This window comes from Phyllobates terribilis, unplaced genomic scaffold, assembly GCF_046119375.1.
Source record: "Phyllobates terribilis strain yellow unplaced genomic scaffold, ASM4611937v1 Scaffold_1__5_contigs__length_1240528914, whole genome shotgun sequence".
Classification (NCBI taxonomy): Eukaryota; Metazoa; Chordata; class Amphibia; order Anura; family Dendrobatidae; genus Phyllobates; species Phyllobates terribilis.
In genome coordinates, this window is record NW_027362761.1 from 379,886,095 (window position 1) to 380,453,874 (window position 567,780).

General features: G+C 44.8%; 1 protein-coding gene, 2 non-coding genes and 1 pseudogene across 3 annotated transcripts; all 4 read left to right on the plus strand.

The window, feature by feature from the left end:
• Positions 1-105,979: 105,979 nt before the first annotated feature.
• Positions 105,980-349,865, plus strand: KREMEN1 (kringle containing transmembrane protein 1). Its single transcript, XM_073676402.1, has 9 exons — positions 105,980-106,317; positions 181,005-181,167; positions 249,190-249,281; positions 301,161-301,285; positions 306,371-306,524; positions 315,548-315,880; positions 330,417-330,575; positions 330,912-330,996; positions 347,878-349,865. Exons 1-9 carry the CDS (start codon positions 106,236-106,238, stop codon positions 348,035-348,037), a joined length of 1,353 nt encoding a protein of 450 aa, XP_073532503.1. The 5' UTR covers positions 105,980-106,235; the 3' UTR covers positions 348,038-349,865.
• Positions 316,033-316,105, plus strand: TRNAR-UCG (transfer RNA arginine (anticodon UCG)). Its single transcript has one exon. It is a non-coding gene; the product is annotated as a tRNA-Arg (tRNA).
• TRNAR-UCG (transfer RNA arginine (anticodon UCG)) lies at positions 316,133-316,205 on the plus strand. The gene has a single exon. It is a non-coding gene; the product is annotated as a tRNA-Arg (tRNA).
• Positions 349,866-381,379: 31,514 nt separating the features above from the next.
• On the plus strand, positions 381,380-382,550 carry LOC141265529 (serine/arginine-rich splicing factor 9 pseudogene; annotated as a pseudogene).
• The last annotated feature ends 185,230 nt before the right edge of the window (positions 382,551-567,780 follow it).

The following is a 567,780-nucleotide window of genomic DNA, read 5'->3' on the forward strand; positions in this document are numbered from 1 at the left end:
ACAGTGTGGCAACCCAGTAGTCAGGATTATTTCTAATTCTCACAATTCGAGGGTCATGTTGCAGGTAGTGCAGCAAGAAGGCACTCATGTGTGTTGCGCATCCAGGAGCACCAAGTCCCTGTTGTGTTGGTGGCGAGGTAACAATCATGCTTCCTTCCTCTGTCCTCTCCCCCCAACCTCGCACAACAGAAATGTGATCAAGGTCTCCCTCATCTGATGAGTCTTCCATCAGTTCGTCCTCCACTTCTTCCTGGGCTCCTGCACCTTCCTCACTAGTTTGGCTGCTACCATGCGCCCTGGTAAAACCATCTCCCCCACCCTCACATGCCTGCCGCCTTGGTGCTGCCGACCGTCTGGACCTTGCAGATGTTAGCCCTTCCGCATACAACTCCTCCTCCTCTACTTCCTCCACCTCCTCTTGTGCCACCACCTGACTCCGAATTCTGTTTAACATGTGCTCCAGCATGTAAATCACCGGAATAGTCACGCTGATAATGGCATCGTCAGCACTAAACATCTTCGTCGCCATTTCAAAACTGTGCAGAAGGGTGCATAGGTCCCTGATCTGAGACCACTCCTCCAGCGTGATTTGCCCCACCTCTGGATCTCGTTGGCCCAGGCTATACGTCAGAACGTATTGCACCAGGGCTTGTCGGTGCTGCCACAGTCGCTGCAACATGTGCAGAGTTGAATTCCACCGGGTAGGCACATCGCATTTTAGCCGGTGAAGTGGCAGGCCCAACCACTTCTGTAGAGATGTAAGTCGCTGAGCTGCGGGATGCGAACGGCGGAAGTGAGCACACAGCGACCGTGCCCTCTGCAGAAGGCCATCTAGTCTGGGATAGTGGGCTAAAAATTGCTGGACAACCAGGTTCAACACGTGAGCCATACAAGGCACGTGTGTGACATTGCCCCGGCGAAGGGCCGCACCCAGGTTTGCAGCATTGTCGCACACGGCCTTCCCTGGTTTCAGGTCCAGTGGAGACAACCATTCATGAAATTGGTTCTCCAGAGCTGACCACAACTCCTCAGCTGTGTGACTCACATTTCCCAGACATTTCAAAGTAAAAACCGCCTGATGACGTTTAGCCCTACTGCCAGTATAGTAAGGAGGTGTGCAGGATCCCTTCTGCGCAGTTAGAAAGCTTGTGGCATGACCAGACAGGCTTTGGGTGCAGGTGGAAGACCGAGAGGAGGTTGAGGAGGCAGAAGCAGTGGAGGAACTTTGACATAAAGAGGATTGACGCACAACTCGTGGGGACGGCAAGACTTGGACAGCAGCCCCTTGTCCTGCTGTCACCATAGTTACCCAGTGCCCAGTCAGCGACATGTAACGCCCCTGTCCATGCCTACTCGTCCAAGTGTCTGTGGTGAAATGCACCCTGTCACACACAGAGTTTCTCAAAGAAGCGGTGATGTTGTGTGTGACATGCTGGTGGAGCGCAGGCACACCTTTCTTTGAGAAGTAGTGCCGACTGGGCATCTGGTACTGGGGCACTGCGACGGACATAAGGTCTCGAAAATCCTCTGTGTCCACCAGGCGGAAAGGCAGCATTTCTGTAGCCAAGAGCTTGCAGATGGTGAAATTCAACCTCTTAGCTTTCTCATGGCTAGGAGGAAATGGTCTTTTACTTGTCCACATCTGAGGGACCGAGGGCTGGCTATTGTGCTTAGACGGGGTTGATAAGGGTGTCCCCGGCAAACTGCCGGTCTGTGAGGAAGATGCAGGCGGACATGTTAGGTTGCCTTGATCCAAAGGTGGTGCTATCGATGTCGGACAGCGCTCAACACCAGCTGGTGTTACCACCTCCAAAGAAAATGATGACCTGCCAATCACGCTGGCTGTTGCGGGTAAAGAGGTGGCAGGTCTGCGCCCCAAAACAGGTGTGACTGCTGTCCCCCCAGTCACAGAGGATGAAGAGGCCGCGGATGCACAAGATATGGCAGACGGTGGTTGGCCCGGCCGGCTAGGCCGCATTGTAGCACACTGATCTTCCCACTGCAACTTATGCTTCATGTCCATGTGCCGATTCATGCATGAAGTACTCAAACTATGTATTTTTTGGCCTCTACTTAGCTTTTGCTGACAAATGTTACAGATAACACGAGTTATCTTTATCGATCTGAAAAAATGCCCAGGCTATGCAAGGCTTAGCACCCATGCGACCTGAAGAGCCACCACGACTTGTGGTGAGAGGCAGAGTTGTGTTTGAGGATGCAGTTGTTGACGTGCTTCCAGTACTACGTCTCTGTCCAGGAAGGCGCAACCTGACTTCGTCGTCACTAGTATCTTCCTCCACCTCCTCTGCTGACTGTGGGTTGACAGTAAGTGGGATCTCCAACCTCATCATCATCATCACCCTGTGCGTTATCACACCCGTCGTCCTCAGAGCCAATCTGTTCCTGCCCTGACAAAAAACTAAAGTTGTCGCTCCAATCAGGTATTTGAGTCTCATCATCGTCTTCCTCATTGTCTCCACCAACAGGAGTTTCAGTTTGGGAATGAGGGTCTACATTATGGTCAGAACCTTCTGCGTCTGGTCCTGGATCCGACTCATAAAGATTCTGGGCATCAGTGCAGATCATTTCCTCGTCTGGATTCACAGAAGCACTGGAGTCGACCTCTGATTCCCAGGCTATAGTATGAGTAAACAGCTCTGCAGACTCAACCATCTGTTCTACCTCATACTCAGACGGGCAGCTGGAGATTTGGGAACTGTGAGGAAGCAAGTGCGATTGGGGTGACACCTTTGAGGACTGGAGTATTTGTGATGTTGAAGTTGATGTGGAGGAGAGCCCACTTAAAGGAGCACTTGATATCCGTTGAAGCACCTGCTGTTTTTGTGCCTCATCTGGAATTTGTAGCGATTGGCGTGGCCGTAAGAAAGGGATCTTATCACATTGTCCGCTAAAAGAAGTAGACATTTTAGTTTGGCTGGAAGATGGTCTTTCTTCTGCAGATGTTACTGTTGCTTTAACACCTACCCCACGGACACAACCTTTTTTCCCCTTCCCAACACGCCTATTCCCCTTTCCACCAGCAGCAGGCCTTTTTCCACTCATTTTGGTGGTTAACTAATTCACAACTCTGGAGTTGTTTGCACAAAAAAACAATGGATGGGAACCGAGCAGAGCTGAGTGGCCAAACTGTGGTATTAGGCCAAAACTATTGGCTGGGTTAGATGCAGAAAAAAATTATATTCAATTTGCAACCTGATGGAGGTCAGTATAGATGGACTAATAGAACAAGTCCCACACACAGCTAGAAGCCCAAATATTTTTTCAGAGGTAGATGCAGAAAAAAATTGTATTCAGTTTGCAACCTGATGGAGGTCAGTATAGATGGACTAATAGAACAAGTCCTACACACAGCTAGAAGCCCAAATATTTTTTCAGAGGTAGATGCAGAAAAAATATATATTCAGTTTGCAACCTGATGGAGGTCAGTATAGATGGACTAATAGAGAAAGTCCCACACACTGCTAGAAGGCCAAATATTTTTTCAGAGCTAGATGCAGAAAAAAATTATATTCAGTTTGCAACCTGATGGAGGTCAGTATAGATGGACTAATTGAACAAGTCCCACACACAGCTAGAAGGCCAAATATTTTTTCAGAGGTAGATGCAGATAAAAATTATATTCAGTTTGCAACCTGATGGAGGTCAGTATAGATGGACTAATAGAACAAGTCCCACACACAGCTAGAAGGCCAAATATTTTTTCAGAGGTAGATGCAGATAAAAATTATATTCAGTTTGCAACCTGATGGAGGTCAGTATAGATGGACTAATAGAACAAGTCCCACACACAGCTAGAAGCCCAAATATTTTTTCAGAGGTAGATGCAGAAAAAAATTATTTTTAATTTGCAACCTGATGGAGGTCAGTATAGATGGACTAATAGAGAAAGTCCCACACATTGCTAGAAGGCCAAATATTTTTTCAGAGCTAGATGCAGACAAAAAATTATTTTGAATTTGCAGCGTGATGGAGGTCAGTATAGATGGACTAATAGAACAAGTCCCACACACTGCTAGAAGGCCAAATATTTTTTCAGAGCTAGATGCAGAAAAAAATTATATTCAGTTTGCAACCTGATGGAGGTCAGTGTAGATGGATTAATAGAACAAGACCCACACACTGCTAGAAGCCCAAATATTTTTTCAGAGCTAGATGCAGAAAAAAATTATATTCAGTTTGCAACCTGATGGAGGTCAGTATAGATGGACTAATAGAACAAGTCCTACACACAGCTAGAAGCCCAAATATTTTTTCAGAGGTAGATGCAGAAAAAATATATATTCAGTTTGCAACCTGATGGAGGTCAGTATAGATGGACTAATAGAGAAAGTCCCACACACTGCTAGAAGGCCAAATATTTTTTCAGAGCTAAATGCAGAAAAAAATTATATTCAGTTTGCAACCTGATGGAGGTCAGTATAGATGGACTAATTGAACAAGTCCCACACACAGCTAGAAGGCCAAATATTTTTTCAGAGGTAGATGCAGATAAAAATTATATTCAGTTTGCAACCTGATGGAGGTCAGTATAGATGGACTAATAGAACAAGTCCCACACACAGCTAGAAGGCCAAATATTTTTTCAGAGGTAGATGCAGATAAAAATTATATTCAGTTTGCAACCTGATGGAGGTCAGTATAGATGGACTAATAGAACAAGTCCCACACACAGCTAGAAGCCCAAATATTTTTTCAGAGGTAGATGCAGAAAAAAATTATTTTTAATTTGCAACCTGATGGAGGTCAGTATAGATGGACTAATAGAGAAAGTCCCACACACTGCTAGAAGGCCAAATATTTTTTCAGAGCTAGATGCAGACAAATAATTATTTTGAATTTGCAGCGTGATGGAGGTCAGTATAGATGGACTAATAGAACAAGTCCCACACACTGCTAGAAGGCCAAATATTTTTTCAGAGCTAGATGCAGAAAAAAATTATATTCAGTTTGCAACCTGATGGAGGTCAGTGTAGATGGACTAATAGAACAAGACCCACACACTGCTAGAAGCCCAAATATTTTTTCAGAGCTAGATGCAGAAAAAAATTATATTCAGTTTGCAACCTGATGGAGGTCAGTATAGATGGACTAATAGAATGATGCTATGCCCAAAAGATTTTACTTCATTAGGTGCAGTAAAAAAATTGGTATTCTATACACAGGTGGTATATCTTGCAACACAGATAGGCTACTCCACTGACTAACACACTCTGCAATACGCCAAAAAGGATTAGCTTTGCTAGATTCAACCAAATGCTGTGAAAAAAACTTGCACAGCACTGGCACAGACCTGCCTGGCAAAAACTGATAGGAACTGATGTAACCTAGTCCTGAAAAGGACTGCAATTACAATTAGTCTTTACTCCCACAATCTATCTATTTAAGAGCACAGACCTGCCTTGTAAAAGTCGTAGGAAATGCTGTAACCTAGTCCTTAAAAGGACTGCAATCACAACTATTCCCTACTCCCAAGCTATCTGTAGATTTGCGCGAAAATTGGCTTGAAATTAACAAGGTATAGCGCACACAGCAACAGCGGTGCCGTCTAACACGCAGCTGCAGCAGTGAGAAAATGGTGGCGACGGGGAAAATGGCTTGGTCTTATAGGGCAAGGACATGTGACATACACTGCCAATGACACATGCCCTTGCTTGTGTGAAAAAAAGCACTTCACTCCGTGTGTGCGCTGCTGATAGGCTGACAGATTGCACCTCCCCACTGTAAATGCGGGAAAGAGAAAAAAAAATGGAGATCTTCATTATTCCTGCAGAGATCCATCCCTTGCCCCTCCCCCCACCCCGCTGTACACTCAAACTGCGTATTAACATTAATTTTCATCATTACTGAGAAAAAATCCAGTTATGATTTTGGTGCAGTTATCGAACATAACCTCGAACAGCCGAATTTTTCTCAAATCGTTCGTGTTCGCCGAAAGGCTCGAACACCGCCCAAAACAGCTCGAATTTGAGATTGGCGAACAGTTCGAGTCGAACAACACTCATCTCTAGTAGAACCTCCTTTTGCAAAAATAACAGCCTCTATTCGCTTCCTGTAGCTTTTTATGAGTTCCTGGATCCTGGATGAAGGTATTTTTGACCATTCCTCTTTACAAAACAATTCCAGTTCAGTTAAGTTTGATGGTCGCTGAGCATGGACAACCCTCTTCAAATGATCCCACAGATGTTCAATGATATTCAGGTCTGGGGACTGGGATGGCCATTCCAGAACATTGTAATTGTTCCTCTGCATGAATGCCTGAGTAGATTTGGAGCGGTGTTTTGGATCATTGTCTTGCTGAAAGATCCATCCCCTGCGTAACTTCAACTTTATCACTGATTCTTGAACATTATTGTCAAGAATCTGCTGATACTGAGTGGAATCCATGCGTCCCTCAACTTTAACAAGATTCCCAGTGCCGGCATTGGCCACACAGCCCCAAAGCATGATGGAACCTCCACCAAATTTTACTGTGGGTAGCAAGTGTTTTTCTTGGAATACTGTGTTTTTTTGCCGCCATGCATAACGCCTTTTTGTATGACCAAACAACTCAATCTTGGTTTCATCAGTCCACAGGACCTTCTTCCAAAAAGGAATTGGCTTCTCCAAATGTGCTTTTGCATACCTCAGCCAACTCTGTTTGTGGCGTGCTTGCAGAAACGGCTTCTTTCACATCACTCTCCCATACAGCTTCTCCTTGTGCAAAGTGCGTTGTATAGTTGACTGTTGCACAGTGACACCATCTGCAGCAAGTTGATGCTGCAGCTCTCTGGAGGTGAGAAGAAAAAAGGCCGAATGTAACATGCTGAACAGACCATGGTATCAAGACTAAGTGTCAGGCACCAAGTCCGTAATGCCTACTCAAATAAGTTCATGTAAAAATAGGAGGACACTTGAGTACTGTGGCAAACAATGAGTACAATTTTATTTAAATACAACATTCCAAATATGTAGAAAATTTATATAAAAGTAGAAATAGCAGGGGGGGGGTAAGGTGCAAGGTGCCCAAAGCTGGGGAGTACCGTGGGGAAATGGGCAGTTTAGGATAGTCAATTTATCTATATAGTCAATGTAGGTTGTGGTGAGTCATGATTAATTCATATAACAAAGAACAGGTAGTGTCCAATGAAAAACAAAATTGATGCAGAGTAGCATACAGGAAGACCTAAACGTTATGCACATTCTATATGTAGATATCCTAACACAGAGAGACGAAGGTATTAGTCAGGTCAATAATCCCTATAGCACATCAATAGATGAACTCACCACAAACCGACGATATAGGAGGAGCCCACGACCCCAACGGGGAGTCCCCAGCAGTGCGACGGGTGAGAACGCGCCCCGACGCGCGTTTCGGCGTTCTTTTTCAAGAGGCGCTAACGTGCATACCACCAGGACCTGTAGAAATACCTCCCATTCAGGTCACATGATCCGAAGAGGGGAGGAAGCTGATTGGGCTGACGCGGCACATGTATCCAGAGCCCTCTGGAGGTGGTCTGAGGATTGTCCTTGACTGATCTCACCATTCTTCTTCTCTGCCTTTCTGATGTTTTTCTTGGCCTGCCACTTCTGGCCTTAACTAGAACTGTCCCTGTGTTCTTCCATTTCCTTACTATGTTCCTCACAGTGGAAACTGACAGGTTAAATCTCTGAGACAGCTTTTTGTATCCTTCCCCTGAACAACCATATTGAATAATCTTTGTTTTCATATCATTTGACAGTTGTTTTGAGGAGCCCATGATGCCACTCTTCAGAGGAGATTCAAACAGGATAACAACTTGCAAGTGGCCACTTTAAGTAGCTTTTCTCATGATTGCATACACCTGGCTATGAAGTTCAAAGCTCAATGAGGTTACAAAACCAAAAAAAGTGCTTCAGTAAGTCAGTATAAAGTAGGTAGGAGTATTTAAAACAAGAAAATGATAAGGGCGCCCATACTTATGCACCTGTCAAATTTAGTTTGAATGCAGATTACACATTTTCTGTTAGTACAATAAACCTCATTTCAAGGCAGAAACATTACTGTGTCCAACAGTTATTACATATATCAAACTGAAATAGCTGTTGCAAAAACACCAATTTTAAGAAAACATTAAGCTTAAGATTAATAGGGGTGCCCAAACTTTTTCATATAACTGTATTAGAGTACAATTGAAACTGCCTATGATAACAGTATATTTTTAAAAAAATAAAAAACTCAAACTGCACTCAAAATGCATGTTCCAAATTATTATGCACAGCAGAGTTTTCAACCTTTTCATTTTAATAAAGAACAAAAAAATTGTCATTTTTAAATTATAAGCATTAGCAGGTTATTACAAACTGAAATCAATCAGTTTTCAACTCAAAATTTTATTCTAGGTGATGTTACATTTGCACACAGGACCGCTTGTTCGAAAGGAGCTTCTGAACTCTCTCGTCCATTGAATTTGTCAGGTTTTGGATGGTTTCTGCTTCAATTGTTTTGCATGAGGACAGAATACCCTCCCAGAGCTGTTGCTTAGATGTGAACTGCCTCCCGCCATCATAGACACTCCTTTTGATGATGCTCCAGAGGTTCTCAATGGGGTTGAGGTCAGGGGAGCATGGATGCCACACCATAAGTTTGTCCCCTTTTATGCCCATAGCAGCCAGAGATGCAGATGTGTTATGTGCAGCATGAGACGGGGCATTATCATGCATGAAAATGATCTTGCTGCAGAATGCACGGTTCTTCTTCTTGAACCATGGCACAAAGTGCTGTTTGAGAAACTCAACATACATTATGGAGTTCATCTTTACCCCTTCAGGGATCCTAAAAGGGCCGACAATCTCTCTCCCCATGATTCCAGCCCAAAACATTACTCCACCTCCTCCTTGTTAGCGCCGTAGCTGTGTTTGCATGGGGTGTCCATCAACCAGCCATCCTCCACTCCATCCATCTGGGCCATCGAGATCATTTCATGCATGATAATGCCCCGTCTCATGCTGCACATAACACATCTGCATCTCTGGCTGCTATGGGCATAAAAGGGGACAAACTTATGGTATGGCACCCATGCTCCCCTGACCTCAACCCCATTGAGAACCTCTGGAGCATCATCAAAAGGAGTGTCTATGATGGTGGGAGGCAGTTCACATCTAAGCAACAGCTCTGGGAGGGTATTCTGTCCTCATGCAAAACAATTGAAGCAGAAACCATCCAAAACCTGACAAATTCAATGGACGAGAGAGTTCAGAAGCTCCTTTCGAACAAGCGGTCCTATGTGCAAATGTAACATCACCTAGAATAAAGTTTTGAGTTGAAAACTGTTTGATTTCAGTTTGTAATAACCTGCTAATGCTTATAATTTCAAAAATGACAATTTTTTTGTTCTTTATTAAAATGAAAAGGTTGAAAACTCTGCTGTGCATAATAATTTGGAACATGCATTTTGAGTGCAGTTTGAGTTTTTTATTTTTTTAAAAATATACTGTTATCATAGGCAGCTTGTACAAAACCCTTTCAATTGTACTCTAATAGTTATTTGACTGGAAAATTACAATGACTGCAATTCATATAGGTAATTTGGGAAAATCTGAGAAAATATTATTTGCATAATAATTTGGAACACAGTGTATATAGGAGTAGATAGAGGAGCCTTTCTGCAGCCTTGTGCCCTGCAGCCCCAGCCAGATTAGTATTAGCCTATTTTTTGTAGCCTCATCTATTGCATTGTAGGTTACCTTCCTGCATTGTAATTGCTACAAAATGTTTGTGATACTATCGGTTTTACATCTTTGGGCACATCCAGTGTCTTTTTGTGAAAAAAAAAACGTAAATAAAGTTCACCAAACACTCCACTTTACAGTTGTGTAGGCCACATTAGCTCATATTAAAGTCTAGTCCACACTTTATAAAATTAGTGTTTCTTATATCTGTTAGCAGCTGTTCAGGAATAAGCACACTAAGCCCTTAGTACTTTTCTGCCTATCTTTATCAGTCTACCAAGATGAAGAAGGCAGGGAGTAAGGCATGTGGTCGTGGGCGTGGGCGTCGAGTTTCTGCAGGGAGAGGATGTGGGGATTCTGTGCCTGCTGCGGGCACCAGTGACTCAGCATCCCCCAGTTTTACCAGGGAACAGTCCTTTATGCGCAGCTTTGTAGGAGCTCGCCGTACCCCACTGCTGCGGGATGACCAAATTGAAGCCATTGTCGGAATGGATGGCACCTAACGCATCGACTTCAATTAGTTCCAGATCCTCTCAAGTCCTGAGCACTGAAGAGCACCTATCTGTCTCTTCGCCACCTGCCAAATTGCCCAGGCAGTCAGAGAGCCCTGGACAGGAGCCATCTCTACTTCTGTTCTCTGAATCTCTTGGCTTGGCAAGAGGGGGCCAGCCAAGCAGAATTCGAGAATTTGAAGAAGAAGTAGTATGCAGTGATGCGCAACCGCTTTGTCTCTCTGAATCTGAAGAGGCGGGTGGGCCAGTGTCTATGGTCAGCACACCTTAGTATGCATCTGATGATGAGACTCAGGTGCCACTTTCTGGTGCGTACTGTGCTCTCGAGACTACCCAAGAGAAGCAGTTGTTTGAAGAGGGTAGTGTAGATGATGAGGTCCTTGACCCATCATGGCATGAGGTACAGGAAGGTGGTGGGAGCAGCTCTGAGGAAGAGATTCCCCGAACGGCCAAAAAAGGAGGGAGAGGGAGGGGGCAGACTTGGTTGCCTGTAGCCTCCACTTCGGCACCCATTAGGAGCATGCATCTTCCAAAACCCAAAACGGGCGCTCCCAAGACTTGCAGTGCCTGGTCCTTTTTTGATACAGTTGCAGATGACATTTGCTTTGTCAAATGCAAGCTGTGTAATCAGAAAGTGAAAAGAGGGAAAAGTGTCAGCAACCTCAATACCACAAATATGTGGAAACATGTGCGGACCAAGCACATGGTGGAGTTACAAAGACCCACTGAAGACCTAGGCCAACCTACAGCACCACCTACCACCTCTTCAGCTCGTGTTGTAGCCTCTTCCTCCAGCTCACACACAGCTGGTTCGGCTTCCTCACAGGATCGCCATGGAAGAACCTCTGGCACTGTTGTACAGAGACACAGTGTCATTCCACCCACAGCACCACGTTCCCTGTCATCCTCACACTCCCAGGCCAGTCTACAGCCATCATTAGCACAGGCATGGGAGAAAACTCACCCATACTCGGCAAACCACCCCGAGCACAGGCTCTGAATGCTGGCATTGCAAAACTACTGTCCCTTGAAATGCTATCATTCAGGCTGGTGGAGACTGACACCTTCCGTAACTTGATGGCTTTGGCAGTCCCACAATACAACGTGCCCAGCCGTTTTTATTTCAGCAGGCAAGCCGTCCCTGCCCTGCAACAGCATGTGGAAGGAAAAATTAAACATGCGCTACAAAACGCCATCAGTAGCAAGGTCCACCTGACCACCGATGTGTGGACCAGTAAGCATGGACAGGGACGATACCTTTCCCTCACTGCCCATTGGGTAAATGTTGTGGAGCCCGGTACAGATCTTGAGAGTGGCACTGTACGTGTTCTGCCAACTCCAAGGATTGCAGGAATCCAGTCTGTACACATTGACTCCTCCTCATACTCCAGTTCCTCTGAATCAGCGCTGCAGGAGCCGTCACGGTCTACCTCCACATCGACCCGTGAACGGTTACCTGTTATGACTGATATGAGCACAGCCGTGGCCAAACGTCAACAGGCCGTATTGAAATTAATCTCTTTGGGTAATTGAAGCCACACAGCGCAGGAGCTCTGGAATGCCATAAAGCAGCAGAGCGACGTGTGGTTTGTGCCAGCGAATCTCCAGCCAGGCATAGTAGTGTGTGACAATGGCCGAAATCTGGTGGCAGCTCTGGACCTAGGCAACCTCACTCACATCCCATGTCTGGCACATGTGCTCAACTTGGTCGTGCAGAGTTTTTTGAGGGACTATCCGGATCTTGATGCACTGCTGCACAAAGTCCGCGTAGAGTGCGCTCACTTTCGGCGTTCCAGCATCGCAAGATCGCGCATTGCAGCTCTGCAGCGCCGATTACGCCTTCCGGAACATCGCATCATATGTGACCTACCCACCACGTGGAATTCAACGTTACATATGTTGGAGAGGTTGTGTGAGCAGCAGGCAGCAGTAATAGAGTACCAGCTGCAGCAGGCGCAAACAAGTCGCACTGCGCGCCGTTCACACTTCACCACTAGTGAGTGGGCCTCTATGAAGGACATCTGTCACGTTTTGCGTGCCTTCGATTATTCAACGCGGATGGCGAGTGCAGATGATGCACTAGTCAGCATGACTATCCCCCTTATCTGCCTGCTTGAAAAAACACTGCATGCACTAAGGGAGGAGGTTTTGGAAGAGGTGGAGGATGAGGAGTCACAAATGCCATCTGCTTCTCTACAGTCTGCGCAACGTGGTTCCTCACAAAGGCCTAGGCAGGGGACACTTTGTGAGGAGGATGAGGAGGAGTCAATGGAGGAGGAAGACATCTGTCCAGAGGAGGGAGGTACACAATGCTCTAGTAGTCAGTATGTAGAGCGAGGGTGGGGTGATGCAGAGCAGGCAGAGATCGATCACGCCTCAAGCAGGGGACAGTGTTTCTTGGCCAGTTGGCAGTCTGCAGCACATGGTTGATTTCATGCTGCAGTGCCTGAGAAACGACCGCCGCATCGCCCACATTCTCAACACGGCTGATTATTGGGTGTCCACCCTCCTAGATACTCGCTACCGGGACAACTTACAAAGCCTCATAACACCGTTGAACTGGGAGTGTAAAATGAGGGAGTACCAAGACCCACTGGTGCATTCCATCATGCTCTCCATTCCACCAGAGAGCAGTGCTGCCAGTGCTTTACAATGCAGCTCAGTGCGTCGAGGCAGTGGAGGAAGCTCTGCACAAAGATGGAGCAGAAGCAGCGCCTCAGCACAAGGCAAGACCAGTATGGCCCAAACGTGGCAAAGTTTTGTGTCCCCACCACAAATGTCTACACCATCACAGACGGCTCCAGTCAGCAGGAGGCAACGTTTCCGTCAGATGGTGACAGACTACATGTCTTGCCCTCTCAGTTTACTCCCAGATGGCTCTTCCCCCTTCAAGTTTTGGGTCTCTAAGCTGGATACATGGCCAGAGCTTAGCCAGTATGCATTGGAGGTGCTGGCTTGCCCTGCTGCTAGTGTATTATCGGAACGCGTCTTTAGTGCCGCAGGTGGTGTACTAACAAACCGTCGCATCCGACTATCCTCCGATAACGTTGACCGGCTTACTTTTCTGAAAATGAACAAGGCCTGGATCTCGCATGAATTTGCCAGTCCTCTTCCAGATTAAATAATTGGTTGTCAACAGTATCCAGGTCTCCTGTTGTGTTCATGTTTCTACCACCTGAACTGTAATCCCTGGGCTCCAACACCACCAGTTGCTGCTCAGCAGTGCCGTCTGCACAGTCAACACTTGCTCCAGTGTTATTGGGGTTCAGTAACTTCAGCTGATCCCCTGCTGTGTGTCGGGCAATTTCTCCTGCTCTGTCCACATTCACACTACTACTGATTTTAAACTTGCTCCAATTAGGCCTCTGGCTCCACTCTGTTTTTAGTATTTACCTTGGGCTCCAACACCGCCAGTTGCTGCTCAGAAGTGCCGTCTGCACAGTCAACACTTGCTCCAGTGTTATTGGGGTTCAGTAACGTCAGCTGATCCCCTGCTGTGTGTCCGGCAATTTCTCCTGCTCTGTCCACATTCACACTACTACTGATTTTATGCTTGCTCCAATTAGGCCTCTGGCTCCACTCTGTTTTTAGTATTTACCCTGGGTTCCAGCACCGCCAGCTGTTTCCCAGCAGTGTCTTTGGCACGAGTACTCCCTCCTGCCCAGCCTGGTTCCAGCACGCCAGCTGTTTCCGGGTAGTGTCAACGTCACTTTGCCTCCAATACGTTGTCCTGTCGTGTTGCGGTCGGGTTAGCCGACTCTATGGTGCCTGCAGTTTAGGTGACTCCTATGTGGGCTGCGGGATCTGGCAATGAAGGCTGGTTCCACAGTGCCAATAGGACAAGCACCCCCTGTAGGACTGTGGGTTTCGGTAACTCCGGCCAGCTCGCGGCCTTGCAAATTTTTTTTTTCATGTGTACCTTCTGCTTCCTATCTGAGTTCCAGTACCATTTGCTGGTTCTTTGGAAGTCAATCTTGAATATGTCCCCCTGGGTTCCAGTAACATCAGCTGGTTACAGGCAGTGCCTTTGGCTTAGGTGCCTCCTCGGTATCCGAGTTCCACCAACGTCTGCTGGTCCTTGGTAGTGCTTTCTGGCACAGGTACCTCCTGCTTAGTAACCGGGTTCCAGTACCATCAGCTGGTCCTCGGTAGTTCCATTGGCTCTTGTACCTTCTGCTACCCATCCATGTTCCAGTACCGTCAGCTGGTTCTCGGCAGTTCCTCAGCCTTCTTGTACCTTCTGCTACATTTCCAAGTTCAACCTTTTTGTAATGTTTTTTGGTAATCACTCTGGATCTTCCTGACGATGACCCTGAAGACGAGGACCCTGAAGACCACCCCGAAGAAGACGAGGACCCCGAAGACGATGACCCTGAAGACGACGACCCTGAAGACCACCCCGAAGAAGACGAGGACCCCGAAGACGACGACCCTGAAGACCACCCCGAAGAAGACGAGGACCCCGAAGACGACGACCCTGAAGACGACGACTCCGAAGACCACCCCGAAGAAGACGAGGACCCCGAGGACAACAACCCTGAAGTCGACGACCCTGAAGACCACCCCGAAGAAGACGAGGACCCCGAAGACGACGACCCTGAAGACGATGACCCTGAAGACCACCCCGAAGAAGACGAGGACCCCGAAGATGACGACCCTGAAGATGACGACCCTGAAGACCACCCCGAAGAAGACGAGGACCCCGAAGACGACGACCTTGAAGACGACGACCCTGAAGACCACCCTGAAGAAGACGACGACCCTGAAGATGACGACCCTGAAGACCACCCCAAAGAAGACCAAGAAGATGACCCTGAAGAAGATGACCAAGAGGACAAAGAACAAGAAGACAACCACCAAGATACAGATGAACAAGAGACCGAAGACCAAGAAGCAGAAGAACAAGAAGCTGAAGAATAAAAGCAGAAGAACATTAAGCATAAGACTAAAAATCAGAGCAAAAGATATTATCTAAATTATAAGCAGAAGAAGACTAAGCAGTGTATGGGGGTGAGTCCGTTCCTCCTCGTGGTGCCCCTGGAAAATACCTGCTGCTGCAGGCCAAACTGAACGTGGACAAATCCTGTTGTAAATCTTTTTGTGACAGGCAGAGCGGAAGGTGTAATCTTCAAACTTTTATAGATAACAACTACAGGAATGCCTGTCACAACTAAGAATATGATGAAGAAGAAGAATATGAAGAAGATGAAGAAGTAGCATATGAAGAAGAATAATAGTTGAATAAGAAGAATATGAAGAATGTAAAAAAAAAGAATAATAGGAAGAAGGTGAAGAAGAAGAAGATGAATAAGGTGAAGAAGAAGTTGATGAAAAAGATGCTGCCATTGAGGATGATGAAGGAGAAAGTGTGGGAGAAGTAAAAAAGAAGGTGAAGAGCATGGAAGTAGTGAAACATAAATATCTGACAAAATATAAAAAAGCTTAACATAATCAATATCTTCGTAACTCCGAACGTCTTAAAAAAAATATTAATTCCCGCTATTCCATTTGATTGGGCTAAACCTCTATGCCTTTAATGTCTCCTCCACCTCCCCCAATACATTCTACATTATTCTTAGTTGTTTTCTTCATGTAGAATTAACCTACAAGGAAAGAAAGGGTTTATTTTCATTCCGATATTTGTGTCCCATTGACTTGCATTGGTTTCCGGTATCGGAATCGGCAATATCCGATATTTTTTGGGTATCGGTCCGATCCAATCCGATCCGATATTTCCCGATATCGGAAGGTATCGCTCAACACTACTGGGGACTCTTCCTGTTCTTGAGCAGGTTCTTCCAGAGCGCTCACAGGTTCTTCTTGTGGCTGAAAGAAGTGTATTACGGGTATAATAATTGCTCCATCAAGTTGAGGCCAGTCCGCAGGGAAATCTCCTAGAACTGTGTGAAGTGCTTCTTCCTTGGGTTCCTCCGGTGCTATAGGAGGTACTTCTTCCTCCGTTGTCTTCAGTAGACCTGGGCACACTTTCAAATGGTCTCTTGAGACTGTTGCGGTCGTTTTACCTCCATCTTTGCTAATCAGGCAGGTTTTACTGTTGTCAAATTTCTAGTTCAGCACTGTGTAGGGCTCTCTTTCCCACTGGTCATCGAGCTTGTGACTTCTCTCCCGCTTTAGCACTATCTCTCCAGGTGCCAAGGGTTCTGCTGGTGCATGTTTATTGTACTTTTCTTCCTGCCTCTCCCTTACTCGGTTCAGACTGTCTTCGACACAGGCCTGTACTCTCCTGTACTGCTCTTGCCGATTTGTATCCCAGTCTTCAGTGGACATATCTGCTTCTGGTTGTACCACTCCGAGTTCCAGGTCCATGGGCAACTTCCCAGGTCTTGCTCTCATGAGGTACGCTGGGGTACAATTTGTATAACTCACAGGTATGTGATTGTACAGATCTACCAGGTCAGGTAGTTTGTCTGGCCACTGGTTCCTTTCTTCCAAGGGTAAGGTTTTCAGCAGGTCTATGATGATGTTGTTCATTTTCTCACACAAACCATTGGTCTGAGGGTGATACGGCGTAGTCCGGATCTTCTTGTACCCATACAGATGACAGAATTCTTTAAACAGCTCGGCTTCAAAGGCAGGGCCTTGATTCGTCAGCACCTTGTCCGGGTATCCATGGGGCCAGCAGAAGTATGCTTGGGACGTTCTTGCTGCAGTCTCTCAGGTCCTTGACAGGGGCTACCACCAGGAACTGGGAATAGTGATCCACCATGGTCAGGGCATAGGAGTAGCCTGACCTGCTGTGTGACAGCTTGACGTGATCCAGAGCGACGATCTCCAGGGGCTGGTTTGTCTTGATGGACTGCAAGGGTGCTTTCTGGCTGCCATAGTCTTTTCTTCTGAGGCTACAGGGCCCACAATTCCGGCACCACCTCTCTATGGAGCTCCGCATTCCAACCCAGTAGAACAGGTCCTTCAGCAGGGTTTCCAGCTTCTTCCAGCCAAAGTGACCTGCTTGATCGTGGTAGGCTTCCAACACCATCTGGATATCCGTCCTGGGTACAACAATCTGCCACACCATTTCATGGGTCTTGGGGTTGACATATCTTTTGCATAGCTTCTCTCTGTAGATGAACAGCCGGCTTCTTTCATTCCACTGTTGCTTGGCTTGTGGAGGAGCATCCTTCTCCAGGTGAGAACCTTCCTGGGTGATCAGTCTTTTGATAAGGCTGATAACTGGGTCACTGTCCTGGGTCTCCTTCCAACTGTGGTGGGGTAGAGGATTCAGTATCCTTCCCTGATGTCTTCTGGTGACGTGTTGCTCATGGACCACTCTGCTTTGGTGGAAAGCAGGTAATTCAACTTCCTCTAAATCATCCACTTCATCCTCGGTGTCTGACTGGTGAGGCATCCTTGACAGGGCATCAGCATTGGTGTTCTTGTGACCTGCCTGGTACTTGATGGTGAACTGTTAATTTGACAGTCTGGCCACGCAATGTTGTTCCATGGCTCCCAACCTGGCTGTCTCCAGGTGTGTCAAGGAATTGTTGTCAGTAAAGGCTGTGAATTTCGTTGAGGCTAGGTAATGCTTGAACCTTTCAGTTATAGCCCAGACCAAGGCCAGGAACTCCAGCATGAAGGAACTGTAGTTCCCAAGGTTCCTCTCGGTAGGGTGTAGCTTCCTGCTGGCATACGCAATTACCTTCTCTCTTTCATTTTGCTTCTGGGACAACACAGCTCCCAGTCCCTCATTGCTGGCATCGGTGTACAGCAGGAAAGGCTGGCTGTAGTCAGGATAAGCCAGGATTTCTTCACCAGTCAGGATTTCCTTCATTACTGCAAAGGGTTCAGCCTGTTCTTTGCCCCACTGGAATGGGGGACTCTTTCCTCTTTTGGACTGTCCTACCAGGAGGTCTTGTAGAGGTGCTACCTTTTTGGTATAGTCCTTTATGAACCTCCTGTAGTACCCGACCAGTCCCAGGAATTGCCGTATTTCTTTGATGCTTCTCGGCTCAGGCCACTTCTGGATGGCAGTGACCTTCTCCGGGTCAGATGCTACTCCCTCCGAGCTGACTACTTGCCCCAGGTACTGAACCTTCTGCTTGAGCAAGTGGCATTTAGAAGGCTTTAGTTTCATCCCATACCGGGATAATGCTTCAAATACCTCCGCCAGGTGCTTCAGAAGGTCCTCATAAATCCTTGAGTACACGATAACGTCATCCAGGTACAGCAGCACTGTCTCGAAGTTCTGATGTCCCAAGCAACACTCCATCAGCCTCTGGAACGTTCCGGGTGCATTGCAGAATCCAAACGGCATACTATTGAACTCGCACAGTCCCATCGGGGTGGTGAAGGCCGTCTTCTCCCGGTCTTCCTCAGCAACAGAGACTTGCCAGTACCCGCTAGTGAGATCCAGTGTAGAGAAGTAATTGGCAGATTTTAGTGCAGCCAGGGATTCCTCTATACGGGGCAAAGGGTATGCATCTTTATGTGTTATGCGATTAATCTGTCTATAATCTACACACATCCTCATGCTACCGTCCTTTTTCCTGACCAGGACCAGGGGAGCTGCCAAGGGCTACAGCTATCCCTTACTACCCCTGCCTTTTTCATGTCACGCAACATTTCCTTGGCTTTCTGATAATGTGCTGGTGGTATGGGTCGGTAACACTCCTTAATGGGTGGATGGTTACCGGTGGGTATGTGGTGTTGTACCCCTTTAACCCTTCCAAAGTCAAGCGGGTGTTTACTAAACACTTGTTCATATTCCTGAACCACTCTGTAAACACCGTGTTTCTGATGGACAGGAGTGGCGTCAGTCCCAGCATGGAGCTGTTGACTAGAGATGAGCGGAGTTCGACTAGAACTGTTCGCGAATCTCAAATTCGAGCTGTTTTGGGTGGTGTTCGAGTCGTTCGATGAACGCGAACGACTTGCAAAAAGTTCGGCTGTTCGAGGTTATGTTCGATAACTGTTCGTGCACCAAAAGCGTGTCCTGCATGTCTGGCGCTATTTAGAGCACCAATCATGCAGGGATTGTCTGCCACTCACTGTAATGCCACAGCCACGGTGGTTGTGGCATTACAGTGGTTGCCCAAATCGATGGGAACAGTGCTCACAGTGAAACATGAAAAGCCGGCAATTCAGCAGCGGTATACACCGGTACCCGACAATTTAGAACCGAAAGAATAGAGCATCACACATAGATTAGATAGATAGAAACATGTCAGTCACATATATAAGAAGTACAGTGACAGTGTTGGTTACTGTACTTGTCATTTAGTGTTAAAGGATTTATTAAAAAAAAAATAGTGTTTTCATGCACCGTCTCTTTAAAAAAGCCGTCCGGCAATTCAGCAGCGGTTCCCGACAATTTATAACAGAAGAATAGAGCATCACACATAGATTAGATAGATAGAAACATGTCAGTCACATATATAATAAGTACAGTGACAGTGTTGATTACTGTACTTGTCATTTAGTGTTAAAATAAAGGATTTATTTAAAAAAAAATTTGCATGGGGTTCCCCGTAATTTTAGTCTCTAGCGGAGGTTAAGCAGACAGCTGGGGCAGATGTTTGAAGCCTGGTAAGTCACATATTATATATGTGACTGACATGTTTCTATCTATCTAATCTATGTGTGATGCTCTATTCTTTCTGTTATAAATTGTCGGGTACCGCTGCTGAATTGCCGGCCGGCTTTTTTAAAGAGACGGTGCATGAAAACACTATTTTTTTTTAAATAAATCGTTTAACACTAAATGACAAGTACAGTAACCAACACTGTCACTGTACTTCTTATATATGTGCCTGACATGTTTCTATCTATCTAATCTATGTGTGATGCTCTATTCCTTCTTGACTAAATTGTGGGGTACCGGTGTATGCCGCTGCTGAATTGCCGGCCAGCTTTTTTAAAGAGAGTGTCTTCTGAGCAGTTTTTCAGCTTTTGGACACCTTTGAAGGTGTTTTCTATGTGTTTCTATGTGTTTTTGTTTGCCTGCCATTGGTTTTAACGGTGTTCGACGGTGTTCTAAGGTGTTCGACGAACAGTTCCTCGAACATCCCGGTGTTCGACGAACCGAACCGAACCCGAACACTACGGGGGTGGCTCAACACTACTGTTGACACCAATCCTCCAGCTGAGCTTCGGAGTCGTTGTCCTCCACTGCATCTGGTGGGGTCAAGGATTCCACTGTGCGTATGGCATCATCATTCACAGTATACAATATAGCAACAGTGGCATACCTTGGCAATTTGACTTCCTCCTCCCCACAATTTAGGAGTCGTACGGGCACCCTCCCATTGCGTACGTCAACTACCCCTCTGGCAGTTAGGAGTGTAGGTCTGTGCTCTGAACTAATGGGCTCCACTACCGCCTGGTAGTTCTGTCCCTTGAGACCTATTGCTGCCCTACATCAAATCAGCATCTCACTCATTGGGGGAATCACAATGGGTATTGGGTCTGTCACCCGTACATTACCAATCTCACCCCTTATTAACTTTACCTGTTGCTGGTACAGGAGGGTGTAACGGGTCTGGGAGGCGGAACCTCTGAGCTACTATACAAGGGGGCGGTCCTTGTAAGGGAGCGGGTGGCGACCAGGCAGGCAGTCACAGCAGGTGACTGGGACAGTCTCTGGATGAACGGGCAGGAGATAACGGCAAGTGAAAGGGGCAGTCTCTGGGTAAAGGGTTGGTACGACCTGTGGCGGCTGATGGTAGATGTGCGCTCCCAGGTGAGCGGGCAAGCTGGTCCTTAGACAAACTGACAGGAGTTGGAAGGCAGACCGTCGGACCTCAGGCTAGCAGGCAAGTAGCAGAATATCAGGCAGGAATAAGACAGCAAGCTGGCAGGAATCTGGCAGGTAACTGGCAACGGGACCTGAGGGCTGAAGCAGAGTAGTGAACAGTGCAACAACATTGCTCGGGCACCTCCATTTTGGAGGAGGTGCCTTATATATGGTGAAGTCCTCCGGCCATTGGCCGGGGACTCCTTAGGACGGTGCGCGCGGCCCCTTTAAGAGGTAGGGCGCTACAGAGGGCTCGAATCTCTCTCTGGAGCACCTTCCTCTGCCCTAGTTTGGCAGTGTCAGCAATCTGTTGGAGCAAAAACAACACTTCTCCCAAACAGTTACCAACAATATTTGTACCAAGTATCATATACAAGTCTGTATCACCAGGGTTAGATTCTATGACAATTAGTCCTTGGTCCTTTAGTTCCACTCTTCCCACCTTCACTGTCACGTCCTTAACCCCTACTAGGTTAAGAGGAAGGCCGTTAGAGGCATACACAGAGAGGTTCGGGGCTGGCGGGTGGAGTTCATCTATGGACCAGAACCTTTTGTAGAGGACATCAGGTATGATGGTTACCTGTGAGCCGGTGTCCAGTAACGCAGGTGTAGCTATGCCGTCCAGCACGATGGACAGGAAAGGCCTTCCTCCTACGAACCGGTAGTACCAGCTTGATGGGCCTGGTTGATTTACTCCTGGGTGTCGGCCCTCGGCCCCAGTGTTTGACCGTTTAAAGGACAGTTCCGCGCGGTGTGGCCTGCCTTGTGGCAACGGTAGCAGATGAAGTCTCCTGGAGGGCGACGTTGGTCGTTGGTCCTCCCACGGGGTGGTGTTGTCCTCCTTCTTCTCCTCATCCAGGGGACATCCTCAGGACTGTTGGCGAGTAGGATCCTTCCTTCCGGCTCGGGCTCCATCTGTAGCTGCAGGGTGCTCAGGACAGCGGGCAGGGTTTTACTTAGCTGACGCACTTCAGAGCGCAGGCTGTCCAGCTCGCTAGGGGGCACTGTTTGCATTTTTGTTTCAGCCATTAATGAAGGAGCAGTGGGTGCTGCGGGCACTGGGGTTGCCCCACCCTGATAACGCTGGATAGCAGTCCCTGATGTTTCCAGGGGCTGAAGGCCCTTAATAGCCATGTCCTTCAGGGTGTCAAAGGTGCCATTTGGATGATCTAAGGCCCACCACCGTATGGTTCTGCTCTCCTCCTGGGACCTCAACCCCCGGATGAATTGTTCTGTCAGCATTTTATACTCATCTTGTATGCTGGCTGGACTAACCTGTTTCAGGGCCCGCAGAGCTTCCTGTAAGAGCCAGGCATAGTCCCGGATACTGTCCTCAGGTTTCTGGGTACAGTGGTAGAACCTCATCCGGAGATCTGTCTCAGTGCGGTTTTCAAAGACAGTTTGCAGTCTCTTAAAGATAATGGATACTGATTCCTGGTCTGCGGCTGGCCAGGTTTCAGCTTCCCCCTCTGTGGCACCAGTCAATTGTCCTAGCACAACAGTGGCTCTCTGCTTACCAGTCATTGAATACATGTCCAATACACCGCATATCTTTCTCTTGAATCCAGACAGGGTGTCTGGTTTGCCATCATACTGGGAAAGCCATTTTGCTCCAGGGATATACGGCAGGGCCATGGGTATTAACGGAGTCACGACCCCTGCTGGTGGGGCGACCGCTCCGGCCTGAGCAGTGCCGGGAGCAAGTTGAGCATCAGGAGCATTAACTGGTGCTCCGGCGTTTCGCTGGTCGTCGGCTAGTGAACCTACCTCCTGTTTCTTTAATCGGGTAGGCCGCAGCTCCGCAGACGATGGTCTCCTTTCAGGACCTGACGCTTCCTGGTGCTTTGTCAGAGCGCGAGGCGGGGCTTGAGCTTCGCGCGCTTCCAGCAGTCACGCCTTTCTGATTCCCGCGGTTACGCCCCTCTTCTTCCCGCGCGGAGACTCGAAAATGGTGGACAATGGCAGGAAACAGCGGCTATTGGCGGGAAAACTTCACCATGGTATGAGACACAGTTCTTTAAGGCGCACAGTACCTGGTGGCAACGGGCACGCAAACCTGTTCGTGATGCCAGGAAGAGTATGACGCGCCCAGGGGATGAGGACGACTCGGTACCCGGGCCTTTGCCTGGTTTGGGGATGTCGCGGTGGTCGGCTCCTGGGCCCATACCCTGTGGTCACTCTTGAAAAAGGGGATTGGAACTTGGATAGAAATTAAAATAAAGTAAATAGTTTGTGACGCCACCTGAGGTACCTGGTAAGGATTACCAGCGCTGCTGCAGACCTCCGGGGGGGTGATGGGATGGCAGCTGGGATGTTTCTGCTCCCGACAGGCAGAGCGGGCCCCCGGGGCAGTGTGGAGTTTGATGGTGGGTGGTGATGCTGGGGCTTGTAGTGCAGGCGGGATGGCGCAGCAGGAGTAACTGACAGAGACAGGGGATTCGCTTCAATACCTTTACTGGTGCAGATGTCAGGTACAGTTCAGGGTACTCAGTAGGATGGGTGCACTTCAGGACTTCTCCCCAGTGAGCGGGTATAAGGCCTCCTGGTCCGTGTCTGCCTCTCTGTATGCTCCTGGCCAGCCTGCAACTGGGCCTAGCTTATGTGTCATGCTGTTCCTTCACCTGTCGCTTGGTAGTGGGACCTTCTGCTGGCAACCACTATCCATGGTCGCCGGGGCCTTCATGGTTCCTGGTCCTGTAATGGGTCTAGCTTCAGGTCTGCCAGGGACTTGTAGTCCTCCTGGAATGCCGGTGGTCCCTACTGGGTATAAAGGACCCTGTAGGCGCGGACCCGGTGTCCGGTTTGTATATTCGGGGTGAGCCTATGATGCTCCTCTGCCCCCTCAACTCCTCTCTCCTCTCCTCCTCGCCGTCGGCCACACTCGGGGCCCTCAGAACACAGCAGCAGACGTGCTGCGTCTTTGCTGCTCTCAGCGTCAGCACGCTTTCAGACTCTCTGACTCTGTCTGACTGACTGAACTGCCTGGCTCCACCCTCCATATATATCCCTAACGGGCTCCCTCTGGTGGTATGAGGTGGAAGGGTGGAGGTGTTTGTATGTAATGAGGGCCTCTTGTGGAGAAGTCCATCCATGCACCCTGGGTCCTGTGGTACCTGTGAACAGCAGGGTGCCACAATTAAAACAAGTCAAAATGAGGCTCAGTATTGTGTGTGGCTTCCACATGCCTGTATGACCTCCCTACAATGCCTGGGCACGCTCCTGATGAGGTGCGGATGGTCTCCTGTGGGATCTCCTCCAGGATGGCACATCAATGCGATCTGTGGCAAGAAGGTTTGCTGTGTCTGTCAACTTAGTGTCCAGAGGCTGGAGGCGCTACCAGGAGACAGGCCAGTACACCAGGAGTCGTGGAGGGGGCCGTAGGAGGGCAACAACCCAGCAGCAGGACCGCTACCTCTGCCTTTGTGCAAGGAAGAACAGGAGGAGCACTGCCAGAGCCCTGCAAAATGACCTCCAGCAGGCCACAAATGTGCATGTGTCTGCACAAACGGTTAGAAACCGACTGCATGAGGGTGATATGAGGGCCCGACTTTCACAGATGGGGGTTGTGCTCACAGCCCAGCACCGTGCAGGACGCTTGGCATTTGCCACAGAACACCAGGATTGGCAAAGTCGCCACTGGAGCCCTGTGCTCTTCACAGATGAAAGCAGGTTCACACTGAGCACATGTGACAGACGTGACAGAGTCTGAAGATGCCATGGAGAGCAATCTGCTGCCTGCTGCCTGCAACATTCTTCAGCATGACCAGTTTGGCAGTGGGTCAGTAATGGTGCTCTGTGGCATTTCTTTGGAGGGCCACACAGCCCTCCATGTGCTCGCCAGAGGTAGCCTGACTGCCATTAGGTACCGAGATGAGATCCTCCAGGCCTCCATTGGTTAATAAATTTGACTTCCATTGATGATTTTTATGTGATTTTGTTGTCAGCACATTCAACTTTGTACAGAACAAAGCATTCAATGAGAATATTTCATTCATTCAGAACTAGGATGTGTTATTTGAGTGTTCCCTTTATTTTTTTGAGCAGTGTATATCAGATGTATAACACATCACTTTTTCGTATAGTTTTATATAAGGGTCATATGTTAGCACAAGATGGCAAATAGTTCAAATATAGAAATCTAAAAAATAACAAAATGGCATCTAGTACTTCATAAATATAGGGATGGTAGGACTAATACTTTACATTATCCAGTGAAGACAGATATGGAGGCATAAAATGTTGTTTTACAGTAAATCACCAGGTAATTAACAATTTAGTATTAAGCCCATGACATGAGACAAAAAAGATAAAAGAGCTAAAGACCACAGAAATTACCATCAGGGTATAATACAGAACTTTCGATATGACAAAATAAGTGATGTGGATAAACTCTTTAGGACCACCGCAGAAGAAAAAGTGCTGTTTGAGAGTTCCTGGATGGAGAGGGTATAAACAGTAGACCACCGAGCATCTTCTTAAGACAGCTGCAGGATGGAAAACGATTGCAGATACGCCGGACTAAAGGATGTGAACAAGCAAGCAAAACACAAGTAAGTGACATATAAAATAATTAAAAAACACCAATAGCACCGTCTAGATTAAAAGAAGAAAGCAGTCAGAGGAAAGACTTGAAACTGATGGCCTCATTAAGGCCATTAGGGACTAGCATATCCAATGTGACCATCCATCGGGTTTCTTTCTGAAGCAGTTTTTGTTTGGTATTATCATCTCTAATCCCCATGTAGACATGATCAATGCCACAAACTGCAAAGCCTTTTGGGTTACAGTTGTGGTGTTCTAAGAAATGTTTAGGAATTGTTTTCAATACAGAAAGAGTTAGTGTTTCAGCTCACCTGTTTTACTGCACGGTCCAGAAGCCAGCATAAGTAAGTCCAAAAAATTTTGACCAGCAGAAGGGCTTATAATAAAATCCATAGATTTATTGTTGAATTCTTTGTACAAGAGTAAAAAACACCAAGCAGTCTGCACATAAAATCACATAGGAAAGAAACACAGGTGTCTTCTGCTGGTCAAAATTTTTTGGACTTACAATTGTTTTCAATAATTGAGGTTCGAGGCAGTTGGCTGCATTTTTTATATCTCTAATATGTTCTTGTATCCTTGTTTTTAATGCTCTGGTTGTCATGCCAATATAAATCCACCCACATGGGCATTTTGCATGATAGACTACTGCTTCAGTATCACAGGTAATGTGATGGTCGATTTTAAAGATTTTATCATTTTTAGAGTTGGAAAAGGATTTAGTTCTCAAAATGTACAAGCTGAACAACCTCCACAAGGAGAACAGCCCCAGGGAGGACCAGGACTGTCAAAAAGAAATTTACTCTTGGGAGGCACATATTGACTGTTGTACAATATGTCTCCCAGCGTTCATGATTTACGTCAGGTCACGGATGGATGCTTTGGGAGTTGAAATTGCAAATCTTTGTCTGTCCGTAATAATACGAACCAGTGTTTGGATAAGATTTTTTGTATCTCCCCCCAGTTGGCATTAAAGGCAGTGATAAATCTTGGTGATGAATCTGTTGCGGTGGATCTTAGATTCCTATGTCCAAATAAAAGAGCCCGACTGTCAGTGCCTTTGGCTCGATTGTAACCCCTACAAATGTCACGATACCTGTAACCCCTGCTTAAAAATCTGCGGGATAGATCATCCGTTTGGTCACAAATTTCACATTGTCTGAGCAAATGCGGTTAGCCCTTAGGTATTGACCTACAGGGATGGATTTTTTCAGGTTAGGTGGATGAAGATTGAAAATGCAAAAGTGCATTAGTAGATGTTTTTTTCCTAAAGATATTTGTGCTAATAGTGCCATTTGGTGATCTGGTAATAAGTAGATCAAGGAACTCTATCTGGATTTGGCTATATTTCCACATAAACCTGATGTTTATATCATTGATGTTAAGTTGGCTAAGGAATGAATCAAGCTGCGATGTGGAGCCCTGCCAGATGAAAAAAACATCGTCGATATACCGTGACCACGAGACAACATGTTCATGACCAGGTATGCCAAGGACCGTATCCCTCTCCCACAGCCCCAGGAACAAATTGACATATGAGGGGGCACAGGAAGCCCACATTTCTGTTCCCTGGAGCTGCAGGCAGGGGCGGTCCTTGAAAACAAAAAAAATATACGTTAAGATAAATTGTAATAAAGATAGAATAAATGTTATTAAGTCTGGGTCAAGGTTGGTCATACTCAAATAAAAATTTGCGGTCCTGATCCCGTGGTCATGGCATATCAACGTGTACATGGACTCCACATCACAGGTGACAAGCCACATGTCCTCCTCCAAGATAGTCCCCTCAAGTCTTTTCAAAACATCATAAGTGTCCTTCACAAATAAAGGGAGAGTTTCAGTGCATTTTTGTAAATAAAAATCAATAAACTGGCAAGCTGGTTCACAAAGCCTCCCCATGTCTGAGACAATGGGTCTTCCTGGTGGGCAGAGGGGGTCTTTGTGAATCTTAGGAAGTAAATAAAAAGTGGGTACAATAGGGTATTCAAGTAGTAAAGCCTCCCTCATTTTATGCGGGATTACAGATGAAGCTATGCGATCAGTGAGCAAATCAGAGAGTTGTTTAAATTTAGGTAATGGAATTGTGTCCAATTTCTTGAAACAATCATTTCTGTTTAGTTGTTTAAATGCCTCCATTTCATACATGTCCACATGTCAAATTACCACGTTGCCACCCTTGTCCACTCTCTTGATGACAATATCTTTCATATTTTTTAATTTCTGTATAGCTTGTCTAAGTGGTCGAGACAGGTTATCATGAGTAACAACATTATCTAGTTTGACAAAATCATCTCTGACTAGTGATGAGCGAACATGTTCGCTACTGCTCGGTGCTCGCCCGAGCATCTCACTGCTCGACATGCTCGGTGCTCGCCGAGTATTTCCGGGTTTGCTCGGCGGGAGCTCGGGTCTCCTCCCTGCATGTTTGACGCTCTTTAGGGCACCAATGAACATGCAGGAATTGCCTGCCACTCACTGTAATGCCGTAGCCATGTTGGTTGTGGCATTACAGTGATTGGCTGGCCGCACAGCGTCATGAGGTCTATGTCAGACCTGGCGACGCCATGCTCGTAACAGTCACTCCAGAATCAGACAGTGTAGGGAGAGGTGTTGCTGAGCTAGGGAGAGATTTGCTTGTTTCTAGTTAGTGTAGGTGTACCAAACTATATTAGAGACACATATCCATCTCAACAAACAGTCCTTATGATGACTAATCCATCTGCAGAGATATAAGGCACGCAGTGTATATAGGCAGGCAGGCAGTTTATATAGCAGACAGCAGTGCATATAGCACAAGAGGCTCCATTCCAGTTCTGTCTGCTGCTGCTGTTAAATTTCTAGAAATAGGCCCAGGTCTAAGGGGCCAGGAATAATTTTTTTTGGATCTTAATCCTCATTATTTGCTTAAAAAGGAATCCAGAGCAGACAGTTTTTCTGCGTCATTTGCTTGTTGGCACAGCAGAATACAGCCAGGTCCTTTCCATATTACAGCGCTAAAAATCCAGCTTATTAAAACTGTGTTTTATCCGTCACACGGATCACATATAAATTTTCAGAAAATACTGCCATTTCTGGCCTCCATTAAAAAAAATTTTCAATCTGTCAGCAAAGTTTTTCACTCCGGTTTGCTGTTCAAAATAGTTACCTAGAGGCCAGGTATTTAAAACTGCGTTTTCTCCGTCACACGGATCACATATACGTTTTCAGAAAATACTGCCATTTCTGGCCTCCATTAAAAATTTGTTTCAGTGTGTCAGTGAAGCAATTGACACCAGATTGCTGTTCAAAATAGTTACCTACAGGCCAGGAATTTAAAACTGTGTTTTCTCCATCACACAGATCACATATACGTTTTCAGAAAATACTGCCATTTCTGGCCTCTATTAAATATTTGATCAGTGTGTCAGCAAAGTGTTTGACACCGGTTTGCTGTACAAAATAGTTACCTACAGGCCAGGTATTTAAAACTGTGTTTCCTCCGTCACACGGATCAAATATACGTTTTCCAGAAAATACTGCCATTTCTGGCCTCCATTAAAAAAAAATTCAGTGTGTCAGCAAAGTGTTTGACACCGGTTTGCTGTTCAAAATAGTTACCTACAGGCCAGGTATCTAAAACTGTGTTTTCTCCGTCACACGGATCACATATACGTTTTCAGAAAATACAGCCATTTCTGGCCTCCATTAAAAATTTGTTTCAGTGTGACAGTGAAGCAATTGACACCAGATTGCTGTTCAAAATAGTTACCTACAGTCCAGTTTTTAAAACTGTGTTTTCTCCGTCACACGGATCACATATACGTTTTCAGAAAATACTGCCATTTCTGGCCTCCATTAAATTTTTTTTTCAGTGTGTCAGCAAAGTGTTTGACACTGATTTGCTGTTCAAAATAGTTACCTACAGGCCAGGTATTCAAAACTGTGTTTTCTCCGTCACACGGATCACATACGTTTTCAGAAAATACTGCCATTTCTGACCTTTATTAAAAATTTGTTGCAGTGTGTCAGTGAAGCAACTGACATGAGATTGCTGTTCAAAATAGTTACCAACAGGCCAGGTATTCAAAACTGTGTTTTCTCCGTCACACGGATCACATATAAGTTTTCAGGAAATACTGCCATTTCTGGCCTCCATTAAAAATTTGTTTCAGTGTGTCAGTGTAGCAATTGACACCAGATTGCTGTTCAAAATAGTTACCTACAGGCCAGGTAATTAAAACCGTGTTTTCTCCGTCACACGGATCACATATAGGTTTTCAAAATATACTGCCATTTCTGGCCTCCATTACATTTTTTTTGCAGTGTGTCAGCAAAGTATTGGACACCAGTTTGCTGTACAAAATAGTTACCTACAGGCCAGGTATTTAAAAGTGTGTTTTCTCCGTCACACGGATCATATAAACATTTTCAGAAAATACTGCCATTTCTGGCCTCCATTAAATTTTCTTTTCAGTGTGTGAGCAAAGTTTTTGACACCGGTTTGCTGTTCAAAATAGTTATCTACAGGCCAAGTATTTAAAACTGGGTTTTCTCCGTCACACGGATCACATATACGTTTTCAGAAAATACTGCAATTTCTGACCTTTCTTAAAAATTTGTTGCAGTGTGTCAGTGAAGCAATTGACACCGGATTGCTGTTCAAAATAGTTACCTACAGTCCAGGTATTTAAAACTGTGTTTTCTCCGTCACACGGATCACATATACATTTTCAGAAAATACTGCCATTTCTGGCCTCTATTAAAAATTTGATCAGTGTGTCAGCAAAGTTTTTAACACCGGTCAGCTGTCAAAAATAGTTACCTACAGGCCAGGTATTTAAAACTGTGTTTTCTCCGTCACACGGATCAGATATACGTTTTCAGAAAATACTGCCATTTCTGGCCTCCATTAAAAAAATTTTTGCAGTGTGTGAGCAAAGTTTTTGACACCGGCTTGCTGTTCAAAATAGTTATCTACAGGCCAGGTATTTAAAACCGTGTTTTCTCCGTCACACGGATCACATATACGTTTTCAGAAAATACTGTCATTTCTGGCCTCCATTAATTTTTTTTTTCAGTGTGTCAGCAAAGTTTTTGACACCGATTTGCTGTTCAAAATAGTTACCTAGAGGCCAGGTATTCAAAACTGTGCTTTCGCCGTCACACGGATCACATATACGTTTTCAGAAAATACTGCCATTTCTGACCTTTCTTAAAAACTTATAGCAGTGTGTCAGTGAAGCAATTGACACCAGATTGCTGTTCAAAATAGTTACCTACAGGCCAGGTATTTAAAACTGTGTTTTCGCCATCACACAGGTCACATATATGTTTTCAGAAAATACTGCCATTTCTGGCCTCCATTAAAATTTGTTTCAGTGTGTCAGTGTAGCAATTGACACCAGATTGCTGTTCAAAATAGTTACCTAAAGGCCAGGTATTCAAAACTGTGTTTTCTCCGTCACACGGATCACATATACGTTTTCAGAAAATACTGCCATTTCTGACCTTTCATAAAAATTTGTTGCAGTGTGTCAGTGTAGCAATTGACACCAGATTGCTGTTCAAAATAGTTACCAACAGGCCAGGTATTTAAAACCGTGTTTTCTCCATCACACGGATCACATATACGTTTTCAAAAAATACTGCCATTTCTGGCCTCCATTAAAAATTTTTTGCAGTGTGTCAGCAAAGTGTTTGACACCGATTTGCTGTTCAAAATAGTTACCTACAGGCCAGGTATTCAAAACTGTGTTTTCTCCGTCACACGGATCACATATACGTTTTCAGAAAATACTACCATTTCTGACCTTTATTAAAAATTTGTTGCAGTGTGTCAGTGAAGCAATTGACACGAGATTGCTGTTCAAAATAGTTACCAACAGGCCAGGTATTCAAAACTGTGGTTTTCTCCGTCACACGGATCACATATAAGTTTTCAGGAAATACTGCCATTTCTGGCCTCCATTAAAAAAAAAATTCAGTGTGTCAGCAAAGTCTTTGACATCGGTTTGTTGTTCAAAATAGTTACCTACAGGCCAGGTATCTAAAACTGTGTTTTCTCCGTCACACGGATCACATATACGTTTTCAGAAAATACAGCCATTTCTGGCCTCCATTAAAAATTTGTTTCAGTGTGACAGTGAAGCAATTGACACGAGATTGCTGTTCAAAATAGTTACCAACAGGCCAGGTATTCAAAACTGTGGTTTTCTCCGTCACACGGATCACATATAAGTTTTCAGGAAATACTGCCATTTCTGGCCTCCATTAAAAAAAAAATTCAGTGTGTCAGCAAAGTCTTTGGCACCGGTTTGTTGTTCAAAATAGTTACTTACAGTCCAAGTTTTTAAAACTGTGTTTTCTCCGTCACACGGATCACATATACGTTTTCAGAAAATAATGCCATTTCTGGCCTCCATTAAATTTTTTTTTCAGTGTGTCAGCAAAGTGTTTGACACCGATTTGCTGTTCAAAATAGTTACCTACAGGCCAGGTATTCAAAACTGTGTTTTCTCCGTCACACGGATCGCATATACGTTTTCAGAAAATACTGCCATTTCTGACCTTTATTAAAAATTTGTTGCAGTGTGTCAGTGAAGCAATTGACACGAGATTGCTGTTCAAAATAGTTACCAACAGGCCAGGTATTCAAAACTGTGTTTTCTCCGTCACACGGATCACATATAAGTTTGCAGGAAATACTGCCATTTCTGGCCTCCATTAAAAATTTGTTTCAGTGTGTCAGTGTAGCAATTGACACCAGATTGCTGTTCAAAATAGTTACCTACAGTCCAAGTTTTTAAAACTGTGTTTTCTCCGTCACACGGATCACATATACATTTTCAGAAAATATTGCCATTTCTGGCCTCCATTAAAAATTTTTTTATTTGTGTCACCAAAGTGTTTGACACTGATTTGCTGTTCAAAATAGTTACCTACAGGCCAGGTATTCAAAACTGTGTTTTCTCCGTCACACGGATCACATATAAATTTTCAGAAAATACTGCCATTTCTGACCTTTATTAAAAATTTGTTGCCGTGTGTCAGTGAAGCAATTGACACGAGATTGCTGTTCAAAATAGTTACCAACAGGCCAGGTATTCAAAACTGTGTTTTCTCCGTCATACGGATCACATATAAGTTTGCAGGAAATACTGCCATTTCTGGCCTCCATTAAAAATTTGTTTCAGTGTGTCAGTGTAGCAATTGACACCAGATTGCTGTTCAAAATAGTTACTTACAGTCCAAGTTTTTAAAACTGTGTTTTCTCCGTCACACGGATCACATATACGTTTTCAGAAAATACTGCCATTTCTGGCCTCCATTAAATTTTTTTTTCAGTGTGTCAGCAAAGTGTTTGACACCGATTTGCTGTTCAAAATAGTTACCTACAGGCCAGGTATTCAAAACTGTGTTTTCTCCGTCACACGGATCACATATAAATTTTCAGAAAATACTGCCATTTCAGACCTTTATTAAAAATGTGTTGCAGTGTGTCAGTGAAGCAATTGACACGAGATTGCTGTTCAAAATAGTTACCAACAGGCCAGGTATTCAAAACTGTGTTTTCTCCGTCACACGGATCACGTATAAGTTTGCAGGAAATACTGCCATTTCTGGCCTCCATTAAAAATTTGTTTCAGTGTGTCAGTGTAGCAATTGACACCAGATTGCTGTTCAAAATAGTTAACTACAGGCCAGGTAATTAAAACCGTGTTTTCTCCGTCACACGGATCACATATAGGTTTTCAAAATATACTGCCATTTCTGGCCTCCATTACATTTTTTTTGCAGTGTGTCAGCAAAGTATTGGACCCCAGTTTGCTGTACAAAATAGTTACCTACAGGCCAGGTATTTAAAACTGTGTTTTCTCCGTCACACGGATCATATAAACATTTTCAGAAAATACTGCCATTTCTGGCCTCCATTAAATTTTCTTTTCAGTGTGTGACCAAAGTTTTTGACACCGGTTTGCTGTTCAAAATAGTTATCAACAGGCCAAGTATTTAAAACTGTGTTTTCTCCGTCACACGGATCACATATACGTTTTCAGAAAATACTGCCATTTCTGACCTTTCTTAAAAATTTGTTGCAGTGTGTCAGTGAAGCAATTGACACCAGATTGCCGTTCAAAATAGTTACCAACAGGCCAGGTATTTAAAACTGTGTTTTCTCCGTCACACGGATCACATATACGTTTTCAGAAAATACTGCCATTTCTGGCCTCCATTAAATTTTTCTTTCAGTGTGTCAGCAAAGTTTTTGACACCGGATTGCTGTTCAAAATAGTTACCTACAGTCCAGGTATTTAAAACTGTGTTTTCTCCATCACACGGATCACATATACATTTTCAGAAAATACTGCCATTTCTGGACTCCATTAAGAATTTGATCAGTGTGTCAGCAAAGTTTTTGACACCAGTTAGCTGTCCAAAATAGTTACCTACAGGCCAGGTATTTAAAACTGTGTTTTCTCCGTCACACGGATCAGATATACGTTTTCAGAAAATACTGCCATTTCTGGCCTCCATTAAAAAATTTTTTGCAGTGTGTGAGCAAAATTTTTGACACCGATTTGCGGTTCAAAATAGTTATCTACAGGCCAGGTATTTAAAACCGTGTTTTCTCCGTCACACGGATCACATGTACGTTTTCAGAAAATACTGTCATTTCTGGCCTCCATTAAATTTTTTTTTTCAGTGTGTCAGCAAAGTTTTGACACTGATTTACTGTTCAAAATAGTTACCTACAGGCCAGGTATTCAAAACTGTGCTTTCGCCGTCACACGGATCACATATACGTTTTCAGAAAATACTGCCATTTCTGACCTTTCTTAAAAATTTGTTGCAATGTGTCAGTGAAGCAATTGACACCAGATTGCTGTTCAAAATAGTTACCAACAGGCCAGGTATTTAAAACTGTGTTTTCTCCGTCACACAGGTCACATATATGTTTTCAGAAAATACTGCCATTTCTAGCCTCCATTAAAAATTTTTTTTTCAATGTGTCAGCAAAGTTTTTGACGCCAGTTTGCTGTTCAAAATAGTTACCTACAGGCCAGGTAATTAAAACTGTGTTTTCTTCATCACACGGATCACATATACGTTTTCAAAAAATACTGCCATTTCTGGCCTCCATTAAAAAGTTTTTGCAGTGTGTCAGCAAAGTATTGGACACCAGTTTGCTTTACAAAATAGTTACCTACAGGCCAGGTATTTAAAACTGTGTTTTCTCCATCACACGGATCACATATACGTTTTGAGAAAGTACTGCCATTTCTGGCCTCCATTAAAAATTTGTTTCAGTGTGACAGTGAAGCAATTGACACCAGATTGCTGTTCAAAATAGTTACCTACAGGCCAGATAATTAAAACTATGTTTTCTCTGTCACACGGATCACATATACGTTTTCAGAAAATGCTGCCAATACTGGCCTCCATTAAATTTTTTTTTCAGTGTGTGAGCAAAGTTTTTGACACCAGTTTGCTGTACAAAATAGTTACCTACAGGCCAGGTATTTAAAACTGTGTTTTCTCCATCACACGGATCACATATACGTTTTCAGAAAATACTGCCATTTCTGGCCTCCATTACATTTTTTTTTCAATGTGTCAGCAAAGTTTTTGACTCCAGTTTGCTGCTCAAAATAGTTACCTACAGACCAGGTATTTAAAACTGTGTTTTCTCCGCCACACGGATCACATATACGTTTTCAGAAAATACTGCCATTTCTGGCTTCCATTAAAAATTTGTTTCAGTGTGTCAGTGAAGCAATTGACACTAGTTTGCTTTTCAAAATAGTTACCTACAGGTTAGGTATTTAAAACTGTGGCTTGTCTGTCACACGGATCACATATAAGTTCGCTCCAAATTCAGTCATTTCTTGTGAGCGTGGAAGATATTGTCCTCCATTTAAAATGGGCAAGGCACGTGGCAAGGGACGGGGACTGGACGTGATGGTGATGATGGTGCATTCAGAGGCCGTCTCAGAACACCACTATTGAACATAGAACTGTGTGAAAAGGTTATTGGTTGGATAGCAGATAATGCTTCCAGTCACTTAGCCACCACCACCACCACCTAGTCTTCCACATGGTTAAGTCTCAGTAGCTGTGAGTCTGGACCGCATATTCCTCACCCTGATCCTCCTTCCTCCCACCATGCCGAGTGCCCAGAGACAACTGATCCCACACTTGGACACTCTGAAGAGCTGTTCACTTTCCCATTTATAGATTCGGGCCTCTCGCCCCGTCCACTTGAAGCGGGGCAAGAGGAGATCGCATGTAGCGATGCCCAAATATTTGAGCAGCCACGGTCACACGAAGGCGATGGTGGGAAACTGTCATAAGAGGTGGACGATGATGAGACACAATTGCCAGAAAGTCAGGAGGAGGACCAGAGTGTGGAAGTGGAAGACGAGGTGGTGGATGATATAGTTACTGACCCAACCTGGCAGGAGGACATGCAGAGCGAGGACAGCAGCACACAGGGGGAGGGAGGCAGAGCACCCCAACATGCAGGAAGAAGCAGTGTGGTGGCCGCAGAAAGAAGGTAGGCAACCGTTCCCCGTAACACCAACACAAAGGAAGTTGCCAGTACAACTGTTAGGTCTTCCTGAGTCTGGTTGTTTTTTAAACACTCTGCCGATAACCCCAAAAAGGCCATTTGCACCACCTGCCAGGCCAGCATCAGCAGCGGTGGCAAAACGACCAGCCTGACCACCACCAGCATGATCAGGCACATGGCACCAAAGCACCCGATTTTGTGGCCCGAACCCCAGGGTCCAGGAACAGTGTCTGCGGGTGGCACCATTGCTTCTTCTGCTGTTGTGCATGCAAGCCAATCCCCTGTCCATAGATGCCTCCTGCCCTGCACCTATCGTTGCACACTCTCAAGTAGCAGCATCAGGAAGCACGTCCTTGTCCCAGCGCAGTGTTCAGTTGTCCATACACCAGTCCTTGGAACGCAAGAGCAAATACGCAGCCAACGCCCCACAGGCCACACTACTAAATTCCCACATTTCACGACTGCTTGCGCTGGAAATGCTGCCTTTTAGGCTCGTGGGCAACTTGATAGCAGCAGCCGTCCCTTGGTACTCGGTCCCCAGCCACCACTATTTCTCTCGGTGTGCCGTCGCCGCATTACACAAGCACATGTCCCAAAATATTAGCCATGCCCTCAACAAACGCAGTTACAGAGAAAGTCCACCTAACCACGGACATGTGGACAAGTGCTTGTGGGCAGGGATGGTACATCTCGCTGACGGCACACTGGGTTAACATAGTGGAAGCCGGGACCCAGTCGAATCTTGGGATGGAACACGTCCTCCCGACGCTGAGTATTGCGGGCCCTAGGTCAATCAGGGTTTCCCCCCACAGTCTACAGCATCTGCACCTCATCCTCCTCAGCCTCCACCTCCTCTTCAGCCTCCATCTCCGAAATGACCACATCAGTCATAAGCTTGAAGCACTGCAGCACTGCCTCGGCCAAGCGGCAATAGGCTGTGCTGAAGCTAATATGCTTAGGTGACAACCCGCACAATGGTGAAGAGTTGTGGACAGCTCTGAAAGAGCAGGCAGATCTGTGGCTCACACTGCTGAACCTATAGCCAGGCATGGTCATGTGTGACAATGGCTGGAACCTGGTGGCGGCTCTGAGGCGAGGCGAGCTCACACACGTACCATGCCTGGCCCATGTGCTTAACCTCGTGGTTCAACGGTTCCTCAAATCCTACCCGGAGCTGCTGGATCTGCTTGTTAAAGTATGCTGCCTGCTAATTTTAGAAATCACCTACAGCTTCCGCCGCCCTTGCCGTGTTTCAGCAGCGTTTGCAACTTCTGGCTCACAGACTGGTATGTTATGTCCCCACGCATTGGAACTCTACACTGCAGATGTTGGGAAGAATTTGTGAGCAGAAGAGGGCAGTTGTTGAGTACCAGCATCAACAAGGCCGTCGGTATTCAGTTCAGACTCCACACATAAGACCTCAGAAGTGGACATGGATGTCAGACATATGCACCATCCTCCAAAACTTTGAGGACTCCACCAAGATGGTGAGCAGCGATGACGCCATAATTAGCATCACCATCCCGCTTCTCTGTCTTCTGAAATGCTCTCTGCTCACAAATCAAAGAGGATGCATTGCAGGCGGAGCATGATGAGATGGAGCAAGGAACCATACAGGGTGATTACACATAGCCCAGCCTCATCTCATCCCAACATGGATTGAGTGACAATGAGGAAGAGGAGGAGGAGGAGGAACAGGAGCTAGTTTCATGCGCTATAGATGTTACCACCTACACAACTGTCATACTGTCTGTTCAGCGTGGATGGCCAGAGGACAGAGAGGAGGAGGAGGAGAGCATGGTCAGTCATCCTCTTGGTGAGGATGCGGAAGTCTTGCCTGTTAGCAGTCTGGCACGCATGGCTGAGTTTATGTTAAGCTGCCTTTCCCATGACCCTCGCGTTCTCAAAATTTTGGGTGACAGTCATTTCTGGTTGGTGACACTTCTATACCCATGCTACAAGGAGAACTTTATATCTCTTATTCCTGAGGCGGACAGGTCTACAAAAATGGGACAGTACCAGAAGGCCCTTGCTGCGGAATTATTAAAAAAAATTCCCATCTGAAAACGCTGGCGGCAGAGGTCACAGTTCGTTGGACAACCAAGGAGTACAGGCAAGAGAGACACAAATGCAATCCAGCAGAGGCAGGGGAACACTGTCAAAGTTCTGGGACAGTTTTCTCAGACCCTCCCATCGCACAGGCCCTGAGGTGCGGGGTACTCTCATAAGGAGTGCAAAGTTTGGAAAGATGCTGAGAGAGTACCTTGCCGACCGTACCAATGTCTTCCTTGATACCTCTGTGCCTTTTAATTATTGAGTATCCAAGCTGGATACATGGAATGAACTGGCTCTCTACGCCTTGGAGGTCCTGGGCTGCCCTGCCACTAGCGTTTTATCAGAGCGGGTTTTTAGTGCCGCTGGTGGAATTAAACTGATAAGCGCATCCGCCTGTCAACTGAAAATGCTGACAGGCTGACTCTTATAAAAATGAACAAGGGCTGGATTGGGCCAGACTTCTCAAAACCACCGAATGATAGCAGCGTAACATAAACTGAAATCCAGTTTTATTTTTGGAAGGTGTATTCCCATGCACATCTTCACACCCACACATGGGTATACGCTTCCTGATTTTTGCTATTTGCTCTTGTCCTCCTCCTTCTCCTCATCCTCCACCACCATATCACCAGGATGACCATGGTCCGTGATGCAATACCCACATAATTTTTTTAAAGAGTGTTTATGATGCCCGTAAAAAAAAAAAAAATGTATACAGTATGTTCATGTATAGCCGCCAGGGGTAAATGTTTGTCAGCCCATACACTTAGTGCATGGGCATTACAAGCATAGGAGACCCGCTCCTTTCTAATGGGAACATGTCGTACTGTGGCCCTGCTCTATGTGTCTTTAAATTCTTAGTGGGGTTTTTCCTAAAATTGGTCAGCCGTTGGACTCACTGCATACCCTATAACTGTATAGCAGACTCTCTCCTTTCTAATGGGAATTTGTTGTTACTGTGGCCCTGCTCTATGCGTCTTTAAATTCTTAGTGGGGTTTTTCCTAAAATTGGTCAGCCGTTGGACTCACTGCATACCCTATAACTGTATAGCAGACTCTCTCCTTTCTAATGGGAATTTGTTGTTACTGTGGCCCTGCTCTATGTGTCTTTAAATTCTTAGTGGGGTTTTTCCTAAATTTGGTCAGCTGTTAGACTCACTGCATACCCTATAACTGTATAGCAGACCCTCTCCTTTCTAATGGGAACATGTCGTACTTGTTACTGTGGCCCTACTCTATGTGTCTTTAAATTCTTAGTGGGGTATTTCCTACATTTTGTCAGCCGTTGGACTCACTGCATACCCTATAACTGTATAACAGACTCTCTCCTTTCTAATGGGAATTTGTCGTTACTGTGGCCCTACTCTATGTGTCTTTAAGTTCTTAGTGGGGTTTTTCCTAAAATTGGTCAGCCGTTGGACTCACTGCATACCCTATAACTGTATAGCAGACCCTCTCCTTTCGAATGGGAACATGTCGTACTTGTTACTGTGGCCCTGCTCTATGTGTCTTTAAATTCTTAGTGGCGTTTTTCCCAAATTTTGGCAGCCCTTGCAGTCACAGTATGGGCATTACCACTATAGGACACCCGCTCCTTTATAAATGGAACATTTTTTTTGCTGAGACCCTCCTCTATGTCTCTTCAAAGGGGTATTGGGTTGCGTCCAAATTTTTGGCAGCCCTTCCTGTCACTGCATACGCAATAACAGTATAGGAGACCCACTTGTTAATAATGGGAACAACAAAGCATGGCCGGCTGATGGCTCTCTAACAATAGCGACGGCCGACTGCTGACCTTCTAAGAATAGTAAGCGCCGTCTGTAGGCCCTATGAAAATAGGCTTTATGACTTTCAGAGTCCCTCCATCATAAATAAAACAGGATGTGTCTGATGATGTGTCACACACCACATTGCCAGATAAGGTTGTAAAATGTTAAAATGACATTTCCCGGTGAATGCATTTGTCTTAAAAAATAACGTAAAAAAAAACAAAACTATAGGATATTTCATTAATGAAAACAAAATTATTGACCACCCAGGTCACATACACAGTTAATTCTCTACAATGGAACAATCCAAATCTGTTCAACGTCTCCAATAGTAGATCATATAGGACAAATGACGTACAAGAACATAATTATGCAAAAGATACAAAGTTTATTGTCAATATAAAGTTTAAAAATGACATACTTGGTGAGCAAAGCAGCATAAATACATTAGTGGTAAGCTATAAAAAATATCCAGGACTGAAAAAACCACATGGTACAAAGCTAGTATGAAGAGTCGCTAAAATGGAACGAATGCAAATATGGATATGTCAAACATATACCATGACCCAGCTGATATCATAGAGACTATCAGGGAAGCTCCAATGAGCCACTAAAGTGCACAGTGCAAAACTAGAACCAAAGAAAAAAATCTCCATTTAGCATTCAGAGGTACATGAGGAATTCATGTTACTCACATGTGTGTTTGTCAATGTGTCAGTCCAGGTATCGTCACCCCTTCACGCGTTTCGGCACTGTGCCTTCTTCTGGGGGTAGTAGACTACCGAAACGTGCGAACGGGGTGACGATACCTGGACTGACACATTGACAAACACACATGTGAGTAACATGAATTCCTCATGTACCTCTGAATGCTAAAAGGAGATTTTTTTCTTTGGTTCTAGTCATGCACTGTGCACTTTAGTGGCTCATTGGAGCTTCCCTGATAGTCTCTATGATATCAGCTGGGTCATGGTATATGTTTGACATATCCCTATTTGCATTCGCTTCATTTTAGCGACTCTTCATACTAGCTTTGTACCATGTAGTTTTTTCTGTCCTGGATATTTTTTATAGCTTACCACTAATGTATTTATGCTGCTTTGCTCACCAAGTATGTCATTTTTAAACTTTATATTGACAATAAACTTTGTATCTTTTGCATAATTATGTTCTTGTACGTCATTTGTCCCATATGATCTAGGATATTTCTTTAGTATAAAAAACAGTGTCACCAATTTAACCTCAATGTAATCACATTGTTCATCTCCTGCACCTCCTCCTCCATCTCCAAAATGACCACATCAGTCACAAGCTGACAGCACTGCAGCGCTACCTTGGCCAAGCAGCAACAGACTGTGCTGAAGATAACATGCTTAATGCTTAGGTGACAAACTGCCCAGCGCTGCAGAGTTGTTGAAAGCTGTAACCCAGCAGCCTGATCTGTGGCTCTCACCACTGAACATACAGCCAGGCATGGTCGTGTGTGACAATAGGCGGAACCTGGTGGCGGAGAAATGACAGCCGAAGTAGATACGGTTTCCCTCTATGCCAGTCCTTTCACCGAGCTAAAGAATATGGCTGTGGTGAAATACGACTCCCACTGAGAAGTTGTTTCAGATGGAAAAACATTGTGCCCACCAGAGAGTTTGATTTTGAGGGCTCACCTTTCTCCCCCACTCAAGAGCCCCATAGCAGCTGCAAAGTTAGCGCTATCATGAACTCTCCTGAGGTAGAAGCCAGAACACACCAGAGGATTCTCTGGTGGGACCGTCCAACCCTGCCATTAGAGGACTTCCTGGGAGAAATGAAACCCAGAGTAGATACGGTTTCCCTCTATGCCAGTCCTTTCTCCAAGCTAAATACAACTCAGCAAAAAAATCTGTGGACTGGCTCCGTACCATCCCTGGCCACATTCACCTGTCCACGTGTTTGTGGTTAGGTGGTCCTTCCCAGTAAGTGCACTGGGAAGGGCACGGGTAATGTTGTGGGACCCGTGCTTGTGGAAGGCGGAGACGATACCGGGAAAAATAGTGGCGGCTGGGGACCGAGTATGGATACCCGGTTGCCGCCGCCATAAGATTGTGGACAGCTTCCGCCTCCACGAGCCTAAAAGGCCACATTTCAAGTGCAAGCAGCTGCCCAGAAATCTGGCAGTTTAGTATTGCGGCCTGTGGGTGGGTGGGTGTGTGGCTGGCTGCATACTTGCGCTTGCATTCCAAGTAACAGAAAACTAAGCAGATGGTGATCTCTATCATCATCATGGCCTCACCTCAGCACTATGAACTGAAGGAGAAGCCAGGGCCCACCGGAGGAGTCTCTGGTTTTCTGGTGGGTCCGTCCATCCCTGCCAAAAGTAGCCCTGACTAAGAAAAGTGTGGGGGAAGGTTCCCGGACACTCTATGGCTGCTTTTTTAATGTGGATTGGACATGCTTATGCATGTTATTTCTCAAACTGCATTGCAGATCAGGCCATTGCCCAACTCTGTAGTCATGAAATTAAATGCGCAAAGAAAGATGCTTGTGTGTCAAAGCACCACCGACAAGTGTGAGTTGATGTTGGACGGGCTGCTCTTGCTTCTGCAACAAGCTGCATTAGAAGACTTCCTGGGAGAAATGACACCCAGAGTAGATACGGTTTTTCCTCTATGCCAGTCCTTTCACCGAGCTAAATACAACTGTTATGATCTGCAACATAAACTAAGGAAAGATAGGGGAAAGCTGTCCCTACAGTAAGACTAAGCTGAATCCCTACTATGTAGCAGGCTGCCTGTTCCTTGTGAACAGACCCGCCTTAGTCCTCAGCTAGTCTGAATGAAGATCTATAGAATTAAGGGAGGGGTCCCTAAATTAACTAAGGACTGGGACAAAAATGGGACCCCTCCTAAACAGAAGTTGTTGCAGAGCACAAAAGACAAACTGACAAAAAGTACTAGAGGTCCCAGAGGACCAAGCGAACTAGACAGAGATAGGCACCGAAGCACCTGGCTAGAGAGACAGTCAAACAACACTGAAGTCCAGCAAAGCCAGAAGGGCAGAGCTGGAATATATAGGCAGATGGTCACGTGACCGCAAAACACAAGATAGAAAAAACTAACAGGAGGGTTCTAACAGTACTTCCTCTTTTATGAGGATCCTCCGGATCCTCCAGGCCCAGGCCTATCCGGAAACCTCCTGTGGTAAGTGTAATATCCCTGGCGGCGTGCTTGCATAGTGCACCACCTCCCACTATGCAAGACCGCAATCTTACCTGTCAGTCCAGCCTGCAAATCTTGCTCCAGTTCATGCTGTGTGCATGTCTCTTGACTGACTGCTTAGGGCGGCGGCCCGGTTACTTCCTGATTCTTATAGCTGCTGTGGGCGCACCCATAATGCGTCTCCAGCCTATTGCTGTGAGTCACTGGATATTTAAACCCCCCCCACCCAGTAGGAGGTGCCTGAGCAACACTAACATTCAGTGTGCTCCTTGACTCTGAAGTTGCCAGGTCCAGCTCTGCTTCTTGTCTGTTTAAGCCATCTCTGGGGGCCGCATACCCAGACCTGTTATCTGTGACTTCTTGTCTGTTTCCGCCATCTCTGGGGGCCGCATACCCAGACCTGTTATCTGTGACTTCTTGTCCGTTTCCGCCATCTCTGGGGGCTGTATACCCAGGCTCATTCTTGTATCTCTTTGCAGTAGCAGTTCCTGTCTGAACTGTATCCTAGCCTGTTACCAATTTGTCTCAATGTCCATACCTTCCCTTTTCCTGCAGTATCTGAACCTGCACCTAACTCCAACTCGTTGTCTCTGTACTTGTGTTTGTGAGTTTTGTGTCCACTCGCTACTTCATAGGAAGTACCTTGTGTGTATCTGGTTCTGCTTGTCCCTTTTCCCTTCCTCCATATCTTCCTGTATTTTCCAGTCTGTTCCATGTGAACAGAGCCCTGTCCTCTCCGCCTTGGCCACCGCTCCGGTGGTTTCTCTCTGCTCTGACTTGCCCACCACTCCGGCGGTTTCCCTATGCTCTGCCTTACCCACCGCTACGGCGGTTTCTCTCTGCTCTGACTTGCCCACCGCTCCGGCGGCTACCCTCTGCTCTGCCTTACCCACCGCTCCGGCGGCTTCTCTCTGCTCTGACTTACCCACCGCTCCGGCGGCTTCTCTCTGCTCTGACTTGCCCACCACTCCGGCGGCTTCTCTCTGCTCTGCCTTGCTCACCGCACCAGCGGTTTCTCTCTGCTCTGACTTGCCCACCGCTCTGGCGGCTTCTCTCTGCTCTGCCTTGCCCATCGCTCCGGCGGCTTCTCTCTGCTCTGCCTTGCCCACCGCTCCGGCGTCTTCTCTCTGCTCTGCCTTGCTCACCGCACCAGCGGTTTCTCTGTGCTCTGACTTGCCCACCGCTCCAGCGGCTTCTCTCTGCTCTGCCTTGTCCACCACTCCGGCGGCTTGTCTCTGCTCTGCCTTGCCCACCGCTCCGGCAGTTCCGCTCTGCTCTGCCTTATGCACCGCACCTGCGGTTTCTCTCTGCTCTGCCTTGTATACCGCTCCGGCGGTTCCGCTCTGCTCTGCCTTGCCCACCGCACCTGCGGTTTTCGCTCCGCTCTGCTTGCTCACCGCACCGGCGGTTCCTCTCTGCTCTGCCTTGTCATCCGCTCCGGTGGTTTCGCTTTACTCTGCTTGTCTACCGCATCTGCGGCTCTGTACCTGTCTCCCAGTCTGTACTGGACCCTATCCAGCCTGCGCTCCAACCTGCTAGTACCTCCCGGTCTGCACTCCAGCCGTGCTTGCCAGTATCTCCCTGTCTGCATACCAGCCGTGCTTGCCAGTGCCCACCTGTCTGCATACAAGCCGTGCTTGCCAGTGCCCACCTGTCTGCATACCAGCCCTACTTGCCAATACCCACCTGTCTGTATGCCAGTCTAACCTGCCTGTTCCTGCATTCCCCGGTGTGGGTCAACAGCTGTGACCGGGGTCTGACCTGTAGTCGCACCTGGTCCCTCTGCTCGGTTCCTCCTTGGTCCACGGAGTCAACAAAGCCGCCATGCGACCTTGGTCGGATTGGGTTGATACTTAGTTACGCCCCTCCAGGCACTCCTCGGTTCATGGTACAGTGGGATCACTAATCACGCTCACGCCAGTCAGTCCGGGCACGAACGCAACAGAAAGCTTTAACAAGCCTAGGAGCAGAGACATCATCCGTCCTTACCCAGTAGTTCTCTTCAGGACCGAAACCCTTCCAGTAGCCAAGATACTGTAATCTCCCTCTATGGCATCTAGAATTCAAGATACGCGAAATTTCATATTCGCCGTCTTCCACCACAGGAGGAACTGTGACAGTGACGTCTCTATCAGTTACGTCAGCCTTTTTCAACAAGGAAACATGAAACACTGGATTAATCTTCCAGGAAGTAGGGACATCCAACCTAACAGCAGACTGGTTAACAACCTGAAGCACTTTAAATGAACTCACAAACTTAGCACCCAGTTTTTTAGAGGGAATCCTCAACCGCAGGTTCTTCGAGGACAACCAAACCATGTCACCCACAGTAAACAAAACCTCTTTACGTTTCCTGTCAAAATACTTCTTGGACTTCTTGTTAGCCTCTTGAAGGTTACAACGTACAGTATAGACCAAAAGTTTGGACACACCTTCTCATTTAAAGATTTTTCTGTATTTTCATGACTATGAAAATTGTACAATCACACTGAAGGCATCAAAACTATGAACTAACACATGTGGAATTATATACTTAACAAAAAAGTGTGAAACAACTGAAAATATGTCTTATATTCTAGGTTCTTCAAAGTAGCCACCTTTTGCTTTGATGACTGCTTTGCACACTCTTGGCATTCTCTTGATGAGCTTCAAGAGGTAGTAACCGGAAATGGTTTTCACTTCACAGGTGTGCCCTGTCAGGTTTAATAAGTGGGATTTCTTGCCTTATAAATGGGGTTGGGACCATCAGTTGTGTTGTGCAGAAGACAGGTGGATACACAGCTGATAGTCCTACTGAATAGACTGTTAGAATTTGTATTATGGCAAGGAAAAAGCTGCTAAGTAAAGAAAAATGAGTGGCCATCATTACTTTAAGAAATGAAGGTCAGTCGATCCGAAAAATTGGGCAAACTTTGAAAGTGTCCCCAAGTGCAGTTGCAAAAACCATCAAGCGCTACAAAGAAACTGGCTCACATGAGGACCGCCCCAGGAAAGGAAGACCGAGAGTCACCTCTGCTCCTGAGGATAAGTTTATCCAAGTCACCAGCCTCCGAAATCGCAGGTTAACAGCAGCTCAGATTAGAGACCAGGTCAATGCAACACAGAGTTCTAGCAGCAGACACATCTCTTCAATAACTGTTAAGAGGAGACTTTGTGCAGCAGGCCTTCATGGTAAAATAGCTGCTAGGAAACCACTGCTAAGGACAGGCAACAAGCAGAAGAGACTTGTTTGGGCTAAACAACACAAGGAATGGACATTAGACCAGTGGAAATCTGTGCTTTGGTTTTATGAGTCCAAATTTGAGATCTTTGGTTCCAACCACCGTGTCTTTGTGTGACGCAGAAAAGGTGAACGGATGGACTCTACATGTCTGGTTCCCACCGTGAAGCAAGGAGGAGGAGGTGTGATGGTGTGGGGGTGCTTTGCTGGTGACACTGTTGGGGATTTATTCAAAATTGAAGGCATACTGAACCAGCATGGCTACCACAGCATCTTGCAGCGGCATGCTATTCCATCCAGTTTGCGTTTCGTTGGACCATCATTTATTTTTCAACAGGACAATGACCCCAAACACACCTATAGGCTGTGTAAGGGCTATTTGACCAAGAAGGAGAGTGATGGGGTGCTACGCCAGATGACCTGGCCTCCACAGTCACCAGACCTGAACCCAATCGAGATGGTTTGGGGTGAGCTGGACCGCAAAGTGAAGGCAAAAGGGCCAACAAGTGCTAAGCATCTCTGGGAACTCCTTCAAGATTGTTGGAAGACCATTTCCAGTGACTACCTCTTGAAGCTCATCAAGAGAATGCCAAGAGTGTGCAAAGCAGTCATCAAAGCAAAAGGTGGCTACTTTGAAGAACCTAGAATATAAGACATATTTTCAGTTGTTTCACACTTTTTTGTTAAGTATATAATTCCACATGTGTTAATTCATAGTTTTGATGCCTTCAGTGTGAATGTACAATTTTCATAGTCAAGAAAATACAGAAAAATCTTTAAATGAGAAGGTGTGTCCAAACTTTTGGTCTGTACTGTACATTAGTACAAACTCACTCCAAAACACGGGAAAAATTCTCCTCCTCCGGCACCGCCGACCCCAATTTGGAAAACGAACCAAAAGAAGGATGTCTCCAAGTACAACAAAAAAAAGGAGAACACCCAGCAGAGAAGGATGTATGATTGTTAAGAGCAAATTCTGCGAGAGGCAGAAACTCAGACCACACCTCTTGATTGTCCACCACAAAATAACACAAAAACTGTTCAACATCCTGGTTCTTTCTTTCAGTCTGTCCATTAGACTCAGGATGATAACCAGACGAAAATGACAAATGGACTCCCAAACTGTCAGAAAAAGCATGCCAAAAGCGAGTCACAAACTGAGGTCCTCTACCAGAAACAATATCCGTGGGAACGCCATGGAGCTTGACAATCTCCTTAACAAACGCCTTAGCGAGTTTCTTGGAAACTTAATGAATGGAACCAAATGACACATCTTACTAAAACGGTCCATGACCACCCAGATGACAGTAGAACCCTCGGACACAGGAAGATCAGTAATAAAAACCATAGTGAGATGCGTCCAAGGCGCACTAGGAACCTCCAGAGGGCAAAGCAACCCTGCAGCAGGAGCATGTGAAGCCTTTGACCTAGCACACACAGTACACTGACGCACCCACTTGATGACCTCCTTCTGCCATCCAGGCCACCAAAAACTGCGACTGATCAGTCTCTTAGTCTCCGAAATTCCTGGATGACCTGCCAACAGAGACTCATGACACTCCACAAACAAATCTCTCCTAAAGGCTCTAGGCACGAACAACCTCCCATGGGGAGTGTTAGATGGAGCATCATCTTGAGCTTTCAGAATCCCATTCTCCAAAACGGAGTCCAAAGCCGCCACCACAACTCCTTTCTGTAAAATGCTCTCCTCCTCCTCGGCACCGACCATAGGAGAGAAGCTGCGAGATAAAGCATCGACTTTAACATTCTTAGTGCCAGGGATATAGGTAACAGAAAAATGAAACCGAGAAAAAAAAGTGCCCACCTAGTTTGACGGGCATTCAAGCGCTTGGCAGCATTCAGATAGATCAAATTCTTATGATCTGTGAAAACCTGAATAGGAAATCTATCGCCTTCCAAAAAATGACACCAATGTTCAAACGCGAGTTTAATAGCCAGCAACTCGCGATTTCCAACATCATAATTCAGTTCGGTTTCCGAATTTTTTTTAGAAAAGAAGGCACAAGGGTATACTCCACCCTTGTTCTCCTGAGACAAAACTGCTTCGACCCCCACCGATGAAGCATCGACCTCGACCAAAAAAGGCTTGGTCTCATCAGGCTGCATAAGGATAGGGGCAGAACTGAACCTCTCTTTGAGATACTCAAACGCTTCAATGGCCTCAGTAGTCCACTGGGCCATATTCGCACCTTTCCTGGTGAGATCGGTTAGAGGTTTAACAATTGCAGAAAAATTCTTAATGAATTTCCTGTAATAATTGGCAAAACCCAAAAATCTCTGTATGGATTTCAAACCAATAGGCCTAGGCCATTCCTGCACAGCCTGAACCTTCACCGGGTCCATCTCAAAGTCCTAGCTGGAGACAATGTAGCCCAAAAAACTAATTTTCTGCACAGCGAACTCACATTTCTCCAGCTTAGCAAAGAGTGAATTATCACTCAATAACTGCAAAATTTCACGTACACTCTGGCAATGGGACTCCAGATCTGGTGAATAAATCAAAATGTCATCCAAATACACAACCACATTCTTACCAATCAGAGGTCTCAGGATGTCATTAATAAGGTTCTGAAAAAATGCAGGTGCATTGGTAAGACCAAAAGGCATCACCAGATTCTCAAAATGACCTACCAGAGTGTTAAAAGCCTTTTTCCATTCATCACCCTCCTTCACACGTAACAAATTGTATGCCCCCAGGAGATAAATGTTGGAGAACCACTTGGCTCCCACTAACTGGTTAAACAAGTCAGGAATTAACGTTAATGGGTAGGAATTGCGTACGGTAATCTTATTAATTTCACGAAAATCCAGACATGGACGTAAACCGCCGTCCTTTTTTTTAACAAAGAAGAATCCAACTGCCACAGGCGACTTAGAAGGTCTAATGTGACCAGCAGCCAGGCTAGTCTCTATGTACTCCTCCAAAGCCTTTCTTTCAGGGATAGTCAGATTAAACAAGCGACTTTTAGGAAGAGTATCTCCAGGAACAAACTCAATGGCGCAATCATAATCCCTATGAGGAGGTAAAACTTGCGACTCGTCCTCCAAAAAACCCTCCAAAAATCTTGAATAGGTACAGGTAATTCCCCTTTTTCCACAGTCGCAATGCGACCATTACAACATTTATCATAACACTTGGGACTCCAAGACGTAATCACATTAGTAGACCAGTCCAATAAAGGATTGTGCAGTTTTAACCAAGGCAATCCTAGAAAAACTGGAGAGGGCAAATTATCCAAAACAACCAAGTCCAAAATTTCTTGGTGAACTCCATTGATAGTGAGGGAAAATGCAGCAGTCTTGTGAGTAATACATTTCAAAGGAGTGTTATCAATTGCAATCAAAGAAATAGGTGATGACAAAGGTTTGGATTTCAATTTAAGGTTTTCCAAAAACCCTTTATCAAGCACATTAAGTGTTGAACCACAATCCACAAATACCTGAAATTCAATCAAATCTCCCTGCAGAGTAGTACACCCAGAAAGAAATACTCCTGCAGAGCGTAAACAAGCTATATGGGCTTAACTGACCTTTTTTTTTCTTTACTTAAACGATGCTCACAATACTTAATCAAATTATCAGCTTTACCACAATAAAGACATAAACCCTCGGTGAATCTCCGGTCTCTTTCCTGAGAGCGGAGTGACATTGCCCCCACCTCCATTGGTTCTCCGCTGTCAGAGGAGATTTTCTGGGAACTAGGACCTGACGTTACAGGAGTTTTTACATCATTCACCCTGGACCTCAGTCTCCTGTCCACACCAACAGCTAACTGCATAGCTTCCTGCAGAGTCTCATGTGCAAGGAATGCAATTAGCAAATCCTTAACCCTTTCTCTCAGACCAGCAAGAAATAAACATCTCAGCGCAGAATCATTCCATTTAACTTCTGAGGCCCAACTCCTGAAGTGTGTGCAATAATTTTCAACATCATCAGACCCCTGATTCAAACGTCTAAGTTCTGATTCAGCAGATGAGATTCGATCAGGATTGTCATATAATAGCCCCATAGCAGAAAAAAATTCTTCAACAGAACTTAAACACGGATCATTAGGCTGGAAAGAAAAGGCCCAACCTTGTGGTTCTTTGCACAAAAGTGACATAATAAAACCAATGCGCTGTGATTCATTCCCAGAGGATCTTTGTCTCAAACGAAAATATAATAAACAAGCATTTTTAAATGAAAAAAAATCTTGCTGTTTACCATAAAAAACATCAGGCAGTGCTACCTTGGGTTCGACAAAATGCGCTCCAGGACAGCTACTCACGTGTTGCTGAAGCTCGGCCACCTCCAGAGACAATCCCTGCAGGCGTTGAGCCAAATCCTGGACGGAAACCATACTAATCCCCGAATTTCTTTCCTTTTAGTTTTTTTTGGGCTGGACTTACTGTTATGATCTGCAACATAAACTAAGGAAAGATAAGGGAAAGCTGTCCCTACAGTAAGATTAAGCTGAATCCCTACGATGTAGCAGGCTGCCTGTTCCTTGTGAACAGACCCCCCTTAGTCCTCGGCTAGTCTGAACGAAGACCTATAGAATTAAGGGAGGGGTCCCTAAATGAACTAAGGACTGGGACAAAAATGGGACACCTCTTAAACAGAAGTTGTTGCAGAGCACAAAAGACAAACTGACAAAAAGTACTAGAGGTCCCAGAGTACCAAGCGAACTAGACAGAGATAGGCACCGAAGCACCTGACTAGAGAGACAGTCAAACAACACTGAAGTCCAGCAAAGCCAGAAGGGTGGAGCTGGAATATATAGGCAGATGGTCACGTGACTGCAAAACACAAGATAGAAAAAAACTAACAGGAGGGTTCTAACAACAACTCAGCAAAAACAGGAGTGGCTCCATACCGTCCCTGGCCACATTCACCTGTCCACGTGTTTGTGGTTAGGCGGTCCTTCCCAGTAAGTGCACTGGGGAGGGAGAAATAGTGGCGGCTGGGGACCGAGTATGGACACCCATCCACCGCCAGCATGAGGTTATGAAAATCTTCCGCCTCCACAAGCCTAAAAGGCCACATTTCAAGTGAAAGCAGCTTTAGAGGACTTCCTGGGAGAAATGACAGCTGGGTAGATATGGTTGATAAGTCCTTTCACCAAGCTAAAGAATATGGCTGTGGTGAAATACAACAAATACAATTTGGCAGTATAGTATTGCAGCCTGTGGGAGGGTGGGTGGCTGGCTGCATACTTGCGCTTGCATTCCAAGGAATGGGGTAGGGACAACTGAATGCTGCACTGGGACAAGGACGTGGACGGTGATTGTTGCAAGTCTGCAACGACAGGTGCATGGCGGGAGGCATCTTTGCATGCGCCAAGGATCACTTATGATGGGCACACTTTTAGGAAGTGACCTGGGAGTCAGAAATGCTTCCAGAGGTCTTCCCCATGCTGTTCCAGTGTCTTTTCAGCACTGTAGGCATGTGTCTGATGATGTGTCACACACCACATGGCCAGATAAGGTTGTATAATGTAAAAATGACATTTCCCAGTGAATGCATTTGTCTTGGTTGAAAGCAATGCAAAAGTGAACATAGCCCAAGGTGTGGAGGAGTATTTTTGGTTTTGGTTCTTTATTTTGCCTTACATACAAGCCATTACCCTGGAAAGGATGTTCCTTAACATATTTCCCAGGAAAATCCATTTTGGTTTCGTTTTTGTATGCTTTATTGTGAGTCCGTAAAAGTGGCGTAATACTCTGGCAACGTTGTTGACAGCAATGACCTGGGAGTCAGAAATGCTCCAGGGGTCTCCCTCATGCTGTTCCCATGTTATTTGAGCACTGTTCCCATTGATTTGGGCAATTTTTAGGCCCTCTGCAGACCGCCGGGGGTGGCCGTCTGAAAAATACTTGAGTTTCCCATAGACTTACAGCACAGACCAAAAGTTTGAACACACCTTCTCATTTAAAATTTTTTATGTATTTTCATGACTATGAAAATTGTACATTCACACTGAAGGCATCAAAACTATGAATTAACACATGTGGAATTATATACTTAACAAAAAAGTGTGAAACAACTGAAAATATGTCTTATATTCTAGGTTTTTCAAAGTAGCCACTTTTTGCTTTGATGACTGCTTTGCACACTCTTGGCATTCTCTTGATGAGCTTCAAGAGGTAGTCACCGGAAATGGTTTTCACTTCATAAGTGTGCCCTATCAGGTTTAATAAGTGGGATTTCTTGCCTTATAAATGCAGTTGGGACCATCAGTTGTGTTGTGCAGAAGTCTGGTGGATACACAGCTGATAGTCCTACTGAATAGACTGTTAGAATATTATGGCAAGAAAAAAGCAGCTAAGTAAAGAAAAACGAGTGCCCATCATTACTTTAAGAAATAAAGGTCAGTCAGTGCAAAAAATTGGGAAAATTTTGAAAGTGTCCCCAAGTGCAGTTGCAAAAACCATCAAGCGCTACAAAGAAACTGATTCACATGAGGACCGCCCCAGGAAAGGAAGACCAAGAGTCACCTCTGCTTCTGAGGATAAGTTTATCCGAGTCACCAGCCTCAGAAATCGCAGGTTATCAGCATCTCAGATTAGAGACCCGGTCAATGCCACACAGAGTACTAGCAGCAGACACATCTCTTCAACAACTGTTAAGAGGAGACTTTGTGCAGCAGGCCTTCATGGTAAAATAGCTGCTAGGAAACCAAGGACAGGCAACAAGCAGAAGAGACTTGTTTGGGCTAACGAACACAAGGAATGGACATTAGACCAGTGGAAATCTGTGGTTTGGTCTGATGAGTCCAAATTTGAGATCTTTGGTTCCAACCACAGTGTCTTTGTGCGACGCAGAAAAGGTAAATGGATGGACTCTAAATGCATGGCTCCCACCGTGAAGCATGGAGGAGGAGGTGTGATGGTGTGGGGGTGCTTTGCTGGTGACACTGTTGGGGATTTATTAAAAATTGAAGGCATACTGAACCAGCATGGCTACGACAGCATCTTGCAGCGGCATGCTATTCCATCCGGTTTGCGTTTAGTTGGACCATCATTTATTTTTCAACAGGATAATGACCCCAAACACACCTCCAGGCTGTGTAAGGGCTATTTTACCAAGAAGGAGAGTGATGGGGTGCTACGCCAGATGACCTGGCCTCCACTGTCACCAGACCTGAACCCAATCGAGATGGTTTGGGGTGAGCTGGACCGCAAAGTAAAGGCAAAAAGGCCAACAAGTGCTAAGCATCTCTGGGAGTGGGCTTATGCAAGGTGTCCTGTTTCCAGTAGCCAGGCTACTGTTTAGTGAACATGATCTAGTTTAACTCCCGCAGAATATTTATGTCCATTATCACTGGTACATCTTCTTTGAATGGTTCGGTGACCAACAGGATGCCTTTTCTTCCCACAACTTGTCCACATAGCCGCACGTTCATCCACATGACCCCCGTAACTGAAATCGGTTGCTGATTAGCTCCTGTTACCCAAATCAACGTCTCCCGCTCTAGCTTGGCCAGCGCTTGAAAGTAACGGTTGAAGTACGACTCAGGCATAGTCGTTACCTGTGACCCGGTATCCACCAAAGAGTCAACTGGGATCCCTTCGAACTCGGATCAGAGGATAGGACAGCCTGCAATGAGATGTTGAGAGTTGTGCTGGGTGGCTTGTCCTTCTACCTCCCCTGCAGTACGCTCCACTACTGCAGGGGCCAGAAGTTTAGCGGCGGCTCTGAGTATCTCTGCAAATTGCTCTGACACTCTCCTGCAAAGTGTATTTTACTTCCACATCACCAGCACTGTGCGACCTGATGAGCTTCTCTTTGTCTGCATGTGTGAGGCGCCCTTGAAATCCAGCCAGCTGGTCGCTGTGAAGGACGGTGGGGTCTCGGGTAGAGTGGCTCAGGCCGGACGTCCGATGGCGGATGATAATGAGGAACTTGGTAAAACGGCCCACCCACAGACATTGTAGGGGGGGGGGGGGAGGTAAGGGTTCAATGGACCAGGTTCAGGAGCCTGAGAGAAGGTCCGATAAGGGTCTGGTAGGGCTGGGTAGGTTGTCTCAGCGGCGGAGCCAGTCCCCATCCTCTTTTCCATTTGAGTCAATTTTTCTTGCATAATATTCAGGGAACTCTGCAGGTCTTGCACTACCCTGAACAGAGCCTCTTCACTCCCTCCGTCCCTGACAGTTGTAATGGCTTGGGTTCGGAAGCACAGCTTTCCTCTTTGCTTCGGGCCACCGCTTCTGCTAATATTTGTTCCAAAGCTTAAAGTAGAATCCACTCTTACTCGCTCACGCAGAATCTATCTCAGGGAAGTATTGTAAAGTCCCAGAATAAATTGTTCTCGTAACATTCGGTCCACAGATCCCATTCCGCCTACTCCGTCTCCCTCTTTCTTTTGTACCTCAGCAAGTACTTTCTGTAGCGCTGTGGCGTATTGGGAGACTCCCTCCCCTTCTCGCTGAAACCGGTAGAAGAATTTTGCTAGGAGAGGCAACTAGCTGTTTCACCGTATATCTCCACCAGAAATTTCACCATCGCTTTTAACGTGTTACGTGTAGCTCCCGGTTGCAAGAAGACATTTTTGCACGCCTCACCCTCCAGGGCAGCCAGAGCGGTTTCAACTTGTAATTCTAGGCTGACAATATAAATCTTGGCAGCGTCTGCAATCTGATGACCCAGTCCGTCAGTGGTATATTCTGTCCATCGAATTTGGCAGCACACTAAACAACATGCTCATAGGGAGGGCACTTGCAGGAGTTCCAACATTGCCTGCGGTGCTCACATTAGTCACATTGCTGTCAGCCGCCTCCATCTCTGTAACCATACCATGCTCGCAGCGCCACTTGTAGCAGTGTCCGAAGAACACCCCAAGGCAGGATTCAACTATGGCATAGCAGACGAGTAGGCAGAAACAAAACAACAGCTTTATTAAGTAAAAAGAGCATATATGCCAGAAGATAAGAATAACAGTTTTTATAACGATGATATTAATAACATGAATATAAGCGGAAATAACTGAAGCGTGTTACAGAATATGCTCCAGCTATAGAAATGACAGTTCAATACAAACAGTATAAATCAGGTTTACAAACTACTCTTGACTAATTCACTATCTGGCTTTTCCGGTAATTGGGGCACGCTACTACAGCGTCCTAACTAAAGAGAAAATTGAGCTACACCCTCACACTGTACGGTACCGGTGTTTCACTCACAATTGTGCAGATCAGGAATAGACAGACAGCTGCTGTTTGGTTCTGATGTAGTCCAGAGAACATCAATTCCTCTTATTATCTCTCTTTGTCGGGACACAGGCAAACATCCTGTCTTTTACCTTAGACACTTATGAGGTCTTCTCATTTCCTGGTTCTTCTCCCTTCAACAGCACACACCAAAACAACAGGGGGTAGGCGACTAGTCCAAGAGCAATAATCAGAGGGGAACATGGTCTCTTAAAGCCACAGTGTCATTCAATGTCCAGTAAGGGCTGACCCCCTACATCTACACACAATTTAAGATATCAATTTCCTAGCTGTCACTGTACCTGTTGCCTTAGCGACAGGCCAGGTTTCTACCCAAGAGCAGAACATATCCACATATACAAAGACATATTCATAGACACCACACTTGGGTAGTGGAATATAGTCTATTTTTAGCCTTTGAAAAAGGTAGTCACTAGTGTTGAGCGAGCATGCTCGACACTGCTCGTTACTCGCCCGAGCATCACGCTACTCGGGATGTTCGGCGAGCACCGAGCTTTTCCGGGTTACTCGGGCGGGAGCTCGGGTCTCCGCCCTGCATGTTTGGCACTCTTTACAGAGCCAATGAACATGCAGGGATTGCCAGCCAGTCACTGTAATGCCGCAGCCATGTTGTTTGTGGGCATTACAGTGATTGGCTGGCCGCACAGCGTCACCTCGAGTATTTAAAACTGGGCGCCGCCATCTTGGACACAGTCGCTCCGGATCAGCTAGTGTAGGGTCAGTGCTGCTGAGTTAGGGAGATATATAGTGCAAAATAGGTAGTGTAGGGTCTCTAAAGCCTGCCAAATCAAACAAACAGTCCTTCTCAGGACTAATATCCATCCCAGATATCAGGCAGGCAGGCAGGCAGGCTGTATAGGATGCGTAGTGCTTATACCAGCAAAAGCTGCATTACAGTCCTGTGTGCTCCTGTTGGTCAAATTGCTAGACTTATCACCCCGGTCTCAAGGGCCAGGAAAAATTTTTTTTTTTTCATCTAAATCCTGTATTTTTTTTTCCCGCAATCAGACTGTACAAATACGCGTCTTATTAACCTTTTGGTATTCCCCCCCCCCCCAAAAAAAAATATTGAGTGTGTCTGTGACTGTTCAGACACCAATATATCTGTTTAAAAGAGTCTGGTGTAGGCCAGAAAAATAGAACTGTGGTTTTGCAGTTCCACGGGTCAAATCTCTGTATTATCCTGCTTTTGGCATTTTTTGCTGTAAAAAAAAACAGTAATAGTGTCTCCCTGACTGGTCAGACACCAATATATCTGTTTAAAAGAGCCTGGCGTAGGCCAGAAAAATAGAACTGTGGTTTTGCAGTTCCACGGGTCAAATCTCTGTATTATCCACTTTTGGTCTTTTTTACATAAAAAAAACAGTTTGAGTGTGTCGCTAACTGTTCAGCCCCAAATATATCTATTTAAAAAAGTCTGGTATACGGAAATAAATTAGAACTGTGGTTTTGCAGTTCCACGGTTCAAATCTCTATATTATCCAGCTTTTGGCCTGTTTTAAGTAAAAAAAACAGTAATAGTGTCTCCCTGTCTGTTCAGTCACAAATATATCTGTTTAAAAGATTCTGGTGTAGGCCAGACAAATAGAACTGTGTTTTTTCTCTTCCACAGTTCTAATCTCCTTTTTATTACCCTTTTTCCATTGATAGTGCGAGTGTAAGCTATTTTACTTAATTTACAATGGGCAAGGTACGTGGCAAGGGACGTGGAACTGGACGTTCTGGTGATGGTGCGTGTAGAGGACGGGGCCGTGGCCAAGGTGAAAATGTGCCACAACCAACAGCCTCATCTTCTCGCTCCCACTTCTTGACCGAATTACTAGGGAAGCACACTACAACACCAGTATTGCGAACTGATCAGTGTGAACAGGTTATTAATTGGATAGCAGATAATACTTCCAGTTACCTGCGCACCAACACCTTCGGTCTGTCTTCCACACGGTCAAGTTTTTGTAGCCGTGAGTCTCGACCGCATACTCCTCCTCACCCTGATGCTCCTTCCTCCCACCATGCCGAGTGTCGTCAGACAGCAACTGATCCCACAGTTGGACACTCTGAAGAGCTGTTCACTGGTCCATTTCCATATTTGTGCCCCTCGCCTGCTCCGCTTGAAGTGGTGGAAGAGGAGATCCCATGTAACGATGCCAAAATATTTGAACAGCCACGGCCACAGGAAGTCGACGCTGGCAATTTGTGACAAGAGGTGGACGATGACGAGACACAATTGCCACGAAGTGAGGAGGAGGATCGTGGTGCGCAAGTGGAAGAGGAGGAGGTGGTGGATGATCTAGTAACTGACCCAACGTGGCAGGAGGACACACATAGCGAGGCCAGCAGTACACAGGGGGAGGCAGAGTACCCCAACAGGCAGGAAGAAGCAGTGTGGTGGCCACACACAGAAGGCGGGCAACAGTTCCCCGTAACACCAACACGAGGGATGTTGCCAGTACAACCGGTAGGTCTTCCAGAGTCTGGAATTTTTTTAAAGACTCTGCTGATAACCCCAAAAAGCCATTTGTACCACCTGCCAAGCCAGCATCAGCAAGGGTGACAAAACTACCAGCCTGACCACCACCAGCATGATCAGGCACATGGCAGCAAAGTACCCGACTTTGTGGGGCGAACCCCAGGGTCCACGACCAGTGTCAGCGTGTGTCACCACTAGTGTTGAGCAATACCTTCCGATATCAGGAAATATCGGATCGGATTGGATCGGGCCGATACCCAAAAAGTATCGGATATCGCCGATTCCGATACCGGAAACCAATGCAAGTCAATGGGACACAAATATCGGAATGAAAATAAACCCTTTCTTTCCTTGTAGGTTAATTCTACATGAAGGAAAACAACTAACAATAATGTAGAATGTATTGGGGGAGGTGGTTGCCCAAATCGATGGGAACAGTGCTCACAGTGAAACATGAAAAGCCGGCAATTCAGCAGCGGCATACACCGGTACCCGACAATTTAGAACAGAAAGAATAGAGCTTCACACATAGATTAGATAGATAGAAACATGTAAGTCACATATATATGAAGTACAGTGACAGTGTTGCTTACTGTACTTGTCATTTAGTGTAAAGGATTTATTAAAAAAAATATTAGTGTTTTCATGCACCGTCTCTTTAAAAAAGCCGGCCGGCAATTCAGCAGCTGTACCCGACAATTTACAACAGAAATAATAGAGCATCACACATAGATTAGATAGATAGAAACATGTCAGTCACATATATAATAAGTACAGTGATAGTGTTGGTTACTGTACTTGTCATTTAGTGTTAAAATAAAGGATTTATTAAAAAAAAAATTGGCGTGGGGTTCCCCGTAATTTTAGTCTCTAGCGGAGGTTAAGCAGACGGCTGGGGCAGATGTTTGAAGCCTGGGAAGGGGGTAATACCCACGGAGCTTCCCAGGCTACTAATATCAGCCCCCAGCTGAATACCTAGCCTTTACTAGCTATTAAAATGGGGGACCCCCCCAAAATGACGTGGGGTCCCCCCTATTTTAATAGCTAGCAAAGGCTAGGCAGACAGCTGGGGGCTGATATTAATAGCCCAGGAAGGGTGCCATGAATAATGGCCCCCTCCCAGGCTAGAAACACCAGCCGTCAGCCGCCCCAGAAATGGCGCATCCATAGGATGCGCCAATTCTGGCACTTAGCCTCGCTCTTCCCACTTCCCTGTAGCGGTGGCAGTGGGGTAATAGGGTTGGGGTTGATGTCAGCTTATAATGCCAGCTGACATCAAGCCCAGGTTAGTAATGGAGAGGCGTCTATAAGACACCCCCATTACTAACCCCATAGTCAAAGTTAAAAAAAAAACCACAAACACCCAGAATAAAGTCCTGTAATTGAAATAAAGACACAATTCTTTATTGTTCTAAATTAAACCATACTTACCATCACGCCCATTCCAGCTGAAGCCAACGATCTCCTGCAATAAAAATAAAATAATAAAGCAACATCATCCTTACCTTTCGATGGTTCCCAGGACAGCTCCAGCTCTGCTACATCGAGATGACAGGCTGGACCGCAGCAGAAAGCTGCCATCCAGCCTGTCATCCCGCAGACACTGAGAAGCCCAGGCATGCTTGCGCTCCTCAGTGTCTGGCTGTGACGGCATCCAGATGAGCCGACAATGAACTCAGCTCACCCCATGCACGTCACTGACAGCGTGGGAGAATTCTCCTGCGCATGCGGTGAGCGTGAGAGACTTGGCTCATCTGGATGCCGTCACAGCCTGACACTGAGGAGCGTAAGCATGTCTGTGCTTCTCAGTGTCTGCGGGATGACAGGCTGGATGGCAGCTTTCTGCTGCAGTCCAGCCTGTCATCTCGATGTAGCAGAGCTGAAGCTGTCCTGGGAACCATGGAAAGGTAAGGATGATGTTGCTTTATTATTTTTCTTTTATTGCAGGAGGTCATTGGCTTCAGCTGGAATGGGCGTGATGGTAAGTATGGTTTAATTTAGAACAATAAAGAATTGTGTCTTTATTTCAATTAAAGGACTTTATTCTGGGTGTTTGTGTTTTTTTTTAAATACTTTACTAGAAATTCATGGCGGTCATGTCTAATATTGGCGTGACCCCATGAATTTCGGGCTTAGGGCCAGCTGATAATACCAAACTGGCCCTAACCCCTTTATTACCAAGTGAGCCACCGCACCAGGGCCCTGGATGAGTTGGGTACAGCGCCAGAAGATGGCGCTTCTATGAACGCGCCATTTTCCGGGGTGGCTGCGGACTGCAATTTGCAGCGGGTGGGGCCCAGAAAGCTTGGGCCACCCTGCGCTGCAGATTCCAGTCCCCAGCTGCCTAGTTGTACCTGGCTGGACACAAAAATAGGGCGAAGTCCCATGTATTTTTTTTTTAAATTATTTCATGAAATTCATGAAATAATTAAGAAAAAAAGGGCTTCCCTATATTGTTGTGTCCGGCCAGGTACAAATAGGCAGCTGGTGGTTGGGGGCAGCCCGTTCCTGCCTGCTGTACCTGGCTGGACACAAATATTGTGCGAAGCCCCACGTCAATTTTTTTAAATTATTTCATGAAATAATTTTAAAAAAAGGGCTTCCCTATATTGTTGTGTCCGGCCAGGTACAAATAGGCAGCTAGTGGTTGGGGGCAGCCCGTTCCTGCCTGCTGTACCTGGCTGGACACAAATACAGGGCGAAGCCCCACATCAATTTTTTTTTAATTATTTCATGAATTTCCTGAAATAATTTAAAAAAAATTGACGTGGGGCTTCGCACTATATTTGTGTCCAGCCAGGTACAGCAGACAGGAACGGGCTGCCCCCAACCACTAGCTGCCTATTTGTACCTGGCCGGACACAACAATATAGGGAAGCCCTTTTTTTTAAAATTATTTCATGAATTTCATGAAATAATTAAAAAAAAAAATACGTGGGGCTTCGCCCTATTTTTGTGTCCAGCCAGGTTCAACTAGGCAGCTGGGGGCTGGAATCTGCAGCGCAGGGAGGCCCATGCTTTCTGCCCCCCCCCCCTCGCTGCAAATTGCAGTCCGCAGCCACCCCGGAAAACGGCGCGTTCATAGAAGTGCCATCTTCTGGCGCTGTACCCAACTCATCCAGGGCCCTGGTGCGGTGGCTCACTGGGTAATAAAGGGGTCAGGGCCAGCTTGGTATTATCAGCTGGCCCTAAGCCATGAATTTCTATTAAAGTACTTAAAAAAAACACAACACTCAGAATAAAGTCCTTTAATTGAAATAAACACACAATTCTTTATTGTTCTAAATTAAACCATACTTACCATCACGCCCATTCCAGCTGAAGCCAATGATCTCCTGCAATAAAAGAAAAATAATAAACCAACATCATCCTTACCTTTCGATGGTTCCCAGGACAGCTCCAGCTCTGCTACATCGAGATGACAGGCTGGATCGCAGCAGAAAGCTGCCATCCAGCCTGTCATCCCGCAGACACTGAGAAGCGCAGGCATGCTTGCGCTCCTCAGTGTCAGGCTGTGACGGCATCCAGATGAGCCAAGTCTCTCACACTCATAGCATGCGCAGGAGAATTCTCCCACGCTGTCAGTGACGTGCATGAGGTGAGCTGAGTTCATTGTCGGCTCATCGGGATGCCGTCACAGCCAGACACTGAGGAGCGCAAGCATGCCTGCGCTTCTCAGTGTCTGCGGGATGACAGGCTGGATGGCAGCTTTCTGCTGCGATCCAGCCTGTCATGTGAATGTAGCAGAGCTGAAGCTGTCCTGGGAACCATGGAAAGGTAAGGATGATGTTGCTTTATTATTTTACTTTTATTGCAGGAGATCATTGGCTTCAGCTGGAATGGGCGTGACGGTAAGTAGAGTTTAATTTAGAGCAATAAAGAATTGTGTGTTTATTTCAATTAAATGACTTTATTCTGGTTGTTGTGTTTTTTTTAAATAATTTACTAGAAATTCATGGCGGTCATGTCTAATATTGGCGTGACCCCATGAATTTCGGGCTTAGGGCCAGCGGATAATACAAAGTTGGCCCTAACCCCTTTATTACCCAGTGAGCCACCGCACCAGGGCCCTGGATGAGCTGGATACAGCGCCAGAAGATGGCGCTTCTCTGAACGCAACATTTTCTGGGGTGGCTGCGGACTGCAGTTCGCAGCAGGGGGGGCCCACAAAGCTTGGGCCACCCTGCACTGTGGATTCCAGCCCCCAGCTGCTTAGTTGTACCTGGCTGGACACAAAAATAGGGCGAAGCCCCACGTATTATTTTTTTTTAAACTTATTTCATGAAATTCATGAAATAATAAAAAAAAAAGCGCTTCCCAATATTGTTGTGTCCGGCCAGGTACAAATAGGCAGCTGGGAGTTGGGGGCAGCCCATTCCTGGATTCTGTACCTGGCTGGCATACAAAAATATGGCAAAGCCCACGTCAAAGTTTTTGGGAAAAATTAATTAAAAAACAAATAATAATTTAGGGACTGCATCTTTATTAACCCCTCAAGTGTCATTTAGTGTTAAAATAAAGGATTTATTAAAAAAAATTTGGCGTGGGATCCCCCATAATTTTAGTCTGTAGCGGAGGTTAAGCAGACAGCTGGGGCAGATGTTTGAAGCCTGGGAAGGGGGTAATACCCACGGAGCTCCCCAGGCTACTAATATCAGCCCCCAGCTGAATACCTAGCCTTTACTAGCTATTAAAATGGGAGACCCCCCCCAAAAAAAAATGACGTGGGGGTCCCCCCTATTTTAATAGCTAGCAAAGGCTAGGCAGACAGCAGGGGGCTGATATTAATAGCCCAGGAAGGGTGCCATGAACATTGGCCCCCTCCCAGGCTAGAAACACCAGCCGTCAGCCGCCCCAGAAATGGCGCATCCACAGGATGCGCCAATTCTGGCACTTAGCCTCGCTCTTCCACGCTGGGGTTGGGGTTGGGGTTCATGTCAGTGCTAGCTGACATGAAGCCCAGGTTAGTGTGACGCCCTGCTGTGCATGGAGTCACAGACCAAAGGGGGGTGCATTTCAGGTTTTCTCCACAAGAGGCCCTCAGAGCATTCACACACCTCCACCCTACCTCAAAACCACCAGAGGGAGCCCTTTAGTGAATATATAAAGGAGGGTGGAGGCAGGAAGAGGGAGAGTTCAGTCAGTTGTCTAAGGAGTGAGTCCAGTCAGGAGTCTCTGCTGAGACACAGAAGGTTAGTGACCCAGCAGGTTTCTGTTGAGAGGAGTTGTTTGGAGTCTGCTGCAAGCAGCTCAGAGAGAGACAGCTAGGAGCGTTGCCGACGCTCTAAAGAGCGGCAGAAGAGGCAGCCAGCTTACTGCCAGTGTGTATAGCCTAGTGAGGGCCCAGAGTAGGCCGAAGGCTAGTGGAACAATAGCATCGGGGACCGAGGAGCTTCATAAGCTCACCCCAGAAATATACCGGACACCGGCTCCGAGTCTGCAGAGCAGTATACCCTCTGTGGAAAACAACCGGATCTTTCCTGGAAGACTTCAGGTCTCAGGATAGCCCAGGAGCTGACACGTAACAGGACCAGGAGGCACGGAGGCTCCGCCATACCAGGAGCGTGATCTTCAGCAAAAGGCCCTAACACCAGGTCAGCCGGCACAACACAAGGACTAAGTTAGGCCTAGTTTCAGACAGGCCATAAACTACACAAGCGGCAAGGATACAGGAGGCCCTATACCTGCTCACTGGGGAGAGACCTGCAGTGCACCCCTCACCCTACAGTGCTCCGGGTTGTACCACACCTCCACCAGTAAAAAGGTACTGAAGCCAAACGTGAGTGTGTCTCCCATTTTTTCCTTGGACCCGGCTGGGTCACCGCCATATAGTGCACCTTACCGAACACCGTTGCCCTGAGGCCTAGCTCCACCTGTGGGGAGCTACCCCATCATAGCTGCCGTAACACCGGCCTCAGTGGGCTGCCGCAGCGCTGGTGGTCCTCACCAGACACCACAGGTGGCGTCACGAACTTTCATTTTCCATTTAACCCCTTTTTTTTTAAGAGAGACCCCATGGTTCGGGCCCGGGAGCCGACCACCGCGACATACCCCAAGGCCAGGCATTAAGGCCCGGGCGCCGAGTAGTCCCCATCCCCTGGGTGCCACATCTCTCTAACTGGCGTCACGAACAGGATTGCGTGCCCGCGGCAACAGAAGGAGTTGTGCCCGTTGCCACCGGGTACTGTGCGCCTTAAGAAACTGTAAAAAAAACTCACAGTGGTGAAGCTTTTCCTGCCATTTTCTGGAGTTTCCCGCCATTGGCCGCCATCTTTCCGGTCGCCATGCGAGAAGAAGGGCGTAACCGCGGGAAAACTAGAGGGCGTAACCGCTGAAAGCGCGCGAAGTTGAGGACACGCCCCACGCACTGACGCAGCGTCAGGTCCTGGCAGGAAGCCCAAGCGAACGCTCTGACGTGGAACGTAAGCAACGCAAGGTCCTATCAGAGGACCTCCGCCTGCGGAGCTGCGGCCTACAGAAGGAAGGTAGGCCACGGTTCACTAGGGGGGCGCCAAGATGTTGCAGCAACAGTCCGACGTCGCTGACCAGGCTGACAGCCCCGATGATGCGCCCGCAGCCGCCGCCGCGCAAGACGGAGCAGCCGCCCCATTACCAGGGCCTGTAGCCCCTATTGTACCATTGACTTTACCGTACATGCCTGGAGCAAAGTGGCTCCCCCAGTACAACGGCAAGCCGGACACCCTGTCCGGATTCAAGCGCAAAATATGCAGCATCCTGGACATGTATTCTATGACCGGCAAACAAAGAGCTGCAGTAGTTGTGGGACAATTGACTGGTGCTGCGGAGAGAGAAGTAGAGACTTGGTCGGCCGCAGACCAGGAATCAGTGTCCACAATTTTCAAAAAGTTACAGACTGCCTTTGAGGACCGCACTGAGGCAGACCTCCGGATGAGGTTCTGCCAATGCTCTCAGAAGCCGGAGGACAGCGTTCGGGACTATGCCTGCCGTTTACAGGTGGCCCTGCGAGCTCTAAAACAGGTTAGTCCAATTAGCATAACCAATGAGAGTAAAATGCTAAAAGAACAATTTGTCCGGGGGCTGAGGTCCCAAGCGGAGAGCAGGACTGTGCGTTGGTGGTCCTTGGACCATCCAGATGCTGCCTTCGACACCCTTAAAGACATGGCTATCAAGGGACTGCAACCCCTGGAGACAGCAGATACGTCTATCCAGCGTTACCAGGGTGGGGCCACTCCAACACCAGCAGCACCCACCTTTTCCCCGCTGGCTGCTGAAGCCAAAGTGCAGGCAGCGCCCCCTACTGAGCTGGACTGTCTGCGCTCAGAAGTGTGCCAGCTGACCAAAAACCTGGCCACTGTGATGAGTGCCCTGCAACTACGGACTGAGCCAGAGACGGAAGGAAAGATCCTGCTAGCCGACTGCCCTGAGGATGTCCCCTGGATGAACCGGAGGAGAAGGAGGACGTCGCCACCCCGGAGGAGGACATCGCCACCCCGGAGGAGGACAACGCCACCCCCAGGAAGGACCAACAACCAGCGCCATCCTCACCAAGAGTTCGTCTGCCACCGCTGACAGAAGGCAGGTCACACAGTGCACCAGTGTCCTTTAAACGAGCAAACCCTGGGTCCGAGGGCCAGCACCCAGGAATAGACTCAGCAGGCCCCTCAGACTGGCACCGCAGGTTCGTGGGAGGAAGACCTTTCCTATCCATCATACTTGACGGCATTGCGATACCTGCCCTGCTGGACACCGGATCCCAGGTAACAATCATACCTGATATCCTCTATAGCAAATACTGGTCCATGGACAGTCTCCAACCCCCAAACCCAGACTTTTCAGTATATGCCTCTAACGGCCTCCCTCTTGACCTACTCGTGGTTAAGAATGTAGCAGTAAAAGTGGGGAGAGTGGAGTTAAAGGACCAGGGACTCATTGTAGTGAAGACTGTCAATGAGGAAAATGGACTGAATATGGTACAAGGCACTAACATTGTTGGTAACTGTTTGGAGGAGGTTGTGTTTTTACTCCAACAGCTCGCTGACGTTGCCAGACCAGGGCAGAGGAGAGCAATCCAGAAGGAGATCCGAGCCCTGACGTACCAGCAGCAGGGCAGCTGACCGGCGGTGAGATTGGTAACGTGCGGGTAACTGACCCGATACCCATTGTAATTCCCCCAATGAGTGAAATGCTTATCTGGTGTAGAGCAGCAATAGGTCTTAAAGGACAGAGCTACCAGGCGGTAGTAGAACCCCTTAGCTCAGAGCACAGACCTACACTCTTAACCGCCAGGGTGGTAGTAGATGTACGCAATGGGAGGGTGCCCGTCCGTCTTCTTAACTATGGGGAAGATGAGGTTAAATTACCACGTTATGCCACTATTGCCAAACTCTACACTGTAAATAATAACTCTATTCACACGGTGGAGTCCTTAACCTCCCCAGACCAAGTGGAGGATAATGACCCTACAACACAAGAGGGGGATTGGTGTCAACAGCTCCACGTTGGGACAGACACCACTCCTGCCCACCAGAAACAGGGAGTACACCGGGTGGTTCAGGAATACGAGCAGGTATTCAGCAAACACCCACTTGACTTTGGGAGGATTAAGGGGGTACAACATCACATCCCCACAGGCAACCATCCCCCCATCAAGGAACGGTACAGGCCTATACCTCCAGCACACTACCAGAAAGCCAAGGAGATGTTGCATGACATGAAGAAGGCAGGGGTAGTAAGGGATAGTTGTAGTCCCTGGGCAGCTCCCCTAGTTCTAGTCAGGAAGAAGGATGGAAGCATGAGAATGTGCGTAGATTACCGTCAAGTAAATCGCATTACACATAAAGATGCATACCCTTTACCACATATTGAGGAATCCCTGGCTGCCTTGAAGTCTGCAAATTACTTTTCCACCCTTGACCTCACTAGTGGGTACTGGCAAGTAGCTGTGGCTGAGGAGGATCGGGAGAAGACGGCCTTCACCACCCCGATGGGACTCTGCGAGTTCAACAGTATGCCGTTTGGACTATGCAATGCCCCCGAAACGTTCCAGAGATTGATGGAGTGCTGCCTGGGACACCGCAAATTCGAGACTGTGTTATTATACCTGGATGACGTGATTGTGTACTCCAAGACGTATGAGGACCACTTGAAGCACCTGGCGGAGGTATTTGAGTCACTGTCCCAGTATGGGATGAAGTTGAAGCCCTCCAAGTGCCACATGCTCAAGAAGAAGGTACAGTACCTGGGACACATTGTCAGTCCAGAAGGGGTAGCACCAGACCCGGAGAAGGTCACTGCCATCCAGAAATGGCCGGAGCCGAAGAACCTCAAGGAGGTGCGTCAGTTCCTGGGACTGATAGGATACTACCGGAGGTTTGTAAAAGATTACACCAAGAGAGCAGCACCTCTGCAAGACCTCCTGGTAGGACAGTCCCCCAAGGGCAGAAATCCCCCGTTCCACTGGGGTAAAGAACAGACTGAATCGTTTCAAGAAATGAAGGAGATCCTGACAGGTGATGAGATCCTAGCCTACCCTGACTACAGCCAACCGTTCCTGCTGTATACTGATGCCAGCAATGAAGGATTGGGAGCTGTCCTAAGCCAGAAGCAGAATGGCCAGGAGAAAGTTATCGCGTATGCAAGCAGGAAGCTCTGCCCGACCGAGAGGAACCCAGAGAACTATAGCAGCTTCAAGTTGGAGTTTCTGGCCTTGGTCTGGGCCATTACAGAAAGGTTCAAGCACTACCTAGCCTCCAGCTAGTTCACTGCCTACACTGACAATAACCCCTTAACTCATCTTGAAACAGCCAAGCTGGGAGCCATGGAACAACGATGGATGGCTCGGCTGTCAAACTACCAATTCACCATAAAGTACCGGGCGGGCCGCAAGAACGCCAACGCCGATGCCCTGTCCAGGATGCCTCACCAGTCAGACACAGAAGAAGAAGTGGATGACCTGGAAGAGGTTGAACTACCTGCCTTCCACCGGAATGGGATGACCCACGAGCTACGAGCCTCCAGGAGGCAACGCGGTAAGACGTTAAACCCCTTGCCTCACCACAGCTGGAAAGAGACCCAGGACAGCGACCCGGTTGTCAGCCGTATCAAGGAACTGATAACCCAAGAAGGTTCCTCCCAGGAGAAGGATGCGTCTCTCCAAGCAAAGCAGCTGTGGAATGAGAGAAGCCGGCTGTTTATCTACCGTGAGAAGTTGTGCCGGAGGTACGTCAATCCCAAAACCCACGAGATGGTGTGGCAGATAGTGGTCCCCAAGATGGACATACAGATGGTGTTGGAGGCCTACCACGATCAAGCGGGGCACTTTGACTGGAAAAAGCTAGAGACCCTGTTGAAGTGCCAATTCTACTGGGTGGGGATGCGCAGCTCCATTGAGAGGTGGTGCAGAGACTGTGGACCCTGTGGCCTCAGAAGAAGAGACTACAGCAGCCAGAAGGCACCTCTGCAACCCATCAAGACGGCTCGCCCTTTGGAGATCGTGGCCCTGGACCATGTCAAGTTGTCACCTAGTCGGTCAGGATACTCCTACGCCCTGACCATGGTGGATCACTACTCCAGGTTCCTGGTGGTCGCCCCTGTCAAAGACCTGACAGCAGAGACAGCAGCCAAGACGTTTCAAGCATACTTCTGCAGACCTCATGGATACCCTGAGCAGGTACTGACTGACCAAGGCCCGGCCTTTGAGGCTGAATTGTTCAAAGAGTTCTGCCATCTGTACGGGTGTAAAAAGATCAGGACTACACTGTACCACCCCCAAACTAACGGTCTCTGTGAAAAGATGAACATCATCATCGATCTACTGAAGACCATACCACTAGAAGAGAGAAACCAGTGGCCAGACCTACTACCTGACTTAGTGGATCTGTATAATCACATACCAGTAAGCTCTACCAATTGCACTCCGGCATATCTAATGCGGGCAAGACCTGGGAAGTTCCCCATGGACCTGGAGCTTGGTGTGGTAGAACCTGAAGCTGATGCGACCACTGAGGACTGGGACACAGCCAGACAGGAGCAGTACAGAAGAGTACAAGCCTGTGTCGAAGACAGTCTCACTCGGGTGAGGGATAAACAAGAGACGCAATACAACAGAAGTGCACCAGCAGAACCCTTCACACCAGGAGAAGTAGTATTGAAAAGGAAGCGGAGGAACCACAAGCTTGATGACCAGTGGGAGAGAGAACCATACACTGTGTTGAATTCAAGGTTTGACAACAGGAAGACGTGTTTGATCAGCAAAGATGGAGGGAGAACCACTGCAACAGTATCTCGGGACCATCTAAAGTTGTGTCCGGATCTGCTAAAACCCCAAGAAGAAGTGCCCCTCATCATCCAGGAGGAACCTGAAGAAGCAGTAATCCATACTGACTTAGGTGACTTCCCGGCAGATTGGCCTCAAATAGGAGGAGCGGTGATCGTCCCAGTACTCCACTTCTTCCAGCAACCAGAAAACTCTCTACAGCAAGTTGGACCTGTAAGTGCTGCTGAAGAGCCAGCTCAAGAAGGATCTCCGGCTGGAGCAGAGCAAGAAGGCCCAGCTAATGGTACACTTGCCAGTCCCATAGAGAGGTTAAGGCAATTTTACAACTTACCCACACGAAGGGCAGACAGGGTAACTGATGATACAGACATTGATACCCCACAGACCACTGCATTACGCAGATCACTACGCAGCATGAGAGGTAAACCCCCTGCTAGGTACATTGAATAAAATAGTACAATTTCTGAGAATGTAGATAGTTACCCCTGAGGTATTATGTATTATACTACGTATTGTATTAATGTGTGTAACTTATATTTCTCCCCTTTGAATGGACAATTCAAGTGATATGGACACTTTAACCCTAACCTGTTTTTTCCTTATATATGAACTCTGAGGCTGAGGACTTTGTGCAGCCCAAAGATTTTCTTTGTAAATATTTGCGCTCCCTGGAGTGCCTCTTTGAGCAACCTCTCCGGAAGAGACTTGGACTTTCTGGTTGCTCACTGCCTACTGCTTTTGCAATGTATATATATATTTTTATTCATGTTTTGTTATGCAACGTTCAAGTGTTCTAACCTCCCATAAAGGGAAGCTTGTTATTTCTATTGTTTACAAAATGTGCTTCAGCCCGGGAGTGCTGACTTTAACTAGGGGGGAATGTGACGCCCTGCTGTGCATGGAGTCACAGACCAAAGGGGGGTGCATTTCAGGTTTTCTCCACAAGAGGCCCTCAGAGCATTCACACACCTCCACCCTACCTCAAAACCACCAGAGGGAGCCCTTTAGTGAATATATAAAGGAGGGTGGAGGCAGGAAGAGGGAGAGTTCAGTCAGTTGTCTAAGGAGTGAGTCCAGTCAGGAGTCTCTGCTGAGACACAGAAGGTTAGTGACTCAGCAGGTTTCTGCTGAGAGGAGTTGTTTGGAGTCTGCTGCAAGCAGCTCAGAGAGAGACAGCTAGGAGCGTTGCCGACGCTCTAAAGAGCGGCAGAAGAGGCAGCCAGCTTACTGCCAGTGTGTATAGCCTAGTGAGGGCCCAGAGTAGGCCGAAGGCTAGTGGAACAGTAGCATCGGGGACCGAGGAGCTTCATAAGCTCACCCCAGAAATATACCGGACACCGGCTCCGAGTCTGCAGAGCAGTATACCCTCTGTGGAAAACAACCGGATCTTTCCTGGAAGACTTCAGGTCTCAGGATAGCCCAGGAGCTGACACGTAACAGGACCAGGAGGCACGGAGGCTCCGCCATACCAGGAGCGTGCTCTTCAGCAAAAGGCCCTAACACCAGGTCAGCCGGCGCAACACAAGGACTAAGTTAGGCCTACTTTCAGACAGGCCATAAACTACACAAGCGGCAAGGATACAGGAGGCCCTATACCTGCTCACTGGGGAGAGACCTGCAGTGCACCCCTCACCCTACAGTGCTCCGGGTTATACCGCAACTCCACCAGTAAAAAGGTACTGAAGCCAAACGTGATTGTGTCTCCCATTTTTTCCTTGGACCCGGCTGGGTCACCGCCATATAGTGCACCTTACCGAACACCGCTGCCCTGAGGCCTAGCTCCACCATCATAGCTGCCGTAACACCGGCCTCAGTGGACTGCCGCAGCACTGGTGGTCCTCACCAGACACCACAGGTGGCGTCACAAACTTTCATTTTCCATTTAACCCCTTTTTTTTAAGAGAGACCCCAGGGTATGGGCCCGGGAGCCGACCACCGCGACATCCCCCAAGGCCAAGCATTAAGGCCCGGGCGCCGAGTAGTCCCCATCCCCTGGGTGCCACATTAGTAATGATGGGCGTCTATAAGACACCCCCATTACTAACCTACAAAGTGTTAAAAAGAAAAAACACACACTACATCCAGAAAAAAATGATTCATTTGAAATAAAACACACCATTTTATTTAATTCTTAGCTTACTAAAAAAAAAATAGTTACCTGTCCACGTTCCTGCGCTGATCTCCCATGCACAGCTGTCACATCTGGAGATGGTGACAGCTGTGCACAGCTGCTGTAAGCTCACACTGCCGGGAACACGTCCGCTCCCGGCAGCGGGAGCCCCTGACTGAGGTCACCGGATTGCATTCAGTCAGCGCAGCTCCGGAGACCTCCTTTACGGCACTGCTGTACCGTGGGAATTTCTCACGGTACAGCAGGGCCGTAAAGGAGCTGACAGGAGCAGCGCTGCCTGAACTCCGGCGAACCCGCTTATGCAATGACGGGGCTGCTTTACGGCCCCATCATTCTAGCGGCGGCAGCGGTTCAGAGCGGTCACATTCTATGTGGCTGCTCTAAACTGTAGATCTTCGTGGGACACTTGTGGACTACTACGGAGGGGTAAAGATAAGGTTGTGGTTTATTATTTTATATTTTATTACAGGAGATCGATGACTTCGGGGAATTAGGTGTCTAGGTGAGTATAGGTGTATTTTTTTATTTTTTACTTTATTTTAGGTGGCGATCGGCGGGGACAGGTAATGTATAAACTAATTTATTTTAGGTAACCACTGGCCACCAATGACATGTATTTAAAATTTATTGGGGACACAGTAGGGCAATTTAAATAGCAGGATCAGGCTGATGGGAACTACTGCTCCCATCGAGCTGATCCTGCTGGCACGAGTGGACGGGGGACAGACATAGGCCGATGGGAGTAGTAGTGTCACATCGGCCTATGTCTGCCTGCACGCACACATCACGCACACATAGCACAGACATCCGCACACACCAATCATGACGGGTCTGATGGTCTGCGAGGTGTGGCTGACCTGTGCGGCCGTGGGAAAGTTCATGTGAGTTCATGCAATGCAGTCAAGCATGAACTCACATGAACCCTCTGAGGGCACCGCGGCGACTTCAAATGAACAGCTGATCGGCATCACCTGATACCTCAGCTGTTCATTTGAAATAACCGGCACAGAACGGGAAAGCCGGCGGTGAAGTCTTTTCATTGCCGGCTTCCCCGCCCGGGTCCTTCGCTCCCCGCTCCTTGGTGCTGTGCTCCCCGCCCGGTCCTAACTTACGATCGGGATGGGAGGTGGCGAGGGGAGCGGAGGATCGGGGTGGGAGGCTGCGGGGAAGCGAGTATGGGGCTGAGTGATTGTTTAAAAGCCGGCGGGCGGTAAAAAGCGCCGGCTTTTAAACAATCAGGAGAATTCTCCCACGCTGGGATGGCATTCTGATGACAGGCTGGATGGCAGCTGAGCGCTGCCATCCAGCTTGTCATCCTTCAGAGACACTGCAGAGCGCAGGCATTATGGGAACTTCCGATTCCGGTATCCGATATTGTAAAAATATCGGAACTCAGTATCGGAACTCCGATACCGCGAATATCGGCCGATACCCGATATTACAGTATCGGAATGCTCAACACTAGTCACCACTGCTTTTTCCGCTGTTGTGCGTGTAATAGAACCCCCTGTTGTGCATGCAAGGCAATCCCCTGTCCATACTGCATGCAAAGATGCCCCCTCCTCACAGTCTTCACTTGTTATGGCAGTTTCTCAAGAAACAGCATCAACGTCCACATCCACATCCCACCGCAGCGTTCAATTGTCCATATCCCAGAGCTTTGAACGAAAGCGCAAATTCGCAGCCAACACCCCACAGGCCACAGTCCTAAATTCGCACATTTCACGACTGCTTGCGTTGGAAATTCTGCCTTTTAGGCTGGTGGAGATGGTATCCTTCCGCAACCTTATGGCGGTGGCCGTCCCTCGGTACTCGGTCCCCAGCCGACACTATTTTGCCTGGTGTGCCATCCCCGCACTACACAAGCACGTGTCCCAAAACATCTGTCGTGCCCTCAACAATGCAGTTACTGGGAGAGTCCACCTGACAATGGACACGTGGACAAGTGCTTGTGGCCAGGGAAGGTACATCTCCCTGATGGCATACTGGGTAAACATAGTGGAAGCCGGGACCCAGTCGGACCTTGGGACGGAACACATTCTCCCCACATCGAGGATTGCGGGTCCTATGTCAGTCAGAGTTGCCCCCACAGTGTACAGCTCCTACGCATCATCCTCCTCCTCCTCCTCATGTTCAGCCTCCATCTCAGATATCACCATATCAGTTACAAGCTGGAAGCACTGCAGCACTGCCTCAGCCAAGCGGCAACAGGCTGTGCTGAAACTCACCTGATATTCAGGTCAGACTCCACACATAAGACCTCAGGAGTGGACCTGGATGTCTGACATGTGTACCATCCTGACAAACTTTGAGGAGTCCACCAAGATGGTGAGTGGCGATGACGACATCATTAGCGTCAGCATCCCACTTGTCTGTCTTTTGCAACGCTCTCTGCAGAGAATTAAAGAGGAGGCATTGCAGCCAGAGTATGATGAGATGGATCAAGAAGCCGTAGCGGGCGATTACACACAGCCCAGCCTCATCTCATCCCAACGTGCATTGGGGGACAATGAGAGAGAGGAGGAGGAGGAAGAACAGGAGCTGGTATCATGCGCTGTAGACGGTAGTACCTGTACAACTGTCATACCGTCGGTTCAGCGTGGGTGGCCTGAGGACAGGGGGGAGGAGGAGGAGGAGGAGAGCATGGTCAGTCATCATCTTGGTGAGGACACGGAAGTCTTGCTCGTTACCAGTCTGGCACGCATGGCTGACTTTATGTTACGCTGCCTTAACCATGACCCTCGCGTTGTCAAAATGTTGGATGACAGTCATTACTGGTTGGTGACACTTTTAGACCCCCGCTACAAGGAGAACTTTCACTCTCTTATTCCTGAGGTGGAGAGGTCTACCAAAATGGGGCAGTACCAGAAGGCTCTTGCTGCAGAACTGTTAAAAAAATTCCAATCTGAACATGCTAGCAGCAGAGGTCACAGTTCGTTGCCCAACCAAGGCGTACAGGTGAGAGAGATGCAACTCCAATCCAGTAGAGGCAGGGGAACACTGTCAACGTTCTGGGACAGTTTTCTGAGACCCGCCCAGCTTACAGGCCCTGAGGCGCGGGGTACTCTCACAAGGAGTGGAAAGTTTCAAAAGATGGTGAGGGAGTACCTTGCCTACCGTACCAGCATCCTCTGTGATTCCTCTGTGCCTTTTAATTATTGGGTATCCAAGCTGGACACTTGGAATGAACTCGCTCTGTACGCCTTGGAGGTCCTGGCCAGCCCTGCCGCTAGCGTGTTATCGGAGCGTGTTTTTAGTGCCGCTGGGGGAATTATAACTGATAAGCGCACTTGCCTGTCAACTAACAATGCTGACAAGCTGACCCTTATCAAAATGAGCAAGGGCTGGATTGGGCCAGACTTCTCATCACCACCAAATGACAGCAGAGTAACATAAAGTCAAATCCACTGTGTTATTTTGGGAGGTGTATTCTCATGCACCGCTTCACACCCACACATGGGTATACGCTTCCTCATTTCGGCTGTATTTTGCTTTTCTTCTTATCCTCAGCCTCCACCACCACTATACCTCCACGGTGACCGTGGTCGGTGTTGCCAGCATTGCAAGTTCCTCCATCCTAATTTTTGGCAGCTTTTGCTTGGAAGGCATAGGCAATGGGAATAATGGGAATAATGTTTTTAATATGCTGTACTGCATGGCTCTTGTAAGGGGCATTAAAACCGTTAAGCTACTGCGACCTCCACCACTTTTCCCAGGGGCATTAAAACCATCTTGTTAAGCTACTGCGACCTCCACCACTTTTCCCAGGGGCATTAAAACCGTCTTGTTAAGCTACTGCGACCTCCACCACTTTTTCAAGGGGCATTGATATTGTCTTTTTATTCCACTGCGACCTCCATGTCTCTTCCAAGGGGCATTAAAACCATCTTGTTAAGCTACTGTGACCTCCACCACTTCTCCAAGGGGCATTAAAACCGTCTTGTTAAGCTACTGCGACCTTCACCATTCTTCCAAGGGGCATTAAAACCGTCTTGTTAAGCTACTGCAACCTCCACGTCTCTTCCAAGGGGCATTAAAACCGTCTTGTTAAGCTACTGCAACCTGCACATCTCTTCCAAGGGGCATTAAAACCATCTTGCTAAGCTACTGCGACCTCCACCACTTTTCCCAGGGGCATTGATATTATCTTTTTATTCCACTGCAACCTCCACCATTCTTCCAAGGGGCAATAAAATCGTCTTGTTAAGCTACTTCAACCTCCACGTCTCTTCCAAGGGGCATTAAAACCATCTTGTTAAGCTACTGCGACCTCCACCACTTTCCCCAGGGGCATTAAAACCGTCTTGTTAAGCTACTGCGACCTCCACCATTCTTCCAAGGGGCATTAAAACCGTCTTGTTAAGCTACTGCGACCTCCACCACTTTTCCAAGGGGCATTGATATTGTTTTTTTATTCCACTGCGACCTCCACCTTTCTTCCTAACGGGCATTGCATTTCCTCCTAATTTTAGTCAGCTTTTGCTTTTCAATGCATAGGCGAACACAAAGGGAGTCACACTCCCCAATAATGGGTAGAAGGTTTTGAGTATGCAGTAATCCACGTCTGTTTCAAGGGGCATTGCAGTTCCTTATAATTTTTGGAAAGCCTTCCATTCACTGCTTAGGCCAACAGTGCACAGGAGACCCAGTTGCTATAAATGGAAAAAACGGTTTAGTTAAGGCCCTCTGACCTCCATGTCACTTCCAAAGGGCATTGGAGTGCCTCGAAATTTTTGGTAGGCATTGCACTCACTGCATGCCCTATAACTGTGTAGCCGAACTGCTCCTTTTGGTACAGAAACATATCCTACAAGACATGTGTGGTTGACTGATATTGATGTGAATGGTCCCTGTTCCTCCTGCTCTTTCTCCTTTGCCACCACCTCATCCATCATTCATCACCTGAAGCTTTGTTTTAAAGGGAGTTATAGAACTGGGATAGTAGCAGGAAAACATCCAGCAATCCTCGGAGGAGGTAGGATATGCGCCAAAATGCTGACCACCTCAGGCCTAGCCGCTACTACATACATGCGCTTGCATTCCAATAAAACAAAGAAGACGCTAACTTCTATCATCATCATCATGCTCCTCACCTTGGCACCCTCAACTCCCCTGATGGAGAAGCCAGGGCCCACCGGAGGAGTCTGGTTCTCTGGTGGGCTCGTCCAATGCTGCCCAAAAGCAGGCCAGGCTAAGAAAAGTGTGGGGGAAGTTTGAAGGAGAGAGGGGCGGCTGGGGACCATTTATGGACATCCGGCCGCGTGGCGGCTGGGGACCGAGTATGGACACCCGGCCGCCCCTTGGCGGCTGGGGACCGAGCGTGGACACCCGGCCGCTGGGCGGCTGGGGACTGAGTATGGATACCTCGCTGCCGAAGCAGCCATGAGGTAGTGGCCAGTTTCGGCCTCCTCCAAACTAAAAGGCCCCATTTCAAGTGCAAGCTAGCAGTATGGTATTGCAGCCTGGGGGTGGGTGGGTGGGTGGCAGGTTGCATACTTACGCTTGCATTCAAAGAAAATAAAGCAGATGCTAACTTCTATCATCATCATCATGCTCCTCACCTTGGCACTCTCAACTCCCCTGATGGAGAAGCCAGGGCCCACCGGAGTCTGGTTCTCTGTTGGTCTCGTCCAATGCTGCCCTAAAGCAGGCCAGGCTAAGAAAAGTGTGGGGGAAGTTTGAAGGAGCAATAGGGGTGGATGGGGACCGTTCATGGACACCCGGCCGCCCCCAGGCGGCTGGGGACCGTGTGTGGACACCCGGCCGCAGGGCGGCTGGGGACCGAGCGTGGACACCCGGCCGCTGGGCGGCTGGGGACTGAGTATGGATACCTCGCTGCCGAATAAGCCATGATGTAGTGGCCAGCTTCGGCCTCCTCCAAACTAAAAGGCCCCATTTCAAGTGCAAGCAAGCTAGCAGTATGGTATTGCAGCCTGGGGGTGGGTGGGTGGCAGGCCGCATACTTGCACTTGCATTGCAAGGAATGGGGGAGGTACAATTGAACACTGCCCTGGGACAAGGACTTGCACGGGGATAGTTGCAAGTCTGCATCTTCTGATGCGGAAAGGATCACTTCTGATGGGCACACTTTTAGGCAGTGACCTGGGTGTCAGAGATGCTTCTAGGGGTCTTCCCCATGCTGTTCCCATGTCTTTTCAGCACTGTATGCATGTGTCACACAGCACATGGCCAGATAAGATTGTAAAATGTTAAAATTACATTTCCCGGTGAATGCATTTGTCACGGTTGAAAGCAATACAAAATTGCAAAAACGCATATAAAATGCTACTTGTGAACATAGCCCAAGGTGTGGAGGAGTATTTTTGTTTTTGGTTATTTATTTTACCTTATACACAAGTCTTTACCCTGGAAAGGAAATTCCTTAACATATTTCACAGGAAAACCGTTTCAGTTTCATTTTTGAACATTTTATTGTGAGCCCGTAAAAGTGGCTTAATACCTCTGACCACGTTGTTGACAGCAGTGACCTGGGGGTCAGAAATGCTTCCTGGGGCGATGCCCATGCTGTCCCCATGTCTTTTGAGCACTGTCACTATCGGTTTGGGCACTTTTTAGGCTTTCTACAGACTGCCGGGGGTGCCGCCGCAAAAATGCTCGCGTCTCCCATAGACTTACATTGGGCTCGTTGCTCGGGTCGAACACCCGAGTATCACGGTGAGCTCGGCCCGAGCTTCGAGCACCTGAGCATTTTAGTGCTCGCTCAACACTAGTAGTCACTCTTTGCAAGATGTTTACTCTGCACCTTAGCCACTTTTCCTGAATTGTGTTTGGCACAAATCAAACATTTTTTACACCATTCAGTTGCAAATTGTGGAAAACCTAGTGCAACCCAGAATTTCTTTCCAATAGCAATCATTTCCCCTTTGGAAAAATGAGATGGAAGATTAAATAGGCTTGCTAACACAGGATACAAGTCTGGAGGTGCACACAATCGACCATCCTCATGTTTCCACAAATTAACAATTGGCTTTACAACCAATGTCTCCCAATTTCCTGTGGATTTGGCGGCCTGCCTGTTTCTGCAAGGTTGTCAGAGTGTCCATTGTCAAATTCTTATCATCATTTTGAGTGTCTCAAAGAAGTTTAAAAGCAGCCTTCTTTGCTGCTTTATCTGCCCTGTTATTGCCCATAGAGATACCCCTTGACCCCCTCATTTTTTATGTGCCTGGCATTTAATCACTGCAATAGCTCATGGTAATTTTACTTTTTCTAACAAATACTTTATTAGCGCTGCATGCTATACAACTTTCCCACTATAGGCTAGGAATCCTCTATGTTTTCACAGGAACCCAAAATCATGTAAGACGCCTTAACCATAACGTAAGTCTTTAGAAACAATCAACCATAACGTAAGTCTATAGAAACATTCACAGATGTTCCCTCTGCCAAGTCAAAAGCCTTGTTCAAAGCAAGCAGTTCTGCACTTCGGGCAGAATGCATACCTGAATCAAAGGTTTCCAAATGCATGGTTGTATCATCTGTATCATCTAATACAGCAAAACCTGCAGCAAATACTCCTCCTGGTTTTTGTTGTCTGAACCCATCAACCTAGACTGTCTTTTCAGCATCTTGAATGGGTTCATCCAACACAGGATTAGGAAGGCTATAGAAAAGATCCACCACCCGCTCACAATCATGATCTGGTTCTTGTTCATCCTCAATAGTTTGGAGTTGCAACAGTTAGCAGGGTTAAATACAATGTACCTGAGAATCAGGGCCGGCTCCAGGTTTTTCTGGGCCCCGGGCGAAAGAGTCTCAGTGGGCCCCTTTAACACATACCACGATTCATGATGCAGAGATAAAGCGGAGAAATATATATATATATATATATATATATATATATATATATATATAGTACAATGCAAAGATTTAACTTCTTACATTACATGAGTGATATCTATTGTAAATTCCACAATAGCTCAGAAACCGGTGAATCGCTACACACAGAATACTGGCCCCCATATAAGGCTCCATACGGAATACTGGCCCCCATATAAGGCCCCATGCGGAATACTGGCCCCCATATAAGGCTCCATACGGAATACTGGCCCCCATATAAGGCTCCATACGGAATACTGGCCCCCATATAAGGCTCCATACGGAATACTGGCCCCCATATAAGGCTCCATACGGAATACTGGCCCCCATATAAGGCTCCATACGGAATACTGGCCTCCATATAAGGCTCCATACGGAATACTGGCCCCCATATAAGGCTCCATACGGAATACTGGCCTCCATATAAGGCTCCATACGGAATACTGGCACCCATATAAGGCTCCATACGGAATACTGGCCCCCATATAACGCTCCATACAGGATACTGGTCCCCTTATAAAGCTCCATACAGGATACTGGCCCCCATATAACGCTCCATACAGGATACCGGTCCCCTTATAACGCTCCATACAGGATACCGGTCCCCTTATAACTCTCCATACAGGATACTGGCCCCCATATAATGCTGCATGCAGGCTGTTACCCCCCACATAATGCCCCATACAGGCTGTCCCCCCCTTATAATGCTCCATGCAGGCTGTTACCCCCGACATAATGCCCCATACAGGCTCCCCCCTTTTAATGCTCCATGCAGGCTGTTACCCCCCACATAATGCCCCATACAGGTTGCCCCCCCTTATAATGCTCCATGCAGGCTGTTCCCCCCCACATAATGCACTATGCAGGCTGCCCCCCCTTTATAATGCCCCATGCAGGCTGTTCCCCACCTTATAATGCCCCATGCAGGATGTCACCCCCCCCTCTATATAATGCCCCATGCAGGATGCCCCCCCCTCTTTATAATGCCCCATGCAGGATGCCCCCCCCCCTTATAATGCTCCATGCAGGCTGTTCCCCCCCACATAATGCCCCATACAGGCCCCCCCCCTTTTAATGCTCCATGCAGGCTGTTACCCCCCCCCACATAATGCCCCATACAGGCTGCCCCCCCTTATAATGCCCCATGCAGGCTGTTCCCCACCTTATAATGCCCCATGCAGGATGTCACCCCCTCCTCTATATAATGCCCCATGCAGGATGTCCCCCCCCTCTTTATAATGCCCCATGCAGGATGCCCCCCCCTCTTTATAATGCCCCATGCAGGATGCCCCCCCCCCTTATAATGCTCCATGCAGGCTGTTCCCCCCCACATAATGCCCCATACAGGCCCCCCCCCCCTTTTAATGCTCCATGCAGGCTGTTACCCCCCCCCCACATAATGCCCCATACAGGCTGCCCCCCCCTTATAATGCTCCATGCAGGCTGTTCCCCACCTTATAATGCCCCATGCAGGATGTCCCCCCCTTCTCTTTATACTGCCCCATGCCTCCATACATTAAAAAAAAAAAAATCAAATACTCACCTCCCTTCTCCTCACCTGCTACCTGCTGCCCGCTGCCTGCTGCCCGCTGCTGCAGCGTTGTCGGTGTCTTCCCGCTCAGCGCTCCCTGTGACGGCTCAGGGGAGGGCGCGGTGTAAAGACGTCACCGCGCCCTCTGACCTGAGACGTCACAGGGAGCGCGCACCAGGAAGACAGCTGATCTGCGGAGGCACGGGGAGAGGTAAGTATCCGGCTGCCGGGGCCCTGAGCAAGCGGCGGAGAAGGGCGGGCGCTGACACCGCTCTCCTCCGCCCATAGCCCAGCGCGGTGCGCGACCGCCAGTGGGCCCCTCTGCCTGCTCAGGGCCCCGGCATTTGCCCGGGTGCGCCGGGTGCTGACGCCGGCCCTGCTGAGAATGGTGCTGTTACTGTAAAAGTCAGAAGGCCGGTAAAACCTAGGATTTACCGGTCAATCTGGACATTTACCGAGGCCGTCAGTAAAAGCTCAAAATGAAAAGTAAAATTGGACTTTTACCTGTGAAGTCTTGGTAAATGTTAACATTTACCGTCGAGCGTGGTAAAAGTCAGAAATATCAGGTGTGAAGATGGAACATCTGACTTTAACCAAGCGCAGTTGCACATTTACCACGGCTTCTTGGTAAATGTAGCTGAGAAGGGTGTAATAAAAAGTGTAAGCCACCACGGGAAAGGTGTCTGATTAGGCAGATACGGTGAGGAAATGGAGGACACAGTGGGAAAGGTGTCTGATTAGGCAGATACGGCGAGGAAATGGAGGACACAGTGTTCAAAGTTTTTATAAATGTAATAAGAGTAAATGGGGAAAATATGGTAATAACAATGAACAAAATCTGCTACCCTGTAAGGTATCTGCTACCCTGTAACGTATGTACGTTCTATATATACAGATGTCAATCCTGACTATCCTATGATTATTGTTCCGATCATACAAAAAGTGCCCACTTCCCGCTAACATACAACCACTAACCCCACACTAAAATATGCAAAAGAGAACGTCCTATGAATCTTAGGGTATCAGTGTTCCGCAGCACCCTCTCACAAAAAGTTACAAGAAGTACACACGCTGCCGGTGTAGTAGTGTATAAATTGTCCTGTACTTAGCTTCCTGTAGAGCGCAGAGTCCAAAGTCTTTCCAAGGGCCCCTTGCAAGGTGGATGCTAACACCGTTCACACGATTTACCGTTGCCGCGCCAATGTGGTAGAACCAGAAGATATGCAGATAAGCTCTGAGCCGGAGTTGCTTGGTGCCATGAACGGTCTGTTCCACCCGAGCACCGTAGTCTCTGATCAGGGGAATCGGAAGACAGCGCATTCCGAGAAAAGGCTGGAAGGAAACAGCGCAACAGCCCTGTCTGGGCTCAGTCTAGTCAGCACAGCACCAGTCCTCTCACTCTCCCTAAAATAGCTCCTGCCTCAAGTCCTAGTTTCCTGGGGTTCTCTTCTTAGATTGCTGCCCAATCACTGCCTGAAGAAAATCACTAACTCATCAATGGCAGTGTTAGACCACTAGATGGTGCTGTTGTACAGTCTTTCACACAATGCTGAGTAACCCTATTACAAAAGAACATGGGATTCTTGCCAAGCAGTGTGGGTAAATGGGCGTACTTCCTGTTTGTGTCCTCATACTGGACGACTGCCTGAGTGTTTTGCAAGCTGCACATACTGCTCAAAGCTGCATAGCTGACTGCCTGTCAAAGCTGCACAGGCACTAGCTGATTGTCAGATCATGAGTGAGGAAATGAAAGATCGTTTTTCGGAGCTCTTGAATGAAGTGGTGGAGAAAAAGCGAGATAATAATTTTTATCTCACGGACGATAAATACGAGAATATATTGAAAGAAGTGAAGGAGGCTAAGGTGGCGGTACCTAAACAGAGTATTCACTACAGGCGTTTGAAGAGGTACGACATCATGACCGTCGGAAGTGATGAATAGTTAATTGCACCAATCTCGTGTGAAAAAGACAACGTGTTGCATTATGTTCGGTGTGCAGAACTCTTTAGTGTCATTCATAATGCGCACATCAGTATCGGCCACGGAGGGCAGACCAGGATCCTACAGGAGGAGAACCGTAAGTTCAAAAATGTCACAACGGAGACAATAGTTATTTATCTGCGACACTGCCAGCCATGCCAGAAAACACAGAAGATTGCCAAAAAAGGCCTTGTTGTGAAACCTATCCTACACAGTGAAATGAATTCTCGTGCTCAAGTCGATCTCATTGACATGCAATCCAATTGTGATAATGATTTCAAGTTCATATTCGTCTATCAAGACCACGTCACTAAATTTGTTCTTCTACGTGCTTTATGCACTAAAAGAGCAGAAGAGGTTGCATACCACCCCCTTGACATTTTTTCCACTTTTGGTTCCCCCACGTATTCTGCATTCTGATAATGGGAGGAAATTTTGTAACAAGGTCATACAGAGTTTGTGCGCGATGTGGCCTGATATGAAAATAGTGCATGGTAAACCAAGACACAGCCAGTCCCAAGGCTCCGTGGAAAGAGCAAATCAAGACATTGAAAACATGTTGTCAACGTGGATGGAAACAAATAAGACACCCAAGTGGTCTGAGGGCCTTCGCTTTGTACAAGCAATGAAAAATAAAGCATACCATGAGGGAATAAAATGCTCGCCCTATGAAGCTATGTTCGGAGTACCAATGCAGATGGGTCTAGCTACCTCCAAAATTTCTAGTGATGGGATCAGAAATCTCTCTTCAGAAGAAGATCTTGAAAAAATGTTTGTTGGTTTGCAAGAGGAACCTAGTGATCCGACATCACCAACATAAGCCGAACGGTCAGATGAATCTAACTTTCATCACACGTTAGCACCGACAGCAGCAGAAGCTTCGGATGAATCCAACTGTCATCAGCTGTTCACAACGGAAGGAGAAGCTTTGGACTTATCCAACTGTCCGCACACCTTAACAGCATATGAAACTCCACCAATTTTGCCATCCAAGAATAATGAAGACCTAAAAGAAAAAAGTGCCGAGTCAAAGCCTTCTAAGAAAGATGGAGAACTTCATGATGATCAGCAAACTGACGTTTTGATTTCGCATACAATCAATAGAAGAATTGGTGCGGTCAGAAGAGTTCGAAAATCTGCAAGAGAAGGACTTGAAACACAGGCCAAGAAAATGTTGAAATGTTCCAGTCAAAAATTACCCGAACCTAACATTGGACAGAACATCAGAATCAGAATTCCAGACGTCGACCGTTCAAAAATGGACCCTAAGTCGATCATTGCGATTATTATAAAAAAAGAAGATGACTTCTACCAAGTGGGGACTACCGCTGGGATCCTAAATGCATTATATTATCGCAATCAGTTCACCATCTGTCAGGAAAATTTCATAGGATTGCAGGATGTGAAAAAAGATCAGATCAGCCTTCGCACGGCGGTTTCCCAACAATCGTTGGTGGGAGGTCAGGGATTGAAGAAATGCAACTGTTTAAAGAAGTGCCTAAACAAGAAATGTGTTTGTAGGCTGGCAAAAATGAAGTGCCATTCAAAGTTTCACAATTCCCAACCGTGTTGCAACAAATAGGTCCTCTTTTGTGTTTGTTGTATGTCTTTTTCATTGAGATGAAAAATTAATTGCAATTTAACGGGTCACAATTAGAGTTGAGTGGATAGCTGGATATCCGTCTATCCGTACGGACAAGACCGAGATCCGAGTGGATCCGGATCCTATCTGTGTCCCATATAAGTCTATGGGACAACTATCCATGTGCAGGGACATCCCTCCTGCGTCACAAGTAGTGTTGAGCCACCCCCGTAGTGTTCGAGTTCGGTTCGGTTCGTCGAACACCCGTGTGTTCGCCGAACTGTTCGTCGAACTGTTCGTCGAACACCTTCGAACACCGTTAAAACCAATGGCAGGCAAACAAAAACACATAGAAACACATAGAAAACACCTTCAAAGGTGTCCAAAAGCTGACAAACTGCTCAGAAGACACAACTAACACATGGAAAAGTGACAAGTACATATAGTCATGCGAAAAGAAAAGAGGTGGAGGAGTAAAAGGAGGGGGAGACACAGATATAGGCATGTCATGCCCTTCTAAAATCCAAAAAGTGAGAAGCCGACACGGCCAGTCCGCTCCTGCCCGTGCCACCTCCGTGTCGCCGGGTTTGTGCCAGAGCTGCGGTGAACCCTGACGGCCAGCCCCCCTCTCCCAATACTGGTGCCTGTCCGCTGGTGGGTCGAGCGAGCCCCCCTGTGGTGGAGGCAGCTCTAAGCTTTTTAATTTAAATTGTCTCTCTAATTTGAATGAATACACTTTAAATCCATTTACAAGGATCTATTGGAGGGCAAGTCTCATGCCAGCAGCCGCGTAATTCCAGTTCCAGTAGCGTCCACTAAAGCTGCTGCAATTAAAAAGCTTTTGTAAGGATCGAGCTCGGCTGTCCACCGCAAGGCATCCTACTGCCAGTCCCAGCCCCTATGCCTTGGGGTGCCTCCTGATGCTCTTCACTGAGTATCCCGTGGTCCCGAAGCATTTCCTTTGAAAAAATTAAGTGTCCAAACTACAGGTGGTGTAGCTTGCTTAACAGCCGGGATAATCCGCTGACTAGCAGACACTGCTACTAGGCACAAAGTATTTCCTGGGCTAGATGCAGTTAAAAATTTGTAATTAGATACTCTCGTTGGATGCTGAGAAAGCATTCCATAGAGTCTCCTGGCACGCCATATATGATTCTCTTAAAAAGCTTGGGGTAGGGGTCTAGGGGACCCTTTTATAGCCAAAATCACGGCTCTGTATCGCAATACGTCACCTAGGCTGAAGATAAATGGAACTGTAGCACCCTGAGGGCTCGGTTGCTACAGAGGTATTGCACCTCACCCAGAGGTGTGATATCTCACTCTCAGGTAAGGATGGAGTGTGGATCAGGACCCGACACCTGCATGCATTACACCACATTGCCGTGGGGCAGGGCGACCAATATGCCCCTGAGATGGGCACGACAGTCCCTGTCCCTGGCTGGAGTGGGGGGAGGGAACACTGAGGAAGGGGAACCCTGTAGTGCAGGAGCAGGGAGGAAGCAGTTCCTGGGTGCATTGAGAAGGGAGTATAAAAGGTGGGCACCATCTTAGTTCAGTGCAGAGAAGTCTGAACAGAAGTGACAGGGAGCAGGGGCTCTGCATGAGCTCTGCTCCGGAGGCGGGCCTAGTAACAGAGGCCCAGGCCTGGAAGAGGGAGAAGGAAGGAAGAGGAGCGGAGAAGGCTCCAGGAACGAGGAACGAAGGGATCCCAGGGGTGCGGACGGGCGAGTCGCCACCGCACGCCCGAATCCACCTGCGTGGAGGGGTCAGGCCAAAGGGGGAGACCGGTCCCCGAAACTAGTGGAGGCAGGAAACGACCCTCAGCTAGAAACCAGAGGCTGTGACATTTTATGTGGCGCAGCCACTCGCTACACCCGCTAGGAAGGCACCACATAGGGTCAAGGAAACTGGCGCCAAGTTTATGAAGAGGAGGCCCGAGGCAGCCGGACAGAAGGGTTGGTAAGAAAGGCCAGACAAAGGACACACAAAGGGGGTCCTGTAAAGTGCTCCAAAGTTATCTGGGAGTTGTCTGAGCCCCTCACCTGGTGAGCACAGTACGACGTGGGCAGCCGTTACCTGCAGACGTGGTCTGGATAATAAGAACTGTGAGTAAAGGCCCTGGACTGCATCACTGACTCCGTGTCGTTACTGCTGCTGCCCTGCACCATCACCCCCATCCTCCGCATACACTGCCCTGAGGCTATACTCCTCCTGTGGGCAGTTATGCTACGCTCTGCTGCACCCACAACACCAGCCTCAGCGGTCTGCCCTGCAGCGGCGGTTCACTCTGACCGCAATCCACGGGTGGCGTAGTCGGACATTTAAACATCAAAACCACATAAATAGTTCCACCACTGGTTTGACCGCCCTGAGCCACAGAACCGGGTCGCCGCCACGGAGACTACAACCACCAGCATCCACCAAAAAGGGTCCGGCTCCGGGTGTCCCAAGGCCCAGGGGGTGCATCAGAACATTTTCATCACCTTTCACAATCACCAATGGGACAAGGCAGGGATGTCCTCTGTCCCCTCTCTTATACATCCTAGTGACGGAGCACCTGCTTTCATCAATTCGCCATAACCCCAATATTAGGTGGATTGAGGTGGGAGGCACCGAGTACAAGTGCTCTCTATTTGCTGATGATGTCCTAGTATATATCACTCAATCACAAATATCCATCCATGCTGTTATGGCTGAAATAGATCACTTTGTTACATGGTCAAATTTTAAAATCAATGCAGCGAAGTCTGAGGCCCTCGATGTCTCCCTCCCCAAATCCATACAGGATTCCATCCAGTCCAACTTTCCCTTTGCCTGGCCCTCACAGGGTATCAAATACTTAGGAATTCCTATTCATAGAGACCTCTCCCATCTATGTTATCTTAATTTTGGGCCCTTTATTGAACAACTCCATACAGACCACGGTTGGCAAGTTAGAACTGTAAGATTCACTACGTGAACCACTGGTGTTTTGTGGAAAAGCACATGTACACTGTGTTCCAAATTATTATGCAATAAGTGTTTAGGAGTGATAAGGGAAGAATTTGTTTGTTTGTCAGTTAAACTCATTGATGGTGATGTGTGTCAGGGCTCTTTATATCACTGTAAGCAATTGCAGACACCTGTGCTAATTAGTTTGGCAGGTGTGTCCAATGAAAGGCAAGACTACTTAAGAAGGCTGTCCCACATTTTTAAGCAGCCTACATTTTCTGCCAAAATGGGAAAGAAAAAGGATGTGTCGGCTGCTGAGAAGCAAAAAATTGTGGAGTGTTTAGGTCAAGGCATGACTACAATCAACATTGTGCGATGATCAGGATGAAGTGTCTTGGCAATCAAGAAGTATGTAGCTGATTCACAGTACACACGTGTGCGTGCTGATAAGGGCAACTTGAGGACTCTTTCCTACAGGCAATTACGTCAGGTTAAAAGAGCAGCGGCAAAAAAGCCTTGTCATAGCAGCAGACAAGTTTTTGAAGCTGCTGGTGCCTCCAACGTCCCTCGAACAACAAGATGCAGGGTCCTTCAGAGGTTTGCAGCTGTGCATACGCCATCCTGTCGACCTCCTCTATCCACTTCACACAAGCAGAAACGGCTCCAGTGGGCCAAACATTACATGAAGACTGATTTCAAAGCTGTTTTGTTCACGGATGAGTGCGGTGCAATGCTCGATGGTCCAGATGGATGGAGTGGAGGATGGCTGGTTGATGGACACCCCACGCAAACACGGCTACAGCGCCAACAAGGAGGAGGTGGAGTAATGTTTTGGGCTGGAATCATGGGGAGAGAGATTGTCGGCCCCTTTAGGATCCCTGAAGGGGTAAAGATGAACTCCATAATGTATGTGGAGTTTCTCAAACAGCACTTCCTGCCATGGTTCAAGAAGAAGAACCGTGTATTCCACAGCAAGATCATTTTTATGCATGATAATGCACCATCTCATGCTGCACATAAAACATCTGCATCTCTGGCTGACATGGGCATAAAAGGGGACAAACTTATGGTGTGACCCCCATGCTCCCCTGACCTCTACCCCATTCAGAACCTCTGGAGCATCATCAAAAGGAGTGTCTATGATGGCGGGAGGCAGTTCACATCTAAGCAACAGCTCTGGGAGGGTATTCTGTCCTCATGCAAAACAATTGAAGCAGAAACCATCCAAAACCTGACAAATTCAATGGACGAGAGAGTTCAGAAGCTCCTTTCGAACAAGGGGTCCTATGTGAAAATGTAACATCACCTAGAATAAAGTTTTGAGTTGAAAACTGTTTGATTTCAGTTTCTAATAACCTGCTAATGCTTATAATTTCAAAAATGACCATTTTTTTGGTCTTTATTAAAATGAAAAGGTTGATCGAAAAGTTTGGGGGATCTAAGAGTGTGGCAACCCAGTAGTCAGGATTACTTCGAATTCTGACAATATGAGGGTCATGTTGCAGGTAGTGCAGCAAGAAGGCACTTATGTGTCTTGCGCATCTCGGAGCCCCAAAATTATTTTCCGGGCTAGATGCAGCTAAAAATTATTATTAATTTTAAATCTGGTGGAGCTTAGTATAGATGGCCTAATAGAATCAGTGCTGCACACTGCTACAAAGCCCAAATTATTTTCCAGCCAAGGTATATATAAACATGATTAGTAATTTTAAATCTGGTGGAGCTTAGTATAGATGGCCTAATAGAATCAGTACTGCACACTGCTACAAAGCCCAAATTATTTTCCAGCCAAGATACAGATAAACATGATTAGTAATTTTAAATCTGGTGGAGCTTATTATAGATGGCCTAATAGAATCAGTGCTGCACACTGCTACAAAGCCCAAATTATTTTCCAGCCAAGATACAGATAAACATGATTAGTAATTTGAAAGCTTAAAACGGTTGGTGAGGTGATTTTAACCAATCATCAAGCTTTTACTCTCTCCAGGATGACACAGGGGTAGAAAAGTCATTTCGGATCCAAGATTTGTTCACCTTTATGAACGTGAGTCTGTCTACATTATCAGTGGAGAGCCGCGTGTGCTTATCTGTCAGCACACCACCAGCAGCGCTGAACACACGTTCAGACAGAACGCTGGCTGCGGGGCATGACAAGATCTCCAAGGCGTAAGTGGCTAGCTCCGGCCATTTATCCAGATTGGAAGCCCAAAAAGAGCAAGGGTCCAGTGACACAGTCATGGCTTCAATGTTTACTTGGAGATACTCCTGTACCATCGTCTCTAGGCGTTGACTATGTGTCAGACTTCTTGTCTCCTGTGGCCTTGCAAAGGATGGGCTAAAAAAGTGGTGAAATGATTCCGCAAAATTGATGTTACCAGCAGATACTGTGGTTCTGTTACGGTTTGAGTGCTAAACACTCGACGGTCCCACGGTTGGCAAGTTGGAACTGTGAGATTCACTACGTGCACCACTGGTGTTTTGTGGAAAAGCACATGTAAGATTCTGCAACAGTCTCTGCTGATACTCCTGCATGCGTGCATCCCTTTCTATGGCAGGAATAATTTCTGCAAATTTACTTTTGTACCGGGGATCTAACAGTGTGGCAACCCAGTAGTCAGGATTATTTCTAATTCTCACAATTCGAGGGTCATGTTGCAGGTAGTGCAGCAAGAAGGCACTCATGTGTGTTGTGCATCCAGGAGCACCAAGTCCCTGTTGTGTTGGTGGCGAGGTAACAATCATGTTTCCTTCCTCTGTCCTCTCCCCCCAACCTCGCACAACAGAAATGTGATCAAGGTCTCCCTCATCTGATGAGTCTTCCATCAGTTTGTCCTCCACTTCTTCCTGGGCTCCTGCACCTTCCTCACTAGTTTGGCTGCTACCATGCGCCCTTGTAAAACCATCTCCCCCACCCTCACATGCCTGCCGCCTTGGTGCTGCCGACCATCTGGATCTTGCAGATGTTAGCCCTTCCGCATACAACTCCTCCTCCTCTACTTCCTCCACCTTCTCTTGTGCGACCACCTGACTCCGAATTCTGTTTAACATGTGTTCCAGCATGTTAATCACCGGAATAGTCATGCTGATAATGGCATCGTCAGCACTAAACATCTTCGTCGCCATTTCAAAACTGTGCAGAAGGGTGCATAGGTCCCTGATCTGAGACCACTCCTCCAGCGTGATTTGCCCCACCTCTGGATCTCGTTGGCCCAGGCTATACGTCAGAACGTATTGCACCAGGGCTTGTCGGTGCTGCCACAGTCGCTGCAACATGTGCAGAGTTGAATTCCACCGGGTAGGCACATCGCATTTTAGCCGGTGAAGTGGCAGGCCCAACGACTTCTGTAGAGATGTAAGTCGCTGAGCTGCGGGATGCGAACGGCGGAAGTGAGCACACAGCGACCGTGCCCTCTGCAGAAGGCCATCTAGTCCGGGATAGTGGGCTAAAAATTGCTGGACAACCAGGTTCAACACGTGAGCCATACAAGGCACGTGTGTGACATTGCCCCGGCGAAGGGCCGCACCCAGGTTTGCAGCATTGTCGCACACGGCCTTCCCTGGTTTCAGGTCCAGTGGAGACAACCATTCATGAAATTGGTTCTCCAGAGCTGACCACAACTCCTCAGCTGTGTGACTCACATTTCCCAGACATTTCAAAGTAAAAACCGCCTGATGACGTTGAGCCCTACTGCCAGCATAGTAAGGAGGTGTGCAGGATCCCTTCTGCGCAGTTAGAAAGCTTGTGGCATGACCAGACAGGCTTTGGGTGTGGAGGTCCGAGAGGAGGTTGAGGAGGCAGAAGCAGTGGAGGAACTTTGAGATAAAGAGGATTGACGCACAACTCGTGGGGACGGCAAGACTTGGACAGCAGCCCCTTGTCCTGCTGTCACCATAGTTACCCAGTGCCCAGTCAGCGACATGTAACGCCCCTGTCCATGCCTACTCGTCCAAGTGTCTGTGGTGAAATGCACCCTGTCACACACAGAGTTTCTCAAAGAAGCGGTGATGTTGTGTGCGACATGCTGGTGGAGCGCAGGCACACCTTTCTTTGAGAAGTAGTGCCGACTGGGCATCTGGTACTGGGGCACTGCGACGGACATAAGGTCTCGAAAATCCTCTGTGTCCACCAGGCGGAAAGGCAGCATTTCTGTAGCCAAGAGCTTGCAGATGGTGAAATTCAACCTCTTAGCTTTCTCATGGCTAGGAGGAAATGGTCTTTTACTTGTCCACATCTGAGGGACCGAGGGCTGGCTATTGTGCTTAGACGGGGTTGATAAGGGTGTCCCCGGCAAACTGCCGGTCTGTGAGGAAGATGCAGGCGGACATGTTAGGTTGCCTTGATCCAAAGGTGGTGCTATCGATGTCTCACAGCGCTCAACACCAGCTGGTGTTACCACCTCCAAAGAAAATGATGACCTGCCAATCACGCTGGCTGTTGCGGGTAAAGAGGTGGCAGGTCTGCGCCCCAAAACAGGTGTGACTGCTGTCCCCCCAGTCACAGAGGATGAAGAGGCCGCGGATGCACAAGATATGGCAGACGGTGGTTGGCCCGGCCGGCTAGGCCGCATTGTAGCACAGTGAGCTTCCCACTGCAACTTATGCTTCATGTCCATGTGCCGGTTCATGCATGAAGTACTCAAACTATGTATTTTTTGGCCTCTACTTAGCTTTTGCTGACAAATGTTACAGATAACACGAGTTGGGTCATCTTTATCGATCTGAAAAAATGCCCAGGCTATGCAAGGCTTAGCACCCATGCGACCTGAAGAGCCACCACGACTTGTGGTGAGAGGCAGAGTTGTGTTTGAGGATGCAGTTGTTGACGTGCTTCCAGTACTACGTCTCTGTCCAGGAAGGCGCAACCTGACCTCGTCGTCACTAGCATCCTCCTCCACCTCCTCTGCTGACCTCATCTCTTGGCTGACTGTGGGTTGACAGTAAGTGGGATCTCCAACCTCATCATCATCACCCTGTGCGTTATCACACCCGTCGTCCTCAGAGCCAACCTGTTCCTGCCCTGACAAAAAACTAAAGTTGTCGCTCCAATCAGGTATTTGAGTCTCATCATCGTCTTCCTCATTGTCTCCACCAACAGGAGTTACAGTTTGGGAATGAGGGTCTACATTATAGTCAGAACCTTCTGCGTCTGGTCCTGGATCCGACTCATAAAGATTCTGGGCATCAGTGCAGATCATTTCCTCGTCTGGATTCACAGAAGCGCTGGAGTCGACCTCTGATTCCCAGGCTATAGTATGAGTAAACAGCTCTGCAGACTCAACCATCTGTACTACCTCATACTCAGACGGGCAGCTGGAGATTTGGGAGCTGTGAGGAAGCAAGTGAGATTGGGGTGACACCTTTGAGGACTGGAGTATTTGTGATGTTGAAGTTGATGTGGAGGAGAGCCCACTTAAAGGAACACTTGATATCCGTTGAAGCACCTGCTGTTTTTGTGCCTCATCTGGAATTTGTAGCGATTGGCGTGGCCGTTAAAAAGGGATCTTATCACATTGTCCGCTAAAAGAAGTAGACATTTTAGTTTGGCTGGAAGATGGTCTTTCTTCTGCAGATGTTACTGTTGCTTTAACACCTACCCCACGGACACAACCTTTTTCCCCTTCCCAACACGCCTATTCCCCTTTCCACCAGCAGCAGGCCTTTTTCTACTCATTTTGGTGGTTAACTAATTCACAACTCTGGAGTTGTTTGCACAAAAAAACAATGGATGGGAACCGAGCAGAGCTGAGTGGCCAAACTGTGGTATTAGGCCAAAACTATTGGCTGGGTTAGATGCAGAAAAAAATTATATTCAATTTGCAACCTGATGGAGGTCAGTCTATACTGGAACAAGTCCCACACACAGCTAGAAGCCCAAATATTTTTTCAGAGGTAGATGCAGAAAAAAATATATTCAGTTTGCAACCTGATGGAGGTCAGTATAGATGGACTAATAGAGAAAGTCCCACACACTGCTAGAAGGCCAAATATTTTTTCAGAGCTAGATGCAGACAAAAAATTATTTTTAATTTGCAACCTGATGGAGGTCAGTATAGATGGACTAATAGAGAAAGTCCCACATACTGATAGAAGGCCAAATATTTTTTCAGAGCTAGATGCAGATAAAAATTATTTTTAATTTGCAACCTGATGGAGGTCAGTATAGATGGACTAATAGAGAAAGTCCCACACACTGCTAGAAGGCCAAATATTTTTTCAGAGCTAGATGCAGATAAAAATTATTTTTAATTTGCAACCTGATGGAGGTCAGTATAGATGGACTAATAGAGAAAGTCCCACACACTGCTAGAAGGCCAAATATTTTTTCAGAGCTAGATGCAGATAAAAATTAATTTTTATTTGCAACCTGATGGAGGTCAGTATAGATGGACTAATAGAGAAAGTCCCACACACTGCTAGAAGGCCAAATATTTTTTCAGAGCTAGATGCAGATAAAAATTATATTCAGTTTGCAACCTGATGGAGGTCAGTATAGATGGACTAATAGAACAAGTCCCACACACAGCTAGAAGCCCAAATATTTTTTCAGAGGTAGATGCAGATAAAAATTATTTTTAATTTGCAACCCGATGGAGGTCAGTATAGATGGACTAATAGAGAAACTCCCACACACTGCTAGAAGGCCAAATATATTTTCAGAGCTAGATGCAGATAAAAAATTATTTTGAATTTGCAACGTGATAGAGGTCAGTATAGATGGACTAATAGAACAAGTCCCACACACTGCTAGAAGGCCAAATATTTTTTCAGAGCTAGATGCAGAAAAAAATTATATTCAGTTTGCAACCTGATGGAGGTCAGTATAGATGGACTAATAGAACAAGTCCCACACACTGCTAGAAGCCCAAATATTTTTTCAGAGCTAGATGCAGAAAAAAATTATATTCAGTTTGCAACCTGATGGAGGTCAGTATAGATGGACTAATAGAACAAGTCCCACACACTGCTAGAAGCCCAAATATTTTTTCAGAGCTAGATGCAGAAAAAAATTATATTCAATTTGCAACCTGATGGAGGTCAGTATAGATGGACTAATAGAGAAAGTCCCACACACTGCTAGAAGGCCAAATATTTTTTCAGAGCTAGATGCAGACAAAAAATTATTTTGAATTTGCAACCTGATGGAGGTCAGTATAGGTGGACTAATAGAACAAGTCCCACACACTGCTAGAAGGCCAAATATTTTTTCAGAGCTAGATGCAGAAAAAAATTATATTCAGTTTGCAACCTGATGGAGGTCAGTATAGATGGACTAATAGAACAAGTCCCCCACACTGCTAGAAGCCCAAATATTTTTTCAGAGCTAGATGCAGAAAAAAATTATATTCAATTTGCAACCTGATGGAGGTCAGTATAGATGGACTAATAGAGAAAGTCCCACACACTGCTAGAAGGCCAAATATTTTTTCAGAGCTAGATGCAGACAAAAAATTATTTTGAATTTGCAACCTGATGGAGGTCAGTATAGATGGACTAATAGAACAAGTCCCACACACTGCTAGAAGGCCAAATATTTTTTCAGAGCTAGATGCAGAAAAAAATTATATTCAGTTTGCAACCTTATGGAGGTCAGTATAGATGGACTAATAGAGAAAGTCCCACACACTGCTAGAAGGCCAAATATTTTTTCAGAGCTAGATGCAGACAAAAAATTATTTTGAATTTGCAACCTGATGGAGGTCAGTATAGGTGGACTAATAGAACAAGTCCCACACACTGCTAGAAGGCCAAATATTTTTTCAGAGCTAGATGCAGAAAAAAATTATATTCAGTTTGCAACCTGATGGAGGTCAGTATAGATGGACTAATAGAACAAGTCCCCCACACTGCTAGAAGCCCAAATATTTTTTCAGAGCTAGATGCAGAAAAAAATTATATTCAATTTGCAACCTGATGGAGGTCAGTATAGATGGACTAATAGAGAAAGTCCCACACACTGCTAGAAGGCCAAATATTTTTTCAGAGCTAGATGCAGACAAAAAATTATTTTGAATTTGCAACCTGATGGAGGTCAGTATAGATGGACTAATAGAACAAGTCCCACACACTGCTAGAAGGCCAAATATTTTTTCAGAGCTAGATGCAGAAAAAAATTATATTCAGTTTGCAACCTTATGGAGGTCAGTCTAGATGGACTAATAGAACAAGTCCCACACACAGCTAGAAGCCCAAATATTTTTTCAGAGGTAGAGGCAGAAAAAAATTATATTCAGTTTGCAACCTGATGGAGGTCAGTAGATGGACTAATAGAACAAGTCCCACACACTGCTAGAAGCCCAAATATTTTTTCAGAGGTAGATGCAGAAAAAATATATATTCAGTTTGCAACCTGATGGAGGTCAGTATAGATGGACTAATAGACCAAGTCCCACACACTGCTAGAAGGCCAAATATTTTTCCAGAGCTAGATGCAGACAAAAAATTATTTTTAATTTGCAACCTGATGGAGGTCAGTATAGATGGACTAATAGAGAAAGTCCCACACACTGCTAGAAGGCCAAATATTTTTTCAAAGCTAGATGCAGATAAAAATTATTTTTAATTTGCAACCTGATGGAGGTCAGTATAGATGGACTAATAGAGAAAGTCCCACACACTGCTAGAAGGCCAAATATTTTTTCAGAGCTAGATGCAAATAAAAATTATTTTTAATTTGCAACCTGATGGAGGTCTGTATAGATGGCCTAATAGAACAAGTCCCACACACTGCTAGAAGGCCAAATATTTTTTCAGAGCTAGATGCAGAAAAAAATTATATTCAGTTTGCAACCTGATGGAGGTCAGTATAGATGGACTAATAGAACAAGTCCCACACACAGCTAGAAGCCCAAATATTTTTTCAGAGGTAGATGCAGAAAAAAATTATATTCAGTTTGCAACCTGATGGAGGTCAGTATAGATGGACTAATAGAACAAGTCCCACACACAGCTAGAAGCCCAAATATTTTTTCAGAGGTAGATGCAGAAAAAAATTATATTCAGTTTGCAACCTGATGGAGGTCAGTATAGATGGACTAATAGAACAAGTCCCACACACAGCTAGAAGCCCAAATATTTTTTCAGAGGTAGATGCAGAAAAAATATATATTCAGTTTGCAACCTGATGGAGGTCAGTATAGATGGACTAATAGAGAAAGTCCCACACACTGCTAGAAGGCCAAATATTTTTTCAGAGCTAGATGCAGACAAAAAATTATTTTTAATTTGCAACCTGATGGAGGTCAGTATAGATGGACTAATAGAGAAAGTCCCACACACTGCTAGAAGGCCAAATATTTTTTCAGAGCTAGATGCAGACAAAAAATTATTTTGAATTTGCAACGTGATGGAGGTCAGTATAGATGGACTAATAGAACAAGTCCCACACACTGCTAGAAGGCCAAATATTTTTTCAGAGCTAGATGCAGAAAAAAATTATATTCAATTTGCAACCTGATGGAGGTCAGTATAGATGGACTAATAGAATGATGCTATGCCCAAAAGATTTTACTTCACTAGGTGTAGTAAAAAAATTGGTATTCTATACACAGGTGGTATATCTTGCAACACAGATAGGCTACTCCACTGACTAACACACTCTGCAATAGGCCAAAAAGGATTAGCTTTGCTAGATTCAGCCAAATGCTGTGAAAAAAAACTTGCACAGCACTGGCACAGACCTGCCTGGCAAAAACTGATAGGAACTGATGTAACCTAGTCCTGAAAAGGACTGCAATTACAATTAGTCTTTACTCCCACAACCTATCTATTTAAGAGCACAGACCTGCCTGATAAAAGTCGTAGGAAATGCTGTAACCTAGTCCTTAAAAGGACTGCAATCACAACTATTCCCTACTCCCAAGCTATCTGTAGATTTGTGCGAAAATTGGCTTGAAATTAACAAGGTATAGCGCACACAGCAACAGCGGTGCCGTCTAACACGCAGCTGCAGCAGTGAGAAAATGGTGGCGACGGGGAAAATGGCTTGGTCTTATAGGGCAAGGACATGTGACATACACTGCCAATGACACATGCCCGTGCTTGTGTGAAAAAAAGCACTTCGCTCCGTGTGTGCGCTGCTGATAGGCTGACAGATTGCACCTCCCCACTGTAAATGCGGGAAAGAGAAAAAAAAATGGAGATCTTCATTATTCCTGCAGAGATCCATCCCCTGCCCCTCCCCCCGCCCCGCTGTACACTCAAACTGCGTATTAACATTAATTTTCATCATTACTGAGAAAAAATCCAGTTATGATTTTCGTGCACGAACAGTTATCGAACATAACCTCGAACAGCCAAATTTTTCTCAAATCGTTCGTGTTCGCCGAACGGCTCGAACACCGCCCAAAACAGCTCGAATTTGAGATTGGCGAACAGTTCGAGTCGAACAACGCTCATCTCTAGTCACCAGTGATGCGGGGGAGACTCCCTGCACGCCGCTGGGCATCCCTGCCGTCACCAGTGATGGTGGGGATTCGGCCGGGGCATACCTGAGCGAGGAGTTCCTCGCTGCGTCACTGCAGTAGGAACTCCCCGCCCACTAGGGTCATCCCTCCCTCTGGCCGGACCCCCCTTCTCCGCCACTTAAAGATCACTACTTACCGGAGGCTACCAGAGGCTTCCCAGGTGGGCATCCTCCTTCTTCCGGGTCACATGACTGCATACGTCACCACAAAAGTGACAGGTGCATAAGTCATGTGACACGAGTTGTGTCACATCACTTACGCATGCGTCACTTGCGTGGTGACGTATGCAGTCATGTGACCCGGAAGGAGAGCGCGGACGACGAGACCTGGGAAACCTCCGGTAAGTAGCAATTTAGCTTTATACCTGTCTGCCCTGCACACTCGCAACATTCATGCCTTCCGATGATGCATGAAACATGCATTATCGGAAGGCACGGATATATCCGACAGATATCGGGATTATCCGTATCCGTACAGCCTGTTATCCGCTCGGATAACGGGTCTGGACGGATCTATCCGCTTATCCCTAGTCACAATTACAGAATTACATAGTTTTGAAGTTGCGTTATTCTTGTGTTTGCGTTAATTTGACATTTTTGAGAAGTATTTTCCTACATAAATGTTTCCTATTTGAATTCAGAATTGCATCGTTTTGAAGTTGCGTTATTCTTGTATTTGCGGTAATTTGTCATTTTTGAGAAGTATTTTCCTACATAAATGTTTTCTATTTGCATTTTCCTATTTGCATTCAGAATTACATAGTTTTGAAGTTGCGTTATTCTTGTATTTGCGGTAATTTGTCATTTTTGAGAAGTATTTTCCTACATAAATGTTTTCTATTTGCATTTTCCTATTTGCATTCAGAATTACATAGTTTTGAAGTTGCGTTATTCTTGTATTTGCGGTAATTTGTCATTTTTGAGAAGTATTTTCCTACATAAATGTTTTCTATTTGCATTTTCCTATTTGAATTCAGAATTACATAGTTTTGAAGTTGCGTTATTCTTGTATTTGCGGTAATTTGTCATTTTTGAGAAGTATTTTCCTACATAAATGTTTTCTATTTGCATTTTCCTATTTGTATTTGTTCATTTGCATTTGCATTTTGAATAAAAATATATCTAACGATTAAGGCCTTCATCAGAGTCGGAAATTGCGTTTAGTTAACTTTTACCACCATCATCTGCTGGTAAGAGTCAGAATTCTGTGACTCAAAGTTACTTTTACCAACACATGCTGGTAAATGTAAAGATTTACCAATTCGCCCAGGTAAAAGTCCAAAATCGTTCGTTTATATGGAATACATCTGACTTTTACCAACGCTGTTGAGAAATGTTAAGATTTACCAAGACTTCACCGTTAAAAGTCCAATTTTACTTTTCATTTTGAGCTTTTACCGAAGGCCTCGGTAAATGTCCAGATTGACCGGTAAATCCTAGGTTTTACCGGCCTTCTGACTTTTACAGTAACAGTGATATTAGATGGTACCAGGAGAGATATCTCATATTTTGTGAGAGAGGTCTCTTGGTCAGTCTGTGGAATACTGCTTATACAGCATGTGGAACCATAAGAAACAAATGGTTACCAAGAGCAATATCAGCCATCTTCTCATTCAGCTTAGCTGTTGTTGCTACTGACGTAATAAATGCAGCACCTGCTGAGATAACAGAATCCAGTTTGGCACTGAAGTACCCCACGGGCTTCTGCTTTCCCCTGCACTTCTGGGTAAGAACTCCTGAAGCTTGTCTCTACTATTCAAGGCAGAAAAAATAGAATGGCCCTGTAGGTTTGGATTTCTTTTTCCCTAAATAGAAAAGACCTTCATTTAAAAACTGCATTTTGTTTTTACTAGTGTTATCTTTGTCTAATATTTAAATTTGTTTTGTGATCTGAAACATTTAAGTGTGACAAACATGCAAAAGAATAAGAAATCAGGAAGGGGGCAAACACTTTTTCACACCACTGTATATCAATTGAATTTTTGTTTTAGTCAACTTAAAGGGTCCCTTTTCATGGCTGGACTGTCAACCTAAAATCAGCTTTACCATTCTAAAACACAAAAGCACAAATGTTAACCACCTCTATATACATGCTGTCCGTAGTCTGGGGCAAAAATATTCCCTTAAAATGGATCTGTCATCAGATTTCACAATGTGAACTGTATACATTATTACATGCATAAATAGATCTCTTAGATCTAATGTGGCTGGAGTACTTAATTTTAAAAGCAACATCGGAATTTCTGTATAAACCTTTGTGAGAGTTTAAACTGCACCAATATAGCCTGACTTGCAGTTCCTCAGTGTCCCTCCTCCATGCTTATGCTGACATCTCACACTGCTCAGTACCTGCTGCAGCTGTCAGTTAAACTGGGTGGGCAGTAATTACATACACTTGGACTCAAGTTGTCGCTCACTCTTTAGCTGGACTAATGATCATTTTCTATCAGGGTTGTAAAACAATTCCAACATGGATTTTTAAAGACAATATACTCGCAGCACCAAGTGTAATAGATCTATTCACTAATGCTTTTTGTATTGTGAAATGTTGTGACAAATCTTTTTTTAAGCATTGCTTTCCTTTCATAGTGCTCACATATATGCCACACAAATGTTAAATGACAGCAGTTGGATGTTAAGGTCACAGCTGTCATACAGAAAATGTCTATATACCTACTACAAAATGCTTGAGCAGTGCAGAAGGAAGTCTGTAGGAAGAAAAAGAAAATCTAACGGAATGGGACAAACCCGCAATACTGAGATCACCCATTACTACATGTGCGGGATGTGCAGTATGGGGTAGTATAGACAATGAAACTGTCACGGGTGTGTCAGAGGTGACAGACAGTCGCCCTGCAGTTGGTTGTAGGAGATCTCTACATTTGGCATTACAGACATCTTCTTAAAGGCTGGCTGTCTCTGGGACCCAGCGGCTACCTCCCTCTGGCTAATTAGCTCCCTGGCCTGGGTGTATAAATACCTGATGTGTTTGAGAGGGAGGTGTCGGCGATATTCATTACTACTTGCGAGGCTTTAGCAAGAGCAGTACTTCATTCCTCTCTGCAGCTTGAGGCCATGTGCGAATTTTTTTGGAGTCGTCTAAAGCTAAGCAATTCCCCCCTGCTTGTCTACCCTTGTTGTCTATAGAGTTTAGTAGAGATCGACTAGTGCTCATCTCCTTCCTTCCCTAGCCTTAGCTATATGCCAGGGAAAGTCAGGGTGAGGCATGCGTGCGGCGATTGGTGAAGAGCCCATAAAGGGACGGTAGTTGAGACAGGGTGACACTAGTCCAGACTAGGAGGTTTCCACTCCCCCCTTTCCTAGTGTCTGGGCTCCCTTTCAAAATTGACTTCTAAGGGCTGAGTCGATGTTGATTTTTAGGAATGCTACATTCAATAGGTGGTACTAGAGTTCAAGTCCTCTCTCTCTCTGAGAACAGGCTCTTTGCATCTTTAAAGGCACAGAACTGTTTGGTCAGGTTCATTAGACAGTTATAGCCAAAAGGAAGAACCAGGTGATGGCGCTGTCTTTGCCCCCAAGTGAGATCAAGGTGCAGGAACTTCAGGTTGCTCGTAAGTAAAAAAAAAATAATAATTTTATTATCCACACTAATATAAAACAATAAAACCTATATACACAACGCGTTTCGGCTGTTACGCCTGAAGAAGGCTGCAAACAGCTGAAACACGTTGTGTATATAGGTTTTATTGTTTTATATTAGTGTGAATAATAAATTTATTTTTTTTTACTTACAAGCAACCTGAAGTTCCTGCACCTTGATCTCACTTGGTGGCAAAGACAGTGCCATCACCTGGTTCTTCCTTTTGCATTCTCGTTGTGGGATACTCCTGTCTCAGGATTCAATCCCACCTCACCAGGTTGGCCGCAGTCTTTTGCAAATTCATCCATACTACAAGCGGGAGATGTTCCTCTGCTTGCAGAACCGCATCAGGTGAGCAATTTCCTATAGATACTCAGCCTTTTAATTGACCAACTCTCACTACGCTTAGATAGCGCCACGTTTTTTTCTTTAGGAAATCTATTATCGTAGACAGCAAAATTTTTACCGTTGGCAAGTATGACATGTTGAATCCTTCTTTCCTTCTGATATAGGCTTTCTAATGCCGAATATATTTAACATGATGCCTCTGGCTTTGCAGTGAGTGGAGTCCGTCCTAATGATAGCCGTGATAGGTCAGTGACATCATTGGCATAAAATAAAAGTCTAAGTGTATTCATATGTGATGCAGCTTAACAATTCAAAGTCTCAGAAAAACACTGGAGATTTCACATACACAAATAGTATACATTATCAGGGAGCTTTAGGCTGTGTGCCCACTATGCGTTTTTTAAGCATTTCCGCAGTAGCAATTCCACTGCAGAAACGCTTAAAAAATGCTTGTTAGAAGGTCTGCAATGTTCCCCAATGATAATCCGCATGTGTTGTGCACATGCTGCGGAAATTTCCGCTGCGGATTATCATTGCGGAAAAATCCGCAGCACTACCAATTATTTTGCGTAATCGCGGCCATTTACTTGCATTGAATTGCTTAATATCCGCATGACTACATGTGCACATGCGGATATTAAGCGATTCAATGCGCGGATGGTACCCGGGTCTGGAGAAGAGGAGACTCTCCTCCAGACCCGAGTACCATAGTACCTGTAAAAAAAAAGAATTAAAATAAAAAATATACATTATATTCTCCTTCCGATGTACCCAGTCTCCTGTATGATGCGTCCTGGCTCCCCGGCAGCTCGCAATAGTCTAAAAGGACCTGCCATGACGTCATTTAGTCATGTGGCGGGTAACGCGACCACTAACGTCAGCGGTCGCGTGACCTGTCACATGACTAAATGACATCATGAAAGATCCTTTTACACAACCGCGAGACACCGGGAAGACCGGACGCATCGAATAAGGAGACTGGGCTCATCGTAAGGTGAGTATATGTTGTTTTTTTATTTTTTACCATTTTTATTCTTTTTTTTTAACTAACTTGGTCACACTATATAAAATACATGCCGGTTGCATGGATTTATATAGTGTGACCAAGTTGTCAAGCACTTTCCAAGTGATTGCTTGGAAAGCGCTTGACAACCCGCATGCGAAATCGCATGATCAAAACGCTTCACTTCCGCATGTACAATCCGCATGTAAAATCCGCATGCATTTTTTCTGCCAGGGAGATGCAGAAACGCTCAGGAAAAATCCGAAGCATTTCAGCATCGTGGGCACATAGCCTTACAATTTGACAGCTAATCAATGTTACCTCTTACATAAAGCAAAAATATCTTTAGCTTCATCAGGAAAAAAACTGAAGATCAAGGAGTGTGGAGCGGGGGAGGGTCTAAGAGAGTGATCCCTCAAGGTGATGTCAACTTATTGCTCATAGGATGGCAAATACTGACTACTTCCTGTCTGCACATAAGAGCATGTACTGGACTTGTGGTCAGATTGGAGATCACAACACAAAACTGCTCAAAGTGAAATCTTCAAACTGTATGATTGCAACTGAGCTGAGATCATGCGAATTACACAGCTGGACTATTACCGGTGAGTTACAATTATATGTCCAAGAAAACATTATTGGTATGTTACTTTAATATATTTCACAAGTCAAGGCTGCAAGTTTTCTGTACAATTTTGTGACCTACAATTATACAACTTTCATGTAAATTTGTGCTTAATGTTTTCAGCAGTTTCAATTACCTCTACTTGCTGATAGTGACTAACTTTTTTCTTAGATTTTTTTTCACATCCTTTCAGATTCTTGTGTTTCCAAGGGCTTGATCACACTAGCGTATAACTCAGCCGAGTGCTATACTGTGGGGCAATGCATATCAGCGATTTTTTTCTCATGCAAATTAAGCTTGTGAAAACAATTGCAGCATGCTGTGAGTGGCTCCGCAAATTGGACCATGTGCACCCATACAAGTCTATGAGTGTGTGTGAAACATCGGACTGCACTCAGATGTCATCCACGTGCAGAGTGATGTACGCTCACAGAGACAATGGAGAAGATGGATAAATTAAGTTCTCCGTCTTCTCCACAGCTGTGCTGTGATTTTCTCATGCGAGAGAATCGGATCACAATAAGATGACATTAGCACAATCGGCCCGATTCTCTCGCATGAGAGAATCTATGGCTGTGTGAGCGTACCCTAAGGCTATGTTCACACACGTGTTTTTTTCTGCTGATAACTTTACTCTGGAAAGAAAACAGCTGCGTTTTGGTGCATTTTTTGCTGCATTTTTGCTGCATTTTTTTGACCACCCATAACTTCATATGGGTGAAAAAACGCTGCAAATACGCAGCAAAAACGCAGGTGCGTTTTCTGCTGCAAAAACTCTGAAAGGAGTGACATGCTCTATTTTCCAAAAACACAACCAAGTCACAAAATATGCAGCGAACAAAAAAAACAACATGTGTGAACAGAGAATTCTGGTTTCTCATAGATTTTGCTGGTACTGCAAAACGCAGCTGAAAATGTGCATAAAAATCTGCAGCAAAATACGCTGCAAAACCCAAGGTGTGTGAACATAGCCTAATAGTCATGATTGTACAGTTCAGAGTAATTACTGCTCATGTGTTGATATCAACATTATGAGCAGCAATCAGGTATTACTCATAATCGTAATGATTTACTATGGATTTCCTGTGTGTGTTATACATACTCCTGTTGGTGCGGCCTTGCTCCATACATTTGTGTTGAGCGAGGCCGCGCCCGACTTGGGAAGTGGCTGTCCATTGGGTGTGGCCGACTAGAGGGTGTGGCCGACTAGAGGGTGTGGCCTCGCTCCATACAAGTGTATGGAGCGAGGCTGCGCCCACTGGATGGGCTCTGACCAGGAGTATGCATAACGGATACAGTTGAAACCAGAAGTTTACATACACTATATAAAAAGACACATATGCATGACTTTCTCAATATTTGACATGAAATTAGAATAAGGGTATGTGCCCACGTAGCGTTTTTCAAGCGGATATGCTGCGGAATTTCCGCAGCGTAAACGCTTGTGAAACGCTATGTTATCCGCCCCCCATGGTCCCCAATGTGATTACGCAAGCTCAATGCCCATGCTGCGGATTTTTCCGCAGCGTTTTTGCTGCGGGGAAAAATCCGCAGCATGTTCATTAATTTTGCGTTTCCGCAAGCGGACTTGCCTTTGCAGTGCACTAAAAAATGCAAGGCAATTCCGCATGTGGAAATCGCGTGATAAATGCACGATAAACGCGTGCGGAATTCCGCATGCGTTTATCCGGGAGAGGACATGCAGAAAGGAAGCAGAAAATTTCTGCTTCATTTCCGCAGCGTGGGCACATAGCCTAAACCTTGGGGACAGTGCCGATATTGTCTGAATTTTAAAGCGCTGTGGAATATGTTGGCGCTATATAAATTAAAAGATTATTAGTATGCTTCGATATAATAATAAACAGTTGATTGTTGAATGAATGAATCAATGAATGATGAGGTACTTGCTTGGTCTGTAAGTAGTGAATCATGTGACAACTACTGCTCATTTAGGGGGGTGGGGGCCCACCGGGGGATTCACCTGTTCCCCTGTGGGCCAGTCCGAGCCTGCGTATAATCTGTATAGGACCTGATTTTTATGGATACATTGCCATTATTTATCTCAGAAACTCTATTTGATCATGAACATTTTAAAATCTTCATGTGTCAATACGGATGTTGTATGAATGTTAAAAAAACAGATACGCGGTTGGAGTACAGATGAAAATCATCAGTTTTCAAGATGAAAAATACACTTGTCTGACCCCATCCTGAAGGTGATATTTTAGGGAGAGTAAAGTGTTAAAAAAAAGTTAAGATCGTAAAGAAAAGTTTTTTTAAAAACTTTTTATATGATTTTTACTAATAAACAAGCCAATTTGTAAAAGTAAAATGTTAGCAAATTAAAGCGATATTTGTCATGAACAAAATAAAAAAAACCCTAAATGTTGCAGCAGTGATGTAGAAGTGCTGCTCGGAGAGGAGGTGAGCCCTGTCCTCCGCAGTGCTGTTTACAAGCCTTGGGTACGCTCTGCTGTCCGCTTCACCTTTCACAACCTACTGATTTATTCCCTCCCTTTGAAGTTACACCTGAAAGAGACGTAGGAGGGACTGAAGGCTTCCTAGGTTGCTATAAAAGTTGTATTGTCACTCACAATGAACTGGTTAAAAAGAAAAAAAAAAGAAAAGCATTTGTCTCTCCCCAGTATGTATCCTGTCACATGATCATGGTAATAGGATCCCGAAGTCAGTCCCTGGAATCACTACTTCGGTTTGGATCTGACTGCAGTTGCTGTGAAGCGTCTGTAGGGTTCCCCTTTGCCTTATCCTACAATATCTCTCGCTTTCCCTCTCCAATCCGTAACAACAACCGAAAATAAAAGGCATCCCCGAAGCTGAGCCATTCCCTCTCAGGATCTGAGCAAATGAGCAACCTGCTGTACGTGTAGGGGAATCCTGGGCTGCCTGTCACTCTCCGCACATATTCTGCTCCACTCAGCAAAGGGAATGGATTTGTGGACACTTTCATTCAGGATCATCCTGCTATTGCCTTCAGTGCTGGTGTTCTGCTCTGATCTCTTTCATTCTGGTGAGTGCAGGAGGGTGGAGGGGATAAAGCTGACCAGCAGCCTCCACTTCTGTCATTGGTGCAGCAGGATTTGGGGGAGAAAGGAGGGAGGCAGCAATATGCTTTGGGATTGCAGACTGAATATTGACCGGTTTTGGGAATAGTGGTAGTTTAGGTCATTGTATACCTTAGAAAGAATTCTTCTATTGGGGGGAATTGTAGGACTGCTTCTTTTATACCCCTCTTACAGGTGAATATAGGGGCTCAGGTGTTGCTTACGTTGGACCGTAGTCTCCTGAAACTACCGTCTGTAAAATCAATGACTTTATTACCGCAGATCCCTCTAATCAGCAACGTTCAGGCATCAGAATTGATCGGTTGGGTTGATGATTTGTGGTGAATCGGGTTCATCCCGATCTTGGAAAATCGTATTAAAAATATTTTCTTCTATGGGTGAATTGATTAGCTAGCTCTTCGATTCAGTGTATTCGGCTGATTTACCTTCAATACAGAAGAGAATTCATACAATTTCACTAAACTCCCCGCACCTTGATTATGACTGGCCAGGACGTGAATTTTAGGCTAGGGTTAATTCTAAATTTTAAAGATAAGATAACAAATGCCTGATCTCTATTTTTATTAGAATTGAAAACAATTTTTGGAACTTAATTCAATTACATGGATGCAATGAAATGATGGGGTTTGGCAGCTGCTGTAGAACTACAAGTCCTGTCAGTCACTGCTGGCTACCGGGCAATGTGTCTGCTCCACAGCAGCTGTAGAGCCACAGGTTGCCCTCCCTGGTATTACTGATGTGCTCTCTTCACACAGGTACTATAGAGGAATTATTCATTTACTGCTTTTATTAGATTTTTAGACTAAAGGTTGTTTGGAAAAATGTATCTTCATATTGTTAAAGTAGCCGGTTGTATGTTCTGCAGTTTGTTACAGGCGGTCATCTGAGGATTGCCATGGGTGACAATGTATAACATTTGCAGACTATAGGTTCTGTGTCTGATGAATATACTTGGTTTGCGCTTGACGCGTTTGGCTCAGTATCTGCATAGTGAAATATGAACGCCTGCATTGTTAGCTCCTGTACACCAATGCAAAGTGAGAATAATGACCCAGTTTACTGCGTGTGACAGGCGGTTTACAATACAATTTAACAGATGAAAGCTCCATACAGCGTATCAAGTGAATTTTTTATAAGCGCCTTGGAGCACATGTATTAACATGTTCTACTCTTTAAATATGCCCGGAAACCTGAAATTGTGACATAATCATTAATAAATTATGTTGTTTTATTCTGGGACACCTAACAACAAGCAGCGACATTTTTTTGTGGTTAGCAAGGTGTGAGCAGGCCTGAAGCACTCGCTTCTTGTATCTCTGACAGTTTCATACCATGCTCAGATCAAGAAGACGAGGTATAACTAATAATAAAAGCTTTGTTCAAGAGACAACATTAACTTAGGTAGTGGTTGGCACTGGAGGATTAGAAGCTCCAGGTGCTGGGTGTTGGGGGCTGCGAACAAGCCCCGTCATGACCAGGGCTCTCTAGATACAGAGATGAAGGCCCATGTAGACGGGCTGAAAATCAGGAATGAGTGTTTTTCGTTAGAACTCTTCTTTGCCATTTATCGACTTGTGTAAACATGTCGGCAATCGCCTGACGAACCAGCAAAACACTCATTTGTCAGGTGATTGGATCCTTCATGCTGGCATTAAAATCCTTTTTATTGGCAGCACAAAGTCCTGTATCAGTAGGAGATGTCTTGCTGATAACGATGATCTTCTTTGTGAAGAAAAATTAGCAAAAATTTTAGATCGGCCTGTCAATACAGTCTACTAAACGACTGGTGATTGGCTTGTATATAGTCAATCGGTGGTTGTTTAATGGCCAAAGTAGGCAGGTGCAAGAAATGGAATATCTACCCCAAAGGAAGGAAAGCCTAGCTGCGAATCTGTATCTTCACTCCCCTGAAATAATTAATGTTTCCATGATTTAGTGTAAGATTTAGTCCGCGTTATGTTAGAATTATGGGATTTCCATATGTACTGACGATTGATCCTTTCTTTGTTGTCCTTCCACTATCTGCACGCTTTCCGTCTGTAACATAATGTCATTCAGGGTCGTAGAAGCTCCTGTCAGATTTCCTCTGCACATGTGGAGGAGATCCCCCTGCTGTTCAGGTTAGACAGGAGGGAGGAACGTATGTCACAAATAAAAACAGATATTAACCCTAAAAGGATAATAGACGTGTGCTGTTTTTTGGAACAGGATAATACCGATTAACCTCTTCAGTACCAGACATTTCCCAGTAGGATTAAACACCTGTGAATTCTTGGTTCAGGAACTTAAAGGTCTAAGACACATGGATGTGTTTTATTAGTCCAATTAAAAAGTATCCTGTGGTGAAAAATATGGAATACAATTAATCACTTATCATTAGGTCTCATTCACACTGGGTAATGTTGCGTGGGTTCTTCTGTGCAACACTATTAACTATAAACTATAAAATGAACTATAATGTGCTGGTTTCTGAAACTAACAAAATATAACAGCTTTTAGAAAAGGTGCTGGATGATTTCCTCGATACATATAACATTGTGGGTTATAGATAATTTAGTGACAAAATGTACAATTGGTGGTAGACGGTTGAACTTGATGGACCTAGGTCTTTTCTCAACCTATGTAACTATGTAAACACATATATAATTTCTCACATACCATTGCATAACTGTGTGTAAATACATTAACCGTCTAAAAATAAAAAATCGTGACTTTTCCAAATTTTCCTCAGCAAAAAATGTTATGTGTGCATGATTTTTTGTTAAGCCAAAGGAGCTGAGCAGTCATTATGTGCCCGGAGTAGTCCTTGTGGTGCCTTTGCATGGCACCGAATTACAAAGTAATAGAGCACCTAATATAGCATGTTGTTACATTCAGGGCCGGGCTGGGAATGGAAATCTGCCCTGGCATATGAATGCACACAGGCCTATGCGCCTCCACCATACCCACTTCACAAAATGGGGAGTATCACAAATATGACCCTGACTGACATTGGATGAAATATAGAAATGTACTGCAAAACCAATATTACCAGTAATACCGCTATACAAAGGTAAACAATACTCCGACACCATGACCATATGATGCCACCACATAATGACGTTTCTTCGCACCCACCTAAAAATACCTTCCTTTTGCGTCCTCCAGTTCAGCGCCCCCTGTGTACCACTAAGCAGCAATAATGCCTCCCCTGTGCCTCCTTACAGTTATACAGCTACCCTGTGCCTCCTTATAGTAGTAATGCTTCCTCTGTCTCCTTATAATACAATAATGGCCCCACTGGGCTTCCTTATAATACACTCTCTATATTAATGACAGTGCCCACCAATGGGCTTCTTTATAATAGTAGTACTTTCATTTGATTCCTTATAATAATAATAGTGTCCAATGAGACTCCTTAAAATGATAATAGTGCTCTCCTGGGCCTCCATATAATGATAATAGTGCCCCTTCTTCCCAGGCATTCTAATTATTATAAAATTAATCTTAATAATAGTGCCCCAGTTGGTCTCCTTGTTATAATAATAGTGACCCCCTTGTGCCTCCTTATAGTATAATTAGGGATGAGTGGACCCATGGAAGTTCGAGTTCTGGTACCCGACCCAAACTTTATTCCAAGGTTCGGTCCGGGTACCAGAACTGTAATCGAACTTGAACCAGAACCCAAACCTCATTGAAAACAATGGAGACCAAAACTTTTCAGCTGGAAAATCTCTCTCTCGCCTCCCAAACTTATCCCGGAACTCTGAACATTGCAATGGACTTCTGGGAGAAGCCAGTGTCCGGTGTTAAGTGCCGGAGACTAACTATCCAGTACAAACCCCGAACTTTAATTAATTGTAATATAATAGCATCCTGATGGGCCTCCCTATTTTTTATAATTCTGCCCCCACAAAGTCTCACAAAAATGTAAAATCTACTAATGCTCAAGTAACCCCAATCCCATGCTGAGCAGTGACGCGCTCTTTCTCCCTGCAGTCTTCGGCCTCGTTCAGGCAAGGCGGTGTAATGAAATGATGTCAACATGTCACCTGACATCCCCTGAATGGTGGCTGGCCTCTTACAGGCCGTAGGACAGAAGTAGCCTGCGTCCTGCCTTAATTAAGCGGCAGAGCATATAAAAAATGTTAAAAATGTTACTCCCCGGTGTGGCTCCTGGCCGGACTGGCCTATCGGGCATTTGCCAAGACTGACAGATGGCCAGTCTGGCCCTGGTTACATTACTTAATTAACATGAGATCCAGCAAAAAAATCACCATCATATGTTTCTGTCTGACCAATAGAGGTAGAGTTGGAGCCCATATACCTCCATTATTATAATAGAAATATGGCTGTGTACCTTAACCATAGATCTCAGATTCCCCATATCTACACTGTTCAAAAAAGCATTTCCCGATAAATCATAGTAGTGATTGATCTGCTTCTTCACTGACCGACTGAATGAATTTATGACAAATCTACAGTCATTGTGACCCTGCTTTTTTTTTTTTTTTAGCCTGTGAATCATACAGTGACGTTTGTTGTAGCTATTTTGCAGTAATGTGATGTAATGTGGATGTCTGGGACACGTTCTCATGTACACTCATTGTGTCTGACCACTCCATCCATATTCTGTCACTCTTTGACATTTGACAGCAGAACACTTGGGCAGCATAAAGAAATCATTATCCTCACCATCGAGAAAATGTGAGTCAGACTACAAAGATTTCTGCAGCCAAATGTTTTCATTTTGTTTCAACATGTGCAGCCATGTGATGTACGTATGCTACACATTCTTACAATGCTGGCGAGCCTGCTTCACATTTTTTGGGGGGAACTGCACAAATTGTGACATTATGAAATATGTCAAGAAGAGGTAAGAACATTCTTGTTGTCTACCTTGTAAATGTAAAGGCTTTTATATGTTGTTTTCTGCGTTCAGTTCTACTGTTATGCTGGTGAGGTATAGCAGTATAGCACATTGTCTTAATCTGCATTTGAATGAATTTTAAGTAGTTATCCAAAACTATTAAACTTGGCAACATTCTTTCAAAATCACTGTCACAGCAGTCCACCAGTCCGCATGCTGTGTATGGTACTGCATATCAGCCTCATTCACTTCAGTGGATCTAAGATGCAATACCAGACATAACACATGGACTAGTGTGATGCAAGCTTTTGCTGTGCAGAATATTTTGGTTGGTGTGAAAAAAAATGCTGCAGAGAATGTTTTAAAAATAGAAGTGTTAAAAGTTCATTTGTATCAATTAACAAAATTGAAAATCATTGAACAAAAGAAAAATCTAAATAAAATCAATATTTGGTGTGACCACCCATTACCTTCACAAGACCATCAATTCCTCTAGATACACTTGCACACAGTTTTTAAAGGAACTCATCAGGGAAGTTATTCCAAACATCTTGGAGAAGTACCCACTGAGCTTCTCTGTACAGAGCACCTGCTGCCATTTTTCTGCATCCCCAGTTTATATGTTTTATACCTAGTTGAGTCACTTTGTCTTGCTTCCATGTCAAAGGTATGGGTTTTTTTGCTGAAATTCCATCCTTAAGACCACTTCTGGCTTGACTTCAACAAATTATAGCTGGGTAGCTGGGTATAGCTGGGTTGTACTGGTTGCTGCCAGTTCTGAGCTGATGGCACTGCTGAACATCTTCCAATTTTGTATGCCGTTGTTTGTACTCTAAGCTGAATACCAATTTGGGTAATTGGAAGCTAGTGAAGGGATTAGCAGAGGGGAGAAGTGGAATATTCTGGCAACAGATTTAAGGATATATTAAAGAGTGTACAAGAGTGTTAGATTGAAGACCACAGAGGCAGATGTTGCAGTTGTCAAGGCGGGAGATGATGAGCACATTTACTAACATTTACTAATATTTTTGTTGACTCAGGAAAGTGCTGATTCAGGAGATGTTTTTTTGACTTGGAGACTGCAGGAAGTGTTAAGGGTTTGGATATGTGGTTTTGAAGGACAGAGTAAGTCAAAAGTTAAACCCAGTCAACAAATTTATGAAATGGGGAAAGTGTGGAGTCATATGGAGGAAAGATGATGTAGATGATGAGTCCTGTTTTGTCCACATTGAGCTTTAGAACACGTGATAAGAAGGAGAAGGCTATACCCGATAGACATATCTGATAAAGAGAGGTGACATTTGAGCTAGAGAGGTAGATTTGAGTGTCATCATCATGTAGGTGGTACTGGAAACCATGTAAGTTTGAGTTGTCCCAGGCCAAATTTATAGATTGGGAAGAATAGGGGTGCCGGAATAAAGCTTTAGGGACACCAAAAAAGAGAGTATTGGATGAGGAAGTAATGGGAGACGCTAACTGTGCATTCTTGAGGTATGAGGATATCCAGGAAAATTCTAATGCATGAGAGACAGTGTTAAAGACATAAGACAGGTCAACGTGGAGAACTTCCAAGTATTATTTATTGGCTTTAGCAGATAATAAGATGATTGTAACTGATTAGGGCTGTTTTAGTAGTGTGAAGAAAAAAAGCTGTTGGTATCAAAAACATGAAATGATTAAGACCAGTATACGTATGATAGTCAAAATTCATAAACATGATTATTCCCAGCCTCTCTGTATCATGCACTCTTTAATAAAGACGAAATAAAGATTGGAATTTTGGTTAGCAAAATCTTTTTTTCTTCATATTACCATTTCATCGCATGAGCTAGAGATTTTGTTGTTGGATCTCTATTGAATATGAAATGCAGAATTTATTTATTCGTTTGTAAGCATTGGTGGGTTTCCTGTGTCCTTGAATTGCGCGGTTTTAGTAGAGTGATACAGATGGAAGTCAGATTGTAGTTGGTCAAAGTGTGTTGGATGAGAGGTAGGAGAACAGTTCAAGATGTACAAGCTGTTTTAGTTTGTTTGAGGTGAATGGCAGTAGTGACATAGGGTGATAGTTGGACGCAGAGGAGTCTAATGATTAGTAGAAGGCATTGGTTAGGGCTGTGATAAGCACAGTAGTAAGGTTGGGGATGAGGAGGGATAGGATATGGTCAAGCACAGAGGTGTTGAGGTGCGACTTCGAGAGGAGACTGGCTTTATAAACTAAGCAATTCTAAAAATTAAAAAGCTCCAGGTCAATAGTCTTTGTAGGTAATTTCCAGACCAGCAGCTTTATAACTAAGGTGCACGTGTGTATACCATTTATACATCTGAATTTCCATAAGAATTTTCTGCAACAGCCCTTGTACCTATGCCCTTACATGTCTAATTACTGTTTCTTAGAACTAGTGTTACAAAATGTCATGAAAAGAGCCTGATGGCGGAATAGAAATAAATCTTTCAAGAACTTAGTTTTCAGTTTTCATTACATTTTTGTGTTCAATCTCTGAATCCATTTTACCCTAATCAGGTTTCAATACTTAGTGAATTGTGAACAGTAGAGATAAACCAGTTTGTCTAGTCAGATGGGGTATGGATGAGTTGGAGGGGCGAGTTTCAATTCAACACAGTACAGCGAAGTATTGTTAAAATACTTCCCTTCTGGGCACACTAAAGATGTATCTGGCTTGTCATGTCTGTAACTAGCTGACCATAATGATTGATCCTGTTATAGACTTCCTTCAGGCTATAGGTCAAAGGGGCATGCAAAATGGGTAGCTTAGATTAGATCAAAAGGCTGTAAAGCACAAAACACCTTTTCTTCCATTTATAAAGAATTATGTTTCACCTGTAGTGAAGTTGCTTGAAAGGATGATAGCATCCTACAGCTACTCAACTCAGCTATATAGCCTATGACCTCAGATGACCTAAGCTAATAATATTTTTGTTACTTACGCATGGTATGTTATGCTATGTAAGACAATTAACAATATATATTATGCCATTTATTGTAAACTCGGAAAATGGTGAATAATTCCTGCATTGCTACCTTGCACCAGAGATCCTTAATAGTATAATGTTGGAGATTATAGCTCTAAATCTGACCTTCACAAACAAATCTATTGCGATCTACATGGCTAAAAGCATAATTACATTTTACGAATAGGTTTACACACGTATAATTTGGCCGCCAGTAAGATCAATATTTGTATAAATAGTTGTATGAATAGAGACAATTGATTTAATGGAAATCCTATCCATCCACCAAAATATTTATCTGACCCTTCAATGTTTTCTGTGACCTTATATTCTTCCTCTATCCAAATTATTTGTAAATGCTATGCAAATCACCAAAGCGGTTCTTTTTTTATAATTTCCCCTTTGACATTTTCCTTGCTTGATGTCATGGGAATAAAATAAATTAAAGCGGTTGTCCGGCCAAATGCTACATGTCTGCAGTCAATCTATGTGACTGCAGACTTGTGAATCCTTACAACGCACATAGTGCACGCTGTGAGAATTCTCTGCTGCCTCGGGAGCTGGCGGTCATGAAACCGCAAGTATGAGATTTGTATACTTCCGGCCACATTCCAACTAGACGTGTCCGACCTTGCATGATACATTTACATTAAGTGAGGCTGCGCCCATCTATTCGGCACGTGACCACATGTATGCAAATTGCATAATTGTGGTCACGCCCACTGCTCCCGGTGCCCAGCATTCAATGTGAGGATTCATAACTCATGTGACGGCAGACTTGTACCCCAAGCTGGACAACCCCTTTAACCATAACAGTTATAATACAAAAATTTTAAATGCTTCTAACCTTAGAGGGGAATCTGTCAGCAAAATCAAGCCTCTTCACTAGTGTTGAGCATTCCGATACTGAAATATCGGGTATCGACCGATAGTCGCTGTATCGGAGTTCTGATACTGAGTTCCAATACTTTTACAATATCGAATACCGGAATCGGAAGTTCACATAATGCCTGCGCTCTGCAGTGTCTCTGAAGGATGACAAGCTGGATGGCAGCGCTCAGCAGCGATCCAGCCTGTCATCAGAATGCCATCCCAGCGTGGGAGAATTCTCCTGCTCAAGCGCTGACATTACATTATCTCCCTTACATTACAATTAAATGGAATAGCAGGAATTAATATTTTTTTAAGACGTTAATGCCACAGCCATGGTGGTTGTGGCATTACAGTAGTTGCCCAAATCGATGGGAACAGTGCTCACAGTGAAACATGAAAAGCCGGCAATTCATCAGCGGCATCTACCAGTACCCGACAATTTAGAACAGAAAGAATAGAGCTTCACACATAGATTAGATTGATAGAAACATGTCAGTCACATATATAAGAAGTACAGTGACAGTGTTGCTTACTGTACTTGTCATTTAGTGTTAAAATAAAGGATTTATTAAAAAAAAAATTGGCGTGGGGTTCCCCGTAATTTTAGTCTCTATAGCGGAGGTTAAGCAGACGGTTGGGGCAGATGTTTGAAGCCTGGGAAGGGAGTAATACCCACGGAGCTTCCCAGGCTACTAATATCAGCCCCCAGCTGAATACCTAGCCTTTACTAGCTATTAAAATGGGGGACCCCCAAAAAAATGACTTGGGGTCCCCCTATTTTAATAGCTAGCAAAGGCTAGGCAGACAGCTGGGGGCTGATATTAATAACCCAGGAAGGGTGCCATGAATATTGGCCCCCTCCCAGGCTAGAAATACCAGCAGTCAGCCGCCCCAGAAATGGCGCATCCATAGGATGTGCCAATTCTGGCACTTAGCCTCGCTCTTCCCACTGCCCTGTAGCGGTGGCAGTGTGGTAATAGGGCTGGGGTTGAGGTCCGCTTATAATGCCAGCTGACATCAAGCCCAGGTTAGTAATGGAGAGGCGTCTATAAGACACCCCCATTACTAACCCCATAGTGAAAGTTAAAAAAAACACTAACACCCAGAATAAAGTCCTTTAATTGAAATAAACACACAATTCTTTATTGTTCTAAATTAAACCATATCTACCGTCACGCCCATTCCAGCTGAAGCCAACGATCTCCTGCAATAAAAGTAAAATAATAAAGCAACATCATCCTTACCTTTCCATGGTTCCCAGGACGGCTTCAGCTCTGCTACATTCACATGACAGGCTGGATCGCAGCAGAAAGCTGCCATCTAGCCTGTCATGCCGCAGGCAGACACTGAGAAGCGTAGGCATGCTTGCGCTCCTCAGTGTCAGGCTGTGACGGCATCCAGATGAGCTGACAATGAACTCAGCTCACCTCATGCACGTCACTGACAGCGTGGGAGAATTCTCCTGTGCATGCGGTGAGCGTGAGAGACTCGGCTCATCTGGATGCCGTCACAGCCTGAAACTGAGGAGCGCAAGCATGCCTGCGCTTCTCAGTGTCTTCCTGCGGCATGACAAGCTGGATGGCAGCTTTCTGCTGCGATCCAGCCTGTCATCTCAATGTAGCAGAGCTGGAGCTGTCCTGGGAACCATCGAAAGGTAAGGATGATGTTGGTTTATTATTTTTCTTTTATTGCAGGAGATCGTTGGCTTCAGCTGTAATGGGCGTGATGGTAAGTATGGTTTAATTTAGAACAATAAAGAATTGTGTGTTTATTTCAATTAAAGGCCTTTATTCTGGGTGTTGTGTTTTTTTTAAATACTTTACTAGAAATTCATGGCGGTCATGTCTAATATTGGCATGACCCCATGAATTTCGGGCTTAGGGCCAGCTGATAATACCAAGCTGGCCCTAACCCCTTTATTACCCAGTGAGCCACCGCACCAGGGCCCTGGATGAGTTGGGTACAGCGCCAGAAGATGGCGCTTCTATGAACGCGCCATTTTCTGGGGTGGCTGCGGACTGCAATTTGCAGCGGCGGGGGCCCAGAAAGCTTGGGCCTCCCTGCGCTGCGGATTCCAGCCCCCAGCTGCCTAGTTGTACCTGGCTTGACACAAAAATAAGGCGAAGCCCCACGTATTTTTGTTTTTTAATTATTTTATGAAATTCATGAAATAATTAAGAAAAAAAGGGCTTCCCTATATTATTGTGTCCAGCCAGGTACAAATAGGCAGCTGGTGGTTGGGGGCAGCCCATTCCTGCCTGTTGTACCTGTACCCCACGTCAATTTTTTTTACATTATTTCAGGATATTCATGAAATAATTACAAAAAAATTGATGTGGGGCTTCGCCCTATATTTGTGTCCAGCCCGGTACAGCAGGCAGGAACGGGGTGCCCCCAACCATCAGCTGCCTATTTGTACCTGGCCGGACACAACAATATAGGGAAGCCCTTTTTTTTTTAATTAAATTATTTCATGAATTTCATGAAATAATTAAAAAAAAATTGACGTGGGGGATGCGCCATTTCTGGGACGGCTGACGGCTGGTGTTTCTAGCCTGGGAGGGGGCCAATATTCATGGCACCCTTCCTGGGCTATTAATATCAGCCCCCAGCTGTGTGCCTAGCCTTTGCTAGCTATTAAAATAGGGGGGATCCCACGTCATTTTTTGGGGGGGGTCCCCCATTTTAATAGCTAGTAAAGGCTAGGTATTCAGCTGGGGGCTGATATTAGTAGCCTGGGAAGCTCCGTGGGTATTACCCCCTTCCCAGGCTTCAAACATCTGCCCCAGCCGTCTGCTTAACCTCCGCTAGAGACTAAAATTACGGGGAACCCCACGCCAATTTTTTTTTTAATAAATCCTTTATTTTAACACTAAATGACAAGTACAGTAACCAACACTGTCACTGTACTTATTATATATGTGACTGACAAGTTTCTATCTATCTAATCTATGTGTGAAGCTCTATTCTTTCTGTTCTAAATTGTCGGGTACCGGTGTATGCCGCTGCTGAATTGCCGGCTTTTCATGTTTCACTGTGAGCACTGTTCCCATCGATTTGGGCAACCACCTCCCCCAATACATTCTACATTATTGTTAGTTGTTTTCCTTCATGTAGAATTAACCTACAAGGAAAGAAAGGGTTTATTTTCATTCCGATATTTGTGTCCCATTGACTTGCATTGGTTTCCGGTATCGGAATCGGCGATATCCAATACTTTTTGGGTATCGGCCCGATCCAATCCGATCCGATATTTCCTGATATCGGAAGGTATCGCTCAACACTACTCTTCACCCAAAAGCCCCAAGCTGCATATATGGGTATGCAGGTCTTTGAAAGCTAAATCCATTGACAACTTTTATCTGTCGCTGCATTCCTGAGAAATCAGTGTTTTAATTCATATGAAAATAAGCTGTTAAATGCTCTTGGTGTGATCCAGCACTTCCTGAGCCTCTGACTCCCGAGGGTGTTTCCCTTCCACAGCATCAACCTCTTTATCTTGAATTGATTTAAAGCTCACTGTATGAGGTCAAGTGATAGCTGACCATCTGATTTCCTTGCCTATCAATCAATCTAAAGAGTCTTAATACTGGGCTGGGCAGGGAAACCACCTTGGAAGCAGAGACTGAGGAAGTGCCTTGTCACGCCCAGAGCACTTAATGCATAATTTGCATTTAATTTAAAACACTGCTTTCTCAGGAATGCAACAACAGATAGAAGATATAAAGGTGTCGATAGATTTATCTTTCAAAGACCTGCTTGCCCATATATGTGGTTTAGGGGGATGATCTTACTGACAGTTCCCTTTTAACCCCTTTAAAGCCCATGACGTATTAATACGCGTCTGTGCCCTGAGCTTTAAGAGCCTGACCCGTATTAATACGTCATGGCGATCACGCGCGCACACAGGCTGTGCGGGCGTGATCGCCGCCGGGTGTCAGCTGATTGTCACAGCTGACATCCGGTACTATGTGCAGGGAGCAGTCCCGCACCGCTCCCGGCACATTAACCCCTGCAATGCTGCGATCAAAGTCAATCACAGCATTGCAGTGGCTAAGGGGAGGCAATCGCAATACTCACCACCTCTTCCGGCCTCCAGCGCTGTCTGCCGTGGCTACCCGGATGTTGCCATGACGACCCTATGTCGTCATGACAACATCCGGGTCACCAGACAGCAGGAAGATTTTTTGGTCATGTGCAGTGCATGACCAAACTATCTTCTCACTGTGCAGCGCTGACAGCCTGCATGGCACAGGGATGGTGCTTCATTCCTGTGCTATGCAGGTGATCAGAATAAAAAAAGTGAAAGTCCCATAGTGGGACAAAGTATAAAAATAAAAAAAACTGTCAAAGTGAAAAAAAAAATAAAAAAAAATTGTAAAAATATTTAAAAAAAAATAAAAAAATAATCCACCAAAAATAAAAATATAATGTACCCATCAATAAATATTATTATGAAAAAAACAAACAAACAATAAAAGTACACATATTTGGTATTGCCGTGTCCGGAATAACCTGACCTATCAAATTGTCCCACTAGTTAACCCCTTCAGTGAACACGGTAAAAAATAAAAATAAAAAACGAAGAAAAAACAATGCTTTATCATCATACTGCCAAACAAAAAATGGAATAACACGCGATCAAAAAGACGAATATAAATAAAAATGGTACTGCTGAAAACGTCATCTTGTCCCACAAAAAACAAGCAGCCATACAGCTCCATCATCCGAAAAATCAAAAAGTTATAGCTCTCAGAATAAAGGATTGCAAAAAATATTTTTTGTATAAAATAGCTTTTATTGTGTAAAAGCGCCAAAACATAGAAAAACTGTATAAATGTGGTACCGCTGTAAACGTACTGACCCGAAGAATAAAGCTGCCTTATCAATTTTACCACACGCGGAGCAGAATAAAAAAATGTAAAAAAACACAATTCCTGAATTGTTGGTTTTTGTTTATTCTGCCTCCCAAAAATTGGAATAGAAAGCGATCAAAAAATGTCACGTGCCTGAAAATGGCACCAATAAAAACGTCAACTCATCCCGCAAAAAACAAGCCATCACATGACTGTCGGCCAAAATATGGAAAAATTATAGCTCTCAAAATATGGCAATGCAAAAACTAGATTTTACAAAAAAAAGCATCTTTTAGTGTGTGACAGCTGTCAATCATAAAAACATGATATGATTCTGGTATCTCTGTAGTCGCACCGACCCGAAGAATAATGTCGTCTAATCACTTATACTTTACTAGGAACGGTGTAAAAAATAAACGCTAGGGCTGGGGTTGGGGTTGGTGTTGGGGTTGGGGTTGGGCTAGGGTTAGGGTTGTTTTTTTTTTTTTTCAAAAGTAAAAAAAAAAAAAAAAAAAAAAAAAAAAAAGATGACGATATGGCAACTAGTGTTGAGCGCAAGTGCTCGTTATTTGAGTTTGCATCGGGTGCTCGGGTATGCACTGAGTATCGTGGGTGCTCGAGTGACATGCTCGAGTCTCCGCTCCATATGCTTCGCGGCCAAAAAAACCTTGCGGGGATTGCCTGCCTTGCACGAGTGATCCCCGCATGTTTTTTTTGGGGGGGATAAGTTCCCTGAGGGGTCTAGTTTCCAAAATGGTGTCACTTGTTGGGGGTTCCCTCTGTTTAGGCACATCAGGGGCTCCCCAAATGCAACATGGCGTCCGCTAATTATTCAAGCAAATTTTACATTCAAAAAGTCAAATGGTGCTCCTTCCCTTCCGAACCCTGCCGTGCGTCCAAACAGTGGTTTTTCCCCACATATGGGGTATCTGCGTGCCCAGGGGAAATTGCACAATGAATTTTGGGGTCCATTTTTTCCTGTTACTCCTGCGAAAATAAAAAAAATTGGGTCTAAAGTAACATTTTTGTGAAAAAAGTTAAATGTTAATTTTTTTCTTCCACACTCCAAAAATTCCTGTGAAGCCCCTGAAGGGTTAATAAAGTTCTTGAAAGTGGTTTTGAGCACCTTGAGGGGTGCAGTTTTTAGAATGGTGTCACTTTTTGGTATTTTCTGTCATAAAGACCCCTCAAAGTGACTTCAAATATGATGTGGTCCCTAAAAAAATGGTTTTGTAAATTTTGTTGGAAAAATGAGAGATCGCTGGTCAACTTTTAACCCTCATAGCTCCCCAATAAAAAAAAATATTGGTTCCAAAATTGTGCTGATGTGAAGTAGACACGTGGGAAATGTTATTTATTAACTAATTTGTGTGACATATCTCTCTGATTTAAGGGCATAAAAATTCAAAGTTTGAAAATTGCAAAATTTTCCAAATTTTTGCCAAATTTCCATTTTTTTCACAAATAAACGCAAGTGATATCGAAGAAATTTTACCACTATCATGAAGTACAATATGTCACAAAAAAACAGTCTCAGAATCAGGGGGATCAGTTGAAGCATTCAAGAGTAATTACCTCATAAAGTGACAGTGGTCAGAATTGTAAAAATTGGCCTGGTCATTAACGTGCAAACCACCTTGGGTTGTAAAGGGGTTAATATTGAAAAAAATTGCCCAAGCTCTTCAATGGAATCCTGAAGTTAAACTAGTCAATGTACCAACAGTAATTGTTTTAAATAGATTTTCAGCAATTAGGTGTATCTAAACCTTATAAAAGATTCATAACTCATTTTTTTAGACCATTGAAGAACACTTGTTTGGCTATTTTTACAAGATGAAATGTTCATTGAAGTGAACCTTACTTTTTAGGATTCATAAAATGGGGGATCTCTTTGCACTGAGTCTCTATGGCAGTGCTCAGCTTATTAACCCAGTCAAAACCTGGTGAGTTTCAATTTTTTCTTTTTTTTTCCTTATCTTCTTTAAAGAGCTATAATATTTTTATTTTTCCATTGGCATAGCCATATGAGGGCTGGTTTTCTGTGTGACAAATTGTAGTTTTCAATAGCAACATTAACTTTACAATACAATGTACCAACTTTGCCACAGTTTTTTTATTTTGCTTTTATATGACGGTCATTGTGCGGAAAAAATGACCTGCCAATATGATTTCCAAGGTCAGTAAAATTATGGCAAAACCACACTTATAAGGCTTTTATATATGTATATTTCTCCCAGATAATTATTGCAATTACACATGTTTTGTTATATACATGATTATTTCCTCTGTGTGTATTGGAACAACAAAAACAAAACAGAGAAAAAAAAAGCAAGTTGGACATAACTTCACACAAAACCCCCAAAACCATAAACAAGTTTCTTACACCTCTCAACTAGAATTTTTAACCACTCTTCGTTTGCAAACTGCTCCAGGACTCTCATATTTGAAGGCAATTTTAAGATCTCTCCACAAGTGTTCAATGGGATTTAGATCCATACTCATTTCTGGCCACTTCAGAACTCTCCAGCACTTTGTTTTCATCCATTTCTGGATGCTTCTTGAAGTATATTTAAAGTCATTGTCCTGCTGAAAGACCCATGACCTAGGATGCAAACGCAGCTTTCTGACAACTAGGCACTATATTGCGAACCAAAATCCTTTGGTAATCTTCAGATTTCATGATGCCTTGCACACAGTCAAGATGCCCAGTTCCAGAGGCAGCAAAACAACTCCAAAACAGCATTGAACCTCCACCATATTTGACTGTAGGTACTGTGTTCTTTTCTTTGTAGGTCTCTTTCAGTTTTCGATAAACAGTAAAATAATGTGCATTAGCGAAAAGCTCTATCTTGGTCTCATCTGTCCACAAGATGCTTTCCCAGAAGGATTTTGGCTTACTTGAGTACATTTGGCAAACTACAGTCTAGCTTTTTTATATCTCTGTGTCAGCAGCGTGGTCCTCCTGGATCTTCTGTCATAGCATTTCATTTCATTCTAATGTCAACACTGATGCATCCTGAGACTGAAGGACAACTTGAATTTCTTTGGAACTTGATTGGGGCTGCTTATCCACCTTCTGGACTATTCTACGTTGCAACCTTTCATTAATTTTTCTTTGCAGTCCACGTAGATTAGCCACAGTGCCATGGGTTGTAAACTTCATAATTATGTTGCTTACCGTGTTGAAAGGAACACATCAGGATCTCTGAAGATGGGCTTGTGACCTTGAGATTGTTGATATTGTTTAACAATTTTAGTTCTCAAGCACTCAGACAGTTCTCTTCTCCACTTTCTGCCACAGGTGAGTTTTCTCTTCTCCTCTTTCTGCCAAAGGTGAGCATCATATGCTTGAAACAAAGTTGTTAACCCACAATTTTGGAAATGTGTCAACAATTTTGTCCGGACCATTTTTGGGAATACACACTAAGGAAATAAACAAGTGCATAATAAAACATGTGTAATTGCAATAATTTTCTGGGAGAAATATTTCATTTTTTGGAACAATTTCAATGGTGCCAACACTTTCAGCCATGACTATATACAGTTGAAACTAGACGTTTGCATACACTATATAAAAAGACACATATGCATGTTTTTCTCAACATCTGACATGAAATCAGAATAAACATTTCCCATTTTAGGTCAATTAGGATTAGCATAATTTTTAATATTTGCCAAATGACAGAATAATGAAAGAGAGAGAATGTTTTAAGCCATTTTTATTACTTACCCCAAAGTCAAAAGTTTACATACACTAAGATTACTATGCCTTTAAACAATTCTTGACTGCCCATATAATGATGTCATGTGTTTGGCAGCTTCTGATAGTTTTTTTTAGCAACATCTGAGTTAATTAGAGGCACACCTGTGGATATATTTTAATGCACACCTGAAACACACTGCTTCTTTGAGTAGCATCATGGGAAAGTCTAAATAAATCAGCCAAGATATAAGGAAGAGAATTGTGGACTTGCACAAGTCTGGCTCATCCTTGGGTACAATTTCAAGATGCCTGAAGGTGCCTCGTTCATCTGTACAAACAATTATATGCAAATACAAACAAGATGGGAATGTCCAGCCATCATACCGCTCAGGAAGGAGATGGGTTCTATGTCCCAGAGATGAACGTGCTTTGGTCTGACATGTGCATATCAACCCAAGGACAAAGTAGAGGCAGAAGCTATTTTCAGGAAGGCTGGACTTGCCAAAAAAGAAGGAATCAAAATTGCTGGACAAATCATCAACAATCTTAAATACACAGACAATACAACATTGATAGCAACAAGCATAGATGGAATGAAGGACTTATTACGGAGTGTTAAGATGGAAAGCTCAAATATGTGACCGCTGCTCAACACAAAGAAAGCAAAAATATTGATTTACTGCCAGGTACGACCAGGACACATTTGAGATGGACGGTTATGAACTGAAAGTTGTAAAGGGCTTCAACCCACTCGGATCGATGATATTTAAGGATGCAGCGACAACATCAGAAATAGGAGAATGGCTATGGGCAAATCAACAATGAAGTCAAAAAGACATGGCTCGTACATAGAATCAACACATTCAAAATGTGGTGCTGGAGAAGGATACAATCAATACCATGGATGGAAAGAAGAACAAACAAATCAATTTTGGAACAAATCAAGCCAGATATGTCACTCGAAGCAAGGATCACCAAGATATGACTTGCCTACTTTGAGCACCATACGAAGAGAGCAATCACTGGAGAAGGACATCATGGTCAGAAGAATAGAAGGAACAAGGCGAAGAGGAAGACCAGCAACCCGATAGTATCAAGCCATCAAGATTTTTAAAAATGAGATTCTCAAAGCACAATCGTTAACAATCCCGAAAAGTAGGAAGAATGGGAAGCATTTAAGGAAACCAGGATGGATGAACACAGAACTTAAACACATGCTAAAAAGAAAGAAAGAAATGTTTATTAAATGGAAAGAGGGAGGCATATCTAAAGAAGATTATAATGCAGTCTGCAGATCCTGCAGGGCACGTATCAGGTTAGCTAAAGCTGACAATGAATTAAGGCTTGCAAGAGATGTCAAAAGCAATAAAAAAGGATTTTGGGGGTATGTCAAAAGTAAAAGAAAAGTCAAAGATGCTATAGGATTTTTACAGGATGAAAATGGAGAAATGGTAAGAGAGGATGTTGAGAAGGCCGAACTTTTTAATTCCTATTTTGCATCTGTTTTCTCTCAGAAAGAAAATGTAACATCAACTGATCTTCACTGTCCTTTTAAAGGAATAGAGGAATCCAAGTTATCAGTAAACAGAAAGATTGTGAGGGAATATTTAGCTAACATAAATGAGTTCAAGTCTCCAGGTCCAGATGAATTACACCCCAGAGTACTGAAGGAGATCGTAGAAGAAATTTTAGAACCACTCTCCATAATCTTTGAAAATTCTTGGAGAACAGGAGAAGTCCCAGAAGACTGGAGAAGAGCAAATGTTGTTCCTATCTTCAAAAAGGGGAAGAAGGTGGACCCAGGGAACTATAGGCCGGTGAGTCTGACTTCTATACCAGGAAAGATCTTTGAACAAATTATTAAACAACATGTATGTAAGTACATGGATAAGAATGAAGTGATTAACCAGAGTCAGCATGGGTTTGTAACTAACAAGTCATGTCAGACTAACTTAATTTCCTTCTATGACAGAATCACTGACTGGGTGGATCAGGGAAATGCTGTAGATATAGTATATCTTGACTTCAGCAAAGCATTTGACAAAGTATCTCACATCATCCTTATTGAAAAAATGACCAAGTATGCAATGGACCAGGCAACTGTTAGGTGGATTCATAACTGGCTTAGTGATCGGACTCAAAGGGTGGTTGTAAATGGCTTCACATCCAGCTGGATGAATGTCTCAAGTGGGGTACCACAGGGCTCCGTCCTGGGACCTGTATTGTTCAACATCTTTATCAATGATTTAGATGAAGGAATTGAGGGTAAACTGATTAAATTTGCTGATGACACAAAGCTAGGAGGGATAGCTAATACTAGAGAAGAGAGAGAGAGGATTCAAAAAGACCTAAATAAACTGGAGCAGTGGGCAGCAACCAACAGAATGGTTTTTAACAGGGAAAAATGCAAAGTACTACATCTGGGCAATAAAAATGAAAAAAGCATATACAGAATGGGAGGAATAGAGCTAAGCAACAGTACATGTGAAAAAGACTTAGGTATACTAATAGATCATAGACTGAACATGAGTCAACAGTGTGATGCAGCAGCAAAAAAGGCAAATACAATTCTGGGATGTATTAACAGAAGCATACAGTCTAGATCACGTGAAGTCATTATCGGTCTTTACTCCTCTTTGGTCAGACCTCATCTGGAATACTGTGTACAGTTTTGGGCACCACATTTTAAAAAAGACATAGACAAACTGGAGCAAGTTCAGAGAAGAGCGACCAGAATGGTGACTGGTCTGCAAACCATGTCCTATGAGGAACGGTTGCAGGATTTGGGAATGTTTAGCTTGCAAAAAAGAAGACTGAGAGGAGACTTAATAGCTGTCTACAAATATGTCAAGGGCTGTCACATTGTAGAAGGATCATCTTTATTCTCATTTGCACAAGGAAAGACTAGAAGCAATGGGATGAAACTAAATGGGAGGAGACACAGATTAGATATTAGAAAAAACTTTTTGACAGTTAGGGTGATTAATGAGTGGAACAGGCTGCCACGAGAGGTGGTGAGTTCCCCTTCAATGGACGTCTTCAAACAGAGGCAGGACAGACATCTGTCTGAGATGATCTAGTGAATCCTGCTTTGAGCAGGGGGTTGGACCAGATGACCCAGGAGGTCCCTTCCAACTCTACCATTCTATGATTCTATGATTCTATGATAGCTGCAGAGAAGACCTATCTAGGTTTGCACAAGATCGATTTTCCTACAGAGCGTTCATCCATCAAGTCGCCATGGCTCGAGATTGAGCCAAAGGCCGCTGTATAATCTAATAATAATCTGAGAGCACCATAACATAGGAGCAGAGAGCCTGATTACTGTGATGTGTCACTCACTCGGGTGTGTTTTGCAGTTTCAATACAAAAAATTAAGCAATGCATTGCTGGAATTAGTGTCTCTGTCCCTACCTCATGATGCTGTGAAATTACCTAGCAAAACCCTGCTGCCAGATTCACTTTAATTTTTTGTGAAGTTGGTCGAGCAAAAACCAGCAATTCTTGAAAGGTTTTGGCCACATATTTTTTTTTACATTTGCAGAGCTTTATGAGGGCTTGTTTTTTGCATAACCAGCTGTAGGTTTTATTGGCACCAATTTTGGATACGTACAACTTTTTGATAACTTTTTATTACATTATTTTATTTTAATTTGTTTTTTGTGTGTCTGGTTAAACAAAAACAGTACTTCTGACATTGGACTTTTTTTTATTTTGGCTTTTACCATACGGGATAAATATTGATACCGTCATTCTGAATTTTACAATATCAAATATTTTTAAAGGATGTTAATTTTTTCTAGATTACAGGATTTTTTTACAGGGTAAATTGGGATTTTGGGGAGGGTGTTTTTACGTTTTTTTACACTTCAAACTTTTTTTTGTCAGACCTCCAATTACCATAGTAAACAATTGGCACCTTGTGATTGTGCTTATGCTGCTGAGGTGCCTGTGGACTGACAGAGGGAGAGCTCTCCCTCTGTCATACTCCTCATGTACCATTGTCAGTATTGATAGTGGCATATCAGGGATTAAACTGATCCTAGCATTTATAGCCAGAAGTCTATGTATATCAGTAGAGCTTCTGCAGCTGATTGAAGCTTACTGTCCAAATAACATGACGTACATTGCAAAGTGTTGTTGAATATGTGGCTTTATAGAAATAAAAATTATTATTTTTACATATCTGTCATAAAGCCCAAAGTGACATAGGCTTATGACAGATACAATATGTGCTACAAAAAAGGGCATGTATACTTTTAGAATTACATTAATGTACAAGTGCACAAGTACACTGTGGCCAATATACGAACATACAGTACAGACCAAAAGTTTGGACACACCTTCTCATTTAATGATATTTCTGCATTTTCATGACTATGAAAATTGTACATTCACACTGAAGGCATCAAAACTATGAATTAACACATGTGGAATTATATACTTAACAAAAAAGTGTGAAACAACTGAAAATATGTCTTATATTCTAGGTTCTTCAAAGTAGCCACCTTTTGCTTTGATGACTGCTTTGCACACTCTTGGCATTCTCTTGATGAGCTTCAAGAGGTAGTTACCGGTAATGGTTTTCACTTCACAGGTGTGCCCTGTCAGGTTTAATAAGTGGGATTTCTTGCCTTATAAATGGGGTTGGGACCATCAGTTGTGTTGTGCAGAAGTCTGGTGGATACACAGCTGATAGTCCTACTGAATAGACTGTTAGAATTTGTATTATGGCAAGAAAAAAGCAGCTAAGTAAAGAAAAACAAGTGGCCATCATTACTTTAAGAAATGAAGGTCAGTCACTCCAAAAAATTGGGAAAACTTTGAAAGTGTCCCCAAGTGCAGTTGCAAAAACCATCAATCGCTACAAAGAAACTGGCTCACATGAGGATCACCCCAGGAAAGGAAGACCAAGAGTTACCTCTGCTTCTGAGGATAAGTTTATCCAGGTCACCAGCCTCAGAAATCGCAGGTCAGATTAGAGACCAGGTTAATGCCACACAGAGTTCTAGCAGCAGACACATCTCTACAACAACTGTTAAGAGGAGACTTTGTGCAGCAGGCCTTCATGGTAAAATAGCTGCTAGGAAACCACTGCTAAGGACAGGCAACAAGCAGGAGAGACTTGTTTGGGCTAAAGAACACAAGGAATGGACATTAGACCAGTGGAAATCTGTGATTTGGTCTGATGAGTCCAAATTTGAGATCTTTGGTTCCAACCACCGTGTCTTTGTGCGACCCAGAAAAGGTGAACGGATGGACTCTACATGCCTGGTTCCCACCGTGAAGCATGGAGGAGGAGGTGTGATGGTGTGGGGTGCTTTGCTGGTGACACTGTTGGGGATTTATTCAAAATTGAAGGCATATTGAACCAGCATGGCAACCACAGGATTTTGCAGCGGCATGCTATTCCATCCGGTTTGCGTTTAGTTGGACCATCATTTATTTTTCAACAGGACAATGACCTCAAACACACCTCCAGGCTGTGTAAGGGCTATTTGACCAAGAACGAGAGTGATGGGGTGCTACGCCAGATGACCTGGCCTCCACAGTCACCAGACCTGAACACAATCGAGATGGCTTGGGGTGAGCTGGACCGCAGAGTGAAGGCAAAACGGCCAACAAGTGCTAAGCATCTATGGGAACTCCTTCAAGATTGTTGGAAGACCATTTCCGGTGACTACCTCTTGAAGCTCATCAAGAGAATGCCAAGAGTGTGCAAAGCAGTCATCAAAGCAAAAGGTGGCTACTTTGAAGAACCTAGAATATAAAACATATTTTCAGTTGTTTCACACTTTTTTGTTAAGTATATAATTCCACATGTGTTAATTCATAGTTTTGATGCCTTCAGTGTAAATGTACAATTTTCATAGTCATGAAAATACAGAAAATTCTTTAAATGAGAAGGTGTGCCCAAACTTTTGGTCTGTACTGTACATACACTATGCATCAGCACACTTAGATAAATGAATCTATGAACTCCACTATTTCTATAGCTCGTAATTAAAACCTTGTTTGGGAAAGATGGGTGGATAAGGAATGTCAGAATACTTAATTCTGCTCAATATTAAGTCATACAATTAATATTAATATAATAATGATAATTGATATGTTGATATTAATATTGAACAGAATTAATTTCAGCCTATTGGCTCGGCCCTCCACAACTGTCATGGTCTCTCGTGTGGCCCCTCTGTAAAATTAATTCCCCACCCCTGACATAGTATATAAATTGTCTCTTCAGAGAGGAAGAGTACTTGAAATCTAGTGCCACCTATTGGAAAAAGCAATCCTACAAGTTAGGATTGCTACTTCCAATAGGTGGCACTATAGTTCTAGTCCTCTTCCGCACTGAAGAGACAATATGCGTATTTAATTTCCCAGGAGCATGCAAGGCATTGAAGTCTCCTCATACAGGCATGCCCGACCTGGCTTGTCACTCTCCACAAGGAGAAACCTTACCCCCTTGGATATAGTATGTACATCATATAGCATTAAGGGGTTAAGGAGATATTAACTCTTTATTTTTGGAGTAAAACTTACATAACATAGGCTGCAACATAAAGCATAACCACTGAGCTGACATACTATAGATGCAACAGTGATGGTAGTCAAATAATTAAGAGCTATGAACATGGCCTGCAGACATGTATCAATATAGTACATGGTTAAGGTCTCATGAACATGGTTGTATAGAGACTTAAAGGGAACCTGGCACCAGGTTTTCCTCATATAAAGTACAGCCAGCATCTTTAAGCCCTCTTTTATTTCATACTAGTATCCTGTTTGTATGTCCCCAATTGCCTAAGCAAGGCATAAAATAGAGCTTTTATTATACCCCCATAAAGCGCGGTCTGGTCCAATGGGCGTCTCTAATCCTGATCTGGCACCTCCTCTCTTCTTGCGATGCTGTTGTCCTTCTGTGCTTTGTGTGGATGATGCTGTCACGGGTGTGTCAGAGGTGACAGACAGTCGCCCTGCAGTTGGTTGCAGGAGATCTCTACGTTTGGCATTACAGACATCTTCTTAGAGGCTGGCTCTAGGACCCAGTGGCTACCTCCCTCTGGCTAATTAACACCCTCCCTGGATGTATAAGTACCTGCTGTGTTTCAGAGGGAGGTGCAGGCGATATTCATTACTACAGGTGAAGGCTTTAGCAGGAGCAGTACTTTGTCCTCTCTGGAGCTTGAGGACGTGTGCGCATTTGTCTGGATTCATCTAAAGCTAAGCTATTTCCCCCTGTTTGTCCACCCTTGTTGTCTATAGTGTTTAGTGGAAATCGACTAGTGCTCATCTCCTCCCTTCTTTAGCCTTAGCCATATGTCAGGGAAAGACAGGGCGAGGCACGCGTGCGGCGATTGGTGAATAGCCAATACAGGGACGTTAGGGGAGACAGGGTGACACTAGATCAGCCTAGGAGATCTCCACTTTCCCCCTTTCCCTAGAGTCTGGGCTCCCTTTCCCTCTTCCCTTTATGTTGCACTAAGTCTTTCCCACATCTTGCGTGACAGATCCATCCTATGTCATCCACACAATGTCCTTTATTGTGCTCTTGCGCATGCACACTTCTCTCTGCCCTGCCGAGCACAGAGCAAAGTACTGTGGTGCGGATGCTTCGGGAAAGGCCAAAGAGCGACAATGACCTGTAGGTAAAGCCAGCACATGAACAATACAGTGCTTTGCTCTGCCATCGGCAGAGCAGAAAGAAGTGCACCTGTGCAGGAGCATGATGGGGCATACTGTGTCGATGGCATAAGATGCATCATCTGCACGAAGCAGGGAAGGAGGATGACGATCATGAGAAAAAAGGAGGTGCAGGATCAAGACCAGAAACGCCCATGGCCCTGGACCACACCGTATGCAAGTACAATTAAAGCTCTCTTTTGAGCCTTACATTGGGAATTGGGGATGTACATACAGCATACTAGTATTCTGTAAAAGAGGGCTTAAAGATGCGGGCCACACTTTATATGGGGAAAACCCGGTGACAGGTTCCCTTTAATGTGACACTAAATTTACACAAAGGCTTTTTTTTTCTAAATGGCCAGCCTCACCGGATGCTGTATTATGGACGTTTTCCCTTCTGAAAACATTGGTTTGAGGAGAGAATATCTTTTTGATATGAAGCCATGTGGAGGCACCATAGAGCTACACATGTAGTAGACCACCGCAGTGTAAATAGGTTGTGGTGTATTTTTATATATTCCAATTTGGACTGAACCCTTTATTGGTTAATTATATTTAGTCGTTTGTTCCTGTGAAACTTCCAGACGGTGTAAGGATGACTTGATCTCAGATTATTTTGCCGTCTCTGTAATTCGGTCCAACTTTCATAAGATGATGGTTAGATCAGAATCTTTACATAGGCCAATTATATGCCAGGCTCTAAGTTTATTCAGATATCACATTTTAATGAGTATTTCCTGGCCTCATTATTTTCTGGGAAACTGGTGTTTCTAAAAATACGTGCCTAAAAATAGTTCATTGCCGCTGTTCTTCCTCAGAAGTCTTTTTTTGTGCTATTTAATGTTCGTCATTTCTGTTATTTTTATGCCAGCTAGTAAGAGGCATTATACGTGAACCTTGTCATTCGACTTATTGCATATAGCCCACCAGAGAATATAGTTACACAAGAAATAAGAGTTGTGATCTCAAACAGACTTGATGCATCTTGAGGACATTAATACTCATTCTATCTGAAGATTTTGTCTCCGGGGTCTACTGGATATTCGAAGACTAGAAATGATTGTCTCACACAAAAATGTTGGTTACCAGGCTGTTTGTGTTACTTTTTAAACACACAGGGGCTGATTTAAGCTAAATCCATCAGGATTGTGGTTTAAATGGTGGCAAAAAAAACTTTTACATGCCTTGCATCACATCTATTATGTCCTTAAGATGTTTTCGGACACACTTAACATGGGAGAGCATTCTATCAGAAGACAGGCATGCAATGCACCAAAACTTGGCATACATCTTTGAGACAAAGTAATCCAACTAAGGGTAAGTTCTCATAATGTTTTTTTTTTAGGTGGGTTTGGAGCGGGTCCATTCTGAAACCCGCCTGTACTTTCCAATACAAGTCAATAGGAAACCTCAGGAGACGCTCGGGCATCTTTTGTCCAGGCGTTTGTCACTGTTTTTGCTTCAAAAAACATTAACAGTTTCTTCATTGTTGAATAGTGTAAGGCCGGGGTCACACATCCGTCTATTCTATCACATGAGAGAATTGGGCCGATTATGCTAATGACACTTTTCTCAAACTCTTTCAATCTTTCAGAGTTTTATCTGAGTGTGATCCGATTCTCTCGAATTAGACAATCGCATCGCACGTGCGGAAAAGACGGGTAACTTATTTTCTCCATTGTCTCTGTCCATGGATGTCGGACTACACTTCGATTAGTGCAGTCTGCTGTTTTAAACGCACCCACAGACTTGAATGGGTTCGTGTGATCTGATTACTGGATGCACTCGCGGCACGCTGCGATTGTTTTCTCATTCCGAGTGGGCATGAGAAAAAAATCGCTGAACTGCATTGCCCTATAGTAAAACATCAGATAGCACTTGGCCGCCTTATATGCTCGTGTGAGCGAGCCATAAGATAACCATCTAGAAAATGCTAATACAAAAGACACTGGAAAAGCTAAAAAATAATGCAGGCGGACATCTAAAAACTGCTAACAACTGCCAATACTTCAGGTTTACAAATCACCATAAAAAGGAGAGTTTCCAGAAGTGTCGTCCTCTTAAAAAACAGATGGTTTTGGTTGACTGAAAAAGACGTTATGTGCCCATACCCAAATAGATGGTGTAAAGTTCGAGTCTAGCCTAGTCAGTCCAAATTTATCAAACAGCACGAGACACTTTGCAAAATTCCTCTCGTATGCATACTGGACTCCGAGAAGTATATATCTCATCCAGGAAACACTGGGTGAGTTATAACAAGTATAGAAATGTCGGACTCGGATATCCCTAGCTAAGGGCTTTGGTAATTACTGTTTTGTGGATTTTTAGGGAATAATAGGCAGAGACCTGTCATTCCTTCCTGGCCTGGTTTTATTTGTAGCAATAATTCAGTCTACATTTTGGGCTCATTAATTAATGGGATTACAAAGATGTGCATATTAATTGGAGGAAAATTGTCTGAAAAGGCAAAAGGTTCTAGAGACCCTGTTAGGGAATATGCACACAACATTTTTTTCAGGCGGGTAAAGCCGCTAGGTATTTTAATAGAAAAAAACTTCACAAAATGCCTGCTCTTTTTGGTTGATTCCTGAGCGCTCCTTTTTGAAGTTTTTAACCACTAGCAGTTTTTAGCTTTTTTCCTACATTTTTCGGCATGTTTTAAAAATATCAGTTTCCACACTTTTTTTAAACTTCATTCAAAAGTGAAGAAACCACTAGTGGTTTTTCAAGCAAAAATGCTGGGAAAGTGTCTTCAGAGCAGAAAATGCTTGAAGAATGATCTGCTTTGCGTCTTTGGAAACCTGAAGCAGTTAAAAGACACTCCAAAGATTGCACATATCAACAGCAAGTCGTTATTACATAGAAATGCGTTCATGCGCTCATTCTTTTGAGAATTTTCTGGGCACTTTGTCGGCGGGTTTCTGAGTGGACCTGCCTAAAAAGACATTGAATGCACATACCCTTATTGCAGACTACTAGTCTCCAGTTTCTGATATTGGTATGAGATGGTTGGTAGTAAGGTAGTGGAAGGAAATAGGTTGCTTTCCTGCACTGCCGTTGACATCCAACCAAGGATAGCGGAGGATAAATGAGATAAAAACTGTTTATTCCGTGGTATGGATCTTCTTTCCTGAAGACGAGGTTGGAGTACCTCGAAACGTGTAGATCCATACCACAGAATAAACAATTGGTTTATCTCATTGATTCTTCATTACCCTTTGTTGGATGTCAACAGCAGTGTAGGAAAGCTGCCTATCTCCTTCCACTATCCTTATGGTTCATTAACCCGTGGTTTGCAGCAGCTGTTCAGGCGTTTTCATTGTTGCAATTGCAACAAAACAAGATGAGCAAAGACGCCCTCTTTTTTCATCTTTTATCAAATATATCACCTTATTTGTGCTATTTGCTCCCTAATTTCTTCACTATAGTTGATATTAAGCCATCTGTATACTCAGAGAAACTTATGTCTAGTTAGGGCTCAGCTGAACAGGGGTTCATTTGTGATTTATACTTGGAATTAAAATCTTTACATTTATTTTGTACATAACTAGTAAAGAACAGGAGCAGCCATGTTTGAACCGTACTTCTGTGTCACTATCTCTAGCTAGATTGATCCAATTTTTTCTACACAGCCAAAGCCTTGCTGAGAGCCCCATTAATCCCAAGGTCAGGATTCTAAACCAATAGTGAACTTTCCTTGATGGAAAAAAGAGAGAGAAGAGCGCTTTCTTAGCGTAGTAAGTTAAAACTATAAGACCAATACTAGCAATTATTCTCACCTGGAAAAGTTGTGCTATAGGCATAACTCCACTTGTACTGGTGGATTCCAGTGGCTGAAGCCAACCTGATTTACTGTGAAAATATCCTGCATGGGGAGTTCCAGCTGAAAGAAGTGAAACAAACCAGATAAAGGCCACTCCCATTGATATAAAAAGGTAAATGGATCCAATAAGTGCAGATATAACAAAAGTATTATTTAAAAAATGTTTATTAAAAAAACACTATGCGTTACGAATGCATCCAGCCTTCCTCAGGTGTGATTTTTTTGATAATTAATATATTGGAAAGAAGAAAAAAGAGAGAAAAGAATGAAATCCTATAAAAAAAAATGCCTAGAAATTTTTTTTTTAAATATTGCTGCATTTGTATAATTTAATGTGGAATGTTTCTGCATTGATATTTGACCAATCATGGCAAAATACTTAGATGTAACCTTCTAGTGTAACTGTGATAGTGATGGATGTCTGAATGATTAATATATATACATTTCTGAAAGGGACAGAAGACAAAGTACTATGCATGTCACTGTTACCTGTGAGTAGAAATATAATACAGATATAATACCAAAGAGAAACTTAACATTATCAATAGGCAACCATCATTCATCTTTCCATCTCTTACCTTTATACTTATTGTAGAAGTGGCTCTGGTTCCTTATGTAGAGACACTTCTACGTACTTGACCTGTTTTTAAACCTATCTGTCGGGATAAAGGATATGTATAGAGCAGTCTTACTTTCATTTGAACTTTTGCCAATCTCATAAGTAGTGCTTCTAAAAAATAATACAAAAAGACCTTGATGTATGAGCTCCGAGCAAAACATCTCCTTCCTTCATCTTGTCCTTAGCTGTAAAAGTATTGAAGAAGAAATTGATCATTCTGTTGTAGGTCACCTGAAGCTGGAGAATAAAGTTAACTAACTGAGACATGGCTGCTCACTTTGCTAATTATTCTATACTATATAATATGTTAAGCGTTCACCAAAGGCCAAATCATAGGATCCAATTTTGGCTGTAATGATGAAGCTTAGTGGAAAGCTGTCTTAAATTTTGGCTCCAATGCTATACGCCCAATTCATTAAAACTGGTGCTTTGCATGCCAGTCTTAAAGAAGCACTCCCATCAAAGTTTTTATTCTCTTAATATATTGCAATCATCATATTATATAGCACTATGTACTTACTATTGCTCATTTTGCCATTCTACGTAGTTAATACTTCTCTTTTCTCTGCTCTATGTAGAAACAGGTAGTCTTTTTTTCCCTGCAGAATTCATTCCCTTCTTCAACTCCTGGCCCAGCTGCTCTCATCCTCTCTGCCAGGGACTTTTGCAGTGACTCTTGACTCATACAGGGAAAAGAGACTTCCTGTTTCTACATAGAGTTTAGAAGGATTCAGCTAGTCCGATTTTAATCATGTGATGTCATAGACCTAATGGAAAAGAGAAGAATTAGCTGGGAAAAAGGGCAAAATGAGTAATTGTAATTACACAGTGCTATATAATATGATGATTGCAATATATTAAAAGGATAAAAATTTTGATGGGAGTGTTTCTTTATTGAAGTGGCTCACTGAAGTACAATGGAGTACATTTTGTCAGGGGGCATAGTCACGCCCTGTCAAGCTTATGCTACACTTATACTGGCATAGCCGGCCAAGACTGGCATGTAAATGCCAAATGTCACTATAATTTTGCTCAACTTTGGATATGGGGAGATAAACAAGTGATGACTTTGGTTGGACACACCAGTTATGTCCATGGAGGCATTCATATGTCAATGGAGATTGTATTTGTGCTTGTTTGGATGTCTATTTTTTTTTTATTTAATATGACATGAATGTAAATGTTAAAGTGGTTGTCCTAAGTGGACATCATTTTCTTGAACTGAAGCCACCCTAGTAATCTGCTGATTTTTGCCAGTTAAGCCTCTAACTCCAATGGCCAGTATTTTTCACGTAAAAACATTGCAAAAACAACCAAAAAGATAATTCAAAAGACGCTTCAGTAAAAAAAAACACTGGCATTTCCTGAAGCGTCTTCAACTTGAAAAATTTGACAGTCTAAAAGATGTCTGCACATACCCTTAGAATCATAGAATGTTAGAGTTGGGAGGGACCTCCGGGGTCATCGTGTCCAACCCCCTGTTCAATGCAGGATTCACTAAACCATCTCAGACACATGTCTGTTCAGCCTCTGTTTGAAGACTTCCATTGAAGGAGAACTCACCACTAGTGTTGAGCAAATTTGTTCGGCATTTTAAATTCGTGTTCGGGTTTCTGGCTTGTTCGTGCAAAGAAATCGGCTCCATCCACGAACATCCCTGATTTGCCACGTTGTCATGCAGATAACATCTGCGTGGAAAATCAGGGATGTTCATGGGCGGAGACGATTTTTTTTGCGTGAAAAAGCCGAAACCCTGAACCCGAACACTAATTTGAAATGCCAAACAAATTCACTCAACACTACTCACCACCTCTCGTAGTAGCCTGTTCCACTCATTGATCACCCTCACTGTCAAAGTTTTTTTCTACTATGTAATCTGTATCTTCTCCCTTTCAGTTTCATTTCATTGCTTCTCGTGTGGACATCCTTTTGCAAATGAGAATAAGGATGGTCCCCCAACACTGTGACATCCCTTCAGATATTTGTAGACCGCTATTAAGTCTCCTCTCATTCTTCTTTTTTGCAAGCTAAACATTCCCAGATCCGTTAACCATTCCTCATAGGACATAGTTTGCAGTCCACTCACCATCCTGGTTGCTCTTCTCTGAACTTGCTCTAGTTTTTAGATGTCTTTTTAAAAATGTGACACCCAGAACTGGACACAGTATTCCAGTTGAGGTCTGACCAAAGAGGAGAGGGGGATAATTACTTCACGTGATCTACACGCTATGCTTCTCTTAATACATGCCAGAACAGTTTTTTTCCTTTTTTGCTGCTGCATCACGCTGTTGACTCATATGTAGTCTGTGATCAGTTAATATATCCAAGTCTTTTTCACACGTGCTTTGCTTAGTTCTATTCCTCCCATTCTGTAGATGTAATTTTCGTTTTTCTTGCCCAGATGTAGAATCTTGCATTTCTCTCTGTTAAATACCATTCTATTAGTTGCTGCCCATTGTTCAAGCTTATCTAGATCTTTCTGAATCCTTTCTCTATCTTCTCTAGTGTTAGCTATCCCTCCCAGCTTTGCATCATCTGCAAATTTGATTAGTTTTCCTTCAGTTCCCTTTTCTAGATCATTTATAAAAATATTGAACAACACTGGGGCCAAGAAAGAGCCATGTCGTACCCCACTTGAAACACTCTTCTAATTGGATGTGCAACTATTTATTACCACTCTTTGAGTACGATTACTGAGCCAGTTATGAATCCACCTAACCCTAAACTTGTCAATCCCATGCTTGGTCATTTTTTCAATGAGGATAGTATGAGATACTTTATCTTTATACCTTTCTTGCCTGTGCTTGGCCATTTTACAGGATAGGTCATGTGCTCTTGAGGACAGAGATTTCCACTCTACCTCCATCTTACATTTGTCATGTCATTTATGTTTTTGTCTCTACTAATATAATTGTAATATGTGTACTCATAAACTTTTATAAGGTATCAAATAATATCACCTAGTCGTGCCATGACTGGCATGAACATCTGCTACACACCCTGTGCTTGTGCCAAGTGAATTATGTAAGATTTATTTTTGTGGCTGGTATCCATGTAGGATATAGAATGCATGCATGACTATAAATTAAACTTCACGACTATGGACACTCCCACACAAAAGACAATGGATGTTCTTGTTTCAGCTGTGCTACCCTGGAAATGCACACATTCCTTTGTTCCGTGCCCAGATCTATAATTAATTTCAACCACTCTGCATTTCAGGAGAGATAAAATAAACGGAAATGGAGATAATTGGTGGCTTTGTTTTGATGGGAAGTTGACACAAGTGGAAATATGTATGCAAACTCACCTGTTCAGTTCTACACAGTTTGGGTCATTTGACACCAGCTGGAGCGATAGTATGATGTAGGTTAATGTAATACTTTTTACAAGACCTTTTATATTGAATCCAGAACACTTTTATCTCAAAAATACAAATAAAAAAATATATGTACATGATTGTCATGTATTGTACTGATTCCAGCGTATGTAAAACATACAGAACATAAAAAACCCCGGTTAGAAATCAAAAGATAGTAGCCTGTAGGTAAAATCACAAATTAGTAATTTACAATGTAATGACTGATTCTTTACGAAAGTAATGTGCATGTAAAGTAATAATGTATACAGTCTGTATACTGATAGATGACATCTTCAGTCATGATTCCTGAGATTACAGCTAAGATCCTAAAGGAAAGCATGTACAGGATATACAATATATAATATAATATATGAATTGATTTTGTTTGATTTTGTCTCTGGCCGCAAATAGGGAATAAAATGTGATGGTGCCATTTTGTTATTTGCCTCGATTGGTGGCCGGCCACTACACCAATTCTGTGTCCCCTTCATTCTCAAGATCATCAGGGGTCTCCTCTGATTATAACTATAGCTTATTTTTAGTGGGGCAAGACTATATTGGGATAGATGTGACTTTTTGATTGCATGTTAGTCTTTTCTGTGGAATTGCTGTGACCCAAAAAATTTAATTTTGGCGTTCTTGAATTTTTCCGTTTACGATGTTTACCGATCAAGTTAATTGTTTTTATATTTTGATAGATTGGACTTTTCTGAATGCGGCAATACCACAAATGTGCATTTTTCTTACATCTTTATTTTTTCAATATGGGAAAAGGGGGATGATTTGAACATTTATTTATTTTTTTCATATATTTTAAAACTTTTTTTACTTTTTACTGTTATTGTTAGCCCCCTTAGGGGACTTGAAGATGCGATCATCCAATCGTTTGTGCTATATACAGCGATGTCACAGCGTCGCTGCATATAGCAGAAATCACAGTCTCCTTTGAAGTCTGGCCACAGGCAGGGTTTCAAAGGAGCTCCATAATAACAGGCAAAGGGGTCATCAGCTGACCCCCCAGCTGTCATCACAACCCATCAGTGACCCGCAATCATGTCACGGACACACCAATGGTCAGAGAAAATGACACACATGCATGCCGGCGTGTGTTGAATGTCAGAGATTGACAGCGGCATTTAACAAGTTAACAAGATGCTCGCGCTCCAGGGCGGGACTGTAGGCAGACCTGCCCACAGTTTTGCCTCGAAGCACGAGAATCTCATTAACTCAAAACTGCAAACACTGAGTACACAAGAACCACAAGATGGATTTCTTCACCTCAGGTATCATTTTAATCAGTGCAACAGCCTCGACATGACAATTCCTGAAGTTTACCTGAATTCAGGTCTCACGGGTCAGTACAGCTCTATTATCCTTTACCCACTCCACATTCTTGTCTTATCATATTTATATACTTTGCTATTTATTAATCGTTTTATATTATGAGTTTATTTACTAGCTCTTTGCACCTTATGTTATACTCATACGATTAATTGTGGTATAGTTCTTCTACACTTTTGCAGTATGTGATTTAATTTTTGGTGGATATTCTGACATGTACTATAGCTGTCTACCCCGGTGACCTTTTCTTTGTTGCTCCCTTTCCCTCATTATATTTATGTATCCTTCATCGTTTTTAATATATTAATAATAATAAAAATTAGATTTTTTATATTACCAGCTTGCGTGTCATATTATAGGTTGCTACTGTTTATGCAGACACATGGGCACTCTTATTTGTTGTGCGATTTAGTTTTTTGATTGTTGAATGGAGGACTATGTGGTGCCCATAATACTGTATGGAGGACTATGTGGTGCCCATAATACTGTATGGAGGACTATGTAGTGCACATAATACTGTATGAAGGACTATGTAGTGCCCATAATAATGTATGGAGAACTATACTGTCCAGTCTAAAATGAAAACTTTTGTAGAATTTACAATAGATATCACTCATGTAATGTAAGAAGTAAGTGAAATCTTTGGCATTGTACTATACCTACAGTTGAAACCAGAAGTTTACATTCACTATATAAAAAGACACATGTGCATGTTTTTCTCAATATCTGACTTGAAATCAGAATAAACCTTTCCCGTTTTAGGTCAATTAGGATTACCATAATTTTTAATATTTGCCAAATGCCAGAATAATGAGAGAGAGAATGTTTTAAGGCATTTTTATTACTTACTGCAAAGTCAAAAGTTTACATACATTTCATTATTATTTGGTACCATTGTCCTTAAACTGAACGACTTGGGTCAAACGTTCGGGATATCCTTCCACAAGCTTTTCACACTAGTTGGTCGGAATTTGGCCCCATTCCTCCTGACAAACTGGTGTAACTGATCCCGGTTTGTAGGTTGCCTTGCTCGCACCTGCCTTTTCAGCTTTGCCCATAAATTTTCAATAGGATTGAGATCAGGGCTTTGTGATGGCCACTCCAAAACATTGACTTTGTTATCTTTAAGCCACTTTGTTACCATTTTGGCAGTATGCTTTGGGTCATTGTCCATTTGGACCCATTTTCGCCCAAGCTTTAACTTCCTGGCGGATGTCTTGAGATTTTGCTCTAGTAGTGCCACATAATCTTCTTTTCTCATGATGCTGTCTATTTTGTAAAGTGCACCAGTCCCTCCTGCAGCAAAACAATCCTACAATATGATGCTGCCACCCCCGTGTTTCACAGTTGGGATGGTGTTCTTAGGCTTCCAAGCTTCTCCATTTTTCCTCCAAACGTAACGATGGTCATAATGCCCAAAAAGTTAAATTTTAGTTTCGTCAAGTCCACAATTCTCTTCTTGATATCGTGGCTGATTTCTTTAGACTTTCCCATCATGCTACACAAAGAAGCAGTGTGTTTCAGGTGTGCATTAAAATACATCCACAGGTGTGTTTCTAATTAACTCAGATGTAAAAAAAAACAGAACAGAAAAAAATCAGAAAATTCCAAACACATGACATCATCATATAGGCATTCCAGAATTGTTTAAAGGCATAGTAATCTTAGTGTATGTAAACTTTTGACTTTGCAGTAAGTAATAAAAATGCCTTAAAACATTCTCTCTCTCTCATTATTCTGGCATTTGGCAAATATTAAAAATTATGGTAATCCTAATTGACCTAAAAAGGGAAAGATTTATTCTGATTTCAACTCCGATATTGAGAAAAACATGCATATGTGTCTTTTTATATAGTGTATGAAAACTTCTGGTTTCAACTGTATATTTCTCTGCGGTATCTGTGCATCATGAATCATGGTATGTATTAAAGGGGCCCACTGAGACTCTTTCGACCGGGGCCCACGAAAACCTAGAGCCGGCCCTGATAGTAAGCCATGAAATCCTTACCACAATCCCTTGAATGTAATGTAATAACCAGTAGGAAGAAATATTATTATTATTATTATAATTAGATTTTTTAATATGTCAATGTGCCATCTTGTATTCAGGACATCAGGGGAAAATGAGGCACATATGGTACTGTATGTCCGTGCTTTTCTCTTTGTGTTAGCATTGCTCAGTTGAAAATCATACCTTATACATTATGTGTACAGTATATGTTATCTCATAAATGCTAAATGATATAAATTGGGAAAATAAAATGCATGTTCATTTTTAGGCTTTACAGGGACTGCAGCATTACATGGTTTGCCAACCATTTAATTTTTCTTCGTTCAGAAAAAAACAGCGGTAAGGCAAGTCTTGACACATGAATACCGCAACCACTAACACATAAATAATAGGTTTAATCAAGTGTAATTGAAAAATAATTTTGTCCTCACTAAATCCAGGACAACCCCACCCCAAATTATGTTCTTGTAAAGACAAGGCAAATGCATCACCAAAAACAAAATACGATGTGGAACGTATACCTACAGGAAGATATTCATTATTATCTTAACTTGTATCATATTTTTATATAAGCCAATTATGAGTCTCACATCTATGTGATCAACTTTCACTTGGATTTGGCAAATGCAATCATTTTCAGTGGTTCCTTGTTGATGCTGGATAGCCTTTCAGCCATAATGATGAGACTCACAGATGAAAGAGTAACTTTCACATCTTCATGCCTCAGTCAAGTTTAGGATAACCTAAAAAAATGGACACATGTGTCACCAATGTTAAAATGATACTTAAAAAAATATTTTCATGTAATAGTGTTATGACATATCTAATTTGGTAATTTTACCAAATTACTAGGTAATTTTATTGGGAAAATCTGTACAAAAAACTTGAGTACCTGCAAGAGAAATTAACATGCTGCGGACTTCAAACACGCCCCGTATGTCAGTTTGCGGTGCGTAAAAAAAGCACAGTGGGCATGAGATTTCTATAAATCCCATCCATCCACCATTTTTTTTTAACCACTAAATAAAAAAAAGAAAACTATGTTTGGTATAGCCATAATCATAGCAAAAAGAAACAAAATATATGGCAGAATTACACTATTTTTTTCCTTGAATTTCAGCACATTATACGGTGTGCTCAATTATTAGGCAATTTGTATTTTTGATGATTAATTTTATTAATGAACAACTAAAGTGCAGTCAGTCAGTCCAAAAGGCTAATATCCCTGAAACCTGAATATTTAAGAAAGTAGCAGTTAGGTTTTGTTTTCCTTCACCGTAAATCTCCCATTTAAGAAGGGCCCACAAGATCTCAATAGGGTTTAGGTGAGGGAGGGGCCATGTCATTATTCTTTCATCTTTAAAGCTATGTGCGTACTATCAGGATTTGAAGCAGAAATTTCCTGAGCGTTTCTACATCTCCTTGGCAGGAAAAACACCACGTTTTTGATGCGTTTTTTGAAGCGTTTTTGTACATCAATGAATGCTTTTTGGAGCTAAATAAGGTTATTTGGTGGGACATTGCTTAAACCCTTGGATTACCGTCAGAACTGGGGTGAGTATATAATTTAAATGATTAAAGAATGTGTCTGTTGTATTTCAAATAAAGTGTTTACTCTGTGTCCGTGTGTTTACTTAACTCTTTACTTTACTTTAATTAGGTTTGTTCATGAAAAGGTCTGATTGACACCTTTTCATAACCAAACAAAAGAGCTGGGTGTCAGCTGATCCCATTCACCCAATCTTGATTAGCATTTCTATTCACGTAATTTATACGGCAGCTGTGAGCTGGTATTTTTAGCCTAGTAAGGTGCCATTTTCAAACATGGTCCCTGGCAATTATTAACAGCTCACAGCTGTTTAATTAGCCGCTATGTCCCCCGCGATCAGCACTCAGCAGCGCTTTGGATGCAGCATATTTTTGTTGCGTCCAAAACACGGTGTTCTAATGCCGCACTTTTGTTGTCGGTACATGTGAATCCACCGCATATAATGGCACTTCAATCGGTCAAAATCTGCAGTGCTAGACTAGTGTGTCCGCTACAGAAATTGACATGCTGTGGGTGAGTTTAGGTATGTGGCCACGGTCAGGAGCCGCTGCAGGTTTGATGCTGTGTGTTTATACAGTGTCAACCTGCAGCGTCCAGATGTTACAGCATAGTGGATGGGATCTCTAGAATTCCCATGTCCACGATGCATGCATCTGAGGCTGCGGATCACCCATGGACACTGACATGCGGCGCGTCTTTCAGGACCGCAGCATGTCAAATTCTCTTGCAGAGTCGCTAGTGTCCGCAACAGAAATTTGACCACTAGAAAGTATTGAATGCGGTAAATCCGCATGGTCTAGTGAACACATGTGGATTTACCTGTGTTCAATAGAATGCAATGTTTTGGACGCAGCAAAAAACATGCGTCCAAAGCGCTGCTACGTCCGGATCGTGGGCACAGAGCCTAAAATTTTTTAAAAAATGGTGTGGGCTCCCATGTCATTTTTATAACCATCAGAGGGAGAGCCAACTGCTGGGGTCTGATATTAGTAGCCGCGTAAGTGGCCATTAGCCAACAATGTTCCCTGGCTATTAATATCAGCCCACAGCTGTTTGTTTAGCCTTTACTGGCTAGATTACAGGAGGATCCCAGAAAAAAATTGACGTGGGGTCCCCCTATAAAACCTAACCAGCAAAGGCTAAAAAGACAGCAGCGGGCTGATATTAATAGCCAGGGAAGGGGCCATGGATCCTGCCCCCCTCTGCAGCTATTAATATCACCTCTCAGCAGTCCCAGAAATGGCGCATCAATAAGATGTGCCAAATCTGGCACTTAGCCTCCGCTCTTCCCAATGCCCTGTAGCGGTGGTGAGTGGGGTAATGGGTTTGGGGTTCACATTCGCACTGTATTGGTGATGGACGTGAAGCCCAGATTAGTAATGGAGGGCATCTATAAGATGCTCCCATTACTAACCGCACAGTAAAATGATCGCCGCTTTGTCAATAAAAGACACGGCCAGAATAAAATATTTTAATGAAATAAAAACCACACGGTTCTACAATTTTTTTTATTACCCTCTGTACGGAAAGCCATCGATCTTCTGAAAAAAACGTAAAATAACAAACAACCATATCCCTCACCTGTCCGCCGTCAACAACGTAGTCCATGATCACTGCCAATGAGTGTCCCACGGCGATCTGGGTCCCAAGGCAATCACTGTTGTCACTGCTGTAGAAGCCAGCAATGTACAATGACAGAGGTGTAAAATCACTCCTGTCAGTGTACATGCTGCTGGAATTAGGTTATTGGGGTTGATCAGCTGAAGATTAGCTGATCAGCCCCAGTGAACTTACCACCATGGGAGCATTCTTTAGAATGTTCCCATGGTGAGGTCACATGACCGATCAGCTGATCGCTGACGTCATCGCCGGTCCTGGCAGCTCAGTACACGGCTGGGAGCGAGAACGCTCCCGCAGTGTACCGCTGGCCGCCAGGAGCAAGGAGCATCGAATCGCCGCCGGGGACCAGTAGGACACCGGGGGGCACCAGACAGGTGAGTATAAGGTTTTTTTTTTAAATTATTACTTTTTTTTTCTTTTTTTAACAGCGGGCACGCCGGTTCGGTTGAGGAGAACTACTGCTCCCCTCAGCAGCGCCGCTCTCGCTGTTATCAGCGGAAGCGGCGGTCGGATGAGAGGAGCAGTAGTCCTCTTCTCCCGACCTGGGTACCACCCGCACCGCGTTTCTGGCGCAAATTCGCGACCATTGGCTTTAATTGAAATGCGGAAAATCCGCAGGTATAGATATTATACCTGCGGGTTTGCTGCGGTTCAATGCAAGTCAATGGGCGCGAAGTTGCGGCGGAAAAGTCCGAACAATGGCCACGCGGGAAAACCGCCGTGAAAACTCATCAAAAATGCTTCATGTGCACATAGCCTAAGGCCTTTACTGGCAGTTGAGACTTTGATGTATGCAATTGAGCACTGTATTGCATAAAAATCATGGTTTTCTTGAAAGATGCAGACTTTTTTCTGTATCACTGCTTGAAGAAAGTGTCTTCTAAAAAACTGGCAGTAGGTTTGGGAGCAGATTTTGAGTCCATCTTCATGTCTCTGACCACTGAACATCTTGTATTTCTGGGCTCTCCAGGGAGGTTTCAGTTCTGGAATATGACAACACTGGAGGATAATGGGTTCGTGGTCACTTGAACTTGAGCTGGAAAATCTGCATAAAAATGATGGTATGTTCAAAATACTCACTTGCCTAATATCAATGTATATGGTAAAATGAATGGTGTTATTCAAAATTACAACTCATCCCACAAAAAAACAAGCCCTCATACTGCTATGTTGATGGGAAAAAATGTTATGGCTCTTGGACACAGGGTTAGAACAAACGGAAGCGCAAAAACAAAAAAAGTCACATAGTTCTTAATGAGTTACATAAAGGGATTAAGATTTGTTTGCCTCTTCTGCTGTGTTTTGGGTAGGCAGGTATATGGCTCCTTGGACTGTGTTGCATTTCTCTACACAAAAAGTAGGGAGCACCTCTATAAATGAAGAAACCGAAGAAGCTAGTTGTGACCCTTTAGAAGAAATGTGTCATCAGAAACTCAAGTTTTTGTGGGGTTTTTTGTATTTTTTTTTTTAAAAATTGGCACTGATTTATTTTCTTACCTTTTCACAATCTGTATTAAAAATAAAAATTAGAAATCTTACAATTGTCACTGGCTACTGGTGCTACATTAGACTTACTCCAATACCTCATTTTTATTGAAGCATCTAATGAGCGTGTATAAAGGTCATTGTGAATGGAGCTGGATCAGAGGGAGTTGTGAAATTACTTATTGTGATTGGTGGACCCTGTACTGTCAGCTGTGTATAGAGATGTTACCTGGCATTGCATTCCTGCCTCTCATGATAAGGAAACTGTTATAAACTCTTTCTGAAAATACAATAAGTATGAGTGAGCCTCAGTGACAAGTAGACTAGTATGAAAATTGCTAAAATTTCTACTTTAGTTTTTTGTACAGAATGCAATATGAAATATAAAATTAAAAAAAAAAATAAACAATTTGAACAAAAACTTAATTAAAAATAGATCATTATGTGATGATACTTTTCCTTTTAATGTCCTGTAGCCGAATAGACCACGGAGAGTTATTTCCACTTGCCACCTCCTAAGACTAATAATAATTTCAAAGCATTATTTAACGGAGGTCTTCCATTTAGATCAGTACAGCACAGCGTGCACAGTGCAGCCAGATTAATGGACATTCCAATAAATGAATCAACAAAGGAAGTGACACTTGTACAGGAATGAGGGAGCATGGTAACATTGCATATGGCCTGAACACTCGATACACTTCAGTGTACATTCACACTATAATAGTAACCACTCAGTATTGGCAGTCATACCAGCGACCATAGCTGCTTCCGTCTGAAGGATTGTCACGCTTTGTAATTATAGTTAGGTTTCAGTTACTTCATAGTATGTTGAAACCGTATATCTATCAACCTACTTATTCAGTACTAGGCATCTGCTAACTATTCAGACAGCCACACACTATCAAGTCACTGAGAAAACATATTACTTGTTTAATATATTCTATGTATTTAACTATTTTAGTGATTTTCAGCTGTCCATCACTTTTCTTCTTACCTTTGTTCTTTTCTTAAAGAGACATTAAGAGTAAAATAAATGTTATCGTTATGAGCTTTGGAGCTGATTGACAGCTGGTTATCTGTTAGTAGCCAGTAGACTGGGGAGATATTCACTGTAGTATGTAGTAGTCAATGGGATTACTGACTGGAAAGTTTTTAGCTTCATGAACACTGCTGTCTATATCTCCAGTTCTGTGAGCTTCCAAAAATATCTACCTTCATGTATGTGATTACAACTATAAGCTTTTCTTAAAGGGAACCTGTCATGCAAAAAATGCTGTCAACCTGCACTGAGCGCCCCGCTGCTGGGAGGAAATTAACTTTATTCCTCATGGCAGCCTCGCGGTGTCAGCCATAGAGGAGCACCCGGCGCAGCTTCAGTCACCACTCAGTGCATGGTGAGTGGCGACTGTAACCACACCCCGGCACTGACTGACAGTCAGCTCAGCATTAGAGCTGGGTGTTAGTCAATGTTTCGGGGTGCACTTACAGCCACCGCTCACTATGCATTGAGCAGTGACTGAAGCCGCACCTCTATGGTTGACACCCTGAGACTGCCAGGAGGAATAAAGTTTATTTCCTCCCGGCAGCGGGGCTCTCAGTGTAGCGGCCGCACAAATTCAGAGCGCTATTAACCTACAGATTAATTCCATATCTGCAGGTTAATAGCATTTTTTAAAATAACACGTTTCTTGTAAACTTAGAGAAATACTCCAGGCTGCATCATTATGTTGTCTTATGCCTGAGGTCTGATAAGTGGTGTGTAATGTAAAGATTGAAATAACCCAAAGAGGGTAGTTGCATCCATAACACAATGTATCAGTTTGCCAGGAATGTTCCTATAACCCTTTAAAGTGAACCTGACTGCTGGTACATACTGCCCGATCCTCGGGAAGCATGTATCAGGCACTGGCTGTATGAACACAGCTAGGTATGTTTGACCCTGAATTGCTGCTGTGTTTCAGAGAAAAGCATAATTTAGAAGCCGCTAGAGGCCAGACCGCACAGGAGACTAGTCAGACGGGTGGGTTCCCAGCGGCTTCTCCCCTCACTCCCATTGAGTGACAAGTCTCTCTCTGCCTGCGTTTATAGGGTGAGACCTGCCACTCCAGAGCAGTAGGCGGGGAGAAGCCCCTGGGAACCCACCTGTCCGACTAGTCTCCTGTGCTGCTTGGCCTCTGGCAGCCTTTAAATTATGTTTTTCTCTGAAACACAGCAGCAATTCAGGGTCAAACATACAGCACATGGCTGTGTTCATTCATTGATCCACAGGCAGCAGTTATCAGCTGTTATGTTCCCTCTAAAGACGCAACCAATTTTTGTTGCTTTGTTTTCATTTTATCACTTCCTTTTTCAAACAGCCATAACTTTTTTGTTTAATCACAGACATAAACATATGTGAACTTTATTTTTGATGGACTGGTTGTAGTTTTGAATGACACCATTCGCAATACTATAAAAGTAAGGGAAAATGGCAAAAAAAAGTGCAGGGAAATGGTTAAAAAAATTGCAGTTCTGCCATTGTTTTGTAAGTTTTATTTTTCTGATGTTCATTTTACAATATAAAAGAACTGGAAACATAATTATCCAGGTCAGTTCTATTACAGAGATACCAAACTTATATAGATTTTTTTACTATTTTATTAACCTAGAAATATTCAGAAATTTGTAAAAACCATTTGTATAACCATTTTCCAAGACCCATATCTTTTTATATTGCCAACAATGGAGCAGTATGAGGGCTTGTCTTTTGTGTGGTGAGCTGACATTTTTATTTATATTATTTTGGGGTACATGCTGTGTTTTGGTTGCTTTGCGTTATTGTAGTGACTGAAAAAACGTTTTTTGACTTTTTTCATCTTCACAGTGTTTACCGATCAGGTTCATTAATTTTATATTCTGATAGACTGAACTTTTCTGGATGCAAATGTGTATATGTGTATATATGTATATATATATATATATATATATATATATATATATATATATATATTGTATTTTTTTTACACTTGTTTATTGTTAACTTGGGAAAAGGAGGTGATTCAAATTTTTACATTTTATTTATTTTTTATATTTTTAAAAAACGTTTTTATTTTAATTTTATTTCATTTATTAGTCCCCTTATGTGACTTGAACCTGCAATCATTTAATCACTTATGCTATATACAGCAATACTACATTATATAGGCTATTTAGCATATGACGGTCACAGGGGGATTGTCAGCCAATGGCTATCATAGCGATCCATTGCTTCCCTGCAAATGCGTTACATGTGGGCCGATGGGCACCTGAACTAACATCTGGGTTAGATCTCAGGGCTTAAGCGCAGCTGATAGTGATTGACAGCGACATTTATGAGGTTAACAGCAGTGATCAGTGTACGCAGCAATCACGGTGTTACAGGCAGATGTCAGCTATATAATATAGCTGGCGTCTGCCTACAGTGATGCTGGCTCTGCTTCTGAGCCCTATCCAAAGTCCCTAACATGCTCCACGAGTGATTGACAGCGGCATTTAAGAGCAGTGGGCACGGCAATTACTGCTGTTAGTAAAACAGGCATGTTAGTGGAGTAGACAGGCACTTTTTAACAGCTTCTGATTGTGGTTCTGTTATCAAGACCCTAACCAAACTGTAAGAGACACCATAAATACAGTATATGGCCAGTTGAACCTCAAATTTAGCTTTCGTTCTTATATACACTAAATGGACTGAAAGTAATGGGACATATCTCTTATTAATTAGGATTTTTTTCCTTCCAAACTCCCTCTGGCGTTAACACCAGCACATAGACTGTGAGCTGGGAATTTTGTAACATGAGTTTTTATGGTCAGGTAGCTGCATGCAAGCCTTATATCACCAATCACAATGCCAAATGTCTGATGGAGTTGGGTAAACCACATCGCCGCTGGAGCAGTGGAAAAGTGTTATGTAACGTGGAGCGGGGTGGTTGTCATGGGCGAGGAACTGGTCTATGGTACACTGGTACGTTACTTGAAAGTGGATGTCCTGGCTGGGTGTGTGGACTTGTGCTGTGAGGGCGCTACGCCCGTGTAGGCCGCATGTAACCAATGTTGTTGGTTTGCCAGGAACAGATGTTTCATAGTTCAATGAGGGAGACCAACATTCAAAAGTAAACCTTTTACTGAATGGAAACTTGATAGGGAATATATACAGAGGATCGCACGCACACAGTCTTATGAACTTTCCCTTTACAAATCGGAGCATTTTCCATACAGTTTCCTTCATTTACTCTTTCTACTAGTCCTCTGTTTCCACTGTTTTTACTATTTCACCACAACCCAGCTTTAATCTTACAGTCCTATTTAGCAAGATTCCTTGACTCGCCCCGCAGCTCCACGTCTTCTTTGTCCTTAGCGTACCAGTGTGGTTGAACTTAGCTTCCTGCTCACTCATGCTCTGGAACTCCTGCCTGGGCAATCTATTCATCTCTCGTACTCAGAACTGTCCAGGCAAATTACCTTGCATAGCTGTAACCTCTAGGCCTTTTTGGCTAGGCATCCTCTCACAGGACCCGTTTCCAGAAGATCACTCTGTCTTAGTAATTTCTGCTCCGGCTCTCGCTATCCCTTTACTTCAGTCTCCTCTCACTTAGGGATAGCCCAGAATGTGGCACTACTCACATTGGACCTTTAGGTCCACTTGCTATGCACTCCAGGCCCTATCTATCTGACAGGAAATTGTCACTTTCCCTGCAACTCAGCCACTCCCACTCTGGGCTAGTCCCAGACATTAACTCTAACTGTCCCTACTATCAAACTACACACATTATAATGTTATACCTTTAACGCGCATCACAGTTCATGTTATACATCACAAACATTCTACAACAAACTTGTTTCTTCAAGGGGGGGAAACGTGGGCAGCATGTCCAAATCTTTAAACATGCTCCTCTATCTGGCAGCCTAGTTGAAGAGGTTGGGTTTGGCAAATGCTATGTGAACATTACCTGCCTGACCGGATTGTGCCAACTGTACATTTTCAGGGATTACCTCAGACCTCTTAGTTTCAGTGAAAGAAAATCGGAATGCTTAAGCATACTGAGAGTTTTTTTTAGACAATTGTAGCCTGCAATTTTATGGGAACAATTTGGGAAGGCCTTATTCTTTTCAAGAATGACTATGCCCCACCGACTAAAGCAAGATCCATAAATGCATGATTGGGTGAGTTTTGTGTGGAAGAACTTGACCTCAACCCAATCGAGCACCTTTGGAATAAACTAGAATGAAGTTTGACAGAGCTAGGCTTGTTATCTCTCATAATCCCACGTCCAACATCAGTGTCTTATCTACTAAGTGCTTTTGTGGATGAATGGTCAAAAGTTCCTAAAATCTTGTAGAAAGCCTTTCCAGAAGAGTGGAAGATGTTTTAGCTGCAAAGGGGGGACCAATTCCATTTTAATGTCTATGGTTTTAGAATGGGGTATCATAAATACTCCTTAAGGTTTAATGTGTAGGAGCCCCAATACTTCTATCTATTTGGGAACCTGTCACCAGTTTTTACATCTATGAACCAATTCCACCACCTTCCTCAGTGTCTGTGCTGCATTCCAGAAAGTTGTATACTATGTATACTCCCCTTTATATCCCCAAAAACACCTTTTGAAGTTCTCCAGTGAGGTATTCAAATTTGGATGGTCCAGTCTGATGGGCCTTATTGCAGTGGCACCTGTCCCTTCTCTCCCCTGCTAAATGCCCTCCTCCCATTGTAATTGATGTGGATGACGCTCCTTGCATCATCTCTATAGTCAAATGAAATTTCACGAGTGCGAAGGGACATTGACGGCTCACACAGGAGTACTTTATTCTCCCCTCCTGTGGGCAGAGCCTAAAACCTAAGTGCCCATGCACCGGCACACATCTTTCCAGCTCTGGCTTACCGGCACCATTTTGCCTATATTGTTTTGTTACCTGCAGCAGGAATTAAACTCCTCTTCTACAATTTCTGGCAGGAGGGAGCAAAACAATATGGGCAAAATGATTCCAGTAAACAGGAGCCAGAAAGACAAGTGCCAGCGCATGCGCAGTTAGGTTTTAGGCTCTGCCCGCAGTAGAGCAGAGCAAAATGCGCTTGTGCGAGCTGACAATGTCCTTGCACAGGCGTGAGATTTTGTTCCACTATGTCATTAATCACAGTGGGAGGGCAGTTTAGCAGGGGAGAGAAGAGACAGGCGCTATTGCAATGCCACCCATTGGACCTGACCGTCAGAGTTTGCATACCTCACTGAAGCACTTCAAAAGGTGGGGATATTGGGGATATACAGGGGAGTGGAACACAGGCACTGAAAAAGATGGCAGTATTGATTCATACATGAAAAAACTGGCGACAGGTTCCCTTTAAATACTTCTTTACTGGAGAATAGTTCACATAAAATACATTACATAATATGCCCTGGCACAAGGTTTCCCGATCTTCTTCATAGGAAAGAATATGATAAACTACTTTTTTCAGACTTAACTTGAAGGGAAAGTGTTTGTTTGTACAAGTAATTGAAATGTCTTGAAATTATTGTTACTTGATTTGCATAGAGACAATTTTTGATAAATTGCTCTTGTACCTGAAGCAGTGCTGTAATTATGAATCCTTCCACAGTAGTTATTTAATTTCTGGTTATTAAAAGTCTGCCAACTGTTAATTAAAAAAAAAAAGCTTGCTGTCTGCTGCTTTAAGTAATTATCTGCATTTACCTATTACACAAATCACTGTTATTAGATCCATTTGGCCCATGGTAGTGCTCTAGTCACAGATACAGTAGGGCTATTAGAGCACTTAGGGGCACATTATAGCCTCCACAGATACCAGGCGTTTGCTTTGTAGAGTAGGGTGAGCTCCTGGTTCTATTGACAGTGATGGGTTATGGATGTTCCTTCCTCTCTGCATTTCGATCTTTCATTACAGACTTTCTGCTTGATAATTATATGCTTTGGTCTAAATTAGAGACTGTGCATCTGGCTACAGTGTCTGTGTAACCATTCCCATCTGCAGTGGTTTGGAAAGAAGTCCTGTTCACTTAAACAGTATTCCGCACACCGCCTTCCTCCATAAATAATGGGTGGAGAAAAAGCAGTGCCATAATTAAGGTGGTTTTACTCCCGCTTTTATCTTTTTTAACCCATCTAAGTCTCACATTTCTTTGATTTTTTTTCTGCTGACCTTAGGATGATGTCCTATAATTTAAGGCATTAACATACTGTACATAATGCAAAGTGTAGTATAACTATCCATGCCATGAATTTCCATGAAACCACTCCCAAAGCTATGCTGTTTTATGCAGTAATCAAGGCAAAATAAGGTCATGGTGCTAATGTATTTATTTCACATTGCAGTTGACTCCCTTAATTAAAAAGAAAAAAATCATAATAAGCACAGTCTATTATGTCTTGTAGGAAGATCAATCCCTAGTCTGAATATTACAATAAATGATGTATGAAAAGCTATTAACAAGAAAGTACTTGGAGGAAAGAATATATTGTTATTACCAGGAGAAAAGAAAGCCCACACTGGTGCCCAGGCACGCTGCCCTGTACAGAAGTAGAACCTTGCCAATTGCATGGTCCTGCTGTAGATATCAAGTATGTCATAACACTATGTTGGCTACGGAAATTTACACACATTTGAGAGATAACATATTGTAGATAAAGATTTGGAACGGGATAACATCCTGAAAATCAAAACACATGCAAATGACTAGCTTCTACACATAACAGCAACATTTTATCAAACAAAACATGGATGATGGCTGTAAGCTTCTTTCTTCCATCTCTGCTCTGTTGCTACTAAAGAGATTTATATGAATATATTTTCGGTATTTGAACTACTTTTTGGATAAGATGCAGATGAAAATATTATGCCAGAAGTATGACAAATGAGGCAGCACTCTGAAAGGGTGTGAGTTTTTCTGCTGAGTTTTCAGAGCAGAAACTCTCCAACTCTCCAATCAAAACTTGTCATTTTTACAGAGTTAGGCTGTGTGCACATGATGCGTTTTTAATGCGTTTCCGCAGCATTTTTGCAGCTGCGGAAACGCATTAAAAACGCATGGTAGAAGGGCAGCAATGTTCCCCAATGATAATCCGCATGTGCTGTGCCCATGCTGCGGATTTTTCCGCAGCGTTTATGCTGCGCTTAAAAATCCGCAGCATGTCCATTAATTTTGCGGAAACGCGGCGTTTTCGCCGCCATTGACTTGCATTAGAACACGCCAATACCGCAAGGCTGCATTTGTACTTGCGTTATTGGCGCGTTCTAATGTGCAGATGGTACCCGAGTGTGGAGAAGATGAGACTCTCCTCCACACCCAGGTACCATTAAAAAGCTGTAAAAACAAGAATAAAATAAAAAATAAGATATATTCACCTTCCGATGGCCCCCGGTCTCCTTCCCTCTGCTTGCGTGCAAGACTGAAGGACCTTCGGTGACGTCAGTCATGTGACCGCAGGCCCTTCAGCGCAGTGTCTCGCGATATCCCGGCAGCCAGGAACAAGCCAGGAACGAACGCGGCAGCACACGCCGGGCCATCGGAGGGTAAGTATAGCTTTATTTTTTTATTTTTAAACATTCCGGTCACACTATATAAATCCATGCCGGTTGCATGGATTTATATAGTGTGACCTAGTTGTCAAGCACTTTCCAGGAGCTGCTAAAATCGCCTGGAAAGCGCTTGTCAATCCGCATGCGGAAACGCATGTGAATCCGCATGTATTCCGCAGGAAAAACGCATGTACAATTTTTTTTTTCTGCCAGGGAGATGCAGAAATGATGCAGAAATTTTCTGCTTCATTTCTGCATCGTGGTCACATACCCTAACTATTCTGAAGAGTCAGCAAAAAAAGAAAAACTCTGTGTGAACACACCCTAAAATATTTCAGAATAATCCAAGTGTTTACTCCAGGTTTGACTTTTATCCTAAGTCATATTGCAAGGCTCATTAAAGGGTCAATATTGACTTTTAGAATTGCTACTTCTAATGGGTGGCACTAGAGTTCAAGTCCTCTTCCTCTCTGAAGAGTCAATTTGCATATGTAATTTCCCAGAAGAGCATGCATGACATATAAAGCTCCTCACTCTGACATGCCTGGCTTGGCTTGTCACTCTCCACAAGGAGAAACCTTACCCTTTTATGGCAAAAATGCACTGAAAAAAATTGGCAAAAACATGATGTGTAAACATACCCTAACTCTTAAAGTTGACTGATCCCACCAATATTGACTGAAATGACAAACATGATGTGCAATGGTGATGATGGGTACTTTTAGACAGTTCCCCGACATCTGCTATTGGAGGGTAAAAAAAGGATCTTAAATATGTCATAATTTATCCCTGCTAGATATAAGCCTCTGCAAGAGGAGTCTGGTATCAGGTCATTCAACTCTCCTCAGGTAAACATGCACAGTTGTCCAAGTTTAAGATGACTGGAATAAGTAAAATTAGCTTTTGGCCAAAAAAAACATTCGGAAGATATTTAAAAAAAAAATTACCAGTACCTCCTAGCAGAATAAAGCAAGTGTGAACAGTTGCAAGCTGCTATGACGGCATACTAAACAGTTAAAAGCATACAGCAGCACTCTGTATATGCCAAGAATGCAGCAGCACTCTGTATATAGCAAGATATATGCAAACAATCACTATAGGAAATTTAAACTGCATTAATGCTATACATACATATATATATACTGTATATTATATACTTATAAAATGAAGGTTTGACCCATATTTTTAGTCTAATTAATAATTTTTAATAATATTTTTTTCTATGGCAGCAACATATTCTACAGCACTTTACATTTAGGAGGGTACTTGTAGCGGTAATAAAGACGTTACAGAGTAACACATAATTACATAGATACCAAGAGGAGTGAGGGCCCTGCTCGCAACCATGAGATTATCACTAAGAACCCAGGAGTATGGCTTAAAGGGAATGTGTCAGTAGAATCAACCCTCCTAAGCTGTCTATATGGGCATGTAGGTCATAGGAAGCTGAATAAAATGATACATTGATATTTGCGATCTGATGTCTTATCCCAGAGACATCCACATTTTTCTCATATGTAAATGACCTCTTCCAGGCTATGGGATATGGGGAGGACGCTGTCTGAAAGATGACTCTGCCTCCAGAGATTATTTAAAATAAAAGGGGGAGTTACCAGTGTGAGACAAGTAGCTAACACAGAACTTGAGAAATGAACCTTGTCTTCTTGCTTCTCTCTGAGCTCTGCTGTATTGTAACACTATTGCAACCCTGTCTGCCTGTGAGATGGAAGCTGAAGCTGAGAGGAACCTGCAGATGTGTCAGGTATAGTCACACACAGCTCTGCAGTGAGATCAGGACAGCAGAGAGCGGCCATTACACACTACACTGATAACTCTCACTTCATGTATGATAATCTCTGGAGGCAGAGTTATCTTCCAGGCACCATCCTCCCCAGAGCCTGGAAGAGGTCATTTATATAAAAGTGATAAAAGATGATTTATCAACAACAAGACATCTGATATGAGGTATACAGGTAGAACTTTGTAACCTGTATGCCCATAATAATAATTTAGATAGATTAAATGTGGTGACAAATTCCCTTTAAACCGCGCAATACTCACCAGGAGAACATATTTTTTTAATATGCAAATGGTGGATTCTTTTTAACTTTTTGAACAAACTATTGTTTTTATGTGGATTTCCTGATAAGTGTTGATCAGCTTTATTCTTTACATTTGGCCCCTATTTGTACTTAAGAGTTGCATGTGAGATCAATTGTTAGCACTGCTATCTTGTAATACTCGAGTCCTAGGCTGATTCTCTCCTGGAAAATCTATGCATGTAAATTGTATGTTCTTTCTGTTCGCTCTTCCTTGTGTGGGCTTTCTACAGATATATCCTATGCTCCTCTTAAGAAAAAGAAAATTTGATTGTTGAAGGGGTATTCCTATTTCCAAGATCCTATCCCAATATGTAGTAGGTGTAATAATAATAATATTAGCAAATACCTCCAATTAGTGTAGTTCTTATAATTCGCTATGTCTCTTTCCTCATGTGCAGGCGTTGCATGACCTTAGGTATCCATGGTTACGACAACCACTAGCAACTAGCTAACTTTCACTATATCAGAGGTCGTAACCATGGAAATGTAAGGTCCTGCAATGCCTGCATGTGAGGAAAGAGACATAGCGAATCAGAAGAACTATACTACATTTCTAATTGGACTTATTTTCTAATATTATTATTATTATTATTATTACATCTACTACATATTGGAATAGGATCTTGGAGATGGGAATACCCCTTTAAACCCTTTGGTGAAAGGGACTGACTTGAATGCTTATAATCTGTGTAACAGTCACAGTCAATGGATAACTGATAACGGAGTTGCTGTATTCTGTGCTGACACAATACTTTTTTGAATATGGGGTAATAGCACAGAGGTCCTGACCCTATAATATCCTGCCTTTAATTGTACAGCACCAACTTTACTGATAAGAATAGTATAATAATAATAATAATAACAATAATAATACATTCATACTGAAATACCAGTTAAATTGACATGTTGATGTGAACAGTTCTCCATCTTAAAAAAATGTATTAGTCAATTTATGTCATGTGCACGCCATATTGTAGGTTAATTTTACTGCTTATTAGCAGGTCTGGTGAACGAAAAGCCTGCCAGGAACTTGAAGCAACTTGAGAGTGTTTTGAATACAACTGTTTCTTTTTATCATTTATTATATACGTTTTTGCCCAGAGGGTCTGCTTGTAATTGAACCATGTTACTTAAATTTCACAGTTATTGTCAGCAAAGCTCCAAGTATTTGCTTGAAAACAACCCTGTTGTGGAGGAGTACAGCTGCGGCCTTCCTATAAGGCCATTGGATTATTTTCTACGGAGTTGGATTCCTTGTTTTGTGCTTTGGGCTATATGGCCCATTCATACTCCGCTTTGTCTTTCCATTCGTCATTGGTTCATTCCATCCTTAGTAGACAGCTAAGGTATGTTCCAGGCTGAGAGCAATGCTCCTTATGAATGTCAATTGATGTTTTTTTCCTTATATGGCTGCAATAATGAAATTTGGAGATTTCAACATGGAAAGTTATTACACCATAACCTGTGTGTATGGAGAGAGACTTGCCAGTCTGGCTGAGCGGGAGGGGAGAAGCAGGTGGGGACATGCCTCTTGGACTAGTCACCTTGTCCCCGGTTATGCTCACAACTTTTCTCTGTTTGAAATGCAGGAATTGGTCTCTGATTTTTTTTCTGGCGGCAATTTGGATAGCATGAAATATACGACAGGTTCCATTTAAAGGGAAAGAATGCTATTAATATGCAGATATGGGTTTAATCTGCAGATTAATAGTGTTCTCAAGCTGTGTGGCCACTGCACTGTGCGCTCAGCTGCCGGTAGCCCATATCTACAGGTTAATAGCATTTTTTTCACATGACAGATTCCATTTAAAACAAGTATAGTTTTATTTTGTAAATTACATACAGAGAATAGATACCACCCCCCACCCACCCGCGACAAGAGTTCTAACCACAGTATGGCAACTTAAAGCACTGGGCCTTTAGCTATACTGTATAATAGAGAAGCTGTTTTCATTTGCCCAGAGCAACCAATCAGCTCTCAGATTTCATTTTTTTTAAACGACTCTGGTAAAATGACTGCTTTGCTTCGATTGGTTGCAATTGACAATGAGACAGGTTTTGGACCCAGGAGAGGACAAACAGGGGGAAGTTATTTGAAAAACAGAGGATTAGTGGCCTTTATACTGGATGAAAGGGGCAGACAAGGTTATATTTATTGATGTAATATTAGAACTATCCACGGCACCATGTCTCCTCCTCTGTGTTCTTTAGCAAATCAGAGAGCAGTTTGGAGGAGTAGTTAATGATCGCTGTGCATGGAGGGGAGCAGGGAGACTGGACAAGCGGAGGAATGGAGGACAGCCCCCTTCATACTGAGCACAGAGACACAATTATGGAGGAGCTGGAGCAAGAAAAGGATGTAAGAAATTAGCCAATGACTGAAAGCATGGCTGGATTATTTTAGAGAGGTTGTTAGACTACAGGGAGTTTGCAAAAAAAAATAAGATTATGGGAAAATCCCGTTAATACTGGAATTGGTCGCTGTGAACTGTGAACTCCACTCGTGGATCAGAAGGAAGAGGTTGTTCCTGGTGATTATATTTGGACACATAGTGAAGTGTAACAATTGCTTACTTAAGTTAATGATTTTGAAGGGATTGAGCACTTCATCATATTGTGATTCATTTTGAATAGATTTGGTACTTACATTTTAAACAATCAATAAAGTCTCAAAATGGCCAGTAGAGCCCCCTTCTATCCTACTTCCCTTATCCAGTTATGAGTATAGCGGGCAAGACCTCCTCACACCTGTGTCGGCAGCCTTTTGGCTCAGGGAAAAAGAACCAATAATGTCACCACTTGTACCAGAGCGCTGACATTCTGTGCGGGATTCTGCTGTGATCTAGAGAATATTATGGCTTCACCTATGAAGATGTTGCTACAGTTAAAAGTGAAGCTTCCCCAGGAACATGGGGCAGCGGGCCAAAAGTCTGGTGCACCCAATGTTGGGTGGGCTACGTTACTTCATTGAGTAGCATGGCCCTGAAAATTGCCCAGTTTTTTCCTCACTTAGTTCTATTCGTATATGTCCTTGGGACTGGAAACAGAGACAAATACAGAGGATATTGTGCGTTAATACTTCTCTGTGAAAAGCTACAGTAATTATAATATTCAAAAACTGAAGCTTAACATTAACTGGATTGGCCTATCTGAAGATATCGATGAATAATCCCTACAATAGATAGAAAGAATCCAGCACTCGAATGGGGGTTGCAGAAGATTATCACTAGAGGATTAGTTCTCTCATGTCATGTAGTTCTCCTACTCTATGTAACCCCGCCACCATCACAGGGTTATACAGAGCTCGGCATTTAGAGAAATGCTAGACCTGCAGCAGAAAAAACTGTGATTTAATCAAAACTGCACCAAGCAGCCTAGTAAGTGATACATCCTTGGAATCAAGGTTTCTGCCACTACATCATGCTGCTCTCAGATTACATTGCAAAAACCTCATGACAAATTCCCTTGAAGAGAGCTGCATTACACAGCTCCATTCAATAGTGGCTGCTACATATCTAAGAAGCTAAGAGCTATACTGTAGTACCTGGCAGCAGCAGCTACATATTGCATCTTCATTCAATGTGTTTACATCCGGCCGCTAGCAGGGCTTCTAATGGCTGATCATTGGTGGTGCTGGTTGTTGAACTAAAACCGATCTTGTCTCATTGGCTGGCCAACCTCTAGATCACTAAGGATAGGTCAACATCTGCTTGACTGGACATCCTCTTTAAATTTGGGGTAAGGTAGTACATTTGGGTAAAAGCTTAGCTCCCAACTCTCTGACCACACATGACCTTCTCATAGGGTTTACACCTTCTACTGTTTCAATAAATGCTTCAGTTGACCTCTTAAGCAGGTGAAATATCCTGCACAAGACAGTTCTGAAGCCAGCTTGTCACTGACATTTGATCAGATTGCTGTGGCAGCCAACGGTATTTGTCACATCTTCTTAATTGACATTGCTTGATATTTCTTGGTTTAAGACACTTTATTTGAAGTTTTGCTTCTAAAACCATTTCTACTAAACTTCTAATAGTAACAAAACTCAAAGTGAAGCATTCCTTTATAGACTTTGTTAGTTATAAAAGTACATTGCAATGTCTCCTCAAAATAAAACCTGCCAAAAATCTTTAATCGAAAATCATGGAAATGACGATATAGAATCACATAACAGCAATCAGCATGCAATCTCTAACATAATGTAGATTTACATTCAAGGAATTAAAAGAAGAGAAAACATGTATATTATTGTTATCGTTAATATTGTTCCTATTACCAGGTGAGTTTTCTGGTGTGGGAGGTGAACGGCCATTGTAGCTCCCACAGTTTCTGGGAAGTGGCCGAGGAAGACGACTGACTAAATTTAGGTGCTATTTTTGGTTACAAAATCATTCACAGATGGCACAGCATTTTTTAATAAGATATTATGAAGCGTGTAGTAAACTGCACTGAGCAAAATGTTCCCCAGATGATATCCAAGAGTTGCTGGCCTCCAGTCTAAACCAAATGCTGTCATATGGCAGCAGATTTAAAGCCACAGTCTCGACATCTTTGTTGGGTTCATTTTTCTTTTTCGTTATTTTTTTCTAAGATAATGGATATAGAACTATGGTGATATGCAGCAATAAAGAATTTAGGTATACGAAGGAAAAATTGAGCTGAAATTGTAAGCATTGCAATACTGCAATTATTTCCTATGCTGTCAAATGTCAGACATTTTACTTTAATCGCAAGATCACATTCCACTTTTTTTTAGATGGTGAGTGATTTACAATGATTTGTAACCCCAGTTTAATGTTTCTTGCTGTTGATCATTAATAAACTACATTTTATATAACAATGATCAGTTTAAGGCATGATCATTTTTGCTCAGTATATAAAATGCTGGTACTATGCTTGTCATATTCCTTATTTATTTATCCACTGGAATGCAGAACTAGAAAATGACAGATGAGAATTTCTTTGTAGCTCGGAATTAAAAAAAACATACAGCCCACATTAAAGACTAGTGGTATAGATATGTCATCTCTAAAACATCCAAGAACCCATGCTTAAGTAGAAGCCAAGTATGAAAGTACTTATTGCACACATTCCATTTTTTCCTTACCATATAGTACACGCTCATGTAATAGTCCACTGAGTGATACAAAGTGGTGATAACTTCCAGTAGTAAAATGCCATCTCTCAGATGTGGCTCATGCCCCAACATCCTCCATGAAACACATAGCTGGCTGGTGTTGAAAACTACAGACATCCATTCAAGGCCACATTCACATGTTCAGTGATTGGTCAGTATTTCACATCAGTATTTGTAACCAAAAATCAGGAGTGGAACAATCAGAGGAAAAGTATAATAGAAACACGTCACCACTTCTGCAATTTTCATCCTCTCCTGATTTTGGCTTAAAAATACTGATGTGACCAAATACTTGATGTGTGAACGTGGCACTATGCAAGAGACTTATCTTAAAGAATTAACAATATGGAGAAAAACAAGAGAGCGCTCACCGGTCTAAAAAATCCTCCTTTATTTCATCCGTTAAAAATCCATAGCAGGGGGGTCTGTGGTACACATTAAAGGACGACGGCCGTTTCGCGCACAACGTGCTTCCACTGGTTCAATAGATGCCAGACTATCTTAAACAAGTACTTATAATTCTCCCAAAGAAGTGATAGGATTCAGGCGTCCTCAAAGTAGGGCCTTCCAATTCTCTAATGAGCTTGTCCCCTGGATTCCCAAAATTGAAAAGTTCTTTCCTAATTCAGACAATGGTTCTGCTTCTTCATTCCTACATAACCTAGGGATTAAAACATTAAGAATAGGATTATAATTCTCACTATTGCTAAAAGCCTTGCTCCTGGCTTAGAAATTACAAGGAATTTTGTTCCTTCTCCTTGCGTCATCTCTGTCATCATGTAATTCATGTCAGCAATCCATCAATTTTTCTCATGGAGTGATCTGTCATTTTATTAACTCTAGAGCTTTCTCTTTATTTAAATCCTTGTGTCTTAATTCTCCAGTGCTCTGTGAAGCCTCGTCCCTTAACTTTCAGAAAACTAGTATAATTACTTCTTTTAGAGCTTTGTATTTTGTCTTGTACCCACTGGACATTATCCCTCACGTGGATTTATTATTTCCATATAGCCCTAGTATGTGCATCAGAAAGGGCTTACATTATGTTGTTATCTAGCCATAGGTTTGTGATTTATATGGATTCATAACTGTATTTTCAATGACATTGAAACTAACTTCTTGCATAGCAAATATAAATTTCATTGTTAATTGACACAAGGGGGTTATTGATGAATTTCAGAAAGAACAAGATTGTGAGCCCCAATGGGACAGTGATGATAATGTCTGTAAAGTGCTGCAAAATATGGTGGCGCTATATAAGAAACACATAATAAATAAGATAGAATTTTCATTGCCAAGATGTGAAAAAGCCATATACACATAACTGCCAGAAATAGTATTACTCCTTGTGTACACAAATGACAACTTATTATGATAAGTCGCCTGAAATGGCAGGAATGCTTTAAAAAGGTTCCCCATAGACAATGACAATTATTAGTAATAGGTGTCATCTGTTTGTATTTACATATGATATACAGAAAACTGATAGAATCAGATATGGTCCTATTACCAAAGACTTAAATATTTGAAGTAATATCATTGTTTAGCATAAATGAAAATGCATTCACAGCCCACACACGAGTTCATAAAAATGTAAATGCAAAATCCATGTTTCACATGAAAAGACTGTTGTAAATTAAAGTGGAATGTGAGTCTTTTTATTCTTTAAGCTTCGGCAATTTAGCATAAACACATCTGGTTATTTTATCAAATCCAATAAAAGCATGCAGTCCATTGGAAGACAAGATCTGCAGAAACGCTAACCTTCTGGTACTGTACAGCCAAGCCGTTCCCCTCAAAATACAAAGTTATTATTTAGAACATAACATGATGCATCAAAGTATATCTAGATAAACATAAGACCCCGATTCATTAAAATTGTCGTTTTGTATGTCAGTCTTAATGAGGGGCGTGTAGGAACAAGATCTGGCGAATTCATGAAGAGGCACACACCACTTAATTAATTCGGCACATCTTGTTAGTGGCGGGTGACTCCATGTGCCAGAAATGTTACTCCACACAGTATTCTGGCATAAACACTTTGATGAATCGTGGCCTTACTGTCTATCTTTAACTTACATGCCCCAACATATTAGTGTAATTTGTACATTTTCAACAGTTTAAAAGTGCCCATACACCTTAGATGGCTCGTTTGGCCAACAGCTATATCTGCCAGACACCTCTGGTAGTTACTACTCTCCTAGAACAAAAGGATCAGTATTAACCCCTTAATGCTCAATGACGGGGATAACCCGTCATGGCAGGATGCTAATTCGCGCACCATGACGGGTTATTCCCGTCATGACTTTGAACTGTTAGTGCGTGTAAACACCCAGTGACAGTTCATTGCCGACAGCTGTCACAGACAGCTGAGCGGCAGGGGAAGTGGTGCAGGGACCCATGCCGGTGGTCCCCGCACCCAGATCGCTGTGATCAGTCAGTCAATCTAACTGACTGATCACTGCACAATCGCGCAGGAGAAGCTGAAATATCAGCGTCTCTGCTTCTGCTACGCCCCCCGACGAAGCAGAACGCGAAACGCGCGTTGGGGTACGAGGCAGTGTGGTTCCTTACAAGATGGCACATGGTCTGCATGTTCACCATTGATTTATAAAGCTGTGGGGTCACAGCAATTTTTCTTGTCTTGTACTAATCTGACCTATCTCTGGGTGGCCTCTTGTACTTTATAACTGATGATCTCTGGACCCATTGAGACAATGATCATGATATAGAATTTAAATTATGCGAGATACATATTTTAGCTCTTAATATCCATCTCAGAATTATGTATTGCAACTATATTTACTGTTACAAATGGTTGTTATTATAAAACTGTATATGTACGAAATTTATAATATATGCTATCTATATATTTCTATCTCTGGAATGTATGAATTATAATTTTGTATCATGTTCACCACTAAACTCTGATGACAGAATCATGATGGCAAATAATATTTTCACCTAGAACCACACTGCCCAAGTCTTTTTAATGGGTCTTTTAGGGGCTATTTTATAAAAGGGCTTTGTCTATTGACTGTGTAATTTTGTAATTTTTGATGTAATAAACTTGCAAATTTTGATAGCACATGTATTACTATTCTTCGATTTATTATAATGAGGTATGAGAATTCAAAAATATGAGAAATATACCTTAGTACATTTTAGCATACTACACGAATATGTGCTGTGAATCATTGCGACGGTCTCACACTTTCTCGCGTTCTTACTGTAACTTGATGTCACACTGACCCTGGACACAAAGGCCCGTTCTATTCTATGAGAAGTGCATTTCAAGCCTTTATCTCAGAGTTTCAGTATAAAGTGAAATATGAACCAATAAAACTCAGCCAATAGTCCCATCATGACATTAAGTGATGAGACTTTGAATAACATTTTATTCTTCAGTGATTTTTATTACATGGACGACAAAGGCTGAAAAAAAGAACGTCAGTACAAATAGAAGCTTACACGGAGCCATATGGCTTTTATAAAAATAACAGGATGAAAATGACTCAGAAATATTTTTACCTCTCAGGCTGGGTGTCCCAGGGACAGCAGTGACGCAGTTATCGAGGTGGAAAATTGTCTTTCTCGGTTTGTAATCACAGATTATGTACGGTACCCTATTGAAACTGTCCCACAAAAGAAAATATTTGTAGATGAAAATTCAGCCGGAAACGAACTCTCCACTGATTATAGGTTTCAGAAAGCAGACCCCTGTAATTAAATGTTTTACCTTATCATGTGGCTGAGTGGAGGGACCTTTCTGAAAAGGGGTATTTTGCTTTCAAGACAGTTGGCCTTCTCTCAAAACCACCCTAAATATCTACTGTTTTACGGTGTATGACGCATTGTCTCCAACTGCTCACTGTCTCTCTATCGTTCATTATGGGCGCACAGCTTCCCAGTTAACCCTTCTTCAGTTGGTCACTACTTACAAAGAACGGTTCGCTTATTAAGCAATAAGCTATCAAAAGGAGACTAGATGGGACCAGATGAGTGGCTCTCATTTTACTTTGTTTGATATGTTTTTGTCCCTCATACTTTTATGACACTAAGGCCACGTGCACACAGTATTTGGTCAGTTTTTTACATCTGTATTTCTAAGCCAAAACCATCCACTCCTGGTTTTGGCTTACAAATACCGAGTTCATTGTCGGCTCATCTGGATGCCGTCACAGCCAGACACTGAGGAGCGCAAGCAAGCCTGCGCTTCTCAGTGTCTGCGGGATGACAGGCTGGATGGCAGCGTTCTGCTGCGGTCCAGCCTGTCATCTCGATGTAGCAGAGCTGAAGCTGTCGTGGGAACCATGGAAAGGTAAGGATGATGTTGCTTTATTATTTTACTTTCATTGCAGGAGATCGTTGGCTTCAGCTGGAATGGGCGTGACTGTAAGTATGGTTTAATTTAGAACAATAAAGAATTGTGTGTTTATTTCAATTAAAGGACTTTATTCTGGGTGTTGTGTTTTTTTTAAATACTTTACTAGAAATTCATGGTGGTCATGTCTAATATTGGCGTGACCCCATGAATTTCGGGCTTAGGGCCAGCTGATAATGCCAAGCTGGCCCTAACCCCTTTATTACACAGTGAGCCACCGCACCAGGGCCCTGGATGAGTTGGGTACAGCGCCAGAAGATGGCGCTTCTATGAACGCGCCATTTTCCGGGGTGGCTGCGGACTGCAATTTGCAGCGGGTGGGGCCCAGAAAGCTTGGGTCTCCCTGCGCTGCAGATTCCAGCCCCCAGCTGCCTAGTTGTACCTGGCTGGACACAAAAATAGGGCGAAGCCCCACGTATTTTTTTTTTTAATTATTTCATGAAATTCATGAAATAATTAAGGAAAAAAGGGCTTCCCTATATTGTTATGTCCGGCCAGGTACAAATAGGCAGCTGGTGGTTGGGGGCAGCCCGTTCCTGCCTGCTGTACCTGGCTGGACACAAATATAGTGCGAAGCCCCACGTCAATTTTTTTTTAAATTATTTCATGAAACTAGATGGTGGCCCGATTCTAACGCATCGGGTATTCTAGAATATGTATGAGGCCGACCCGGCGCAATCAGCAGAGCGGTGTTTAAATTTGGCGCCAAAATCGCTGACTGGTCGCAGCCAGCAACCGCGACCAATCAGCAAAGCGGTGTTGAAATTTGGCGCCAATAATGGTGATTGGTCACGACCTCGACCATTCAGCAGAGCGGTGTTTAAATTTGGCGGCAACAATGTTGATTAGTCGCGGCCGGCGGTCGCGACCAATCAGCAGAGTGGGGTTTAAATTTGGCGCCAATAATGCTGATTGGTCGCAATCGCCGGCCGCGACCAATCAGCAGAGCGGTGTTTAAATTTGGCGTCAAAATCGCTGATTGGTCGCGGAAGGCAACTGTGACCAATCAGCAGAGCGGTGTTTAAATTTGGCGCCAATAATGCTGATTAGTCGCGGCCGGCATCCGCGACCAATCAGCAGAGCGTTGTTTAAATTTGGCGCCAATCTCGCTGATTGGTCGCGGCCACTATTTAAATGTGGCGCCCAAATCGGTAATTGGTCGCGGGCAGCGTCCGCGACCAATCAGCAGAGCGGTGTTTAACTTTAGCGCCAAGATCACTGATTGGTCGCGTGCGGAGAGCGCGACCAATCAGCTAATCGTATTGGTGAGGACCGGGGAGCGCCGCTGCCTGGTCGGATACTTCCGTTGCGAGAAGCCGGGAGATGAGCGACTGCTCGCAGCAGAAGTATCCCGACCCGCAGCGCCGCTCCCCGGTCCTTCCTTGACACCCTAGCCGCTGATGTCCCCACAGTATCCGCATGGTGTTACAAAGATCCGGACATTTGTGTTAAAAATCGCTGATTGGTCGCTGGCGCTGCCCGCGACCAATCACCGATTTGGGCGCCAAATTTAAATATCGGCCGCAACCAATCACCAATCTTGGCTCCACATTTAAACACCGCTGTGCTGATTGGTCGCCGACGCTGGGCGCGACCAATCACCGATTTTTGGCGCCACATTTAAATAGCGTCCGCGACCAATCAGTACAGCGGTGTTTAAATGTGGAGCCAAGATGGGTGATTGGTCGCGGAGGATATTTAAATTTGGCGCCCAAATCGGTGATTGGTCGCGGGCAGCGCCAGCGACCAATCAGCGATTTTTAACACAAATGTCCGGATCTTTGTAACACCATGCGGATACTGTGGGGACATCAGCGGCTAGGGTGTGAAGGGAGGACCGGGGAGCGGCGCTGCGGGTCGGGATACTTCTGCTGCGAGCGCCCGCTCATCTCCCGGGTTCTCGCAGCGGAAGTATCCGCACAGGCAGCGCCGCTGACATCCATGCGGCTAGGGTGTGAAGGGAGGACCGGGGAGCGGCGCTGACATCCAATTGGTCGCGGCCGCTATTTAAATGTGCCGCACAAATCGGTGATTGGTCGCCGTCTTGACCGCGACCAATCACTGATCTTGCCGCCAAAGTTAAACACTACTGTGCTGATTGGTCGCGGACGCTGCCCGCGACCAATCACAGATTTGTGCGCCAAATTTAAATATCGGCCGCGACCAATCACCGATCTTGGATCCACATTTAAACAACGCTGTGCTGATTGGTCGCGGCCGATATTTAAATGTGGCGCCCAAATCGGTGATTGGTCGCGGTCTTGGCGCGCGACCAATCACTGATCTTGCCGCCAAAGTTAAACACTACCGTGCTGATGGGTCGCGGACGCTGCCCGCGACCAATCACCGATTTGTGCGCCAAATTTAAATATCAGCCTCATGCACGTCACTGACAGCGTGGGAAAATTCTACTGCACTCAGCGCTTCAGCGTGAGAATTCTCCCACGCTGTCAGTGACGTACATGAGGTGAGCTGAGTTCATTGGACATGACCTCACCTCATGCACGTCACTGACAGCGTGGGAAAATTCTCACGCTGAAGCGCTGAGTGCAGGAGAATTCTCCCACGCTGTCAGTGACGTGCATGAGGTGAGCCGAGTTCATTGTCGGCTCATCTTTATGCCGTCACAGCGAGACACTGAGGAGCGCAAGCATGCCTGCGCTTCTCAGTGTCTGCGGGATGACAGGCTGGATGGCAGAGTTCTGCTGCGGTCCAGCCTGTCATCTCGATGTAGCAGAGCTGAAGCTGTCCTGGGAACCATGGAAAGGTAAGGATGAGGTTGCTTTATTATTTTTCTTTTATTGCAGGAGATCGTTGGCTTCAGCTGGAATAGGCGTGATGGTAAGTATAGTTTAATTTAGAACAATAAAGAATTGTGTGTTTCAATTAAAGGACTTTATTCTGGGTGTTTGTGTTTTTTTTTTAACTTTGACTATGGGGTTAGTAATGGGGGTGTCTTATAGACGCCTCTCCATTACTAACCTGGGCTTGATGTCAGCTGGCATTATAAGCTGACATCAACCCCAGCCCTATTACCCCACTGCCACCGCTACAGGGCAGTGGGAAGAGCGAGGCTAAGTGCCAGAATTGGCGCATCCTATGGATGCGCCATTTCTGGGGCGGCTGACGGCTGGTGTTTCTAGCCTGGGAGGGGGCCAATATTCATGGCACCCTTCCTGGGCTATTAATATCAGCCCCCAGCTGTCTGCCTAGCCTTTGCTAGCTATTAAAATAGGGGGGACCCCACGTCATTTTTTTGGGGGGGTCCCCCATTTTAATAGCTAGTAAAGGCTAGGTATTCAGCTGGGGGCTCATATTAGTAGCCTGGGAAGCTCCGTGGGTATTACCGCCTTCCCAGGCTTCAAGCATCTGCCCCAGCCGTCTGCTTAACCTCCGCTAGAGCCTAAAATTACGGGGAACCCCACGCCAATTTTTTTTTTAATAAATCCTTTATTTTAACACTAAATGACAAGTACAGTAATCAACACTGTCATTGTACTTCTTATATATGTGACTGACATGTTTCTATCTATCTAATCTATGTGTGATGCTCTATCTTTCTGTTCTAAATTGTCGGGTACAGATGCTGAATTGCCGGCCGGCTTTTTTAAAGAGACGGTGCATGAAAACACTATTATTTTTTTTAATAAATCCTTTACACTAAATGACAAGTACAGTAAGCAACACTGTCACTGTACTTCATATATATGTGACTGACATGTTTCTTTCTATCTAATCTATGTGTGATTCTTTATTCTTTCTATTCTAAATTGTCGGGTACTGAATTGCCGGCCGGCTTTTTTAAAGAGATGGTGCATGAAAACACTATTATTTTTTTAAATAAATCCTTTACACTAAATGACAAGTACAGTAACCAACACTATCACTGTACTTATTATATATGTGACTGACATGTTTATATCTATCTATGTGTGAAGCTCTATTCTTTCTGTTATAAATTGTCGGGTACCGCTGCTGAATTGCCGGCCGGCTTTTTTAAAGAGACGGTGCACGAAAACACTATTATTTTTTTAAATAAATCCTTTACACTAAATGACAAGTACAGTAAGCAACACTGTCACTGTGCTTCTTATATGTGTGACTGACATGTTTCTATCTATCTAATCTATGTGTGATTCCTTCTTGTCTAAATTGTCGGGTACCGGTGTATGCCGCTGCTGAATTGCCGGCCGGCTTTTTTAAAGAGAGCGTCTTCTGAGCAGTTTGTCAGCTTTTGGACACCTTTGAAGGTGTTTTCTATGTGTTTCTATGTGTTTTTGTTTGCCTGCCATTGGTTTTAACGGTGTTCGACGGTGTTCTAAGGAGTTCGACGAACAGTTCCTCGAACATCCCGGTGTTCGACGAACCGAACCGAACCCGAACACTACGGGGGTGGCTCAACACTAGTTATAAGTCTGTACATGCATAAAATAACTAATTTGAAGTACTTAGAACAATGTTGCAATGACATGAGTGCAGGTATACACTGAAATGCAGGGGAGGTACCAGCACTCGCACGAGTCGTAAGGTCCATTTACAGTGGCATGTAAAAGTTTGGGCGCCAGCACGGGAGGTGAGTATAAGCTTTATTATTTTATGTGCACCAAGCAAGGGGTATGAACAGGGGTTGTCCAAGTAGTGGACAACTTCTTTAAAGCCTGAAACCTTGGTCAAAATTATCTGAGCACACCAATCTCCAAGGGTGCCCAAACTTTTGCATCGGCCCATTTTCCTTCTTGTAATTTTTAAAATGTAAAAAATGTCAAAATATATATATATATATATATATATATATATATATTTGTTTGCCTAAAATACAAAAGAAATGTGTCATCTTTAACTTTAGGCCGTTTAGAGATCATTTCATCTTCAACTTGCTTAACTGTTCACAATAACAGTAATTTTGACCATGGGTGCCCAAACTTTTACATGCTACTGTAAACAGCTGATCAATGGGGGTGATGAGAGTCTCAGACTCTCAACGATGTGATATTGATGGCCTATCCTCCAAAGTTCTGATCTTTGTAAATCCCTTTGATGTTATGCAAGTCTCGATTTCCAAATAGCCTAGGTAGGTACTCGTGCTTTTTGGTTGTATTGTATGTGATCTCTTAGTGAAATAGTGAAAAGTAGCATAATAAATACAAAGTTTTTTACTTTTTTTTGTGTATGTGCCAGCTTAGAATTGCGTTTTATACATAACCAGGGCTGATTTACTGCAAGCTTTCAGCAATTCAATAAATGAGCATATTTGTAGAGAAAATATAGGTGAAAATTATTTGGACATGTAGCATGAACCTCTAAAGACATATAGTTTCAGGGAACCATTAGAGCATTGAATGACAGCTTGACAGGCAAGACATTCCCAAGGATCAGTGGAAAATATATAGGAAGCAGTAAATGAAGATGATTAAAGGAGGGGTGGAGTATGAGAGCTAGGTTTTGGTTCATAGATGAACTATTTTACTTACAGTAAGGTTCTACACCAGTCGAGTTAACTTTGAGGTCCTAAACTCAAGAGGTCAAGATCAAATGAAGCAGTATTTCCTCTTACCTGGACTTTATTGTCTAAATGGTTGTGCCAGTTTGTTGATGCTTCTAGGTATTTACTATGTATGGTAAAAAAAAATCATCCTATACAACTATCATTGTGACCTGTACATGCAGCAAATTCAAGAAGTTATGTGCATGGCTCTGGACTCATTCACTTGTACAGTTCAGCAATCTATTTTTTCTCCTAAAAAGGAATTTCTATGGCTGTCTTACTGTCCCGGTAGATTTAATATTGTTAGCAGATCTTATATAACTCTGATTGTAGCCTTAGTGAACTTTAGTGAATTGTCCTATGTAGCATACAATAATCATAATAGAACCAGGCATGAATGATGGTATGTGGTACTGTCATAAAAGGTTATTAATAAAAATGCAGTTGTTCTGTATCCATAGCATAGTGGATAACTTGCAGATCAGTGAGGAGTCCAACGCCTGAATTGGTGCTCTTCAGCCCTGTCCTGAAGAGAGCGGAGATGAGCATTGTTTGTGGAAGCCTGACAGCTGTTAATAGACCTGCCACTAACAGGCTTAGTGCAAGCCACTTTGTGTACCAGAACCCAGGAGTTGTTCTGACCTTCATCCATTAACCCCTGTACAGGGATCTGAACTTACACAGGGGCCCCTGGGATGTGGCCACAGAGTCAGTGGCTACCCGATGGAGCAAGCTAGTGGCAAGAAGGGTGGTCACTCGGGGTCGATAGAGAGGTCACATCACAGATAAAATCAGAATGCAAGCGGGTAGTCAGAATACAAGTCGAGATCAGAGAATGGGATAAATCAGGACGACACAACAGGAGCACAGAACAGACCTATCCACCAGATAAGCAGAATTATTGACTGGCTGTGGAAGTCAGAGCTTCAAGGGGTATAAATAGCTAACATCCCCATCCAGGGCTCTCAGAAAGGGGTGAACCCAGACCAAAATTAACCTCACAGCTCCCTCATTAAGTGAAACCAAAAGTCCCAGGAAAAAGCAGGACTGTCACGTGTTGCCTGCAATAAAGGCAGACCGCTGCCCAGCAGCCAAAGCAGAAACACAAATCGGTAAAGATGTTACATGTGTGTGTGCAAATGAGGTACAACACTATTTCAGTCTATTGTACTACTTGAATCTTGAATTTTCACCAGCTTTCTCCTTTGCAATCTCTATCTCTTAATTTGCAGCTGGTGGGCGGAAACTAGCTGCTATGATGTCCCCATACAAAACACAACAGATATAGTGATTGCTGCCCTTTATTCCTTAGCACACAGAAGCTGCAGCAGCATGGAGGAAATTTACAGCATAACTAAGCAGTGTAGATGTGAATCTAGCACTGAGACGATGTAAATGACTTGCTAGAAAGATCAGCGTAATATTCTGTGTCTTCTTCTGTCTGTTTTCTCATCCCCTTCTCCTCTCCATAGACTATAAGAGTATAGATTATAACCTGACACTTCACTCTACTGGCAGCCCAAGACAATACGAAGCTGAGCTGTTTTTTAGAGTGGATGGTGAATTCAGGAGAGAGAAAGAAGTGGCTCATTGTATGCAAACTTTATAGAAAGTACAGTTCCTATTTTAACTTTACTCCAGATTGACCAAAAAGCTTCTGTTGAGCTATTGCCAGAAACAAGTCCATCTATGTTACTCCAGCAAGGTACCGTGCCAGGCTCCAAGGGCCTTAGCTCCTGAATTTCCACAAATTCAGTGGGTGTGTGCTACAAAACTCGTGAGTCATTCTCACAAAGTAATTTTTGAGTTTCATTTTATTTTTTGTATAATTTGTAAAAGTGAATTCATTTATAGTGGAGAACATGAATAAAGTTATCCAAACTTACAAACCTGCTGGATAAATTAAATTATATTAATGCACTGAATCTTCAGTAACCACATCACTTGTTCCTTTTATTCACTTGCCCAGTGGCAGCAGCCTTCTGGGCAGCAATTTTCAGTTCCCAAAAATGCCGCAAACGAGCTGTTAATGACTTCCGGAGTGAATCTCTTTTGGGCTTGCACTCATTGCGCTGCTCATCCATTGCAGGAACAAAAGGGCTGAATCTCCTCCCAAAGAAACATCCACACATGGAATAGCTTGTTATAAAAACTATACGTCTGGACCTCACAGGTAAAAGTCTCACAACCTGCTGAATAGATGGAGTGCAGATGTGTGAGAAGAGGACATGGAATCCATTATCCTAAGACTTTCTGGGCGGGAGAACAAGAGATCAGAAGGAAAACATTAAAAAGAAACTTAATTACAGGATCAGGTTTAACTCGGGCAGATTCATTTAGTCATGAGTCCTGAATGTATGTTTTTTACAAGCGTGGCTTTTTTCTTTCTTAAAAGGAGAACACCTTGTTCTAATTTGTGCCCTGTTAGTGCCATGTTGTCACTTCTGTCTGGCATACTAGGTAGAGAACTGAACATTCATTTTCTGCATTTTCAATGAGAAAAGCCTATTAATATGACAATTACAAAACTTTCTCTATTTTTTGCCATTACAAATTGAAGCAAATGAGCACACCCAATCTGCACAGAAATCCTACAAACAATAGCAGACAAATCTCTAAATGGTTAAATATTGGAATAGATTTAACATATTGTTCCTGCACAGTCCCCACAATAGAGTCCTTCTTGTTTTATTTGGGCATAATAATAATAATGTAACATTTGTTTAATATAATGTAATATCATCTGATTAAGGTTGAACCCTATGATGTTCTCCTGACATCACGCCATCACCTACCGCTGGTAATAGCTGATTCCTGTGGCAAGAAGAGCCTTGATGTAGCTTTGGATTGGGCCCTTTAGGTTCCCCCCTTCTTTGGAAACAGATCTCCTATTTATAATAAATTGTGGCTCAATGGAAGTATTGTTCCCAAGATTGTTTATCAACGAAGCCATTTATTGAGGTTCTGTTATTCTTTCTTGTGTCATTTTACTTGTGTCATTTTATTAGGGCATAGTTAATAGTGGGAACCCTGGTGATCAGATTCCTCTAGGTCTGAAGCTTCATAATCACATAATCATCATAGTTTTACTTTTAGCGTAATGTTGGGCACAGACAGTAATAGGCCTTGGTGCAAGAATAGTGTATGCGCTCTTTCTGTTCAGTAGCTGATCTGCAAACAGCATGTACTTTTGTTCTGAAAGCTCTATATACTTATCTGTTTAAGATGAGCAGATCGATCTTCGAAGGATGGAGTTCAAGTCGAATTTCCTGAAATTTGCCGTTTCTGGCAAATTTGAAAACTTAGAGGTTTGATTCACAGTTTGCAAAAAAAACTTGCCTGGCACCATTTTCCACACTGCTGAAGCATCAGAGAGCGGGCAAATGTCTTTTTTGCATGGCCACACCGGCCTCCCCATAATGCCCTGCAGCTATGACATCTTATGGATTATCATACCTTGTACAGTGGTGGTCAGTACCTGGGCCATCATAGGTCAATAGTTCCCAGTGGCTTACAGTTGGTAAAGCAGAGTTTATTACATCCCCAGAGTCACTGGGTAAGTCTCTTCCATAGTGTGTAAGCTCTTATGGTCAGCAGAGTCCTCTCTCATTCACCTGTAGAACGTTAGCTCTTATTGTCAGCAGGATCCTCTTTCCTGTAGAGTGTAAGTTCTTATGGTCAGCGGGGTCCTCTCTTTCCTGTAGAGAGTAAGTTCTTATGGTAAACAGGGTCCTCTCTTTCCTGAAGAGTGTAGGCTCTTATGGTCAGTGTGGTCCTCTCTCCTGTAGAGTGTAAGCTCTTATGGTCTTTGGGGTCCTCTCTTTCCTGTAGAGTGTAAGCTCTTATGCTCAGCCGAGTCTTCTCTTTCCCGTAAAGTGTAAGCTCTTATGGTCATTGGGGTCCTCTCTTTCCTGTAGAGTGTAAGCTCTTATGGTCAGCCGAGTCTTCTCTTTCTTGTAGAGTGTAAGCTCTTATGGTATGCAGGGTACTTTAACTCTCTCTCCAAAGTTGGCGAATTTGGATTTAAAAAGATCCGCTCATCTCTATTATCAGTGACAACATATTTTAAAATACAGCAGCTGATTGTTCGCTGATCTTCCAGGGTCCAGGTCCTAGCACCTCTGGCTATCAGCTATTTTTTGCCAGGGGAGCAGCAGTTAATCAGGGATTTTCCTTGCAATGACTTTTACAGGTAAAATATGGTATAATATGGCGGCGACTATTCAGATGAATGACCATCCATGTCATACAAGGATGTTTGCACTCACAACAACATGAGCTGCTTGCAAAAAGCATGACTCTCAATTCTGGCTCCTAGAGGGGGGAGACTTATCGCTACAAAATCAGTGTGTGATTTAGAAGGAAACCCAAATGTAGAGATTAGCTTGGATTTACAGTATTTTAAAGTGGCACAGGAGTCCCTGCAGTTCCAAAAAATGGAGGCAAAGGTGCTCCACATGCCACCACAGTGGTTTAACAAGTAATACAACATGATGCCTAAAACAAAGGAAACAATAGCAATAGGCCCATGGTTTAGGAATGTCCTAATTAGCTGTAGACATGTTGAGTAAACTTTTTTGCTGTAAACATTACCAAACCTCAAAGTCTAACTGAGCTGTCATCACTGACATTTCAGATTCTTTAGTTCCCATTGTATATTTAAAATCACTAATGGATGCGAATTCCAAGGCATCTACATAAGCTTATAGTTCTTGATTGCATGTAATATTCTGTCTTGCCTAAAATCAGTTGATTACACAGATACCAAGTTCTTTCCCTCAATGTTTGTGAGAATGTCTCTGTAGAAACAGAAATAAATGTAACAAGTACATAATCTGTTTTCTACACAGTTTAAAAATTCTGGTTCGAGTATCAATACATATATAAGGCTGTGTGCCCACGATGCGCTTTTTAAGCGTTTCCGCAGAGGCAAAAACGCTGCAGAAGCGCTTAAAAAACGCATGGTAGAAGGTCTGCCATGTTCCCCAATGATAATCTGCATGTGCTGTGCACATTGTGCACAATTTCCGCTGCGGATTATCATTGCAGAAAAAAACGCAGTACTACCAATTATTTTGCGGAAGTGCTGCGTTTTTGCCGCCATTGACTTGCATTGAAACGCATGGATTATGCATCACTGTATATGTAGATGCGCATTCCATGCGTTTCAATGTGCGGATGGTACCCGGGTGTGGAGGAGTGGAGACTCTCCTCCGGACCCTGGGTACCATAGAACCTGTGAAAAAAAGAATAAAATAACAAATAAATATTATATTTACCTTCTGACGGCCCCCGCTGCGCTCGTCCTCCCTTGCCGGAAGATCGCGATGGACTGAAGGATCTGCGCTGACGTCATAGTCATGTGACTGCAGGTCCTTCAGTGTAATGTACCGCGAGCTGCCGACAAAGGAGAACGGAGCGAAGCAAGACTGCGGGGGCCATCGGAAGGTAAGTATATATTTATTTTTTTATTTTTTGACATTCTCTCGGGTCACACTATATAAATCCATGCCATTTGCATGGATTTATATAGTGTGACCAAGTTGACAAGCACTTTCCAAGTGATGCTAAAATCGCTTGGAAAGCCCTTGTCAACCAGCATGCGGAAATGCATGTGAAGAACGCTTCACTTGCGCATGTCACTGGCAGGAAAAACGCATGTACAATCCGCATGCGTTTTTTTCTGCCAGGGAGAAGCAGAAACGCTCAGGAAAAATCCGGAGCATTTCTGCATCGTGGGCGCATAGCCAAAATCTATACACATACACGGTAAAGTTTTAGGCAGGTGTTGAAAATATGCTGCAAAGTAAGAGGTGATGGTTTATTTATATCTATTAAGAAAATGCAAAAAAGAAAAAATCTAAATCAAATCAATATTTGGTGTGACCGCCCTTTTGCCTTCAAAATAAAATGAAATGTTCTAGGTACACTTGTACAAAGTCAAAGATTTTGTAGAATTATAATCTGGTAAAATTGATTACTCATACACCTAACAGGTGATATTGATCAACATTTTCTTATTTAAGTTGAAACACAGCCAGTAACTGAAATAGAAACTGCTGTGCAGGGGACTTAAACCATGGTGAGGAACAAGCTAACTCGGCTACAAAGGTGAGGTTGTGGAAGACAGTTTCATGTCACAGGTTTTACACAATGGCAAAGCTGAGCACAGCAACAAGAATCAATGTAGTTAGACTGCATCAGCAAGGTCTCTTTCAGGCAAAGATTGCAAAGCAGACTGGGATTTCAGGATGTGTTGTTAAAGTTCTTTTGAAGAAACACCAAGAAATGGTCTATGTTGAGAACCAGTGGTCAGCCAAATAAACTTAGGGCAGCAGCTTAAAGACAGATCATACTTATTTCCCTTTGAAATTGGAAGATGTCCAGCACTATTAGTTTAGAACTAGCAGCAACCAGTGGGAGCCAGCTAGACATATCTACTGTTTAGAGATGTTTGGACAAAGGTGATCTTCATTGAAGAATTGCTGCCAAAAAGCCAAACCTTCCTCATAGAAACAAGGTCAAGCAACTCAACTATGTACGAAAACATAAGAAATGGGGTACAGAACAGTGGCAGCAAGTTCTCATCAAAGGTAGTTTGTTCATCAAAGGTCTAGAGAGCAGTACAATAATCAGTGTCTGCAGGCAAGAGTGAAGCATGCTGGAGGTTTCTTGCAAGTTTGGGGCTGTATTTCAGCAAAAGATTAATGGTGGCCTTAATATTGATAAATACAAGCAGATGCTTGTCAATCATGCAATACAATCAGGGATACGTCTGATTGGCTCTAAACTATTCTGCAGCAGAACAACAATCCCAAACATACAGCCAATGTCATTAATAACTATTTTCATTGTGAAGAAAAATGAGGCGTTCTGGAAGTAATGACATGGACCCAGAGAGCACTGATCTCAAAACTGAGTCTGTCTTGGGAATTCAGGAAAAGACAAAAAGATTTGTGCAAGCCTACATCCAAAGAAGATCTGTGGCTAGTTCTCCAAGATGTTTGGAACAACCTCCCTGCTGACTTCCTTCAAAAACTGTATGCAAGTGTACCTGTATTAATTGGTGCAAAGCGTGGTGACGCCAAATATTGATTTAAATTAGATTTCTCTTTTGTTCATTCACTTTGCATTTTGTTAATTGATAACACTTCTATTTTCTGCATTAGTGCATTAGTGAAATAAGTGGCAGATAAATTATTAAAATACTAATCAAGTAAAGTGGTTGTCTCTTTATGGAAACAGAGAATTTACATTGGCTGCTTAAGCAGTTGCCGCCTCAGTGGGATACTATTAGTATTACATGTCGCCATTGTAATGATTTCTATGTAAGACAAAAACCCTCCAGGTTTGCTAAAGCAAGAGTTGCTGCTTATAAATTTTATGGCTCATTTTTGAGCAGGTGGTCCCTGAAGTTCATGCACGCCCTAAAAAAAATAGAGAGGGGATATGGCAACACGGTGACATTGAAGTGCTGGAGTTAAATTCCACCAAGACAACATCTTCAAGGAGTCTGTATATTCTCCCTGTGTTTGCGTTTGTTTTCTCTGGATACTCCGGTTTCCTTACACGCTCCAAAGACAAACTGATAGGGCATTTAGATTGTGAGCCCCAATGGGGACAGTGATGATAGTGTCTGTAAAAAGTTGTGTAAGTTTAATTTATTAAATATAAATTTATTGAGGCAACCTATTACATCAAAAGGTTTTCTAAACTTTTAAGAAAATTCTTCCATAACCATGTGGTTATGGGAGAATGGGCAACATAGTGGCTCAGTGGTTATCACTGTTGCTTTGCAGCGCTGGGGTCCTGGGTTCAAATCCCACCAAGGACAACATCTGCAAGGAGTTTGTATGTTCTCCCCGTGTTTGTGTGGGTTTCCTCCGGGTTCTCTGGTTTCCTCCCACACTCCAAAGACATACTGATAGGGAATCTAGATTGTAAGTCGAATTAGGGACAATGATGATAACATCTGTAAAGTGCTGAGGAATATGATGATGCTACGTATGCAAGCATAATAAATACATAATAATAAATATGGCACGTTAGGGTATTTCCTGCCAGATGGATATAATAGTGCAGACTAATAGTATGAATCTGCACTAAAAAAAGCAAGAATGAGTGCAATGATTCTGGGATATGTTTTAGTTTAGCTTGGCATTTTACATGTACAAGTGACTGTATAACATTTATTTGGGAAAATTAAATTCTTTTTTTTATGTTTATTTTCCAGAATGCTACACTGTCAACGGGGCTGATTATAGAGGAACCCAAAACCAAACCTCTCTGGATTGTGGAAAGCCTTGCCTCTTCTGGAACGAGACGTTTCAACATCCATACAATACTTTAAAATACCCCAACGGTGAGGGAGGATTGGGAGATCACAATTACTGCAGGTATGAATGCCAATGAACCAATATTGGTAGAGAATTTTCATGTTGTAGAATTACTTTAGATGTATATAAAAAAAGAAATGTATTATTTCATTTTTCTAAATCTCTTCTTCGATGAACCCAACAGAAGTGATGAGTATGTCTGTCTAGTTCTTCTAGTAGGCAAACAGGCCTGATTGATTTCCATGAACCACATGAGAAGCACCTGCGAAATGAATCAGCAGTGGGCTCCACTGAGGAAGCTAGCCAGTTAAACGCATCATAAAAGAGACTAACACTGCTACCGTTTTATTACTGGGCATAGTTCTCTTCCTAGACATTTCCAGAGCTATACACTGTAATCGTTGTGTATGTGCCCCGAAGAGTTGGCATCTGTGATTGGTAAATGTAGAGCTGCCAACTGTGCAGAGGGAAAAGTGATATTTTTAGACCATGTTTTGGCATCTAACACAGAGTACAGCAGGGGAAGCCAGCGTGAAGTTGTATAGACAAAGAAATAAAGTTATTTCAATAGTATGTTGTACTGCTGTGTTTGGCCGTCTGCTGCCTGGTATGTGGACCAGACTATCTGTCTAAACACTGCAACCTGCAACCTTGTAATCTGGATATTATGGGCACCACTCAATCATATGGGCTGTCTAAAGTGTTTTTTTGAGGAATGAATGTGCTTTAAGTCACTATAAGAATCAGATGTTATAGTGCAGGTGTGCTCGCTCATATACGTATTAGTCTTAAAGACTTCATTTGTAAGTATTTGCTGCTAAACTGTTGTTATATACAGTGCTGGCCAAAAGTATTGGCACCCCTGCAATTCTGTCAGATAATACTCATTTTCTTCCTGAAAATCATTGCAATCACAAATTCTTTGGTATTACTCTCTTCATTTAATTTGTCTTCAATGAAAAAAACACAAAAAGAATTGTCCTAATGCCAAATTGGATATAATTCCACACCAAACCTAAAAATGGGGGTGGACAAAAGTATTTGCACCCTTTGAAAAATCATGTGATGCTTCTCTAATTCGTGTAATTAACAGCACCTGTAACTTACCTGTGGCACCTAACAGGTGTTGGCAATAACTAAATCACACTTGCAGCCAGTTAACATGGATTAAAGTTGACTCAACCTCCTGTCTCCTTGTGTGTACCACATTGAGCATGGAGAAAAGAAAGAAGACCAAAGAACTGTCTGAGGACTTGAGAAACCAAATTGTGAGGAAGCATGAGCAATCTCAAGGCTACAAGTCCATCTCCAAAGACCTGAATGTTCCTGTGTCTTCCGTGCGCAGTGTCATCAAGAAGTTTAAAGCCCATGGCACTGTGGCTAACCTCCCTAGATGTGGACGGAAAAGAAAAATTGACGAGAGATTTCAACGCAAGATTGTGTGGATGGTGGATAAAGAACCTCGACTAACATCCAAACAAGTTCAAGCTGCCCTGCAGTCCGAGGGTACAACTGTGTCAACCCTTACTATCCATCGACGTCTGAATGAAAAGGGACTGTATGGTAGGATACCCAGGAAGACCCCACTTCTTACCCCGAGACATAAAAAAGCCAGGCTGGAGTTTGCCAAAACTTACCTGAGAAAGCCTAAAACGTTTTGGAAGAATGTTCTCTGGTCAGATGAGACAAAAGTAGAGATTTTTGGGAAAAAGCATGTACATAGAGTGTACAGGAAAACAAAAGAGGCATTCAAAGAAAAGAACACGGTCCCTACAGTCAAACATGGCGGAGGTTCCCTGATGTTTTGGGGTTGCTTTGCTGCCTCTGGCACTGGACTGCTTGACCGTGTGCATGGCATTATGAAGTCTGAAGACTACCAACAAATTTTGCAGCATAATGTAGGGCCCAGTGTGAGAAAGCTGGGTCTCCCTCAGAGGTCATGGGTCTTCCAGCAGGACAATGACCCAAAACACACTTCCAAAAGCACTATAAAATGGTTTTAGAGAAAGCACTGGAGACTTCTAAGGTGGCCAGCAATGAGTCCAGACCTAAATCCCATAGAACACCTGTGGAGAGATCTCAAAATAGCAGTTTGGCGAAGACACCCTTCAAATATCAGGGACCTGGAGCAGTTTGCCAAAGAAGAATGGTCTACAATTCCAGCAGAGCATTGTCAGAAACTCATTGATGGTTACCGGAAGCGGTTGTTCGCAGTTATTTTGGCTAAAGGTTGTGCAACCAAGTATTAGGCTGAGGGTGCCAATACTTTTGTCCAGCCCTTTTTTGGAGTTTTGTGTGAAATGATCAATGATTTGAATTTTGCTTCATTCTCTTTTGTGTTTTTTCCTTGCAAGCAAATTAATTGAAGAGAATAATACCAAAGAATTTGTGATTGCAATCATTTTCAGGAAGGAACTGAGTATTATCTGACAGAATTGCAGGGGTGCCAATACTTTTGGCCAGCACTGTATGATACAATGGTGTGGAAGTAGATGAGGGTTAATTTATTTTAAACAGTTTAGGGTATAATTGAAAAAAATGACAATATTTGTTGAATGCATGTGTGAGTGAAATCCTTAACTTAAAATTCAGTAGAAAAAAATTGCTGTTTTTTTCACAATTATAGCTATTTGGGATTAGTTGTAACAATTCAGTTTGGGGGCCTGTTGAAATGAAGAGCAGCTATGGACAATATAGCTTATGTATAATTATTGTTATTATTATTTATTATTATAGAGCCATCTATTCCATGGCGCTTTACATTTGAAAGGGGTATACATAGCAAAAACAATTACAGTAATCATGAACAATACAAGTCAGCGACTGGTACAGGAGAAGAGAGGACCCTGCCCGTGAGGGCTCACAATATAGAAGGGGGTGTGTGGATACAGTAGGTGAGGGTAGAGCGGGTCATGCAATGGTATGGTGGAGCAAGGGTTACTGCAGGTTGTAGGCTTGTCGGAAGAGGTGGGCCTTAAGGTTCCTTTTGAAGGTCTCCACGGTAGGCAAGAGTCTGACGTGTTGGGGTAGAGAGTTCCAGAGAAGGGGGGATGCACGGCAAAAATCTTGTATTCGATTGTGGGAAGAGGAGATAAGAGGGGAGCAGAGAAGGAGATCTTGTGAAGATCGGAGGTTGCGTGCAGGTAAGCACCGGGAGACTAGGTCACAGATGTATGGAGGAGACAGGTTGTGGATGGCTTTGTATGCCAAGGTTAGGGTTTTGAACTGGAGTCTCTGGGCAATGGGGAGCCAGTGAAAGGATTGACAGAGAGGAGAGGCCGGGGAATCGCGGGGGGTCAGGTGGATTAGTCTGGCAGCAAAGTTTAGGATAGATTGGAGGGGTGCGAGAGTGTTAGAGGGGAGGCCACAGAACAGGAGGTTGCAGTAGTCGAGGCGAGAGATGATGAGGGCGTGCGCTAATGTTTTTGCAGATTTGTGGTTGAGGAATGTGCGGATCCGGGAGATATTTTTGAGTTGGAGTCGGCAGAAAGTGGAAAGGGCTTGGATATGTGGTTTGAAGGAGAGATGAGAGTCCAGGGTTACCCCGAGGTAGTGAGTTTGTGGGACTGGGGAGAGTGGGTAGCCATTGACTGTGATGGATAGGTCAGTTGGGGGGGTTGAGTGAGATGGAGGAAAGATGATAAATTCTGTTTTATCCATGTTAAGTTTTCGAAATCTATCAGTGAAGAACGATGAAATAGCGGACAGACATTGTGGGATTCTGGTTAGTAAGGAGGTGATATCAAGTCCAGAGAGGTAGATCTGTGTGTCGTCAGCATAGAGATGATACTGAAAGCCGTGGGACTCTATGAGCTGTCCCAGGCCGAAGGTGTAGATGGAGAAGAGCTGGGGTCCCAGAACTGAACCTTGGGGGACACCGACAGATAGGGGGTGAGATGAAGAGGTGGTGTGTGAGTGGGAGACGTTGAATGTCCGGTCTATTAGGTATGAGGAGATCCAAGATAGGGCCAGGTCTGTGATGCCAAGAGATGAGAGAGTCTATTGTATGAGGGAATGGTTCACTATGTCAAAGGCAGATTACAGGTCTAGGAAGAAGAGAACAGAGTAGTGTCGCTTGGATTTGGCAGTTAGTAGGTCGTTGGTGACTTTAGTCAAGGCAGTTTCAGTGGAGTGATGCAGTCGGAAGCCAGATTGTAAGCGGTCAAACAGAGAGCAGGAGGAGAGGTGGGAGGACAGTTCAGAATAGACATGTTGTTCCAGTAGTTTTGAGGCATAGGGGAGAAGTGATATCGGGCGATAGCTAGTCAGAGAGGATGGGTCAAGGGATGGCTTTTTGAGGATGGGTGTAATCGAGGCATGCTTGAAGCATGAGGGGAAGACACCAGTTGTTAGTGACAGGTTCAAAAGGTCGGTTAGGGTTGGGATGTGGATTGTGGTAAGGTTAGGAATGAGGTGGGACGGGATTGGGTCAAGTTCACAGGTGGTGAGGTTTGATTTGGAGAGTAAAGAAGAAAGTTGATCTGGTGGAGAAGCTGGTTTTGGAGGAGGAGGGTTAAGTAGATATGAGGAGAGTCTGTTGGGACTTTAGGCAAAAGCATTGTCTGATGGTGTCAATCTTCTGCTTGAAGAATGAGGCAAAGTCTTCGGCTGAGATGAGAGGAGAGGGAGGAGGCGCTGGGGGACGGAGGAGAGAATTGAAAGTTTTGAATAGCTGTTTAGGGTTGTGAGACAGGGAGGATATGAGAGATGAGAAGTAGGTTTGTATAATTTGTATAATTATAAACACATCTGTACATATGGCGGGAATTACTAAGACTGGAGTTTCAGATGGAAGTTGTAAGCAGCAGCCCAAAGGAGCAAGGGAATATGTCAGCAGGTTTTTGTTATGTAATATGAGTGCAGCATAATGTAGGGGCAGAGACCCTGATTCTAGTGATGCATCATTTACTAATCTGTTTAGTGCAGTTTTAATAAAATCATTGTTTTATCTGCTGCAGTTCTAGCAGTTCTCTGAATGCTGAGCCCTGTGTAACCATGCCCACACCACTGATTGACAGCTTTCTGTGTACACTGTCAAATTGGCAAAAAGCTGCTAATCAATGATGGGGGCAGGGTTACACAGAGCAGGAGGACTACATGGCACAAGACAACTAGTCCTCTACTAATCTCCTGCTGATAAAAACACTATATTGAAACTGCAACAGGCAGCCTAGTAAGTGATATATCACTGGAATCAGGGCATCTGCAACTACATCATACTGCTCTTTGATTACATAGCAAAATCTTTCTGACAGATAGCCTTTATTAAATTTGGCATATTTTGGGCTAACCCTGTGCCACAAATTGAAATCTGTCAGTTATGACCTGGTGTAGATTTTTGCTATAATTTATTCCATGCTCTTCTGTAAATTATAATAAATTCATCAGGCTATGGTTAGGCCCGTCGTCCTTCTAATCATTGATTACTCTGTACAAAAATAGAGACCTCAAATTAAAAAAGTAGCTTATTTTTGTAATATTTCACCATTTAGTGATCATTGCAGATCTCTAGAACATAATTCTGGTTTTATATTTCCCATTGTTACAGCAGATAGGAAAACATGTTTACTAGCGCTAACTAACTGTTAATAATTCCAAAATATCTAGCTGGAATGGATAATATAAACAGGTGAAACCCAGCACAGCACTGCAGATCTGATTTACCAAGGAAAATTCTGCGCATGTCTGTTTTCTCTGTTGCAGAGAATTCTTATTTTTTAACATAGTTGATTATTATACAGATATTACTGAATGTAGATGAAATTCTGTAATGTTTTGTAAAGTTCTTATAATATTAATTCTCACAGTGATGGACAAATCAATCCATACAGTGGTAAAGCGGCTTGCTCGGCAGTATGCGGAGGTAGACAAGATACACTGTCTCTTTACATTTCGGGTTGATTTATTGCCTCTTCAGAGAGGAAGAGGACCAGAAATCTAGTGCCACCTAAAAGCCTTATCACATGACTTAGGATATAAGCCAGAACCAGAAACTCAATTTGCAGACACTGTGTTTCGGAGTACTGCCCCTCGTCAGTGCAAAGTGTGAGTTCTGGTTTGGATGGGTGAAAGGCGTCAGACCGGTATCTAAGGGGTAACATTTCTCCTTGCGGAGAGCGACATTTTAAGCATGGCACGGTGAGGAGACTTTTAAAGATGTCTCTGAAGAGACAATTTGCATATTTCCCAGAGGAGCATTGCGGCTTTAAAAGTCTCCTTACCGTGACATGCTTAACATGTCGTTCTCCACAAGGAGAAATGTTACCCCTTAGATACCGGGTTGATTTAGTAAATGTCAAAAATCACCCAGGAGTCCATAAGGTAAACATGGCCCATTCAGCATAATGGCAAAACAAAATACAAAAGTGCAGCACAGTCCGTATTTCGGCCGGGATCTGGACACTCCGGGTTAGGCGCACATGGATCAGCACAACATGTGCAAGCTCCTCTCTGGAGCAGGTTTTCTCCAGACACTGAACAACACCTGAGTGTAAAGGCTGGCTATTTAAAGCCCAGACCACTGCCTGGAGTGGAGATATGGTGGATGGCGTCCCGCCCTGCCCTTCGCCATCCACTAAAAACATGCTCTTGTAAACCTGGGCCGTTAACCCTCTCTGCACCTAATTGTGCAGGAGAAACTTCCATGTTTCACATCACTGAGGCTAGCAGCCTCAGTGAAACATATCTCCCTTTCTACACACTGCCAGTGACTTTGTCACAATACTTACAATGATATGTATGATTGAAGGTCCGATCCTCTGTCCCCAATGATATGTTATAGTCTTAAGTCCACCCATACTTTTTACTATGCTGGTGTATTGTCAAATGGGAGAGACATTTATAGTTGTTCTCTCTGACTTGAGTAAGCTCTGGTTTCCTTTTTTCATACGCTTTGTAGCGTATGCTTTTTATTGAATCCATATCCCTCTCTGTGTGCACGCCCAGTTAAGTTAAAGGTCAGTTTACATAAAACCTAACATGTCCTTGAAAACGTCATAAAGGGAAAGGCTAACTAAATACATTTTCTCAGATTTACAATCCTCAACATTGAAATTGCAACACCAAGAAGGAAAAGTCATGGAGTAATGGAAATCAGAGGATCAATAGACATATGAATGATATGCAAATAACGAAGAAATGAAAAAATGTTTTAAATATGTCTCGATTTATTCAGTATCAAGTATGAGCTCAACAAACAGAAATACATGCACTTACACACCTTGGCATGCTATCAGTGAGGTCCCTAGTGGGCATGCAAATTGTCAAGATCTGGACAAATGGCCATACCACTGGTTGATCCATTCTGTACTGCAAAATAAATTGGACACAAGCCTAAAGCATCAAACAGTGTCTACACAAACCATCAGAAGGCATTTATATGACATTCGGATACAAGCCAGACGTCCAGCCAGGGGCGTTGCTAGGGTCCTAAAAGATCCGGGGCCAGCCACTTAAAACAGCATCTATACATATATTATTACAGTATACCACTGCTGTTAACCCTAAAACACACTATACAAAGACCAAAGTTATCAAAATTACTACTATACAAGGCCAAAATAATACTGCTACACAACGTCCTTTACTATTACCACTACACAGTGACTACATAGTATATATTACCATTACCCCTGCATAACAAAACACACTATACAAACACCAATAATACCGCCATACACTTACCTCTACATAATGACTAAAATGCATTAAACTGTTACTAAATAAACAAAAACGCTTAGAGACTGATATTACCACCATACGTTGACAATATAGTGGTATATAGCAGTCCTGCCAACCATATTAGAGATTACACTACAGATATATGCAGTATAGGGACTTAAAGATGATGTTCTTTCTGATGGAGTAATTTACTTTTCTTCTGGCCCAGACCGTTATAACGACTTCTCCAGCCAGGACTCGTCTGCAGAGAATACTTCTGACTTCTCATATTTCAGGCACTGTCTCCATCTATTCCCAACCTGCACAAATGCCTCATCCTGCCAGCTCTTCAAGCCTGGAACAGTGACCCCAATACTTCAAAAATTATGTCATTACTATGATTACCCATCCATCAATTAATGCTACAAAGACAGAGTGCCTCTAAAAATAATACTGTCCCATAGAAAGTAGTATAGTATGATAGCCTCTACAGCCATATATATACTATATTATGGCCCCCAGAGCTCCTTATGCACTGAATAATATACCAACAGCTCCTTATATATAGTATGATGGTCTCCACAGCTCCAAATATGTATAATGACCCCCACAACTCCCTCTATGCTGTATGATGGCCCTCACAGCTCTTTATATATAGTATGATTGCCCCACAACTCCCTATATGCTGTATTATGGCCCCCACACCTCCCTACAGCCTGTATTATGTCTCTGCAGACCTCCCTCTTCTCCGGTCTTTTGCAGCACATCCCCATATGTTACCCTTTAAAAATAGGAGTGTTATTAAAATGCCCTCTGCATAATAATATCTGTTCATATTATGACCTAAAAAAGCCTCCTATGGTATATGACCACCACACTGTCCACTATTATCAGCTATAACCACCCACTCTTATGAACCACAGCCTATAACATGGTTGTCCCGTCTCTAATTTTCCATTACACTTTCTATATGTCCACACTGTCCCCCCGTCATGCTAACCCCTCTCCATATTATTCCTCCATTTCCCGTTGTCTCCTCTCCATATCCATTCTGTGCACCCTCTCCACACTATGCCCTTATATTACCCACCACACTGCCCTCTTCAAACTGTAATCACGCCTCAATCTGTCCCCCTACACAGTGTAATGGTCACCACAGCCGCCCATACGGTATTATATCCACAACAAGCCACCAATATATGGTATTGTCACCAACACAGACCCCATATATAGTATGATGTCCACCACAGCTCCTCATATACTTTACTGTCTACCTGCACAGCCCCTCATTTCATGGCCCAAACACAGAGCCCCTCATTTCATGTCCCCCTGCACAGCCCCTCAGTTTATCCCTACACTCTGCACAGCCCCTCATTTTATTTCCCCAATCTGCACAGCCCCTCAGTTTATTAACCCTCCATCAGCACAGCCCCATCAGCGTATTCCCCCCATCAGCACAGTCCCATCAATGTATCCCCCCATCAGCACAGCCCCATCAGTGTATCCCCCCATCAGCACAGCCCCATCAGCGTATTCCCCCCCTTCAGCACAGTCCCATCAGTGAATCCCCCCTATCAACACAGCCCCATCAGCATATTCCCCCATCAGCACAGCCACATCAGCGTATCCCCCCATCAGTACAGGCCCTCAGGGTATCCCCCCCCCCATCAGCACAGGCCCTCAGTGTATCCCCCCCATCAGCACAGGCCTTCAGCATATCCCCCCCATCAGCACATCCCCATCAGCGTACCCCCCCCATCAGCACAGGCCCTCAGCGTATGCCCCCCCATCAGCACAGGCCCTCAGCGTATCCCCCCCATCAGCACAGACCCTCAGCTTATCCACCCCCCCATTAAAAAAAAAAGCTCATACTCACATGATCCAGGCACCCGTCCGTCGTCTCCTCTTCTGTGAAGTGAAGCAGTGGATGCTGGACAGCACGATGACGTCACTCCATCCAGCATCCCCTGCGTTCACAGGCCGGCGTATTGCAGGAGATCCCAGCGGAGCAGGTGAGTGTGACGCGCCCCTGGGCCTGCTGTGTCGCGCAGCGTCTCGCGCTCGGGGGCTTACCCGGAACCGGATCAGATGAGGGTTGTAGTTTCCGAGTGGCGGGGACCCGGTCCGTGCCCAGGGAGTCAAACTCAGGGTGTGGCAGTCTTGATAGGTGTTATTTGAGTGTCGACTACGCCACCCGTTGATTTGCAGCTATGGAGCTGCCGCTGCAGGGCAGACCGCTGAGGTCGATGTAGAATTGTGCAGCGTGATAGTATAACCCCCAATGGGAGGGGTATGGCCTCAGGGCAGCCGATGTGGAAGATGGGGGTAGCAGGAACCACTCAGAGACGGTGCGGTGTAATTCAGGGTCTTTACTGGTAACAACGATAGACCCTCCCGGAGTACTTGCTAGCGAACGGGGCCTGGTCAGTCCTTGAGCAGATGGGATCTCCCCTGGCCAGGCGGAGTTGTAGGCCTCCCAAACTGACTGTACTCTTCTGGCTACCTTGCTAGAAGCGGATATAAGTAGCCCACGTCCCTGAGTGTACCGTGTGGTGCTCACCCGTATGGCCGGTGACTCGGGGCCTTCTAATGGCTTCCGCTCCACGATGGCGGTGCTGGTCCCACGCGTGTGACCGTGCCTTCGGGTTTCTGGGCCTGAGGACCTTAAATCCCCTGCCGGTCGGCTTCTGCTGCTGGGTAAGAGTTAGTCCCCACAGCCTCGGACGCCGGGTCCGGTAAGAAAGCTTCTCAGTCAGGGCGAGCTCTGCAGCTGCCAGCCCCTGACTTGTAGTAGTATTGCTCCCACTGAGCTTCTGCTGTTTCTTCCTATGACTGTTTCTTGTCTCTGCTTCTTCTCTACTCCTAACCCTGCCTCAGCCCCGGGTTTATATAGGGGAAGTTCTTCCCCTCCCAAGACTGGGCAGGAGGTGTGGCATGCACAGGATCCCTGACCAAAGGACCTCCCACCTCCTCTCAGACATAACATTACATTACTGTGGAAACCAGACCCCTGGGGTGCCACATTCCCCCCTAGTGAAATTTAGTACTCCGGGACTAAACATATTTTAGAAAAACATAACAAGATATAACAACAATAATAGTACAATAAGAAGAAACACATAAAGGTGGTCACGGATATCCGTAACCGGGTGCAGTCTTTGAAGAAAGCAAGGTGTCCATTTCACCAAAACAGGGAGACGTAACCAGGTAGGGGTCTGTTCTGCCCCGAGTCCTTAACAGTCTTTAGTCCGTCCTGGGTTACGCTCCAACTATGTACACAGGATTCCCAGTAAATCCACCAAAGACTCCTATAAACAACTAGAAACACATAATTATACACAAGCAATAAGAAAAACAGGTAACCACAAATAAAACAACTTATACATTTCAAATCCTCCAACGTGCGGGTAACTGGCCTCTAGTGGCCCTAGTGGACCTACGGAGCTGACTGTCTAGCCCTGAACTACAGGGTGTAGGAGCTGTCAAGGGTAAACTGGGCAGCTGTCTACCGGCTCTTTGGCTCACTAGGGGTACGGCAGGCTCACTATAAGCAGAGGGTTATTCCTCCTGTTCTGCTTGTGTGGAGTCTTCTGCCTCCTGGACCGGCTGCTCTTCCAGCTCTACCTGTCGCTCCGTAGGTGCTTGGGATGCGGGTTGGAGGAAGGTGAGTACGGGTACCACAACTGCGCCATTGACTTGAGTCCAAGACCGAGGGAAGTCTCCGAGCACAGTACTAACCATGTCTTCCCTTTCCTCTACGGGTCGAGGGTCTTCTTGTTCCTCTTCAGGGTTCCGTAGCTGTTCGGGACACTTCTTCAGGTGATCCCGGGATACAATGGTTGTGGTTTCCCCTCCGTCTTTACTGATGGTACAGACCTTTGGGTTGTCGTGGCTTGAGGGTAGTACGGTGTACGGGTCCTTCTCCCACTGGTCGTCCAACTTGTGGAGCCGTCTTTTTCTCTTCAAGACCTGCTCTCCGGGTACCAGGGTAACAGCGGGAGCATACTGGTTGTAAGTTTTCTCTTGTCTTTCCCTAGCCTGACAGAGACTTCGCTCCACGCTCTCCTGTACTTTCCGGTACTGCTGCTGCCTCTCTGTGTCCCAGTCTGCTTCTGATGAAGTGTCCTCGGGTGTCAGGACTCCCATTTCCAGGTCAACAGGTAACTTACCAGGTCTCGCCCTCATTAGGTAAGCCGGGGTACAGTTGGTGGAACCTACCGGGATGTGGTTGTATAGGTCCACCAGATCGGGCAGCTTCTCAGGCCACAGACCGCGTTCTTCCAGGGGCAACGTTTTCAGGAGATCCATTACCACCTGGTTCATTTTCTCACAAAGTCCATTAGTTTGCGGATGATAGGGTGTCGTCCTTATCTTCCGGCAGCCATACAGAGTGCAGAATTCTTGGAAGACCTCCGCTTCAAAGGCAGGTCCCTGGTCTGTCAACACTTGGTCCGAGTACCCGTGTGGACGGCAGAAATGCTGCTGGAAGGCTCTAGCTGCTGTTCGAGCTGTTAAGTCCTTGACGGGGACGACAACCAAGAACCGGGAGTAGTGATCCACGATGGTTAGTGCGTAGACGTAGCCACTTCTGCTTGGGGTCAGTTTTACATGATCCAAGGCTACCAGTTCCAACGGCTGCCGGGTGACGATGGACTGCAGGGGAGTCTTCTGGCTGGCACGGTCCTTCCTTCTTAGGTTGCACGGGCCACAGTCTCTGCACCACCTCTCAATGGTTCCCCTCATGCCTACCCAGTGGAACCGCTCGCGCAGCAGGAACTCCAGCTTCTTCCATCCGAAGTGTCCAGCCCCGTCGTGGTATGCCTCCATCACCATGGCTGCGTCTCTTCGTGGCACCACTACTTGCCAGATTAGTTCATGCGTCCGGGAGTTAACCATTCTGCGGCACAACTTCCCCTTGTAAAGGAACAGTCTACTCTTTTCTGCCCACAGTTGCTTGGCTTCCTCCGGAGCGTCTGGGTCAAGGCGAGCCTCTGGCCGAGTCAGCATCTCCTTTACCAGCCGGACGGCAGGGTCGCTGTCTTGCGTTTCCGCCCAGTTGTAGTGAGGCAAGGGGTTAAACGTAGCGGCTTGCTTACTCCCTACCCGGTGGGAACACTGGATAGTCCCATGACGGTGGAACGCAGGGAGTTCGACTTCTTCCAGTTCCTCTGGATCTTCTCCTACGTCCGGTAGATTTGGCATCCTGGACAGGGCGTCCGCGTTGGTATTGGAGCGTCCTGCCCGGTATTTGATTGTGAACTCGTAGTTGGACAGACGAGCCATCCATCTCTGCTCTAGGGCACTGAGTCTTGCTGTGTCCAGGTGTGTCAACGGGTTGTTATGCGTGTACACGATGAACCGGGAAGAAGCGAGGTAGTGCTTAAAGCGTTCGGTGACTGCCCACACCACTGCCAGGAACTCTAGCTTAAAGGAGCTGTAATTCTCCGGGTTTCTCTCGGTGGGTCACAGTTTTCGGCTGGCGTAGGCGATTACTCGTTCCTTCCCCTGCTGGATCTGGGACAGTACGGCTCCTAGCCCGATGTTACTGGCGTCGGTGTAGAGGATAAAGGGCTGGCTATAATCCGGGTACGCCAGGATTTCGTCCCCCGTGAGGGCCATCTTCAGCTGGCGGAAGGACTCTTCTTCCAGCTCCTCCCATTTGAAGGGCGGCTTCTGGTTCTTGGCCTTCCGGGACTGGCCTATCAGGAGGTCCTGCATAGGTGCTGCCTTTTTGGTGAAACCGGGAATAAACCTTCGGTAGTAGCCTACCAACCCGAGGAACTGCCGCACTTCTTTTACGCTGGAGGGGCTTGGCCATTCCTTAATTGTGGTGATCTTATCAGGGTCGGGAGCCACTCCGTCAGCGCTCACCACGTGTCCCAGGTACTGCACCTTTGGCTTCAGGAGGTGACACTTAGAGGGTTTCACCTTCAGGCCGTAACTTGCCAGGGCTTCGAACACTTCCGCCAGATGTTTCAGGTGGTCCTCATAAGTCTTGGAATATACGATGACATCGTCCAGGTACAACAGGACCGTCTCGAAGTTTTTGTGTCCCAGACAGCACTCCATTAATCGTTGGAAGGTTCCGGGTGCGTTACAAAGTCCAAACGGCATACAGGTAAACTCGCTAAGTCCCATCGGGGTGGTGAATGCGGTCTTCTCCCGGTCCGCCTCTGCTACAGGAACCTGCCAGTACCCGCTAGTGAGATCCAAGGTAGAGAAGAAGTTAGCAGATCTTAAAGCAGCCAAAGACTCCTCTATCCTTGGTAAAGGGTACGCATCCTTGTGTGTGATACGATTGATTTTCCGGTAATCTACACACATCCTCATAGTGTTGTCTTTCTTTTTGACTAAAACTAGTGGGGCTGCCCAGGGGCTACAGCTATCCCGGATTACCCCAGCCTCCTTCATGTCTCTAAGCATCCCCTTGGCGTGTTGGTAATGTGCAGGGGGTACGGGTCGATACCTCTCTTTTATGGGAGGATGATCTCCCGTGGGAATGCGGTGTTCTACCCCCTTAACTCGCCCGAAGTCTAACGGGTGTTTACTAAACACTCTCTCATACTCTTGAACCACCCGGTAGACTCCCTGTTTCTGGTGGGAGGGAGTGGAGTCAGTTCCCAAGTGTAGTTGCTGACACCAATCCTCCATTACTTTCTTAGAGCTGTTACCTTCCTCCGGGTGAGATGGAGGCAAGGGTTCCACAGACTGTATAGAGTTTTGGTTGATGGTATATAATTTGGCTAGCGTGGCATACCGGGGTAGGTATACTTCCCTCTTCCCGATATTTATTAGGCGAACGGGCACCCTCCCATGGCGTACATTAACCACCCCCCGTGCTGTCAAAATGGTGGGCCTACTGTCTGAGTAAACTGGTTCTACCATTGCCTGGTAATCCCTACCTCTCGGACCAATAGCTGCCCGGCACCAAATCATCATTTCACTTTTTGGGGGCATGGCAATAGGAAAAGGGTCACACATTCTTACGCTACCAATCTCACCGCCGGAGAGTTCCACCTGTTGCCGTCGCATCAGTGCCCGGATCTCTTTCTGGAGCACCCGCTGCTCACCGGAGCTGGCGTTCTTGGCAACCTGTTGTAAAAGGAAAATCACCTCTGCAAGACAATTTTCAATTACATTAGTTCCTAGAGTTATCTTTGGGTGACTCTCGTGTTTGTCAATGTCTACAATAATCAGTCCCTGTGCTGCTAGTTCGACTCTACCAATTTTAATGGTCGCCTCTTTAAATCCGATCTGTGGCACGGGCTGACCATTGCTGGCGATGATACTCAAGTCGTCGTCAGGGTAGCGGGTTATATCCAAGTCATTCCAGTACTGCTTGAAGAGCACGTACGGGATGGTGGTGACCTGTGACCCGGTGTCTAGTAGGGCACTCATAGGGATGCCATCCAGTACCACAGGCAAGACTGGACGTCCTCCGACATATTTGTCGCGCCAGTTCGATGGGCCTGGTGATCTTTTTCCTGGGGGTTGGCCCTCTACCCCCAGGTTGTGCCAGTTTAAAGGACAGTACCTTGCCATATGTCCGGGTTGATTGCAGCGGCGGCAGATGGGTCGTACGTCCTCGTTGTACCGGTCACTGGGTCTTCCTCTGGCCGGTGGGGTCCTCCTTGGTCGACGCCACGGGATGTTCTCCGGTCCGGATGCCAGCTGGATCTTCCCTGGAGTGGAAGCCTGTAAAGACTGCACAGTTCGGGTTAACGCAGCAACGCTTTTAGCTTGCTCTTGGACCTGATGGTGCAGGTCTGGAGCCGGGTCATTGTTCAAAGCCTGCGCATCAGCCCCTACAGGCCCTGCCGACAAGGGCGCCGCCTCCTGGTGGTAAGTGATAGCTGGGCGCCTGTGGGTCACAACGCCATCCGGTGCCGGTTCTCGGAGCACCCGGATGGCTCTGTCCTTGAACTGTGCAAATCCCAGATGAGGGTCCTGTAGGGCCATTGCCCGCAACTGGGTTCGGTGGGCATTGCAATATAAACCCTCTATAAATTGTTCAGTCAACAGCCTGTCCTCGTCTCCCACGCCGTCAGTGTCGGTCTGCTTAACGGCTCTCAGGGCCTCTTGTAAGTTCAGGGCATAGTCCCTTATACTCTCATGGGCCCGCTGTTTGCACCCGTAGAATCTAAGCTTGATCTCGGCTGAGGTGCGGGTATCAAAGGTGTCCCTCAGCCGGGTTAGTATCCCTGCGACAGTCCTCCCCCCAGGTGGCCAGGACTTTACCTCCCTTCGGGCTGCTCCGGTTAATTGGGCCACCAGGATGCTCACTTTTTGCTCTTCTGTGAGGGGGTACACCTGGAAGAGGCTATCCAGCCTTTCTCTAAAGTCCTGCAGGGTATGTGACTCCCCTGAGTACTGGGGTAGCCAGGCTGCCCCCGGGATATAGGGCATGGTGAAAGGCATGACCGCGACAGCGGTGGCGCTGGCGGGGTTTGAAGCCGTGAAGCTCTCCTCCGTATCCGACATCCTTCTCCCCCCTAGTGGACCGTGGCCTACCTTGCGATGATCCTCTTCCGTAGGCCGCGGCTCCGCAGTGGATCGTCAGGGTTGAGGACCTTCCGTCGCGCTCCGGTGACGTCGGCGTCTGCTGGGCTCCTTCCAGGACCTTACGCAATGTCCGGACGTGAGGCGGGGCTTCAGTTCTCGCGGGCTTTTTGGAGTCCACGCCCCTCTTCTTCCCGCGCGGCGTCCTCAAGATGGCGTCCAACGGCGGGAAAACTCCACGGATGGCGGGAAGAAGGCTGAAGATGGCGCCGGATGGCGGGAATCTTCACAGATGGCGGGAAGAAGGCTGAAAATGGCGCCGGATGGCGGGAATCTTCACCACAGGTGAGTTTGAAAGTCTCTTTTTCAGGCACGCAGTACCCGGTGGTTGCGGGCACGATATCCTGCTGACTACGCCAAAGTTGACGCGCCCCTGGGCCTGCTGTGTCGCGCAGCGTCTCGCGCTCGGGGGCTTACCCGGAACCGGATCAGATGAGGGTTGTAGTTTCCGAGTGGCGGGGACCCGGTCCGTGCCCAGGGAGTCAAACTCAGGGTGTGGCAGTCTTGATAGGTGTTATTTGAGTGTCGACTACGCCACCCGTTGATTTGCAGCTATGGAGCTGCCGCTGCAGGGCAGACCGCTGAGGCCGATGTAGAATTGTGCAGCGTGATAGTATAACCCCCAACGGGAGGGGTATGGCCTCAGGGCAGCCGACGTGGAAGATGGGGGTAGCAGGAACCACTCAGAGACGGTGCGGTGTAATTCAGGGTCTTTACTGGTAACAACGATAGACCCTCCCGGAGTACTTGCTAGCGAACGGGGCCTGGTCAGTCCTTGAGCAGATGGGATCTCCCCTGGCCAGGCGGAGTTGTAGGCCTCCCAAACTGACTGTACTCTTCTGGCTACCTTGCTAGAAGCGGATATAAGTAGCCCACGTCCCTGAGTGTACCGTGTGGTGCTCACCCGTATGGCCGGTGACTCGGGGCCTTCTAATGGCTTCCACTCCACGATGGCGGTGCTGGTCCCACGCGTGTGACCGTGCCTTCGGGTTTCTGGGCCTGAGGACCTGAAATCCCCTGCCGGTCGGCTTCTGCTGCTGGGTAAGAGTTAGTCCCCACAGCCTCGGACGCCGGGTCCGGTAAGAAAGCTTCTCAGTCAGGGCGAGCTCTGCAGCTGCCAGCCCCTGACTTGTAGTAGTATTGCTCCCACTGAGCTTCTGCTGTTTCTTCCTATGACTGTTTCTTGTCTCTGCTTCTTCTCTACTCCTAACCCTGCCTCAGCCCCTGGTTTATATAGGGGAAGTTCTTCCCCTCCCAAGACTGGGCAGGAGGTGTGGCATGCACAGGATCCCTGACCAAAGGACCTCCCACCTGCTCTCAGACATAACATTACATTACTGTGGAAACCAGACCCCTGGGGTGCCACAAGTGCTCTTCTGCTTCTGTCCAGGCTGTGAGTGCAGGGAGGGAGCGACGACTGGAGTGCAGGACAGAGAGCGGGGTGAGCGGTGTCAGTAACTGATATCACTCACCTCTGTGCCTGTGCCCCAGCCGTCTCTGCGCTGAATGTCTGCAGCCGGAGGAAGGTGTCCAGCGGCCGCAGACATTCAGAGATTTTTTTTTTTCTCCCCGAAGGAGATCCGGGGTTCTGGCCAAGAAGTTTGATCTTTGATATTAGCAACGCCCCTGCGTCCAGCTACTGGTGTGCCACTGACCTCACACCACCACACTCTTAAAAGCTATAATGGGACTGAGCAAGATCACAATGCAGACTGGAATAGAGGTCTACCCTCATCAGCAATGAATCTTGTTTTTGTCTTAGACACAATGAAAGCCAGATATAGCTACAATAACAGCTAGGTATTACATTGATTACATTGATTTTCTCATGGAACCAGTGGTATGGCCATTTCTCTAAAGTGTCCCAGAAGCCATTTTTCAACAAGACAATGCCAAGCCGCATGTTGCTCGAGCAGCATGCATGGCCTAAATGTGCTACCATGGTCTGCAGCTTCTCCCATCGGGCACATCTGGGACATCATTGGTCAGCAATTGCAAAGGGAGCTTCCACCAGTGGATCTTGATAAGTAAGTGTTGATTTCTCAGTAACAGAGGAACGGACTGGCCATGTAAAGGTATTGCTGAACTTGTCTTGAAATAACTACATGTGTATATAAATAGTTTGGGGGGGGTGAAATCCTGCTGACAGATTCCCTTTAGGGAAAACCTGTCACCTTCAGAAACTCTATTTGCCTGCAGATACAGCAGTAACTTAAAGGTAAATAGCATTTAAATCATGCCTCTCTTACTAGAGCAGCAGCTACAGAGAGAAAATGAAATTATATTCTTTCTGCAGCAGCTCGCTTCCAGTCATTGGGGCAGTGCAAGGAGCAGCTACAATCACCACTCACTATACTGTGCACACAGCTCTGAACCCTCCTCGGCACATTGATTGACAGCCTGCCAGGGGCGTACATAGGAATCATGGGGCCCCATAGCAGAAGCTCTAATTGGGCCCCCCCTTCCCCCCAAAAAAAAATGTAAATAATTGTCGGGGTCACCAAAGATCAGATCTCACAACTTGCCATCCTTTACATAGTAATTTTCCTCCTGTTGACGTCCTAGATCTCTCTTTCATTGCCCCATAAAGTGTGATGCCAATAAAAGGGCCCCCCAAACACAGTATGAAACCCCCATGGTGAATTCCTCCACATGCACAGTATAATGACCCTACTGTACCCCACCTCAACTCCCAGGGTAAAGTATGCTGACCCCAACACAGTATGATCCCCCAACTGTGAGCCGCTAGAGAGAATGGTACATAATAAGGGACGGCGCTATACATAATAATAGAGGAAACTATATAACTAAGGATGGCGCTATACATAATAAGTGAGTACACTATATACTAAGGGACTGTGCTATACATACAGTGGCATGTAAAAGTTTGGGCACCCCAGGTCAAAGTTAGTGTTATTGTGAACAGTTAAGCAAGTTGAAGATGAAATGATCTCTAAAAGGCCTGAAGTTAAAGATAACAGATTTCCTTTGTATTTTAGGCAAAAAATATATATTTTTTAATCTTTTACATTTTAAAAATGCCGAAAAAGGAAAATGGACCAATGCAAAAGTTTGGGCATCCTGCATGGTTAGTACCTAGTAGCACCCCCTTTTGAAAGAATCACAGCTTGTAAAAGCTTTTTGTAGCCAGACAAGAGTCTTTCAATTCTTGTTTGAGGGATTTTCATCCATTCTTCCTTGGAAAATCCTTCCAGTTCTGTGAGATTCCTTGGTCGTATTGCATGCACTGCTATTTTGAGGTCTAGCCACAGATTTTCATTGATGTTCAGAAGAGGGGACTGTGAGGGCCATTGTAAAACCTTCAGATTGCACCTTTTGAGGTAGCCTATTGTGGATTTTGATGTTTGTTTAGGATCATTAACCATTTGTAGAAGCTATCCTCTTTTCAACTTCAGCTTTTTTACAGATGGTGTTATGTTTGCATCAAGAATTTGCTGAAATTTCATTGAATCCATTGTTCCCTCTACCCGTGAAATGTCCCCTGTACCATCGGCTGCAACACAACCCCAAAGCATGACTGATCTACCCTCATGCTTAATAGTTGGCGAGATGTTATTTTCCTGAAATTTGGTGGCCTTTTTTCTCCACACATACCTTTAATCATTGTGGCCAAAGACTTCTATTTTAACCTTTTCGGTCGACAGAACTTGTTTCCAAAATGTATCAGGCTTGTTTAGATGTTCTTTTGCATACTTCTGATGCTGAATTTTATGGTGAGGCTGCAGGAGAGGTTTTCTTCTGATGACTCTTCCATGAAGGTCATATTTGTGCAGGTGTCTCTGAACAGTAGAACAATGAACCACAAAGCTAGAGTCTGCTAAATCTTTCTGTAGGTCTTTTGAGGTCAAGCTGGGGTTCTGATTTGCCTCTCTAGCAATAGTACGAACAGCTCTCACTGAAATTTTGCTTGGTCTTTCGGACCTTATCTTGACCTTCACTGTTCCTGTTAACTGACATTTCTTAATTACATTTCAAACTGAGGAAAGAGCAACTTGAAAACACTTTGCTATCTTCTTATAGCCTTCTCCTGCTTTATGGTCCTCCACCATTTTCATTTTCAGAGTGTTAGGCAGCTGCTTAGAAGAACCATGGCTGCTGTTTTTTTGGCATAAAGTTAGAGGAGGCTTGGTTTTTACAAAGCTGGGAAATTTTCATCACCTGGCATTTCCTAACGATGATAGTGAACAAGTCATAACCCTAACATGCTATTTAAGGTCTGAAACCTTGGTCAAAATTATCAAAGCACACAAATCTCCAAGGGTGCCCAAACTTTTGCATAGGCCCATTTCCCTTATTGTAATTTTTTAAAATGAAAAAAAAAAGACTATATATATTTATTTGCCTAAAATACAACTGAAATATGTCATCTTTAACAATATGCCTTTTAGAGATCATTTAATTTTCAACTTGCTTAACTGTTCACAATAACAGTGATTTTGACCAGGGGTGCCCAAACTTTTACATGCCACTGTAATAAAGCTACATTCCTGCATCTGTGTGCAGTGTCAGTGTGCTGCCCTGTTTTACTGACGCATTGAGCATGTCCTATTCTAATCCTCAAAATCGGATCAGAACAGAACATTCTCTGACCCTCTTAGATCTCATTCTCAGATACGTGATTTTCATGGATGTGTGAATTGATCTATAAAACTGTACGAGTCCGTGGACCATCCGGTAAAAAGATCTGGCAGCACACGGACATTTCACACAAATGTGAGAATGTGACCTAAGGGATTTTACAGATAACATTATCACTTCAAGTCACACAGTGCAGATATAGAATAATATTTACATCCAGCCACTTACCGCTGACGTCTCATCTGATCAGAGTCGGTTTCTGCTGCTTCTTCTCCATCTGGTCAGACCTTCATGTCGACATCTCCCAGCCACGACTCGTCTTGTCACGATGACCTACAGCCTAGAAAATAACAAGGTCATGCATTGTATGCATACATGTGTCTCCCCCACACTGCGTCATCGAATACAGATATGTAACCCCCCCATTAATATACTATTAGCCACTTAGTAATCAAAATATAAAGTGATAAGCAGCACTGTGCCCCCCATTAACTATAATCTGCACCAGCCAATAATATAAATTATTCAGTCTCTGTGACTCTCCCCAATTAACTGTAAGGCTATGTGCACACGGAAAACATACAAGGCTTCACAGTACAAGCTAAGTGAAACCCCCATAATTGCTCTCTCCCAGCACCCCATCATTGCTCTCTCCCAGCACCCCCGTCATTGCTCTCTCCCACCACCCCCATCATTGCTCTCTCTCAGCACCCCCATCATTACTCTCTCCCAGCACCCCCGTCATTGCTCTGTCCCAGCACCCCCTGTCATTGCTCTGTCCCAGCACCCTCATCGTTGCTCTCTCTCAGCACCCCCATCATTGCTCTCTCTCAGCACCCGCATCATTGCTCTGTCCCACCACCCCCATCATTGCTCTCTCCCAGCCCCCATCATTGCTCTGTCCCAGCACCCCCATCATTGCTCTGTCCCAGCACCCCCATCATTGCTCTGTCCCAGCACCTCCATCAATGCTCTCACCCAGCCCTCCCATCATTGCTCTCTCCCAGCACCCCCATCATTGTGCTCTCCCAGCACCCCCATCATTTCCTCTCAGCACCCCCATCATTACTCTGTCCCAGCACCTCCATCATTGCTCTCTCCCAGCCCCCCACCATTGCTTTGTCCCAGCACCCCCATCATTGCTCGCTCCCAGCACTCCCATCATTGCTCTCTCCCAGCAACATGTCATTGCTCTCCCCTTCCCCACCATCCCCATCATTGCTCTCCCCAGCCCTATCAGCCCCATTATTGCTCTTCCCAGCCCCATCATTCCTCTCCCCAGCCCCATCAGCCCCATTATTGCTCTTCCCAGCCCCATCAGCCCCATTATTGCTCTTTCCAGCCCCATCATTCCTCTCCCCAGCCCCATCAGCCCCATTATTGCTCTCCCCAGCCCCATCATCCCATGATTCCTCTCCCCAGCCCCATCAGCCCCATTATTGCTCACCCCAGCCCCACCATCCCCATCATTGCTCTCCCCAGCCCCATCATTCCTCTCCCCAGCCCCATCATTGCTCTCCCTAGCCCCACCATCCCATTATTCCTCTCCCCAGCCCCATCAACCCCATCATTCCTCTCCCCAGCCCCATTATTGCTCTTCCCAGCCTTATTAGTCCCATTATTCCTATCCCAAGCCCATCACTCCTCTCCCCAGCCCCATCAGCCCCATTATTGCTCTCCCCAGCCCCATCAACCCCATTATTCCTCTCCCCAGCCCCATCAACCCCATTATTGCTCTCCCCAGCCCCATAAACCCCATTATTCCTCTCCCCAGCCCCATCAGCCCTCTCCTCAGCCCCAATATTTCTCTCCCCAGTCCCATCAGCCCCATTATTGCTCTTCCCAGCCCCATCATTGCTCTCCCTAGTCCCACCATCCCATTATTCCTCTCCCCAGCCCCATCAACCCCATCATTCCTCTCCCCAGCCCCATTATTGCTCTTCCCAGCCCCATTAGTCCCATTATTCCTATCCCAAGCCCCATCACTCCTCTCCCCAGCCCCATCAGCCCCATTATTCCTCTCCCCAGCCCCATCAACCCCATTATTCCTCTCCCCAGCCCCATCAACCCCATTATTCCTCTCCCCAGCCCCATCAACCCCATTATTGCTCTCCCCAGCCCCATCAACCCCATTATTCCTCTCCCCAGCCCAAATATTTCTCTCCCCAGTCCCATCAGCCCCATTATTGCTCTTCCCAGCCCCATCATTCCTCTCCTCAGCCCCATCATTGCTCTCCCCAGCCCCATCATTGCTCTCCCTAGCCCCACCATCCCATTATTCCTCTCCCCAGCCCCATCAACCCCATCATTCCTCTCCCCAGCCCCAATATTGCTCTTCCCAGCCTTATTAGTCCCATTATTCCTATCCCAAGCCCATCACTCCTCTCCCCAGCCCCATCAGCCCCATTATTGCTCTCCCCAGCCCCATCAACCCCATTATTCCTCTCCCCAGCCCCATCAACCCCATTATTGCTCTCCCCAGCCCAATAAACCCCATTATTCCTCTCCCCAGCCCCATCAGTCCTCTCCCCAGCCCCAATATTTCTCTCCCCAGTCCCATCAGCCCCATTATTGCTCTTCCCAGCCCCATTATTGCTCTCCCTAGTCCCACCATCCCATTATTCCTCTCCCCAGCCCCATCAACCCCATCATTCCTCTCCCCAGCCCCATTATTGCTCTTCCCAGCCCCATTAGTCCCATTATTCCTATCCCAAGCCCCATCACTCCTCTCCCCAGCCCCATCAGCCCCATTATTCCTCTCCCCAGCCCCATCAACCCCATTATTGCTCTCCCCAGCCCCATCAACCCCATTATTGCTCTCCCCAGCCCAAATATTTCTCTCCCCAGTCCCATCAGCCCCATTATTGCTCTTCCCAGCCCCATCATTGCTCTCCCTAGCCCCATCATCCCATTATTCCTCTCCCCAGCCCCATCAACCCCATCATTCCTCTCCCCAGCCCCATTATTGCTCTTCCCAGCCCCATTAGTCCCATTATTCCTATCCCAAGCCCCATCACTCCTCTCCCCAGCTCCATCAGCCCCATTATTCCTCTCCCCAGCCCGATCAACCCCATTATTGCTCTCCCCAGCCCCATCAACCCCATTATTGCTCTCCCCAGCCCCATCAACCCCATTATTCCTCTCCCCAGCCCCATCAGTCCTCTCCCCAGACCAAATATTTCTCTCCCCAGTCCCATCAGCCCCATTATTGCTCTTCCCAGCCCCATCATTCCTCTCCCAAGCCCCACCATCCCACCATTGCTCTCCCCCCACCTCCTCTCCCCTGCATTTCAGTAAAAAAAAAAACAACAACTTACCTCAGCTCGCTCCCCTGCAGCAGCATCCTCCTGGTTGCCGGCAGCTTTCTTCCTGACCCAGGCGCGCGCTGCAAGATGACATCATCAAGCTGCGCGCGCCTGGGTCAGGGAGGAAGCAGAGGACGAACCCTGCAGCTCCGCTGCTATTCTCCTCCTAACAGCAGCGGAGCTGCAGGGATCGCTCCCTGACCGCCGCGTGCAGGGAGCAGCTGCACCTTGCGGGCCCCTTGGTGCAGCTGCATGGTGGGGACCAGGCGCAGCTGCACCGGTGGCGGTATGTCCACCCCTGGACTGCTATGGGGCCCCCCCAGCTCGCGGGCCCCATAGCAGTCGCGTGGTCTGCCGCCATTGGCGGTACGCCACTGCAGCCTGCTCTACACACACAAACTGCACACACACACATTGCACAGCCGGCTATCAATCAATGTGTAGTGTAGTGAGTGTTACAACCCCCTACATCACCCCAATAACTGGAAGAAAAGCTACAGGGAGAATAGAACTTTATTTTCTCCCTGTAGTCACTGTTATAATCCTGGCAGACATGATTTAAATGCTATTTATCTGCAGATTACCACTAGATCTGTAGGTACATATTGCTTATGGAGGTGACAAGGTCCTTTTAAGGTTGACATGTTTCAAAATTTTGATTTGATCTTAGGACAAATGCCTATTTTATTCTACTATACTGTAGATTGGTTTGTTTCAAGGGCATCTGTCAGTAGGATGAACCCTCCTAAGCCGTCTATTTGAGTATGCAGGTGATAGAAAGTTTGAATAAAATGATACCTTGATATCTACGATCCAATGTCTTATTCCAGAGAAATCGTTTTTCTTAATATGTAAATGGACTGTTAAGATCTATTGGCCAGACATAGATCTCCATGAGAATCTGTCTCCAGAGCCTATTTTAAATGACAGGGTGTGTTACCCATGTGAGACCAGAAGCACAGACTGTCAGTTATTACATGACTCATACTGGTAATGCCTAATGCTAATTGACTCCCTTTAATGGCTGGCAACCAATTGAGTCACTGAGTATAGTTCTGGGTTGTTTTATGCCATTGCAACTAAACTCCTTTCAAATTAATAGATTTCAGCTGCAATACAACACACAACCCCTAGACAGATGTTGCACTGTTGTTTTTTTTTACCAATTAGGCATGACTATCTAACTCCTCATTGTGCAGAAGGACAATTGATAGTTGATTTTCCCAAGGGGCCACATGAGAGAATGTGACTGTCATGGAGGGCCGAAGTTAATTTTGCTCATTATTATTATTATTTTATATAAATTTTTAGCATTTAATATTGAGCAGAATAAAGTCTGCTGGCTCGCTGCTACTGATAATACATATTATGATTGGGCTTATTGTAACATAGGTAAAAAAAAATATCACTTCAAGTCACCCTGTCCAGATATAATTCAATCTAATAAGAGTGCGGTGACGGACAGAGACCACGGGCCAGCTCCCGGGTGAAAATAATTAGGTAGAAGGCATGTAGACATCCAGCAACCGCAATGGAAAGGAATGTGAAAACATTATTAGTAACTATTGAAATATCAAAAGGCCAAAATAAAAACAAAAACAGTAGGCCTACATGTTAATCATGAGTCTTAGTGCTCAAAACACGTAGGCCTAGTGTGTTTATTTTTATTTTTTCCCTTTTGATATTTTAATACTTAGTAATAAATATGTTTTCATAGTCCTTTCCATTGCGGTTGCTGGATATTTTCCTGCATGGTACCTGATTATCTCATTGCAACATGTGTTCTTACCTGTAGCAGATAATCATAACAATATAATTTACTGCTTTTAATAAAGTTTATAAAAAACATTAAATCATACTGCTCATGTTATACAACCTTTGCAACTTGATCAACAGCTCCCAACACAATATGTTACTCCCACAGTCCCCCCACACAGTAGGATATCCCCAAAGAGCTCCCCAAATAGTATGGTGTCCCCACAAAGCCCCTCTCACAGTAGGATGTCCACACAAAGACTCCACACACCACACAGAGTATGATGTCTCCTCACAAAGTATGATGTCTCCCACTGTTTCCAACAAATAATGCGTATCTATGTTCCCGAGGTGTGTTGCTTTGGTTAGTGCTGTGTACTGAGGCTCCATACAGCAGTCGCGATGTAGTGACGTCATTGCACCTGTTGGGCTCTCAAATTCATAGGCTCAATGGTGAGAGAGGTATCCCGAGGAAATTAAGATGCCATGTGGAGGGTGACCACATGGTTCGTGATATCACTGTTTTCAGCCCTTTGCTTGTCTTGGTCTGCAGTCTACACATGAAGTGCCAAAGAGCCACTTATGGCCCACGGGCTGCACTTTATCCAGGTCTGGTTTGGCCCAATCATGATATGATTATGAATATAACCTGGGGCCTCTTTGAGACATTTCTTTTTCACATACGTTTTCTATTCATGGTTTTCCTGATTCATGAATTGAACTTACCCATACAAGTATATGGGTCTGTGAAAATCATAAATGATAACTCTCTAATTAATATTGCAATGGGTAGGAAAAGCTTTGCAATTTATTTGTTTTATTGATGAAACTCTTTTGATAAAAACTGAAACCCTGACCTAACATTGATGAAAATTTGATTCAAAACATTGAAGAATACTCGAACCATTTTTCTTGCATACAAAAAAACTCACTGATGTCTAAATTATGCCATATTATATTACATATATTATATTATTATTATTGACTTCCTTACTGCATGGCTTCTCTGTACACAAATATTAAAGCTAACACAGAGTGATAGTTTTGTTGATGAAGTTTCTGTGATGTAGATACTAGTGATGAGCGAACGTGCTCGCCACTACTAGGTACTCGCCCGAGCATCACTGTGCTCGGCGAGTATTTCCGGGTTGCTCGGGCGGGAACTCGGGTCCCCTCTCTGCATGCAGGGATTGCTTGCCACGCACAAGGTAATGCTGTAACAATGTTAGTTGTGGGCATTACAGTGATTGGCTGGCCGCACAGCGTCATCAGGTCTATATAAGACCTGGTGCCACTATGCTCGTCACAGTCTAACCCGGAAACAGGAAGAGTAGGGAGAGCTGCTGCTGAGTTAGGGAGATATTTGCTTGTTTATAGTTAGTATAGGTATTCCACAACATATATATATATCAGTATCAGCAGATTCTTGACAATAATGTTCAAGAATCAGTGACAAAGTTGAAGTTATGCAGGGGATGGATCTTTCAGCAAGACAATGATCCAAAACACCGCTCCAAATCTACTCAGGCATTCATGCAGAGGAACAATTACAATGTTCTGGAATGGCCATCCCAGTCCCCAGACCTGAATATCATTTAACATCTGTGGGATCATTTGAAGAGGGCTGTCCATGCTCGGCGACCATCAAACTTAACTGAACTGGAATTGTTTTGTAAAGAGGAATGGTCAAAAATACCTTCATCCAGGATCCAGGAACTCATTAAAAGCTACAGGAAGCGACTAGAGGCTGTTATTTTTGCAAAAGGAGGATCTACTAAATATTAATGTCACTTTTCTGGTGTGGTGCCCATACTTATGCACCTGTCAAATTTTGTTTGAATGCAGATTGCACATTTTCTGTTAGTACAATAAACCTCATTTCAAGGCAGAAACATTACTGTGTCCAACAGTTATTACATATATCAAACTGAAATAGCTGTTGCAAAAACACCAATTTTTATAAAACATTAAGCTTAAGATTAATAGGGGTGCCCAAACTTTTTCATATAACTGTATATATATATACTGTGTGTGTTTGCGTATATATATACACATATATATATATATATATCTATATCTGAACCAACAGTCCTTCTGAGGACTAATCCAGCTGCATATTTTCAGTGGCGAAGGTGATAGCAGGAGTTAAGCATGCAGGCAGGGTATGTGACAGACTGCAGTGCATGTGACGCGCCCCCTGGGTCGTGGGGTACCCAGAGCCGGGCCGGTAGACGCTGGGGGTTGTAGTCGCTGTGGCGGTGACCCGGTCCCTGACCCAGGGCGGTCAATCCAAGGGGAATGATATGTATAGGTTTTTATAATGTCCGACTACGCCACCTGTGGAGTGCGGCTAATAGGGGTCGCCTCTGCGGAACAGTCCTCTGAAGCAGATAGTTTAGCAGCAAGGGTGGTATAACTCCGCACAGGAAGAGTATAGCTTCAGGGCAGTGTGTGTGGATGAGGGTGGTTATTGTGCAGGGAGTCGGTAATAAGCACGGAGTCAATGGGATGCAGTCTCAGGTACTTTACTCACAGTTGTTTCATTCCAAGTCATCACTGCAGATCACGACTTCCCACGTCGTCCTGTGTTTACTCAGTGAGGGGCTCAGTCCACCCCCAGGTAGCTCCGGAGTACTTAGCAGGACCCCCTTCTGTGTGTCCTTTCTCTGGCCTTCTCCCTGCACCTCACACCTAGTGACTCCAATCCGGTACCCTCGGGCCTTGGCGGGCGACGTCTGTTCTGTCCCCTGGGTCCTATGTGGCTACCTTCTTAGTGAGACTGGTGTGGACTTTTGGCTAACGGTACATAAATTGCTGCAGCCTCCGGTTTCTAGTTGAGCCTTGCAGTTCTCCACTAGTTAAGGGACCGGTTCCCCTTATCTGGCCTGACCTCTCTACCTCCTGGTAGCAGCGGGCGTATGGGTGGCTTTCTGCACGGTCCGTACCCCTAGGGTCCCTTCGCTTCTTGTTCCTGCAGCCTTTCCTGCTCCCTCTCCTCCTTGCTTCTCCTTCCTCTCAGGCTCAGGCCTCCTGACTAGGCCCGCCTCTGGAGCAGAGCTCATACAGAGCCTCTGCTCCTGTCACTTCTCCTCCTCTGACTGGACTGAACTAAGATGGTGTCTCTATTTTATATCTCCTTGTCATGTGCTCCCAAGATCTACGTCCTCCACCCCATCCACTACATGGTTCCCCCTCTCTAGGTGGTTCCCCCAACTCCAGCCAGGGATCAGGGACTGTGCTCTCCCGTAGGAGCAATCTCGCCCTGTCCCCCGGAAATGTGGTATAGTGAATGCAGGTGTTGCGGTCCTGAGCTGTACTCCTTCCTTACCTGAGGGTGAGATACCACACCTCTGGGTGAGATGCAGTACCTCTGTGGCGACTGAACCCTCAGGGGCGCCACACATGATACAGCACAAGAGGGTCCATTGTATGTTCAATTTCTGACTGATCCTGCTGTGACAAATATTTGTAGACATAGCCCCAGGTATCAGGGGCAAGGGCAATTTTTTTTAATCTTAATGCTGGTTATTTGCTTAAAAACCAAGACAGGCAGGGTATGTGACAGACTGCAGTGCATGATACAGCACAAGAGGATCCATTGCATGTTCAACTTCTGACTGATCCTGCTGTGACAAATATTTGTAGACATAGCCCCAGGTATCAGGGGCAAGTGCTATTTTTTTTAATCTTAATCCTGGTTATTTGCTTAGAAAGCAATCCAGAGTACACCATTTTTCTTCTCCATTTGCTTGTCAGCACTGCAGAATACAGCCAGATCTTTTCCATATTACAGTGATAAAAATCCAGAAAATTGAACTGAACGTAGAAGATATTGGCCTCCATTTCCATTTTGTTGCAGTGTGTCGATGAAGCTATTCACACGAGGTCTCTGTGAAGAATAGTATTAGTAAACTAGAGGCCTGCTATTTAAAACCGTGGTTCTTTGTCAGAAGTATCACATATAACTGCGTTCCAAAATCAGCCATTTCTGGCTTCCATTTTCATTTCATTGCAGTGTGTCGGTCAAGCTATTCACACTGGGTCTCTGTGAAGAATAGTATTAATAAACTACAGGCCTGTTATTTAAAACCGTGGTTCTCTGTCAGATGTATCACATATAACTGCATTCCAAAATCAGCCATTTCTAGTGAACTTGGAAAATATTGTCCTCCATTTAAAATGGGCAAGGTGCATGGCAAGGGATGGGGAAGTGGACGTGATGGTGATGGTGCATGCAGAGGCCGAGGACGTGGCCATGGGCAAGCTGAAATTGTGCCACAAAAAACACCCATATCTTGTCGCTCGACCTTCCTGTCCCAATTACTAGGGGACCGCACATCACTATTGAACACAGAGCAGTGTCAAAAGGTTGTTAGTTGGATAGCAGATAATGCTTCCAGTCACTTTGCCACCACCACCACCACCCTGTCTTCCACACGGTCAGTTCTCAGTAACCGTGAGTCTGGACCGCATATTCCTCACCCTGATCCTCCTTCCTCCCACCATGCCAAGTGCCCGAAGACAACTGATCCCACACTTGGACACTCAGAAGAGCTGTTCACTTTTCCATTTGTAAATTCAGGCTTCTCGCCCGGCCAGCCTCGAGCGAGTCAAGAGGAGAATGCGTGTAGGGATGCCCAAATATTTGAACAGCCACAGTCACATGAAGGCAATGGTGAGAAAGTGCAATTACTGTCGCAAGAGGTGGATGATGATGATGAGACACAATTGCCAGAAAGTCAGGAGGAGGACCAGGGTGCGGAAGTGGAAGACGAGGTGGTGGATGATATATTAACTGACCCATAGTGTTGAGCCACCCCCGTAGTGTTCGAGTTCGGTTCGGTTCGTCGAACACCCGTGTGTTCGCCGAACTGTTCGTCGAACTGTTCGTCGAACACCTTCGAACACCGTTAAAACCAATGGCAGGCAAACAAAAACACATAGAAACACATAGAAAACACCTTCAAAGGTGTCCAAAAGCTGACAAACTGCTCAGAAGACACAACTAACACATGGAAAAGTGACAAGTACATATAGTCATGCGAAAGGAAAAGAGGTGGAGGAGTAAAAGGAGGGGGAGACACAGATATAGGCATGTCATGCCCTTCTAAAATCCAAAAAGTGAGAAGCCGACACGTTCAGTCCGCTCCTGCCCGTGCCACCTCCGTGTCGCCGGGTTTGTGCCAGAGCCGCGGTGAACCCTGACGGCCAGCCCCCCTCTCCCAATACTGGTGCCTGTCCGCTGGTGGGTCGAGCGAGCCCCCCTGTGGTGGAGGCAGCGCTAAGCTTCTTAATTTAAATTGTCTCTCTAATTTGAATGAATACACTTTAAATCCATTTACAAGGATCTATTGGAGGGCAAGTCTCATGCCAGCAGCCGCGTAATTCCAGCTCCAGTAGCGTCCACTAAAGCTGCTGCAGTTAAAAAGCTTTTATAAGGATCGAGCTCGGCTGTCCACCGCAAGGCATCCTACTGCCATTCCCAGCCCCTATGCCTTGGGGTGCCTCCTGATGCTCTTCACTGAGTATCCCGTGGTCCCGAAGCATTTCCTTTGAAAAAATTAAGTGTCGAAACTACAGGTGGTGTAGCTTGCATAACAGCCGGGATAATCCGCTGACTAGCAGACACTGCTACTAGGCACAAAGTATTTCCTGGGCTAGATGCAGTTAAAAATTTGTAATTAGATACTCTCGTTGGATGCTGAGAAAGCATTCCATAGAGTCTCCTGGCACGCCATATATGATTCTCTTAAAAAGCTTGGGGTAGGGGTCTAGGGGACCCTTTTATAGCCAAAATCACGGCCCTGTATCACAATACGTCACCTAGGCTGAAGATGAATGGAACTGTAGCACCCTGAGGGCTCGGTTGCTACAGAGGTATTGCACCTCACCCAGAGGTGTGATATCTCACTCTCAGGTAAGGATGGAGTGTGGATCAGGACCCGACACCTGCATGCATTACACCACATTGCCGTGGGGCAGGGCGACCAATATGCCTCTGAGATGGGCACGACAGTCCCTGTCCCTGGCTGGAGTGGGGGGAGGGAACACTGAGGAAGGGGAACCCTGTAGTGCAGGAGCAGGGAGGAAGCAGTTCCTGGGTGCATTGAGAAGGGAGTATAAAAGGTGGGCACCATCTTAGTTCAGTGCAGAGAAGTCTGAGCAGAAGTGGCAGGGAGCAGGGGCTCTGCATGAGCTCTGCTCCGGAGGTGGGCCTAGTAACAGAGGCCCAGGCCTGGAAGAGGGAGAAGGAAGGAAGAGGAGCGGAGAAGGCTCCAGGAACGAGGAATGAAGGGATGCCAGGGGTGCGGACGGGCGAGTCGCCACCGCACACCCGAATCCACCTGCGTAGAGGGGTCAGGCCAAAGGGGGAGACCGGTCCCCGAAACTAGTGGAGGCAGGAAACGACCCTCAGCTAGAAACCGGAGGCTGTGACATTTTATGTGGCGCAGCCCCTCGCTACACCCGCTAGGAAGGCACCACATAGGGTCAGGGAAACTGGCGCCAAGTTTACCAAGAGGAGGCCCGAGGCAGCCGGACAGAAGGGTTGGTAAGAAAGGCCAGACAAAGGACACACAAAGGGGGTCCTGTGAAGCGCTCCAAAGTTATCTGGGAGTTGTCTGAGCCCCTCACCTGGTGAGCACAGTACGACGTGGGCAGCCGTTACCTGCAGACGTGGTCTGGATAATAAGAACTGTGAGTAAAGGCCCTGGACTGCATCACTGACTCCGTGTCGTTACTGCTGCTGCCCTGCACCATCACCCCCATCCTCCGCATACACTGCCCTGAGGCTATACTCCTCCCGTGGGGAGTTATGCTACGCTCTGCTGCACCCACAACACCAGCCTCAGCGGTCTGCCCTGCAGCGGCGGTTCACTCTGACCGCAATCCACGGGTGGCGTAGTCGGACATTTAAACATCAAAACCACATAAATAGTTCCGCCACTGGTTTGACCACCCTGAGCCACGGAACCGGGTCGCCGCCACGAAGACTACAACCACCAGCATCCACCAAAAAGGGTCCGGCTCCGGGTGTCCCAAGGCCCAGGGGGTGCATCAGAACATTTTCATCACCTTTCACAATCACCAATGGGACAAGGCAGGGATGTCCTCTGTCCCCTCTCTTATACATCCTAGTGACGGAGCACCTGCTCTCATCAATTCGCCATAACCCCAATATTAGGTGGATTGAGGTGGGAGGCACCGAGTACAAGTGCTCTCTATTTGCTGATGATGTCCTAGTATATATCACTCAATCACATATATCCATCCATGCTGTTATGGCTGAAATAGATCACTTTGTTACATGGTCAAATTTTAAAATCAATGCAGCGAAGTCTGAGGCCCTCGATGTCTCCCTCCCCAAATCCATATAGGATTCCATCCAGTCCAACTTTCCCTTTGCCTGGCCCTCACAGGGTATCAAATACTTAGGAATTCCTATTCATAGAGACCTCTCCCATCTATGTTATCTTAATTTTGGGCCCTTTATTGAACAACTCCATACAGACCACGGTTGGCAAGTTAGAACTGTAAGATTCACTACGTGAACCACTGGTGTTTTGTGGAAAAGCACATGTACACTGTGTTCCAAATTATTATGCAAAAAGTGTTTAGGAGTGATAAGGGAAGAATTTGTTTGTTTGTCAGTTAAACTCATTGATGGTGATGTGTGTCAGGGCTCTTTATATCACTGTAAGCAATTGCAGACACCTGTGCTAATTAGTTTGGCAGGTGTGTCCAATGAAAGGCAAGACTACTTAAGAAGGCTGTCTCACATTATTAAGCAGCCTACATTTTCTGCCAAAATGGGAAAGAAAAAGGATGTGTCGGCTGCTGAGAAGCAACAAATTGTGGAGTGTTTAGGTCAAGGCATGACTACAATCAACATTGTGCGATGATCAGGATGAAGTGTCTTGGCAATCAAGAAGTATGTAGCTGATTCACAGTACACACGTGTGCGTGCTGATAAGGGCAAATTGAGGACTCTTTCCTACAGGCAATTACGTCAGGTTAAAAGAGCAGCGGCAAAAAAGCCTTGTCATAGCAGCAGACAAGTTTTTGAAGCTGCTGGTGCCTCCAACGTCCCCCGAACAACAAGATGCAGGGTCCTTCAGAGGTTTGCAGCTGTGCATACGCCATCCTGTCGACCTCCTCTATCCACTCCACACAAGCAGAAACGGCTCCAGTGGGCCAAACATTACATGAAGACTGATTTCAAAACTGTTTTGTTCACGGATGAGTGCCGTGCAGCACTCGATGGTCCAGATGGATGGAGTGGAGGATGGCTGGTTGATGGACACCCCACGCAAACACGGCTACAGCGCCAACAAGGAGGAGGTGGAGTAATGTTTTGGGCTGGAATCATGGGGAGAGAGATTGTCGGCCCCTTTAGGATCCCTGAAGGCGCTAAAGATGAACTCCATAATGTATGTGGATTTTCTCAAACAGCACTTCCTGTCATGGTTCAAGAAGAAGAACGGTGTATTTCACAGCAAGATCATTTTTTTGCATGATAATGCACCATCTCATGCTGCACATAAAACATCTGCATCTCTGGCTGATATGGGCATAAAAGGGGACAAACTTATGGTGTGACCCCCATGCTCCCCTGACCTCTACCCCATTCAGAACCTCTGGAGCATCATCAAAAGGAGTGTCTATGATGGCGGGAGGCAGTTCACATCTAAGCAACAGCTCTGGGAGGGTATTCTGTCCTCATGCAAAACAATTGAAGCAGAAACCATCCAAAACCTGACAAATTCAATGGACGAGAGAGTTCAGAAGCTCCTTTCGAACAATGGGTCCTATGTGAAAATGTAACATCACCTAGAATAAAGTTTTGAGTTGAAAACTGTTTGATTTCAGTTTCTAATAACCTGCTAATGCTTATAATTTCAAAAATGACCATTTTTTTGGTCTTTATTAAAATGAAAAGGTTGATCGAAAAGTTTGGGGGATCTAAGAGTGTGGCAACCCAGTAGTCATGATTACTTCGAATTCTGACAATATGAGGGTCATGTTGCAGGTAGTGCAGCAAGAAGGCACTTATGTGTCTTGCGCATCTCGGAGCCCCAAAATTATTTTCCGGGCTAGATGCAGCTAAAAATTATTATTAATTTTAAATCTGGTGGAGCTTAGTATAGATGGCCTAATAGGATCAGTGCTGCACACTGCTACAAAGCCCAAATTATTTTCCAGTCAAGATACAGATAAACATGATTAGTAATTTTAAATCTGGTGGAGCTTATTATAGATGGCCTAATAGAATCAGTGCTGCACACTGCTACAAAGCCCAAATTATTTTCCAGCCAAGATACAGATAAACATGATTAGTAATTTGAAAGCTTAAAACGGTTGGTAGGGTGATTTTAACCAATCATCAAGCTTTTACTCTCCCCAGGATGACACAGGGGTAGAAAAGTCGTTTCGGATCCATGATTTGTTCATCTTTATGAATGTGAGTCTGTCTACATTATCAGTGGAGAGCCGCGTGCGCTTATCTGTCAGCACACCACCAGCAGCGCTGAAAACACGTTCAGACAGAAAGCTGGCTGTGGGGCATGACAAGATCTCCAAGGCGTAAGTGGCTAGCTCCGGCCATTTATCCAGATTGGAAGCCCAAAAAGAGCAAGGGTCCAGTGACACAGTCATGGCTTCAATGTTTACTTGGAGATACTCCTGTACCATAGGCGTTGACTATGTGTCAGACTTCTTGTCTCCTGTGGCCTTGCAAAGGATGGGCTAAAAAAGTGGTGAAATGATTCCGCAAAATTGATGTTACCAGCAGATACTGTGGTTCTGTTACGGTTTGAGTGCTGAACACTTGACGGTCCCACGGTTGGCAAGTTGGAACTGTGAGATTCACTACATGCACCACTGGTGTTTTGTGGAAAAGCACATGTAAGATTCTGCAACAGTCTCTGCTGATACTCCTGCATGCGTGCATCCCTTTCTATGGCAGGAATAATTTCTGCAAATTTACTTTTGTACCGGGGATCTAACAGTGTGGCAACCCAGTAGTCAGGATTATTTCTAATTCTCACAATTCGAGGGTCATGTTGCAGGTAGTGCACCAAGAAGGCACTCATGTGTGTTGCGCATCCAGGAGCACCAAGTCCCTGTTGTGTTGGTGGCGAGGTAACAATCATGCTTCCTTCCTCTGTCCTCTCCCCCCAACCTCGCACAACAGAAATGTGATCAAGGTCTCCCTCATCTGATGAGTCTTCCATCAGTTCGTCCTCCACTTCTTCCTGGGCTCCTGCACCTTCCTCACTAGTTTGGCTGCTACCATGCGCCCTGGTAAAACCATCTCCCCCACCCTCACATGCCTGCCGCCTTGGTGCTGCCGACCGTCTGGACCTTGCAGATGTTAGCCCTTCCGCATACAACTCCTCCTCCTCTACTTCCTCCACCTCCTCTTGTGCCACCACCTGACTCCGAATTCTGTTTAACATGTGCTCCAGCATGTAAATCACCGGAATAGTCATGCTGATAATGGCATCGTCAGCACTAAACATCTTCGTCGCCATTTCAAAACTGTGCAGAAGGGTGCATAGGTCCCTGATCTGAGACCACTCCTCCAGCGTGATTTGCCCCACCTCTGGATCTCGTTGGCCCAGGCTATACGTCAGAACGTATTGCACCAGGGCTTGTCGGTGCTGCCACAGTCGCTGCAACATGTGCAGAGTTGAATTCCACCGGGTAGGCACATCGCATTTTAGCCGGTGAAGTGGCAGGCCCAACGACTTCTGTAGAGATGTAAGTCGCTGAGCTGCGGGATGCGAAGGGCGGAAGTGAGCACACAGCGACCGTGCCCTCTGCAGAAGGCCATCTAGTCTGGGATAGTGGGCTAAAAATTGCTGGACAACCAGGTTCAACACGTGAGCCATACAAGGCACGTGTGTGACATTGCCCCGGCGAAGGGCCGCACCCAGGTTTGCAGCATTGTCGCACACGGCCTTCCCTGGTTTCAGGTCCAGTGGAGACAACCATTCATGAAATTGGTTCTCCAGAGCTGACCACAACTCCTCAGCTGTGTGACTCAAATTTCCCAGACATTTCAAAGTAAAAACCGCCTGATGACGTTGAGCCCTACTGCCAGCATAGTAAGGAGGTGTGCAGGATCCCTTCTGCGCAGTTAGAAAGCTTGTGGCATGACCAGACAGGCTTTGGGTGCAGGTGGAAGACCGAGAGGAGGTTGAGGAGGCAGAAGCAGTGGAGGAACTTTGACATAAAGAGGATTGACGCACAACTCGTGGGGACGGCAAGACTTGGACAGCAGCCCCTTGTCCTGCTGTCACCATAGTTACCCAGTGCCCAGTCAGCGACATGTAACGCCCCTGTCCATGCCTACTCGTCCAAGTGTCTGTGGTGAAATGCACCCTGTCACACACAGAGTTTCTCAAAGAAGCGGTGATGTTGTGTGCGACATGCTGGTGGAGCGCAGGCACACCTTTTTTGAGAAGTAGTGCCGACTGGGCATCTGGTACTGGGGCACTGCGACGGACATAAGGTCTCGAAAATCCTCTGTGTCCACCAGGCGGAAAGGCAGCATTTCTGTAGCCAAGAGCTTGCAGATGGTGAAATTCAACCTCTTAGCTTTCTCATGGCTAGGAGGAAATGGTCTTTTACTTGTCCACATCTGAGGGACCGAGGGCTGGCTATTGTGCTTAGACGGGGTTGATAAGGGTGTCCCCGGCAAACTGCCGGTCTGTGAGGAAGATGCAGGCGGACATGTTAGGTTGCCTTGATCCAAAGGTGGTGCTATCGATGTCGGACAGCGCTCAACACCAGCTGGTGTTACCACCTCCAAAGAAAATGATGACCTGCCAATCACGCTGGCTGTTGCGGGTAAAGAGGTGGCAGGTCTGCGCCCCAAAACAGGTGTGACTGCTGTCCCCCCAGTCACAGAGGATGAAGAGGCCGCGGATGCACAAGATATGGCAGACGGTGGTTGGCCCGGCCGGCTAGGCCGCATTGTAGCACACTGAGCTTCCCACTGCAACTTATGCTTCATGTCCATGTGCCGGTTCATGCATGAAGTACTCAAACTATGTAATTTTTGGCCTCTACTTAGCTTTTGCTGACAAATGTTACAGATAACACGAGTTGGGTCATCTTTATCGATCTTAAAAAATGCCCAGGCTATGCAAGGCTTAGCACCCATGCGACCTGAAGAGCCACCACGACTTGTGGTGAGAGGCAGAGTTGTGTTTGAGGATGCAATTGTTGACGTGCTTCCAGTACTACGTCTCTGTCCAGGAAGGCGCAACCTGACCTCGTCGTCACTAGCATCTTCCTCCACCTCCTCTGCTGACCTCATCTCTTGGCTGACTGTGGGTTGACAGTAAGTGGGATCTCCAACCTCATCATCATCACCCTGTGCGTTATCACACCCGTCGTCCTCAGAGCCAACCTGTTCCTGCCCTGACAAAAAACTAAAGTTGTCGCTCCAATCAGGTATTTGAGTCTCATCATCGTCTTCCTCATTGTCTCCACCAACAGGAGTTACAGTTTGGGAATGAGGGTCTACATTATGGTCAGAACCTTCTGCGTCTGGTCCTGGATCCGACTCATAAAGATTCTGGGCATCAGTGCAGATCATTTCCTCGTCTGGATTCACAGAAGCGCTGGAGTCGACCTCTGATTCCCAGGCTATAGTATGAGTAAATGTAGCACCCTGAGGATTCGGCTGCTACAGGGGTATTGCACCTCAAGCCAGAGGTGTGATATTCCACTCCCGGGTAAGGATGGAGTGTGGAACTGAGCTCAGTAGGCTGCATGCACTACACACATCCCATTTCCGAGGAACAGACCGATGGTACTCCCACTAGAGAAATGTGCAGGTACGACAGTGTCTGTTCCTGGCTGGAGTGGGAGGGGGGTGGAACATCCCAGTAGTGTAGGGGCAGATAGGGGGAGCAGTCTGGGTAGTGCTAGGAGCTCATTGGGTGCTGGTCACCTGAGCTCACACATAGAGGGAGTATATAAGGTGGGCACCATCTTAGGACAGGGTCTTTTGCAGAGTGAGGTCAGTCTGGCAGAGTTGAGTCAGAGAAGCAGAGCAGAGGAGAAGAGCAGCTCCAAGGCCCAGAGAGAGAGAGGAGAAAGAAAGACCCAGAGGGGGAGAAAGAAGGAACTCCAAGAGCCCAAATTAGACCAGAGGGTGAAGAGTTGGCAACAGGGTACCGGATCCCAAGCTGGCAGAGGCTACAGCACACCTTAGCCAGGAACCGGAGGTCGTGGGCAGGACCGATCTGCCACGATCACCCACTAAATCCACCCGGAAGGCAGACCAGGAATAGGGTCAGGGAACCCAGAGACAAGGGTTCACCACCAAGAGGCCCGAGGGAGCCGGACATAGGTGGATCCCTGGTGGGGAAGGCCAGAGAAGAGGACAGGACAGAAAGGGAGCTCGGGACCACGCTCCAGAACTGCCTGGGGGTTGGCTGAGTCCAGGACCTGGTGGACGCAGCACGGCTCGGGTGGTCACTTAAGGCCGGAGTGACCAGAACAACTGCAGTAAGTAAACAAACCCTGAACTGCACAGCCCGACTCTGAGTCTCATTTCCATCCCCGCTGCACCACCACAACCCCCATCCTCTGCAACTGACCCCCTGAGGCTATACCCCTCCCGTTGGGGGTTATACTACCCGAGCTGCACATACATCACCAGCCTCAGCGGACCCTGCTGCAGCGGCGGCCGTATTGACCGCAAATCAACGGGTGGCGTAGTCGACACAAAAGAACATCTAGTAACATCATAAGGACTGCCACACACTGAGCTTGACACCCTGGGCACGGACCGGGTCACAGCCACTCGGAGACTACAACCCCCATTTGATCCGGCTCCGGGTATCCCCTAAACAACACTGGCCCAGGGGGCGCGTCAACTTTGGCGTAGTCGGCAGGATAACGTGCCCGCAACAACCGGGTACTGCGTGCCTGAAGAGAAGTTCACCGTTACCTCAAAAAGAAGTCTCCTGCCGGTTCCGGTGGGTCCCCGCCATCGGACCCCATCACAGGTCGTTTCCCGCCGGTTGTCCGCCATTTGCAGCTTTTTCCCGCCATCCATGGAGTTTCCCGCCACTGGGAGACGATTCCCGCCATTTCCAAAGATTTCCCGCCTTGGAAGAGCGGACGCCATTATGGGCGTGCCAGAGGGTGGCAAGAGGCCACCTCCCATCGTGGGCCAGGTCGAAGAATGGCGCCAAAAGCGGAAACCGCGCCCACCAACAGAGACTGTGATGCTGGAAGTGTCCATCAGCGTAAGAGAACTGCCCCTGGAACTGACAATCACAAAGTTGCCCCGGGACCACCTTCGATGTGGGCGGAGACAGAACAAGAGAACAAAGATGGGTGTCGCCTGGAGCAGTCTGGAGAGAGCGCACCCGGAGACAAGACGTCTGGAAGAGAGTCCAGAGAGAGCCTACCCGGAGATGGAGGGAGAGCCAGGCAGCACCGACCCAGCGGTCAGGAGCCTGATGCGGGCCGCCACTCCAGGCAGCACCGACCCAGTGGTCAGGAGCCTGTTGCAGGTCGCCACTCCAGAAGGCCTGCTGGAGATCCTAACACAGCTCCCCCGAGACCGGGAGTGTGCACAGACCGCGCTGGAGGGCCTCGCACGGAGGATGGCCCGGGTGCAGCGAGAGACGTTGGCGGAGTGGAGCCGAGAGATGGCCCAGCAGACTGAGACTCGTCAGCGGAGCACGCCACCCGAGACGAGGAGACAGACCGCCTCTGAGGATGGCGCAGGAGGACTGAAGGCCGGAGACGGCGCCGAGAAGGGAGCCGAACGAATGGAGGCAGGTAAAGGGGACGTCACTACCCCGAGCCGGGAAACCGCGTGCCTGCCCCAGCTCCCCGTCGCAGAGCCCGAAGTACCCCCTGCCGTGCCCGTCGCTGCAACGTCACCGCCGCAGACTAGGCCTCAAACGGAAGCCGCGACCCCTGTGACGTCACACGCCTCGACCCCGAGCGTGGCCAAGCAGGAAGTACCATCGGCCTGGTCGCAAGGCCTAGTACCCCCGGGCGCCGCAATACCAACAGCGCCCCCTACCTCCACGGAGCCCCCGGCCTGGTCGCAGGGCCAAGTAACACAGGGCGCCGCCGTTCTTACGGTGCCCTTTACTTTCAAGGTGCCCCAGGCCTGGTCGCAAGGCCTGGTTAACCCGGGCGCCGCTACCACCACGGCGCCCATAACACCTAAAGTACCGCACCTGGGTGAGGACCTGTTCGCCCAGCATACGTGCCCGGATGGGCAGCCCTTCGTATGGCCCCAGGAATACATCCAGCTGGAGCTGCAAAAAGCAAGGGCCATGTGCGAACCCCTGATCCCGGCTCCAAAGCCCATGAAGAGGATCTCGCCCCCGCTAGAAGAGACCCAGTTTGAGTGGGATCCCACCGGAGAAGACCTCATGGGGTTCACTCAGGAGACTCGGGCAGCCGCTGCGGAGCGTGCAGAGTGCTGCCGCCAGCAGCTCGAGGTCTTTGAGAGGGAGCGGAGAGAGAGGCGGGTCCGGGAACAACAAGCCCAAATAAGGAGCGCGGAGCAGAAGAGCCGGACCAGGAGAAACCCCCGTGCAGCGCATGGTCCCCGTACCATCGGGACTGTGATAAAGTTCAATCTGCAGCATGGGTGGGGTTTCATCAGGGATCACCGCACCCCAGGCGACGTCTTCGTGACCAGGAGAGACGTTGAGTCCCACCTACCGGAGGGACACAGAGGTCGTGACCTGTATTTAGGGGACGAGGTCACCTTCACCCGGCACAAGTGTGCCAAAGGACCCTGCGCCCTCCATGTGCATCGCCTGACGGAGGAGGAGCTGCGGTGTGAGGAGGAGCAAGAGGACCCGGACGGGTCTGAAACTGAAACTGTCCGCAAAGAAAGAGCAGGAGGACGCCGTCGTTGAAGTACGGTAGAGAGAGACTGTACATAGTTACCCGTCAGGGTATAAGAACTGTTCTAGTTAAAATATAGTCCCCGTTGGGACCAGCCAATTGAACTGATGCCCGTGTGTCCCTAGTTCCTATTCCTACTGACCGAGGACTGAGAGCGGCCATATTCCCTTGTATATAGTTGCGCTTCCTAAAGCGCCCCCTACCGGTTTTATAGGGAACTGTTTTATTCCAAGAGAGACTGTCGCACTTTACCCGGTCACAAGTTGCACCGTGACCAGAGGAACCAGAAACAAGAATGTTTATATGAAAAGTTTATTGCTGCTGATGATGTTTTATATGTTTTATATGTTTATGTTTATGAAAAAAAAAAATTGTATGTTATGGATGTTTATATCTTACAGCCCGAGGACGTGCTGTGATTTACCAGGGGGGAATGTAGCACCCTGAGGATTCGGCTGCTACAGGGGTATTGCACCTCAAGCCAGAGGTGTGATATTCCACTCCCGGGTAAGGATGGAGTGTGGAACTGAGCTCAGTAGGCTGCATGCACTACACACATCCCATTTCCGAGGAACAGACCGATGGTACTCCCACTAGAGAAATGTGCAGGTACGACAGTGTCTGTTCCTGGCTGGAGTGGGAGGGGGGTGGAACATCCCAGTAGTGTAGGGGCAGATAGGGGGAGCAGTCTGGGTAGTGCTAGGAGCTCATTGGGTGCTGGTCACCTGAGCTCACACATAGAGGGAGTATATAAGGTGGGCACCATCTTAGGACAGGGTCTTTTGCAGAGTGAGGTCAGTCTGGCAGAGTTGAGTCAGAGAAGCAGAGCAGAGGAGAAGAGCAGCTCCAAGGCCCAGAGAGAGAGAGGAGAAAGAAAGACCCAGAGGGGGAGAAAGAAGGAACTCCAAGAGCCCAAATTAGACCAGAGGGTGAAGAGTTGGCAACAGGGTACCGGATCCCAAGCTGGCAGAGGCTACAGCACACCTTAGCCAGGAACCGGAGGTCATGGGCAGGACCGATCTGCCACGATCACCCACTAAATCCACCCGGAAGGCAGACCAGGAATAGGGTCAGGGAACCCAGAGACAAGGGTTCACCACCAAGAGGCCCGAGGGAGCCGGACATAGGTGGATCCCTGGTGGGGAAGGCCAGAGAAGAGGACAGGACAGAAAGGGAGCTCAGGACCACGCTCCAGAACTGCCTGGGGGTTGGCTGAGTCCAGGACCTGGTGGACGCAGCACGGCTCGGGTGGTCACTTAAGGCCGGAGTGAACAGAACAACTGCAGTAAGTAAACAAACCCTGAACTGCACAGCCCGACTCTGAGTCTCATTTCCATCCCCGCTGCACCACCACAACCCCCATCCTCTGCAACTGACCCCCTGAGGCTATACCCCTCCCGTTGGGGGTTATACTACCCGAGCTGCACATACATCACCAGCCTCAGCGGACCCTGCTGCAGCGGCGGCCGTATTGACCGCAAATCAACGGGTGGCGTAGTCGACACAAAAGAACATCTAGTAACATCATAAGGACTGCCACACACTGAGCTTGACACCCTGGGCACGGACCGGGTCACAGCCACTCGGAGACTACAACCCCCATTTGATCCGGCTCCGGGTATCCCCTAAACAACACTGGCCCAGGGGGCGCGTCATAAACAGCTCTGCAGACTCAACCATCTGTTCTACCTCATACTCAGACGGGCAGCTGGAGATTTGGGAGCTGTGAGGAAGCAAGTGCGATTGGGGTGACACCTTTGAGGACTGGAGTATTTGTGATGTTGAAGTTGATGTGGAGGAGAGCCCACTTAAAGGAGCACTTGATATCCGTTGAAGCACCTGCTGTTTTTGTGCCTCATCTGGAATTTGTAGCGATTGGCGTGGCCGTAAGAAAGGGATCTTATCACATTGTCCGCTAAAAGAAGTAGACATTTTAGTTTGGCTGGAAGATGGTCTTTCTTCTGCAGATGTTACTGTTGCTTTAACACCTACCCCACGGACACAACCTTTTTTCCCCTTCCCAACACGCCTATTCCCCTTTCCACCAGCAGCAGGCCTTTTTCCACTCATTTTGGTGGTTAACTAATTCACAACTCTGGAGTTGTTTGCACAAAAAAACAATGGATGGGAACCTAGCAGAGCTGAGTGGCCAAACTGTGGTATTAGGCCAAAACTATTGGCTGGGTTAGATGCAGAAAAAAATTATATTCAATTTGCAACCTGATGGAGGTCAGTATAGATGGACTAATAGAACAAGTCCCACACACAGCTAGAAGCAAAATATTTTTTCAGAGGTAGATGCAGAAAAAAATTGTATTCAGTTTGCAACCTGATGGAGGTCAGTATAGATGGACTAATAGAACAAGTCCTACACACAGCTAGAAGCCCAAATATTTTTTCAGAGGTAGATGCAGATAAAAATTATTTTTAATTTGCAGCCTGATGGAGGTCAGTATAGATGGACTAATAGAGAAAGTCCCACACACTGCTAGAAGGCCAAATATTTTTTCAGAGCTAGATGCAGACAAAAAATTATTTTGAATTTGCAACCTGATGGAGGTCAGTATAGATGGACTAATAGAGAAAGTCCCACACACTGCTAGAAGGCCAAATATTTTTTCAGAGCTAGATGCAGATAACAATTATTTTTAATTTGCAACCTGATGGAGGTCAGTATAGATGGACTAATAGAGAAAGTCCCACACACTGCTAGAAGGCCAAATATTTTTTCAGAGCTAGATGCAGACAAAAAATTATTTTGAATTTGCAACCTGATGGAGGTCAGTATAGATGGACTAATAGAGAAAGTCCCACACACTGCTAGAAGGCCAAATATTTTTTCAGAGCTAGATGCAGACAAAAAATTATTTTTAATTTGCAACCTGATGGAGGTCAGTATAGATGGACTAATAGAGAAAGTCCCACACACTGCTAGAAGGCCAAATATTTTTTCAGAGCTAGATGCAGACAAAAAATTATTTTGAATTTGCAGCGTGATGGAGGTCAGTATAGATGGACTAATAGAACAAGTCCCACACACTGCTAGAAGGCCAAATAATTTTTCAGAGCTAGATGCAGAAAAAAATTATATTCAGTTTGCAACCTGATGGAGGTCAGTATAGATGGACTAATAGAACAAGTCCCACACACTGCTAGAAGCCCAAATATTTTTTCAGAGCTAGATGCAGAAAAAAATTATATTCAATTTGCAACCTGATGGAGGTCAGTATAGATGGACTAATAGAATGATGCTATGCCCAAAAGATTTTACTTCACTAGGTGCAGTAAAAAAATTGGTATTCTATACACAGGTGGTATATCTTGCAACACAGATAGGCTACTCCTCTGACTAACACACTCTGCAATAGGCCAAAAAGGATTAGCTTTGCTAGATTTAGCCAAATGCTGTGAAAAAAACTTGCACAGCACTGGCACAGACCTGCCTGGCAAAAACTGATAGGAACTGATGTAACCTAGTCCTGAAAAGGACTGCAATTACAATTAGTCTTTACTCCCACAATCTATCTATTTAAGAGCACAGACCTGCCTGATAAAAGTCGTAGGAAATGCTGTAACCTAGTCCTTAAAAGGACTGCAATCACAACTATTCCCTACTCCCAAGCTATCTGTAGATTTGTGCAAAAATTTGCTTGAAATTAACAAGGTATAGCACACACAGCAACAGCGGTGCCGTCTAACACGCAGCTGCAGCAGTGAGAAAATGGTGGCGACGGGGAAAATGGCTTGGTCTTATAGGGCAAGGACATTTGACATACACTGCCAATGACACATGCCCTTGCTTGTGTGAGAAAAAGCACTTCGCTCCGTGTGTGCGCTGCTGATAGGCTGACAAATTGCACCTCCCCACTGTAAATGCGGGAAAGAGAAAAAAAAATGGAGATCTTCATTATTCCTGCAGAGATCCATCCCCTGCCCCTCCCCCCACCCCGCTGTACACTCAAACTGCGTATTAACATTAATTTTCATCATTACTGAGAAAAAATCTAGTTATGATTTTGGTGCACGAACAGTTATTGAACATAACCTCGAACAGCCGAATTTTTCTCAAATCGTTCGTGTTCGCCGAACGGCTCGAACACCGCCCAAACCAGCTCGAATTTGAGATTGGCGAACAGTTCGAGTCGAACAACGCTCATCTCTACTGACCCAACCTGGCAGAGGGACATGCAGAGTGAGGACAGCAGCACACAGGGGAATGGAGGCGTAGCCCCACAACAAGCAGGAAGAAGCAGTGTGGTGGCCGCAGACAAGGCGGGAAAGCGTTTCCCGTAACGCCAGCATGACGGAAGTTGCCAGTACAACTGTTAGGTCTTTGTTTTTTAAAGACTCTGCGGATAACCCCAAAAAGGCCATTTGCATCACCTGCCAGGCCAGCATCAGCAGGGGTAGCAAAACTAGCAGCCTGACCACCATCAGCATGATCAGGCACATGGCAGCAAAGCACCTGACTAAGTGGGCCGAACCCCAGGGTCCAGAAACAGTGTCTGTGGGTGACACCACTGCTTCTTCCACTGTTGTGCTTGCACGCCAATCCTCTGTCCATGGCTCATACCAAGATGCCTCCCGCCCTGCATGTGTCGTTGTATACTCTCAACTAGCACCATCAGCAAGCACGTCCACGTCCTTATCCCAGTGCAGCATACAGTTATCCCTACCCCAGTCCTTGGAACGCAAGCGCAAATACGCAGCCAACGCCCCACAGGCCACACTACTAAATTCACACATTTCACGAATGCTTGCGCTCAAAATGTTGCCTTTTAGGCTCAGGTAGATGATAGCTTTCCATAACCTGATGGCGGCGGGCGTCCTTCGGTACTTGGTCCCCAGCCGCCAGTCTTTCTCCCTGTGTGCCATCCCCGCATTACACGAGCACGTGCCCTACAACATTAGCCGTGCCCTCAACAACGCAGTTTTCCTAACCACGGACACATGGACAAGTGCTTGTAGGCAGGGACGTTACATCTCGCTGATGGCACACTGGGTTAATATAGTGGAAGATGGGACCCAGTCGGACCTTGGGACGGAACACGTCCTCCTGATGCCGAGGATTGCGGGTCCTGGGTCAATCAGGTTGCTCCCACATTCTACAGCTCCTGCACCTCCGCCTCCTCTTTAGCCTCCATCTCCGAAATGACCACATCAGTGAGAATCTGGAAGCACTGCATCACTGCCTCGGCCATGCAGCAACAGGCTGTGCTGAAGCTAATATGCTTAGGTGACAAACCGCACACTGCTGAAGAGTTGTGGACAGCTCTGAAAGAGCAGGCAGATCTGTGGTTAACACCGCTGAACCTACAGCCAGGCATGGTCATGTGTGACTATGGCTGGAACCTGGTGGCGGCTCTGAGGCGAGGTGAGCTCACACATGTACCATGCCTGGCCCATGTGCTTAACCTTGTGTTTCAGCAGTTTCTCAAAACCTACACGGATCTGCTGGATCTGCTTGTCAAAGTACGCCGCGTGTGTGCCCATTTTAGAAAGTCAGCTACAGCTTCCACTGCCCTTGCCGTGCTTCAGCAGCATTTGCAGCTTCCAGCTCACCGACTGGTGTGCGATGTCCCCACGCGTTGGAACTCTGCATTACAGATGTTGGGAAGGATTTGTGAGCAGAAGAGGGCAGTTGTTGACTATCAGCATCAACAAGGCTGTCAGTATTCAGGTCAGACTCCACACATAAGACCTCAGGAGTGGACATGGATGTCAGACATCTGTACCATCCTCCAAAACTTTGATGACTCCACCAAGATGGTGAGCGGCGATGACGCCATAATTAGCATCACCATCCCGCTTCTGTCTTGTGAAACGCTCTCTGCTCACAATTAAAGAGGATGCATCGCAGGCGGAGCATGATGAAATGGAGCAAGGAACCATACAGTGTGATTCCACACAGCCCAGCCTCCTCTCATCCCAACATGGATTGGGTGACAATGAGGAAGAGGAGAAGGAAGAACAGGAGCTAGTTTCCTGCACTATAGACGATAGTACCTGCAGAACTGTCATACCGCCTGTTCAGCGTGGATGGCCAGAGGACAGGGAGGAGGATGAGGAGGAGAGCATGGTCAGCCGTCCTCTTGGTGAGGACATGAAAGTCTTGCCTGTTATCAGTCTGGCACACATGGCTGAGTTTGTTACGTTGCTTTTCCTGTCCAAATTTTGGGTGATAGTCATTACTGGTTGGTGAGACTTCTAGACCCACCAAGAACAGTATGGGAGACCCACTCCTTTCCAATGGGAACATGTCGTTACTGTGGCCCAGCTCTATGTGTCTTTAAATTTTTATTCTGGTATTTCCTAAATTTTGGCAGCCATTGGTCTCACTGCATACCCTATAACTGCATAGCTGACCCGCTCCTTTCTAATGGGAACATGTCGATACTGTGGCCCAGCTATATGTGTCTTTAAATTGGTATTGTGGTTTTTCCTAAATTTTGGCAGCCGTTGGACTCACTGCATACCCTATAACTGTATAGCAGACTCAATCTTTTCTAATGGGAACATGTCGTTACTGAGGCGCACCTCTGTGTCTTTAAATTGTTACTGGGGTTTATCCCAAATTTTGGCAGCCCTTGCAGTCACTGCATGGGCATTACCACTATAGGAGACCCAATCCTTTATAACGGGAACATTTATTTTACTGAGGCCCTCCTCTATGTCTCTTTAAAGGGGTATTGGGGTCTGTCCAAATTTTTGGCAGCCCTTGCAGTCACTGCATACCCAATAACCGTATAGGAAACACACTCTTTAATAATGGAAATAACAAAGCATAGCTGACTGCTGGCCCTTTAAGAATAGTAAGGGCTGCCTGATGGCCCTATAAAAATAGTCTTTGTGACTTTCAAAGTCCCTCCTTCATAAATGAAACAGAATGTCTCATCATGTCTCACATACCACATGGCAAGGTAAGGCAGTAAAATGTTAAAATGACATTTACCAGTGAATGTATTTTTCACCATTGAAAGCAATGCAAAAGTGAAAAAACGCATCAAAAACGCTACGTGTGAACATAGCCCAAGGTGTGGGGGAGCATTTTTGTATGTTTATTTTGCTTTATATACAAGTCATTACCCTGGAAAGGATGTTCCTTAACATATTTCCCAGGAAAATCCTTTTTGGTTTCGTTTTGGTATGTTTTATTGTGAGTCCGTAAAAGTAGCATAATACCTCTGACAACATTGTTGACAGCAGTGACCTGGGAGTGAGAAATGCTTCCAGGGTTCTTCCCCATGCTGTTCCCATATCATTTGAGCACTGTTCCCATCGATTTGAGCAATTTTTTAGGCCCTCTGCAGACCGCCGGGGAAAAATGCTCGAGTTTCCCATAGACTTACATTGGGCTCGTTGCTCGGGTCGAGCACCCGAGTATTCCAATTTGCTCAACCCGAGCAACGAGTACCCGAGCATTTTAGTGCTCGCTCATCACTAGTAGATACCTGCTTTCTTGGTGTATCTTGTATCTGACTTGTGCTGATTCTCAAGAATCCCTTCTTTATTGTATTTCTTGCTTTTTTTTTACAAAATATGGAATCAGGACATTATTATTACCCTTTAAATCTCCCAACATAATTTCTCATCTCACAACTGAGCCAAGCTGCATTTTTGCAACAAAAAAAAGGGTTACAGAACTGCAGAAACTTCAGGGGATATCACCCAGCTAAACTGAAAAATTGAATATAGTTTTTTTTGTTACTCCTAAAATTTTTATAGTCTATTGTAAAGAATGCCAAATGAAAAGTTTTATAAGCCACTTTACAAAACTATGGAGAAGAATTATCATTAGTATGTTAAAGAGAAGCGGTCATCAAAAAATGAGCTGTTATTTTAAATCAAATCTTTGTATTATATTTATTTTAAAATTTTTGCAATTTTTTTTTCAAATCATGATCTTAAATTAAAACTTGCAGTTTCACACTGGCTACTGCGGCTTGTTTAGACTCATACTTTCTGTTCTTTCAGGAACAGGTTTCAGCAAGTCTCCATATGAGACAGGATTATAATGACAGGTAACAACACCTCTACAGAGCTGATAACACAGGATACACCACTCACAATAGGTGATGTCACAGCTACACCTCCCTTCACAATGACCTCTGCACAGGCTCATTAGACACAAAATATAGGGTCGAAGTCTGACCATTGGTGCTAATGTACATTTGCTATTTCCTGAAACAATAGAAGAGTTTAAAAATGCCCCAGTGGCAGGTGTGAAAACTGCAAGATTTCTATTTTCATGATGGCTTCTCTGTAAGATCCGTCAAGCAACCTAAATGCTTTAATTAGCGTCATTCTAAATATTTTTTCTTACTCATGGCTAGTGGTCAAAAATGTATGTGGTGTATAATAATATATACTATTATTATTATATAGTATACTCTACTTTTTTTTACATATACACATTAGAAGAAAAGCCAGGTTGAACAGAAATCAGTCGATACAGAAATTTTTCTTGTTAAACTGAGAAGGGTTTTTTAATAAAGAGTTCACATTAGATCTTAAAGGGAGGTTGTCACGTTGTACATACAGTCCAAACTGTGGACAGCATGGTATAAAGAAGAAGAAGCTGAGCCAAATGATATATAGGTTTGTTGGAAAAAATGCAGAATAACTTGAATTTTATTCATTGAAATCCCTCATGTTTGTATGCATATGAGTCCAGTGGGTGGTGCTATTCATTGACTGACAGTTGTCAATCACTCAATATCATGGCCCACTAGACACATATGCATACAAACACCAGATATTTTTTATACTTGGCCAGTGGTACTTTAGAGCTGGTACTTTCACAGTAAAAATGGCAAAATTATATCACACTGCTCAGAGATACTTGGCATCAGGGTATGGAAAGCAGCCTTCAAATCTAAGCCAGAATACAGATTATGGAATACCTTGAAAACAATTAGGTTACTTTAGATAAAAATGGAAGTATCAGGTTCCCTGGCAGTGGAATTGTATAATAAAATGGATATTCTTAGGTTATTAAATTGCTTTAGTTATTTAGACAGCATGAAAATTAGCAAGTTTGCAATTGACTTGCTTTATCTACTTTCATTATCCGCAGTGAGAGCGTTTATCTTTTATACTGTACAGCTTGTTTCCATGGAGCCCAACCTCTATTGCCTGGCTGAGTGTGCGTAGTTGTTATATTCCAGGAGAGCAGTTAAGGGCTCATACCTGTATGGGAGAAAAACGGACGAGTGCAATCCAATAAAATTCATGGCCCCTTCCTAGGCTATTAATATCAGTCCCCAGCTGTCTGCATAGCCTTTGCTAGCTGTTAAAATAGGGGGACCCCACATTTTTTTTGGGGGGGGGTGCCCCATTTTAATAGCCAGATAAAGTGAAGTATTCAGCTGGGGGGCAGATATTAGTAGCCTGGGAAGCTCCGTGGGTATTACCCCCTTCCCAGGCTTCAAACATCTGCCCGAGCTGTCAGCTTAACCTCTGCTAGACTATAAAATTACGGGGGACCCACGCCAATTTTTTAAAAATTCTTTAATTTAACAATAAATTACATGCACAGAATAAATAAATAATATATATATATATATATATATATATATATATATATATATAATTTTGTGTATGTATCTATCAATGTGTATAGAGAGAGAGAGAGAAAGAGAGAGAGAGATTTTTTTCAAAAGAAACCTTCTTGTTGGAGTGCTGCCTTTGCTTTTTACTTATAAAGAGAGAGCGAGATAAATAAAATATATTCTGCACATTTTGCCTCACCTTGATTACAGACAGTCTGTTTACTGATGAAGGTCTGCTTGACCGAAACGTTTTTTGTTTGTAAATGAATGGACTGCATTAAAAATTACACTTCTTATATTTAAACCCGAGTGCCAAGGTTATTCTGATATATTACATGGGTTCGGCCCCTACTCGAGCACCAAAATCCAGCAGTGCAGCGATTCCATTTATATTGTATAGAATTTGTATTATGGCAAGAAAAAGGCTGCTAAGTAAAGAAAATATGAGTGGTCATAATTACTTTAAGAAATGAAGGTCAGTCAATCCGAAAAATTGGGCAAACTTTGAAAGTGTCCCCAAGTGCAGTTGCAAAATTTTAGAACCGTCCTGTTAGTCTTTTCTGTCTTGTGTTTGCGGTCACGTGACCATCTGCCTATATATTCCAGCTCCGCCCTTCTGGCTTTGCTGGACTTCAGTGTTGTTTGACTGTCTCTCTAGCCAGGTGCTTTTGTGCCCATCTCTGTCAGTTCGCTTGGTCCTCTGGGACCTCTAGTACCTTTTGTCAGTTTGTCTTTTGTGTTCTACAACAACTTCTGTTTAGGAGGTGTCCCATTTTTGTCCCAGTCCTTAGTTCTTTTAGGGACCCCTCCCTTAATTCTATAGGTCTTCGTTCAGACTAGCCGAGGACGAAGGCGGGTCTGTTCACTAGGAACAGGCAGCCCGCTACATCGTAGAGATTCAGCTTAGTCTTACTGTAGGGACAGCTTTCCCCCATCTTTCCTTAGTTCTTGTTGCAGATCATAACAGTAAGTCCAGCCCCAAAAAAAACTTAAAGGAAAGAAATTTGGGGATCAGTATGGTTTAAGTCCAGGAGTTGGCTCAACGCTTGCAGGGATTGTCTCTGGAGGTAGCCGAGCTCCAGCAACACGTGAGTAGCTGTTCTGGAGCGCATTTTGTCGAACCCAAGGTAGGATTGCCTGATGTTTTTTGTGGTAAACAGCAAGATTTTTTTTCCTTTAAAAATGCTTGTTTGTTATAATTTCGTTTGAGACCAAGATCCTCTGGGAATGAATCACAGCGCATTGGTTTTATTATGTAACTTTTGCGCAAGGAACCATAGGGGTGGGCCTTTTCTCTCCAACCTAATGATCCGTGTTTGGGGTCTGTTGAGGAATTTTTTTCTGTTATGGGGCTATTATATGACGATCCTGATCGAATCTCATCTGCTGAATCAGAACTTAGACGTTTGAATCAGGGGTCAGATTATTGCACACACTTCAGGAGATGGGCCTCAGAAGTTAAATGGAATGATTCTGCACTGAGATGTTTATTTCTTGCTGGTCTGAGTGAAAGGGTTAAGGATTTGCTAATTGCATTCCCTGCACCTGAGACACTGCAGGAGGCTATGCAGTTAGCTGTTCGTGTGGACAGGAGACTAAGGTCCAGGGTTAATGATGTAAAAACTCCTGTAACGTCAGGACCTAGTTCCCAAAAAATCTGTTCTGATAGCAGAGAACCAATGGAGGTGGGGGAAATGTCACTCCGCTCTCAGGAAAGAGACCGGAGATTCGCCGAAGGTTTGTGTCTTTATTGTGTTAAAGCTGACCATTTGATTAAGTATTGTGAGCGTCGTTTAAGTAAAGAAAAAAAAAGGTCAGTTACGCCCGTATAGCTTGTTTACCCTCTGCAGGAGTATTTCTTTCTGGGAGTACCACTCTGCAGGGAGATTTGATTGAATTTCAGGTATTTGTAGATTGTGGTTCAACACTTAATGTGATTGATAAAGGGTTTTTGGAAAACCTTAAATTGAAATCCAAACCTTTGTCATCACCTATTTCTGTGGTTGCAATTGATAACACTCCTTTGAAATGTATTACTCACAAGACTGCTGCATTTTCCCTCACTATCAATGGAGTTCACCAAGAAATTTTGGACTTTTTTTTGCCCTCTCCAGTTGTTCTAGGATTGCCTTGGTTAAAACTGCACAATCCTTTATTGGACTGGTCTACTAATGTGATTAAGTCTTGGAGTCCCAAGTGCTATGATAAATGTTGTAATGGTCGCATTGCAGCTGTGGTAAAAGGGGAATTACCTGTACCTATTCAAGATTTTTGGAAGGTTTTTTTGGAGGAGGAGTCGCTAGTTTTACCTCCTCATAGGGATTATGATTGCACCATTGAGTTTGTTCCGGGTGCTACTCTTCCCAAAAGTCGCTTGTTTAATCTGACTATCCCTGAATGAAAGGCTTTGGAGGAGTACATAGAGACTAGCCAGGCTGCTGGTCACATTAGACCTTCTAAGTCGCCGGTGGCAGTTGGATTCTTCTTTGTTAAAAAAAAAGGACGGCGGTTTACTTCCATGTCTGGATTTTCGTGAAATTAATAAGATTACCGTACGCAATTCCTACCCATTGCTGTTAATTCCTGACTTGTTTAACCGGTTAGTGGGAGCCAAGTGGTTCTCCAAAATTGATCTCCGGGGGGCATACAATTTGTTACGAGTGAAGGAGGGTGATGAATGGAAAACTGCTTTTAACACTCCGGTAGGTCATTTTGAGAATCTGGTGATGCCTTTTGGTCTTACCAATGCACCTGCATTTTTTCAGAACCTTATTAACGACGTCCTGAGACCTTTGATTGCTAAGAATGTCGTTGTGTATTTGCATGACATTTTGATTTATTCGTTGGCAGAGTGTACGTGAAGTTTTGCAGTTATTGAGTGATAATTCACTCTTTGCAAAGCTGGAGAAATGTGAGTTCACTGTGCAGAAAATTAGTTTTTTGGGCTACATTGTCTCCAGCGAGGGCTTTGAGATGGACCCTGTGAAGGTTCAGGCTGTGCAGGAATGGCCTAGGCCTATTGGTTTGAAATCTATACAGAGATTTTGGGGTTTTGCCAATTATTACAGGAAATTCATTAAGAATTTTTCTGTAATTGTTAAACCTCTAACCGATCTCACCAAGAAAGGAGCGAATACGTCCCAGTGGACTACTGAGGCCATTGAAGCGTTTGAGTATGTCAAGGATAGGTTCAGTTCTGCCCCTACCCTTATGCAGCCTGATGAGACCAAGCTTTTTTTGGTCGAGGTCGATGCTTCATCAGTGGGGGTCGGAGTAGTTTTGTCTCAGGAGAACAAGGATGGAGTACATCCTTGTGCCTTCTTTTCAAGGAAATTTTCAGAAACCGAACTGAATTATGATGTTGGAAATCGGGAGTTGCTGGCTATTAAATTTGCGTTTGAACATTGGCGTCATTTTTTGGAAGGCGCTAGATTTCCTATTCAGGTTTTCACAGATCATAAGAATTTGATCTATCTGGATGCTGCCAAGCGCTTGAATGCCCGTCAAGCTAGGTGGGCACTTTTTTTTTCTCGGTTTCATTTTTCTGTTACCTATATCTCTGGTACTAAGAATGTTAAAGCCGATGCTTTATCTCGCAGTTTCTCTCCTACGGTCGGTGCCGAGGAGGAGGAGAGCATTTTACAGAAAGGAGTTGTGGTGGTGTCTTTGGACTCCGTTTTGGAGAATGGGATTCTGAAAACTCAAGATGATGCTTCATCTAGCACTCCCCATGGGAGGTTGTTCGTGCCTAGAGCCTTTAGGAGAGATTTGTTTGTGGAGTGTCTTGAGTCTCGGTTGGCAGGTCATCCAGGAATTTTGGAAATTAAGAGACTTATCAGTCGCAGTTTTTGGTGGCCTGGATGGCAGAAGGAAGTCATCAAGTGGGTGCGTCAGTGTACTGTGTGTGCTAGGTCAAAGGCTTTACATACTCCTGCTGCGGGGTTGCTTTGCCCTCTGGAAGTTCCTAGTGCGCCTTGGACGCATCTCACAATGGATTTTATTACTGATCTTCCTGTGTCCGAGGGTTTTACTGTCATCTGGGTGGTCGTGGACCGTTTTAGTAAGATGTGTCACTTGGTTCCATTCATTAAGTTGCCCTGCGCCAAGACACTCGTTAAGGCGTTTGTTAAGGAGATTGTCAAACTCCATGGCATTCCCACAGATATTGTTTCTGATAGAGGACCTCAGTTTGTAGCTCGCTTTTGGCGTGCTTTTTGTGACAGGTTGGGAGTCCATTTGTCATTTTCGTCTGGTTATCATCCTGAGTCTAATGGACAGACTGAAAGAAAGAAAACCAGGATGTTGAACAGTTTTTGTGTTGCTTTGTGGCAGACAATCAAGAGGTGTGGTCTGAGTTTCTTCCTCTCGCAGAATTTGCTCTTAACAATCATACATCCTCCTCTGCTGGGTGTTCTCCTTTTTTTTGTTGTACTGGGAGACATTCGTCTTTTGGTTCGTTGTCCAAATTGGGGTCGGCGGTGCCGGAGGAGGAGAATTTTTCTGGTGGTTTGGAGAGAGTTTGGACTAATGTACGTTGTAACCTGCAAGAGGCTAACAAGAAGTCCAAGAAGTATTTTGACAGGAAACATAAGGAGGTTTTGTTTACTGTGGGTGACATGGTTTGGTTTTCCTCGAAGAACCTGCGTTTGAGGATTCCCTCTAAAAAACTGGGTCCTAAGTTTGTGGGTCCATTTAAAGTGCTTCAGGTTTTTAACCCGTCTGCTGTTAGGTTGGATGTCCCTACTTCCTGGAAGATTAATCCTGTGTTTCATGTTTCCTTGTTGAAAAAGGCTGACGTATCTAATAGGGACGCCACTGTAACAGTTCCTCCTGTGGTGGAAGACGGCGAATAAATTTCTCAGATTTTGAATTCTAGATGGCATAGAGGGAAATTACAGTATCTTGTCTCCTGGAAGGGTTTCGGTCCTGAAGACAACTCCTTGGGTTAGGACGGATGATGTCTCTGCTCCTAGGCTTGTTAAAGCTTTCCACAGGAGGTTTCCGGATAGGCCTGGGCCTGGAGTATCCGGAGGATCCTCATAAAAGAGGTGGTACTGTTAGAACCCTCCTGTTAGTTTTTTCTATCTTGTGTTTGCGGGCACGTAACCATCTGCCTATAGATTCCAGCTCCGCCCTTCTGGCTTTGCTGGTCTACAGTGTTGTTTGACTGTCTCTCTAGCCAGGTGCCTATCTCTGTCAGTTCGATTGGTCCTCTGGGACCTCTAGTACCTTTTGTCAGTTTGTCTTTTGTGTTCTACAACAACTTCTGTTTAGGAGGTGTCCCATTTTTGTCCCAGTCCTTAGTTCTTTTAGGGACCCCTCCCTTAATTCTATAGGTCTTCGTTCAGACTAGCCGAGGACGAAGGTGGGTCTGTTCACTAGGAACAGGCAGCCCGCTACATCGTAGGGATTCAGCTTAGTCTTACTGTAGGGACAGCTTTCCCCTATTTTTCCTTAGTTCTTGTTGCAGATCATAACACAAAAACCATCAAGCGCTACAAAGAAACTGGCTCACATGAGGACCGCCCCAGGAAAGGAAGACCAAGAGTCACCTCTGCTTCTGAGGATGTTTATCCGAGTCACCAGCCTCAGAAATCGCAGGTTGACAGCAGCTCAGATTAGAGACCAGGTCAATGCCACACAGAGTTCTAGCAGCAGACACATCTCTTCAACAACTGTTAAGAGGAGACTTTGTGCAGCAGGCCTTCATGGTAAAATAGCTGCTAGGAAACCACTGCTAAGGACAGGCAACAAGCAGAAGAGACTTGTTTGGCCTAAAGAACACAAGGAAAGGACATTAGACCAGTGGAAATCTGTGCTTTGGTCTGATGAGTCCAAATTTGAGATCTTTGGTTCCAACCGCCGTGTCTTTGTGCGACGCAGAAAAGGTCAACGGATGGACTCTACATGCCTGGTTCCCACTGTGAAGCATGGAGGAGGAGGTGTGAGGATGTGGGGGTGCTTTGCTGGTAACACTGTTGGGGATTTATTCAAAATTGAAGGCATACTGAACCAGCATGGCTACCACAGCATCTTGCAGCGGCATGCTATTCCATCCGGTTTGCGTTTAGTTGGACCATCATTTATTTTTCAACAGGACAATAACCCCAAACACACCTCCAGGCTGTGTAAGAGCTATTTGACCAAGAACGAGAGTGATGGGGTGTTACGCCAGATGACCTGGCCTCCACAGTCACCAGACCTGAACCCAATCGAGATGGTTTGGGGTGAGCTGGACCGCAGAGTGAAGGCAAAACTGCCATCAAGTGCTAAGCATCTCTGGGAACTCCTTCAAGATTGTTGGAAGATCATTTTCGGTAACTACCTCTTGAAGCTCATCAAGAGAATGCCAAGAGTGTGCAAAGCAGTCATCAAAGCAAAAGGTGGCTACTTTGAAGAACCTAGAATATAAGACATCTTTTCAGTTGTTTCACACTTTTTTGTTAAGTATATAATTCCACATGTGTTAATTCATTGTTTTGATGCCTTCAGTGTGAATGTACAATTTTTCAAAGTCATGAAAATACAGAAAAATCTTTAAATGAGAAGGTGTGTCCAAACTTTTGGTCTGTACTGTGTGTGTGTGTTGTGTACATACATGCATTTATATGTGTAGTGAAGTTTATTGCCAAAGAAAACTGTGTGAAAGCCCTAGACAATTCCCCTATGTAAAACCCCATGTTAAAATCACATTACATACGGATTGCATACGGATGTCACACGGATGTCATACAGATGCTAGGTGAGAAAATCGCATAGCAATCGCATGGCACTCACAAGACACTCATCCATTTTTTTGGTCCAGATATCGAAACTTTTTTTTCACACATATGAGCATGTGCCCTAACTCTTAATATACTAGCCAGATCTCTCAGCCCATTGATATCTAAGCAGCAGTAAGCTGTTCTCCTCCCTCTCAGCTCCTGATCAAGATGGTATTATCAATCCTGTAGAATCCCGAGGACCAACAGTCAGAGCTCTCACTGTCCTAAGCCCTGTGCTTGCTCAAATGCCCTGTGTTCTTTATATGTAAATATAGTGATAACAGTGTAGACTCCAGAACAAACCACTGATAGCTGAAGACACTATAACAGAGCTTGTGCTGAGCTGTATAGTTCTACTAATACTACAGTTCTGCTACTCACCAAAACTGTCCCTCAAAAAGGAAGTAGGGAGACTTCTGAGTTTTCAGCTGCTCAAGAGACAACTTGAGAATTCCCCTTTTAGTATTTCCACATTATTATGACTGTACATTGACCACTATGTGCCAAAGTTGGTGATTCACAGAGAAAGCAAGGTTCTTTGCGGTATTAGTTTATTGAACTGAGATGCTCCTATCCAAGAAATGTCACTTTGTTTAAAGGGAACCTTTTAAGAAACTCACTCCATGCAGCATGAAATGCTGACAAGCTCTCCAATTACACAAAACTGCTGTGGCATTTCAAGGAAAACATAGTGGGGATAAAGAAGTCATTCTGAGCAGCTCCCCTCCAGCTACTCCTCACCCAGGTCAGCTTGATCGACAGGTCTCTCCTTGTACACAGACAGGGAGGAGAAGACCTGTCCATCAAGCTGAGAAGGGTGGCATGAATCTACTGGTAGAATTCCTCTAATACAGTGTAACAAGAAGCCACGGTTACCGAATAACTCACCAATTATGAGGAACAGAAACCTACTCTAAAATTATTGAAGTCCTGAGAAGGTGATGCAATTATCTATTAACTGCAGCATAAAATGTGGGGTCACATACAGTACCAAAAACATTTATCATCTCGGCTGCAAATATAAAATCTGGAGCATATTAGACACAGAAACTCTGGAGGTTCCAGATTAATATTACACAATATAACTACTTTGATTATGATGCTGCCCGTCATGAATGGTTTGTATTCACACACATATTGAGATAAGGACATAAAACTTTTATTTGATCTTGTTCATTTGAAAACGCCATTCACCATCTGACCTTGGGTACCATTAACCATTTGCATCCATGCAGTTGGTTTTATTAATGTGAGTGATGATGATAGTAATCCCATGCCCATCTGTCTGTGATTAGCCCAGACACTCATGCATAGATTGCTGTATAAATGAGTTATGGCATCCTATTAAAAATATCCTTCTTTAGCTTCATGGCAGGCAGCTGTTTGGAATTATCAACATGGGAAACCTCCTGACATCCCTTCTGTTAAAACCTATTGCTATACACTGGACATATCCAATAGATTCACATTATGCCTAAAACAATACGTCTTTATACAGTATTTTTTACTTTTGCAGATATTCTATACAACTTCAATGCAGCTGATATTTTAATGTCGAAAACAAGAAACAGATTAGAAATAATCAGCCATTTTACATAGTTGACACTTTTTTAGCTTCATCGTTTTATTCAACTGATTTTGCACCCCCTTCTCATTTACAGTTTTTATTAAAAATTTACATTTGTGTTAAAATTGCCATTCAGTTCATCTTTAAACCTTAAAGGGGTTGACCCATGAAAAATGTACATTTTTATTAATAGATCTTGGAATAAAAATAAGTTTCACAATTGGATGTGTTAAAAAAAAATGTTACTGTGCTGAGATAATCTTATAAATGTGCTCCTGCTGTGTACTGTGTAATGGCTGTGTCTGACTGTACAGGGACATAGTCTGATCATACCACAGCTCCTGGGCAGGGGAGGAAGCAAAAAAGTATACAGACAGGACAGTATGGGATTGCGGATGCTGCTTTTTCGTGAGGTAAAACATTTTCCTGTCTGCTTAAAACCACGTTTTACCTCACAGAGAGAATCAGCTGTGATCCCCTGCTGTAATGTCTGTATATTTTCTTTTGCTTCCTCCCCTGCCCAGGACATGTGATATGATCAGACCATGTCCCTTCATGGTCTGACACAGCCATTACACAGTACACAGCAGGGGCACATTTATAAGATTATCTCTGCACAGGAACATTTTTTTTAACACATCCAATTATGTAATTTATTTTTATGCCAAGATCTATTATTTAAAATGTACATTATCATGGGACAACCCCTTTAAGTCTAATTTTATAGAACATCTGTATCCAGAATACGGATATGTTACTAAACCACTGATGGTGGTCCTAGTCTTTGTTTACCAGCTTCCAGCACGTGACTTCAGTTGTCATTTGCCATACAGGCATTGTACTAGGTGTTGCACCATGGTAGTAGTAGTATGCATGTAACTACTGTGGTCATTGACTTTTATCATATTTGCAGATGTTTTCACATTTTTTTAGAAGTTGGATAACCCTTCTAAACTTGGCACTCTTCACCTTTGTGTTTTAATTTAAGAAGGGTTGCACATAAAATTTCGTCCATAAATTAACCAGCACAAAGGATGACGATCGTCAAAAGACTCCTAAAAATGACATTAAACAAGTTGGATGTCTTTAGCCATATTTTCAGGAAACTGGCCGACACCTATTTATAAGATGGCTGGATACATGACAAAGTCTTCTAAATAAGCATTAAATTGAAATAAATTCAGGGTCTTACATTTCTATTAAATGATGTGTGTACTCTTGTGGGTCTATATTTAAGAAATAGTAAGTATACCGATGATGAGCATCAACAATAGATGCATATCAATCATCCACAGATATATATCATTCAGTCTTTAATACATATCGATCAACCATAGATGCATGCCTATCATTTATAAATGCAGGACCATCAGCCACAGATGTATGACAATATATTATAGATGTTTGACCATCAGCCATATTGTAGATACATATCAATCAATGTTCATTCTGCATTTTGTAACAGGTTGATTAAGACACAAATATTAACAATGTGCAGTACTGTGAAAACCCTTTTCAAGTCTGTGTAGGCAGCATAATTCAAGTACCTTACAAAAGGCTTGAGCTATAAAGAGCAAAATTTTGTATGGGCCATTACCTGCCGTTTCTATTATATTCCTGATTAATGAATGTTCTTTTAAACAAGTGCTAGCAGTATGTATCTTGCATTAAGCTTTAAGTTATGGAAAATATCAATTTTCTGACCATGTTATTACTGTTAAATACTGACTACACAGTGGCTTGGCTCCAGTCCAGAGCTTTTCTTCTAATATATACACAAAATATGTTTTTGTTTTTTTTCATGAGATGAGATGCTCTGTGTAACGCAGTCTGTGTATTATGAAAGGTTTCATCTTTGTATTATGAAAGGTTTCAAGTGTCTGAAGAAGCCTCCTCAAAGAAAATCTTTATTATCTGAAAAACAGTATAAAAGACCAATACAGTCAACTGTTTAGGTCTAAAGCAATATATAACACCTCTAACCGCAATCCATAAGTCAATGCCTATAAACTGAAAATCTGTATTATGAATAGATGCAAAGCAAATCCAAAAAGATAATTACTTTATATATTTTATCTTTTGATATGTCCTTTTAATGATTTCTCTAATGACGAATTAAAGAGGATCTGTCACCACATTTTTCATGTTGAACAGGACACACTATGTACATAATAGTGGCTTGCAGAGTACAATAAAAAGTTTTATTTTTTTTTATTTCACCTCTCTATTGTGGAGAAATTACTAATCAATATTTGGCACCTAATGAGTTACCTTTAGTTAAGTCCAAGTGGGTGTTATTAGATTGTTTTCACTGGGGGTGTGAGTTGCTTCTCCCTGTAAGATGCTAACCAATCATAAGCAGGCAGCAACATAGAAGTGCAGAATGACCTGTGATGATATCATCAGGGTCACAGGACCAGAGCCCACAAGTACTGATAGACGCGGAGTGTGCAGCCTAAATAAGCACTGAAGATACATTACACCGCACAGAAGTATGGAAATATTAGCTGTAGGTAATAGCTCCACATTTCTGTTCTGTGTAATATATTTTATTGCTTATTTAGGCTGCACTCTCCAGCTGGCAGGACCTGTGGACTCCGGTCATGTGACCATGATGACACCATCACAGGTTCTTCTGCAATTCTATGGTGCTGCCTGCTTATGATTTGTCAGTTTTCAGTGAAGTACACGCCCCAGTGAAAACTAGATAAATCCATGTAGATGTTATTAGATAAAGTTCAATCATTAGGTGGAAAATAGTTGATTGCTAAAATCTCTGCTAAATGTAAAAAATAAAATAAAAAAAAACATTCTCTTTCGCAGCCATTATTAAATCGTGTGTCCAGTTCAACATAAACAATTGGTGAAAGGTCCAGACAAACCACATACCATAAGTCAAAACCTCAGAAAGAGCATCAAACACCAAACACAATATGACTAAAGTTAAACTAAGAATGAAATAAATATATAATTTAGGGCAAAGATATTGGGTAATATGGTATTGAGTAGATCCTCAAAAACGGGTGATCAAGAATGGAGCCAGGGACCCTCCACACCTGAAGGGTCACAGGCTCTCTGTGTTGATACTGTTTTTCTACTTATTGTGTTGCATACTCTGTAATGCATATGTTATCTATGCTATAGACAGTGCATTACTGGAGGGTGGGTGGCACACGTACTTGGCACTCATTTTTGAGAATCTGCTTAACGCCATATTACCCACTTTTGTTCCTCTAAATACAGACATTTTATTTATATTTATTGTTTTGTTTTCGTTTTTAGTCTACCTTTACTCATATTGTCTGGACTTATGGTGATTTTGACTCATGGTTTGCTGTGATAGACCTAGTAGTTTCTTTCATGACCTGGTGTTATGTCTTGACTCCTTATATATTTTATCATGTGATATGTCTTTTTAATGATGAATTGATAAAGTAATTTTTTTTTTTGGACTTGCTTTGCATCTATTCATATTATGTGTACTCAAGTCTAAGGGAAGGTTTACAAAGGCAGATTTCTGGCTATAATGAGCAATAACCGACAATATACTTTTAAGTGTTATGAACGTGTTCATACTCACACCAGGGAAACGCCGCACCTACACCCAACTGGTTTCTGTAGAGAATAGAAAGGCCTTAGCTGCACATGAACAGGAGCCTTAAAGAAAGCTGTGTTGAGAGCAGAAAAATCATTTACCGCCTCGTCTGACAAAGAAGAAAAATCTGTTTCCTTCTTTGTCATATCAGTTAAAGGTTTGGCTATGACCGAAAAGTTCTTAGTGAACTTCCAATAAAAATTTGACAAGAAATTTCTGCAACGCTTTCAAGTTACTTGGCTGGACTCAATCAAGGACCGCTTGCACCTTGACGAAGTTCCTTTGAAACCCTGATGCCGAAACCCAATGTCCTAAGAACTGGATCTGCTGCACTTCAAATTGGCATTTCTCTAGTTTACCAAAAAAATTGTCACGTAGAATCTGGAGAAGCTGTCTCATTTATGAAATTTTGAAAGATTGCCAGAGCATTGGTTAATCCGAGCGACTTCACCAAATTTTCAAAATGACCTTCAGGTCTTCCATTTATCACCCTGACGTACACTTATAAGGCTATATGCCCCTCTTAAGTCAAGTTTGGAAAACTATTTAGCTCCAGATAATTGGGTAAAAAAGTCAGGTATAAGTGGAACCATCATTTTATTAATCTCTCTAAAATCCAAGCACGAGCGCAACCTTCCATCTTATTTCTTAACAAAAAATAACCCCACTGGAGAGGTGGATGGTCGTATATGACCCTTAGCAAGACTCTTTTGAATACATTCTTTCAAAGCCTCCCTCTCTGGAAGTCAAAAGTTAAAGAAACAAGTTTTAGGCATCTTATTTCCTGGAATGAAGTGAATAGCACAATCATATGACCTATGTGGTGGAAGAACATCACACTCAGTTTCAGAAAAAAACATCACTGAAGTTCTAAAGGAATTCAGGAAGGTGAGTCTTCATGGAAGCCAAAGACCTCAGCAGACATCCAGAAAAGCAAGCATCACCCCATAACCTGATCTCTTGAGTCTCCCAGTGGATTACAGGATTGTGCGTAATTAACCATGGTGGGACTAACACTAACTTTGCAGGTAGAGAAGGAAAAACCATGAATAAAATGGATTCAGTATGTAACACTCCAACTTTCATACATACACTCTAGACCATCATAGTAACGTGACTTTGTGAAAGAGGAGAGTTATCAATTGCCGAAACCTGAATGGCAAGGCCGAGAGTAGAGACATTATAACCACGAAATTACAGTGAAATCATGATCAATTAGATTCAAGGCAGAACCTGGATCCACAAATGTAGATGTAAATATAAAACAGGACTTGTCTCTTGTTCAGACATCCAGGATAATCTCAGACTCTTGGAATCTGGATCTTCACATTTTAAAGTCTGTTTTTTTCTTTCTTTTAGAAATGTATTTATATATTTGAAACATTTAACCACAACGTGACCTGAACGAACACTGTAGAAACAAAATGAGCTGATGCTCTAGTTCTGTGCCCCCTCTGGGGTCTCTGCAGGCATTAATTTGCATAGGTTCACAAGTTTCAACTGAATGGGAGGAAGATGCCACTGAAACACTTTTAAATGTGTCTCTATCTCTCAGGTGTCTATCTAAACGAACAGCAAGTGTCATAGCCTTCTCCAGGGACTGTGGCCAGGAACTGAAGACCAGCATATCCTTAATCTGATTTGAAAGTCCCTGGCAGAACTGACTTCAAAGAGCAGGGTTGCTACAGGAGGTCTCCACTGCCCAGCGTTTAAATTCTGAGCAGTAGTCCTCAGCTTTACAGCCTCACTGAACCAACTTATGGATCTTGGATTCAGCCACAGCAACTTAGACATAGAAAAATGTCTCTACAGTGGAAAACACTGGGGAATCCTCAGACAAAGAGACTGCCCAAGCTTGTGGATCTCCACAGAGTAAAGACAAAACAATACCTAATGGATGACTCTCAGACCCAGCAGATACAGGACGTATGCGAAAGTATAATTTACACGAGGCAGAAAAAACAAAACTTACTTCTGTCCCTGTCAAAGCAATCTGACAACTTTACCTGGGGCTCAACCATGATGCTCTGTAGGCCTAAGTCCTTCGTAACAGCAGAACCTGCGAGCTGTTGATGTCACTTGATATCCACAAGCCCCCAGGGATAAAGACTGCAGTTGTGCGGCCAAGGCGTTTACTGGATCCATTCTGACGCCTCAGAAAACACTAATTGACTGGCTAGAATGTTATGAACATGTTCACACCAACACCAGGGAAATGCCAAACCTACACCCAACTGGTCCCTGTAAAGAATAGAAAGCCCCTAGTCGCACAACTAATAAACACCACCTCGGACCTGGCTCCCTAAAAAGCCGTCGAGGGGTTTCTCGTACCTCCTAAGGAACCAGAGAGGAGATTGCAACACACTATGAAACAAGGAGAAAGGAAAGTGTAAGGAGAGATTCAAGACCCCGAATTGAGAAACTAATACACATTCAAATAAGATGGAGGGGTGAAGGTTAAGGAGTACCAAAAATAAAAGGAACAAGAAAGACCTCCCAAGAACCTGACAGTGGTAAAAAGAAAAGGTGTTGGGAGGGAAAGCAAACCAACTTGCAGCAAGAATACAATTGGAGTTTACCCAGCAACCCAGCAAGGTAAACCCCTGATAAAGAGCTGGAACTCTTAAGTATACATCCACCAGAAAATATAGCCAGCAAGGAAGTGCGGAGAAGGGATACCATATAAAGCCCACCCAGAATATGATAGAGCAAAACAAAATGGGAAACATCTGGAAAGGAGAAAACTAATAAGGGCAAAGGAAGAATCAGCATTTGGACAGGGAAAGCAAAGATCCATAGCTCAACAGGCAGAAGAACCAACCACGAAGCAACAGGTCACTGGATCAAATCCCCAAACCAAGCCATGACAATAAGTTAATCCATGCTTCTTTCAGGCAGTAATTGTAGTATTTACTGCAACTATACAATGTATCAGTCACATGGAAATTATGAAGAAAATTACTTTATTAATCTCAATGCGTCCAATAGGTTTATTTCTTACAAAAACTAACAGTCGTGTATGTCCTGTACACACGAGTCTAAGGTTAGATTCACACATGCTGCTTTTGGTAGTTTTTGATCCACAGGGTTTCTTTTTATTTTATTTATCCTTTTTGTAAATTTTTTTTTAGCTAGAAGCAGATTTAAAAGGAAGAACAAGAATAAATGAAGGTTTTATACATTATTATGCTTATATAAACCTATAAAAATGACTACCACAAACAAAATGTAATACATATAATCAATCTTTATTATATTATTACTAATATGATTAAAACCAATAAAAATTAAGGAGAATCGTCGTGTTAACAAAAATCAAAGGGGGGGGGTTTACATAATTATTGTTAATAATTGGTAATAAAGTTCATATGTCAAGAGTTCCACTAGTGATAATTATGCTGGGGATATTATTATAGTTAAGAGCCTCCTAAATGCTACATATGTTATTTAAATAAAGAATAGATGCATACGTGCAAATTATTAAAAATTATATAATCCATGAGGAAACATACATAGAAATACAAGTGCTATTTGCCTACATTTCTAGAGCCCCATACAAGAGATTCAAGGATATATGTGCCACAATAGTAGCTTAGCAATAAATTCACTTCATATGGATCATGTTGAGACACAGAGGACTCACAGGCAATGAAGATAGCAGATATAATAATTACCTGAGCTACATATGGATCGTTCCCCCTCACATATGCGCCTGACGTGCGTTTTGCCATTGCTTCCTCAAAGGGGCAAATTTATTCTGCTTGTTATCTAGATGGGTTGTTTAGTTTAAAGACACTTGTGAGAAAATTGCATGAAAAAGTGTATCTATGAATCCAGGTTTAGATTATTTACAAATGCTCAAAAGGGGTTATGAATTAGCATCCATCCGTCAATGCAACACCAACAGTTCTACTGAACTAAACTTAAAATCAGACTTAAAAAAATCAACAAAAGATACAGCAAACTCGTGTAGCCCATGCTTTTCATTGAGGGAGGACTCCTTCTGCATTCAACCTCAATGAAGAGGGGGCAGGGGAAATGTTTCCCTTATCGAGACATGTTTACATAAACATTAGTCTGCTGTATTCTTATTTAGGCTTTATTAGGCAATATTTTTGTGCCATTTAGCCCAATAATAAAGTACTATGCTAACCTTTAAACAAAGCGCAGCATATTCAGGTGACAGATCCAATTAAACTCAAAATACACACTTGTACATACATTACCTAAGAATCCACCAAAATCATAGATATATATTAAATGTGAATTTTTATAGTAAAATACTAATATAAACATATATTTACTACATATATCTCTCTTTATAAATATATCTCTAACTTTCTCTCTCTGTGTGTGTGTATATATACAGTACAGACCAAAAGTTTGAACACACCTTCTCACTTAAAGATTTTTCTTGAAGCTCATCAAGAGAATGCCAAGAGTGTGCAAAGCAGTCATGAAAGCAAAAGGTGGCTACTTTGAAGAACCTAGAATATAAGACATATTTTCAGTTGTTTCACACTTATTTGTTAAGTATAAAATTCCACATGTGTTAACTCATAGTTTTGATGCCTTCAGTGTGAATGTACAATTTTCATAGTCATGAAAATACAGAAAAATCTTTAAGTGAGAAGGTGTGTCCAAACTTTTGGTCTGTACTGTGTATGTATATATATATATATATATATATATATATATATATATATATATATATATATATATATATATACATACATTATTCTCCAGTTTAGAGTTGTGCATTTTATGCTTACTGTCTTCCTTCAACCATGCTGATTTTGCTCATTCTGCTTTCTATTTTTGCCAGAAACCCAGATGGTGACGTCAGTCCCTGGTGTTACATAGCAGAACATGAGGATGGCGTGTACTGGAAGTATTGTGACATTCCAACCTGTAGAAGTAAGACTGGAGGGATCTTCGTCTTAATCCTATTTTTGTATGAGATTTGGGAATTCTGCTTGGTTATTTATTTTATATGCAGCACAAGTGTTGTCCTAAACACCTATCTCGGTTACAACATTAATAATATACTATTCAGCATTATTACATCATTGTGGACTTTTTTTTCTTTTTTTTTTTTTTTGCAGTTTTGAAAAGTCAACAGAAAGTTTTTAGTAAAAAGATTATGTCAGAGCAGTTGTAGTATGCTATTAGGCTGAGTTCACACGATGCGTTTTTCGTGCGTTTCCACGGCTTTTTTGCAGTTGCGTAAACGCCGCGGAAAAGCATGAAAAACGCATGGTAGAAGGGCAGCAATGTTCCCCAATTGAAATCCGCATGTACTGTGCCCATGATGCGGATTTTTCCGCAGTGTAAACGCTGCGGTCAAAAATCCGCAGCATGTCAATTAATTTTGCGGAAACGCTGCTCTTTTGCCGCCATTGACTTGCATTAGACCGCATGGAATCCGCATCACTGTATATGTTGATGCGCTTTTCATGCGGTCTAATGTGCGGATGGTACCCGGGTGTGGATGAGAGGACTCTCATCAAGACCCAGGTACCATTAAAAAAAAAAAAGAATAAAATAAAAAATACATATTCTCACCTTCTGACGGCCCGCGCTGCGTCCTGCTGGCTTCCCGCGCACTTCGCCGTTGAATGAAGGACCTTCGCTGACGTCAGAGTCATGTGACGGGTCACGTGACGCTGACGTCGGAAGGTCCTACAGTCTTCACTGCCGGCAGCCGGGACCGATGAAGCAGGACACCGGGGACCATCAGAGGGTAACGTATAGATTGATTTTTTATTTTTTGACATTCACACACTATATAAATCCATGCCGGCTGCATGGATTTATATAGTGTAAAGTTGACAAGCACTTTCCAAGTGATGCTAAAATCGCCTGGGAAGCGCTTGTCAACCCGCATGCGGAAATGAAAGTGAAGACCGCTTCATTTCCGCATGTCCCTGGCAGGAAACCGCATGTACAATCCGCATGCGTTTTTTCCTGCCAGAGAGATGCAGAAACGCTCAGGAAAAAATCCTGAGCATTTCTGCATCGTGTGCACATACCCTTAAAATTTCTTTGAAAACTTTAAGCCCCCTTTACACTGCAGGTTTAATGTGATTGAGTACTCCTAGGAATGCTTGTTTCTCGATAATCTTGCAATTTAAACAGGCTGATGAACAAGAAAAATGCTTGATCGTTGGGTGAAATGATCTTTGTGCTGCACAAAAATCATCGTTATCAGCAGCACATCATCCTGTGTAGAAAGGACCTTTATTGCCAGGCAGCAGCAATGGCAGCCTATGCACACTGAAGAATCTATTACAGATCATTCAATGCACATCTGAAGCTTGGTCAGCCTCTGTAACCTGGATATTTAACCCCTTTACCACCTTGGGTTTTTCCATTTTTGCGTTTAAGTTTTTTGCTTCCTGTATTCCCAGAGCCATAACTTTTTTATTTTTCAATATGGCCATGTGAGAGCTTGTTTTTTGTGGAACGAGTTTTAGTTTTAAACAACACCATTGGTTTTACCATATCGTGTACTGGAAAACGGGGAAAAAATTCAAAAAATTTTTTTTTTACCATGTTCACTAAATGCTAAAACTGACTTGCCATTAGGATTGTCCAGGTCATTATGAGTTTGTAGATTCCAAACATCCAAACACGTATATGTTCTTTTTTATATAAGTTTGGAAAAAAAATAAGTCGTCACTTTCCGAGACCCGTAGCATCTCCATTTTTCAGGATCTGAGGCCAGCTGACGTTTTTATTGATGCCATTTTGGGGTAGATATAATGTTTTGATCGCCTGTTATTGCATTTTATGTTGCGGCGACCAAAAAAACGTAATTCTGCTGTTTTGATTTTTTTTTTCATTACGCCATTTCCCAATCGGATTGATTCTTTTTACATATTGAAAGATTCTGTACGCAGTGATACCAAATATGTGTAAATTTGTTTTTTTTTTATTGTTTTATCTTGAATAGGGTGAAAGGGGGGTGATTTGAACTTTTATATGTTTTTTTATTTTTTTAATATTTTTAAAAACATTTGTTTTTTACTTTTCACTGGCTTCAATAGTCTCCATGTGAGACTAGAAGCTGAGATCATCTGATCGCCTGTACTACACACAGCAGGGCTTCAGCCCTGCTGTGTGCAGCAAAAATGCTCACTTTCTATGAGCGCTGACCACTGGGTGGCGCTCATAGCATCCCAGCAATGACAACCGTATGGGTCTTGTGACAGGGGCGCCAATGGGCCGGCTTAGTGATGTGCTTCCAGCGCATGCATGTTAAATGCCGCTGTCAGAGTTTGACGTTTAACATGTTAACAGCCTCGGGCGTATCGCGATTCCACCCGCAGCTGTTAGGTGCATGAAAACATGCGGGCTCAGCATCAGAGCCCACGTGGAGTGCAGGGATACGACCTTGGACGTACTCATACATCCAAGGTCATAAAGGGATTAAAGGAGTTGTCCCGCAAGCAAAGTTGATTTTAATCAATAGATCTTGGAATAATAATAATTTCCACAATTGGATGTGCTGAGATAAATGTGCCCCTTCTATGTACTGTGTAATGGTTATATCTCACCATACAGGAACATGGTCGGATCATACCACAGCTCCTGGACAGAGGTGGGGGGGTATGTTTAGACATTACAGCACAGGATCACAAATTATTCTTTCTTTGAGGTAAAATATTTTTTAAATACAGGCAGGGAAATTCTTTACCTCACAAAAAGAAAAAAGAATCAGCTGTGATCCCCTGCTGTAATGTCTGTACACTCTCTTTTGCTCCCCCCCCCTGCCCAGGAGATGTGGTAGGATCAGACCATGTTCCTGTACGGTCAGACACAGCCATTACACAGTACACAGCAGGGGCACATTTATAAGATTATCTCAGCACAGGAACATTTTATTTAAATACATTCAATTGTGAAAATTATTATTATTCCAAGATCTGTTGATTAAAATCAACTTCAAAATGAACTTTGCGCATGGGAAAACCCCTTTAAGTGATGGATGATCGCCAAACAAGCAGCTGATTGTCAGTTGTTTATTGCCCCAGGTCATCCACGTGTTTACAGACCCTTTGTGATTTGAGTCTTTATAATCTACATTTGAGTCTTTTACACTTGGGTATTTTACAGTCTATGCAATTGACTCCTTTTATACTCCCCCAGTGTTGTGTTTTGCATTTCTTAACTCATAAGTTGCAAAAAATAAATAAATTTGCCCAACAAACTATTTATACCTACGTACGAGCTACGTACAGTTTTAGTTTTTCAAATAATTAAAGTAGCAAAATTGACAGAGCCATACCTCTCCTATAAGTTTTGTTCAAAGTTCAAAATACCTATATATTTCTCCAAAAGTCTTTACTGAGTGCTCCTCAGAATTTCATATCATTAATACTGCAGGATTCTTTTCGGTTTGCCTCTTTGGGTATGTTCACACTGAGTATTTTACTGAGTTTTTCAGAGCAGAATCTCTAAGTTTCCAATCAAACTGTGTAGCTTCTGAACGCCTCATGTTTTTTGGATAGTTTCTGCTTCGAAAACTCAAAACAAAAAAACATCAGTGTGAACACACCAAAAATCAATCCATAAAAGCATCACACAACATATATATTTTGGATTAACCTTTATCCTCTTAGCATTAAACTAAAACCATTTCTAGTATTATTATTTTTTATTCCAAGATTTTTATTAAGGTTTTTATGTTGTACAAAGAACAAAATAGTTCTCACATCTTTATGCCACACTATATCTGGTTAGGGTGTGCCATGCAAAATGAATTAATTTTTCATGACAGGCTAGGTAGAGCAAGAACAGAAGCTGCAGATATAAATGAATGAGAGAGAGGGTAGTGTGTGCCAGATTAAATCATTACAACCCATCATTACAGTAATTACAATACATCTGACAAATAAATCTTACAGAGACTTATATCCAACAAAACATTTTGTTATGCACACGCCCGGACTGACTGGCGTGTGCGTGTTTAGTGATTCCACTGGACCATGAACCGGAGAGTGCCTGGAGGGGCGTAACTAAGTATCTACCCGATCCGACCAATGTCGCACGACTGCATACGATGCCTGTGCACCAGGGAGGAACTGAGCAGAGGGACCAGGTGCGACTCCAGGTCAAACCCCGGACACGGCTGTTCACCCACACCAGGGAATACAGGAACAGGCAGGTTAGGCTGGCACACTGACTGGTGGGTATAGGCAGGCACGGCTGGTATGCAGACAGGCGGGCACTGGTAAGCACGACTGGTATGCAGGCAGGGGGTATTGGCAAGCATGGCTGGAGTGCCGACAGGGAGGCACTAGCAGGTTGGAGCACAGACTGGATAAGGTCCAGTACAGACTGGGACTCAGGAACAGAACCGCAGATGCGGTAGACGAGCAGAGCAGAGCGAGGCCGCCGGAGTGGTGAACAAGAGCAGAGCAGGGCGAGGCCGCCTGGAGCGGTGAGCAAAGACAGGGCAGAGCGAGACCGCCTGGAGCGGTGAGCAAAGGCAGAGCAGAGCAAGACCTCCTGGAGCGGTGAGCAGAGCGAGACTGCCTGGAGCGGTGAGCAAAGGCAGAGCAGAGCGAGACCGCCAGGAGCGGTGAGCAAGGCAGGGCAGAGAGAAACCACTGGAGCGGTGAGCAAGGCAGAGTAGGCAAGAACCGCCGGAGCGGTAAGCAAGGCAGAGCAGGCAAGAACCGCCGGAGCGGTGAGCAAGGCAGAGCAGGCAAGAACCGCCAGAGCGGTGACCAAGGCAGAGCGGGCAGAATCCGCCGGAGCGGCGAACAAGGCAGAGCGGGCAGAAAAAGCCGGAGCGGCGAACAAGGCAGAGCGGCCAGAAACCGCCGGAGCGGCGAGCAAGGCAGAGCAGAGGGGACAGGGCTCTGTTCACACGGAACAGACTGGAAGGGAAAGGCGGAACCAGATTCTACTTCATTGCAAGTATCTTGTGTGTGAGTGGACTCTAAACTCACAAACGGAAGTACAGCGACAACGAGTAGGAGTTAGGAGCAGGTTCAGACTCTGCAGAAAAAGGGAAGGTACGGACATAGAGAAAAACAAGAGACAGGTTAGGAGACAGTTCAGACAGGAACTGTTACTGCAACAAATACAGGAACGAGCCAAGGTAAAGCCAAGTGCTGGTTCAGACAATGCAGGAGAAAGGGAAGGTACGGTTATAGAGAGAAACAGGAAGCAGGTTAGGAGACAGCTCTGACAGGAACTGTTACTGCAACAAATACAGGAACGAGCCAAGGTAAAGCCAAGTGCTGGTTCAGACAATGCAGGAGAAAGGGAAGGTACGGACATAGAGAGAAACAGGAAGCAGGTTAGGAGACAGTTCAGACAGGAGCGAGTCTGGGTATGCGGCCCCCAGAGGGCAGGATGAACAGGCTAGGAGCGTGTTCAGACAGGCCTGGAAATACAGCCTCCAGGAAGGCAGACAGGCAGGCAAGAAAACACAGAATAGGACCTGGCACATACAGAGTGAAAGGGTACACTGAATGAACACGTTGCTCAGGCACCAGTTTCCAGGTGAAGCTGGTTTAAATATCCAGTGACGGACAGCAATAGGCTGAGGACGTATTAGGGGTGTGCCCACAGCAGCTACAAGAAGCAGGAAGAGATCGGGCGCTGCCCTTAAGCAGCCAGAACAGAGGCAAGCAGACAGCATGGAAAGAAGCCAGGCTAGCAGACTGGACTGGTGATCAAGTTTGCGATCTTGCATAGTGGGGGATGGAGCACTATGCAAGAACGCCACCGGGAGATAGGGTAGATGAATGAATACTGGTATCACTATTATGGTTAATTGGAACCAGGCTATATAAAATACATTCTAAAATTTACACTGTATGGTGAATTAGTGTAGGAGCATAGCTGGTGGAAATAGGTAAATGAGGCCTTCTGTCCCGGTGCTGGTTTCAAGTGGGAGCCAAAATGCCACTTTACCTTGGACAGGATGAATCTTTTGCGCAGGTGAAGAAAAACCTATAGCTCTGCAACTCTTAGCCAGAGAGAGTCATTCTGGATTCTAACAGAGTTGTGATCCAGAGTCCGACTCCTTTGGGTCTTCTGTCCCTCTAGATGCCATTAAACTTTATTGTAGTGATTTTAGTGATTGAGAAATTACAGATGTCAGAAGTACTTCCCCTCGTAAATGAAATATGCAAATAGCTTCTGTAAAGAGGAACAGGACTAGAACTTCAGTGCCTCCTATTGGGGTAGTAATCCTAAAAGTCAATATTGATTACCTTTACACCTTAGGCCCTCTGTCAGAGGCCTCTCACCAAGCCAATCACTTCTCCCTCTTTGCACTGATGAGGGATAAACACCCAGAAACATGTGTATGCTAATGGAGTGCCTGTGTTATGATCTGCAACATAAACTAAGGAAAGATAGGGGAAAGCTGTCTTACTGTAGACTAAGCTGAATCCCTACGATGTAGCGGGCTGCCTGTTCCTTGTGAACAGACTCACCTTAGTCCTCGGCTAGTCTGAACGAAGACCTATAGAGTTAAGGGAGGGGTCCCTAAAAGAACTAAGGACTGGGACAAAAATGGGACACCTCCTAAACAGAAGTAGATGCAGAGCACAAAAGACTAAAAGGCAAAACGTACTAGAGGTCCCAGAGGACCAAGCGAACTAGACAGAGATAGGCACGAAGCACCTGGCTAGAGAGACAGTCAAACAACACTGAAGTCCAGCAAGGCCAGAAGGGCGGAGCTGGAATATATAGGCAGATGGTCATGTGACCGCAAAACACAAGATAGAAAAAACTAACAGGAGGGTTCTAACAGTACCCCCTCTTTTATGAGGATCCTCCGGATCCTCCAGGCCCAGGCCTATCCGGAAACCTCCTGTGGAAAGCTTTAACAAGCCTAGGAGCAGAGACATCATCCGTCCTTACCCAGGAGTTGTCTTTGGGACCAAAACCCTTCCAGGAGACAAGATACTGTAATTTCCCTCTATGCCATCTAGAATTCAAGATACGCGAAATTTCATATTCGCCTTCTTCCACCACAGGAGGAACTGTGACAGTGGCGTCCCTATCAGATACGTCAGCTTTTTTCAACAAGGAAACATGAAACACAGGATTAATCTTCCAGGAAGTAGGGACATGCAACCTAACAGCAGACAGGTTAACAACCTGAAGCACTTTAAATGGACCCACAAACTTAAGACCCAGTTTTTTAGAGGGAATGCTCAACCGCAGGTTCTTCGAGGACAACCAAACCATGTCCCCCACAGTAAACAAAACCTCTTTACTTTTCCTGTCAAAATACTTCTTGGACTTCTTGTTAGCCTTTTGAAGGTTGCAACGTACATTAGTCCAAACTCTCTCCAAATCACCGGAAAAATTCTCCTCCTCCGGCACCGCCGACCCTAATTTGGAGAACGAACCAAAAGACGGATGTCTCCCAGTACAACAAAAAAAAGAGAACACCCAGCTGAGGAGGATGTATGATTGTTAAGAGCAAATTCTGCGAGAGGCAGAAATTCAGACCACACCTCTTGATTGTCCACCACAAAACAACGCAAAAACTGTTCAACATCCTGGTTCTTTCTTTCAGTCTGTCCATTAGACTCAGGATGATAACCAGACGAAAATGACAAATGGACTCCCAACCTGTCACAAAAAGCACGCCAAAAGCGAGCCACAAACTGAGGTCCTCTATCAGAAACAAGATCCGTGGGAACGCCATGGAGCTTGACAATCTCCTTAACAAACGCCTTAGCGAGTGTCTTGGTGCAGGGCAACTTAATGAATGGAACCAAGTGACACATCTTACTAAAATGGTCCACGACCACCCAGATGACAGTAAAACCCTCAGACACAGGAAGATCAGTAATAAAATCCATAGTGAGATGCGTCCAAGGTGCACTAGGAACCTCCAGAGGGCAAAGCGACCACACAGCAGGAGTATGTGAAGCCTTTGACCTAGCGCACGCAGTACACTAACGCTCCCACTTGATGACTTCCTTCTGCCATTCAGGCCACCAAAAACTGTGACTGATCAGTCTCTTAGTCTCTGAAATTCCTGGACGACCTGCCAACAGAGACTCATGACACTCCACAAACAAATCTCTCCTAAAGGCTCTAGGCATGAACAACCTCCCATGGGGAGTGTTAGATGGAGCATCATCTTGAGCTTTCAGAATCCCATCCTCCAAAACGGAGTCCAAAGCCGCCACCACAACTCCTTTCTGTAAAATGCTCTCCTCCTCCTCGGCACTGACCGTAGGAGAGAAGCTGCGAGATAAAGCATCGACTTTAACATTCTTAGTACCAGGGATATAGGTAACAGAAAAATGAAACCGAGAGAAAAAAAGTGCCCACCTAGCTTGATGGGTATTCAAGCGCTTGGCAGCATCCAGATAGATCAAATTCTTATGATCTGTGAAAACCTGAATAGGAAATCTAGCGCCTTCCAAAAAATGACGCCAATGTTCAAACACGAGTTTAATAGCCAGCAACTCCCGATTTCCAACATCATAATTCAGTTCGGTTTCCGAAAATTTTTTCGAAAAGAAGGCACAAGGATGTACTCCACCCTTGTTTTCCTGAGACAAAACTGCTCCGACCCCCACCGATGAAGCATCGACCTCGACCAAAAAAGGCTTGGTCTCATCAGGCTGCATAAGGATAGGGGCAGAACTGAACCTCTCTTTGAGATACTCAAACGCTTCAATGGCCTCAGTAGTCCACTGGGCCGTATTCGCACCTTTCCTGGTGAGATCTTTTAGAGGTTTAACAATTACAGAAAAATTCTTAATGAATTTCCTGTAATAATTGGCAAAACCCAAAAATCTCTGTATAGATTTCAAACCAATAGGCCTAGGCCATTCCTGCACAGCCTGAACCTTCACAGGGTCCATTTCAAAGCCCTCGCTGGAGACAACGTAGCCCAAAAAACTAATTTTCTGCACAGCGAACTCACATTTCTCCAGCTTAGCAAAGAGTGAATTATCACTCAATAACTGCAAAACTTCACGTACACTCTGCCAATGGGACTCCAGATCTGGTGAATAAATCAAAATGTCATCCAAATACACAACCACATTCTTACCAATCAGAGGTCTCAGGACGTCATTAATAAGGTTCTGAAAAAATGCAGGTGCATTGGTAAGACCAAAAGGCATCACCAGATTCTCAAAATGACCTACCAGAGTGTTAAAAGCAGTTTTCCATTCATCACCCTCCTTCACACGTAACAAATTGTATGCCCCCCCGGAGATCAATTTTGGAGAACCACTTGGCTCCCACTAACTGGTTAAACAAGTCAGGAATTAACGGCAATGGGTAGGAATTGCGTACGGTAATCTTATTAATTTCACGAAAATCCAGACATGGACGTAAACCGCCGTCCTATTTTTTAACAAAGAAGAATCCAACTGCCACAGGCGACTTTGAAGGTCTAATGTGACCAGCAGCCAGGCTAGTCTGTATGTACTCCTCCAAGGCCTTTCTTTCAGGGATAGTCAGATTAAACAAGCGACTTTTGGGAAGAGTAGCACCTGGAACAAACTCAATGGCGCAATCATAATCCCTATGAGGAGGTAAAACTTGCCACTCCTCCTCCGAAAAAACCCTCCAAAAATCTTGAATAGGTACAGGTAATTCCACTTTTTCCACAGTCGCAATGCGACCATTACAACATTTATCATAGCACTTCGGACTCCAAGACTTAATCACATTAGTAGACCAGTCCAATAAAGGATTGTGCAGTTTTAACCAAGGCAATCCTAGAACAACTGGAGAGGGTAAATTATCCAAAACAACCAAGTCCAAAATTTCTTGGTAAACTCCATTGATAGTGAGAGGAAATGCAGCAGTCTTGTGAGTAATACGTTTCAAAGGAGTGTTATCAATTGCAACCACAGAAATAGGTGATGACAAAGGTTTAGATTTCAATTTAAGGTTTTCCAAAAACCCTTTATCAATCACATTAAGTGTTGAGCCACAATCCACAAATACCTGAAATTCAATCAAATCTCCCTGCAGAGTAGTACTCCCAGAAAGGAATACTCGTGCAGAGCGTAAACAAGCTATACGGGCGTAACTGACCTTTTTTTTTTCTTTACTTAAATGACGCTCACAACACTTAATCAAATGGTCAACTTTACCACAATAAAGACACAATCCCTCAGCGAACCTCCGGTCTTTTTCCTGAGAGCGGAGTGAGATCCCCCCAACCTCCATCAGTACCCCACCATCAGAGCAGATTTTCTGGGGACTAGGCCCTGACATTACAGGAGTCTTTACCTCATTGAGCCTGCACCTCAGTCTCCTGTCTATGCGAACAGCTAACTGCATAGCTTCCTGCAGAGTCTCAGGTGCAGGGAATGCAATTAGCAAATCTTTAACCCTTTCACTCAGACCAGCAAGAAATAAACATCTCAGCACCGAATCATTCCACTTAACTTCTGAAGCCCACCTTCTAAAGTGTGTACAATAATTTTCAACATCATCAGACCCCTGATTCAAACGTCTAAGTTCTGATTCAGCAGATGAGATTCGATCAGGATCGTCATATAATAGCCCCATAGCAGAAAAAAATACTTCAACAGAACTTAAACACGGATCATTAGGCTGGAGAGAAAAGGCCCAACCCTGTGGTTCTTTGCGCAAAAGTGACATAATAAAACCAATGCGCTGTGATTCATTCCCAGAGGATCTTGGTCTCAAACGAAAATATAACAAACAAGCATTTTTAAAGGAAAAAAAATCTTGCTGTTTACCATAAAAAACATCAGGCAGTCCTACCTTCGGTTCCACAAAATGCGCTCCAGGACAGCTACTCACGTGTTGCTGAAGCTCGGCCACCTCCGGTGACAATCCCTGCAGGCGTTGAGCCAACTCCTGGACAGAAACCATACTGATCCCCGAATTTCTTTCCTTTTATTTTTTTTTGGGGGCTGGACTTACTGTTATGATCTGCAACATAAACTAAGGAAAGATAGGGGAAAGCTGTCCCTACAGTAAGACTAAGCTGAATCCCTACGATGTAGCGGGCTGCCTGTTCCTTGTGAACAGACCCGCCTTAGTCCTCGACTAGTCTGAACGAAGACCTATAGAGTTAAGGGAGGGGTCCTTAAAAGAACTAAGGACTGGGACAAAAATGGGACTCCTCCTAAACAGAAGTAGATGCAGAGCACAAAAGACAAAAAGACAAAACATACTAGAGGTCCCAGAGGACCAAGCGAACTAGACAGAGATAGGCACCAAAGCACCTGGCTAGAGAGACAGTCAAACAACACTGAAGTCCAGCAAGGCCAGAAGGGCGGAGCTGGAATATATAGGCAGATGGTCATGTGACCGCAAAACACAAGATAGAAAAAACTAACAGGAGGGTTCTAACAGCCTGTCTAGTTTGGCTTTTTATCCAGAGTCATATGGCAAGGCCATTGAAAGGCTCAATATTGACTTTTAGGATTGCTACTTCCAACAGGTGTCACTAAAATTCCTGTCTTTTGTAGCGTCGGCGTCTCTGCCTCCTGCTAGGCAGGGACGCTGTTCCCCTCACCTCTCCTCTCCGTGCCCGGCGTCTTCCTCCCGCTCTGCTGGTAGCGCGCGCTGCTTCCCGGCCACTGTGCTTAGGGCGCGTGCGCGCTCCCCCTCTCTTAAAGGGGCCGTGCGCGCCGTCCTAAGGAGTCCCCGGCCAATGGCCTGAGGACCTCACCATATATAAGGCACCTCCTCCAAAATGGAGGTGCCCGAGCAATGTTGTTGCATAGCCTATCACTCTGCTTCAGCCCTCAGGTCCCGTTACCAGATACCTGCCAGTTACCTACCAGTTACCTGCCAGAATCCTGCTTGATACCTGCCTGTTACTTGACTATCTACTTGCATTCCTGCGGTCCGACAGTCTGCCTACCAGCCCTGCCAGTCTGTCTATGGATCTGATTGCCCGCTCACCTGGGAGCGCTCATCTGCTACCTGCCTGCTAGCCTACCTGGAGGCTCTGCCGTCACGTGCTGTGACCACCTGCCTGTCCAGAGACTCTTACCCGCTCACCTGGGAGCACTCATCTGCTACCTGCCTGCTAGCCTACCTGGAGGCTCTGCCGTCACTTGCTGTGACCACCTGCCTGTCCAGAGACTCTTACCCACTCTCCTGGGAGCGTCCGCCTGCTACCTGCTTGCTAGCCTACCTGGAGGCTCTGCCGTCACGTGCTGTGACCACCTGCCTGTCCAGAGACTCTTACCCGCTCACCTGGGAGTGTCCGCCTGCTACCTGCCTGCTAGCCTACCTGGAGGCCCTGCCGTCACCTGCTGTGACCACCTGCCTGTCCAGAGACTCTTGCCCGCTCACCTGGGAGCGTCCACCTGCTACCTGCTTGCTAGTCTACCTGGAGGCTTAGCCATCACTTGCTGTGACCACCTGCCTGTCCAGAGACTCTTGCCCGCTCACCTGGGAGCGTCCACCTGCTACCCGCCTGCTAGCCTATCTGGAGGCTTAGCCGTCACTTGCCGTGACCACCCGCCTGTCAGAGACTGTCCCCGTCACTTGCCGTGACCTCCTGCCCTTCTACCCAGAGACTGTCCCCGTCACTTGCCGTGACCTCCTGCCCTTCTACCCAGAGACTGTCCCCGTCACTTGCCGTGACTACCTGCCCACCTACCCTGGGAGCCACCTGCTTCCTTACAAGGACTGCCCCTTTGTATCGTTGCTCAGAGGTTCCACCTCCCAGACACATTACATCTTTCTTTCTGAAGAGACTATTTTCAGATGTTAAACCTGGTAACCGGCAGTGGTGTACCGCCAATGGCGGCAGACCATGCAGCCACTACTGGCCCATGAGTCGGGAGGACCCAGTGCCAGCGCCCAGCATCTTACTTTCAACTGAATTGGCGATGCTGATACAGTTGAAAGCAATGATGGGAGAGGGAGCTGTCAGCTGGCACTCCCTCTCCCATCATTCCCCCTCTGCATATGAGCTCTATGGCATCTCAGCGAAGAGGGCACGATGACATCACTACAGTGCGCCATCTGTGCTGAGCAGCGCAGAGGATCAGAAGATGCACTGCAGAGACCGAAGCAGTGGGGGAACAGGGAGAGGTGAGTATTTGCTTATTTATTTTTTAATGTGGGGCCCATTATACTGTATGGAAGACTATATGGGGCCCACAGTACTGTATGGAGGACTATATGGGGCCCATAGTACTGTATGGAGGACTATATGGGGCCCATAGTAATGTATGGAGGGCTATATGGGGCCCATAGTAATGTATGGAGGGCTATATGGGGCCCATAGTACTGTATGGAGGACTATGAGGCCCATTATACTGTATGGAGGACTATATGGGGGCCATAGTTCTGTATGGAGAGGAGTATATGGGGCCTATAGTACTGTATGGAGGACTACCTGGGCCCATAGTATGCTGTTTGGAGGGCTGGGTGGTGGGTCATTATACTGTTTAGAGGGCTAGTAGAGGCCATTATACAAAGTGGATGGTTGCGTTGGGGCCATCATACTGAGTGAAGTGGTGTGGGGGCCATTATACTGCATGGAGGCACATTATACTTTATGGAGGGTTGTGTGTCAATTACAGTTTGGGCATCATACTGTGTAGGAGTCACCATATTTTCCTGGGGGATGGTTGAGGGAGAGGGGGTACAAGTAGGGTCATGATATCGTGTGTGTGGAGTGTACTATGGAAAAGTTCACTGTGGGGTTATCACACTGTGTTTCGGGGGTACAATATTGTTGACATAATACTTCATGGGGGCAATGAAAGGGCAACTAGAGTCTTCAATAGGAGGAAAATGACTTTGTAAGGGCTGCAAAGTTGTGAGATATGCTCTTCTGTAACCCCACCAAATATTAAGTTTTGTGTTTATTTTAGGGGGGGCCCGGTTAGAACATCTGCTATGGGGCCCCATGATTTCTATATACACCCTCATACTCATCTTTAAGACAGTTGTACATTGTCCATGGAAACTGCATTTTCTGGCATTGATAGTGAGGATGTTAGGAATGGCTTTTTTAGCATATATTATTGACGTTTCTGGAACCATGTCAGAAAATACATGTTCAGTTGAATAAATATGACTGTCCAGAACAAAAACAATGTTTCACTGCCAACTGAACTTCCTATGAGACCAACTTACTTGAGGTTAGCAACACCAACGGCACATGAGCATAATAACAAAACATTACTTTTTACACTTACTTTAAAATTATTTCAACTTGGCTTTTCAAATTGATGGATTTGAAGCCTGGACTTTCTGCTGTTTGCCTCTCACTGCAGAAGCTGTGTGAGTTTTTTTAAGCCAAATCTATGACCTTTGTCAACTTATTTGCTCTATGATGGTGATAGGGTGGGTTAAGGGATAACCAAACACTCCCAGTCTCAGAAATGAAGGGGAGATGTCATTTAGAACAAATTTCTACAGGAACAGAAGGATTTATGCCTATGGTTTAATAACAGTTAACATTTGCTTTCTACTGAATGCTATGATATTTATGGCTGGCTAGGTATGATTACCTCTTTATACTAAAACAGTGTACATCTGCCAAATTGTAGCCTGCAGCATTTTGTGCGTCTCGGCCTACTTTGTATTCATTATGAGCCTACAGTGCAGATTTTATATTCTACACAGGACTGATCGCTTACTGAACATGCAGCAGGTGTCCTGAACAATTCATCCCCTTAGCAAAGCTTTGATCACATGTATGTTGCATTTGTGTCAATCACATGGCTAATTTATGGCTGCACCTTTAGGGTTTTTTTTTTTTTAAATAATAATACTAAAATCATTATTAAATGATAATGACAATGTTTGCATTTTATTCTGTGCCTTTTTTCAGCCTATGGGAAATTTAAAGGGAATCTCTCAGCAGGTTTTTGCTACCTCATCTGACAGCAGCCTGATGTAGGCAAAGAGAAGCTGAATCCAATGATGTATCACTTAGATTACTGGGTGCAGTCGTTCTGACACAATTAGAGCTTTTGGATTTAGCAATGAAGCTGATCTGAGAAAACGAACCCCACCCACACCAGGTTCTTTGTGCACAATGTTCATAAACAGTGAGCTGCCTATCACAGGAGGGGACATGTTGGACCAGGGTTCACACGACCACCTGGTCACAGCAATGATAAACTACTGGTGCTAAAACAACCATTGTAAGGAGCAAAACCTTGATATAAGAGACATCGCTGAAATCTGTTTTTTAACCTCTACCTCATGCTGTCTTCAGAATACATAGCAAAAACTTGCTGACAGATTCCCTGTAAAACATTTGGTAAGGTGACATGTACATATTAATGACATACCGTAACTGTCGCAAAAAAAAACCAGCCCTTCTGGAATTATAGTCATGGCTGCAAGTTGCGTCTGATTTGACATTGTAGATGGCAACCTAAGGTGCATTCGATTGCAACTAGCTTGTAACCTGGCTGAGATGGGAGGGTTTTTTGAGGATGGGTGTGATCGAGGCATGTTTGAAGCATGAAGGGAAGACACCAGTTGTTAGTGACAGGTTGAAGAGGTGGGTTAGGGTTGGTATGAAGACTGTGGTAAGGTTAGGGATGAGGTGAGATGGGATTGGGTCAAGTTCACAGGTGGTGAGGTGTGATTTGGAGAGTAAAGAGGAAAGTAGATCTTCTGTAATGGTGGAGAAGCTGGTTTTGGAAGCGGAGGATTGAGTAGATATGAGGAGGGACTGTGGGGACATTAGGCAAAAGCTTTGCTTGATGGTGTCAATCTTCTGCTTGAAGAATGAGGCAAAGTCTTCAGCTGAGATGAGAGGAGAGGAAGGAGGCACTGGGGGATGGAGGAGAGAATTGAAAGTGTTGAATAGCTGTTTAGGGTTGTGAGACAGGTAGGATATGAGAGCTGAACAGTATGTTTGTTTGTTTTGCTGCAGTGAGTGTGGACTTGAAAGTAGTGAGGGCCTGTTTGAATGTGATGAAGTGCTTGTTGGAGTGGGACCTTTTCCTTCTCCGTTCAGCAACCCTGGAGGCCTGTCTCAGTTTTTTAATCAGGTTGGTGTGCCAGGGTTGCCTGTTAACTGTGCAAGCTTTGGTATGTGTGAGAGGGGCCACCGAATCAAGAGCTGCAGCTGTTGTGGTGTTATACAGTTGTGCTCAAAAGTTTACATACCCCAGGAGAATTTTTCCTTTCTTGGCCTTGTTTCAGAAAATATGAATAACAAAAAACTTTTTCTCCACTCATGGTTATTGGTTGGGTGAAGCCATTTATTGTCAAACTACTGTGTTTTCTCTTTTTAAATCTTAATGACAACCAAAAACATCCAAATGACCCTGATCAAAAGTTCACATACCCCAGTTCTTAATACCGTGTATTGCCCCCTCTAGCATCAATGACAGCTTGAAGTCTTTTGTAGTAGTTGTGGATGAGGTTCTTCAATTTCTCAGATGGTAAAGCTGCCCATTCTTCTTGGCAAAAAGCCTCTAGTTCCTGTAAATTCCTGGGCTGTCTTGCATGAACTGCACGCTTGAGATCTCCCCAGAGTGGCTCAATGATATTGAGGTCAGGAGACTGAGATGGCCACTCCAGAACCTTCACTTTGTTCTGCTGTAGCCAATGACAGGTCAACTTGGCCTTGTGTTTTGGATCGTTGTCATGTTGGAATGTCCAAGTACGTCCCATGTCCAGCTTCCGGGCTGATGAGTGCAAATTTGCCTCCAGTATTTGCTGATAATGTTCTGCATTTATCTTTCCTTCAATTTTTACCAAGTTTCCTGTGCCTTTGTAGCTCACACATCCCCAAAACATCAGCGATCCACCTCCGTGCTTTACTGTAGGAATGGTGTTCCTTTCATCATAGGCCTCGTTGACCTCTCTCCAAATGTAACGTTTATGGTTGTGGCCAAAAAGTTAAATTTTGGCCTCATCACTCCAAATTACCTTGTTCCAGAAGTTTTGAGGCTTGTCTCTGTGCTGTATGGCGTATTGTAGGTGAGATACTTTGTGGCATTTGCGCAGTAATGGCTTTCTTCTGGCGACTCGACCATGCAGCTCATTTTTCTTCAAGTGCCTCCTTATTGTGCATCTTGAAACAGCCACACCGCTAGTTTTCAGAGAGTCCTGAATTTAAGCTGATGTTATTTGAGGGTTTTTCTTTGCATGCCGAACAATTTTCCTGACAGTTGTGGCCAAAATTTTTGTTGGTCTACCTGACCATGGTTTGGATTTTACGAAGCCCCTGATTTTCCATTTGTTAATCACAGTTTCCTTGGATATTTTTTTTTATCCGTTTCCTGTGTTATACAGTTCAACTACCTTTTCTCATAGATCCGTTGACCATTCTTTTGCTTTCCCCATGATTCACAATCCAGAAACGTCAGTGGCTGGATAAAAGATGCAAGAGTCTGTATGGATCCCAGAAACTCACTCAGCTTTTATGCACACACACTGATTTCAAGCAAACCGGTCACAGGTGAGAATGTTACCTTTAGTAGCCATTCAAACCCATTTGTGTCAAATTCTGTGCATGTTATCAGGCCAAAATCACCAGGGTATGTGAAATTTTGATCAGGATCATTTGCATGTTTTTGTTTGCCATTAAGATTTAAAAAGAGAAAACACAGTAGTTTGCCAATAAATGGCTTCACCCAACCAATAACCATGATTGGAGAAAAAGTTTTTTTGTTATCATTCATATTTTCTGAAACAAGGCCAAGAAAGAAATTGTGCCGGGGTATGTAAACTTTTGAGCACAACTGTATAAAGCGGCAGCAACATCTGCATCATGTAAGGAACTTGTGTCTGTAAGAGGGAGAAGGGATTCAGCGAGTGAGTCTAGGTCAAGGTGTTTGAGATTATGTGAGAGTGTACAAGTTTGTGGAGTGGGGATTGTGGACCTGGAGAGGAGAGGGAAGAGATTGTAAGTAGGTTGTGGTCAGAAGGAGGGAGAGGTTAGATAGGGAACAGAGGCAGGTGAAGATGAGGTCCAATGTGTGGCCCTCTTTGTGAGTGGGCGCGGAAGACCATTGAGCAAGGCCGAAGGAGGAAGTGAGAGATAGAAGCTTAGAAGCCCTCAGTTGTCATTCATCTGTATGCTCTTATGACAGCTCACTGTGCCTTCACTGACCTGCCTCATATTTTACCTAGCCCTGCACTACTAGATGCATTATGTAAAATAGGAGGCAGGTCAGTGAAGGATCAGTGAGCTGTCATAAGAGCATACAGATGAATATGTAAGCAGAGCACCAGATACAGCGCCCCCACAGACCGCCCAGGAGCACGAGCATATCATTATCTCCAAACTGAAAGTAAAGATTACACAAGAACCACAGGACGAATTTCACCAACCAAGGTATCATTTTACTCAGTGTAATGTCGCCCACCTGACAGTGTATGTAGTTTACTGAGCACAATCCTGCTGACAGGTGCGCTTTAACGGTGAAATGTTGTAAACTAAGTATTTCTGCAAGATGCTTTTCAAGCTTCATTAGAAATGACACCATATAATCAGTTATAGGTTATAGTATCAAGGTACAATATTAAGATGTATGCTTTTTACTGATATAATTAAATTAGGCATTTTGTCAGTGGGGGATGATTCATAAAGTAATTTAAAGTCAGTCTTAATAGCATAAACTGTGTCCCTGGAGACAAAACTTCCTTTAAATTTTCCTCCAAAATGAGGTAATCCTCATTAGCAGTGAGCGGAAGTGAGAAAATGAAAAGGGAGGAAGCAGTGACTGTAGAATTATGATGTGCAACCAGACAGCTTGACTCTCTAATTACAAACCCTGAAAGCTGCAGGAGAGGATCGGGCCACTGGACAGAGTAAATTGATATTGGAAAAAGCTTGTGTTAGAAAAGAATGGTCTCTATTTCTATCAGGATACTGGAATATACATTCAAGCTACAGGAAAATGCATGCTATATTCATGAGTAATAGTCATATTGGTAAGAATTTCTGTACATGTACAAGATTTGCCAACTAGCACCAATGTTACAGGAAGGTATCTCAAATGGAATGATTGTACCTATAGAAATACTGTATATTAAGGATTTGCTACAAATAGGAAGCCTATTAAAGTATATAGCTGAGATTACAATTGAGGAACAACAACGGTGCATCATTTGACTTTGTAATGTAGTGTCATGTAGACCATCCAGATCCTGACAAATCACAAAAGAGATATTGAGGAAATGACTACTTGGGGTTGGGGGCAACTAATAATCGCTAATTGTTACGGGTCAGGGTGGTGGAACCTCTGTGCCCTGGAACAAGGAGGGACCCCGAGGGGCAGGTGTTAGTCTGGGGACGACCTTGTAATTGAGCAGGTGGCTCCCACGGGTCAGATAGCGGGGACTGACTGGTGTAGCGGGTGGACACAACAGAAGGGTAGCAGTCTCTGGGTGAGCAGGCTGGTGGTCACGGCAAGTGACGGCAGAAAGGGTAAGAGTCTCTTGGCAGGCAGGCAGGTGGTCACGGCAAGTGACGGCAGAACGGGTAAGAGTCTCTTGGCAGGCAGGCAGGTGGTCACGGAAAGTGACGGCAGAGCGGGTAAGAGTCTCTTGGCAGGCAGGCGGGTGGTCACGGCAAATGACGGCAGAGCAGGTAAGAGTCTCTTGGCAGGCAGGCAGGTGGTCACGGCAAGTGACAGCAGAGCAGGTAAGAGTCTCTTGGCAGGCAGGCAGGTGGTCACGGAAAGTGACGGCAGAACGGGTAAGAGTCTCTTGGCAGGCAGGCAGGTGGTCACGGAAAGTGACGGCAGAGCCGGTAAGAGTCTCTTGGCTGGCAGGCAGGTGGTCACGGCAAGTGACAGCAGAGCCTCCAGGTAGGCTAGCAGGCGGGTAGCAGGTGAGCGCTCCCAGGTGAGCGGGCTAGCAAGTACGGCAGGTAGCAGGCAGGTAACTGGCAGGTGCTTCCTGGTCCGTAGGTGGACTTGCCCATAGACAGACTGGTGGATGCTTGAGACCGACTGTCGGGCTGAAGAGCAGACAAGCAGGCAGACTGGACTGGGAGTCAGGCTGGCAACGGGACCTGAGGGCTGAAGCAGAGCTGAGTATGCTTTGCAACAACTTTGCTCGGGCACCTCCATTTTGGAGGAGGTGCCTTATATATGGGAGGTCCTCCGGCTATTGGCCGGGGACTCATTAGAACGGCGCGCGCGGTCCCTTTGAGAGGGGGAGTGCGCGCGCGCCCTAAGCACAGTGCCCGGGAAGGAGCGCGCGCCAGCAGCAGCGAGGGAAGGAGCGCTGGAGGACGCCGCGCCCGGAACAGGAAGGTGAGAGGGACGGCGTCTCTGCCTAGCAGGGGGCAGAGACGCCGATGCTATACTAATGTCATGTGAAAATTACTCCTGACCATACACAGGTTTTGGTTATCTAGGACACTTCCCTTTATGTCTGTCAAGAGGGGCTTCTACCTTTCCAGACAAGTGCAATGTAAGTAAAACAAAACGCCATCTCACAAGAAAATGGAGACTCACCCCACCCACCCCCAAGAAAAAGTCTTGTTTTCCTCATTTTATACAGCATGTTAGTGCCATATTTATAGAGAAGTAGCCTAAGGCTTTGGGCCTAGTGCAAAATCTGTAATGGACATGCAAGACAACATGTTCCATATATACACCTTTAGCTTTCCCATTTAGCATCCCTATAGTCACGTACCATGTCTATAGGAAAAGAAAATGCAAAATGAACCTGTGATTTGTTCAACAGACTGACTTTTTTATTCTCACATTTAGCAAAGGGATTCTTCTAGATTTTTTTTTTTTTAGCTACAAGGTTTTGTCCAAATATACTATTTTGAGCCTAACACTTGTATTAACCCCTTAAGGACGGGGCCAATTATGTACTTAATGACCGGGCCAAATTACAATTCTGACCACTGTCACTTTATGAGGTAATAACTCTGGAATGCTTCAACAGATCCCACTGATCCTGAGATTGTTTTTTCGTGACATATTGTACTTCATGATAGTGGTAAAATTTCTTCGATATCACTTGTGTTTACTTGTGAAAAAAACTGAAATTTTGCGAAAATTTAGCAATTTTAAAACTTTGAATTTTCATGCTCTTAAATCAGAGAGCTATGTCACACAAAATAGTTAATAAATAACATTTCCCACATGTCTACTTTACATCAGAACAATTCTGGAACCAACATTTTTTTTGTTCGGAAGTTATAAGGGCTGAAAGTTGACCAGCGATTTCTCACTTTTCCAACAAAATTTACAAAACCATTTTTTTAGGGACCACATCACATTTGAAGTGACTCTGAGGAATCTATATGACAGAAAATATCCAAAAGTGACAACATTTATTTTCACAAGGGTAACGAAAGAAAATGGAGCACAAAATGTGTTGTGCAATTTCTCCTGAGCACGCCAATATCCCATATGTGGGGGAAAATCAATGTTTGGGCGCACGGCAGGGTTCAGGAGGGAAGGAGCACCATTTGACTTTTTGAATGTAAAATTTGCTTGAATAATTAGCTGACGCCATGTCGTGTTTGAGGAGCCTCTGATGTGCCTAAACAGTGGAAACCCCCCACAAGTGAACCCATTTTGGAAACTAGACCTCTCAGGGAACTTATCTAGATGTCTGGTGAGCACCTTGAACTGCCAGGTGCTTCTCAGAAGTTTATAACATACAGCCATGAAATTAAGAAATCAAATTTTTAAAAAAAAAAATTTACTTTTAGCCCCAATTTTTTGATTTTCACAAGGGTAACAGGAGAAAATGGACCCCAAAATTTGTTGTGCAATTGCTCCTGAGTACCCTATATGTAAGGGAAAAGTATCGTTTGGCCGCCCGGCAGGGCTTGGAAAGGAAGGAGTGACGTTTGAAACGCAGACTTTGATTGAATGGTCTGCGAGTGTCATGTCACATTTGGAGAGCCCCTGATGTGCCTAAACAGTAGAAAACCCCGACAAGTTACCTCATTTTGGAAAGTACACCCTTCAAGTATTTTATCCAGGGTATAGTGAGCATTTTTGAACCCACAGGTACAACACAGAATTTGATAACATTAGGTTGTTATACTGAAAATTTTCATTTTTTTCTTGAAAATGTAGTTTTAGCCCCAAATTTTTAATTTTTGCAATGGATAATAGAAGAAAACTGACCCCATAATTGTTATGCTATTTCTCCCAAATGCGATGATGCCCCATATGTCATCAGAAATTACTGTTAGGCCACATGTCAGGGCTGAGAAGGAAGGAGCACTATTTGGCTTTTGGAGCATAGATTTTGGTAGAATAGTTTGTGGGCGATATTTGCGGAGGCCCTAAGGTGCCAGAACAACAGAAAAACCCCAAAAGTGACCCCATTGTATAAATTACACATCTCAAAGAATTCATCTACTGCTGCAGTGACTGCTATGTAACATCCGCGTCAGGCTTTATTCTGGAGAATTCCAAATATACCAGTTTAGTGCCTATACATTGTGCCCCCATACATTTCTCCTGGTTACACACCCTGTAAATTAAGTGCTCTCCCCACTACAATAATGCCAAACATGTGGCCGCTTACTGCAGTTTAGGCACAGTAGGGCTCAGATGGAGGGGGCATTTGGATTTATGAGCGCAGAATTCACTTTATTTTATTTGAGGGGACGGGAGTAGTGTTGAGCGAGTATGTTCTGTTAACCCTTTCGCCGAGTATGCTCTGGCCGAGCTCCGAGTATTTACAGCTGCTCGTGATATGTTTGAATCGCTTCCATGTGCATGATTTGCGACTGTTTGACAGTTTTAATACATGTGAGGAATGTCTATTTCTTACACATTCCTCTCATGTAATAAAGCTGTCAAACAGTTACAAATCATGCACACGGGAGCGATTTAAACATATCACCGAGCAGCTGTAAATACTCGGAGCTCGGCCCGAGCATACTCGGAACAGAACATACTCGCTCAACACTAGACGGGAGCCATGTTGCTTTTCCACAGTCTTTGTTCTACCAGTAACGTGGAAATCCCCTATAGTCCCAATGTCAGATAACGGACCTGAGAGGGGGCTGGTTTTGTGTGGGATAAATTAGGAGTTTAATTGATTACATTTTGGGGTACATAATTTTTGATAGCTTCAAGAATAAGACTGGATCGCCAGTCTATGCTGAGCACTTACGATGGGGTTTCCGTGTAAATCCCACAAAAATGCGATTCAGACAAAGCAAAACCCCCAACGGAACCACCCACCACAAAGAGGCAGATGGAGACACTTTGGAGCCCGTTTGATGTCTGCTCCGGTGGTCTCCATCTTTTTAGGGGAGCACAGATCTGTGGTTGTCCACACTTATTTTCTAAAAAAAAGGCTAAAATGATGGGACACCGCCAGACCAGTCCAGAGGGACTCCACCAGCCTCATAAGTGAGTGGCTCCATCTGGGTTTTTTGTCTGAATTGCGGTTTTGGTGAATTTACATGGAAACTCCAACATAAGTGCTCAACGGAGAGCGCAGGATAAACGTGAGCCAAGCCTTATTCCGATTTTTTTGGAGGCAGAATGAAGAAATAGACAGCAGTACCAGAATAGTTCTTCTAGGTTTTGTTGCTATCACACAGTAAAAATGCTTTTTTTTAATAAAATGTAGTTATTTTCGTTGCCATATTCTGAGAGCTGTAACTTTTTTATTTTTTGGCGAATAGAGCTGGATGCTGGCTTATTTTTTGCGGGACGAGTTGCAAATTTTTTTGGTACCATTTTTCAGGCACATAGTAATTTTTGTTCAATTTTTATTCAGATTTTTCAGACACAGAATGAACAAAAAACAACAATTCAGTCATTGTTTTACTTTTTGCTCTGTTCGCCGTGAGGTAAAAGTGAGAAGACCGATTTGTCCGTCGGGTCGGTACGATTACAGCGATACCAGATTTATATTTTTTTATGCTTTGCTATTTTTACACACTAAAAACAGTATTTTACTATTTCACAAAAATAATTTGATTTTGCATCGTCACATTCTGAGAGCTGTAATTTTTTTTATTTTTTTGCCGAATGAGCCATATTAGGGTGGGACGGTATGGTTTTTTTATTTGCATAATTTTTTTTTTACATACGACTTTTTGATCGCTTTTTATTCACTGTTTTGTGAATCAGTATGATGAAAAAGCTTCATTTTTAGCGTGTTTTTTTTTTTTTTTTTACAACGTTCGCCAAACGGGCTAAATAACGTGACAGTTTTATAGAGCAGTAGAAAAAAGAGAGGGGTCGCTCACTGGTCTATTCGGGTGCTCTGAAGAAAAAAGTAATCTCAATTGCAAAAAGAACTTCGGCACTCCATACATGAAAATATAAGAAATATTGTATCTGGACTAATGTCACTTTGAAAAATGAAGGTTTTTTGCGCATAATTTGGCCAATTTATGTGTGCCCATCAACCATGACAAGGTCACCTTCGTATGATGGGAAACTACGCTACACTACCACTGGATATGCCACTCTTGGGCTGTAAGCCTGTATGGACAATATGTCTCTGCTTGGGCTTTTAACCTACAATGTATGGGCTGGTAGAGCTAGTTAAAACCACCTGTGACTGAATGGGAGGGACATATGGTCAGAAAAAAGGCTGTCAAACTTCTAATAGTGTGAACACGTACCTGCTGCAATGCTCCAGGAGCGGGATCCCAAAAATGATTAATAGAAAAAAGAGAGGGGTCGCTCACTGGTCTATTCGGGTGCTCTGAAGAAAAAAGTAATCTCAATTGCAAAAAGAACTTCGGCACTCCATACATGAAAATATAAGAAATATTGTATCTGGACTAATGTCACTTTGAAAAATGAAGGTTTTTTGCGCATAATTTGGCCAATTTATGTGTGCCCATCAACCACGACAAGGTCACCTTCGTATGATGGGAAACTACGCTACACTACCACTGGATATGCCACTCTTGGGCTGTAAGCCTGTATGGACAATATGTCTCTGCTTGGGCTTTTAACCTACAATGTATGGGCTGGTAGAGCTAGTTAAAACCACCTGTGACTGAATGGGAGGGACACATGGTCAGAAAAAAGGCTGTCAAACTTCTAATAGTGTGAACACGTACCTGCTGCAATGCTCCAGGAGCGGGATCCCAAAAATGATTAATAGAAAAAAGAGAGGGGTCGCTCACTGGTCTATTCGGGTGCTCTGAAGAAAAAAGTAATCTCAATTGCAAAAAGAACTTCGGCACTCCATACATGAAAATATAAGAAATATTGTATCTGGACTAATGTCACTTTGAAAAATGAAGGTTTTTTGCGCATAATTTGGCCAATTTATGTGTGCCCATCAACCATGACAAGGTCACCTTCATATGATGGGAAACTATGCTACACTACCACTGGATATGCCACTCTTGGGCTGTAAGCCTGTATGGACAATATGTCTCTGCTTGGGCTTTTAACCTACAATGTATGGGCTGGTAGAGCTAGTTAAAACCACCTGTGACTGAATGGGAGGGACACATGGTCAGAAAAAAGGCTGTCAAACTTCTAATAGTGTGAACACGTACCTGCTGCAATGCTCCAGGAGCGGGATCCCAAAAATGATTAATAGAAAAAAGAGAGGGGTCGCTCACTGGTCTATTCGGGTGCTCTGAAGAAAAAAGTAATCTCAATTGCAAAAAGAACTTCGGCACTCCATACATGAAAATATAAGAAATATTGTATCTGGACTAATGTCACTTTGTATGGGCTGGTTTTAACTAGCTCTACCAGCCCATACATTGTAGGTTAAAAGCCCAAGCAGAGACATATTGTCCATACAGGCTTACAGCCCAAGAGTGGCATATCCAGTGGTAGTGTAGCGTAGTTTCCCATCATACGAAGGTGACCTTGTCGTGGTTGATGGGCACACATAAATTGGCCAAATTATGCGCAAAAAACCTTCATTTTTCAAAGTGACATTAGTCCAGATACAATATTTCTTATATTTTCATGTATGGAGTGCCGAAGTTCTTTTTGCAATTGAGATTACTTTTTTCTTCAGAGCACCCGAATAGACCAGTGAGCGACCCCTCTCTTTTTTCTATTAATCATTTTTGGGATCCCGCTCCTGGAGCATTGCAGCAGGTACGTGTTCACACTATTAGAAGTTTGACAGCCTTTTTTCTGACCATGTGTCCCTCCCATTCAGTCACAGGTGGTTTTAACTAGCTCTACCAGCCCATACATTGTAGGTTAAAAGCCCAAGCAGAGACATATTGTCCATACAGGCTTACAGCCCAAGAGTGGCATATCCAGTGGTAGTGTAGCGTAGTTTCCCATCATACGAAGGTGACCTTGTCGTGGTTGATGGGCACACATAAATTGGCCAAATTATGCGCAAAAAACCTTCATTTTTCAAAGTGACATTAGTCCAGATACAATATTTCTTATATTTTCATGTATGGAGTGCCGAAGTTCTTTTTGCAATTAAGTTTTATAGAGCAGGTCGTTCTGGACATGGAGATACCAATTATGTGTACTTTTTTTGTTTATTTTTGTTTTATCACAAGCGCTGAGTTTTGAGCAGCGAAAAAGATTTTAGTGATTTGTGTGCACTTTTTCTGTTTTTTTTTTACTTTTTTACATATTTTATTTAACTTTTTTTTACTTTTTCACTAAGTCCCACTGTGGGACATATGTGATTGTCACTTTTATTGCTGATCTCATACACTGCAGTACCCCTGTACTGCAATGTATGAGACCTGTCAGTGAGTCATGTCTGGATCTCACTTATCTTATTGCTGGATCTCACAGGCCACCGTACCCTGGGATCTTCATGTGAGACGCTCGAAAGCCCTACCCTGGGAGATGGGGACTCGGAGCCGGGTCCTGTTGTTGTCGATGGGGTGCAGCCGTGGCCCGGACCCGCTCCGTGCCCAGGGCCGTCGCACTAAAAAGGATGGTATGGGCTTATCCGGGTTGAGTGTCTGTTCTCGACTACGCCACCTGTTGCACCTGGTGAAGGCCACCAGCGCTGCTGCAGTCCGCCGAGGCATGGTGTTATGGCAGCCGTCGTTGTTACTACTCCCCACAGGCGGAGCAGGGCCTCAGGGCAGAGGGACAGGATGACAGGGGTAGTAGTCTAGGAGGTCTGGTGCTGCGTAGCGCGGTGTAATGCAGAATAAAGAGTCCAGAGGCCATAGGGGTTAACTTCCAGGGTTTTTACTCACGATGGAGATGGCATTAGGATGGCGTCTCCCTGCTCCTCGCGGAGTTCTGCGGTCACCAGAGACCGGGGGGTCCGACAACCTCCGAGTAAGTCCAGTATTCAATCAGGACCCTACACCAGAGTGTTCCTAGACTTCAGACCGGGTCCTTTTCTGTCTGTGTGTGTGTAGATAGGCCAGGTCTCCCGCTGAACTTCACTCGGAAAAAGGGTACGGGTGGCAGCTCCGCTCCTTCCGATACCCGGTGGGATCCTCAGGGCCTACCGGGCTTTCCTGACCAGGACGTGGAGTGGCAAGGTCGGGTGTCGGGGGCCGGTACCCCTCTTGCAGCCGGAATCCCTCTGAATAGATCAGGTCGGCGAGGACAGGTGGCGTATACCGCTCCGTCTGCATCCTCCCTGGGATCCATTTGCGGTGGAGCTACACTCTAAGAGAACGAAAACCAAAATGTTTTTTTTATTAAATATGAAATTTAAAGTGTCACTAAAATGTGAGTCCTCCACCCTCACACACTAATTGGTTCCCCTATCTCTTGGTTCCCAGTCTCCCGATTATCAGGAGGGGCAGCACCTAGTGCATTCTAGCCCCCTCTGGTGGGAGAAGTGTGGTGTTGGATGTGGAGGTGGGGTCCTGACCATCACACTGTCCTTACATCAGAGGATCACTACACTCCATTAGAGAAGTGCAGCATCCCTGTGGCGGTCGAACCCTCAGGGGCGCCACATTCACATGATCTCAGGGTACCATGGTAACCGATGCCTACTAAGGGGGTCTTGCGACCCCTGGTAAGCACTTAAATACCACTGTCACGATTGACAGAGGAGGTATTTATGAGTTAATTGGCCCCCATCGGCATCAAGACTGGCCGGGGCCGATACTCCACGGTGTCAGCTGTCACACATAGCTGACACCCGCAGGAATCGCCGCCGCCAGGTGGCGCTATTCCCTTATTCCACAGCAACGTATTTTAACGGCGCTGTGGAATATGTACCCTTAATGACAGCTGTAAAAATGCGTTACGGCGGCCGTTAAGGGGTTAATGCAATATTCTCTTTAGTGATTTCACAACTCCTATTATACCCTTAGTATATAGAAAGTTGGTAAGTAGAGCGGAATAGCCTGTAGGTTATATGGGGATATTTTCACATTTACTAGAATAATCCAAAAGTCCAATACATATAACAATTCCTTGACGAGTAGCAGCTGCTTTAATTTTTTTCCCTGAAGCTATATCTCCAGGGACAGAATGGGTATGAGAGCCGGTGAAGAATTCCCTCCCATTCTTAATGTGAAACTCATGTTGCCGCCTGTTTAATACTTACTGGCCTGGAAGTGACTAGAATGAAGTCAGTCCTTTCTTTGACCTCAGAATCGAGCTCCAACCCAACAAGATGAACAACCAGAGATCAAAATCTGCAAAAACACATGATGTGTTAAATATTCAGAGGATGTCACACTTTGCTTCAATAACAATCATAAATGATTTTTTTCTTGCAAAGTTTCTGACAGAAATCTAGCAATGTTTTATACTATCTGCATTTAGTCAAAGCCTGTTTTTTAATGATCTGTTTCAGGACCTTGGAGCAACTATAGCCTTTACCTATAGAACATTAAAGAGGCTGTCCACTACTTTTACATTAATGGCGTATCCTCAGGATAGGTCATCAATGTCTGATCGGCCGGGGTCCGGCACCCCCGCCGACCAGCCACTATTGGTGCTGGTGGCGGTGGCCGGAAGTACTTACTTGCAGAGCTGCTCTGTCTACTTGTAGTGGCCGCCGCAGGATACTAGACTTCCATTTGCTATTGAACTGAATAGGAGGCGGATGTGCAGTAACAAGAACCAGCCACTACAAGTAGACAGCCAGCTCCACAAGTAAGTATTTCTGGCCGATAACAGCTTATCGGCGGGGGTGCCAGGTGTCTGACCCCGGCCGATACATACAGTGGGTACAGAAAGTATTCAGACCCCTTTAAATTTTTCACTCTTTGTTTCATTGCAGCCATTTGGTAAATTCTAAAAAGTTCATTTTTTTTCTCATTAAAGTACACTCTGCACCCCATCTTGACTGAAAAAAAACAGAAATGTAGAAATTTTTGCAAATTTCTTAAAAAAGAAAAACTGAAATATCACATGATCATAAGTATTCAGACCCTTTGCTCAGTATTGAGTAGAAGCACCCTTTTGAGCTACTACAGCCATGTTTTGGGGATCCTCTGCCAATCTTCCTTGCAGATCCTCTCCAGTTCCGTCAGGTTGGATGGTGAAAGCTGGTGGACCGCCATTTTCAGGTCTCTCCAGAGATGCTCAATTGGGTTTAGGTCAGGGCTCTGGCTGGGCCAGTCAAGAATGGCCACAGGGTTGTTCTGAAGCCACTCCTTTGTTATTTTAGCTGTGTGCTTAGGGTCATTGTCTTGTTGGAAGGTGAACCTTTGGCCAAGTCTGAGGTCCAGAGCACTCTGGAAGAGGTTTTCATCCAGAATATCTCTGTACTTGGCCACATTCATGTTTCCTTCAATTGCAACCAGTCGTCCTGTCCCTGCAGCTGAAAAATACCACCATAGCATGATGCTGTCACCACCATGTTTCACTGTTGGGATTGTATTGGGCAGGTGATGAGCAGTGCCTGGTTTTCTCCACACATACCGCTTAGAATTATCACCAAAAAGTTCTATCTTGATCTCATCAGACCAGAGAATCTTATTTCTCATAGTCTTGGAGTCTTCATGTGGTTTTGAGCAAACTCTATGCGGGTTTTCATATGTCTTGCACTGAGGAGAGGCTTCCGTCAAGCCACTCTGCCATAAAGGCTCGACTGATGGAGGGCTGCAGTGATAATTGACTTTGTGGAACTTTCTCCCATCTCCCTACTGCATCTCTGGAGCTCAGCCACAGTGATCTTGGGGTTCTTCTTTACCTCTCTCACCAAGGCTCTTCTCCCACAATTGCTCAGTTTGGCTGGACGGCCAGGTCTAGGAAGACTTCTGGTGGTCCCAAACGTCTTCCATTTAAGGATTATGGAGGCCACTGTGCTCTTAGGAACCTTGAGTAATGCCGAAATTCTTTTATAACCTTGGCCAGATCTGTGCCTTGCCACAATTCTGTCTCTGAGCTCCTTGGGCAGTTCCTTTGAGCTCATGATTCTCATTTGGTCTGACATGCACTGTGAGCTGTGAGGTCTTATATAGACAGGTGTCCAAATCAAGTCCTATCAGTTTAATTAAACACAGCTGGACTCCAATGAAGGAGTAGAACCATCTCAAGGAGGATCACAAGGAAATGGACAGCATGTGACTTAAATATGAGTGTCTGAGCAAAGGGTCTGAATACTTATGATCATGTGATATTTCAGTTTTTCTTTTTTAATAAATTTGCAAAAATTTCTACATTTCTGTTTTTTCAGTCAAGATGGAGTGCAGAATGTACTTTAATGAGAAAAAAAATGAACTTTTTAGAATTTACCAAATGGCTGCACTGAAACAGAGTGCAAAATTTAAGGGGGTCTGAATACTTTCCATACCCACTGTAGTAACAAATTTTACAGGCTGCATTGAAGACATTGCACTGTTTAACTTCAAGAGCTGAAGTCAATACCAAGGATAATTCCTTTCAATGGCAATCTCATAATGCAAATGAAATAGCATATTGGTGATTTGCACTACCTGATAATTATCTCGTAAAAGGCTAGAGATGCTGTTGTACTAATTTCTTTTAAATTGTTCATTTGTTTCCTAAATGCAAAACTTAGTCTTCAGTAAAAAAAAAATGCTGTAAAACCAGTGTTTCCTTTCCTTTCTTTCTGTCTAAGGCCTTATGTACACGCTAAGTATTTGGTGAATTTTTTACCGCAGTATTTGTAATCCAAAACCAGGAGTGGAAAATCAGAGTTAAAATGTAAGGGTATATGCCCACGATGCGTCCGGGCCTGCGGGATTGACGCTGTGAAAGAGCTGCTGGCGGCTTCCGCTCATTTTATGCAAATGAGAAGCGCCATTTTTTTTTTCACATGCAGACTTTCCTCATAGAGGTTAGGTCTATATGGAAAGCCTGCATGCGGACCCTCCGGAGAAATTGGCATACTGCAGTCTGGAAAGACGCGCCGCATGTCAGTTTCCATGGGTGATCCGCAGGTGCACAGATATGCATAGTGGGCATGGGATTTCTAGAAATCCCATCCACTATGCTGTAACATCTTGCCGCTGTGGGTTTGACGCTGCATAAGTCCTTAGCGTCAAACCCGCAGCAAATCCAGACCGTGTGCATATACCCTAAGAGAAACACGTCACCACTTCTGTATTTTTTCCCACTTCGGGTTTTGGCTTGCAAATGCTGATATAAAATACTGACCAAATACTCAGCATGTGCACATTGCCTAAGATCTACCAAAAGAGCAGAGCAGGATGTTGTTTGGGACAGATTTAGGTGTGGAAAGGGAGGAAAGCATCTAGGTCTTCCAGTAGTGCAGATCACACTGGCTGTACTGTGTCAGAGTATAGATATAAAGGAAAGAACACAGGACAATTTGCAAGAGAGTTTGCTAACACAAGCTGCGTATCAGTGTATAAAGTAGAGAACCCATGGCAAACTCTGCAGGGGGAAGGTGGATCCCATGTTCCTCCACATTTGTGTCACCATGAAGTCCCTATCAGGCTGTAAGTGAAATCAGAACACAATTGAAAGTGTGCTAATACATGAGACCTAATGAAGGCTAATGAAGTATGTTTTACTTGGAGGGTTACGTCTTCATCAGAAAAGTCTGAAATTGGAGAAGGTTGCAAGTAATTATCAGGAGGTCTGAAAATGAATGAAGGAATGCTGATTGTGAGCTGAAGCTGCAACTGTCTCCCAGGTTCTGACTTGTTGGGGGGCAATGCACTGTTGATTGACAGTTTGGACTTCCAGCAAGGTTGCGCCACTGGCCCAAACTGTGCCCTCTATGATGTTGCAAGCAGAGGTATTTTTGCATCTGCAGCATCAAAAGGAGTGCAGGGGCACGAGTGGTGCTAGCAACAGATTTGCTAGACCCAGTCTGATTGAACGATGCTGTAGTGTAGTTGGTATATTTCTCACAGCATTTGTATTACACTTTCACATTTTTCTTCATTCCTAGTGCACTAAAAAAGCAGAAGCAAAACAGCACAGTAGTTTTTACAGAAAAAAAACTGCTGAATTCTTAAATCAGTATTAAACAGTGTGCTTGCTTGTCACAAGCACTTGTACTGCATTTCTACATTTCTTGTGCAATCATTTTTGTAAAGGGGGAATAATTGTTTTTCAAAAATACAACAGAAAATTCCCTAAAATCCAAATGTTCAACCGGAACTATTTAACTCAAGTGTTTGTGTCATAAACAATTTTTTTTTTTTGCATATCTGTTTCAAGTCAAATTTTACATCCGTACACACCACACTAATACAGGCCCCTCTTACAGGTACTGCCTTTTGGCCATGTACCTACTCAGTATTTCTTATTTTGTCATTTTTGGGAAGGTGATTGAATTTTTTTTAAATTAATAGAAAAAAATATAGACCTTTAACTCTGCATGTCTGTTTTTTTGTACATCTGTTTTACTAGTCCAATTTGATACCTATACTGTGGCATCCTGCCACATTTTGCTTTCTGTATATGTACCTATCTAACTAGCGTTTCTTGTTATGTCCTGGCAATAATTGATTAATTAGGGTTAAAAGGATTGTCAAAATTATAGTGTTGTACAAAATGTATGGTAAAAGAAGAAGTAAGGTAATGTAAAATAAAAAATATATATATATCTAGGATAAGCCTGTGGGAGTTGCCTGCTGCAACATAAACCTTGCCACCACCACTGGCTCCAGCCATCCAGGCAATAGTGTTACCAAACAAGTCACAACAATCAAATTAGTTGAAAGGAAGTGGAGGTCGTTATCACTCATCTCAGTCACAGCAAGATGTTACCTCTGACAATGACACCGTCAGTTTGAGTCAGTATTCTGCAAAGAATGGTCTGTTTGATCACATATGGCTAAGAGAGATGCATTTTGCTAACTTTAAAAGGCATATGAAAAGTCTGTCAATGCACTGTGTTATTAAATGGACTGTTGGTTACTACCAGGTTACCATCCGCTTCTATGGTCAGGTCACTTTGGCATCAATAAGGCTGTGTTTGTTACAGTAGTAGAAAACCTCAGAGTGTTATTCACATGTTTTAAGGGAATTTGAGTATCTGCGATTTGCAACAATTTTTTTTTTTTGCCCCAAATCGATTTTTTTTAAAGTTTGCAAACCTTTTTTATTTGAATTTCAAAAGATTTGATCTCTAATTACTAAATTGGTAGATTAGTAATTATGGACTGCAGGAAAGCTAGCCGGCCCTTTGGGAACAGTGTTTAACTGATTTCAGTAAGAAATCCCCTTAACTAAATTCCATCCCCTTACAATTACATATTTTAACTAGGAAGTGGTCTGTTCAGTACATTGCAGGGATGAGAATATGTCCTTGAATAAACAAGTACACAACCAGTGTTTTTAATGGAATATGCACTCTGCAATTACAGTAGAATAAAATTGCGATTGTCAGTTTGGAGAGTAAACGTGTTTTCATTTGAGGTTTGCCTAATATGCAATAACATTCTTGTATCAGCAAACTTATCTATGAAAGCGACATATAATATTGTTCTATCTTGACTGTTTATTTAGAGCGGGATGGCATGTGACGCGCCCCTGGGCCTGTGTCGCGCTGCGTTGCGCACGCGGGAGCTTACCCGGAGCATGATCTCTTGAGGGTTGTAGTCTCGTGGCGGTGATCCGGTCCGTGCCCAGGGAGTCAGACTAAGTGGCGCTGTATCAGCGGTAGATGATGGACAACTACGCCACCCGTTGAATGCAGCTATGGAGCTGCCGCTGCAGGACAGACCGCTGAGGCCGGTGGAAGGATGGTACAGCGTGGATGGTATAACCCCCAACGGGAGGGGTATGGCCTCAGGGCAGCCGACGTGGATGATGGGGGTAGCAGGAACCACTCTGAGACGGTACGGTGTAGTTCAGGGTCTTTACTGGTGACAACGATAGACCCTCCCGGAGTACTGGCTAGCGATTGGGGCCTGGTCAATCCTTGAGCAGATGGGATCTCCCCTGGCCAGGCGGAGTTGTAGGCCTCCCAAACTAACGATACTCTTCTGGCTACCTTGCTAGAGGCGGGTATAAGTAGCCCATGTCCCTGAGTGTACCGTGTGGTGCTCACCCGTATGGCCGGTGACTCGGGGCCTTCTAGTAGCTTCCGCTTCACGACGGCGGTGCTGGTCCCATGCGTGTGACCGTGCCTTCGGGTTTCTTGGCCAGAGGACCTGAAATCCCCTGCCTGACGGATTCTGCTGCTGGGTAGGAGTTAGTCCCCACAGCCTCGGACTCTGGGTCCGGTAAGAAATCTTCTCAGTCAGGGCGAGCTCTGCAGCTGCCAGCCCCTGACTCCTTGTAACACTGCTCCCACAGAGCTCCTGTTGTTTCTTCCCATAGCTGCTTCTCTTCTCTGTCTCTACTTCTGGCATGGCCCAGGAGCTGGGCCCAGCCGGAGCCACAGCTCCCTGTCAGCCCTCCTGGCTGAACTCTCCCTCTCTACTCTCTAACCCTGCCTCAGCCCCAGGTTTATATAGGGGAAGTCCTTCCCCTCCCAGGACTGGGCAGGAGGTGTGGCATGCATAGGATTCCTGACCAAGAGACCTCCCACCTGCTCTCAGACATAACATTGCATTACTGTGGAAACCAGACCCCTGGGGTGCCACACATGCATCTATAATATGTTGCACAACACTAAATAAATAGAGAGCGGAGGATGCCATTTTTAGTGTCCTGAAAGCACCTTTGTAACCAGCTCTAGAGATATTTATGGATGAATGATAAGTGGAGAACAGATTTCATTTAATTCCATGGTGTAATTCAAGTATGATATTCTGCATTTGTTTATATAAACCCATAATTACATTTTACAATAAGCAGGCTGAGCCAATCGTTGCTGTGACATGTCATTTACTGTTAGTTGTAGATGCGTAACGGTGATATAATGTCTTAACTGTTCTGAATGGAGGCTAGAACGAGTGTATGCATAAAGCTTTATCCCTGCAGGACCTCTCAGCTAGAAAGACTTCCACTAAGTGGTTTTATCCCTCCTGCCAGGAGATGAGTTGAGCCTGGCATTCATAAGTGTAAGCAGCTATAAGAAATATCATCTCAAGGACAGTCACCAATGTTGACACTTTTCTGGCCAATCAGCACTTGGTTGATCTGAATTTTTGGAGAGCAATGAATACCACCATGACCTTATTACATTGAAAAACTGTTTGGGGGACAAAAGCGCACACAGATAGAGCAGTATGGCCTGGTAAGTTAGTGAAAGGCAGGACTATGCACTCACTTGACAGTGTTGTGTGAAGGCACAACACCTGTAGACTCATGGATCTGCTGCTGCGGCCTCGTGGCTGGAGGAGAAAAACTTCTTCCAGATGATTAATAGTAGAGGAAGACAGATATCATGTTGAAGGCTATGCTGTGGTAAATGAGAATCCTTTTGTTTTCCAAAATAATTATTTATTGTCCCAACGCATTTCGGCACCGGAGTGGTGCCTTTCTCAAGGTAAATGGCAAGTAACATTGACACAAATATCAGATCATCCTTAATTCCAACTAACACTAACTCTTTTAATATTCAACAAATTTTTCTATTTTCTTCTTCCCCATCCAATATAGTCTTTTTTAAATTTTAGCGTAAGAAAAGTAAAACTAGCAAAAAGTTTAAAAAAAAGCACATTAACGGGAAACATTTTTAAAACATCGGACCCAATTAATGACAGGACACTATCTGACAACAGCAGAGAAAACACAGATTTGGACTTCTCACAGTGAATATGATCCCTGTTGGTGCAATCACAAGGGATTTCCTTTTCATACAAACAACCATTGTACCTGAAATTTACCTTGCACAGCCTGTTGGACATTGCGAGTGACATTTATGAATGCCATTCCGCCAGAAACTAGCATAAAAAACCTCACAAATTATGTCGCACACCATTTGTACAATATATTTTGTGACTTTTTACTTTATCTCTGACCCACGTCATGTCTTTAGTATAGTTTACACCAGAAAATGACATAAACTATAGTGCAAATCTGTGACAGCCCAAGGCTAGTGTAGATTTATATTTCTGGTGCACACATAGTATACGATATGCTGAATTTAATCAGAGGTGTGTGCCTCTGTATAATTCAAGCAAATCATACACCAGTGTGCCTTTGATTAAATTAATCGGTCTTAATAATTGTCTCCTTATGTACTTTAGGTATGTCTTAATCGACACCCATGTATATTAATATTTGTAAGTTTAATGTTCTAAATTCTAGTTTAAAATAAAGATAAAAAAGGAAGTATTGCCTACTAGCATCCATATGTATGCCAATATACTGCCTTAAAAAAACTACAAATCAATTAGTTTGTCTGTTATTCAAGAGTATTTGCCTTCCTCAGCATCACCTGGGAGTCCAAAAGCTAGTCTAATCCGTCAGATACCAAGTAAGAAAAAAGGGGAAGAAAGCTTCATTGTGTGTATTGTAGTTTAGTTGCTCCAAATGTTTGCATCCTGATTCCAATACGTTGACCACCGGAATAAAGCAAAAAGGAACTGGATAAAAAAATTAAATCCTAGCGGCTGATAAAATTTAGCAATCTTTATTTCATGTCTTTAAAAAAATGGATATCCATACAATAAAAAAGCAGTAAACATTCTGACGCATTTCTGGCCGAAGCCCTTAGTCGTAGAATGTCTAATCCGTCAGATACCGTATTTTTCGGACTATAAGACGCACTTTTTTCCTCCAAAATTTTGTAGAAAAGTGGGGGGTCAGTCCGAATATATATGTATACTATGGTTATGGGTGGTGGGGGATGTGGGGGGAACGGCATCGGGGGATGAGCAGGGCACAGGAGACAGCAGCCACCTTCTGCAGCCTACACTGTGCCCACTACTAAAGAAAATGAATATTCACTGCTCCCCACACCCATGGGCGTGGAGAGCAGTGAATATTCATTTTCCTTAATAGCCCGCACACTGTACCAGCAGCGCGGCTCCTGCTGTGCTCAACGGTCACGTGTGCCCACTATTAAAAACCATGAATATTCACTACAACCCACTCCCATGGGTTTTAGTAAACATTCATGCTCTTTAATAGCGTGCATACGTGACCGCCGGCCGCAGCAGGAGCCGTTCTGTGGGTAGAGTGTGCGTGTTATTAAGGAGAGTGAATGGTCACTGCTCCCCACGCACACAGTCCCGTCGTGAGGAGCAGTGATTATTCCGGCACAGCATCTCACAGTGTGAAGGCCCATGGCAGTGATGCCATAATCCGCGGCTCACACAGTGAGATCAGTGTCGGCAGCATAGTGGGACGCAGCGCTGGAGCAGAGAGGAGGTGAGTATAATTGCTTATTTTTTGTGTGCAGCGTGATGGGGATTAGGGGGTGCCAAGCATACCAGGATGGAGGGGTGCCAAGCATACCAGGAAGAGGGATGAGTGGTGCCATGCATTCCAGGAAGAGGGATGGGGGGACATACATACCAGGATGAGGGATGAAGGGTGCCATACATACCAGGAGGAGGGATGAGGGGGGCCATGTATACCAGGATGAGGGATGTTATGAATACTTGGATGAGGGGTGCTATGCACACCAGGAAGAGCGATGAGTGGTGCCATGCATACCAGGAAGAGGGATGGGGGGACATACATACCAGGATGAGGGATGGGGGGTGCCATACATACAAGGAAGAGGGATGAGGAATGCCATACATTCCAGGATGAGAGATGAAGGGTGCCATACATACCAGGAAGAGGGATGAGGAGTGCCATGCATACTAGGATGAGGGGTGCCATGCATACCAGGATGAGGGGTGCTATGCATACCAGGATGAGGGGTGCCATGTATACCAGGATGAGGGGTGCCTTGCATACCAGGATGGGGATCATTGGGTGCCATGCATACCAGGATGGGGGAGTGGGGTTCCATGCATTCCAAGATGGGAGATTAGGGTGCCATGCATACCAGGATGGGGATGAGTGGTGCCATGCATATCAGGATGGGGATGAGGGCCATGTATAACAAGATGAGGGGGCCATATATACCAGGATGGGGGATATTAAAAGAATTGGGGGTCATTACCCCTGTAACAGTGTTAGCAGCAGGCCGCCTCCCCCTTAACAGTGCATCATGACCATATTTTTTGCTTAAATTTTTATTTAAGTGTAACACCTGCACATGGAACTGTCAGAGCAGCTACTGGTATACTGGGACTTACAGACACTAAGAAGAGCTTTGCAGCTGCTGTTAAACAGGGACCTACAGACATTAATCGTTTTTTCCCTGAGCTGCAGTGGACTACAATTCCCATGGACCCTTGTTTCAGTCAGATGACACAGCCTGGAAGGATAGGAGGGAGCTGGAGAGAAAGTGAAAGTAAAACTAGAGAGGAAAGGAAGTGTGGCAGCTTGTTGTTGTGAAAGACGGAGCGCTGTGGACTTGTATCTCTCTACGCTGCGGAGCGCTGCCGTCCCCTCTGATATACCCGCGCCGCTGGAGAGAGCGCAGCCCTGTCACCCCTTGAAGCAAGTGACATCAAGGATTCGGAGTGTTCTGCCGGCACTCCCACCGTATAAAGGCCTGAATCCTGCCGCCCCCAGCTGGTGTCCAGGGAAACATACGACCGGTTGAGACGCACAGTGAGTGTCCTTTTGAGACTTGTGGTTCTACCAGCGCCAGTTACAGTGAGTACACTACTCCCCCGACTTTTACGTTAATGTTCATCTAAGTGCACCAACGGTTATGAATTTGCGCGCCAACATCCGCGGCAACTGGGCCCCAACGTTTGGACTAAGTTAATACGAGAAAAGGGAAACCCTGCTACGTTATAGTTGCAGGGTCGGGGAAGAATTAGGTTGTGATGTGTATATGATCTTTATAGAGCACCGTTACCTGTATTGTATGTTAATTCTCAAAATCCACCTCATTTCTGCTGCATAGCAATAAACCTGTTAAACCGTTTTACTCCTGTCTCGGATGAGTGTGTACTGAGCTGTGGCAGGGGCTTCCCGAATCAGCCCCTGGCAGAAGATACCAGTCCTTCTGCAGTCCCAGTGAGAGCTCCAATCAAGATTCGGGTGGAGGCACTGCGCCCTAGAAAGGTGAGACCCAGCGTACCGTGGTAGCCCAAAAGGGGTGTTACAGTGGAGGCACTGCTGAGATTCAGAACTAACACAGGAGTATTTACTATGGAGACTTTAACAGAGCAAGAAGTGTATTTGTGGTGTGAAGAGATGGATGTTACAGCTAAACAAAGCTTTGCAGTGAGTGGTGAGCTCTGTGATGCATCTGATGAAGAGATACTGAAAATAGTTAACCGACTCACTGAACTTGCCCCCTAGCCCTCATCTCAACCGGGCAGATCTTGAGGAAAGAATACTTCCCATCCATGATAGCCGTGTCCCCAGAGTATGGTCGACAATGGAAGATCACGTGGCCTACTGAGTCCGAAGTTGAGACCCGGCAACAGGAATCAACCACTCAGCCTTGGAAGACTAGTATATGTCCGCCATTTACTCCACTTAGAGCCAGTCCTGAAGAGACAGCGGCCCCTGCTGATGTGCTTATGACAGCTATGGAAAAGTTAGTCAGTCAGTTTGCAAAGATGCAGCCAGAAGGGAACTACCGTCGTCTAAGAACTTTCTCGAGTGCCCTCCCCAACCCTGCTGGAGAAGAAGGATATGATACTTGGAGGGATGTCACTTTACTGTGCTTAGAAGAGTGGCAGTGCACTGATGCCGTAAAGAAGCAGAGAATAGTATAAAGTTTGAAGGGTACTGCTATGGAAGTGGTGCAGGCTGCTTGGCGGAGCAAGCCACTAGCAACTTATCAAGATTATATGAGTGCTTTAGAAGATGCTTTTGGATCCTCTGAAGATGCTACTGATCTACTCTATAAACTCTGTACCACCTACCAACTGCCAGATGAGAAGATGTCCAACTATCTATACCGACTAGATAAGCTGGTTCATAGAATAGTATCTAAAGGTGGAGTCAGCCCTAAAGAAGTTGATCAGTGTCGTCTGGACCAAGTGCTCAGAGGAGCTCTCACGCATGATCCAATTGCCCAGCGGATGAGGTCTTGTGATAAAGAGAAGATTCCTGGTTCTTTTCATGAGTTGCTTAAGGAAGTTCGCAAGGAGGAGGTTATTTTGGCCGCAAGAGAGAAGACATCCCCTCGGGTGACTACTGTTGCCCTGAAGCCAGCAGCCGACTGCCGAGAGATGGAACTGTTGAAAGTCATCGAGAAAGAGGGGGAGCAGATTACACAATTGTTAAGTGCTCAGGCCAAGACAATACAGCGGCTACAAAGTGCTGCATAGGTAGCCGAGAAGCAAACCCTGGCTTCAGGAAGAGAGAATGATGACCTGTGTAGAGTGGAGAGTAGGAAACCAGAAGGGTGCTTTGTCTGTGGGAGTCCAGGCCATATAGCCCGTCAGTGTCCAAAGAGGTGGAGCTCAAAGAACTCTTCACACTTTCCCCATCACCCTCATAGGCAGTCGGGAAACGGGAAAGGGGGGCCAGTAGAACCCCATATTGAGCCCCCATCAGCAACTAAGACCTACTCTACCTCCCCATCCAATAGTGCCTCATCGAAAACACTGCCTGAAGGGTTAGTGGGACCAGCCCCACATGTCCCCGCATATATCAATGGTCAACCTTGTTCAGTATTGCTGGATAGCGGATCTCAAGTGTCCATCATCTTCGAAGGATGGTATAAGAGATATTTATCCAATGTGCCTCTGAAACCGCTGTCTGGACTCGTGGTGTGGGTACTGAGTGAGCACAGCTATCCCAACCGAGGATACGTGTCCGTGACACTACGATTCCCAAAGACTGTTGTTGGAGTGGATAAAGAGATACCCATCATAGCGCTAATCTGCCCGGAGGCAGAGGCAGATGAGAGACCAACACCTGTCATAGTGGGAACAAATGCCAACATCTTCCGTACGTTAGCTCAGTGGTGTCGTGAAGTTGGGGGAGAAAATTACTCGCAGACCCTATCCATCCACCCAGTCTGTCTGGAAGCCTATGTGAAGACGGAGGAGGAGAAGAGGGAACTGCAGCCTGAAAGCTTTGACCCTTGTTTTGAAGGAAGTGAGCTGAAAGGAGAAGAGAGGAGGCTAGTCATCGACGGCATGATGATGCGGGGGGCGGCTTTCTCTTTAGACGAATGGGACATGGGCCTCGCCCAAGGAGTAGAGCATCGCATTCGGTTGAAAGATCAAAGGCCTTTCCGAGAGAGATCCCGAAGATTGGCCCCGGCGGATATCGAAGATGTTAGGCAGCATCTACGCGGTATGTTAGACACAGGAGTCATCATAGAGTCTAGTAGCCCCTATGCTTCCCCCATCGTGATAGCTCGGAAGAAAAATGGAGCCATTCGGATGTGTGTGGATTATCGTACCTTGAACAAACGTACGGTTCCTGAGTAGTACACTGTGCCCCGAATCGATGAAGCTCTAGATTGCCAGCAAGGGAGCCAATGGTTTTCTGTGTTAGATCTCCGGAGTAGCTACTATCAGATACCCATGTCAAAGGAAGATCAAGAGAAGACCGCTTTTATCTGCCCCATTGAGTTCTTCGAGTTTCAGAGACTGCCTCAAGGACTGGCAGGTGCTCCGGCCACTTTTAAGAGATGTATGGACAAAGTAGTGGGGGACATGCACTTACGTGAGGTCTTGGTTTATCTAGATGATCTTATTGTTTTTGGGAAGACTCTGGAAGAACACAACCAGCGGTTGTTCAAGGTGCTGGATCGGTTGAAGGAGGCTGGGTTGAAGTTGTCCCTTGATAAGTGCCGGATTTGCCAGATGACTGTGAAATATGTGGGGCACATAGTCAGCAGAGAAGGAATTTCCACCGACCCCGCCAAAGTGGAGGCTGTGGTAAACTGGCCTAAACCCACCAAGCTGAGGGAGCTTAGGTCCTTTTTAGGATTTTGTGGATACTACCGAAGATTTGTACCCCAGTACTCTCGGATTGCGAAGCCGTTAACTGCCCTTACCCAGGGGTATCCCCCTTCCGGCGGGACAGCCCACCCCTCAAGGTCAGGAAAGAGACTACTTCTGAGTTAATGAACTTTTTGGGAAAAGATGGACACCTTTTTGCGACGAGGCATTCGAGAAACTGAAGTCATGTTTGACCCAAACTCCAGTGTTGGCTTATGCAGACCCCAGTAAACCATATGTGTTACATATAGATGCTTCTCTCGATGGACTAGGAGAGATTCTCTATCAGGACCATGATGGCTGTCTACGTACCGTTTACTACATTAGTCGAGGATTGACTCCCAGTGAACGCAACTACCCAGCTCACAAACTGGAGTTTCTGGCTCTGAAATGGCCTGTAGTGGACACGCTGCATGACTACCTCTATGGGGTGCACTTTGTGGTTCATACCGACAACAATCCATTAACCTACGTGAGAACCACAGCAAAACTGGATGCCACGGGGTACCGGTGGCTTGCCACACTCTCTCTGTATGATTTCAGCTTAAAATATCGACCAGGGATCAGTAACATTGATGCAGACACACTCTCTCGCCTGCCTAGTGAACCCTTAAATGAGGAAGAAGAAGGAGGATGGATAGAGGTCCCTGCCCCTGAGGTGAATACTCTGTGCCATAGACATCAAACTGATGCCCTCCCTATGCAGTGCTGTGCTAAATTCTTAGGAGCATCCAGTGAAGCTCTCCCGTTGTCGTACTGCCGAGTGACAAATGTAACCCCAGTCTCTCTCCCTCAACTGACTCGTAATCAAGTCAGAACGGCGCAGCAGGAGGATCAGTCAGTGGGGGTAGTTCGATGGTGGGTGAAGAGGGGCTGGAGGCCCGAAAAGAATGCATTAAGAACAGAGGAGTCTGTCCTGCTGACTCGGCAGCTAGAGTCGCTAGTAGTAAGAAATGGACTACTATACCGGGAGGCAAAGGGCCAGAAGGGAGGAGTTCGCAGACAGCTGGTGTTACCCACCCGATTTCGGAAGATGATCATGAAGTCCCTGCATGATGACCATGGACATCTTGGCATCGAAAAGACCACGAGTCTTGTGGCTGACCGATTTTACTGGCCTCGCATGGAAGCGGATATTGAAGAATACTGCAAATCCTGCTCCCAGTGTGTGTTGAGAAAAACCTTGCCGTTGAGAACGGCCCCCCTTGTGAACATTACCAGTGATGGCCCACTTGAACTAGTGTGCATTGATTTCCTCTCCATCGAGCCTGATGAAAGCAATGTCAGTAATGTGTTAGTGGTCACTGACCATTTCACCCGATATGCCCAGGCCTACCCCACTAAAGATCAAAGGGCAATTACTGTGGCAAAAACATTATGGGAGAAGTTCTTCGTACATTACGGGCTGCCTGCACGCATCCATACCGATCAAGGAAGAGATTTCGAAAGTAGACTAATCCAGGAGCTATGTGCTCTCTGTGGGATCAAGAAATCCAGAACCACACCATATCACCCCCAAGGGAATCCTCAACCTGAGAGATTCAATCGTACCCTTCTGAACATGTTAGGCACTTTAGATCCCAGGAAGAAGGGACACTGGAGCAGGCATGTGAGCCAGTTGGTTCATGCCTACAATTGCACCACAAATGAGTCAACTGGATACTCTCCTTATTTCTTCATGCTTGGAAGAAAAGCCCGAGTACCAGTGGATATTAGTTTTGGGACATCCATTGACCGTTCTAATGGGAAGACCTACTTAAAATATGTGTCCCAGTTGAAAGAAGATTTGACAGAAGCTTACAGATTGGCAGAGCAGGCCTCTGGTCGGTCAGGGAAGTGTAATAAGACTCGCTACGACTGTAGGGTTCGAGAACAAGTTTTACTGCCTGGAGATAGAGTCCTTATCCAACTTCTGGGCTTTCCTGGGAAGCACAAGCTTGCTGATCGGTGGTGTCCTGACCCTTACGTGGTGATGGAGAAGTTGCCCGGTGTCCCGGCCTACAGAGTGAGGCCAGAGAAAGGGGGCGGAGCTGTTAAAACCTATCATCGACACCATCTGTTGCCTGTGGGAAAAACATCCCTTTATCCCCATTGCCAACTCAAGGAGGTCATACAACTCTTCCGTGCAATAGGAGAAGTCGAAGGTGTAAAAAACCACCCCAGACTGGAGTTGCCTCAGGAGGAAGTGACAGCGAGTCTGGGGATAAATGGGGAACTGACGGTCAATGGAGCTACAGGGGGACCGAGGACCCATGCCCCATGGGCGTAGACCCTGAAAACCAGACCCCTGAAGTAGAAACAAAGAAAAAGGACATTTGTCAGGAGGCGAGTGCACCCTGCCCACAATTGGGGGAAAGTTCAGAAGAGGGACATTTATTGAATGAAGAGATCCCCCTGGAGGAGCCCGTTCCTGAGAGACAAGAGTCAGGGGCTGAGGAGGGGGGCTCCTCAGTACACACTCGTCCCAAGCGGGACACTAGGCCACCCATGATGTTGACCTATGATAGAATGGGACATACCACTGAGGTCCCCAGGTTGATACACCCTAATTCAAATTCTGTTTGGCCTTATTTCCCGGTATCTCCCATGTGTTCAGGAGGTGGTTTGTGTGCATGTAAATTTGGTGTTAGTCAGGATGCCTTAACCCCCATTCATGTTTCAGGTGGTGAGTCCTCATGTCGTGATGGGACACTTTCAATGACTCACCAGGGGGAGAATGTAACACCTGCACATGGAACTGTCAGAGCAGCTACTGGTATACTGGGACTTACAGACACTCAGAAGAGCTTTGCAGCTGCTGTTAAACAGGGACCTACAGACATTAATCGTTTTTTCCCTGAGCTGCAGTGGACTACAATTCCCATGGACCCTTGTTTCAGTCAGATGACACAGCCTGGAAGGATAGGAGGGAGCTGGAGAGAAAGTGAAAGTAAAACTAGAGAGGAAAGGAAGTGTGGCAGCTTGTTGCTGTGAAAGACGGAGCGCTGTGGACTTGTATCTCTCTACGCTGCGGAGCGCTGCCGTCTCCTCTGATATACCCGCGCCGCTGGAGAGAGCGCAGCCCTGTCACCCCTTGAAGCAAGTGACATCAAGGATTCGGAGTGTTCTGCCGGCACTCCCACCGTATAAAGGCCTGAATCCTGCTGCCCCCAGCTGTTGTCCAGGGAAACATACGACCGGTTGAGACGCACAGTGAGTGCCCTTTTGAGACTTGTGGTTCTACCAGCGCCAGTTACAGTGAGTACACTACTCCCCCGACTTTTACGTTAATGTTCATCTAAGTGAACCAACGGTTATGAATTTGCGCGCCAACATCCGCGGCAACTGGGCCACAACGTTTGGACTGAGTTAATACGAGAAAAGGGAAACCCTGCTATGTTATTTTTGCAGGGTCGGGGAAGAATTAGGTTGTGATGTGTATATGATCTTTATAGAGCACCGTTACCTGTATTGTATGTTAATTCTCAAAATCCACCTCATTTCTGCTGCATAGCAATAAACCTGTTAAACCGTTTTACTCCTGTCTCGGATGAGTGTGTACTGAGCTGTGGCAGGGGCTTCCCGAATCAGCCCCTGGCAGAAGATACTAGTCCTTCTGCAGTCCCAGTGAGAGCTCCAATCAAGATTCGGGTGGAGGCACTGCGCCCTAGAGAGGTGAGACCCCCCATAACACCCAGCGTACCGTGGTAGCCCAAAAGGGGTGTTACATAAGCAAAAAATCTATGGCCGGTGTGTCTTATGGTCCGAAAAATACGGTAGTTGTCCACTGACAACTATTTCTCCCAATGCACATGCATTCTCGTTGACTACTGGTGGCGTCTTATGTCCAGTAAAAATGGACAATTTAAGAGGTGGTCCAAGCTACAAATTAATTAATTTTCCTCCTAAATCCCTATCTATTTAATGTCATAATTTAAGCTATCTTGTAATATACTTTAATTAAGCATTCCCTATCCTTCTCTAATTACGCTATCTGCTCTTTTTTTTTACGTCATTTTTGATTACGCTTTGTTTGAGAATCCCAGTGCATGCTGAGATACTCAAACGAAGCATCATCAGGGGGCAGAGACCAGCACTGCCCACGCAAGTGACCTTACATACAAGCCGGGTATTTGTGTTACAACGCACACTGACAGTGCGCTCTGTTGCCGGCTCATTATTACTGATCTCTGCCGGCAAGAGAGAGCACTGTCTTTGTGCACATCACACAGTGACAGAGCAGGGACTAGCTCAGCCCTTGAAACGAAGATCACTGATGATGCTTTGTTTAAGGGAGAAGGCTGTGGTTGCAGCCTCTGCCCCTGATGATGCTTGGTTTGTTTATCCCAGCATGCACTGGGATTCTCAAAGGACAAATCATCAAGAAGAAAGTAGACAAAAAAAATGTTAATGTAGTTAGGGAAGGATAGGGAATTTTTAATTAAAGTATATTAGAAAATAGTTTAGATTGTGACATTAAATAGATAGGGATTTAGGATGAAAATGTATTTGTATTTCAGAACACCCCTTTAATTTATGCTTCAAACTCTTTTGTCCTGCCATCAGGGGATTTTAGGGATACTCCTATACTCTTTAAATGGTCATTCACCCTTGCCAAAATAGTTTATTAACTTTTATGCATTATTGGGGATGGCTGAATAATTCATTTAAAAGGGTTGGACCATCAAAATGTATCACCTTTACTCATTAATCAGACCACTTTTTAAATTAAATTCTTTTCACTTATCCTGTTGGAGATGCTACGTTGTGACTGTGGACCAGTCCCATTAAAGCATGAATGCTATAACTTGTCTTCTTTTCAATCTTATATGCAACTGTCTAAAAACTTTGACCAAAAGATTATTTTAGGTCACTTAAGACAAAAGTTTGCTGCATTGTGTCAGAAGATCTTGCCAGGCTTCATCCACTTCATTAGAGCAAACAGCTTAGCTTTGACTTTTTCTCTGATTAGACGGAGGTCAGCGTTGTAACCAACATCTGAGAAGAGTAGAAGGATTCCTAAAGTTATGTGAGGATCACAGCAGATTTGTGAAAGTTTTCATATCATGCTCGAGGAGGATTTGGTTCAGTGATCATGAGTGCTGACAGGTTCAGACTAATCTCAGCTCAACCATCACACAGAAATGCACTTTTGTTACATGATTCCTCCTTTTGCGTGATAATCCTTTTGGGCCTCCTATGTAAAGTTATGTATCTGTGTAAAAATTCAATCCAGTTTATATGTAGAGCCAGCGATGTCTGCTCGTCAGTGTTTATCTTACTGCCTTGCATTCTATTGATGTATGTCAAAATCTCTTAATAAACCAAGAACTGTAAAATGATCTCATGAACACATTGTAAAGCATCTGCGTCATAGCACATTAACTTGTTTATATAATAATCTCTGGTATGTAGCAGAATTATCTAAAAGCCTCTAGCAGAAAAGGTGTGGACCAGCAATGTAGAAGAACGCACTAGTCTAGGCTGAAGATAGCATTTCTGAGCTGTGGTGACATAACGCATTTCGCACTCACAGCAAATGCTAAAGATTTGTTTCCTCAAATAAAGGACGTCAAAGTCAGATATAATAACTAAATCAACTACATTATAACAAGTGTCTAACTCTTCCATGTCAAGATATTTGTGCCGTGGGCAGCTAATAGCCATGGATAGGAAAGGAGAGTGGTATCCATCAAACAACTAATCTAAGCAAGAGAAGCTGAAATCAGCCATCACAGATTGGAAATGCAGCTGTGTCCATCTGGACAGCCGCTCTGAGGATTTTATATTGTAAAATATCTTTAGGATACCACAATGCACACCAGTGAGGCAACCATGCCATAGTCACGCACAATTGTCTGCCCAAGAACACAATCCATTTGGTTTCTATAGCCGCATGAAATGATGTTCAGCTCATGCCAGTAGAAGAAACTGGACACCTCCTGAATATAAAACAGAACTATGACTTCCTACTTATACTAATGCAGGTATTAATAATTAATATATTACAAGATTCAGATGGGCACAATTAAGGCTCTCCAGGGAATGCTGTGACCCTTTATTGCACTTTGTTCATACAGGTGCGTCTGTCTGGTCTATAGCTCAGTCCCTTTTATACACTCGATGTGCCCGGGTCTGCAGCACAACTCCATCACTACAGACTTTCATTGGTGGGGCATCCAAAGCAAAAGCCTGCCGTCAATATTTAAGTCTTGAAAACTGCTTTGGGTCAAGTTCTTTCTTTGTAAATGTATTCAGTTTTTTTCAATGGAAGCATTTGGTTGCAAAAAAAAAGTGAGGACTAATAAGACTTTTCTTATATCGTCGATCGATTAGTCCCCACTTCTGTTTTGGGTCAAATAGGTGCAGAAAGAACTGTACAAAAACTGTGAATTGGGAATCAAACATCTTGAAGTACAAATGCTATGACATAGCTGTCAGCCAAATGCACATGTGGCTGACAGTTCTCTCTCTCAACTCTCCCCCATATCATGAACACTCAATGGAGATAAGCAGCAATGCCGCTGTCAGACCGTGGCTTTCTCTCCCGAGAACAAAATTTGAAATTGTCCAATCTTTCTTTCCTCCTATATTTTATTTATTTTCCTCACTTACAGCGGGGAAAAAAGTATTTAGTCAGCCACCAATTGTGCACGTTCTAGCACTTAAAAAGATGGGAGAGGCCTGTAATTGACATCATAGGTAGACCTCAACTATGAGATACAAAATGAGAAAACAAATCCTGAAAATCACATTGTCTGATTTGGAAAGAATTTTTTTTTTCTAATTTTGGTGGAAAATAAGTATTTGGTCAATTACAAACAAGCAAGATTTTTGGCTCGCACAGACCTGTAACTTCTTCTTTAAGAGGCTCCCCTGTCCTCCACTCATTACCTGTAGTACTGGCACCTGTTTGAACTTGTTATCAGTATAAAAGACACCTGTCCGCAACCTCAAACAGTCACACTCCAAACTCCACTATGGTGAAGACCAAAGAGCTGTCGAAGGACACTAGAAACAAAATTGTAGCCCTGCACCAGGCTGGGAAGACTGAATCTGCAATAGGCAAGCAGCTTGGTGTGAAGAAATCAACTGTGGGAGCAATAATTAGAAAATGGAAGACATACAAAACCATTGATAATCTTCCTTGATCTGGGGCTCCACACAAGATCTCACCTGTGGGGTCAAAATGATATCAAGAACGGTGAGCAAAAATCCCAGAACCACACGGGGGGACCTAGTGAATGACCTGCAGAGAGCTGGGACCAACGTTACACAGGCTACCATCAGTAACACACTACGCCGCCAGGGACTCAGATCCTGCAGTGCCAGACGTGTCCCCCTGCTTAAGCCATTACATGTCCGGGCCCGTCTGAAGTTTGCTAGAGAGCATTTGGATGATCCAGAAGATTATTGGGAGAATGTCATATGGTCAGATGAAACCAAAGTAGAACTGTTTGGTAGAAACACAACTCGGCATGTTTAGAGGAGAAAGAATGCTGAGTTGCATCCAAAGAACACCATACCTATTGTGAAGCGTGGGGGTGGCAACATCATGCTTTGGGGCTGTTTCTCTGCCAAGGGACCTGGACGACTGATCTGTGTACATGAAAGAATGAATGGGGCCATGTATTGTGAGATTTTGAGTACAAACCTCATTCCATCAGCAAGGGCATTGAAGATGAAACGTGGCTGAGTCTTTCAGCATGACAATGATCCCAAGCACACCGCCAGGGCAACGAAGGAGTGGCTTCGTAAGAAGCATTTCAAGGTCCTGGAGTGGCCTAGCCAGTCTTCAGATCTAAACCCTATAGAAAACCTTTGGAGGGAGTTGAAAGTTCGTGTTGTCCAGCAACAGCCCCAAAACATCACTGCATTAAAGGAGATCTGCATGGAAGAATGGGCCAACATACAAGCAACAGTGTGTGCCAACCTTGTGAAGACTTACAGAAAACATTTGACCTCTATCATTGCCAACAAAGGATATATAACAAAGTATTGAGATGAACTTTTGTAATTGACCAAATACTTATTTTCCACCAAAATTAGAAAAAAAAATTGAATGTGGGAGGAAACCGCAGAACTTGAAGGAAACCCGCACAAACAGGAGGAAAACCTACAAACTTCTTGCAGATGTTGTCCTTGTTGGGATTTGTATCCACGACCTCAGTGCTGCAAAGATACAGTGCTAACCACTGAGCCATTGTGCTGCCCATTACCTATAAGGGGAGAGGTGGGAGGCACACATATGGTCAATGGGTCTTACTAAAAATTGATGAATTTTAAACTAGACAATGCTTTTCCTCATCTACCAAAGTACCCAAAAGGAAGAATGATAGACCCCACAGCATAAACTGTGGTCCCCTTTCTACAGAATACATTTCCAATGTACAGTTGATACAGTTGACTATATATATATATATATATAAATATATATAATATATATATATATATATATATATATATATATATATATATATATATGGTATATCCATTGACAAATGTCTTACATCAGTTCAGTTGAATTTATTCCATGTAATTTTGGACTCTTTGAAATGTGATATTTTTAATACTTCATTTTTTTTTTACTGTTACTTGTTGCTGCCCCTTCTTTGAGTTTACTGCTGTCTAGTTTATTCTAGACATTTATATCACTTAGTCTCAAGGCAGAATTATGCACTCTGTAACCTTTGGGCCAATAGTGATGTTTTATTACAATTAATTGGTCCCTTTGTGCTACAAGTGTCGCAAGAACCCGCTACATGAAAATATCAATTGCAATGTCAGAAGATAAGGTTAGCAGAGTAAAGATATGCTGTGCAGAATTATCAGCCTAATTGCGGATTGTATCAGAGGCCTAACAAACTTCTTTAAAGTTAGTAACTAATGGGTATACAGTTCGTATGAACGTTTTATAATCCATTTATGAATATCAGTATCAACCATTTCTATTATGGTAGGTCAAGAGATGGAGTAAATACATTCAATAATGTTTGTACTATTTGTCTATATGCAGAGTAGTTGAACAATTACGGTAGTTCAGTCAAATTGTGATGGACGTTGTAGAGCCGCTTGAAACTACAATGATACATAAGGAAAAGTGTTTTGAATCTATTGAAAAATGTAATATTTTTAAAATTGTGGTGTTGTGATTGTTGTGATGGTGGTTATTAAAATTGTCTATGGGGGCAATAAATGTACAAGGAATTGCAAATGTAACATATAGAAACCAGTGAGGTGACTAGTAAACTGTAAATTTTGTGAGTTAATTATGTATCCATAATTTCCAAAATATTTGGGCCCAAGTAGGTTGAAGGTATTAAAAATGTATTATTTCATTATAGTTTCACTGACCACTAGAGCCACTAAACAAGCAAAGTGTCTTTTTCTATTCAGCGGATCTGGTGGCTACAAAAACTGTATTGAAACACTGAAAGACCAGGCCCAAAAAGTTCCAAATCTGCAGAGCAGGGTGAATAAAAAACATCAGACTCTTTGCAATTCTGATTATCGTAGAAAACAGTGTGACAATAAGTAGAAAGCCAGTATATCAGTCTTCCTGATCTGAGAATTGGAGGGCCAGTAGTTGCACCCACTAATTTCTATGTATTATGGCATCTTTTAAACGCCAGATAACAAAAGAATGTGTCTGATGACTGATCTCTTTTGAATGCTAAATGCTTTCTATTGAGAAACTAAACTTATTTTTAATTAATTTGTAGTGCCTGGGAACCTAGGATGCTTCAAAGACCATGGGAACCCACCTCCTCTGACCGGCATCACTGAGACATCCAACAAGCAGACAATTCAAACCTGCATTACTATGTGCCGGAGACAACGCTACAAGGTTTGGCTATAGACAGCTATGTTTAGTATTTTAGATGTGGGTGGGTGGTGGTTGGGTTAGGGCATTGACTGACATTCTGCAAACCAACATTTAACATTTAGAAATAAAGATTCGCAAACACAATAGTTTAAAGCAGAGCAAAGTGCGGATGAGACAGCTGAAGGGCTGAAACAGTGACCCATGGGCCGCACCATACCCTCGCCTGACATCCATCCGCTGCCGCTCGCTGTCACCACTCTCCGCATCCTTGGGATGCAGACAGCCAGGAATACTTTGGTGGAGGATGGGGCCACCGGCTTCATCTTCCACCAATCAACATGTGACACGCACAGCAGAATCGATGACGTCATTTCATCTCGTCAACTATGCAGTGAGGAGAGTCAGTGCAATGGAGAGATCAGAGAGGCAGGGGAATGGGAGCGAGGTAAGTATGTGTTGTTGTGTTTTTTTTTCATGTGTATGGGATATTTGTATGTATATGGGAGGCTATGTTGGTCTCATACTGTATATAAGAGGCTATGTGGGAATCATACTGTATATAGAAGACTATGTGGGGGCTCACATTGTATATAGGAGACCATGTGGGGCTCATACTGTATAGAAGAGGCTATGTGGGGGCTCATACTTTATATAGGAGGCTATGTGGGGGCATACAATATATAGGAGGATGTCAGCATACTTAATTCTGCTCAATATTAATATTGAGCAGAATTAATTTCAGCCTACTGGTTCGGCCTTCCACAACAGTTATGGTCTCTCATGTGACCCCTCAGAAAAATGAATTGCCCACTCTTGGTTTAAAGTCAGCCAAACCCGACAATATTGGCTGAATCATCTGCCCCTTTAATGTTTATGGTGGGTTTCTGACACACAAGAAATGATGTCGGGGGAGAGAAGGGCCAGACTGTTTGGATTCAAACACCCAGACCTTCTCTTTCTGCAGGAAACACTCTTTTTTTCTGGCACTCACTTTTTCCCCTCTCCCATTGAAAGCCACATTTATTTATTTTACTCACTTATAGCATCATTAATTCCACAACGCTTTAAAGACACAATCATCACTGTCCCCATTGAGGCTCACAATCTAATTTCCCTATCAATAATGTCTTTGGAGTGTGGGAGGAAATAGGAGAACCAGGAAGAGTCAGGAGAAATAACTATCCAGCCAACAGCTAAGATTTATGAGTGTCTTAAAGGGAACCTGTCCCATCCATATACCCTACTATATAGTGATATATTGGTAATTTGCATGTAAATAGTATATAAATCAGAACTTATAAAAATGGCCAAAGCCACAGAGCCACATATGACAGATGAATACTAGACATGTAATAACTAAAAGTAATATATAAACCAGCAGGAATGACTACCATTATCCAAAATTTACATTTTTATTTCTTATATTAATTACAAAAACACATTAAAACCAATTAAAAAGGTGGAAAAGTTCATACTGTTGTAAATACCAATGAGGGAGTAAGTGCTTATCAGTAAAGATCTAATAAAATGGCAGTAAAGATCTAATAAAATGGATCTAGAAAATTCATTTATCTCAGGCTCCAAGATTTAGCAATAAATAACAGTGACATCTTGCAGAAAAAATCATTTATGGTGAATATAAGAAAAATAAATAAGACACAAATATTATATAAATATACTCCATGATAACATTAAAGGATCACCTTACCCAAATATCTGGGGAAAAAAAGTGTGAAAGTTCATATATTCAAATAGATAGATTACACTACTTATGGTGTGGTAATACATGAGGAAAGAACCACAAACTATGAGCGTTAAGTGCATGAATAGGTAATATATTATAATACATAGATTATTTATCAAGTAATATTAACTCTGATTATAGTATCAGTAATGAATTGATATATAAAGCCACAACTTAGAAGTACCGAGTACATAAATAGTTAACCAATCAGACAACATAATACCTAACAGATTCACAGGGTAAAATGAAAACCACAGACATATATAATAATCTTATATCATTATATAAACCATATAGATTGTCAAACAGGAGCATTGAAAAGTCAAAAATCCTTATAAAAAACATATTTATCTGATCCACTACTCCTCACGTGTATGCGCCTGAACAGCGTTTCACCATTGCTTCATCAAGGGGAAGATTCTGCTCCATTAAGCCAGCCACACAGGATTTAAATGCTTTCTTAGCATTTTTGGAAGAGACAGGTTCTCTTTAAGATGCAACATGTATTTTTATTGAGAATATATAATATGGAGTGTGATACAAACATACAGTTGTGCTCAAAAGTTTACATACCCAGACAGAATTTTTCCTTTCTTGGCCTTGTTTCAGATAATATGAATGATAACAAAAAAACTTTTTCTCCACTCACGGTTATTGGTTGGGTGAAGCCATTTATTGTCACACTACTGTGTTTTCTTTTTTTAAATCTTAAAGACAACCAAAAACATTCAAATGACCCTAATCAAAAGTTCACATACCCTGTTGATTTAGGCCTGATAAAATGCACAGAATTTGACACAAATGGGTTTGAATGGCTACTAAAGGTAACATCCTCACCTGTGACCTGTTTGCTTGTAATCAGTGTGTATCTTTCATCCAACCACTGACGTTTCTGGATTGTGAGTCATGGGGAAAGCAAAAGAATTGTCAATGGATCTATGGGAAAAGGTAGTTGAACTGTATAACATAGGAAAGGGATACAAAAAGATATCCAAGGAATTGATAATGCCAGTCAGCAGCGTTCAAACTGTGATTAACAAATGGAAAATCAGGGGTTCTGTAAAAACCAAACCACGGTCAGGTAGCCCAACAAAGTTTTCGGCCACAACTGCCAGAAAAATTGTTTGGGATGCAAAGAAAAACCCACAAATAACATTAGCTGAAATTCAGGACTCTCTGAAAACTAGCAATGTGGCTGTTTCAAGATGCACAATAAGGACGCACTTGAAGAAAAATGGGCTGCATGGTTGAGTCGCCAGAAGAAAGCCACTACTGCGCAAATGCCAAAAAGTATCTCGCCTACAATATGCCAAACAGCACAGAGAAAAGACTCAAAACTTCTGGAACAAAGGTAATTTGGAGTGATGAGACCAAAATTGAACTTTTTGGCCACAACCATAAACGTTACATTTGGAGAGAGGTCAACAAGGCCTATGATGAAAGGAACACCATTCCTACAGTAAAGCACGGAGGTGGATCGCTGATGTTTTGGGGTTGTGTGAGCTACAAAGGCACAGGAAACTTGGTAAAAGTTGAAGGAAAGATAAATGCAGCACGTTATCAGCAAATACTGGAGGCAAATTTGCACTCATCAGCCCGGAAGCTGCGCATGGGACGAACTTGGACATTCCAACATGACAACGATCCAAAACACAAGGACAAGTTGACCTGTCATTGGCTACAGCAGAACAAAGTGAAGGTTCTGGAGTGGCCATCTCAGTCTCCTGACCTCAATGTCATTGAGCCATTCTGGGGAGATCTCAAGTGCTCTGTTCATGCTAGACAGCCCAGGAATTTACAGGAACTGGAGGCCAAGAAGAATGGGCAGCTTTACCATCTGAGAAAATAAAGAACCTCATCCACAACTACCACAAAAGACTTCAAACTGTCATTTATGTTAGAGGGGGCAATACACAGTATTAAGAACTGGGGTATGTGAACTTTTGATCAGGGTCATTTGGATGTTTTTGGTTGTCACTAAGATTTAAAAAGAGAAAACACAGCAGTTTGACAATAAATGGCTTCACCCAACCAATAACCATGAGTGGAGAAAACGATTTTTTGTTATCATTCATATTCTCTGAAACAAGGCGAAGAAAGGAAAAATTCTGCCGGGGTATGTAAACTTTTGAGCACAACTGTATATGAAGCCAAAATCTGGGGCTGCCTGGAATTGCCATGTGTCTGTATCTGGCTCAGCCTGATTGACTCAGGCTAAAATGCATGTTGCCACCAGATGGAATCTGACCAGAAACAAATTCAATAAGTGACATGTCTCTTTTTTAAGCAACTATAAAATCCATAAATTACTGTGTATATCCTATTGCAATAAATGGGAGAAAATCCATATGAAATAAAACTACTTGCGGACATGCCCTAAGAGTTGTACTGTCACAGACAGGTTGTTTTTGTACCTAAAGCTAAAATAAAGACAGGTGTAAAGATGACAGACATTTTTTTTTATTTTTCTGGTGTAAATCACTATGTCAATAGCAGCCTCCTTGACGTGACATTTACAGTCACAATGCTGGAGAAGGCCGTATTTCACAGCATTAGGCTGTAGCGAACATTTTACCAGAATTAGATATTTCAATTGTGATATATAAGTCGCTAATTTTAAAAGCGCAGCAATTTTTTTTTTGCATTTTCAATCTTTTTAACGTAAATCGCATTTTTGTAGAATGCCATTCCAATAAATCTTCAATTGTTATGGCCAACATTTTCATTAAAGAGTTTAACTTGATTAAAATAAAAACCCAAACAGCAGCTCTTTTATGGGGTGTAGCTATAGGTGGTACAGACGTATAGACCACACCTGGACCATCCCAAAAATGTCTTTGACACATTTGAAGATGGCCGTTTTATTAATGGCTTATGGTGGGAGGGCCACTTATGTAATTCATAATTATAGGGAATCTATATGTGCATCGATTTGCAGTAAATTGGACAATATATTACTGCTTATCTTATTGAAATTTAAAGGGGTATTCCATGTCCAGAATGTGGTTAAAATAAATATCTTATTCAAATGTAAAGGGTTTTCCATGCTCAGAAGGTGGTCCAAACATGTAAGAGGCTCCAGAAACCTAAAAAGACCACAACACTAATTAAGTGCTGTACTTCACAGTTTCCCCATTCAACAATGTCCTGGCCACCCACTGTGGCTACAGTTTGCTGCACAGTGAGTAGCAGGGCACACCTCTGTGCTGGAGAAAACCCAATGGGACCTTCCCACCAATAATAATGTTATGATATATCCTGCCAATACACAATAAAATTATCACCAGTATATTCCTAAGTAAGCAATAATTGAAAATGAATTTATTGATATTCTACTAATATTCTTCTTTTCTCTTTCCCAGTATGCAGGACTGGAGTCTGGGTTTGCTTGCTTCTGCGGCAATAATGCAGATTACAGAAAACATGGAGAGACGCCAAGCACAGATTGCAGCAGTGTCTGTTTTGGGGACCATTCACAGCCATGCGGAGGGGATGGGCGTATCAACCTGTTTGACTGTAAGCGTCCAGAGAGTATTAGAATATTTTGGAGGTGTTTTTGCATACCTTCCAAAATATAAATAAATATACAATAAACTCTTATGTAGGCAACTGGATTAGGAAAGATAACGAGTAGACTGGTAAATGGAGATGAGAGCGGACATGTATGACTGGTAGCTAGTGCAATGAGCGACAGAATATAAGACAAAAATGATTGTGGCCTGTATTGGTGTTTTAATTGTGAAATAAGGAGTGTGTGAGATATTTTAGGTGAAGAAAATAAGAATTTTAAAGAATTAAGTGTAAGGAAAGAAAAAAATCTGAATATATCAGAAAAGGCTGCATACAGTTGAAACCAGAAGTTTACATACACTATATAAAAAGACACATATGCATGTTTTTCTCAATATCTGCCATGAAATCAGAATAAACCTTTCCCGTTTTAGGTCAATTAGGATTACCATAATTTTTAATATTTACCAAATGCCAGAATAATGAAAGAGAGAATGTTTTAAGGCATTTTTATTACTTACTTCAAAGTCAAAAGTTTACATACATTTCATTAGTATTTGGGACTATTGCCCTTAAACTGAATGACCTGGGTCAAACGTTTGGGATATCCTTCCACAAGCTTCTCACAATAGTTGATCGGAATTTGGGCCCATTCCTCCTGACAAAACTGGTGTAACTGATCCAGGTTTGTAGGTCGCTATGCTCGCACCTGCCTTTTTTTTAGCTTTGCTCATAAATTTTCAATAGGATTGAGATCAGAGCTTTGTGATGGCCACTCCAAAACATTGACTTTGTTATCCTTAAGCCACTTTTTTACCATTTTGGCAGTATGCTTCTGGTCATTGTCCATTTGGAAGACCCATTTCCACCCAAGCTTTAACTTTCCGGCTGATGTCTTGAGATGTTGCTTCTGTATTGCCACATAATCTTCTTTTCTCATGATGCCATCTATTTTGTGAAGTGAACCAGTCCCTCCTGCAGCAAAACAACTCGACAACATGATTCTGCCACCCTCGTGGTTCACAGTTGGGATGGTGTTCTTAGGCTTCCAAGCTTCTCCCTTTTTCTTCCAAACGGAACGATGGTCATTATGCCCAAAAAGTTAAATTTTAGTTTCATCAGACCAGAGGACATGTCTCCAAAAATTAAGGTCTTTGTTCCTGTGTGCATTTGCAAACATTAATCTGGCTTTTTTATGTTTCTTTTGGAGTAATGGCTTCATCCTGGCAGAGTGGCCTTTAAGCCCATGTTGATACAGTACTTGTTTCACTGTGGATATTGACACAATCTTACCAGCTTCCGCCATCATCTTTACAAGGTCTTTTGCTTTTGTCCTTGGGTTGATATGCACATGTCGGACTAAAGCACGTTGATCTCTGGGACACAGAAACCGTCTCCTTCCTGAGCAGTATGATGGCTGGACATTCCCCTCTTGTTTGTACTTGCATATAATTGTTTGTACAGATGAACGAGGTACCTTCAGTTATCTTTAAATTGTATCCAAGGAGGAGCCAGACTTGTGCAAGTCCACAATTCTCTTCCTGATATCTTGGCTGATTTAGACTTTCCCATGATGCTACACAAAGAAGCAGTGTGTTTCAGGTATGCATTAAAATACATCCACAGTTGTGTCTCTAATTAACTCCGATGTTGCCAAAAAACCTATCAGAAGCTTCCAAACACATGACATCATCATATGGTCAGTCCAGAATTGTTTAAAGCCATAGTAATCTTAGTGTATGTAAACTTTTGACTTTGCAGTAAATAATATAAATGCCTTAAAACATTCTCTCTCTCTCTTATTATTCTGGCATTAGGCAAATATTAAAAATTATGGTATTCCTAATTGACCTAAAACAGGAAAGGTTTATTCTGATTTCATGTCAGATATTGAGAAAAAACATGCATATGTGTCTTTTTATAAAGTGTATGTAAACTTCTGGTATGTCCATGTTTCACAATCCATGTATGGACCAGTCACAGGTCTCTTGCCCTGCACTTAACCTCATATGTGTCTAATGCTGCAAGTGTGAGTGAAGTGTAGATCATTATGGGAGAGGACGGAGAGGGCAATGTCTGAACTGGATCCTACATTCTTAGAGTCATAAGAGCTTGAGAGGTATAAGCCATTTTCCATATTTTACAATTCAGAAAATCGTATGTGCTTAAAGGGGAGTCTGTTCAAACTAAGTACAGGCACTCAGTGTCCCTTGAGTGCCAAAAAAATTCAGCGCACCTTCCCACCTTCTTTTTTATATCTATCCTCCCTTTTTTCTTTGAGTGATAGCTCTGACTTTATAGAGCCAAAGAAGGGTAGGGATAAATGGAAAACAAGTAGGTAGGTAGGTGCATTTAAATGTTTGGCCACGCCAACGGTGCACCAAGCGCCTGTGCTTGGTTGCAACAGTCATTCTGTGCTGACATTGATTCAAACTAGAAAACTAATATAGATAATGAAAATCAATAAAACAGGTTGGCAGCAGCTTAATAAATATATGATAATCATAATGTTCTGCGAAATATGTTGTCGCTTTAGAACTAAAGATTATTATAAAGATCAATACATGCTGCACATGAATGCCGTTTATAAATCCAAATTTGAATCAGTTTCTATACATTTGCCCTATTCTTTAGAAGACATTGATGAGCTGACAAATGCAGATGGGCTTATACACATCCAAACTGGGTGTTTGTATGCAAACATTTATCTGGAAGGTAAAAAACAGAAATGGCTATCACAATAATTTGCAATTGCCATAAAAATAAGAGACAACCTTAATAATTTGCCTTGCAAATGTTACAAGCACGCTGCTAGGTTTAGATAGGGACGAGACAGGTTACATGAATATCATTTTTGGCTTCACAAATACAACAGCAGATGTCAGAGAATACCAATGTACTGAACACTATTTCTTGATGTAAAGAAACACCTTCATGTTGAGGTTTCAGAGTGAAAAAAGTGGATGGAAGGCTTTGTGCTATACAGGTGACCTATCCTTCAGCTTTAGTTGCAGTGCCTGTTAAGATTCGGCATTCCCAGATAATCTAATATTTTTGCAATTTAAAAAATGCATGACCTTAGTTGAAATACCCAGCAGTCTATAACAGAAGGGTAAATGGCATTTACTCATGAAGGTAAAGACTATGTTTTCTAGCTTCGCTTATCCATAGAAACCAAGCAAAATGCATGTTGGGCCATCAGTTAGTGGATAGCATCCATACAGCCATACAACGTTCCCATATTATGTCTGAAAAAGCTCTATGAGAAATGTTTTTATTGCTAGATATCAGTAAGGCTTTTGATTCCACTGCTTGGGAATATATGCAATTAACATTCCAAAAATGGTGTTTTGGCCCCCATTTCTAAAAATGTCTATCTGCCTAGTACACTGCTTCCTCTACTACGATTCATTAGTTGGGGTTCTACTCATCGTTCCCTATAAGCAGAGGTTCAAGGCAAAGATGCCCCCTCTTGTCCATCTTATTTGTTCTTGCAGTTGATCCCCTTCCCATGCTCCTTAGTACAGACCCTAAGCCAGATTGATGTAGCATTAGTATATCACAAACTAAATCTTTGCAGACCATATTTCCTTCACTTCATCCCAACCCCATACGTCCTTGCCCAACCTACAACAGCTTCTGTCACATTTTTCCTCCATCTCAAGTCTTATAATTAATCCAGACAAATTAATGGCTCTCAATTGCCCCACTTGAAAGATAACTTTTTCTGTAAATGGGCCACTTTCCATCTGAGTTACTTAGGAATTACACAGTCATATGCCAACCTGTATTCTGCCGTTTACCCCCAACTATCTGTTCTCTCATGGCCTTGATGAACACCTGGAGGGTCCCTGGTGATATTCTGGTTTGGTCATATCAATGCAATCAAAATGACATGGTTACCAAAACTGTTATAACTACTTAGGGTTCTTCCAGTGTCTGTCCAGTCCTATATCCTTCGCAACCTACAGACAAAAGTTGTTTCTTTTATTAGGGGCTTCTCTCAACACATAATAGTAAGGTATACTTAATACACATAGACTCAAGGGTGGACTTAGAGAGCAAGTTCTACTGAAATATTATCAAGCAGCTGCAAATGCCCAACTGGCCCTTCTCTTCTCAACCAATATACAGTAGCTCCACTCTGGGTTCTGCTACAAAACTGAAATATAGATCCTATCTCAATAGATTCATTGGTGTGGTTACCCCAACATTCTAGACAGAAGTGTAGCTAGGGGTTCAGCTCGGAGGGTGTGGTGGGTTAAACATCTGAGTGGGCTCCTAGTCAGGTAACCCTAATTACAACTACAGTGGCACAGCTTAATTGGGGTTATAGGGGAACTTCAACAGATGACCGGGCTGTTACTGAAAATAAATTACTATACGAAAACCAACCAGATATTACCACCATATGGTGACCTTATAGTGGTAGAACATATAAGACATCACAGTACAGTTATAGATGGTGACTTACAGCTGACATTTTTTGTGATGGAGTCATTCACTTTTCCCATCTTTTCCAGCTACCCAGATCGACATGACAACTCTTCCAGCCACGATTCATCTACAGAGTTTACAACAAAGTCACATTTAACTTCTCATATTTCCAGCACAGTCCCCATCTATTGCCAACCTACACAAACTACTCAACCCAATGTTCAGCCGCTGCTTCCATATGTGGGTTCCTATTACTGGACCACCTGTTTGGCACAATAACAGTGCACCTCTTAGTGCCCCAGATAGTAATGCCCACTGTGCCACTCACAAAGTAAAATGCCTCTTTTGTGGTCTCTAGATGGTAAAATTGCCCCCTATAAATTATTAATGCCTTGTGCAAGTGCCCTAGAAAACAGTGTCCATATTTTGCCTCTAGAAATTAATTATGCCCGATGCTCACCTTTAACAGTCACAATACCCTAAGTGCTCCTATAGCAATAATACTTCTTAAGTGCCCACTTAACATTTAATTATATCCTGAGTTCTCACATGTACAGCTCCCCTATACACACAATGATGGGCCCACACCTCCCTTATACACAGTGTGATGAGCCCACACCTCCCCTATACACAGTATAATGCCCTCACATCTCCTCTATACAGAATGGTGGGCCCACAGCTCCCTTATACACTGTATGATCGGCCCACAGATTCCTATACATAGTATTATGTTCCCACTTCTCCCTGAAAACACAGTATATTGCCCGCCAGAGTAGTCCTTACAATGTATGATAGCCCCCATACTATATAATGGCCCCCATTTTAGCACCCACACTGTGTAATGACCCCCACAGTGTATAATAGCCCACACACTGTATGATTGCCCCCACAGTAGCCCCTGCACTGTATAATGGCTCACATAGTAGCCCCCAGACTGGATATTGATTACCACACTGTATATTGGCCTTGAGGGCCACCCACAGTAATCCCCACACTTTTTGAGGGCCCTCACACTGCATTAGGGCCCTTCTAACTGTATAATGACCCCCTTATTAGTTCACACACTGTATAATGGCTCCCACAGTAGCCCCCAAACTGTATAATTGCCCTTAGATTGGCTCCCACACTGTATAATGGCCCTCACAGTAGTCCCTACACCATATGATGGCCCACACATTAGCTCCCATGTTGTATGATGGCTCCCTCACTTTGAGAGCCCCATACTGTGTGAAGCCCCCACAGTAGTCCCTACAATGTATGGTGGCCCCCCACACTGTATGATGTCCCACCACAGTAGCCCCCACACTGTTTGAGGGTCCCCCATTCTTTATGATACTTCCACAGCCACACAAGTTTTAATTAAAATAAAAAACATCATGTTCTCACCTAATCCAGGATCCTGATGAGTCCACCGGCAAAGCGCAAGCTGACCAATGCGCTGATGTCATTGCATCAGCGCACGCACAGGACGGCCAGTGCATAACTCTGTAATTCTGTAATTCGCAGTCTTAAAGCAACCTGCACTATGGAATGGAGAGCAGTAGTGCAGGGACATCATGTCTCCCTGCTCTACTGCAGGGCTTAAATGTATCGGGGCACTCTCTACCCCCTCACGGTTGCTACGCTGCTGATTCTAGGCCATCTTCTATTAGCCGTCTTATCCACTGTTCTCAGTATGTTTGGGACCTGGTAAAGTTTTCTAGCGTGAAAAAAATTACACCACACACGGACCACATCTGAGTGAGGTCCAATTTTCGCGGACTGATGGAATGAAGAAGGTGGATAATTTTTTTTCTCTCCACGTCTGATGACACTGATCAAATTCTGGCCAAAGTCTGATCAGAATAATCAAACCATTTTTATCACATGTGTAGAAAACGGTTGTGTGACTCAACCCTCACAAAAAGGAATTGTCCGAATCAAAGCTAAAATGAGAAAATCCCCTTAGGTCCCTGTTCATACACTGTGGTTTACAAAACTGCTCTTTTGTGGAAACTGGGGAAAACTGTAACTGATCCATATATGTAACCAATGATAGTCTGATATTGTCACTTTACAAAAAGGAGACGAGGAGACAGTGCTGTTAAGAAATTGGCTACAGAATTACACATGGCTGTAGGGATGCACCACACTAGCTTCTAGTTTATCTTTAATCATGTAACAATAGCATAAAAAGCTATGTGATAGGAAAATCCTGAAGAAGGAATTGAAACAATCCAGGGAATCATAAAAGCAATTGTCCCGTAGCCACTGAGTGACTTTGTTTCTTCGTCTGTCTTTGGGATTAACATTACTAGGGTTATACTTTATATATGGTATAAATTCTAATGCATCAAAAGGAGATCATAGGATCAGCATCACAATGTGGATCCTGCAAGCAAAATTAAAAAAAGGCTACAACCTCTGGGAGCAGATCTAACAATAGATATCTCACCAGCCTGGCATCCAGACCAACAGCTGCCGGCAGCAGGTCTGAAGCATTTCCGAGCTGTCGTCATTTCATACCACTGTCTCCAAAAAGATATAATAGCTGTGAACAATATGTTATGGGCCAAGTGGCAACTGGAGAAAGGATATGGAGAACAGGTTGTACCTATACACATAATAAAAGCCTAGATGTTAACATACAGGCAGTACACATACAAGTATTATCTATAGAGAAGCGTGAGCCTAAAGTTATTCCCCCTCTATAAATATTATGTACAACTTTTCACCCGGACAATAAAATGAAGCCGCAATCCAAACTGGGTTAGTCATAAATCCTCCGGAGCTTCTTAGTGTCCAGAAGCCACATCACGCTGTGGTGCAGATATACCGTCATTTCTAGTAAACATTTACTGCTTCTTGCTTCCAGCTTCTGAAAGGCCTGCCTGTGAGAACAATGTGGTGCAGTCTTGTTAGAGAGAGTGGGCAGACCATTGTGTACTTAGGGGTCAGATTGAGAAAGAACATTTCAAGAGAAGGACACAGCTGTGGTCACACACGCCTTCGATTTGCGGGAACTCAAGTATGTGGCTCTGAATTTAGTCTTTGGTTCACAGCCTTCAAGGCCAGGGCATGAAACCAGAACAGAAGATTGTTGTCTGGCGTTTAGTAGAGGTGGGTGGGGTGGCGTACACTGGATTTCAATCATTTTTCTCACTCAGTGATTTTGGTAATTTTGCCAAATATAATTTTTTCCTGACTTGGCATTCCTAGTGTAGCAGATTCTTTCAGCTTCACAATAAGTAGGGCAAAGACATTTGTCCCAATGTTAAATGTTAGCAACATACTAGAAGAACATGGTGAGGTCAGTAGTGAATGTCTAAATGGAAAGATTCACTCTAGGAAAAAATATATCATCTTCATCTTCTGTTGCAAGTTTTTATCACCATTGACTTACACTAGGTTATAATAATAAACTCAGATGTTACTTACATACCAGGTCCAGCGAAGCCTCTGTGCCACTATAACGATTTTTGTTGATAGACTGCAGCGGTGACATCATGGCTACAGTGCACATGACAGCTGCAGCCAGTCACCGGGTTCAGACAAGCATTGATTTCAATTTGTGCTATCTAATGCTTCATTTTACCAATGATGGCACTGCAAGAGTAACAAAATACTTGCTGCCATGCTCTCCCGTAGATTATTGTTGAATGATGGGAGTCCCAGCAGCCTGTGATCAGCTTTTTTTCAGTAATCCTTGTAAGAAAAATGTATTGTAAACTGTAAAATACCACAATGTGATTAAACTGAATATAGTGTAGTCTTGCATCCTTTTTGTTAGTAATTATTTAAATTTTAATTTTGCACAGTTCCATTTCATTATAGTTTTCAGACAGGAAGAAAGATAACAATTTTAATCTGCAAGAAAAATATATTTGAAGCTCTTTAGCTTCTTCAAGTTTTGCATTCCTGGCATTTTTAAAACGTTTGTCTGGACACAGATTTTTGTGTTTGCGCCCATAATCTTTGGCACATTGGACGTAGTGTTTTAAATATGTGCCTCAGTATTAAAAACAAAAATTCAAATATTTGAGTTATGCAATTGTTAAATCAAGGTTCTTCTGCACATTTCAACATCAAGTATTTTTTTATGAAACATTTGTATAAATATTTGCTAAGCAAAAAAGGGCAAAGTGAGTCCAGGCATTTGATGTATTGTAAGCATTCTGCACTTATTCTCATGGATTTAAAGGACACCTTGTCAAACACTTCTTGGTAGATTGTATAAAAATATACCTGAGTCTTGTGACTTGTCCATATCGCTATCATCATTAATGTACATAAAACAGAGGGGCTCCATATTAAAGAGCAAAGTGGGCCCCCTGTTAGTGATGGTCTATGCCTTAAGTTCTTAGAACAAAGAAGTTGAAATGTATTTAATTTCATTTTTTTTTCATTGCATAGCTGCAATTATGGACAAAGGGAGTCCTATAACCACGTAGAAAAGGGGAATAGGGCTAGTCAAATCTACATCCATCTACCATCATCCCAATATCAACTGCATAGCTGCCTCTTTGATTCAGTAAAAAGTGACACATTTTTGCACAAATATGGCACGCAACTTGAAAAATAATGTAAAATTCACCACTTTGTTCTCTTTGCAGCACTTATTGGGGCATGTGGTGGAAATTACACCAAGGAGGCTGCTGTTATCTACTCCCCGGATTTTCCAGACTCATACGGATCGGGAAAAGCCTGTTATTGGACAATACAAGTTCCTGGAGCCACTTTAATTAGTTTTAACTTTACCTTCTTTGACATCAAAGACTCACGAGATATGGTGGAGCTTTTGGACGGCTATACAAAGCAGGTTTTGGTACGATTTGATGGCAGGAACCACCCATCACAGAGTTTCAACATCTCATTAGATTTTGTCATCTTGTATTTCTTCTCTGATCGCATCAATCAGGCCCAAGGATTTGCACTTGTATACCAAGGTAAGAGTAATGGTTCTTACACGATAATTTTTATGCATATACTAGACTTTAATGGGAACCTCAGTCGACATGGAAAGAGACTACAGCGACCACGAAGGGACTCGAACCCTCAATCTTCTGATCCGAAGTCAGACGCCTTATCAGACGCTGTCGACTGCGTGGCCTAATGGATAAGGTGTCTGACTTCGGATCAGAAGATTGAGGGTTCGAGTCCCTTCGTGGTCGCTGTAGTCTCTTTCCATGTTCTTTGTTGACTGCGTGGCCTAATGGATAAGGCGTCTGACTTCGGATCAGAAGATTGAGGGTTCGAGTCCCTTTGTGGTCGCTGTAGTCTCTTTCCATGTTCTTTAATGGGAACCTGTCACATGAAAAATTTTATGCATATACTAGACTATAAAGGGAACCTGTCATGTGACCAAATGCTATTAACCTGCAGATATGGTGTTAATCTGCAGGTTAATACAGAGGAAGAACAGACACACACACCGGGGCTAGTTTCAGTACCTTTACTGCAGGTGGTAGTCAGGTACGGTCCGGGGTACTTGTAGGTGGTGTGCACTTCTGGTCTTGCTCCCCAGTGAGCGGGTGTAAGACCTCCTTTCTGTATCTCTTCTCCTTGCCTTCTAGCCCACTCTAGGCTCTCACTGGCCAGACTAGCCCGCAGCTTGGGCCTAGCCTGGCTTTCAGCCACACAGACTTCAGCTTGTCTGGTGCTGCAGCATCGTGTCACACTACTGCTTCCCACTGACTGACTTCCTGAACTCCACCCCCCAGTATATATATACCTGACAGGGCTTCATCTAGTGGACTTGGGTGGAGGTGTCTGCATGCATTGAGGCCACTGGGGAGAATCCCATCTGTGCAACACCAAGGAGTTCTGTGATAGCCTGCAGCTGCAGGGCATCACAATAGCATTCTGAGCTTACCCGGCGCAGAGTTTTTTCATGTGACCGGTTCCTTTTAAGATTTTGCGGTTTGGCTGGGCATGTTTCAGCCCTGTTATTATTATATGTTTTATTGACATCGTAGCCCAAAGTCCGATACAGTCATCTGCTCATTAAAGTCTAACAGGAATATAACATTAGGACTTATCTATCTATCTCTTTAGGCAGTATGATGGATTTATGTGACTTTTACAAAGGACTAAACTTTGCTAGAAAATCTCATACTAATCTACTGATTCCCACAACTGCTTTGTATCATGGCCCACGTCCCCTGCTATAATTCTCTCTGCCTCTCTTCCTGTCCCAGCATGGTTGGTACATGAGTACTGCATGTCACTGATTGGCTTCAGTGATCATATGCCGACCACGCAAGAAGAGGAATAGAGAAGACTGGTGGGGAATTCAGGCAGTGGTACAGTGGAGCAACGAGATATCAGTAGGTCAGTATGGGATTTTTATTATTTTATGGATACTCTGGGTCTTTTGTCAAATAAAAAATGGGGTGAACAATTCCTTTGCCAATATATCTAATATTAATAAAAGTGAGCAACATTTTCTAAATGTTCATGAAACAGTCTTGTAGAAATCAAGACAACAAGGAAGGAAGGGGCTTAGAAAGGTGAGGCTTGGCATTCTTGGTCACTTAATGCAGAAATTTGTGATGGTGTGCTACTGCTGCAGACAGTTGTCTTACAGACAGACTGAAAGTTTTGTTAAGTATATTGTATAAATTCATTTTATATTAGTCATAGCTACTAATAGCTGTTTCAGTCAATATAGGATTAAAAAATGTAGATATTCTGATGGTAAAAATATGATGAATCTTTCTAAATTAAGAATTTAAATCTGTACAATCATATATATGCCCAGGACAAAACACAACTTGTAAAGTAGGTTAGATGACAGGTGTCCTCTACGTTTAGACTAATTCAAAATGCTCATTCTCATTAAATAAGACCGAAGAATTGAATGTGTAATATGTGATGCAAACAGGCATATTGCTTTACAGATCTAATTTTAAAGCATAAATTATGCCATGCCGGATCGGAGCAGATGGCTGTGGAACACATAGATTTTATATGTACATCTGTAGCCATTATTTTAAAGTACTAGGCAGTTTGTCATGTATGTTTTAACAGCTGCTCAAACTGCAAAGGAGTAAAACAAGTCCGGTCTTTTACTACTAGAAGAATGTGACTTGCAAGATCTTCTGTTGCTGGACGTTTTCAATAGCATCCAAGGTGTAAAGTTTCTTTTCTCTTTGAGTGAGTTTTCCCATTGTAAGGTCAATTATCCTTCAATGAGCCCCTCCCTACCTATAAAAATGAAGGAATAGGCAGCTGTAGAGAACATTATTGTCTGGTATCTAAGGGTGTTATTGTAAGAAGACTGCAGAATGATCCCATATTGAATAGAGTGTCAGCATTCCAGGTAACCAGCCAAGCAGAAATATCTGCCTTTTAAGTCCCACCTGGTGTCCTTAACACAGGTTGGTTACCAGGGAGTTGCTCTACCATCAGAAGAAAATGTATTCTGACATGTTTAAGTCTATAGGAAGCTTTTCACATTGCTTTGATGGCAGTTTTCAAAACAGGCAGAGTTGACCTCCTTTTAAACCTATGTTTCAAGTATAACGGGGTATTCCTGGCAGTAGACCCTCGCCAAATATATAAGCTCCAATGATAGTTTGAAGTCCAACACGCAGTGGTTTAAAAACCAATAATCTTTACTGTAAATCCATGTAAAATATAGAAGATACAGAAAAGTTTGTCTGACGCATTACCAACTATAGGTTTTAAGAAGATTTAATCATTAATGGTAACCAAACTGAATTTAGAATTTTTTCATTATTTCAAGATTCATGAAAAGTGAGTTTAATACAATTAATAGTTACAATTATTTATTAGTTGATACAGTAAACATTTTTTCCTAATATTAAAGGGAACTTGACAGCTGATACATGCTGCCCAATCCACAGGAGGCATGTATAGTATTAGACATTGGCTGTACGATCTCAGCCAGGTATGTATAACTCTGAAATGCTGCTGTGTTTCAGGCCACGTTCACACGTTCAGTATTTGGTGAGTTTTTTACCTCAGTATATGTAAGCCAAAACCAGGAGTGGGTGATAAATACAGAAGTGGTGATGTGTTTCTATTATACTTTTCCTCTGATTTTTCCACTGCTGATTTTGGCTTACAAATACTGAGGTAAAACACTCACCAAATACTCAATGTGTGCACGTGGCCTTTAAAAGCCGCTGGAGACTAGTCGGACAGGTGAGTCCCCGGCGGCTTCTCCCTGCCCACTGCCCTGGTGTAACAGGTCTCTGCCTACACGATCCACCTGTGCAACTAGTCTCCAGCGCTGCTCGGTCCCCGATGGCCTTAAAGTATGATTTTCTCTGAAACGTCTTAGTATTTCAGAGTAAAACATACCCGAGATCCTACTGTCAGTGCCTGACACATGCTGCCCGTGGATGGGCAGCATGTATCAGCTGTCAGGTTCACTTTAAATATGAAAAGAGAACATTACAGTGAATATTGATACTTTTTAGTCAAGGTTCTTTACACATTAGATAGCAGCCGGCAGAATGATAGTTCAGCAATCTCTTCTGACTTCCTCCATAAACAGGAAAGCTCAGCTCCGCCGAGCAATCCTGTGTTCTACATGAGATAGCTGCTGCCATACTCTTCTCCGGACCGCACAAGAGAAATGGCTGTTAAATCTCCATTCCATCTCTTCCATGTTGGGGGTGTATTTGGTCATGCTGAAATCAGGGGGTTCAGCTGATTTTTATCCAATGTACTCGGGGGCCTTTACACATGCAAAAAGGAAAAAAGGTAGCACTCACCGATCTTCTTATTAAAAGCCAACAATTTATTGATCCATTAAAAATGGTCCTGGGGAGAATGGAAGGAAACCTCCGGACGATGGCCGTTTCGTGCCTTCTTGCGCTTCAACGGGTCCCAAGGTGTGTGAAAAGACAAGCCAGTGGAGGATATAAAAAAACAGAAAAGTCCCACCCACCACAAGCTGCTAATTTAACGATTTCACACCTGGACTGCAAAAATAAAAAATAAAAAATACACCAAACACAAGAAAACAATCACCACACCTAGTGCAAAGTAAAAAAAGGAATTATCAGAAATTTACTCATAAAAAAATTTGACATAACCAGTTTATCATCTACTATATAATCGGCTTATCCCGTCTGTCTGTCCGTCCAGGAAATCCCGCGTCGCTGATTGGTCCGGCCGCGGCCAATCAGCGACGGGGGATTTCAAAACAAGTCGGGAGATAGCAGGGCTGACTCCGGCCATGTGGTCATGTGACTCACCAACTGCCCATGACGTACTGAACATGTTTTGTCAGTCACAGTGTGTGATGTACTTCTGTCACGTTTAATGCATACGTTCTGTCAGTCACAGTGCGACATAGTTCAGTCACGTTTACTAAACACGGTCAGTCAGAGTGTGATGTACTTCTGTCACGTTCAGTGAACACGTTCTGTCAGTCACAGTGTGACGTACAGTACTTCTGTCACGTTTCATTCACTGTGGTATGCGGAACAGGAGACCCCTGGCTGCAGCCGCAAATAGTCGTGATGTAAACGGAAGCAAGAGCCGGCTGTAGCCGGGGGAATTACGTGCTGGCTGTGCGTGGTCAGCGATGTTGTCACAAGCAGTATTGACAACATGACGTAATTACAAAATTCATTAGGGGCCCCGGGGGGATACATTGGGGGGTTAATTTAAAGTAGTGCAAAACCCATTTAAACACTGCTTTGCTGATTAGTCGTGCCCGGTCGGCCGCATACATATTCTAGAATACCCGATGCGTTATAATCGGGCCACCATTTAGTTAAAACCTAAAATGCCCTGTGCACCTGTTCGCATAATCCAACGGGCTTCTCTTTGCAGGACAATTTTATGGAGATCACCTCCTTGGACGGGCAACTGAACCCTTTCCAGACCTCCAAACCGTAAAACTTTGGGGTCTTCTGCATGAGTAGCCCATATATGGTTGATCAACCTCATTGACCCTTTACACATGTGACGCGCCCCCTGGGCCATATTCTTTAGGGGAATACCCGGAGCCGGATCAGATGGGGGTTGTAGTCTCCGAGTGGCTGTGACCCGGTCCGTGCCCAGGGTGTCAAGCTCAGTGTGTGGCAGTCCTTACTGATGTTACTAAAGTTCTTTATGTCGACTACGCCACCCGTTGAATTGCGGTCACTACGGCCGCCGCTGCAGCAGGGTCCGCTGAGGCTGATGGTGTTCGTGCAGCTTAGGTGGTATAACCCCCAACGGGAGGGGTATAGCCTCAGGGGGTCAGGTGCAGAGGATGGTGGTTGTGGAAGTGCAGGGATGATGGTAATGAGAGTCAGAGTCGGGTTGTGCAGTTCAGGGTTCTTTACTTACTGCAGATGTTCCGGTCACTCCGGCCTTGAGTGACCACCCGAGCCGTGCTGCGTCCACCAGGTCCTGGACTCGGCCAACCCCCAAGTAGTTCTGGAGCGTGGTTCTGAGCTCCCTTTCTGTCCTGTCCTCGTCTCTGGCCTTCCCCACCAGGGATCCACCTATGTCCGGCTCCCTCGGGCCTCTTGTTGGCGAACCCTTGCCTCTGGGTTCCCTGACCCTATGCGTGGTCTGCCTTCCGGGTGGATATGGTGGGTGGCCGTGGCAGATGCTGCCCACGGCCTCCGGTCTCTGGCTGAGGTATGCTGTAGCCCCCACCAGTTTGGGATCCGGTACCCTGTTGCCAACTCTTCACCCTGTGATTGTATTTGGGTTCTCAGAGTTCCTTCTTTCTCCCCCTCTGGGTCTTTCGTTCTCTCCTCTCTCACTCTGGGCCTGGGGCTGCTCTGCTCCTCTGCTTTCTTCCACTGCTCTGCAAAGACTTACTTCTCACAGACTGACTGTGGCTGACTGACTGACTGACTGACTGTGGCTGACTGACTGACCCTGATCTTAGATGGTTCCCACCTTTTATACTCCCTCTATGTGTGAGCTCAGGTGACCAGCACCCAATGAGCTCCTAGCACTACCCAGACTGCTCCCCCTATCTGCCCCTACACTACTGGGATTTTCCACCCCCCTCCCACTCCAGCCAGGAACAGACTCTGTCGTACCTGCACATTTCCAAGTGGGAGTACCGTTGGTCTGTTCCTCGGAAATGGGATGTGTGTAGTGCATGCAGCTAACTGAGCTCAGTTCCACACTCCATCCTTACCCGGGAGTGGAATATCACACCTCTGAGTTTAGGTGCAATACCCCTGTAGCAGCCGAATCCTCAGGGTGCTACATTCCCCCCTGGTAAATCACAGCACGTCCTCGGGCTGTAAGATATAAAAAACACCAAAACATACAATTTTTGCATAAACAACCTAATAAAACATCATATAAAACTTTTCATAAAAACTTTTCATTAGAAACATTCTTGTTTCTGGTTCCTCCGGTCACGGTGCAACTTGTGACCGGGTAAAGTGCGACAGTCTCTCTTGGAATAAAACAGTTTCTTATAAAACCGGTAGGGGGCGCTTTAGGAAGCGCAACTATATACAAGGGAATATGGCCGCTCTCAGTCCTCGGCCAGGTATTAGGAAAGATATGACCGCTCTGAGTCCTCGGTCAGTGGGATTAAGGGAAATACGGGTAACAGTTCAATTCTCTGGTCCCAACGGGGACTATATTAGCAGCAACAGTTCACTGTGCCCCGACGGGCAACTATATACAGCTTCTACTCTGCCGTCCTCAACGACGACGTCCTCCTGCTCTTTCTTTGTGATTAACTTTAGCTTCAGACCCGTCCGGGTCCTCTTGCTCCTCCTCACACCGCAGCTCCTCCTCCGTCAGGCGATGCACATGGAGGGCGTAGGGTCCTTTGGCACACTTGTGCCGGGTGAAGGTGACCTCGTCCCCTATATAAAGGTCACGACCTCTGTGTCCCTCCGGTAGGTGGGACTCAACGTCTCTTCTTGTCACGAAGACGTCGCCTGGGGTGCGGTGATCTCGGATGAAGCCCCACCCGTGCTGCATATTAAACTTGATCACAGTCCCGGTGGAAGGGGGACCATGAGCTGCACGGGGACTCCTCCTGGCCCGGCTCTTCTGCTCCGCGCTCTTTATTTGGGCTTGTTGTTCCCGAACCCGCCTCTCTCTCCGCTCCCTCTCGAAGACCTCGAGCTGTTGCCGGCAGCACTCTGCACGCTCCGCTGCAGCTGCCCGGGTCTCCTGAGTGAACCCCATGAGATCTTCTCCGGTGGGGTCCCACTCAAACTGTGCCTCCTCCAGCGGGGGCGAGGTCCTTTTTACGGGCTTCGGAGCCGGGATCAGGGGCTCACACATGGGCCTTGCCCTCTTTTGGAGCTCTTGTTCGTAGTACTCCCTGGGCCAGACAAAGGGCTGCCCGTCCGGCCATGTGTGTTGGGCGAACAGATCTTCTCCCAGATGCGGCACTCTTGGTTTTATGGGCGCGGCGGTGGTGGCGCCCGGGTTGCCCAGGCCTTGCGGCCAGGCCTGGGGCACCTGAAAAGTGAAGGGCACCGTAAGAACGGCGGCGCCCTGTGTTACTTGGCCCTGCGACCAGGCCGGGGGCTCCGCGGAGGTAGGGGGCGCTGTTGGTATTGCGTCGCCCGGGGGTACTAGGCCTTGCGACCAGGCCGATGGTACTTCCTGCTTGGTCACGCTCGGGGTCGAGGCGTGTGACATCACAGGGGTCGCGGCTCCCGTTTGAGGCCTAGTCTGCGGCGGTGACGTTGCAGCGACGGGCACGGCAGGGGATACTTCGGGCTCTGCGACGGGGAGCTGGGGCAGGTACGCGGTTTCCCGGCTCGGGGTAGTGACGTCCCCTTTACCTGCCTCCTTTCGTTCGGCTCCCTTCTCGGCGCCGTCTCCGGCCTTCAGTCCTCCTGCGCCATCCTCAGAGGCGGTCTGTCTCCTCGTCTCGGGTGGCGTGCTCCGCTGACGGGTTCTTGTCTGCTGGGCCATCTCTCGGCTCCACTCCGCTAACGTCTCTCGCTGCACCCGGGCCATCCTCCGTGCGAGGCCCTCCAGCGCAGTCTGTGCACACTCCCGATCTCGGGGGAGCTGTGCCAGGACCTCCACTAAGCCTAGTGGGGTCGTTGCTTCTAGCAGGCTCCTGACCAACGGGTCGGTGCTGCTCTGCTCTCCTCCCGTTGTCTCCAGCAGGCCTTCTGGAGTGGCGACCGGCAACAGGCTCCTGACCACTGGGTCGGTGCTGCCTGGAGTGGCGGCCCGCATCAGGCTCCTGACCACTGGGTCGGTGCTGCCTGGCTCTCCCTCCATCTCCGGGTGTGCTTTCTCTGGACTCTCTTCCAGACGTCTTGTCTCCGGGTGCGCTCTCTCCAGACTGCTCCAGGCGACACCCATCTTTGTTCTCTTGTTCTGTCTCCGCCCACATCGAGGGTGGTCCCGGGGCAACTTCGTGATTGTCAGTTCCAGGGGCAGTTCTCTCACGCTGATGGACACTTCCAGCATCACAGTCTCTGTTGGTGGGGGCGGTTTCCGCTTTTGGCGCCATTCTTCGACCTGGCCCACGATGGGAGGTGGCCTCTTGCCACCCTCTGGCACGCCCATAATGGCGTCCGCTCTTCCAAGGCGGGAAATCTTCGGAAATGGCGGGAATCGTCTCCCAGTGGCCGGAAACTCCATGGATGGCGGGAAAAAGCTGCAAATGGCGGACAACCGGCGGGAAATGACCTGTGATGGGGCCCGATGGCGGGGACCCTCCGGAACCGGCAGGAGACTTCTTTTTAAGGTAACGATGAACTTTTCTTCAGGCACGCAGTACCCGGTTGTTGCGGGCACGTTATCCTGCCGACTACGCCAAAGTTGACGCACCCCCTGGGCCAGTGCTGTTAGGGAAATACCCGGAGCCGGATCAGATGGGGGTTGTAGTCTCCGAGTGGCTGTGACCCGGTCCGTGCCCAGGGTGTCAAGCTCAGTGTGTGGCAGTCCTTACTGATGTTACTAAAGTTCTTTATGTCGACTACGCCACCCGTTGAATTGCGGTCACTACGGCCGCCGCTGCAGCAGGGTCCGCTGAGGCTGATGGTGTTCGTGCAGCTTAGGTGGTATAACCCCCAACGGGAGGGGTATAGCCTCAGGGGGTCAGGTGCAGAGGATGGTGGTTGTGGAAGTGCAGGGATGATGGTAATGAGAGTCAGAGTCGGGTTGTGCAGTTCAGGGTTCTTTACTTACTGCAGATGTTCCGGTCACTCCGGCCTTGAGTGACCACCCGAGCCGTGCTGCGTCCACCAGGTCCTGGACTCGGCCAACCCCCAAGTAGTTCTGGAGCGTGGTTCTGAGCTCCCTTTCTGTCCTGTCCTCGTCTCTGGCCTTCCCCACCAGGGATCCACCTATGTCCGGCTCCCTCGGGCCTCTTGTTGGCGAACCCTTGCCTCTGGGTTCCCTGACCCTATGCGTGGTCTGCCTTCCGGGTGGATATGGTGGGTGGCCGTGGCAGATGCTGCCCACGGCCTCCGGTCTCTGGCTGAGGTATGCTGTAGCCCCCACCAGTTTGGGATCCGGTACCCTGTTGCCAACTCTTCACCCTGTGATTGTATTTGAGTTCTCAGAGTTCCTTCTTTCTCCCCCTCTGGGTCTTTCGTTCTCTCCTCTCTCACTCTGGGCCTGGGGCTGCTCTGCTCCTCTGCTTTCTTCCACTGCTCTGCAAAGACTTACTTCTCACAGACTGACTGTGGCTGACTGACTGACTGACTGTGGCTGACTGACTGACCCTGATCTTAGATGGTTCCCACCTTTTATACTCCCTCTATGTGTGAGCTCAGGTGACCAGCACCCAATGAGCTCCTAGCACTACCCAGACTGCTCCCCCTATCTGCCCCTACACTACTGGGATTTTCCACCCCCCTCCCACTCCAGCCAGGAACAGACTCTGTCGTACCTGCACATTTCCAAGTGGGAGTACCGTTGGTCTGTTCCTCGGAAATGGGATGTGTGTAGTGCATGCAGCTAACTGAGCTCAGTTCCACACTCCATCCTTACCCGGGAGTGGAATATCACACCTCTGGGTTGAGGTGCAATACCTCTGTAGCAGCCGAATCCTCAGGGTGCTACACATGCACTATTCTTGCTTCAGTATGTTATGGAAGCTCCAAATAGCTGCCGCTGCCAGTGTAACAGAGATGCAGACTTCTCTGATCCTCTATATACATTTTTAACATGCATTATAGGCAGATACTAAACCTTGCTAGGAATAGATTGGAATTATATATGTTTTTGACACCAAAATATGAACAGTAATTTCTTCTTCTTTTACTTGAGACATAAAAGATGTAGTGGGTCTAACCATGGAGCTGCTCAGTGAAGCCTCCAGGGGTACCGCACATCAGATCAACTCTTTAACAAAATATACTGATGGTGAAATCTTGTAAACCTTTTGCGTTATCTTGTCCGTCACTTTGTCATCACTAGTGAAAGAGGCAGAACCGTGGAATATACAACCACCGTACCAACAATAATGGGTTAACTAGCCCACTGCTCTTGTACTATTCACAAGAACAGACATATATACACAGATACTCGTGGAATGTGCAAACAGTTTTGTCTGAGTGTTTAATAAAATTGTTTTATTCAAGTTTGTCACATCAAAGTGGAAGTGATTGTGATGGCTTCAGTCTGTACCTTTCCTGTAATCTGATTCTCAGGCTGAAGAGGCTCCAGTGCAGCTCAGTTGTAGAGTTGGAGTTTTATCCGATGCTCTATTTCTAGAGAATAAAACCCAAGTAAAAAAAACTAAATGTACTGTTATAAGTAAATAGTAATAGTACATGTAAATAACTACTTAGTTAACACTATTTTGATTAAAAAAAAGCATAAAAGCCATCCCACTGCGACAAGGTGTACCCAGTCGGAATGGTCCTATCCTATTTCTAGTGTATAGTGAATATACAATTTCAGTTATATATTGTACCCAAACAGTAGCTCTTAACAAGGAGACCTAACATCAAGAACTTAGTGCCAATCCTAAGTAGTAGAAATAACTACACATTTCAGCCCAAATTAATCAAAAAGTTTTCAACAAAGTTCTACGATAACACTATGATAAATATTGCAAAAATGTCACAACGTTTGCTGTTTTTCTGCCACCTCTGACCAGCAATGGCATCTTTTTAAAAAGTGGTGGGGAGGGGGTGTTACCCAGTGCGAACAACAAATTCATCATAATATATGTGCCACAGAAGTGGCATAAATTTCTTCGACTGGCGTAACATTTCTTGTTGTGGCGAATGGCAGCTGAAAGATGCTCCAAATTCATTAAGAGGGGCAAGACTATTAATGAATATGGAGCATCTTACTCCAGTGTAACTTTCATCGAGACTGAAGTACAAAGCACCTTCATGAAAATTGTCATATTCTATGCAGTCGCTTAAGGAAGGTGGAGTAAAGCTAATTATTTTTATATTTTTATCACTCCATAGTCCATCTCCACAGAAGTGCTTGTAACTAGCAGGGAATTTATATTAACCAGGTCCAGGAGAAATGAATGTTTGATTTTACATGAAGTTTGTTACCAAAAAGCGACTGTTCAAACTAATCACAGTACTTGTGATAAAAATTGTACCTTCTGTATTTTAATCCATTGCTGCGTTTGCCTAAAATCCTTCTATATTCAAATATACTAATGAGGTGTCTGGTGCATGGTTGGCATGGCCAAGTGACTCAGGGCACCTATCCTCTTACTTACTTTCCATCTGTTTCTGTCCTCTCTTCCTTGATTGACAGCACTGGCTCCTGTAGAGTGTTCATGTATAACAAGTAGCTGAAAAAGTGCCAAGATCCATTTGATCAAAACATTAGCACATTTTAATAATTAATTATTTTTTTATTATGCTTACTTATATGGCAAAATCATATTCCAAAGCACTTCACAGATATTGTCATCACTGTCCCCAGTGGAGTTCACAATCTATATTCCCCAACAGTATGACTTTGGAGTACCCGGAGGAAATTCACGCAATCATGGGGAGAAAATACAAACTCCTTTTAGATGTTGTCCTTGGTCGAATTTGAACCCTGGACTCCAGTGCAGCAAATCAGCAGTGCTAACCACTGAGCCACCATGGGCAAACACTGCAATTTATTAAAACAATAATGGTACATTTTTTATTAGGGCTATGTCCCTTACACGGGACTAAGCTTAGTATGGACCCTTATTTTGGTCTGAAAGACTCCCTGGCCCACAATGATAGGCTTGTTGATAAGATGTTAGAAAATCACAAAAAGTACATTGTGATATCACCATCAATACATATGAATTAGAATTTGCTCAACAGTTAACAAAGGGAAGCAGACAGTTGGTATCGTCATTTTCTCATTTGTGCATGAAATAAATAAAAATATCTTAATCCACTGAAAAATATTTCATTTAGGCCGGGATCAGACGGACGAATTGAAAAATGGGCCAGTCTCTTCCGCACATTGCATCTCAATGTGCTCATCCATATTGCAGATGGGTGCCGGAGCTGTCTTTACATCGTATGCATTATTCTGGTCCGTTTTACGTTTTAATCGTGCGTGGTGTGATTTTTATTTTATTTTCATGCAGATCATCAATCTATGTACACTGGCTACAATGGGTCCGTGTGCAGACAGACAGCCCATGGACCAATTATACACTTGTCCTAATGAGCCCTTGTACTCGGAAGATCTCCATGACAAAAATCTACACCATCTATTACCCATCTAAACAATGGGTAAAAACATCAAAGAATATCAAAATATAATAATAAAATACTAAAGTTAATTGATCTATACATAAAACTTAAACAACTCTTTTGAAAGATATTTGCTATCAAATAGGCCTATAGCAAAAATTGACTAGATGTCATATGAATCAACAGCAAGCCCATAATGTGTGATGGTGATTTTTTCTTTGTGGACAAAGCCCTGGGTCTGTGAAAAAACAAACCAAGAGTGCCAATGGGGCATTGGGCAATATCTGTATTGGAGGTACAGAATCAATTGTATTTTCAGGTGCGTATCGCAGCATTGTAAATGAGACCTCATCAAATCTCACTCACATGCTTTGAGGAAAATCCAAATTGTAATTTGGCTGATGCTACAGATTTCAAGTCCACAGCATAGCAATTTATGCTGCAGATGTGTAAGGTGCCCAGGATGGTAGCCGTGGACGAGCTGCTGCTCCTAACGCCCTGGCACTTTACAAACAAATCGTGTTCTAGTCCATTAGTGTCGTGCTGTGTACATTGCATTGTACACACTTGCAGGCCAGAGTCCTTCACTGTCTCCACGTCCTCAGTTCCAGGACCACACACATCAGGGGACACCCGGTTCGTTTTAACAAGTTCAACTTTATTGGACAGTTCAAGTACATCAGCCTTTAACATGCAGTATTGGGCACCTCACCCTCCAGTTCTTGTTCCATCAACACAGTACATTTCAATCATTTTCTTATGCTCAACTCGGATTATCCCTACTTTAACAGGTCCTGTTAGCCCTAGGGATTCCCCATTCGGCACCGCAGTATTCCCGAGATCTGCTACATTCCCCTCACACAGTTCCACATCCATCTTCCACTGTACAGAAGGGTTCTCTGTGCTCTCCATAGCCCCCAACTCGAGATTTGGACTCCGGATGTTGCAGGAATGTCCGCTGGGAGTTTTGCATGACTTCATATCGTCAGAACGATTTGCCACCACCATGCTTGCAGCCCATTGCACATTGAACTTCACCTTGCCTCCAACAAGCACTTTCATTACCACTTTCACTAACACTTACTATCTGCCTAAACCAGGAAGTGGTTCCCTTTTCTACTTGCTCCAGCCCCTCCCAATCTGGGCTATACCCAAAATATTAACTGTATCTTATCCTACTGTACCTACAGTAACTATCTCTATGCTAAGCACTAAACTATATCCTATACTTTCTCTATACCTGAGCTGAGTGTACCAGAGTTATCTTAGGCGTTACCTTTGCAGTATCCACACAGCAGCATCAATACTTATCACACTATACATTAGTTACATTACACTCTATACATTTTACATTTCACGTGTCACCATAAAAAACAGTAAAAACGCATGACAGTATTCACATTACACATTTGTTGTCTTCAGGGGCAGGAACACAACAGTCTCTGTCACACCCTTACAGATGTTTCACCTTTTGCAATGTGCAAAGTAGCTCATATTATCATATCAGGAAAATTAGAGATCTTTTCTAGTTTGGCTGGTATGAGCTCCTTTGCATATTTTATTTCCAATGGAGCATTTCCTTGAAAAGAAGTCTCCATACTGAGTTGGGTCTCTTCCATGAGAACCAGTGTCCCATCTAAGACCCTTTGCAATGAAAAGGGTAAAATGTGCAGCAAATTCACATTTTTCTGCAACGAATTCCACAACAGTATTTTCTGCTTTGGATTTTGCCCAGTTTTTTTCCTACCGCCATTAGTAAATTATGCTTAGGTAAAAGTATGTTGCTGTGAAATGAGTCTGTGGGAATTAGTAAGTATTACATACTGTATCTATATGTATATGTATTGTAAGTTACCTTCCTGGTGACCTTTTATTTTTCATTGAACAGCGTTTAAGGAGAGAAGTATGGAAAAGCCACAATCATCCAACCAGACACAGACAGAGCAGATAACTCAAACAGCCAACCTCAGCATCAACGCAGCACGGTCTTCAAAGATCCTGTATGTCATAACAACTAGCCCCAGCCGGCCAACTGGGCAAGTGCCAGGTAAGACTTTTCCAACCATCTGATTCTTCTTATTATATGTGGATCTGCAAGTGTTATGTTACACAATATCAGCTGCAAAACATTCACTCTTTATTCGTTCACATTACACTGGATCCGATCAGTACAAGATTTATTAGCAATACTCGTCTCCTTGGGAGTCAGTACGTAAACAGCCATATTATAAGCTGCATATTTCCTCCATATCTGTAAGTCCACATCACTTTCTTATTAGTACTTCACTGAGAAACTTTGCTCCTCAATGGGACACTTTAGTCTCAAAGTAGAAGAATTATAACCATTTGGCCCATGCATCATGTCTTCTCTCTTCACCTGTAGGTTGGACCATCTACGCACTGACAGCTCTGCTCATTTTAACCATCATTGCCATTTTGGTTAAAGCACTTCTTCATCTAAATATAAAGTAAGTCGTTTGTTTCCTTATATATTTCTTGTCACAGTGAAACTGTGACCTGGGACCTGTATTGTTCAACATCTTTATCAATGATTTAGATGAAGGAATTGAGGGTAAACTGATTAAATTTGCTGATGACACAAAGCTAGGAGGGATAGCTAATACTAGAGAAGAGAGAGAGAGGATTCAAAAAGACCTAAATAAACTAGGGCAGTGGGCAGCAACCAACAGAATGGTTTTTAACAGGGAAAAATGCAAAGTACTACATCTGGGCAATAAAAATGAAAAAAGCATATACAGAATGGGAGGAATAGAGCTAAGCAACAGTACATGTGAAAAAGACTTAGGTATACTAATAGATCATAGACTGAACATGAGTCAACAGTGTGATGCAGCAGCAAAAAAGGCAAATACAATTCTGGGATGTATTAACAGAAGCATACAGTCTAGATCACGTGAAGTCATTATCGGTCTTTACTCCTCTTTGGTCAGACCTCATCTGGAATACTGTGTATAGTTTTGGGCACCACATTTTAAAAAAGACATCGACAAACTGGAGCAAGTTCAGAGAAGAGCGACCAGAATGGTGACTGGTCTGCAAACCATGTCCTATGAGGAACGGTTGCAGGATTTGGGAATGTTTAGCTTGCAAAAAAGAAGACTGAGAGGAGACTTAATAGCTGTATACAAATATGTCAAGGGCTGTCACATTGTAGAAGGATCATCTTTATTCTCATTTGCACAAGGAAAGACTAGAAGCAATGGGATGAAACTAAATGGGAGGAGACACAGATTAGATATTAGAAAAAACTTTTTGACAGTTAGGGTGATTAATGAGTGGAACAGGCTGCCACGAGAGGTGGTGAGTTCCCCTTCAATGGATGTCTTCAAACAGAGGCTGGACAGACATCTGTCTGAGATGATTTAGTGAATCCTGCTTTGAGCAGGGGGTTGGACCAGATGACCCAGGAGGTCCCTTCCAACTCTACCATTCTATGATTCTATGATTCTATGATTCTATAGAGAATAAAATTACTTTTCTTTTTTCAACATTAAAAATGAGTGAGTAGAAAAATGTTTCCTTACATAAGGCACATTACCATATGATATGCTGCAGTGTTTAAGCATGTTTATATATATTTCTACCTGGTAAAGGGGTTTACCCACCAATCAGATCAGATACATGTCTGAATGCAGGGGGACTCAGCCCTAGGACTACCACGATCATGAGAATAGGTGTCCTGAGCCCCCATTCCTCCTCTCTGTGATTCTGCTGCCTCATTCATGTCTATGGAACTGTGAGAAAGTACTGATTCTCTTTAACCCCTTACCCCCCGCAGTCAATTTTCATTTTTGCTTTTCATTTTTTTTCCTGCATTTTTTCCAAGATCCACACTTTTTTTTTTATTTTTCCATCCACATAGCAGTATGAGGGCTTGTTTTTTGCAGGACAAGTTGTAACTTTGAATGACATCATTTATATTACCATATATTGTGCTGAAAACCGGGAAAAAATTTCAAGTGTAGTGAGATTGCAAAAACCAAAAACCCAGAATTCCAACATTGTTTTTAGTTTTTCTTTAATGGCTTTCATTGGATGGTAAAAATATTGAGATTCTCCAGGTCAGTACAATTACGGAAACACCAAACTTGTCCAGTTTCTTCATTACTTTAGTGAGAAAAAAACACTCTAAAATTTTTTTGTTTGCTTCGCCATTTCTGAGACCCGTAAATTTTTCATTTTTCCATTGATTAAGCTGTATGAGAGCTTGTTTTTTGTGCTGAAAGCTGGTGTATTTATTAATACCATTTTGGGATACATGCTGTGTTTTGTTCACTTTTTATACCATTTGTTTTTCAGAGATACGATGACTAAACTGCAATTCTGTAGTTTTAATTTTCTTTTGCGCTATGACATTTACTCTATCGGTTAAATAATATTATATTTTGGTATATTGGACTTTTACGGATGTTTTGATACCAAATATGTTGTTTTTTTTATACCTTCATCTTTTAATGGAAGAAAAGGGGGTGATTTAAATTTTTATTTTATTTTTTTAGCACCTTTTAGGTACAATATATTATACCCTTAGTTGTATATAATATGTATATTTAGTACACTGAAATACAACCATATTGCTGCATATACAGAAAATCACAGTCTCATATGAAGCCCAGAAGTCTTCAAAAGTCCCTTGGTTGCCATGGCAACCCATTGGCTCCCCGCAGCTGCGTCACAGGGGGGATGATGGGAGTTTGAAACGACACACCTCCTTGGACCATGCCCCATAAATGCCAATGTCAGAGATTTACAGTGGCATTTAAGATGTTAAAACTATCACCCATAGCTCAGCTCCGATCGCTTTCTTACAGACAGATGCTGGCTGAGTACAGACAATGATCCATAGGAAAAATATGCAAAGTAGCTCTTTCATAAATATCACAAATCAATGTCCATCCCTTTAACAGGCTCTGCAGAATAACCAGTGATAAATACCAAGGTGGTTTAAGGTTCTCCTTAAAGAGATCAGCTCAGTATGGTGTCGCACTATGTCCCTCATCAGTGTAGAGTAGTCTGGTTGGTTAGTACCCCATTTATCCCTGGACATTGATTTATAGAGTAGCCACCTCTGCTATGTCTATGGAACTGGCAGATCGGCAAATTAGGATGGGACCGGGCAACCATTAAATGTGTATGGGGGACCTGACTGTCCCCAAATGGCAGATGTCAAAAGATGTTCTTAAGGTAGGAAAATTGCTATTACTTTTGAGAATACATAAACACTCCTGAGATCATATAAATGGGACTGTCAGCAAAACTCTAATAGCTATCTAAGATATATGGCCAATAGAGATGAGCGAACCTGAACTTTAAAGTTCGGAGTTCGTACCGGACAGTTAGTGTCCAGTGCTAAACGCCGAACACTGACTTTTCCCTGAAGTCCATGTCAATGTTCAGAGTCACGAGGGAAGTCAGGAAGGAGAGAGAGAGAGGGAATTTTCCAGCTCAAAAGTTCGGGTCTCCATTGTTTTCAATGGGGTTCAAGTCCGGGTACAGTTCTGGTAGCCGAAACGAACTTTGGAATAAAGTTGGAGTCGGGTACCAGAACCACGGGTCCGCTCATCCCTAATGGGAAACTTACGCATATGTTCACACAGAACTTTTTATGTGAATTTTAAAGAGGATTCTGTTCTAAAATCCACATGAAAAACCACTTTAAATACAGTTTCATAAAGGCTTCCTATTAATTGCAATGGGAAAACTTGCCTATAGTGCACATGGTGTTGTTTTCTTCCGCATTGTTTTTTTTTGTCAGTGTTGAAAAAAGTGGTATGTCAATGAAATGTTTCTGCCTTTATGAAAATGTCCAAGTTTAGCCACTGAATGATTAAAAACAGAAAAAAATTAGCGCACACAAAATCTGTGCCAAAAATAAGTTATTTTTATTAGCTGTTTTTTATGTAGATTTTTCAGCCTGAAAAAAATCCACGGCAAATAACATTTGTGAACATACCCTAGGGTTTGTCAAAATTGAAGTTACAATCTCTTGTAACTTTAACATGTGCTGAATACTTCGTAGCTTCACATGAAAACAAGGAAAACATTTTCTTTGCATTTGAATTCATATTTTACTGTGCAAACAGTGACGGGTTCAATATGAAATCAAAGTATTATGAAACATTTTTATTTGTCTTTCTCAAATTCTTCATTCAAAGAGTCTATGGGAAGGATTCTTAATGCCATAGACCAAAAAGAAAATAATATGAACTATTTTGGCTAAAACTATCATCATGCTGTAAAAATATTGTGATCACATTACTTCTTGTTCATAACAGAACCCATGTAATTCTTTAAGAGGTCACTCCTTCCAAGAGGCATTGTGCCTTAAATAATGTTGGCATCCACTAAAATTCTATCTGGCAACCAAATTAATTGAATTATAAGACTAGCATAAATCTCATTTTGCCTGGGATTTACAACCTCATATTGTAGCAGTCAGTTTGTTTTGATTTGGCCATTATAAAAAGGCATGGCTCAAAGATAAATTAGGCAGAAATGGCATTTCGTTATAGTCTCAAGGACAAGATAGGTATTGTGTTGGCCAGGAAACTTTAATACAAATCTTCCTTATCTCTTTGTGCAGGCATAGTGCTCAATAGCATTACTTCCTTGTGATATATATTCGCTCTTTCTTTTCCTTCATCTAGTCTTATAATCTGTACTTCCTAGACAAATCATGCCTCTTTGGTGACCACATTTGCTGGTGTTTGAGCCTAGAAAGACTGCACCCCAGATCTGCGCTGTATACAGTCATGGCCAAAAGTTTTGAGAATGACACCAAAATTATATTTTCACATGATCTGCTGGCCTCTGGTTTTTATTAGTGTTTGTCTGATGTTTATATCACATACATAAATATTATTGCAATCATATTATGAGTACCAATAGGTTATATTGACAGTTAGAATTAGTTAATGCAGCAAGTCAATATTTGCAGTGTTGCCCCTTCTTCTTCAAGACCTCTGTAATTCTCCCTGGCATGCTCTCAATCAACTTTTGGACCAAATCCTGACTGATAGCAGTCCATTCTTGCATAATCAATGCTTGCATTTTGCCAGAATTTGTTGGTTTTTGTTTGTCCACCCGTCTCTTGATGATTGACCACAAGTTCTCAATGGGATTAAGATCTGGGGAGTTTCCAGGCCATGGACCCAAAATCTCTATGTTTTGTTCCATGAGCCATTTAGTTATCACCTTTGCTTTATGGCAAGGTGCTCCATCATGCTGGAAAAGGCATTGTTGGGCGCCAAACTGCTCTTGGACGGTTGGGAGAAGTTGCTCTTGGAGGACATTCTGGTACCATTCTTTATTCATGGCTGTGTTTTTAGGCAAGACTGTGAGTGAGCCGATTCCCTTGGCTGAGAAGCAACCCCACACATGAATGGTTTCAGGATGCTTTACAGTTGGCTTGAGACAAGACTGGTGGTAGCGCTCACCTCTTCTTCTCCGAATAAGCTGTTTTCCAGATGTCCCAAACAATCGAAAAGGGGATTCATCAGAGAAAATGACTTTGCCCCAGTCCTCAGCAGTCCACTCCCTGTACCTTTTGCAGAATATCAGTCGGTCCCTGATGTTTTTTCTGGAGAGAAGTGGCTTCTTTGCTGCCCTCCTTGAAACCAGCCCTTGCTCAAAGAGTCTCCGCCTCACAGTGCGTGCAGAAGCACTCACACCAGCCTGCTGCCATTCCTGAGCAAGCTCGGCACTGCTGGTAGTCCGATCCCGCAGCTGAAACAGTTTTAAGATACGGTCCTGGCGCTTGCTGGTCTTTCTTGGGCGCCCTGGAGCCTTTTTGACAACAATGGAAGCTCTCTCCTTGAAGTTCTTGATGATGCGATAGATTGTTGACTGAGGTGCAATCTTTGTAGCTGCGATACTCTTCCCTGTTAGGCAATTTTTGTGCAGTGCAATGATGGCTGCACGTGTTTCTTTAGAGATAACCATGGTTAACTGAAGAGAAACAATGATACCAAGAACCAGCCTCCTTTTAAAGTGTCCAGTGATGTCATTCTTACTTAATCATGACTGATTGATCGCCAGCCCTGTCCTCATCAACACCCACACCTGTGTTAATGGATCAATCACTAAAACGATGTTAGCTGCTCCTTTTAAGGCAGGACTGCAATGATGTTGAAATGTGTTTTGGGGGTTAAAGTGCATTTTCTGGGCAAATATTGACTTTGCAAGTACAGTAATTGCTGTTAAGCTGATCACTCTTTGACATTCAGGAGTATATGCAAATTGCCATTACAAAAAATGAAGCAGTAAACTTTGGAAAAATTACTATTTGTCTCATTCTCAATACTTTTGGCCATGACTGTACATTTCATTGCAGGATGCCTTTAAACTAAAAAACATATTTTGCTATAATATATGCTGGTACCTACTTATCTGAAAATATGACAAATTTATACTTGTGAACAGAGCACAAGCTCTACCCTATTGGAGGTTCATTGTAATAATCTTCTGACTAATATCAAAAGGTAATTGCTATTTATGAATGTTAAAAAGCCCAATATTCATAAAATTCACTTCAAAATTATTTCACTATTCACTGGATTAACAAGGGAATTTAGTCAGCTCTTCAAAGATCTTTAACGGTTTAGTCACAAGTTAGTAAGTTATATCCTATCTGTAAGATAGGGGATAACTTGGGGTCTGACCATAGGGACCCCCAGTGACCTTGAGTACAGGTCTGTCCTTAATGGACCAAAGGTTTGCATGCTCAATCTCTGCTTCATGCATTGTCTAAGACAGGTGAAAACAAAAAAGCGCTATAATCAGCTATTTACGCAATCCCATTGATAATAAATTGAGCAGATGCAAAGCATGAGCACCTCCACTCAATTCATTCCCGGGGTTCCAGAGCCCCATTCTTTAGATCGCTTGAGGTCCCAGCGGTCAGACACTTAGCGATCACCAGGACATAGGAGATACCCTGATATTTTGTGAATAACCCTTTAATTAAATGGAAATGATAAATACAACATCCTATTGACTTTCACTGGGATCTGTCTGGTTGACATTTTTAGGGCCTGTGCACAGACTGTGTTTTTGTTGCATTTTGTCCATGTATTTTTCAATGGTAAAAAAGACTGAACTTTACAGTACCAGCAAAGTGACTGAGCGTTCTAAAATTTCATGCACAAGCTGCTTATTTTTTACCTTGTGGATTTCAACCATCAAAACGTTTTTTAAATCTGCGATCTAAGCGGTAAATTTTTTTCTTGCGAAGAGTAACATGCCTGGCATGCCAGCGTGTGAAGGCTTACAGTGGGGAAAAAAAGTATTTAGTCAGCCACCAATTGTGCAAGTTCTCCCACTTAAAAAGATGAGAGAGGCCTGTAATTGACATCATAGGCAGACCTCAACTATGAGAAAACAAATCCTGAAAATCACATTGTCTGATTTGGAAAGAATTTTTTTTCAAATTTTGGTGGAAAATAAATATTTGGTCAATTACAAAAGTTCATCTCAATACTTTGTTATATATCATTTGTTGGCAATGACAGAGGTCAAACGTTTTCTGTAAGGCTTCACAAGGTTGACACACACTGTTGCTGGTATGTTGGCCCATTCCTCCATGCAGATCTCCTCTAGAGCAGTGATGTTTTGGGGCTGTTGCTGAGCAACACGGACTTTCAACTCCCTCCAAAGGTTTTCTATAGGGTTTAGATCTGGAGACTGGCTAGGCCACTCCAGGACCTTCAAATGCTTCTTACGAAGCCACTCCTTCATTGCCTTGGCGGTGTGCTTGGGATCATTGTCATGCTGAAAGACCCAGCCACGTTACATCTTCAATGCCCTTGCTGATGGATGGAGGTTTGCACTCAAAATCTCACGAAACATGGCCCCATTCATTCTTTCATGTACATGGATCAGTCGTTCAGATCCCTTGGGAGAGAAACAGCCCCAAAGCATGATGTTGCCACCCCCATGCTTCACAGTAAGTATGGTGTTCTTTGGATGCAACTCAGCATTCTTTCTCCTCCAAACACGCCGAGTTGTGTTTCTACCAAACAGTTCTACTTTGGTTTCATCTGACCATATGACATTCTCCCAATACTCTTTTGGATCATCCAAATGCTCTCTAGCAAACTTCAGACAGGCCCGGACATGTAATGGCTTAAGCAGGGGGACACGTCTGGCACTGCAGGATCTGAGTCCCTGGCGGCGTAGTGTGTCACTGGTGGTAGCCTGTGTAACGTTGGTCCCAGCTCTCTGCAGGTCATTCTCTAGGTCCCCCCATGTGGCTCTTGGATTTTTGCTCACCGTTCTCGAGATCATTTTGACCCCACGGGGTGAGATCTTGTGTGAAGTTACAGGTCTGTGAGAGCCAGAAATCTTGCTTGTTTGTAATTGACCAAATACTTATTTTCCACCAAAATTTGAAAAAAAATTCTTTCCAAATCAGACGTGATTTTCAGGATTTGTTTTCTCATTTTGTCTCTCATAGTTGAGGTCTACCTATGATGTCAATTACACTCCTCTCTCATCTTTTTAAGTTGGAGAACTTGCACAATTGGTGGCTGACTAAATACTTTTTTCCCCACTGTATAAGCCATGCAATTCTGCGCTGGGAAATAAAATATTCCAATTGTGTCTTCAGAGAGGAAGAGGACTAGAACTCTAGTGCCACCTATTAGAAGTAGCGATCCTAAAAGTCAATACCAACCCTTTAACGAACCTTGCCATATGACTCAGGATAAAAGCCAAACCAGAATCTCAATTTGCTGACACTGTGTTTTGTGGTGTTGTCCCTCGTCAGTGCAAAGTATGAGATCTGATTTGGCTGTATGAGAGGCTTCTGACTGGGTTCTAAGGGGTAACATTTCTCCTAGTGGAGAGTGACATGACTGGCATGCCAATGTAAGGATGCTTTTAAGCCATGCAATGCCAAACATGTCACTCTCCACAAGGAGAAATGCTATCCCTTAGATCCCAGTCAGAAGCCTCTGATACTGCCAAATCAGATGTCATGCTTTGCATTGATGAGGGGCAACACCTGAAACACGTGTCTGCAAACAGAAATTCTGATTTGACTTTTATCCTAAAGCCCCCGTCACACTAAGCGAGATCGCTAGCGAGATCACTGCTGAGTCACAAGTTTTGTGACGCAACAGCGACCTCAGCAGCGATCTTGCTACGCTTGACACGTAGCAGCGACCAGGCCCCTGCTGTGAGATCGCTGGTCCTATCGAAATGGCCTGGACCATTTTTTGATTGTTGAGGTCCCGCTGGGTAGCATGCATCGGTGTGTTTGACACCTTACCAACGACCTCGTTGGCGAGTCAGAACTGAGACACATAGGCGTGCATTTGCTTTGCATCGTTATATAGGTCGCTACGGTTCGCCGTATCGTTGCTGCGTCGTTAGGAAGATCTGACTGTTTGACATCTCATCAGCAACCACACAGTGACGCAGCAACGATCCCTGCCAGGTCGTATCGTTGTTGGGATCGCTGTAGCGTCGCTAAGTGTGACGGTACCTTAAGTCATAAGGCAAGGCTCGTTAAAGGGTTGGTATTGACTTTTAGGATTGCTGCTTCCAATAGTTGTCACTAGAGTTCTAGCCTCTTCCTTTCTAAAAAGGCATTTTTTTAAATCTGCAGCATGTCAATTATTGCAGCGTTTTCACCCAGGCAAATAAATAGGAAAAGAATGCAAGTAAAAACATGTCAAAGATGTGCTTATTTTAGGCAGTGTTTTTCCTGCCACCATTGTTTTTTCGGTGCAGAAAAATCTGCTGCAAATTCTCAATGTGTGCACATACTGGTTAAAACAGCACAGCAGAATAACATTTTCTGTTTGGTGGGGACAATAGAATTCTAAACGAATGAAGCATTGGATTAGTGTATATAGTGCATAGGTGTGAGGAATTTGATTTACTCTAGTAGATGTTAGACACTCCAGAATGAAATTTAATACAAAACTTGGAAATGTACAATATTAGATAAGCTGTAGACTTAGTATATTCACCCACCAAACATTTATGCCTAAAGGTGTGTTCACGTGGGCGTTCTATTTGGAATTTTCTGACTGAAAAATCTATGCTTCCCAAAAAATATTTTAAAAAAAACTAAGCTTTTTGGCATAGTTTGTGACACTGTTTTGTGTATGGAGCCTTTTTTCTGCTCCAGTTTATCAAGTAGTCAAATTTTGAGCTTTTTTTTTTTGTATACCAGCAAAAAAACAAGAATTGATATTTTGTGTATCTTTCCACATGGAAAAATCCAACGCCATGTGCTCTATAGGCATTTTCCTATTAAAATGTCACAGGGATACCACGACAGAGAGGGGTCAAAAGATTATATGTGCACCTGCACTGAATGGATCTGCTTTGCCTTCCAGTTAGCTGTGCAGATTTCCCTTGTTCTAGTGTTGCAAGGGATAAGCAGTGTAAATTTCCCTTGCTGTTGTTGCAAGGGTTAAACAGTTCTGTTTGCCTCCTAGAGCTCTTTGTCCTGAGTTATCTCTGCTGTTCTGAGTTTGCCACTCCCTCTGCTATAAATGCTCACCTCTTAGCTTGAGTAGTTGCCAGTGATAGCTTGCTATAACCTGGTTTGGAGCTGGAGGTGTGAGCTTTGTGAAGAGATTGTCTAGGAGTCGTCTCTGGAGATATCTGTTTGGAAGTTTGGTTCAGTGTTTTTTCCTTTCCTTATCTCCTATTTGGATTGCCTCACCTAATCCTTCACCTTTTCCATTTCTGTATTCTGGGAGCGCGTTGAGTAATTACTCTTTCTTTTATTGCTGTCTGTTTCTCTTTGGGTCTTTATGTTAGAGCAGGACTAGCATTTCTGCTGCCCTATGCACTAGTTAGGGTCGTTCTCAGGGTAAGACAGGGAATGAACCGTGATTGCTGCACGGGATGTAAGAACCCATCTAAGGACGCTTGGGAGCTTAGAGTTGCGCAGGGTAAATGTCAGGGGTGCCCCCCTTTAATCTTTCCCTAGTGGCAGTGTTCCCCTTCCCTTCCATGTCGCCGTGCGCCGTCTTGCTTCTGGCAAAAGAATGACAAAAAAAGTCAATAGGAAGTGTAAGGTAGCGCCAATCATCACGCTGGGGTACTCGCTTCACCGGGTCAATTAAAGCACACATGCAACGTTTTCCAGTAATATGTAGTCCAGCAGTTTATTACACATCATAAACCGCACATAACATAGTCCATCTCAGTGGCTCGCAGGAATGTTACACATGTATCCTAGAGCCTCTTCAGTGGCAGCTATGCCCGCTTGGCTTCAAATACAGACTTCAGCAAGGTACAGCAACAATGTTCACTTATAGCGCCAATTTACCTTTACTGGGTCTCAGCTGCTTCTATCAGCTCAGTTCTGCCACAACTGTGGCTTTAAGGCTTCCCAGACGTAGTCTCCCGGCCACGTGCCTTCCAAGGCTACTGGTATCTCAAACACAGGGATCCAGCCTCTGCCTTCCAGGCTAGTGGAGTCCCACACAGGGACCAGGCCTCTTGCCTTCCAAGTCTACTGGTATCTCAAACACAGGAATCCAGCTTCTGCCTTCCAGGCTTCACCAGGCCTCTCTCTCCCTGTTTCAAAACCACCAGGATTTATATATCCTTCTGTGTGCACACCGGACCTGTGCTGATGTCACAGTCATGTGATCAATCACCTGAGGGGGAGGTAAATGGTCAGCCAGAGCACACCCGCTAGACATTTTAGCAATACAGCAAGCCGCTGCATTACATACCCCCCCCTCTGTTCAAACTTGTGGGGTTGAACACATAATACACACAATCATTATAACCCACAGTTCACACAGAGACTATGTACTTGACATTTGCGCTGCTCAGCCCCTGGAACATTAGTCATCAACATTAGCCCATCCCTTAGGGACCTACCATCTGTCATTGTCACAAACTTCGTCAAGTCACATTTCCGAGTTGTAACCTTGTCAGACCTCCCCCGCTCCCAGCGGTCAGTCGTAACTTTGTCAGACCTTCCCCGCTCCCAGCGGTCAACACAGCAGTGTGACTCACTTGTCCTTGTATTTAAGGTCAGGTCTGACTTCGTGCTGTCCGGTACTCTATTGGGTCATTTGTATAGGCCTCTCAGACCTGAGTTACTGGAGGTCTCACTACCTCTGAACCCACGCCCACTATCCTCAGGAAATCTTGGAAGGTCTCTAACTTCTACTGTAGCCGTCCTATTATTTGAAGTGCCCTTTTTCTGTCTGGTCCCACAACTTATAGACGGCTGCCTTCTTCTGCTGCTCAGACAATGCTGTCTTTCCATTCGCAGTCTGGCGAGATTCAACTGTTCTACCTCTCGCAGGTAGGTCACTCGGTACTCCATCAGCATGCGTATATATATGCAAGATTTTCTTCCGTTCCGACAGCGGAGAATGACACCATGCCGTCTTCATCTGGTATCCAGTCCTGACGATCACGTGGACTGCTTACTTTCATCACACCAGACTTCTTTACCATCATTTGCATGGTCCTGCCATTTCTCCCAATGAGCTTTCTTACCAAAGCATGAGGCACCCGGATGACTTCTTCCCGCAGACTTTGAGCTTTCCTCATAAGCTCCAGTTGTCTAATGGGTTATTCCATTTTCAACCGGACAAACTGCTTCGTGCAAACACATCGCCAGTGCATGTCACTTAGGATAGCCACTCTCTTCACTGTGACTTCGGTTGTGGACAGGACCACCAGCTGTCTAGCTTCTGAGGTCGAGTACACCTTACAGGCTCCCACTGCCTTTTTAAACTCTTCATGCACTGACTCTCTGGTGCATTCTTCTCTCAAATCTTTGGGTGCATCTATGAGACACTTGTACCGAGACGTTTCTGTCTCACCAGTGGTCTTCAAATGATCATCTGGCTTAGGTTTCAGGGACAACTGACTTTCAGCTTCCCCTGTATGCTTCCCCTTGACCACTTCCATTTCATACTTATCTTCTTTTAACACTCTCTCAGCTCTCCTCAGTTCCACCTTCTCACGGTATAAAGGATTAAGCGCAACTTGTTTGCCCTTTTCCTTCTCCAAGGAGGCCTCGTTCACTGATTGGTACTTTGCCAGGTGACCTTTGAGCTCGAAAACTTCTTCCTCTAGCTCAGCTACTCGCCTCTCTGCAACCCATCTCTGAAGCTCTTCTGGCTTCAATTGCTCCTTTATCAGCAGAATTTTCTCAGAACTCTCTGTCTCCAATGCGCCCACTCGGCTCTCGACAGCCAGTCTCTCAAGCTTCTCTTGCTTCAAATGGGCTTGTAGCGTCTCCTTGAGCTCCTTGATCTCGGGTCTTACATCCACCGAATCATCCAAGCTCTCATTATTCGCGGAGGCATTTGCTTCATACCTCCCTTCTCCGATAGACTCCTCCATCCTGCAGATTCTATCCTTAAGGCACGTCTCTGCCTTCTGGAGATCACCACAGAACGTCTGCAACTCCTTCACCTGAGCTTCCAGTCCTGGGATCTTTCTGCGGAGATCATCATTCTCATCACGGGTGTCCTGTAGAGTAGTCTCAATCACTTGGCGCATGTGCTCTGCATCAGTTTTATCATCCTCTAGTTTTTCCTTAACCTTGAGGAGATCCTCATAGTCTCTCTTGATTCGTTGCAGTTCCCTATTTAACTTTTCATGCCTCTTTTCTGCCTCACGGTCATGACCAGACACTTCATCATTTATTGCCTCTTTCAGGGCGGATAGCTCCCGGTCTCGCTGGTACAGAGAGTCCACCAGCCGCTCCTTCTCCTGCATTAGAGGCTTTACTTGGTCCTGGAATTGCTGCAGCTCCTTCATGAGTTCACCATACTCTTTCTTGGAGTCACACAGGTCCCGGTTGAACTGTTCGTGCAGTCGTTCTAGGTTTTGATCACGTCCAGAAACTTCATCCTGCAGTGCCTCTTTTAAGGCAGACAGCTCCCTATCCCTCTGGTGTAGACCCTCATCCAGCTTTTGCTTCACCTGCATCAGCTCTAACTGTACCAGGGAGAACCGATCTTTCATCTCGTACAGCTTATCTTCAAACTCTGCTTTGCTTTGTCAAGCTCCAACTGAAAAACCTCCTCTTTATTTTTCTGGAACTTTTCCTTCCAAATGTTGACTTCCTTGCTGCTTTCCTCCAGTTCTCGCTGTAAGTTCCTCACAACCTGGTTTATTTTCTGCCGTTCAGACTCCAGGCTCAGCTGGTCTGAGGACACGTTCTCCAGGTTTTTCCTTAGTTGTTGCACGTCACTCTGATACTGCTGCCTGACAGGCTCCAGCTCTTGTTCAGGATTGGCCACCTCCTCCTTCATGGCTGTCGGTTCCTGATCCTTCTGTCTCAGTAGATCATCCTGCTTGTAACTAATCTGCAGAACTGCATCCAACTCTTCCTCCTTATCGTCTGCTTCTAAAGGAGGATCCACACTCGGAATAAAGGCACACAACATTGCATTTTCTTTATTTGCCCTTTCAGCAAAGTGTACAGGAGCAACTTTTTTGTGGCCCTTGCGCCGTCGAGGACAAGAGGGGGACTTTCTCACCTCGTCTAGCTCCTCCTGACTGAACTCTTTTTCTTTCGTAGTGTCACCTTTAGCTATGGGGTCTGTGTCACTCCCCATGGTGTTGTGGACCAACAAGTCACCTCCCACTTTGACGTCAACCCCTTCTACTGGAGCTACCCTGTTATCAACGGTCAAATTGTCATTTTTATGCGGTACCAACCCGCAACCAGTAACCAATTTTGGTTTTCTATACTCCTCCATTCCTGTGCCATGTCCTGCTGCTGCTGCAACAGGCACTTTAATCGCTTAATAGCTTCAGTCTCATTTTCTGCTCCCTTCACAGCCATTTTCATCTGCTCCTACACCTCTTCATAAAACTCTATTTTGCAGAAGAGCATTTGCAGCCGGTCATCTAACCACTTGTCCATTCCGTCTGGGGATACTGCTCCATTCATAGCCATCGCGGTACACTGTTCACACTAGACACTTCACACCGCTCTCCCCGGAAAATTTTTGTGGCCCCACCAAGCCACAGCGAACCAGGTTTGAGTGTGACGACAATTTTCATAACCCCGCCAAGTTACAGCCAGATGCTTTAATCTTCGTAACCCCGCCGAGCCACAGCAAGATGCTTGCATTCACAATCGTCGTCCTGTGCTGTTACCCCTAGCAACCAGGCTGCAGTTGCCCGCATTCTCCACCACATGTAAGGTAGCGCTATTCATCACGCTGGGGTACTCGCTTCACCGGGTCAATTAAAGCACACATGCAACGTTTTCCAGTAATATGTAGTCCAGCAGTTTATTACACATCATAAACCGCACACAACATAGTCCATCTCAGTGGCTCGCAGGAATGTTACACATGTATCCTAGAGCCTCTTCAGTGGCAGCTATGCCCGCTTGGCTTCAAATACAGACTTCAGCAAGGTACAGCAACAATGTTCACTTATAGCGCCGATTTACCTTTGCTGGGTCTCAGCTGCTTCTATCAGCTCGGTTCTGCCACAACTGTAGCTTTAAAGCTTCCCAGACGTAGTCTCCCAGCCACGTGCCTTCCAAGGCTACTTGTATCTCAAACACAGGGACCCAGCCTCTGCCTTCCAAGCTAGTGGAGTCCCACACAGGGACCAGGCCTCTTGCCTTCCAAGTCTACTGGTATCTCAAACACAGGGATCCAGCTTCTGCCTTCCAGGCTTCACCAGGCCTCTCTCTCCCTGTTTCAAAACCACCAGGATTTATATATCCTTCTGTGCACACAGGACCTGTGATGATGTCACAGTCATGTGATCAGTCACCTGAGGGGGAGGTAAATGGTCAACCAGAACACACCCCCTAGACATTTTAGCAATGCAGCAAGCCGCTGCATTACAGAAGCTTGTTAAAAGAGTATTTGAAGCAGTTTTTATGTGGATTTTGGAGCAGAATCCACTTAAAAAAAAACCTGTGTGGACATACAGTACTTCAATACCTCTCTCCTTCATTCAGTAGTTTTCAATGTGTTACACAATATGCTACATGGGCAATGAGTGATCTCATATAGCCTTGGTATTTCCAGTAATTAACACATGGAAAGTGCTTTACTTTGAGCTTTGACTGGTATCTAAATTGCCAGAGTAATCTATTTAGATATCTAGTGTGACACAGATTTATTAAGGTGCGTCCAAATGCTGTGCTTTGACTGTTTTCCTGAATGACCAGAACATGAGGCTCATCAAATGTTCCACACAAGTCTATACAGCTTCACAGATACTCTTAATGAAAATCTGTATTAATCATTGCCTTCAGGAAGAAAATATCTAAAACATGCACAAAAACAGAACACAACATGACAAAACAAAGGCAGATTGGCTGTAACCCTTCAGAGGTGCACACAATTAATATTAATACAGTATATTTTACAATCTAATACCCATGGGATACATATCCGTGTAAATTGTTGGGCTGCATTAGCTAATGAATCTTTGATTGTGATTTGCATTTGGCTAAATATGGTTAAAATCACAATGAAATCATACTATGAATTACAATGAGGTTTTAGCATAATATATACATGATTTATGCACATATTTTGACATGGAAATTATGTTGTAGGGTCACAGTGAAGTCACCAAGTTTCAGGCTCTCAGTATCTGAAATTCATACATATGGTTTGAAATTTTAGTATGTTTGTGCCGTTTTCTACAACTAACTGAAAGTTAATGTTTTATTTTTAGATTTATTAGTATTTTAAGGGATCTTCATTAGTGTAGAATAGCAATGTATAATTGCAGAGGCCTGACTCTCATGATTCCCAACTATAAGCAGAACAAAGGCGTTGCGGTGCTCGCTGTGATTGTTCCCGGTCCTTCAGTTCACCCCATTCAAGAGCACAGGGCTGATCTGCAATATCAGGCACAGCCACCTTCATATGTTGCTGTGTCTACATAAACAAATAAGGAAATGTGGCCCCCTTTTTCCTAAATGCGGATGCTGCGGGTTGTACCAACTGATCATTTCTTGATGGCCTATACGAACACTTGGCATGAGATAAATAAATTAGTGTTTTGCCAATTACATTTGGAGATATATTGTTTATTCATGCCAGAAAAGTATATAGGATGCCATACATCCAAAATCAGGAGCGTAACTATAATAGGTGAAGGGGTTGCAATCGCACCTAGACCCTGGAAAGTAGGGGGAGCAACAAAGACCCCTTTGCCCCATTTAAAAAGACGATTACTATTAAAGACCTGTGTTCGTTGGGGGACTCATTGGAGATTTTGCTTTAGGGCCCACAAGTTACGCCTCTGTGCAAAATGATCATTATAATCAGTACTTGGAGAAAATTATGCATAATTCTTTTCTCGCACATGAAGTTTAATAATTATTCTCTTTTCTTAAGGTCTCAGAGGTTGGCATCACCTACCAGTTTTGACAGTTGCCATCGAGGATCCGCAGGAGAAATATGGAGCATATTCTACAAACCTTCCACATCAATCTCAATTTTCCCAAAGAAGATCAAGGGCCCTCATGATGATCGCAACCCATTAGTAGGAGAATAATTTGCACATTGGTCAAGACGTTTCAAATCTGCAGAGCTTCATTAAGAGACTCCTACCATCTCTGTTTTTAGGAATTGGTTTGATAAATATATATTTATATATTTATGACCTTCAGAAATGGACCACGAGGAGATGTCTATGTCCAGACCAGAAGATTTTGGGACCCAAATGATCACATAAATTCTCCAGCTAAAAGAGCAATAGGAAACATACCAAATGTTCCAAGGTCTATTGTAGCTCTTAACTCTCAGCACAGGTCAAAGAAAACATGTGATTGGGGTGAGGATAGACAGAATAACAGCTTAATGCTGTAGGCGTTACATACAATCACGCTTCACCCTGCACAGCAGGGCACTCCATATTTGAAAGGGATATCTGATGTACATTCAGGTCCTCAATATTTTTTAAATATATTTATGAACTTCAGACTTAAAATATGGAGCTCCAAATATTGTCTGGATTACTGACTGCATCATGGACAACCACAGTAATGGTGGATTTTTGTATTGTGTATATTTTTCCATAACTTCTGAACAACATAAATCAAAGCTGTAACCATCACATTATGAGCCAAACAAGAACAGTTTCCCTCATTCTAGAGTTTACATTGTCTCTTGCACAGAATGAATGGATACTTTACATGGGATTGACAATTCAGGAAGCTCCGTTGCCCTACATCATGCATGGGTGTTTTTGTTCTCTGGGTTTTATTTTTCCTTTTGTTCCTTTTTTATTTTCTTTTTAATGCTGCATGAAATGAGTGTCAATGTTTATGGGGCCACTAGCTAACTTATTATCATAATGTGCATATTTGTACCCGCTTTTCAGTTTATAATTTAAATCTGAATTCTATATCACTGTCTGTCCTGGAAATGTTTGTCAGCATAATTCATAAAAGTTGTTCAGATAAAACTTTGGATCTTTTATGTTGTGCATAGCCATTGGTTATCTGATTATATAGTCATTAATGTCTCTTAGGTTTCTTCCAAGAAAGTCTTGACTGTTTTTCTAAAAGTGCCTATTGCCTAACAATACTATCAACCAAGAAATATCCTCAGTCATTGAAATATCATTTCAGATACTACAATGTAATATTTAGAGTCTTCTGAAAAAAATATGAATATTTAAAGCAGGGATGTCAAATTCAAATATACAGAGGGCAAAAATTAAAAACTTGGACAAAGTCCCTGGCCACTGGCTTGATATTTATTAAAGAAATGTCTGCAATTGAGAACGTTTTTCCTTATCATCAAATATAGTGATGAAACTTTTCATATGGAAACAAACTTAAATGGGTTGTCTTAGAATGAAATTAGCACATAATCACAAATGGGCCAAACTGGAATAATATAATGTTATGAAAGAGCAGTAAAAAACATATGACTCAATTTAAATATGTATTAACAAAGGATAAAAAAAATTGAATTAATAAATAATACAGATAATAAAGTATGATGCCAACAAAAGTGCCCCCCAAACACAGTATGATACCCCGTCAGTGAATTCCTCCACAGTACCCTCCACACGCATGGCATGATGACCCTACTGTGCCCCCCAGCAAAGTACGGTGACCCATCACAGTATAGTGCTCCAACTGTAATCCCCAAACAGCCCTCCACACAGTATAATGGGCCCCACATAATCCTCCACGCAGTATAATGGGCCCCACATAATCCTCCATGCAGTATAATGGGCTGCACATAGTCCTCTATGCAGTATAATGGGCCCCACATAGTCCTCCATGCAGTATAAGGGGCCCCACATAGTCTTCTATACAGTATAATGGGTCCCACATAGTCCGCCATGCAGTATAAGGGGCCCCACATAGTCTTCCATACAGTATAATGGGCCCCACATAGTCCTTCATGCAGTATAATGGGCCCCACATAGTACTCCATGCAGTATAATGGGCCCCACAGAGTACTCCATGCAGTATAATGGGTCCCACATAGTACTCCATACAGTATAATGGACCCACATAGTCCTCGTTGCAGAATAATGGGTCCCACATAGGCCTCCATGCAGTATAATGGGCCCCACAGAGTCCCCAGCATCGCAGGCTAAATATAATCAAACTAAGGGCCAGATTTGGCGTGCGGGCCAGAGTTTGACATGTGTGATTTAAAGTGTACCAGTCCTTTACCACAAACCTGTAGAAATGCATGGTCTTGTCACCCTTCTTCCCCACAAGCTGAAAATTTTGGTGCACATATCAGTTTAATATTTCCAGGAACTGTCCTGATTGTCATTCTCTGTTATTTGCTGCCCACTTTTTTGTTTGAGTGGTCAGTTCCTCTTCATCAGCCTTCTGCCAGAACTATAGTTGGAGTACCTTCATTTCCCTCACTTCCCAACATGCATTTTTTCTGTTATTGACCAATGGTTTGCCTCCCTTGAAATGAAAGCCTAGCTCTCACAGAAGTGCAGGAGCAGGGAGAAAAAGACTCTCTCCCAGTTCTCGAAATCCATCCATGTCAGCATCTCTGTTGCCAGAGGCGGATTATACTTAACAGCAGGCTGTGAACAGCAATTAACACATAAAGGAGACACATAGGCCCCTAGTCATCAAAGTTTTTTTACCCCAGAAAACTAACTTAAAACAGTTAGAAAAGTCCCAATATTTTTGCACAATACGAAGTTGCCCAAAAACGTTGCAAATTTTGTTGTTTTCATACCCATACGCATTTTTGCGGAGCTAGGGAGGAGCAAGGATAGGGCGTGGCTATGGCCACCTGCCAAATTCTTCAAAAGTAGCAGCACTTCACTTCACATTACCAATAAAATGGGTCTCTGTGTACCTTGGCCATTCATACAGATCTCCATTTGAGGTAAAAGTTACAACTCTGGATTCAAAGGGAATGTATCACCTATATTATTTTGTAACAATTAAAACCTGATACTGAAACATCCCATTTTATAATCTCTTTTTTCTTATTCTAGATTTTTTTTTTTATTCTATTTGTGTACGTGATTATGATTGCAGAGATTTTGCATGAGCTTATGTTACTATCATTTAGAAATATGCTTCACAGCTACCACATAGATTGAAACAACTTGGATAAAATCTTTTTTTTTCATATGGGATTAAGAACTTACCAGCGAGTACTTACTACATACCTGCTTATTCTGCCCTGCGACAATCTCTTCCTGGTCAGTCAACGATTCTGCTGCTTACTTTGACCTCACATCGATAGTGCAGCTCTTCCTCCTGCTCTGCTCTGTTGAATAGGTGTCACTGCCGATGTCATTCTGATTGAGAGCCAGCTCCCTGAATATAAGCAGCAAGAATTCAGCTGTCAATCAGAATGATGTCGGCAGTGATGCTCCGTCGACAGAGTGGAGCGGAAGAAAAGGAGCTGCTATGTTGACGTGATGTCATAGAAAGCAGGAGAATCGCTGGCAGGAGGGGTCCATGACCACCCTGAGCTGGAAAAGATCACCACAAAGCAGAACAAGCAGGTAGTTATCAACGACCTGCTGATAATGCTTAGCCCCGCAGGGATAAAAAAACATAAGAGTCACAGATAACAATTTTAAGAAGTAGACAAGTTTTCTAGGCATGATATGTGACCTGTGCAGAGATCACTGTGACCATTGCCTACACTAAATGGTGTTATCTATATACAGTGGGTACGGAAAGTATTCAGACCCCTTTAAATTTTTTACTCTTTGTTTCATTGCATCCATTTGGTAAATTCTAAAAAGTTCATTTTTTTTCTCATTAAATTACACTGTGCACCTCATCTTGACTAAAAAAAGAGAAATGTAGAAATTTTTGCAAATTTATTAAAAAAGTAAAACTCAAATATCACATGGTCATAAGTATTCAGACCCTTTTCTCAGACACTCATATTTAAGTCACATGCTGTCCATTTCCTTGTGATCCTCCTTGAGATGGTTCTAGTCCATCATTGGAGTCCAGCTGTGTTTAATTAAACTGATAGGACTTGATTTGGAAACGCACACACCTGTCTATATAAGACCTCACTGCTCACAGTGCATGTCAGACCAAATGAGAATCATGAGCTCAAAGGAACTGTCCAAGGAACTCAGAGACAGAATTGTGACAAGGCACAGATCTGGCCAAGGTTATAAAATAATTTCTGCATTACTCAAGGTTCCTAAGAGCACAGTGGCCTCCATAATCCTTAAATGGAAGAAGTTTGGGACCACCAGAAGTCTTCCTAGACCTGGCCGTCCAGCCAAACTGAGCAATCGTGGGAGAAGAGCCTTGGAGAGAGAGGTAAAGAAGAACCCCAAGATAACTGTGGCTGAGCTCCAGAGATGCAGTAGGGAGATGTGAGAAAGTTCCACAAAGTCAACTCTATCACTGCAGCCCTCCACCAGTCGGGCGTTTATGGCAGAGACAGAAGCCTCTCCTCAGTGCAAGACATATGAAAGCCCACATACAGTTTGCTCAAAAACACATGAAGGACTCCCAGACTATGAGAAATAAGATTCTCTGGTCTGATGAGACAAAGAAGATGATGGTGATAATTCTAAGCAGTATATGTGGAGAAAACCAGGCACTGCTCATCACCTGCCCAATACAATCCCAACATGGTGGTGGCTGCATCATGCTATGGCGGTGTTTCTCAGCTGCAGGGACAGGACGACTGGTTGCAATTAAAGGAAACATGAATGCGGCCAAGTACAGAGATATCCTGGATGTAAACCTCTTCCAGAGTGCTCTGGACCTCAGACTTGGCCGAAGGTTCACCTTCCAACAAGACAATGACCCTAAGCACACAACTAAAATAACAAAGGAGGTGCTTTAGAACAACTCTGTGACCATTCTTGACTGGCCCAGCCAGAGCCCTGAGCTAAACCCAATTGAGCATCTCTGGAGAGACCTGAAAATGCCTGTCCACCAACGTTCACCATCCAACCTGATGGAACTGGAGAGGATCTGCAAGGAAGAATGGCAGAGGATCCCCAAATCCAGGTGTCAAAAACTTGTTGCATCATTCCCAAGAAGACTCATGGCTGTACTAAAAAAAAAAGCTTACCGCGAGTCATAGGCGCCGGCTGATGGGACTACTACCCCCATCATTTGGTGCCTGCTGTCACTGTAAACAAGCAGCGCAAGTGCCGATGACGGGATGAGTAATCTCTCATCAGCCGGCGCTTGCGCAGTCAAAGTGAAAGTAAAAAAAAGTTAAAATTAATAAATAATTATTTAAATATTATTTAAATAAAAATAATAAACACATTATACTCACCTACACCTAATCCCCGATGCCCTTGTCCCCTGTAATAAATAAAAAATAATAAACCACCATAATCCTCACCTGTCCGCCGTAGTCCATATAATAGCGAGTGTCCCACGCAGATCTCACTGACAGCACAGCCACATCCTTAGATGTGACTGTGCTATCCGGCAGCCGGCGATACAATGACAGGAGCGCGATTGCTCTCGCAGTGTATCGCGCTGAGCTGCTTAAGAGAGGTCACACGAGTTCATCAGCTGATGAGCTTGTGTGACCTCACTTATTGCACTACTGCTGTGTGAGAAAATTCCCATGCAGCAGTGCTGCTGTTAGCTCAGCGCTGTACACTGACACAGGAGTGATTACACTCCTGTCAGTGTATAGCCGACTCTCTTGTAGAGTAGTCACATCAGTGACTGCTGATGTGACTGTCCTACAAATGATCGCCGTGGGACACTCGGGATTATGTCATCACGGCAGACAGGTGAGGGATATGGTTGTTCTTTTATGACATAATCCTGTGTGTCCCACGGCAATCATTTGTAGGACAGTCACATCAGCAGTCACTAATGTGACTGCTCTACAAGACAGCCGGATATACACGGACAGGAGTGTAATCACTCCTGTGTCAGTATACAGCGCTGAGCTGCAGTGAGTGAGGTCACGGGAGTTCAATCAGCTGAGAGCTCTGGAGACCTCACTTACGGCAGCACTGCTGTGTGGGAATTTTCTCTTGCAGCAGTAGTTCAGTAAGTGAGGTCACACTTCTCCTTCAGAATTTTTTTGGTAGACAGCAGAATTCATGGTTCATGGTTCAATTTACCACAGCTAGTTTTCCAGGTCCTGAAGCAGCAAAACATCCCCAGACCATTACACTTCCACCACCATATTTTACTGTTGGTATGATGTTCCTTTTCTGAAATGCTGTGTTACTTCTATGCAAGGTGTAATGGGACATACATCTTCCAAAAAGTTAAACTTTTGTCTCATCAGGCCACAGAGTATTCTCCCAAAAGTCTTGGCGATCATCAAGATGTTTTCTGCCAAAACTGAGACGAGCCTTTATGTCCTTTTTGCTCAGCAGTGGTTTTCGTCTTGGAACTCTGCCATGCATGCCATTTTTGCCCTGTCTCTTTCTTATAGTGGAGTCATGAACACTGACCTTAACTCAGGCAAGTGACACCTGCAGTTCTTTTGGATGTTGTTGTGGGGTCTTTTGTGACCTCTTGGATAAGTCGTCGCTGCACTCTTGAGCTAATTTTGGTCGGCCGGCCACTCCTAGGAAGGTTCACCACTGTTCCATGTTTTCACCATTTGTGGATAATGGCTCTCACTGTGGTTCGCTGGAGTCCCACATCTTTCAAAATGGTTTTATAACCTTTTCCCAGTCTGATAGATCTTACTTTGTTTCTCATTTGTTCCTGAATTTCTTTGGATTACAGCATGATGTCTAGCTTTTCAGGATCTTTTGGTCTACTTTACTTTGTCAGGCAGATCCTATTTAAGTGATTTCTTGATTGAGAACAGATGTGGCAGTAATCAGGCCTGTGTGTGGCTAGGGAAATTTAAATCCGCTTCCCAAAGATGTGATAAACCACAGTTAATTTATGTTTTAATAATAAAGACCTTCATTTAAAAACTGCATTTTGTGTTTACTTGTGTTATCTTTGTCTAATATTTACATTTGATTTGTGATCTGAAACATTTAAGTGTGACAAACATGCAAAAGAATAAGAAATCAGGAAGGGGGCAAACATTTTTTCACACCATTGTAGGTGTTATGTTTCACTGTCATGCTGCCTGGAATGATTATGACTTCTAAAAAGTAAGTTCTACAGAACATGATAAATCAGCCTACTATTGAGTTTAGTGTTTAAATTGAAAATTGCAAGTTTTTACATTTTTTTTATTGTAAAAAAAATTGCTTTATATCAAATCTTTAAAACAATCGTTAATTTCCTTATGACTAGAGATGAGCGAACCTTGCAAGGTTCAGTTCGGTTTGGCGAACTTCCCAATGTTCGCTGAACAGTTCGTCGAACCCCATTGAATTCAATGGAAGACAAACATGTAGACAACACCTTCAGGGGGCCCAAAAGCTGCTAAAACAGCTCAAATTAGGGCAAGACACCAGGAAAAGTGGCATTAATTGACCCACAGTACAAATAGTATAATTGCACAGCATGGATGCATGAGACAGGGCCTGGGACTACTTTAAACATTGATTAGTAACAGGTGGATGAATTACAGTTGCAGGCCTGGTGCTCTGAGAACCCTGCCAAATTCAAGCCACACACATGAAGGAGACCCAGCTTGGAGTCCAAATATTTCCAAAAATTAGGGGCAGGCTTCAGGAAAAGTGTCATCAATTGACCCACAGTACAAATTTTATAATGGCACAGCAGCAGTCAGCCATGGGCCATGCATGAAGTACCAGGGTCTGGGCCAGCAATTACAGCTTTGAATTTAAGTTCAAATTAAGAGGTGGGTGAGGGACCGGAGTAGGCCTGCTGTGCTGGGAGCCCTGATACCTCATGCAACAGCTCAAACTGCTTTTCTGCTCAGCAAAATATTTAGATTTGAGAGTCCTCAGTGATTGATACCTTTTAATGGCTAACTGAAAAGATGGTAACAAGTTGCAAGCTTTTGAGACTACTCAGGCCTCTTCATCAGGCATAATATAACACAAAATCTGAAAAGTCACATATTTATACACAATAGGACACAGAAATAATGTAATAGATGGAAAGACAGAGCTATTACTATGGGAGAGAGATAAACAGTTCTGGCTGTAAATATTGGAGCAGTTCATAGATAATTAGTGTGAAAGTTTTATTGTCCTGTGACCGAGGTCTGGTCCAGGGTTGTGATGACCCCACAGTTCTGAGGACCACATTCCTTAGTTGATGTAGAATGACATAAATCCATGTGACACATTCATTTCTGCTCTGAAAGTGTCAAAGGTCACCATGAGTTTATATTCCCAAACTTTTCTGTCTCTCTGAGATTTGAAATTACCTTTTAATACCAATAATTTCATATCCGTGATGCTGTGATCAGGGAAACAAAAATGCTTGGCCACAGGTAGATCTATTATTTTTTCTTTTACTGTGTGGCGATGAGAATTCATCCTTCTCTTAAGTTTTTGCCCTGTTTCCCCTACATACAGACCCCAGCGGGACATTTGGTACATATAATTAAGTACACTACATTAGATGTGATACAGCTCAAAGTACATGGGATCTTGTAGTCCTGATGTGAATTTGGGATCTTTATCTTGTCTGTGGTCATTATAAATGGACAGTTTTTACATTTTTTTCTGGTTGCAGGGAAAGGTACCCATAGCTGGTGGAGATGACAGGGAGCTTCTGACAATGATGCTTCTTAAATGTGGGGGCTGCGTGAAACACAGAAATGGGGGGTCTGGAAATATGGATTGTAGTCGGGCATCTTTTTGTAGTAAGGGTTGTAGTTTCCATGCAGCTCTCCTTAGCACCTCCAGATTTGGATTGTAGGTGACTACTAGAGGCACCTGGTTGCTTTCTTGTTTAGATTTGTAATGTAGGAGATGATTCCTTGATATTCTGTTGGCTCTTGTAATCTGGTTCTTAACTGTTCTTGGATGGTAGCTCTGATTCAAAAAAGTCTTTCTGAGGGCACCAAGGTGTTTCTATCCGTAGGATTGGAACATATCCGAATGTATCTGATCACTCAGGTGGCACAAATATCAGCTTCATAGATTACTATTGTTAGAACAATTTCAGGATAGTTACACAGGCAGTTGACTGAAAGTAAGTGCAGGCCTGCCGGTGTGGAAGCCCTACTGCTACAGGCAATACAGATGAAGGAGACCCAACTTGGAGTCCAAACAATTCCAAAAATTAGGGGCAGACACCACTAAAGTGGCAGCAATTTCCCCAGACTAAAAATAGTATAATAGGACTCTGACACCCTTCCACTACAGGCAACCCACCAGATGGAGACCCAACCTGGAGTCTCCACATTTCAATAAACTGTTAGTAACATCAGCAACAGTAGCAACAACAGGCACAGAAGCCACGACAAAGGTGTCACAGACTGCAATAACGCAAGACCTATGCAGCATACTAAAAACTACACCATGCCCTAGTCTGCGCAGTCTGCGACTGGGGTGCAAAAGTTATTGAAGATCCATGACTTGTTCATCTTGATGAAAGTTAGGCTGTCTACACATTCAGAGGACAGCCAGATGTTCTTATTTATCAAGACATCACCAGCAGCGCTGAAGACCCGTTCTGAGACAACACTGGCTGCCCGGCCATGACAAAACCTCCAAGGCATGGCAGGCAAGCTCAGGCCACTCTTCCATTTTTGAAGACCAAAATGCAAAAGAGTCCAAAGCCCACCTGATGTCATTGATATTGAACTCGAGATACTCTTGCACCATCCTCTCAGTCGTTCACCATATGTCAGACTTGTACTCTGAAACTACTCACAGAAATTGCTTCTGCCACTTACACTGCTGCTGCTAATGTTTTTGCGTTGACGACTCCACATTCCTGGAGCTGGAGTTCTAGAACTGAGACTCACACTGTGTGCCTCAGTGCTGTCTTGGGGAAAACCACTCTTTAGATTGTGTACAAGCGTGTTTCGATACTCTAGCATGCGCGCGTCCCTTTCCAGGGGGGAGAACATCAGGCAAAATTTACTCTTGTACCGTGGATCGAACAGAGTGGCAACCCAGTAGTCAGCACTATTTCTAATCCTAACAATACGGGCATCATGTTGCAGATAGTGCAGCAAGAAGGCGCTCATGTGTCGGGTGCTTCCATGAGGTCCAAATCCATGGTGTGTTGGTGGTGGGGTAAAACTGAAGCTTGCTTCCTCCGTCCCATACCGTCAACCATGGACACAGAGAGGGGATCATTATCCTCTTAATCTCCTAAATGTTGTGCGCCCATCCTTCCTCCTCATCCTCCTCCATTGGTTTCTCGACTCCTGCACCTTCAATAACAGTTTGCCTGGTACTATGAGCCCCCCTCACTGTAATTCACCCTCCCATGGCACCTGCCTGTGCAACAACAGTCCGGAACTAAGAGATGGTGTTATCCCTTCCGCATCCTCCTCTGCTTCCTCCTCTTCCTCTGGGACCACCACCTCCTCCCGCAGACTATTCAAAGTGTGCTCCAGCATGTAGATGACTGGAATAGTGATGCTGATGATGGCATCGTCAGCACCAACCATCTTAGTAACCATTTCAAAACTGTGCAGAAGCGTGCAGAGGTTCTTAATCTGTGCCCACTCCACAAGTGTGATTTGCACCACGTCCATACTGTGTTTGCCCAGGCTATACAAAATGATATACTGCACCAGGGTTCGTCGCTGCTGCCACAGTCGCTGCAACATGTGCAGAGTGGAATTTCACCATGTTGGCACATCGCATATCAACCGGTTAACCGGTAGGTCGAAAGACCTCTGTAGTGATGCAAATCGATTACCCCCGGGGTGCAAACAGTGGAATTGAGCACACAGAGACCTTGCTTTCTGCCGCAGAGCATCCAAGCCAGGATAGTGGCGGAGAAATTGCTGTACCACCGGGCTAAGGACGTGAGCCATGGAAGGCACGTGTGTGAGGTTACCTTGGCGTAAGGCCGCCACCATTTTCAGTGGAGACAGCCATTGCTCAAACTCGGCCTGGATAGCTGTCCACAACTCTTGAGCTGTGTGACTGCAATCTCCAAGGCATATTAATTTAAACATTGCCTGACTGCGGTGAGCCCTGGCTGTGCAGTATGGAAGTGGGGGGATTCTCTCTGCACTGTTGGAACGCATGTATCATTAAGGGAGAGGTTGAGGGCACAGGTGGAGGCACTAGAGCAGGCAGAAGGAGTGGAGGAAGTCTTAGATACAGAGGTTTGTCCCACAAGCCTTGGGATATCCAAGGCTCGTGGACTAGCCCCTTCCCCGCCTGCCCCCACAGCCACTAGAGTCACCCAGTGCCCAGTCAGTGAGATATAATGCCCCTGGCCATGCTTGCTTGTCCAGGTGACAGTGGTGAAATGCACCCTGTCAGACATAGACTATTTCAAGGAAAGGGTGATGTTGTCTGCGACATGCTGGTGTAGCGCAGGCAGAGCTTTCTCAGAGAAGCAATAGCGACTGGGTAACTGGTAAATTAGGACTGCGACGGCCATCAGCTTTTGGAAACCGTCTGTATCCGCCAGGTGGAAAGGTTGCATTTCCAGGGCCAAGAGATTAGAGATGGTGAAGTTTAAGCTCTTAGCTTTGGCATGTGAAGAAGGAAACAATCTTTTACGTGACTACAACTGCGGGACCTAGGGCTGGCTTCTGTGCTGAGAGAGGGTGGAGTATGGTGAACACGACAAACTGTTGGACTGTGAGTGAGGTGCAGGTGGAGATGTTATGGTGGATTGAGAAAGATGTGGTGTTCTCAGTGTCTGAGATCGGTCAGAATCAGCAGACATGTCCACTTCCATAATAGCTGACGGGTTCTCACTCACCCCGACTGTAGCGGGTAAAAAAGTGGAGGTTCTGCCGCAGGAGACCTGCGTGAGAACACTTGCCACAGTGATAGAGGAGGAAGAAGCAACAGATGCGGTTGATGGGGCAGCCGGTGGTTAGCAAGGCCCGATAGTCCGCATTTTAGTGCAGTGAGATTCCCAGAATAATACATGTTGATCGTGCATGTGCCAGTTCATGCATGTAGTAGTCAAATTATTGGAATTTTTGCCTTTACTGAGTCTTTTTTACAAAATTAGCAGATAACGTGAGTTGGGTCATCTTTTGCGGCATCAAAAAAGGCCCAAGCTAGGCATCGCTTGCCGCACCTGAGTACTGCAGACCCGCAACCGCTTCGGGCCACAGCCACAGTTGTGGCTGAGGATGCAGTGCTTTTCATGGCTTCATCACTCCGTGTCTGTGCGTGATGCCGTACTGTAACCTCTTCGTCTTCCTCCTCCTCCATCTCCTCTGCTGAGCTACTCAGCTGTGTGCTTCTGGGTTCACACCAAGTGGGATCTAGAACCTCATCGTCATGCTCTCTGTTCTCCAACTCCTTGCCTTGAGAGTCACCCTCCTCCTCTTCCTGCCCTGTCAGCACAGCGCAGTCTGCGTGCGCCTCAGGGATCTGAGTCTCATCAGGATCACCTGCACCCCCGGGGATTAACGTCTTGTGACGAGGGTCTGGATTCTGCTCGGACCCTACTTTCTCCGGCCCCGGATCCAACTGAAAAAAATTTTGGGCATCGGTGCAGATACCTTTCTCCTCTTGAGTCTGTGAATCTTTGGAGCAGAACTCTGATGCAAATGGAATAGAATGTGTGAACAGCTCTGCAGACTCACCCATCTGTGGTTTCCCACAGTCAGTTGGGCAGTTGGAGAGTTGTGACACGGGGAGAAACAAGGGTAATTGGGGTGCCACTTCTGAGGACTGTACTGTGTGTGATGTTAAGGTGGAGGAAGGGAAGGAGAGGCCATTTGATGCAGAACTTGCCATCCACTGGAGCACATGCTCTTTCTGGTCCTCATCTACAAGGCATACCGCTATGCGCCTGCCAAAGAAAGGGAGTCAAGTAGCCCATCCAGTAACAGAAGCTGTCAGTTGTCTTTGGATAGGACGAGCCGGTGTTTGTTCAGTAGAGCTTTCAGTAACATTACCACCTACCCCATGTAAACCTCAAACACCAAGCCTATTTCCCCTTTCACCACAACCTCACTTTTTCCCACTCCTGTTGGATGTACCCTTCCCCTCTTTTAACTAGCTGTTTTACAACCATAGGCCCAGACCTGTAAGTCACCTGTCACTAAATTAAAGTATCAGTAAAGTATAATCAGTATCTATTTGCTGAGATAGTGTGGCTGGACCACAGAATTAGCACAAAAGATTTATATGCTGAAATGTGGACTGCTGGCTGGACCACACAATTAGCACAAAGGATTTAGATGCTGAAATGTGGACTGCTGGCTGGACCACACAATTAGCACAAAGGATTTAGATGCTGAAATGTGGGCTGATGTCTGGACCACACAATTAGCACAAAGGATTTAGATGCTGAAATGTGGACTGGTGTTTGGACCACACAATTAGCACAAAGGATTTAGATTACGAAATATGGACTGGCGGCGGGACCACACAATTAACACAAAGGATTGATAAGCTGGAAGGTCGATTTGACACAGGATCCTATCTATCTTAACTAGCTGACAATAAACTGCCTAGCTAACTATCTGACTACTACACTGTTACACTGACAAAATGGCGCCAAAGCCACATGTCAGCTTTTTATATAGAGAGGGATATATGACTTCAACAGTCAATGACACAAGCCCTTGTATCTGGACGCTGTGGATGGTTTCTATGCCCTGATTGGCTGCCAGAATCTCCACACATAAAGTTAATAAAAAAAAAAGAATAACAGTCCACCGCTCCTCTAACCTCTCCCCATCCCCTCCCCTCATCAAACACGTCCCCCCGATCATCATACAGCACCACTATCCTAGCCAAAGTCCTAACAAAAGTGGAAACTCGATCATTTACCGAACTTTGGCCGAATTTTGCCAATTTTGAGGAAAATGCACGGGAATCCGAACATGAATCCGAATGTGCAATGTTCGTGCCGACTTTGAGATTAACGAGTGTTTTCCGAACAAGTTCGCTCATCTCTACTTATGACTAGTGATGAGCGAGCATGCTCGCTACTGCTCGGTGCTCACCCAAGCATCTCACTGCTCGAGATGCTCGGTGCTTGCCGAGTATTTCCGAGGTTGCTTGGTGGGAGCTCGGGTTCCCTCCCTGCATCTTTGGCGCTCTTTACAGAGCCAATGAACATGCAGGGATTGTCTGCCACTCACTGCAATGCCGCAGCCATGTTGGTTGTGGTATTACAGTGATTGGCTGGCCGCACAGCGTCATTAGCTCTATATCAGACCTGGCGCCGCCATGCTCATCACAGTCACTCCGGAATCAGACAGTGTAGGGAGAGGTGCTGCTGAGCTTGTTTCTAGTTAGTGTAGGTGTACCAAACTATATTAGAGACACATATCCATCTCAACAAACAGTCCTTCTGAGGACTAATCCATCTGCAGAGATATCAGGCAGGCAGTGTATATAGACAGGCAGGCAGGGTATATAGCAGACTGCAGTGCATATAGCACAAGAGGCTCCATTCCAGTTTTGTCTGCTGATGCTGCTGTTAGATATTTCTAGAGATAGGCCCAGGTCTCAGGGGACAGGAATAATTTTTTTTTGGATCTTAATCCTCATTATTTCTTTAAAAAGCAATCCAGAGAACACTGTTTTTCTGCACCATTTGCTTGTTGGCACTGCACAATACAGCCAGGTCCTTTCCATATTACAGCGCTAAAAATCCGGCTATTTAAAACTGTGGTTTGTCCGTCACACGAATCACATATAATTGCGCTGAAAATACTGCAATTTCTGGCCTCCATTAAAAATTTGTTTCAGTGTGTCAGTGAAGCTATTGACACCAGTTTGCTGTTCAAAATAGTTAACCACAGGCCAGGTATTTAAAACTGTGTTTTCTCCATCACACGGATCACGTATACGTTTTCAGAAAATACTGCTATTTCTGGCCTCCATTAAAAATTTGTTTCAGTGTGTCAGTGAAAATATTGACACCAGTTTGCTGTTCAAAATAGTTACCTACAGGCCAGATATTTAAAACTGTGTTTTCTCTATCACACGGATCACGTATACATTTTCAGAAAATACTGCCATTTCTGGCCTCCATTATAAATTTGTTTCAGTGTGTCAGTGAAGCTATTGACACCAGTTTGCTGTTCACAATAGTTACCTATAGGCCAGGTATTTAAAACTGTGTTTTCTCCGTCACACGGATCACATATAATTTTGCTCAAAATTCAGCCATTTGTAGTGAGCGTGGAAGATATTGTCCTCCATTTAAAATGGGCAAGGCACGTTGCAAGGGACAGCTCTGAAAGAGCAGGCAGACCTGTGGCGCACACCGCTGAACCTACAGCCAGGCATGGTCGTGTGTGACAATGGCCGGAACCTGGTGGCGGCTCTGAGGCAAGGCGAGCTCACACACATACCATGCCTGGCCCATCTGCTTAACCTCGTGGTTCAGCGATTTCTCAAATCCTACCCAGAGCTGCGGATCTGCTTGTAAAAGTACGCCGCCTGTGTGCCCATTTTAGAAAGTCACCTACAGCTTCCGCCGCCCATGCCGTGTTTCAGCACCGTTTGCAGCTTCCAGCTCACAGACTGGTGTGTGATGTCCCCACGCGTTGGAACTCTACACTGCAGATGTTGGGAAGGATTTGTGAACAGAAGTGGGCAGTTGTTGAGTACCAGAATCAACAAGGCCGTCGGTATTCAGTTCAGATTCCACACATAAGACCTCAGGAGTGGACATGGATGTCAGACATATGTACCATCCCCCAAAACTTTGAGGACTCCACCAAGATGGTAAGTGGCGATGACGCCATAATTAGCGTCACCGTCCTGCTTCTCTGTCTTCTGAAACGCTCTCTGCTCACAATCAAAGAGGATGCATTGCAGGCGAAGCACGATGAGATGGAGCAAGGAACCATACAGGATGATTACACACAGCCCAGCCTCATCTTATCCCTACGTGGATTGGGTGACAATGAGGAAGAGGAGGAGGAGGAGAAAGAACAGGAGCTAGTTTCATGCGCTATAGACGGTACTACCTGCAGAACTGTCATACCGTCTGTTCAGCATGGATGGCCTGAGGACAGAGAGGAGGAGGAGAGCATGGTCACTCATCCTCTTGGTGAGGACACGGATGTCTTGCCTGTTAGCAGTCTGGCACGCATGGCTGAGTTTATGTTATGCTGCCTTTCCCATGACCACCGCGTTCTCAAAATTTTGGGTGACAGTCATTACTGGTTGGTAACACTTCTAGACCCACGCTACAAGGAGAACTTTATATCTCTTATTCCTGAGGCGGACAGGTCTACAAAAATGGGGCAGCACAAGAAGGCCCTTGTTGCGGAACTATTAAAAAAATTCCCATCTGAAAACGCTGGCGGCAGAAGTCATAGTTTGTTGGACAACCAAGGACTACAGGTGAGAGAGACACAACTCCAATCCAGCAGAGGCAGGGCAACACTATCAAAGTTCTGGGAGAATTTTCTCAGCCCCTCCCATCGCACAGGCCCTGAGAAGTGCACTCTGTGATTCCTCTGTGCCTTATAATTATTGGGTATCCAAGCTGGATACGTGAAATGAACGGGCTCTCTAAGCCTTGGAGGTCCTGGCCTGCCCTGCCGCTAGCGTTTTATCAGAGCGGGTTTTTAGTGCCGCTGGTGGAGTTATAACTGATAAGCGCATCCGCCTGTCAACTGAAAATGCTAACAGGCTGACTCTTATAAAAATGAACAAGGGCTGGATTGGGCCAAACTTCTCAACACCACCGAATGATAGTGTGACACCCCAGGGGTCTGGTTGCCACAGTAATAGAGATATTATGTCTGAGAGCAAGTGGGAGGTTTCTCTGGTCATGATCCCTAAACATGCAACACGGTCCGCCCAGACCTGGGAGGGGAGGAATCTGCCCTTTTAAACTGGGTCTGGGGCGGGATTAGTTCAGTTCAGTTCCAGACACAGGGAAAGCAAGAACAGGAGCTCTGTAGGAGCAGTGGCAGAAGTCCAGGGGCTGGAGCTGAGCAGAGTTCGCCCTGGACGAAGATACCAAAGCCGGACACAGGAGTCCGAGGCTGTGGGGACTGATATACACTCAGCAGCAGAAACCAGCCGGCAGGGGATTCCAGGTCCTCTGGCCATAGAAGCCCGGAGGCTCAGTCACAGAGAAGGGACCAGCGCCGCCATCCAGGAGCGGAGGCTAACAGAAGGCCCCAAGTCACCAGCCATACGGGTGAGCACCACACGGTATACTCAGGGACGTGGGCTACTTGCAACCGCTGACAGCAAGGTAGCCAGGAAGAGTGCAGATAAACGGGGAGGCCTACAACTCCACCTGGCCAGGGGAACTCCTGCTTGCTCGCAGACTGACCAGGCCCCTTATACTAGCCAGTACTCCCGGGAGGGTCTGCCTTGTACCATCAGTAAAGACCCTGGACTGCACCTCACGTCTCTGTGATTCCTTGCCGCTCCAGTACCATTAGCACTGGGACACTCACACCATCACTCCCATCATCTCTCACATTAGCTGCCCTGAGGCAATACTCCTCCCGTGGGGAGTTATCCCATACTCAGCTGGGCAACCAACATCAGCCTCAGCGGTCGGCAGCGCAGCGGCGGTCCCCACTGACCGCAATCCACGGGTGGCGTAGTCGGACACTTATTACAACATTTAGACTGCCACTGGTTGGACCACCCTGGGCACGGACCGGGTCACCGCCACACGGAGACTACAACCCCCAGCATCCTACAACAGGCCCGGTTCCGGGTTCCCCTGCACAGCACAGGCCCAGGGGGCGCGTCAACTTTGGCGTAGTCGGCAGGATTTCGTGCCTGCAACCACCGGGTACTGCGTGCCTGAAAAAGAGACTTTTATACTTACCTGTGGTGAAGTTTCCCGCCGTCCGGAGTCGTTTCCCGCCATCCGGAGTCGATTCCCGCCATCAGACGCCATCTTGGACCGTTTCCCGCCGTCTTCTGCCTTCTTCCCGCCATCCGCAGCTGCTTCCCGCCATCGGACGCCATCTTCGGGACGCCGCACAGGAAGAAGAGGGGCGTGGACGCCAAAAGCGCGCGAGATCCGAAGCTCCGCCCCACGCTGACGCTGCGCAAGATCCTGGAAGGGAGGAAGAGCGACGCTGACGTCATCGGAGCGCGACGCCAGGTCCTCAACCCCGACGATCGACTGCGGAGCCGCGGCCTACGGAAGAAGAGCATCGCAAGGTAGGCCACGGTCCACTAGGGGGGAGGAGGATGCCGGATACCGAGGGGAGCTCCACTGCCACAGCCACCGCCAGCGCAACCGCTGCTGCGGTCATGCCCTTCACCATGCCCTATATCCCGGGGGCAGCCTGGCTACCCCAGTACTCAGGGGAGTCACATACCCTAAATGACTTTAGAGAAAGACTGGATAGCCTCTTCCAGGTGTACCCCCTCACAGAAGAGCAAAAAGTGAGCATCCTGGTGGCCCAATTAATCGGGGCAGCCCAAAGGGAGGTAAAGTCCTGGCCACCTGGGAGGAAGAGGACTGTCAGAGAGATACTAGCCCGGCTGAAAGACACGTTTGACACCCGCACCTCAGCCGAAATAAAACTAAGATTTTATGGGTGCAAACAACGGGCTCATGAAAGTATAAGAGACTATGCTTTAAACTTACAAGAGGCCCTGAGAGCCATTAAGCAGGCAGACCCTGACAGCGTGGGAAATGAAGATAAGCTGTTGACTGAACAATTTATTGAGGGTCTACTGTGCAATGCCCACCGGACCCAGTTGCGGGCAATGGCCTTACAGGACCCTGACCTGGACTTTGCACAGTTCAAGGACAGAGCCATCCGGGTGCTCCGAGAACCGGCACCAGGTGGCGCTGTGACCCACAGGCGCCCTGCTATCACTTACCACCAGGGGACGGCGCCCTTGTCTGCAGAGCCTGTGGGAGCTGATGCGCAGGCTTTAAACAGTGACCCGGCTACAGACCTGCACCATCAGGTCCAAGAGCTGACTAAGAGCGTTGCCGCGCTATCCAGAACTGTGCAGTCTTTACAGGTCTCTTCTCCAGGAAAGATCCAGCTGGCATCCGGACCGGAGGACGTCCCGTGCCGCCGACTGAGGAGGACCCCACCGGCCAGAGGAAGACCCAGCGACAGATACAACGAGGATGGACGACCCATCTGTCGCCGCTGCAATCAACCCGGACATGTGGCAAGAAACTGTCATTTAAACGGGCACAACCTGGGGTAGAGGGCCAACCCCCAGGCATAAGATGATCAGGCCCATCGAACTGGCGTGATAAATACGTAGGGGGACGTCCAATCTTGCCTGTGGTACTGGATGGCATTCCTATGAGTGCCCTACTAGACACTGGGTCACAGGTGACCACCATCCCGTACGTGCTCTTTAAGCAGTACTGGAATGACTCGGACATAACCCGCTACCCAGATGACGACCTGAGTATCATCGCCAGCAATGGTCAGCCCGTGCCGCAGGTGGGATTCAAGGAGGTGACCATTAAGATCGGTAAAGTCGAACTGGCGGCACAGGGACTGATTATAGTGGACATAGACCGTCATGAGAGTCACCCTAGAATAACCTTGGGAACTAATGTGATTGAAAATTGTCTTGCAGAGGTGATTCTCATTTTACAGCAGGTTGCCAAGAACGCCAGATCCGGGCACTGATGAAGCGGCAACAGGTGGAACTATCTGGTGGTGAGATAGGTAGCGTGAGAATGTGTGACCAGTTCCCTATTGCCATGCCCCCAAAAAGTGAGATGATGATTTGGTGTCGGGCAGCTATTGGTCTAAGAGGTAGAGACTACCAAGCAATGGTAGAACCCGTCTACTCAGACAGTAGGCCCACCATTTTGACAGCACGGGGGGTGGTCGATGTACGCCATGGGAGGGTGCCCGTTCGCATCATAAATATCGGGGAGAGAGAAGTACACCTGCCCCGGTATGCCACGCTAGCCAAATTGTTCACCATAAACCAGAATTCTGTACAGGCCGTGGAACCCTTGCCTCCATCTCAACCAGAGGAAGGTAACGGCTCTAAGAAACCAATGGAGGACTGGTGTCAGCAACTACATTTGGGTACTGACTCCACTCCCTCACACCAGAAACAGGGAGTCTATCGGGTGGTTCAAGAGTACGAGAGAGTGTTTAGTAAACACCCGTTAGACTTCGGGCGAGTAAAGGGGGTAGAACACCACATCCCCACGGGAGACCATCCTCCCATAAAGGAGAGATACCGACCCGTACCCCCTGCACACTACCAACACGCCAAGGGGATGCTTAGAGACATGAAGGAGGCTGGGGTAATCAGGGACAGCTGTAGCCCCTGGGCAGCTCCACTAGTCTTAGTGAAAAAGAAAGACAACACTATGAGAATGTATGTAGACTACAGGAAGGTCAACCGTATCACACACAAAGATGCGTACCCGTTACCAAGGATAGAAGAGTCCTTAGCTGCTTTAAAATCTGCTAACTTCTTCTCTACTTTGGATCTCACTAGCGGGTACTGGCAGGTTCCTGTAGCAGAGGCGGACCGGGAGAAGACCGCATTCACTACCCCGATGGGTCTCAGTGAATTTAACTGTATGCCGTTCGGGCTCTGCAACGCACCAGGAACCTTCCAACGGTTGATGGAATGCTGTCTGGGACACCGGAACTTCGAGACGGTCCTGTTATACCTGGACGATGTCATCGTCTATTCCAAGACCTACGAGGACCACCTGAAACACCTGGCAGAAGTGTTTGAAGCTCTGGCAAACTACGGCTTAAAGGTGAAACCCTCCAAGTGTCACCTCCTGAAACCAAAGGTGCAGTACCTGGGACACGTGGTGAGTGCTGACGGAGTGGCTCCCGACCCTGATAAGATCACCGTAATTAAGGACTGGCCAAGACCCTCCAGCATAAAGGAAGTGCGGCAGTTCCTCGGGTTGGTAGGATACTACCGAAGATTCATTCCCGGTTTCACCAAAATGGCAGCCCCTATGCAGGACCTCCTGATAGGTCAATCTCGGAAAGCCAAGAACCAGAAGCCGCCCTTCAGGTGGGAAAGGCTGGAAGAGGAGTCCTTCTGCCAGCTGAAGATGGCCCTCACGGGGGATGAAATCCTGGCATATCCAGACTACAGCCAGCCCTTTATCCTCCACACGGACGCAAGCAACATCGGGCTAGGAGCCGTACTGTCCCAGATCCAGCAGGGGAAAGAACGGGTAATCGCTTACGCCAGCCGAAAGCTACGGCCCACGGAGAGGAACCCTGAGAATTATAGATCATTCAAGCTGGAGTTCCTGGCAGTAGTGTGGGCAGTGACCGAACGTTTCAAGCATTACCTTGCCTCCTCCAAATTCACCGTGTACACGGATAACAACCCGTTGACACACCTGGACACTGCAAGGCTCGGTGCCCTGGAACAGAGATGGATGGCTCGCCTGTCCAACTTTGAATTCACCATCAAATACCAGGCGGGACGCACAAATGCCAACGCCGATGCCCTGTCTAGAATGCCGAACTTACCGGACGTAGGGGAAGATCCAGAAGATCTGGAAGAAGTCGAGCTCCCTGCATTCCACCGTCATGGGATTACCCTGTATTCCCACCGTGTGAAGGATAGGCGCTCTGTGACGTTCAATCCCTTGCCCCACTACAACTGGGCAGAAACGCAAGACAGTGATCCCGCAGTCCGTCTGGAGAAGGAAATGCTGACCCAAGCCGATGCCAGTCTTGACCCAGACGCTCCGGAGGAGACCAAGCAACTGTGGAAGGAGAAAAGTAAGCTGTTCCTCTACAGGGAGAAGCTGTGCCGGAGAATGGTTAACTCTCGAACACATGAGTTGACCTGGCAAGTAGTGGTCCCAAGACGAGACGTGGCTATGATTCTGGAGGCATACCACAACGGAGCAGGGCATTTCGGATGGAAGAAGCTGGAGTTCTTGTTGCGTGAACGGTTCTACTGGGTAGGCGTGAGAGGAGCCATCGAGAGGTGGTGCAGAGACTGTGGCCCGTGCCACCTGAGAAGAAAAGACCATGCCAGCCAGAAGACTCCCCTGCAGCCCATCATCACCAGACAGCCACTGGAACTGGTAGCCCTGGACCATGTGAAACTGGCTCCAAGCAGATCTGGGTATGTCTACGCCCTCACAATCGTAGATCATTACTCCCGGTTCCTGGTGGTGGTCCCGGTCAAGGACTTAACGGCTCAAACAGCAGCTAGAGTCTTCCAGCAGCACTTCTGCCGTCCACACGGGTACCCGGACCAAGTGTTGACAGACCAAGGACCAGCCTTCGAAGCGGAGGTCTTCCAGGAGTTCTGCAACCTGTATGGCTGCAAGAAGATAAGAACAACGCCCTATCACCCTCAAACCAATGGACTCTGCGAGAAGATGAACCAGGTGGTGATAGATCTGCTAAAAACTTTGCCCCTGGAAGAACGCAGTCTGTGGCCTGAGAGACTGCCCGACCTGGTGGACCTGTATAACCACATCCCTGTAGGTTCCACCAACTGTACCCCGGCTTACCTAATGAGAGCAAGACCTGGTAAGCTGCCTATCGACCTGGATATGGGAGTCCTGACGCCTGAGGACACCTCACCAGAGGCAGACTGGGATACAGAACGGCAGCAGCAGTATCGGAAAGTACAGGAAAGCGTCGAGCGAAGTCTGTCTCAAGCTAGAGAAAGGCAAGAGAAGGCTTATAACCAGTATGCTCCCGCTGTTCCTCTGGTACCTGGAGAGCAGGTCTTGAAGAGGAAGAGGCGGCTCCACAAGTTGGACGACCAGTGGGAGAAGGACCCGTACACCGTACTGCCATCAAGCCATGAGAATCCAAAAATCTGCGTAATCAGTAAGGATGGAGGAGAAACCACAGCCATTGTCTCCAGAGACCACCTGAAGAAGTGTCCCGAGCAGCTGCAAAGCCCTGAAGAAGATCAAGAAAACCCTCAACCCGCAGAGGAAAGGGAAGAAATGATCAGTACTGTACTCGGAGACTTCCCCCGGTCTTGGACACAAGTAAACGGCGCTGTCGTGGTACCCGTCCTCACCTTTCTCCAGCCAGCCCCGCAAGTGCCTACAGAGGAACCGGTAGAGCTGGAAGAGCAGCCGGCCCAAGAGGCGGAAGAGTCCACACCAGCAGTACAGGAGGATCAACCCTCTGCTAGTAGTGAGCCTGCCGTGCCCCTAGTGAGCCAAAGAGTACGCAGACAGCTGCCCAGCTTACCCATAACACCTCCTACACCCTGTAGTGCAGAACCAGTTAGTGAGCTCCGTAGGTCCACTAGAGTCACTAGAGGTCAGATGCCCGCTCGCTGGAGAATCTAAACCAATGCACTGTAAAGTTGACTGTTTATTGAAAAATGTTTATGGTTTATGTTTGTTGCCTGTTACTAATTATGTTTCTCAGTTACCCTGCAGATTTATTTGGACTAACAGGTTATGGACGCTGGATAACCGGAACAGTTTTGTAGATAGTTGCACCTTGGTGCCTCTTGTGAAGACGGTCGCAGAAGAGAAAACCTGTCTGGCGTGGCCTACTTGCGGCCCAAAGTAGTTAGTCTACCCTTGCAGCCACGCCCAAGGACAACGCAAGGGGTTTGCTTTGGACAGGTCCCCTATTCTATGCCAAGACTTCGCCTTGTTGGGTGACATGGACACCCCCTTTGTTTCATAAACTTCACCTTGGGTGATATGGACACCCGGTCACGGAAACGCCGTGACCTCTACAGACTAAAGCTTCTTGTAAATATGTTGTCTTGTTATTGTTATACCTTGTATTTATGTTTCTTTAAAAATGTGTTTAGTCCCGGAGTACTAAAATTTACTAGGGGGGAATGTGACACCCCAGGCGTCTGGTTGCCACAGTAATAGAGATATTATGTCTGAGAGCAAGTGGGAGGTTTCTCTGGTCAGGATCCCTAAACATGCAACACGGTCCGCCCAGACCTGGGAGGGGAGGAATCTGCCCTTTTAAACTGGGTCTGGGGCGGGATTAGTTCAGTTCAGTTCCAGACACAGGGAAAGCAAGAACAGGAGCTCTGTAGGAGCAGTAGAAGAAGTCCAGGGGCTGGAGCTGAGCAGAGTTCGCCCTGGACGAAGATACCAAAGCCGGACACAGGAGTCCGAGGCTGTGGGGACTGATATACACCCAGCAGCAGAAACCAGCCGGCAGGGGATTCCAGGTCCTCTGGCCATAGAAGCCCGGAGGCTCAGTCACAGAGAAGGGACCAGCGCCGCCATCCAGGAGCGGAGGCTAACAGAAGGCCCCAAGTCACCAGCCATACGGGTGAGCACCACACGGTATACTCAGGGACGTGGGCTACTTGCAACCGCTGACAGCAAGGTAGCCAGGAAGAGTGCAGATAAACGGGGAGGCCTACAACTCCACCTGGCCAGGGGAACTCCTGCTTGCTCGCAGACTGACCAGGCCCCTTATACTAGCCAGTACTCCCGGGAGGGTCTGCCTTGTACCATCAGTAAAGACCCTGGACTGCACCTCACGTCTCTGTGATTCCTTGCCGCTCCAGTACCATTAACACTGGGACACTCACACCATCACTCCCATCATCTCTCACATTAGCTGCCCTGAGGCAATACTCCTCCCGTGGGGAGTTATCCCATACTCAGCTGCGCAACCAACATCAGCCTCAGCGGTCGGCAGCGCAGCGGCGGTCCCCACTGACCGCAATCCACGGGTGGCGTAGTCGGACACTTATTACAACATTTAGACTGCCACTGGTTGGACCACCCTGGGCACGGACCGGGTCACCGCCACATGGAGACTACAACCCCCAGCATCCTACAACAGGCCCGGTTCCGGGTTCCCCTGCACAGCACAGGCCCAGGGGGCGCGTCAATAGCAGCGTAACATAAACTCAAATCCAATGTCTTTTTTTGGGAGGTGTATTCCCATGCACCTTTTCACACCCACACATGGGTATACGCTTCCTGATTTTGGCTATTTGCTCTTGTCCTCCTCCTTCTCCTCATCCTCATGCTCCACCACCATATCACTAGGGTGACTGTAGTCTGTGATGCAACACCCACATCATTTTTTTAAAAGGTCTTTATGATGCCCGTAAAAAAAATTTTTATACAGTATGTTCATGCATACCCCCCAGGGGTAAATGTTTGTCAGCCCATACACTTAGTGCATGGGCATTACAAGTATTGGAGACCCGCTCCTTTCTAATGAGAACATTTTTTTATGAGGCTCTCCTCCACGTCTGTTCCAAGGGACATTGGAGTGCCTCCCAATTGTTGGCAGCCCTTCCATTCACTGCATAGGCCTACACTTTGGGAGACCCACTTTCTAATAATGGGAACATTTTTTCATGAGGCCCTCTATGTCTCTTCCAAGGGGCATTGGAGTGCCTCCGAATTTTTGGCAGCCCTTGCATTCACTGCATAGACCAACACTATGGGAGACCCACTTCCTAATAATGGGAGCATTTTTTCTTGAGGCCCTCTACGTATCTTCCAAGGGGCATTGGAGTTCCTCCAAATTTTTGGCAGCCGTTGCTTCAATGCATAGGCAAATAGTATGGGAGACCCTCTCCTTTCTAATGGGAATTTTTTGTTACTGTGGCCCTGCTCTATGTGTCTTTAAATTGTTAGTGGGGTTTTTCCTAAATTTTGTCAGCCGTTGGACTCACTGAATACCCTATAACTGTATAGCACACCCGCTCCTTTGTAATGGAAAAATGTCATTACTGTGGCCCTGCTCTATGTGTCTTTAAATTGTTAGTAGGGTTTTTCCTAAATTTTGTCAGCCGTTGGACTCACTACATACCCTACAACTGTATAGCACACCCGCTCCTTTGTAATGGAAACATGTAATTACTGTGGCCCTGCTCTATGTGTTTTTAAATTGTTAGTGGGGTTTTTCCCAAATTTTGGCAGCCCTTGCAGTCACAGCATGGGCATTACCACTATAGGAGACCCGCTCCTTTATAATGGGAACATTTTTTTTACTGAGACCCTCCTCTATGTCTCTTCAAAGGGGTATTGGGTTGCATACGCAATAACAGTATTACAGACTGTGATGAAAGCCGGCCGGTGGGTGCAGCTCTCTGGCGCCCCCTTACCTCTCAGGTCAGTCAAGGTACTGCACCTAGAGAAAGTAGTGCCAGGAAGCTGCAACCAGCGCAGGGAACACGCTAGAGTGTTATCCCTTCAACGTCACTAAACCGTAACGTCACTACACAGCACAACTCGCTAGCGCCCTCTTAGCCTCAGGTCAGTCAAGGAACTGCACCTAGGATAAGCGGTCGCCAGAGAGACTGTCCTGTAACCTACTGGGTATCGGGGCCCTCTGTAGTGAGGGCGGTATATATATCTTCCTTGGCCGCGCCAGGAATATATATATCTGAACCTCCGACCGTCACTACCAGCCTTCCCCAATCCCCAGTTGGTATGCTGCCACCAGTCCCTATTTTAGATATACGCCCAGTCCGTGAATGGGCCTATATCGGGTCAGGAACCAACCCTGGGTAGCGTTTTTGGCTTGAGCCGAGCTCACACGGACGTGCGTTTGTTATGCAGAATAAAAGGCAGGCCCACAATTACTTGAGGTAATTGATTAGAATAATACACTAGATACACGATATACAATTAAATATACACAGGTATAAGGTCAGGCTAAACGATACAACAATGGAATACAACACACAGAATCACCACAGCATATCAGTTACCGGTTTCTTGATTTTCTTGTGACGCAGGGAGAGGATTCTGCGGTCGCAGGCACGGTCCTTTGTTACAGGCTGAGGCTTACCACCGCATAGTCAAACTGCTCCTCCCCTTGGTGGCCTCAGCTGGTGCTCAGATGTTCAGCACCCAGCTCTTGGGTCAAGACTGACTGATCTCTTGTCTGTCCTGCTATCTTACCTGCCCCGTCCCGCCCACTGCTGGTGAGGTCAGCTGGCTCAGTCTCCACCCTCAGGTCTAACTTCGATCAGAAGCCCAAATTCTAAGGAACCCAATAACTTCTTCTGGGATGGTCTCATGATACCCCCAGGGGTTCCCACGGATTCGGGCCGCCGTAACCGACCTTTTGATATCAATTATGATACCATACGGTCCTCAGGAATGGCTCAGCGCTATATCTTGGCTTCCAGAGCACGTACCAACGTCTACCGCGGAGGCTTGTGTGCGCAATGGCTCCGGGACGCCGTGATATTTTTTATTGGCCCATCCCACGCAACATGCGTGTACTAATCATGTTTCTATATCTTATGCCTCCATGCTTGTGACAGACAAAGAAACTAGTCCTATGGGACAAATGGTCAGAGTTACAGATGGACGAAGCACCCCCCCCTGCTGGCTGTGATTCCTCTCGAAGTCTTTGAAGCTCCTAGCATTCAAGTGTTAAGTAGCCCCTGGGGCTTCTTATCTCACAGGAGCCTAGATGGGGGAAACTATCTAGTTGACATTTTAACAGAAGGTCCCAAGGGTGGGGGCTGCTGAATTGTGGCCATCCCTGGATATGATTTATCATTACCAAGATGGCGGCTACGCATTCATCACAGAGACCCACTCGTTAATAATGGGAACAACAAAACATAGCCGGCTGATGGCTCTCTAACAATAGTGAGGGCCGACTGCTGGCCTTTTAAGAATAGTAAGGGCCGCCTAATGGCCCTATAAAAATAGGCTTTGTGACATTCAGAGTCCCTCTATCATAAATGAAACAGGATGTATCTGATGATGTGTCACATACCACATGGCCAGATAAGATTGTAAAATGTTAAAATGACAATTCCCGGTGAATGCATTTGTCTTAAAAAATAATGTAAATAAAAAACAAACAGTAGGATCTTTCTTTAGTATAAAAAACAGAGTCGCCAATGTAACCTCAATGTAATCACATTGTTCGCCTCCTCCTCCATCTCCGAAATGACCACATCAGTTACAAGCTGAAAGCACTGCAGCACTGCCTTGGCCAAGCGGCAACAGGCTGTGCTGAAGATAACATGCTTAATGCTTAGGTGACAAACCGCCCAGGGCTGCAGAGTTGTTGAAAGCTGTAACACAGCAGCCTGATCTGTGGCTCTCACCGCTGAACATACAGGCAGGCATGGTCGTGTGTGACAATAGGCGGAACCTGGTGACATGTCACCGGGCTAAAGAATATTGCTGTGGTGAAATACAACTCCCACTGAGAAGCTATTTCAGATTGAAAAACATTGGGCCCACGAGAGGATTTGATTCTGAGGGTTCATCTTTCTCCCCCGCTCAAGAGCCCCATAGCAGCTGCAAAGTTAGCGCTATCATGAAGTCTCCTGATGTAGAAGCCAGGGCACACCAGCGGATTCTCTGGTGGGACCGCCCAACCCTGCCGAGAAGCACACCCGGCCCCCGCCGGCATGAGGTTGTGAAAAGCTTCCGCCTCCACAAGCCTAAAAGGCCATATTTCAAGTGAAAGCAGCTTTAGAGGACTTCCTGGGAGAAATGACAGCTGGAGTAGATATGGTTTCCCAAGTCCTTTCACCAAGCTAAAGAATATGGCTGTGGTGAAATACAACTCTCACCAAAAAAGCTGTGGATTGGCTCAATACCGTCCCTGGCCACATTCACTTGACTATGTGTTTGTGGTTAGGCGGTCCTTCCCAGTAAGTGCACTGGGGAGGGCACGGGTAATGTTGTGGGACCTGTGCTTGTGGAAGGCGGAGACAATACCAGGAGAAATAGTGTCGACTGGGGACCGAGTATGGACACCCAGCCGCCGTCGGCATGAGGTTGTGATAAGCTTCCGCTTCCATGAGCCTAAAAGGCCATATTTCAAGTGAAAGCAGCTTTAGAGGACTTCCTGGGAGAAATGACAGCTGGAGTAGATATGGTTTCCAAAGTCCTTTCACCAAGCTAAAGAATATGGCTGTGGTGAAATACAACTCTCAGCAAAATAAATTGTGGACTGGCTCCGTACCGTCCCTGGCCACATTCACTTGACCATGTGTTTGTGGGTAGGCGGTCCTTCCCAGTAAGTTCACTGGGGCACGGGTAATGTTGTAGGACCCGTGCTTGTGGGAGGCGGAGACGACACCGGGACAAATAGTGGCGCCTGGGGACTGAGTATGGATACCGGGTCGTCGCCGCCATAACATTGTGGACAGCTTCCGCCTCCACGAAGTCTGCAACGACAGGTGCATGGCAGGAGGCATCTTTGCATGCGCCAAGGATCACTTATGATGGGCATACTTTTAAGCAGTGACCTGGGAGTCAGAGATGCTTCCAGGGGTCTTCCCCATGCTGTTCCCATGTCTTTTCAGCACTGTATGCATGTGTCTGATGACGTGTCACACACCACATGGCCAGATAAGGTTGTAAAATGTTAAAATGACATTTCCCAGTGAATGCATTTGTCTTGGTTGAAAGCAAGGCAAAAGTGCAAAAACGCATCAAAAATGCTACGTGTGAACTTAGCCCAAGGTGTGGAGGAGTATTTTTGGTTATTTATTTTGCCTTATATACAAGTCATTACCCTGGAAAGGATGTTCCTTAACATTTTTCCCAGGAAAATCTATTTTGGTTTTGTTTTTGTATGTTTTATTGTGAGTCCGTAAAAGTGGTGTAATACCTCTGACAACGTTGTTGACAGCAGTGACCTGGGAGTCAGAAATGCTTCCAGGAGTCTTCCCATGTCATTTGAGCACTGTTTCCATTGATTTGGGTAATTTTTAGGCCCTCTGCAGACCGCCGGGGGGAGCCACTTGAAAAATGCTTGAGTTTCCCATAGACTTACATTGGGCTTGTTGCTCGGCTCGAGCACCCGAGCATTCCAATTTGCTCGACCCGAGAATCGAGCACCCGAGCATTTTAGTGCTCGCCCATCACTACTTATGACACATTCCTGTTAAGGCTTTAGAATGAGAACAATGTGGCCAATCATCAAATGAAGATAAGAACTTTCATGCTTACCTTTAGGCTGGATAAGTAAACCATACTTACACTAGTCAGAAGGGCCTTGCATAGTAGAAACAGAAATAAGAAATAGTTTAAATAATTATCTACAGACCTCAAAGACATATACTTTTCCCTTTAAAATCTGAAAACATCCCTTTTCACTCATAATAGCACATTGTAATCAGTGATCTTTTAGAAATAAAATTAAATAGTTTGTGATCTACTAACTATTCAAATGTTTAGATTAGTGATACATTATATAGATTGTAGTTATCTCATGTTGATGGTGGTAGACACATTGACTACTTTGGGCTTATAAATGTATATGGCTAATTTCCCAAAATGTTCTCATGCTACCAGTAATAGAATTCTTTGTTGCTAAGGTTCTTGCTTTTTGACCATGTAAAGTAAATGTTGTTTGTTGGCCAATGCTTGCAGACATACATTGTGTTGGAAACTGTCAAAAAAACTGAACAATTATGTGCTGTCTATACCAAAGTATAGTTTAGCCAAAACAAATTGATCTTTTTGAGATATAACTAAAGATTCAATAGAATGAATACTAAAAGAGCATATAAATTAGGTTTTTAAACTGCACTTCCAGTAACAAATTAAAACTTCATTTGGCTCTTTTGTACAGAACGTCCCAATAATTGTAATGTAGACCCTATCTTAACTCTATGAATCTGTGATGTTCACTCTAGGGCTAGTAATTCTCTTAATAGTTAAGATAAAGGTATTTTATCTAGTCTTAATGTCTCTATTATTTGGCAGATATATACAGTATGTTTAATAACTCCAGATGCAGATGATCTGCTATGTGCTCAATATTTTGCAGCCCAATGACTTTTTAGCAAAAGTGTATATTGTGGACACATATCTACATGTACTCTTTCCATGGTACCATTCGTCATCTACAGTTTTCTTGATTAACATTTGGCATAGCCTCAGTTCCCAGAGTCTTTTCAAAAATTATTGTCATCCTGACAGCATTTCTCAGGCTTACCTAGATGACTAGCTCAGAGCCCTTAGTAAATGTTAGTTACACATCTAGAGTTACACATCTATCATACTTTGGAATTTCTTCAGAACCATGACTTTTTTATCAAGAGGAAAAAAGTCCAAACTAACTCCCTCTGAATCCCTTCTCTTTTTAGGGTTTTGGATAGATTCAAGCTCCATGTCCCTTACCCTCTCTCAGGATTGAACCTGGAAAATCAAGAACAATGTGACTTCTTTAATTCAGAATCGCTGAATATCAGTCAGATCAGCAATGAAAACTCTAGGACACTTAACTTCAGCCATAAAAGCAGTCCTGTGGGCCTAAGAACACTTGAAGTTGCTCCAATCCAAAATTTTATCTCCTTTGAACTGCCTGCCAGGGGGCTTAAAGAGAATAATGACAGTCCTGCCAAAAGGTTCAATAAGACCTGAGATGGTCAGTGGTTGGGGTGCTCAAGTGAAAAATTTCTGGTTCCTGAAATGTTGGTCACTCCAAGAGAAATGTTTGTCCTCCAATATGAAGGAGCTGAGAGCAATTTACTGGTGCCCTTTTACATGTCCAATCACTCAGAGGAATGGTCCCTAAATGACAAAGTCTTCTTTCAATTAAACAACCCTTGGGGCATTCCCCTGATATGGCATCAGCAGCCAAACGCTTAATTATCCCGATGTCTATTTAGGCCATAAACTATTATTCATGAGTCTGAATGTTGACTCTAGATTTGATGTGTTTTCTTTAGTAGGTCAAGAATCGTATACTATTGTTTGAATATTGACTTTTGAGCTGCTGTTTGTTGCAAATTATTGTCTGCTATCTTAGGGGGACAGGTACATAGGGTAATTGAACAATAGATGTTTGTTAATATGTTGATTACACATTGTATCAGCCCAGCTAGTTTGCTGACCTGCAAAACATACGATTACAAACTACCAGAATTATTTAAATACTCAAACAATGTGGGTTAATCTCTTCACATTTTCCCCTTGACCTGTGGATGATGGCTTGAAGGACAGTTGTGAACTATATAAGGGGAATATGCCACTTTATCAAGAGTAACTTGACAGAACACAGCCAAGAACACACTATAGGACAGCTGCCAGGACACCATGGCAGCATCAAGAGGAACAAAGATGTGACTGTACAGTATGACAGTTTAGGAGACCATGGCCCCAGCTGGAAGAACACATATCTGCTCAATTGACCATCACTGTACCCTCAGAGATGTCTTGAAGAATCCATGCCACATACCTCAATGCTCTCGGTTAGCTTCCTAAGCTTGTCATTATCTCCTCTCTGTGGGTGCCCGCCAATATTGAGGTGCCACTGGTGGGGGCAGTTGGCCCTGGAAGCCCCAAAGTCGCGGCTGCGCTAATCCCGCCAAGTCAGCGGAAGGGTGAGACTTTGTAATTTGCACCATCTTGGGTATTTGCTGGGACTGTTCTATATGTTAATGTTTGTTGGTGGTTCAATAAATTATTGCCATATTGTTTTACTTTCACCCTGTGATGTCTGAGTAGTGTTCTGCCCACAGGAAAAGTGAGCTGGCGTTCAGTGGGGTGAGCCCTGGTCCATGCGGTCTTTCTAAAGACAGCCGGACAAGCGGACGAGAGCACCCACTGACTGCTGTGTCTCCACACTTGGTGGCAGCGGTGGAATACTACTTAGCCCGGCGGATCCAGGGATGCTGCAGGGGACTGGTGTTCATAGAGGGCTCCTCAACCAGGGAGGCATATAGACAGATCCAGCAGACCATAGGTAAGGCATATACAGCAGGTTTTGGACACCACTACGTCGAACCCCACCAGCTCGGCCTTGGGAGGAGTACCAGAGGGGGATATACAGCTGCAACAAGAAACGGCGACTACAAGACCTGTGCCAGATTTAACGGATTGAATACCGGACCACAGACACTCGGTCATATTTGATACAGGAATTGGTCCGTTGGTATGCCCAGAATGTCATGTAGGGCGATGAAAACTCCACTGCGGTGGACCCAGAGGAATTAAACTGCTTGCCAAATCCAGGATCCAGTGGTAGTCTGAAATCAAATGCTCAGTCCCAAGCAGCCCAAATCCAGGAATTGTTGATTGCAATGGGACCCGGAGCCTCAAGCGAGGAGAAGGCTTGTGTTATAGAATCGGTTTTGGGAGTTCCAGTACCCCTACTGCCAGTGCCGGACCCGAGTTCCATGATGGCCCACAACCAAGGAAATTATCTTCGCTACAGAGATGTGCCAGTGTTTAATGAGTCCAACACTGAAGTCGATTAACATCTGCAAGATTTTGAGACTCTGATGCTGATGCACCAGGTGCCCACAGCTGATTGGGCAAAATACCTGTGGATTAGTTTGACTGGCCAGGCACAGGATGCTGTCTGGTCTCTTGGGCCTCAGGAGAGCCTGGAATATTAGACTATAAAGGACACCCTGTTAGCCCTTTTTATCATCAACCCTGAGAGATATCGCACAAAGTTCCGGACTTTGTCTCACCAGGGTGCATGCTATGTAGAATTTGGCAGTCAACTCTGACGGCACTGCAAACACTGGCTCGATGGTCAGGCTGCCCAGTCTGCTGATGCCCTGTGGGACATGATCGTGGTCGAGCAACTTATGGAGAAAATGACCCTAGAAATACGAGAGTAGATAGCCAACCGAAAGCCTGACACCCCAGAGCAAGCAGCCCGATTGGCTGATGAGTTTACAGCCAATCAACCCCACTGGAGACTAGATATGCCCAATGATCCCATGAGACCCCCTCAACCAAGGATTTGAGCTGTCACCAGAAAACTGAGCAGGACTATCCCGCTACTCAGCAGAAATCCCACCAGGACAAAGGTTTACAAACAGGATCCGTGATTTGCCCAAATCACAGCGCTGTTATACATGTGGGCACCTTGGATGTAGGCCAAAGATTGTCTACAGGGCCAGGGCCCCAGTCCTGGGGCCCATTTGTCGGCCCAGCCGGTCAACCTCTGCCAAGAAGGGTAATCAGGGTCTGAGGGACGCTACCCCCTGGGATACACCAGCAGCAGATGAAGTGATATACCCTGTCCATGCTATATGGCAGATTGATCACCCATACATCAGCCAACTTCCATTGCCACAGCGAGCCGGTCAAGGTCAGTGATATCCAGACCCAGGGACCTCGGAACACTGGGTCTTCCATCATTATGATCAGCGCAGATATTATCTCCCCAGAACACCATTTACCAGGCCGCCTATTGGCCATCCCCGGGGTCAGCGCTTAGGGAATGGACGCATTTATGCGGGCAATTTACCGGCCAATGCACAGGAGAAGGAGCAGGAGAAGATGTTCCATCGGTATGGGTGGATCCATACCATTGAGCTGAAGAATTTGCGCGGGAGGCAGTGCCACACCATTCATCTTCATCTGCTTCCAGGATCCGCAGAATGCGCAGGATGCCGTGTTTGGACTCAATGGATACAAGTTTGATTCTCATAAGTTACGTGTGGAATTTCCTAGGTCAAACCAGAGACCAGGGGGAGGATATGAAGGGCCCCATGGGAGGAACAGACCCTCGGCCCGACGAACTGAATACAGAGTCCTCATCTCAGAGCTTCCCGCATCGGGAACTTGGCAGGATTTGAAAGATCATATGAGAGAAGCTGGAAATGTCTGCTATGCTGATGTACACAAGGATGGAATGAGGAAGACATGGAATATGCATTGAGGAAACTGAATAATACCAAGTTTCGCTCTCATGAAGGTGAAACATCTTACATTCATGTCTGTGCTTAAAGAAATGCGGATGGACTGTCTCCAATAAGTGAAGAAGGATAATCGGAAGCCTAAAGCTTTTGGCTAATTAAGATGAGGGAGCAATGTGACGACACAGCATTTAATCTTAATTATCCAGATGTCTATTTTCAGTAGCCCAAGAGACAAACTGTTATTCATGAGTCTGAATGTTGACTATAGAGTTGATGTGTTTTCTTCGGTAGGTAAAGAATCATAGACTATTGTTTGAATGTTGACTCTTGAGTTGTTGTTTGCTGCAACTTATTGTCTGCTATCTTAGGAGGACAGTGACATAGGGTAATTGAACAATAGATGTTTGTTAATATTTTGATTACACATTGTAACAGGCCAGCTAGTTTGTTGACCTGCCAAACAGAAGATGACAAACTAGGCAAATTGTTTAAATACTCAAACAATGAGCTTCCTAAGCTTGTTGTTACCTCCTCTCTGTGGGTACCCACCAAAAGCAGAGTGCCACTGGTGGGGGTAGTCAGCCCTGGAAGCCCCAAAGTCGCAGCTGCTCTAATCCCGCCAAGTCAGCGGAAGGGTGAGAGTCTGTAATTTGCACCATCATGGGTATTTGCTGAGACTGTACTATATGTTATTGTTCGTTGGTGGTTCAATAAATTATTGCCACACTGTTTTACCCTCACCCTGTGTTGTCTGAGTAGTGTTCTGCCCATGGGTAAAGAGAGCGGGCATTCAGTGGAATGAACACTGGTCCATGCAGTCTTTCTAAAGACAGCCGGGTCAGCGGACGAGAGCACCCACTGATTCCCGTGTCTCCACATGTCTCCAAAAAAGGCCTTTTTCTCTCAAATATTGTTCACAAAGTTGTCTAAATCTGTGTTAGTGATTCTTCTTTGCCGAGATAATCCGTCTGCTGGCTGGTATTTTTAGACTGGGAAGGGCCTAATAACCATGACCTTCCCAGTCTGATATCAGCCTGCAGCTGTCTGCTTTACCTTTGTGGCTATCAAAAATAGGGTGGACCCCATGTCATTTTTTTAATTTCATTATTTATTTGGCTTAATAGAAAGCTCTACAAGCCACCTATCTATCTATTATCTATCTAATATCTACCTATTATCTTTGCACATATTTAAACCCTCCACGACCTTTGACGTATATTTGACTTTGATGCGTACTCCGACACTGAGCCCACATCTTTCCCCGCACTTGATGGGTAATTTAATCAAGTGCCTTTAACAGTTAAATCACTGACAGAGGGATTTAACACGCGCTAGCCAGAAGCGCGTCACAAATGCTGTCCATCGGCGCCCCTGTCATGTGATCACGGAACGCCGATGGGTTGTCATGACAGCCGGTGGTCTGCAGAAGAATTCCATGCCTGTCATTATGAATTCCGTGTGAACGCCGGATCATGACTTCATGGCTGAAGCACTGCTATATATAGTATATAAATAAAACCAGAACAGCCACGCAAACTATTGCGCCATAAGTTCATACCATAAAAGCAGCAAATGGAAAATATCACCCCTGGAGTGGTGAACAACACATAGATATCTTAAAAATACAGATCCCATTGCGCTAGAAGGTTAGTCGTTATACGCCATTATGAACCAATACCTATGTGGGGCAAGTCTATGGGGTCCACAACTTAACCAACCATTAAAATAAAAAGTGAATTTTACATATGCTGTGGTGGTTCCCAAAGGACTTGACCCATGTAAACTAAATGCAGTACAAAAAATCAGCTGTAATTACTGTGTGCCAAGCAATAAAACAGTTGTAGTTATTACACATTTAAGCAATAAATATATTACTATAAGGCTGCTACCAGACTGGTTGTATAATCAGAAATTTCACTGCACAGTTCATACAAAAATTATAACCAGTGTGGTTTACATAAAGTAGATGCTAACACAGGCAATATCAGACACTGTCAGTGTCATGCAAACAATAACTCAATTATTGATATCTAGAGGCAAAGCCGCTGGTAATAGTATAAAGTACTGCCAGTATTAAACCAAACACAGCTACCAGATCAATAGGTTATTTGGCACAATGTCCCGTATCTATTGCATAGAGTTGTCCAAAGGAACAAGGTACTAATGGTCTCATATAGAAGGAAAAAGAAGGGGGGGAGTTCATAAACCACTCAGTCAGCTGAGGAGTCTGCGCAAGGTCCCGGATAAGTACCTCTTAGTCAATGAATCCGATGACGAGGTCCTCGTGCTGAGCTGTGACGTCACATGCCGCTTCTGTTTCCCCACACGCGGTCTGTTTAGCGGCAGTGAAGCCACAGGACGGGGCTCCCTGCATGTGGGCCCCACCAGCAGCGCCATATCCACATCGGATTCATCGACTAAGATGTACTTATCTGGGAACTTGCGCAGACTCCTCAGCTGACAGCAGTTGCAGCCATTCTGTATTAATGGCACGCACTGCAGTGATCCTTCTTAGGACAGGCCTTAAGTGCTGTCACTATCTTCTGGGAATCTGGCCTATATTCTTCACATATCTTCCACTCCTTGCAGGGCATTTCCTCGCCACTAGGCCTCAATTTTCCAATGATCTTGCAAATCTTAATTTTATGTAGTGCAAGACAACTCCCTTGATCTACTTCATCATCTTCATGTGCAATGCCATAGGGCTTCCTCTGCATCCTATACTGTTGGGTACAGTTTGGGATTAAGGCAAATTATTATTCTCCTCAATTCTGTACTATACTCCCTCGGATCTCTCTGCTGTCTCAGCCATCTTCTTCAGGAACCAACTACTTCTGTGCATAGCAAACTACACTACTTTAAGCGACAAACTGTGGCTGGGACTTTATATAGACTTTAGTCCTCCGACACTTCTAAATTCTTCTACATAGCTCATTGTTAGCATTGCCATTAACCATCTACACCTTGTAGTGTATGAAGTGCTGAATCATACTCCTCAAAGTATCAAACACAATAATACTGTAAATTGCAAGTATTTACGCATAAACAATACAGACAGTTGCGAAAAATAATGCAATAGTCTAGGATCAAGAGGACAATAAAGCAGTAAGTAACACATTAATGCAAGCCTCAATTTTGGGGCATAACACAGCCATCTACTTTTCTTGGTGACTGTCATTCAGAAATGTGTGCAAAATTATTTGCGCTTTGATAAAAATGACATAAAATTTGACACCACGTATCAAAAGAGGCAAAAATTATTTTAATACACAAAGGTGAAAAAATGATACTTTTTAAAGAGAATGTATGATCAGAAAATTACCTATTGTGTGAAGTGGATCTTAAATGTATTGTTTTTTTCTTTAAAAAATGCCAATAGTTTTCTTTCCCTATCACAATATGTTTAATAAAAAAAAGAAATATTTCAATTTTCACACTAACCATTTCGTCTATTTTAGTACCTCCTGTTTTATACAGAAAACTTTTCAGAAGTGTCATTTTCATCACAGGCAGGATTACAATGACAGGTAACACTTCTATACACGCCTGATAATCCAGGATCCACTAATCCCAATAGGTGATGCCAAGTAGAGATGAGCGGTGTTCGACTCGAACTGTTCGCCAATCTCAAATTCGAGCTGTTTTGGGCGGTGTTCGAGCCGTTCGACGAACCCGAACGATTTGCAAAAAATCCGGCTGTTCGAGGTTATGTTCGATAACTGTTCGTGCACCAAAATCGTAACTGGATTTTTTCACAGTAATACTGTTAATCAATGTTAATAGACACTTTCAGTGTAGAGTGGGCGGGGGGGAGGGGCAGGGGATGGATCTCTGCAGAAATAATGCCGATCTCCATTTTTTTTTTCTTTCCCGCATTTACAGTGGAGAGGTGCAGTCTGTCAGCCTATCAGCAGCGCACACACGCAGCGAAGTGCTTTTTTTTCACACAAGCAAGGGCATGTGTCATTGGCTGTGTATGTCACATGTCCTTACCCTATAAGACCCAGCCATTTTTCCCGTCGCCACCATTTTATCACTGCTGCAGCTGAGTGTTAGACGGCACCGCTGCTGCTGTGGGCACTATACTTTGTAACAGTGTGAATTGCAAGCGAATTTGCTCTTAAATAGACAGATAGGTCTAGGGAGTAGGGACTAGTTGTAATTGCAGCCCTTTTCAGGGCTAGGTTACAGCAGTTCCTAGCACTTTTTGCCAGGCAGGTCTGTGCCAGTGCTGTGCAAGTGTTTTTCACAGCATTTGGCTAAATCTAGCTAAGCCAAACCTTTTGGGCAAAGTAGCAGTGTCTGTTACTCATTGGAGTAGCCCATCTCTACCAAGCTACACCACCTTTGTATTTAATAACAATTTTTTACTGCATCTAGCCAAGTAAAACCTTTTGGGCATAGTAGCAGTGTCTGGTAGTCAGTGGAGTAGCCCATCTGTAGCAAGCTACACCACCTTTGTATTTAAAAACAATTTTTACTGCATCTAGCCCAGTAAATCCTTTTGGGCCTGTAGCAGTGTCTGTTACTCATTGTAGCAGCCCATCTGTACCAAGCTACACCACCTTTGTATTTAATAACAATTTTCTACTGCATCTAGCCCAGTAAATCCTTTTGGGCCTGTAGCAGTGTCTGATACTCATTGTAGTAGCCCATCTGTACCAAGCTACACCACCTTTGTATTTAATAACAATTTTTTACTGCATCTAGCCCAGTAAATCCTTTTGGGCCTGTAGTAGTGTCTGTTACTCATTGTAGTAGCTCATCTGTACCAAGCTACACCACCTTTGTATTTAATAACTATTTTTTACTGCATCTAGCCCAGTAAATACTTTAGGGCCTGTAGCAGTGTCTGTTACTCATTGTAGTAGCCCATCTGTACCAAGCTACACCACCTTTGTATTTAATAACAATTTTTTACTGCATCTAGCCAAGTAAAACCTTTTGGGCATAGTAGCAGTGTCTGGTAGTCAGTGGAGTAGCCCATCTGTACCAAGCTACACCACCTTTGTATTTAATAACAATTTTTTACTGCATCTAGCCAAGTAAAACCTTTTGGGCATAGTAGCAGTGTCTGTTACTCATTGTAGTAGCCCATCTGTACCAAGCTACACCACCTTTGTATTTAATAACAATTTTTTTACTGCATCTAGCCCAGTAAATACTTTTGAGCCTGTAGAAGTGTCTGTTACTCATTGTAGTAGCCCATCTATACCAAGCTACACCACCTTTGTATTTAATATCAATTTTTTACTACATCTAGCCCAGTAAATACTTTTGGGCCTGTAGCAGTGTCTGTTACTCATTGTAGTAGCCCATCTGTACCAAGCTACACCACCTGTGTATCTAATAAAATTGTTTTACTGCATCTAACCAAGCCAATCCTTTTGGGCTAGTACCACAGTTTGGCCACTCAGCTCTGCTCGGTTCCCATCCATTGCTTTTTGTGCAAACAACTACAGAGTTGTCAATTAGTTAACCACCAAAATGAGTGGCAAAAGGCCTGCTGCTGGTGGAAAGTGAAATAGGCATGTTGGAAAGGGAAAAAAAGGTTGTGTCCGTGGGGTAGGTGTTAAAGCAACAGTAACATCTGGAGAAGAAAGACCATCTTCCAGCCAAACTAAGATGTCTACTTCTTTTCGTGGACAATGTGATACGATCCCTTTCTTACGGACATGCCCATCGCTACAAATTCCAGATGAGGCACAAAAACAGCAGGTGCTTCAACAGATATCAAGTGCTCCTTCAAGTGGGCTCTCCTCCACCTCAACTTCAACATCACAAATACTCCAGTCCTCAGAGGTGTCACCCCAATCGCACTTGCTTCCTCACACCTCCCAAGTCTCCAGCTGCCCGTCTGAGTATAGGGTAACACAGATGGTTGAGTCTGCAGAGCTGTTTACTCATACTATAGCCAGGGAAACGGAGGTCTGCTTCAGAGCTACTGTTAATCCAGACAAGGAAATGATCTGCACTGATGCCCAGAATATTAATGAGTCGGATCCAGGACCAGATGAAGAAGGTTCTGAGCATAATGTAGACCCTCGTTCCCAAACTGTAACTCCTGTTGGTGGAGACAATGATGAAGACGATGATGAGACTCAAATACCTGATTGGAGCGACAACTTGACTTTCCGGTCAGGGCAGGAAGAGGTTGACTCTGAGGATGACAGGTGTGAGAACACACAGGGTGATGATGACGAGGTTGGAGATCCCACTTACTGTCAACCCACAGTCAGCCAGTCGATGAGGTCAGCAGAGGAGGTGGAGGAGGATGCTATTGACGACGAGGTTAGGTTGCGCCTTCCTGGACAGAGGCGGAGTACTGGAAGCACGTCAACGACTGCATCCTCAACCACAACTCTGCCTCTGACCACAAGTCGTGGTGGCTCTTCACGTCGCATGGGCTCTAAGCCTTGCATAGCCTGGGCATTTTTTCAGATCGATAAGGATGACCCAACTCGTGTTATCTGTAATATTTGTCACCAAAAGCTAAGTAGAGGCCAAAAAATCCATAGTTTGAGTACTTCATGCATGAACCGTCACATGGATATGAAGCATAAGTTGCAGTGGGAAGCTCACTGTGCTACAATGCGGCCTAGAGGGCCGGGCCAACCACCGTCTGCCCCATCTTGTGCATCCGCGGCCTCTTCATCCTCTGTGACTGGGGGGACAGCAGTCACACATGATTTTTGACGCAGACCTGCCACCTCTTTACTCGCAACAGCCAGTGTGATTGGCAGGTCATCATTTCATTTGGAAGTGGAAACACCAGCTGGTGTTGAGCGCTCTCCGACATCGAGAGCACCACCTTTGGATCAAGGCAACCTAACTTTTCCACCTGCATCTTCCTCACAGACCGGCAGTGTGCCGGGGACACCCTACTCAATCCCGTCTAAGCACAACAGCCAGCTCTCGGTCCATCAGATGTGGACCAGTAAAAGACCATTTCCTCCTAGCCATGACAAAGCTAAAAGGTTGAATTTCACCATCTGCAAGCTGTTGGCTACAGAAATGCTGCCTTTCCGCCTGGTGGACACAGAGGATTTTCGAGACCTTATGTCCGTCGCAGTGCCACAGTACCAGATGCTCAGTCGGCACTACTTCTCAAAGAAAGGTGTGCCTGCGCTACACCAGCATGTCGCACACAACATCACCGCTTCTTTGAGAAACTCTGTGTGTGACAGGGTGTATTTCACCACAGACACTTGGACGAGTAGGCATGGACAGGGGCGTTACATGTCGCTGACTGGGCACTGGGTAACTATGGTGACAGCAGGACAAGGGGCTGCTGTGCAAATCATGCCGTCCCCACGAGTTGTGCGTCAATCCTCTTTATCTAGAAGTTCCTCCACTGCTTCTGCCTCCTCAACCTCCTCTCGGTCCTCCATCTGCACCCAAAGCCTGTCTGGTAATGCCACCCGCTTTCTAACTGCGCAGAAGGAATCCTGCACACCTCCTTACTATGCTGGCAGCAGGGCTCAACGGCATCAGGTGGTGTTTACTTTGAAATGTCTGGGAAATGTGAGTCACACAGCTGAGGAGTTGTGGTCAGCTCTGGAGACCCAGTTTCATGAATGGTTGTCTCCACTGGACCTGCAACCAGGGAAGGCCGTTTGCGACATTGCTGCAAACCTGGTTGCGGCCCTTCGCCGAGGTAATGTCACACACGTGCCTTGTATGGCTCACGTGTTGAACCTGGTTGTCCAGCAATTTTTAGCCCACTATCCCGGACTAGATGGCCTTCTGCAGAGGGCACGGTCGCTGTGTGCTCACTTCCGCTGTTCGCATCCCGCAGCTCAACGACTTACATCTCTACAGAAGTCGTTGGGCCTGTCAGTTCACCGGCTGAAATGCGATGTGCCGACACGGTGGAATTCAACTCTGCACATGTTGCAGCGACTGTGGCAGCACCGACAAGCCCTGGTGCAATACGTTCTGACGTATAGCCTGGGTCAACGAGATCCAGAGGTGGGGCAAATCATGCTGCAGGAGTGGTCTCAGATCAGGGACCTATGCTCCCTTCTGCACAGTTTTGAAATGGCGACGAAGATGTTTAGTGCTGACGATGCCATTATCAGCATGACTATTCCGGTGATTTACATGCTGGAGCACACGTTAAACAGAATTCGGAGTCAGGTGGTGGGACAAGAGGAGGTGGAGGAAGTAGAGGAGGAGTCGTATGCGGAAGGGATAACATCTCCAAGGTCCAGACGGTCGGCAGCACCAAGGCGGCAGGCATGGGAGGGTGGGGGAGAGGGATTAACCAGGGCGCATGGTAGCAGCCAAACTGTTGAGGAAGGTGCGGGAGCCGAGGAAGAAGTGGAGGACGAACTGGCGATGGGCATGGAAGACTCATCAGATGAGGGAGACCTTGATCACATTTTTGTTGTGCGAGGTTGGGGGGAGAGGGCAGAGGAAGGAAGCATGATTCTTACCTCGCTACCAACACAAGGACTTGGTCCTCCTGGATGCGCAAGACACATGAGTGCCTTCTTGCTGCACTACCTGCAACATAACCCTCGGATTGTCAGAATTCGAAGTAATCCCGACTACTGGGTTGCCACACTCTTAGATTCCCAGTACAAAAGTAAATTTGCCGAAATAATTCCTGCCATAGAAAGGGATTCATGCATGCAGGAGTATCAGCAGAGGCTGTTTCAGAATCTTACATGTGCTTTTCCACAAAACACCAGTGGTGCACGTAGTGAATCTCACAGTTCTAACTTGCCAACCGTGGGACTGTCGAGTCTTCATCACTCAAACCATAACAGTAACACAGTATCTGCTGGTAACAGCAATTTTGTGGAATCGTTTCACCACATTTTTAGACCATCCTTTGCAAGGCCACAGGAGACAAGAAGTCTGACACATAGTCAATGCCTAGAGAGGATGGTACAGGAGTATCTCCAAGTGAACATCGAAGCCATGACTGTGTCACTGGACCCTTGCTCATTTTGGGCTTCCAATCTGGAAAAATGGCCGGAGCTCGCCACTCACGCCTTGGAGATCTTGTCATGCCCTGCAGCCAGCGTTCTCTCTGAACGTGTGTTCAGCGCTGCTAGTGGTGTGCTGACAGATAAGCGCACGCGGCTGTCCACTGAGAATGTAGACAGACTCACGTTCATAAAGATGAGCAAATCATGGATCCGCAAGGACTTTTCTACCCCTGTGTCATCCTGGGGAGACTAAAAGCTTGAGGATTTGGTAAAATCACCTCACCAACCGTTTTAAGCAACTCTGGGGCAATTGATGCCACTTAAGTGGTGTCTGTGCCACAATTTTTGGAAAAAATGGAAACTCTTTTTGGAGTCCCCTTGCTGTGTTTTACGTGACGTTGGCATCGTCAATTCCAGGTGGGTTGGGTTGCTCCCCCCCACCTTTTAACCGTAAGAAACTACATACACTATGGCTTGGGGTAACACAGATGGTTGAGTCTGAAGAGCTGTTTACTCAGTGGTCTGCTCCAAAGCTTCAGTGTCTGCTAGTCAGCGTAGTAGCCCAGCTCTGAAGCAAGCTACACCGCCTGTGTATCTAATAAGAATTTTTAACTGCATCTAGCCTAGGCAGACAGTGGGGACCTCCAACCAAACCCAGACGCTCAGCCCCCCTACCGCCCCCCTTTCCTTGACAATACAATAATGTATCTCTTACAACTGGATGGGTGAGGAACGGTCACAGCTTTATTAACTCTTTATACTCATTCCATTAGAAAGGCATTTTATTTCTAAAATAATTCAGCTTGTTGCAGCATGCGCTGTGTCTCCACACCGGCAAGTTGGCCAACAAGTGTAACTCTCCAACATGTCCTTTCTATTTCCAGGCCACGGAGGATCCGGCGTACTCGTATGCAGGAGTCTGACCCCCATCCATCACTCTTAACGCTTGTTCCACTCCGTCCTGGAGTCCTGACAGGAATATGTCCAGTCCAATATCCATTAAGTGAACACCGTCGGGCCATATGAGGCCTGCTTTATCTCCTTCCAGTTGTCGGTGTCGTATCACTACAACACCTCTGTCTCTTCTAAATTTTGCCATCCGAATGTTTATTACCCGACTTGTCCGTTAGATGGCCGTGATGTCCCACGCACCTTGCCATACCGCTATCGGCACAATCTCTGACCATACTCTAGTTAGTTTTGTGAAAAATTCTCTGAAGCGCTCAGTGTCTAGTTTCATTATTGCCATTAGTTATGCGCTCTTGTGATGACCTAGGTCGTTTCCCCCGGCCTGTATAACTAAGATGACCGGACCTCTTGCCTCTCTCCCTACCTTGATTACCTCCAATAGTACCTGTGGCCATTGCAGGCCTCTAATACCTCTCCAGTTGAAATATGTGTTATGAAACTCTAATTTCCTCCCGCCTGGGTGGACTTTCGCCCTTTTTTCTGGCCAATATATATACGAGTGGCCTATCACCCACACTGTTGGCTTAGCGTCACCTGTAAAAGAAACAAACCACATTAGGATAACAAGTCCGGTCTTATGTATCTCGCCAAACACGTTGATCGCCATCTCCCTATCCTCTGAACTTCCGTTTCTGACAGTCCTGCTCTTGCTGCTTCCATGGCCGTGCCTATGCGGAATGAGTGTGTCCCGTAATCTTTGGGGTGGTTCCCTGCCGATGTTAGGCATTTATTAAATATAGCTTGGAACTGGTATCTTGATAATGGCGTTCCATCAATGTGTGATAGGAAGAAATTACTTTGTGATCTGATGGTTATATATGTTTTTACTATTGTTACCTGACTCAGTGTACCGTTTGTGGGTTGTAGAAGTACCCAAGTGCCCCTGCCCGCTGGAACCATTTTCGATTTGCGTAGACGTATTGCATTATTGGCTATGACTACGTCCTGGTGTAATAAGCCTCCACTGGTGGTAATTTTGGATTGAGGGACTAATTCGCTTATGCATAGCGCCCCGAAGAAGGCGATGGCAAATGCAGTAGACAGTAGTGCTGCTTCAAATTGTGAGTGTCATGTTAATGGTGCTAGGGATATGATGTGAGAAATCAGTTTTAGTGACACGGGACGGGACGTCTACACTCCTGACTTGGCTGACCCCTTTTCCACCCTTTTATGGATTGTCTGATGATGAATCTCTTTGTCACATCTCCCCAATTCAGTAGTTGGAAGTGAAATGCTACTCCGGTCAGACACCGCTGCGCTGACGCCCCTGATATGCCCCTCATCATTAGCTGGTGGAGAAATTCTATGGTGACTTGTAATCTGGCTTGTTCACATTGGTCAACCCATCTGCCTGCTACTAGTCGTGTCCACTCTTCCCATGCCTTACCGTATGCTTGCCATGTCGACGGGGCAACTGACGCTCTGATTAATGGCATCAATATTCGCCACTAGATCCCATAGGGAGGGTGGGCAACTGTTGCCCGATGGGTGGGCATTGGGAAGGAGCTCTGTGAAAATCTGCCAAATGAATTGTGATAAAGCGTTAGCAGCAGCGTTAGACCCCTCATCATCGTGGCTAGTGCGGACCCATACATTGTGTTTTAGGCACAGGAATGCTAGCCGGCGTAGTAGGCCTAGCACTGGGACAGACGATGATGCCATCTTATTAATGCAGTGCGCTAGGCTGGTGTTTTTTGTTATGAAGCATATATTTTTGTTAGCCAGGCGCGCGCCCCATATTTCTATTGCTACCACTATTGGGAAGAGTTCCAGGAGTGTCTGTTTTTTTGTCAGCACTTGTTCTGCCCAATACGGAGGCCATAAGCTTGTGCACCATTGGTTATTTAGTATCGCTGCATATCGGCCTGATTCTGCCGCCCCGGTGAATAATCTTTGTTCAATGTTGGACTGTTCTGCTGACATAAATAACGTGTGACCATTGAATGATTATAAGAAGGTTTTCCACACCTCTAAGTCCGCCCGTAGCTGCCTGCTGATTCTGATTCTATGACTCAGTTTTGATGCCCCTTTTGTTGCGGGCGATAAATGTCGAGAAAAAACCCTTCCGACTGCCATCACTCGGCTCGCAAACACGAGGAGACCTAGTAATACTTGCATCTGCTGTAGTGTTACTTTCCATTCCAAAAACCCTTGATCAGGTGTAATGTTTTGGTATTTTTTCCCATGGGAGGCGGAACAACCTTGCTGAGGTGTCGATTTCGATGCCTAAGAACGATAGCTTTGTTGTGGGGCCTATGGTTTTTGTTGGGCATAATGGGACTCCAAACCAACGGGAGATGTTTGTGAATTCGTTGAGTAAGGGGCAGCGAAAGGGGATGACCAATCGCCACGGCCCGCAGAGGGGCCACCAGAGTCAGTGACTCCTTCCTTATTTAGTATAGAGTCTACCAATACTTTGGGCGTAGTAGCCCAGCTGTGATGCAAGCTACACCGCCTGTGTATCTAATAAGAATTTTTAACTGCATCTAGCCCAGGCAATACTTTGGGCGTAGTAGCCCAGCTGTGAAGCAAGCTGCACCGCCTGTGTATCTAATAACAATTTTATACTGCATCTAACCCAGCCATTCATTTGCTAGTATTGCTAGTAGCAGGGTCGCATGGGCTCTAAACCTTGCATAGCCTGGGCATTTTTTGAGATCGCTAAGGATGACCCAACTCATGTTATCTGTAATATTTGTCACCAAAAGCTGAGCAGAGGCCAAAAAAACAATAGTTTGAGTACTTTATGCTTGAACCGTCACATGGATATGAAGCATAAGTTGCAGTGCGAAGCTTACTGTGCTACAATGCAGCCTACCACCATCTGCCCCACGTGTGTCATCCTGGGGAGACTAAAAGCTTGAGGATTTTGGAAAATCACCTCACCAACCATTTTAAGCAACTCTGGGACAATTGATGCTACTTAAGTGGTGTCTATGCCACAATTTTTTGAAAAAATGGAGACTCTTTTTGGAGTCCCCTTGCTGTGTTTTACATGACATTGGCATCATCAATTCCAGGTGGGTCGGGTCTCTCCCCCCCCTTTTAACCGTAAGAAACTACATACACTATGGCTTGGGGTAACACAGATGGTTGAGTCTGAAGAGCTGTTTACTCATACTATAGCCTGGGAATCAGAGGTCTGCTCCAAAGCTTCAGTGTCTGCTAGTCAGCGGAGTAGCCACCGCCTGTAGATCTAATTACAAATTTTTAACTGTATCTAGCCCAGGCAATACTTTGGGCCTAGTAGCAGTGTCTGCTAGTCAGTGGAGTATCCCAGCTGTTAAGCAAGCTACACCACCTGTTGTTTGGACACTTAATTTTTTCAAAGGAAATGCTTCGGGCCCCCGGGACACTCAGTGAAGAGCATCGGGGAGGCACCCCAAGGCAAAGGGGCTGGGACTGGCGGTAGCACGCCTTGCGGTGGACCGCCAAGCTCGATCCTTATAAAACCTTTTTAACTGCAGCAGCTTTAGTGGACGCTACTGGAGCTGGAATTACCGCGGCTGCTGGCATCAGACTTGCCCTCCAATAGATCCTTGTAAAAGGATTTAAAGTGTACTCATTCAAATTACAGAGCCAATTTAAATTACAGAGCGTAGACCTGCCTGCACCGCGGGGGGGCTTGACCCACCAGCGGACAGGCACCAGTATTGGGAGAGGGGGGCTGGCCGTTAGGGTCCACCTCGGCTCTGGCACAAACCCGGCAACACGGAGGTCGCACGGGCAGGAACGGACTGGCCGTGTCGGCTTCGCACTACAGCGTAGTCCCTCTGCCCAGGGCTGTTCCCCGCCCAGCAGGAACGTGGGGGAGCTCAGGTCGGCCTTCCACTATACTCCCTTACCTCCCTCGCCCTCTTTCCTTCTTCCGTTCTCCATCTAACCCCTCGGCTCCGTGGTGTCCGCTCTCCCTCCAGCTCTCTCCTTCTCACAGGTGGACTACCGCGTGTATTCACACTGTGGCGAATCTTTTAGGCCCAGGCATAAGAAGTTGTCGAGGTAATGGATAATATGTGCCCCCTTAGAAACGTCCATTATAACCCATTCGAGGAAGCAACTAAACGCCTCAAATAGTGAGCAGGATCTGGACCACCCCATGGGCAAACAGCGATCTATATAGTATTCTCCTTCCGAGAAGCAGCCCAATAGGTGGACACTATTCAGAGGCACAGGTAGTAAGTAACCGGAATGCTGCATCAATGTCTGTTTTGGCCATTAGGGTGACCCTTCCCAACTTCTTGATCCGCTTGATTGCCTTGTCAAAGGATGCACAGTATATACTACTGTACTTGGTTCCGCGTCAATGTTGTCGTTTACTGACCTGCCCCTTGGATATGACAAATGGTGGATTAGTCCGAATGTATTGGGTTCCGTTTTTGGCACAACTCACAACGGGGATACCACTACGTCTTGTAAGGAAAGTGTTCTGAATGGAACCGCCATTCTACCTAAAGATATTTCTTTTTTTAATTTGCTTGTCACGACGTCTGAGTGTTGGTAGGCTGATTTTAGATATTTACTCCAGCCTTTCTTTAGAAGGGCATGACATGCCTATATCTGTGTCTCCCCCTCCTTTTACTCCTCCACCTCTTTTCTTTTCGCATAACTATATGTACTTGTCACTTTTCCATGTGTTAGTTGTGTCTTCTGAGCAGTTTGTCAGCTTTTGGACACCTTTGAAGGTGTTTTCTATGTGTTTCTATGTGTTTTTGTTTGCCTGCCATTGTTTTTAACGGTGTTCGAAGGTGTTCAACAAACAGTTCGACGAACAGTTCAGCGAACACACCGGTGTTCGACGAACCGAACCGAACCTGAACACTACGGGGGTGGCTCAATTCTAATGCCAAGTCTCTCCCTGCTTCCCCTCCCTTTATAGTGATCTTTGCACACTGTCATTAGATGCTCCGATATAGAGCAAAGATAAGTTCTGAGTTAGTCTATTGCTACTAATATACATGTGAATTTCTTGAAAGAACAGGAAGTATGAGTCCCATGAATATTGCAAGATTTCTATTGTTTTTCCATAGAACATGATATGAAAATTTAAAATAAAATCGCAAAAACATGTTTAAAAAATGTATTTAAAACAAAAACCTGATTTAAACAGTAGGTAATTTTCTGTTTATACATTCCCTTTAAAACCATATGTATGATAAAATAAAAATTTGCCTCATCATGAACGGGCGAAAAATTGCCCAGCCTTGAGCTAGTTAAATAAAAATAGAAATGATTCTTGATAGTACCTTCCCGTAGAAGAATTGTGTCTGAGGGATCTACTCGTATTTTTCGCTCTAAAACAATACAAGTAAAATTAGAGATCAAAAGCTCAAACAAACCTTGAACAATACAGTTTTATTATAGTCTCATTTATGTTAAATCCTGAATATTTGATACATGTATATTTCTCCAGTAAGGGTATGTGCGCACAATGCGGATTTGAAGCTTAAATTTCCTCAGCGTTTTTGCCCTTCCCTGGCAGAAAAAACGCATGCGGATTTTACATGCGTTTTTGACGCATCTTTTACATGCATTTTTTAAGCGTTTTTTGAAGCATTTTTGTACATCAGTGAATGCTTTTTGGAGCTAAATAAAGTTATTTGGTGGGACCTTGCTTAAACCCTTGGATTACCATAGAACTGGGGTGAGCATATTGGTTCATTTAAATGATTAAAGAATGTGTCTGCTGTAATTCAAATAAATTGTTTACACTGTGTCTGTGTGTTTATTTAACTCTTTACTTTAATTAAGTTTGGTCATGAAAATGTGTGATTGACACCTTGTCATCACCAAACAAAAGAGCTGGGTGTCAGCTACTCCCATTCACCCAGTCGTCATTAGCATTTTTATTCATGTAATTTATGTGGCTGCTGTGAGCTTTTATTATTAGCCTGGGAAGGTGCCATTAGGCATGGTCCCTGGCCATAAAATAACATCTCACAGCTGGTTCGTTAGCTGCTATGTCCCCTCGATCAGCATTCAGCAGCACTTTGGGCAAAACATATTTTTGTTGCGTCCAAAACGCAGTGTTCTAATACCGCACTTTTGTTGTCGGTACATGTGAATCCACTGCATACAATGACACGTGTCCGCTACAGAAATTGACATGCTGTGAGTGAGTTTGGGTATGTGGCCACGATCAGGAGTCGCTGCAGGTTTGACGTTGCGTGTTTATACAGCGTCAAACCCGTAGCGTCCAGATGTTACAGCATAGTGGATGGGATCTTTAGAAATCCCATGTCCACTATGCGTGCATCAGAGGCTGCAAATCACCCGTGGACACTGACATGCGGCACGTCTTTCAGGGCCGCAGCATGTCAAATTCTCTTGCTGAGTCGCTAGTCTCCCCAACAGAAATTTGACCACTAGAAAGTATTGAATGTGGTAAATCCGCATGGTTCAGTAAACACATGTGGATTTACCTGCATTCAATAGAATGCAACATTTTGGATGCAGAAAAAAATTGCATCCAAAGCGCTGCTATGTCTGAATTTTGGGCACAGAGCCTAAAATGAAAAAGAAAAAAATGGCATGGGCTCCCGCGTCATTTTTATAACCAGCAGAGGGAAAGTCAACTACTGGGGGCTGATATTAGTAGCTGGGGAAGGGCCCATTAGCCAACAATGTTCCCTGGCTATTAATATCAGCCCACAGCTGTTTGTTTAGACTTTACTGGCTAGTTTACAGGGGGACCCCAGAAAAAAATTGACGTGGGGTCCCCCTTTAAAATCTAACCAGCAAAGGTTAAACTAGACAGCTGCAGGCTGATATTAATAGCCAGGGAAGGGGCCATGAATACTAGCCCCCTCTGCGGCTATTAATATCACCCCTCAGCAGTCCCAGAAATGGGCCATCCATAAGATGCCTTGCTCTTCCCACTGCCCTGTAGCGGTGGCAGTGGAGTAATGGGGTTGGGGTTCACGTCAACCTTGTATTGGCAGCTGACGTGAAGCCCAGGTTAGTAGAGTCCAGGTTACTACTAACCACATAGTGAAGTGGTTGGCGCTTTTTCAATAAAAGGCACAGCCAGAATAAAGTATTTTAATGAAATAAAACACTCACGGTTCTACAATTTTTTTCATTACCCTCCATCCGCGAAGCCCTCAATCTCCTGAAAAAAATGTAAAAAAACAAACAACCATATCCCTCACCTGTCCGCAATCAACGACGCAGTCCACTATTACGCCGAGTGTCCCACGGCGATCCGGGTCACTTCTACAGCAGTGACATCAGCCATCACTGATGTCATTGCTGTAGAAGACAAATGTACACTGACAGGGGTGTAAAATCACCCCCTGTCAGTGTACATTGCTGCAGAATGTCACTGGGGTTGATCAGTTGAAGATCAGCTGATCAGCCTCGGTGAACTTAACACCCTGGGAACATTCTTGCGAATGTTCCCAGGGTGAATATCAGCTGATCGGTCACGTGACTATCAGCTGATTGCTGCCAGCACTGAACAGCTGATAGTCACGTGACTATCAGCTGATCGCTGCGGCACTGAACAGCTGATAGTCACGTGAATATCAGTTGATCGCTGAGGCACTGAACAGCTGATAGTCACGTGACTATCAGCTGTTCAGTCCGGCAGTGATCAGCTGATGGTCACGTGACCATAAGCTGATCAGTGACGTCACTGCAGGTCCTAGCAGCTCGGTACACTGCAGGGTGCGAGCCCACGTCCTGCAGTGTACTGCTGGCTGCCGGGGAGACAGCATCGCCACCGGGAACCAGGAGGACACCGGGGTCGATGGACACGTGAGTATTAGGGCTTATTTTTACTTTCTTTGTTTACTACTGCGGGCACGCAGGCTGGGAAGAGCACACTACTGCTTCTCCCATCCACGTCGCTCCCGCTGTTATCAGTGGGAACAGCGGTCGGATGAGAGGGGTAGCAGTCTCCTCTCCCGACCCGGGTACCACCCGCACCGCGATTCTGGCGCTATTTTGCACCTATTGATTTTCATTGAAACCCAGCAATTCCGCAGGTATAGATATTCTACCTGCGGGTTTGCTGCACTTCAATGCAAGTCAATGGGTGTGAATTGGCCATGGAATCGCGCTAGAAATGGTCCTGCTGCGGTTTGTGCACAGCACATCCGGATTACCATTGCTATACATGGCAGACCTATTAACAAGCATTTTTAAAGCATTTCCGTGGCGGTTTGTCCGCATTAAAAACGCAACGTGTGCTCATAGCCTTACAGATTCATTTTACAAGCATCTTTACTTTTTCTAGAAAATGTTACTTTTTTAAAGAGGTTGTCCATTACTTTATCATTGATGACCTATCCTTCTCATTGGATTTTTGTGGCAGTTTGAATCTATTAGTTTCCTGTCAATTATAAAGCAATATACAAGTTTTATATACTGATCCTTTCAGAGGCTTGCAAGCACCCTGTAAAAGCTGATGTGCCATCACTATGTACAGTATATCAGCATTATCATGTTTCACAAATTATTGTGTCGAAGGTGATGTTGGCAAATCAGCTAATGGTAAAAAACAGCATTAGGACAGAACAAGAGTGGGTGGAATGGCACACGCAGTTCATCAGTAGTATATTAATGAAAGCTATGACAAGTAGCTATAGAACTATTCATTACATTTTTTTGTGCGAATGTCATGCAGCCAAATATATGCAAAAATAGAAAAAAAGTTCTATTTTATATTCAGAAAGATAGGGTAAAGAAGACTGGATAGAACATAATAAAACATGCATGGAAATAGATGGAAAATCTAAGAAGGCCTTAAATAAATTAAAGGTGCAAGAGGAGTGAGAGTGGTGTAACGTAAAGCTTGTGGGTCCCAATTAAAAATCTCCAGCAGGGCGCTCAACTATCATATGTATTTATTAGTATTGATTTCATATAGGGCAAAAGGAATCTATTGGCCCCCTAAAGTCTAGGGCACAGGTGCGTCTGCAGTCCCTGCACCCACTATAGTTATGTCCCTGGATAGTGAAGAATAGCCCAGTGTAAAGGGGATATCCACTTAAAAAAATATTTTGACGTGTTCGTGATTTAAATATATGTAACTTAATTATTTATTTGTATTAGTAAAATGCAACCGATGTCCCGGTTCCTCAGTTGGTCCAGGGTTCAGCACGTCCACTCACAGTATCTGAATGACAGAGAATTTCTTGTGTTGGTAATTGGCTTGTCATCAGTGCTAGGGTGTTATATGTGAGGGGAGGTATGTGTCACTATGGCTGCTAGACCGTGTGAACTGAACCTACAACTTTTTTCCAGCATGTTATATGTTGGGGGTGTAATCACCATTAATGGAGTGTTTTTGTGTGAATGGCATAGAGATCGGGTGGGAAGTCATTCACCCTACCTCCCCTCAGGGTGTGGCTGAGCAAGTTAAATGTTCATTCACTATTTTTTTTTCTCTCATGTGAGCTGGGGAGTGAAGTCGAATTTCTTCTGCCCACAAATACTGCTGGATTTTATAGCTTTCCTTGCTGAATCATGTGCATATGAATGCTGACAGATCTGCTTTAAAAATGGACCATATACTTTTACCAAGTACAGAAAAGCTCTTAAAAATCAAAGTTGACTTTCAAAAAAGTTCTTATAAGACTCTTCTGTGACATTTTCTAGGTAAGGTATTGCTTCTTCCCCCACACAGACTGTCATAGATGAAAGCCTAAAGCTGTCAGTAATGACACTCAGTTTTACTGTTCTCACAGCAACTTATAATCGCTCTGAAGTGCAATCAGGCTGTCTGTCATTCTATGTCTCACAGTAAGAAACCTGTTCTAAGTTAGGTAGGGGCATGTTCTTCATTTCCTGTGTGTTGCTGCTTGCATATGATTGGTATTCACGAGGAAACGTCACACCGGACCTACTCCCGGGATTATGGTGTAGGTGGTATAATGTACAGCAGCTGTATCCATCTAGTTTTTATTATCTTATTTTATTTATTATCTAGTTTTCTAGGTAAACAAACAGCTTGGCGTTACATTGATTTGGTTGTGGAAACAGTGGTACAGTTTTCTCCAAAGTGTCCCAGGAGCCGTTTTCTAATACGACAATGCAAGGCCGCATATTGCTCATGTTACTCTAACCAGCCTGTGTTGCCTAAATGTGCTTCCATGGGTGTGTCTAGACTTGTCTCCTATCAGGCATTTTTGGGACATCCTTGGTCAGCAATTGCAAAGAATGCTGCCAGCAGGGGATCTCGATGATTTGTATACCCAAATGCATTCAGCATGGCAGAATATTCCTCAGACAGCCATCATTAATAACATAGCATGCCAAGGCATGAAAGCACGTGTACTTCTGCATATGGGGCTTATACTCAATACTAAATAAATCAAGATGTTTGAAAAATTTGTTTTCATTTTTCATCATTAGCATATCATAAACATGTCTATCCATCCTGTGATTTTCATAATTCCACAATGTTTCCTTATTCTGACTCTATAACTAGACTGCGAGTGTAGGGCTCTCTTGAGACTCCTTTTCTATGGATGTCTGTAACGCTATGGCCGGTGCCACTGCATGGTTTCCCTGCCCCCTCCATGGTGGGCCACTGACACACTCATCGGTCCCCGGCGTGTTCCATGCTTTCCGCTTCCTGGTCTGTGTGTGTGCGCCGCACTTCCTGGCGGTGCATCTGCGTGCGCTCCCCTTCTCTTAAAGGGGCAGCGCGCATACAGTGAAATTACCTCAGCCTACAGCTGTGAGGCATTTAGTGTTAATGTTCACATGCAAGATGGCTCCCAGCCAATAGCTGGGAGCCATGCCAGCCCTGGGATGGCTCAACCACTTATGAAAAGAAGGGCTCCTATCACTTTGGACATGCAGGCCTTCCTGGTGGCCTTCCAAGAGGTCTTTGATGAGCGGAATCTGGAATCTTCTGTGATGTCTTCCTTTCCCAGCTTCCAGGAGCAGCCCAGAGTAGTGACCATTATGAGGAAACCTGCATGTCTGGCCCTATCCTTCCAGAGACCACCTGATCCCCAGCCTGTTAAGGCAGCTACCCGTGCAGAATCTGTGAAGGTCGATGGTGTTTGGCTGGCTGAGCAGAAGCTGGAACTCAGTCGTGAGAAGAGATTGCTGTATCGCTGCAGTTGTGTGAAACTTCCTGACGGTCTTTGTCCTGAGAAGTCTAGAAAACTCCAAAACCTTGGGACAGTAGGAAAGGCTGCCCTTGGCAGGAGTATTCCCTCTCCACAGATGACTATATCCGTGGCAAATGCAGGCTTTGATTCGGTGGGAAAGTTTGTGTTGCAAGCCGTGAAGAGTCGGTGTCAGATTCCGGTTCGACAGCTCCAGAATCCAGTGAGGGTGTTGTCAAGTGAAGGATGAGCCCTGCTCAGAAACAGCCAAGTCATGTCTGAACAACTAGAGCTCAAAACTGGAGCGTTATACATGGAGAAATTCGCCTTTCATGTGTTGCCTGGTTTTCCCATAGGTCATACAGAGCTGAGAACTAAAGTGCCCATTCCAGTCTGGAGACCCCGTATGGTGTTTCATTCGGGACAGTCGAGTCACAAGAGGTGTCTGGTCCCCATACGTTCAGGTCAGTTATCAGTGTCATCATCTTCTCTGCCAGGTCTGCTTGTTGCCGAATCGCTGTGTGCTGGTGTCTCTGAAGAAGGAAGAGTGGAGGCGATGTCCCCACACAGTCCTGACAATTGTACCAATGCTTTGCCTCTAGGAACCTTCCCTCCTCGTGGACATGTCGCCTTGGAGACCAGGCTGAAGACGGACCTAGAGGAAGTATCTTCAGTTTCTAGGTGGTCTGGTGAAGAGAATGTCAAGGCAGTGGCATCTTCCCAGTCACTGCAATCCACCGAGCAGGCGGAGGAACTCCAGTTGGTCCATGAATCCTCTGAGGTGGTGGCTGCTTTCGACGAATGGAGAGAGACTTTCCAATGCCAAGTTTCTGGTACTATGCCCGCTTTGTCCTATGCTCAGGATGACTTGATGGAGAGAAGCATCCTAGTCGTGAAAATGGTGTAAGGTGTCACTTTTCTTCTAGTGGACAGAAGTAGTCGTGGTCCTGAAGAGAAATCGTGGGTGTCCATGAAGAGGTGTCAGCCAGGAGTATATAGACCTCAGTAAGAAATGTAAAAGAGAAATCAAGCTATCAAAGTTATCTACTGAAACACAAATCACAAGTGACATTAAAACAAATCCCAAAATTTTTATAAATACATCAATGCCAAAAATAAAAAAATGGATGGTATCAGCCTCTTAAAAGATGATATGATAATTATAGAGGACAAAGAAAAGGCTGAGACATTAAACAGGCACCTTTCATCCGTTTTTACCAATGAACTGACTTTTCCAGGGATCATTGAACAAGGCAAAAATCAAAGTTCACCAGCTGATATAACTAGTTTAAACCCAAGAAGTACACCTGCATCTGAGCAAACATTGACAAATCCCAGGGCCAGATGGCATTCATCCATGGATATTGTGGTAATTGAGCTCAGTAATTGACAGACCGATGGATCTCATATGCTTAGACTCTCTTGTAACAGTGTTGCTGCCACAGGATTGGAGGATAGCTGATGTGGTACCAATATTTAAGAAAGATAAGAAGGTGGATCCAGGTAACTTCTGTCCAGTAAGCCTGACATCAGTAGTGTGCAAAGTTTTGAGGGCATTATAAGAGATGACCTGCAAAAATATATTGCAGAGAATAATATAATAACTGACAACCAGCATGGATTCATGAAAGATAAGTGCTGTCTAACCAACATGTTGGGTTTCTATGAGGAGGCAAGTGCAAATCTGGATGTTGGTAATGTGGCTGATGTGATTTATCTGGACTTTACAAATGCATTTGATACTGTACCACATAACAGCCTTATACTGAAGCTACAGAAACAAGGACTAGGGAAAACTATATGCAGATAGGTAAGGAATTGGCTACAATACAAGAAACAAAGAGTCGTTGTAAATGGTACATTCTCTAAATGAGATATAGTCAGCAGTGGGGTGCTGCAGGGGTCTGTGCTAGGAGCGATTCTTTTTAACCTCTTTATTAATGACCTTGTGGATGGGATTGAGAGTAAAATGTCAGTCTTTGCTGACAACACCAAACTATTAAGGATATTAAAATCTGACCTTGACATTAAAATATTGCATAACGATCTGGATAAGATGTCTGAATGGGCAAACAGCTGGCAAGTGAGATTTAATGTTGATAAATGTAGAGCAAAGTACCTAGGAAGGAGTAATCCTATTGCTGCATATATATTAAATGGGAGTATACTCGGGACTACAGAACAGGAGCAGGACTTGGGTATTCTGGTTACAAGTAAGCTGAGCAACAGTACTCAATGTCAAGCAGCAGCCGCAAAAGCCAACAAGATTTTAGGGTGTAGAAAAAGAAAGATAAAATCCCGTGATCCCAACATATTGTTACCCCTTTATAAATCACTGGTGAGGCCACATCTGAAATATGGGATCCAGTTTTGGGCTCCATATTTTAAAAAGGATATTTAGAAGTTAGAGTCAGTTCAAAGGCAGCACCTAGATTCCTAGATTATTACAAGGTATAAATATGTGTGGGGTCAAAGGATTGGCACATGATTATTTCTTCCGAAGACCATACTATGGACCAGGGGGCACTCATTACGCGTGAAAGAAAGGTGATTCCGGCAGCTAAATAGGAAAGGGTTCTTTGCAGTCAGAGCAGTCAGACTGTGGAATGCCCTATCACAAGAGGTAGTGATGGCAGAAACTATAACAGCTTTTAAAAAAGGGCTGGATGATTTCCGCAGTACAAATATTGTGGGTTATAGTTAAATTAGTGACAAAATGTATAATTGGTGGAGAAAGGTTGAACTTGATGGACCTATTTTTTTCAACCTATTTAACTGTGTAACATTTTCCATTTTCTCCTGTTATGCAAAATTTGGAGTTAAAGCAAAATTTTTATGGGAAAAAGTAAAATGTTCTACATTTCTTTAATTCCTCTGAAGAACCTAAGCACCTGAAGAGTTAATAAACTTCTTGAATGTGGTTTTGAGCACCTTAAGGGTGCAGTTTTTAGAATGGTGTTACTTTTGGGTATTTTCTGTCATATAGGCCCCTCAAAGTCACTTCAAATGTGATGTGGTCCCTAAAAAAATGGTTTTGTAAATTTTGTTGCAAAAATGAGAAATTGCTGATAAACTTTTAACCCTTCTAATTTCCTAACAACAAAAAAATTATGTTTCAAAAATTATTCTGATGTAAAGTAGACATGTGGGAAATGTTATTTATTAACTACTAGATGGTGGCCCGATTCGAACGCATGGGGTATTCTAGAATAGGTATACGGCCGACGGGGCGCAATTAGCAGAGCGGCGTTTAAATTTGGCGCCCAAATTGCTGATTGGTCGCGTTAGGCAACCGCGACCAATCAGCAAAGCGGTGTTTAAATTTGGCGGCAATATCGGTGATTGGTCGCCGGCCACAACCAATCAGCAGAGCGGTGTTTAAATTTGGCGCCAAAATCGCTGATTAGTCGCGGCTGACGGCCGCGACCAATCAGCAGAGCGTTGTTTAAATTTTGCGCCAATACTGCTGATTGATCTCGACCAGCGACCGCGATCAATCAGCAGAGCGTTGTTTAAATTTGGCGCCAATCTCGCTGATTGGATGCGTCTGGCGTCCGCGACCAATCAGCAGAGCGTTGTTTAAATTTGGTGCCAAGCTCGCTGATTGGTCGCGGCTGGCGTCCGCGACCAATTAGCACAGCAGTGTTTAAATGTGGCGGCAAGATCGGTGATTGGTCGAGGCCGCTATTTAAATGTGGCGCCCAAATCAGTGATTGGTCGCGGGCAGCGGCCGCGACCAATCAGCAGAGCGGTGTTTAACTTTAGCTCCAAGATCACTGATTGGTCGCGTGCGGAGAGCGCGACCAATCAGCGAATCGTATTGGTGAGGAGCGGGGAGCGGAATCGTATTAGTGAGGACCGGGGAGCGCCGCTGCCTGTGCGGCTACTTCCGCTGCGAGAACCCGGGACATGAGCGACTGCTCGCAGCAGAAGTATCCCGACCCGCAGCGCCGCTCCCCGGTCCTCCCTTCACACCCTAGCCGCTGATCTCCCCACAGTATCCGCATGGTGTTACAAAGGTCCGGACATTTGTGTTAAAAATCGCTGATTGGTCGCTGGCGCTGCCCGTAACCAATCACCGATTTGGGCGCCAAATTTAAATATTGGCCGCGACCAATCACCGATCTTGGCTTCACATTTAAACACCGCTGTGCTGATTGGTCGCCGACGCTGGGCGCGACCAATCACCGATTTTGGCGCCACATTTAAATAGCGTCCGCGACCAATCAGTACAGCGGTGTTTAAATGTGGAGCCAAGATCGGTGATTGGCCGCGGCCGATATTTAAATTTGGCGCCCAAATCGGTGATTGGTCGCGGGCAGCGCCAGCGACCAATCAGCGATTTTTAACACAAATGTCCGGACCTTTGTAACACCATGCGGATACTGTGGGGACATCAGCGGCTAGGGTGTGAAGGGAGGACCGGGGAGCGGCGCTGCGGGTCATGATACTTCTGCTGCGAGCGCCCGCTCATGTCCCGGGTTCTCGCAGCGGAAGTATCCGCACAGGCAGCGCCGCTGACATCCATGCGGCAAGGGTGTGAAGGGAGGACCGGGGAGCGGCGCTGACATCCAATTGGTCGCGGCCGCTATTTAAATGTGCCGCACAAATCGGTGATTGGTCGCGGTCTTGGCCCGCGACCAATCACTGATCTTGCGGCTAAAGTTAACCACTACTGTGCTGATTGGTCGCGGACGATATTTAAATTTGGCGCCCAAATCGGTGATTGGTTGCGGGCAGCATCCGCGACCAATCAGCACAGCGGTATTTAACTTTTGCGCTAAGATCAGTGATTGGTCGGGTCCGAAGACCGCGACCAATCATCGAATCGTCTTGGTGAGGACCGGGGAGCGGCGCTGCCTGTGCGGCTACTTCCGCTGCGAGAACCCGGGACATGAGCGGGCGCCCGCAGCAGAAGTATCCCGACCCGCAGCGCCGCTCCCCGGTCCTCCCTTCCACATGGACATCAGCGACGCCGGCGGTCCTTCCGCTGCTACCGGCCGGGACATGAGCGCCTCGTGCCGCACATCTCCCGGCTGCATCTCCGTCCCGCAGATGGGTCCGGCGGTCGGGGTCCTTCTGCTGGTACCGGCCAGGAGATGAGCGCCTCGCAGCGCTCATCTCCCGGCTGCATCGCCGCTGAGCTCCGTCCCGCAGATGAGCCGCTAACGGCCGCCATCTTTTTTCTGAAATCCCGTGGCGCTGATTGGCCGCTGCCGGACCAATGAGCGACGCGGGATTTCCTGGACAGACAGACAGACAGACGTGATAAGACAATTATATAGTAGATTTTGTGTGCTATAACTCTCTGGTCTAAGGGCATTAAAAAAAAAGTTTGAAAATTGCAAAAATTTTCGCCAAAATTTATTTTTACAAACAAACGCAAAAAATTTCGACCTAAATTTACCACTAACATAAAGTACAATGTGTTATGAAAAAATAATCTCAGAATCACTGGCATTGAAGCGTTTCGGAGTTATTACCACATAAAGTGACACTGGTCAGAATTGTAAAATTTGGCCTGGTCAGGAAGGTGAAATCAGGCTGGGTGGTGAAAGGGTTAAACACAAGTTTAAATATGATCTGCTAATTCTGAACACAAAATACATCCCCAATTATGAGGTAATACAGCCATTCTGATACACACACACTTTTTCAAAGCAAGTATACCAGTTTCACCAGGTCTAACTGATCTTTTTAATAATGTATGCAATTTAAATTCTGAAATCTGAGAACCGATCAGCTTTACAATTATTTTAACACATGCTTCCTCTCATTGAATAAAACACAATCCAGTAATAAGATACAGTACAGTAGATTAAATGGGATAGTGGACAGATATTATGAGTTAATGATACAGCATACTAGAAGAGAGGAGCAGCACTGTAGATAATCCTGAGGAGGTGAGTGCAGAGCTTCCAGGTAGCGTTGAGCGAGTATGAATTGTTAACCTCAAGTATTTGCGGCGTGCTTGGTATCGATGAAAGTGTCATCGCGGCTGCATGTGTCACATCTGTCATACACCTGTGACACATGCAGGGATTGCACGGGGATGCCAAGCACGCAGCGAATACCCGGCGAGCACCCGAGCGTGCTCACCGAAGGGGTTATCAATTCAAACTCGCCCGTCACTACTTCCAGGTATTTTACCCAAAATAGCAAAGAGAAACGGATAAAAGCAGCACTCAAAATTTCTAATAAAGCTGTGATTTTATTCACTTAGTTATTAGGTGCAACTCCAGTACAAACCTCTGTCCAAAACCTTATTTGATGTGATTTCCCACAAAGCATATTTTGGGAAAATACCACTGGAGTTTTTTATGCAGTTTTTTTTAGTCAGTGCCAGATGTTCTGCCAGCAGAAATAAATAAAAGTCTTTCCTTTATATTTCATACTAGCTATTGAACCTGTTCTATGCCCGGGTGGCGAACATTTTTATTGGTACATGTCCGGCAATTTTTTTTTAAGACACTGTGTCTGCAACTTCGCATATACAGTGTCTTCAATAAAATGGCGCCAGAGATCGCGGTATGCACAAGTGCTGACTCCAGCGCCATTTTATTGAAGTAATGTACTACAACGTCAACATAGCAGTGTGCAGGCGCCGGCAGGGCCGGCGTCAGCACCTGGGCAAGTGCCGGGGCCCTGAGCAGGCGGGGGGGCCCACTCATTGTCGGGCTCCCCGGCGCGCTATGGGACCTGTGAGCGGTACGGTACCGGTGTCAGTGCCCGCTCCCCCCCGCTTGCTCAGGGCCCTGGCACAATACTTATCCCTCCTCGTGCCTCCGCAGCAGCTTCGGCCTATTTCGCGTCTGCTGCACTGTGACGACTCAGGTCAGAGGGCGCGGTGACGTCTTTACACCGCGCTCTCTCCTCAGCCATCACAGCGCAGAGCGGGAAGACGCCGGCGCGGGTGAGGGGTCCGGAGCAGCAGCAGGTGAGAAGTGAGGTGAGTATTTGATTTTTTTTTTATATGTATGGAGTCATGGGGCATTATATGGTGGGGGGGAACAAGTGACATCCTGCATGGGGCATTATATGGGGGGGAACAAGTGACATCCTGCATAGGGCATTATATGGGGGGGAACAAGTGAAATCCTGCATGGGGCATTATATGGGGGGGGACAAGTCACATCCTGCATGGGGCATTATATGGGGGGGAACAAGTCACATTCTGCATGGGGCATTATATGAGGGGGACAAGTGACATCCTGCTTGGGGCATTATATGGGGGGGGACAAGTGACATCCTGCATGGGGCATTATATGGGGGGGACAAGTGACATCCTGCATGGGGCATTATATTGGGGGGGAACAAGTGACATCCTGCATAGGGCATTATGTGGGGGGGACAAGTGACATCCTGCATGGGGCTTTATATGGGGGGGAAATTACATCCTGCATGGGGCATTATATGGGGGAGAGGTGACATCCTGCATTGGGCATTATATGAGGGAGAAGTGACATCCTGCATGGGGCATTATATGGGGGGAGAGGTGACATCCTGCGTGGGGCAGTATATGGGTGGGGGGGTAACATCCTGCATGGGGCACTATAAGGGGGGAGAGGTGACATCCTGTATGGGGCATTATATGGGGGAGAGGTGACATCCTGCATGGAGCATTATATGGGGGGAGAGGTGACATCCTGCATAGGACATTATATGGGGGGAGAGGTGACATCCTGCATAGGGCATTATATGGGGGAGAGGTGACATCCTACATGGGGCATTATATGGGGGGGAGAGGTGACATCCTGCATGGGGCATTATATGGGAGGGACAGGTGACATCCTGCATGGGGCGTTATATGGGGGGGAGATGACATCCTGCATGGGGCATTATATGGGGGGGGGTGACATCCTGCATGGGACATTATATGGGGGGAGAGGTGACATCCTGCATGGAGCATTATATGTGGGGGTGACATCCTGCATGGGGCATTATAAGGGGGAAGGGGTGACATCCTGCATGGGGCATTATGTGGGGGCCAGTATTCTGTATGGAGCGTTATAAGGGGGCCAGTATCCTCTATGGAGCGTTATATGGGGGCCAGTATCCTGTATGGAGCATTATATGGGGACCAGTATCCTGTATGGAGCGTTATATGGGGACCAGTATCCTGTATGGAGCGTTATAAGAGGACCAGTATCCTGTATGGAGCGTTATATGGGGACCAGTATCCTGTATGGAGCGTTATATGGGGACCAGTATTCTGCATGGACCAATATATGGGGCCCATAATACTGTAAGGAGGACTATACTGTCCGGTCTGCACTGTGCGTTGAGAGATTTCGCCGGTTTCTGAGCTATTGTAGAATTTACAATAGATATTGCTCATGTAATATTAGAAGTGAAATCTTCGGCATTGTACTATATATATATATATATATATATATACACAGTACGTATATATATATATTTCTATGTGGTATCTGTGCATCATGAATCGTGGTATGTGTTAAAGAGGCCCACTAAGACTCTTCCGCCCAGGGCCCACAAAAACCTGGAGCCGGCCATACAGATAATGGCGATTGGCAGTGCGTGCACACTGCTATGCTGACATTGTAGTACATTACTTCAATAAAGTGATGCTGGAGTCAGCGCATGCGCATACTGTGCTATCTGGTGCCATTTTATAACAAAAATGCCGCCGGATAGCGTGGTATGTCCAAACGCTGAGTCCGGTGTCACTTTATTGAAGTAATGTACTACAAAATTAAAGGGAACCTGTCACCAGAAATAATGCTGTTAACCTGCAGATATGCGGTAAATCTGCAGGTTAATAGCGTTATTCTGCTGCCCGGCGACTGCATGCAGAGGGGAGAAAATTAACATTATTCTCGACGCTAACATTCACTTTTAGTCATGGGGTCGGGGGCGGTGCGGTCATTGCTCTGAGAATACAGAGCGGCGGCTGTAACTGCGCCTCCAGCCCTGACTGACATTCCCTCTGCATTAGGGCTGGATGGATGGGTCCCCCAGCTTGGTATATGCTCCCCCATCTTTCCTGCGCTGCTGTTCCATCCATGCTGCTCATCCATCAATCAGTCCATGCTGCTCAATATTAATATCAATATATTAATGATAATTATTATTAATAATTATATGAATTGTATGACTTAATGTTGAGCAGAATTAAGTGTGCTGACATCCCCCTATATACCATTTGAACCCGAATACAGCCCCATCTATATATCGTATGAGCTCTCCCACAGCCCCTTATATACCGTAAGAGCCCCCACACAGCCTCCCCATATACATCATGAGCCCCACAGCCTCCTCATTTCCAGCATGAGAGCCCTACAGCCTCCTCATGTCCAGGATGAGACCCCCATAGCCTCCCCATGTCCAGGATGAGACCCCCATAGCCTCCCGATGTTCAGGATGAAAGCCTTATAGCCTCCCCATGTCCCGGATGAGACCCCCATAGCCTCTCCATGTCCAGCATGAGGGCCTCACGGCCTCCCCATGTCCAGGAGGAGACCCCCATAGCCTCCCCATGTCCATGATGAGACCCCCATAGCATATCCATGTCCAGGATGAGAGCCTTATAGCCTCCCCATGTTCAGGATGAGACCCCCATAGACTCCCCATGTCCAGGATGAGACCCCCACAGCTTCTCCATGTCCAGGATGAGACCCCCATAGATAGCCTCCTCATATCCAGGATGAGACCCCCATAGCCTCCCTGTGTCCAGGATGAGAGCCTTATAGCCCCCCATGTCCAGCATGAGACCCCCATATCCTCCCCATGTCCAGGATGAGACCCCCATAGCCTCTCCATATCCAGGATGAGACCCCCATAGCCTCCCATACACATGAAAAAAAGAACACCACATAGTCACCTCGGTACTGTTTCCCGGTGCTCTGCCTGTGCCTCTGCTCCTGTCTCCGGTGCACTGACTCTCTGCAGTATACAGCTGATGCGATGAAATGACATCATTGCGTCAGCTATTTCACAGTCAGAGCGAATGGAGACAGTGGGCGGGTGGGCTTGGGATGACACGGTGCGGCTCAGGTCTAGTCAACGGTAAATATTTAAATAAAATTGTGCGGGAATCAGCGCATGCGCGTACCGCGCTATCAGGCGCCATTTTGTTGAAGGCACTGCGAATTTGTCAACAAAATGGTGCCGGAGATCGCGTTATGCGCACAGGCGCTGACTCCGGAGCCACACTCCTCCTCCATACTTACTCTCCGGTATGTCCTCATGGCGCTGGAGATCGAGGTATGTGGTCAGCGCCTATGCATACCGCTATATCTGGCCCCACACTCCTCTTCCTCCTCCTGATCTGGATGTGTTCTTCTGTCACCAGCCACACTTGCTCAGTCTATAGAGGCTTCAGACAGAAGGACACATCCCTGATTATATTATAGATTCCCTTTAAATTCCCTTCTGGTTTTACCTTAAAAAAAACTGCATCAAAAAATGATGTCCCAATAGTTTAGTATATATAGGAAGTTATATATACTTTCATACATTGGAATTTGTTTAAATAAAGATTGTATCAGTTTACCTGAAAATGTGTTACAGTTCGCTATTGTAAACCAGAGACATGTTCCAACGGTTGTTAATAGTGCTTTTGATACTTTGGAAAGCACAATACATGTCACATAATGACAGAAGGATTTACTGTCTCATTTTGTTAAAGAGAACCTGTCAGAACAATTTTGTAATGTAAAGACATGGCTGTAATGGCGCTGTAATACAAATTAAATTGATACCTTTGGTGAAGAAATCTGCTTCGTGGTTCTTTTTTAATCACCATTTGAAGTTTTCTGTTAATTAGATTTCGGTGCACAGAAGCAGGACGGTACATTGGGTCTTCTCCTCCTGTCTGTAATTCCCGCCCCTCCACCTGCCTCCGGCTTCTGAATGACAAATCACTGCTGAAATTTCAAAAAAAGGAGGCAGGTCAGTAAAAGACCGAGGGGCCGGGAATCCAAGACAGGGAGAAGAAGACCAAGTGCACTGTCCGGGCCCCGTGCACTGAAATCTAAGTAGCGGAAAACTTAAAATGGTGATTAAAGAAGAACAAAGCAGATTTCTTCACCAAAAGCATCAATTAATCAAGGTTACAGCGCCATTACAGCCATGTCCTACATTACAAAATCATTCTGACAAGTTCTCTTTAAAGTATCATCATGTACTGAATTTTAGCTAAAGAGAAATCAATGTAGTCTTTGTACACTTGTCATTAAAGTGAACCTGTTAGCTGATACATGCTGCCTAAACAGCCATGCATGTTTGGCTTTGAAATGCTGCGACATTTCAGGGAGAAACATACTTTTAATAGCTGCTAGGGACTGAGTGCACTGTGCACTAATGGAATACGCGGATCCTCAATGGCTTCTCCCTGCCCTCTGACAGTGGCTGACAAGTCTCTACCTATATGCGCGCATAGGCAGAGACTTGTTAGTGACTGTCAGAGGGCAGAGAGAAGCCACCAGGGACCCGCTGGTATGACTAACTGAATGAGTCCTATGCGGCTTCTCCCTGCCTCGCTCCAGGTGATTGACATGTCTCTCCATATGTACATGTGAGGAGGTGGACCAGCTACCGTGTTTACCCCCTGAAGACATCAATGCTACTGTGGTATATAATATGTAGGATGTGAATAATGTTTTGCATCTGATATGTTTTCTTGTGGTAATTTCCCTGTAGGCTGCAGTACTAACCAACTGCCACAAGATGTCACTGTCTTTTTTTTGCTCTTGCACAGAGTGGTGTGAAAGTTTGAGTCTGCCCAGCAACAGACAGGAGGGACAGTGTTAGGGTTAACTGTAAGGTCAGCCAATAATGGGGAGAAAGATTGGGAATCTCTGGGTAGTGAGAGATTGAGGAAGTTTATAGAGGAGAGAAGTGAGTGTGCAGAGATCTGGAGAAGAACAGAGCTAGTGTGGAGTGAGTTGAGAGGCACAAGGCATCAGGAATTATTGAGGAACTTTAGAAGCGACTGAGATCCAGTCCAGCAGGCAATTGGGTGAAATCTATTTGTGAGAGAATTAAAGGAAGAAGTGAATCCAGTGTTGGACAGACATGGAGGGCCCTGTAAGGACGGGTGCTGCCCAGCTGAGGACTCAGTAGAGGGAAGCGGCTCTAAGAGAGGCCCTCATTAGCAGATCAAAGACTGCTGTTTGGGTGCAGAGTTCACAGCGTAACATATTGACCTGTGTGTCCCTGCACCGGGAAGATGGAGGCTTATCTGATTTGCTCTGCTTGTTTACCGTTCACATGTAAAGTGTCGTCGTTCAAAATCGATAAGAACGTACCTCTGTATAATACAGAAGAAGTTGTAAAGTGTACTGCCTGCTGCCTTATTTACTTAAGTGTGTTGCAAAGTAAAGAGTGCCTTGTTTTTATGAACATGCCTGGTGTCCTTGTCTTGAAGTTTAATGAACCTGGTGAGGAGTGGAATGGGACCGGCCTGGAGGTGAAGGTACCAATAGCAACACTGCCAGCATACACACTCATATCTAGAACCCTTGTTTTTTCTGTAACATGCCAGGGTGTCGGAGACACTGGCCTACGGCTACCACTCTGGGCACCCTTACATAAATACAGAAGAGGAGAAGCCTCATCAGATTCATAACAACTCTCTTGGCCAGATTTCTAAACTATGATTTCTCTGAAACGCCAGAGTGTTTCAGGGAAAAACATACCTGGCTGAAATTTTGCAGCTAGGCTCTGATTTATACTGCCCAAACCAGTCTCAAAGGGGCTTCATCAGAGGAAATAACTTCTCAGAAATAATAAGGATTGTACTGCAGAAGACTGGGGTAAGGTTGTTTTCTCTTAGACAAGCTTCCTTTGGACTATTTGGGACAACTCCAAGAATGATTGCAGGAAGGAGAAAAGATGACCACTCCCATGAGTCTTGTGTCATATCAACAGTAAAGCTTCCCGATACCATTCATGTGTAGGGTTGCTTTTTATCCAAGAGAATGGGCTCACTCACAACTTTGCCTAAGAACCCTACCATGAATAAAGAATGGCACCTAAACATCCTCCAAAAGCAGTAGCATAGCTACTGGGAGAGGGCAAAGTGGGCAGTAGCCCCCGCACTACTGCTCTCCTTTCTGTAGACCACAGGTCACTTTATGCCTGTGGTCTACAAATTGGGAGGGTGATGCGGGGACAGAAGCGCCAGGACATGGGCAGGACATCAGAGTCCTGGCACGGTGATGTCATCTCGCCGCGACAGGACTCTGATGTTCAGTCCGTGTGACGGCAGTTTGCAGGTGCACTCGTCAGTAACCTGGATTAGGCGATTAAACAATGTTTTTTAATCATTTTAATTAAAAAATGTGGTGTAACTGCGGGGGGCATAATAAAGTGTGGGGGCCCCTCATACATTACAGGGACTACTGTGGGGGGGTCCTCATACAGTGTGGGGCCTCCATAAAGTGTTAGGGACATTAAATATTATGGGAGCTAATGTGGGGGCCATTATAAAGTTTGGGGCCTACCGTGAGGGCCATCATACGGTCTAGGGACTACTGGGGGGCGATTATACAGTGTAACACCTAATTCGGGGGCCATTATACAGTTTGGGGACTACTATGGGGCCATTATACAGTGTGGGAGATAATGTGGGGGCCATTATACAGTTTGATGGCTACTGTGGTAGGCCCTTATACAGTGTGGGGACCCTCATAAAGTGTGGGGACTAGTGATGGTCGAGCATGCTCGTTGCTCGAGATTTACGAGCATGCTCGGGCGAGCACCTATTATCTTCAGCGTGCTCGGGGGTGTTAAGTTTTAGTCGCTCCGTGAACATGATTTGCGACTGACAGCTTTAATACATGTGGGGAATGCTGGAAAAACAGGAACACAATCATGTTCACGGAGCACGCTGAAGATAATAGGTGTTCGCCCGAGCATGCTGGTAAATCTCGAGCAACGATCATGCTCGATCATCATTAGTGGGGACCATTATACAGTGTGGGGATATTGTGGGGGCCATTAAACACTGTGGGGGCCATTATACACTGTTGGGGCCATAATACAGTGTGGGGTCCTACATACAATGTGAGAACTACTGTGGGGTTCGTTATACCGTATATAGGGGAGCACTGGAGATGTCATACTGTGTATAGGGTCGCTGTGGGCCCATCATAAAGTGTATAAGGGAGCTATGGGACATCATACTGCGTATAAGGGAGATATGCGTCCATCATACTGTGTATAGAGGATCTGTGGGCTTTTCATGCTGTGTATAGGGGAGCTGTGAGCCCATCATACTGTGTATAGGGGAGCTGTACAACCATGATACTATGTATAGGGGAGCTGTAGGCCCATAATCCTGTATATAAGGGAGCTGTAGGCCCACCATACTGTGTATAGGGGAGCTGTGGGGGCATTATACTGTGTATCAGGGAACTGTGGGTCTATCATACTGTGTATTGGAAAGCTGTGGGCCCATCATACTGTATATGGGTGAGCTGAAGGCCCATTATACTATGTATATGGGAGCTCTGGGCACATCATCATGTATATAAGGGAGCTGTAAGCCAACTGTACTGTGTATAGCAGAGCTGTGGGGGCATTATATTGTGTATAGGGGAGTTGTGAGCCCATCATACTGTGTTAGTGGAACTGTACATGGGGGACTCGGGACATTATTAAATGTTAAATAGGCTTAAGAAGCATTATTGCGGCACTCAGAGTATTGTAACTTTTAAAGGTGCATATGGGGTATTATCCATTTCTAGGGGCAAAATGTGGACACTATTTTCTAGGGCACTTGCACAGGACATTAATATATTCTAGGGGACAATTTTATCATCTAGAGGGCACAATAGAGGCCCACAGTGGTGGGCACTACTATGTGGGGCAGTAAAAGGAGCACTGTTTTTTTACCAAACAGCAGGTGCAGTAATAGGGGCACATACGGCAGCAGCAGCTTAGCATTAGGGTATCGGTAGGACGAGGAGTTTGTGCAGGTTGGGAATAGATGTGGGCGGTGCTGGAAATGTGAGAAGTCAAATGTGTCTTTGTTGTAATCTCTGCAGACTAGTCTTGGTCAGAAGAGGATGTTATAGTGATCTGGGCAAAATGGAAAAGATGGGAAAATGACCGACGTCATCACAAAAAACGTCACCTGTAAGTCATTATCTGTAACAGTGTTGTAATCTCTTACGTGTTCTGCAGGACTGATATCTACCACTATATGGTCACCATATGGCAGTAATATAAGTGTTGGTCTTTGTATAGAGATATGTTTTGAGTAACAGTGCCGTCATCTGCTGAGGTTCCCCTATACCAACTATTAGACTGCGTCACTGTAGTTGTAATCAAGGGTAACTAGTTAGGGGCCCACTAAGATGTTTTGCCTCCTCGAGTTGAACCTCTAGCTATGCCTCTGTCCCAGAGTAAAGTTTTTCAATGATCCAGGAGCATATCGGTGATGAACAGTGCTTTTTCTAACATGCTGTAGAACCATGTCACAAGGCAAAGCGATAACTAAGTGACTCAGTGAACAAAACATTGAAAGTTTGAGTCCATAGCCAGGAAACTCCCCAGATCTCAATCCCGTAGTCAATCCTCAAAAAGAGGGTGAACAAACAAAATCACAGAAATTCTGATAAACTTCAGTAACTGATAATGCAAGAATGGGATGCTATCAGTCAAGATCCGAGAAGCTGATACCCAGCATGCCAGGGCGAATTGCATAAGTCTTAAAAAGTAAGGGTCAACAATGTAAACATTGAGTCTTTGCATAAACTTTATGTATTTGTCAATAAAAGTTGAAAGACTTTATAATGAAATACTTATAATTGTACTTAAGTAACCTGACATTCCTTAGTTTAACATGTTTCTATGGTCAGGGGTACCATCATTTTGTCCAGGCCATATTCATTAGTTTTTAGTTTTCTGTTGAACCACAATTCAATGTCTGATTTTCATTAGCTTATATTCGGTAAATTTATATTGAAAATTACTTTAGTCAGTTTCAAGTTATTTCATTGACCATTGTGGGTTTTTCTTACTTTAGCAGAAGGGTACCAACAATTTTGTGCACGTCTGTATGCCCTTCTGGATAGGATATTGTCAGTAGGTTATAGCTGATGTAGCAAATGAATGTGGACATCCACTTTCAGTAGATATTGGCCAAATGTTCATTCAGCTGGCAAGTATTCCTCCCAGTATCCTCATACTCATGCACCAAAGATTTGGCCAATCAAGAATGCGTTCTCAATGAGAATAGGGGGTTGTGGTGCTTTCTGACACCTCTGGTGGCAGCTCTTTCCCTGTGAGAAAAGAAGCATTGGTTATGTCGAATTCAAAATGCTGATTCGGTTTACCCTGACATCTACTAAAAAAAAACTTTGGCTACACATCTAATGCATATAACATGGTGAATTGGTCCTATTAACTCAGCAAGTTTGGCTAACTTCAGCCTGATGTGTATGGCTATCTTTAGAATCCTGTTCATAGAGTAGACATTGCCATCAGTAATCTCAAAACAGCAAACTTCATGTATCCGAGTCTTTGATCTTTGATGTTCGGAACACAAGCTGAGCAGTTCATTAAAACATATTTACTGTGGACCAGGCTATATTTTTAAACAATTGGCCCGTTGCTCGGTATTTGATTAGAGCGGGATTAGTGTGTATGGCATCATCGTTATTCTTATGAGGTCATTCATCTTTCTACACTAGTTTGACCTTCCCATCAATCTCTTTGATGTTGACACCCATGAGATGGAACATATCATTCTACAACTAGAAGCTGAATGGAACTACTGACAAATCTGAAATCTACCTTCTTCTTCTGTGCATCTTCTTATTCTAGAAGCATATAAACATTTCTATAATTCCCGTTGGCTCATCTGTTCATTTATAATTGCTTCTTCCAACCTCATTAATTCTTCAAGAGCTAAAGTGTGGTGACAGTATGGAGCCAGCAACACATGGATCTACATCCCTGTTCAGAGTAAACACTCCCATCTGTGCATTCCTGGAGGCAGGGCTCGTGGGAGGACATAGACAGCTGGGTGTAATATGTCCTTTGACATGGAATGAACACTTTTTATAAGAGGTAAATAATAGAGCAACCATTGAACAACAAATGATGTGGATCAAGAATATCTTATACCAAGCCTATATGATGAGAGACAGGCTGTATCTGTTGCATCCATAGACAGCTTCAGACTGATTCTTTGCATTTTAGCACCTGTTTATTATTTTGCTCCTGATTTGACCTTTTATGTCAGATTTCATTTTTCATATTTACATGTTGTAGCAATGAAAAAAACTCAACAAGCTATAGCGTATGCTTTTAAACATCAGAAATGTGAAGTCTTCTCTCCCTTGAAATCAGGATTGCCAACTGTAATTGTTCTGTCTTCAGAACAATTTATCAAAGAAAAAATTGTCAAATTAGGAAATCAAAATTAATTATACAGATTATAAGAGATATATGTCCTAAGGCTGAATGCTGATATGAACTCTTTGTCAGCATTTACTACGAGATGTAAAATAATGAAAATTACTCTCACAACGACCTGTATCATCACCCCAGCTTAACAAAGAAAAAATGAATTAATTTTTTTTTACAGAGACTTGAAGAAAGTCAACTATATTTACAGTCTGTCAGGGAATTTGCAGACTGTTGGTACCTGTTTTAGAATTCTCAGATTTGAGAGTCCTCAGTGGTTGATATCTTTCAATGGCTAACTGAAAAGATGGTAACAAGTTGCACGCTTTTGAGACTACTCAGGTTTCTTCATCAGGCATAGTATAACACAAAATCTGAAGAGTCACATATTTATACACAATAAGACACATAAATAATGTAATAGATGAGACAGGTGACGTAAAGCAGAGCTATTACTATGGGAGAGAGATAAACAGTTCTGGCTGTAAATACTGGAGCAGTTCATAGATAAGAAGTGTGAAAGTTTTATTGTCCTGTGACTGAGCTCTGGTCCAGGGTTGTGATGACCCCAAAGTTCTGTGAAATTCTCAGTATTTCATGAAGAATAGCGACTCTACTTGTTTTGCCCATATTGTTTGTTGTTTATAGTATTAGGGCCATGCTGATCTCTGAGGATCAATCAGGTGAATCAGAAATTAGAAGCTACAAGTAAAATCTGGGAGAAGAAAGTCGCTATTGCATATTTATCTATGTTACATAGCATTGTCATGCCTTTTGCTAGTGAAAATTTCAAGGGAACTTCATCTGATACAAGTCCGTAGCTTTCAGACTCTCAGAATGGTTCTAAACTAATAAATTTTTGAGCAACACCACACAGAGAAGGAAAAATTTTCTGGGCAAACCTAGGGATCTGAGTAATTATCTTCCAGGGTATTGAAAAATGATCTGAAAAATTATAATTATATTAATATAGTCGTAATAAGTTAGTTTCATTAATTCCTCCATCGCAAAGGTATTGCTTGATATCCACAAGTGTGAGTAAGAGTGGTCCAAGGAATTGTCTGTGAAGTGGATGCTTCACTCAATGACCTAAGAATCTGCCAAAAGAACCTTAAGACCCTTTGACAGAATGTAAGCCTTCACTAGCACACAGTGTCAACGATCACTTCACAGCATTAGTGCTTTAAAATTACAGGCATCTCGAAAATGCCTTTATATAGTTCAAGAGTGGAGCACCAGGAAACTATGCTGTACTTATTTACAGTGTCTTGCCCTGACACACTTATACCCATCTCAATATTCAAGCATATTTAACAGGAGACAAAAGACAGGATCTCAGTGTAGATGAACCAGAAACAGTTTGATAATTATTTGCCAAGGCAAAAAAAATAAAAATCAAGCACACTTACCATGATGTGACAATATTATATTCATTTAATGTGAATCTGTCCCCAGATTTCACAATACCAACTGCCTGCATTATTAAATAGATCTCTTAAAGGAAACCTGTCATCAGGACTTTGCTAAGTAAATTACAGGCATTGTCAGGTTGGCGCTGTCACACTGATTAAAATACTTTTACCATTTTGCTGGAGTTAAAAAAAATGTTTTAAAGACCACAATATTAACTGCGCAAGCACAGTATTTAAGTTAGGAGGCAGGTCACTGATGTTCAGTGACCTGTCATTTAAGCCAGAATGATGACGATGAGGCCAGAGCACCAAATAAAGACCCTGCCTACAGTCTGGTCCCGAAGCATAAGCATTTCATAAACTCCAAACAGCAAACACAGATTAAACAAAAACCACAAGATGGATTTCTTCAACCCAGGTATAATTTTAATCAGTGTAACAGTGCCAACTTGACAATAGTTTACTTAGCACAATCCTGATGACATGTTTCCTTTAAACCTGGTGAGGGTGTTGTAATTACTTTGAAAATCCTTGTCAGAATGGCTGTGTAACCATTTTTGAGTATTTCTTTTAAGTCCTGTTGTAATCTGGTTGTAAGTACACTTACCTCATCAGATCTAAGAAATCTATTCAATAATAAATAGTAACATATACAGTTATATGAAAAAGTTTGGGCACCCCTATTAATCTTAAGCTTAATGTTTTATAAAAATTGGTGTTTTTGCAACAGCTATTTCAGTTTGATATATGTAATAACTGTTGGACACAGTAATGTTTTTGCCTTGAAATGGGGTTATTGTACTAACAGAAAATGTGCAATCTGCATTCAAACAAAATTTGACAGGTGCATAAGTATGGGCACCTCACCAGAAAAGTGACATTAATATTTAGTAGATCCTCCTTTTGCAAAAATAACAGCCTCTAGTCGCTTCCTGTAACTTTTAATGATTTCCTGGATCCTGGATGAAGGTATTTTTGACCATTCCTCTTTACAAAACAATTCCAGTTCAGTTAAGTTTGATGGTTGCCGAGCATGGACAGCCCTCTTCAAATGATCCCACAGATGTTCAATGATATTCAGGTCTGGGGACTGGGATGGCCATTCCAGAACATTGTAATTGTTCCTCTGCATGAATGCCTGAGTAGATTTGGAGCAGTGTTTTGGATCATTGTCTTGCTGAAAGATCCATCCCCTGCGTAACTTCAACTTTGTCACTGATTCTTGAACATTATTGTCAAGAATCTGCTGATACTGAGTGGAATCCATGCATCCCTCAACTTTAACAAGATTCCCGGTGCCGGTATTGGCCACACAGCCCCAAAGCATGATGGAACCTCCACCAAATTTTACTGTGGGTAGCAAGTGTTTTTCTTGGAATGCTGTGTTTTTTTGCCGCCATGCATAACGCCTTTTAGTATGACCAAACAACTCAATCTTGGTTTCATCAGTCCACAGGACCTTCTTCCAAAAAGAAATTGGCTTCTCCAAATGTGCTTTTGCATACCTCAGCCGACTCTGTTTGTGGCGTGCTTGCAGAAACGGCTTCTTTCGCATCACTCTCCCATACAGCTTCTCCTTGTGCAAAGTGCGTTGTATAGTTGACCGATGCACAGTGACACTATCTGCAGCAAGTTGATGCTGCAGCTCTCTGGAGGTGGTCTAAGGATTGTCCTTGACTGATCTCACCATTCTTCTTCTCTGCCTTTCTGATGCTTTTCTTGGCCTGCCACTTCTGGCCTTAACAAGAACTGTCCCTGTGTTCTTCCATTTCCTTACTATGTTCCTCACAGTGGAAACTGACAGGTTAAATCTCTGAGACAGCTTTTTGTATCCTTCCCCTGAACAACTATGTTGAATAATCTTTGTTTTCAGATCATTTGACAGTTGTTTTGAGGAGCCCATGATGCCACTCTTCAGAGGAGTTTCAAACAGGAGAACAACTTGCAAGTGGCCACTTTAAGTAGCTTTTCTCATGATTGCATACACCTGGCTATGAAGTTCAAAGCTCAATGAGGTTACAAAACCTAAAAAAGTGCTTCAGTAAGTCAGTAAAAAGTAGGTAGGAGTATTTAAAACAAGAAAATGATAAGGGTGCCCATACTTATGCACCTGTCAAATTTTGTTTGAATGCAGATTGCACATTTTCTGTTAGTACAATAAACCTCATTTCAAGGCAGAAACATTACTGTGTCCAACAGTTATTACATATATCAAACTGAAATAGCTGTTGCAAAAACACCAATTTTTATAAAACATTAAGCTTAAGATTAATAGGGGTGCCCAAACTTTTTCATATAACTGTATATTATTAATATAATGTATTGTGAAATCTGGTGACTGATTCCTTTTAAAATGTAAATAGTGTCCAGGGAGTTACGATTTTTGCCATATGCCCTATGAGAATTTTGCTATTGTTTTCATATGGCTGGCACCGCTTTTATGTTATATCTCTGAGTTTGCAACTTGCCCACCAACACAGCATTAAGAGTAAAATTGCCATTGGGTATCCTGATGGACATAATCAAACAGCAATATTGTTGGAAGAAAGGAGAAAAGCAACATTGAATAAAAGTAAGAAACTTAATATATACATAAAAAAGACAGGAGGAAAGTTGAATAATGACAAATACCAGCTTTAGAAATTTGAAGCAGAAATGCTACTGTCCAGACATAACTTGCAGAACATAACTACAGAAATTATTAAAATTAGTAATCAAGAATGGGACTGGAAAAATAGACAGACAAGAACCAGTATAACCTTGCTAGTGAAGATTGACCAACTGATCCACATAAGACACAAAAACACATCTAATGGCATGTGGAATGCACTGCCAAAGCTGCACCAGAGTAGAAAGAACTTGTGTAGGACTCTATAGAAAGTGACAGTGGAATTGCTTTTAAAGTGACGGATACAAAGTCACACAAGAAGAAAACTAGAGCATGTCTCAGATGCCATAAAAAGGGGCACTTAAAGAAGACCAACAACATGGAAAGCAGAGACTAAAGGAGACTAAACAAAGGTTAAAGCTACAATCTACGATCCATGTGCAGATAATTGGAATGGCCCCTTTAAAGTGACAAATGATGCAGTGATTTTGGTACCAACGATGTTTGAACTGTTTTATATTAAGTTTGTGCTGCTGATTAAGAGTATGACTTAGGTTTTGCCAGATTGGCTCTAGATTCTGAGATATTTAATAATGAATTAATTATTTACGGTAGAATTCTGGCTTCAAAACGTCACTTTTATAGCATTATAAGCCAACAAATTGAAATGCAAAATAAATATATGGAATATTTCATTACCTAAGACACTGACAAAGAGTCAAAAGACCGACCAAAAGACCAAGAGCTATTGCATTTTTTATCACACACAAGCAGCATTGGGGGAATGCATTGTTTTCATGGATTAATTATCTCAAAAACTTGAACCAAATCAGTAAAAGTAATAGGATTTTTTAATTCAGCACCCTCAAAAAAACCTAAATCCATTAAAAAAAAAAATTTTTGTAGACCTGTGTAATCATTCTTGTGCACTAACTTCAGAGCCACTGATGGGAAAAGAGATTTTTTTCACAGGAAAACAAAGAAACTATCTTTCTAACAAATGTAGATAGTACTGAATATGGAATCCTCAAGTAAAAGAGACAAAATTTACACATACCAATAAAAGACATGTTGTATGTTCCCAGTCTGTAAGGAGGATTCTTAACTGTAAAGCATATGACAGCTAAAGGACTTGCTGTAAAATTCTAAGGTGGAAAGTATGCTATCCTGGAGTAAAAATGGATGACAGTCATTATCAAATCAGATGACCATTTATATAATCTCAATATAGTAAAACAACAAGTGAGACTGCACACATGGACACAAACGAATCTAACCACACATGACATACTGTAGCTGTCTGAGAAGCAAATATCCAGAAAGCATTATGGAACTGAAAAAACAACACCTGATAATTGAATTTTATAGAGTCCACTTTTTCAAATATTGTAAGATATCATTGTAGTTGGAGACTTGAAAGCTGTATAAATAACAAAATTGTGCCCAAAGGCATGAGAATTCATTTTTGTTCAAAATAATAGATCACACATGCCTTGGTTCTATAGAAGAATAATTTAAGAAACTTCAGGGGAGAACTCCTGTGGCTCTGAAACGTAAGAGTGAGCCTGACTTTGCAACAAAAAAAAAAAAAAAAAACAAAACTAGAAATGCAGAATAATACTGAGAAATATAAGTATCATTTGACAGAGTGTAAATACAATCAGTTTGTGCAAGATCTTTCTGAAATTAACTGTTTAACAAACTATGATGTACATTTTTGCCATAGGGTGGTAAGGAAAATATGAAGCTTGCTCAGGAGCGGAGCCTGCTTTACACCAGGCAAATGCCGGCTGTGCATTTGCCTGTAATTACAGCAACTAAAGCTTGCTCCTATCACTGAAGCTTAACTTTCATTTTGCTGGCAATCTCTGACAGTGGCATTTAAATGATCACAGGTAACCAATGGGTTACCATGGCAGTCGATAACCTGCTGAGAGCCCCTGTAAATACTTTGTTAGTACTCCTGTGAAGCTCATCCATTGCAGTACAGTGCTATTGCAGTATATAGTATTAGTGATTGAAGGATTACAGGTTCAACTCCCCTAAGTGGACTAAATAATGAAGTAAAAATTAAAATAAAATGTTTAAAAAAATGTAAGAACAATATATAACAGTTTAAATCAACCAAAATTTCCCCCTTCAAAAATGAGAAAAAAACATTTTTAAACAATAAAATATATTTGCATCATCATGTCCATTCTATCAAACTATAAAATTATTTAAACTGTACGTTAAATCCTGAGAAGTAAAATAAATCGGTACACCAGAATATACATTTTTCGATTGCAACACACCACAAAATAAAAAGTGATCAAAGTGTCATGTGTGTCACCAAATAGTATCAATAAAAAGCACAGGGCACAAAAAACAAGCCGACACATAGCTCGATCAATGCAAAATGTAAAAGTTATGTGTCTTAAGTGACACATAATATAATTGTATTTTTTTACAAAATTCTGAATGTTTCATCAACACTAAAATAATAATGATAATAATGGACAAGTTTAGTATTGCTGTAATCATACTGACCTGGAGAATCATGTTAGCAAGTGATTTTTATTGAATGCAATTAAAACAAATTTCAAAAAAATAATGGCAGAATTGCATTGTAAATTGTACAGGTAAATGAATGGTCTCAATCTATATATAATTAGTTAACTTTGTTTTGACAGTTAGCTTGTAAACATTAATAATTGTTACGCTCGCGCCCGGACTGACTGGCGTGAGCGTGATTAGTGATCCCACTGTACCATGAACCGAGGAGTGCCTGGAGGGGCGTAACTAAGTATCAACTCGGTCTGACCAAGGTCGCACGGCGGCTCAGTCGACTCCGTGAACCAGGGAGGAACCGAGCAGAGGGACCAGGTGCTACTCCTGGTCAGACCCCGGTCACAGCTGTTGACCCACACCAGGAAATGCAGGAACAGGCAGGTTAGACTGGCATATTGACAGGTGGGCACTGGTAGGCACGGCTGGTATGCAGACAGATGGATATTGACAGGCACAGCTGGTATGCAGGCAGGTGGGCACTGGCAGGCATGGCTGGCATGCAGACAGGTGGGCACAGGCAGGTAGGAACGCAGGCAGGATAGGGACTAGTACAGACTGGGACACAGGAACGGAGCCGCAGGTGCGGTGGACAGCAGAGCAGAGCGAAACCGCAGATGTGGTGAACCAGCAGAGCAGTACCGCCGGAGCGGTGAGCAAACAGAGCAGGGCAAAACCGCAGATGCGGTGAACAAGCAGAGCGGAGCAAAACCGCAGGTGCGGTGAACAAGCAGAGCGGAGTGGAGCAAAACCGCAGGTGTGGTGAACAAGCAGAGCGGAGCAAAGCCACAGGTGCGGTGAACAAGCAGAGCGGAGCAAAACTGCAGATGCGATGAACAAGCAGAGCGGAGCAGTAGGTGCGGTGAACGAGCAGAGCGGAACAGCAGGTGCGGTGAACAAGCAGAGCAGAACAGAGCGGAAGGTGCAGGCAGACAGGACAGGGCTCTGATCACATGGAACAGACTGGAAAATGCAGGAAGATGGTTAGAACACAGGAGGTAAATACGGAGGAAGGGAAAGGGGACAAGCAGAACCAGATACACACAAGGTACTTACAATGAAGTAGCGAGTGGACACAAAACTCACAAACAGAAGTACAGAGACAACGAGTTTGAGTTAGGTGCAGGTTCAGACACTGCAGGAAAAGGGAAGATTGGGACATAGAGACAAACAGGTTAAGGACTAGGACACTGTTCAGACAGGAACTGAACCGGGAAAAAGATACAGGAACGAGCCTGGGAACTCAGCCCCCAGGGTGGCGGAAATAGACTATAAGTCAGAGATACAGGTAGCGGCCCTGGGTATTCGGCCCCCAGGGTGGCGGAAACAGACTAGAAGTCAGAGATACAGGTAGCGGGTCTGGGTACTCAGCCCCCAGGGTGGTGGAAACTGACTAGAAGTCACAGGTACAGGTAGAGGCCCTGGGTACTCAGCCCCCAGGGTGGCAGACAAACTAGAGTCAGGACAGGACCTGGCAACTCACAGTTGCACAGAACAGACTGTAAGAAAGTCTGCTCAGGCACCTTCCACTGGGTGGAGGGGGTTTAAGTATCCAGTGACTCACAGCAATAAGCTGGGGACGCATTAGGACTGCGCACACTGTAGCTTTAAGAATCAGAAAGCAACAGCGCCGACGCCCTAAGCCAGCAGACAAGAGACATACAAACAGCAGGTACTGGAGCAAAAGTGTGCAGCCTGGCCTGAAAGGTAAGATTGCAGTCTTGCATGGTGGGAGATGGTAAGCCATGCAAGCACGCCGCCAGGGATGTTACAATAATATGCTGCAATTTGCTGGTAGCGTTCAAAAGTACTTAGCTTGCATGATCGCATTGGTGGCATAGTGTCCTGTGGTAATCAAGGATCAATCCACATTTAAGAAGATATGTTATTATGATATCTTACAAGATAATTCTACATGTCATTTTAAAGCAAAACCCACCTCTATTTTCTGTGAAGAACTCAAAAAAATACTTGTTAATGCTCGCCATTTGGGGCTCATCTCCAAAATTGAAATGGAGTTCATGTACCCTAAACACCCTACAATTTCCACCTTCTATTCCCTACCTAAAATACACGAAGGGTTAAACCCATTAAGGGGGTGTCCCATAGTCTCGGGTATCAATTTGGTTACCCAGAACAGAGGCATTTATATTGATAGGGTATTGAGAGGATTTTTGACATCTTTACCCTCGTACATTTGTGACACCACCGATTTACTCCTTAAACTAAAGGGTATTACCATTGATGGAAATGTACAGCTGGCCTCGTTAGATGTGGAGGCGCTGTACAGCAGTATCTCACATGATTTAGAGCAGTGAAACACTACCTAAAGTCTAGAGGTATTCACTTGACTGCACATAGCAATTTCATTCAGGAGTTACTCCGGTTCATTCTGACACACAACTATTTCATCTTTGGGAGTAAGTTCTACCACCAGCTCAGGGGCACTGCGATGGGGAGCCCTTGTGCCCCCACTTACGCTAATCTGCTCCTGGGCTGGTGGGAGAACAACATTGTTTTTGGCAAGAATTAAATGACATGGTGGAATTTCCAAATCATTTTTGGGGACGCTATATAGACTATGTATTGGTACTGTGGTCAGGAGATAAGGTCTCCTTCAATAACTTTGTCAAGGATCTTAATGCAAACCAACCGGGACTGAGATTTCCATCGAAAATTAACCATGAGAGTTTTAATTTCCTTTCCGGACTTTCCAAAAACCTACATCTACCATTAGTCTATTACGCTGGGAGAGTCATCATCCCCAAAGTCTGAAAAAGGGGAATCCCTAAAGGGAATATAAGCAAATCAGGAGGAACTCCTAAATACAACATATATGAAGGCCAAATCCAGAAAAAGGTCTACACTACTCAAACCACAACAAAGGGAAGAGGGGGAACAGCTTATTAGAGTTAGTGCAAAATTTGATTATCACGCATAAGAGGTGCGAAATATTCTGAGGAAACACTGGGACATCTTCCGGGCTGACCCTGACATTAGCGAGATAATACTGACTTAAAAAGGGAAGATCCATACGGAACCAAATAGTTCATAGTCTGTACATCTCCCCAAAACAACTAGAAAGCTGGCTAGAGAAAAGACAGCAAGGCACATTCAAATGCGGGAAATGTACATTTTGTAAATATGTTAAGGTTGCCAATACCTTTACAAGTGGAACAACATGAAGAACATATAATTGTTTACACTTTGCAAACTATAGAACCACAGGGGTGATTTATCTCTTTAAATGTTCATGTCCTTTTGAATATGTTGGAAAAACTAAAAGAGAATGGAGGTGTTAGAACCCTCCTGTTTGTTTTTTCCATCTTGTGTTTTGCGGTCACGTGACTATCTGCCTTTATATTCCAGCTCCGCCCTTCTGGCTGTGCTGGACTACAGTGTTTGACTGTTTCTCTAGCCTGGTGCTTCGGTGCCTTTCTCTGTCAGTTCGCTTGGTCCTTCTGGGACCTCTAGTACCTTTTGTCAGTTTGTCTTTTTGTGTTCTGCAACAACTTCTCTGTTTAGGAGGTGTCCCATTTTTGTCCCAGTCCTTAGTTCTTTTAGGGACCCCTCCCTTAATTCTATAGGTCTTCATTCAGACTAGCCGAGGACTTAGGTGGGTGTGTTTGCTAGTAACAGGCAGCCCGCTACATCATAGGGATTCAGCTTAGTCTTACTGTAGGGACAGCTTTCCCCTATCTTTCCTTAGTTCATGTTGCAGATCATAACAGTAAGTCCAGCAAAAAAACTAAAAGGAAAGAAATTCGGGGATCAGTATGGTTTCCATCCAGGATTTGGCTCAACGCCTGCAGGGATTGTCTCTGGAGGTGGCCGAGCTACAGCAACACGTGAGCAGCTGTTCTGGAGCGCATTTTGTCGAACCTAAGGTAGGACTGCCTGATGTTTTTTATGGTAAACAGCAAGATTTTTTTCCTTTAAAAATGCTTGTTTGTTATATTTTCGTTTGCGACCAAGGTCCTCTGGGAATGAATCACAGCGCATTGGTTTTTTAATGTCACTTTTGCGCAATGAACCACAGGGGTGGGCCTTTTCTCTCCAACCTAATGATCCGTGTTTAAGGTCTGTTGAAGAATTTTTTTCTGCTATGGGGCTATTATATGACGATTCTGATCGAATCTCATCTGCGGAGGCAGAACTCTTCAGGACACACTTCAGGAGATAGGCCTCAGAAGTTAAATGGAATGATCCTGCGTTGAAATGTTTATTTTTTGCTGGTCTGAGAGAAAGGGTTAAGGATTTGCTAATTGCATTCCCTGCACCAGAGACTCTGCAGGATGCCATGCAATTAGCTGTTCGTGTGGATAGGTGTTATGCACACGCCCGGACTGACTGGCGTGTGCGTGTTTAGTGATCCCACTGGACCATGAACCGGAGAGTGCCTGGAGGGGCGTAACTAAGTATCTACCCAATCCGACCAAGGTCGCACGACGGTTAACGACGCCTGTGCACCAGGGAGGAACCGAGCAGAGGGACCAGGTGCTACTCCAAGTCAGACCCCGGACACGGCTGTTGACCCACACCGGAGAATACAGGAACAGGCAGGTTAGGCTGGCACACTGACTGGTGGGTATAGGCAGGCACGGCAGGTATGCAGACAGGCGGGCACTGGTAAGCACGACTGGTATGCAGGCAGGGAGTACTGGCAAGCACGGCTGGAGTGTCAACAGGGAGGCACTAACAGGTTGGAGCACAGACTGGATAAGCAAAGACAGAGCAGAGCGAGGCCGCCTGGAGCGGTGAGCAAAGGTAGAGCAGAGCGAGACTGCCTGGAGTGGTGAGCAAAGGCAGGGCAGAGCGAGACCGTCAAGAGCGGTGAACAAAGGCAGGGCAGAGCAAGAACCGCCGGAGCGGTGAGCAAGGCAGAGCAGGCAAGAACCGCCAGAGCGGTGAGCAAGGCAGAGCAGGCAAAGAACCGCCGGAGCGGTGAGCAAGGCAGAGCAGGCAAGAACCGCCGGAGTGGTGAGCAAGGCAGAGCAGGCAAGAACCGCTGGAGCGGTGAGCAAGGCAGAGCAGGCAAGAACCGCCGGAGCGGTGAGCAAGGCAGAGCAGGCAAGACCGCCAGGAGTGTTGAGCAAAGGCAGGGCAGAGCGAGACTGCCTGGAGCAGTGAACAAAGGCAGGGCAAAGCAAGACCGCCTGGAGTGGTGAGCAAAGGCAGGGCAGAGCGAGACCGTCAAGAGCGGTGAACAAAGGCAGGGCAGAGCAAGAACCGCCGGAGCGGTGAGCAAGGCAGAGCAGGCAAGAACCGCCAGAGCGGTGAGCAAGGCAGAGCAGGCAAAGAACCGCCGGAGCGGTGAGCAAGGCAGAGCAGGCAAGAACCGCCGGAGTGGTGAGCAAGGCAGAGCAGGCAAGAACCGCTGGAGCGGTGAGCAAGGCAGAGCAGGCAAGAACCGCCGGAGCGGTGAGCAAGGCAGAGCAGGCAAGACCCACCGGAGCGGTGAGCAAGGCAGAGCAGAGATAAACCGCCGGAGCAGTGAGCAAAGGCAGAGCAGAGGGGACAGGGCTCTGTTCACACAGAACAGACTGGAAGGGAAAGGCAGAACCAGATACACACAAGATACTTGCAATGAAGTAGCGAGAGGACTCTAAACTCACAAATGGAAGTACAGCGACAACAAGTAGGAGTTAGGTGCAGGTTCAGACTCTGCAGAAAAAGGGAAGGTACGGACATAGAGAAAAACAGGTAACAGACTAGGAGAGTGTTCAGACAGGAACTGAGTGTTCAGACAGGAACTGACACTGCAGCGAGATACAGGAGCGGGTCTAGGTATGCGGCCCCTAGAAGGCGGGACGAACAGGCTAGGAGCATGTTCAGACTGGCCTGGAAATACAGCCTCCAGGAAGGCGGACAGACAGGCAAGAAAACACAGATGACAGATCTAGGTATGCGGCCCCTAGAAGGCGGAACGAACAGGCTAGGAGCGTGTTCAGACTGGCCTGGAAATACAGCCTCCAGGAAGGCGGACAGAAAACAGGCTAGGAGATAGTTCAGACAGGACCTGGCACATTCAGAGTCAAGAAGCACACTGAATGATAGAGTTGCTCAGGCACCAGCTTGTATGTGGAGCTGGTCTAAATATCCAATGACTGACAGCAATAGGCTGAGGACGCATTAGGGGTGTGCCCACAGCAGCTACAAGAAACAGGAAGTGACCGGGCCGCCGCCCTAAGCAGCCAGAACAGAGGCAAGCAGACAGCATGGAAAGAAGCCAGGCTAGCAGACTGGATTGATGATCAAGTTTGCGATATTGCATAGTGGGAGATGGTGCCCTATGCAAGAACGCCGCCAGGTATGTTACAATAGGAGACTGAGATTTAGACAGAATGAGGTAAAGACTCCTGTAATGTCAGTTCCTAGTCCCCAGAAAATCTGTTCAGACGGCGGAGAACCGATGGAGGTTGGGGCGATGTCACTCCGCTCTCAGGAAGGAGACCGGAGGTTCGCCGAGGGATTGTGTCTTTATTGTGGTAAAGCTGACCATTTGATTAACTATTGTGAGTGTCGTTTAAGTAAAGAAAAAAAAAAAGGTCAGTTACGCCCATATAGCTTGTTTACGCTCTACAGGAGTATTTGTTTCTGGGATTACTACTTTGTAGGGAGATTTGATTGAATTTCAGGTATTTGTGGATTGTGGTTCAACACTTAATGTGATTGATAAAGGGTTTTTGGAAAACCTTAAATTGAAATCCAAACCTTTGTCATCACCTATTTCTGTGATTGCAATTGATAACACTCCCTTGAAATGTATTACTCACAAGGTTGCTGCATTTCCCCTCACTATCAATGGAGTTCACCAAGAAATTTTGGACTTGGTTGTTTTAGATAATTTACCCTCTCCGGATTTTCTAGGATAGCCTTGGTTAAAACTGCACAATCCTTTACTGGACTGGTCTACTAATGTGATTAAGTCTTGGAGTCCGAAGTGCTATGATAAATGTTGTAATGGTTTGTGGAAAAAGGGGAATTACCTGTACCTATTCAAGATTTTTGGAGTGTTTTTTCGGAGGAGGAGTCGCAAGTTTTACCTCCTCATATGGATTATGGTTGCGCCATTGAATTTGTTCCGGGAGCTACTCTTCCCAAGAGTCACTTGTTTAATCTGACTATCCCTGGAAGAAAGGCCTTGGAGGAATACATACAGACTAGCCTGGCTGCTGGTCACATTAGACCTTCTAAGTCGCCTGTGGCAGTTGGATTTTTCTTTGTTAAAAAAAAGGACGGGGGTTTACGTCCATGTCTGGATTTTCGTGAAATTAATAAGATTACCGTATGCAATTCCTACCCATTGCCGTTAATTCCTGACTTGTTTAACCAGTTAGTGGAGGCCAAGTGGTTCTCTAAAATTGATCTCCGGGGGGCATACAATTTGTTACGAGTGAAGGAGGGTGATGAATGGAAAACTGCTTTTAACACTCCGGTAGGTCATTTTGAGAATCTGGTGATGCCTTTTGGTCTTACCAATGCACCAGCATTTTTTCAGAACCTTATTAATGACATCCTGAGACCTTTGATTGGTAAGAATGTGGTTGTGTATTTGGATGACATTTTGATTTACTCACCAGATCTAGAGTCCCATTGGCAGAGTGTACGTGAAGTTTTGCAGTTATTGAGTGATAATTCACTCTTTGCTAAGCTGGAGAAATGTGAGTTCGCTGTGCAGAAAATTCGTTTTTTGGGCTACATTGTCTCCAGCGAGGGCTTTGAGATGGACCATGTGAAGGTTCAGGCTGTGCAGGAATGGCCTAGGCCTATTGGTTTGAAATCTATACAGAGATTTTTGGGTTTTGCCAATTATTACAGGAAATTCATTAAGAATTTTTCTGTAATTGTTAAACCTCTAACCGATCTCACCAGGAAAGGTGTGAATACGGCCCAGTGGACTACTGAGGTCATTGAAGCATTTGAGTATCTCAAAGAGAGGTTCAGTTCTGCCCCTATCCTTATGCAGCCTGATGAGACCAAGCCTTTTTTGGTCGAGGTCGATGCTTCATCGGTGGGGGTCGGAGCAGTTTTATCTCAGGAGAACAAGGGTGGAGTACATCCTTGTGCCTTCTTTTCGAAAAAAAATTTTGGAAACCGAACTGAATTATGATGTTGGAAATCAGGAGTTGCTGGCTATTAAACTCGTGTTTGAACATTAGCATCATTTTTTGGAGGGCGCTAGATTTCCTATTCAGGTTTTCACAGATCATAAGAATTTGATCTATCTGGATGCTGCCAAGCGCTTGAATGCCCGTCAAGCTAGGTGGGCACTTTTTTTTTCTCGGTTTCATTTTGTTGTTACCTATCGTATTTTTCGGACTATAAGACACACTTTTTTCCTCCAAAATTTTGGAGGAAAATAGGGGGTGTGTCTTATAGTCCCAATGTTGGGGGGGGTGTATATATATGTGGGGTGTGGGGGGAGCGGTAGCAGTGGAGGAGTGGGGCACAGGAGGCAGCAGCCGCCCGCTGCAGCCTACACTGTCCCGGCTGCTAAAGAAAATGAATATTCACTGCTCCCCACGCCCATGTGGCGTGGGGAGTACTGAATATTCATGCTCCTTAATAGCAGAACACAGTGTAGCCACACTGCAGCTCCTGCTACTGCCGGAATCGCCTGTGCCCGCTGTTAAAGGGCATGAGTATTCAACCTCTCTCCACACCCATGGGCGAGGGGAGGGGTGAATATTCATGCCCTTTAATAAGCGGGCACACGCAATAGCCCGGCAGCAGCAGGAGCCGCAGCGTGGCTACGCTGTGTGCCGGCTATGAAGGAGAGTGAAGTCACTGCTCCCCATGCACACAGTCCCGGCGTGGGGAGCAGTGACTTCTGGCAGCTGATCTCTCCATGTGAGCTGCCCATGGCAGTGACATCATGCGCGACTCACATGGAGAGATCAGTGCGGGCAGACAGGACGCAGCGCTAGAGGAGAGAGAAGAAAGGTGAGTAGGAGTGTTAGGATGAGGGGGGCATACATACCAGGGTAAGGATGAGGGGGCCATACATACCAGGGTAAGGATGAGGGGGCCATACATACCAGGGTAAGGATGAGGGGGCCATACATACCAGGGTAAGGATGAGGGGGCCATACATACCAGGGTAAGGATGAGGGGGCCATACATAACAGGATAAAGATGAGGGGGCCATACATACCAGGATAAGGATGAGGGGTGCCATGCATACCAGGATAGGGATTAGGGGTGCCATGCATACCAGGATAGGGATTAGGGGTGCCATGCATACCAGGATGGGGATGAGGGTTGCCATGCATACCAGTATGGGGATGAGGGTTGCCATGCATACCAGGACAGGGATGAGGGGTGCCATGCATATCAGGACAGGGATAAGGGTGCCATGCATACCAGGACAGGGATGAGGGGTGCCATGCATATCAGGATAGGAATGAGGGGTGCCATGCATACCAGGATGGGGATTGCTGTGCCATGCACACCAGGATGGGGATTAGGGGTGCCATGCATACCAGGATAGGGATGAGGGGTGCCATGCATACCAGGATAGGGATTAGGGGTGCCATGCATACCAAGATAGGGATGAGGGGTGCCATGCATACCAGGACAGGGATGAGGGGTGCCATGCATACCAGGATGGAGGGGTTCCATGCATACCAGGATGGAGAGATGCCAAGCATACCAGGATGGGGATGGGGACCACGTATAAAAGGAAGGGGGGGCATATATACCAGGATAGGGGATATTGTCAGAATTGGGGGATATTACCCCTATACCAGTGTCAGCAGAAGACCCCCTCCCCTTTAAAAGTGCATTATGAACACATTTTTGCTTACATTTTTTTTTTCCTCCTCTAAAACCTAGGTGCGTCTTATAGTCCGGTGCGTCTTATAGTCCGAAAAATACGGTATATCCCTGGTACTAAGAATGTTAAAGCCAATGCTTTATCTCGCAGCTTCTCTCCTGCGGTCGGTGCCGAGGAGGAGGAGAGCATTTTACAGAAAGGAGTTGTGGTGGCGGCATTGGACTCCATTTTGGAGAATGGGATTCTGAAAGCTCAAGATGATGCTCCATCTAACACTCCCCATGGGAGGTTGTTCGTGCCTAGAGCCTTTAGGAGAGATTTGTTTGTGGAGTGTCATGAGTCTTGGTTGGCAGGTCATCCAGAAATTTCGGACACTAAGACACTTATCAGTCGCAGTTTTTGTTGGCCTGGATGGCAGAAGGAAGTCATCAAGTGGGTGCGTCAGTGTACTGTGTGTGCTAGGTCAAAGGCTTCACATACTCCTGCTGCGGGGTTGCTTTTCCCTCTGGAGGTTCCTAGTGCGCCTTGGACGCATCTCACTATGGATTTTATTACTAATCTTCCTGTGTCCGAGGGTTTTACTGTCATCTGGGTGGTCGTGGACCGTTTTAGTAAGATGTGTCATTTGGTTCCATTCATTAAGTTGCCCTGCGCCAAAACACTCGCTAAGGCATTTGTTAAGGAGATTGTCAAGCTCCATGGCGTTCCCACGGATATTGTTTCTAATAGAGGACCTCAGTTTGTGGCTCGCTTTTGGCGTGCTTTTTGTGACAGGTTGGGAGTCCATTTGTCATTTTCATCTGGTTATCATCCTGAGTCTAATGGACAGACTGAAAGAAAGAACCAGGATGTTGAACAGTTTTTGCGTTGTTTTGTGGCGGACAATCAAGAGGTGTGGTCTGAGTTTCTGCCTCTCGCAGAATTTGCTCTTAACAATCATACATCCTCCGCTGGGTGTTCTCCTTTTTTTTGTTGTACTGGGAGACATCCGTCTTTTGGTTCGTTCTCCAAATTAGGGTCGGCGGTGCCGGAGGAGGAGAATTTTTCCGGTGATTTGGAGAGAGTTTGGACTAATGTACGTTGCAACCTTCAAAGAGGCTAACAAGAAGTCCAAGAAGTATTTTGACAGGAAACTTAAGGAGGTTTTGTTTACTGTGGGTGACATGGTTTGGTTGTCCTCGAAGAACCTGCGGTTGAGGATTGCCTCTAAAAAACTGGGTCCTAAGTTTGTGGGTCCATTTAAAGTGCTTCAGGTTGTTAACCCATCTGCTGTTAGGCTGGATGTCCCTACTTCCTGGAAGATTAATCCTGTGTTTCATGTTTCCTTGTTGAAAAAGGCTGATGTATCTGATAGGGACGCCACTGTCACAGTTCCTCCTGTGGTGGAAGACGGCGAATATGAAATTTCTCGTATCTTGAATTCTAGATGGCATAGAGGGAGATTACAGTATCTTGTCTCCTGGAAGGGTTTCGGTCCCGAAGACAACTCCTGGGTAAGGACGGATGATGTCTCTGCTCCTAGGCTTGTTAAAGCTTTCCACAAGAGGTTTCCGGATAGGCCTGGGCCTGGAGGATCCGGAGGATCCTCATAAAAGTGGGGGTAGTGTTAGAACCCTCCTGTTTGCTTTTTCCATCTTGTGTTTTGCGATCACATGACCATCTGCCGTTATATTCCAGCTCCGCCCTTCTGGCTGTGCTGGACTACAGTGTTTGACTGTTTCTCTAGCCTGGTGCTTCGGTGCCTTTCTCTGTCAGTTCGCTTGGTCCTTCTGGAACCTCTAGTACCTTTTGTCAGTTTGTCTTTTTGTGTTCTGCAACAACTTTCTGTTTAGGAGGTGTCCCATTTTTGTTCCAGTCCTTAGTTCTTTTAGGGACCCCTCCCTTAATTCTATAGGTCTTCGTTCAGACTAGCCGAGGACTTAGGCGGGTCTGTTAGCTAGGAACAGGCAGCCCACTACATCGTAGGGTTTCAGCTTAGTCTTACTGTAGGGACAGCTTTCCCCTATCTTTCCTTAGTTCATGTTGCAGATCATAACAGGAGGAACAGAATCAGTGATCACCTGGGAGACATCCGGAATGCAAAAGACACCCCAATATCAAGACACATTAGAGAAATACATGGTGGCGACTAGTGATGAGCGAGCATACCCTAAGGTCTACATCTATTCTATTCAATACCTCTGTTAGCTGTACTATTTAGTGTAGGGATAGCTGCTGAAGAAGGGCTAGTAAACAAAACAAACAAAAAAAAACAACTCCTTATCAGGGCTACATCTATTCTATTACTTAGTAATACTGCTCTAAGCTGCATTTAGTGTAGGGAAAGTTGCAGAAGAAGGGCTAGTTTTGCATTCGAGGCATCATCTAGGCAAGGGGTTATTGCCTTACAGTCCTTCTATAGGTGCACTGCTGCTGCAACCTAAAAACAAAAGTCGTTTCAGGGCTACATCTACTTTTTCCCTATTAATACTGCTGTTACCTGCATTCAGTGTAGAGATAGCTGCTGGAGGAGGGATAGTTTGGGATTAGAGGCATATAGGCAGGTTTTCTTGCCTTACAGTCCTTCTATAGTAGAAGTCCCCAACCTTTCTGACCTTGAGAGCCACATTCAGCTATGAAAAAGGATCGCCAGCCACATTCAGCTCTCAGAGAGGGTCGAAAGCCACATCCAGCTCCTGCCCCACTCATAGTAGTGACACCCAGAGCCCCCTATTACCGGTAAAATGACAGCCAAAGCTTTTCCACTAAAATCACACCAAGTCAGTATGCCAAGTTCCAGGGTTTCCTATCTTACCCCCATTCAGATCTGGTCTTCTGTGCAGATTTACACACAAAAGTCACCATCTGCACATCTCCTCTTAATAGCTGGATTTATAAGGTGATAGATAAAATGGATAAAAGATCTAGTAGTTAGGTAAAAAAGGTGTTGCCCATGTAAGAGTAAAACAAATGCATATTTTATTCAGGGAATAATAACAATAAAAGGTAGGAGGGTGAGACCACACCAGGCACCAGGTTTATCTAACCTCATTTGAGGTCAAGCCTCTCTGCTCTCATCTTACGCCTCTCCTCAAGTCTCCACCAGGAGATCAAACCACTCTGCCGTCGAAACCATAGGCCACCTACATGCAGGTAAACCATCCCTATTACGGTACTAACCCCCCCCTCCTTTTCTCTTATGTGCCTGCCACCTGCAGACCGTCTTATTACTCTTCCTATAAAACACCCAGCACTTTTGAGGACTCGCCGTACCGACTACCTGGCGGGCATCACCACTACTCTACTTGAGACCGTCCCTCTTTCAGGTAATTTGGCTGTCTGCACCCAATATCTACCCATACTATTATTGTTTTGCTCATGTACATTTTGTTTTGGACTTGTGTATATATATTTTTCTCCCCAGGCTCCTACCATTCCTCCTCCTTCCCCAGTGGATTACTAAGTCCCACCTCTCTTAAACCAGGTAAATACAAAACTCCTACCCACTCAATCAAGGCTTCCACCACATCCCCTTAACTATTCCTTCTCCTTCTCCCCATAGGTACACCTGGGACCTCGTCCACCCTACCAGGACATGCTAGATACCTCCCTCAACCCTATAGCCACTACCACCACTGTCTACTCCATTGTGTGATTATACCTGTTCTTATCATCAATTGCCTTTTTAGCATCTCCCCCTCCTACCTTTTATTGTTATTATTCCCTGAATGAAATATGCATTTGTTTTAATCTTACATGGTCAGCACCTTTTTTACCTAACCACTAGATCTTTTATTCATTTTATCTATCACCTTATAAATCCAGTGCAAATCGTATTTTAAAATTTTCCTTCTCTACCCAGACAACCTGTGGTTGGTTGTCCATTTTTGCAGCAGGTTATATAAGGTTGACCTACCAGCACCATCATCTTTTATTACTATTTTACTCTTAATAGCTATTTGCTATACCTGGTGCTAATGCACCAAGCTGGCAGACAGCAGTGAGCCACAGATCACAGGCCCGTGAGCTACAAGTGGTTCTCGAGCTACAGGCTCGGACCCCTGCTGTAATGATTTTGAGCGAGGGTCGTCTGATTATCCTCTAAAAATTTGGAGCGAGGGCTGCATGATAATCCTGTTGATACGGCGGAAGAGAAGCACAAGAAAAAGAAGAAACCATGAACAGTATACCCTTTTTTGGGTGGAAAGAAGTGCATGAGAATACATTAGAAAAAAAAGGAACACCTAACCCTTGGCCTGGGAACTTGCCGCATTTGGGTGCTCTAGGGAACAGTTGCCCACCTTCTCTTTCTGGCTACCCCACTGCCTCTTCCTGCTCGTTGCAGTGCGGTGGATCCCTCCCCCTCTGCGCTGCTGGCCTCGCTTCCCACGTTGGGTTAGTGACTTCATCATCCATCACCTCGTCTTACACTTCCGCACTGTGGTCCTCCTGACTTGTTAACTTAACAAAATTGCTTATTGGCAACTATGTCTCATCATCTACCTCTTGAGACACTAATTGCTGTTCACCAGCGTTGTCTTCCACTGACCATGGCTGCTGAAATATTTGAGTTTCTCTACACATTATCTCCTCATGTCCTTCTTGAAACGTGAAGGCGAGATGCCAGAATCAATAAATGGAAATGTAAAGAGCTCCTCCGAATGTCCAAATGTGGGATCACTTGTCTCCTGGGACTCGCCAAGGTGGGAGGAAGGAGGATCAGGATGATTATTATGTTATCCAGGCTCTTGGCTAGTGAGACTGGACATTGTGGAAAACAGGTAGGTACTGGAAGCATTATCTGCCATCCAACCAACCACCTGTTCGTACTGTTCTGGCTGTGTCCTGCGGTCCCCCCTGCAAAGTGGTACAGGAAGCTAGGTCTCGTGGATGAGAGTGTTTGTTGTTTTCCCACAGCAGGCACAGTTTCACCTGGCCCACGTCCTCGGCCTCTGGTGCAGCATCCGCAGCAGGTCCACTTCCCACGTCCCCTAATGCACGCCTTGAGCATTTTAAATATGTATATAATATATGCCTGCAAACCTTTCGGTATTACTAGGGAAAACAAAAAGGAATTATGAGTCAGGGCTGCCTGATGACCATGTAAACATTTGTAGCGAGGGCCGCCTGATGACCGTGTAAAAGGTTGTAGTGAGGGCCTGCTGAAAACCCTCTAAAAATTATGAGCGAGGGCCACATTATGACATTGTGGATATGGTGGAAGAGGAGGACCAAAAAAGGAAGAAACCATGAACCGCATACCCTATTTTGGGTGGGAAGGGGTGCATGGAAATACCCGGAAGCACCTGCCTGTTTCCTGCCGTGCCTGCCAGCCTGCTTACCTGGAAGCACCTGCCTGTTAGCTGCCGTGCCCGCTTGCCTGTTTACCTGGAAGCACATGCCTGTTACCTGTTGTGTCCACCAGCTTGCCTACCCAGAGCACCCATCTGGCTATCAGCCGAATCAGCCTTTCTGTCTACCCGGACCACCCGTAAGCCTGCCTGCCGTGTTCATCCGCTGTACCGGTCAGTTCCTGCCTTCTGACCCGTGGAAGTCACCTGCTCTCATACAAGGTCGGTCCCAGAGTGGCACCTGGTCACTCTGTTCAGTCCCTCCCTGGTTCACGGAGTTGACTGAGCCGCCGTGCGACCTTGGTCAGGCTGAGTAGATACTTAGTCACGCCCCTCTGGTCCCTCCTTGCACCGCAGCACAGAGGTTCCACCACCCGGATCCGTAACAGTTGTTATGTGCAGAGACTGACACGAATACCGACAGGCATGTTGTAGCTGGTATTCAACTACTGCCCTTTGTTGCTCACAAAGCCTTGCCAACATGTGTAATGTGGAGTTCCAGTGCGTAGTCACGATGCACATCAATCGGTGCGCTGGCATTTGAAAGCGTTGCTGCAGCACTGCCAAGACAGCGGTAGCTGTAGCTGACTTGCGGAAATGGGAGCTCACATGGCATACAAGTAGCTCAGGGAAATATGGGTAGGCTTTCTGAAACCGCTGAACCACTAAGTTGAGCATGTGGGCCAGGCATGGTACATGTGCAAGCTTACCTTGGTAAGCTCCAGAGCCACCACCAGGTTATGGCCATTATCACACATGACCAGGCCTGGTTTTCGGTTCAGCGGCGAGAGCCAGAGCTTTGTCTAGTGTGTTATACTTTTCCACAACTGTGCGGCTGTGTGCTGTTTGTCACTTAACAAAATTTGATTCAGCACAGCCTGTTGCCGCTTCACCGAGGCAGTACTGCAGTGATTCCAGCTTGCCACTGAAATGGACGACGTGAACTCGGAGATGGAGGATGAGGAGGACGGGTTAGAGGAATTGGTGACGGTGGTGGAGAAAACCCTAATGTAACTAAAGCCTGCAATCCTCAGCTTCGGTAACATGTGTGCCATCTCAGGGTTCGACTCTGTCCCAGCCTCCACAAAGTTCACTCAGTGAAATGTAGCATCCATGGCCGCCAGCACATTTCTATGTGTTAGTCATTAAGTGGACAAGCCCAGCAACTGCATTGGTCAGGGCATGGCTGATGTTATGGGACACGTGCTGGTGTAAGGCACAATGGATCATGGAAATGCAGTAGATATAGTATATCTCAACTTCAGCAAAGCATTTAATAATGTATCTCATACTATCCTTATTGAAAAAATGACCAAGTTTGGGATTGACAAGGTTACGGTTTGGTGGATTCATAACTGGCTTAGCGATCGTACTCAAAGAATGGTAATAAATAGTGTTGAGCGAGCACTAAAATGCTCGGGTGCTCGAAGCTCGGGCCAAGCTCACTGTGATACTCGGGTGCTCGACCCGAGCAACGAGCCCAATGTTAGTCTATGGGAGACGCGAGCATTTTTGCGGCGGCTCCCCCGGCAGTCTGTAGAAAGCCTAAAAAGTGCCCAAAACGATAGTGACAGTGCTCAAATGACATAGAGACAGCATGGGGATCGCCCCTGGAAGCATTTCTGACCCCCAGGTCACTGCTGTCAACAACGTGGTCAGAGGTATTAAGCCACTTTTAGAGGCTCACAATAAAACGTTCAAAAACGAAAGTGAAAGTGCTTTCCTGTGAAATATGTTAACCCCTTAACGACCATGGGTCTTTCTGTTTTTGTGTTTTCCTTTTTTGCTCCCCTTCTTCCCAGAGCCAGAACTTTTTTAATTTTCGTTCAATATGGCCATGTGAGGGCTTATTTTTTGCGGGACGAGTTGTACTTTTAAACAACATCACTGGTTTTACCATATCATGTGCTGGAAAATGGGAAAAAAATTCCAAGTGCAGTGAAACTGCAAAAAAAATGCAATTCCACAGTTGTTTTTTGGGTCCTTTTTTTACCACGTTCACAGATTGCTAAAACTGACCTGCCATCATTATTTTCCAGGTCGTTACAAGTTCATAGACACCAAACATGTATAGGTTCTTTTTTATTTAAGTGGTGAAAAAAAAATCCAAAGCTTGCTAAAAAAACAAAAAAAATGACGCCATTTTCCGAGACCTTTAGCTTCTCCATTTTTCGGGATCTGGGACCAGGTGAGGGCTTATTTTTTGCGTGCCGGGCTGACGTTTTTATTGATACCATTTTGGGGTAGATCCGATGTTTTGATTGCCCGTTATTGCATTTTATTGCAAAGTTGTAGCGACCAAAAAAATTTAATTCTGGCGTTTAAAATTTTTTTCTCGTTACGCCGTTTACTGATTGTATTAATTCTTCTTTTACATTGATAGATCGGGCGATTCTGAACGCGGCGATACCAAATATGTGTATGTGGGGTTTTTTTATATATATATATATATATTATTTTGAATGGGGCAAAAGGGGGGTGACTTAAACCTTTATATATTTTTTATTTTTTTTATTTTTTTAAAAACTTTTTTTTTACACTTTCTGCTTGCTTCTATAGTCTCCAGAGGAGACTAGAAGCAGCAGTTGTCTGATTGCTTCTCCTGCTTACAAGCGATGAGCAGATCGCTTGTATGCAGGAGAAATGCTCACTTGCTATGAGCGCTGACCACTAGGTGGCGCTCATAGCAATTGAGACATGACAACCACAGGCGTCTCCTGCAGACCCTGAGTTGTCATGCCCACCCATTGGTGACCCGCGATCACGTGATGGGGTCACTGATGGGCGGGGCTTAGGACTCCAGGAAGCGCGAGTTAAATGCCACTGTCAGAGATTTAACATGTTAACAGCCACGGGTGGATTGCGATTCCAATAATCAGCTGACATGTGCTCGCTTCAGTGCGGCCTCACCGCCGGAGCCCCCGCTGAACCGGCCTTCCCGACCTGGTGCGTACTATTACTGACCAGGTCGGAAAGGGGTTAAGGAACATCCTTTCCAGGGTAAAGACTTGTGTATAAGGTAAAATAAATAACCAAAAACAAAAATACTCCTCCACACCTTGGGCTATGTTCACAAGTAGCATTTTTTATGCGTTTTTGCACGTTTGTATTGCTTTCAACCGTGACAAATGCATTCACCGGGGAATGTCATTTTAACATTTTACAACCTTATCTGGCCATGTACTGTGTGACACATGCATACAGTGCTAAAAAGACATGGGAGCAGCATGGGGAAGACCCCTGGAAGCATCTCTGACACCCAGGTCACTGCCTAAAAGTGTGCCCATCAGAAGTGATCCTTGCCGCATCAGAAGATGCAGACTTGCAACTATCCCCGTGCAAGTCCTTGTCCCAGGGCAGTGTACAATTGTACCTCCCCCATAACTTGCAATACAAGCGCAAGTATGCAGCCTGCCACCCACCCACCCCCAGGCTGCAATACCACACTGCTAGCTTGCTTGCACTTGAAATTGGGCATTTTAGGCATGTGGAGGTGGAATCTGGCCACCACGTCATGGCTGCGTCGGTAGCCTGGTATTCATACTCAGTCCCCAGCCGCCCGGCGGCCGGGTGTCCACACTTGGTCCCCAGCCGCCAGGGGGCGGCCGGGTGTCCATACTCAGTCCCCAGCCGCCCCGCGGCCGGGTGCCCACACACAGTCCCCAGCCGTGTGGGGGTGGCCGGGTGTCCATAAACGGTCCCCAGACGCCCCTATTTGTCCCGGTGCGCCTTATACACAAGCGCGCATACCAAAACATTACCTGTGCCCTCCCCAGTGCATTTAGTGGGAAGGACAGCCTAACCACAAACACGTGGACAAGTGAATGTGGCCAGGAATGGTCCATCTCACTGACGCCTTCACACTGGGTTAATATTGTGGAAGCCGGGACACAGTTGGACACTGGGATGCAACACGTCCTCCAGACATAGAGGATTGCGGGTCCTGGGTCAATCAGGCTTCAACACAAAGTTCAGAAGGTAGACAGCAGCAGTGGTCGGCCTCCTACACAACGAGTAAATTATTCATGATCATGAGGCCATCCACCTCCTTAGCTTTCTGTTCCTTGGAATGCAAGCGCATGTATGTAGTAGCAGCTAGGCCTGAGGTGGTCAGCGTTTTGGCGCATATTCTACCTCCTTCGAGGATTGCTGGATGTTTTCCTGCTACTATCCCAGTTCTATGACTCCCGTTAAAACAAAGCTTCAGGTGATGAATGATGGATGAGGTGGTGGCAAAGGAGAAAGAGCAGGAGGAACAGGGACCATTCACATCAATATCAGGCCAGCCAACCACACATGTCTTGTAGGATATGTTTCTGTACCAAAAGGAGCGGTTCAGCTACACAGTTATAAGGCATACAGTGAATGCAATGCCTACCAAAAATTTCGAGGCACTCCAATGCCCCTTGGAAGTGACATGGAGGTCAGAGGGCCTTAACTAAACCGTTTTTTCGATTTATAGCAACTGGGTCTCCTGTACACTGTTGGCCTAAGCAGGGAATGGAAGGCTTTCCAAAAATTATTAGGCACTGCAAAGCCCCTTGAAACAGACGTGGATTACAGCGTATTAAAAACCTTCTACCCATTATTGGGGAGTGGGTCTCCCTTAGTGTTCGCCTATGCATTGAAAAGCAAAAGCTGACAAAAATTAGGAGGAAATGCAATGCCCGTTGCAAGAGTCATGGAGGTTAGAGGTAATTAAAAACAACATGTCAATGCCCCTTGGAAGAGCTGTGGAGTTCAGAGTGGTTTAACAAGACGGTTTTAATGCCCCTTAGAAGAGACGTGGAGTTCAGAGTGGTTTAACAAGACAGTTTTAATGCCCTTTGGAAGAGATGTGGAGGTCACAGTAGCTTAACAAGATGGTTTTAATACCCCTTGAAAGAGACGTGGAGTTCAGAGTGGTTTAACAAGACAGTTTTAATGCCCCTTGGAAGAGTGGTGGAGGTTACAGTGGAATAAAAAGACAATATCAATGCCCCGTGGAAGAGACGTGGAGGTCATAGTAGCTTAACAAGACGGTTTTAATGCCCCTTGGAAGAGTGGTGGAGGTTGCAGTGGAATAAAAAGACAATATCAATGCCCCTTGGAAGAGTGGTGGAGGTTACAGTGGAATAAAAAGACAATATCAATGCCCCGTGGAAGAGACGTGGAGGTCATAGTAGCTTAACAAGACGGTTTTAATGCCCCTTGGAAGAGTGGTGGAGGTTGCAGTGGAATAAAAAGACAATATCAATGCCCCTTGGAAGAGTGGTGGAGGTTACAGTGGAATAAAAATACAATATCAACGCCCTGTGGAAGAGACGTGGAGGTCACAGTAGCTTAACAAGACGCTTTTAATGCCCCTTGGAAGAGTGGTGGAGGTCGCAGTGGAATAAAAAGACAATATTAACGACCCTTGGAAGAGACGTGGAGGTCACAGTAGCTTACCAAGACGATTTTAATGCCCCTTACAAGAGCCATGCAGTACAGCATATTAAAAACATTATTCCCATTATTGGGGAGTTGGTCTCCCATAGTCTTTGCCTATGCCTTCCAAGCAAAAGCTGCCAAAAATTAGGAAGGGGGAACTTGCAATGTCCTTTACAAGAGCCATGCAGTACAGCATATTAAAAACATTATTCCCATTATTGGGGAGTGGGTCTCCCATAGTCTTTGCCTATGCATTCCAAGCAAAAGCTGCCAAAAATTAGGACAGAGGAACTTGCAATGCTGGCAACATGGACCACGGTCACCCTGGTGGTATAGTGGTCGTGGAGGCTGAGGATAAGGAGAAGAGCAAAAAACAGCCGAAATGAGGAAGCGTATACCCATGTGTGGGTGTGAAGCGATGCATGGGAATACACCTCCAGAAATAACACAGTGGATTTGACTTTATGTTACTCTGCTGTCATTTGGTGGTGATGAGAAGTCTGGCCCAATCCAGCCCTTGTTCATTTTGATAAGGGTTAGCTTGTCAGCATTGTCAGTTGACAGGCGAGTGCGCTTATCTGTTATAATTCCCCCAGCGGTACTAAAAACACGCTCCGATAACACGCTAGCGGCAGGGCAGGCCAGGACCTCCAAGGCATACAGAGTGAGTTCATTCCAAGTGTCCAGCTTGGATACCCAATAATTAAAAGGCACAGAGGAATCATGGAGGACGCTGGTACTCCCTCACCATCTTTTGAAACTTTCCACTCCTTGTGAGAGTACCCTGCGCCTCAGGGCCTGTAAGCTGGGCAGGTCTCAGAAAACTGTCCTAGAACATTGACAGTGTTCCCCTGCCTCTGCTGGATTGGAGTTGCGTCTCTCTCGCCTGTATGCCTTAGTTGGGCAGCGAACTGTGACCTCTGCCGCTACCGTGTTCAGATGGAAATTTTTTTAATAGTTCTGCAGCAAGGGCCTTCTGGTACTGCCCCATTTTTGTAGACCTCTCCAACTCAGGAATAAGAGAGTGAAAGTTCTCCTTGTAGAGGGGGTCTAAAAGTGTCATCAACCAGTAATGACTGTCACCCAACATTTTGACAATGCGAGGGTCACGGTTAAGGCAGCGTAGCATAAAGTCAGCCATGGGTGCCAGACTGGTAACGGACAAGACTTCCGTGTCCTCACCAAGATGACGACTGATAGTGTTGAGCGATCACTAAAATGCTCGGGTGCTCGAAGCTCGGGTCGAGCTTACCGTGATACTCGGGTGCTCGACCCGAGCAACGAGCCCAATGTTAGTCTATGAGAGACCCGAGCATTTTTGCGGCAGCACCCCCGGCAGTCTGTAGAAAGCCTAAAAAGTGCCCAAAACGATAGTGACAGTGCTCAAAAGACATGGGGGCAGCATGGGGATCGCCCCTGGAAGCATTTCTGACCCCTAGGTCACTGCTGTCAACAACGTGGTCAGAGGTATTAAGCCACTTTTGCGGGCTCACAATAAAACGTTCAAAAACGAAACTGAAACGGTTTTCCTGTGAAATATGTTAAGGAATTTCCTTTCCAGGGTAAAAATTTGTGTATAAGGTAAAATAAATAACCAAAATCAAAAATACTCCTCCACACCTTGGGCTATGTTCACAAGTAGCATTTTTCATGCGTTTTTGCACTTTTGTATTGCTTTCAAACGTGACAAATGCGTTCACCGGGAAATGTCATTTTAACATTTTACAACCTTATCTGGCCATGTGCTGTGTGACACATGCATACAGTGTTGAAAAGACAAGGGATCATCATGGGAAGACCCCTATAAGCATCTCTGAACCCCAGGTCACTGTCTAAAAGTGTGCCCATCAGAAGTGATCCTTGCCGCATCAAAAGATGCAGACTTGCAACTATCCCCGTGCAAGTCCTTGTCCCAGGGCAGTGTTCAATTGTACCTCCCCCATTCCTTGCAATGCAAGCGAAAATATGCAGCCAACCACCCACTCACCCGCAGGCTGCAATACCATACTGCTAGCTTTCACTTGAAATGGGGCCTTTTAGGTTGGAGGAGGCCGAAGCTGGCCACTACCTCATGGCCGCTTCGGCAGCGAGGTATCCATACTCTGTGCCCAGCTGCCCGGCGGCCGGGTGTCCACGCTCGGTCCCCAGCCGCCAGGTGGCGGCCAGGTGTCCATACTCGGTCCCCAGCCGCCCTGATTTCTCCTGTCACCTTCCCCCACACTTTTCTTAGCCTGGCCTGCTTTAGGGCTGCATTGGACGAGCCCACCAGAGAACCAGACTCCTCCGGTGGGCCCTGGCTTCTCCATCAGGGGAGTTGAGAGTGCCTAGGTGAGGAGCATGATGATGATGATAGAAGTTAGCATCTGCTTTGTTTTCTTGGAATGCAAGCGCATGTATGTAGTAGCGGCTAGGCCTGAGGTGGTCCGCGTTTTGGCGCATATCCTACCTCCTCCGAGGATTGCTGGATGTTTTCCTGCTACTATCCCAGTTCTATGACTCCCGTTAAAACAAAGCTTCAGGTGATAAATGATGGATGAGTTGGTGGCAAAGGAGAAAGAGCAGGAGGAACAGGGACCATTCACATCAATATCAGGTCAGTCAACCAGATATGTCTTGTAGGATATGTTTCTGTAACAAAAGGAGCGGTTCGGCTACACAGTTATAGGGCATACAGTGAGTGCAATGCCTACCAAAAATTTTGAGCCACTCTAATGCCCCATGGAAATGACATGGAGGTCAGAGGGCGCTAACTAAACCTTTTTTTCGATTTATAGCAACTGGGTCTCCCGTGCACTGTTGGCCTAAGAAGTGAATGGAAGGCTTTCCAAAAATTATGAGGAACTTCAATGCCCCTTACAAGAGCCATGTGTGGCACCCCAGGGGTCTAGTCACCACAGTAATAGAGATATTACGTCGGAGAGCAAGTGGGAGGTTTCCTGGTCAGGATCCCTTAAACATGCAACATCCTCCTGCCCCAGTCCTGGGAGGGGAGAATTCTGCCCTTATAAACTGGATCTGGGGCGGGGTTGAGTGAGTCAGAGAACAGTCAGAGTGAGAGCAAAGGAAAGTAACAGCAAGGAGCTCTGTAGGAGCTAGGAGCTAAAGACAAGGGGCTGGAAGCTGAGCAGAGCTCGCCCTGGCAGAAGACAATAGGAACCGGACACAGGAGTCAGAAGCTGTGAGGACTTATATATCCAGCAGCAGAAACCAGCCGGCAGGGGATTTCAGGTGCTCTGGCCATAGAAGCCCGGAGGCTCAGTCACAAGCAAGGGACCAGCACCGCCGTCGTGGAGCGGAGGCTAACAGAAGGCCCCAAGTCACCAGCCATACGGGTGAGCACTACACGGTACACTCAGGGACGTGGGCTACTTCTACCCGCTTACAGCAAGGTAGCCAGGAAGAGTGCAGACAGACGGGGAGGCCTACAACTCTACCTGGCCAGCGGAACTCCTGCTTGCTCACAGACTGACCAGGCCTCTTATGCTAGCCAGCACTCCCGGGAGGGTCTACCTTATAATCATCAGTAAAGACCCTGAACTGCACTGCAAAGACTCTGAGTCGTTCCTGCTGCGCTCGTGCACCATCACCCCCATCATCCACACTCACTGCCCTGAGGCTATACTCCTCCCGAGGGGAGTTATCCCATTCTGTGCTGCGCACACAACACCAGCCTCAGCGGTCTGCCTCGCAGCGGTGGTACTCCCTGACGGCAATCCACGGGTGGCGCATTCGGACAATTAACCTCAAAACCTAAGAAAGACTGCCACTGGTTTGACCAACCTGAGCCACGGGACCGGGTCACCGCCACGGAGACTACAGACCCCAGAGACCCGGCACCGGGTATCCCACACACGTGTACACATGGCCCAGGGGGAGCGTCACATGCAGTACAGCATATTACAAACATAAGTCCCATTATTGGGGAGTGGGTGCCCCATAGTATTTGCTTATGCCTTGCAAGCAAAAGCTGCCAAAAATTAGGATGGGGCAACTTGCAATGCCCCCTACAAGAGCCATGCAGTACAGCATATTACAAACATAAGTCCCATTATTGGGGAGTGGGTCTCCCATAGTATTTGCTTATGCTTTCCCAGCAAAAGCTACCAAAAATTAGGATGGAGCAACTTGCAATGCCCCTTACAAGAGCCATGCAGTACAGCATATTACAAACATAAGTCCCATTATTGGGGAGTGGGTGTCCCATGGTATTTGCTTATGCTTTCCCAGCAAAAGCTGCCAAAAATTTGGGCGGAGGAACTTGCAATGCTGGCACCCTGGTGGTATAGTGGTGGTGGAGGCTGAGGATAAGGAGAAGAAGATTAAACAACCGAAACGAGGAAGCGTATACCCATGTGTGGGTGTGAAGCGGTGCATGTGAATACACCTCCCGAAATAACACAGTGGATTTGACTTTATGTTACTCTGCTGTCATTTGGTGGTGATGAGAAGTCTGGCCCAATCCAGCCCTTGTTCATTTTGATAAGGGTCAGCTTGTCAGCATTGTCAGTTGACAGGCGAGTGCGCTTATCAGTTATAATTCCCCCAGCAGCACTAAAAACACGCTCCGATAACACGCTAGCGGCAGGGCAGGCCAGGACCTCCAAGGCGTACAGAGCGAGTTCATTCCAAGTGTCCAGCTTGGATACCCAATAATTAAAAGGGAATGGGAAGTGTTAGATTGTCTCGTTTTCAGGGGGTCTTATAATGGATTTTTCTTTGTGGGGGTCTTAGATGTGTCTCCTCGGGGGGATCCTGCCTTGGGGGGTAGGGGATGGTTGTCTGCCCTTTATGGGGCGTTTGTGGATCGCTGGGGCATGTATGTGTGGGTGGGTTTAGCTCCTGCAGGGGGCATTTGCATATACAAGCTTTAATTGGCTAAAGTTCGCTGCTATTTACGGTGTTATCCAATGAGACCAGATGTGTCTCAAGGTACACACATGGGAATTATTTGGATTAATTGTACCTGAACATACTTAAGGCAATCAACCTGTGGCCATTTTGCCACTGCCTTTTCTATATACCTGCATGGAGGGTTACCATACCCTAGACCATTGATAATAATTTTTCTGTTACTCCCCTGATGAATCACTTGATGGTGAGGAAACGCGTTGGGAAACTTCTGTAGGGTCTATGTAGGGCTGATCAGATCTTTAGGGTCAGCTGTGGACTGCCCTTGTTAGGGCGGGAGCTTTGGGGTCCTAGGGACAGCATATGAGAACAGGGCATTATAGGGTCAGAGGTGGATGACCGCTGGATTAACCCTGTGCTATTCTGTGGAGAAATTCGTGCTGCAGGACCGGTGAGATTGTTCCTTTTCTTTCTACTTATGAATTTCCACTGTTTGCATATGATAGTCTCTCTCTACTATTAAGGAGTAAACATTATTGTAGTAAATTAAGGAACATATATCTCCTGTTGTATTTTCTGAACTAGTCCACCCCACTGGGTGAATAACATCCCTATTTATGTTTGTTTGTGTGTATCTAGATACTATTTTAGATTTTAATTATCCCATTAAAAGTTATATTTTAATTCTGCCATTTTTTGCTGCATATGTCCGATTCTTGTTGGTGGATTTTTTGTGGCCAGGTGGCCTTTTTTTGAGATTTGTATGTATTTGCTGTTTATTGACAATAATTAAAAGGCACAGAGGAATCACGGAGGACGCTGGTACGATCGGCAAGGAACTCCCTCACCATCTTTTGAAACTTTCCACTCCTTGTGAGAGTACCCCGCGCCTCAGGGCCTGTAAGCTGGGCGGGTGTCAGAAAACTGTCCCAGAACGTTGACAATGTTCCCCTGCCTCTGCTGGATTGGAGTTGCATCTCTCTCGCCTGTACGCCTTGGTTGGGCAACGAACTGTGACCTCTGCCGCTAGCGTGTTCAGATGGGAATTTTTTTAAGAGTTCTGCAGCAAGGGCCTTCTGGTATTGCCCCATTTTTGTAGACCTCTCCACCTCAGGAATAAGAGAGTGAAAGTTCTCCTTGTAGCGGGGGTCTACAAGTGTCACCAACCAATAATGACTGTAACCCAACATTTTGACAACGCGAGGGTCACGGTTAAGGCAGCGTAACATAAAGTCAGCCATGCGTGCCAGACTGGTAACGGGCAAGATTTCCATGTCCTCACCAAGATGATGACTGACCATGCTCTCCTCCTCCTCCTCCTCTTCCTCCTCCCCCCTGTCCTCAGGCCACCCACGCTGAACCGACGGTATGACACTTGTACAGGTACTACCGTCTACAACGCATGATAGCAGCTCCTGTTCTTCCTCCTCCTCCTCCTCCTCTCCCTCATTGTCCCCCAATGCACGTTGGGATGAGATGAGGCTGGGCTGTGTGTAATCGCCCGCTACGGCTTCTTGATCCATCTCATCATACTCTAGCTGCAATGCCTCCTCTTTAATTCTCTGCAGAGAGCGTTGCAAAAGACACACAAGTGGTGGGATGCTGACACTAATGATGGCGTCATCGCCACTCACCATCTTGGTGGCCTCCTCAAAGTTTGTCAGGATGGTACATATGTCAGACATCCAGGTCCACTCCTGAGGTCTTATGTGTGGAGTCTGACCTGAATATGGACGCCTTGTTGCAGCTGGTACTCCACAACTGCTCTCTTCTGCTCACAAATCCTTTGCAACATGTGGAGGGTAGAGTTCCAACGTGTGGGGACATCACACACCAGTCGGTGTGCCGGAAGTTGCAAACGCTGCTGCAACACAACAAGGGCGGCGGAAGCTGTAGCCGACTTGCGAAAATGAGCTGACAGGCGGCGTACTTTCACGAGCAGATCTGGCAACTCGGGGTACGATTTAAGAAACCGCTGAACCTTGAGGTTAAGCACATGAGCCAGGCATGGTACGTGTGTGATCTCACCTCGCCTCAGAGCCGCCACCAGGTTACGGTCATTGTCACACACGACCATTCCGGGATGTAGGTTCAGCGGTCTCAGCCACAGATCTGCCTGCTCTTTCACAGCTGTCCACAACTCACAAGCAGTGTGAGGTTTATCACCTAAGCTTATGAGTTTCAGCACAGCCTGTTGCCACTTGGCGGAGGCAGTACTGCAATGCTTCCAGCTTGTAACTGATGTAGTGATATCTGAGATGGAGGCTGAACATGAGGAGGAGGAGGAGGAGGATGCGCAGGAGCTGTACACTGTGGGGGCAACTCTGACTGACATAGGGCCTGCAATCCTCGGTGTGGGGAGGATGTGTTCCGTCCCAAGGTCCGACTGGGTCCCGGCTTCCACTATGTTTACCCAGTGTGCCGTCAGAGAGATGTACCGTCCCTGGCCACAAGCACTTGTCCATGTGTCCGTTGTCAGGTGGACTCTCCCAGTAACTGCGTTGTTGAGGGCACGGCAGATGCTTTGGGACACGTGCTTGTGTAGTGCGGGGATGGTACACCGGGCAAAATAGTGTCGGCTGGGGACCGAGTACCGAGGGATGGCCACCGCCATAAGATTGCGGAAGGATTCCGTCTCCACCAGCCTAAAAGGCAGCATTTCCAATGCAAGCAGTTGTGAAATGTGCGAATTTAGGACTGTGGTCTGTGGGGCGTTAGCTGCGAATTTCCGCTTTCGTTCAAAGGTCTGGGATATGGACAATTGAACGCTGCAGTGGGACGTGGACGTGGATGTTGATGCTGTTTCTTGAGAAACTGCCATAACAAGTGAAGACTGAGAGGAGGGGGCATCATTACATGCAGTATGGACAGGGGATTGCCTTGCACACACAACAGGGGGTTCTATTGCACGCACAACAGTGGAAGAAGCAGTGGTGACACCCGCTGACACTGGTCGTGGACCCTGGGTTTTGCCCCACAAAGTCGGGTGCTTTGCTGCCATGTGCCTGATCATGCTGTTGGTGGTCAGGCTGGTAGTTTTGTCACCCCTGCTGATACTGGCATGGCAGGTGGAACATATGGCCTTTTTGGGGTTATCAGCAGAGTCTTTAAAAAAATTCCAGACTCTGGAAGACCTACCGCTTGTACTGGCAACGTCCCTTGTGTTGGTGTTACGGGGAACGGTTGCCTGCCTTCTGTCTGCGGCCACCACACTGCTTCTTCCTGCCTGTTGGGGTACTCTGCCTCCCTCCCCCTGTGTGCTGCTGGCCTCACTCTGCATGTCCTCCTTCCACATTGGGTCAGTTACTAGATCATCCACCACCTCCTCCTCTTCCACTTGCGCACCACGATCCTCCTCCTCACTTCCTGGCAATTGTGTCTCGTCATCGTCCACCTCTTGTGACAGATTGCCAACGTCGACTTCCTGTGGCCGTGGCTGTTCAAATATTTGGGCATCGCAACATGGGATCTCCTCTTCCACCACTTCAAGCGCATCAGGCGAGGGGCCCAAATATGGAAATGGACCAGTGAACAGCTCTTCAGAGTGTCCAAGTGTGGGATCACTTGCTGTCTGACGACACTCGGCATGGTGGGAGGAAGGAGCATCAGGGTGAGGAGGAGTATGCGGTCGAGACTCACGGCTACTAAGAGTTGACCGTGTGGAAGACAGACCGGAGGTGGTGGTGCCCAGGTAACTGGAAGTATTGTCTGCTATCCAATTAATAACCTGTTCACACTGATCAGTTCTCAATACTGGTGTTGTTCTGTGCTTCCCTAGTAATTCGGTCAAGAAGTGGGAGCGAGAAGATGTGGCTGTTGGTTGTGGCACATTTTCACCTTGGCCACGGCCCCGTCCTCTGCACGAACCATCAACAGAACGTCCACTTCCACGTCCCTTGCCACGCGCCTTGCCCATTGTAAATGAAGTAAAATAGCTTACACTTGCACTATCAATGGAAAAAGGGTAATAAAGAGTAGATTAGAACCGTGGAAGAGGAAAACCACAGTTATTGTTTACTGGGGTATACCACACTTTTTTAAATAGAGATATTTGCGGCTGAACAGTGAGCGACACACTCAAACTGCTTTTTTTTAGATACCAAAGGCCCAAAACTGGATAGTACAGCGATTTGACCCGTGGAACTGCGAAACCACACTGGGATGTCGGGCCTACACAAGACTATTTTCAACAGATATATTTTTGTGTCACAACAGTCAGGAGATACTACTGTTTTTCTTTACGGAAAAAACTACCAAAACCTGAATAATAGAGATTTTTTACCGTGGAACAGCAAAACCACAGTTATAATTTACTGGTGTATACCAGGCTTTTTAAAATATATATATATTTGCGGCTGAACAGTGAGCGACACACTCAAACTGTTTTTTTTAGATACAAATGGCCCAAAAGTGGATAATGCAGAGGTTTGTACCGTGGAACTGCAAAACCACACTTGTATTTCTCGGGCCTACACCAGACTATTTTCAACAGATATATTTGTGTCTGAAAAATCAGGGAGACACTATTTTTTTTCTTTTTTACAGCAAAAAATTCAAAAAGCAGGATAATAGAGATTTTTTTACCGTGGAACAGCAAAAGCACACTTCTGTCTCTCTGGCCTACACCAGACTATTTTCAACAGATATATTTGTGTCTGAAAAATCAGGGATACACTATTATTATTTTTATGCAGCAAAAAATGCCAAAAACAGGATAATAGAGATGTTTTACCGTGGAACATCAAAACCACAGTAATAATTTACTGGTGTATACCAGGCTTTTTAAAATATATATATATTTGCGGCTGAACAGTGAGCGACACACTCAAACTGTTTTTTTAGATACAAATGGCCCAAAAGTGGATAATACAGAGGTTTGTACCGTGGAACTGCAAAACCACACTTGTATTTCTCGGGTCTACACCAGACTATTTTCAACAGATATATTTGTGTCTGAAAAATCAGGGAGACACTATTTTTTTTTTTTTTACAGCAAAAAATGCAAAAAGCAGGATAATAGAGATTTTTTACCATGGAACAGCAAAAGCACACTTCTGTCTCTCTGGCCTACACCAGACTATTTTCAACAGATATATTTGTGTCTGAAAAATCAGGGAGACACTATTATTATTTTTATACAGCAAAAAATGGCAAAGACAGGATAATAGAGATGTTTTACCGTGGAACATCAAAACCACAGTAATAATTTACTGGTGTATACCAGGCTTTTTAAAATATATATATATTTGCGGCTGAACAGTGAGCGACACACTCAAACTGTTTTTTTTAGATACAAATGGCCCAAAAGTGGATAATACAGAGGTTTGTACCATGGAACTGCAAAACCACACTTGTATTTCTCGGGCCTACACCAGACCATTTTCAACAGATATATTTGTGTCTGAAAAATCAGGGAGACACTATTTTTTTTTTTTTACAGCAAAAAATGCAGAAAGCAGGATAATAGAGATTTTTTAACGTGGACAGCAAAAGCACACTTCTGTCTCTCCGGCCTACACCAGACTATTTTCAACAGATATATTTGTGTCTGAAAAATCAGGGAGACACTATTATTATTTTTATACAGCAAAAATTGCCAAAAACAGGATAATAGAGATGTTTTACCGTGGAACATCAAAACCACAGTAATAATTTACTGGTGTATACCAGGCTTTTTAAAATATATATATATTTGCGGCTGAACAGTGAGCGACACACTCAAACTGCTTTTTTTAGATACAAATGGCCCATAGAACTGCAAAACCACACTTCTATTTCTCTGGCCTACACCAGACTATTTTCAACAGATATATTTGTGTCTGAAAAATCAGAGGCACACTTTTTTTTTGGGGGGGGGGGGGGCACCAAAAGGTTAATAAGATGGGTATTTGTACATTGCGAAGGAGGAAAAAAAAAGAGGATTTAGATTAAGAAAAAGGATTTTTCCTGGCCCCTGGGACCTGGAGCTAAGTCCAGCAATTTCAGCAACAGGAGCAGCACACAGGACTGTAATGCAGCGTTTGCTGGTATAACCACTGCGTCTCCTATACAGGCTGCCTGCCTGCCTGCCTGCCTGATATACCTGGGATGGATATTAGTCCTGAGAAGGACTGTTTGTTTGATCTGGCAGCCTTTACAGACCCTACACTAACTATTTTGCAGGATATATCTCTCCTTAAATCAGCAGCGCTGTCCCTACACTGTCTGATCCGGAGCGACTGTGTCCAAGATGGCGGCGCCCGGTTTTAAATACTCGAGGTGACGCTGTGCGGCCAGCCAATCACTGTAATGCCCACAAACAACATGGCTGCGGCATTACAGTGACTGGCTGGCAATCCCTGCATGTTCATTGGCTCTGTAAAGAGCGCCAAACATGCAGGGCGGAGACCCGAGCTCCAGCCCGAGTAACCCGGAAATGCTCGGTGCTCGCCAAACATCCCGAGTAGCGTGATGCTCGGGCGAGTACCGAGCAGTGTCGAGCATGTTCGCTCAACACTAGTAATAAATGGTTGCACATCCAATTGGAAGAGTGCTTCGAGTTGGGTACCACAAGGCTCTCCCCTGGCCCCAGTGTTGTTCAACATTTTTATAAATGATCTTGATAAGGAAACTGAAGGTATACTAATCAAATCTGGAGATGATGCAAAGCTAGGAGTGATAGCTAACACTAGAAAAGACAGAGAAAGGATTCGGAAGGATCTAGATAAGCTTGAACAATGGACAGCAACAAATAGAATCGTATTTAACAGGGAGAAATGCAAGATTCTACATCTGGGCAAGAAAAACAAATATTACATCTACAGAATGGGAGGATTAGAACTAAGCAACAGCATATGTGAAAAAAACTTGGGTATACTAATAGATCACAAATTGCACACGAGTAAACAGTGTGATGCAGCATAAAAAAAGGCAAACACAGTTCTCGGATATATTAAGAGAAGAATAAAGTATAGATCACGTGAAGTAATTCTTCCCCTCTACCCCTCCTTGGTCAGACCTCATTTGGAATACTGTGTCTAGTTCTGGTCACCACGTTTTAAAAAAGACATCGAAATACTGGAGCAAGTTCAAAGAAGAGTTACCAGGAAGGTGAGCGAACTGTAAACTGTGTACTACAAGGAACGATTAAAGGATCTTGGAATGTTTAGCTTGCAAATAGGAAGGCAAAGACGAGCTGTAAAAAATATCTGAAGGGATGCCACAGTGTAGAGGGATCATCCTTATTTTCATTTACACATGGAAACATGAGAAGCAATGGAATAAAACTGAAAGGGAGAAGATACAGACTAGATATTAGTAAAAATAAATTGACAGTGAGGGTGATCAATGAGTGGAATAGGCTGCCATGAGAGGTGGTGAGTTCTACTTCAACAGAAGTCTTCAAACAGATACTTAACAGACATCTTGTCTGAGATGATTTTGTGAATCCTGCTTTGAGCAGGGGCTTGGACACTATGAGTTTGGAGGTCCCTTCCAACTCTAACATGCTATGATTCTATGAAAACGATGTGCTACAGTGTAAAACATCATTGGTGGCAGTGATCTCCACAATGCGTCCCACCCTGGAACAAAAGGATAAGATTTCCGGCCGGTGCGATCATGTGACATGCTCCACGATGGAACGCATACCTTCCAGTTTGCCACTTCCAGTCGCGTGGCTATAATTACACCCCAGCGGCTGAATAAACCGTACCAGGAAACTTACCCATGGGTTGGATGCTGTTGGGACCACAGGACATTATGCCACCAATGCGATCATGCAGGTTAAGTACTTTTGAATATTACTAGCTAATTGCAGCATATTATTAATGTTTCCATTCTTATTGTCAAAACAAAGTTAACTAATTATATATAGATGACATTCTTCATTAGATGGCAGTTTACCCAATACTGCACTATCCCTGTATTACAAGTAACATTGAGCACTTTATTGATCAAGTTGGTGAAGATATTATACACTTGAGACAGCACGAAGCACTTTATTACATGCAAGGTAAATTATCAAAGTAATTATATGAGGTGTTCGTTGTGGTGATAGTATACTTCAGCTGTGTATTATTATATACACTGCAGCTCTGTATTTGTCACGGGTGTGTTGCCACGAAGATCGTCACGAGTACACAGCCTGACTTCTCGCAGCTGACTTGTTGGTGCTTTGTGTCTCTCGGCAGTGAGGGAGTTAATTCTCTCTCTCTCTGGGCTAGATGAGGTCCAGCCTCGCCCAGCTGCAATCAATACTTCTGTAGTGAGACTCCTTCATATACCTGCTGGTCTGTTTGGGAGGTGTCGGTGAAAGCATTTCATTCAGACTGACAGAGCAGATCGTGGTGTTTGGAGTTGCTGAGATAAGTGTATTTGGAAGTGTTTTTCCCTTTCCTCGCTTTATCATTTATCTCCTTTCCCGTTGGTTTTCCCTCTGTTGTAGTTTAGAAGTTGTTTGTATGCAAGGTGGTTTTGGTTTTTCCCTTGTACTGTCTCGTTCGTCTAAGTATTGTGTTTGGGCATATTATGTCTTGTTCCCTTTGGTTGTGATCGGGGTCCTTCTCAGGACTAGATTACTGTGGTGCAGGGATCTTCAGGAGGTAGGGGTTACGCTGGCGGCCTGGACCTCTGTACCTTTAACAGTACCTCCAGGTTGAGGGATTAGTCAGGGCCCAAGCTTAGGGTCAGCTTAGGCCCCCTACCTCCAGTATACGGAGACAGCGTGACATTTTCACCGACCCAACTTAGTTTTTCTCCAGCTACCATGGATCCAGTAGCCGGTCTAGCTCGGCAATTGCAGAGTTTGTCCATGGAGCTGGCGGACGTTAGGTCCAAGGTTTGGCATCCTCAGGAGCAAGCCGGACCAGAACCTAAAGTAGCTCTCCCTGATAGGTTCACTGGGGGGCGGGACAAGTTTTTTGTTTTCCGGGAGGCATGCAAATTGTACTTTCGGCTGCGGCCTCGGTCATCGGGGAGTGAAGAACAAAGGGTGGGAATTGTCATCTCGCTCCTACAAGGGGACCCACAATCCTGGGCGTTCTCTCTTCCCCCGGGTTCCCCGGCTCTCCAGTCAGTGGATAGGTTTTTCGCTGCTCTGGGACTCGTATATGATGACCCAGATCGGATCTCCCTTGCTGAGTCTAAGTTACGTAGGATCCAGCAGGGAGATCGTCCGGCGGAGGAATTCTGTTCGGAGTTCCGTAGGTGGGCCACGGACACCCAGTGGAATGACCCGGCTCTTAGGAGCCAGTTTTGTCATGGTTTATCCGACAAATTACAGGATGTGTTGGCACAGTATGACTCTCCCGTGTCACTGGAAGCCGCTATGGCCCTTGCTATTCGCGTGGACAGACGGCTTCGGGAGAGGTGCGGGATAATTCTACCCCCTGTGATGACTCCACCTCCTACAAGGTCCCCTCATATGGTGGTTCCCCTGGTCAGTCCAGAGGAGCCTATGCAATTAGGAGGGACATCATTTCGGGGGAGGGGACCGGTGGTGCGCCATAAGGCAGGAAGGTGTTTCTTCTGCGGGAGAAAGGGACATTTTATTGGGGGGTGTCCATCCCGTCCCTTGCAGAGTGAAGAGTCGTCGGAAAACTGTTAATCCCAGGTTGTGTGGTGGACGGCAATCTGGGAGTAGGTATTTCGTCCCTAGGTTCGTCTCAGTTTCTCGTACCGGCGGAGGTGGTGGTGGGTACGAGAACTGAGAGGATATCTGTTCTTCTGGATAGTGGGGCCGGGGCTAATCTGGTTGATGCTCGGTTTGCCCGGGTCCAAGGTATGCGGTTGAGTGAGTTGGCTAAACCCATCCCCATATTCTCGATCGATGCCAGGCCTCTTGGTCAGGGAAGTTTTTTGCAAGCTGTGCATGACGTAAAACTTCAAGTGGGGGCAATACATAAAGAACTGTTGTCTTGCTACGTGTTGGAGGGACTTCCCACTCCTATTGTGTTGGGCCTTCCTTGGTTAGCTAAGCATAACCCGGTTATTAATTGGCAAACCAGGGAGATAAGCCAATGGAGTAAATTCTGTAATAAAAACTGCATGAACACGGTCATTGGTGCGGTTACTCCTTGGGTCTTACCTCCATTTCTGGCGGACATTGAGGATGTATTCTCGGAGAAAGGGTGTCAGGAACTACCTCCTCATCGCGTGTATGACTGTTCTGTAAAACTGCTCCCTGAGGCCAAGTTACCTAAAGCTAGGTTGTATAACCTTTCTGGTCCTGAGAGGCAGGCCATGAAGGATTATATCTCAGAAAGTCTGGCTAAGGGGCATATTAGACCTTCATCTTCACCGGTGTCTGCGGGGTTCTTCTTTGTTAAGAAGAAAGATGGAGGCCTACGCCCTTGCCTGGATTTCCGTGAACTTAATCGGATTACGGTCCGAGATCCGTATCCGCTCCCACTTATTCCCGATCTCTTTAATCAGATCGTGGGCGCCAAATGGTTCTCTAAGTTGGATCTCAGGGGGGCGTACAATCTGATTAGGATGAAAGAGGGGGATGAGTGGAAGACGGCGTTTAACACTCCGGAGGGGCATTATGAGAACCTTGTCATGCCATTCGGTCTGACTAATGCCCCGGCGGTGTTTCAACACTTTGTTAATGACATCTTTCGCCGCCTGGTGGGACAGTTTCTTGTCATATATCTGGATGATATCTTAATTTACTCGCCGGATCTGGTGTCTCATCAGGAGCACGTTAGGCAGGTGTTACAGATCTTGCGGGATAATAAACTGTATGCCAAATGGGAAAAGTGTGTGTTCGCCGTACAGGAACTCCAGTTTTTAGGCTTCCTGGTTTCAGCGTCCGGTTTTCGTATGGACCCTGGGAAAGTGCGGGCAGTTCTTGAGTGGGATCGGCCAGAGAATCTTAAGGCACTACAACGTTTCCTGGGGTTTGCTAATTATTACCGGAAGTTCATTCGTAATTTCTCGTCCATGGTTAAGCCTCTCACAGACATGACTAAAAAGGGGACGGATTTTTCTAGGTGGTCTGACAAGGCTTGTCAAGCATTCTCCTCTTTGAAAAAATGTTTTGCCTCGGCGCCCATACTCATTCAACCTGATGCGTCTCAGCCATTCATTGTAGAGGTAGACGCTTCCGAGGTAGGGGTGGGAGCAGTATTGTCACAGGGTTCGTCCCCTGGTAAGTGGCATCCGTGCGCCTTTTTCTCTAAAAAATTGTCGTCCGCTGAGAGGAATTACGATGTTGGCAATAGGGAACTCTTGGCCATTAAGTTAGCTTTTGAGGAGTGGCGCCATTTTTTGGAGGGGGCAGTTCATCCGGTCACCGTCATCACGGATCACAAGAACCTGCTATATCTGGAGTCCGCGAAACGTCTGAATCCCAGACAAGCTAGGTGGTCATTGTTTTGTACCAGGTTTAATTTTGTCGTTACATATCGTCCTGGGTCAAAAAATGTAAAGGCGGATGCCTTATCTCGTAGTTTCCCGGGGGCCGGGAATACGGACGACCCGATTCCTATCCTTCAGGAGGGGGTGGTGGTTTCGGCAGTATGCTCTGAGCTGGAGGAGGAGGTATTGGAGGCTCAGGGGGACGCCCCTGTTGGACCTCCAGGGAGACTGTTTGTTCCAGATCAGTTGCGACAAAAGGTGATCGAGGCACACCATAACTCTGTTTTTGCAGGACACCCGGGGAGTAAAGCAACTGTGGATCTCCTCTCGCGTCGGTTTTGGTGGCCTAACTTACATAAGGAGGTGGTAACTTTTGTCGCGTCCTGTGGGGTTTGTGCGCGCTCTAAGACCTCACATACCCGTCCGTCTGGGGCCCTCTTACCTTTGAAGATCCCGGAGCGTCCTTGGACTCATCTGTCTATGGACTTTATTACGGACCTCCCTCCGTCTTCGGGTAAAACGGTCATACTCGTTGTAGTGGACAGGTTCAGCAAGATGGCACATTTTATCGCTCTTCCGGCTCTCCCTAATGCTAAAACTCTTGCGCAGGTGTTCATTGGGGAGATTGTGAGGCTTCACGGGGTACCCTCCGAGGTGGTGTCTGATCGGGGGTCTCAGTTTGTGTCTAAGTTCTGGAAGGCGTTTTGTGCACGGCGGGGGATGCAGTTGTCATTCTCTTCGGCTTTTCATCCTCAGACCAATGGTCAGACGGAACGTATGAACCAGAGCTTGGAGACATATCTCCGGTGTTTTGTGTCAGAGAACCAGGAGGACTGGGCTTCTTTCTTACCTCTGGCAGAGTTTGCTCTTAATAATAGGCGGAGCGAGTCCACTGGTAAGTCCCCGTTTTTTGGGGCATATGGTTTTCACCCCCAGTTTTGTACTTTCAGTAGGGGGAGCTCTTCGGGGGTTCCTGAGGAGGAACGATTTTCCTCATCACTCGCTTCAGTATGGAGAGGGGTGCTGAAGAATCTGAATACTATGGGGAACCGATACAAACGTATGGCTGATAGGAGGAGAGTGTCTGGTCCGGACCTTAGTGTGAACGATCGGGTATGGTTGTCTACCAGGAATATTAAACTTAAGGTTCCCTCCTGGAAATTGGGTCCCAGGTTCATTGGGCCGTACAGAATCAGTTCTATTATTAATCCGGTGGCATTCCGTCTTGATCTCCCCCCTACGTTTAAAATTCACAACGTGTTTCACAGATCATTGCTTAAGAGGTATGTGGCGCCGGTGGTACCGTCACCTTTACCTCCCCCTCCAGTGGTTGTCAATGGTAACTTGGAGTTCCAGGTATCGAGGGTCATTGATTCACGCTTTAATCGCCGGTCCCTTCAGTACCTGGTTCATTGGAAGGGGTATGGTCCTGAGGAGAGGATGTGGGTTCCTGCGTCGGATATTAACGCAGACCGATTAGTTCGGGCCTTCCACACGACTCACCCGGATAAACCTGGCCCTGAGGGTCCGGAGGCCCCTCGTAGAAGGGGGGGTACTGTCACGGGTGTGTTGCCACGAAGATCGTCACGAGTACACTGCCTGACTTCTCGCAGCTGACTTGTTGGTGCTTTGTGTCTCTCGGCAGTGAGGGAGTTAATTCTCTCTCTCTCTGGGCTAGATGAGGTCCAGCCTCGCCCAGCTGCAATCAATACTTCTGTAGTGAGACTCCTTCATATACCTGCTGGTCTGTTTGGGAGGTGTCGGTGAAAGCATTTCATTCAGACTGACAGAGCGGATCGTGGTGTTTGGAGTTGCTGAGAAGTGTATTTGGAAGTGTTTTTCCCTTTCCTCGCTTTATCATTTATCTCCTTTCCCGTTGGTTTTCCCTCTGTTGTAGTTTAGAAGTTGTTTGTATGCAAGGTGGTTTTGGTTTTTCCCTTGTACTGTCTCGTTCGTCTAAGTATTGTGTTTGGGCATATTATGTCTTGTTCCCTTTGGTTGTGATCGGGGTCCTTCTCAGGACTAGATTACTGTGGTGCAGGGATCTTCAGGAGGTAGGGGTTACGCTGGCGGCCTGGACCTCTGTACCTTTAACAGTACCTCCAGGTTGAGGGATTAGTCAGGGCCCCAGCTTAGGGTCAGCTTAGGCCCCCTATCTCCAGTGTACGGAGACAGCGTGACATTATTATTATATACACTTGTAACTCTTGATGAGCCTTTGAAAAACAACAAAGGGGAAATGCATTAAGTTTTTTCATTACATGTTTTCCCACTAGAAAGTGTGGGCTTTGAGTATTGGTTGTCCCGGAGAATAAGTTACAGGCTTCTAATATACACTGATATACGAGGTTACTAAGATATCAACTGTTGTGTCTTTGGTTTTAATTTGTTTCTGACCGTAGTGTTTTCTGATTTTCATTCCCCTCTCCATTTGCAAGGGTCAAGTGTGTTTTGTGGTTACAAATAGGGTCTACTAGACTAGGGACAGCCACCATTGTGCTTTTTGGGTGCCAATCTCCGCTGCTAGGCAGAGTACACTTTACCATTAGGGCAACATAGGCTACATTCTCCAAACTTACAAAACCCAAGACAAAAACAAAATGAGCAAGTAACCTGCAGTAAAAAAATAAATAGCAATAGTGCATGAAAATAATATAGGGTACTTGGTTAACATCATTTTGATAAAAAAAAAAAAAGTAAAAGCAATCCCACCACGTCATGGTTACCCTATTCAGGACAGTCCTAACCACTTTTATTAGTAAAACCTTACCATATGTCTAATGACGTAAGTGTAAATAAGGGCTGAGAAGAATCGAGGCCCTGACTAATGGACACCCAGCAGTGAGGAGCTTTTTAAACCTAATGTCCAGCTCAAAGAAAAGGGAGGCCATGCCTTGATTTGCACAGAGTGCAAAAACTTAAACAGACAACAAAAGTAATGAACTGGAATATAAGTTGGTGTGCGTGCAGCGTGTAGGCGCATGTTCACACTGGCCACTAAACAGGCAAAACCCAAGACAAAAACAAACTGAGCAAATACTCTGTAGAAAATAAATAAATAGCAAAATTATGTTAACCAAGTACCCTATATTATTTTCATTCACTAATGTAATTTATTTACTGCAGAGTATTTGCAGGGTTTTTCCTTGATCACACTATTCTTGTTATACTCTCAGTAAAATCCCACAAAGTTGGGAGATTTTGAAATACAGTCTGCAACTAACCCAACATCAAGAACCATGTCTCGTTCAAAGCTGCACAGATCCCTCGATTTTCCCACTGGATTCATGCTGAAATGGATCCCATACCGCACTCCACATGAAAAGTTTCTCACTAACAATGACCTTTTTTTTTTAACAGACCATGCCTCCTGTACATATCTTCCGCTCTCCCTATTCCAGCCTTCTGAATGTGTGATTGGATGCTGGAGCAAAGTCTGATGATGACGATGGAGCATCTTGGAATCATGCACAAGAAATTATTTGGAATAGCCTTTGAATGTTTCATGAGAATTGCCGAGTATGGGTTGGGGTTGCATTTGTTTTTGATTTATACTGTAATATATTAACCACTTCACACCAGAGCCTGTTTTTGCCTTCGTGACCGGGCCAATTTTTTTCAATTCTGACCACTGTCACTTTATGAAGTAATTACTCTGGAACGCTTCAACGGATTCCCCTGATTCTGAGATTGTTTTTTGTGACATATTGTAATTCATGATAGTGGTAAAATTTCTTCGATATCACTTGCGTTTATTTGTGAAAAAATCAGAAATTTGGCAAAAATGTTGAAAATTTTGCAATTTTCAAACTTTGAATTTTCATGCCCTTAAATCAGAGAGATATGTCACACAAAATAGTTAATAAATAACATTTCCCACATGTCTACTTTACATCAGCACAATTTTGGAACCAAAATTTTTTTTTGTTAGGGAGCTATAAGGGTTAAAAGTTGACCAGCGATTTCTCATTTTTCCAACAAAATTTACAAAAACATTTTTTTAGGGACCACATATTTGAAGTCACTTTGAGGGGTCTTTATGACAGAAAATACCCAAAAGTGACACCATTCTAAAAACTGCACCCCTCAAGGTGCTCAAAACCACATTCAAGAACTTTATTAACCCTTCAGGTGCTTCGTAGGAATTTTTGGAATGTGGAAGAAAAAAATTAACATTTAACTTTTTTCACAAAAATGTTACTTTAGACCCAATTTTTTTTATTTTCACAGGGGTAACAGGAAAAAATGGACCCCAAAATTTTTTTGTGCAATTTCTCTTGAGCGCGCTGATACCCCATATGTGAGGGAAAACCACAGTTTGGGCGTACTGCAGGGTTCGGAAGGGAAGGAGCGCCATTAGACTTTTTGAATGTAAAATTTGTCTGAATAATTAGCGGACGCCATGTTGCGTTTGGAGAGCCCCTAATGTTCCTAAACAGTGGAAACCCCCCACAAGTGACACCATTTTGGAAACTAGACCCCTTAGGGAACTTATCTAGATGTGTTATGAGCACCTTGAACCCCAAGGTGCTTCACAGAAGTTTATAATATTGAGCTGTAAAAATAAAATTTTCACATTTTTCCCACAAAAACGTTTTTCATCCCTTAATTTTGCATTATCATAAGGGTAATAGGATAAATTGTACCATGAAATTTGTTGTGCAATTTCTCCTGAACACGCCGATACCCCATATGTGGAGGCAAACCACTGTTTGGGCGCACGGCAGGGTTTGAAAGGGAAGGAGCGCTATTTGACTTTTTGAATGTAAAATTTGTTTGAATAATTAGCGGACGCCATGTTGCATTTGGAGAGCCCCTGATGTGCCTAAACAGTGGAAACCCCCCACAAGTGACACCATTTTGGAAACTAGACCCCTTAGGGAACTTATCTAGATGTGTGGTGAGCACCTTGAACCCCAAGGTGCTTCACAGAAGTTTATAATAATGAGCTGTAAAAATTAAATTTTCACATTTTTCCCACAAAAACGTTTTTCATCCCTTAATTTTGCATTATCATAAGGGTAATAGGATAAATTGCACCATGAAATTTGTTGTGCAATTTCTCCTGAGTACGCCGATACCCCATATGTGGGGGAAAACCACTGATTTGGTGTACGGCAGGGATCGGAAGAGAAAGGAGCGCTATGTTGGCTGGGATAGGTTGCAGACACCATGTCACATTTGAAGAGTCGCTGACATGCCGAAACAGCAGAAACCCCCACAAGTGACCCCATTTTGTAAACTACACCTCTCAAGGAATTCATCTAGGGAAGTAGTGAGTATTTTTTAATTTTTAAATTTATACCATTGGGAAGTGAATAAAGCATAATTATATTTTTACCACAAAAAAATGTTTTACCCTCAGATTTTACATTTTCACACAGGGCAATGGGTAAAAATGGTGCCGAAATGTGTCACACAATTTCTTCTAAAAGTGTCAATACCCCATATTTGGCTGTATCATACCGCTCAGCCATACGGCGAGATCTGGGGGGTACGGAGCGCTATTTGACAATTGGAGAACAAATTATTGTAGACTAGGCATTTGGATTTGGGAGCACAAAATTTTCTGAATTTCTTTTGGGGGGCAAGGGCCATTTCGCTTTTCCAGAGCCTTTTGCTACCAGTAACTTGGAAGTTCCTTATATTTTTAACAGATGACGGACCTGAGTGGGGACTAGCTTTTTTTGAGGACTGAGTTGAAGCTTTTATTGGGAACATTTTACGTAACATTTATCCAGCGCTCTAGGCTGAGCACTAACATCGGGGTTTCCATCTAAATTTCCAAGTGATGTAATTTAGATGAAACCCCTGCGGGATCCATTCACTGTAATGAGGCAGCAGAGTTACTCTGGACTCCATCTAGCCTCTGTTTAGCGGTGTCCTTTTTTTCAGAAGTGCACAAAACTGTGGCCAACCGCACTTTTATGCACGCCTAAAACAAATGACACCGTGGGATCACAGGCCAGACGGCATCCACAGTGGCCTATATCTGCCTCATTACAGGGAATCTTCCGTCATGGGTTCTGGCTAAATCACATATTTCAGAGATTTACACGGTGTAAGCGCTTAGCGCAGAGTGCAGGATAAATGTGAGCAGAGCCTTACTGCGATCTTTGGGAGACATAATAAACAAATCAGTAGCAGGCGAAGAATTGGTTTTATTTATTTTTTACGCCGTTCCTCGTGTGATATAACTGATTAGATTACGTTATTCTTCGGGTCGGTGCGATTACAGAGATACCAGATTCATATCGAGTTTTTATGACTGACAGCTGTCACACACTAAGAGACGCTTTTTTTTGCAAAATCTAGTTTTTGCATCGCCATATTTTGAGAGCTATAATTTTTCCATATTTCGGCCGACAGAGTCATGTGACGGCTTGTTTTTTGCGGGACGAGTTGACATTTTTATTGCTACCATTTTTGGGTACATGACATTTTTTGATCGCTTTCTATTCCGTTTTTTGGAAGGTAAAATTAACAAAAACCAACAATTCAGGAATTGTTTTTTGAGGTTTTTTTTAATGCCATTCTGCGTGTGGTAAAAGTGATCAGGCAGCGTTATTCTTCGGGTCAGTATGTTTACAGCGATACTACACTTACTGTATTTTTTTTTATGTTTTGGCGCTTTTACACAATAAAACAATTTTATAGAAAAAATATTTTTTTTGCATTGCTTTATTCTGAGCGCTATAACTTTTTTATTTTTCGGCTGATGGAGCTGTATGGTGGCTTTTTTTTTGCGGAACAAGATGACGTTTTCAGCAGTACCATTTTTATTTCCATTTTGCTTTTTGATCGCATTGTTTTTCCACTTTTTGTTTGGCGATATGATGAAAAAGCATATTTTTTTGCTCCGTTTTTATTTATTTTTATTACGGTGTGCACAGGAGGAGTTAATTAGTGTGACAGTTTTCTAGATCGGGTTGTTTTGGACGCAGCGATACCAAATATGTGTACTTTTTTTGGTTTTGCAAAAATATACGGATTTATTGGTTTAATATTTTATTTATTTATTTTTATTTATTTTGTGATTTTTTTTTAACAGTTTGAAAACATTTTTTTTACTTTTTTTTTACATTTTTACTTAGTCCCTGTATGGGACATTAATTTTTATTTTTCTGATCACTGATCTCATGTAATGTAATAGGCATGTATTACATTACATGAGATCTTCGCTGACTGTTTCACAGTCAGAGTCTTCTGCCAGGCTTCAGCTGCAGGCTGACCCTGGCAGGACACCATATATGGCAGATCTGGAGGCGGTCATGTGACCTCCAGCTGCCATAGCAACGTCAAGTCCTGGAAGGTATCAGGGGTCGTCGGAGAGGTAAGTAAGACGACCCCCTCTCCTCTGTCTATCTTCTATATGCCTCGATCACTATAGATCGCGGCATATAGAACATAGCAAAGAGTTAACATCATTGGGACCTGATCCAATCAGGTCCTGATGATGTCCCCTGTTAGAGCTAATGCTCTGCACCGGAATCGCAGCGCTTGCAGGACCCTGGGGGTCCTGAGCGCTGCGAGACCACCCACCGTTTTTAAACGTCGGCGCTGCACAGAGCCCAGCAAGTGCCGACATTTATCTACAGTGGGCGGTCGGGAACCGGTTAAAGAGTAAGGATAATGTTAACCACAAGATTGTACTTATCATAGTAAGGCAGTAATGATTGTTAGATTCATATAAACCTATCCTCTATAAGTTATCCTTAATTTTTATGCACATGATTTAGAAATCTATACTTTGCATAATTCTGGTTCACAATGAAATTCTGAATGAGCCCTGCAGCCTTGGGCTACAAATATCAGGTAAGTTTACAATTGGATGTTTTAGATGGTCTGTCTCCTTTCATATTTATGATTGACAGATCCTATAGAGACAGCATCATATAATGAGAACTTGGCAAGCTGCTTCTTGTCTTGTTTTCATCTTTCTGCAGAGAAGACTTTAGAATAATTTCCTTTCTTTGCTGGGTGCACTCTCCTATTACCAGCCGTCTCCTAGGGATTCGATGTAAATGTTACTGGAAATAACATCAAAGCTGACTGCGCTGTGTACACTGTGCTGTTTGGTACAAGGATTTGCTGCTCTGCAGCTGTCTTACCGGTGCCATTCAGACATAGAACTTGTGTTTGAAATGTATCTATGATTAAAGATGGAATGCTCAGCCACTGGCTCCTTCCAGCTTTTGTTCAGAGGGGTGGGTGGGGCAATAGAAGGAAGGAATGTCTTTTTTTAAACTCTATTGTCAGGTGGAGGATTAACCCATTTACTATCAGGATAAAATTCCCAGAAATATGACGCTGAAATGCATGCCGTATGCCTTTTTCCTAAACCAGAACTTCTACTTTATTTATAGTAATTTGTACCTGCATTTGTCAAAATGCTTCATATCCTACAGTTTGGTGCTACATGAAACTTGCACCCTAAAGGTCTATTTACATGGACTGAACGGCATGCACCATACCACCACCAATCAGTAAGCTTTTACCAATCTGGGACTTTGCATTTTTTTTGGCTATGCGCTAAGAACTCACTGGCAGGTAGTGGCTAACTACATAGGTCCTCTGCCTGAGCACTCCACCCTAGCCCATGTTAATTACAGAAGGATCCTACCTACCCATATAAATGAAGGCTATCAGCCCAAGAGAGGAAACACATTAGGTTTGGTCCTCAGCAAGTGAAGATCGCCTTGTTGTTGGCTGTTGGGCATGCATGAATTGGCCAAATTATGTGCTAAGGATCTTCGTTTTTTCCTATTTTCTAGAGCAGTAATGCAATTCAAATTTCATGTATTTCATGTTTTCCTTCTTTAGCATTAAAAAAAGTACAGAGTGCAACTATATTTGTTAGTTATTTATGGAGATGTATGCACCTCTTCAGACCAGCATTCTGTTTGGAAGTGACGGTCAGTCTTTTAATGTTTGTATTCATAGACGCTCTGATTGAGCATTCCACCCATCAGCCCGTGGCGGTTTTAAATACAGCAAGATCCTACCTACCCATATAAATGTAGGCTATCAGCCCAGGATAGAAAACACATTATGTTAGGTCCCCAGCAAGTGAAGATCATCTTGTTGTTGGCTGCTGGGCATACATGAATTGGCCAAATCATGTGCTAAGAATCTTCGTTTTGTCTTATTTTCTAGAGCAGTAATGCAATTCAAATTTCATATAATTTCATATTTTCAAGCTTTAGCTTTAAGAAAATATAGAGTGCAACTTTATTTGTTAGTTGCTGATGTTTAAACACCGGTTTATACACCAGTTTATACACCGGAATCAGTGATACAAAAACAGGGAGTATCAAGAGCTTTGTTCTTTGCTAAAAGCAGTAGCTTTTCAGAAACTGTCCAAAAATCACCCCTTTGTTTACTTATTAAGGCAACGTGCGCACTTTCAGGATTTGATTTCAGAAATTTCTGCAGCGTTTCTGCATCTCTTGGCAGGAAAAATGCTGCAGAAAAAAATGTGCGTTTTGCCACGATTTTGATGCGTTTTTGTACATCAATTAATGTTTTTTGGAGGTAAATAAAGATATTTGAAAAAAGAAAATTGTGACATTGCTTTAACCCTTGGATTACCGTCAGATGTGGGGATAGTATATTGGTTAATTTAAATTGTTAAAGAAAGTGTCTGTTGTATTTCAAATAAAGTGTTTTACTCTGTGTGTTTATTTAACTGTTTACTTTATTTTAATTAGATTTAGTAATGAAAGGGTCTGATTGATACATTGTCATCACTAAACAAAAGGGCTAGGTGTCAGGTAATCCCATAAACCTAATGTCATTAACATTTCCATTCATGTAATTTCTGGGCAGTTGACAACTGCTATTTTTAGCTTAGGAAGGTGCCATTAGGCAAACATGTTCCCTGGCTATTAATAACAGCTCACAGCTGTTTCATTAGCTGCTACGTCCCTACGATCAGCAACCAGCAGCGCTTTGGACGCAACGTATCTTAGCTGCGTCCAAAATGCTGTGTTTAATGCCGCAACTTTTGTTGTCAATACATGCAGATTCACCACATGTAATAACACTTCTATTGGTCAAAATCTTCAGCGGAGACTGGCGTCTCCACTACATTAATTGACATGCTGCGGGTGAGTTTGGGTACGTGGCCGCAATCAGGAGCCGCTGCAGGTTTGAAGCTGCGTGTTTATACAGCATTGAGCCTGCAGAGTCAAGATGATACAGCATAGTGAATGGTATTTCTAGAAAATCCCATGTCCACTCTGCGTGCATCTGAGGTTGCGGATCACCCATGGACACTGACATGCGGCATGTCAATTTCTCTTGCGGAGTCGCTAGTCTCCGCAACAGAAATGTGACCACTAGAATGTATTGAATGCAGTAAATCTGCATGGTTTAGTGAACACATGCGGATTTACCAGCGCTCAATGTAACGCAGCTGTCACGGGTGTGTCAGAGGTGGCGGACAGTCGCCCTGTGGTGGTTTGCAGGAGATCTCCACATTTGGCAATGCAGACAGTTGCCTAGATAGGAGGCTGTGTTTAGGACACAGCGACTACCTTCCTTTAGTCTGGGTGTACAGTACAGACCAAAAGTTTGGACACACCTTCTCATTTAAAGATTTTTTTGTATTTTCATGACTTTGAAAATTGTACATTCACACTGAAGGCATCAGAACTATGAATTAACACACGTGGAATTATATACTTAACAAAAAAGTGTGAAACAACTGAAAATATGTCTTATATTCTAGGTTCTTCAAAGTAGCCACCTTTTGCTTTGATGGCTGTTTTGCACACTCTTGGCATTCTCTTGATGAGCTTCAAGAGGTAGTCACTGCAAATGGTTTTCACTTCACAGGTGTGCCCTGTCAGGTTTAATAAGTGGGATTTCTTGCCTTATAAATGGGGTTAGGACCATCAGTTGTGTTGTGCAGAAGTCAGGTGGATACACAGCTGATAGTCCTACTGAATAGACTGTTAGAATTTGTATTATGGCAAGAAAAAAGCAGCTAAGTAAAGAAAAACGAGTGGCCATCATTACTTTAAGAAATTAAGGTCAGTCAGTCCGAAAAATTGGGCAAACTTTGAAAGTGTCCCCAAGTGCAGTTGCAAAAACCATCAAGCGCTACAAAGAAAATGGCTCACATGAGGACCGCCCCAGGAAAGGAAGACCAAGAGTCATCTCTGCTTCTGAGGATAAGTTTATCCTAGTCACCAGCCTCAGAAATCGCAGGTTAACAGCAGCTCAGATTAGAGACCAGGTCAATGCCACACATTCTAGCAGCAGACACATCTCTACAACTGTTAAGAGGAGAATTTGTGCAGCAGGCCTTCATGGTAAAATAGCTGCTAGGAAACCACTGCTAAGGACAGGCAACAAGCAGAAGAGACTTGTTTGGGCTAAAGAACACAAGGAATGGACATTAGACCAGTGAAAATCTGTGCTTTGGTCTGATGAGTCCAAATTTGAGATCTTTGGTTCCAACTACCGTGTCTTTGTGATACGCAGAAAAGGTGAACAGATGGACTCTACATGCCTGGTTCCCACCGTGAAGCATGGAGGAGGAGGTGTGATGGTGTGGGGGTGCTTTGCTGGTGACACTGTTGGGGATTTATTCAAAATTCTAGGCATACTGAACCAGCATGGCTACAACAGCATCTTGCAGCAGCGTGCTATTCCATCCGGTTTGCATTTAGTTGGACCATCATTTATTTTTCAACAGGACAATGACCCCAAACACACCTCCAGGCTGTGAAAGAGCTATTTGGCCAAGAAGGAGAGTGATGGGGTGCTACGCCAGATGACCTGGCCTCCACAGTCACCAGACCTGAACCCAATCGAGATGGTTTGGGGTGAGCTGGACCGCAGAGTGAAGGAAAAAGGGCCAACAAGTGCTAAGCATCTCTGGGAACTCCTTCAAGATTGTTGGAAGACCATTTCCGGTGACTACCTCTTGAAGCTCATCAAGAGAATGCCAAGAGTGTGCAAAGCAGTCATCAAAGCAAAAGGTGGCTACTTTGAAGAACCTAGAATATAAGACATATTTTCAGTTGTTTCACACTTTTTTGTTAAGTATATAATTCCACATGTGTTAATTCATAGTTTTGATGCCTTCAATGTGAATGTACAATTTTCATAGTCATACAGAAAATACAGAAAAATCTTTAAATGAGAAGGTGTGTCCAAACTTTTGGTCTGTACTGTATATATACCTGGGGTGTCTAGGTGGGCGTCGCCAGTTATACTCATTTCTACTTGGAGCTTGGCTGAAGCATCATCACGTCCTCTCTGGAGTCTTGAGGCCACGTGCCCTGTTGGAGTTCTTCTAAAGCTGAGTTGTTGTTCTCCTGTGTTGTCTTCCCCTGTTGTCTTTAGAGTGCTAGCGGAGTGCTTCCACCCCCAGCCTTACGCCAGGGATAGTAGGGCGAGGCACGTGATCGGTGACAGCTGCGGAGGCTGTATAGGGACGTTAGGGGGAGACAGGGTGATGCTAGTCCAGATTAGGAGGTCACCTCTTCCCCCTTTCCCTAGTGTCTGGGCTCCCTTTGCCTTTCCACTCTGTGTTGCATTCACACCTGGAATGACTCTCTTTGTTGCACTCACACTTGGCGTGACAGCAGCGTTTTGGATGCAGAAAAAATATGCTGCATCAAAAGCACTGCTACTTCCAGATCATGGGCATATAGCCTAAAATTTTAAAAAAATGGCGTGGGCTCCCGCGTCATTTTCATAACCAGCAGAGGGAAAGCTGACCGATGGGAGATGATATTAGTAGCCGGGGAAGGAGCCATTAGCCAAAAATGTTCCCTGGCTATTAATAACAGCCCACAGATGTTTGCTTAGCCTTTACTGGCTAGATTACAGGGTGACCCAAATAAATTGATGTAGGGTCTTCCTATAAAATCTAACCAGCAAAGGCTAAACAGACAGCTGCGGGCTGATATTAATAGCCAGGGAAGGGATCATGGATCCTGGAGCTCGGCTTAAGTGATTGCCAATTCCCGACTGTTTAGCCCTCTAAATACCACAATCAATAGCGATCACAGCATTTAGAAGGCTAGGGGAGGGTGCTCCCTCTCTTGTCCGATCGGCACCTCAATGACGTCATCGCAGGCTGTCGATCGTTGTCATGGCAACCTGAGATCAAATGATGACCTCAGGGCCTGCCAGCTACTGTGGCCTTTTTAGACCATGCCAGCAACATGGTCTAAAATGTGTTTTGTCAGTGTAATACTGACAGGGATAATGCATTGCAGTGCTGGTGCATTGCAATGCATTATAAAAGTGAACAGAATAATAAAAGTTAAAGTCCCATAGGGGACTAAGTAAAAAAAAAAAGTTTATAAAAATTGTAAAAATATTTTTTAAAAATCACAAAATAAAGAACAAAAAATTTAAAAAAAAAATATACCGATAAAGAAGTATATTTATGTAGAAACAAGAATAAACAAAAAATTACACATATTTGCAACAAACGACTTGACCTATAAAACTGTCACACTAGTTAACTCCTTCAGTAAACACCGTAAAAAATATAAATAAAAAACGAGGCAAAAAAAATAAGGGTTTTCATCATACCGCCGAACAAAAAGTGCAATAAAAAGTGATAAAAAAAGACGAATGTAAATGAAAATTGTATTACTGGAAACACCATCTTGTCCCGCAAAAAACAAGTTGCCACGCAGCTCCATTAGCAGAGATATAAGTCATAGCTCTCAGAATATAGCGATGCAAAAACAATTCTTTTTTTCTAAAAAAAAAGTTTTTTATTGTGTAAAAGTGCCAAAACATAAAAATATTATATAAATGTGGTATCACTGTAATCATACTGACCCGAAGAATAAAGATCTCTTATCACTTTTACCACACGGTGAACGGCATTAAAAAGTAAACCCAAAAAACTATTTATGAATTGCTGTTTTTTGTTCATTCTACCTCCCAAAAATTGGAATAGAAAGAGATCAATAAATGTTATGTGCCTGAAAATTATACCAATAAAAACGTCAACTTGTCCTGCAAAAAACAAGCCCTCACATGACTCTGTTAGCAGAAATCTAGACAAATTATAGCTTTAAAAATATGGAGATGCAAAATCTTTTCTTTGTAAAAAAAAAGCATTTTTTAGTGTGTGGTATTAGCCAAACATAAAAAAAATATATAAATTTGGTATCACCATAATCACACTGACCCGAAGAGTAAAGCCTGCTAATCACTTATACCCCACGGATAACAGTGTCAAAATAAATAAAAGCAATTCTCGACCTGCTGTTGATTTGTTCATTCTGCCTCCCAAAGATCGCAGTAAGGCTCGGCTCATATTTATCCTGCGCTCTACGCTAAGCGCATACACTGGGGTTTCTGTGTAAATCTCTGAAATACGTGATTCAGATGGAACAATCAGTGGAGTATTCCCTATAATAACGCAGATAGAGACATTGTGGACCCTGTCTGACCTATGATCCGATAGTGTCCGTCTTTTTAAGCTTGCATAATAGAGCAATCGACTACATTTTTATGCACCTCTGAAAAGAAAGACACCACTGGACAGAGGCCAGACGGAGTCCAGAGTTACTCGGCTGCCTCATTATAGTGAATGGATCCCTCAGGGATTTCATCGGAATCATGTCATTTGGAGATTTAGATGGAAACCCCATATACAGGTACATCTCACTAAATTAGAATATCATCAAAAAATTAATTTATTTCAGTTCTTCAATACAAAATGTGAAACTCATATATTATATAGTCATTACAAACAGAGTGATCTATTTCAAGTGTTTATTTCTGTTAATGTTGATGATTATGGCTTACTGTCAATGAAAGAACAAAAGTCATTATCTCAGTAAATTCGAATACTTTATAACACCACCTTGAAAAATGTTTTTAAAATCCAAAATGTTGGCCGCCTGAAATGTGTGTTCAGTAAATGCACTCAATACTTGGTCGGGGCTCCTTTTGCATCATTTGCTGCATTAATGCGGCGTGGCATGGAGGAGATCAGCCTGTGCCACTGCTGAGATGTTATGGAAGCCCAGGTTGCTTTGATAGCAGCCTTCAGCTCGTCTGCATTGTTGGGTCTGGTGTCTCTCATCCTCCTCTTGACAATATCCCATAGATTCTCTATATGCAGGGACAAGGGGGAATGGAAGATCAGCTCACCAGTAAGTAGTATCCAGGACACAGCTGCAGGCATCCGCTCGGAAGACCCGGGACCAGGCTGAATAGCAAATGTAAAAATAGAAGTTCCAGCGGAGATCCAAAAGTAAAAGAAGATTATGTTTATTCACACAGTAGTTAAAATACACGGCAGCAACACGACCAGCTAGTGTGAATACCAACGTGTTTCTACCACCTAAGGGGTCTTACTCATGGTCGTGTTGCTGCTGTGTATTTTAACTACTTTGTGAATAAACTCAATCTTCTTTTACTTTTGGATCTCCGCTGGAACTTCTATTTTTACATAGATTCTCTATGGGGTCAGGCGAGTTTGCTGGCCAATCAAGCACAGTGATACTGTTGTTTTTAAACCAGGTATTGGTACTTGTGGCAGTGTGGACAGCTGCCAAGTCCTGCTGGACAATGAAATTTCCATCTCCTAAAAGCTTGTCGGCAGAGGGAAGCATGAAGTGCTCTAAAATTTCGTGGTAGACGGCTGCGCTGACTTTGGTCTTGATAAAACACAGAGGACCTACACCAGCAGATGACATGGCTAGCCAAACCATCACTGATTGTGGAAACTTCACAGTAGACCTCAAGCAGCTTGTACTGTGTGCCTCTCCACTCTTCTCCAGACTCTGGGACCTTGATTTCCAAATGAAAACTGGAACTCTGGGATCTTGTGGAGTGCATCAATGACTGCCTTCTGAACATCTGTCAAGTCAGCAGTCTTCCCCATGATTGTGGAGCCTACTGAAACAGACTAAGGGACCTTTTTAAACACTTAGGAAGCCTTTGCAGGTGTTTTTTGTTAAATTATTTTAATTTACTGAGATAATGACTTTTGTGTTTTCATTGGCTGTAAGCCATAATCATCAATATTAACATAAATAAACACTTGAAATAGATCACTCTGTTTGTAATGACTCTATATAATGTATGAGTTTCACTTTTTGTATTGAAGAACTGAAATAAATTAACTTTTTGATGATATTCTAATTTAGTGAGATGCACCTGTAAGTGCTCAGCATAGAGCAAAGGATAAATGTGATCCAAAATGTTATGTAAAATGTTCCCTGTCAGGGATGTCACAGAGACGACACCAGGGAGATCACACAATATCCCACCACTGCCACCAATTTGTCAGGGTTCCACAGAGACAACAGGGGCAATACCGGGGAGATCACTCAATATCTCACTGTTGCTGTCACTCTGTCAGGATTTCGTCAGGGATTCGCGAGCCCACAATCCCGACTACTCACTATGTAGGTATCGGTAAGCGACCAGTGAGAGTATGGCATCACACCTCCGGACTCCAACGCATGAAATATGTGTACATGCCCCATACGGTTACTGCCAGCTTCACGATAGCCCAATTTTTATTATTCGCTGCCACCACCGGCTGAGTTTGAAATATTATACAGGCCTGGCCGGATGCCTGCATTCTGGTAGCGTACATGGCTTCAGGGGAGGGAACGATTACAGAGCAAAAGAAACTGGACTATTAAATTTTATATTTAATCCAAAAGGGAGGCAGCGTTTAGGGAAAAATATACAAAGATTTTACAAAAGGGGACAATTACAGTACAGAATATACAGTTACATAAAATAAAACAGGATTAAAGAAGACTTACTATAGAGATCGCTGCGACGATTCAGTATAGGTGGAGGGAAGCACTCCACTTCTGGCCGTTATCGAACGGGACCCAAGCTACATATAAATATGTACTTCCAACAAGAGTACTCATCTATCCTCCGTGGATTCTTTTATGCCTAAGGGGAGACCGGCCCACACACCCCTTGTGCTGACATCACGTGGGCTGGTCACCAGTATGCACATTTTTATTAAGATATTTGGTTTTTGGGATAACTTATCACTGGTTGATCCCAGAAGCCCAAAAGTGATTCCATATGTTCTATTATGATTTTACCTTCATTTAGAGACCACACATGGCATTGCTGTGATCTGCTATTTTGTTACTTTTGCAGCACAGCCCCCTGGAGGGGCTTACAGTGACAGCAAAATATCCACATTGTTCCCTAGCTGACCCTGTCACTAAAAATATGGGTCTAGTTATTATCAGAATTATGGAACTTGAGCTATTCCATATTTTGTATCGGTGCCGGATGTCCTGGGAATCTCTATTAAATTCCCTTTGACATCCTGGGAATGAAGTTTCTCAGCTAGATGTTGATTATCGCAAGCCTGTGTTTAATTATACCCTGAGTCTGCCAGGGGACAATACCCTCGCATTTTAATTGGGTTGTAGCACCTCTTGGTTGGCATTTGTTTACAAGTCACTACGGCTGTGTGTGTCAATTTGCATAGGAGCAAATGGTCCAAGTGTTAGCTCTTGGTCCTTTGACAATTACTATAGGGGAGGGGGGAATGAGGGGTTTGGGAGAAATTGTTAATACTTTCTAAATATCTCCATGACATTCCCAATAAAAGCTCCAACTCAATCCACAAAAGAGCAAGTCTCCACTGAGGTCCGTCAATTGAAATATAGTGGGCTTCCACAGTACTTGTAGCACAAAGGCTCTGGAAAAGCGCTTTGGCTCCTCTCTCCCCAAAACAAATCCAGCAAATTCTGCGCTCCCAAATCCAAGTGTCCCCATCCTTCTGAGCCCCAGTTTGCCTAAACTGCATTTAGTATCCACATGTTTGGCATTTCTGTAGCGATGAGAGTCCCCTTAATTTACGTGCGTATCTCCAGAAGCACGAGCTGGGCATAATGTAGAGTCATTACAATGTACTGGGCACTACAATGGCAGATTTGCAATTTTCGCTCAGCAACACCCACTGCTGCCTGTTTCTGCAAAACACATATGGAGTTAAAATCATCACTACACCTGTAGATGCATTCCCAGAGGGGTGTAATTTTCAAAATGGGGTCACTTGAATGGGGATTCTGGTCTTCTGGCATTTAGGGGTTCCGTATATGGAGTCCACAAACTATACTATGAAAATTTGTTCTTCAAGAGTCAAATAGCGCTCCTTCCTCCCGAGTATTGCCATGTGGCTAAGAAATACTGTACAGCCACATATGGGGTGTTGACATGTTCAGCAGAAATTGACAAATTTTGATGTCATTTTACCCATTTTCCAGTGTGAAAATGTAAAATCTGGGGCTAAAACTAAAGTTTAGCGCTAAAAATTTTAATAATTTTTTCTACTGCCCAATGGTATAAAATTTTGTGACACACCTGTGGTGTCAGTGTGATCACTGCACCCTTAAATGAATTCATTGAGAGGTGTAGTTTGTTAAATGTGGTTGCTTATATGGAAGTTCTGCTGTTCTGGCACCTCAGGGGCTTTCCACTGTGCCTGAAAAGCAGTTCCCGATTACATGTAGGGTATTGGCGCACTCAGGAGAAATTGCACAATAAACTATGCGGTCCATTTTTTTCTGTTAGCCCTTATAAAAATTGAAAACTTGGGGCTAAAACAACATTTTAGTGGTAAAAATGTAATTATTCTTTCTTCACCACCCAATGGTATAAAATTGTGTATGAATTCATTAGGGGGTGTAGTTTGTAAAATGTAGTAGGTCATAGAGAGGTCGTGCTATTTTAGCACCTCAAGGACTCTGTCAATGTGACATGGCACTCTCAAACCATTGCTCATTTTGTTTTTAGCCGAGGTTTTGTGTATTCACAAAATGACTAAACAATTACAGTGGGTACGGAAAGTATTCAGACCCCTTTAAATTTTTCACTCTTTGTTTCATTGCAGCCATTTGGTAAATTCTAAAAAGTTCATTTTTTTTCTCATTAAAGTACACTCTGCACCCCACCTTGACTGGAAAAAAAACAGAAATGTAGAAATTTTTGCAAATTTATGAAAAATGAAAAACTGAAGTATCACATGGTCATAAGTATCAGACCCTTTACTCAGACACTCATATTTAAGTCACATGCTGTCCATTTCCTTGTGATCCTGCTTGAGATGGTTCTACTCCTTCATTAGAATTTGATAATATTAGGTCATCATATTGAACAAGTATCGCGGGTGCTTAAGTGACATGCTCGAGTCCCCGCCCGCACAGACACCCAAAAAAAAACATGTGAGGATCGTCGTGCATGGCAGGCAATCCCCGCGAGGTTTTTTTGGCTGTGTAACAGCTGCAAAACATATGGGGCGGAGACTCGAGCATGTCACTCGAGCACCCGCTATACTCGGTGCATACCCGAGCACCCGATGCAAACTCAAGTAGCGAGCACTTGCGCTCAACACTAGTTGCCATATCGTCGTCATTATTTTTCTTTACTTCTGAATAAATCCCAACACAACCCTAACCCCAACCCTAATACAACCCTAACCCCAACCTTAGCCCAACCCTAACCCTAGCCCAACCCTAACCCTAGCCCAACCCTAATCCTAGCCCAACCCTAACCCTAGCACAACCCTAACCCTAGCCCTAACCCTAGCACAACCCTAACCCTAACCCTACCACAACCCTAACCCTTGCACAACCCTAACCCTAACACAACCCTAACCCTAACCTTAGAGTTTATTTTTTACGCCGTTCCTCGTGCGGTATAAGTGATTAGACGACTTTATTCTTCGGGTCAGTGTGATACCAGATTCATATCAGGTTTTTATGATTGACAGCTGTCGCACACTAAAACCCCTTTTTTTTGCAAAGACTAGTTTTTGCATCGCCATATTTTGACAGCTATAATTTTTCCATATTTTGTCCGACAGTCATATGACTGCTTATTTTTTGCGGGACAAGTTGACGTTTTTATTGCTACCATTTTTGGGCACGTGACATCTTTTGATCACTTTCTATTCCGATTTATGGGAAGCAGCATAAACAAAAAACAACAATTCAGGAATTGTTTTTTGTTTTTGTTTTTTTATGCCGTTCTGCGTGTGGTAAAATTAATAAGGCAGCTTTATTCTTCGGGTCAGTACGTTTACAGTGGTACCACATTTATATTTTTTTTTAATGTTTTGGCGCTTTTAGGCTGTGTGCCCACGATGCGTTTTTTAAGCGTTTCCGCAGCGGCAAAAACGCTTCAGAAACGCTTAAAAAACGCATGTTAGAAGGCCTGCCATGTTCCCCAATGATAATCCGCAGATTATCATTGCGGAAAAAAACGCAGCACTACCAATTATTTTGCGGAAGCGCTGCGCTTTCACCGCCATTGACTTGCATTTAAACGCATGGATTACTCATCACTGCATATGTAGATGCACATTCCACGTGTTTCAATGTGCGGATGGTACCCGGGTGTGGAGGAGAGGAGACTCTCCTCCGGACCCGGGTACCATAGAACCTGTGAAAAAAAGAATAAAATAAAAAATAAATGTTATATTCACCTTCTGATGGCCCGCGGTGCGCTCGTCCTCCCATGCCGGCAGCTCGTGATGGACTGAAGGACCTGCGCTGACGTCATAGTCACGTGACGGCAGGTCCTTCAGTGTACCGCGAGCTGCTGGCAAGCGAGGACGGAGCGAAGTAAGACTGCGGGGGCCATCAGAAGGTAAGTATAGATTTATTTTTTTATTTTTAACCATTCTGTGGGGTCACACTATATAAATCCATGCCGGTTGCATGGATTTATATAGTGTGACCAAGTTGACAAGCACTTTCCAAGTGATGCTAAAATCGCTTGGAAAGCGCTTGTCAACCCGCATGCGGAAATGCATGTGAAGAACGCTTCACATCCGCATGTCTCTGGCAGGAAAAACGCATGTACAATCCGCATACATTTTTTCTGCCAGGGAGATGCAGAAACGCTCAGGAAAAAATCCGGAGCATTTCTGCATCGTGGGCACATAGCCTTACACAATAAAAACTATTTTATAGGAAAAAGAATAGTTTTTGCATCACTATATTCTGAGAGCTATAACTTTTTTATTTTTCGGCCGTTGGAGCTGTATAGCGGCTGTTTTTTTGCGGGACAAGATGACGTTTTCAGCGATACCATTTCTATTTACATTCGTCTTTTTGATCGAATTTTATTCCATTTTTTGTTTGGAGTTATGATGATAAAGCATCGCTTTTTGCTTCGTTTTTTTTTTTTTTTTTACCGTGTTCACTAATAGAGTTAACTAGTGGGTCAGTTTTATAGATCAGGTCGATGCCAAATATGTGTACTTTTATTGGTTTATTTTTTTTTTCCATAAGATTATTTATTTATGGGTACAATATATATATATATTTTTTTTTTATTATTCTTTTCATTTTTCGATTTCGATCGCAGCATTTCGGGGGTTAATGTGCAGGGAGCGGTGAGGGACCACTCCCTGCACATAATACCGGGTGTCAGCTGACACCTGGCGGTGATCTCGCCTGCACAGCCTATGCGCGGATGAGATCACCGAGACGTACTAAGGCTCATAAGTCCCAGGGCACAGATACGTATTAGTGCGTCATGGGCTAGAAAGGGGTTAAACAGGCTATTCAAAGGGTGGTCCAAAACTAAATTTTATTTTCATCTTTAAATTTCTATTTAATGTCATAATCTATTTTTTTTAATATACTTTGATTAAAAATTCCCTATCCTTCCCTAACAACACTAACAGCTTTATTTTTTTTTCTACTACTTCCTTTTTGATTAGGGTACATTTAAGAATCTTAGTATTACTGCCGGAACCTTTCCCCCTCTCTGAAATGAAGCATCATCAGTGACCTCAGATTCAGGGGCTGGGTTAGTCCTGCTCTACTGGGCATGCTTCGGTTGTCAATTTTGACAGATGCTCAGTAGATTCCTGACACTGCGCACTGTTCTTCTCCATGCACAGTACTCTTTCGCCAGCACTGATCAGAAGTGCAGAGCCGGGAACAGAGCGCACTGTCATTGCACAGTGTAAGTAAAGAACAAGCCAGCAGAGACCAGCACCGACCCCGCAAATGATGTCACTTCTGATGAGAGTTGGCAAGAGAGTGCATTGTCAGGAGGATGAGCAGAGCAGTTGGTTTAGCAGTTGAAGAGGAGGCTTAGCCGGCCTGCCAAGGAGTTTGAGGTGATATAAAATTGTAGTTCTAATGATGACTCATGAAGGGAAAAGAGACTTCCTATTTCTAAATAGAGCCTAGAAGGATTCAGCTAGTCTGTTGTTAATAAGGTTTTGTGCAAAGGTTTTGTCATAGATCTAATGAAAAAGAGAATTAACTATGTAGAAGGGTAAAATGAGCAATTGTAAGTACACAGTGCTATATAATATTATGATTGCAATATATTAAGAAGATAAAAACTTTGATCTAGACATCAGCCTAAGAGAGATAAGTTTATTAAGTATAGAGATCAACCTGAAGAGGTCACCCTGTGTTAGCAGATAAACAGTTTAACCTAAATGTGCTCTAAGAACTTGACATTTATATGTATAGTAAAAATAGCAATAGTAAAATTCACAATAATGGCTATATTCAGTTTTTGTGAACATCTTGGAGCTTGCGGAGTGCAGCTACATTTTTCGTCTTTGTGCAGTTACATACCTGGTAAACCTGACAAATAGCGCAAATGAAAGGCTCAGACACAGTGAACCTGGTCGAGTCCCTTTAATGTAATCTGACAATGTGTTGCTTGGACTAGAAAAGGCTGTGCTGGCCTGATGTAGAAAAACACTGCCCTCTCCTCAATATCCGAGCCCAGGCAGAGAATTCTAACAGCTTACATATAGACACTTGGAACGCTTCATTTTGCCTCATTATTTGCCCCAATACTTGCATTACTTGGCTGCAACAACTATTTCCATGTATTTTTACATGATTATCTTTCTGAAACTTTCGGCCGTTTCTTGATATGCCTTGATATTTTCTGTCTTAAAACACCTTGTGAAAAAAGTAGTGAGTAATAAAGTCTGGCAAATCAGAACATATCATCTTACCACAACTGAGCAGTCTAAAATACTACATAGTCACATATTAAGAGTTAAAAGCATGCTATAATGAGAACTGTGGGACTTCTCTGCCCCGGCCCATGTTTTGTACCTAAACAAGAGAAAAAAGATCACATTTCTGACTTATGAAAAGAGGACTTATACCTCAGAAAAAAGAAGCACTTAACCTGAGAGGAGCCAGGACCGAGTGTCAGATGACACACGGGGGAAAGAGACCAATTACAATGGGACATTGGATAGTCTAGACCAGTACAGGGACACAACTAGGGATTGGATTTTACTGAGACTTTGGCCTGGCTAACGGCCATATGTACAATTGCTTATGGAGCTGCTAAGGACAGAAAGATTAAAAAATGATTAATCAAATGAGCTGTTCATCCATATCCGCACTAATAATTCTACTAGTGAAACAGGATTTTAACCTACACTACTGTGCAAAACTTTTAGCCCCTTATGGAAAAAAAAAAGCAAAATAAAAATGATTTATGGAATAGAAGTGTTAATAGTTTATTTTTCTCAAATTAACAAAATGCAAAGTGAATGAATAAAAGAAAAATCAAATCTATATTTGGTGTGACTACTAGAGAATAGCGAATTCATTCATTCATTCTACTCAAAAATACAAAAAGGTCAGCATTTTTAAGATTACAGATTTTTGTAAATTTGCTCAGTCGCCATTTTTTGGAGTCACCTCTTATTTTCCCCGTGAGCCATATATCCTGACCTGTTCACCCTAGGCCGGGACTTCTGGCCATGACCAGGCCTTGAAGGTCACTGTGTGTTCGTGATGTTACTACATGACTAGTGTTGAGCCACCCCCGTAGTGTTCGAGTTCGGTTCGGTTCGTCGAACACCCGTGTGTTCGCCGAACTGTTCGTCGAACTGTTCGTCGAACACCTTCGAACACCGTTAAAACCAATGGCAGGCAAACAAAAACACATAGAAACACATAGAGAACACCTTCAAAGGTGTCCAAAAGCTGACAAACTGCTCAGAAGACATAACTAACACATGGAAAAGTGACAAGTACATATAGTCATGCGAAAATAAAAGAGGTGGAGGAGTAAAAGGAGGGGGAGACACAGATATAGGCATGTCATGCCCTTCTAAAATCCAAAAAGTGAGAAGCCGACACGGCCAGTCCGCTCCTGCCCGTGCCACCTCCGTGTCGCCGGGTTTGTGCCAGAGCCGCGGTGAACCCTGACGGCCAGCCCCCCTCTCCCAATACTGGTGCCTGTCCGCTGGTGGGTCGAGCGAGCCCCCCTGTGGTGGAGGCAGCTCTAAGCTTTTTAATTTAAATTGTCTCTCTAATTTGAATGAATACACTTTAAATCCATTTACAAGGATCTATTGGAGGGCAAGTCTCATGCCAGCAGCCGCGGTAATTCCAGCTCCAGTAGCGTCCACTAAAGCTGCTGCAGTTAAAAAGCTTTTATAAGGATCGAGCTCGGCTGTCCACCGCAAGGCATCCTACTGCCAGTCCCAGCCCCTATGCCTTGGGGTGCCTCCTGATGCTCTTCACTAAGTATCCCATGGTCCCGAAGCATTTCCTTTGAAAAAATTAAGTGTCTAAACTACAGGTGGTGCAGCTTGCTTAACAGCCGGGATAATCCGCTCACTAGCAGACACTGCTACTAGGCACAAAGTATTTCCTGGGCTAGATGCAGTTAAAAATTTGTAATTAGATACTCTCGTTGGATGCTGAGAAAGCATTCCATAGAGTCTCCTGGCACGCCATATATGATTCTCTTAAAAAGCTTGGGGTAGGGGTCTAGGGGACCCTTTTATAGCCAAAATCACGGCCCTGTATCGCAATACGTCACCTAGGCTGAAGATAAATGGAACTGTAGCACCCTGAGGGCTCGGTTGCTACAGACGTATTGCACCTCACCCAGAGGTGTGATATCTCACTCTCAGGTAAGGATGGAGTGTGGATCAGGACCCGACACCTGCATGCATTACACCACATTGCCGTGGGGCAGGGCGACCAATATGCCCCTGAGATGGGCACGACAGTCCCTGTCCCTGGCTGGAGTGGGGGGAGGGAACACTGAGGAAGGGGAACCCTGTAGTGCAGGAGCAGGGAGGAAGCAGTTCCTGGGTGCATTGAGAAGGGAGTATAAAAGGTGGGCACCATCTTAGTTCAGTGCAGAGAAGTCTGAGCAGAAGTGGCAGGGAGCAGGGGCTCTGCATGAGCTCTGCTCCGGAGGCGGGCCTAGTAACAGAGGCCCAGGCCTGGAAGAGGGAGAAGGAAGGAAGAGGAGCGGAGAAGGCTCCAGGAACGAGGAATGAAGGGATCCCAGGGGTGCGGACGGGCGAGTCACCACCGCACGCCCGAATCCACCTGCGTGGAGGGGTCAGGCCAAAGGGGGAGACCGGTCCCCGAACTAGTGGAGGCAGGAAACGACCCTCAGCTAGAAACCGGAGGCTCTGACATTTTATGTGGCGCAGCCCCTCGCTACACCCGCTAGGAAGGCACCACATAGGGTCAGGGAAACTGGCGCCAAGTTTACCAAGAGGAGGCCCGAGGCAGCCGGACAGAAGTGTTGGTAAGAAAGGCCAGACAAAGGACACACAAAGGGGGTCCTGTGAAGTGCTCCAAAGTTATCTGGGAGTTGTCTGAGCCCCTCACCTGGTGAGCACAGTACGACGTGGGCAGCCGTTACCTGCAGACGTTGTCTGGATAATAAGAACTGTGAGTAAAGGCCCTGAACTGCATCACTGACTCCGTGTCGTTACTGCTGCTGCCCTGCACCATCACCCCCATCCTCCGCATACACTGCCCTGAGGCTATACTCCTCCCGTGGGGAGTTATGCTACGCTCTGCTGCACCCACAACACCAGCCTCAGTGGTCTGCCCTGTAGCGGCGGTTCACTCTGACCGCAATCCACGGGTGGCGTAGTCGGACATTTAAACATGAAAACCACATAAATAGTTCCGCCACTGGTTTGACCGCCCTGAGCCACGGAACTGGGTCGCCGCCACGAAGACTACAACCACCAGCATCCACCAAAAAGGGTCCGGCTCCGGGTGTCCCAAGGCCCAGGGGGTGCGTCAGAACATTTTCATCACCTTTCACAATCACCAATGGGACAAGGCAGTGATGTCCTCTGTCCCCTCTCTTATACATCCTAGTGACGGAGCACCTGCTCTCATCAATTCGCCATAACCCCAATATTAGGTGGATTGAGGTGGGAGGCACCGAGTACAAGTGCTCTCTATTTGCTGATGATGTCCTAGTATATATCACTCAATCACATATATCCATCCATGCTGTTATGGCTGAAATAGATCACTTTGTTACATGGTAAAATTTTAAAATCAATGCAGCGAAGTCTGAGGCCCTTGATGTCTCCCTCCCCAAATCCATATAGGATTCCATCCAGTCCAACTTTCCCTTTGCCTGGCCCTCACAGGGTATCAAATACTTAGGAATTCCTATTCATAGAGACCTCTCCCATCTATGTTATCTTAATTTTGGGCCCTTTATTGAACAACTCCATACAGACCACGGTTGGCAAGTTAGAACTGTAAGATTCACTACGTGAACCACTGGTGTTTTGTGGAAAAGCACATGTACACTGCGTTCCAAATTATTATACAAAAAGTGTTTAGGAGTGATAAGGGAAGAATTTGTTTGTTTGTCAGTTAAACTCATTGATGGTGATGTGTGTCAGGGCTCTTTATATCACTGTAAGCAATTGCAGACACCTGTGCTAATTAGTTTGGCAGGTGTGTCCAATGAAAGGCAAGACTACTTAAGAAGTCTCTCTCACATTATTAAGCAGCCTAAATTTTCTGCCAAAATGGGAAAGAAAAAGGATGTGTCGGCTGCTGAGAAGCAACAAATTGTGGAGTGTTTAGGTCAAGGCATGACTACAATCAACATTGTGCGATGATCAGGATGAAGTGTCTTGGCAATCAAGAAGTATGTAGCTGATTCACAGTACACACGTGTGCGTGCTGATAAGGGCAAATTGAGGACTCTTTCCTACAGGCAATTACGTCAGGTTGAAAGAGCAGCGGCAAAAAAGCCTTGTCATAGCAGCAGACAAGTTTTTGAAGCTGCTTGTGCCTCCAACGTCCCCCGAACAACAAGATGCAGGGTCCTTCAGAGGTTTGCAGCTGTGCATGCGCCATCCTGTCGACCTCCTCTATCCACTTCACACAAGCAGAAACGGCTCCAGTGGGCCAAACATTACATGAAGACTGATTTCAAAACTGTTTTGTTCACGGATGAGTGCCGTGCAGCGCTCGATGGTCCAGATGGATGGAGTGGAGGATGGCTGGTTGATGGACACCCCACGCAAACACGGCTACAGCGCCAACAAGGAGGAGGTGGAGTAATGTTTTGGGCTGGAATCATGGGGAGAGAGATTGTCGGCCCCTTTAGGATCCCTGAAGGCGCTAAAGATGAACTCCATAATGTATGTGGATTTTCTCAAACAGCACTTCCTGCCATGGTTCAAGAAGAAGAACCGTGTATTTCACAGCAAGATCATTTTTCTGCATGATAATGCACCATCTCATGCTGCACATAAAACATCTGCATCTCTGGCTGATATGGGCATAAAAGGGGACAAACTTATGGTGTGACACCCATGCTCCCCTGACCTCTACCCCATTCAGAACCTTTGGAGCATCATTAAAAGGAGTGTCTATGATGGCGGGAGGCAGTTCACATCTAAGCAACAGCTCTGGGAGGGTATTCTGTCCTCATGCAAAACAATTGAAGCAGAAACCATCCAAAACCTGACAAATTCAATGGACGAGAGAGTTCAGAAGCTCCTTTCGAACAAGGGGTCCTATGTGAAAATGTAACATCACCTAGAATAAAGTTTTGAGTTGAAAACTGTTTGATTTCAGTTTCTAACAACCTGCTAATGCTTATAATTTCAAAAATGACCATTTTTTTGGTCTTTATTAAAATGAAAAGGTTGATCGAAAAGTTTGGGGGATCTAAGAGTGTGGCAACCCAGTAGTCATGATTACTTCGAATTCTGACAATATGAGGGTCATGCTGCAGGTAGTGCAGCAAGAAGGCACTTATGTGCCTTGCGCATCTCGGAGCCCCAAAATTATTTTCCGGGCTAGATGCAGCTAAAAATTATTTTTAATTTTAAATCTGGTGAAGCTTTAGTATAGATGGCCTAATAGGATCAGTGCTGCACACTGCTACAAAGCCCAAATTATTTTCCAGTCAAGATACAGATAAACATGATTAGTAATTTGAAAGCTTAAAACGGTTGGTAGGGTGATTTTAACCAATCATCAAGCTTTTACTCTCCCCAGGATGACACAGGGGTAGAAAAGTCGTTTCGGATCCATGATTTGTTCATCTTTATGAACGTGAGTCTGTCTACATTATCAGTGGAGAGCCGCGTGCGCTTATCTGTCAGCACACCACCAGCAGCGCTGAACACACGTTCAGACAGAACGCTGGCTGCGGGGCATGACAAGATCTCCAAGGCGTAAGTGGCTAGCTCCGGCCATTTATCCAGATTGGAAGCCCAAAAAGAGCAAGGGTCCAGTGACACAGTCGTGGCTTCAATGTTTACTTGGAGATACTCCTGTACCATCGTCTCTAGGCGTTGACTATGTGTCAGACTTCTTGTCTCCTGTGGCCTTGCAAAGGATGGGCTAAAAAAGTGGTGAAATGATTCCGCAAAATTGATGTTACCAGCAGATACTGTGGTTCTGTTACGGTTTGAGTGCTGAACACTTGACGGTCCCACGGTTGGCAAGTTGGAACTGTGAGATTCACTACGTGCACCACTGGTATTTTGTGGAAAAGCACATGTAAGATTCTGCAACAGTCTCTGCTGATACTCCTGCATGCGTGCATCCCTTTCTATGGCAGGAATAATTTCTGCAAATTTACTTTTGTACCGGGGATCTAACAGTGTGGCAACCCAGTAGTCAGGATTATTTCTAATTCTCACAATTCGAGGGTCATGTTGCAGGTAGTGCAGCAAGAAGGCACTCATGTGTGTTGCGCATCCAGGAGCACCAAGTCCCTGTTGTGTTGGTGGCGAGGTAACAATCATGCTTCCTTCCTCTGTCCTCTCCCCCCAACCTCGCACAACAGAAATGTGATCAAGGTCTCCCTCATCTGATGAGTCTTCCATCAGTTCGTCCTCCACTTCTTCCTGGGCTCCTGCACCTTCCTCACTAGTTTGGCTGCTACCATGCGCCCTGGTAAAACCATCTCCCCCACCCTCACATGCCTGCCGCCTTGGTGCTGCCGACCGTCTGGACCTTGCAGATGTTAGCCCTTCCGCATACAACTCCTCCTCCTCTACTTCCTCCACCTCCTCTTGTGCCACCACCTGACTCCGAATTCTGTTTAACATGTGCTCCAGCATGTAAATCACCGGAATAGTCATGCTGATAATGGCATCGTCAGCACTAAACATCTTCGTCGCCATTTCAAAACTGTGCAGAAGGGTGCATAGGTCCCTGATCTGAGACCACTCCTCCAGCGTGATTTGCCCCACCTCTGAATCTCGTTGGCCCAGGCTATACGTCAGAACGTATTGCACCAGGGCTTGTCGGTGCTGCCACAGTCGCTGCAACATGTGCAGAGTTGAATTCCACCGGGTAGGCACATCGCATTTTAGCCGGTGAAGTGGCAGGCCCAACGACTTCTGTAGAGATGTAAGTCGCTGAGCTGCGGGATGCGAACGGCGGAAGTGAGCACACAGCGACCGTGCCCTCTGCAGAAGGCCATCTAGTCTGGGATAGTGGGCTAAAAATTGCTGGACAACCAGGTTCAACACGTGAGCCATACAAGGCACGTGTGTGACATTGACCCGGCGAAGGGCCGCACCCAGGTTTGCAGCATTGTCGCACACGGCCTTCCCTGGTTTCAGGTCCAGTGGAGACAACCATTCATGAAATTGGTTCTCCAGAGCTGACCACAACTCCTCAGCTGTGTGACTCACATTTCCCAGACATTTCAATGTAAAAACCGCCTGATGACGTTGAGCCCTACTGCCAGCATAGTAAGGAGGTGTGCAGGATCCCTTCTGCGCAGTTAGAAAGCTTGTGGCATGACCAGACAGGCTTTGGGTGCAGGTGGAAGACCGAGAGGAGGTTGAGGAGGCAGAAGCAGTGGAGGAACTTTGACATAAAGAGGATTGACGCACAACTCGTGGGGACGGCAAGACTTGGACAGCAGCCCCTTGTCCTGCTGTCACCATAGTTACCCAGTGCCCAGTCAGCGACATGTAACGCCCCTGTCCATGCCTACTCGTCCAAGTGTCTGTGGTGAAATGCACCCTGTCACACACAGAGTTTCTCAAAGAAGCGGTGATGTTGTGTGCGACATGCTGGTGGAGCGCAGGCACACCTTTCTTTGAGAAGTAGTGCCGACTGGGCATCTGGTACTGGGGCACTGCGACGGACATAAGGTCTCGAAAATCCTCTGTGTCCACCAGGCGGAAAGGCAGCATTTCTGTAGCCAAGAGCTTGCAGATGGTGAAATTCAACCTCTTAGCTTTCTCATGGCTAGGAGGAAATGGTCTTTTACTTGTCCACATCTGAGGGACCGAGGGCTGGCTATTGTGCTTAGACGGGGTTGATAAGGGTGTCCCCGGCAAACTGCCGGTCTGTGAGGAAGATGCAGGCGGACATGTTAGGTTGCCTTGATCCAAAGGTGGTGCTATCGATGTCGGACAGCGCTCAACACCAGCTGGTGTTACCACCTCCAAAGAAAATGATGACCTGCCAATCACGCTGGCTGTTGCGGGTAAAGAGGTGGCAGGTCTGCGCCCCAAAACAGGTGTGACTGCTGTCCCCCCAGTCACAGAGAATGAAGAGGCCGCGGATGCACAAGATATGGCAGACGGTGATTGGCCCGGCCGGCTAGGCCGCATTGTAGCACACTGAGCTTCCCACTGCAACTTATGCTTCATGTCCATGTGCCGGTTCATGCATGAAGTACTCAAACTATGTATTTTTTGGCCTCTACTTAGCTTTTGCTGACAAATGTTACAGATAACACGAGTTGGGTCATCTTTATCGATCTGAAAAAATGCCCAGGCTATGCAAGGCTTAGCACCCATGCGACCTGAAGAGCCACCACGACTTGTGGTGAGAGGCAGAGTTGTGTTTGAGGATGCAGTTGTTGACGTGCTTCCAGTACTACGTCTCTGTCCAGGAAGGCGCAACCTGACCTCGTCGTCACTAGCATCTTCCTCCACCTCCTCTGCTGACCTCATCTCTTGGCTGACTGTGGGTTGACAGTAAGTGGGATCTCCGACCTCATCATCATCACCCTGTGCGTTATCACACCCGTCGTCCTCAGAGCCAACCTGTTCCTGCCCTGACAAAAAACTAAAGTTGTCGCTCCAATCAGGTATTTGAGTCTTATCATCGTCTTCCTCATTGTCTCCACCAACAGGAGTTACAGTTTGGGAATGAGGGTCTACATTATGGTCAGAACCTTCTGCGTCTGGTCCTGGATCCGACTCATAAAGATTCTGGGCATCAGTGCAGATCATTTCCTCGTCTGGATTCACAGAAGCGCTGGAGTCGACCTCTGATTCCCAGGCTATAGTATGAGTAAACAGCTCTGCAGACTCAACCATCTGTTCTACCTCATACTCAGACGGGCAGCTGGAGATTTGGGAGCTTTGAGGAAGCAAGTGCGATTTGGGTGACACCTTTGAGGACTGGAGTATTTGTGATGTTGAAGTTGATGTGGAGGAGAGCCCACTTAAAGGAGCACTTGATATCCGTTGAAGCACCCGCTGTTTTTGTGCCTCATCTGGAATTTGTAGCGATTGGCGTGGCCGTAAGAAAGGGATCTTATCACATTGTCCGCTAAAAGAAGTAGACATTTTAGTTTGGCTGGAAGATGGTCTTTCTTCTGCAGATGTTACTGTTGCTTTAACACCTACCCCACGGACACAACCTTTTTTCCCCTTCCCAACACGCCTATTCCCCTTTCCACCAGCAGCAGGCCTTTTTCCACTCATTTTGGTGGTTAACTAATTCACAACTCTGGAGTTGTTTGCACAAAAAAACAATGGATGGTAACCGAGCAGAGCTGAGTGGCCAAACTGTGGTATTAGGCCAAAACTATTGGCTGGGTTAGATGCAGAAAAAAATTATTTTGAATTTGCAACCTGATGGAGGTCAGTATAGATGGACTAATACAAATAGTCCCACACACCGCTAGAAGCCCAAATATTTTTTCAGAGGTACTGTAGATGCAGATAAAAATTATTTTTAATTTGCAACCTGATGGAGGTCAGTATAGATGGACTAATAGACCAAGTCCCACACACCGCTAGAAGCCCAACTATTTTTTCAGAGCTAGATGCAGAAAAAAATTATATTCAATTTGCAACCTGCTGGAGGTCAGTATAGAAGGACTAATAGAACAAGTCCCACACACTGCTAGAAGCCCAAATATTTTTTCAGAGCTAAATGAAGAAAAAAATTATTTTTAATTTGCAACCTGATGGAGGTCAGTATAGATGGACTAATAGACCAAGTCCCACACACCGCTAGAAGCCCAACTATTTTTTCAGAGCTAGATGCAGAAAAAAATTATATTCAATTTGCAACCTGCTGGAGGTCAGTATAGAAGGACTAATAGAACAAGTCCCACACACTGCTAGAAGCCCAAATATTTTTTCAGAGCTAAATGAAGAAAAAAATTATTTTTAATTTGCAACCTGATGGAGGTCAGTATAGATGGACTAATAGACCAAGTCCCACACACTGCTAGAAGCCCAAATATTTTTTCAGAGTTAGATGCAGAAAAAAATTATTTTTAATTTGCAACCTGATGGAGGTCAGTATAGATGGACTAATAGACCAAGTCCCACACACTGCTAGAAGCCCAAATATTTTTTCAGAGCTAGATGCAGAAAAAAATTATTTTTAATTTGCAACCTGATGGAGGTCAGTATAGATGGACTAATAGACCAAGTCCCACACACTGCTAGAAGCCCAAATATTTTTTCAGAGCTAAATGAAGAAAAAAATTATTTTTAATTTGCAACCTGATGGAGGTCAGTATAGATGGACTAATAGACCAAGTCCCACACACTGCTAGAAGCCCAAATATTTTTTCAGAGCTAGATGCAGAAAAAAATTATTTTTAATTTGCAACCTGATGGAGGTCAGTATAGATGGACTAATAGACCAAGTCCCACACACTGCTAGAAGCCCAAATATTTTTTCAGAGCTAGATGCAGAAAAAAATTATTTTTAATTTGCAACCTGATGGAGGTCAGTATAGATGGACTAATAGACCAAGTCCCACACACTGCTAGAAGCCCAAATATTTTTTCAGAGCTAGATGCAGAAAAAAAGTATTTTTAATTTGCAACCTGATGGAGGTCAGTATAGATGGACTAATAGACCAAGTCCCACACACCGCTAGAAGCCCAACTATTTTTTCAGAGCTAGATGCAGAAAAAAATTATATTCAATTTGCAACCTGCTGGAGGTCAGTATAGAAGGACTAATAGAACAAGTCCCACACACTGCTAGAAGCCCAAATATTTTTTCAGAGCTAAATGAAGAAAAAAATTATTTTTAATTTGCAACCTGATGGAGGTCAGTATAGATGGACTAATAGACCAAGTCCCACACACTGCTAGAAGCCCAAATATTTTTTCAGAGCTAGATGCAGAAAAAAATTATATTCAGTTTGCAACCTGATGGAGGTCAGTATAGATGGACTAATAGAATGATGCTATGCCCAAAAGATTTTACTTCACTAGGTGCAGTAAAAAAATTGGTATTCTATACACAGGTGTTATATCTTGCAACACAGATAGGCTACTCCACTGACTAACACACTCTGCAATAGGCCAAAAAGGATTAGCTTTGCTAGATTCAGCCAAATGCTGTGAAAAAAACTTGCACAGCACTGGCACAGACCTGCCTGGCAAAAACTGATAGGAACTCATGTAACCTAGTCCTGAAAAGGACTCCAATTACAATTAGTCTTTACTCCCACAATCTATCTATTTAAGAGCACAGACCTCCCTGATAAAAGTCGTAGGAAATGCTGTAACCTAGTCCTTAAAAGGACTGCAATCACAACTATTCCCTACTCCCAAGCTATCTGTATATTTGTGCGAAAATTGGCTTGAAATTAACAAGGTATAGCGCACACAGCAACAGCGGTGCCGTCTAACACGCAGCTGCAGCAGTGAGAAAATGGTGGCGACGGGGAAAATGGCTTGGTCTTATAGGGCAAGGACATGTGACATACACTGCCAATGACACATGCCCTTGCTTGTGTGAAAAAAAGCACTTCGCTCCGTGTGTGCGCTGCTGATAGGCTGACAGATTGCACCTCCCCACTGCAAATGCGGGAAAGAGAAAAAAAAATGGAGATCTTCATTGTTCCTGCAGAGATCCATCCCCTGCCCCTCCCCCCACCCCGCTGTACACTCAAACTGCGTATTAACATTAATTTTCATCATTACTGAGAAAAAATCCAGTTATGATTTTGGTGCACGAACAGTTATCGAACATAACCTCGAACAGCCGAATTTTTCTCAAATTGTTCGTGTTCGCCGAACGGCTCGAACACCGCCCAAAACAGCTCGAATTTGAGATTGGCGAACAGTTCGAGTAGAACAACGCTCATCTCTATACATGACACCACAAAGTCTCTTCTTTCTACTGTTGTAGCTCCAGTCTATTTCACTTTCTCCCCATTTACATTTTCTTTCTCTGACTCAGGTGACTGCGAGTTTCTGTGCTTTCATTTATAACTATATATTTTTTTCTAAATGAGGTCGATCCTAGAATAGGATTTAAAGGGAGTCATTCACCCCCAAAATACATTTTAAATGGGTTATACAGTGTTGTACCCTGTGAACTTTTCCAATTTTTTTCACATTATACCCACAAACTTAAATGTATTTTATTGGGATTTTCATGTAACATATCAACACAAAATAGCAAGTATTTGTGAAATGAAAAGGAAATGATGCATAATTTTCTAATTATTAAAAAAAATAAATCTGAAAATTGTGACGTGCTTCTGTATTCAGTCTCCTGGAGTCCGATACCCCTAAATAAAATCCTGAGGTGCCATTTGCCTACAGAAGTCACATAATTAATACATTGAGTCCACTCTGTGTGTAATTTATTCTCGGTATAAATACAGCTGTTCTGTGAAGGCCTTAGCAGTTCAGGGATAAAGTTGTGGAGAAGAGGAAAGCAGGGTTAGGTTATAAAAATAGTCCAAGTTCTAAACAACTCATAGAGCACTGTTCAATCCATCATCCAAAAATAGAAGGCGTATGGCACAACTGCAAACTTACCAAGACATGGCTATCCACCTAAACTGGCATCCGAAAGAATGAGAGCACTAATTAGAGAAGCAGCCAAGAGGCCCATGATCACGCTGGAGGAGCTGCAGAGATTCACAACTCAGGTGGGAGAGTCTGTCCACAGGACAACCACTAGCGTATAAATTGGAGGAGTACAATCCAAAAAAATCAGATTGCACTCAGACCTATGTTATTCAAAGAGGCAGTTCCGATCTATGTATTTTTTCTCAGCTGTGTTCAGCAGGAGAAAAAAAACTGCAGCATGCTGCGATTTCACTTCAAAGTCTGCATAGTGGGAGAAAAAAATTGCATGGCATAAGGACCATCAGAATGGCATTTTAAGGAAACATTACAATTCTATAGCATAGGAAACTGTAAATGGTCCTGTAAATGATTAATAGCTGCTGAGTAAAAAAACGGATAGTATACAGACAGCACACAGATGACACGTGAGAAAAAATCATCCCACTCTCCTGGATGAGAATGGGACCAATTTTTTAAAGGCCAAAGTTAGCATACCCTTAGTCGTATACTCCATAAATCTGGCCTATATGGAAGAGTGGCAAGAAGAAAGCCATTTTTGAAAGCCAGCAATAAGAAGTCCTGTTTGCAGCTTGCGAAAAACTATGTAGGGGATACGGCTAACATGTGGAAGAAGGCACTCTGGTCAGATTAGACCAAAGTAGAATTTATTGGGCTAAAAGCAAAATGCTATGTGTGGTGGAAAACTAACACGGCACATCACCCAGAAAACACCATCTCCACCATCAAACATGGTAGTGGCAGCATCATGCTGTGGGAATGCTTTTCTTCAGCAGGAAAAAGGAAGCTGGATCATAGCTGATAGGAAGATGGATGTAGCTAAATGCAGGGCAATCATGGAGGAAAACCTGTTAGAGACTTATTGATGAGCAAATATTTCAAAGTTCGGTTCGGATTAATATCGCTGATTTTGCAATATTCCCCGATTTATTCGTCGAATATTCGTCGAACATAGCCGAATGCCATTGGATTCAATGGGGGGCAAAACCAAACGCATACACAACACCTTCAAATGGGCACAAAAGATGCCAAAGCACATCAAATTAGTGGCAGACACCAGGAAATTGGCATAAATTGACCCAGAGTACAAGTACTATAATTATTAGTGATGATTGAGCATGCTAGTTGCTCGAGATTTCCGAGTATGCTCGGGCGAGCACCTATTATCTTCAGCTTGCTTTGGGGTTAAGTTTTCGTCGCTCCGTGAACATGATTTGCGAATGTTTGACAGCTTTAATACATGTGAGGAATGCCTGTTTTTCCAGCATTCCTCACATGTATTAAAGCAGTCAAACAGTTGCAAATCATGTTCACGAAGCAACGAAAGCTTAACTCCCGAGCATGCTGAAGATAATAGGTACTCGCCCGAGCATGCTCGTAAATCTCGAGCAACGAGCATGCTCGATCATCACTAATAATTATTATTTATTATAACAGCGCCATTTATTCCATGGCGCTTTACATGAGAAAAAGGGTCACCGACTGGTACAAGAGGAGAGAGGACCCTATCCACGAGTGCGCACAAACAATCTACAAGAGATGGGTGAGAATACAGTAGGTGAGAGTACAGCTGGTCGTGCAGCGGTATGCTGGAGAGAGGGTTACTGCAGATTGTACGCTTGTCAGAAGTGGGGCTTCAGCTTCCTTTTGAAGGTTTACACGGTAGGTGAGAGTCTGATGTGTTGGGGTAGAGAGTTCCACAGTAGGGGAGATGCATGGGACAAATCTTGTATGCGATTGTAGCAAGAAGAGATAAGAGGGAAGTAGAGAAGGAGATCTTGTAAGGATGGAAGGTTGCATGCTGGTAAGTACAGGGAGACTAGGTCATAGATGTATGGAGGAGACAGGTTTAGGTTTTGGATGGCTTGGTATGCCAAAGTTAGGCTTTTTAACTGGAGTCTCTGGGCAACAGGGAGCCAGCGCAGGGATTGACAGAGGGGAGAAGCAGGGGAATAGCGGGGTGACAGGTGGATTAGTCGGCCAGCAGAGTTTAGGATAGATTCATGGGGTGCGAGAGTGATAGAAGGGAGGCCACAGAGCAGGAGCTTGCAGTAGTTGAGGCGGGAAATGATGAGGGCGTGCACTGGTGTTTTTGTAGATTCATGGTTGAGGAATGTGCGGATCCCGGAGATATTTTGGAGTTGGCAGCAAGTGTAAAGAGCTTGGATCTGACGTTTGAAGGACAGATCAGAGTCAAGCTTGCGGGCCTGGGGAGAGTGGGCAGCCATTGACTTTGATGGATAGGTCAGTTGGGGTGGATGAATGAGTTGGAGGAAAGATGATGAATTCGGTTTTATCCATGCTAAGTTTTACAACTCTAGCAGAGAAGAAAGATGAAATAGCGGACACACATTGTGGGATTCTGGTTAGTAAGGAGGTGGTATCAGGTCCAGAGAGGTAGATTTGTGTGTCATCAGCACAGAGGTGATACTGAAAGCCGTGAGACTCTATGAGCCATCCCAGGCCGAAGGTGTAGATGGAGAAGAGAAGGGGTCCTAGAACTGAACCTTGGGGGACACCGACACATAGGGGGCGAAATGAAGAGGTGGTGTGTGAGTGGGAGACACTACATTTCCAGTCAGTTAGGTATGAAGAGATCCAAGATATGGCCAAGTATGTAATGCCGAGACAGCGGTATGCTTTATAGGTGAGGGCCAGAAAGAACATGTGCTCCAGTAGATGACAAGCGCTGCATCAAGTGACCTCTGCTCCTCTTCCTCCACCTTAATATCACACACAGTACAGTCCTCAGAGGTGGCACCCCAATTACCCTTGTTTTCACTCGCGTCACAACTCTCCAACTGCCCAACTGACTGTGGAGAACCACAAATGAGTCTCCAGAGCTGTTCACACATTCTATTCCGGGGCATCATAGGTCTGATCCAAAGCTTCACAGACTCAAGAGGGGGAAAGCATGTGTAGAAATGCTCAAATTTTTTTTCAGTTGATCTGGGGCTGGACGAAGTAGGGTCCAAGCAGAATCCAAAACCTTGTCACCAGACGTTAACCCCTGGGGGTGGAGGTGATCCTGATGAGACTCGGACACTTGAGGTGCACGCGGACCATACTGTGCTGTCAGGGCAGGAAGAGAAGGAGGATGATTCTCAGGGCAAGGAGTGGGAGAACAGAGAGGATGACGATGAGGTTGTAGATCCCACTTGGTGTGAACCCAGGAGCATGCAGTTGAGTAGCTCAGCAGAGGAGGTGGAGGAGTAGGAAGACGAGGAGGTTAAGTTGCGGCTTCCCGCACAGAGTTATGCAACCATAAGCACTGCATCCTCAGCCCCATCTCTGGCAGTGGCCAGGAGCGCTCGTGGGTCTTTAGTTGCCTAGCCTGGGTCTTTTTTGAGACCTCAAAAAATGGCAACTCACGTTATCTGCCAACTTTGTTAAAAACGACACAGTAGAGTAAAAAAATTTTAATAATTTGACTACTACATGCATGAACTGGCATATGCGCAATCAACATGCGTTAATCTTGAAATCTCACTGTGCTAAAATGCAGATTAGCGGGCCTCGACAACCACTGGCTGCCCCATCAACTGCATCTTCTGCTTCTTCCTCCTCCATCACGATGGTAAGTGTTTTCACACAGGTCTCTGACCGCAGAACCTCCACTTGTTTACCCGCTAAAGTCAGGGGGAGTGAGAGTCCGCCAGCTGATATGGAAGTGGACATGCCTGCTGTTTTTGACTGATCTCAGACACCGAGCACACCCCATCTCTCTCAATCCACCGTAACATCTCCATCTTCACCTCTCTCTCAGTCCAGCAGCTTGTCGTGTTCACCCTACTTCACCCTCTCTCAGCACAGCAGCCAGCCCTCAATCCCACAGTTGTGGTCACGTAAAAGATTGCTTCCTCCTACACATGCCAAAGCAAAGAGCTTGAACTTCACCATCTCTTATCTGTTGGACACTGAAACGCAGCCATTCCGCCCGGTGGATATAGACGGTTTTTGAAAGCTGATGGCCGCAGCAGTCCCCCAATAACAGTTGGCCAGTCGCCATTACTTCTCTAAGAAAGCTGTGCCTGCACTACACCAGCATGTTGCAGACAACATCACCTGTTCCTTGAAAAAATCTAGGTCTGACAGGGTGCATTTCACTACTGATACCTGGACAAGCAAGCATGGCCAGGGGTGTTACATCTCGCTGACTGGCACTGGGTGACTCTAGTGGCTGTGGGGGCAGGCAGGGAATGGGCTGCCCCACAAGTCTTAGAACCCCCAAGACTTGCAGAGCACTTGGGGATGGAGAGCTACAGTGAGTATGGAAAGTATTCAGACCCCTTTAAATTTTTCACTCTTTGTTTCATTGCAGCCATTTGGTAAATTCTAAAGAGTTCATTTTTTTTCTCATTAAAGTACGCTCTGCACCCCATCTTGACTGAAAAAAACAGAAATGTAGAAATGTTTGCAAATTTATTAAAAAAGAAAAACTGAAATATCACATGGTCATAAGTATTCAGACCCTTTGCTCAGTATTCAGTAGAAGCACCCTTTTGAGCTAGTACAGCCATGAGTCTTCTTGGGAATGATGCAACAAGTTTTTCACACCTGGATTTGGAGATCCTCTGCCATTCTTCCTTGCAGATCCTCTCCAGTTCCGTCAGGTTGGATGGTGAATGTTGGTGGACAGCCATTTTCAGGTCTCTCCAGAGATGATCAATTGGGTTTAGGTCAGGGCTCTGGCTGGGCCAGTCAAGAATGGTCACAGTTGTTCTGAAGCCACTCCTTTGTTATTTTAGCTGTGTGCTTAGGGTCATTGGAAGGTGAACCTTAGGCCAAGTCTGAGGTCCAGAGCACTCTGGAAGAGGTTTTCATCCAGGATATCTCTGTACTTGGCTGCATTCATGTTTCCTTCAATTGCAACCAGTCATCCTGTCCCTGAAGCTGAAAAACACCCCCATAGCATGATGCTGCCACCATCATGTTTCACTGTTGGGATTGTATTGGGCAGGTGATGAGCAGTGCCTGGTTTTCTCCACACATACCGCTTAGAATAATCACCAAAAGTTCTATCTTCGTCTCATCAGACCAGAGAATCTTATTTCTCATAGTCTGGGAGTTCTTCATGTGTTTTTGAGCAAACTCTATGCGGGCTTTCATATGTCTTGCACTGAGGAGAGGCTTCCGTCGGGCCACTCTGCCATAAATGCCCGACTGGTGGAGGGCTGCAGTGATAGTTGACTTTGTGGAACTTTCTCCCATCTCCCTTCTTCATCTCTGGAGCTCAGCCACAGTGATCTTGGGGTTCTTCTTTACCTCTCTCACCAAGGCTCTTCTCCCACGATTGCTCAGTTTGGCTGGACGGCCAGGTCTAGGAAGACTTCTGGTGGTCCCAAACTTCTTCCATTTAAGGATTATGGAGGCCACTGTGCTCTTAGGAACCTTGAGTAATACATAAATTATTTTGTAACCTTGGCCAGATCTGTGCCTTGCCACAATTCTGTCTCTGAGCTCCTTGGGCAGTTCCTTTGAGCTTATGATTCTCATTTGGTCTGACATGCGCTGTGAGCTGTGAGGTCTTATATAGACAGGTGTGTGCCTTTCCAAATCAAGTCCTATCAGTTTAAGCTGGACTCCAATGAAGGAGTAGAACCATCTCAAGGAGGATCACAAGGAAATGGACAGCATATGAGTGTCTGAGCAAAGGGTCTGAATACTTATGACCATGTGATATTTCAGTTTTTCTTTTTTAATAAATTTACAATAATTTCTACATTTCTGTTTTTTTTCAGTCAAGATGGGGTGCAGAGTGTACTTTAATGAGAAAAAAAAATGAACTTTTTAGAATTTACCAAATGGCTGCAATGAAACAAAGAGTGAAAAATTTAAAGGGGTCTGAATACTTTCCGTACCCACTGAAAACCACTACCCACCAGAAGATGGAGAACTAAACTGCTAGACAACAGGGGTTGGAAAACTAAACTACAACACACCAGGGGATGGAGAACTAAACCACTAGACACCAAGTTTTGGAATCCCCAAGGCTTGCGGGATATACCTTTGCATTCAACACTTCCTCCAGTGCTTCTTTATCCTCCACCATCTGAAGGGCCTCCATCTGTGCCCTCAACCTTTGCCTTTCTGAGACACACGTTCCAACAGTGCAGATAGAATCCCCCCCACCTCCGTTCTGCGCAGCCAGGGCTCACTGCAATCAGGCAGTGTTTCAATTAATAGGCCTTGGATATCGCAGTCAAACTGATCAAGAGTTGTGGACAGCTATCCATGCCGAGTTTGAGCAATGGCTGTCTCCACTGAACCTGGAGCAAGAGAAGGCCGTGTGCGATAACTGTGCAAACCTGGCGGCGGCCCTACGCCGAGGCAACCTCACACACATGCCTTGCATGGCTCGCATCCTCAACCTGATGTTACAGCAATTTCTCTGCCACTATCCCGGCCTGAATGCGCTGCTGCAGAAACCACAGTCTCTGTGTGCTCACTTAAAACTATAAAAACACAGCAGGATCTTTAGTATAAAAACCAGACTCGCCAATTTAACCTCTTAAACCTTGCAAGCTTCAACACAATGTTCACAAGGTAGACAGCAGCGGGGGTTGGTCTTCTACACAACGAGCTAACTCCTTCATGATGATGGAGGCCACCATTTCCTTAGCTTGCTGGTACTTTTCTGTAGGAACGAGCTTGTCTCCAACCAGCCAGGAATATCCAGTGAATAGAATGCCATGGTTTGGTATTAGCACCCAGTACCAGAAGCGAAGCCATCCACAATTTCCATATCTCAGGAATTTTATTTGGTAGACTGGCTGCCTAAATAAGAGTTTCTCACAAAACGATCTGAAGACACAGTGCCAGTAGGTGCAAGTTTCTCCAGCATGACCTGTTTGCTATATATCAGAGGGAGAACAGAATTGGTCTTTGCCAAGGTGCCAGATTGCATCTTAAGTCTTCTAGATTGTTGGAGCCAGTCCACAGTGAAAAAAGCAGTCATACAGTGTCCGGGAACCTTCACACAGACTTTTCTTAGCCAGGGCTGTTTCTTGGTGAGAGTTGTATTTCACCACAGCCATATTCTTTAAGTCGGTGAAAGGACTGGCATAGAGGGAAACCATATCTACTCCGGCTGTCATTTCTCCCAGGAAGTCCTCTAATGCAGCTTGTTCCATAAGCTATGGCAGCCCGTCCGACATCAGCTCACACTTCTCGGTAGTGCTTCGACACACAAAGATCTTTCTTTACACTTTAAATTTCATGACTACAGAGTTGGGCAATGGCCTGATCTGCAATGCATTTTGAGAAATAACGTGCATAAGCAAAGCCACGGTTTAGCTCACTGAAGGTCATCATTAACCAAAACTCATACAGCTTTCCCACTGACTGAAAGAGGGGTATCAAGACTTCCAAGACAGCCAAGACTTCCCTGTCTTCACCAAGAGGGCGACTGTCCATGTTCTCCTCTTCATTATCACCCAGTCCAGCATCACCCTGTATAGTTCTTTGCTCCGCCTGCAATGCCTTCTATTTAATTGTGAGCAGCAAGCGTTTCAGTAGACAGAAAAGCGGGATGGTGATGCTAATTATGGCCTCATTGCCGCTCACCATCTTGGTGGAGTCCTCAAAGTTTTGGAGGGCGGCAAAGTTTTGGAGTCCTCAACATCTGCAACATTGATTTCCAAAGTGTGGTGACATCAAACATCAGTCAATGAGCTGGAAGCTGCAAACGCTGGTGAAGCACTGCCAGGGTGGTGAAAGCTGTAGCTGACTTTCTGAAATGAGGACATACGCGGCCTACTTTAACAAGCAGCTCTGGCAGATCTGCATAGGTTTTGAGAAACCGCTGAACCACTAAGTTGAGCACATTTAATGCTCACTCATCACTAATGTGTACCCCCCTGTATGGACAACAATATCAGCACCAAGGAATTAAAAGATGAAATGTAGCCTGCTTTATATACCACAGTAGTAAGAAAACCAATTTCGATTTTATCATGTGTACCCCTGTAAGAACAATATCTGCACCAAAGAATAAAAAGATGAGAAATAGCCTGATTTATATACCATGGAAGCAAGAAAATCAATTTCGATTTTACCATGAGTACGACTGTGTGGAGAACAATATCAGCACCCAAAAATTTTAGACTGACATCTGGCCTGCTGTGTGACGGTACTAACAGAGGAAATATTTTTTTTTTATTGTAGATGCGGCCTGTATAACATAGAATATATGCTCCACACAATTTCAACTGAGATCTCCCCTGCTGTTAGTCACAGAAAAAAATATTTTTGTTTACTCTGCATGAGCTCTGCATACAGCTGATTTTCACCACCACAAAATGACAAGGTGAGATATGGCTTGCTGTATCACTTTAGCAACTGAAAAAACTAGGTTTTTTTTACTTTGCAACAGCTGTGCACACAGCTGAATTTCAGCGGCACTAAATTACAAGGTGAGATATGGCTTGCTGTATCACATTAGTAACAGAAGAAAGTATTTTTTTTACTGTGGATGAGGCCTGTATGACATAGAAGATATGCTCCAAACAATTTCAAACTGACATCTAGCCTGCTATATCACGTTAGTAACAGAAGAAAGTATTTTTTAGTGTGCATGAGGCCTGTATAACATAGAAGATATGCTCCAAACAATTTCAAACTGAGATCTGCCCTACTGTATCACGTTAGTAACAGAAGAAAGTATTTTTTGAGTGTGGATGAGGCCTGTATAACATAGAAGATATACTCCAAACAATTTCAAACTGAGATTTGCCCTACTGTATACACGTTAGTAACAGAAAAAAGTATTTTTTTAGTGTGGACGAGGCCTGTATAACATAGAAGATATGCTCCAAACAATTTCAAACTGACATCTAGCCTGCTATATCACGTTAGTAACAGAGGAAAGTATTTTTTTAGTGTGGATGAGGCCAGTATAACAGATAAGGTATGCTCCAAGAAATTTCAAACTCAGATATAGTCTGCTGTATCACGTATGTCACAGAAAAAAATATTTTTTTTTATTCTGCACCAGCTTTGCACACAGCTGAATTTCACCGCCACAAAATGACAAGGTGGGCTATGGCGTGCTGCATCATGTTAGTCACAGAAAAAAATAGATTTGTTACTCTGCATGAGCATACAGCCGAATTTCACTGCCACAAAATGACAAGGTGAGATATGGCGTACTGTATCATGTTTGTCACAGAAAAAAATAGATTTTTAAAGGTGTATGGAGTACAATAAGCAATGCCCAACAGACTTCTATGAAATGCGCTGTGCTGTCTTTGTCTGGACCTCACTAATGGCACAAGAAAAAAAATCTGCTGGAAGGTCGATTTCACAGCCACACAGGACACTAGCTATCTAAACTATCCATGCCCACTCATCAGCTCTTGTGTGCGGAGGACAACAATATCAGCACCAAGGAATTAAAAGATGAAATGTAGCCTGCTTTATATACCACAGTAGTAAGAAAACCAATTTCGATTTTATCATGTGTACCCCTGTAAGAACAATATCTGCACCAAAGAATAAAAAGATGAGAAATAGCCTGATTGATATACCATGGAAGCAAGAAAATCAATTTCGATTTTACCATGAGTACGACTGTGTGGAGAACAATATCAGCACCCAAATATTTTAGACTGACATCTGGCCTGCTGTGTGACGGTACTAACAGAGGAAATATTTTTTTTTTATTGTAGATGCGGCCTGTATAACATAGAATATATGCTCCACACAATTTCAACTGAGATCTCCCCTGCTGTTAGTCACAGAAAAAAATATGTTTGTTTACTCTGCATGAGCTCTGCATACAGCTGATTTTCACCACCACAAAATGACAAGGTGAGATATGGCTTGCTGTATCACATTAGTAACAGAAGAAAGTATTTTTTTTACTGTGGATGAGGCCTGTATGACATAGAAGATATGCTCCAAACAATTTCAAACTGACATCTAGCCTGCTATATCACGTTAGTAACAGAAGAAAGTATTTTTTAGTGTGCATGAGGCCTGTATAACATAGAAATATTCTCCAAACAATTTCAAACTGAGATCTGCCCTACTGTATCACGTTAGTAACAGAAGAAAGTATTTTTTGAGTGTGGATGAGGCCTGTATAACATAGAAGATATACTCCAAACAATTTCAAACTGAGATTTGCCCTACTGTATCACGTTAGTAACAAAAAAAAGTATTTTTTTAGTGTGGACGAGGCCTGTATAACATAGAAGATATGCTCCAAACAATTTCAAACTGACATCTAGCCTGCTATATCACGTTAGTAACAGAGGAAAGTATTTTTTTAGTGTGGATGAGGCCAGTATAACAGATAAGATATGCTCCAAGAAATTTCAAACTCAGATATAGTCTGCTGTATCACGTATGTCACAGAAAAAAATATTTTTTTTTATTCTGCACCAGCTTTGCACACAGCTGAATTTCACCGCCACAAAATGACAAGGTGGGCTATGGCGTGCTGCATCATGTTAGTCACAGAAAAAAATAGATTTGTTACTCTGCATGAGCATACAGCCGAATTTCACTGCCACAAAATGACAAGGTGAGATATGGCGTACTGTATCATGTTTGTCACACAAAAAAATAGATTTTTAAAGGTGTATGGAGTACAATAAGCAATGCCCAACAGACTTCTATGAAATGCGCTGTGCTGTCTTTGTCTGGACCTCACTAATGGCACAAGAAAAAAAAATCTGCTGGAAGGTCGATTTCACAGCCACACAGGACACTAGCTATCTAAACTATCTGAGTTAGAAGCAACCGCCTAGCTAGGAGTAGCCTCTCTGACCTGTTATAATCACAAAATGGCGCTAAAACAACATGTCCGCTCTTTATATAGAGAGGAACATGTGATTTCAGCAGCCAATGGCACAAGCCCTTGTGTCTGGACATTATGGATGGTTCCTGCGCCCTGATTGACTAGACGCAATTTGCACACATAAAGTTAGGGAAAAAAAATTATTATAAGCACGCCGCTCCTGTGAGCTCTCCCCACCCCTTCCCCTCATCAAACACATCCCCCTGCTCATCATACACCACCACTATCCAAGCCAAAGTGCTAAAAATTCTTAAGTGGCAACGCAATAATTTCATGCACTTTTACCGAATTTTGCAGATTTTAATAAAAAATGCTCATGTTTCCGATCACAAATCTCAATATACCATATTCGTGCCGAATTTGAAATTGGCGATCGCTTTTCAAACACATTCGCTCATCTCTTTTAGAGACGGCAAAAGACTTGAGACTGTGGAGTGGGTTCACCTTCTAGCAGGGCATCGACCCTATACATTCAGCCAGAGCTACATCGGAATGGTTTAGATCAAAGCATGTTCATGTATTTGAATGGCCCAGTCAAAGTGCAGACCTAAATCCCATTGAAAATCTGTGGCAAGACTTGAAAAGTGCTGTTCACATACGTTCTCCATCCAATCTCACTGAGCTAGAGCTAGTTTGCAAAGAAGAATGGGCAAACATTTCGGTCTCTAGATGTGCAAATCTGGTAGAGACATACCCCAAAAGACTTGTAGCAGTAATTGCAATGAAAGGTGGTCCTACAATGTATTGACTTGGGGGCTGAATACAAATGCACATCACTACTTTAAGATTTATATATTTTTTTAAATATTTAGAAGATTATGCAGCATTTCCTTTACATTTCACAAATACTTGCTACTTTGTGTTGGTATATCACATAAAATCCCTATAAAATACATTTAAGTTTGTGGGTGTAACGTGAAAAAATGTGGAAAATTCACATTTTTCAAGGCATTGCACGTACGGTACATGTCATAAAAGGGTAACTAAAATAAAATTTTTATCACATTGCCCCATACAAACACCAAAATACAAAGTCTCCCCTCATCTTCTCTACATCCATGTCAAACATTTACGGTTCCTGTCCTCCATGCGCGATACGGAATTTTAATATCACATGATTGATTAGTACTGTCATACAATGCCTAAATAATACCTTTATATCGTATCTAACCAATATTCTAGATAATTCTATATATGGTGATACAGTAGCATGGAGTTCAGGTGCTCGGAGTTCAGGTGGGGCAAGAGCCGCATGATGATGTCATCATGCCAGGACGTACAACTTTTGTGTGTGCTTTCACGATGACACCACTGCAAAAGATAAAATTCCAGTTGAATTTCCTGAAGTTTGCAGTTCTATGCAAATCCGAACAAAATGCGATTCCATTCATGAGGATTGTCAAAAAAAAAAAATGCCCGGTGTCATTTCACACATGCTGCACAGTGAGTGGGCTAATGGCATCAGGCATGCCAGCATGGCTTCTCCATAATGCCCTGCAGCAATCTGATCACATGGTGTAGTACAGCCAATCAGGGCGCTATTACAGGCAGTATAAAACATAGAGGCCGGCCAATGAATGCCATTTTATGCTTGTACTAGGTAGGGATAGGAGATCAGAGAACAAAAGGATAAGGATAAAAAAAGACCAAATGTGATTATGGTGTACAGTGCTGATGTATCAGTTTGAAAATAGGAGTGATATACAGTGAACTGTTGTAGTGACTCATCATCACCACTCACATAGTGCGTGACAGAATAAATACATCTGAGATAAACTGCAGCATCAGCACCTTAATAGCTGCTTTATTACAGGGTGACAGACAGCAAAGGCAGTATTAAACCACTCATTGTAGATTTTACTATTAAATCAAAATTCTGAATTCAATGCTCGTTTCTGTTTGTAAATGAAAGTTGATCCCTATATTTTGAGACGTCGTTTTATTTAATTTTTTTAAAAGAGAAGGCTCCCTAATCCTGAAACTTAAATATAAGTGTTTACCTACCGACGTGGTTATATAACATAAAGAGAAATGGGAGTATGCTGCGCTGCTGGTGAAGAATTCACAGGATTCAGATGAATAGTAGTAGGTTGCAGTTCATTCCCAACACGTTTCTAGGTGAAACGGACCTCTTCCTCAGGGAAACCACAATATAGAACCAACAGTCAGAGGAAGCCTCAAGTTGTCCTCCTCCCCTCTTTTTTTCTACCATGTCTTTGTCAGTCAAGACGCAACCCTTAGGTACCACCTGTTCAGTGTGATTATCCCACCATCATCGCCGCATTCTCCTCTACTGAGTGCCGTACTCCGAGTGCGCTTTCATCTTCTCAGTCAAAACGGCAAATGTCCATCTCAGATTCTGTGTTGAGGAAACAACCATATGTTCTCAGTCATCCGCTGGTTTGTCAACTAAACTTGTATATTGTCAAGTTGCAGGTGGTTGCCAAAGGGCTACCATAGCACCACCTGGTTTGTGAAATCGCAACCCACTGGAAATTGACTCTGTGTATCTTGCAGCATTTGTACGATCAGCGCAAATTGGAGCACGGGTTACTTGGAGATCAAACATTGGCAGCTAATGAGGAATGTGTGTCACCTACTAAAGCCCTTTGAAGAGGAGACAAAATTTGTGAGTAAGCACTTGAGTAGAATCAGCAATGTATTCCCGCTAATATTTATCCTAAATAAACACTCACCAGCTAGTGCTATACAATAGTGCTTCAGCCAGGGCTGTCATTGCTGGTCTGAAACTGCCAAGCATCTCCTGCCCAGTCCTAACTGTCTACTGTGCGGCCCCCGCTCAACCATGCCTATTACAGATCTCATGGCTGCGCATTGTTTTTAAAGTGCTAGACAGTACTACTTATGCAGTGAAATATACTATCGTGCTTTTGTACCCTCAAGGGGCAGCTCTCAAAATAGGGCTAGATTTTAAAAAGGCAGCCAAATCTTCTTCATGTTTAAAACAGTACTCCTAATTTGTCTCCAGAAAAAATGATATTTTTGGGAAGGTTTGATAAAAAAACCTTTGTGACTGCCTAATCATTTCCTGATTAGCAAACCAGTTTCCCCAAAAAATTTCCACTCCTGGTTAACTAGCCATAACTTGATGTTCAAAACAATACAACTTTTTTTCTCCCCAAAAAAGGGGATAATTTTTGGATGGCTTGATAAAAAGCCTTTTTTAATTGCCTAAACATTTTGTGATTAGCAAATCCATTGCGAACCCCTATTTTTTTTTACTTTTAATTCAGAGGCCATTAGTTCTTCACATTTAAAGCAGAACATCTATTTTGTCTTCCTAACTAAAGGAAAAAAATTTGGATGGCTTATTAGAAAAACAATTACATCTTCATTTAGCAAAGCTGTATATTCTCCAAACAGGGATAATAGTTGCAACCAACTATTTGAAAATGCCACGGCTTCTTCTGTTTGCATCACTAATAATCAACAGCGATGCATGCATCTGCCCTTCAAAAGGGACATTTTTTAGACTATTTATACCTTTGAAGTAGCCTAAAAAGTCTGATATTGCAGTGTGTTAACTTCTGGTTACCATCTGTTTTTCCATAGCCAGATGGGTAAAAATTATCTGGACAAAAGGCTGTGTTTGCATTACAGATCTCAAAATGTGTTCAATTGACTAAGAGGAACTCAAAATTTTCTACACCTATTTTCCAGGCAATTAGAGGCTCTTTAACAATGTGATTTGCGCAAATTTATATTATAGGAGAAAATTCGGCTTAGATGTCAAATTCAAATTTCAAACAAACAATCTGTTAATCTGTAGTGGGAAGGCTTCTTCCTGTCATTAGTACAGATGCAGAAATGATCCACAAATCTGGGATGCATACTACGGCCTCATTCAGAAATCCATGTTTTTTTTTACAAATATGGGGAAAAAAATGGTGTGAGTGTCATCAGTGTTTTGGGTCTTAGTTTTATTAGTGTTTGGTCAGTGTCAGTGTTTAGTATCGGTGTATCATAAGCTATTATCACGTGTGGATAAATAAATTAAAGATTCTTCTATCCTTTGCAATGTTAATCACTGACTGCATGTGGACTGCCCTCTGATGCCATCCAGGTGCTGTCTGTGATTTTTACGGACTCAAACTTGTATTGGTACTTTTCATCAGTGACGCAGATAAAAATCAGACGTCTTCATTATTTTTTATACAGACACACATTCCACAAACAAACACGGATTTGTGAACAGCCCCATAGACCATAAAGGGTACGTGTTCTATCAATGAACATCACAACTAGAACACAAATGTGAAAAAACAGACATCTTACTGAGAACTTGGGATGGTGTGTACATACAAAAAGTGCTTTAAGTGGTCCCTGATCACTTAGCGAAGATACACAGAGAATGCCTTTTCCACAATGAATGCTTGCAGACCCAAACACTTTTCACCAGTTGCAATTGCCTTTGGTTCCTAAATGGAGCTATGCCGCAGCAGGTAGCCAGGAACTCCCTGTGTAAAGCAAAAGGTTTGAAGGGGATACAGCATCATGGCCTCTTCATGCTCAACAACATTTGCGGTCTCAGAAGTAGGACCATTGCGGTCATTAAAGTATGGCATATTGTCTTCTTACTGAGACGTTACTACCACGTAATTGTTAATGCCTGATGATCTATGCAGGCAGTGTATGCTTAATTGCTTACTTCTTGTAACATACCTGGCGGCGTCCTTGCATAGTGGTCCATCTCCCACTGTGCAAGAGCGCGCACTTGATTTCCAGTCCAGACTATTACTTTGGCTTCTTTCCATATGGTCTGCTTTGCTCTGCTCTGTCTGCTTAGGGCGACGCCCGCTGAACTTCCTGTTTCTTATAGCTACTGCAGACACACCCCTGATGCTTCCTCAGCCTATTGCTGTCTGTCACCTGGTATTTAACCCAGCTCCTCCCTGGAATCCTTGCCTGAGCATCTTGTACTGTCAGTTGGCTTCTAGTCACAGATGTGCCAGGTCCTGTCTATGTTTCCTGCCTTGCGGTATCAGTTCCTGTGTCTGAACTGAGTCCTGTCTGTGTTCTCTAGCCAGCTGCCTTTCCTGGAGGCTGTATTTCCAGGCCCGTGTGAACACGCTCTTAGCCTGTTCCTTCTGCCCTCTAGGGGCCGTATACCTAGATCTGTTGTGAGTGTCTTTTCCCAGTGTCTGTTCCTGCCCTAACCATCTTCCAGCCTGTTTCCCGTTTCTCTCTACGCCCATATCTTCCCTTTTTCTGCAGAGTCTGAACTCGTACCTAACTCCTGCTCGTTGTCACTGTACTTCCGTTTGTGAGTTTGTGGTCCACTCGCTACTTCACTGCAAGTACCCTGTGGGTATCTGGTTCTGCCTTTCCCTTCCTGTCTGTTCCGTGTGAACAGAGCCCTGTCCCCTCTTCCCTGCCTTGCTCGCCGCTCCGGCGGTTTCTGCCTGCTCTGCCTTGTTCACCGCTCCGGCGGTTCTTGTCTGCTCTGATCCTTTGCTCACTGCTCTGGCAGTCTCGCTCTGCTCTGACCCTTTGCTCACTGCTCTGGCAGTCTCGCTCTGCTCTTACCCTTTGCTCACTGCTCCGGCAGTCTCGCTCTGCCCTGACCATATGCTCACTGCTCCGGCAGTCTCGCTCTGCTCTGACTCCTTGCTCACTGCTCCGGCAGTCTCGCGCTGCTCTGACACTTTGCACACTGCTCCGGCAGTCTCGCTCTGCTCTGACCCTTTGCTCACTGCTCCGGCAGTCTCGCTCTGCCCTGACCCTTTGCTCACTGCTCCGGCAGTCTCGCTCTGCCCTGACCCTTTGTTCACTGCTCCGGAGGTCTCGCTCTGCTCTGACCCTTTGCTCGCTGCTCCGGCAGTCTCGCTCCGCTTTGACCCTTTGCTCGCTGCTCCGGCAGTCTTGCTCCGCTCTGACCCTTTGCTCGCTGCTCCGGCAGTCTCACTCTGCTCTGACCCTTTGCTCACTGCTCCGGCAGTCTCGCTCTGCTCTGACCCTTTGCTCACTGCTCCAGGCGGCCTCGTCCTGCTCTACTCTCGCTCACCGCTCCAGGCAGTCTCGTTTTGCTCTGCTCTTGCTCGCCGCTCCGGGCGGCCTCACTCTGCTGTGTTTGTCCACTGCATCTGCGGTTCTGTTCCTGAATCCCAGTCTGTACTGGGTCCTATCCACTCTGTGCTCCAACCTGTCGTACCTGCCAGTACCTCCCTCCCTGCATACCAGTCGTGCTTACCAACATCCACCTGCCTGCATACCAGCTGTACCTGCCAGTACCTCCCTATTTGCATACCAGTCGTGCTTGCCAGCATCCACCCGTCTGCATACCTGCCATGTCTGCCTGTACCCACCAGTCTGTGTGCCAGCCTAACCTGCCTGTTCCTGTATTCCCCGGTGTGGGTCAACAGCCGTGTCCGGGGTCTGACCTGGAGTAGCACCTGGTCCCTCTGCTCGGTCCCTCCTTGGTGCACTGGCGTTGTATGCCGTCGTGCGACCTTGGTCGGATCGGGTGGATACTTAGTTACACCCCTCCAGGCATTCACTCTCCAGTACGGTCCAGTGGAATCACTACATATACACGCACACGCCAGTCAGTCCGGGCGTGTGCATTACACTTCTTAGATAATTCCTGATTTGTTGTTGGCAAGACTTGGGCAATTGCCCAGTTTGCCAACCCGATATCTGGCAGCTGTTTATGCGACCTGTAGTAATTAAGGTGATGCAGACAGTAAGCAAGAAAAAAAATTCAGAATACTTGTTGAGAAGACGGCTTATGCTAAAAAAATGCATAAAATGGTAGCCCACTATTCCACAAAGACTAGTTAATACTTTTTTTTTGCCATCTAGAACAATGTACAGTATGTAGTTTTTTACAAGGCAGTGTACACATAGAGCATTTATCCATGTACCTTCCATGGCATTATTGCAATATTAGATGCAACCAAACACGAGTCATGGCACAATGGCCCCACCTTAGTGTATATAAAGATAAGGGGGGGCATGAATGAAGCAGAAAGTAAATCAAATTTTTTCCAGATTTTGTAAGAAATCCAGGAAATTCATTTAATAAGGCTATGAGGCAATCTTACTTACAGATATGTGGACAGTGACAGAGGACGTAGTGGTAGCCACTGTCAAGGAATATTAGGCTACACTCCCTGATGACTGATACAGAACAGCAACCTGCTGGCTTTTAGGTTTTTGCTGAGTTGGGAAAAATAGTGATGTTACTATAATGCAGCGACAACGGCCAGTGTGTCAGGCCAATTTTAATAAAACACTTAAAATATTTGCATGAGGTCAATTAAAGAATGAAACATACAACATACAGCTGATTTATTTCTGGAAAAATCAACATGATTACAGAATGAGGGGCATTCTGCATTTAAGATTAGAAGCGTATTTCCCCCCCACTGGGAGATTACTGCCATCTAGTGGAGAAACAGCTCATTGTAAGTTTTCAATAACACGATCTGCTATGAAGATTTATGGCTCTCAGAAAGATACACAAATTAATAATCTTGCAGATATGATGCTTTTTAACAAAAATAACATGATGTAACAAAGCAACATCTTTGTTTTTTTCATCAGGCATGGTAAAACAATATATCTGAAGAAACAGATATACAAAAAGAGCACTCACTTGTCTCGAAAGCTTTCTTTGAAACATCATTAAATTAAAAAAAAAAACAACTAGAGAAAAACAAAAAGAGCAAATACCTTGCAATAAATAAATAAATAAATAGCAGCAGTGCATGGAAATAATAAGGGTACTTGGTTAACATATTTTTGATTAAAAAAAATGTAAAAGACATCCCACCACATCATGGTGACCCTAATCATTATATTTTTGTTAGCCATAAAAAGGTATCACATCTACTGTCACACTGACTCTGCGTACAGGAGGTCAGGGGCCTAAGCTGACCCTAAGCTGGGGCCCTGACTAATCCCTCTTCCTGGAGGTACTGTTAAAGGTACAGAGGTCCAGGCCGCCAGCGTAACCCCTACCTCCTGAGGATCCCTGCCACTCAGTAATCTAGTCCTGAGAAGGACCCCGATCACAACAATAGGGGACAGGAAATAATATGCCAACACTCAGTACTAAGACGAACGAGACAGTACAAGGGTCAAACCAAAAACCACCTTGCATACAAAAACTACACCACTACTACAGAGGGAACACCAACGGGAAAGGAGATAAATGATAAAGCGAGGAAGGGAAAAACCACACCAAATACACTTAGCACAGAACTCCAAAATACCACGATCCGCTCTGTTTGTCTGTATGAAATGCTTTCACCGACACTTCCCTAACAGACCGGCAGGCATTTGAAGGAGTCCCACTACTGCAGCATTGATTGCAGCTGGGCGAGGCTGGACCTCGTCTAACACAGAGAGAGAGAGTTAACTCCCTCACTGCCGAAAAACACAAAACACCAAAAACTCAGCTGCGAGAAGTCAGGCTGTGTAATCGTGACGATCTTCGTGGAGACACACTCGTGACAGTACCCCCCCTTCTACGAGGGGCCTCCGAACCCTCAGGGCCAGGTTTATCCGGGTGAGTCGTGTGGAAGGCCCGAACTAATCGGTCTGCGTTAATATCCGACGCAGGAACCCACATCCTCTCCTCAGGACCATACCCCTTCCAATGAACCAGGTACTGAAGGGACCGGCGATTAAAGCGTGAATCAATGACCCTCGATACCTGGAACTCCAAGTTACCATTAACCACCACTGGAGGGGGAGGTAAAGGTGACGGTATCACCGGCGCCACATACCTCTTAAGCAACGATCTGTGGAACACGTTGTGAATTTTAAATGTAGGGGGGAGGTCAAGACGGAATGCCACCAGATTAATTATAGAACTGATCCTGTACGGCCTGATGAACCTGGGACCCAGTTTCCAGGAGGGAACCTTAAGTTTTATATTCCTGGTAGACAACCATACCCGATCGTTCACACTAAGGTCCGGACCAGACACTCTCCTCCTATCAGCCATACGTTTGTATCGGTTCCCCATAGTATTCAGATTCTTCAGCACCCCTCTCCATACTGAAGCGAGTGATGAGGAAAATCGTTCCTCCTCAGGAACCCCCGAAGAGCCCCCCCTACTGAAAGTACAAAACTGGGGGTGAAAACCATATGCCCCAAAAAACGGGGACTTACCAGTGGACTCGCTCCGCCTATTATTAAGAGCAAACTCTGCCAGAGGTAAGAAAGAAGCCCAGTCCTCCTGGTTCTCTGACACAAAACACCGGAGATATGTTTCGAAGCTCTGGTTCATACGTTCCATCTGACCATTGGTCTGAGGATGAAAAGCCGATTAGAACGATAAATGCATCCCCCGCCGTGCACAAAATGCCTTCCAGAATTTGGACACAAACTGAGACCCCCGATCTGACACCACATCGGAGGGTACCCCGTGAAGCCTCACAATCTCCCCAATGAACACCTGCGCAAGAGTTTTAGCATTAGGAAGAGCAGGAAGAGCGATAAAATGTGCCATCTTGCTGAACCTGTCCACTACAACGAGTATGACCGTTTTACCCGAAGACGGCGGGAGGTCCGTAATAAAGTCCATAGACAGATGAGTCCAAGGACGCACCGGGATCTTCAAAGGTAAGAGGGCCCCAGACGGACGGGTATGTGAGGTCTTAGAGCGCGCACAAACCCCACAGGACGCGACAAAAGTTACCACCTCCCTATGTAAGTTAGGCCACCAAAACCGACGCGAGAGGAGATCCACCGTTGCTTTACTCCCCGGGTGTCCTGCAAAAACTGAGTTATGGTGTGCCTCGATCACCTTTTGTCGCAACTGATCTGGAACAAACAGTCTCCCTGGAGGTCCAACAGGGGCGTCCCCCTGAGCCTCCAATACCTCCTCCTCAAGCTCAGAGCATACTGCCGAAACCACCACCCCCTCCTGAAGGAAAGGAACCGGGTCGTCCGTATTCCCGGCCCCAGGGAAACTACGAGATAAGGCATCCGCCTTTACATTTTTTGACCCAGGACGATATGTAACGACAAAATTAAACCTGGTAAAAAACAATGACCACCTAGCTTGTCTGGGATTCAGACGTTTTGCGGACTCCAGATATAGCAGGTTCTTGTGATCGGTGATGACGGTGACCGGATGGACTGCCCCCTCTAAAAAATGGCGCCACTCTTCAAAAGCTAACTTAATGGCCAAGAGTTCCCTATTGCCGACATCGTAATTCCTCTCAGCGGACGACAATTTTTTAGAGAAAAAGGCGCACGGATGCCACTTACCAGGGGACGAACCTTGTGACAATACTGCTCCCACCCCTACCTCGGAAACGTCTACCTCTACAATGAATGGCTGTGACGCATCAGGTTGAATGAGTATGGGTGCCGAGGCAAAACATTTTTTCAAGGAGGAGAAAGCTTGACAAGCCTTGTCAGACCACCTAGAAAAATCCGTCCCCTTTTTTGTCATGTCTGTGAGAGGTTTAACCATGGACGAGAAATTACGAATGAACTTCCGGTAATAATTAGCAAACCCCAGGAAACGTTGTAGTGCCTTAAGATTCTCTGGCAGATCCCACTCAAGAACTGCCCGCACTTTCCCAGGGTCCATACGAAAACCGGACGCTGAAACCAGGAAGCCTAAAAACTGGAGTTCCTGTACGGCGAACACACACTTTTCCCATTTGGCATACAGTTTATTATCCCGCAAGATCTGTAACACCTGCCTAACGTGCTCCTGATGAGACACCAGATCCGGCGAGTAAATTAAGATATCATCCAGATATATAACAACAAACTGCCCCACCAAGCAGCGAAAAATGTCATTAACAAAGTGTTGGAACACCGCCGGGGCATTAGTCAGACCGAATGGCATGACAAGGTTCTCATAATGCCCCTCCGGCGTGTTAAACGCCGTCTTCCACTCATCCCCCTCCTTCATCCTAATCAGATTGTACGCCCCCCTGAGATCCAACTTAGAGAACCATTTGGCGCCCACGATCTGATTAAAGAGATCGGGAATAAGTGGGAGCGGATACGGATCTCGGACCGTAATCCGATTAAGTTCACGGAAATCCAGGCAAGGGCGTAGGCCTCCATCTTTCTTCTTCACAAAGAAGAACCCCGCGGCCACCGGTGAAGGTGAAGGTCTAATATGCCCCTTAGCCAGACTTTCAAAAATATAATCCTTCATGGCCTGCCTCTCAGGACCAGAAAGGTTATACAACCTAGCTTTAGGTAACTTGGCCTCAGGGAGCAGTTTTACAGAACAGTCATACTCGCGATGAGGAGGTAGTTCCTGACACCCTTTCTCCGAGAATACATCCTCAAAGTCAGCCAGAAATGGAGGTAAGACCCTAGGAGTAACCGCACCGATGACCGTATTCATGCAGTTTTTATTAAAGAATTTACTCCATTGGCTTATCTCTCTAGATTGCCAATTAATAACCGGGTTATGCTTAGTTAACCAAGGAAGGCCCAACACTATAGGAGTGGGAAGACCCTCCAACACGTAGCAAGACAACAGTTCTTTATGTATCGCCCCCACTTGAAGTTTTACGTTATGCACAGCTTGCAAAAAACTTCCCTGACCGAGGGGCCTGGCATCGATCGAGAATATGGGGATGGGTTTAGCCAACTCACTCAATCGCATACCTTGAACCCAGGCGAACCGAGCGTCCACCAGATTAGCCCCGGCCCCACTATCCAGAAGAACAGATATCCTCTCAGTTCTCGTACCCACCACCACCTCCGCCGGTACGAGAAACTGAGATGAACCTAGGGACGAAATACCTACTCCCAGATTGCCGTCCACCACACAACCTGGGATCAACAGTTTTCCGACGACTCTTCACTCTGCAAGGGACGGGATGGACAGCCCCCAATAAAATGTCCCTTTCTCCCGCAGAAGACACACCTTCCTGTCTTATGGCGCACCACCGGTCCCCTCCCCCGAAATGATGTCCCTCCTAATTGCATAGGCTCCTCTGGACTGACCAGGGGACCCTCCATATAAGGAACCCTTGTAGAAGGTGGAGTCATCACAGGGGGCGGAGTTGCCCCGCACCTCTCCCGAAGCCGTCTGTCAATGCGAATAGCAAGGGCCATAGCGGCTTCCAGTGACGCGGGAGGGTCATACTGAGCAAACACATCCTTTAATTTGTCGGATAAACCTTGACAAAACTGGTTCCTAAGAGCCGGGTCATTCCACTGGGTGTCCGTGGCCCACCTACGGAACTCCGAACAGAATTCTTCCGCCGGACGATCTCCCTGCTGGATCCTACGTAACTTAGATTCAGCAAGGGAGATCCGATCCGGGTCATCATATACGAGACCCAGAGCTGCAAAAAACCTATCCACTGACTGGAGAGCCGGGGAGCCTGGGGGAAGAGAGAACGCCCAAGATTGTGGGTCCCCTTGTAGGAGCGAGATGACAATTCCCACCCTTTGTTCTTCACTCCCCGACGACCGAGGCCGCAGCCGAAAGTACAACTTGCATGCCTCCCGGAAAACAAAAAACTTGTCCCGCCCCCCAGTGAACCTGTCAGGGAGAGCTACTTTAGGTTCTGGTCCGGCTTGCTCCTGGGGATACAAAACCTTGGACCTAACGTCCGCCAGCTCCATGGACAAACTCTGCAACTGCCGAGCTAGACTGGCTACTGGATCCATGGTAGCTGGAGAGAATCTTAGTGGGTCGGTGAAAATGTCACACTGACTCTGCGTACAGGAGGTCAGGGGCCTAAGCTGACCCTAAGCTGGGGCCCTGACTAATCCCTCTTCCTGGAGGTACTGTTAAAGGTACAGAGGTCCAGGCCGCCAGCGTAACCCCTACCTCCTGAGGATCCCTGCACCTCAGTAATCTAGTCCTGAGAAGGACCCCGGTCACAACAATAGGGGACAGGAAATAATATGCCAACACTCAGTACTAAGACGAACGAGACAGTACAAGGGTCAAACCAAAAACCACCTTGCATACAAAAACTACACCACTACTACAGAGGGAACACCAACGGGAAAGGAGATAAATGATAAAGCGAGGAAGGGAAAAACCACACCAAATACACTTAGCACAGAACTCCAAAATACCACAATCCGCTCTGTTTGTCTGTAGGAAATGCTTTCACCGACACTTCCCTAACAGACCGGCAGGCATTTGAAGGAGTCCCACTACTGCAGCATTGATTGCAGCTGGGCGAGGCTGGACCTCGTCTAGCACAGAGAGAGAGAGTTAACTCCCTCACTGCTGAAAAACACAAAACACCAAAAACTCAGCTGCGAGAAGTCAGGCTGTGTAATCGTGACGATCTTCGTGGCGACACACCCGTGACATCTACAAGATTAATATTTGATTTCTCTTACTGAGCAGAATAAATCCTCTTACTACGGGCTAGTCTAATACCAAACCTTTTTTTACTATATGTGGGAATTATTGTGATATTTAGCAGTTTGTATGTTGAATTTCTTATCCCTAACTTTCCTTTGCTCAAATGTAGCTATTAAATGGGTTATCAAGTCTCACAAGAAAAGTCTGCAGTCACTCTATGTGACAGCAGACTGCCGAATTTTGACAGTGTGCAGTATACACATATATACACAATTCTTCAGGTATTTAGAAATTGTCTGATCAGGAAATCATGTTTGTTCTTCCCATCCATATTACTGGGGCTGAGGTCCTCTGTGCTATGTAGAATTACTGGTGCCCACAGCTATTACATTATATATATACAGTTAGGTCCAGAAATATTTGGACAGTGACCGAATCTTGTTGATTAGGTTCTACATGGCACTATTTTTAATTTAAAATGAAACAACTGAGATGCAATTGAAGTGCAGACTTTCATGTTTAATTAAAAGGGGTGGAACAAAAATATCCTTTGAAATCATTTTTTCTACGTAGCCTCCTCATTTCAGGTGCTCAAACTTAATTGGCCAAATTAACTTTACCATAAATATATTGCTCATTTTTAATACTTTGTAGAGAATCATTTGCAGACAATGACTGCTTGAATTCTGGAAGCCATGGCCATCACCAAACTCTGGGTTTCCTCCTTTGTGCTGCTTTGCCAGGTCTTTACTGCAGCCGACTTCAGTTGTTGCTTGTTTGTGGGTCTTTCTTTGCCTTAAAAAACTGAGTTGCTTTCGCAGTACGTTTTGGGTCATTGTACTGTGAAGCGCTGTTCAAACAACATTGCTGCATTTGGATGAATATGAGCAGAAAGTATCGCCCTGTACACTTTAGAATTCATCTGTCTGCTTCTTCCTTCAGTCACATCATCCATAAACACTAGTGACCCAGTGCCATTGGAAGCCATGCATGCCCATGCCATCACACTGCCTCCACCATGTTTTTCCAAAGGATGTGGTGTGCTTTAGATCATGATCCGTTCCAAGCTTTCTCTATACTTTCTTCTTCCCATCGTTAGTACAGGTTGATCTTCGCTTCATCTATCGAAAGAATACTTTTTCAGAACTGGGCTGGCTTCCTTAGATGGTTTTATTTTTTTGGAAAGTCTAATCTGGTCTTTCTATTTTTAAGGCTGATTAATGGTTTGCATCTTGTGGTGAACCCTCTGTATTTGCTCTCATGAAGTCTTCTCTTTATGGTAGACTTAGATACTGAAACACCCTTTTCCTGGAGAGTTTTCTTCACTTGGGTGGATGTTCTGAAGGGGTTTTTCTTCACCATGGAAAGGATTCTGTGGTCATCCACCACTGTTGTCTTCCATGGCAGTCCAGGTCTTTTTGAGTTTCCAAGCTCACAGGAGAGCTCTTTTTTAGGCAGAATGTATCAAACTGTTGATTTGGTCACTCTTAACATTTCTATATCTCTAATGGATTTCATCTTTTTTTCAGCCTTACTCTTACATTGAGATCTCATTTGACCACATATTGTGGGTTCACAGCAGGGCTGTGGAGTCGGGAAGCCAAACCACCGACTCAGACTCCTCAATTTCCCCGACTCCTGGCCCCACAACTCTGACTCCACAGCACTGCCTCACTACTGAGCATGTACATAAAGTACAGCACAGATTTATCCCAACTAAAAGCCAAGATCCTTAGATCAGGAATAGAACAGACATTTATAGGACATTTCATAACTTTCCCAAATTGTGAAAACATTTACAGCACATACTGCATTGAACTACCGAATCCAATTTATTATATATTTCAGGAGTTGGTCCAATTTATACGGACTTCGACTGAACCAAAATGGACAATGACTCTGACTCCACAGCCCTGGTTCACAGCAACAGCTTCCAAATGCAAATTCCACACCTGGAGTCATCTCCAGATCCTTTACCATATTGATGATGGATTAATGAGGTAAAAGCCCATGCAGACCATTAAAGAGCTTTTGAGATAATTGTCCAATTAGTTTTGGTCCATTTAAAAAGAGGCAGATACATATTAAAAACATGCAATTCCTAAACCCATACTCAAATAAGGATGTGAATACCCTCAAATTAAAGCCGAGAGTCTGCACTCTAAGTCCGTGTTGATCATATAACTGTATCTTGGATCAATCATGAAGCCATTTCCCTCAACAGTGAGAACGCTGTCATCGATTGACATTTTCTTGAAAACGATTAGTGTTAAAGGGGGTTTATTTTGCATGTTGGTTCTACTACCCCTCTATTGAGGTCTGATATAAATCATTAATGTCGAACTTGACTATTTAATATACGAATATTAATGACGTCTTAACGTTTCCTGTTCCCCATGCTATTTCTGTACATTAGTATACTGTATACCTATATCTACATATACAGTGCTGGCCAAAAGTATTGGCACCTCTGCAATTCTGTCAGATAATACTCAGTTTCTTCCTGAAAATGATTGCAATCACAAATTCTTTGGTATTATTCTCTTCACTTAATCTGCTTGCAAGGAAAAAACACAAAAGAGAATGAAACAAAAATCAAATCATTGATAGTGTTGAGCGAGCACTAAAATGCTCGGGTGCTCGAAGCTCGGGCCGAGCTCACTGTGATACTCGGGTGCTCGACCCGAGCAACGAGCCCAATGTTAGTCTATGGGAGACCCGAACATTTTTGCGGCGGCTCCCCCGGCAGTCTGTAGAAAGCCTAAAAAGTGCCCAAAACGATAGTGACAGTGCTCAAATGACATGGGGACAGCATGGGGATCGCCCCAGGAAGCATTTCTGACCCCCAGGTCACTGCTGTCAACAACGTGGTCAGAGGTATTAAGCCACTTTTACAGGCTCACAATAAAACGTTCAAAAACGAAAGTGAAAGTGCTTTCCTGTGAAATATGTTAACCCTTTAACGACCATGGGTCTTTCTGTTTTTGTGTTTTCCTTTTTTGCTCCCCTTCTTCCCAGAGCCAGAACTTTTTTAATTTTCGTTCAATATGGCCATGTGAGGGCTTATTTTTTGCGGGACGAGTTGTACTTTTAAACACCATCACTAGCTTTACCATATCGTGTGCTGGAAAATGGGAAAAAAATTCCAAGTGCAGTGAAACTGCAAAAAAATGCAATTCCACAGTTGTTTTTTGGGTCCTTTTTTTACCACGTTCACAGATTGCTAAAACTGACCTGCCATCATTATTTTCCAGGTCGTTATGAAAAAAAAATCCAAAGCTTGCTAAAAAAAAAACGAAAAAAATGACGCCATTTTCCGAGACCCTTAGCTTCTCCATTTTTCGGGATCTGGGGCCAGGTGAGGGCTTATTTTTTGCGTGCCGGGCTGACGTTTTTATTGATACCATTTTGGGGTAGATCCGATGTTTTGATCGCCCGTTATTGCATTTTATTGCAAAGTTGTAGCGACCAAAAAAACTTAATTCTGGCGTTTAAAATTTTTTTCTCGTTACACCGTTTACTGATTGTATTAATTCTTCTTTTATATTGATAGATCGGGCGATTCTGAACGCGGCGATACCAAATATGTGTATGTGGTTTTTTTTTTATATATATATATTTTATTTTGAATGGGGCGAAAGGGGGGTGACTTAAACTTTTATATATTTTTTATTTTTTTAAAAACTTTTTTTTTACACTTTCTGCTTGCTTCTATAGTCTCCAGAGGAGACTAAAAGCAGCAGTTGTCTGATTACTTCTACTGCATACTAGCGATGAGCAGATCGCTTGTATGCAGGAGAAATGCTCACTTGCTATGAGCGCTGACCACTAGGTGGCGCTCATAGCAATTGAGACATGACAACCACAGGCGTCTGCTGCAGATCCTGAGTTGTCATGCCCACCCATTGGTGACCCGCGATCACGTGACGGGGTCACTGTTGGCGGGGCTTAGGACTCCCGGAAGTGCGAGTTAAATGCCACTGTCAGAGATTTAACATGTTAACAGCCGCGGGTGGATTGCGATTCCAATAATCAGCTGACATGTGCTCGCTTCAGTGCGGGCTCACTGCCAGAGCCCCCGCTGAACCGGCCTTCCCGACCTGGTGCGTACTATTACTGACCAGGTCGGAAAGGGGTTAAGGAACATCCTTTCCAGGGTAAAGACTTGTGTATAAGGTAAAATAAATAACCAAAAACAAAAATACTCCTCCACACCTTGGGCTATGTTCACAAGTAGCATTTTTTATGCGTTTTTGCACGTTTGTATTGCGTTCAACCGTGACAAATGCATTCACCGGGAAATATCATTTTAACATTTTACAACCTTATCTGGCCATGTGCTGTGTGACACATGCATACAGTGCTAAAAAGACATGGAAACAGCATGGGGAAGACCCCTGGAAGCATCTCTGACACCCAGGTCACTGCCTAAAAGTGTGCCCATCAGAAGTGATCCTTGCCGCATCAGAAGATGCAGACTTGCAACTATCCCCGTGCAAGTCCTTGTCCCAGGGCAGTGTTCAATTGTACCTCCCCCATAACTTGCAATACAAGCGCAAGTATGCAGCCTGCCACCCACCCACCCCCAGGCTGCAATACCATTCTGCTAGCTTGCTTGCACTTGAAATTGGGCCTTTTAGGCATGTGGAGGTGGAATCTGGCCACCACGTCATGGCTGCGTCGGTAGCCTGGTATTCATACTCAGTCCCCAGCCGCCCAGCGGCCGGGTGTCCACACTTGGTCCCCAGCCGCCAGGGGGCGGCCGGGTGTCCATACTCAGTCCCCAGCCGCCCCGCGGCCAGGTGCCCACACACAGTCCCAAGCCGCGTGGGGGTGGCCGGGTGTCCATAAACGGTCCCCAGCCGCCCCTATTTGTCCCGGTGCGCCTTATACACAAGCGCGCATACCAAAACATTACCTGTGCCCTCCCCAGTGCATTTAGTGGGAAGGACAGCCTAACCACAAACACGTGGACAAGTGAAGTGATGCCTTCACACTGGGTTAATATTGTGGAAGCCGGGACACAGTTGGACACTGGGATGCAACACGTCCTCCAGACATAGAGGATTGCGGGTCCTGGGTCAATCAGGCTTCAACACAAAGTTCAGAAGGTAGACAGCAGCAGTGGTCGGCCTCCTACACAATGAGTAAATTATTCATGATCATGAGGCCATCCACCTCCTTAGCTTTCTGTTCCTTGGAATGCAAACGCATGTATGTAGTAGCAGCTAGGCCTGAGGTGGTCAGCGTTTTGGCGCATATTCTACCTCCTTCGAGGATTGCTGGATGTTTTCCTGCTACTATCCCAGTTCTATGACTCCCGTTAAAACAAAGCTTCAGGTGATGAATGATGGATGAGGTGGTGGCAAAGGAGAAAGAGCAGGAGGAACAGGGACCATTCACATCAATATCAGGCCAGCCAACCACACATGTCTTGTAGGATATGTTTCTGTACCAAAAGGAGCTGTTCAGCTACACAGTTATAAGGCATACAGTGAATGCAATGCCTACCAAAAATTTCGAGGCACTCCAATGCCCCTTAGAAGTGACATGGAGGTCAGAGGGCCTTAACTAAACCGTTTTTTCCATTTATAGCAACTGGGTCTCCTGTACACTTTTGGTCTAAGCAGGGAATGGAAGGCTTTCCAAAAATTATTAGGCACTGCAATGCCCCTTGAAACAGACGTGGATTACAGCGTATTAAAAGCCTTCTACCCATTATTGGGGAGTGGGTCTCCCTTACTGTTCGCCTATGCATTGAAAAGCAAAAGCAAACAAAAATTAGGAGGAAATGCAATGCCCGTTGCAAGAGTCGTGGAGGTTAGAGGTAATTAAAAACAACATGTCAATGCCCCTTGGAAGAGCTGTGGAGTTCAGAGTGGTTTAACAAGACGGTTTTAATGCCCCTTAGAAGAGACGTGGAGTTCAGAGTGGTTTAACAAGACAGTTTTAATGCCCCTTGGAAGAGATGTGGAGGTCACAGTAGCTTAACAAGATGGTTTTAATGCCCCTTGGAAGAGACGTGGAGTTCAGAGTGGTTTAACAAGACAGTTTTAATGCCCCTTGGAAGAGTGGTGGAGGTTACAGTGGAATAAAAAGACAATATCAATGCCCCGTGGAAGAGACGTGGAGGTCACAGTAGCTTAACAAGACGGTTTTAATGCCCCTTGGAAGAGTGGTGGAGGTCGCAGTGGAATAAAAAGACAATATCAATGCCCCTTGGAAGAGTGGTGGAGGTTACAGTGGAATAAAAAGACAATATCAACGCCCTGTGGAAGAGACGTGGAGGTCACAGTAGCTTAACAAGACGATTTTAATGCCCTTTACAAGAGCCATGAAGTACAGCATATTAAAAACATTATTCCCATTATTGGGGAGTGGGTCTCCCATAGTCTTTGCCTATGCCTTCCAAGCAAAAGCTGCCAAAAATTAGGAAGGGGGAACTTGCAATGTCCCTTACAAGAGCCATGCAGTACAGCATATTAAAAACATTATTCCCATTATTGGGGAGTGGGTCTCCCATAGTCTTTGCCTATGCCTTCCAAGCAAAAGCTGCCAAAAATTAGGACAGAGGAACTTGCAATGCTGGCAACATGGACCACGGTCACCCTGGTGGTATAGTGGTCGTGGAGGCTGAAGATAAGGAGAAGAGCAAAAAACAGCCGAAATGAGGAAGCGTATACCCATGTGTGGGTGTGAAGCGATGCATGGGAATACACCTCCCGAAATAACACAGTGATTTGACTTTATGTTACTCTGCTGTCATTTGGTGGTGATGAGAAGTCTGGCCCAATCCAGCCCTTGTTCATTTTGATAAGGGTCAGCTTGTCAGCATTGTCAGTTGACAGGCGAGTGCGCTCATCAGTTATAATTCCCCCAGCGGCACTAAAAACACGCTCCGATAACACGCTAGCGGCAGGGCAGGCCAGGACCTCCAAGGCATACAGAGTGAGTTCATTCCAAGTGTCCAGCTTGGATACCCAATAATTAAAAGGCACAGAGGAATCACGGAGGACGCTGGTACTCCCTCACCATCTTTTGAAACTTTCCACTCCTTGTGAGAGTACCCTGCGCCTCAGGGCCTGTAAGCTGGGCAGGTCTCAGAAAACTGTCCTAGAACATTGACAGTGTTCCCCTGCCTCTGCGGGATTGGAATTGCGTCTCTCTCGCCTGTATGCCTTAGTTGGGCAGCGAACTGTGACCTCTGCCACTACCGTGTTCAGATGGGAATTTTTTTAATAGTTCTGCAGCAAGGGCCTTCTGGTACTGCCCCATTTTTGTAGACCTCTCCAACTCAAGAATAAGAGAGTGAAAGTTCTCCTTGTAGAGGGGGTCTAAAAGTGTCATCAACCAGTAATGACTGTCACCCAACATTTTGACAACGCGAGGGTCACGGTTAAGGCAGCGTAACATAAAGTCAGCCATGGGTGCCAGACTGGTAACGGGCAAGACTTCCGTGTCCTCACCAAGATGACGACTGATAGTGTTGAGCAATCACTAAAATGCTCGGGTGCTCGAAGCTCGGGCCGAGCTTACCGTGATACTCGGGTGCTCGACCCGAGCAACGAGCCCAATGTTAGTCTATGACAGACCCGAGCATTTTTGCGGCAGCACCCCCGGCAGTCTGTAGAAAGCCTAAAAAGTGCCCAAAACGATAGTGACAGTGCTCAAAAGACATGGGGGCAGCATGGGGATTGCCCCTGGAAGCATTTATGACCCCCAGGTCACAGCTGTCAACAACGTGGTCAGAGGTATTAAGCCACTTTTGCGGGCTCACAATAAAACGTTCAAAAACGAAGCTGAAACGGTTTTCCTGTGAAATATGTTAATGAATTTCCTTTCCAGGGTAAAAACTTGTGTATAAGGTAAAATAAATAACCAAAATCAAAAATACTCCTCCACACCTTGGGCTATGTTCACAAGTAGCATTTTTCATGCGTTTTTGCACTTTTGTATTGCTTTCAACCGTGACAAATGCGTTCACCGGGAAATGTCATTTTAACATTTTACAACCTTATCTGGCCATGTGCTGTGTGACACATGCATACAGTGCTGAAAAGACAAGGGATCAGCATGGGGAAGACCCCTGGAAGCATCTCTGACCCCCTGGTCACTGTCTAAAAGTGTGCCCATCAGAAGTGATCCTTGCCGCATCAGAAGATGCAGACTTGCAACTATCCCCGTACAAGTCCTTGTCCCAGGGCAGTGTTCAATTGTACCTCCCCCATTCCTTGCAATGCAAGCGAAAATATGCAGCCAACCACCCACCCACCCGCAGGCTGCAATACCATACTGCTAGCTTTCACTTGAAATGGGGCCTTTTAGTTTGGAGGAGGCTGAAGCTGGCCACTACCTCATGGCCGCTTCGGCAACGAGGTATCCATACTCTGTCCCCAGCCGCCCGGCGGCAGAGTGTCCACGCTCGGTCCCCAGCCGCTAGGAGGCGGCCAGGTGTCCATACTCGGTCCCCAGCCGCCCTGATTTCTCCTGTCACCTTCCCCCACACTTTTCTTAGCCTGGCCTGCTTTAGGGCAGCATTGGACGAGCCCACCAGAGAACCAGACTCCTCTGGTGGGCCCTGGCTTCTCCATCAGGGGAGTTGAGAGTGCCTAGGTGAGGAGCATGATGATGATGATAGAAGTTAGCATCTGCTTTGTTTTCTTGGAATGCAAGCGCATGTATGTAGTAGCGGCTAGGCCTGAGGTGGTCCGCGTTTTGGCGCATATCCTACCTCCTCCGAGGATTGCTGGATGTTTTCCTGCTACTATCCCAGTTCTATGACTCCCGTTAAAACAAAGCTTCAGGTGATAAATGATGGATGAGGTGGTGGCAAAGGAGAAAGAGCAGGAGGAACAGGGACCATTCACATCAATATCAGGCCAGTCAACCAGATATGTCTTGTAGGATATGTTTCTGTAACAAAAGGAGCAGTTCGGCTACACAGTTATAGGGCATACAGTGAGTGCAATGCCTACCAAAAATTTTGAGCCACTCCAATGCCCCTTGGAAATGACATGGAGGTCAGAGGGCGTTAACTAAACCTTTTTTTCGATTTATAGCAACTGGGTCTCCCGTGCACTGTTGGCCTAAGCAGTGAATGGAAGGCTTTCCAAAAATTATGAGGAACTGCAATGCCCCTTACAAGAGCCATGTGTGGCACCCCAGGTGTCTGGTCACCACAGTAATAGAGATATTACATCGGAGAGCAAGTGGGAGGTTTCCTGGTCAGGATCCCTTAAACATGCAACATCCTCCTGCCCCAGTCCTGGGAGGGGAGAATTCTGCCCTTATAAACTGGATCTGGGGCGGGGTTGAGTGAGTCAGAGAACAGTCAGAGTCAGAGTGAGAGCAAGGGAAAGTAACAGCAAGGAGCTCTGTAGGAGCTAGGAGCTAAAGACCAGGGGCTGGAAGCTGAGCAGAGCTCGCCCTGGCAGAAGACAATAGGAACCGGACACAGGAGTCCGAAGCTGTGAGGACTTACATATCCAGCAGCAGAAACCAGCCGGCAGGGGATTTCAGGTCCTCTGGCCATAGAAGCCCGGAGGCTCAGTCACAAGCAAGGGACCAGCACCGCCGTCGTGGGGCGGAGGCTAACAGAAGGCCCCAAGTCACCAGCCATACGGGTGAGCACTACACGGTACACTCAGGGATGTGGGCTACTTCTACCCGCTTACAGCAAGGTAGCCAGGAAGAGTGCAGACAGACGGGGAGGCCTACAACTCCACCTGGCTAGGGGAACTCCTGCTTGCTCACAGACTGACCAGGCCTCTAATACTAGCCAGTACTCCCGGGAGGGTCTACCTTATAATCATCAGTAAAGACCCTGAACTGCACTGCAAAGACTCTGAGTCATTCCTGCTGCGCTCGTGCACCATCACCCCCATCATCCACACTCACTGACCTGAGGCTATACTCCTCCCGAGGGGAGTTATCCCATTCTATGCTACGCACACAACACCAGCCTCAGCGGTCTGCCTCGCAGCGGTGGTACTCCCTGACCGCAATCCACGGGTGGCGCAGTCGGACAATTAACCTCAAAACCTAAGAAAGACTGCCACTGGTTTGACCAGCATGAGCCACGGGACCGGGTCACCGCCACGGAGACTACAGACCCCAGAGACCCGGCACCGGGCATCCCACACACGTGTACACATGGCCCAGGGGGCGCGTCACATGCAGTACAGCATATTACAAACATAAGTCCCATTATTGGGGAGTGGGTGTCCCATAGTATTTGCTTATGCCTTGCAAGCAAAAGCTGCCAAAAATTAGGACGGAGCAACTTGCAATGCCCCTTACAAGAGCCATGCAGTACAGCATATTACAAACATAAGTCTCATTATTGGGGAGTGGGTCTCCCATAGTATTTGCTTATGCTTTCCCAGCAAAAGCTGCCAAAAATTAGGACGGAGCAACTTGCAATGCCCCTTACAAGAGCCATGCAGTACCGCATATTACAAACATAAGTCCCATTATTGGGGAGTGGGTCTCCCATAGTATTTGCTTATGCTTTCCCAGCAAAAGCTGCCAAAAATTAGGACGGAGCAACTTGCAATGCCCCTTACAAGAGCCATGCAGTACATCATATTACAAACATAAGTCCCATTATTGGGGAGTGGGTCTCCCATAGTATTTGCTTATGCTTTCCCAGCAAAAGCTGCCAAAAATTAGGACGGAGCAACTTGCAATGCCCCTTACAAGAGCCATGCAGTACAGCATATTACAAACATAAGTCTCATTATTGGGGAGTGGGTCTCCCATAGTATTTGCTTATGCTTTCCCAGCAAAAGCTGCCAAACATTAGGACGGAGCAACTTGCAATGCCCCTTACAAGAGCCATGCAGTACAGCATATTACAAACATAAGTCCCATTACAGGGGAGTGGGTGTCCCATAGTATTTGCTTATGCCTTGCAAGCAAAAGCTGCCAAAAATTAGGACGGAGCAACTTGCAATGCCCCTTACAAGAGCCATGCAGTACAGCATATTACAAACATAAGTCCCATTACTGGGGAGTGGGTCTCCCATAGTATTTGCTTATGCTTTCCCAGCAAAAGCTGCCAAAAATTAGGACGGAGCAACTTGCAATGCCCCTTACAAGAGCCATGCAGTACAGCATATTACAAACATAAGTCCCATTATTGGGGAGTGGGTCTCCCATAGTATTTGCTTATGCTTTCCCAGCAAAAGCTGCCAAAAATTAGGACGGAGCAACTTGCAATGCCCCTTGCAAGAGCCATGCAGTACAGCATATTACATACATAAGTCCCATTATTGGGGAGTGGGTGTCCCATGGTATTTGCTTATTCTCTCCCAGCAAAAGCTGCCAAAAATTAGGGCGGAGGAACTTGCAATGCTGGCACCCTGGTGGTATAGTGGTGGTGGAGGCTGAGGATAAGGAGAAGAACATTAAACAGCCGAAACGAGGAAGCGTATACCCATGTGTGGGTGTGAAGCGGTGCATGTGAATACACCTCCCGAAATAACACAGTGGATTTGACTTTATGTTACTCTGCTGTCATTTGGTGGTGATGAGAAGTCTGGCCCAATCCAGCCCTTGTTCATTTTGATAAGAGTCAGCTTGTCAGCATTGTCAGTTGACAGGCGAGTGCGCTTATCAGTTATAATTCCCCCAGTGGCACTAAAAACACGCTCCGATAACACGCTAGCGGCAGGACAGGCCAGGACCTCCAAGGCGTACAGAGCGAGTTCATTCCAAGTGTCCAGCTTGGATACCCAATAATTAAAAGGCACAGAGGAATCACGGAGGACGCTGGTTCGATCGGCAAGGTACTCCCTCACCATCTTTTGAAACTTTCCACTCCTTGTGAGAGTACCCCACGCCTCAGGGCCTGTAAGCCGGGCGGGTGTCAGAAAACTGTCCCAGAACGTTGACAGTGTTCCCCTGCCTCTGCTGGATTGGAGTTGCATCTCTCTCGCCTGTACGCCTTGGTTGGGCAACGAACTGTGACCTCTGCCGCTAGCGTGTTCAGATGGGAATTTTTTTAAGAGTTCTGCAGCAAGGGCCTTCTGGTATTGCCCTATTTTTGTAGACCTCTCCATCTCAGGAATAAGAGAGTGAAAGTTCTCCTTGTAGCGGGGGTCTACAAGTGTCATCAACCAGTAATGACTGTCACCCAACATTTTGACAACGCGAGGGTCACGGTTAAGGCAGCGTAACATAAAGTCAGCCATGCGTGCCAGACTGGTAACGGGCAAGATTTCCGTGTCCTCACCAAGATGACGACTAACCATGCTCTCCTCCTCCTCCTCCTCCTCCTCCTCTTCCTCCTCCCCCCTGTCCTCAGGTCACCCACACTGAACCGACGGTATGACACTTGTACAGGTACTACCGTCTACAATGCATGATAGCAGCTCCTGTTCTTCCTCCTCCTCCTCCTCTCCCTCATTGTCCCCCAATGCACGTTGGGATGAGATGAGGCTGGGCTGTGTGTAATCGCCCGCTACGGCTTCTTGATCCATCTCATCATACTCTGGCTGCAATGCCTCCTCTTTAATTCTCTGCAGAGAGCGTTGCAAAAGACAGACAAGTGGGATGCTGACACTAATGATGGCGTCATCGCCACTCACCATCTTGGTGGCCTCCTCAAAGTTTGTCAGGATGGTACATATGTCAGACATCCAGGTCCACTCCTGAGGTCTTATGTGTGGAGTCTGACCTGAATATCGACGGCCTTGTTGCAGCTGGTACTCCACAACTGCTCTCTTCTGCTCACAAATCCTTTGCAACATGTGGAGGGTAGAGTTCCAACGTGTGGGGACATCACACACCAGTCGGTGTGCCGGAAGCTGCAAACGCTGCTGCAACACAGCAAGGGCGGCGGAAGCTGTAGCCGACTTCCGAAAATGAGCTGACAGGCGGCGGACTTTCACGAGCAGATCTGGCAACTCGGGGTACTATTTAAGAAACCGCTGAACCACGAGGTTAAGCACATGAGCCAGGCATGGTACGTGTGTGATCTCACCTCGCCTCAGAGCCGCCACCAGGTTACGGCCATTGTCACACACGACCATACCGGGATGTAGGTTCAGCAGTCTCAGCCACAGATCTGCATGCTCTTTCACAGCTGTCCACAACTCACAAGCAGTGTGAGGTTTATCACCTAAGCTTATGAGTTTCAGCATAGCCTGTTGCCGCTTGGCGGAGGCAGTACTGCAATGCTTCCAGCTTGTAACTGATGTGGTGATATCTGAGATGGAGGCTGAACATGAGGAGGAGGAGGAGGAGGATGTGCAGGAGCTGTACACTGTGGGGGCAACTCTGACTGACATAGGGCCCGCAATCCTCGGTGTGGGGAGGATGTGTTCCGTCCCAAGGTCTGACTGGGTCCCGGCTTCCACTATGTTTACCCACTGTGCCGTCAGAGAGATGTACCGTCCCTGGCCACAAGCACTTGTCCACGTGTCCGTTGTCAGGTGGACTCTCCCAGTAACTGCGTTGTTGAGGGCACGGCAGATGCTTTGGGACACGTGCTTGTGTAGTGCGGGGATGGCACACCGGACAAAATAGTGTCGTCTGGGGACCGAGTACCGAGGGACGGCCACCGCCATAAGATTGCGGAAGGATTTCGTCTCCACCAGCCTAAAAGGCAGCATTTCCAATGCAAGCAGTCGTGAAATGTGCGAATTTAGGACTGTGGCCTGTGGGACGTTAGCTGCGAATTTCTGCTTTCGTTCAAAGGTCTGGGATATGGACAATTGAACGCTGCGGTGGGACATGGACGTGGATGCTGTTTCTTGAGAAACTGCCATAACAAGTGAAGACTGAGAGGAGGGGGCATCTTTATATGCAGTATGGACAGGGGATTGCCTTGCACACACAACAGGGGGTTCTATTGCACACACAACAGTGGAAGAAGCAGTGGTGACACCCGCTGACACTGGTCGTGGACCCTGGGTTTTGCCCCACAAAGTCGGGTGCTTTGCTGCCATGTGCCTGATCAAGCTGGTGGTGGTCAGGCTGGTAGTTTTGTCACCCCTGCTGATGCTGGCATGGCAGGTGGAACATATGGCCTTTTTGGGGTTATCAGCAGAGTCTTTAAAAAAATTCCAGACTCTGGAAGACCTACCGCTTGTACTGGCAACGTCCCTCGTGTTGGTGTTACGGGGAACAGTTGCCTGCCTTCTGTCTGCGGCCACCACACTGCTTCTTCCTGCCTGTTGGGGTACTCTGCCTCCCTCCCCCTGTGTGCTGCTGGCCTCACTCTGCATGTCCTCCTTCCACGTTGGGTCAGTTACTAGATCATCCACCACCTCCTCCTCTTCCACTTGCGCACCACGATCCTCCTCCTCACTTCCTGGCAATTGTGTCTCGTTATCTTCCACCTCTTGTGACAGATTGCCAACGTCGACTTCCTGTGGCCGTGGCTGTTCAAATATTTGGGCATCGCAACATGGGATCTCCTCTTCCACCACTTCAAGCGCATCAGGCGAGGGGCCCAAATATGGAAATGGACCAGTGAACAGCTCTTCAGAGTGTCCAAGTGTGGGATCACTTGCTGTCTGACGACACTCGGCATGGTGGGAGGAAGGAGCATCAGGGTGAGGAGGAGTGTGCGGTCGAGACTCACGGCTACTAAGAGTTGACCGTGTGGAAGACAGACCGGAGGTGGTGGTGCCCAGGTAACTGGAAGTATTGTCTGCTATCCAATTAATAACCTGTTCACACTGATCAGTTCTCAATACTGGTGTTGTTCTGTGCTTCCCTAGTAATTCGGTCAAGAAGTGGGAGCGAGAAGATGTGGCTGTTGGTTGTGGCACATTTTCACCTTGGCCACGGCCCCATCCTCTGCACGAACCATCACCAGAACGTCCACTTCCACGTCCCTTGCCAAGCGCCTTGCCCATTGTAAATGAAGTAAAATAGCTTACACTTGCACTATCAATGGAAAAAGGGTAATAAAGAGTAGATTGGAACCGTGGAAGAGGAAAACCACAGTTATTGTTTACTGGGGTATACCACACTTTTCTAAATAGAGATATTTGCGGCTGAACAGTGAGCGACACACTCAAACTGCTTTTTTTTTAGATACCAAAGGCCCAAAACTGGATAGTACAGCGATTTGACCCGTGGAACTGCGAAACCACACTGGGATGTCGGGCCTACACAAGACTATTTTCAACAGATATATTTTTGTGTCACAACAGTCAAGAGACACTACTGTTTTTCTTTACGGAAAAAACTACCAAAACCTGAATAATAGAGATTTTTTACCGTGGGATGGCAAAACCACAGTTATTGTTTACTGGGGTATACCACACTTTTTTAAATAGAGATATTTGCGGCTGAACAGTGAGCGACACACTCAAACTGCTTTTTTTTTAGATACCAAAGGCCCAAAACTGGATAGTACAGCGATTTGACCCGTGGAACTGCGAAACCACACTGGGATGTCGGGCCTACACAAGACTATTTTCAACAGATATATTTTTGTGCCATAACAGTCAGGAGACACTACTGTTTTTCTTTACGGAAAAAACTACCAAAACCTGAATAATAGAGATTTTTTACCGTGGGATGGCAAAACCACAGTTATTGTTTACTGGGGTATACCACACTTTTTTAAATAGAGATATTTGCGGCTGAACAGTCAGCGACACACTCAAACAGTTTTTTTTAGATACAAATGGCCCAAAAGTGGATAATACAGAGGTTTGAACCGTGAAACTGCAAAGCCACACTTGTATTTCTCGGGCCTACACCAGACTATTTTCAACAGATATATTTGTGTCTGAACAATCAGGAGACACTATTTATTTTTTACGGCAAAAAATGCCAAAAGCAGGATAATAGAGATGTTTTACCATGGAACAGCAAAAGCACACTTCTGTCTCTCTGGCCTACACCAGACTATTTTCAACAGATATATTTGTGTCTGAAAAATCAGGGAGACACTATTATTATTTTTATACAGCAAAAAATGCCAAAAACAGGATAATAGAGATGTTTTACCGTGGAACATCAAAACCACAGTAATAATTTACTGGTGTATACCAGACTTTTTAAAATATATATATTTGCGGCTGAACAGTGAGCGACACACTCAAACTGTTTTTTTTTAGATACAAATGGCCCATAGAACTGCAAAACCACACTTCTATTTCTCTGGCCTACACCAGACTATTTTCAACAGATATATTTGTGTCTGAAAAATCAGAGGCACACTTTTTTTTTGGGGGGGGGGGGGACACCAAAAGGTTAATAAGATGGGTATTTGTACATTGTGAAGAAGGAAAAAAAAAAGAGGATTTAGATAAAAAAAAGGATTTTTCCTGGCCCCCGGGACCTGGAGCTAAGTCCAGCAATTTCAGCAACAGGAGCAGCACACAGGACTGTAATGCAGCGTTTGCTGGTATAACCACTGCGTCTCCTATACAGCCTGCCTGCCTGCCTGGTATACCTGGGATGGATATTAGACCTGAGAAGGACTGTTTGTTTGATCGGGCAGCCTTTACAGACCCTACACTAACTATTTTGCAGGATATATCTCTCCCTAAAGCAGCAGCGCTGTTCCTACACTGTCTGATCAGGAGCGACTGTGTCCAAGATGGCGGCGCCCCGTTTTAAATACTCGAGGTGACGCTGTGCGGCCAGCCAATCACTGTAATGCCCACAAACAATATGGCTGAGGCATTACAGTGACTGGCTGGCAATCCCTGCATGTTCATTGGCTCTGTAAAGAGCGCCAAACATGCAGGGCGGAGACCCGAGCTCCCGCCCGAGTAACCCGGAAATGCTCGGTGCTCGCCGAACATCCCGAGTAGCGTGATGCTCGGGCGAGTACCGAGCAGTGTCGAGCATGTTCGCTCAACACTAATCATTGATCATTTCACACAAAACTCCAAAAAAGGGCTGGACAAAAGTATTGGCACCCTCAGCCTAATACTTGGTTGCACAACCTTTAGCCAAAATAACTGCTTCCGGTAACCATCAATGAGTTTCTTACAATGCTCTGCTGGAATTGTAGACCATTCTTCTTTGGCAAACTGCTCCAGGTCCCTGATATTTGAAGGGTGTCTTCTCCAAACTGCCATTTTGAGATCTTTCCACAGGTGTTCTATGGGATTTAGGTCTGGACACATTGCTGGCCACCTTAGAAGTCTCCAGTGCTTTCTCAAACCATTTTATAGTGCTTTTGGAAGTGTGTTTTGGGTCATTGTCCTGCTGGAAGACCCATGACCTCTGAGGGAGACCCAGCTTTCTCACACTGGGCACTACATTATGCTGCAAAATTTGTTGTTAGTCTTCAGACTTCATAATGTTATGCACACGGTCAAGCAGTCCAGTGCCAGAGACAGCAAAGCAACCCCAAAACATCAGGGAACCTCCGCCATGTTTGACTGTAGGGACCGTGTTCTTTTCTTTGAATGCCTCTTTTTTTTTCCTGTACACTCTATGTTGATGCTTTTTCCCAAAAAGCTCTACTTTTGTCTCATCTGACCAGAGAACATTCTTCCAAAACGTTTTAGGCTTTCTCAGGTAAGTTTTGGCAAACTCCAGCCTGGCTTTTTTATGTCTCGGGGTAAGAAGTGGGGTCTTCCTGGGTATCCTACCATACAGTCCCTTTTCATTCAGACGCCGACGGATAGTACGGGTTGACACTGTTGTACCCTCAGACTGCAGGGCAGCTTGAACTTGTTTGAATGTTAGTCGAGGTTCTTTATCCACCATCCGCACAATCTTGCGTTGAAATCTCTCGTCAATTTTTCTTTTCCGTCCACATCTAGGGAGGTTAGCCACAGTGCCATGGGCTTTAAACTTCTTGATGACACTGCGCACGGAAGACACAGGAACATTCAGGTCTTTGGAGATGGACTTGTAGCCTTGAGATTGCTCATTCTTCCTCACAATTTGGTTTCTCAAGTCCTCAGACAGTTCTTTGGTGTTCTTTCTTTTCTCCATGCTCAATGTGGTACACACAAGGAAACAGGACAGAGGTTGAGTCAACTTTAATCCATGTTAACTGGCTGCAAGTGTGATTTAGTTATTGCCAACACCTGTTAGGTGCCACAGGTAAGTTACAGGTGCTGTTAACTACACGAATTAGAGAAGCATCACATGATTTTTCAAAGGGTGCCAATACTTTTGTCCACCCCCTTTTTTAGGTTTGGTGTGGAATTATATCCAATTTGGCTTTAGAACAATTCTTTTTGTGTTTTTTTCATTGAAGACAAATTAAATGAAGAGAATAATACCAAAGAATTTGTGATTGCTATCATTTTCAGGAAGAAACTGAGTATTATCTGACAGAATTGCAGGGGTGCCAATACTTTTGGCCAGCACTGTATGTATATATATTAAAAAAAACTATGGATACTATTACTATTATATATATATATATATATATATATATATATATATATATATATATATATATATATATATATATATATATATATATATAAATATACATATATACAAGTACATACAGTGGGGAAAATAATTATTTGAAACACTGCCGATTTTGCAAGTTTTCCCACCTACCAAGAATGGAGAGGTCTGTAATTTTTGTCTAGGTACACTTCAACTGTGAGACAGGATCTAAAAAAAACACCCAGAAAATCACATTGTATGATTTTTACGTAATTAATTAGCATTTTATTGCATGAAATAAGTATTTGATACAATAGAAAAACAGAATTGAATATTTGGTACAGAAACCTTTGTTTGCAATTACAGAGGTCAGATGTTTCCTGTAGTTCTTGACCAAGTTTTCACACACTGCAGCAGGGATTTTAGCCCACTCCTCCATACAGATCTTCTCCAGATCTTCCAGGTTTCAGGGCTGTCGCTGGGCAACATTGAGTTTCAGCTCCCGCCAAAGATTTTCTATTGGGTTCAGGTCTGGAGACTGGCTCGGCCACTCCAGGACCTTTAAAGGCTTCTTACGGAGCCACTCCTTAGATGCCCTGGCTGTGTGTTTCGGGTCATTGTCATGCTGGAAGACCCCGCCATGACCCATCTTCAATGCTCTTACTGAGTGAAGGAGGTTGTTGGCCAAAATCTCCACGATACATGACCCCTTCCATCCTCCCTTAAATACAGTGAAGTCGTCCTGTCCCCTTTGCAGAAAAGCACACTCAAAGTATGTTTCCTCCACCATGCTTTATGGTTGGGATGGTGTTCTTGGGCTTCTTCTTCCTCCAAATACGGCGAGTGGAGTTGATACCAAAAAGTTATATTTTGGTCTCATCTGACCACATGATCTTCTTTCATGCCTCCTCTGAATCATCCAGATGGTCATTGGTGAGCTTCAAATGGGCCTGGACATGTGCTGGCATGGAGGGCTTGCGTGCCCTGCAGGATTTTAATCCATGATGGCGTAGTGTGTTATTAATGGTAATGTTTGAGACTGTGGTTCCAGCTCTCTTCAGATCATTGACCAGGTCCTCCCACGTAGTTCTGGGCTAATTCCTAACCTTTCTCAGAATTATCCTAAGCCTACGAAGCGAGATCTTGCATGGATACCCAGATCGAAGAAGTTTGACTGTCATCTTGTGTTTCTTCCATTTTCTAATAATTGAGCTAATAGTGGTTGCCGTCTCAAAAAGCTGCTTGCCTATTGTCCTGTAGCCCATCACACCAGCCTTGTTTCCCCCATCATGCTTCATGGTTAGTACAGTATTTTTGGGGTTGTACTAATCCTTCTTCTTCCTCCAAACACAGCAAGTGGAGTTGATACCAAAAAGTTCTATTTTGGTCTCATCTGACCACATGATATTCTCATCTGACCACATGCCCCCATCCTAGCCTTGCATAGGTCTACAATTTTGTCCCTGGTGTCCTTAGACAGCTCTTTGGTCTTGGCCATGGTGGAGAGGTTGGAGTGTGATTGAGTGTGTGGACAGGTGTCTTTTATAGAGATAACAAGTTCAAACAGGTGCAATTAATATAGGTAATGAGTCTATGAGAGCCAGAATTCTTGCTGGCTGGTAGGTATGGCATTCCATGAAATAAAATGCAATTTAATTATTTAAAAATCATATAAATGTGATTTTCTGGATTTTATTTTTAGATTCTGTCTCTCACAGTTGAAGTGTACCTGCAATAAAAATTACAGACCTCTCCATTCTTTGTAAGTGGGAAATCTTGCAAAATTGGCACTGTATCAAATACTTATTTTCCTCACTGTTTGTGTGTGTGGGTATACAGTGGGTCCGGAAAGTAGTCAGACCCCTTTAAATTTTTCACTCTTTGTTTCATTGCAGCCATTTGATAAATTCTAAAAAGTTCATTTTTTTCTTATTAAAGTACACTCTGCACCCCATCTTGACTGAAAAAGAACAGAAATGTAGAAATGTTTGCAAATGTATAAAAAAAAAAAATTAAATATCACATGGTCATAAGTATTCAGACCCTTTGCTCAGACACTCATATTTAAGTCACATGCTGTCCATTTCCTTGTGATCCTCCTTGAGATGGTTCTACTCCTTCATTGGAGTCCAGCTGTGTTTAATTAAACTGATAGGACTTGATTTGGAAAGGCACACACCTGTCTATATAGTAAGACCTCACAGCTCACAGTGCATGTCAGACCAAATGAGAATCATGAGCTCAAAGGAACTGCCCAAGGAGCTCAGAGACAGAATTGTGGCAAGGCACAGATCTGGCCAAGGTTACAAAAGAATTTTTGCATTACGCAAGGTTCCTAAGAGCACAGTGGCCTCCATAATCCTTAAATGGAAGACATTTGGGACTACCAGAAGTCTTCCTAGACCTGGCCATCCAGCCAAACTGAGCAATCGTGGGAGAAGAGCCTTGGTGAGAGAGGTAAAGAAGATCCCCAAGATCACTGTGGCTGAGCTCCAGAGATGCAGAAGGAAGATGGGAGAAAGTTCCACAAAGTCAACTATCACTGCAGCCCTCCACCAGTCGGTCCTTTATGGTAGAGTGGCCCAACGGAAGCCTCTCCTCAGTGCAAGACATATGAAAGCCCGCATAGAGTTTGATCAAAAACACATGAAGGACTCCCAGACTATGAGAAATAAGATTCTCTGGTCTGAGGAGAATAAGATAGAACTTTTTGGAGATAATTCTAAGCGGTATGTGTGGAGAAAACCAGGCACTGCTCATCACCAGCCCAATACAATCCCAACAGTGAAACATGGTGGTGGCAGCATCATGGTATGGGGGTGTTTTTCAGCTGCAGGAACAGGACGACTGGTTGCAATTGAAGGAAACATGAATGGGCCAAGTACAGAGATATCCTGGATGAAAACCTCTTCCAGAGTGCTCTGGACCTCAGACTTGGCCAAAGGTTCACCTTCCAACAAGACAATGACCCTAAGAACACAGCTAAAATAACAAAGGAGTGGCTTCAGAACAACTCTGTGACCATTCTTGACTGGCCCAGCTAGAGCCCTGAACTAAACCCAATTGAGCATCTCTGGAGAGACCTGAAAATTGCTGTCCACCAACTTTCACCATCCAACCTGACGGAAGTGGAGAGGATCTGAAAGGAAGAATGGCAGAGGATCCGCAAATTCCAATGTGAAAAACTTGTTGCATCATTCCCAAGAAGACTCATGGCTGTACTAGCTGTAAGGCGGCGGTGTTCACACCATGCAGTAACTGAGGCAGTGACCCAAGCAAGTCCAACATAAACAGCTTTATTCAGCAACTCACGGGTAAACAGAAAAGTCCTCCGGTTCGCAGCCGGGTTAACACGTGGGCAACGGCCGCGCCGGGCCGCTCAGAGCCTGTCAGGTGCAGAGCCTTCCCAGGCGTGGGTTCAGCTTTACATAGTCCTGCTGAGCTTTCCTGCTATGCTCCTAGCAGGTTCCAACATAGAACAACACTAATCCTTAGTGCAGGGTTTTTAAAGGACCTGTGGCAAGAGCCACTGGAAAACCCGGGTTGGAGGGAGGAGGCTGCCCCACTGCCTTCCTGTAGCCTCCCCCAAGAAATGAAGGCCCTGACAGGTTTTACTTAATCTGCCTTAGCCAGATAGCCTGACCAGGTCAATGCTCACTTTCATTCCTGCATTGCAGCCGCAGATGAGTTTGTGACTGCAATGCACTACAATGGATTTAATAGGTCTCTGTGCACATTCTGGGGGATATACAGTGCCTACAAGTAGTATTCAACCCCCTGCAGATTTAGCTGGTTGACACATGCGGAATTAACTTGGCATTGTGACATTTGTACTGTAGATCAGCCTGGAAGTGGTAAATGCACTGCAGCAAATTTTGTTTTTTGTTTTTGTTTTTTTTTAAACGTAAAAAGTTAATTCAGAGTGTCATTTATTATTCAACCCCTCAAACCACAAGAATTCTGTTTGGTCCCCCTAAAGTATTAAGAAGTAGTTCAGGCACCAAGAATAATGAGCTTCACATGTGTGGATTAAAGATCTCTTTTGCCAGCCTTTTCTGACTATTTAAGACCCTCCCCAAACTTATGAACAGCACTCAGACATGGTCAACATGGGAAAGACAAAGGAGCATTCCAAGGCCATCAGAGACAAGATCGTGGAGGGTCGCAAGGCTGGCAAGGGGTACAAAACCCTTTCCAAGGAGTTGGGCCTACCTGTCTCCACTGTTGGGAGCATCATCCGTAAGTGGAAGGCTTATGGAACTACTGTTAGCCTTCCACGGCCAGGACAGCCTTTGAAAGTGTCCTCCCGTGCCGAGGCCAGGCTTGTCCGAAGAGTCAAGGCTAACCCAAGGACAACAAGGAAGGAGCTCCGGGAAGATCTCATGGCACTGGGGACATTGGTTTCAGTCAATACCATAAGTAACGTACTCCACCGCAATGGTCTCCGTTCCAGACGAGCCCGTAAGGTACCTTTACTTTCAAAGCGTCATGTCAAGGCTCGTCTACAGTTTGCTCATGATCACTTGGAGGACTCTGAGACAGACTGGTTCAAGGTTCTATGGTCTGATGAGACCAAGATCGAGATCTTTGGTGCCAACCACACACGTGACATTTGGAGACTGGATGGCACTGCATACGACCCCAAGAATACCATCCCTACAGTCAAGCATGGTGGTGGCAGCATCATGCTGTGGGGCTGTTTCTCTGCCAAGGGGCCTGGCCATCTGGTCCGCATCCATGGGAAGATGGATAGCACGGCCTACCTGGAGATTTTGGCCAAGAACCTCCGCTCCTCCATCAAGGATCTTAAGATGGGTCGTAATTTCATCTTCCAACAAGACAACGACCCAAAGCACACAGCCAAGAAAACCAAGGCCTGGTTCAATAGGGAAAAAGTCAAGGTGTTGGAGTGGCCTAGTCAGTCTCCTGACCTTAACCCAATTGAAAACTTGTGGAAGGAGCTCAAGAATAAAGTCCACATGAGACACCCAAAGAACCTAGATAACTTGAAGAAGATCTGCATGGAGGAGTGGGCCAAGATAACTCCACAGACCTGTGCCGGCCTGATCAGGTCTTATAAAAGACGATTATTAGCTGTAATTGCAAACAAGGGTTATTCCACAAAATATTAAACATAGGGGTTGTATAATAATTGACCCACACTTTTATGTTTAAAATTTAATAAAATTCAACTGAGCAACATAACTTTTTGGTTTGTAAGATTTATGCTTCTGTTCATAAAACCTACTCTCGTTTGCAGTTTGAAGGCTCTAACTTATTTGCATCTTATCAAACCAGCTAAATCTGCTAAATCTGTTGAATACTACTTGTAGGCACTGTATAACGTCCCTCGTATACGATCCTGGTCACTGCCTCACATAGCTCAAAAGGGTGCTTCATCTCAATACTGAGCAAAGGGTCTGAATACTTATGACCCTGTGATATTTCAGTTTTTCTTTTTTAATAAATTTGCAAACATTTCTACATTTCTGTTTTTTTTCAGTCAAGATGGGGTGCAGAGTGTACTTTAATGAGAAAAAAATGAACTTTTTAGAATTTACCAAATGGCTGCAATGAAACAAAGAGTGAAAAATTTAAAGGGGTCTGAATACTTCCGTACCCAATGTGTATATATATAGGACATCATGGACAACGGGGGAAGAATCCTGGAGTATTTCATCACTCAAATGAGCAATGTATAAACCCTTAGTTAGGCTGGGTTCACATTTTTTTCAGCTACGTTTAGAACATACATTGGAAAAGCTCCTAAATAGTGATGAGCGAGCACTAAAATGCTCGGGTACTCATTGTTCGAGTCAAGCAAATTGGAATGCTTGAGTGCTCGGTCCGAGCAACGAGCCTAACGTAAGTCTACGGGAAACTCGAGCATTTTTCCTGCGCCCCCCACTGGCTGTCTGCAGAGGGCCTAAAATTGCCCAAATCGATGGGAACAGTGCTCAAATGACATAGGAACAGCATGGGGAAGATCCCTGGAAGCATCTCTGACTCCCAGGTCACTGCTGTCAATAATGTTGTCAGAGTATTACGCCACTTTTATGGACTCACAATAAAACATACAAAAACTAAACCAAAATGGATTTTCCTGGGAAAAATTTTAGGGAACATCCTCTAGAGAGTAACGACTTGTATATAAGGCAAAATAAATAACCATAAACAAAAATGCTCCTCCACACCTTGGGCTATGTTCACATGCAGCGTTTTTGATGCGTTTTTGCACTTTTGCATTGCTTTCAACGGTGAAAAATACATTCACCGGTAAATGTCATTTTAACATTTTACTAACTTATCTGGCCATGTGGTGTGTGTGACATGATCAGACACATCCTGTTTCATTTATGAAGGAGGGACTCTGAAAGTCACAAAGCCTATTTTTATAGGGCGATCAGGCAGCCCTTACTATTCTTAAAGGGCCAGCAGTCGGCCCTCGCTATTGTTAGATAGCCATCAGCCGGCTATGCTTTGTTGTTCCCATTATTAACAAGTGGGTCTCCTATACTGTTATTGCATATGCAGTGACTGCAAGGCCTGCCAAAAATTTGGATGCACCCCAATACCCCTTTGAAGAGACATAGAGGAGGGTCTCAGTAAAAAAAAATGCTCCCATTAAAAAGGAGTGGGTCTCTTATAGTGGTAATGCCCATGCAGTGAGTACAATGGCTGTCAAAATTTAGGAAAAACCCCAATACCAATTTAAAGACACATAGGAGATGGGCCTCAGTAATGACATGTTCCCATTAGAAAGGAGCAGTTCTGCTATACAGTTATAGGGTATGCAGTGAGTACAACAGCTGCCAAAATTTGGGAAAAACCTCAATTCCAATTTAAAGACACAGAGGTGGGCCTCAGTAATGACACATTCCCATTAGAAAGGTGTGGGTCTCTCATATGCAGTGAATGCAACGGCTGCCAATAATTTGGAGGCACGTCAATGCCCCTTGTAAGAGACGTAGAGGAGGGCCTCATGAAAAAAATGTTCCCATTATTAGAATGTGGGTCTCCCATACTGTTATTGCCTATGCAGTGAATGCAAGGGCTGCCAAAAATTTGGAGGCACGCCAATGCCCTATTGCAAGAGACGTAGATATGGTGATATGGTAGATATGGTGGTGATATGGTGGTGGAGGATGAGGAGATGGAGGAGGACAAGAGCAAATAGACAAAATCAGGAAGCTTATACCCGTGTCTGGGTGTGAAGACAGAGGTGCATGGGAATAGAGTTAGACCTCCCAAAAAAAAAAAAGACACTTACTCTTTCAGCATCTTCCCAAACTTTTCCCTCCTTGTGAGACTACCTCGCACATCAGGACTTGTGCGATGGTAGGGTCTGAGAAAACTGCCCCAGAACTTTGACAGTGTTCCCCTGCCTCTGCTGGATTGGATTTCTGTCTCTCTCGTCTGTACTCCTTCGTTGTCCAATGAACTGTGGCCTCTGCCACCAGTGTTTTCAGATGGGAATTTTTACAATAATTCCGCAACAAGGACCTACTGGTACTGCCCCATTTTAGCAGACCTGTCGGCAGCGGGAATAAGAAATAGAAAGTTTTCCTTGTAGCGTGGTCTAAAAGTGTCATCAACCAGTAATGACTGTCACCCAAAATTTGGAGAAAGCAAGGGTCACTGGAAAGGCAGCGTAACTAGTGTTGAGCGATACCTTCCGATATCAGGAAATATCGGATCGGATTGGATCGGGCCTATACCCAAAAAGTATCGGATATCGCCGATTCCGATACCGGAAACCAATGCAAGTCAATGGGACACAAATATCGGAATGAAAATAAACCCTTTCTTTCCTTGTAGGTTAATTCTACATGAAGGAAAACAACTAACAATAATGTAGAATGTATTGGGGGAGGTGGTTGCCCAAATCGATGGGAACAGTGCTCACAGTGAAACATGAAAAGCCGGCAATTCAGCAGCGGCATACACCGGTACCCGACAATTTAGAACAGAAAGAATAGAGCTTCACACATAGATTAGATAGATAGAAACATGTCAGTCACCTATATATGAAGTACAGTGACAGTGTTGCTTACTGTACTTGTCATTTAGTGCAAAGGATTTATTGAAAAAAATATTAGTGTTTTCATGCACCGTCTCTTTAAAAAAGCCGGCCGGCAATTCAGCAGCGGTACCCGACTATTTATAACAGAAAGATAGAGCATCACACATAGATTAGATACATAGAAACATGTCAGTCACATATATAAGAAGTACAGTGACAGTGTTGATTACTGTACTTGTCATTTAGTGTTAAAATAAAGGATTTATTAAAAAAAAAATTGGCGTGGGGTTCCTCGTAATTGTAGTCTCTAGCGGAGGTTAAGCAGACAGCTGGGGCAGATGTTTGAAGCCTGGGAAGAGGGTAATACCCACGGAGCTTCCCAGGCTACTAATATCAGCCCCCAGCTGAATACCTAGCCTTTACTAGCTATTAAAATGGGGGACCCCCCCAAAAAAATGACATGGGGTCCCCCCTATTTTAATAGCTAACAAAGGCTAGGCAGACAGCTGGGGGCTGATATTAATAGCCCAGGAAGGGTGCCATGAATATTGGCCCCCTCCCAGGCTAGAAACACCAGCCGTCAGCCGCCCCAGAAATGGCGCATCCATAGGATGCGCCAATTCTGGCACTTAGCCTCGCTCTTCCCACTGCCCTGTAGCGGTGGCAGTGGGGTAATATGGCTGGGGTTGATGTCAGCTTATAATACCAGCTGACATCAAGCCCAGGTTAGTAATGGAGAGGCGTCTATAAGACACCCCCATTACTAACCCCATAGTCAAAGTTAAAAAAAAAACACAAACACCCAGAATAAAGTCCTTTAATTGAAATAAAGACACAATTCTTTATTGCTCTAAATTAAACCATACTTACCATCACGCCCATTCCAGCTGAAGCCAACGATCTCCTGCAATAAAAGAAAAATAATAAAGCAACATCATCCTTACCTTTCCATGGTTCCCAGGACGGCTCCAGCTCTGCTACATCAAGATGACAGGCTGGACCGCAGCAGAACGCTGCCATCCAGCCTGTCATCCCGCAGACACTGAGAAGCGCAGGCATGCTTGCGCTCCTCAGTGTCTGGCTGTGACGGCATCCAGATGAGCCGACAATGAACTCAGCTCACCTCATGCACGTCACTGACAGCGTGGGAGAATTCTCCTGCGCATGCGGTGAGCGTGAGAGACTCGGCTCATCGGGATGCCGTCACAGCCTGACACTGAAGAGCGCAAGCAAGCCTGCGCTTCTCAGTGTCTGCGGGATGACAGGCTGGATGGCAGCTTTCTGCTGCGATCCAGCCTGTCATCTCGATGTAGCAGAGCTGGAGCTGTTCTGGGAACCATCGAAAGGTAAGGATGATGTTGCTTTATTATTTTTCTTTTATTGCAGGAGATCGTTGGCTTCAGCTGGAATGGGCATGATGGTAAGTATGGTTTAATTTAGAACAATAAAGAATTGTGTCTTTATTTCAATTAAAGGACTTTATTCTGGGTGTTTGTGTTTTTTTTTAAATACTTTACTAGAAATTCATGGCGGTCATGTCTAATATTGGCGTGACCCCATGAATTTCGGGCATAGGGCCAGCTGATAATGCCAAGCTGGCCCTAACCCCTTTATTACCCAGTGAGCCACCGCACCAGGGCCCTGGATGAGTTGGGTACAGCGCCAGAAGATGGCACTTCTATGAACGCGCCATTTATTAACCCCTCAAGTGTCATTTTGTGTTAAAATAAAGAATTTATTAAAAAAAAAATTGGCGTGGGATCCCCCATAATTTTAGTCTCTAGCGGAGGTTAAGCAGACAGCTGGGGCAGATGTTTGAAGCCTGGGAAGGGGGTAATACCCACGGAGCTTCCCAGTCTACTAATATCAGCCCCCAGCTGAATACCTAGCCTTTACTAGCTATTAAAATGGGAGACCCTCCAAAAAAAAGACGTGGGGTCCCCCCTATTTTAATAGCTAGCAAAGGCTAGGCAGACAGCTGGGGGCTGATATTAATAGCCCAGGAAGGGTGCCATGAATATTGGCCCCCTCCCAGGCTAGAAACACCAGCCGTCAGCCGCCCCAGAAATGGCGCATCCATAGGATGCGCCAATTCTGGCACTTAGCCTCGCTCTTCCACGCTGCCCTGGTGCGGTGGCAGGGGGTAATAGGGTTGGGGTTCATGTCAGCGCCAGCTGCCATGAAGCCCAGGTTAGTAATGATGGGCGTCTATAAGACACCCCCATTACTAACCTACAAAGTGTTAAAAAGAAAACACACACTACACCCAGAAAAAAATAATTTATTTGAAATAAAACACACCATTTTATTTAATTCTTAGTTTACTAAAAAAAAAATAGTTACCTGTCCACGTTCCTGCGCTGATCTCCCATGCACAGCTGTCACATCTGGAGATGGTGACAGCTGTGCATGGCTGCTGTAAGCTCACGCTGCCGGGAATATGTCCGCTCCCGGCAGTGTGAGCCCTGACTGAGGTCACCGGAGTGCATTCAGTCAGCGCAGCTCCGGAGACGTCCTTTACGGCACTGCTGTACTGTGGGAATTTCTCACGGTACAGCAGGGCCGTAAAGGAGCTGACCGGAGCAGCGCTGCCTGAACTCCGGCGAACCCGCTTATGCAATGACGGGGACGCTTTACGGCCCCGTCATTCTAGCGGCGGCAGCGGTTCAGAGCGGTCACATTCTATGTGGCTGCTCTAAACTTGAGATCATCGTGGGACACTCGTGGACTACTACGGAGGGGTAAGGATAAGGTTGTGGTTTATTATTTTATTTTTTATTACAGGAGATCAATGGCTTCGGGGAATTAGGTGTCTAGGTGAGTATAGGTGTATTTTTTTACTTTTTACTTTATTTTAGGTGGCGATCGGCGGGGACAGGTAATGTATAAACTAATTTATTGTAGGTAACCACTGGCCACCAATGACATGTATTTAAAATTTATTGGGGACACAGTAGGGCAATTGAAATAGCAGGATCAGGCTGATGGGAACTACTGCTCCCATCGAGCTGATCCTGCTGGCACGAGTGGACGGGGGACAGATATAGGCCGATGGGAGTAGTAGTGTCACATCGGCCTATGTCTGCCTGCACGCACACACCAATCATGACGGGCTGATGGTCTGCGAGGTGTGGCTGACCTGTGCGGCCGTGGGAAAGTTCATGTGAGTTCATGCAATGCAGTCAAGCATGAACTCACATGAACCCTCTGAGGGTACCGCGGCTACTTCAAATGAACAGCTGATCGGCATCACCTGATACCTCAGCTGTTCATTTGAAATAACCGGCGGGAAAGCACAGCACAGAACGGGAAAGCCGGCGGTGAAGTCTTTTCACCGCCGGCTTCCCCGCCCGCGTCCTTCACTCCCCGCTCCTTGGTGCTGCGCTCCCCGCCCGGTCCTAACTTACGATCGGGATGAGAGGTGGCGAGGGGAGCGGAGGATCGGGGTGGGAGGCTGCGGGGAAGCGAGTATGGGGCTGAGTGATTGTTTAAAAGTCGGCGGCTTTTAAACAATCAGGAGAATTCTCCCACGCTGGGATGGCATTCTGATGACAGGCTGGATCGCAGCTGAGCGCTGCCATCCAGCTTGTCATCCTTCAGAGACACTGCAGAGCGCAGGCATTATGGGAACTTCCGGTTCCGGTATCCGATATTGTAAAAATATCGGAACTCAGTATCGGAACTCCGATACCGCGAATATCGGTCGATACCCGATATTACAGTATCGGAATGCTCAACACTAAGCGTAACATAAACTCAGCCATGTGTGCCAGACTGCTAATAGGTAAGACTTCCATGTCCTCACCAAGAGGACTGACCATGCTCACCTCCTCATCCTCCCTCTCCTCAGGCAGTCTAAGCTGAACAGACAGTATAACAGTTGTGCGAGTAGTACCGTCTATAGTGCAGGAAACTAGCGCCTGTTCTTCCTCCTCCTCCTCCTCATTGTCACCCAATCCACGTTTTGATGAGATGAGGCTGGGCTGTATGGAATCACCCTGTATGGTTCCTTGCTCCATCTCATTATGCTCCACCTGCAATGCCTCCTCTTTAATTGTGAGCAGCGAGTGTTTCAGAAGACAGAGAAGCGAGATGGTGATGCTAATTATGGCATCATCGCCGCTCACTATCTTGGTGGAGTCCTCAAAGCTTTGGAGGATGGCAAAGACGTCTGACATCCATGCCCACTCCTGAGGTCTTATGTGTGAAGGCTGGCCTTAATACAGATGGCCTTGTTGATGCTGGTAGTCAACAACTGTCCTCAGCTACTCACAAATCCTTCCCAACATCTGCAACGTTGAGTTCCAACGCTTGGGGACATCACCCACCAGCCGGTGAGCTGGAAGCTGCAAACGCTGCTGAAGCATGGCAAAGGTGGCGGAAGCTGGAGCTGACTTTCTAAAATGGGCACACACATGGTGCACTTTGACAAGCAGATCCGGGTAGGTTTTGAGAAACCGCTGAACCACGAGGTTAAGGACATGGGTTAGGCATGGTATGTGTGTGAGCTCGCCTCGCTTCAGAGCCACCACCAGGTTCCGGCCATTGTCACACACGACCATGCCTGGCTGTAGGTTCAGCGGTCTCAGCCACAGATCTGCCTGCTCTTTCAGAGCTGTCCACAACTCTTCAGCGGTGTGCGGTTTGTCACCTAAGCATATTAGCTTCAGCACAGCCTGTTGCTGCTTGGCCGAGTCAGTGCTTCCAGCTTGCGACTGATGTGGTCATTTCAGAGATGGAGGCTGAAGAAGAGGAGGTGCAGGAGCTGTAGAATATGGGGGCAACCTTGATTGACGCAGGGCCCGCAATCCTCGGCGTCAGGAGGACATGTTCCGTCCCATCTGGTTCTATGACCAAATCAATTTAACACCGAGCTGCTAATGTACAAGGAATGAAAACTAGAGGATTCTGACTACTTTACAGTATGCCACCTAACACCATAATCCCAGGAGTAGGATAGTTGTGATGTTCTCTCCTCTAGGCCTCTTCATGGTGTTAGCCACATGGTCTCGTCAGATTTATAGAATGGCGCATGACGATTAATTCTGTACTGCAAATGAAATTAGACATCACATACCAAGCCTAACACATCAAACACTGTCTAGACAAGTCATCAGAATGCATTTGCATGACATTGGACTACAAGCCAGACGTTCAGCTCATACCACCGCTCTCAAATGCTAAATGTTCCAGAGCAAGACGGCAATGGAAGTTGGAATAGAGGTCTATCCTCTTCAGCAAGGTGTCCTGTTTTTGCCTTGGATGGACTATGCAATGACAGCCAGAGATCGAACTGGAGACCAAGTGGGCAATGCCATGAAGATGCCTTCATGACGAAACATCAATGTGTCCCAGGAGTCATTTTTTGACGTGATAATGCCAGGCAACATGTTGCTTGTGATACTGTGAGTACCCTGCATAGTGTAAACATCCTACCATGACCTGCAGCATCTCGGAGCTTGTCTTCCATTGAGTACATCAGGTACGTCATCAGCTGGCAAGTGCAAAGGGAGCTGCCAGCAGTGGATCTTGATGATTTGCGTGCCCAATGGCATATAGAATGACAGAACATTCCTCACACTATGTGTTTTCTGGTAAACAAACTTAATCTGTAAGTTTTAAAGCTGAACCTGCTCAAATATACCAGTTGGAAAGTTGGGTTCATATTGGTTCTTTGGATTAGTATTGCTTACAACAGCCATTTATAATTTGTGTACTAATCACTTTGTTAGCTCCAAACAGAAAATTGGTGTGGAGAAACTTGAATGACCAAAGCTGAACACTCACTTCAAATCATATCAAGACACTTTTAGGGTAAAATGAATTGGGATTCTATCAGAAGGCCGGTCATTTTTCTCCTCAGGAACCAACTTGATTAGGGAACTTCACATAAACTCTTTTCTAACATTTTCATTTGTTTACGTGTTGTGCCCAGATATGACTTAACACCCTGGGAAAACATAGGTTTACACATGAAGCATTTTTTAAAGTATCTGTAGTGTTTTGTGAGTGAGGTTTTTATCAAAAATCTTCACACTATCACTTCTCTGTATTGGCCTAAAATACAACATTTTTTGAGTGGATCTTGTCCCTGTTCTCTACCCTATACGCAAAGGTCCAGACAGATTGTTCTGATATTGTGAGATATTTAAGGGAAATATCTTACCTAGAATACTACATATTATATAAACACTCCCAGCCAAAACACCTAAGATCCTTCTTTAGATCTATTGATTTGATACAGAGTGCAGTCATTTGGCAGGGAAACCTTTTGGAATCAAGTGATCCCTTCTCTTTAGGCCACGCTCCCATGTTCAGTATTTGGTCATTATTTTACATCAGTATTTGTAAGCCAAAACCAGGAGTGGAACAATCAGAGAAAAAGTAGATGCACCGCTTCTGTATTATTCTCCCACTCCAGGTTTTGGCTTACAAATACTGATATAAAATACTGACTATATACTGAACGTAACGTAGCCTTAGATTGAAAATCAGATAAAGCAAATGCCTCCATGATTATAAGAACTACTATATAGCCAACTATCTTTCCTGAATAAACAACAATTGCTGAAACAGCAAAACCTTGAACAAAGGGCTGTGGAGTCGGAGTCGTGGAGTCGCAGCCCATTTTGGTGGAGTCGGTATAAAATGAACCGACTCCGAAAATATATATTACAAATTGGGTACAGTAGTTCAATGCAGTTTGTAGGGAATATTTTTTCATAAGAATTTGGAAAAGTTATGAAATGTCCTATAAATGTCTGTCCTATTCCTGATCTAAGGGTCTAGACTTTTAGCTGAGATGAATCTGTGCTACAGTAAATTCATCACTTAAACATGAGCCATGTATGAGGGAGTCGGAGTCGGTGTCATGGAAATTGAGGAGTCGGAAACTTGGCTTACTGACTCTACAGCCCTGCTTGAACAAACCTCCTAAAGTTCTCCTCTGTCGAATCTGCCAAGAATATGCATGCCAAACTTAACTGCCCTAAAATCTCATTCTACTATTACCCGACTTGGATCTATTTCGGACTTGAAATCCCTAGTGGATTGGATGTGGCATCAACTTCGGCATTTCCTCTTGTGACTACCAGCTAGGACTATCTTTACACAAGAAAAGACTCTCTAAAAAAGCTCTGCTTAGGCTTATGTTTATTGTCTGCCATACATTGACCAATATACATCTTTTCCAAACTCCTCCAGATCAGCCCCCCACACCATGTATTTTCTCCAAAGATGGGCAGATCTAGAAATGTCCATGACACCGAAGCAAAAAATCTGTAACTTTGTGCTAGCTTGCACAAAGGGTACTTTCTCTTGCTTCTAATATGCCAGTTACAAAATTTTGGAATAATTGTAATAGTATGTAGTCTTGACTCACTTGCATGCCCTCAATTCTGGAGAAATATTGCCTTTAAGGACATATGTATAAACACATTTTGAGCTTGATGAGGTCTTTTGGAAGGAAGTACAGGTAACTTGTGGAGTGACTGTATGTTCATTATTTCATACAGGTGTGTATCCCTCTATTATGGAAAAAGAAAGACCCTATGACTATCTTCCTGTAAAATTACCAACATTATTCACATGGAAAACCTGATGCTTTGCTTACGTGTCACATTAAAGAACTCTATTACTAGATTGTTGAAATTTAATCTCCAGGTTACAAAGGCATCCTTTTGGATGCATCATGAATTATACGTTGTTGGGACATTTTCTTCTCAATTTCTGTATTGGAACACCTACCATAACTCCTCCCATCTATCTACCTCGCCTCGTCACCTTCCTTTTTTTTCTCTTCCACTTTCTTCTTTCTTTCCATTCCTCTCGTTCAATAGGTCATAATTAACTTACACCTTAAAACCCAGGGTAGATCTTGGGGGTGGTAATTTTCTTACTTGATTTAAGAGAATATGATCATTGTTACCCTTACATTATTGCTTAATATTTACTGTAATGTTTTATGCTTAATAGTGTTGAGCGAGCATGCTCGACACTGCTCGTTACTCGCCCGAGCATCACGCTACTCGGGATGTTCGGCGAGCATTTCCGGGTTACTCGGGTAGGAGCCGGGTCTCCGCCCTGCACGTTTGGCGCTCTTTACAGAGCCAATGAACATGCAGGGATTGCCAGCCTGTCACTGTAATGCCGCAGCCATGTTGTTTGTGGGCATTACAGTGATTGGCTGGCCGCACAGCGTCACCTCGAGTATTTAAAACCGGGCGCCGCCATCTTGGACACAGTCGCTCTGGATCAGCCAGTGTAGGGTCAGTGCTGCTGAGTTAGGGAGAGATATATAGTGCGAAATAGGTAGTGTAGGGTCTCTAAAGCCTGCCAAATCAAACAAACAGTCCTTCTCAGGACTAATATCCATCCCAGATATCAGGCAAGCAGGCAGGCAGGCTGTATAGGAGAAGCAGTGGTTATACCAGCAAACGCTGCATTACAGTCCTGTGTGCTCCTGTTGGTCAAATTGCTAGACTTATCACCCCGGTCTCAGGGGCCAGGAAATAATACGCGTCTTATTAACCTTTTGGTATCCACCCCCCCCCCCCCAAAAAAAAAAAAAAATTTGAGTGTGTCTGTGACTGTTCAGACACCTATAAATCTGTTTAAAAGATTTTGGTGTAGGCCAGAAAAATAGAACTGTGGTTTTGCAGATCCACAGGTCAAATCTCTGTATTATCCTGTTTTTCGCATTTTTTGCGGTAAATTTTTTTTTTAATAGGGTCTCCCTGACTGGTCAGACACCAATATATCTGTTTAAAAGAGTCTGGTGTAGGCCAGAAAAATAGAACTGTGGTTTTGCAGTTCCACGGGTCAAATCTCTGTATTATCCACTTTTGGGTCTTTTTTACATAAAAAATACAGTTTGAGTGTGTCGCTGACTGTTCAGCCCCAAATATATCTATTTAAAAAAGTCTGGTATACGCCAGTAAATTAGAACTGTGGTTTTGCAGTTCCACGGTTCAAATCTCTGTATTATCCAGCTTTTGGCCTGTTTTACGTAAAAAAAACAGTAATAGTGTCTCGCTGTCTGTTCAGTCACAAATATATCTGTTTAAAAGATTCTGGTGTAGGCCAGACAAATAGAACTGTGGTTATCCTCTTCCATGGTTCTAATCTTCTTTTTATTACCCTTTTTCCATTGATAGTGTGAGTGTAAGCTATTTTACTTCATTAACAATGGGCAAGGCGTGTGGCAAGGGACGTGGAACTGGACATTCCGGTGATGGTGCGTGTAGAGGATGGGGCCGTGGCCAAGGTGAAAATGTGCCACAACCAACAGCCACATCTTCTCGCTCCCACTTCTTGACCGAATTATTAGGGAAGCACACTACAACACCAGTATTACAAACTGATCAGTGTGAACAGGTTATTAATTGGATAGCAGATAATACTTCCAGTTACCTGGGCACCACCACCTCCGGTCTGTCTTCCACACGGTCAAGTGTTAGCAGCAGTGAGTCTCGACCGCATACTCCTCCTCACCCTGATGCTCCTTCCTCCCACCATACCGAGTGTCGTCAGACAGCAACTGATCCCACACTTGGACACTCTGAAGAGCTGTTCACTGGTCCATTTCAATATTTGTGCCCCTCGCCTGCTCCACTTGAAGTGGTGGAAGAGGAGAGCCCATGTAGCGATGCCCAAATATTTGAACAGCCACGGCCACAGGAAGTCGACGCTGGCAATTTGTCACAAGAGGTGGACGATGACGAGACACAATTGCCACGAAGTGAGGAGGAGAATCGTGGTGCGCAAGTGGAAGAGGAGGTGGTGGATGATATAGTAACTGACCCAACGTGGCAGGAGGACACGCAGAGCGAGGCCAGCAGCACACAGGGGGAGGGAGGCAGAGTACCCCAACAGGCAGGAAGAAGCAGTGTGGTGGCCGCACACACAAGGCGGGCAACAGTTCCCCGTAACACCAACACGAGGGACGTTGCCAGTACAACTGGTAGGTCTTCCAGAGTCTGGAATTTTTTTAAAGACTCTGCTGATAACCCCAAAAAGGCCATTTGTACCACCTGCCATGCCAGCATCAGCAGGGGTGACAAAACTACCAGCCTGACCACCACCAGCATGATCAGGCACATGGCAGCAAAGCACCCGACTTTGTGGGGCGAACCCCAGGGTCCACGACCAGTGTCAGCGGGTGTCAACACTGCTTCTTCCGCTGTTGTGCGTGTGATAGAACCCCCTGTTGTGCGTGCAAAGCAATCCCCTGTCCATACTGCATGCAAAGATGCCCCCTCCTCTCAGTCTTCACTTGTTATGGCAGTTTCTCAAGAAACAGCATCAATGTCCACGTCCACCGCAGCATTCAATTGTCCATATCCCAGACCTTTGAACGAAAGCGCAAATTCACAGCCAAAGCCCCAAAGGCCGCAGTCCTAAATTCGCACATTTCACGACTGCTTGCGTTGGAAATGCTGCCTTTTAGGCTGGTGGAGACGGAATCCTTCCTCAACCTTATGGCGGTGGCCGTCCCTCGGTACTCGGTCCCCAACCGACACTATTTTGCCTGGTGTGCCATCCCCGCACTACACATGCACGTGTCCCAAAACATCTGCCATGCCCTCAACAACGCAGTTACTGGGAGAGTCCACCTGACAACGGACACATGGACAAGTGCTTGTGGCCAGGGACGGTACATCTCCCTGACGGTACACTGGGTAAACATAGTGGAAGCCGGGACCCAGTCGGACCTTGGGACGGAACACATCCTCCCCACACCGAGGATTGAGGGCCCTATGTCAGTCAGAGTTGTCCCCACAGTGTACAGCTCCTGCACATCATCCTCCTCCTCCTCATGTTCAGCTCATCAGTTACAAGCTGGAAGCACTGCAGTACTGCCTCAGCGAAGTGGCAACAGGCTGTGCTGAAACTCATAAGCTTAGGTGATAAACCTCACTCTGCTTGTGAGTTGTGGACAGCTGTGAAAGAGCAGGCAGATCTGTGGCTGAGACTGCTGAACCTACATCCAGGCATGGTCGTGAGTGACAATGGCCGTAACCTGGTGGCGGCTCTGAGGCGAGGAGAGATCACACACGTACCATGCCTGGCTCATGTGCTTAACCTCGTGGTTCAGCGGTTTCTTAAATCGTACCCCGAGTTGCCAGATCTGCTCGTCAAAGTACGCCACCTTTCAGCTCATTTTCGGAAGTCGGGTACAGCTTCCGCCGCCCTTGCTGTGTTGCAGCAGTATTTGCAGCTTTCCGGCACACCGACTGGTGTGTGATGTCCCCACACATTGCAACTCTACCCTCCACATGTTGCAAAGGATTTGTGAGCAGAAGAGAGCAGTTGTGGAGTACCAGCTGCAACAAGGCCGTCGATATTCAGGTCAGACTCCATACATAAGACCTCAGGAGTGGACATGGATGTCTGACATATGCACCATCCTGACAAACTTTGAGGAGTCCACAAAGATGGAGAGTGGCGATGACGCCATCATTAGCATCAGCATCCCACTTGTCTGTCTTTTGCAACGCTCTCTACAGAGAATTAAAGAGGAGGCATTGCAGCCAGAGTATGTTGAGATGGATCAAGAAGCCGTAGCGGGCAATTACACACAGCCCAGCCTCATCTCATCCCAACGTGCATTGGGGGACAATGAGGGAGAGGAGGAGGAGGAGGAGGAGGAAGAACAGGAGCTTGTATCATGCGGTATAGACGGTAGTACCTGAACAACTGTCATACCGTCGGTTCAGCGTGGGTGGCCTGAGGACAGGGGGGAGTAGGAGGAGGAGAGCATGGTCAATCGTCATCTTGGTGAGGACACGGAAGTCTTGCCCGTTACCAGTCTGGCACGCATGGCTGACTTTATGTTACGCTGCCTTAACCGTGACCCTCGCGTTGTCAAAATGTTGGGTGACAGTCATTACTGGTTGGTGACAATTTTAGACCCCCGCTACAAGGAGAGCTTTTGACTCTCTTATTCCTGAAGTGAAGAGGTCTACAAAAATGGGGCAGTACCAGAAGGTCCTTGCTGCAGAACTGTTAAAAAAATTCCCATCTGAACACGCTAGCGGCAGAGGTCACAGTTCGTTGCCCAACCAAGGCGTACAGGCGAGAGAGACGCAACTCCAATCCAGCAGAGGCAGGGGAACACTGTCAACGTTCCGGGACAGTTTTCTGAGACCCGCCCAGCTTACAGGCCCTGAGGGGCGGGGTACTCTCACAAGGAGTGGAAAGTTTCAAAAGATGGTGAGGGAGTACCTTGCCGACCGTACCAGCATCCTCCGTGATTCCTCTGTGCCTTTTAATTTTTGGGTATCCAAGCTGGACACTTGGAAAGAACTCGCTCTGTATGCCTTGGAGGTCCTGGCCTGCCCTGCCACTAGCGTGTTATCGGAGCGTGTTTTTAGTGCCGCTGGGGGAATTATAACAGATAAGCGCACTCGCCTGTCAACTGACAATGCTGACAAGCTGACCCTTATCAAAATGAACAAGGGCTGGATTGGGCCAGACTTCTCATCACCACCAAATGACAGCAGAGTAACACAAAGTCAAATCCACTGTGTTATTTCGGGAGGTGTATTCTCATGCACCGCTTCACACCCACACATGGGTATACGCTTCCTCATTTCGGCTGCATTTTGCTCTTCTCCAAATCCTCAGCCTCCACCACCACTACACCACAAGGGTGACTTAGGTCCGTGTTGCCAGCATTGCAAGTTCCTCCGTCCGAATTTTTGGCAGCTTTTGCTTGGAAGGCATAGACAAAGACTATGAGAGACCCACTCCCCAATAATGGGAGTAATGTTTTTAAGATGCTGTATTGCATGGCTCTTCCAAGGGGAATTTAAACCGTCTTGTTAAGCTACTGCAACCTCCACGTCTCTTCCAAGGGGCATTAAAACTGTCTTGTTAAGCTACTGCAACCTCCACGTATCTTCCAAGGGGCATTGATATTGTCTTTTTATTCCACTGCGACCTCCACCATTCTTCCAAGGAGCATTAAAACCGTCTTGTTAAGCTACTGCAACCTCCATGTCTCTTCCAAGGGGCATTAAAACCGTCTTGGTAAGCTACTGCAACCTCCACGTCTCTTCCAAGGGGCATTAAAACCATCTTGTTAAGCTACTGCAACCTCCACGTCTCTTCCAAGGAACATTAAAACCGTCTTGTTAAGCTACTGCAACCTTCACGTCTCTTCCAAGGGGCATTAAAACCGTCTTGTTAAGCTACTGCGACCTCCACCACTTTTCCCAGGGGCATGGATATTGCTTTTTTATTCCACTGCGACCTCCACGTCTCTTCCAAGGGGCATTAAAACTATCTTGTTAAGCTACTGCAACCTCCACGTCTCTTCCAAGGGGCATTAAAACTGTCTTGTTAAGCTACTGCAACCTCCACGTATCTTCCAAGGGGCATTGATATTGTCTTTTTATTCCACTGCGACCTCCACCATTCTTCCAAGGAGCATTAAAACCGTCTTGTTAAGCTACTGCAACCTCCATGTCTCTTCCAAGGGGCATTAAAACCGTCTTGGTAAGCTACTGCAACCTCCACGTCTCTTCCAAGGGGCATTAAAACCATCTTGTTAAGCTACTGCAACCTCCACGTCTCTTCCAAGGAACATTAAAACCGTCTTGTTAAGCTACTGCAACCTTCACGTCTCTTCCAAAGGGCATTAAAACCGTCTTGTTAAGCTACTGCGACCTCCACCACTTTTCCCAGGGGCATGGATATTGCTTTTTTATTCCACTGCGACCTCCACGTCTCTTCCAAGGGGCATTAAAACCATCTTGTTAAGCTACTGCAACCTCCACGTCTCTTCCAAGGGGCATTAAAACCGTCTTGTTAAGCTACTGCAACCTCCATGTCTCTTTCAAGGGGCATTAAAACCGTCTTGTTAAGCTACTGCAACCTCCACGTCTCTTCCAAGGGGCATTAAAACCATCTTCTAAAGCTACTGCAACATCCACGTCTCTTCCAAGGGGCATTGAAAACGTCTTGTTAAGCTACTGCGACCTCCACCACTTTCCCCAGGGGCATTAAAACCGTCTTGTTAAGCTACTGCAACCTCCACGTCTCTTCCAAGGGACATTAAAAACCGACTTGTTAAGCTACTGCGACCTCCACCATTTTTCCCAGGGGCATTGATATTGTCTTTTTATTCCACTGCGACCTCCACCATTCTTCCAAGGGGCATTAAAACAGTCTTGTTAAGCTACTGCAACCTCCACGTCTCTTCCAAGGGGCATTAAAACTGTCTTGTTAAGCTACTGAAACCTCCACGTCTCTTCCAAGGGCATTAAAACCGACTTGTTAAGCTACTGCAACCTCCACGTCTCTTCCAAGGGGCATTAAAACCGTCTTGTTAAGCTACTGCAACCTCCACGTATCTTCCAAGGGGCATTAAAAGAGTCTTATTAAGCTACTGCAACCTCCACATCTCTTCCAAGGGGCATTAAAACCGTCTTGTTAAGCTACTGCGATCTCCACCACTTATCCCAGGGCCATTGATATTGTCTTTTTATTTCACTGCGACCTCCACGTCTCTTCCAAGGGGCATTTAAACCATCTTGTTAAGCTACTGCAACCTCCACGTCTCTTCCAAGGGGCATTAAAACAGTCTTGTTAAGCTACTGCAACCTCCACGTCTCTTCCAAGGGGCATTAAACCCGTCTTGTTAAGCTACTGCAACCTCCACGTCTCTTCCAAGGGGCATTAAAACCGTCTTGTTAAGCTACTGCGACCTCCACCACTTTTCCCAGGGGCATTGATATTGCCTTTTTATTCCACTGCGACCTCCACGTCTCTTCCAAGGGGCATTAAAACCGTCTTGTTAAGCTACTGCAACCTCCACGTCTCTTCCAAGGGGCATTAAAACAGTTTTGTTAAGCTACTGCAACCTCCACGTCTCTTCCAAGGGGCATTGAAACCATCTTGTTAAGCTACTGCGACCTCCACAATTCTTCCAAGGGGCATTAAAACAGTCTTGTTAAGCTACTGCAACCTCCACGTCTCTTCCAAGGGGCATTAAAACCGTCTTGTTAAGCTACTGCGACCTCCACCACTTTTCCCAGGGGCATTGATATTGTCTTTTTATTCCACTGCGACCTCCACCATTCTTCCAAGGGGCATTAAAACTGTCTTGTTAAGCTACTGCGACCTCCACCACTTTTCCCAAGGGCATTGATAGTCTTTTTATTCCACTGCGACCTCCACGTCTCTTCCAAGGGGCATTAAAACCGTCTTGTTAAGCAACTGCAACCTCCACGTCTCTTCCAAGGGGCATTAAAACCATCTTGTTAAGCTACTGCGACCTCCACCACTTTCCCCAGGGGCATTGAAACTGTCTTGTTAAGCTACTGCAACCTCCACGTCTCTTCCAAGGGGCATTAAAACCGTCTTGTTAAGCTACTGCAACCTCCACCACTTTTCCCAGGGGCATTGATATTGTCTTTTTATTCCACTGTGTCCTCCACGTCTCTTCCAAGGGGCATTAAAACCGTCTTGTTAAGCTACTGTAACCTCCACATCTCTTCCAAGGGGCATTAAAACCGTCTTGTTAAGCAACTGCGATCTCCACCACTTATCCAAGGGGCATTGATATTGTCTTTTTATTTCACTGCGACCTCCACGTCTCTTCCAAGGGGCATTTAAACCATCTTGTTAAGCTACTGCAACCTCCACGTCTCTTCCAAGGGGCATTAAAACCGTCTTGTTAAGCTACTGCAACCTCCACGTCTCTTCCAAGTGGCATTAAAACCGTCTTGTTAAGCTACTGCGACCTCCACCACTTTTCCCAGGGGCATTAAAACTGTCTTGTTAAGCTACTGCAACCTCCACGTCTCTTCCAAGGGGCATTAAAACTGTCTTGTTAAGCTACAGCTACCTCCACGTCTCTTCCAAGGGGCATTAAAACCGTCTTGTTAAGCTACTGCAACCTCCACGTCTCTTCCAAGGGGCATTAAAACCGTCTTGTTAAGCTACTGCGACCTCCACCACGTTCCCCAGGGGCATTAAAACCATCTTGTTAAGCTACTGCGACCTCCACCATTCTTCCAAGGGGCATTAAAACCGTCTTGTTAAGCTACTGCAACCTCCACGTCTCTTCCAAGGGGCATTAAAACCGTCTTGTTAAGCTACTACAACCTCCACGTCTCTTCCAAGGTCATTAAAACCGTGTTGTTAAGCTACTGCGACCTCCACGTCTCTTCCAAGGGGAATTAAAACCGTCTTGTTAAGCTATTGTGACCTCCACCACTTTTCCAAGGGGCATTGATATTGTTTTTTTATTCCACTGTGACCTCCACCATTCTTCCAACGGGCATTGCATTTTTTCCTAATTTTAGTCAGCTTTTGCTTTTCAATGCATAGGCGAACACTAAGGGAGACCCACTCCCCAATAATGGGTAGAAGGTTTTTAGTATGCTGTAATCCACGTCTGTTTCAAGGGGCATTGCAGTTCCTCAATTTTTGGAAAGCCTTCCATTCACTGCTTAGGCCAACAGTGCACAGGAGACCCAGTTGCTATAAATGGAAAAAACGGTTTAGTTAAGGCCCTCTGACCTCCATGTCTCTTCCAAGGGGCATTGGAGTGCCTCGAAATTTTTGCTAGTCATTGCTCTCACTGCATGCCCTATAACTGTGTAGCCGAACCGCTCCTTTTGGTACAGAAACATATCCTACAAGACATGTGTGGTTGACTGGCCTGATATTGATGTGAATGGTCCCTGTTCCTCCTGCTCTTTCTCCTTTGCCACCACCTCATCCATCATTCATCACCTGAAGCTTTGTTTTAATGGGAGTCATAGAACTGGGATAGTAGCAGGAAAACATCCAGCAATCCTCGGAGGAGGTAGGATATGCGCCAAAACGCTGACCACCTCAGGCCTAGCCGCTACTACATACATGCGCTTCCATTCCAAGAAAACAAAGCAGACGCTAACTATCATCATCATCATGCTCCTCACCTTGGAACTCTCAGCTCCCCTGATGGAGAAGCCAGGGCCCACTGGAGGAGTCTGGTTCTCTGGTGGGCTCGTCCAATGCTGCCCTAAAGCAGGCCAGGCTAAGAAAAGTGTGGGGGAACTTTCAAGGAGAAATAGGGGTGGCTGGGGACCGTTTATGGACACCCGCCGCCCCCAGGTGGCTGGGGACCGTGTGTGGACACCTGGCCGCGGGGCGGCTGGGGACCGAGTATGGACACCCGGCCACCCCCTGGCGGCTGGGGACCGAGCGTGGCCACCCGGCCGCCGGGCGGCTGGGGACTGAGTGTGGATACCTCGCTGCCGAAGCAGCCATGAGGTAGTGGCCAGCTTCGGCCTCCTCCAAACTAAAAGGCCCCATTTCAAGTGCAAGCTAGCAGTATGGTATTGCAGCCTGGGGGTGGGTGGGTGGCAGGTTGCACACTTACGCTTGCATTCCAAGAAAACAAACCAGATGCTAACTTCTATCATCATCATCATGCTCCTCACCTTGGCACTCTCAACTCCCCTGATGGAGAAGCCAGGGCCCACCGGAAGAGTCTGGTTCTCTGGTGGGCTCGTCCAATGCTGCCCTAAAGCAGGACGGACTAAAAAAAGTGTGGGGGAAGTTTCAAGGAGAAATAGGGGCGGCTGGGGACTGAGTATGGACACCCGGCCGCCCCCTGGTGGCTGGGACCGAGCGTGGACACCCGGCCGCCGGGGAGTGTGGATACCTCGCTGCCGAGGCAGCCATAAGGTAGTGGCCAGCTTCGGCCTCCTCCAAACTAAAAGGCCCCATTTGAAGTGCAAGCTAGCAGTACGGTATTGCAGCCTGGGGGTGTGTGGGTGGCAGGCTGCATACTTGCGCTTGCATTGCAAGGAATGGGGGAGGTACAATTGAACCCTGCCCTGGGACAAGGATTTGCACGGGGATAGTTGCAAGTCTGCATCTTCTGATGTGGAAAGGATC

Coding starts and splice junctions, on each gene's coding strand:
- KREMEN1 (XM_073676402.1), top strand. CDS start 106,236: ATGGATTTGTGGACACTTTCATTCAGGATCATCCTGCTATTGCCTTCA. Junction 106,318..181,004: donor CTCTGATCTCTTTCATTCTG/GTGAGTGCAGGA, acceptor TTTATTTTCCAG/AATGCTACACTGTCAACGGG. Junction 330,576..330,911: donor GCCAACTGGGCAAGTGCCAG/GTAAGACTTTTC, acceptor CTTCACCTGTAG/GTTGGACCATCTACGCACTG.